This window comes from Cupressus sempervirens, chromosome 2 (genome assembly GCF_028749045.1).
Source record: "Cupressus sempervirens isolate cs-2001-9-10 chromosome 2, ASM2874904v1, whole genome shotgun sequence".
Classification (NCBI taxonomy): domain Eukaryota; kingdom Viridiplantae; phylum Streptophyta; class Pinopsida; order Cupressales; family Cupressaceae; genus Cupressus; species Cupressus sempervirens.
Window position 1 is genome coordinate 95,274,229 of NC_143119.1, and position 576,716 is coordinate 95,850,944.

General features: G+C 36.5%; 1 protein-coding gene across 3 annotated transcripts; it reads right to left on the reverse strand.

Moving 5' to 3' along the window:
• Window positions 1-93,006: 93,006 nt before the first annotated feature.
• Window positions 93,007-423,919, reverse strand: FTSH12 (FTSH protease 12). 3 transcript variants are annotated; one of them, XR_016359778.1, is made up of 21 exons: window positions 423,294-423,919; window positions 418,869-419,053; window positions 391,066-391,256; window positions 359,578-359,867; window positions 359,182-359,259; window positions 358,732-358,962; window positions 292,886-293,026; window positions 291,645-291,812; window positions 272,061-272,173; window positions 228,159-228,363; window positions 227,933-228,004; window positions 205,801-205,920; window positions 205,503-205,619; window positions 191,018-191,197; window positions 171,697-171,816; window positions 171,498-171,572; window positions 122,800-122,907; window positions 110,462-110,545; window positions 95,692-95,787; window positions 93,627-93,836; window positions 93,007-93,490 (listed from the first exon to the last, which is right to left on the reverse strand). XR_016359778.1 is itself a non-coding variant. In XM_089812775.1 (20 exons), exons 1-19 carry the CDS (start codon window positions 423,792-423,794, stop codon window positions 95,710-95,712), a joined length of 3,057 nt encoding a protein of 1,018 aa, XP_089668901.1. In that variant the 5' UTR covers window positions 423,795-423,919; the 3' UTR covers window positions 93,007-93,934; window positions 95,692-95,709. The 3 variants fall into 3 exon arrangements, 2 of the variants coding, with proteins under 2 accessions (XP_089668901.1, XP_089668900.1); XM_089812775.1 differs by having other exon boundaries at window positions 93,007-93,934; XM_089812774.1 differs by lacking the exons at window positions 93,007-93,490; window positions 93,627-93,836 and adding an exon at window positions 94,933-95,453.
• Between the last annotated feature and the right edge of the window lie 152,797 nt (window positions 423,920-576,716).

Below are 576,716 nucleotides of genomic sequence, written 5' to 3' on the forward strand. Positions count from 1 at the left end.
TTCACCCTCCTTCAAGTCCTTAAGGAATTCCTTTCCACTCATGAGCAATGCTTTAGTAGTAGACTACTCCACCTTGTCTTTTTCCACTATAGACTTATCCTATAAGTGACACCATCCTTCTTAAAGGAATATTTTTTTTCCATCCCATGATGCATTGCCTCCCTATCATACTACCAAGGTCTTCACAACAACAGGTGACAAGCATCCATGGGAAGCACATCACACAAGATCTTGTCTTAATACTTGCCAATGGTGATGTCTACCCACACTTGTTCATTCACTAGGATATTTTTTTATTCAACCAAGTCACTCTGTAAGGGCACACATGTGTAATCTTGGTCTAAACAAGCTTTTGTACTACCTCCTTTGACAAGAAATTATCAGTAGAACTGGAGTCTATTATCACTTTAAATACTTTTCCCAATATTTTTCATGTGATTCTAAACAATGCTTTCCTCTTCTTTAGCTCATCCTTGACTGGCTCCTTAGTCAATACCTTCCTTAGCATGAGGTTTTCACCTTTCTCCACATTAAGGTCCACTTCTCCTACCTTCTGATTGTCCTCTTCTTAGAAATATGTAATATTCTTTTCTTCATAAGAAGATGATGCATTTTTTGGACATTTATAAGTAGGGCACCCCAAATTACCATAGTTATAACACTTCATGTTACTAAAGTGTGAACCTATGCTACTATCTCCATATCTACCTCTACCACCATTATTGGATCCTCTACCTCTACTAGAGCCTCCTCTCTAACTATTCTCATTGGTCTTCTCACTCATTTAGAGTCTCCATAGCTTCTCTACTCATTACTCCTACCACTAGAGCCTCCCCTTGAGCTACCTATGAAGTCCTTACCTCTACCCCTATTCTTAGAATTGGAGTCCCCTTTCTTCCTTATCTTTTCTTCCACCTTCCTAGCCATTTGAAAACAACTCTAAAGATTGATAAGGCTAAAAAAATTCAATTCATCTATATGGACCATTTAAGGCCATTGAGGCACCTATCCACCTTGATACTCTCTACTTCTTGCACCCTTGATCTTAGTGCCAACTTCTAAAATTCCTCATTATAGGTAGCCATGTCAAGATATTTCTACCTAAGATTCATCCTCTAGTAGATATGTTTCTTTGATATTTTCCACCATTTCTTTCCATTTAGCTATAGGACTCTTCCCCTCACTTTCTCTTTCTTGCTGCACAAACTTCCACCATGTCAAAGCTTGACCTTTCAACCTGTACTTTGCAAAACTTACCTTTTGGGCCTCTATTGTCCCTTCACATTAAAAGTAGTTCTCAATGCTTCCTATCCATTCTAAGACTACCTCTACATCCATCTTACCATGGAATACAAACACATTCTCTAGACTCTACCCTCCAAATTCTTTGAGGGATTTTAAGAATGGTTCCTATTGAAAATGGATTGAAAAGATCATTATTGAGAGAGATTGTTGACCTAGATCAAAAGAGGGTGAATGTTGAAGAAGACTATGTGTTTCAATCATTGCTTTGTCACTGATGTCAAACCTACTATTTATTGATAAGGAATCTGCTTATAAGATTCAAGTACTATCACTTATTTGATTGATGAAGAGGATTTTATCAAAAGATGTAACAATAGCACCTAGAGGAAAGGTTGAGTTATGATTATTTAATGAAGTACAAGGATTAGTTAAGATAGTGATGACATGATGTATTGATAATCTACTTAAGGTTACAAAGGTTGGTTACACTAAGATAGATTAGAAGAACAAGTTACACAAAGTTTGTTTGCCAAGATTGACCAAGTGGATAGTAGGTGCCAAGCAAAGTCAGTGCAAGCCAAGCAAAAAATTAGTTGGAGCCAAGTGAAAGTTCATTGTAGTGTATGCCAAGAAAAATAGTTGATACCCAGTAAAGTTTAGTTGATTCCAAGCACAAGTAAACTTTAGTTCATGCCGAGTAATTTTACAATGGATGCCAAGCAATGTATTATGTGTTGAGCATCAAAAGGTTGATAATGATGAGTTGCTGCATTATTTAAAAGATCATAGATTTGATGAATCTGAGCTGACAAGTTTGTTTTCTTGGATTGTATGAACCAGGTGGAAGATAAGGTTGATGATCTGGTGGCACATAATTTGAGGTAAACCATTTTTAGGTAAGTTAAAAGTGGATTCCAGGAGAATTTTTTAGAAGAGATATGAGATATGGGGTAGATACAATGTATCCTACCTGATCCATCTGAACCCTAAAATGGACGATGAAGAATGAGCAGCAAAATATCTTAATTTCCTATTTATAGGAATGGTTGGTCATGAAGCAAGGTTGTCATGTGCGAGAACCTAAGAGGAGACACAGAGTCAAGGGTTTTGTTTCATCAAGTGACCTAAGAGAAGAGTTTGCAATGGCATGTTAAGCAAGAAGGCTTAAGGAGATGAATGCTTGAAGGGTGAACAAGCTATTAGAACTACAAAATATGATGGTCAAGAAGAATTGAGGACTAAACAAAGATCTTTAATTTGCAAGTGAAGTTGTAAGTTGTATTAGATCAAAAGCCTTACTATTACTCTCTAAAAACTGTATTAGGCTAGGGTAAATCCTTTGGATTAAGGTTGATCTAACAGTCATTTGTAAATCCTTTAACATGTGACATTCCAAGTGAATGGTCTAAAGTCCTCTAATAAGGCTCACTTCTAATAGGGTGATTGAAATCCTTTAATAGAGTCACATTTAATAGTGTGTATTGTAACCTTTAACATAGTCCATCTTTCACAAGGCATCACTTTAGAAGAGTGAAAAGAGTAGCATGTTACTAGTAGTTTTTCCAAATTGGGTCATTGTGTCAAGTGTGTTGATGAATATGTTATGTTTGATGGTTTACATTTTTTCAAGTTGATTTAATAGTAACCTACAAAGGTTTAAGTGATTTCATAATCTTATGGAGCATGTATGAGTATAAATTTTTTATGGGTTCACTAAAGCTGTGAAAATTTTTATTTATACATATGGACCTTAGATAACTAATTCAACGCCGAGTTAATCTAAAGTATTCCAATAGTTCCTACTCACCAAGTGGAGGATCTACTTCAGATATCTCATCCTCCAAACTCACCTTCTCTTTACCCTTTCCAAAGTCTTTCTCTTCCTTAGCTTGGGCCGCATCCTCTATCTCTTTCAACTTGTCTTTCATCTCCTCTAGGGCCTCATCTAGAACCCCAGTCTTCTCTTCTAAGAGCTTCTTTTTTCTCATCTACTTAATTTTCTAACTCTACATTGGTAACCATATTTGAAGATCCACCTGACTTAGTGGAATAAGACAGCCTAATATTATGGCTTTGATACCCCTTTCTCTTAGAAACTCATCCACCAATTCAAACTCCAATGCCATTCTCCCAATTCACCTAAAATGCATTCTTTGGCCTAGATTGCCAAAACTTCCCTAAGTGCACCAAGTGGCTCAAAAACAATATTGAACCTTACTACTAAGTTTCTTGACTCATTTCCTACCATTCTACTCCATTCTTTCAAGTTTCTCTCACCCAAATCACCAAATTGACTACTTAGGCCTTGTAGCCCTAAGAGCCCTTATTAGCCCACCTCAAAAAAAGGAAAGAGATATAACTCAAAAAAAATCTTAATAAGAGCCCTTGGTATATACTATACTTTTATTTCCTATGACCAACCCTTAAAGATTTTGCATGTTTAGGGTTCTAGAAATGTTCATATATTACAAATTCAAAAAACCCTACTTTTAAGGGTTTTGGAAATAATGTTAGTGTTTTCTTCTCCATAAGTTTCAAAATATATAACTATCCTCCTCCTTTGAGTTTTAATTCCTTCAAAATTTATCCTACATTACCAACTCAATATTGAACCATGCCAATCATCTGTTCTTTACAAGAACTCTTTATAACAAGCATCTCCTTGCACCTTGCCAAGCTTGTCTGCTTGCTTAGGGATCGCTTGTAAAAAAAAAATTTGGACTTCAAAAATCTCCACAAAACATATTTAAATTATGTACAAAGGCTAATTATTGGTCTTCAAGAGCCATGGTGATTAGACCAAGGACACTCAAGCCATAGCCCATTTAATCCTTGTAACACAAAACTGACTAGCAGGGTTACTAAAAAGAAATAATTTTCTAAACCTTATTGAATGCTTATTTGAAAAAAAAAAGAACTACACAAAAATTCAAGACATGAACCCAAGATCTTACTTCATCAAACATAGTTCTTATGTTCAATCCAAAATCTCAATAGAAACTTCAAACCACTCTTCAAATTCTAAAAAGCTGGCTTGTTATTGGTGTTGTCTATACACCCAACTATCCAACCCTTGGAATTGACTTGGAAAAATCTTAAATAGACTTCATATTTCCTCCTAGACTAAAATTAAAACCATAACTACACAAATCATTGGTTTTGCAAAAATTGCCTGAAAAGTTGCCAAGCAAGTTTGCAAAATTGCAAAGTTGTAAATGCAACTTTTTGAAAACTTTTGCTATTTTTCTCCTAGTCTCTTCAAACTTGAAAATGAAAGTTTTAAAACCTCCTAGGATGACCTTAGAACATATAAGAGTGATGTCTACACACTTTTTTATGGCATTTTAATTCATTTGGCCTCCTAGAGAAATTTTTGCAATTTCTTCTTATCAGGACCTAATCGACAAAATTGGTCTCCTAAATAAAAACCTATCAACTCAAGCCTCCTAAGCACACCTTGGGACTTTATCACTAATCCTTATTGTTCCCCATGGTTGGTTAGACCATCTACAATACAAAAATTAGGCTTAGGTTTTGACCTTAACTTAGGTGCTCTTGCACTAGAGTATATTGATTCAATCTACCATCTTGCATCACATTTCTATCATACTGCCAAGGTCTACCCAACAAGAATATGAAAATAATCCATAGTTATAAAATCACACAAGATTTTGTCAAAATAGTTCCCAATATTGAATTTAATAATACATTTCTCACTTACCAGTAACTCATGCTCATCCTTGATCTATGAAACATGATAGGTTTAGGGTATCTCAATCTTTGTAATTGCAATTTTTTAACCATCTCTTCTAATGCCAAATTTTTTTAACTACCACTATCAATGATCACCTTGTAACATTTCCCTTCCATCTTGAAATTGGTATTGAAAATAATTCTCCTTAAGATAGGTTCCTCATCATTTATCTCATTACAAAAAGTTATTCTTAGTATCAAATTTTCTCCAGCCTTAGGTCCACTTAATGGACTTACAAATTACCCATGAACTACAATATTTCTACCACTACTTCCTTTATTCTTCTTCCTAAAATAATTACATTCAAAGGCTCTATGTCCTTCTTCTCCACACTTGAAAAAAGTTCCATGAAAACTTCCTCTACTATAGAAACTTTGGTAAGAACCACATCTTCCTCAATAAGAACTACCATCTTTCCACTCGAGTTTCCCTTTGTCTTGATCTTTCCATTTATATTTGTCCTTATCTTGCACAATATTTTTAAAAATAGTATTTTATCCGTAATATCTTCCATTGCTTCTCTAAAATCTACCACATCTACCTTTCTGTCTTTGTTCATGCTTCTTTATCAAGAACTCCTCATATTTCAAGGCATATTGATTTGCTTCCTCCACACTATCTAGTTTCACAAAACTGATCTCATCTTGAATTATAGTCCTCAAACTATTCAAATACCTTGAAAATTTCTCCACCTCATATTCAACATGTTTATATCTAATGTCAAACCTATAGAATTCCTCAATATACTCCTTCAAAGTCATGTCTTTCTATCTCAATTTTTTCATCTTCCTAAAAAAATGGACTTGATAATCAGTAGGGAGGAACTTCTTTTTCAATTTTTTTCACCATCTTCAACCATGTTATAATCTTCTCTTTTCCTTTCCTTTGTCTATTAGTTTGAAAATGCTCCCACCAAAGTGAGGCATGACCTTTCAAATTAGTAATAGTTATCTTACCTTCCTATTATTAAGAGTGCCTTACTATTCAAAGAATTTCTCCATCTTTGAGATCCAATCCAATAGAGCTTTGGTGTCCAATCTTCCATCATAACTTGTAACTTCAAAAATAGGTTTTGAATGTGCCCTAGACAAAACTCTTAACAATATTTCCTCATCATATTCTACCTTAGGTTTAGGATTAGGTTTTGGTGTTATAGGTACTCCTTTATCATCACCCACATCATCAAGATGTACTCCTCTCCTTTGGGGTGTCTCGAAAACATCTACTCTGGCTGCAATTTCCCTCAACATATCCATAATAACATTATCAACATTTCCTCTACCATGAACTATTTTGCCAATAGGTTCCTGCAAGACTATGACCCTCTGCAAGTTATAGGTTAGAATCATATCTGCCACCCTTCAACCAAATTATCTAGGGTTCTCCACTATCCAACTTCCCAAGAACTAACCTTTTCTCTCATACAACATGATTCAAGGAAGGATAAAATTAGGGCCAAAGGTACACCTAAAAAACCAACCAACCTTGTAAAGATCAAACATCATAAGTAATACAACAAGAGACAACACCAGAAAGGAGGGAGGAACAAATATTTTTATTGATTTATCAAATTTTCATTACATATTCCTTGATTTGAGGCATTTTGAGTTAAGACGAATAAAAATATTTAGATATACATCAAAATTCATCTAAAATGTGAGATGTTTGATCTTCTAACTATACTCTAACCCTAAAATTCAATCTATCAAACTGATCTCGCCTCTTGATACCTCTAACTGATTGATGCCTAACCTAGACCAAGATTCTCTATTTATAATTTCCAAAATGGATTATAGAAGATTATAGATCATAATAATAATGCCAACCAAATAATGGTATACACACATCCCAATGATAGATCTAACATATTAAATGATAATTTTAAATTAAATATAGAAGTTGGCTCATAAAGAAACCAAATAGAGAACTTCATGAAAGACAACACTGAACTACAATAGAGACACTCAATGAATATAGAGAAAGAAACACTCAACATAATAGAACCCAAACCACTCAACGAATGAAGAGCAAAGAAGTCATCAAATAGGTCCACAAATATAACTAAATACATAATTGTTAAGAAGGATAGAAAGACAACCTTGGATACTCTGTAATAACTAGGTTGGTTAGAGATAATATGATCACACTTCCTCCTATTAAATTACTTCTTCTACACTTTAATCCTCAAGTTTTTTTTCAATTTCATCGCCATCCTAATCATGATACCGAGACCTATAATTCTTTGAAACATAAGATTCATGATTTCATTGATGTTAATACCTTATCTTTTGAGGGTCAAGATAATGCAAAAAAAAATGTGACACCTCCTAATTAAAACCTTCAAATCTACACTAATCCTTTTCCTCAACAGAGTACTAATACTATTTTTCAACATCCTTCTTCTTCTCCTCCTCTTGAAGTGAATGTTTCTTACAATATAACCTTACGATGAGAGATAGATAATACTATTAATACTATGGATTGTGTAGTTCAATCTACACCTCCACCTAAGGAAGACATTCCCTCTATATCCAATGCTCAACCTAAACCTAAACTGAATTGTAAGAATTCCAGAGGCCTTACTATCTCATTGAAAGATTATGACAAGTCAAAGGATCCATATGGTACTTTCTATATTGCTACCCATATGGCTAAATATCCTTCTTATGGATGTCTTGTTGATCCTACTTCTATAGTTAATATCATCACTGAGGAACATCTTTATAATAAGAGGAGACATTGTGACTTCTATGGCTCAATTGATACTTGGATTTAGACTTGTAATGGTTTCTATTATCCTCTAGAAGGTTCCATATATTTTCCTACTAAGCTTTGTGGGAAAGTACTAAATAGTATCTTTGTTATCATTTCCTACTTCTCATCAGTTCTAAGTGAAGCTCGATTTACCTTGATTGACTACCACGCAAGTTATTTATTCTCCTAATTATCAATGTATTAAATTTCCTTATGATGGTGAGATTAAGATGATCAATCATATTATTTATCATCCTTATAGACCTCAAAATTTTATTACTCTTGACTACTTTGATCTTCTATTCCTCCTACTCCTCTTACTCATCTAGACTTAAGTATCAAGTCTAGATGTTCCATTTGTATCAAGAACATAAATGCAAAAATATTTATGAGTTAAGTATGCCTCATGGTATTTTCCCTAAAATTTCTATGTCTATCTCTTTTGATTCTTCTATTTCTAATGGTCAACCACCTCTTGCATCTATTGATCTTTCTAGTGTGGTTCCTTTTGCTAGTATGGATCCTTCTCATAGTATGACTTTTCCTAGTGCAGTTCATCTTCCTACATTGCAAACTTCTATGGTTCCTCCTCTTGTATCATCAAAAGGTAAGGAACCTATATTTTTTGATCCTCATTCATCTTCTCAAAAAAATCCTAATAAAACTAAGCATACCTGATATGCTTGTGAACGTAAAAGGAACCATCATACTTGTGCTAAAGCTCCTATAAATTATTTTCATCAACTTGTGTCTATTAAAGATGTTAGTGATATCAATATTCCTATTTTGGATTCTAGTGCTATTAATTTAGATGAAGAGGATACTATAGAAGATGATGAGGATGAAATAATTGATATTGATATTGATTTACCTAACATTCTTTCTATACAATTGATGCATACATCTACAATTGAGCATAGTGACTCTCTTGAGATTCCTTCTTTTGATTTAACTATTGTTTTTACCATGTTGGACACAACTCCTCTTGAAAGTTATCCACCTTCTTTTAATACTATTGACTAAGATAGGGAAAGAGGGAAACATTCTTGAAGTGAGATCTCTAGCATAGTAGCATTTTGTGTGTTCTCTTATTTTTACGTGCTTTGCTTGTATTATGTTTGCTAAATGTATGTTTAGATATCTTTAAATGACCCTTGTTGTTTTTTTGGAACAAGGTGATGAAGAAATCAATGCATTGTAACATTATTATATTTGTATCTTACTTATACTATCTATTTTTCTATGTTATGTTGTACATGTGCTATTATTTGTAGTTATATCCTTGTGTTTCCATCTTGGATTTGCAACATGATAGCACCAATTCTTTTTGGTCTCCATGGTGGTGATTCAAAAATATTCTTCATTATAACTCTTACATGTATTTATTCCATTGTGCTATAGTTTTACTTCCTTTAAGGAATGATGAAAATTCATACTTGATATAATATTGACATATTATCATATGATCATACCAATCCCAGAGTTAGTAGATCCCTTTTGTAATCTTGCATTTTACGTTTTCATTTTCTTGGATTTGTCTTCTCTTGGGGGTATCTCAGAGAGAAAAAATACTTTTATGATTATATGCATACTCTATTAAATACATTTCTCTTGTTAAAGTTTTAGCAATGTCTTTAACATGGGGGAATATGCTCTACTCAATTTTGCATTCTAATCATGGGGTAGGGAATACAGATTCTGACTTTGGCTTGGGGTACTTTAGACTTGGTTGCTTAGTATATATGCTTCCTAAGTTAGCATCAAATATATACATTACTACTTCATCCTTCTCTTTAAATAAAAATATATTATGAATCCCCTTATGGGTTATGAAAAATCCTAAAGACTGGATTCTCTACACACACATTTAATCTAAGAAGTGAGCATCCTTGACATTACGTCTCTCTTTCCTTTATATGACCATATGCTAAATCCCATCTATGGGAAAAAAATAACAATTTTCTAAGTACTATACATGGGTAACACATATTTGATAAATGTCACCATGGTGATACAAAGAAAATTGATCTATAGGTGGGCCTTCTGATGGGTTGAATAGTGGGTTACCACTCCATTAGACTATTTCAATGTCATCTTTTGCAATAAATTTTTTAGTGATTTACAATAGCGTGGAAAATCTACTATGAAAGATAATCACCCCCCTTTCCTTTTTTAGTAAGTGATCTCTCTCTCATTATTATTTAGGAGTTAGCAAAGTCTCACTCCCTTGGGGGCTTGATGGATTCTTTGTCTCCTAGATTTTAATAAGAGTACTCTATGCCGTATACTCTACTTTACAAAGAGTTTGGATTGAGTCCATATTGTTGCTAAAGTGGGGGCTAAATATACCATTTGAAATTGGAATAAATTTAATTTAATGAAAGTTTAACACCTATTTAATGCAAGATCATAAATCTCCTTCTTTCTTGCATCTCTTCTTCCCTTTTCTATTCTCCCTTCTACATGGAATTGGGGTAAAACCTAATAGATCCTCTTTAAATATCCTATTTTCATGGTGTTAAGATTGAGATAGGATATATTTCCCCTATATCCTTCCTTTTTATCCATCTATCCACTAGGAATATACTCCTTGCACCAAAATGACATATCCTCAGAATCTAGACCTGATTTTTGGATCCTAAGAACTATTTTGAAGGCTCAAGACAACCCTATGGGTTTGTGAACTTAATCATTACCCCTGATCAATTAGGGGTACAATCCACCCTTGATGGGCTAATTAGGGGTGCAATGCACCCTTTATGAGACCATATTTTTGGTCTCCCTCCTTAGGTCTCATGTTTTGGGATGTCTAGGCATTAGCTTCTAGGTTTGTTGGCTTGCGATAATTAGTTAATTACAAGATCTATACAAATTATTCTATTTTCTCCATTTTTCATATCACAACATCTCACTTACAAGTGTTTAACCATCCACAAGCTCTAGTTATGAAGCATTGAAGTCTTCAAGCATTCCTCCATTGAAGATCAATGATTACATCAATTGAAGGAGTTCATCTTCAAGATCTTCTTCAATCTATTCATTATCATTTGTTTCATCTTCATCTTCTTGGTCCAAATCCATCCATGAAGTAAGCACATTGCATTTGATTCAAGAGATCTAACTTTTTTGAGGTTAATTTGTACATTTACCTTGCATGCTATTTCAATTATTTCAATTCAAGGTTCCTTCCAAAACTAGGGTTTGACCAAGGGAAACCCCTATCAACAACAAAAATCCTTTTTTATTAAAGGTTGCAGATATTGAATCAATAAACAAGTTTCTCAGCGTACTCTTTTCAACTTTCTTCAAAACTACAAAATTAGAATAAACATTGCACACTATCATTAGGGGCACACTATACTCTTGAATATTCCATTTTTACCTTAAAGATATAATTTACCTTTGATAATTTTCTAAAAGACTTTTAGGTTTCATTTGTTGTGCAAATTCAAGCCCAAATCCAATTATTTGCACTCATTTTGACTAGAACAACAAGCACAAAGTAGATTTAGAAGGTTAGTTCCTCTTCCTTCTTTTTCCTTTCAACACACACACACAAAGGATTTTTAAGAAATAGGATATATTTCATCTATTCTAGCTAGATCTAGTTTTCATTAGTGCTCCTTGTTCATTTGGTTAGCACTAATCACCTAGTTCTCTAGAATTGGGACTGAAAGGATTCTTTTCCTTATCTTCTCTCCTTCTATATCACATACTTGCATATGTGTGAAGGTTATGTGATGAACTTAGGTCTTGTATTCTTGATTCACATTGCCTACCCCATACACCAAAATTTAGATTCTTTTATCTTTTGGCCTATCTTTTATGGTTTCAATATCAACATTTAAAATAAAAAATTCTAATAGATTAGTATTTTTTTAGTTTACACTTTCAATAAATGTTGCTAATAATAATATTTTCATGTAGAAACTATCAATCCATCTACTTATTAGTGAGTAAAGTGTAAGTACATGGGTAACAATCATACTTCCAATATGGGGAAATAACACATTAAAATTAGAGATATTGACATAGGTCACATGGATTGGTATGCATTTCTACAATAGTGTGCCCAACCATATAATATATCTAATAATTTCATAACTTTTAGTTTTGGGTGGTCTTGTCAATGCCACTACTCATCTCATGTGAGTGTTGTCTCCTAACCTCATAATGACCTGAGAAATAAATTATGTGGAAGATGAGAAAGTGGTTAAGAATAAAGTTAGTGAGATAGATATGGACTTGAAGTTTGATATCATATAGGAGGTCCTACATATTACAAAGGTGGATGCATTTTCTTTGATCTCCATAGAGAGAGGAACCAAGTGGTTTGAAGATAACATGGACATTGCTTACAAACTAATAAATGAAAATGATTTGATCAAGCCTCTTAAGGAAGAGAGATTTGAGAAGATTGACATGAGGAGAGGATACTTGATTAAGGAAATAAATAATGGCATTACACTTCTAATAAGAGTATATAATCTTGAGTCATGGGTGGTTCACATGAATTAAAGGATCAAGAGAAGAAATGTGAGGATTGACTAGGCTATCATAATTAGTCATAATTTGCATGACTAGTTGAGATAGGTTAAGGACAACCTAAGGCTATACATGACCTTGTATATTTATATCTACTTTAAAATAAGGTTGAGCACCTATTGAGCTGTCATTTTGCATGATGCTTAACAATAGGAATCCTTTTGAACTCCTTTCTTGAAAAGTTGATTTGGGATCAACTCCAAGGTTTTGAGTGATCTTGTGACCTACTGAAATCCACTCAGATGAAGATAAATGTATTTTTTCACAAGGAGGCCTTTGCTGGTTCGAATCAATTTTGGATAATATGATCAATCTGCTTGCTATTTCAAAATTAACCACAAAAAATAATATTTTTTTGGTATTTTTTGTTTTTAAATAAAAGCAATCTAACAATGAAATTATATGAGTTCCTAAGTTAACCAAGGGTTAGTAAAGAAAATAATGAAGATAAGGTAAGAAGAGATTAAAGAAAATAACAAGAAAGAGAAATTCCTAATGGATATAAACCATGATAACAACACATCTATGAGTTAAAAGGCTATACATGACCTTTTATATTGTATATCTACATAAAAATAAGGCTGAGTACCTATTGAGCTGTCATTTTGCATGATGTTTAATGATAGGAATCCTTTTGAACTCCTTTCTTGAAAAGTTGTTTTGGGATCAACTCCAAGGTTTTGAGTGATCTTGCAACCTACTGAAATTCACTCAGTCGAAGATAAATACATTTTTTCACAAGGAGGCCTTTGCTGGTTTGAATCAATTTTGGATAATATGATCAATATGCTTGCTATTTCAAAATTAACCACAAAAAGAAATATTTTTTTGGTATTTTTTTTAATAAATAAAAGCAATCTAACAATGAAATTATATGAGTTCCTAAGTTAACCAAGGGTTAGTAAAGAAAATAATTATTAGTAAACAGTTTTGTCCTTTGAATAGAAATGCAAACAATGACTCAATATGTTTCAAAAGAAGAGAAAAATGCACTAATGATTGGATAGATTATCATTTTATTGATAATCTTCCTCTGAACTGAGAGGTACAGCTCCCTCATAAAAGATATTCAATGAATGTGATATCTAGCTATGTCTTTAACCTGAAGACACGAAGGGATTTTCAGACATTCATCCATCAATATGGAATAAATGCGATCAATAGATTGCTAAATTAGAAATGAATGAAAAACTAGTAAACAACCATAGGACTATCTACTATGTTTCCATATTATAGAGAAAATTGAGAAAGTTGTAAACATCTTTATGCAAAAATGTGAATACATAACCACAAAACTACATATATCACATTAGACATAGTAATAAAGAATTGCATCTAAAACATAAATAAAAGGACTCCAAAATCCTTTCAAATTAGAAACACAAATGTATATGATTGTAAAATCTAACACACTTATGTCCCTCTTTATTTCAGAGACATGATAAAACAATAATGGTATTGTTCAATCCCCTTATCACAGTCAATTTGCATAAAATGAAATTGCTTCCTCTGTTACAAAATAGAAATCTCTTCTCCCATAGCAGCAGCTATAGAACTCCTCCCTAGAAAAGGAAGAACCCTTCTCTTATTATTCTATCTACTATTTATCTTCTCCTTCTGTCAATTCCTTTTTAGTTTGAATAACTATTTCTTGAAACTGCTCGCAACCTTTCATATTCCACTGTCCATTATTGAGGAAGTGTGATGTATCAAAAAGATAAATATAACGTTTAATAAACATTATGATATTTATTACATTCATCCAAATTCCTTGTATGGATGCCTGTCACTACAAAATTAAAATGAATTGCATGTGCATGTTGGACAGGTGGCGTATTCTGGTAACAAATTACTGTCATGATCTTGTAATAGTGATAACTTTTGATCCGTTATAAATTTTGAAAAACGACTTGGAGAGAAATTAGATAACTAGGTTTCCTCAAACATATCCTAAATTCAGCTTAATCCAACTGTTGGATTAAAATTGTGGGCCCTGCAGCATGACTATTTTTCTAACTGTAGAATATCTGTATTTGCTGGTGCATCGATAGACCTGCATTTAGTTCATCATAACTTTTTACTTTGGCCAAATTTTGAAGATCTCTTTAGTGAAGATTTAGAAAAATTTATTTTCTACAACATATCAAAAATTGAGAAAAAATTGATGGTGGGATAAATAGTTATGCTCCCTGCATTGTGATTGTTTTAATGTTGACAAAAATCTGTAGCTACAGGCTGTATTAAAATTTATAACAATATATACACCAGTACCTGCACATGAATCACATGTTGTTTTCCTACTATATATCTTGTTATCCACAACCACCTTCTAACCTTGGATCTTGGACTTCAAACCTTGAAACATGATCTGAGCTTGATTTTAAACTTGAGCCACAAATTTGAACTGATGAATTTGAGCCTTTAATCTGTGAACTGCATACTTGAAACTGTCCATGAGCTTTGCACTTAAGAATGGTGGATTCTTTTCAGGCTTCACCATTTCAAATACAATTTTGAAGCTTCCAATCTTGACTAAATCATAATGATTCTCGAACTTCTGACTACCAGGGCTGAAACTGAAACTTTGAACTAACACTGCACTTTGCACCGACTCCAACATGAACTTGAAGTTGAACTTGAATTGGCTAGAAGATTCAACTTTGACTTTGACACTCGAAATTATATTATGAAATCACTAAACTTGAAGTTGAACTGACCCGAAGGTTCAACTTCAACTTCAACTTGGGCACGTTTAACGTTAAGGCTGAAGAAAAATATAAGTGTAACAATTGGCTCTCATTGGGGATGTGGGCTGTGAGGGACACAAAGAATCCAACAATCTCTCATTGAGACCAATGTCTAGAAATTGGGCAACATAGTCATGGGAACAAAGAAAGGAGAATGTTTGTAGAGAAAGAGAATAGGGGACAACACCAAAACACAAACCTAACAGCAAGCCAAAAACTAGCAAATCAAAGCAAACTAACAACACAACCACCAAACAGCTACACTAAACACCACCAAAACTCAAAGAGCAGAAATATTTACAAATGTACATAGGTGAGAAGAAATCACCATTAGACCAGAGCTGAGGAAAAAATTACACAAAGCCATTCACTGGCTGTGAGAAGAAAGAACCCTTCCTGAACAACAAGTTGTGTCGGCATAGCACAACCCAACACCACTTCCATTTGGAAAACTCATCTTCTTGGTATTTTAGACTGATCATGCATAGGAACTTTATCCACCAATCATCACATCCAAAGAGCCACATCTCATCATAGCATTCTAAGTTTTCCTGGATATCCTGTGAAGAATTTCCAAGTTCTTTTCCAAAAATACCCTCAAACAAAACTTGCTCAAAAATTCTCAGAGCAGGAATTATATTATTTCCAGCATACTTACTCTTGGAATCAACACAACCAAAAGGCTTCTCAGAATTCAAAACATTTTCCAGATAGAAGTGAACCTTTCCAAGCATAGAGTTGATCTCAATCAGCACAAATCTACCATCCTTTGCTTCTAATAAGTTTGAAAACTCTTTATCTAAATTAGAGGAATTTGTAAGGTTTATACCTAGAGTTTTCATGAGACCTATTCCTTCCTTGCATGCTGATAGAAAGCAGGACAACATTTCTTCACTGTGAGATAATGTGTTTGCTGAAACTTTTAATGGTCCTTGGGACTTTCCTTGCAGCATACTTGCTTCAGCATTCTCCATGCCAAAGAGAAATAAATATTCTTTCCCACATGGTGGTGATTCTTGCATTCTAAAAAGAGGGTTTTCTCTAACAATGTCATCTTCATGAAACCCCGTTGGTAGATATAGTGGGTTAAGTTCATTCCATGCCCACTTATCATCTAGCTCTTCAAACATTATTTTTGTCTCACTTGCTGATTCATCCATTGCTTGGAGAGTGCCTTCTTTACTTAAGCATGTGAGAGGTTCTTCCATTTGGGAATCTTTGTTGTCACAAGTGAGTGTGATTGCCTCTGATTCATGAAGACTGCCCAGCTGGGGTTTAACCTTGGGCTGCAAATCAGCATTTGAACACCTCATAGGAATGTAGAAGTCCTCTTGCTATTTCTCTTGATTAATGCTGATTGCTGAAACTGGATTTGAAAATTCAATAGAAGAAGATTCAAAGATTGGGTGAGAGGTATCCATTGGTAAGCTTGTATTTGACTCATTTTCAGCCAGCTCTTCCTCTATAGAAGGCATACTTAGATGTTTCATAGATTTATTTGATTGGGAAATATGTTTGCTATTATTCTCATTGTGTGAACAACAGCACCCTATTATATTAGAAGGACTATTTTCTTCAGGTGCGACTTCTTGAGAATCTCCATCATGATATTCAACATGCAGGTGATATGATCCCATTGTATGTTGAGAATTGTTTTCAGATAAATGAGGTATTACGAAATCCTCTGCACAAAAAACTGATGTAATTTGACAGTCAGAAATAGAGGGTGTTGGTTATACTTTTTTTAAGACAAGGCTTCTCATCTTGGGTTTTGCCTCTAGATGATATTGCTGTTCATATAGGCAAACTCTTTTCTGTAAAAGTTTATCGCTTGCATGCTCATTTTTTAATTTCAAATATGGACCAGAGACTTTTACAATGTTGTCTTGTTGAAAGCAACCAGATAAAAATAAATCATCTTCAATTCTTACAGATTCCTTCTTAGCAATTTCAAAGTCACATACCTTACTTCTTTTGAGATGAAATCGAACTTCTAGATGTAATGCTGCAATAAAGATTGACAATAGGTTATCTTGGCTGGGCTGGTCAACTTGTGGGATTTTTGCCAAGGTTCATGTGAATCGATCATTTTTGAATCTTAAATAGTTGGAATAATAGGTTGCCCACATTAACAGCTGGTTTAAATCTCGCAAGAAATTTATTTTCTAGCACATGCCAACCAGTTATGCACCCATCTTCCAAATGCTGAAACCAAACAACATCATCACTGACAAGAGATTTAACAAATAGGCGAACATACACATCTTCTTCCAAAACACCAAGAATCCCACAGGCTATTTTGAATGCTCGAATGTGGCTATCCAGATCTTGATCGCTCCTTCCAACATACTCAAGAAAATATTTCTTTGATCTGGAAGGCATGAGTGTGAAATGAGGCAGACCAAAAGGACCAAAATGTGGCTGCCATGATTGAGTTGTAGCCAAGGCCATAATTATGCTAGGCTTCTTTTACCAAAAAGATCAGAGTCGCCAACCTCCATCCTCAAGGAGGTAACCTTTAGTAATCCAATGCAAGAAAGAATTGAAACTTCACTTTCTTCCCCAGTGGAGTCACCAAAAATTGTTAGTAAACAGTTTTGTCCTTTGAATAGAAATGCAAACAATGACTCAATATGTTTCAAAAGAAGAACAAAATGCACTAACGATTGGATAGATTATCATTTTATTGATAATATTCCTCTGAATTGAGAGGTACAACTCCCTCATAAAAGATATTCAATGAATGTGATATCTAGCTATGTCTTTAACCTGAAGACACAAAGGGCTTTTTAGACATTCATCCATCAATATGGAATAAATGTGATCAATTGATTGCTAAACTAGAAATGAATGAAAAACTATTAAACAACCACATGACTATCTACTATGTTTCCATATTACAAAGAAAATTGAGAAAGCTGTAAACATCTTTATGCAAAAATGTGAATACATAACCACAAGACTACATATATCACATTAGACATACTAATAAAGAACTGCATCTAAAACAGAAATAAAAGGACTCCAAAATCCTTTCAGATCAGAAACACAAATGTATATGATTGTAAAATCTAACACACTTATGTCCTTCTTTATTACAGAGACATGATAAAACAATAATAGTACTGTTCAATCCCCTTATCACAGTCAATCTGCATAAAATGAAACTACTTCCTCTGTTACAAAATAGAAATCTCTTCTCCCATAGCAGAAGCTATAGAACTCCTCCCCAAAAAAATAAGAACCCTTCTTTTATTATTCTATCTACTATTTATCTTCTCCTTCTATCAATTCTTTTTCAGTTTGAATAACTATTTCTTGAAACTGCTCGCAACCTTTCATATTCCACTGTCCTCTATTGAGGAAGTGTGATGTATCAAAAAGATAAACATAATGTTTAATAAAAATTATGATATTTCTTACATTCATCCAAATTCCTCTTATGAATGCCTATCACTACAAAATTAAAATAAATTGCATGTGCATGTTGGACAGGTGGCGTATTTTGGTAACAAATTACTGTCATGATCTTGTAGTGATAAATTTTGATCTGTTATGAATTTTGCAAAACTACTTGGAGAGGATTTAGATAACTAGGTTTCCTCAAACATAGCCAAAATTTAGCTCAATCCAAAAGTTGAATTAAAATTTGTGGGCCCTGCAACATGACTATTTTTCTGACTGTAGAATATCTATATTTTCTGGTGCATTGACAGACCTACATTTAGTTCATCATAACTTTTGACTTTGTCCAAATTTTGAAGATCTCTTTAGTAAAGATTTAGAAAACTTGATTTTCTACAACATATAAAAAATTGAGAAAAATCCAATAGTGGGATAAAAAGTCATGCTCCCCGCATTGTGACTGTTTTAATGATGACAAAAATCTGTAGCTACAGGCTGTATTAAAATTTATAACAATATATACACCAGTACCTGCACATGAATCACATGTTGTTTTCCTACTATATATCTTGTTATCCACCACCACCTTCTAACCTTGGATCTTGGAATTTGAACCTTGAAATAGGATTTGAGCTTGATTTTAAACTTGAGCCACAAATTTGAACTAATGAATCTGAGCCTTTGATCTGTGAACTGCATACTTGAAACTGTCCATGAGCTTTGCACTTAAGAATGGTGGATTCTTTTTAGGCTTCTCCATTTCAAATACAATTTTTAAGCTCCCAATCTTGATTGAATCATAATGATTCTCAAACTTCTGACTGCCAGGGCTGAAACTGAAACTTTGAACTAATACTACACTTTGCACCGACTCCAACATGAACTTGAAGTTGAACTTGAACTGGCTAGAAGATTCAACTTTGACTTCGACACTCGAAAGTATATTATGAAATCACTGAACTTGAAGTTGAAGTGACCTGAAGGTTCAACTTCAACTTGGGAACTCCCACGACTTAAATGTTTGACGTTAAGGCTGAAGAAAAATATAAGTGTAACAATAATGAAGATAACATAACAAGAGATTAAAGCAAGTAACAAGAAATGGAAATTCCTAATGGATATATACCATGATAACAACACATCTCTGAGTTAAATCATTGAAAAGATTATGTAGGAAACTAATGAAAGTAGGAGCAACGCTTCCTCAAATCCATTGATGCAATCTTCGATAGGAATTTAGTAAAATTGAAAGATGCTTCACTTCTTATCAAATTGCAAGGCCATGAAAAGTGCACTCATGTGAGACAAGAAGCTATGTAGAAAAAATAGGGTGATCTCTTCTTTGACTTGGTACACCAGTAGAATTCATCAACACACAACAAACACTAGAACTAAAATATTGCACAATCAAATCAACACTATTGGAAATATTCTTAACAAGGCTAAGTTAGTGAGAGGGGAGGGGTAAATCAGTAACTTCTAAAACTTCAACAATTTTAACTCTTAATCCAATAGTCCAATCAGCATTTAATCCTTCACATATAATATGATCTAATTGTATGCATAAGAAATTGAAAACATGAAAGCATTCATAAAACTTTGACACAAAGATTTGATGACCCAAAAATGTTCCAAATAGAAAGTAAAACTAGGGTGGGGATGATACCCACAAGCTTTAGTATTGCAGTATAAAGTTGGCCTGTTAAGGCTTACATTGATCACTTCTGATGATCTTCCCTGTTAGGAGCAATAAGGACTGCTAGGTCCACCTTGTGAAAGGATTTACAAACATACAATAAAGTATGCACTTGGTAGAGAGATTTACAAAAGACTATTAGGTCTACCTTGTTAAAAGATTTAACTGATCCACCTATTAGGATGAAACAGTAGTTGATCTTTGAACTACAACTTAGTTTGCTGAATGAGATTCCTTTAAGTGTACAAATCACCTTGCTATGATAGATGAATCATTTTTTATCCTTATACTACTATAGCCTTTATAATTCACACTTTCTACTCTTCTCTTTAGATTACATTACATATACATCGTTACTACATAGATTAGATGTGATACAATACAATACATATATACCAATCCAATTATACAAATTACAAAGTTGGCCACTATACAAGTTTACACAAATATTACAAAGTCAGCTCAAATGTAGACACTTAGGCTTTGAAGATTGACTCAGTGAAGTTTTGATATGTGAAATCTACTATCAATGCTTAGCATCATCATGCACTCGATAGACATAGAAGCTTGGTACATATTGATCACTTCCATGTAGTCTTGAACTCAATCTGCACTAGTGACTTGGTGAATATTTACAAAACTTGTTATGTAAAATGTGTCTCTTGGTTTATATTATATGACTCGATAAACACTACCACCTTGAGCTCGGTATAAACTAAGTCACTTGGTTAACACTGAGTAGCTCGGTTAACACTAGACTTGCATTACATAAATTGTGAACTTGGTAAGCACTACATAGCTCAACTTGCACTAGTAAACTTAGCATACACTGAGATTCTTGGTTTACACTACTGATCTTCATAGTAACTATAACTACTTAGTAAACACTAGAATTTGTCCAAAGGACTCAGAAACGACTATAGAACTCGACAACAATTGAAATTGGCAAACACTGTTAACTGTATAATAAGATCAGTAGATACTTACAATCTGAATAAGTATATGTCACTAATAACAAAATTGACTAATATGTTAACAATCTCCCCCTTTGGCATTAGTGACAAAAACACTTACCATCCAAAATTGAATTAAAAAAAATTCCTAAATACCTTTATATATCACCTAGTGATTCTTAGCTCGGTAGAGTATACTGTTTTTGGGATTTTTCAAAATTGGTTTTGTAAGATATATATCTGTACATGGTAAGGCTCCTATGTAGTATACTATACATCTGAATACATTTCCTTGCTATATAAAATGTATATTTTTCTACACATTCATCTCCCGCATTTCCTTTACAACTTATGTATCAATTCTACAATGCATTTTCTCCCCCATAATTTATTATTTCCATATCTTCTCTATGTCTTGTTATTTTCTCTATATACTCCCCCTTTTTGACATTAATGCCAATGACTTATTCTATATATTTATATGTTAATGCCAAAATGAGACAAAAAAGTTTGAATTTACCTTAAGTGTTGTAGCCACCTTTTTGTCCCAATTGTCTTGCAAGGCCTTACATGTGTGAAGTGCAATCTGTACTTTTGCTGACAACTCAATAATGTGGTTTGCTATGGAGAAGTTATTTTCATGGATGAGGGTTTTGGAATGTGCAATATGTTTCTAAAGTGCATCCATGTTGGGAAGAATCATGTTATGAATATCTACTAAGGAAGATATGATTTTGGCCTCTTCCTTAAGCAATTCTACCTATAACTCAGTAAAAAAATTAATCTTATTGAAATGTAAAAGGCTTGAACTAGGGTCAAGATATAGCTATTGAGCACTCACCTTGAAGTCTTCATCTATCTTGGACAATTTGTCCTTTATTTCCTTAGTGAAATTTGAAAAATCACATAGCTTACCAAAAAGTATTGATACATTTGGACGTGAAGTTTCTAGGGAACCCAAAATTCTAGAGAAAATTTGTTGGGCAATGTGCTCCAACACTTTATTCTCAAACTTATTTTCTCCCTTCTATAGTAATTTGTCCTGTCCATCTACGTCTTCATTAAACTTCTAGACTACCTCTACTAGTTGATACAAAATTGGCTCTGAAGAATCAACCTCTATACCTAAAGCTTCTGCCAAAATATTCCTAGCAACCTTAATAATTTTAAATTCCTTATCTCTTTCTTCTCTAAGCCTCTAGTACTTGGCTTTCTTTTGGAGGAGTTCACCAAATGTTCGCATTTGGTATGGAGTGAGCTTGGAGATGTCCCAATTTGAGATTACAATTTCCTCATCTAGGTCTATTTCTTCCTCCATCTCCTTTTCTTTTCCCACAAATTTTGTGCTTGGTTGAGCCTTGGTCTTAACTATCCTTGCACTTATTTCTTGTGTACCTAGAATAGAAATAATAGTAGACATACTAGGACTAGCTGTAAAACTTGATACTACACTTATTGCAGAAATAATTGAAGTAATACCTATAGTAGCCAAAATTGATGTTGCCAAAATTGATATTGCCAACACATAGAAGAGAAAAGATTTTGTAGCTTCGTAGATGAAGTGGAGGTCACTTCAGTCAATGATGTACTTAGCTGAGTTGGTGCAAAGATTGATTGGCTAGTTGTGCTTTGAATGTTGGTCACAATTAATCCTACAGAGGCTATCTCTATGCTTGATGTGGTCAATACCTTGCTTGGAGAATGAGGAAGTGAGGCTATAATCATTGCAAAAATCTTGACTAGATTAATTTCCTCATCATCTTGCTTTTCTTCCTTAGTAGCCTCTTGTTCCCATTCCTCTTCATCATCGATGTTATCAAAATGTGTTGCTTCTTCAACATTTTCCTCTTAATATTTCTCTTCTTTATCATCATCATCATCATCTTTTACTTCAATAGCAAAGTCACTCGATTTATGAAGAAGATATATATTCTTCCATGTATGTGTTGTGTTCCTTACAACATGCTCAATATACTTTTATCAAAACCAAACAAGTATTAAACTTTAGAGTTAATTTCTCCTCATTTTTCTTTAGAGATTCCTTAATCTCCTTGTTTGTTAAGCTTGGAATAAGTTGCTTCAAGGTTTGCCCATAGATGTATTTTATAATTTTCATGGAAAATTACCATCTTGGCTTAATCTTATCCAACAAAATGTTAGGGAGCTGAGAAGTAATTTGGTCTGGTGAGTATTTCCACTTACCCATTTTGTCCATCACTAGGTCTTCAATTTTCTTGTTTTCTTCCTTAGTCCTAGTTTCATACTTTAATGCTTTAAAAAATTTTATACCTACTCCTTTCTGTAGTTCTTATTGTCTATCTTGGAAGGTGGGTGGAGGTTTTCTGAATATTATATCACTTCCTTATCAACTTTCTTTCTTGAAGTTCTTTTGGTAAATACAAGAGTGGATGTCTTGGCAGGCTCGGTGATAATTACCTTGCCCTTCTTCTTTAATGGTTCTTCTTCCTCAGATTATTCCTCATCCTCTACTTCCTCATCCTCACCTTTTCCTTTGGTCAACAAAAGGGTGGAATTGGTTTTCAATTTAGTAATTCTTTTCTTTCCTTTACTTACCACTAGAGGGAGCTTGATCTCCAATTCTATCCTAGCTTTTGCGTCATCATAAGTACCAAAATATGCAACCTTGGGATCAACTAGTTCATTTAAAAGTACCTCAATGATATCCTTAGTTTCATCAATATTAACCTCATATCCAAGAGGTTTTACCCATGATATTCTAGGCTTGACTGCCTGAATGTATACCTTATCACTATCTACCATGAAACATACATCATCCTTGTAGTCTTCCACTAGTTTTCTTGGAATTTTGAATCTACTATTCATTTTCTCTCTAAATGCATCAAAATAGTTATCCATGATACTATTATAGTTCTCTCCCATCTCAAAAACATACTAATTAATTTGGTAGAGAACTGACACATCTTTTCTCCATACAAATGATCCTTTTGAAGGGAAAAATTTTTGAACATAAAAGAATAAATAGGTTAACAGAGAACCAAACTTACATGAGTTGTTGTTTTTTGTCTGGATGCTTTCTATGTTTTTGTTGAATTGCTTCAATAGTAGCTTGGCAAGATCAAATGAAAGATTGTTCTTGACTACCTTGTAAGCAAGGTCAACTGTTTCACATGACACACTATTCAACTGGCTATATCTATAGATCTTGTGCACTATGACATAAATGTCGAACTTTAGTTCCATATAAGTCATACTACTTATCTTCATGCCTCTACCATCCTATTCTGCTAAGGTTTTCTTCTCAAGTTCAGATCGACTTACAGTTTTGGTCACTTTAGCTTTGGCCAAGATTGGGAGACTAGTGATTCTATTAATCATCTTCTTTGTGATCAAAACTGGTTGCACCAACCATAACTAACCATTGTGCCCATTCTGCTAGGGTTTTCTTCTCAAGTTCAACCCAACCTAGGGTTTTGGTTGCATTAGCTTTGGCCAATATTAGGAGACTAGTGAATCTATGAATCATCTTCTTTGTGATGAAAATTGGCTACTCCAACCATAATTGACCATTATGCACCCAACTAAGAATATACCTAGTCTATTTTATTTGAAATTCATAGGGCATATGAGAAATGTGTGTCAACCCTTTTGTCTCTAGGTGTTGTTGGTTGAGTTTTAAGACACCATTAACACACAACTGTCCTAGGGCTTCATTCACTTTCAAAGTGCCAATATCTTGAATTGTGCATTTAAACTTAGAATGAATATCATTTATCAATAGTACCTTTGGAGGGATTTGAGACTACGCTCCACTCGAATCTAGGGTTTTGATGATTACATGGGTGAGTTTGAAATTTGGAGCCTTCCATTCAGCACGAACTAGCATGTCAAAACCTCACTTTGCTTTAGTGCTGTTGGATGCCATCTTCGCTTGGTAGAGTTTGAGAAAATTCAAAATCTTTTGGTGACAATTTTCTCAAATCACTTGGAAGCTCTCAAAGATCATACTACATAATAGCTCTTGAAAATTCACAATGAAAATGACTTCAATTTCATTCTTTTTATCAAAATTTTCCATAAGTTCTTGGTACGGATGGTAGATCAAGTTGACAGACTATCATCCACTTCTTTGCATTGGTTACTCAAAAATGTCTTCCATCATTTGGTAGCCATATGAAATTTTAGTTACTCCCAACTTTTCTTAGTAAAGTTTGTGACCCAAACTCACTCAGTAAGGAAATTAACTCAGTGGTGACTAGTATTCTTTTTCACTTTGTGATCCCTTTGTATCTTGAATACAAATATGGATCTTCTATCTTTTCAATCTAGAACTATTTTGAATGTCTTCTTTGATAGCCTAGTCCTAGTTTCTCCTTTGATAAATTAAGTAGAGATTGTGGAGTCACCCAATTCTTGAGTGACTTCTTTATCATTGTTTGGAATTTCATTCTCAGTAGACTTTTGAACCCATTGTTGTCTCATCTATTTTTGGATTTTATCAGCTTTTGCCTTCTTCTCATCATCAATTCTACTTGTATTCATGTAGTTCTTGGCAAGATGACCAAGTTCTATACAAATGAAACATCTTTTAGTAGTATCTCTTTTCCTCAAATGATATTTTACACAATTTATTCCAATGTGTCCAAATTCTCCACAATAATGGCATCTGCACCAGGTGTTGTAATCCCAACCAAATATAGCTTCCATAATTTGTTCTACTAGATTTAATAGCTTGGTTTTGCATTCTGATGATTTGTGCCCATGCTTCTTGCATTTGTGACATTTGCCTTCAAATCTTGGTTTTTCTTTGCATTCATTAGCCTTATGACCATGCTAATTTTTAATTATAGCACTTTCCATTGAATTTTGATTTTCCATTTCTCCAACTTTTTTTTGAAGTATGACATATCTTACCATAGTGATTACAAGTAGGTCTTTGATTCTTTTGAGCTCCTTGCTTATATGATTCTCCTTCTTCTATTTATCCAACTCCCACCTTTTATTTTTGTCTATATGGATTTTTCTCATTCAATTGATTCATGTCTTCTTGGGATTTCATCATTCTTTCATTGATTTTCCTTTTAGAATTTAGATCATTTTGCAATCTGTCATTTTTAGATCTTGGGCTCATGATTTCATCATTTTCATTGGAGAGCTAATCAATGAGGTTTTCTTGCTAAAGGGATTGGTCCTGGATTTCATTGTTCTTTCTTTCTATCTCTTCTTTTATCTTGTTCTTCTATTCCATGACTTCACATAGCCTTACTGACTAAATTTATTATTCTCTTCTTAGTTTTCTTATTTCTTGTAGGGAACCATTCTTTTCTAGGAGTTATTTGATTGCTTCATTGGCTTCATCTTGATTGCTTGAATGAAGATCTTCAACCTTTTCTTCAATGTAGAGATGATCGTTCATTTGAATTACAATTTTTTTTCTTCTTTTCAAGGATTGAGAGAGTTGCTCCTTTGCTTTCTTGAGTTGGGCAATAGCTATTTCCAAATCTCTTTTTTCATTTTCATTAGCCTTGTCAAGTCTAAATATCTCCATGCCTTTGATCTTTGCTCAAGATGTCAAGCTTTCTTCTAAGAACCATAATGCTTTGATACCAATTGTTAGAAATATTCTTAATAAGGCTAAGTTACTAAGAGGGGAGGGGTGAATCAATAACTTCTAAAACTTCAACAATTTTAATTCTTAATCCAATAGTGTTACAAGCTAAAGTTATTGTTGCACCAAAAGATTGACCTGTTAATGCTCGCTACAACCACTAGACTTGTACAACACAAGAGGTAGTTAAGCCATGTCACAAATATAGAAGGGGAGGGTTGGTGGTTAGTCCAACAATTCCCCCCTTAGCATTACCTGAGGAGAATCTAACCTATGACCAAGCTCTAATACCACTTGTTACAAGATAGAGTTGTCATTGCACTAAAAGATAGACCTATACATGCCTGATACAACCACTAGACTTATAGAACACAGGAGGTGATTAAGCCATGTTAGAAATTTGGAAGGGGAAGGCTAGTGGTTAGTTCAAAAAATATTCCAATTAGCATTTAATCCTTCACATATAATCAGATCTAATTATATACATAAGAAACTAAAAACATGAAAGCATTCATAACACTTTGACAAAAAGATTTGGTGACCCATAAACCTTCCAAATAGAAATTAAGAATTGGGTGGGATGATACCCACAAGCTTTACTACTGCAATATAAAGTTGGCCTGTTAAGGATTACATTGATCACTTTTGATGATTTACCCTGTTACAAGCAGTAAGGACTACTAGGTCCACCTTGTGAAAGTATTTACAAACATACAATGAAGTATGCACTCAATAAAATGATTTACAAAAGACTATTAGGTCTACCTTGTTAAAGTATTTGACTGATCCGCTTGTTAGGATGAAATAGTAGTCAATCTCTAATCTACAACTTGGTTTGCTGAATGAGATTTCAAGTGTTCAAATCACCTTGCTATGATAGATGAATCTTTGCTACTCCTTATACTATTGTAGCCTTTGTAGTTTGCCCTTTCTACTCATCTCTTCAAATTACATTACATATACATCATTACTACACACATTGGATGTGATACAATACACTACATATATACCAATCCAATTATATAAATTAAAAATTTGGCCACTATACAAGTTTACACAAATATTACAAAGTTAGCTCAAATGTAGACACTCGAGCTCTGAAGACTAACTCGATGAAGTTTTGATATGTGACATCTACTGCCGATGCTTGGCATCATCATGCACTCGATAGATGTAGAAGCTTGGTCCATACTGATCACTTCCAAGTAGTCTTGAACTTGGTCTACACTGGTGACTTAGTGAATACTTGTGAAACTCATTATATAAACTGAGTCTCTTGGTTTACATTATATGACTCGATAAACACTATCACCTTGAGCTCACTATAAACTGAGTCACTTGGTTAACACCGAGTAGTTCGGTTAACACTAGACTTGCATCACATAAACTATGGACTCAGTAAGCACTACACAACTTGGCTTGCACTGGTAAACTTGGCATACACTGAGATGCTTGGTTTACACTGTTGATCTTCATAGTAACTATAACTTCTTAGTAAACACTGGAATTTGTCCAAAGGACTCAGTAGCAACTATAGAACTTGGAAACAATTGAAATATTTTGAAAAAATTATTAACTATACAATAACCTTGGTCGATACTTACAATCTGAATAAGTGTATGTCACTAATAAAAAACTTGGCTGATATGTCAACAAACCAAACATAACTATTGGCTCCATTATTATCATGAACAAAAATCCACAAAAATAACACACTTAAAAAAGAACGAGAGCACCAAAAGAATATATCATTGCATCAAAATAACCACCTGGATTACATGTTATATTCCTGAATTTATAAGAGATCATCTCCTCAATTTGTGTTGAGAGTGAGAGATCTCTTAATGCAAACATATGCTTCTAAACTAATAAAATAAATCTAATTATGTACAAAATGACTCTCTAAATGGTGCTAAGAAGGATTCCACCTTTGTTTATATCAATTAATGGGTGCATGAGTCTTTACATGGCTTAAAATAGAGAAAGAAGCAATAGATAAGAAGAAGGAAGCTATAAAAGGATCTAGGAGTCACCGGAAGCCCTAAAAATGGAAGCTTAGCCTTCTTTGAATGTTTTTAGGAGTTAAATTACTATTTGAATGCATTTATGATGCATGAAAAGCTCTAAATATGGAACTGGTAGTTAACTATTGGCACATTATCACTTCTTCAAAATCGTCAGCACACCTCTAGAATAGTGCACCTATGCACCTTGCAAAATTTATGCAAGGTGCTCAGTTCACTGAAAAATCAAAGTTCTTTGTTTTGAAAATAGTTTCTGGGTTTTACTCAAATGTGGTCTAGGAGCACTCTAGTATACTTATTTTTCCCTTTTTGAAGATTTATACCCTTTTTATAGCCAAACATTTTCATAGATTTAAAGTCCTTCTCCTTCTTCTATTTGAAATCCTAAGGCACCTACATTGAATCTTGTCATTAATAGTTGCATAAGATGAGGAACCTATTCTAGTTCATGTGTCCAACCTCTTTATCTTTGATCTTTAGTGCAAATTCATGAATCAAAACTTAAGTATGACTCCTTTGAAGGTGAAGGTTCCAACTTAGGTGAGATCTTTATTGCTGCTAAAAATGAAGATTGTGTGATGATCTATGCACTTGCACATTATGCATCACACCTTCATGTTATGCACATCTTCATGCACTATGAAGTCTATTCATTAATTTTTCCTTCTCTCTAACTATCTGATCCTTCTCGATGAGAGACCAGGTGATCTAGATTATCCAAAATGATCAAACATTTGAAACATTTTCATATATTTTTTAACAAGCTTTTCTAAGCATTTTAAATGGATTTTTGAGGTGTCTTCTACTCAAAATTTCAAGTTGAAACTTTCATTGGTCCCTAAAATTAGGTAGCTAAAGGCTCCCTATTTTAGGGACTAAAATTAGATTTTTAGTTCTTCTTTTCAATGGTGTAAATAATTTTGAATTGCAAGCTGTAGGTCAAAAGTTATGACCTTGACAAGTCAAGAATGCCTTTTTATCTGCACAAAGAAGAAAACATTAGTTATCTTATGTTGGAAAACTCAAAACAAACCCAAACTAATAAAAAACCTAGCCCAAAACACTCAAAAAAAATCACAACAGTCAATTCCACCCCCCAAACCCCCCACAAAGCCCTGGAATGCATAGTAGTGCACATAATGCACTTTGATAGGTGCACTAAGTGCACTGAATGGTCATTTTAAGGCCATTTTAGCATAGTTGTGCACCTGTGCACCTAGGTGAGGTGCACACATGCACATGTGCACATGTGGCAGGTGAAAATGGGGAGGGGACTTAAGTCCATGCCTTGTTTAAAAAAGGTGCACACATGCGCATCTCGATGGGGTGCGCATGTGCACACCCTTAACATTGCCTTAGGGTTTTTGAAAGGTGTGCGTGTGTACACCTTGGGGAAGTGTGCACATGCACACCTTTCCTTAGGTATGTTAGTTTTGGACCTAGTATGCACCCTTTGGAGGTACACACCTATACATGTACCTCCAAAGGTAGATAAGTGCACATTTGCACATTCAATGCACCTATACACCATGGATAGGTGCACATGTGTGCTAGTCTCTAAGTGCATATTTATGTACTAAAACACTTAAACTCTTCCAATTTTTCTCAGTTTTGACACCCAATACTTGTCTACTTAGAGACTAGGACTTGATCTAGACTTAATAAGAGTTCCAAAATGACCCAGGCCTTGTTCTAGGGGTCTAGAGACTAAAAAGTTTACTAGGGGTGCCCATTTCTAGGAGAAATGGGGTGTGTGTTGTGAAACCAAAACAGTACCCAAGGGCTACAAAGAGGGCATCTCTCTAGGATCCAAATGCATGGAATTTTTAGAGTACCCATAGTTGGTGAAGAAGGAGAAACTTACTGATACATGTTCAAAGTACCAAATCATCAATGATAATTTCATTTGTGTTGTCATCCGATCCATTGAGGGTAGCTATGATGATATATTATTTGAAGAAGAGATTTATAAGATCTGTACCATTAGGGCCTATAAGATCCATTTTATAAATTTCACATATATTCATGTGGCAAGATGCATACTTATTCCAAATAAGCTTCCCCAATATTCCTTTGATAGGTTGGAATTGATGGAATAGTTAGGGAACTAACTAATTCCTATGAACACATTAAACACAACAATAAATATTTCTAGAAGTTTCCTATTAATATAGGGGATAATTTTGAACAAGGCATTAAGATGTGTAAGTCTATATATTCAAAGTGGTATGACTACCCACTTGAGGAACTCCAATTGATAAGATCAAGGTTTGATCCTATTAAGACCTATAGTCACATTGAAGGGAAATACTATAAGGACATGCCACATATGGAAAATCATTGGATCAATTAAATTGATGACTATGAGGTGAGAATCATGGGTCATTTTAGAATGGACCTTATCTTGGGCCAAGGTGTTCTCAAAGTTGGCATTCATCCTAAGGTATGGGATAAGGAAATGAAGGATATCCTTAATCCAATCTACATTAAAGAAAAGATATTCACCCATGTCATTCTTGAAGATGAGTTTACAAGGAATTAGAGAGATGATGCAACACACTAAGCTAGATACATCATAGACTTGATGATGAGGTGGATCACAAAGCCTTTCACACTAGATCCTATTCCTATGAAGCCATAATTGGACACACATACTAATGTGGATAAAGGAAAGGGGAAGAAGATTAACATCCCAACATTTGAGCCTGCTTATCCATTAAATCCAAAAATAGTATATCAACATGCAAGACTTGAAATATATGGTCTTGTTGAAAAATAAGGGAAGAGAAGGAGAAACAAAATTAATATAATATTCACGATGTATAAGAGATACCCACTTCTAAGGAACCCTCCACATTGTGAGTGAAGAAAACTTATATCACAAGGAAAATAGGTGCTGGGAATATAATAAAAGGAAAAGTATAGAAGATGAAGCATGCTCCCTTTCTAATTGAGCATAAAATAAGAAAGAACTCCTAGAAAATATCTCTTCAAATCTAAAAATAGGCACTTTCAAAATGAGGAGTTTTTAGGACTAGTGAAAGAAAGGTGGAAGGAAGGTAAGTTTACAAGATCTAAATTTTATGTTTCATTTCAGAAGTGAAATACATTAAAAAAAAAATCCATACTGGAACCTACTAGGAATATACTTTTTTTGGCACTTGGTTGCATTTCTTATATGTTGTATTGATGACTAGTTTTGTCATTGATAAAAATATAGGTTTATGTGATCATGACAAAAATAGATTCTATATATCACATGATGATTGTTAGAATTATGAAATTAGCACATGAAAAGTTAATATATGCAAGATTAAATGTGTAAAAGAATGGGTATAGAGATCATGTCTATATTCTCTAGAGATTATTTTCAATTTTGGATGAGTTACAATATGTTTGATAAAGACTGGTAGCTTACTAGTGTGCAAAGATTATTGATAGAGATGGTATAATTTTTGCAATATATTATTAGTGAGGTAGAACTAATGTTAGAGAGCTTAGATTATGGTAGAAGACTTGTTCATGAACCTACATTTGTTATAATGAAGAATTTGGATTATTCTAGAAAGATCACTGTTGGGTAACATGCAATGTATTATACTGGTAACCAACAATGTTGATAAAATGTAATATTACTAGTGTAACATATGGGAACTTTATTATAATATTTTCAATGATTCTTATGTAGGTGTATATGCCTTAACATGGACCTATGTAGTTAATTATACATTGGGAAAGCCTTAACTAGTGACCTACCTAATTATTTGTAAGGGTATAAATGGAATATATTTTACTTGGTTGGACATGATCATCATGGGTATCATGTTTGTAATGTATGCGGTCAATGGATGCAAGATTTCATGATGGATGATCAGAGTAGACCAATGGTTGAGTTGGATAATTGTGGTAAGCTTCAAAGTAATTTTTTTGGCAAGTAAGTGCTAGCATAACATAATTGATGTTGTAACTATGTATTGGTTAAAAATGATTCATGTTAGTTATAATAATGCAGTTATCAAATTGCATATATCTTTTGTATAAAAAATCAAAGATCTATATAATAAAACATCAAATATTTATCAATGTTTCTACCATTTTAGTATCACAACCATTTTTTTTTGGAATCCTATGCATGTAACAATAAAATGAATGATCATATTACACTCGTATTATTGAATGATGGATTTAGAGGCACTATACCTCTCCCTAGTTCTAGAATCTACAAAAGAAACATGTTGTAGGTGATGTGAGGATAGTTTGGAGAGACAAAGTTCCTTAAAATGTTTAGTAATGGAGATGGTGCCAAATCAATTCCCTCATTACATAGTTGAGAAATCTCAAACCCCCTTTATGAAACTATAAATGTTATGGATGAAATAAATCCTTCCTTTTCCCTTTAGTATTTAGGGATGATTATTCTATGATTATTTTTATACATGATCTAGGAGGTGAATGACATAAAAATTTTGTGTTAAATAGATGGGCATGTCCTTGACGTATTAGTGTTCATAACCGACACTGTAGGAGTACATATATTACATATTGGGGATTACTTTTATGAGGATCACTACTTTAATTCTATCAATATTTGTATTGATGTTTTCATAAGAAAATTAACATATGATGTACAAATTCATCAGCCCATAGATATTCACAAGAAAATATGTAGTGATGTTGTATAGGGTGTTTCATTTCAGGGTCAAAGAGTACTCATTCTAGAATTTTCATTTAATTATTCTCTAAAGCCTTGATGAATATTGGTTAGGACATCTAGGGTTCCATAATGTTCCTATTTAATATGCTTCTTATCTTATAGTGCCTACTATTATTTTCTTCTTAGTACTTTGAGCCTTATCTCTAGAGGTTGGAGGCATCGAAGGATGGAGGAACTTCCAATATCTCAAGTTAGCTTCTTATTTAGGGATGGTTCTATTGGAAATATGGTCAAATAGATATCTTGAGAGTTTTCATTTATGGTAACATGTATTCAAAATTTTATTTATGCATTTAGAGTTATGTTAGACAATTTGTAACAACACAAAGACAGATGAGATGTGTATGGATGAATCATTGAGAGTTAGCTTATGCCTAGTTGAGGAAATCTCTGTGACAGTTTCATGATGATCTGTGCTAGTGCATAGATGTGTATGGACTATACAATGTAACTTATGATTGAAATACCAGTATGGGTATTTGACAGAGTAGAATAGAGCATAGCAGGAAACTAAGTTATATGACTTAAGGAATTATTTTGGTGAGAATATAATTACTAAGTCATGATGAGTTGAATTTGTGGATGTTATTACATTAGTTATTTTATATTATGTCAAGCATGTGAACACATGAAGGTCGATTGAGTAGAGATTTAATAATTTATGAAGTATAATTAAAGATATTATCTTGCGAAGATAAGTGTGCGACATATATCTGATCCATGGGCTATTTGTGATTGATGTGAAGCCAATGAGATGATATGAAAACTATGTGATGCAAAATCTAATGTATGATGAAAGAAAGTGTGAATTACAATAGCTAGAAAGTATTGTATGCATATCCATTCTTGTGAAGAACTTCATTGTATAAATGCATGTTAGGGTAGTGGGATCTTCTTGCATACATTGTATTTGATTTGCCAACTCCCTAATAGGGTTGAGACTTCTAACAAGGACTTGAGACACTATATGTACTTCATAGACTCCTAATAAGGTCAATATCCTTAACACGATTCTTTTTTTTAGTTGATCATCTAGTGGGTATCATCCCCACTAAGATTTTCCCTTAGCTAGGGCTTCCCTAGTTAACAAATAATGGTGTTATGAGTTCTCTATGTGCATGGTTATATTTACTATTTAGCATTGTCGGTTTACTTTCATATGCAAGTTATAAAGTAATTAATAATATTCAGTTGTGAAAAAAAGTTTGTAGAATACTAATTCATCCCCCTCTTGGTATTCTATATTTCTAACAATTGGTATCAAAGCCCAATTACTCTGAAGAAGTTTAATGATTTGAGTTAGATCCTGTAGATAATTAAAAGTGTCCTAAACACTATATTAATTCATTTAATATTTCCTTTGACATTATAGTTAATTATTTACTAATTAATTATATTTTTTATATTCTTCTACTTATTTAATTAAATAGGTTCACTTTCCTAATGTATTTAAATTTAATTTAAATACTTCTCCCTAATGTATTAGATTTATTTAATGCATAGTGCCCCATAAATCCTTTTTTAAATAAATTCTATTTATTTAATTTCCTCCATTCCATTAAATTCTTTAATCCTATGATTAAATTAAATCCTATTTAATTTATTCTTAAACCTATCCTAAAACCTAGTCTACACCCATCACTTTCATCCTTCTAAGCCTGCCCACTACTTAATCCCACTTATTTATCCTAACCACCTTTCTAAACCTCTTTTAGCTCCTAAGTGTGTGCTCACACATGTGTGAGGAATCTTCACACTTCTCACACCTTCCACACTTCTTACACCTTTATCCCCCACTCCTTCCTTCAAGTTTGCTCACACATGTGCAACAAAATTTTGAATGTTGACCCTTGCATGACTTGTCTACATGTCTCCCTTGTGGCATCTATGTGGATGTCACATAGATGCAAAATTCCCAAGGCCTCTCTCAAGCTTATAAATAGAACTTTTGTCTCAAGCATTTTCCATCTCCCTCATTTGCATTGTTATCATGCTAGTTTGATTCTAGAGCTTTTAGTTGTGATTTGCATATTTGCTACTAACCTTTGGTAGATGTTAGATTTCTTGCACTTATTCTTGCATCTCATATTAGATTATCATTATTAGATTGGCTCTTTGCATTTTCCATCTCACATCCTAGAATCCTTTGAGGATTGGCTCACTCAAAGTCATTTCTTGAAGGAATTCTCCACCCATTTAGTCTTAGATTCATTCATGTCATATTGTATTTTTATCAAGGGATTCATTAGTTATTTTTTGAGAGAGTGCACTCACATCCCTCCAATCTAAAGCACACCAATAGGACCTCTCATGAGTGGTTTTGTTGAGCTACTTTGAGGTTGCATGAGGATTTTTCTTTTCGATTGCATTGAGTTGCAAACTCAAGCATAGTGTTGGTTGTATTTTGTTTTGTTTTGAATATTTGATACATGTATGTGACTAACATTTCCTTGTTTATGATTGCTCCTGACAGGTTAGGTTTTTGTGTATACATTTTGGCACACCCGGTGAGACCCACATCCTTGTTTTCCCTTCAAAAAATTGTAACTTACTGTCAAAATTCATGCATTATTGTCTGCGCTAATGCAATGTCATCTACGAATTGTTGTTTATGCAGATTAACATCTGCACAGACTAATGTCTGTGTAGATTAACATCTCTGCCCTTGTTGTTTTGAGCCCACCTCTTCTGGCATTAAACCTAATTTTTAGCATTTGTGTCATTTGCTTTGTCATTTTCATTGTGGGTAGATTTACAACTTGCAATAAAAACAAATTATTGTCTACGATTGAGAACTGTTGTCTGTGATCCTTGTTTCATTGTCTGCATTGTGTACTGAAGACTTTTTTCGTCTGTGAGTTTTTGCATCTGCGAATTTGTTCTATCATCTCGTTTGACAAAGTTTCCACTAGCCTACAAACCATACTCCCTTGTATTTTATCATATGTGAATTTCAACATCTGCACTTTCTGTCGTCTATGAATTTCAATGTCTACACTTTCTGTTGTCTACGCCTGTCATCTGTAGTCTCAAATTTTTGGTAGATTAATTAAATTTTAAACACATTATTGGCTGATGAGTTTCTTTGTAGGGATTTCTAACAAGTGTGTATTGCAGGAAGCAGACCTTGGAGGATTAAAAAAATTATAGTGATTTTAATCACTTGAGAAATTTGTAGTGATTTTTATCACTTACAAGACTAGATAGTTAACGGACTTGTATGAAATAACCATTTGTCTTTGGAATGTATGTTGCAAATTAATATCTAAAATCCAAACACACTGTTGAATTCTTTAAGGTGAAAAAATTACATCCAATCTTGAGTGCCTTAAAGGGAATTTACACACATTTCATTGGAATGCATGATGCTCAAAACACATTCTTGAATGCCATTAAGGAATGTGTTGGTGTTTGAAAACACTAAAAGGTTTTCAATTATCCCCATGAGAGTATGGCATATCTAGGGGCAGCTAACTCCCATTCTCAACATATCATTTCAGGCATAGGGCCAACTATAAGGCTAGACCCTTCTTCTTCTTCAGGCTCTACAAAACCAAGGCGGGTGGACCTATAGATTCTTTATATGGTACCAGTTATCAAAGAATACACTGAATCTAATGTAAAGAAGATAAAAACCCTTAAATCTTCTATACTTAACCAGGAATCAAAAGCATGAAATAGCTAAGAACATAACTCATGAAATTGGCAAGATAAGTGTGGGTTGAACTTTGAATAACTTTCAACATGAAAGGGAAAGCGTTTGATAAATGATGTTTATTCAACACAATCTCAAATATGTAGAAGTATAACAAGTGATCCTATAACTAATCAATGCCTAATCCATTGGGCAATTCCATGAATTCAATACACACATCTATGATATTAGGATATATTTCGTATACCCAGACATCATATCTATCTAATCACCTTGTGATTTAGACATCAGTGTTCATTCAGATCTCATTCTCACAAAATATCCTTCTCAAGTAACCAATAACCTTGTTAAACATATCAAGCATTTACTTGGCCCTTTGGTCCAACAGAAAAATACATCAAACATACAACCTAAAAGGGATGCAAATGGATCTCAGATCTTTGTTCCAAAATCACGTAAGACTTACAGATTGCTGAGATAGGAGACAAGAACCAAAATGAAACTAGTAAAATTATTGCTCATATGTATTCATTTCCTTGAAACTATACATTTAGATGCATAAAATTAAAACATGAAAAAACCTAACATATTAGAACTTGTTGTATTATCTGCACTACTACTATTCACATGAGAGAAATTTTCTAAAGAATGGTGTTACAGTCAAGGAAACATATCAAAATACTAGAACCAATGGTCTCACAGTGAAAAAACTAGAACCCCTAATGGTATCACAGCAATGAACTTTTTCTTCCCAGAAACTGGAACCTATTGGTTTCTTAGTGAAAAAGTTAGAACCAAAACAATGAGAAAGAATGAGATTGATATGGAGGAAGGAATTCTCGGATTGAATTTGCAATTGACATTTGTATACATGAAATTCCCTTTCTTTTCTATCAAAAGACTCTCTCTACCTTCTCTCTTCAACTAAATATCAAAATCCCATCACTTGGCCTTAGAGGTATAAAATATCTCAAAATGTAATGATGAAAGGATGTAACTAATTTTCACGTAAAAATGAACTCAATGTAAAGAGTGAAAAATCAGTTAACTGGCTTCCAAAAAATAAGAAAACCTTTTTGAGTCAATTTTTTTCACCATCAAACTCCAACAAACTCTTATATCTGCATCCTAACCACTTCTGATTATCCATGATCAAATATGCCTGTTCTGCTACCAATGCCTCCAAAATCACAAACTGACCTATAGCTCAAACTAGTGAGCACCTATGCAAAAATTGACCTCAAATTCAGAAAGTTCATCTCGTTCTGGTTCTGGTGGTATATTGAAGTGCCAATTTTGGTTTTAAAACACCCCTGATATGGCCTTCTGAAGTTTAGGGCTCTGCTCATGGCTTTCTCTGGCATTATTTCACAAATATTTGAATTTTTATAAAGTTTGGACTATATCAAAGTTTCAAACTTTATTTAAAAAGAGATGCACGTTAGTTCAAAATTTAGATGAGGGAAAATTAAAAAATATTAAAATTTAAAATTTCCCCAAATTCCCACCATTTTCCATCTGGGTCAAACCTGTTGACCAGCCATGCCATGTGTTATCACATGATTTGTCCACCTTTCCACCGTGTTAGTGACATGTGTCATCTTCTCATCACGATTTTCTATGTCACCATGTTATCTTCCTTGCAACTTTGCCTTAGCGACATAACAACCGTTGTCAGATCTGCCACGTGGCACGATCTAATGTATCATTGCAACCTCCTCGCCACATCACTTCTTGGTTGCCACTTGTCACATGTTGGTTTGTCAGAGGATTTGTAGGCAGGACCCATGTTGCACTTTGACCCTCTTCAAATTTTGGAGGTTTTTCGACAACTCGCTACGTCGCTAGCCAAAAAACCTTGCATATTTCGGCTAGCGAAGTAGCGAGGCGCCAAATTTTGAGTTTTTCGGTCACCTCATTATGTGCTGATGTCATCCTAGTTCTATGTGTTCATTTGTTCAAAATTATTCTTTGACTGTGTCCATTTGTTTAGTTCAGTGGTGGGGTCCCCACGCATGGGCCAAGCTTCAAAAAATGCTTGATCTTGAGACACTAAGCATATTAAGGACTCTTGTATTTAAACAATAAAAGTTTCCTTGTCCGCCCAATGTGGGACAAATGTTATTTGATGATTTTTGCCTTGTGTTTCCTGCGGATTTTTTAATTAATAATAATAATTTTTTACGGCACTCCTTTAGATGACTTGTTTGTATGGATCCATTTGAGTATTTCTTTCGCTTATTTCTGGTCACTTTCTGAAAGAGATTTAGTTTGATTTATGTTTCTATCTTGAATCAGCCTCCAAACTCATGCCGCGTCCTCTTACTTATATGCTGGTGCTTTGCAATTTGTGACAACCATTAATAGATCATATTCATTCCTCTGCTCAAAGTGGACATTCCTTAATGCGTGGAGCTCCTTTTATTGCCCATTATTGCTAATCATGTGGGCAGTTTCCTTTTAAATCCATAGCTTTAAACTCTTCAAACGCCTACTACATATTTGTGGGTCTTTCTACTTTAACAAGGCGACTTCTTTCTTTAACGCCATAGTCCCCTATTTTGTCTTACATGGCGTCAATGTCTTCTTGCCTGCAGTAGCTTAGAACTTTTGTGAGTTCATTTTGTTCTTTTAATGTGGCATGAGTTTCCTTGGGTCTATGGCTTTCTCCATACTTGTGTTGATTTTCTTTCTCAATGTGCCCTATTCTATGGGTGGGCATCTTTGTTAGAGTTCCTAAATATGTGAATGCTCTTCAATCGGCTTCCTCTATGGTGTCTTTGCATCGGAGATAGATTTTTTCCTCTCAAAAATGTGGGAATGTGTTGTCCATGGCTTTTAAGATGTTTATACAACCTTTTCAAATGGCTTAATTTGTCCTCCTCGCCCATTGTTTGGAAATGGCTCCCCTCCATTTATATTGCAGCAAGGTGTCTTTCTTTATTATGTGCATGGTGCTCTCTGCTACATGCTTGTGAGTATCCTGTTGATCATGAGTGATTGCTCATGGCTTCTGCCTTTTATATTGCATGCTCTGCCACCTAAGCTAGCTTCCTCTTATTTTAGTATTCGCATTATGATATCAAATGTAAAGATTCCATCAGTTCACTTTGTTTCCCTGGATCTTCTTATTGCTTTGAAAAATTCATAAACATCATTTCCTGCTCCAGTGGTATCTGCATATGGAAGAGCATCATGTGCCATATGGTCAATCTGGTGTTTGTCTATGAACTCTTGATTCAGTACCCATGGAGCATCTAGTATAACTAGCCGTGGGTTTGCGATGACCTTAGCTCTTCTCTAGCAGGTTCCTCTTAATTAATGTCTAGGTGGTGATGCTCATCATAAAAGAGGGCTTCCAACATCAATATTATCAAGCTCTTATAGGAGATGACTCTAGCTCGTGCAATTCCCCCTTTTAAAATACTTTCACTTCTCGGGAGTTCTATGAATCTGATAAAATTAGTCAGACCCCAAAGTGGGTTCGGCTAAAAAAAATTTCATTTTCGGGCGACTGACATCTGAAATTGATCCATTGACCACCCAATACTAATTGAAAGTCAAAATCGACTGCTGAATAAAACTCTAAAACTTATTTTACCACTTTCTGCTAACTGTCATTTTAATGCCAGAAGGTCCCTTGACTGGCCTTAAAAATTGACCCAAACACCTGATCAAGCTCTAGAATCTGACACACTGATTCTTTGCTCCACACTCTTGCACCTTGTTGAATCTCATCTCATGATGAATTCAAGGTCAAAAGATATTCACTGTCGAAGTTGACCTCTCATAATTGCCTGCAAGAAAACATGTCAGAAAATAATAAATTGGGTTTGGAATTGGCTTCAAAATCTGGGTTTACTGACACATGGGAAGACGAAAACTAGGGCGTTGATTCTCTGTCACAAGGAGAGTATGGATCTACATTTTAGGCTCATGATGAATAACAGGACGCAAATGGCGAGAGGTCAAAGTGGGCTACTTGGATTTTCCAGATTGAAAACACTGACAGAAAACATTTTTTTGCAAATGGAATTGACCTGGAAAAGTGTGCAGATGAATTTGTCAAAACATGCAAACTGGCACACTTAAAGAATTTTCAGAGGTCAACATAGTGGTATAATCCATTCAATCTCATCTATTATAGGTTTCAAGATATGACATCACAAACAGGGGTTCCAACAAATCTACAAATGCTGACACTAGTAAAAAGTTATAAATTGTGTTTAGAATTGCATTTGAAAACTGATCAAACAGATTCGTCATAAGCTAAAACTTGAAACATAACAAGTCTCTGACATCTACAATGCAACACAAAAGGAAATTTATCATTTTGGTCAATTGGTCAAAATTTATAACTCGTCAAATAGGGCTTCCTAGAAATGTGTCCAATTTGCAAATGTGTGAAAGCAGTAAACTACCAACTTTGAGGGATTCAATACCTAGTCAAATGAACTTGAAACAGCTTGAAATCTAAAACATAGGTTCTCAAGTATGGATACTAGACACTCCCAAAATGGTGAGTCCTAAAACATTTCTGAGTGCAAGTTATTTGATTGCAAACATAGCCTCCTGTCACTATTTGACACGAGTGAAAATGCAGAATTGACATTTGCTCAAAACATGACTTTACGAAATGGCTTAGAATGGCAATTTAACTTCATGGAACACTTAGATAGGTTGAATGGAAGGTGCTAGAAGCATTGAACACCTCTTAGGCCTCAACTTGACAGTCGGGTACATGTGCATCAAAAAAAGCATTTATAAGGCTCAATTTCTCAAAATTGCTCAAAATTCAGGCTACAATTTTGAGCACCAATAGAGTGAGCAATTTTTTCATTGGAATGCATGATTAGAATAGTCAAACACAATTTTGAATGCCTTAAAGAAATTGACATGCTTTTATTGGAATGAATGTTTAGATAGCAAACACACTCTTGAATGCCTAAGGTCAATAAAGCTTGCTATGAAATATTTGGATTTGGTGCTTAAAATGAACTCACTCAATCTTGAATGACTTAAAAGAATTGGTTTCATTTTTAACAATTTGCTTATGTTCACGATCGATTTACTTTTGTTGACTGATCCTCATTTTTTATTATGTTGACAACGTTGTCAAATTGGAAAGAATAATGCATGCTTAAACACGAGTATCTTCAAGAGTAGATTACAAAACTTAAAGCTTCATTGGGAAAGAAAAAGCGTCTTTTAACCTTGAGGCCACTTATGTATTCTCTCCTCTCGTGCCTTCGGGTGATCTTGAGTGCACAAGAAATAAGTGGTCTTGTTTATTTTTTTTAAGAAGCCTACTTGAGGATTTCATCACCCCTTGGGATGACCTCAACTCCAGTATTTTGGTAGAGTATAAGAATCGAGAGGTGAATCAAAAGACACCTCTCTTAGAAGTAAAATCTTGTCACTCTTGGCTAAGCTCCAAAGAACTTTATACCTTTGGGAAGTGAAGGTGGAGATTTGGGTTACCGTCTCCCTTTGGCTGTGTGGCATTATTTTTTTTTCATCTACAAATTTGGGCCTCATGTACCTTTTGTATATCAAGGATGCCCTCTAGATAATCCTTGTACATCCTAGTGGCAACCTTATTAGGATTTTTTATGTGTTCTGTGCGCTTGATTGTTTAAACATCCAAAACCAAAACCAAACATCAAAAAAGTTCCAAAAATGAGTGAAATTGTGAGCTAAACTTTCAGTGAGTGAAGTAGTGGTAAGTGGGTCCTCTTGACTCATGGTTATTTGCAGGAGTTTCTATATTTGGTCTAGCATTTGAAATTGGTTGAGTCTTCTAGTTACAATTTGTTGCAAATTTCTTGTGCTTGAAACTAAGTTTTGTTTTGTTCTTGCCATGACGGACAAAGTCAAACCTAAGAAGGTGAAACTATCCAAACCATTTACCTACAAGGAAAGAAAAAACCTAGCACACGATGATAAACAATTCTGTTACGCTATCAAAGACATCCAGAAAGAAGAAGCTAAACAAGACTATTATGATAGAATTAAGTACAATGCTAAACTTTGAAATTGGTTTATCTTCCCTGGAGTGAACCCAAGATTTTTGTTCCTAGTGAGAGAGGATTGAGTTAACTGCATAAGTGACCACCACACCTTCATTTTCCACATCAACCCCATTTCCCAAATTTCTAGTCTTCCATTTGCAAAATTTCCTCCAAAGAACTTGATCATTTGAACTTGCAAACTTTGGCATAAGAATATCTTCTGAGATCACAACACTAGACCTTTATCCATTAGAAAACACCTATCGTAGATCACAAGTCCATCTCCAAATAGTGGGTATCCTATAATCCTACTTTGTTTGCTAAATCAAGGTCTTTTGTTGACCCCTTTTATCACATAAGGTTTAGTGGCTCTCTCACACATTCTTCTCTTTCTTCCATAGTCTTCCACCCATTGGGTTGGTCACTATTGTATGGTACATACATGATCTGACAGATTCACATTTAATCCCATGTCTCATTTTTTAGAATCATTAAGACAACAAGAGATGGAGAATCCTTTTCCTCCATGAACAACCTCATTGAAGAGTACATTTCCCTCTAGTTCAAACTTTGGCATGCCTAGTTTAACATCCACATAAGAACCAGTAGATCCCTTCTGCAACACAACTTTGGGAAGTAATTCACATGATGACAAAGAAGCATACCAAGAGGAAGACCTATTGACAGCAACATCCCTAGTGATGTCCAAACATTCCTTGCAGATCCATACAATTTGGAAATGATGGAAAAGTCTATTAGGGAAAACAAGACTAAGATCTTCCTAAACTTGGTTAAAGATGGTGTTAATGTCCCTATGAGTTTTGATGAGAGCACCTTGTTTAGACAGATTACGAAGGGTGGTATTCCTGTATTTCCAAACACAACCCAAACATCTGGCAAAGGAAAAGAACCCACAGTGACAACTAGTACCATACCTACATCAAGTGTCTTCACACAACCAACATTCCAATTAAGTGTGGAACATATACAAAAAATCATTAGTGTTATGCCCAACACTACTAATTCCAGTTTTCCATAGTCAACCATGATAGGTCCAACTGTAGGATGCTTAAACATTGGGCAAGTGTCTACTCAACAGATGTCAATTCCAACACAACCAATATATTCCTCTTATTTGCAAATGCCAACAAGCATGGTGAAAACATCTATGCCAATTCCAACTACTGCATATCAATACATTGGCCAAAGTGGAGTACTTCCACCACTTCACAATACGTTTGGGACTCCTTACAACTTGGGAGGTGGGTTTATGAATTCCAAACAAGCACAAATGCAACCAAACCAAGATCTAGCCCAACAGTTGCATGAACTTCAAAATTTATCCATACCATGAGCAATAAAGGGGTGAAGGATTTCTCTTTTGAGGAAATTTGTCCCTTTCCATTTGATAGATCCATTAACATGATACTATTTCCACCAAGCTTTGAGATTCCTAAATTCAACAAGTACATAAGAGAAACATTTCCTATCACAAATCTCAAGGAATTCTTTGTTTTGTGTCAAGAAGTAGCCTATAGTGAGGATTATCTTAAGAGGCTCTTCACATGAAGTCTTAGAGGCCTCACACTAGAGTGGCTAATGAACTTACCCAAGGGTTCCATTACTTCCTTCAATGTTTTAATGGGGAATTTTGTAGCACAATACTCTTACAACATTGAACATCATGACTCCTTAAGTGATTTGTGCAACACAAAACAACGAAATGGTGAAACATTTGCCAACTTTCTACAATGGTGGAGGCATCTTGCTAACAACATGCCCTACAAAATTGAGGATTCCCACCTTGTAGATATATTTATGAAAAATTTGATACCAAAAATGTCTTTCCACATGAAGATGGCTAGTCCCAAAGATTTTTCTACATTGGTCAAGAGAGGCAAGAACATTGAAAATGGACTTTTAGACAAAAGTACCATTAAACATTATAGCTCATCATCCTCAAACAATGACACAAAAAATAATATGAAACCCAAATTCTGGTCCAAAAACAAAGGTGTCACACATGATGGTGCCAATGATGTTAAAAGTGTACAAAAACTTCAAGGTGGAAACAACAACAACAACTATTGTAACCGAAACAACAACAATTCAAACCATGACAATCAGAACCAAAGTAATCAGCAATCTCACAATCAAACACAATTTTTTCCTTGCAACAACAACAATTACATCTGTGACTATGAACGCAACAAGAAGTTCACTAACTTTCATGAACCCTTGGAAGCTATATTCCAAAAACTGGTGGATTATAATTTGATGGTGTTTCCTAACACACGGCCCTTTGATGAAAATCAACCCAAATTGAAATGGTTTAGGGAAAATGAATATTACAAATACCACCGCATCAAGGGACATGACACAAATGAGTGTATAAAGCTCAAAGTCTTCATTCAAAATCTTGTTGATGATGGAGAAATTGAGGTAGAAGGAGGACCATCCTCTACAAATGTTAAATTGAAGATATTTCAAAAGCCATTTCTTGACCACAACAATGACAATAACAACAATGCGAACAATGTAAATCAAGCTTTCACATCAAATGCACTACACTACGACTATTCTACTAACTACATATCAGGATTTGACTCCTTGTGTGGTAAAATAGAAACCAACAATATATGTGGATTTGACTCCATGTGTGATCTCATTGAAGAAGTAGACACTCATGTGAATACCCTTGTCTTAGAAATAGTTGATTTTGATGCAACCACTTGATGTGAAAGAATTACTTTGCAAGCCACCACTCCCAACCCCACTAATCCATTAGTTCCACATGCGCCTGCTACACCATCCACCTCACAAAGACCTACTTCTTGGTATGATGTATTGTCCCAGTTAAGAAAGACTCCTATGCAAATATCCATTCTAGAACTCCTCACCACCTCACCCATCCACAAAGAGATTTTGGAGACTGCTCTTTTAGAGTCTCATGTTCCTAAAAACATTAATGCATCCCAATTCACTGCCATGATTGGAAATCTTGCTACACAACAACACCTTGTCTTCATAGAAAAAGATTTCCAAGGTCCTAACCAACACCACAATTTTTCGCTCCACATTGAAGTCCTTATATAATGACATAAGATAAAAAGAGTCCTTATAGATAATGGATCTAGTTTGAACCTTTTCACATTAAAGATGATTTGTTTCTTGGGGCTTGTAGTGGACCTCCTAAAGATCAATAAAAGAATCACAATAAAAAGCATATGATGAAAGAGAAAGAGAATCAAAAGGAGTTATCATATTACCACTAAAGGTTGGGCTAGCAATCATAAATACTAAATGTCATGTCCTAGACTTGGACTAGCCATATAACATTTTGCTTGGTTGACCATGGATACACACACTCAAAGTAGTACCATCTACATATCATCAATGCTTGAAAGTTCCCCACCAAGGAAGAGAGGTCACAATTCTGGGTGATCCTATGCCTTTTTCCTTTTGTAAAAGATTGGAAGGTACACCAACAATTTTTTTCCAATCATTGAGTTTTCCAAGGTTATACCTAAACCTCTCACCATAATAGACTCACCTTCCACAATAGTGCCAAAGTTATCCAATAATAATTCTAGTTCTCACAAAGGAAAAGAGAAGGATGAAGATACTAAGGTCAATACTATAGGAAAGGTTACTTTTTCTGACCTAGGAATGGGAGAGTATAAGTTTGAAAATGCCTTGTGTGTTGGACAACTACCACTCTCCCCCTATTCCTTTGGAAAACCTTCACAGCTACCACCTCCTACCAATAAGGATACTATGCATGTCAACAAAACAACATTTGAAGATTTGGGATCACTTAGTGATGAACACATGGAATCTAATATCCTAGATTGGTTATATTATGATGGAAAAGGTGAACTTATGGAATTCCCCAAAGATAAATATGTTAAGGCCCCTCCCATCATCAAAAACATGGGATATCATGGTATCAGCCCTGGACCTAAAGAAGATGGAATCAGACAACCCCTTGAGGCTCATAGCTATCCTAAAGGACACTGTTTGGGCTCCATTAAACCCAAGGTGTCCTTTGCTAAAAACTATTGTATGGTTGAACCTGATTCTGAGATTGACAAGGAGGAATTCTTCGAAGTACCCTTCCAATACATTGAGGATGACCTAGACATCCATGTTTGTGCCATTACCATAGCTAAACTTTCATCCATTGACCTACCTCTCACCAACCCTAACATAATAGACTGGGACCTTCAAGACACACCACCAGCTCTCGATATCTATAACTCTGATGAAGCAGTGATGGCACTCTTTGGCCTTAAGAATCTCCAAGATTACGAACATGAGATCCAATACAATGAGGAAACCTACTTTGGTAGCCAAGTCAACTCTCTTAGTCACAAAAGTGAAAATAAAAATAGAAAAATAGAAGAAATGTCCTATAGTGAAAACTCTTTTAGAGCACTTTTGGATGAAGAAAAAGATAAAATAAAGGATGCATCTTCTAGTGAAAACCTTCTAAAGGTGCTAGAAGAAGGAGAGGTTGACTTGCCATTCAAATCTTTACCACCAAAAAAGTCATCTATCTTGAATAAGGACACAATTCCAATCAATTTGGGTACAAAGGATAATCCACAAATCACCTACATTGTAGCTACCTTAAGTCCTAAAAAATAGAAGGCAATAACTGAGTTCTTAAAAAAGGGTAAAGTCAATTTTGCATGGACATCCAAAGACATGCCTAGTTTAGACACAGATTTGGTTGTGCATCACTTGACAGTAGATCCCAAGATTAAACTTGTGAAGAAAAAGTTGTGCAAAATGCATCCTAAGGTAGCACTTTTAGTCAAGGAAAAATTGCAGAAAATGTTAGAGGAAATGTTTATCCACCCTATTGATCATTCTGAGTGGGTCTCCAACATTTTTCTTGTAGGAAAAGCATCTGGGGGCATTTGTGTCTATTCATATTTTTGAGATTTAAATCTCGCATGTCCTAAGGATGAATTTCCACTTCCTAACATAGACATCATAGTGGATTTGACTATTGGACATGAGATGTTGTCTTTAATGGATGGTTTCTCTAGTTACAGCAAAATCAAAATTGCAAAAGAAGATCAACATAAAATGACATTTACCACCCCATGGGGGACCTTTTGTTATCGAGTCATGCCTTTTGGCTTGAAGAATGTTGGCACCACTTATCAATGTGCAATGACCACAATATTCCATAACCTTCTGCATGTCATAATGGAGGACTATGTTGATGACATCCTAGTAAAATCAAAGACATGTGATTCCCACATTGATGTGTTCACCACCATTTTTGAAAGGTTGGAGAAATATAACGTGTGCCTAAATCCAAAGAAATGTGTTTTTGGGGTCAAATCAGGTAAGTTGTTAGGCAACATTGTGTCAAGAAGAGGTATTGAGGTAGATCCCGCCAAGTAAAAGCCATCATGGAAATGCATCCAACTACCACATTGAAACAACTCTGCAGTTTTTAAGGAAAGTTACAATCCATCAGATGATTTGTGTCCCAGTTGGTAGATAAGGTCCATCCACTTTACCATTTTCTTCGCAAAGACACTAAGTTTCAATGGGATTGCCTATGTTAGAAAGCATTTGAAAAAATTAAGATATAATTGGCTAATCCTCCAGTTCTAGTCCCTCCCATTGCAGGACGACCATTGATTCTATACATTTCAGCCACTTCAGTTGCCTTAGGTGCTCTTTTGGCACAACTAGATGACAATGGTAGTGAGCAAGCTATATATTATCTCAGTCAAACATTACTTGGCTATGAATTGAATTACACTACTATTAAGTGTGCTTGTTTGGCAGTAGTCTTTTGCAAACAAAAAATGCACCATTATATGATTAATCATACTACACATCTCATTGCCAAGTTAGATCCACTCAAATATTTGCTATCAAAAGCCTCCTCACTAGTCGAGCTGCAAAATGGGTCTTAATTTTAAGTGAATTCGACATTGTCTATAAGGATTGCAAGGCCATTAAGGGACAAGCAATTGTAGACTAACTTGTTGAAGCTCCTCTTCAAGGAGACCATCCCATTGTAGTAGATTTTCTAGATGAAACAATTATGATTATTACCTCTAGTACACAAGGGAAGCTATTTTTTGATGGTTCCTTCACACAAAAGGGATCAAGGGTAGGAATTTTGTTTGTTACACCGCAAGGAGACCTCATTCTTAAGTCTTATAAATTTCATTTCCTTGCACAAACAATATAGCTAAGTGTGAAGGATTAGTCATAGGGTTTCGTCTAGCTATCAGATGGAATATCAAAAGCTTTCTTGTCTTTGGAGACTCACAATGGTCATTAAACTAGTTACCAATGAATACCACACCAAGGATGAGAAGTTGTTGCCATATCGTAGGATAGTTGAGGATCTTAAACAACACTTCATAGAGATAGTCTTCTAGCAAATACCAAGGGCTAATAAAAAAGTAGTAGATGCTATGGCTACCATTGCCTCCATGATTGTCATGCCTAAATATAGTCCTAAATGTGAGTTTCTTGTTGAGAATCTTTTTATTCCTACTTATGAGAAAAATGATTCAGAGTTGGTGTGTGAGATTGTTGGTCCTAAGTCTCCATGGTATGCTGACATTGTTACCTTTCTACATCACAATATCATTCCCATAGCCCTCAACCCAAATCAAAGAAAAACCTTCATGCATTGTACTACCTGATATACTATCCTAGGTGATACACTTTTCTGAAAACACTTCGATAGAACCCTCCTCCGAAGTCTTAGTTCAGACGAAGCCATAATGGCATTAGAAGAGGTCCACCAAGGTATTTGTGGTGCCCATTCCAGTGGCCTTATGTTAGCAAAAAAGCTCCTAAGAACAGGTTACTATTGGCCTACTATGGAAGTTGATGCCTATCATTTTGTGAAGAGATGTGTTCCTTGTCAGTAGCAAGGCAATTACATACACGCCCCCACCCAAGACCTTCAACCCACCATCATCCCATGGCCCTTTTCCTACTGGGGATTCAATCTTGTTGGTCAAGTCTACCCAAATTCCACAAATGGCCACAAGTATATTATTTCTACCACTGAGTACTTCACAAAGTGGGTCGAGGCTATCCCATTAACCTACACATCTAGAAAATAGATTTTGAAGTTCATCTTGAACTACATTATCTATCATTTGGTATACCTCAAGACATCATGACTGATAATGGAACACCTTTCAAAAATTAGGAAGTTGCCACATTGTGTAGGAAATTTAGAATCACCCAACATTTTTCCACCAAATACTACCCCCAAGGCAACAACCAAGCTAAAGCTACTAATAAAACCATTTAAAAAATCCTTAAAAAAATTGTTGATGTAGCTGGCCATGATTGGCATCTCCAACTTGCTCCTACCCTTTGGGCCTATCATACCTCCATTTGTACCCCCATAGGAGCCACTCCATTTTCCCTTGTTTATGGTTTTGAAGCTATCTTACCCATCAAAATTGAGCTCCCTTCCCTTTGAACCTCTCTCAAGAATCTAATGTTCGAAGAAGAATACCAAGTTGCTCGCTTGCAAGAGCTACAACTCCTTGATGAGTGATGCCTCAATGCCCTAAACCACCTTCGTGTGTATCAAAATTGCCTTTAGCTTCAATTTCACAAAAAATTCAAGCCACGAGAATTTGAGGTGGGTGACTTAGTTTTGCAACATAACATGAATAATCTCCAGAACTGTGAAAAGGAAGGAAAATTTGAAGCTAATTGGCTTGGTCCATTCATCATCACAACCAAATATGGTTCTCGGGCATATCAAATTGCCACTTTAGAGGGAGATCTACTCCCTAAGCCTGTAAATATCCAACGTCTCAAGTGGTTCTATGGTTGAGTCTTACAGTTCTTGTCTAGTGTTGTTATAGTCCCACAAAAATCAAAAAAAAAAAAAAAAACTCCAAAAAATGTCATAAAATGTTCCTAAAAAAAGACTAAAAAGAGGAAAAAAGTTCCTTAAAAAAGTATTTTGGTCCATTATCTATAAGGCTTGTCTAAATTTACTTCATTCCACCATTTCATCTCCCTATTTGTGCAAAAGTCCTACCTAACTTACGCTTTTCATGCATCCAATAAAAATACCTCTTGTTTGCAAGGCTTCACTACACTCCCATTTTTCAAAGACCTCTAGTCTGTGAGGTATTTTTCTGTCGAGTGCTTGTCCCAATCCCATTACATTGATCTTTTCCCACAACAGTGACTACAACAGAACTTAAACAAAATCCCCTTTGAGACTTAACGATTTGAGAAACTTGTTCTTTTCATAGCACTTGCCAACCAACATTTGTGATAACCAACGTCAAACAAAACAAACTTTCATGGAATGAATCCTTCCTATACATGGCAATACGACATTCACCTTTAGGCCTTAAATGTTCTTGGTGGGAACTGTGGACTGAATGACTACTTGGTGATGTGGTCTCTTTTTGGTTCATTTCATTTTGTGTGTTAGTGAAAGCCTTTTATGGTGTGCCTTGATCTTCCATATTTTGATAGCACCTAAATCACTCTCATTGACTACACATATTGTTTGTGTTATGATCTATTTTTGGATGCTTTAGTACGTATGTGTTAGTTTTAGGTTATGATTATGCATTGCGCAATGGGGGTAACCGGTTAGTACACTTTCCACCAAAGATTCTTAAAAAGGCTTTGGGTGTACCTAGACCTCTCCAGGGCATATACAACATTTTTTCTATTATGACTATGCAAACTACACCTATTATCCTAAAGTATCTATTGTGTTGAGAGTCTAGTCCAGGCAAAGGAGCCTTGAAATTTATGCTTCTATAGCATATAATGCATAAACTCTTTTGCAAAATCAAACTAAGGTGTGCCTTTCCATATAAACACAACTAAATTCCTCAGTATCATGTAGTTAGGATTCATGTACTATAGGGTTTGCGCCCTGCTTGAGACAAGTGTCCTATTTATTTCCCTCCTCCTATGCTATGCTATTTGGTTCCTACAAGTGAGGAGTTTTGAAATATGTCCATTCATTAGGCTCATTCATATTCACATTTAAGGTTCAATCATTTCACTTTGCATTTATTAGTGTCTTTTTCTATTACTGACATTGTGAGGATCCATTCATTATCATATTCATTATTAGTTCATTACATTATATTGCATTCTTAGTTCATTACATTAATTCATTAAATGCATCAATTATACTCATCATATCTAGTGGCATATACATCACAAAACATCTCACAATACATATAGTGCATCCATATGTGTAAAATAACACAATGCATACACCTTATAGTCGCCATTGAACCTGCATCATTCACACATTGGGCATCATATATAAATCATAAGCAAACATAAACATTGCACATATCCTACATCACAATGTTAGTATCCACATCATATATATCACATGCATAAGAAGTCATCCTTATACACATAGGCCCATCAAATCATGTCATATATATATCAAAAGAATAAATGTATGTGTATAGTTCATATACAACAAAGAATCATGTGGTGTCATCATGTACAAATACATCATCAAAAAATTGTTGCATCTACACGTCTCTATCAAAACTGTTCGCTGTACAAAATTAGGCCACTAGCTATGAGGGCCCTGCCCCTCCTCTACCCCCACCTCATGGAGGCTGACGCTATTCAACTAACTACTCTGACCTATCTCAACCCCCTATGGTCCATGAGCTAGAGGCCCCCTGAAAATTTGGCTGCCTCTGATCGATAGACACAGCATCATGATATAAAGACTTGTAAGAGGTTACCTCTCATACCGCCCATGTCTCTGCTTAGCAAGCTGCCATTGCCTTCTACATCATAGCCATGGCTGCCCCAGGCTGTACTACCTATCTGGCCATATCTTGTTGCCAACGATACTCATCAATATGTGCCTAGTGTGTCTCTTGCTCCTCCTATAGCATGGCCACCTCTCACTGGAGGGTCTCTATCTTTGCTAACTCATCGATCTCCTCATGCATCATCCCATAATCGTTGAACTCACCAATGTTTATCCTCACTTGCAAGGTTATCAAGGCCTCCTGGGCACTATCCGCTCTAGCTCTTTGTGCCTGCACCTCTATCTGTAGGGCTGCCAAGGCTTGTTGTACATTGACTACCCATCCCCACTTTGCTTGTACCTCACCCTAGAGTCAAGAAACCTCTGTACGAAGACTATCCCACTCTACCCTAATCATATTTGCATCATCAACACCTAGTGGTCCCTGCACCTGTGGCCCTAGTGGCCTCTGTACCTATGGTCCTTGTGGAACCTGTATCTATGGCCCCTATGTTGGTGCTCTCCTTTGGTGGGTTCTATGCCCCTGTGCACCCTGTTGTGCCCCCTGTATCGACGGTGGCATCATCATTGCCTATCTTCCATCCCCAGCTCCATCCCCCTCTCCTTATGCCCTCTCTTCTAGAGGTGGTGCTCTAGGCACTATTAGTTACATTGGTTGATGTGTTGCCCACCACTATGCATAAGCCGATGTCATCCATGCATCCCCTCTATCCTATCCATGTACCCAGGGCACTGGCTACATCAATCGCCAGAAGATCCTTGCTAGTTGCAGGTTGGTCCCATGACCCCATAACCTCCCATATTCTTGGGATACCATAGGGTATACAAACCTATCTAGAATTGCATCCTGTACTCTGCCAAATTGCCTCTTCACCATAGAGGGCATGTATATCATAATAACATGTATGGATCACCTAATGAGCCAACAGTCTATCTATGTATAAGGGAAGTATCTCTAATCCTCTGTATTGTCCTTTCCTCTAGTTGCCAAGATGCTCCCCCATCACTCCACACCATCATAAGGTGTCCAGTCAAACATAATGATGTCATCAATACACTTGCACCAAAAACCCATAGACTCCAAGGAGGTGTACTAAATATGTGGCCTATAGCAACATGCAAATGGCTCACTCGGCCGCTGAGTCTCCTGTCTAGTAATGGGCCATGTAACACCTATGTGCTCCCACAACTACACCATCAATAATCTCAACTTGGACCCATGGTTTGTTGTGCCCTGTAAGTGCATATGGAGGTCATGATATAACTCTACCAAGATAGCTATAGGTGTGTGCCACTGCTCAATCAGCACTGATAACTATGTCGAATGTGCTCGCAGATCTGGCCACTTATGTACATGCTCTAGCCAACATAGCCTCACATGTTCCCACTTAGCCTCTGTGAGTCTCTCCTCCAAAACCATGGTCAACAGATAATGCTCCCATGACTGGAATACCACTATCTCCTCCTGCAACATAGACATGCACGTGGTAAATTTCTTTCCTCTTATGTTGCCCCTTGTATAGGGCATCCTCAATGTTCTCTACTGATTTATCCCAATCAACGAAGAAACAGATCAACGTAAACATTAATCTGCAGAGACACTAATTAGTGTGGACACTGATCAACATAGACAACCATTAGAGATGTCACTTTAGCATCTCTGACAATTGTATAGATGTTGGTTTCTCACTGATGACTACCAGATTATCGTCTGCAAAGACAACAACATGGAGATCGTCATCTCTATCTCATCTTTTGCCATGTTTTCACCCCTTTATCATCTACACAGATGACAAGATGTATCCTATCGTCTCTGTAGACCTCCCATACCCTATTTTTTCATCTGCGCAAACAATAGGGCGAAGACTGTCATCTCTGCCCCAACCACTTTTTTGGCCTCATTAATGAGCCATAAATGCACCTAAACCTAGGAAACCAAAAAATTAACAAGGTAGGTTAGTCAACTCACCGATGGGGCCATCTCCGTTGATCTTTGATACTCTCGGATGTGCTCTCCAAGCTACAATCTGTTGATGGGGTTCATCCTTTGCTCTGATTCTCTGCTCTTTAGGTGTTCAAATGACCATTCTTTGAGTCCCTTGGAGGCTTTATAGGCCCTCCAAGGCCCCCTTTTGAGCCCATGTCTTTTCCAAGCTGTATCGATCTCCTATTTACCCCCAAGTCATGCAATGTCTTTATTTATTCTCTTTTCTTTCCATTTCCTTTCTTCTAAAGACTGTTTCACGAAAATTGCCCAAAATTTATTTTTTGTGCTATTTTTGCGAGGGGGCACCCTCCTCCTCTATCATCACTTCAACACCACTCCTAGGACTACTATGCTTTCTTGGGCAACCTATATTTTATTTTCTTTGATATAATATTGTCCTGACATCACATCAAAGAGGGGCAAAATGTAGAAACTTAAAATTGTCCTCAACACTATATTAATTCATTTAATATTTCCTTTGACATTATAGTTAATTATTTACTTATTAATTATATTTGTCATGTTCTTCTACTTATTTAATTAAATTTATTTAATTAAATAGGTTCACTTTCCTAAATAAATTCTATTTATTTAATTTCCTCCATTCCATTAAATTCTCTAATCCTATGATTAAATTAAATCCTATTTAATTTAGTCTTAAACCTATCCTAAAACCTAGTCTACACCCATCACTTTCATCTTTCTAAGCCTACCCACTACTTAATCTCGCTTATTTATCCTAAACACCTTGCTAAACCCCTTTTAGCTTCTAAGTGTGTGCTCACACATGTGTAAGAAATTTTCACACTTCTCACACCTCTTACACCTTCCACACTTCTTACACCTTTGTCCCCCACTCCTTCCTTCAAGTTTTCTCACACATGTGTGAGCAAACTTTGAATGTTGATCCTTGCATGAATTGTCTACATGTCTCCCTTGAGGTACCTATGTGGATGCCACATAGATGGCACCTCCCCAAGGCCTCTCTCAAGCCTATAAATAGAACCCTTGTCTCAAGCATTTTCCATCTCCCTCATTTGTATTGTTATCATGCTAGTTTGATTTTAGAGCTTTTAGTTGTGATTTGCATATGCTACTAACCTTTGCTAGATTTTATATTTCTTGCACTTATGCTTGCATCTCATATTAGATTATCATTGTTAGATTGGTTCTTTGCATTTTCCATCTTACATCCTAGAATCCTTTGAGGATTGGTTTACTCATAGCCATTTCTTGAAGGAATTCTCCACTCATTTAGTCTTAGATTCATTCATCTCCTATTGCATTTTTATCAAGGGATTCATTAGTTGTGTTTTGGGACAACACACCCACATCCCTCCAATCTAAAGCACACCAACAGGGCCTCTCATGGGTGCCTTTGTTGAGTTGTTTTGAGGTTGCATGAGGACTTGTATTTTCGGTTGCATTGAGTTGAAAAACTCAAGCATAATGTTGGTTGTATTTTATTTTGTATTGAATATTTGATACACGTATGCAACTAGCATTTCCTTGTTTACAATTTCTCTCGGCAGGTTAGGTTTTCATGTATATAGATCCCTATAGATATGGAACAACTGAAGAAAAATCTTGAAGAAGCTCTTGAATAGATTGACCTTCTTATAGAAGAAAGAGATAACCTGCAAGATATATATGAAGATGCAAAAGTCTACATTGGTAAACTGAAAGAAAAAGTTGATGATTTGAAATCTAACAAGGAATTATTTGCAAAGACTAGTGACAATAATGAAGTAAGAAATCTCAAGAAAGAAAATGAGATCTTGAAGCATGAATTGAAAATTGTTGAACTTAAGTTGAGTCTTTAGAAAGATGGTAGTAAGAGTGAACCTGAACTAAAAACAAAGAATGCAGATCTTAGATCCCAATTGAGTCAAGTAACATCTGAATTAGATATTATCAAGATTGAACATGAAAAATTAGAAAAGTACAATATCATTGTGAAAGTAGAATTGACACAAGCTAAGCAATAGTTAGAGAAACTTTATTATAGTAGTGAGAAGATTGATGATGAGACATGACTTGGATATCTTATTAGAGAGAAATCAACCAAGAAAGTTGGAATCAAAAGAGAACCAGATCCAATTATTCATTCCCCTAAAGAATCTAATTTGAGTAAGGTAGAATTAAGTACAAATATCGAGGTATCAAAAGAGATTGAATTAGTTGACTTGTTAGTGAAACATTATGAACCTAAGAAAATAGGAAAAGTTGATAAACCTAAGAAAGATGAAGCACCCAAGAAAGTAAGACATGAGTTCAAAGATAGATGTTTCATATGCAATGAAGTTAGTCACATGAAAAGAAATTTCACAAGTAAGTCTTTTAAACTTATTATTAATTTATATTGTTATAATTGTCATGGTCATGGATATAAAGAAGTAGATTGTAAGAAACCTAAGTTTGATGGTAATAATCCAAATAGTAGAATTTTTAGGAACATTAACCCTACAGGTAATGAAAGAAGGAGATCATAGAGAAGATCCAATGATGGAGAGAGACCTAATTGAGAAAAAGAACTAGTTTGTGTGTTAGAAGTGTAACAAACTTGGACACATTGCAAGAAATTGCAGAGCACCTGAGAGTTAGAATGGAACCAATCAGAGAAGAACTATACCTATATGTCAGTTATATAATAACTTTAGACACATAGTGAGATATTGCAGAATGGATAGAAGAAACCTCAATAGGAATCCTAACTATAGAAGGAACAACAATAGGAATGATAGAAGGAATGGAAATGGCAGTGATAATAGTCAGAAGGAAGCGTTCAAGAAACATGTTGATGAACTCAAAGAGGAATTTGTGAAAGATAAGGATCTAGAAAGCTCTTTTATAATTTTGGAGGATCTGTATTTTGATGCACCTGATGAGAGATTGAAGTCATAGATTGTTTGTGACTCATTCTACCTGAACTAAGCAGTTTCAAAAGAGGCAAAGCATCAGTTGGTTAGAATTGATGTTAGAGAGTGATTTGGAAGTTGCAGTATTAATAGGAGGTAGTTGATATAGAGAGGAAGCTATGGTCAAGTGCACAAGCTTAGATATGATTGTAGTAAGTAGGAATTCTGAAAACAAGTTTACTAGTGACCAAAGACAATATTTGAATTTGTGTAGATACACATTTAATGCACAATTTGATCTGAAATGATTTAAGGATCATAAACAAGATTGTGTGTACCATTTTTTCATGTGAAGTGTTTTGAGAGAATTGAAGAGTGATTTGAAAGTGATTTGAAGTGTGAAAAGAAGTTCTTGAAGTGCAAAGTTGCAGAAGCCCTAAAATGCAATTTTAAGGTATTTTACAGAGCTAAAACTCAATTTTTCAGTGCATTTAGTTGAATTACAATGGCAAGTTAGATAGTTTATAATGTGAGTGAAAGGTCATGGTATGTATTCAAGAAATATCCATTTTTTTCACTTATGGATGACCCATTAGGGGCATTTCCACAAGTTCTAGAGAATTTGCTTCATGTTGAAGACATCAGAAGCTATATACATTATAAAATTGATAGCATCGAAGGTGAAGATGTAATAGTGATCTATCCTTGAAGTGTAAGTATGTGTACCTCATTGAGTTGAATCTAGTGAAGTATATATTTTATATAGAGTTTGACAACCATGATTGGACCCAAATCATTCTGAGTAGGGTACAAGATGATGTGTTTTGGTTAAGTGATGTTCAAGTTAAAAAATTTAATGACCTAATTCAGAAGGTCATATGATTTAGTAAAGAGGGGTAAAATCTTGTAAACGAGAAGAATGCAAGGAAGATAGTTGAGACAAACCTAAATAGAATATTTGATGTAGATTTAATTCAGGACAAAGGAGTGACATTATTGAGAAAGATGTTAGGGTACAAATTTAACCATGATTCAAGGGTTAACTCAGTACTAGCTAGATTTTTGCATGCAACTTATGTAATGGAAATTCAAGGAAGAAAAGTAAATTTGTGTGAGATTATCATATTGTAGTTGTTAGATAACAATGCTAAGTGAAGAAGACAAAAAGAACAGTCTTCAAATTTGAGTCCTTATCGACTCATTTTTTTAATGTAATAAGGAAGTTCCTAGGAGTAACAAATCGGGATAACAATGAGTGTGCAATGAAATTGGTGAATCAATGCTATATATCAAAGTTGGAGAATATCAAAGATGATGACATTGATAGAATGATGAAGAGTTTCTAGACTGAAATGAAATAGAGGTAGATAATACCCTCCTCCATGGTAAAGAAGTAAAAGGATGATATATGCTTCATGGTAGAGACAAATAACACATGCATGGAAGTTGTGGAACTAAGAATTAAGTTCATAGAGTCCATGGGATATGAGATGAGAATAGAGCTTATAGAAGGGTATTTGTAGATCACACTTCAATCTAAGAGGGATGCTAAATGCCCTAGATGGGGAACCTATGATGAGAAGATGAGAATAGTTAATTTGAACTACACAGGAAGGAAAGTAAAAAGAAAGTGGAAAAGGTTATTGATTTCATCCTTAAGGAATTAGGTATGACCCGAGAAGAGTTCAATGAGGTAAAGGGAATTGCACTAGAGATGAAGACAAGTGGGAAGTTTGAAGTGCTAGCAACAACTCCTATTACTATTGTATGACCTTCAAAAGGTGTGACTATTGCACACCGTGTGCATAGGTCCCCATTGCACCATATGTAGTAGTTGTGCAAGTGCAACTAGTAAAGACAAAAAGTGATCATCCTAGAAGGTAGTCAGAGGTGGAAACACCTATTGCACAAACTAAATCAAAGAGACTAGTGAAGGTTAAGAAATAACTTGCACCATCCACCAAGAAAAGGGTCAAGAAGACCACCAATAGACTAGGAAAGAGAAGGAAGACACTACAAATTAGTGATTTTGAAGAATCTGAGGATGAAGCTAAAGATAGGCTAGTGGAGCAAGCAGTGTAGGAAGGTAGAACTCTAGTGGGAAAGAAAGCATGGAAGCCAAAGGTACAAAACCTTAACATGCAAATTATTAATGATGATAGTTTTGTATACTTGAACAAGTATTATAGTTTGTACAATAATATGGATAGAATGTAGTTAGAGAATGCCATAGTAAGGAACATGATACTACAAAATAAGAGGTTTGATAGTATACAAAGTAAGATTCCAGAAGATCTACTTAATAGATTGTTAAATATAAAGAAGAGAGTGTTGGAAGAGGATAGCAACTTTAGAATAAAAATGATAAACAAGTTGTGTGAAACTAACTCCAAAGAGGGTTTTGATAGAATTTTGAAGGGTATTAAGCCCTTGCCAAGGAAAAAAAGAAGAGCAATTCTTTTGATGGGAGGAAATTATGAGGATGTTAGGAAGGAAACAAAGGAGGCAATTGTAAAATACATGACTATAGTGCCAGAGGTGAGTGCACATCCCAAAGTTCAAAGCCTAGTGTATGTACAAGCTAGTACTACCTTCCAGTGATAAGGAAGAAGTAGAGGAGACACATTAGACACTCTCACCACCACATATTGTTATGGTATTAAATCCATGTAGGTGGAAAATACACATATAACTATGGATGCAAAGGAGAATCCTTTTGCAACATTAGCCAAACCATTGTTGGAAATATCACAACATATGCCAACTTTGATGATGACGAAGAAGAGAAAAGAAGTGGAAGAAGAAGAAAAGAAAGAGAAGAAGAAAAAACTACAAGAAGAAAGGAAGAAGCAAGAGAAAGATGCAAGGAAAAAGAAAGAAGAAAAGGAGAGAAAGAAGGAGGAAAGGAAAAAGAAAGAGGAAGATGAAAGGAAGAAGAAAGAAGAGGAAGAGAAAAGGAAGAATGAAAAAGAAGCAATTGAGAAATTAGAAAAAAGAGAAGAAGAAAGCCAAGGAAGAAAATAAAATTGCAATTACATCCACTCCAGTTGTAACTCCTATGGTAGTAGTAGCAACAACAATAGTAGCATTGGTATCTGATGATGATGATGATCAGAAGGGATTGATAAGCTCATTGAGAAAATTATTTGAGAAGAATAAATCAGCAAAGTCTTTGGAGAAGACACTGACCAAAGTCTTGGACAAAATGCAGAAGATAGTTACCACAACTTTAGCCATTCCAAACTTGCAATTAAAGGCCAAGGAATTGGTGAAGACCTTTGATGAGGGATTCACAACTTTAGCTTAGGTAGCATCAGCATAAGCTTAAGCCAAACATAATGCAACATTATTTGACACAATGTGCACAAATTTGAGAAATGATTTGAAGGCACTAGATGTAAGTGCCAATGAACTCAGGAAACACATTGATGAAGGTAAGAAGTTGTATGGACAATATGCACCATCATACAAGTACTTGACAGACTCTGAGAGTCAAATAAATGGTAAGATGAGTGAACTTGAAATACTCACTATAAAAGTAAAACTCCTTGAGACCAATATTGAAGAATGTGGAACAAAAGTGGAGAAGATTCACAGTATGATCAACAAATTGGAATCAAATAAGGAGAAGGTAGCAAAAAGGTTCTCTAGTCTTAGAGAAGCCTTGTCTCCAAAGATCAACATTTTGTAGAGGCAATTGAAGGAATGTCTTTCAGTAAAGACTTCCTATGACAAGTTTGCCTTTATTGACTTGAGCACAGTTGAAGTGGCATCCCATACACTATGTGTACTACTCAGTATCTCTTATGTATCAATGTAAAGGAGTGATAAGAAATGTAATGATCCATCAAAACAGGAATAAATTTGTTATCTTTTGAAGGAATATTTGTGTAGTTACATTTATTTGTTATGTATAATGTCATTTTGGGACTTAGCCAATTTTCCCAAATGTTTCCATCAATGCCAAAGGCAGAGATTTTTGGCAATATGGTCAAATAGATATCTTGAGAGTTTTCCTTTATGGAAACATGTATTTAACATTTCATTTATGCATTTAGAGTTAGAAAATTGTCTAAATGTTAGACAATTTACAATAGTACAAAGACATATGAGATGTGTATGGACAAATCATTGAGAGTTAGCTTATGCGTAGTTGAGGAAAGCTCTATGACAGTGTCATGATGACATGTGTCAATGCACAGATGTGTACAAACTATATGACATGAGTTATGATTGAAATACTAGTACATGTATTTGACAAAGCAGAACGTAGCATAGCAGAAAATTGAGTTGTATGACTTAAAGAATTCTTTTGGTGACAAAATAATTACTAAGACATGATGAGACAACTTTGTGGATGTTATTCCATAAGTTTTTTATATTATGTCAAGTGTGTGAATACATAAAGGCTATCTGAGTAGAGATTTACTAATTTGTGAAGTATAAGTAAAGATCTTATCTTGTGAAAATAAGTGTGTGACATATATGTGATATATGCACTATTTTTGATTGATGTGAAGTTGATGAGATGCTATGCAAACTATGTGATGCAAGATCAATGTATGATCAGAGCAAGTGTGAATTATAGTAGTCAGAAAATATTGTATGTATATCCATTCTTGTGAAGAACTTCATTGTATAAATGCATGTTAGGGCAGTGGGCTCTTCTTGGATACATTGTATTTGATCTACCAACTCCTAACATGGTTGAGGTAACTCCTAATAGGGTTGAGGCTTCTAAAAAGGCTTAGTCCTCTAACACTGACTCGATCCACTAAATGTACTTCATAGACTCCTAATAGGGTCAATATGCTTAACATGATTCTTTTGTTTAGTGGATCATCTAGTAGGTATCGTCCCCACCAGGGTTTTTCCTTAGCCAAGGTTTCCCTAGTTAACAAATAATGGTTTTATTATTTCTCTATGTGCAGGGTTATATTTGTTGTTCAACATTGTTGGTTTACTTTCATATGCAAGTTATTAAGTAACTAACAATATTGAATTGTGGGCAAAAGTTTGTAGATTGCTGATTCTACCCCCCTCTCAATAATATCTATTTCTAATAGGTTCTTTGTGTGAGAGTCATTTTTGACATTTTTTGTTTTCTTTTTTTTCCCCTTCTAATGCCAAAAAATGCAAGGAATATATGTTTTGTGAAGTTTCATTTTGGAGACAAGTTTAGGAATTGATGTTGTGCTCAATATAGAATGATGTGAAGTGACATGTATATGATTGAGAATTATATCCTTTTGTGATTACTAGACAATGATAATTATCTTTCACATGTCTTACAAATAATTATTGAATAATTCAAGTCTTTGTGATTTTAGACACAAATTAAAGATATGTCTTTTTGAAGGTAACAAAATAATTTGGTGGAGCCTTACTTTCAAGGCTTGCTACTTGAAAAAATTATTTTCTCAAAACATATATTTGTATTATGCATTCAACATGTTTTTATATGTAATCCTTAACTAAGGACCCTAAGGTAAGATATTTTTGACATTTTGGAGATCAATATATTGGGGGAAGGAGAGATTTTGGCATAATACCTTGGTGTCATAACTATCTATTGGCTACAAATGATTTAAATAAGTTATAATATGAAATTATCAAAATTGACATATATTCTGTGTAAAATGCTGAAGATTTATTGAAGAAAACATCAAATTTTTATCAACATTCTACTAGTAAGTTGCAGATCAACTAGTTCATTGATTTGGATATGTTATCCTAAATATTTGTTCTTCACACTTGTTAGAGAATTTAGGGAATGGATCTATTTTTTTCCTATCAAATTTTAATAGGGATGAAACCTTCTAACAAGGGTTCAAGGTCTCCTAACATGGATCTATCATTTAACATGATTTTTGCACTAAATGCATTGTATTTGATTCCTAATAGGGTCACATCTTTCATAAGGAACTTATATATTAGTACATTGTTTTGTGGGTACCATCTTCACTAGATTTTTTTCTCTTATCAAGGGTTTCCCTAGCAAACAAAATCATTGTGTTATGGTGTATGGTTTTGTTAAAAAGTAAAGTCCATCAAGATAACTAAGAGGGTAGGGGTTGGATCAATTATTTGATCAAAACAACTTTTATTATCCTTATTAAATTTGAGACATGTGATCAACATAGAAAAAAACCATAAGATGATAACCATACACAATAACACTAGATATGTTAACTAGGGAAACTATAGATCAAAGGAAAAACCCCGGCGGGGATGGTACCGAAAAAATGATGCACTAGTATATAAGTCCCTTGTAAGAGGATGGACTCTGTTAAGAGATAATGAAATATATTGAATACATATCAGCTCTTGTTAGGAGACTTTGAATCCCTATGAGGAGATTTCAACCCTATTAAGGGTTGTGCCAACCTTGTTAGGAGTTTTAGAAGGTAGAATGACAAACTATCCAAAAAGCTTTTGGGCAAAGATCACTAAACTCACTATCCAACTAATCTTTGTACTATTCTTTGAAAAATAATACCAATATAGTTGATCTCATCTACTCATACGCTTTCTCTATCCTCTTACTATGCCTCTTCTGCACCAAATACTTCTCAGATATCAATACCATATCTACTCACTTGCATCATATAACAAATCCCTTAGATCTCTTACTCACATTATACTTCACATTTACAATTCACTTTCTATTTCAAAAGCATCACATACATACTTTTTGTACTATTTCATCACAAGGAAAATAAGTTTCCTTTATACCAAGTCCTTAAATTAATCTATTGAGTTTTCCTTGAGGATTCATCAATTTACAATTATATTTAGGACCTCAATACGATAAAATAATGTTAGAAACAATAGTCCACCAAGATAACTAAGAGGGGAGGGGGGTGAATCAATTATCCAGTTATAACATTTATCAACCTTAATAATCTTAACCATTCAATCAAAGTAAACAACAACCATAACAAGATGCACATAAACAATTACACCAAATTTGTTAACTAGGGAAACCCTTGATCAAAGGGAAAACCTCGGTGGGAATGAAGCCCACAAGGATATATTGATATACATATTCCTTGTTAGAGGATGGTCCCTATTAAGAGTCTATAAACACATTCAGTACATAAGAGTCCTTGTTAGGAGACTTTGAATCCCTATTAGGAGATTCCAACCCTATTAGGAGTTGTAGAAGATAGAAGGACCCACTGTCTAAACAACTTCTAGGGCAAGACCATTGAATTCACTATCCAACTAATCTCTCAACTATTCCTTGCAGAATAATTGTTTTTACTGTGCTTTATCCTCTTTCATCTATCATGTCAGCTAGACCAATCATTGTGAAACCTTGTAGATCAAGCCACAAACCTCAGATCCAAATAACAAACTTTGGATCACCAAATAAAATCTCGGCAATGAAGTTTTCTCAGCTCTTCTTGTCTTCGCATTCCGAGCTTAATGATTCTTACAATCATTCATACCCTCATATCCAATCAAAGGAAAATGTCCTTTCTTTACATCGAATCCATAAAATAACTTCCTAAGTTGACTATTACACCTTTTTAGTTAATTATTATAGGACTACATTAATTGAGAACATGTTATACTTAGTGATAACAATAATTAGTTTCCTTGTAACATGAATAACTTTCTGTACATGTAATACTATGATAAGAAAGCTTAGCCATGCCATCAGTAACATTTCTTCTACATACCTTTAAATTTACTTCTCAAAATAACAATTCTTCTAAGAGATATATCAAGTTTACTAGAACATGCTTTTGTAAACTCTATCTCAAAATAGTCATCACCAAAACTTGCATAACTTCTTCCAGACTTAATGTTTTATGCTTTTGAGGTTAGTTTCATATACTAGACACTTATTAGTATTTCCCTTTAACCTTGCTAGTGAAAGTACTCAATGATCTATTCGTACCAACTTGATATTTCTATTGTTCTTCTATCAGATACCATAAAAATTGCTATGTTGACATCAATGAAAAACACCATCATAAATGTAACATATCATCATGATAATGATCTAGTCATGTTTCTACATACTCCCCCATAGAAGTATCATCAACATTCATGCTTCCAACAATCTCCCCCTTTAACATTGATGATAACATAGATTAAAAACATCTAGTTCCAAGAATACCAATTGTAGACTGTTATTCTTTCTTTTCAAATCCTCTTCATCAATCATTCTCCCCTATTGATATAACCCAATGTGCTCTATATAATATTTTAATCTCTCCCTTTAATTTACTCTATATCAGACTATTTTTCATGCTACAATCTCTCCCCTATTGACATAAATGTTAAAGGTTTCAACAACCATCTATCTCTGCAACAACTATTACTAACTTGCTCAAGTTTCCAAAGATACTATTCAAAACAACATTTATCAAGAGTCTTAGCTGACTTTGTCCATCACAGATACTCCCCCATGTAGGAAGCATTAGCATTTAGTCTAGACAAATATTAGTGTTCTATAACACTAAACTGATGCAGTCTTGCATCATCTATGTAGGTAGGGGAAACCCTAGCATACCTCACAGATACTCAAAAGTCTCTTTGGGAAAAGGTTTGGTGAAAATATATGCAATATTCTCCTTGGTGCTTACATACTCCAACCTTAATTTCCTTTTCTACAACTTTCTCTCTCAACATGTGGTACTTGATAGAAATGTGCTTAGTCATAGAATGCAATACTGGATATTCATTGTACTTGTGTTATCATAATGTATGACAATAAGTTCATTGAATTCTATCCTTATATCCTTCAACATCTTCTTTATCCAAACAACTTGATTACAATTGTTTACTGCTACAACTATTCTACCTGTGTTTTACTCTATGAGATATAATCTTGCTTCTTGCTTAACCAAGAAACTATTCTTCCTCCAAGAAAGAAGGCTCCGCCACTAGTGCTCTTTCTATCATCCATACTGCCTGCCCAATCAAAATTACTATAAGCATATAAAGTGAAATCATTAGATTTGTCATACCAAAATCTGAACTCTAAAGTTCCCTTCAAATATCTAAATATCCTTTTAACTACTACATAATGTGCTTCTCTAGGATCAGCTTGAAATCTTGTAACAATTCCAACTGCATTTTCTATATCTGGCCTTGTGTGAGTGAGATATTGCAATCCTCTAATCATAGATCTGTACTTCTTCTACTCAATACTTGGTGTCTCATCCTTTGAAGATAACTTATGTCTAGTTACCATAGGCGTTCGAACTAGTTTAGATGTTTCCAAACTAGACCTTTTGAATATAGCTTTCAAGTACTTATTCTGAGAAATAAAGATTCCTTCTTTATCCTGTACAATCTGTAATCCTAGGAAGTATTTCATCTCTCCTATCATACTCATTTCAAATTCCTTCTTCATTTCTTTTGAAAACTTGTCGCTTTCATCATCATCTCCTCCAAATATGATATCATCAAAAAATATTACCAAAATCATCAATCCATCATCAATTTCTTTCTAGTATAGACTATTGTTTACCATACCTTTGCTAAATTCAAGTTTTGTCAAATGCTTGTCCAACCTTGCATACTAGGTTCTGGGTGCTTGCTTTATGCCATACAAATATTTCTTCAATCTGCATACCATGTCCTTGTCATCTATTAAAGGAAAACCTTCAGATTGTTCTATATATACCTCTTCTTCAAGTTCTCCATTCAGAAATGCTAACTTGACAGCCATCTGAAATACCTTGAATTTCTTATGTGCTGCATAGGCTAAGAATAACCTTGTTGCTTCAATTCTTGCCACAAGAGCATATGTTTCGTCATATTCCATTCCTTCTTGTTGTGATTAACCTTTATATGCCAATCTTTCTATGTTCCTTACAACTTCACCTTTTTCATTCATTTTGTTCTTAAATACCCATTTTGTTCCTATCACATTCTTGTTTGCTAGTCTAGGGACCAATTCCCATGCCTCATTCTTCACTATTTGATCCAATTATTCTTTCATAGCTTGCTTGCAATAGTCATCTTTACATGCCTCATCTGTACTCTTTGGTTCTACTTGAGATATCAGACATAGTTCTTCATTGATTATGTTTATTGTCATCACACCTTTATCTATGTTGTTGATGATCTATTCTGTTGGATGATTCTTTTTCATATTCTTACTAGAAATAGGAGTTGTTATCTCACTCTTAGCTCTGTTCTAGGTTTTGAACTTTATTCTTTCTTTAGCTCTCCTTCATTCTGAATATCATTGTTAGTCTCAAAGAATACTTCATCATTCCTTGGTTTAGTAACAACAACATTCTCATCATCAAAATTGTAGTCAACTATTCTTTCTTGTATCCTAAAATTTTCATCAACTCTTACATTTGCACTTTTAACAATAGCCTTAGTTCTCAGATTATAACATTTATAAGCTCTATTTTTTTATGAATAACCAAGAAACATGCCTTCATCACTTATAGCATCAAATTTACCAACATCATCATCTCTTTTGATATAACATTTACTACCAAAAATTCAGAAATACTTAACCGTAGGTGAGTGACCAAACCATAGTTCATAAGGGGCCTTGATTGTATCTTTCCTAACTTGCACTCTATTCATAGTTTAGACTATTGTATTCATAGCTTCCATCTAAAATGTCTTGGATACATCATTCTCAGCTAACATAGCTCTTACTACTTCTATTACTAAGCCATTTCTTCTCTTTGCAATATGATTTTTTTTAGAGGTCTTCAAATCAACTCTTTCTTTTGCTCTAGGATTGAATCTTTTCTCTTCAATCTGATTCCCATTCTAGAAATTATTTCTAATGATAACTTCCACATTTTCATGGTTAGCCTTTGAATCAACAATAGTTACCAAAGCTATCTCTTCTAATACTTTCTCTTTCTTAACTAATTTAGGTTCATTATCTTTATCATCACAATCATTCAAGAATCTTTCCATACTTGCTCTAAATTCTTCATCTTCATTAGAAAGTGATCTCTTTCTAGTTTTCTTTACTCTCTTAGGGCATGTAGATGAAAAATGACCAAACTCATTACATGTCCGACAAGAAAAAACTTCCATACCTTTTAGCTCTCTTTTCATGAGGAGATCAATACCTTCCTTGATCTCCATGTCTTCTTCAAATCTTGTTATATCTTTACTTGTGCCTGTATCCAGAAGCTCAATGCTCAATTCTATACACAAATTTTATTTCTTACCAAGAAGCTACATCTTTTGTGTTTCAAAATTTCCTCCATTAGACTTAGGACTATCTTTTTAAAAATAACTCGCCACTAATCTCCCAAAGCTGTTAAACTTTATCTTCAAGGACCTATGACTCTGATACCAGTTATCATAAACAATAGTCCACTAAGATAACTCAGAGGGGATGTGGTGAATTAATTATCAAATTATAACATTTATCAACCTTAATTAATCTTAACTATTCAATCAAAGTAAACAACAACCATAACAAGATGCCCATACATAATTACACTAGATTTGTTAACTAGGGAAATCCTTGATTAGAGGCAACACCCCAATGGGCATGATTCCCACAAAGATATATATATTTTTTCCTTGTTAGATGATGGACCCTATTAGGAGTCTATAAACATATTCAACATATAAGAGTCCATGTTAGGAGACTTTGAATCCTTATTAAGAGTTGTAGAAGACAAAAGGACCCATTGTCCAAACAAATTCTAGGGCAAGATCACTAAACTCAACTACTCCTTGTAGAATAATTATTTGTACTATGATTTATCCTCTTTTCTCTATCCTGTCAATTGGACCAATCACTATCAGACCTTGTAGACTAGGTCACAAACCTTGGATCTAAATAACAGACTTTCGATCACCAAATAAAACCTTGGCAACAAAGTCCTCTCCAACTTTGCTCAACTCTACTTGTCTTCACATTCCAATCTTTGTGCTTCTTGAAATCATTTATACCCTCATATCCAATAAAGGAAATTGTCCTTCCTTAATACCAAATCCATAAAATAATTTTTTTTAGTTGGCTATTACACCTTTTCAATTATTATTATAGGACCACATTAAGAACACATTACACTTAGAGATAATAATAATTAACTGCCTTATAACTTGAATAACTTTATGTACATATAATATTATGACAAGTGATCTTAGCCATGTTATCACCAAGTCTTCTACATACCTTTAACCTTTGTTCTCAGAATAATAATTCTGCTAAGAGATATAACAAATTTACCAAAACATGCTTATGTAATCTTTATCTCAAAATAGTCATCACCAAAACTTGATAACTTCTTCCATACTTAATATCTTATGCTTCCAAGGTTAGCTATATATAATAGACACTTATTAGTCTTTCCCATTAACCTTTCTAGTACTTAATGATCTATCCATATTAACTTGATCTTTCCACTGTTCTTTTGTTAGATACCACAGGAAATTGCTATGTTGACATTAATGACAAAAATAGTCATGAATGTAATATATCATCATGATAATGATCTAATAATGTTTCTACAATACCCTACCCCCCCCCCCCCCCCCCCCCAATAGAAGTATCATCAACATTCATGCTTCCAAGAAATAATTCATGTTACATTATATTTCCATAATTATCAAAATTGTCGGCTCACTATCTTCTCAATTTCTTTACATGTACAATTTTTGACTTAGCGTGATCAAACACACCATCTTCAGCATGTCTCATACCTTTTTCTAACTATACTTATCTATATTCTATCTCTATTAGGGGATATAATCCGAACATAACAAACTGCTTCTTAGGAACCCCGTCTATAAACTGTCTTCTATAAATCTTGAATAATTGTTACCAATATTTGGATTTCTACACACACTCTTAACCACATCATTAGGATACTTTGTAGAAAATGTACTCAAATCTACATAACCTCATCTACAATCCTTTGTCTATGCTAACTCAATCTCTGTTTACTACTTTGTCATTCTTCATAGTATTAACATTATGTTGACATCAATGACAAATGCAATCATGAATAAAAAATTTAAATACTATAATAATCTGTCAAGTGCCCCAACAATGCTAGGATAATCTCCCATAGGAATATCATGAACATTCATGCTAAGAATATCCCCCTTTGGAATTGATGGCAACATAGATGAAAAACCATCCAAGTTCCATGAATACCAAATACAAACTTGCTTCTACTACTGCTCTCATCTTTTCAAATCCTCTTCATCAATCAAATCTTGCAGTCAATGCATCTCCCCCATTAACATATCTCTTCCTCATAAAAATTCTAAACATCTCCTCCATACTCAGAAGTTCATTCCTTCCCCCATTCACATGAGGTGTTTATCATGTATTCTCTCCCCATTGACATTAATGACAAAGGAATCATTATGTTAACCTATTTCTGAGTATCTTCAATCAGCTCACATATCCAAAGACACTATTGAAATACCAATTACTTAGAGTCTTTCATGACTTAGATCAAACATAGATACTTCCTCATAGAGGAAGAATCAAGTATTCAGTTCAAATAATAAAGTAGTGCTCTGTTACAACTAGACCAATGCAATCTCTATATCATCTACTATGAAGTAGGAAGGGGCATAAACCAAAGAATACCTTTCAATTACTCAAATGTATCCTTAGGTAAGGGATTTGTAAATATATCTAATATATTATCCTTTTTATTGACATACTCTATTATGATCTCTTTCTCTATAACCTTTTGTATCAAAAACATGATACTAATGTATATGTTCTTTGTCTTACAATGTAACACATGATTCTATGACATACTCACTGTACTTGTGTTATCACATAATAATAGGTTTTGAAAACTCTATACGTCTTACAATGTAACACATGATTCTATGACATACTCACTGTACTTGTGTTATCACATAATAATAGGTTTTGAAAACTCTATACTAACATCCTTCAACATTTTCTTCATCAACATAATCAAATTGCAATTATCATTTCTACTACATACTCTGCTTCCATTTTGCTTTGTGAAATTCAATCTTGTTTCTTTCTTACCTAAGAAACCAATCTTCCTCCTAGGAAAAAATACTCCATCACTTGTACACTTTCTACCATCCATATTGTCTGCCTAGACTACATCAATATATGCACATAGAGTAAAGTCATTTGATCTATCATACCACAATCCAAAATTAGGCGTACCATTCAAATATCTAAAAATCCATTCTCATATATAAACTTTTTTGGCAATTTGTACACTAAGTTCTCCTTATCTTTGACCTCAAATCCCTGTGGCTATGCCATATATATCTTTTCATCCAAATCATGGTGAAGAAAAATAGTTTTAACATCAAGCTTCTCCAAATACAAATCTTCAGTGGTCACAATACTTAAAACCGTACAAATAGAAGTCATTTAAACAATAGGAGAAAATATATCATCAAAATCAATGCCCTTTTCTGTGCAAATCCTTTTACCACTAACTTGGCTTTAAATCATTTCTTACCTCCATCCTCTTCTTTCAATCTATAAACCCATTTATTTTGTAAAGCTCTTTTGCCTGCAGACAACTTGCATAAATTCCATGCCTGATTTTTTAGCAAAGAGTCTATTTTTTATTTCATTATAGACTCCCATTGAATCTTTGTATCCACCTACATAGCATCATCATAACATTCAGGTTCATCAACATTAGTAAGTAAAATATAATACAAAGGAGAAAATCCTTCTAGAGGTCTACTTAGCCTTGTTGACCATCTAACATTCATTAGGGTGTGTGGTATTTATTGTTGTGGTTGTTACAGATCATGAGGAACTACTGGAACATCATCATTTGAAGTATCATTCAACACTAGATAATCATTTTTTTTCTTCTCATGTTGCTGAAATAAATCTTTGTACAATTCTTTCTCATTGAATATGACATCCCTTCTTCTTACAATTTTATGATTTTCAAAATCCCAAAGCCTATAACCAAATTCATCAATGCCATATCCAACAAATACACATTTCTTTGACTTAACATCTAGCTTGGTTCTATTTTTAGAATCTATATGTGCAAATACTTCACAACCAAAGGTTCTAAGAAAAGAATAACTCACCTTCTTACTAGTCCATTCTTCCTTTAAAATACCACAACCCAAAGGAGTAGAGGGACCTCTATTAATCAAATATATAATATTATTGACAGCCTCTACCCACATGTTTAAGGGAAGCCCAACATGCAACCTCATGCTCCTTGCACACTCCTTTATTATCTTGTTCATACGTTCAACCACTCCATTTTCCCATGGAGTCTTTGGAATGATTTTCTATCTGCGAATACCATTAGTGGAGTAATAATCTTCAAATTCTTTGTTGCAATACTTACCACCATTATCAGATCTAAGATATTTTATCTTTTTACCAGTCTCATTCTCAACCAAGCATTTCCATTTCTTAAAAAATACAAATACATTAAATTTTTGTCTAAGGAAATAAACCCATACTTTTCTAGTTACATCATCAATAAATGTAACATAATAATGAGAGCCACCAAGGGAAGATACCTGAATTGGTCCCCATACATATGTATGCACAAGCTCTAATTTCTCATTTTTCTTTTCCTTCCCACTCTTCAAAAAACTCACTCTTTTTTGTTTTCCATATAGACAACTTTCACAAAAATTCATATTGATACATTTTCAGATTTGGTAAAAATTTCCTTGAATGAAGTAATTTCATACCTTTATCACTCATGTACCCAAGTCTATAATGCCACAGTGTTGTACTAAGGGAACCATTGAGAAATAATTGCTCCATTCATGCTGTATTATAACTCACAAGTCTTACCCATCACCCATGTTGGAAATCATTGGCCTTTGGTGTAGGTGCAAGCATTTTAGAAATTTTGAAGTCATGTACTATTTGAGCATAAATACATTCAAGAAAAATATTTTAAGTTTGATGAAGGGTGCTCCCCTTAATATCACAATAAACAATAAAAATAGAGAACACAAATTGAGAAAATAAAATATGGGCTTCCTATTATCGCTATAAATGAAAAATTACATAATTACAATATGAAAACCCGCATGGGCCCTTCCGTACAATAATTTGCAACTATCACCCATAACTACCCTAGATAACCTATGGGTTTAACCTCTCAAGAATGTTCTAGACACTAAGCCCTAACCCTTGAGGCTGACCAACCTCATGTTATATTATTTCATTACACTTTATTACATAGGATCAACTCAAGACAATTTAAAAATTACCTTTTTGGATAGGCCTACTTCTGGAGACCATAACTAGAAATTCGTTGACCCAATAGGCTATTATTAACCCATTCTAGAATCTTTAGCTAGAAATCTAAATTGATTGATGGTGCATAGATCCATTAGTTTGGGTTTTGCCTCATTTCAGAGCCATTTAGGCCTTCATCACTGGACGTGTAGTTTGGATAGCCAAATTTCATACCAAAAATATGCAATGACTACACTAATAGATATGATATGACACTAAAATTAGCTAGCAGGTTGATATGTCAAAGATGAACCTCCACATATGAGATTACAACAATCTAAGCACATAATACCTACTTACTAAAATTAACAAGCTTCCTAAAATAGAGATTTTGTATAGGAATAACCTTTGTTAAAAATTAAAAAACTAGAAAATTGGAATAAAAATATTTTTGGGTGATACAAGAGTTCCCTTAGATACAAAATGCTCCTACATCAGACACCCAAGGTAAATTGAGAAGTGACCCTATCATGTCTCAAGTAGTCAATGGAAAACCAAGATAGTCAACCTCCTCACATGCTAGCCATGATGAATCCTCCATTGGCCTCCCTTTCCATTTGACTAGATACTCCACATATGTTATGTTCCTTGTGCTTCTTCCCACACGATTGTCCAATATCTTCTCTCTCATGTGTAGTTGAAGTACATGCCAGAATACTCTAGTGTGCTTCTACAACTTCATCTCCATCACCTCCATCATAATGTTATGTCAAAATTGAAATGTTAAATATTAGTAAAATATTCAGTTTAGCAAATAGCTCTACTTCATAAGCATTTCCAGAATCATACTTTTGCAATATCTTGCATGGTCCAAACTTCTTCATTTTTAGCTTATTATAGGTGCCCACTAGAAATCTCTCCTTCCTCAAATGAACCATAAATTCATCACCAATATGAAATTTATTATACCTCCTTTTCACATATGCCTTAGCCTTATACCATGTATTCATCTTTTTAATGTGTTTCCTCACCTCCTCATGGATGTTCTTCAAATGTTTAGCAAAATATTTTGCTGCAACAATACTTATTTATCCTTTATTCAACTACCTCAATTCATAAGCATTTCTGGGAGATTTACTAGTACCCCTATTAACAAAATTTTTGTATGCAAATCCTACCTGAGGTAAAATAAAATCCCAACCTTTTGACTTATCTCCAACCAAACATCTCAACGAATTCCCCAAACTCTAATTCACAACTTCTATTTGTCTATCAATCTGTAGATGATGTGATGAACTGAACTTCAAATTTGTCTTAAATTTCTTCCACAATGTTTGCTAGAAATACTCAACAAACTTGGATCTCAATCATAAACTATACTCTTTGGAAGACCATGAAGTCTCACCACTTCTCTCAAAAACAACTCTACCACATGAACAATATCAGTAGTCTTCTTCTAGGGAATGAAATGTGCCATTTATGAAAATCTATCAACCACCAAAAATATTGAATCATGCCCCTATTGTGTCCTTCGTAAAATAAGAACGAAATCCAATGTGACATCTTCCCATGGCTTCTCAAGTACGGGTAATGGATGATATAACCTTGTATTTTGCTTCACTTCTTTTGCCATCTAACATACTTTGCAACACTCCACAAACTTCTTCACATTTTTTTTGTAACATGGCCAATAGTAATTCTTTGCAACCAAAACAATGGTTTAATCTCTACCAAAGTGCCCAACCAATCCTCAACTATGCTTCTCCTTAATGATATCTTCTTTCGTGGAACTTCTGGGAATGCCCAAATGACTTCCCTTGAACAACATACCATCTTGGATTATGAAATCCAACCACTTTGCCCTGTCAAGTGTAATAGGTTGTGTACAATCTTCCTAAGTTTCACCTAAATTAGGATCCTTTGGGTACAAATTATTGAGTTCCTTGAACTCAACCACCTCAATATGCATTTATTTCAAAAAAAAAGTCTTCTACTAAGAGCATCTACAACTCTATTAGACTTTATGATCGCGTGTTTCAAAACAAACATATAAATCTACAAAAACTCAACCCATTTCAAATGCCCTTAATTCAATTTTCCTTGACTATTGAAATATTAAAAATCTTGGTGACCAATATACAAAACAAGCTCCTTAGGAAGAAGATAGTGTCTCCAATTCTTCAATGCTTGAAAAATAGCATAAAATTCTTGACCACAAACACAATACTTTCTTTTGGCATCATTTAATTTCTCACTGAAATAAGCAACAAGTCTATCTTCTTGGCTCAAAACAACTCCTATTGCAGTATTAGTAGCATCACAGTCTACTTGAATCACCTTATTAAAATCTCAAATTGCTAAAAAAAGCTAATCTTTAACTTTCTATTTCAATAGATCAAAACTTTTATCTGCACCTAAAATCCACATAAATTCTTTCCTATCTCCTCTCATTATTTTAGCCAAAGGTTTATAAATACTGCAAAAACCTCAGATAAATTTTTTGTAAAAACTATTACCTCTATAGCACTCCTTAGAGTAGGCCATTCGAGGATAGCTTTCACTTTCTCAAGGTCTATTTTTAGACCTTATATAGATACTACAAATCCCAAGTACACCAACTCCTTCACAAAATTACACTTCTTCAAATTTATTAGCTACTTTTCCTCTCTCATCCCATCAAACACCTTACAAATGTGCATCAAATGATCCTTTAATTTCTTGTTAAAGATCAAAATATCATCTAAATAAACAATGACAACTTACACGAAAACTGATGCAGGAGCATCCAATAGTGTAAGGGCAATCCTATATCACCCAAAAATATGCTTAGTTTTAGTTTTTGTTTAATGTGTTTTAATTTTTGAATACCCATTTGGGTCAAATAAAGATTCCAACTCTCATAGTTCCACTATTGGTTTTCTGGGTTAGAGTTTTTGAGCACCTTAGGATACATGCCAATGTAGAAAATAAGTTATTTTGTAATTGAGCCATAATTATAATGAGTTAGAGGGTGTAAGCTAAAGGGATGATTATAATTATAATTTAAAGCACTTCAAAAAAAGAATTAGGTCAAAAGGCTTTCCAGTTTGAAAGTTATTGCAGTTTTCAATTGTTTGGAGACCTCCTAAAAATACTTCAAAGTCAAATTTGAGGAACTAAACAGCCTCGTACAGGCCTAAAAATGGGGGGTGAGTAAAGCTGATTTGTAGGGCTATAGAGCACTTGGAGAGATTTTTGGAAATGTAAACGGTTCGTCAATCAAAGTCCTAGATCAAAAGTTATGCCTCTCAGAAGTTGGACTACCATTTCTAGATTCTTCTAATTTTACACCAACTTCTTACATGTTTTCTAGAACCTTCTATTTTGGCGATGGATGTCAAATAGAATATTCTAAAATGCATTCCTAATCTTAAACCTAATTTGGTTTACATAATGACATTTCTAGCATTGTAAAGGTAGTTTTTGGTGGAGTTTGGGAGAAGGTATTATGAGAAGGGTTTTCTCTAGAATCTAATACCATTGTAAGCCCATTGGGCATGTTATGGAGTCTATTTTTGTTGTACTAGATGTAATAGCATATCACTTTTGATAATAATATTCCCCTTTTCCTATTGCATTCATTGTTGTCTTAAGATTGTGTCCCCATCAAGTGGTATCAGAGTTGATTTTCTTGAGTGTGTAGACAGAGCACTAACTATGAGGCAGTTTGCACTAGGACTATGTGGTTGTGGGTTTTGATACAAGAGGATGCCTCTATGAAGGGAGTGTGGTGGAAGGGCTAGAGTTGTTACTCTTGAGGTTAGAGTCCTATAGAGACAAGTCTAGGCATTACAAGAGGAGATCTGTAGAGGGATGAATGTTGTTGTAGGTGACAAAAGTGGAAGAAAATAAAGAAGAAGGAAATATTGGGTAGGAAGGGGAAGGAGAAAAAGAAGTCCTAAACCAGGTAGAGAAGAAGCTTTTTAGGGCCAATGCCAAGCTTGGAAAAAGACCTAAAATTGACACCGGCATATTTTCAGGAAATCTAAACTCGGATAAGTTGATCGATTAGATCAATGAGTTGGAGCAATATTTCGAGTATGAGGATATTGGGGACCCTAATAGGGTTAAGTTTGTGAAAACAAAAATGAAAGGCCATGCCAAAATTTGGTGGCAAGAGATTTAGTTGGAAAGAAATATAAGAAAGGAGAAAATCACAAGATGGGATTGCATGGTGGACATACTAAAGAAACTGTTCATTCATGTTGATTACAAGCTTGATTTGTTCAAGAAGATGCAAGGGTTAAAGAAAGCAGGAAAATCTATCCAAGAATACATAGAGGAGTTTTACTGAGTCCTTTTTAGGTTGGGGCATGTAGAAGAAAACAAGGAGAAGGTTTCCTGTTACTGTAGTGGGTTAAGACCTAGCATTCAGGAGGAGTTAAGTCTGATTAGAATAACTAGCATTGAAGTAGCATACCAACTTGCCTTGTGAGTTGAGGAGAAGCTAAACAAAAAAAAAAAGTTTAATGAAAGGAAAAGAGGGTGTAGTCAAGGTGGAAGGGGTGGTGGCAGGTTATTTGGAGGCCAAAATGAGAGCCAGAAGAAAAATGAAGATGTGGGTACTAACTAAAATCAGAGGAATGAGGGTTTCAACTACTCTTGTGATCAAAACTTTGGAGATTAGAGACGAAGAAGTAGAGTACGTAGAATAGGTTCAGGAAGAGGAGGCTTCTGTGGCACCTATTTTCATTGTAATAAAGAAGGGCATCGATCCTTCAAATGCCCACAATGACAAGGAAGGATAGATAGGAGATCTGATGGTCAAGCAAGGGTTGCTCATATGGATGATGTGCATAGTCATTACATTCAGAGGATGCAGAGAGAGGAGAGGTTCTAGTTAATGAAAGGGTCTTACTGAGCGGTGAGACTAAATCTAGAAAAAGGAGGAGTTTGTTTCATACTAGGTGCAAGTGTGAGGGTAAATGTTGTGATGTGATTATAGATGGTGGAAGCATTGACAACTTGGTGTCAGAGGAGATGGTCTCAAAGCTAAAGCTCGAGAGGGAGAAACCCTATCAGATTGCTTGGGTGCAAGATGATCATAAGGTCTTGGTTAGTGATTAATGTTTGGTAAAGTTCAAGATTGGGAGCTACCATGGCACGGCTCTTTGTGACATCATTCCAATAGATGTCTACCATTTATTGTTGGGAAGGCCATGGAAGTTTAATAGGCATGCTATACATGATGGTCATGCAAATACATACTCTTTGGAAAAGGATGGAGTTTGCCACAAATTGAAGCCCTTGATAAAGGACGGTGAAAAGGTATGCAATAGTGCTAGGGTATGTCTTATTGATGAAAGAAAATTTTTGGATGGCATGAAACATCATCATATGTGTTATGCTTTGATTCCTAGGAAAGATAAGGAAGGTAGTAGTGAAATTCCACTTGAAGTTTTAGGTCTATTAAGTGAGTATGGGGATGCCATCTCTAATAATGTTCTAGAAGGGTTGCTACAAGTAAGGCAAATTAGTCATCAAATAGATTTAATCCCTGGAGCTAGTTTTCTTAACAAGGCTACTCATAGGATGACTCCTAATGAGACTGAGGAGCTAAACAGACAAGTTCATGAGCTATTGAGGAAAGGTTTGATTTGAGAGAGCCTGAGTCAATGTGCAATACCTGTAGTGTTGGCACCAAAGAATGATGGAGAGTGGGGAATGTGTATAGGACTATAAATAGAATAACCATCAAGTATGGGTTTCCTTTGCCAAGAATGGATGATCTTATGGACTATTTGAGTAGAGCTTAGTACTTCACAAAGATAGATCTCAAGAATGGATATCACCAGATACAGATACAAGAGGGAGATGAGTGGAAGACTGCATTCAAGACCAAAGAGGGTCTATATGAGTGGTTAGTCATGCCCTTTAGACTAACCAATGCACAAAGCACCTTCATGCAACTTATGAATGAGGTACTAAAGAAATTTTTGGAAAAATTTGTTATTTTCTATCTGGATGATATTTTGATTTTCAGTAAGTCTTCGGATGAACATTCATTGCAAATTCATAATGTCCTTAAAAGGTTGAGGGAAGAGAAATTGTTGATTAATTTGAAGTGTACCTTTGTGAAAAGGGAGTTACTCTATTTGGGATTTGGTGTATCAGCCGAGGGCCTCAAAATGGACCTAGACAAGGTGAAGGTCATCTTGGAATGGCCTACTCCAAGGTCTGCCACTAAGGTGAGGTCATTCCATGGTTTGGCTACTTTTTACAAGAAATTCATTGGGAATTTCAGTAGTATATGTATATGTGCACCCCTAACTGAAACAATGAGGAGAGAAAGAAAAGAGTTCAAGTGGACTATAGGAGTTGGCAGGAGTTTTGAATACAAGGTGATAGAGCAACTTGTGTTGGCACTTCCTGATTTTAACAAAGTGTTCCAAGTGGATTGTGATGCTAGAGGCAGTGCTATTGGTGTTGTTTTAAGCCAAGAAGGTAAATCTGTTGCCTATTTCAACAAAAAATTGAATGATGTAAAGAAGTATTATGTTTATGATCAAGAGTTTTATGCAATAGTTCAAGTCTTAAAGAAATGGAGGCATTATTTGTTGCCAAAAGAATTTATTTTGTATACTGATCACTAGGGATAGCAGTACTTAAATAGCCAAGGTAAATTGAATTAGATACATTTGAAATGGGTAGAGTCCATGCAAAGCTATACATTTGTATTAAAACATAGAAGTGGAAGGTCTAATAGGGTTGCAAATGCATTAAGTAGGAGACAGTTGTTATTGACAGTAATGCAGGTTGAAGTGGTTGGGTTTGATGAACTCAAAAATCTATACCTTAAGGATCCTGACTTTGTAGAGGCTTGGAAGGCTTGTAAAGAACCTATTACTCTAGACAAGACCAAGTGGCTAAATTACATGATTTAGGATGGTATGCTGTTCAAAAGAAGTCAATTGTGTATTCCAAGGAGTTCCATGAGGGAAAACTTGATCAAGGAGAAGCAGAGTGGAGGAATGGTAGGACACTTTGCTCAAGATAAGGTCATTGCCATTATTAGAGAACATTATTTTTGGCCTCACTTGTCACAGGATGTGAAGAAGTTTATGCAGAGTTGTCAAGTATGTTAAACAGCCAAAGGATTTAGTCAAAATACTAGACTCTATTAGCCATTGCCTATTCCATTGAAGCCTTGGGAGGACATAAGTATGGATTTTGTTCTTGGATTGCCAAGGACATAAAGGGGTAATGACTCAATATTTGTGGTGGTAGATAGGTTCTCCAAGATGACACATTTCATTCCATGCCACAAGACTCATGACGCAGTGCATATTACAGATTTTCTTTTCAAAGAGGTGGTGAGGCTACATGGTCTCCCAAAAGGTATTGTTTCTGACAGAGATACTAAATTTGTGGGGTATTTTTGGAGGACTTTGTGGAAGAAGTTGAAGAGAGAATTGAAGTTCAATTCTGCACATCATTTGTAGAATGATGGACAAACAAAAGTAGTGAATATAAGTCTAGCTAATTTTTTGAGGTGTTTAGTAGGAGATAGACACAAGGGATGGGATTTGATTCTACCACAAGCAGAATTTGCTTACAATAATTCTGTAAGTAGGAGTACTGGCAGATTACCATTCCAAATTGTGTATGGGAGCAATCCAAGGACTGCACCCGAGCTGAGGAAAATGGAGCAAGGAGAGAGACAAGTGCTAAGGTAGAAGACTTTGTTGAACATGTCAAGAACCTACATGAGGAGGTGCAAGCAAATATTACCAAGATGAACATACAGTATAAGGCTAGGGCATATCAAAAGAGGAGACATAAAGAGTTCCAAGTTGGAGTTCAGGTTATGGCATACTTGAGGAAGGAACGATTTGCAATGGGTACCTACAAAAAGCTAAAGATGAAGAAATTTGGACCCTACAAAATTTTGAAGAAACATGATTCAAGGAATGAATATGAGGTGGAGTTGCTAGATGGGATTCACATTTCTCCTATTTTCAATATTGTAGACTTAATAGAATATCATGGGGATGGTGTAGATGAGGAGTCGAAGCTGGAGCCATGTCTAATTCCTACTTCTGCAAAGCAAGAGATTGAAGAAATTTTGGATAGTCGTGTGGGCTAGAGTACTAGGAATAGATAGTACTAGGGCATATTTTTAGATATCACCTAAAAATATGCTTAGTGTTAGTTTTTGTTTGATGTGTTTTTATTTCTAGATACCCATCTGGGTCAAATAAATATTCCAACTCTCATAATTCCGCTATTGGTTTTCTAGGTTAGAGTTTTTGACCACCTTGGGATATGTACCAATGTAGAAAATAGATTATTTTGTAATTGAGCCATAATTATAATGAGTTAGAGGGTGTAAGCTGGAGGGATGATTATACTCGTAATTTAAAGCACTCCAGAAAAAGAATCAGGTCAAAAGGCTTTACAATTTGAAAGTTATTGCAGATTTAAGTTGGCTGAAAACCTCCTAAGAGCACTTCAAAGTTAGATTTGAGGCACTAAACGGCCTCGTATAGGCCTAAAAAGTGGGGGACAAGAAAAGCTAGTCCATAGGGCTATAGAGCGCTTGGAGAGCTTTTCAAAAATGTAAACAGTTCGTCAATTAGAGTCCCAGATCAAAAGTTATGCCTCCCAATTTTACACCGACTTCTGACATATTTTCTAGAACCTTCTATTTTGGAGGTGGATGCAAAATGTCATATTCTAAAATGTATTCCTAACCCTAAACCTAATTTGGTTTACTTAAGGACATTTCTAGCATTGTAAAGGCAATTTTTGGTAGAGTTTGGGAGAAGGTACTGTGAAAAGGTTTTTCTCTAGAATCTGATAACATTGTAAGCCCATAAGGCATGTTGTGGAGTCTATTTTTGTTGTACTAGATGTAACAACATATCACTTTTGATAATAATATTCTCCTTTTCTTGTTGCATTCATTGTTGTCTTGGGTTGTGTCCCCATCAGAAACTCTTTTAGTACCTCATTTGTGAGCCTCATGAGCATTGGTTAAACTAAAAGGCATGACTACCTACTTGTACAATCCTTCCCTTGTCTTGAAGGGAGTCTTCCACTCATCTCCTTCTCCAATGTGAATATGATGGTACCCACTCTTCAAATCTAACTTTGTGGAAGACGCAACTCCACTCAAACAATCCATAATATCGTCCATTCATGGCAATAGAAATTGGTACTTGATTGGAATTTTGTTGATAGCTTGAGAATTTATACACATCCTCCATTCTCAATTCTTCTTTTGTGTTATTACTATTGGTACATCACATGGAATTAGATGCTCTCAAATTAACCCCTTCTGCAATAACTAATGCACTTGTTTGTTCAACTATTCACTTTCTACTAGTGTCACTCTTTGTGCCTTATTGTTTGAAAAAAAAATCTCATAGAATCAATTCCATCTAGTGACTGATCTTCCTCACTAGGGGTAATCCATCAGCTACATTATCTGACATAATATCGAGAAACTCTCCCAACAAATATGTAACTTCTTTAGGTACTTCCTCTAGTTCTTCTTTATCATCTTTTGGGATTAAAAATAAACACACACTTATTCACGTCTCATACCCTTGAGGAATTTTGTTCCATCAGAAAAACATATTTTGGCAACACTTCATACCTTTTCCTCTTTTCCCTTCAATGACTTCAACTTATGTTTCATTTCATCCTTTGTCAAAGTGCAGGTATTTTCATGCACATCATGTACAACATTCCTGTCAAACTGCCATGATCAATCCAACAACATACATGACATATGTCCATAGGTATGATATCACATAGAACACCATCTTGGTAGCTTCTAATCTTGAACTTCACTAAGCATTTCTCATTGACCATGAATTTGCGGTCATCTTGCACCTAGGCAATATGGTATGGGTGCAGATGTTTTTGTCTCCTAAGATTTAAGTTCATGACCATCTTTTCTGGCACCAGATTGTTAGTGCTTCCAACATTAATGATCACATCACAACACTTATCTTCACATTTGCACTTGGCATGAAACAAGCTCCTCCTTTGACCAAGTTCATTCTCACCATTTAGCAAGATTCTTCTGTTAACTAGGATTTTTTCTCTTTCAACATCTTCAAAATGTGATGATTTGGCATCTTTATCAACATGTGCAACTCTGGCTTGGCCTTCTGTTCTTCTATCAGTCCTTCTTTGGCACTGGGAATATTCAAATGTTCTATGCCTTCTTCTTTGTGAAGAATATATTTTCCACAAAAAAACCTCTTCCAAATCCTTTTCCTCTTGTTGCTACTTGTTGGCCTCATCATTGTTCTTTTTATCATCATTTTGGCTTCCATAAAGCATTTGCTAGATCTTCCATCGTGACCTCTTCCACTATTTTTGTGACCAAGCTTCTTGTTCAAATTTTCCTCAAGTCTTAGGAAAAACTTGTATGCCTCATCAATATTGTCCATTCAAACCAAATTCAATTCCTCTTGAATGCTTGGCCTCAACCCATTAAGATAACATACAACTTTCTCCTTGTCAACTTCTGAATGACCTATTCTGATGAGAACTCAATAGAACTCTTTGGTATACTCTTGAATAGATCTTCCCACTTGCTTCAACCCTTGCATTTTCTTCAATAGATCAAGCTCATTATCCATAAGAATGAATTGTCACTTCAACTTGGCTATCGTTTGGTCCCACCTTGTGATTTTATCTTTTCCTCTTCTATTTCCCTCTAACTAGATCTCTTGGCATCAGATCTTTGCATGACCCTTCAGTTTGGCCTCTACAAATTTGACTCTATCTAGATCTTCAATATCTTCATACTCAAAGTATTCCTCCAATTCATTTATGTAGTTGATCAATTCCTATGTTTAAGATGTCCTAAAAATGTGGGAACCTCGAACTTATGTCTTTTTCCAATCTTGGAAATGGCCCTAAAAAGCCTTTCTTCTTTTGGGTTTAAAATGAATTCTTCCACATTTGCTTATTCTTCTTCATCCCCACTTTCATCTCTTATGTCAAGATTTATTCCTTTGCACATTTGTTCTTCAAATGCTTGCATCTATCTCTAGAAGGCTCTAAAACCCTTAGGTATAACACCTACGAATTTTCCACCATGCTATCTTCATGGTTTTGTGCTTCTACTAAAATCCTAGTGCAAACTACCTCACAATCAACAACCTGTCCACATGCTGAACCCAAACCATAGTCCTAGTGAAAACTACATGCCAATCGATGATCTATTTACACAATTAGGAACTCCTTCTTTGATACCACTTAGTGAAGGGTACTCCCCTTAATATCACAAAAAAAAACAAAAGATATAGAGAAGAACACAAATTGAGAGAACAAAATATGGGCTACTTATTATCGCCGCAAATGCAAAATTATAGAATTACAATATACAAACCCACATGGGCACCTTCCTTATAAACAATTTGCAAGACAAAGCTACGACTATCGCCCAGGATTGCCTTAGATAATCTATGGGCCTTCCTTATATAGGAACTTTTAACTGCCCAGGAAGGTTCTAGATATTAAGGCCTAACCCATCAGGCCGACCAAACCCATATTATATTATTTCATTACACTTTATTACATAGGATCAACTCAAGACAATTTACAAATTACATTTTCGGATGGGTCCACTTCTGGAGACCATAACTAGCAAATCATTGACCCGATGGGATATTATAACCTCATTCTGGAATCCTTAGCTAGTGATCTATAGAAACAGATGTTGCAAATGTCCATTAGCTCTAGTTTTGCCTTATTTCAGAGCCATTTAGGCCTTCATCACTGGACCTGAAGCTTGGATAGCGAAAATTCACACAAAAAATCTGCAATGATTGTACCAATACATATGATATGACAATAAAACTTAATTGACAGGCTGATATGTTAAAGATGAACCACACATGGGAATAGAAAAAATTGAGCACATAGTACCAACTTACTAAAATTAGCAAGCTCCCTCAAATAACAACTATGTACAAGAATAACCCTCATTAAAAATACAAAAAATAAAAAATTGGAAATAGAAATATTTTTGGGTGATCCAAGATTGCCCTTACACCCAGGACATTCTTGCATCAAAGTTGATGCATTAAATAAAACAATAATTGCATGAATAATTACATCCTAGATCATTTAAAATCTCACTTATTTATTAATATTTGTAAAGGTAAAAAATAAATTATAATGTTTTATTAGAACCATTAATTAGAATACTTCAACTTTATTTTTATCCTTTCGAAAGATTTAGACACTTGGTAGTTTAGGTGCAGAGAAATGTCACGGAAATTTATGATTCAAGTTTACTAAGTGAAGCCCTAGTGGATTACCTTTGGCACATCTCTTACAAACATTGGAAGTATTAATTTTTACAAGATTCTCAATGTTGAAGTACTCCCTTCTTTTATATTATAGCCATCATTCATTCTTCAATAATAAGGAGAAATTGCCTCTATTGTTCTTTTTGAGATAGTAAATGTTGTCATTTCTAATTCCTTCTGCAATAAAGTTTCTCAAGCCTATTTTTTATTTCATACCTTTTTCTAAGAAAAATGATTTGACACTTAAGAGACTTTTCCTTAATCCTTTTACATAATAAAAATCAATAGTTAAGTGTTTGTTATCAATTATCACAAATATGTGTTGAAACTTTGTCTGCAAAGGAAACTAATCCTCCTTCACAATTCTCTAGATGGATAAATACCTTTTTGTCTTTGACTTGATTGAGCAACCACAATCAATAATCCAAGATTTGGACTTTTCTTTTGTGTGTAGGGCAGTATCTAATCCTCTAGATCTAACATTGTCTTCATCATTGATGATAGGGAATAGAAATTCATTATTCAAATTGTTTCGAATTATATCATATGATGAATGTGATTCCATTGTATAATAACTCTTCTTTCTATCATCATGTATATCATGCCTATTAAATTTTCTACAAAATTCCTTTTTTATCACCAATATTGGGGTTTTTCCTATCTTCTCTAAAAGGAAATTTAGTAGCATAATGCAAACTCATCTACAATCAAAAAATTTAAAGGGAAGCTTTCCCTTATATTTGTTAAATCCTTTCATCTTTTTACAATGTTTGGCTCTTTATCTAAATCAAATTCTCTTGATTTTTGCATAGCCCAGAAAGCTTGAATGTAATGACTACACTATATAACTCCTCCAAAACATACTTGTCCATATCTCAACCTTATTGTATAGAAATCAACATGGTTTTATAGGGGTTTTTAATTATCCTCATTACCTTCAACACCACCTCGTTATCTTTAAGTATTCTATTGGAACCTCTAATGAAGTTGACAACTTCATTTACTCAATGCAAATAGCTTTCAATACTCTCATCTTCAGACATCTTCAACATTTCAAATTTGTGTTTCAAATTCTATAGCCAAGTCTTCTATCTCCTTTATATATACTAGCAAACTTTACCCATATATCAAATGAAAATTTGCAACCCATGACTTTCCACAACTATGAATCACCCAAACTAATAATAATTGCATTTCTTGGCATTGAATTGTTGTCATATGCTTCGATATCTTATAGAGTAGCAAGAGTGCCTCTTGATGGTAGAGTATATCACTTCTTGATCGTATCACAAATACCATATGGTGAGGAGTCCAAATGAGACTATCATTTCCTTCCAAAAGGCAAAGTTTGTTCCAACAAGCTTAAGCACCTTGGTACTCTATTTGCCATACATATCAAATTTTCCTCAAGGGGTTAACCATTGCATAGAGGAACCTTTCTTTAATGTCAATTGTCGGTCACTATTGGGTGTTGAGAGGGGGAGGGAGTGACTCAAAAATATTAATGAATTTTAGAATCCTATATTAGATTTGAATTAACTCAATCAATAATCAACAAAAGACAAGATACATGCAAACACCTATGAACACCATATTTACATTGAAACACCAAGATGTGAAAGAATTGTTTTCACTATATCCAAATATTGGATTGATGTCTTAGGGCCAAAAGTTGAGGAACTCAACTATTCTAATCTTTCAATCAAACACAAATTTTCTCTTATTGGCATTCCCATCACTCAAGCTCGAACACCTTGTCTTATAATTTTTCGTCTTGTAATATCTTGAACTCCAATCCTCAATATTTTCACCCATATTTTGGGTGCCACTATTTATAAAGTAGTATATTTCTTGCCCACGAACACTATTCAAATTCAAAGTTAAATATGCATTATGGTCAATCTATTCTATTTGCAAATGCTATAAAATAGCAAAATTATTTTGATTCTAAACCATCCTTTCACCTTCCAAATTCTTTTCAAAATCTATTTTAAGCAAATGTGTTTGAATTTGTTGGCATGAATTGTACTTATTGATGTTGAAGAATCATGTGAATATAATACAACTGTTATAGCAACGAGAAAGTGATTAGGATTTACACTTGTTAGTTGTTGTTAATGGAATAGGGTCAACTCATATCTATCACTTCATGTTTGAAATTTGATGGTATGGTTGATGCAGAGCAATTTCTAATATTCTTAATTGTTAAAGTTTGATTGTATTGTATATCGTTGTTGTAACTTGTAATAACATTTATTGATTTTCTATGTGTTCCAAGTTACTCTTTCAATGAATATATATGATATGAAGATGCATGACTCCCATAGTAATAATGCTCCATGATAATAGAAATAGAATAGGATAAATATCAAATGTTTAATGTTGACAGGTCATTTAAGCATTTGGTTTCATTGATTAAAATAATCCAATCAAAGTTAAAATCATTAACACTCCCACTTAGTTAGGTTGGACGATTTCTATCCAAATAAACAACACAGTGTACTACTATTACCTCACGGTAATATTAGGAGTATGGTATGCCCAAGAATCCATATGATATTCACCACTCATATCTTTTCTTAGTATGTGCACTCACATCACATTTCATGATGTCTACTAGAAAAAATAACTTTGCACATGTTGTCTCCACTAATAATATGTCTCATAGTATCCATGTCATATCTCAGTAATATAACTCATAGTAGTGTGAATACTGGTTAGTTACATAAGAGATATGTAATATCATGATCTCTATATACATCATCCATTTGATATCCATATGATAGCAAGTTAAATTATTGTTAAGATCGTCACCTTGCAATAGTAACCACAATAAAAAATCAATGAATGATAGTCACATTTCAAGATGTCTCTACATAATCATGTAGTAACTCACATGATATCGACCATAAATTGTGTCAGAGGGTGGGTCCGCCATGGATTTTCCCAAAGGGTGCAACAAGGGGTTTCACCTCAAACTTCTCTCTCATAGCGTAAGATGCATTAAAGTGCATGTCAGGTAATCACTGATGTTGAGACTCCCTCTCAGTAAGGGCTTCATTCTCCACAACTCCAAACTAGTCTCAATATGCACAAACTTTACTTTGTTAGGAGGCTTGGTGAGAATGTCAGACATTTATTATTTAGTAATAATGTACCTTGTCTAAATACTAAAGAAACCATCTCTACATTGTCTACTCCCTCTGAATCACTATGATCAAAATCCCTAAGACCAATTTGGAAAATCCTATAGCAACTCCCATTATTACAGAAGTGTACATGGTCTTAATCATGAATATGTCTTGCTCCAAGAGACTCATAATCTAGTACATGATCATTTACCACCATGTTAAAATTTTGATCACAACATTATTTGTTGGAGTAGTTTCTCAATGTACTTGTTTGATCCCATAGTAAAATGAGTGAATGTAATAAACAATGGACTTATCCCTAGGCTTTGCAACACCAAATATTTGTGATAATGTGGCTTCCATTTGAGGCCCCAAGTACATGCATCAACCTCTTGACCTTCTCATCCAAGGTTGCCTTGGATTAAATGCCAGACTTCTTCTGAATGTGATATCAACCTTTTGATCTCATTGTCCAAAGTTGCCTCTAATAGATTGTCAAACTTCCTCTAAGTCTAATGTCCATCTTCAATTCAGTTCCATAACTCCAATTATCAAGTTTTATTTCCCTTAAATGCAATTTCGTATGCTTCTTGAATCGTCCTATATTCCAAAGAGAGATTACAAATAGTTGATAAAGTTAAACTATCTAGAAGGATAATACCAATCATAGAAGCACACAAGATTTGTCATTCTAAGGTTATAACATGAACTAATGAACAATGTTCAAGAGTACAAAATACTCATCTCTTTAGTCAAAATTTGCAGCCCTATAGGAACTTCTTCCACTAAACTCAATTTCCCTTGTATGCTCTACAATGAATGTCACAATAATGCTTTAGATTTGATCCTTGGTTGATCCTTTAGGGATAGGAATTGAATACTTCAAAAGAGTTCAATTGCAATAAACTTCTTCCTATCAATAAGTTGGATACAACTCTTTAATTTGTCATCATGCTTGGTGCTATTTATTTCTAAATTTGTTTTAGTTTAATTGAATTACTTGATGGGCAACTCTTCTAGAACACAAAATGGCAATTCATGTGTTTTATATTCAAATTCCATTTCACACATACAACTATTTGCACCTTATTTCTATTTGCTAGATGTCACTTCCTTTTGAGTACAAATCATCCTTCAATAATGCCAAATTTGAATGAACTCATTTGGCCACCTTTGGCTTATGTTGTATGTTCATACAACCTTCTGCTCAAATAAGAGTTGTACCACAGATCGTCCACGGATGTACCTCTCTATTACGGATTTCTTTGTGACAATGAAGGACCCTTAGCCCTTGCCTTGTCTTTCTTTCTTCTTGTTGCTTTGTTCCTTTTCAGTCACCATTTGGTGTCTTTGCTTGGCTGGCTCTTCTGTTTGTATGCTCAGTCCCATAAACCGTTTTGGTTTTTCGTGGACATTAATAATTTTATTTTATCTTATCTTATCTTATCTTGTACCTTCAAAAATCCTTGATATCTTGAATTTGGAAGGAATTTGAAGACACTCATCCCTTTGTCATGCCTAGGTGCCAAGTCTGAAACCTTAACTAGGGACAACAACCACATCCCATCATAGTGACCCATGATGGCTTGATGTTGTCTAAGCTTAGTGGTGGGAGTGAATAAATGATTTATACCAATTTCAAGAATTAAAAATTCAAACATAGATCTCAAACATATTGTTAGGCTTATATTGAACTGTGATATTTCTTTGCAAATTAAAACTTCCATCTCACTCTCATTCATAATGAAAACTATGATACCACTGTAGCAAAGAATGTCAAACATTATTGAGCATAGAAATGAGCAATGAAAGTCACAAGGTTCCGATATAGAAGCATTGTTGCCAATAACCTTGCCAAACATCCTACAAATTGTAAATATGTGTTGAATATCTAGAGCATAGCATTCATGACCAAAAATCCCAAACTTATACCATTGAAATGTGAGGTCAAAGCTTACATCCAACAAGATGTATGAGGTCACACCTCTGAGCAGTTTCTGGATCTACAAATCTCTCAAACAAGCTCCAGCTAATATTTGTTTTTGCTAAATTATCTTAACAAATATAATCCTTTTTATTGTCATTGTATAGCCACATCAAGTAGTATTTGCCACTTCCATTTATTTTTACTTTTATGAGAACAATGCCTGTCTTCAATATTTGACATGTCTATGAGTTTCGCATATTGCCATCTCAAGAAAATAAGACATCATCACTTAAAGAGAATGATTAATATAAACAATTGACAACAAGATAACTGAGACCAATCAGTTTGCATAAGTGGCAGTAAAAACGTTTGAATATGTTATACATAGATACATGTTGACTCTTTATCTAAACAAAACTACTGTCAAAATTCTAAGGACAACAATCAAGAAGACAAGTATTTCATTCTCTGTATGCATTTCTAAATCACTCTATTTAGGAAGGCATCTCTATGTGAAGGGAATCGTTGCTATAATCATTCAAAAAAGTACACCCATGATAAACAAACCAATGAAGAATATATTAACCTTCATCATAGGAGAAATTACTTATTTCATGCTATTGAAAGCCCACTATAAGTCTAAAACCAACCTTATTATTCTCTCCATTGGAAACAAAATTTTGACCATAATCTTTAGATTATAATTTCGTAAACTAAAAACTTAAGGCAAAGTCATATGTCTCTAGGTATTGTCATCTCAATGAGGATGAAAGGAGTAGGAATTTCTTTAATCCATGTCATTTACATTCAATATTGCTAACCTTGTGCATGTATCCAATGCCTTTGTGACTAGTCTACATATTATTGTGACACTTGTTCAATGATAATCATCCTTCAATTTTAATCCTTTTAGACCAATGAATTTCTTGCGTCTATTGATTGTTTATCCAAAACTCTTCCAATGATTATAGTAGTTGATGCACCCATCATGAATGACTTAGCGGCATAAATCCCTTTACTTGCAAAGTCATTCCAAAATGAATCGCAAGCCCATTGCATTGTGACAACCATACATGTTAATTTACCATATGCCAAATTCAAAAGATTCTCTGACTACTAGTTTATTTGACATAGGTCCCCATAGTGTATATTCTGAAGAAGCTGATCCATATATCAGGCCCACCAATTGAACTTAGAATAATAATCTCCTAATATTTTTCACCCAACACATAGGTTTGATAATTCTTCGAGAATGTCCACCAAGCCTCTATTATTTTTTTAGCTTGAATACAAATTTTAGCTATATTCACTAATATAAATTGCTTCCATAAAGCAGTTCCGATGAATGATTTTCCTGACAACCAATGATCAATTGTTTCAGAATTAGTATAGTTCACAGACTATTGCATGTGTGCTAAATATATGCTTTATACAACATGGTTTCTCTCATGTTCAATATTTCACAATCAATATGAGTTCTAATGCCAACGGGTTGTTTTCAATGTCTCCAAATCTCACAAGCACTGGGAAAACAACATTGTTTTGATACCATTGTATGATATATTTTTGATTTAACTTTTAATAACACTTGTTGATTCTTTGTGTTTCAAGTTAGTATTGAATTGAATATAAATGATATGGAGGGTCATGTCTCCCGCAAAGACATCTCTCAACTCATATTAGGTATCACAAATGATATTTGCTCATCGTATTATCATGATCACACACACACACACACACACACACACAAACAAACAATAATTTATTATCAATAATAATAATGCTCCATGATAATAATAGATGCTTAAGGCCAGCAGGTCATTCAAGCATTTGATTTCATCAATTGGAATCTACAATCAGTAACATTAATTAACTAAGTTCTGATTGAATTTAGGTTCTTAAAGTTGTTACTTAACTAAATAAAAAGTGTTTGAAGAAGGCAGTGTGGTTTGGGCTAAGCATATTACACCTAATCACAATTCACAACTACTTAAATAATTATACTCCTCATACAACAAATAAATGTAGATAGACACTCCCTTTCTCCAAGGGCGCAAATGTGGCAATGCTTCTTAGACAGTCTACCATCTTGGAGTGAAAAGCTATCTTTCAATACCTCCAACCTCCGATTACTCCAATCTCTTTTGTGGCATGACTTACCACTAACAAGTTCTTTGCTTTTTATCTTCCACATTGTCTTCAATATTTGCACCATAACCTCCAACTTAAAACTGTATACCAAGCCTTCAATTACAAGTTAAATATATAATGCCCAATTCAAAGCCTCTACCAGTCACTTAAATAATTATTGGAATAAAAAAATACCAGATGAATTAATTACAAAGTCATGTGCAATATCAATTATACCCTTAGTGTTGTCATGTATACAGAGCATGGATAATTGAATTTGGTCTCCAGAAATAGCTATTTTTCCTTCCCAGAAACACTCTTTCCCGTCACACAGGGATTGGTACAGCTGCAAATCAACATCTTTTCCATCTGTCCATCCTTATTTCTGCCACCTCATGTCGGCTCTTCCTTTCACTTCCCCTTTATGGATAGATTGGTCAAAAATTGCTGAAGATTATAGGAATCAGTTTACTTATGTAAATTAACTTGAACAGATTTCTATAGCATTTTGCAGTAAGATATCAACAGACTTTCCTCTCATTCACCTGTTTCAAAAGTCTTTTGAAACTAATTAGTATTTACCTTCTACCATAGTTATTAACTCCAATCACCTCCACATATTATTAAGCCCAAATTTACTACGATAGAAATACAACAAAGAAATTACCACGTAAGAACAGTGACCATATGGACGAAAGTTTGTGAGTTTATGGTGGGGCTTTTATAGTATATACCATTAGAAAAATTTGAACAGTAATATAATATTTTAATAACATACAAGTTATGGCTACCTCAAATGAAGCACTGCATATCAGCACCTTAAACAATTGGCGTGACTTTATACAGCATACACTGTTCAGCTAATCCTCTCTAACAAACTAAATTACAGGTTTAATGGATCCTCTCATAACATATTGAAATTGGAAAAACATACAGAATAGATTATTACATAATTACACTGTTGTTGCAGATATAAAATGATGTATGATATATTAGTTTGAATGGGGTTGTTTGTACATTGACTGTTTCTGATCTTGTAGGAGTCTTTTGATCACTAAACAAATTAGCCTAATCAATTTCATGCAGGTCAACTCCCAAATAACTACTAACATGATTACTTACTGCAACTACCTAAACCAACCATCAATTTATTCATTTAGTAACTATAACAGAGATTTAATATAAAACCCAGATTAACACAGACTAGAGTTTACACTATGGATGCTGGATAAATAGCCATATTTATCCTTTTTACAACATAAATCTGTGAATCCAGGGAACAACCAGTACTTCCTTTGAGATCCTCATCTTTAACTTGATTATATATAAGTAGAATTTGTTCTGCTTCATTATGGCATTATTCAAACAAAAAATCCTAGACAATATAAAAGATTCCTACATTCTGGAATTTGAAATTTACTATGATCAATAAATTACAAAGTAAATGTGTACATCCAATCTCATCTTATGGATAAGCTCTAAAACTCAGACTAACAGACCAAATGGAAATAAATATAGGAAACTGGAAAAAAGAAAACAAGCATTGTATAAAGATATACCAACTGCAAAAACTTCTATAGCTATGGAGTATTCTTTACAAGTTCCTTGGAACAAAAGCCGCATCTAGTCTTTGTCAAAATTACTCTCATGTCAATGGTTGAGCTTGCTTATTTTTATTGTAATTGGAAGGTTATTAATTTTCCTTCTGAATATAATTTTAGAAAGTAACAAGTACAGTCAGCAGGCAAGAGCTAACCCAGTTTTGTTTCCCTATACTTATAATTAGTAATATTCTACTTGTGAGTATTTGCAATAAATGCTTACAAGACAGACTCCATCAACTAAGTTGTGGGCATTTGCAATGAATGGTTAAAAGACAGACTCCACGTCAATTTAACAAAACAAAACTGTCATTTCTCTAGCCATCGAATTTTAGCCTGAACAATGCCTGTTAGATGTGGCATACGAAACATGGGTGTGGCATGGTTTGTGGTCCATTAGCATTATAAATTACAAGTAAATTGCGTGAGTGCATTTGCAGAATAGCATCCACGTTCGTACCACCTAATAAAAAATTCAAGAAAAATAAATATTTTTCAGCTTGCGTTTCTGTGCAAACTCAAAAGCCTTTACCACCATTAAACATTAATATTTGATACATAATTTCTGATTAGTTATTTGACTGATATGCATCCAGGAAATAAGTGGATAATCATCAAAGCTTTTGGAAGTGGATCTCACATAAAACAGCTGTAAATGAAATACAGAATTGAAAAGCAAATCTGCACAAAATGAAATTCACCTTAGAGAAAAGGAGAATCTAGCAATGATGAAGTGGTGCTGGCCAAACATCTAGTTCCTGGAAGCGTCTTAATCTTTTTGCTGGTGGACTTGTATCCTGTCATTTAAGAAAATAAGCACACATTTGCAGGCAACCCCAGAAACCTTTTTAAAAAGTTAAAGTATTGAAAGTGAATTGCACAACTCTGGATATGCATACTTTACGGAAACAAAATTATCACAAATGTTCAGATCTTTGATTATGAACTTGGACTCATTGAAATATTCACTCCTTTTGGTATTAAAAAACCATTCATTGCTTCTATTTTTACAAATAGCTGCCTATATCTGTAGCTATAGTAAATGTCACTGCAGCAATTTTGATTTATGATGCAGGGCATCTCCCACATTATGACTGTGGAGATAAGAGAAATTGCCACTTTTGACTTTCTTTACTCCCTTCTTTTTCCATTTTGTAAAGCAGTTTTAGCTTGTCCTATTCTCAGCTTTGTGTAGTGGCTCGGTGGGTGGGTGCTGCCACTGGCTGGCAATCAAGTTTTGTTAAATCTCTAACTTCGATTACCATACTAATCTGATTGTGCAGATCGCACTGATCTTATCTTGCATGAAATGCCTTACTAATGAAGGCTTATATATAATTGTCCCTTCATAGGCATGATCGGCGTCTCATTTGAGATAATAGTGGTTGAATGTGAACTTAACTAATTTTAGTTAAAGTGATTACAAAACCTATTCTCCTTTGGTGCCGATTATGGGAAATCTATTAAGGGCCGACCTAGATAGGGTCATGTCCCTTCAAGGGACATGCCCTTTGGTTGCCGTATATATATAGGGTGTGGTTGTAGATGAAGGATACACAATAAACATTTAGTCTGCTCCTTTAATAATACTGCCCTAGACGAACACTTGCAGAGATAAAACATTTCCGGAATAATATTTATATTATTGTTATCACTTCATTCAAGTCTGGTTATAGAAGATCATCAACAACAAGCTTCTAAGAAGCCATTATCTTAATCTGATTTATAGCAGAATTTGCAGAAACTTTACATGGCATCAGAGCTCTGGTAGTCGAACCTAGGCTTTGCAAATTGACAATCAAACTTTGAAAATCTAGCAACTATCTTCAATGGCAAGCACAATCAGACCTAAGGACAAGTTTGATGGGAAAGAACACTTCGTTGCTTGGAAATTCAGAATTATGATGATTCTTGAAGACAATGATGTGAAACAGTTTGTTGAATGAGCATCCAAGCAACCTGATGTTTAACCTAATAATACTATTTGGAGTAAAGGAAACAGGAAAGCCATGCACATCATATTAGATGGAGTAAAAAATGAAATAGTACCTGTGCTAATGAAACATCAAACAACATTTCATATGATGAATGCATTATTAAATGCATATGAAGTTAACAATGCGATAAAGACAACTAAATCATATATAGATAAAGAAGGGAGAATCTATGAACTCTTACTTCCTAAAGGTGGCTAGTCTAAGAAATGAACTTGCAAGTATAGGGACCATAATTGAAGACAAGGAACTAACAATTACGGCTATAGATGGGTTACCAGATTCTTGAGAAACATTCTCACAAGGAGTAAGTGCTAGAGACAATCTTCTAGACTTTAATAGACTTAAAGGAGATTGCTTGCAAGAAGAATTTAGGAAACTTAATAAAGGAGAAAGATTGAAAATTGAAGATAAAGAACATCATGTTCATACAAATTCCTATAAGGTAAGAAGAAGCACTTCAAGAAGAAGGGTAATCAAAGAAATGACAAACCTAAGAAAGATCTATCCAAAATAAAATGCTCCAAATGTCAAAAATTTGGACACTATAGATCTAATTGCCTTGAGAATACAAAGCAACAAGTAAAACTATACAAACCTTACTAGGAAAGAAGATAACTATGATCTTGTGAATCGTGTATTGTATTCTACACTATCAAATGAAGTATCAAGCAAAGCATGGGTAATTGATAGCGGATCATCTCGATACATTACAGGATACAAAGAAGCACTAAACTCTATATCTAGAGAAGTTGATGGCGAAGCTACCATCGGTGATAATTCCGCTCATTCAATCAAAGGAATTGGAAATTGCACCTTGAAACTAAAGTTGGGTAGTTCTCTACATCTCAAAGAAGTACTCTATGTACCAAGAATAACAAGTAATCTAATCTCGATTACAACATTTGAAGATGATGGACATAATGTTGCATTCATGGACGGCAAAGTAATGACCTAGCAAGAACTCTTCATTTAAGAAATCAAAGTTGATTGGTCAAAGAAAGGGATACTTGTATGAATTAAATACAGAACCTTGTCAATCGATTCAAGCCTTAATTCATGAAGCTACTGATATAAACGAAATATGGCAAAGAAGGTTAGGACATCTAAACTTCAAAACTTTATCAACCATCGAGAAGATGGTAACTAGTTTACCTAACTTGAATAAAGATCACTCAAGCATATGCAAAGAACGCACTCTGGGTAAGAACACCAAAATTCCATTTCATGATAGCACTAGAAAAACTAACATTGTTTTGGAATTAATCCACTCAGATTTATGTGGACCTATGTTTGTTCCTTCTCTTGGAAGATTTTGGTACTATATACTTTTTATAGATGACTTCTCTAGGAAAACTTGGATTTACTTTTTAAAGTGTAAAGAATCAGAAGAAATCCTTAAGAGATTTAAAGAATTCAAAACCTTAACTGAAAACCTGTCAGGAAACAAAATTAAAACTCCTAGGACTGATAATGGAGGGGAATATACTTTAGATTTGTTTAAAGAGTTTTGTAAAGAAACAAGAATTAAAAGGGCGTAGACCGTTCCTTCTAACCCACATCAAAATACAGTAGCAGAAAGGAAGAATAGAACAATTATAGAAGCAACAAGAGCTATGATATTTGGTCAAAATTTAGAATATTATCTTTGGGCAGAAGCCTCTTGTACTATTGTCTATATTCAAAACAGGAGTCCTCACTCCTACCTTAAAGATAAAACTCCTGAAGAAGTCTTTACTAAGGTTAAGCCTAATATAAGTTATCTTAGGATTTTTGGGTGCCCAGTATATATACATGTTCCAAATGAAAAGAGAACTAAGTTAGAACCCTTGGGAGGAAAGGTATTTTTGTCAGGTATAGAAAAATATCTAAAGCATATAGGATTTTTATACCTGCTGGTCAAAAAAACATCGAACTTAGCAGGGATGTAATATTTGAAGACGATTTAGCATTCAAAACAGCACTAAGTTCTAGAGAACCCTCTCCCTTACCTAGTTCTGAAAAAAATATTGAATCTAAGTTTCAAAGGGAGAACATTGAAGAAATTAAAGATGAAATTCAAAATCTTAATCTTAAGGAAACTCAAAATCCAAAAAAAAGACCACTTTGGGCCATTAAGATAGTAGAGGAAGCACAAGACTTCATTGCACCATCTGGAACCTTCCAATAAAGCAAAAGACCCAAAAGATTTTCTAGTTATGCAACAAACATGAGTGATTTATCTAAATCAGAACCAACCAATTTTTCAAATGCTATTAAACATACAGCTTGGAAGGATGCTATGACGGAAGAATGCCAATCCATTATTAAGAATGATGTTTGGGAAATTGTTCCAAGACCTGAAGGAAAATCCGTTGTTTTTTCTAAGTGGATACTTAAAATCAAGCATGCTGCTAACAGTAGCATTGAAAAATAGAAAGCCAGATTTTTAGCTAGGGGATTCTCTCAAAAAGAGGGAATTGGTTATGAAGAAACCTTTGCTCCTTTTGCCAGATGCACCTCTGTAAAAGCAGTCCTAGCTATTATAGCATCAAAGGGATGGAAAGTACATCAGATGGATGTAAAAACAACATTTTTGAATGGAAAGATTACAGAAGCGCTATATTTGGAGCAACCTGAAGGATTTGAAACTCATAACCCTAAAGTTTTTGTTTGCAAGCTCAAGAAAGCTCTCTATGGGCTTAAACAGGCTCCAAGGGTATGCTATGAAAGAATTGATAAGTATCTCACAAGCTTAGGATTCTTCAAGAATGAAGTTGATCCAAATCTATATTATAAAAGGGATAAAGATGATATGGTAATTTTGATACTGCATGTTGATGATTTACTAATAACAGGTGATGATCATCTTATAGATCAATGCAAGAAAGATCTAATCAAAGAATTTGAGATGAAAGATTTAGGATTCCTTCATTACTTCTTAGGACTGGAAGTATGGCAAAATTCTGACAGCACCATACTTAATCAAGGAAAGTATACATTGGACATCTTGAAGAGATTTGGAATGTGGAACTGCACACCTATGTCTTCTCAAATGGAGACTAATCTGCATAAACTTAAGGAAGTAGCAGGAGAATCACCTTCCATAGATTCTACTCTATACAGACAGATGATTGGGTCTCTTATGTACAAGACTTGATATTTGCTATGTTGTTAATGCCTTAAGTCAATTTATGTGTGAACCAAAGGAGATTCACCTAGTTGCAATCAAACACATCTTGAGATACTTACAAGGCACTCTTAATTTTGGGCTCAAGTATGAGAAAGTTGACTTGGATTTACATGGTACATAGACTTAGATTGTCCTGGAAGTGTTGCTGATAGGAAAAGCACTTCAGGATGTTGTTTTAGTTAGGCTCAACTATGATATCTTGGATATGCAGAAAACAGGCATTAGTAGCATAGAGTTCCACAAAAGCTGAATACATTGCCGCAGCAATGGCCTCTTGGGAAGCAGTTTGGCTCAGAATGTTACTTGTGGGATTATTTGGTGAACCCATAAATTCTACTAATATTCATTGTGATGATCAGAGTTCCATTAGGCTCTCTGTGAATCTAGTTTTTCATGACAAGTCCAAGCATATTGAAATTCCTTACTATTATGTAAGAGATATGGTAAACAGGAATACTATAAAATTAGAATACATTTGCACTACAGACCAGACAACAGATATTCTTACCAAACCTCTCTCTCGTGTAATATTCTCGTTATAAAAGAAATCATTAATCAAACTATTGTTAATGGGCCGATTGATTTAATATATTTCAAACCCATTTTTTGTTTTGATTCTGCAGTTTGTGTCGTCGTCGACTATCTTTGTACACCCTTGGAAAGTTTTCCCCGATGGATATTTAAGCACGACTTGTAGGTAGTCATTAGGTATGCAATTTGATTATACTTCTTGTACTGCGAATTCCTAATGGGATTCTCTATTGTTCGCCATTTCGGAAGTGAAAGATCTTTCCTATTTGGCTTGTTTGCAGTTTCGGTGGGATTTAACCCTCACCCTATTCCATCGCCTATGATACTTTGCTTGGATCTGGCAAATCGGAGCACCATCTCTTGGCAAATAATTAATTGAAGGATATTCGTGTTCAAATATCTATTCCTGATTGGTTCTGTTTGATTAAATTGGGATTGATAGTTTATGGTGCATAACTATCTTCCATTCCCCCACCCTCCACGTCTGGCAACCTTCATTGCAACTCTGTACTGTCACTCTACCATCCGTATGGCCTCCAAGTTCATTGTTATGCATGCAAGCTTACTGTACGGCTTTCAAATCTTATTGTACGGCCAGCTCTCTCTCTCTCTATGCCGTACGGATATTTGGGTCTATTGTACAACCCTTCATTCTCCTGCTACCTCCACTGTACAGCAGTCATCTGCTCCCCATCGTACGGACTAACACAGTCACCCTACCCCACCACCATACGGACAACATCAACCATTGTACGGCCTTCCTGGTGCTCGAACTAATATCGTACGACCTTCCTATACACTTGGGCTAGCACTGTATAATCTGTCCTACCCCACAGTATAGCCTAGTGCCTTATCCCCGTACATTTCCCTCACATTTTTCACCTCCAAGAATCTCAGATTCCTTTTTCTAAGGTGATTACTAGTTGGAATCATTACAATGGTATCAGAGCTTCAATCCTGCTAGCTTGTGGATAGAGAATGAGAGTTTATAGCCGAAAGAGAAGAACACATTCCATTGATAGAATGGCTGCCGAATTGGAACCCATAGTCATCAAACTCGTGGCACTACTTAGGGAGCTTACAAGGAATCAGGCACAAATCAATGCTACTCAATGAATCATGGAAGAAACTCTCAAGAAGTTGGCAGACAATAAAATATCTGGTGAACAAAATGGTCATAGTGCAGACTTAGTGTTGGGTAAAACAAACCCTCATCCAGCACACTCTCAACCTTCCATGCCATCTTTTCCTCCACGAACGAAGGCGCCACATGGAGGCAAACAACCAACCTTTGAAGAAATGCAAGAATAGTTGAGGGAAGATTGGAAGAATGCAAATTTGGAAGAAGATATATCCTATAAAGATTACGCAGATCTGAGAATGAGATACTTGGGAGGTAGAAATAGAGGATATTTTAATGATGATCTCAGGAGGAAGTTGAGTAAAGTAAATTTGTCTCCATTTGACGAATCTAAATCCATATTTGCGCAAGTGTGGATAATGAAGGCCAATTCTTACTTCCAGTTTAATTCCATGCCAAAAGAAGAAGCAATTAAATTTGTGACATTGCACTTAAAGGAAGTAGCACATGAATGGTGGCATCATGGCACCATTAAATTGGGGCATGATCAAATAAATACTTATGTGGAATTCACTGAGAGATTGATAGATCAATTTGATGGTAAAGACCCAAAACTCAATTTCAAAGATTTGGCACAGCTGAAGCAAACTGGATCGGTTGACCAGTACATTGCGGAATTTCAAAAATTCTCTATTTTGGTCACGGGCATTTCTGGAAGACGAATAGTACTCTTCATAAATGGACTAATAGAACCATTGAAAGGTTGGGTAAAGGGGTTCAATATTGCCACTATCAAAGGCCATTAAGAAGGCACAGAGTATGGCAACAACATTAGCATCATCCTCGTGAAGTTACTCACATTCCAAACAACCAGTGTTTCTGAGGGACAAAGATAATAAACCTCCGCCCAAGAAGCTATCATTGGACAAACCCACCAGACAGAAGCTTCGAAGGAAGAAACTATGTTTTAACTACAAGGGACCTTGGGAGCTTGACCATAGATGCCTCGGAAGAGGAAAAATCCATTACATTGAGGTCATGTACGATGATGAGGACGAACAAGAAGAAATACTCTTTGAAGACAACCAACATCATGACAACACCAACTAGGTTAGTTTGAACTGTACAGAAAGAATTGCAGCATTGGTACGACGTAAAGGAACTATCACCCTAGTCGATAGCCCAAGGTGCACAGTTTTTCGTGTACGGGGAACCCTTCAAGGACAAAGGGTTATGGTGACACTCAATAGCAAAGCCACTCTAAACTTCATAAACTAATCTCTATTGAAGAGAAGAGGCCTACCTACGGAGACACGCGGGATTTCAGGTCAAGGTTGCCGAAGGGACTCTCCTGCCCTACACCTTGTTCCTTAGCGAAGTATCACAATGGTAAATCACGCGGTGACCAAGGATTTCTTCACAGTGGACCTTGATGATATGGAGGTTATTCTAGGCATACAATGGATGGAGACACTTGATGAATACACTCAAAGCTTCAAACGAATGGACTTCACTTTTGTTGTTGCTGGGAAAACAGTTGTTCTCTACAGAATAGCAAATGAAGGTCTGAAGGAAGTCTCTGCACATCAGATAGAGATAATTTTTGGGTGTGATGACATTGCTTGGGCGGCACATTGTTTTGTTTCGGCAGAACCTATAAAAGGGCAATAGACACTTCCCTAGGATGATGATCTCCAGAAGATTTTGAGCAACCATGATAAAGTCTTTATAGACATTCCTCCTAGCATACCACCTCATCGAGGGTTTGAACATACTATTGAGTTGGAAGCAGGAGCCAAGCTGGTCATAACCTCACCATATCACCACCTTAGGAAATTCAAAGATGAGATCGAAAAGATGATTTAGGAACTGCTAGAGAAATGATGGATCCGCCTCAGTTCTAGCCCTTTCGCGTCATCAGTGGTATTGGTCAAAAAGAACAACAAGACGATGCGCATGTGTGTGGACTACCATATTTTGAACAAAAAAAAAAAAAAAAAATAGATATCCCATTCCAAGGATAGATGAGCTACTGGATGAATTGCATGGCGCAATCTACTTTTCAAAAATAGATCTTCGTTCTGGATACCATCAGATCTACATGAGGGAGGAACACGTGGAAAAGATAGTCTTTCGTTGTCACTATGAGCATTATGAGTTCCTGGTCATGCTGTTTGGATTAACAAATGCACCTGCTACATTCCAATCATGCATGAATCACATCTTCGACAAAAAATTACGTAAGTACTTATTGGTATTTTTTGATGATCTTATTTATAGGACATGGGAGGAGCACCTAAAGCATCTAGATGAAGTCCTAAAGATCATGAAGAGCAGTCTTTGTTCACCAAGCAATCCAAGTGTGAATTCTGCATGAAAGAAATATTGTACCTGGGGCATGTTGTCAGTAAATATGGAGTTCAAGTTCATCAGGAGAAGATTCAGGCTATCCTTGATTAGCCTCCCCCAAAATCGCTCACGAATTTGCGAGGGTTTTTCGGACTGTGCAGTTATTACCGGAGGTTCATTAAAGGATTTTCTCAGCTCAGCACACCCTTAACGGATTTGAAATGGAAGGGGTCTTCTAGTGGAATAAAAAGGCACAACTCACTTTTGATAAGCTGAAAGAGGCAATGAGCACTTGTCCCGTACTTGCATTACTTGATTGACCATTCATTTTGGAGTGCAAGGCATCTGGAGAAGGCATTGGCACAGTACTGATGCAAGATAGACACCCCATAGCTTATGAGAGCAAGAAGCTTACGCAAATAGAATGCTTATATTCCATTTACGAAAAAGAGATGTTGACCATCGTGCATGCACTAACCAAGTTTCGACAGTATCTGGTGGGTGCTAAGTTTGTCGTTCGTACGGATCACAATAGTTTGAGATATTTTCTAGAGCAATGGGACTTGAACGAGAGGCAACAAAAATGGGTAAACAAGGTCCAGGCTTTTGATTTTGACATTGAATATGTGAAAGGAAAGAACAATGTGGTTGCAGATGCCTTGTCCAGGAAACCCGCCATCTGCTCACTAAACTAGATTTCAGCTGACTGGAAGGCACATTTGTTGGTAGAATATTCCAAAGACCCATTTGCGTGTGAGCTAATGGATGGCAACACCCAAGATAATTAGTACAAAGTGATGGATGACATCATTTACTACAAGAGTCAGATATTTTTAGTGCCAAAATCCAAATTGAAGCAGAAAATCTTGGAGGTACACGACTCACCCTTGATAGGACACCCGAGCTTTGTCAAAACTTACAGAAGCCTTAGGGAGAGGTTTTCATGGAAAAGAATTAAAGGAGACATACTGCAGTATGTAAGAGAGTGTGCAGTCTTCCAACAGAACAAATCCGAACATACTCTACCTACCAAGTTACTGCAACCTCTGTCAATTCCAGAACATAAGTGGGAAAGTATCCCGATGGATTCATAACTGGACTTCCCAAGGTGAATGGAAAAGATTGTATCTTCGTGGTGGTTGACAAATTGACAAGGTACGCACATTTCTTCATCATCCCCTCAAATTTTCAGGCTACACAAGTTATCAATCTATTTTTTAGAGTAGTCTTTCATCTGCACGGGTTACCCCAAAACATTGTCAGTGATCGGAATGGGCAATTCATCAGTGTTTTCTGAATAGAATTGTTTTGGCTGGCAGGGACAAAATTATCACCAAGTACTAGTTACCACCCTCAGACAAATGGACAAACGAAGACTATGAACAAGTGGCTAGAAGGTTACCTTCAAAACTACGTTTTCGCACAACAGGCGTGGGTCAAATGGATACACTTGGGGAATATTGTTACAATACCACGTACCACATGTCCATCGGAATGACACCATTCAAAGCTATATATGGGTACAAACCCCTTTCCTTTATTGACACAGTTTTGGGTGACAGCCGCGCACCGACGGCGAGGGACTGGCTTCAGGATGGACAAGACATCCTTAGATACCTGAAGGAAAACTTACAACAAGCACAAAATCAATAGAAGATGTACGTCGACAAACACAAAATGGAGAGGAGTTTCAAAGTAGGAGACTTGGTTTATCTCAAGCTCCAGCCATATTGACAATCCTCAATAAAGGAAAAGGGAAAAGAAAAATTGAAGCCACAATTTTATGGTCCCTATCGTGTAGTTCGTCGCATTGGTGAAGTCGCCTACAAGCTAAAACTTCTAAAGGGGAGTCGTATTCATAACGTCTTTCATGTTTCATGCTTGAAGAAGGCCATAGGGCAAAACGTCACAGTAGCCAAAGACCTTCTACTACTCAATGAAGAAGGAAAGCTCATTCTAGAATCAGCCGAGATCATCAAAGTACATGAGAAGACTCTGCAGAACTGCATGGTGAAGGAATATTTGGTGCATTGAAAACACTTGCCGTTGGACGACAAAACTTGAGAGGGCGAGCACATTCTTCAACACCTGGCATTGCATTTGCTTGAGGACAAGCAAAATTTGGGATAGGAGAACTGTAATGTTCCCATTATAAAATAAATCATTAATCAAACTATTGTTAATGGGTTGATTGATTTAATATATCTCGGACCCATTTTTTGTTTCAATTTCGTAGTTTGTGTCGTCATCGGCTATCTTTGTACATCCGCGGAAAGTTTTCCTCGATGGGTATTTAAGCACGACTTGTAGGTGGTCATTAGGTATGCGATTTGATTATACTTCTTGTACTGTGAATTCCTATTGGGATTCTCTATTGTTCGCCATTTTGGAGAACAATAGATCTTCCCTATTTGGCTTGTTCCCGGTTTCAGTGGGATTCAACCCTCACCCTATTCCATCACCTATGATACTTCCCTCGGATCTAGCAAATCAGAGCACCATCAACCACCCTACAGACAACATCAACCACCATACGACCTTCTTGGTGCTCGAATCGATACCATACGACCTTCCTATACACTTGGACTAACACTGTACAACTTGTCCTACCCCACCATACGGCCCAATGCCTTATCCCTGTACATTTCCCTTGTATTTTTCACCTCCAAGAATCTCATATTCTTTTTTCTAAGGTGATTACCAGTTGGAATCATTACATCTCAAGTGAAGATTACTTCAGGAAAAGACTTGGTATGGTTGAATTATAAAACATTTGTATTCTTTAAATTATTAATAAAATACTTTTTATTTTCAGGCTATTGACTGTTATGGGCTTTACCATTTGTATTCATTATCTAAGAGGTGACGATCTCTAAGATAATGAACACTTGTATAAAAGACATTATGAGAGATGACGGTCTCTTAGATAATGTGTTGAACAGCAGAGAACTACTGTCAGATCTAGATGAGTTCAAGATCATTTTGTGATGTAGATATTTCTATGCCTTTGAGTCACAACTTATTTAAAGGAAAAATTTAATCATTCTCCGGATTTTATCCTGTGTTCTGGTAGATCTTAACTTAGGATCATGTTGTGATATAGGATTGCTAGTACCTATGAGTCACAACTTGGATAAGTGAAGAATTTAATCATTCTTCGGATTTTATCCTATATGTTGCATTCCATGCAATACTGTTATCACTAGTATCAGATTATAGAGTATCAATCTATGCTTATTCATCTTGATTGATGTTGCCAGATATGTTTTCTCTTAGTCTGATTATCAAGTTAAGAGGAAGTGTTAAATCTGTAACTCCGATTACCATACTGATCTGATGGTGCAGATCGCACTGATCTTATCTTGCATGAAATGCCTTACTAATGAAGGCTTATATATAATTGTCCCTTCATAGGGATGATCGGCGTTTCATTTGAGACAATAGTTGTTGAGTGTGAACTTAACTAACCTTAGTTAAAGTGATTACAAAACATATTCTCCTTTGGCACCGATTATGGGAAATCTATTAAGGGCCGACCTAGATAGGATCATGTCCCTTCAAGGGACATGCACTTTGGTTGCCGTATATATATAGGGTGTGGTTGTAGATAGAGGATACACAATAAACATATAGTCTGCTCCTTTAATAATACTGCCCTAGACGAACACTCACAGAGATAAAACATTCCCAGAATAATATTTATATTATTGTTATCACTTCATTCAAGTCTGGTTATAGAAGATCATCTACAGCAAGCTTCTAAGAAGGTATTATCTTAATCTGATTTATAGCAGACTTAGCAGAAACTTTACAAGTTTTAAATCACGCCACACTCGTTTAACTTGTGAACCACACCACAGCTAAAAAATGGAGTCCCTTCTCAAAATGAAATGGAAACCATGCCTAAGTGACATAATGCAGATAATGAGACATAATTTAAGGAGAAAGTTTATTCCCTTGACTTTATTTATGTTTTTAATGTTTTATGTGTCAATGTAATGTTAGCTTGCATGAGTGATGCAAAGAGCGATGATGATTTTCGATGGAGAAGGATTGCTAAGACTTCAAGGGGCTGGGAAAAGAGAAAATCTGAAAAAGGACTAATTGGCATAGGGGGAGGATCTTTTTTCTAACAAGAGGTTGGAAGTAAGGGAAGACAAACATGTAATCATTTGCAGATATATCTAATTTGGTGGAAGTGAACACCGTGGCTTGAATCTTCAAAACCGAAGGCGAGGTTCTCATAGTAGTAATCTATTGAATTTCTCCAATTCAAACATTTCTTAATCAGGAGAATCAAATTCTTTTGAAGAAGGAAAGAATGATGCAGAGCCTCTTCCATATTAAGACTGTCGAGATAGGAGAGATTGTTATTTTTAACTTTCCTTTATTCCCTGTTGTTTTGGTTTGTAACAGCAGTTTTGGCTTGTCCTTTGTTTAGCTTTGGGTAGTGGATTGGAGGGTATGTCTAGCTGGCTTGAATCTTCAAAACCGAAGGTGAGGTTCTGATAGTAGTAATCTATTGAATTTCTCCAATTCAAACATTTCTTAACCAGGAGATTCAAAATCTTTTGAAGAAGGAAAGAATGATGCAAAGCCTCTTCCATATTCTGACTGTCAAGATAGGAGAGAAATTGTTATTTTTAACTTTCCTTTATTCCCTGTTGTTTTGGTTTGTAACAGCAGTTTTGGCTTGTCCTTTCTTAAGCTTTGGGTAGTGGATTGGAGGGTAGGTCTAGCTGGCTATATATATTTTAGGAAGATTTATTTTGCTTTAAAAAGGAAAGGATAGAATTACACGAGACAGACAGAGACTAATTACTCGATATGTTGATTCTCTTGTGTGTTGTAATTTTTGTCTGTGTATTCATGTATATAATCCACTGAACTAAAGAGAATGAGACCAACTTGAAGGGAAACATGGGGAATTAAATGTTACATTTCATGTACATTCTAGAACCATAAGCCCAAAAAACATTAAAATTCAGACTTGAATAGAAAAACAAATCACTTTTTGCCAAGTTTGAGCATCCAAATTTTCTCAGACTTGGATGCTCAAACACGGCAAGCCATGCCCAAGACTCAGCCAAGTCCAAGTCTGGGCTCCTCAAACTTGTCAAATCTTGACGAGTCTCAGAACTATCCATAGTTCATCAGTTTATTGGTTTCTTTCTTGCCCTTAAATTCTTTCATCATTTGGAGCATGTCCCTCTAGAGTGCTTTTATTGTTCTCAATTCATTGTCATTCTTGACATCTACACTTCCATCTTCCACTATTTTTGTTTTGATAAGTAATGACATTTTATCTTTACTTTCTACCTCATCACACGATTATAGGCTTCAAAATATGACAAGGGCTGTACTACCTTCATTTTTTTCTCTCAACAATAGTAAACCTTCAAGAAACCACCATTTTTCTACACTATCAAACAATTTCATTCCAAATCTTATCAATGATTCTTTAAGTCTATGATCATAAGCTTGTGTATGTTCATGCTTACCTTGTTTTAATCTAAATTTCTACTATTTTTTCATTATCATTACAAAGAAATTTAAGCTCTTCTTCAAAGGCCTACTCAAATCTCTCCGACATGTTTGAGGAGGCTTGATCAAATTCTGTATACCAGCCAATCTCTACACCTCACAAAGCTTCTGGATGAACATATTATGTGTTTGTGGAGGTGCTTGGGGTGGCTCTGTGAGGAGACTATGGGGTCCCCAATGGAGGAATGTTTGTCCTTTCGTGAAGATGCTCTTGAGTGCTTACCTAGATGTGAAATGGATAAGGCGATGCAGAACAGTTGAAGAGCTGAAATTTGGTGCATGACAGATGTTAATAAAGAAAGAAAAAGCCTAGCCATTAGGATATACATTAAATTAAAGCATAAGGCCAGAATATGTTCCTCATTTTTTATGTATTCATTTTATATTTACTTAATTGTGTCAAGTTTTAGTCTATCCTTCAATCAGTATATCTCCATTGTTATTGATATGCTGCAAAATTAAAAATTAAAATGGAATTGAGTCTTGACTACAAGTTTTACTGCTGGCTGTTTTTACATGACAACTCTAAGCCACTAGTGATTGGATACAGCCTTGATGCAATTCTGCCTATTAGATATAGCCTAAACCAATGCACATTTTGTGGATATTAGATCCAGTGGCTACAAAATTTTGCTACCTGGTGTGTGCATAGCATAAGATTCTAAGTTCTAACTATAGTCTAAAATATGTCATTGTACAAAATCTAATAGCAAAACAGTATTCAATGATCAGACATTTTATAAATGATATCAAAATTTAGATAACATCCCACAAAATTAGAATGGAGTTAAAAAACAGACCACAGTGTCGAGGTTCCATTCAGGCATCTTTGTTGGATCACCAAGCATTACTGGGTTCATAGATTTGACTATTTCCTCCACTTGCTGCCAAGAACAACTATATGAACTTAGTGCTCAATGATGGGACAAAAAGGAGACAATATTAACTCATATCTTCTGATTTATGAATGGGACAGGACTAATAAATAAAAATTCATTCTTATGTTACCTTGCATTTAGTCTTAAGAAATAACTGAGAATAGGCTATCAAGCCTGAAACCTTCCATACAGCTAGTGATTCAATAGAATATTACAAAAGTGTAATAAAGAACAAAAGTTGGAGAGAATTATTCAAGCTGTGAAAGTGTAATAGAGTGATTCAATGAAACTAAGATTGTCAAATTGAAGAGAATTATTCAAGCTGTGAAATCATAGTGGTGTTTTGTATCATGTCCTCTTTTTAGAACTAAAGAATTAATTAAAGATGTGTGGAGTATTCCTTATTCTTGGTGTGAGGTTTTCACACCATTGCCCCATTACAAATGGGGTAGTAATGGTCATAGGTGCTTTTAGGAGGTCTTGGTCGCAATTTTCAAGTCTCCAAGTTGAAGAGCTGAGATTGAACAGCTTTCATGTGCTGGGAAGTCAAGTCTATTTGGGATGTGAACAAGTCCTGGGCTAAGTCTGTCAGGGATATTGTAATATCCCTAACAAGATATTTTCCAATTTTTTCTCAAAAACACCACACAATAATTTTAAGACAGTTTTGCATGCAAAGATTTCCAATCCATTCAGCAAACACCAATATCCAGCTGAAAGCAAATATATTCTGAAATTAATATTGCTTTACAGTCCCTTAGCAAAACAATGCAATAACCAATCTTAAACACAGAAATATAGTTAGGTTGCTAACAAGAAAAAAAAATTTAAGCACAAGTGAGATACCTGTGTGATATCTCCAGCAAGACAATGGGTTTCCATCCACTATCTAAGATCGAGGGTTTTCATCCTCTCACTTGCTGAAAGTTGTAGCTTTCGTAATCTCTCCAAGAGAGAAAGATCAAATCCAAAATAAGAAACCAAGCACCCTAAAATGAGTTCCTACTTTTATAAACACCCTGGTGACCCTTCACATTCCCTCTTCTATCTCTTAATTTCTTTTTACAAATAATATTTTTTCCCACTTATGAAAATAAAGTGCTCATACATAATAAAGTGACATTAATAAAATGAACTTAAGTTATAAGTCACTTTATTAATAAGTCAACTAAATCTTCAAGCATTAAAATCTCTAATCAAATGGACTCAAATATGCATGTGTGATAGCTCAGCAGAAAGGTCTCGAAAAGACACTCCTTGTCCAACCTTGAAATGCCGAGACTATTGAGCATTCGAACTTACTAAAAACAATGTGTACGAAAACCCTATTGAACAAGCCCTGATTGGCCAACAATAGAAATTGCATAGCCAAAACTAAACTGATCCCAAAGAATACTTGGTCACCCCACAAAACCAAGGCAAAACAGGCTAATAACGCAACAAAATTCATTGACCTAGAAAAGGGGACATTATAATCGTCCCATCCCAAAGATTACTTGCCCCCAAGAAAATATGCATCTGTATGTTGGAACCAAATGCCTAGATCCCAAATTTGTCTCAAAGTCAATACTTTGTCCCACCGTGTCACTACATTAGTGTAAGCATCTCTAACCCCATAGTCGTGAAGCAACACAACATGAAACGAAACACCTGTTAACTCCCGACGTGGCACCCTCATTACTAGTGTTTCCGGTCCCTCCTGACGCGGAAGCCCCCTGGGGCAGGGGCACTTGTTGAGGTCCTCTTGATTTCATATTGAAGGGGCATTCTTTTGTGGAATGTCCCATGATTTGGCAAATCTCGCAGAACTGGTTCTTTGGACAAGATTCCTTCGTGTGACCTTTTGTCTTACATTCTGTGCACCATAGCTTGTTTCCCTTCATCTCTTTCTGCATGTTCTTAAATTCCTTCAACATTCAGATCATATCCTTTTGGAGAGCTCGAACCTGCTTTCTGCCCTTTTGGTTATCACTGCTATCATCTTCCGAAGACGCGTCGTCATCTGAATCGAATGAGCTACTCTTCTTCTTCTTTTTTGTTTTCTGCTCACTTTCTAAGTTCATCGCCCAATTGTATGCTTCAGTGTATGACGATGGCGGCACAATCTTCATTTTCTTCTGTAACTTTGGGTGTAGTCCTTCAATGAACCATCTCTTTTGCAACCCATCTACCGGCTTACTTTCCATCTTGTTTATTAATTCTTTTAATTTTCTAGCATGTACTTGAATTGTTTCATTTTTTCCTTGCTTTGTGTTGTATATCTCTACTACGATCTCATTGTTGTTGCGCAGTAATTGAAATTTGGTGATAAATTCCTTTTTAACTTCCGCCCAATTGGTTAATTTTTGGGGATCTGTATTGGCAAACCAATCAATTGCTCCACCCCTGAGGGTTGCTGAAAATTGTTGAACCCATTCATTTGTGTCAGTTACGCCATTTGCCGTCCAAATTGTTTCGCATGTCTTATAGTGTCTAATTGGATCGGTCGTTCCATCACCATCAAACTTTGGCAACTTCTCTTTTGGTCCTACCATTATTACTTCATTTTTTGTATGGGCGTTGTTCGGCACTGCGACACCGGCGCTGTTGTGCACTCCGATACTGATGTTTTGCACTCCGGCATTGACGCTTTGTATTCCGACACCAACACTCTGCACTCTGACACCGACACTCTGCACTCCGACGTTGTTTTGGGCAGTTGTCTTAATCCCAACAGTTGTGTTGTTTGATGAAGAAGGGTCTTCGTTAAGCAAAATTGTCCATTTCAGAAGTGTATCGCGAACGAAGAGTTCACTCCATGCTCGTGCTCCTTGGGCACTCCGAGCTGTGCAAGTTAATTCCCTTCCATCTGGATTCTCTTCCCTTGGCGAATACAGGTTCAAAAATTCCTCCCTTGCTTCTTCCACCAATTCCACCCGCTGTCGAGTCTCCTCCAACAATTCCTCGGTGTTTCGGTGTCCATCAACAATTTGCTGAAACCTCCGTTTGCGCTCGGCCTGTTGTGCCAAAATTAAATTTTCTTGTGCGATGACTTTTCCCTTTATCTTATTTCTATCCTTGTTAAGCTGATTTGGCATTAGTTTTCATTCCTTTGCCTTCGTTCCAAGTCCATTGGGCAACAACACCAAATGTTTACTGTATGGGGTAAATAGATTAATGCATACAGACAATGAAACATGAACATGTAACAACAGTACTCCTTTTATTCGCATATGCCAAAGACATTACATTATGCTTCTGATGATGATTACAATGATCTCAGAGGGTGTATATATACTTTTCGAAGAACCTTCCTGAAGGAGTCCGCTGGCTACATAACAAGAACCTTCCCGAAGGTGCCGTTAGCTACACAGTATTTACCGACAACATCAACCCAGTGGCTACACAATATTTACCGATGACAACTAAATGGTAAGATCCCAAAATATCTCAAGTGTATACTTAGTCAGAGCAACCTATCATAAAAGGAAATTGTCCCTATACAACCGAGTACCTCAATCTAGTTGTAGCTACATACACCTCTAATATCAAGATGTGGTAGGAGCTCAATAGTATACTAAAATCCACCAAGAAAGGAATGCAACAAATCACTCCTCCCAACTCCCTAATCCATAACCACCATTGTGAATGCTCCACCTAGATCCCAAGTGAAGACCTATGTCAAGTCTCTAATATCACTAATTGATGCCTGTAATAGCTATGCCAATTAAGATGATAAAGCCTACACAACTATCATGCCACCATGCTAGAATTGGTGGACTAATCCAACAATATGTGTTGTAGGGGTGAACATCTTAGTAAAGAGCAACTCAACAAGCCAACTTGTCACACCTTCCTCAACTACGCAATAACTTATACCATCCAAACTACCCAAATCTCATGCACATGAGGATTCCATCAGTATCAAAATAGGTCCAAGATCATGATGTAGGAGCATCCTAGGTGTAAGGGCAATCTTGCATCACCCAAAGATATATCTGGTTTAAATAGGGTTATCTCAATGTACAGTTGTAATTTTTGGAAGCTTACTATTTCTAGTAAGTTGGTCGTTTTAGCTCAAAATGTTTTGATTTCTTCCCTAGAGGTACATTTTAGATATATTAGCCTGCCCGTAAAGTTTCATTGACATATCAAGTCTATTTGTGAAGCTATTGAAAATTTTCAATATTGGCAGCAAGGTATAAAGACTTTGAACTTAGTTTTAAAGGCTTCGAAAAAAGTCAAACTTTAACTAGTTAAGGTCTATTGATAGTAAGGTGTTTAAGGGCCCTTCATGTCAATTTTGAAATGGGATCATAATAGTCAATCAGAGCAACTGGTGATGAGTTATGACCTTCAAAAATTGTGCCACCTGAAATGGACGAAAATGAATTTCCTTCAATGTTTCTTTTGAGTCCAAAAGTTTAAGGGGCTTACTCTAATATAATATACTATGAATAATAATTTAAGGCCGGTTGACCTCAACGTCTAGACTTAAAATTTCTAGAAACTTCTTCGTCTGTGGAGAATTGCCTATATAAAGAAAGTCTATAAGGTTGTCTAGGACAGTTCTAGGAATATTCATGATGGCTCTAGCTCATAGAATATTGTAAAGAAAATGCCTATGTAGTCATGCTTGTTAATTTCTTAAATTTGTAATATCATACTTTTTGAGATAATAAAAAGCTCATTTTTTGTTCTTGCAACTTGTTATTTCTCTTTTTTTTTGTGTGTTTGTGTTATTAAGGGGAGTACCCCTCAACAAGTGGTATCTGAGAAGAACTTCCTAAGTGTGTAGATAGATCGCAAAACGTGGGGCAGTATGTACCATCACTGTGGTTGTGGGTTTAAGTGAAAGCACGAAAAAAAAGCCTACATGAAGGAACCATGGTGAAAGAGTCAAAGGTGTGACAAAAAAGGGTAGGCAAGTGGAAGCATTGCAAAAGGAGATTCGTAGAGGAATGAATATTGCAGCAAGGGATGAAAGTAAGGATGATTCGAAAAAGGGCATGTTAAAGATATAACACAAGCGGCTAAGAATCCTGAGGATAGGTTTTTCAAGGCCGAGGATTGGCAAAATCCTAATAGTGAAGTCCACGCATTTTCTTGGAATCTTAACCTAGAGGAATTGGTTGACTAGATCAATGAATTAGAAGAATATTTTGAGTATGAAATGTTGTTTGGCAAAATAGGTAGTTAGACAGTTACCAGTGTGGCAACGGTTATGTCGTTTCAGAGATTATAAATATTGGGGACACTTATGTACTTGGTCATCATTATAATTGTGTGGAATATCATTGTTGTGTATGGAAAAGCATTTGATAATGAATAGTATTTTGCATTGGTTATATGTTTTCTTTCCTATTTGCCATGGGCTAAACATTTGGCACTGTTGCTAGTTCAAATTCGAGGTAGAATGGAAGGACAAAGATAAATGGGAAGAACAGTACAAGACAACCGGAAGACAAATGACGACGACGAAACAGAAATTTTTGAAGGAGAGCATGAGGCAGCGCAGAACTTTCACATTCTGTATCGCGTAGGCTAGGAAACTTTCATACGGAGGGAGGCCATGGAGAACGAGGTTACAATAGATAGTGTGTAGGATGATATGCACGTGAACCACACCACGAACAAATTTTTAGACCAACTTACTTGTCTGATCGCACAAGCCTACCTGGCACAGAAGAAACGCAGGGAGGAAGTGGAACACGAGGAACGCTGTCAAGAGACTCTGAAGAAATTCTATGAGGAAAGAGATGCACGACGCTGGAAAACTGAACCATGAGCAGTTGTGTTGTGGTGTCAAGGGCACTCAGAAATCTATAATTGTCGCATAAGTCAACACATGATGTATACAGAATAAATAAATAAAAGAGTGTCACCAGAGAAAGATGCCGCTAGGTGAACGGCGGAAGCTAGTGCTAAGAAGTCGGACTTTTCAGCTAATAAATGGTCTTCTCTATAAGATGGGTCCTGATCAAATCCTACGGCGATGTGTAATGGAGGAAGAAGTGCAAAGTGTCCTAAGGGAAGCACATGAAGGACCGACAGGTGGCCACATGGGATCTGACACAACAACACGGAAGGTTCTTCTTGTTGCGTTATGGTGGCTCACACTTTACAATGACACACGGGAATGGGCGTTGAGCTACAACACATGCCAGAGAGCAAGAAAACCGCTCAAAAGGGACTTCATGCCATTAAACCCGTCCCACGCCCAGGAGTTGTTTGAAGATTGGGGACTAGACTTCGTCGATCGCCTGAAGGCGAGTAGGGCCCACCGCTACCGATACATAGTGGTAGCCACAGAGTATCTAACAAAGTGGGTAGAAGCATGGGCACTACCTAATAATTCTGCAATCAATACGGCTAAGTTCTTGTATGAACAAATCATCACATGGTATGGTATACCTATTCAGTTGACGAGTGACAAAGGAAGTCACTTTGTTAACCACGTAATTAGATTATTAACGAAAGAATTCAAAAAATTACATTCGTTGTCAAGTCCTTACTATCCATGAGCCAATGCCCAAGCAGAGGCCACAGATAAAATTCTAGTGGGCATCATATAGAAATCATGTGGCGTCGAACAGGCCGACAGGGAAGAGAAGTTACCTTTAGCGCTATGGGCCTACCGTACCACATTCAAAGTCACAACGAGAAAAAAGCCGTTCCAGTTGATGTTTGGCCAAGAAGCGATGGTACCAGCTAAATTTATGGTCCCGAGCCTGCGAATTGCAATAGACAATAGACTGGGAGATATGGAGAGTTTACGAGAATGCCTCTACCAATTGAACAAACTGAATGAACACAGATTAACAATGCAATGGGCAACGAAAGTGGCACATATCCATCGAAAAGCGTGGCACAACAAACATTTGAAAAGGATGAGGTTCCAACCACGCCAACTTGTGCTTCGGTACAACAATTGTAATGAGATAGAACTCGAGAAGTTCAAGGTTAAGTGGCTGGGACCATATAAAGTGAGAGAAGTTGGCGACAATGGATCCATAAAACTGTGGACCTTGGATGAGCTCAAAATTCCCGAGGCCATCAATGGATCTAAGTTAAAAATTTATCAAGAGCGACAAGGAGGCAAAGTAAGAAACAATCGCCAAATCGGACTAAGATTTTTTTTAAAAAAATTAAAAAATTAAAACAAAGAAGAAAAAAGGAAAAAAAAATTAAAAAATTAAAATTAAAAAATCAAAGAGTGTTCGACAGACGCAAAGGTTCTTGTGGACACTTGTGGACACAAATTGCCCCACAGATGCAAAGTGTTCCACGGACACAAAGTGTCCCGCGAACACATGGCCACGAACACTAGTGTCCCGCAGTAAAGAAAGCCATAGGTTAAAAAGAAACCATTCAGCTGCAAGTCAAATGATGACTTAAAATATTCAGCTGCAGGTTAAAAGAAACCACGCCGGGTAAGAAGCCAAGGTTTTTAAGGGAAATTGCAGCCGCGGAGAAGCTAAAGAGGAGAATAGGAAAAGAGATAGTCACCAAGTCTAGAGCTGCAAGTATAGAGCATTCACCGTGGAGAAGGACAGTCCACGGTAATCAGTATTGGTGCCGGTAAGGAAGCCAGAAGAAGAATAAGTATTGAAAAGGAAGAAGCGATGGTCCGCGGGAAAGGAACATATTGTAGGCACACCATCCGTGGGAAGAAAAGAATATCCGCAGGGAATGAAAGACATTCAACGTGGGAACCATTGCCACCAGAGAATCACTGCCGCGGAAGACAGAAAGAGAAAGAGAAACCCTAACTGTTTCTTGTGGTTACACTAAAAGACAAAACAAGATACCATTATCATGGAGTCTGTAGGAAAAAGAAAGCAATGGAAAAATCAGTTTAAGGAAAATATGGAAAAGAATGCGAAAGTGTTGGCTTCTGAAGTCTGAGTTGCAGGGCCAACAACATCCAGCAATAAGAAGCAGAAAGTGAAGGCTGACCTCTCACACCTCATGGTTCAGTTTGAAGGACTGAATGGCAGCGAGTGTCAGAAATTGTAGATATAGAGGTAATCAAACAAATTCTGGTACGAGCGCAAGTACATTGCGCAATACAACTTCCAATATTTTCCATTCGGCTGTTTGAATCAATTTTACGAACTATGATAGAATCGTACAATAGGAACAACATAACGAGTACATTTGTTTACAAGAAGCACCATATGACAGTTTCTTTCAAACCGCGAGATTTCAGTAGGGTTTTTGGCATTCCTGGCCAAGGACATCAGAAGGTGGAGATCAAGAATCAAAAGTTGTCACAAGAACGAAAAGAGTATTGGGTGAAATTAGTAGGCCGCGACCGCACACCAAAGGAAATGGAGTCTGTGGTGAAGGGTACCAAAAGCTGAGAACTACAAAGAGATTTTATTTCAAAGGGCCATTGGAGATGCATCATGAATGTAATTAAAAGTAGGTTGACGAGGGCAAGTCAGGCCTCGGATATAGCTTTGCCACAAATTACATTCACGAACGGTGTCATGAATGGTACCATGGATGATTGGGCCATGGTCCTCGCCGGACAAGATGCAGGAGTTTATGACACTCCAGCATCGGACATTCTTCATGCCACATCATGCCATAGGCTTGTTTTTGGAGGCAGCCCTTCATCAAATACCAGTCGACGATTTTGATGTTCCACCGAGGGGGATGTTGGCGCCAAGAGAACCCCCAATATTCTACTAGAGACATTTAGACATGGGTGTAACCGTGGCCGGGCAGAAGAAAGTATGCGAGGATTGGAGGCATACGGAGACACTGACAGTGGAAGGGAGGAAACCACAAAGAGCAGTGGGATGATTCTGAGGAAGAGAGTACCTTGGCAGAAGTTGGCAACGATGTGGCGACCAGCAGGTCCGCATTCTTCACCCCACCCCAGTTGCCAACTTCGGCACACTTGACAGCCACCACTTCGCTCATTCCTCCTTTTGGCCAGAGACATGCGGCGATCGTTCTGACTCCATCGACGCCCACGACAGAGGTTATGACTTCACCGACGACCATGACAGATGCTATGACTTCACCGACGGCCACAACAGATGTTATGCCTCCACAGAGTTTTTCACCAGACTCAATTGCACCAGCGGAGCCAACTGCAAAGATAGTAGAGTTGTCAGCGCTAGAGCTTGAACCTCAAGTTCGATTAGATGTGATTGGCTCTGAAGCTGTGATCACCATCTCTTCCTCTTTGTTGGTCGACGCCTAGCCAGTATAGCCAGTTCCGCCAATATAACCAGTTTCGCTGATCCAGCCAACATGGCCTGATGAGAGCATTCAGCCAACACAAGTAGCTCAGCCCGAGAAGATTGAGGTGATGGACAAAGCTAGTGCATTCCTACGATAGCAATTCCGACTCATTCTTGCAGAAGTTAGTCCTTCCATTCAATCCTTGAGGTATGGACAGGTATCCCTAGGACTAGCTGTCGTTTTAGAGCGATAGGAGGTGGGAGTACCACAGTCTAAGGATGCACTCGGAGAGGAGGCGACGCTAGATGTGGATGTTGCTACCGCAAGAGAGGTAGGGATGGATACTGACGGGGAGTGGACTCTCGACGATGTGGGAAAAGAGGATTATGGGTTGGATGAGGATAGATGCAAGGCATACCTCAAAGCCATGTAGGTTGTGATGGAGAAAAGATGGATCGTTGTATGCCAAGCTTTGACTCGTAGGAGGGAGTCACATTTGATCTGAGCTTATATTCGGGGAGTTTGTACTGAGCATTTTCGCTCCTTTAAGGCCAGGGGATGGCCAACAGTGGAGACCCTAGAGATGTTGGTTGATTAAGCCATAGAGCTTGAGCTGGAAACGTGCAACACTCCGATGGAGAAGTTGGCACACAAGATAGTGGGGTTAAATAAAGGCGTCTACTATGCTCATAGGTGTGTAGAGGAGGATAGGGCATCAGAGAGTATCGCAGCTAAGAGATCTATGACGGTTGAGAGGAAGACTAGAGAGAAGCTAGCTGCTGACTTGGTTAACCAACAGGCAACGTGGGTAGTCAAGCACACAACACTTTTGCGAGACAAAGAGATGGCCAAACAAAGACTACAAGCAGCTGAGCAGGAATTGCAAATAGCTAAGGCCTAGGCTATGGACGCAACGCTTCTTTTGAAAGAAGCAGTGGAGGTTAATACGCAGACTCAGAAGGATTTACGCATCCGTACGGATCAAGTGTACGAGTTGCGCCAATAGCAAAGCACTTCAAGGATGCCACCTCTTCCATAGTTTATATTGTTTCTATGTTGTATTCTACTATTTTGTTAGTTCTTGAAGCTGCCTGGAGACGACTTTTCTTTTTTTGGGGGATGATGTTGTCCAAAAAAACAAGTAGTTAGACAGTTATCGGTGCAGCGACGGTTGTGTCATTTCAGTGGCACCGTTTTGGACACTATAAATATTGAGGACACTTATATATTTGGGCATCATTATCATTGTGTGGAATATCATTGTTGTGTACGGAAAAGCATTTGATAATGAACAGTATTTTGCATTGATTATATGTTTTCTTTCCTGTTCACTATGGGTTGAACATGAAAATATTGAAGACCCTTAGAGGGTCAAATTTGCAAAGGCCAAACTGAAGGGTCATGCAAAAATTTGATGGTAGGAGATTCAGTTGGAGTGAAATAGAAGAGGAAAGGAGAAAATCACAAGATGGGATCAGATGGTGGAGAAATTGAAGAGACAATTCATTCATGTCGATTAAGTTTGACTATTGAAGAGAATGCAACAGTTGAAGTAAGAGGGAAGATTTGTTTAGGAGTATACAGAAGAACTCTATCGAGTCCTCATTAGAATAGACAATGCAAAAGTTGATAAGGATAAATTTGTATGTTTCCTTAATAGGTTAAGGCCAAGTATTTAGGAGGAGTTAAAACTAGTTAGAATGACCAAGATTCTTTCTTTCATCTTCCTTTATTTCATTTTCTTCTATAGTTTCTTCTTCTTTTGTTGTTGTTGCTCTTCTTCTTTTTTAGACACCATTTGGTGTCCTTGTTGCAAGATGCCCCCTTTTTGTAGTTCTTGACAATCCCTTTGACCCTTTGTTGTCTCTCATTGGACATTAATAAATTTATCCCATCTTATCTTATCTATCCGGCTCCTTGGTCCCTTTGACCTAGTTGTGGCCACTTGTTGGACATTAATAAAATTTATCTTTATCTATATCTTTGTTGTTGTAGAAAAAATGTTCTCATGGTTTTTGTTTACAACAGCCTTAGTTCTTTTCTGTTCTTAACTATGTCTAAGCCTTCCACTTTCCTTCTCCAGTTGCTACTATTTTGTTTCCTTTAGAGGTGGAGACATCTACTATAGACATGGAGGCTTATGGTTTGGATACGATTAGTGAGGTTTCTATATACTAGTTGGTTTCCTTCTCTAATTATCCCATTGACGTGGATGCTTCTCCTTATAAGGTGGGGGATGTTGAGATGGGAGAGTTGGTGTACTGCTCTATAAGAAAAATTGTGGGAGCCTTATTAACCCATGTATCATAAGGGTTACTGGAAAAACCATGGGTTCTTGGTCAAGGTTAAAGGAGCCCTTGAAAAATCCTTTGTAATGATGTACTGAGCTCACACCCATTGTTGGTGCAGCTTGGACTTTGATGTGTTAGTTTGATAGGATGTTAATGGTTTGTGGATGTTGGGGCTGTTGTTTGGTTATGTTTTATGATAATGCAGCTATTCACATGTGGGTTCCAGATCACTACAAAATGTGCTTGTCCAAAGTTTCAAGGCCCCTCCGAAACTTGCTTGACCCTTAATCAAAAACATTTATTTCATTGAAGCTCGGCATATACTTTGGCATCTTTCATAATTTCAGCTTGCACATATTAGGAATACTGTAGATTTTTCAAGGTTGTCGGTTTGGGGATATTACAACTACAGCTGTGAAAAATTGTGTTTTGACTAAATCAATAGAATTTAATCATTTGTACATAACAAAATAGGAATACTTAGAAATCATTATGTATGTTGACCATACAACATAATGCCTTTTGAAAATTAGATTAATGCCAATAAACAAGAAAAATCTTAGATTTTGCCGCAGGATAGAAACAACCTAGGATATGAACCATGCTCTTATGATTACTAATCGTGAGCTAATAGTATAATTGCATAATTTGAAAAACATTTGATAGATCCCTTGATAGCACATCAAAAATAGTGTAGATTTGATTTACTTTTCTCATTATATCCCAGAAAGAATCATCACAAACAATATATAACCATCAAAGTAATAGCATGGGGTAGAGAAATATTACCAAGCCAGTGAGTTTTGAGTGCTTAAGTAATTCAGCTACTAGTCTGTCCAAAATATGTCTGTTATTCCTCAAAGCCGTCTTTGCCTCCTCTTCTGTTTCATCAATATACTGTCACAAACCCATCTTGTTAATAAGCTTAATAACTGGTCTTCCCACTGTTTTGTACCGATTCTTGGACATTCCCATTCCAAAAGGAAAAGGAAAAAACAAGACAAAATTATACACAAGATTTGGGATTCACAATCTTGCTACATCCACAATTGCAAACAATACTATGCAATTAAAACTATCAAGTTAATGAACAACAACATTCTAGATGAAGGATAATACTCTAAGCAACAAATTGTTGAAAACCTTCTAGTAATTCCACCACAAATCAGAAGCCCCATCCAAAATAATATTTATTATGTAGCTTCATGTTCATAAAAAATAGTAACAAATATATACCTTGCATATTGCATTACGCAGATTGTAATTCACAATAACAAACAAAACATTGAAATTGAATGGAACTGCAACTATCTCTTGTTGCCTAAATTTTAAAAGTTCTATATCACTTTTCATTATCAAGGTATTAGTTCTTTGGAAAAATAGATCTATATTGTTGTTAAGAAAGATGCTAATAAGTCCCAAGACCAAGAAAGATGAAATAAGAACAAAAGTACAATTAAACAAATTCCATAAAAGTTTGAAATATCATAATTCTCCATTATATAATTTATTAAGACAAGGTATTGACTATTGACCTCAGAATATAAAATTTTATTGTAATCTTTTGTTGAGTGCTCTGTCTAGAGCAGAAGATTGCCAAGACAACCAATGGTGCAAGTATTTAACTGCATTATTAGAAATGGCATCATATCAGAAGCATAATTACATAAAGACATATCAGAGACGGCTTCAATGTTCAAAGCATACTGATATAGATAAATCAGATACAGCCTGTGCAATACAGCATTGTTACTGTACTAGACGACCTACACATTGCATGTGATTCATTGTACATCAGAGACAGCATGGTTATTATACCAGACAGTCTGCATATTCATGTGTATCTATTGTATATATCAGAGACAACATATCAGGTTATCGAGCATATATTAAATTGCAATATCGGACACAACCCTTATATATTGTGATCATTGTTATGCAATTATGCTCATTATTTGGCAACATATGCATTTGGAATTAATACTAATACATAATCAGTCATTTTACATTGTAATTAGGCATCAAATAATAGCATTTTGTTATCAGCAATTTATATAATGTCAAATTGCAAGTAGTGTCTAAATTAGATAGAAAGGGGACATTACAAATTGGTATTATAGCTAACAAACCTCCTAGCCAGTGGGGAATGTATAAAAATGAAAACGTATGAGAAACTAGTATAACTAAGAGGTTTGAAAATGAGACCAAATGAAAGACTTATTAATTGCTTGGGTCAATTCATATGAGGTCAAAGAGAAATTCAAGGAAAAATGGCTAGGTTAGTGGGATTACTAATCAATGATGATCATAGAAAACAGGAGGAAAAAGGAAGAAATGATGAATGTTCACCACATGATGCCCTTAAATACAAACTAGTGAGTCCTACTTTTCTTCCAAAGAAAGAATGACAAGGGAGCAATAAACCTACCTTAGCCGACCTACACGACCAATGGCGATAGGATCAAACAAAATACCTGCCTAAGAATCAAACTAGTTATCACTTGGACTTAAGAAGGGAAAGAAGAAGGGATGAGCACTTAAGGAACAAGAGACAAGTGATTGCAACACAAAAATTGCACCACGAGTCTCCCACATCCACGCATCATTGGAGGAATTGGAGGTGGTTACATCAAAACAATAAAGAGTAATTACAAAACATGAGACCCTAGAAGAGGTCAAAATAAGAGATGACCATCAAGCCCCACAAGAATATTTCGAGAAGTTGCTAGTGGAAGAAAAAGGAAAAAGAAGCTATTGACTCTTCATGTATCACAAATGTGTCAAGTGCATGGATCCACAAGTATGAGGAGAATGCCCTCACATCAACACAAGAACCATACATAGAGGATGTCACAAAAGAGGTTGAAGTAAGAAACCATAATTCAAATTCTGTGAAGTTGTTCAACAATATCAACCACGACTCTCTAGTTGCGAGTAAGATGAATAATGCTTCTAATACAAGTATATCAATCACTTCATGTATCCCACTTTGTCATCTTAATGTTGATAAACAAGAGAAAATGACATTAAAGGTAGGGAGGGATGAATCTCAAGAGATAGTAAATATGAGAACATAACACTTCATGGAACTAGGCAACAATATAAGAATCGATGAAGACTTACAAGATTGTCCAAGGGAACCGGATAAATAATAAGTGGAAAAAGTAGAGCTTAGATTTAAGAACAAAGACCAAAATAAGCTTATTCATAATCCTTGTTCAAAGAAGAAATGGACTTGACATGTGATCCATTCCTTGTATTAAATGTAGAGGCTAGTTTGAAGTCAGACCAAAGTGAAGATGAAAATAGATTATGTGATCCCAGAGTCTCTTCCATCAAAGAAGAACTAAGAACCATTTGGAGCAAAATCACTCATAATTCCATCTCTAGTTGTTCAAATTTGATTAAGAAGGGGAATAATATTTCCATCATATCTCTCATACAAGAGACGTGTTACCATCGTTACATTCTGATTAAGATGAAATCAATGAAGGAACTACTGATCTCATGGAGATTAACTATTTAGATCTTTACCTTTGTTACAATGAATAATCATTTTTATCAATGCAATTAAGCTATACAAGGATGCAATGTTCCATTTTTTATCACCTTGAGATGCAGTGAGGATTAGCCTATGAGTGACCTTTGTGGGCTAATCACTTCGTTGGAAGATATTAGTTGGTCCAGCCAGAGGCTAGTTTCCCAATCCAGCGGTCAAGGATCATCAGGATTTCTCTTCGTCTGTGTAAGATTTGTACACTTACTATTTATAGCAAAAATTACTATTTTGGGAAAGTCGCAATTACTATTTTGAGCATGACATATGCATAGCTAGTAGTAGCATGGAGTTGTGGGGACTTTGGCAAAGCTCTCATTTTACGACTTACTATTTATAGTAAAACAAATTAAAGTTTATGCTATTTGTGGTAGGGCACCTAGGCATCAAGTTCAAGAAGTGAACACCTAGAATTGGTATTGATTATTATGGGGAAATTAATAAGCTAGTTATTTGTTTTATAATTGTTAATTAAGTTATACTTAATTGTTAATTAATTTCAAGCTTACTTTTGTTGTCCAAGTGCATTTAATGACTAAATGACAAGTTTAAATATAGGTGCCATGGGTTGGAGGGAAATATAATTATTATTATTATATTTTAAACTTTGCAAAAAAATTACATATGAATTTGGAGAGTGGTTGAAGCTTTTAGACCAATTTGAGCATTAGAAAGTATAAAAACAAACATAGGAAATCGATCCCCATCATGCATTTGATATTTGGTGAATTTGTGCAATTTAATGAGCCAAGGCTTTCAACATTTGAAGGCTGGAAGAACTGTGATTTTTTTAGAGTCTTGTGCACTTTGAATTGGATGAGACTATACCAATGAATTGTGCTTGAAGGGTGGTTCATTTTAGAGCCATCATTGTGCTCAAATGGTGATCCAAATGTGGGTGGTACTTAGCGATTTGTCTTAGATATAGAGAGATTGATTAATAATTGCAGATCGCATGTTTATTGAGGGCTGCATTTAAGTATAAAGCTGCCTCACGTGCCTTAGAGACCATTTGTAATCATTACCAAAATGTTGCAATTCAATTGGGAGTTTATACAAGCATGCAATTGTTAGATACTCTTAATAATAAATTTCAAATAGTTTACAAATGCACTGCATTGACATTGTAAATATTTGCCTTCATATATGTAGTGAATAACGTTGTGGGTGCATAGTTTTGAAATTTGCATTTGAGTTCCGAGTTCTGTTATTTCAATTTCATTTATCATCCAAAAAAAAGCAAATATTCTGGAAAATCACCAAAAAAAACTATAAAACTTGCTAAAACAATATATTTTAGTGACATGAATCAGAGGTAGAACCATTGGGGCTCCAACAAAGGATGGAAATTTCAAGTTTGGGATCTAGGAATCATCATGTCATTCTAAGAATGGTTGTGGGCAAGCATTTTCCAAGAGGGGGATATTGTAATATCCCATTCTAGAAGGAACAACTAAAAAATAAATAATTAGATTCATAATTATAGAAACAATGGCAATATGCATACAAGTGACTAAGCTAAGTCCTCTATGACAAACATGGTCAAATTGATTATTGATTCCATCAATCAATATGATTAATGGATACAAAATTAATGTCGATTACTATGGTGAACAATAATACATAGCCATCAAGAAATAATAGGATGATGGGGGCATGTAAGGTTATAGAGACATAGCGCCGATATAGTCACCGATATATGCAATGTAAAAAATAATATAAGTTGGGAGATATCGAGACATATGTATTAATGTCTGAAGCAACAATGAAATATCAACACTTGGTGACAACATTTATAAATGTGAAGATACATTCCATTGACTAGTGAAATTATGAATGGGACATCGATAGATAGAAATATAAACAACAAATATGATCAAAATAATACCAGTAAAACATGGGGACGTGCCCCCCCACCAAAATCGGGCTGCACCCAAGACGAGTGGACATCATCTCGAGCAGCGCCACTCAAAATGCCACCTCCACCAAAGACAGTGAGACCTCCCCACATCCCCTGTGGGTGCAAGGGGACACGATCGCATCCCCTTTGGGTGCGGGGGGATGTCTCCCTCGACAACAAGATGTGGCAACTTTAAAAATATAAAAAAAGACATTATTTTAATATTTTTGTGTTTCTACTTTTGTTACAATGGGATGTGGACCCCCATTCCTTCATCCTCCTTTGTTCAAAAGCCTTCTAATCTTCTTCTTTTTTCACATTTGCATTTCTCATTGTACCTTGGCTAGTAGGCAACAAGTTCAAACTATACAATAGGTGCATGACCAACAAATACAAGGCAGCAACACCAACATGTCTTCTTCTAGACCACAGTATAGAACTTCCACTACTACATTGCTAGGGGCAGCCTCTGCGCCTTCCTCTACTTATAGCTCTATGGGTGTAGCAGAAGCCCAGTCAAGCAAGGGGAAACACAGGGCACAGTCTAGCGACAACAACCCCATAGCAGATTTGTTTGCAACCCAAACGAGAGAAAAGCTAGATGCATGCATCGGGAGAATGGTATTCACTAATAGCCATTCCACTTCATATTGCTCTGTCTCCTTATTTTAAGGAGGCATTTCAGAATGTCGTGAAGGCAGGGTCACCATCATATGTGCCAATAGGTGAGCACAAATTGAGGACTAAAATCTTAGATGATGAGTATTCCAAGATTAGTAAGTCCATGGAGAGCATGAGGGATGTTTGGGAGGATTCAGGGTGCAACATTATCATGGATGGGTGGACGGATAGTAGACATCGTCCACTCATCAATGTCATAGTCACATGCACAGAGGGCCCATTCTTTCTTACATCAGTTGATTGTTCAAGGCATCGAAAGGATGTTGATTTTCAATTTCCAATTCTTCAGAAAGCCATTGAAGAGATTGGGCCACAAAATGTGGTCCAAGTAGTGATAGATGTAGCTCATGTGTGCAAAGCTGCACGGAGGCTTGTTGAGGCCACATATCGGCATATTTGGTGGACTCCTTGTGTGCATGCTATGAACAATGCTCTAAAGGACATGGGGAAGATTACCTAGATAAAGGGAGTGGTGAGTGATGCTAGAGACGTGCAGATGTATATCTACAACCACCACACCTCGCATGCACTATTTAGGAGATTCGCCAAGGAGTTCCTAAAGCCAGTTGAGACATGGTATGCATCCTATTTCATTTTCTTGGAGAGAATGCTTGAGTTACAGAAGCCACTACAACTAATGGTTATGATGAATGAATGGAATAGGTGGGATGGTTCCAGGTTAGAGCAAGGGATGAGGGTGGAGGAAATAGTTGAGTGATGTATTTTGAAGCAATGCGAAATACATTATTTCTATTATCAAGCCATTCTTCGAGGTGATCAGGTATGGAGATGGGGATGTGCCTGCACTTGGAGAGGTGTACGAGTGCATTGATTCTATGCTTGGGCAGATGAGGGTAGTTGTGCAAGAGAAGGACTGCACATTAGCCTTTACAATGATCACATTCGGCCTATTATTCAAAGTAGATGGGACAGCCTTAACACACCCTTACACATGGCTGCATATGCATTGAATCCGAAGTGGTACATGACTAGGCCTGGTAGAGTTGCACCACTTCATGATTATGAGGTGATTTATATTGCTATATAACACTAGTCATTTTAATCATCTTTATGTTTTAGACTCTTATCATTTTATAAATCATTTACATTACTAGCATCTTGATTCTTTTATTTGCTAATAATTTGTACTTCTTAATTTTTTCAGGTGAAGAAAGAGTTCTTCAAGAGCATAGATAGGATGTATGACCCTGAGATAGCAGCTAAGGTTCACAATGAGTGGACCAAATTTGCTACTCTTAGGAGTTACACTCAAGCAGCAAAGGCAGATATCAAGACTATGGCACAAGAGGATCCCATTTTGTGGTGGTCAATTTATGGACCGAAATCTACAATGTCATATCCTCATTTTAAGATAGAATTTTAATAATTATTAGAGAATACAATGTTATTAAATAAATAATAAAGTTATATTAAGACTAATACTAAAATATAAAACAAGAAAATAATAATTATTTAATCTATATTATTATTAAAATAATATTTAGTATGATATTTTAAATAATTAAAAATAATAATAAAATTTCAATGAGTAAAGAAATAAATAAAATTAAATACAAGAGACAATATTGTAGAAAGTATATTAAATTTCTAAATAGAATTTCATAATAAATAATAATAAACACAAGTAAATAAATAATATAACATAGAATAATATAAATTAACTAAATCTAATGAAAAGTCAAGAGAGATTTAACAAATAGACACGACTCCTTAAAATTAAGATATAAAAGGGAGAAGAGTTTATTTTAGAGAGGGAAAAAGGGGAGGAGGAGAAGAGAGGAGTTCAAAAAGGAAAAATGGAAGAGGAAAGTAATATCATGAAGAAAATAAGGAAGTGACTTTTTGAAAATGTATGAATGATATTAAAAGGATGTGAACCTTTGAAAGGGTCATAATTATGAATAGTTGTGACTCTTCAAAAATATTGCGATTATAAAGTATTGAGATTTTTCCAAAGGATTTTAGTTATGAAGTGTTGTGACTTTTCAAAAGGATTATAACTATGAAGTGTTGTGACTTTTTAAAGGATTTGAATTATGAAAGGTTGACTCTTGGAAAAAAAAATGGTAATAAGGTAAACATTTATTATTTTTAATGTAGTTTAATATTAATTATGATAATAATGAGGTAACATAATTATATAGAAATACCAAGGTAATAAGAATGAGCATTTTCTTTCATTTGACATAATTAAATAAAAGAAATAAACATCTAATCGATGTTATTGATTAAGAGATGATAATGACTTGAAAACAATCCCAAGAATTACATTAATCAATAAGAACTAGGTGTGGATAAGAGGGTAGGGCTAAGTCCTACGGCAAGAGGGGAATATACCGACTTTTGGGCTTAGGTTTATCGAGCTATGGGACCCCACCATAATGTTCGAGGATTGAGGTATGGTATAGCATCTAGGCATGGTGAGGGATGGAAAGCACTCATTTGAAAGGCGAGGACCAAGGTCTTGTCAAGCCTTTAATGCGGTCTCCTTGTCTAATCCTCGAGTGACCTAGCCTATACGTACAATGTAATAGATTAAGTAGGAATATATACATATATAAAGAATCATTAATAATACAATAATAACCTTTAAATTGATTATTTGGAAAAAAATAGGACATTATTATAAGCCCTTGCAAGTAGGGACATTACATACAACCACCACACTAGCTATTTGTTTTCTGTCCCAGGTACTTAGTTCCTCAACTTGAACCTATTTAAGTTTCCTCTTCTCAAGTTTTCAATGATCATTGTTCAACTTCTAATTCTCAAGTCTCATATTGGTCAATGTTTTTCATCTCAAGTTTCTAGTTCCTCAGCTTCTAAGAGGAATTGATCTACAAATAGCTTCATCCACTCTCTTAAGAGGAATAAACTTACCTCTCAGAGATAGGAGAAGCTAGTGGTTGTACCCAGTGTGTTGTGTATCGATGACCGCAAGACACATGTGTACAAGGAGAGCCCAACATCACGATGGGATGTAGAGCCTGAGGAGTCATCATAGACTGATGAGGAGGATGCTTTAGATCTAGCCATAGGGCTAGTCGGTGTTCCCTTTCGGCTCTTGATATTGGAGACATTGATAGTTCCAGTGGCGATAAGTTTCAACTTCCAAGGGATGATCACTGATCATTCCTTTGGCATTTTGATTTAGACTCTTGGAAACTTGTAGTTTTTGTTTGCATTATATACCTATTTTGATATCATGATTCATGGCACATGATACTTATTGTAATCATCTTTATATCATGACTCATATGATCATTGATTAGATAGTAGCTATTCATACTATTGATCTGATATATATTATAAATTTACATTATATAATTTGACACTTTCATTTGTTGATGTTCAATAATCATTGTTTGTCATTTGATCATGAATCATGATGTCCCATTTCAAAACTTCAATGCAATGTTCAATGTTAAAGTTTTTCACATCATTATATCTTAAATTGTAGTACATCTTTTCATAACTAGCATTTTAAGTACCATATATATTATATACACCCCTGCTCCCCCCACCACCCCCCATCCCTCGCCTTCGTCCCCCCTCCATCCCCAAATCAAGGCTCCTCTGTCCCCTTGTCTCGTCGTTGCCCTATCCCACAAGGCGGTGTAACTATGAGTAATACAAAGTTTTGAATGGAGAAATACTCAAAAGTAAACAATATACATATTCTCAAGTACTAGCAGGAAGTCAACAATTGTATTAGACAATATAAACCACCCAAATACTCGAGTAAGTTGCTCTATGATGATTATGCTGGCCTTTTGCATATGTTTGCATTATAATCGCAATGTCTCATATTATCATAGTCGTGTTGCAACTGCACTAGGAAAATTCTCATTACACTTGCACTTATCTAACATTGCATAACAAAAGCATGATTAGTAAGTTATCTGTGATAAATGATTACTGTAATTGTAAGATCCCCTATAGATTGTAGCTTCCAACTCATATCTTTACTCAACACATTTATTCAAACAGTTGGCATAGATGCAATGCTCTAATACCACTGCAATATCACTTGCCAATTCTAACCTCAACAAGTTGATTAGAGGATCAAAGAATATCATCAAACACTTTGAGTGCAACCTCTTTACTTGCTGTTTCAATAGTTCAGTTTGATATTGATTGCTTGAAATGAAGCCAAATGTATTTTAAATGCTTTCAAATGGTTTCGAAGATGTCTAGCCAAAGAGCCATAATGCAAATGCAATTCTTTTTGTCCTTTCAGTGCATATTGATGACCCACACAATGTAAATATGTAGCTAGACATTAATTCAAACAGTTGCATGCAATCAAAATATGAGAGACAACTCATAACATTTTAATTCCTTGGAATTTCAATAAAATTGATGACAAATATGCATCTATATCACCATTGGGATTTTAATTAACACTTAGCATGCAAACTAGAAATTATATGGCAGCAGCATAATGTAAAATTTTATTGATAAATCTCACACCATATAGTTACAACTATATAGCATGTAATTGCCAGAACTTAGGATAGCAGAATTAGAGAATCAAGTATGTAGATGCCTACTGCAAATGATGGTCTCCACTCTACAATGTATATAATCTGCCAATTTAACACATCCATGCAGTAGCTGTATATAATCTTCCAATTAAATACTTGATTTACTGATGTATACTGGCACCAATATGAATTTCTAGGTCTCTTGCAGATATACCATCCAATACTTCAAACCCTAGATCTTCCACCTATTAGCACAAATTGGACACCTAGATGAAGCCCACTAACTTGACAATAATTTGGTTGGTCTGTCACAACCTCAAAATTGCAAACCATTAAAGAGCCTCTCTTCTCAAATGGGCATAATGGCTGAAACCGGCAACTCGAGCCCCAAATCCCAATATTTACCGTAATCAAATCCAAATCCATCCAACCATAAGAGGTTTGAGTGTTCTATTGGCATGTTATATATTTTCCCATAAGTTCAAACCTCGTGAAACTTCACCCTCAAGTCACATTAAAACACTTATAATAAATGCTTGTTCAAATTGGACACCTAGATGAAGACCACTAACTTGACAGTAATTCAATTGTTCTGTCACAACCTCAAAATTGCAAACCATTGAGGAGGTTTTGTTCTCCAGTGGGTATGATGGCTGAAACTGGCAACTCAAAACCCAAACCCCAATATTTACCATAATCAATTCCAAATTCATCCAACATAAGAGTTTTGATTCTTCTATTGGCCTTTTATATATATTCCCGTGAGGTTTGAACCTCACGAGATTTCACTCACAAGTCACATTAAAACAATTATAATAAATGCTTTTGTTGTAAGTTTGACCATATGTAGTTAAATTAATTATTCCTACTATGCACTTTATCATTTGACTTTATAATCACTAAATGTCCTATAATAAAGTCATTAAATGCTCTCACTTTATATCTTGTCTTTATGATATTAAATCCCCTTTAATTATAAAGTCACATAAAGTCAATAAAATATTCCCTTGAAATAATTAATTATTATTAACACTTCAATAATAACTAAAAGCCATAACTTGAATAATAGCAATTATTTAATGATTCTGACTTCATCACTAACCCACCCACTGTAAATCTAAATTCCTTACTAAAAACAATAACTTCATATAAATAGTAAGTCCCTTGAAACAGAATGAGAAACTGCTGAATATCAATGCCTCGGAACAAATGAGTGATCTGGTGAGATAAGCACTTACAAGTGCCATCTCAAGAGCTCCAAAACTTTCAAACTGGGCCCTATAATCCACCGTACTAGCCAACACGGGTAAAAATAATAGGCTAAACCCTCAAACTCTGATGTTCATGAAAATGGGGACAATACAGTAAAAATCATAATGATTAGTATGATGATCAGTAGCTACTCTTCATTATTATTGCTATGATGATAAGAGGCAACTATTTCTTTGTGCCTCTTCAATGCATCGTGCATATTTATTGGAGATTGTATCATTTGCAAAAATATCAACTATTGAATTTATAATATAAAATGTATTGTATTCCTTCGTGGATCTCTGTTTAGAGCAGTAGTTTGCCAAGACAATCAATGATGCAAGTATTTAACTGCATGATACAGAGACAACATCATATCAGAAGCACAATTACATAATACATATCAGGGATGGCTTCCATTGTTCAGAGCAAAGTGATATAGATAAATCAGATACAGCCTGTTTGTTGTTGTACCAGAAAACCTATACATTGCATGTGCCATGTGATTTGTTGTAATTAAAGACAGCATTGTCATTGTACCACACAGCCTGCATATTCACGTGGATCTATTGTATATATCAGACACAGCATTCCAAGTTAATATCTGACACAGCCCTTATATATTGTGATCATTGCTATGCAATTATCCTCACTATTAGGCAAAATAGGCATTTGGAATTAATACTCATACATTATCAATCATTTTACATTGTAATTAAGCATCAAAGATTAGCATTTTGTTATCAGCAGTTAATATAATTGTGAATTGCAAGTAGTGTCTAAATTAGAAAAAGAAAAGGACATAATGCAAACTCACAACTCCACTGTATGGAAAAGTTCAACCAGCAAGTGTAATCTCCAAAATATCAAAACCAAGCATATCAAAATGAGCTCTAAAAACTAAATAATATAGCCCTCTAATTCCCATACCCAGTGCGAGAAGCTTTTTTTATTTTATTTAAAATCCTTGTGTCTACCATTCAGTGGCATCCATTTTAATGTAGTCTTTTATTTAATATTTGCACAATTATCTCTTGGGCGCCCATATAACTTTATGCATTCCAAGTTAATATCCAACACAGCCCTTATATATTGTGATCATTGTTATGCAATTATCCTTACTATTTGGCAAAATAGGCAATTGGAATTAATATTCATACATTATCAATCATTTTACATTGTAATTAAGCATCAAAGAATAGCATTTTGTTATCAGCAGTTAATATAATTGTTAATTGCAAGTAGTGTTTAAATTAGAAAAAAAAAAGACATTATTCAACCACACAACTCCACTGTATGGAAAAGTTCAACCAGCAAGTGTAATCTCCAAAATATCAAAACCAAGCATATTAAAATGAGCTCTAAAAACTAAAAGATATAGCCCTCTAATTCCCATACCCAGTGCAAGAGGCTTTTTTTTTTTTAAATTTAAAATCCTTACGTATACCATTCAGTGGCATCCATTTTAATGTAGTCTTTTATTTAATATTTGCACAATTATCTCTTGGGCGCCCATATAAACAATAATCAGATAAATCAAATAACAATAGAGTCACAATTGTTGATGTTTTGTAGCTTCTGTTGGATAAATCCTAGGAGACTAAAATATCGAAGTTACATACATACATACATACATACATACATACATATATATATATATATATATATAGAGAGAGAGAGAGAGAGAGAGAGATTATTATTATATTGATCTCACCATAATGAATAGAAATGGGACATGTCTTTTTTACCTCATTCCGAGAGATTGCTACATTTGAAACACACATACTACACAGGCAGTGCTATTACATTTGCAGCAATCTCAAAACTTAACAAGGCATCAAAGCAGGTTCCTTACCAAACCTGTTATTTGAAGTAAATTCAACATCTTTATAAGCTTTTTGTTAATGTTTTCCGCAGCAAGATTGATTAGTTTTTACTCGAACTGGAGATCTTGAGAGAGCCAGATCTTAAATGATGGACAAGATAAATTTATTTCAGAGTTCAACAATAGGGTTTTAAAGCTTTTCAATGGTGCAATACCTTTACCATGAGATCATGCCAAACCAAATGATATATTAATTTTGGCCAAGTGTAATCAAAGAATGGTTTAATTGCTAAATTTGATTTATTTACATCTTATATCCTTTGGTGTTTTTTTCTTACGTATCAATGTAATTCATTATTGACTTTAAAGTAGGTGCCTGACTGAAGCTCTCTATTGGGATTTTCAATTTTAAAATTAAAATGGTTTAGGGTTTCACACAAAATCAGAGCACAGAGTCTTGTCAAGGAGGGGGTGTCCATTTCAACAGTTATTTAATTATTTAATGATATACATGTCCAAATCAATGTTGACGCCTGATTCTGTTAAGCTCAACACCTGCAACTATCTTAGTTGTTACACAACTAGTGTAAACATAAAAAGTGAAGGATCGAATGGTACAAAGGCAAGCCCATCACTAATCCAGATTTTATGGAGCACACTCAGTCAAGGAGTAGTGGCCAAATCGAAAATACAGTCCACAAATGTAAAGCAAGAGGCACATACAGCCACCATAACAGGAGAAGATCCACAGCAAAGCAACTAGATAGATTGGCATAAGTGTTTCAACATAATAGATGGAGTAGATTTACATGACTATTCTCGTCCCAGAATCATTCATCGATATCTCAAGGCCTTCGAATTGGAGAATAGTGAAAACTGACACTCAAACCTTCAAGTCGAGTCTGATAATGTTCATGGAACTCCCAAGCTTGGGCTTCTTAAATTTGGTAAGGAAATATAGAGCTTTTGATTAAACCTCCTCAACGATCTTCACTATTGATAACCATCGAATCAAGAGCTGGGAATTGTGCCACCTTCATATTGTGTTTGATTTATTGATTGATTTAGAATTCTGGATATATGAGGTCTTGATTTTGAAGCCACAGAGAGAACTGGGCAATCTCAAGAGATTTTGAGAGTAAAGAGCAGAAGATGGAAATATTCAGAGGCCCTCTATACGGAATTTCCCTTGGAGGAAACAGACAACATAAATCAGTACCCAAATTGAGACACATACGATTGACATCCAAAAGCAAGGAGATGAATATATTAGGAGGAACACCTAAACACACAGATTTACCCGCCAAGGAGTCATCTACCTCTAGTGTTTATAGAGAGAAGATCTAGCTATCGATGTGCTACTAATAAACTTCAAAGATTTGTGCTATGATTAGTGATGGAGCATTAATTTTTTTTTATTGAAATCATTTACAAATCTTGTGCTTATTCAAGAAACAACATGAGACGTACAAGCTTATTCAAGCTCTTTACAAGCAACCACACTAGAAACAACAAAAAGAAGACCAAGAGTCACAACTTAGAATCCACCTTTTACAATGAGACAAATACAACCAAAAGAAGACCAAGACTCACAACTTAGAATTCCACAAAGATAACCTCCTTGGGATTTGAACCAAGGTCTCCACAAAAAGAACTCATTGCTTCAACCAACTAAGCTAAACGCCTTGGACAGCATTAATTTTTTGAATAATTTAGGCCTCCATTTAAGAAATAATGTTGGAGAATTGATGGAAATATCGTCATTAACGTTAAAAGTCAAAAGACACTTAAAAATTATAATGTGGTTGTATTCTCAAGGATGAACTGTAAAGAGTGTTTGGATTTAATGATAGGCAACAATTCAATGATACTTTGTTCAAGAGTCTATACTAGACTGTTATGACAACGTGATAAGGGATATATGCTTCAGGAGCTGTGGATAAATTGTAATAACCCTATTCCATTCATGGCTTATCCAAATTAGTTTTATCACATCTATTTCTTTATCGAATCAGAAGTTTGTCATTTTGTCAAACAGTTTGCAAACAAACTCTCCAGTAGTGTGATTGAGAAAAGCAAATATATAATAATGATCTTTTGAAATTTTGGATATGTAGAGAATGGAGTGGTATAACAGCAGTATAACAGTGACAACTTTGTTTTTTCCTATTTTGCAATAACCACTCAGCTACTGATTTTCGGATTAATGAAAGAGCATTAGAACAAACAAATCACTGAACCTGATTTGTAGGAATGAAGTTCGATTTGACCCTCAATATTACTGTTTGCAGATCAGTAAACAATAATTTAATAGCTCCTTGCCCACATGTAGATGCCTAAACTGCAGACCCGACCCTTAGAAACCAAATCGCAGTTCCATGTATGATGCATGCCAATCCTCACAATCACACCTGTAGCTGATAAATCAAGGTCCACACCAAGAGTAATAAATTGCAGGCCCAAGCATTTGTCACGCAGCTCAATAGAATGGCTTGCAGACTTCATACAACAAATTGCAAGCACTGTATGTGCAACTTCCAACCTCCAGATGTGACGTCACAAACCTCCAAAATGAAGCTTCAGAATGTGAAATGTAATAACCAGCAAATAATTCAGTGGGAGACACTCAGCATTCCCACATTGACAATTCAAAGTCTCCTTCAATCTGCTGGTATTAATGCTATCACTCTTCTTTAATCACAAAGACTTCCAACCACAGAAAACACAGCCAATGGAAGCCCTCTTAAATCAGATTGCAGACAATTCAACTCACTTTACCTCAGTAGTGGTTGAATGCACTTCTTAGAACTCCAAATTGTAGCTCTTCTTAAACACAGGTATCATAGTACAAGAGGGAAGAGAAAATTATTTACCTCAACATAATTTGCATACACCAACTCTGAATTCTCAGAATTATAATTCCAATCTCCCAAACACAAATAATCACAGATAGGAGATTTAACCAACGAAATCACTATACATCAGCAGTGACTTCTAGCAATCTTCAAAAACTCAAAAACCCTTATACTTCAGCAAGGGCTCATAAATTCAGAACTCAGGAAAAAGCCACAAAGGCAACGAAAGCAAATATGTATTCAAGCGTGCTTTTCTCAACAAATGGGCTTGTATTTATAACCTCCAAATTCCCTTTTGTTGTCAAAATGTAACTTCACTCAAGAAGCTTCACCACACAACATTAATTGGAAACTTCCTTTAGATTCTCTCACTTGACTTTTAACTTATTAATAAATGACACTTTCCAATGATAACTCAATTCTCAACTCAAATGAAATTATAAAGTTAAATTATAACTTTATAATAAGTCATTTAATAATTATTAATAATTTGGCCACTAAAAATATAATAACTCCCAAAATACTCATCATTTAAATATGTCATTTGAAATAGGAGTCACACCTATTATTTCTGCATATGACCAAATGCACTTTCCAAAAATAAAAAGGGTCAATCTCAATCAACACCAACTTACCACAAATAGTATGTACACAAAACTAAGCCCAAATGAAGTCTGATCTGAGCCAAATGAAGACCAACTTGTAGCTTACTAAAATGTGTAGAAGATAAGACCCTCCCAAGCCAAGCCACTGCCACAAAAGACCCTCTGTCCACAATAATTAGCTTACGAGGATCACAATAATAGGCTAATCCCTGAAACTCCAATGCTAAGAAAAATGGGGACATTACATAAACATCCTCTAAAGATATGAATTATGCAGTCTACGAACAAAGACAAACTTCAAAACCAACTATTGTTGTTAAATTCTATATTGTAGCCGATAGGTAGAATAGTATCCAAACGGGCGCATGACGGTTGAGTCACCCCTTTGGAAACTATACGCACACCATCCGGAAGGGACTTTGGAACATCATTGTAATAAGCATAATCATATTGTAAGCATTGGAGTTCATATTGCGTATATCAATAAAGTATCTGTTCTATGTTATATCTTGCTATACTACATGTGATAAGTATCATTTTACCCTGTAAAATATCTTTTATATGTGGTAAACCAGATATAAAAGTATGGAAACAACAACCAAGGACATCACTTTTCACTTACTTATCCTCGGAATAATCAGATAGCATTAACATAAGTTGGAGAATGAATGGAGGCAAGTAGGCATATTAGAAACAGCAATCAGAATGACAACCACATCACGGTCTTACAGCCATCATATTAACTGATATCTAGGCTAAATGCAAATCAGGATTGAAAAGAAGTGATAAATTATTCAATGAGTTTCACAAAATGATGGAGTGACATCTTGAATAAAATCGGCAAGTGTATTAATATCCAGAAGCCTGCTGAGTATGAGTCCCATTATTCATTACCAGAAATAAAAAACACAAAGCATTAAAGCAACAAAACAGAGATAATTGAATCCTGGTGAGGGCAACGATAATGATTAGACTCACCAGATAGAAGCAATAAACCTTGGAATATGTGAGTGAAGGGTTAACGTTGGACTCGATCAAAAGACACATGAATCTCCGTTATGCAAGCTGTGATAGTTTGTCATGTCCCCATATTTATAAGATTTAATGATAAATAAATTAATAATAGATAATAATAATAAAAAATTATAATGTAATTTATTATTATATTAATAAATTTAATAAAGAAATTAGTAATATATAATATAATATTTTTAAATCAATCATCTATTATTAATATAATAATATGATGAATATAATAAAAATAAAATATTATAATCTATCACAAATTAATATAATTTATAGTAATAATATAACCATTATATATATATATATATATATATATATATATATATATATATATATATATATATATATATATATATATATATATATATATATATATAAGCCTTTGAAAATATCATATCAATAATATATTATATGAAATATAGTTTATATAATAATATAACCATTTTTTATCTGTTGTATCCTTCCAATATAGCCGATCATCCAATATATTCAAAGAGATATATATGGAGAATAATGCAGGAATCGAATGGACAATAATTACTTATCTTCCATACATGGAATCAAAAGAAGGGTCCAGTCAAAAATACTGAAGAAGTGAGATACAAATACAGAGGTCTAGTCAGTAATTCAATTTCAAACTATATGTATCGATATCTATGTTCAGGTATAAGTGAGAGCACGATAATCATGCAGGCGAGAATATACAGGGAATCAAAGGAAAGTCCAGTCAACCATAGAGAGGAAGAACACTACAGATGAGGATTCTAAAATGTATGATGCTTCAGGTTAATAGTTGGAGAGTAGATCGTGTGCATCATATAAGGGGAAGATAATCAATAGCAACACACTCAAGTATCTAAGCAGTCAGCAATGCGGTTTTTGGGTCACTGTCAGGCACCATTAAAAATATGTTATGGTAGTTATGGCCATCGAGAGAAAAGACTGAAACAAAGAGACGGGACTGATTTAACACATGTAATCAGTGGAACTTATCAAAGATTACAAATAGAATCTGCTCTTCATAGAGTTTTACGCTCAACAATCTACACCAGAACATAGTCATGGACATTACCGAGTGCTTCAGATTTGAGCATATCGAATAATAAATCTGTGCCATCTAAGAACATACAATACATAAGTTATAATAGGAGATTGCCGGAGCAGATTAAAAGGGTAGATGATAAGAACAAAAGAAACTATATAGCAGAAAAGGGAGAGTTCCTACGAACCACATATAGTAAAAGGAGAAAATAAGAGCATAAAAAACTGATTTGAGGGAGACAACAGCAAATAGCAAGGGAAGATATATATATACACATCAGATTTAAGGACATAAGGATAGGAGAGCACCAGCTCTGGAGAAGTTTAAATACATATAAAAATAGCTGCGATTAGATACTAGAAGGAATCAATGAAAATAATTGGAAAAGTGTCTCGAGAAGATATCTAGCAGCACATATAACTAGCAGCAAAGAAGTATATAAGCGCATCCATTGGCACCTCTTGCATGACTCATGCATACTATAGGAAAGTCTATAAATACCACCATCAAAGATCAGAAGAAAGTTTAGAGTAAGGAAAAGGCAGTATACACATTTAATTTAGAACTCAGCATCAAATCCAAGTTCACAGCAAGGAGGATACTCAGAATACATTGCATTTAAATCACTTGCCCAACAAACATTGTTGGGGCTTTGAAAGATACAAATTCATTACTGCACATTCTGAATATAGTCTCAAAGGAGCTATGGATGAATTTATAATACATAACTCTTGTTCAATTATCTGGAAGTAGGGCAGTAAGATGACATACATCAGAACTCATTAAAGAGACCATATGCCAATACCCAGCCAAACAAAATATTAGCAGACATGATAATACATTAGATAATATAAAGAGGATATTCAGACCATGAAAAATATAGCATTATCAAGCTAACAATCGTATCACCAGATACCAACAAATCAAGATAGAATATTCTCTAAGATCAAAGGAATTTAAACAGAGGGTTAAAGCTTTTGTAGGATGTTTCTACATCAAGGAAAGGAATCCTTACATCACACTCACAAACAAAGGAAAGGATAGTGTTATAATTGAAGAACTAATGCAGAGATCAAGAATATCTAAAGGTTGATCAGGTGATTTCAAACAGAAAAGAACCAAGGACAATACATATTTGTCAAGCTTCAATACATCACTCAAATATTCTTCAGCAAGTATGAGACTTTTCACAGGAACCCCTTCAAAGCAACGCACACAGGAAAATTGACAGAACCGTATATGAATGATTGCAGTGCACACGGTTTTCACTTTTTTAAGAATGAAGATTCATTCCCTTGATACCGTTTCCCAGTTCTGGTATGCACAGATGAAGTGGCAGCAACATAAATCATATGTCAGCCAAGAGAAATGGCCAGCATTTACAAGATGATGCCCGAGTTTAAAATGAAATCTTACAGCTAGCAGAAGTATTAATGTTTCACCCGACCATTTCGATCTATTTTTGACATGTAAATCCAAAGTGCAATTTTAAGGTCCAAATAAACATATATAATAATTAGCCCAAAGAAATATGACCCAAATGGACTGTCATGAGACTCGTTGCTTTTCATTAGCCCTATAGCATGTGAAGCGAAGGGAGACCTGCGCACATCACAAGAAGAATGGCGTTCACTATGGAAGCAAACCCAGTCAATGTTATCAGAATTGATAATGTGGTTTGGATGAGAGGAATCCTCAAAAGAAAGTGTGCCAATTTTAGAGACTTTGAAGGTGATGGCTTTGTCACCATTACCAATGGTGAAAGTATTAGAAGATTTTTTAGCACGCAGAAGAGGCATGATGTTCATAGTTTGTGCAAACAAATAAAAATGACAATCCCCGCAATCATATTACTTTGCATAAAAGAGCCATCTAAAATCAAAACCAAACTTTTGAAACTGACAAGAAAATAATAAAATTGTTTTATTTAAAACAGTAAACTATGGTTATTAAATTCATGAAGAGGTGCCACTTTAATATGTTTGATTAAAATAATAAACAACTTATTAATTATACAGGTGTCTTTTCCTTTTAAAGAGACACAGAAGGCGCAATGTTCATAGTTTGTGCAAACAAATGAGAACGACAATCCCCGCAAATGTATTACTTTGCATAAAAGAGCCGTCTAAAATCAAAACCAAACAAACTCACAAGAAAATAATAAAAAAATTTTATTTAAAACAATGAAATATGGTTATTAAATTCATGAAGAGGTGCCACTTTAATATGTTTGATTAAAATAATAGACGACTTATTAATTATACAGGTGTGTCTTTTCCTTTAAAAGAGACACAGTCTTTAGAAATTAAAGATACAAAATAAGAGATTCTCTTTTTTAAAAAGAGGGGAAGTTGGAGAGAAATTAAAAACATGAGAAGTATAAGAGACAAAAAAGAGAAATAGTGAGGAGAAAAATGTTTGTGTAGTTCTATTAATTGAATATTGTAATAAAGTAAAAGACCATTTGCACATATTTTCAAACATAATGCAAAAGCCCTGTTTTGCTTATTCATCTTGAAAATTGAAGTTCAAAATATTCTTTCGGATTTTTCCACTGTGATTATTAATTTTTAAATTAATTGTTGATAAACTTGAAATTTTGATTCCAATACAAGTCTTTGATCATCACAAGTTGCATACAAAATCTTGTCTATGTAAGTTTTGTCTGGTTCGTTTTCCCTAAGAAATTAAATTCAACTAGACTAAGGTTTGTATTGCTAAAATTTAAGCTTCGGTCTATAAAGTAGTGGATAATGTAAGTACTGTCATCTCAAGGTTACGTATAAGGATCTGAAGAAGTCTGACTCTATTCGCCCAAGGTAGAATAAGGAACTAGTTTGCATTTTATGTTGTGAAAATGGGTTAACGTATGAAGTCTTGAAGTTCAATATTCCGTCATATCCACAACTCATAAGCACTATTCCTTCCATTTAATAACATTCATTTCACAAACAAATATTCAAGCATTGAGATTTATTTTGAACAAGTTTTAAACATTTTGCACACCTGTAACTCACAAAGGTTAAATTCTTTATAGAAAAGCCTTAAGAGTTTAAGGTGAAGGTATACCCGCCTAGGTGTAGCGAAGCCTAAAGTGCAAGGGAATCAAGGTTATTCCCATTCATTGGCCAAAACTGATTTGGTAATCCTAATGGAGAACTGGCAAAGTTCTTGGATTTCCAATCTGTGGTTTTGGAAGCCAACAGATTGGCGACTCTATTGGGGACAGTTGCTCACAATATATGTTGTGAAGTTACCCAGAATTTCAGATTTCAAAGATCAGAATCACAAAATAGTTGTATCAGTTTGTTTGGAAGTGTACATGTTGGAAGCGAGAACACGAATGATCAACAAATCAATACATTCCTTGAAAGAGGTGGCAACTCTATGCAATAAGATTTCAGTCGGTAGCTCTGCTAAGGGATAAGACTCATAAAGAAATGATTTGATAAAGAAGAGATCGTGTACTATGGAGAATATGTACCATGAATGGAAAGAGGATATATGTTACACCATGGAGGAAGCACATATATATCCCTTGGATGCATTCTTCAATTTAGAAAGATTTGAAAGTGAATCCGCAACACATTTGTTCATAAGGATGGTGAATATTTATCAGGAAATGCCTTCAGATATCATGCCTCCACACAAGAAATTCATAAGAAAATTTCGTGAGTTGGGAATCTCGTCAAATGACCCTAACTTGAAGCTTCTTTTTCATATATTAGAAGAAGATGATGAATAAAAGGAAAAATATAAAAAGTGAGACAAAAGCATGATGATGTTTCAGATTTAAATGGAAAGGAAATTACTGGACAATCTGAAGAAGAAACCATCCACGATGAGACTTGTGCGACAATAGATGACAACAAATGTAGAAATGAAGAGGATGAATGTCTTAGCATGGAAGAAACCTTGAATATTTTGGACATGGAATATCGAAAACATGTTGAGAAAAATAGTCTAATTTTTTCTCAATCCATCACAATAAACAAGTTAATGGATCAGCACATATACAAGAGGAAGTTTTAGGAGATAATATTGATGAAGATATCAGTCTTGTTAATCAAGCATATGATAATTCTCAAAAGGATGAATTTAGTAACAATATACAATTTGCTGATATCTTGTGTAATTGTACACTTGATGATCCAGATAAAAGATCTCATGAAAACACACATGAATTTTCTATATTCTTGAATCCATTGTTTGATAAGGAAGGAGATGAAGATATGTCTAAGTTCTCTATGTTCTTGAATTCATTATTTGAAGAAGAATCTTTATGCAATCAATTCCATCAGCATCATGATGAAGATAGCAGGCCTAATAATAATTTTGAAGTTGATAAAACTTATGATATGCATTTAAAAGGTGAAACATCTTTTAGTTCATCCTATGAGCAAGAAATATATCAAACAGGTGAAGATGAGATAAAACTAGACATGTATGATGAGGAGAATATGTTGAAGAATAGTTCTGAAAACTATCCAAGTGTCTCATCTGATCAGGTTCTTGATAAGGGAGAAGTAGCTTTTCCTAAATATGAGTTATCTTCAAAATCTTCTTGTGAGGAGAAACATCAAGAGCATGGTAATGGAGCAGATTGTGTACAAAGTGATATTCAAAACCTTAATCTAGATGCTGGTATAACTGATTAAAAGCATGACCATAAAGATCCTCCATTCAGCAAAGATTACAGTGTGCTTGATGACCTCCCAAAGAATAAACAAATGTCATATACCATAGATTGCATTGGTAAAGCAATAAGAATTGTCCATAAAAATGATTCCATCATATTTAGGAGATCCAAAGTATAACATGGTCAGAATTATGTGTTTGATCAAGGAAAGGAGTAGTGTTCATTTTTGGGGGGCCTGGGGCCACCCAATTTTATTTGCATCAGGTTAAGCTTGGATAACTAGTCTGCTTCTCCAGATATAGTTGGAATCTCATCATGCCCACGATAAGCATGTGTCGCCAATAAAAGCCACTAATGGCGCCTTCATCTTTTGAAAAATTTATGCCTCCATTTAAGAAATAATATTGGACCATTGATGGATATATTATCATTAATGTCAAAGGTCAAAAGACAATTGAAACTTATAATGTGATTGTTGTCGTCGGCAGAAATTGTGCATCGGCCGACGGGACCCTTCGGTAAAAGTTCTTGTTATATAGCCGACGATAAATAGTTTGTAGTGGACATGATGTATCTGGCCGATGGATACTTTCGGGAAGGTTCGTCGGAAAGTATTTATAAACCCATTCGGGAAGCATTGTAATCATCATAGGATATCTTGTCATCAAAGCATAATGTACTGTTGGTATATGCGAATAATAATAAGAGTTCTGCTATTTGCTGTTCAGTGTTCGTGTCTATTTCCTGTGTGCGTTGCTTAATTAATCCATACGGTAAACATTTGGCGTCGTTGCCCGATGGATCTGGCACGTAGGCAAGCGGATATGAATTAAATGCCGAATCAGTTGAACAAAGATAAGAGTAAGCTGAAGGAAAAAGATGCCATACGCATTGCGCAGGAAAATTTAATTTTGGCTCAGCAAATAGAGCGTCGAAGGAGGTTTCAGAAGATTTCCGACGGAAACGAGCGCGGAAAGATTGTTGAAGGAGACTCGACAACGGCTTGATTTGGTGGAAGAAGCGAGGGAGGAGTTTCTGAACCTGCATACGCCACGGGAAGAGAATCTTGACGGAAGGAGATCGACTCGCACGGCTCGGTGTGCCGAAGGAGCACGAACGTGGAGTGACCTCTTCGTCCGAGATATACTTCTGGGACGCACAGCTTCGGTTGATGAACCCTCTTCTTCACCAAACAGCACGGGTGTTGAAAACAGTGCGGGTGTTGAAAACAACGCGCAAGCAGAAAACAGCGCGGGTGTAGAAAACAGTGCGGGTGTGTAGAACAGCGAGTGTGCAGAACAGCACGGGTGTTCAAAACAGCGCGGGAGCTCAGAACAGCGCAGGTGCTCAAAACAGCGCGGGAGTGCAAAACAGTGCAGGTACACAACAAAACCCTCGACATAGAGTGATAATGGCAGGTCCGAAGGAAAAATTGCCTAAATTTGATGGTGATGAAGCAGCTGATCCCATTCGACATTGTAAAACATCTGAAACGATCTAGAGGGCAAATGGCATAACAGATACAAACGAATGGATCCGACAATTTCCTGCTACCCTACGGGGTGTTGCGATTGATTGGTTTACTGATGCTGATTCACAGAAATTAAATAGTTGGGATAATATTAAGAAGGAGTTCATCGCAGAATTTCAACTTTTGCGTGATGATAATGAAATTGTAGCCGAGATATTCAATACCAAGCAAAAGAAGAATGAAACAGTACAGGTCTTTGCTAGGAGATTGAAGGACTTAATCAGTAAAATGGAGAATAAACCGGCAGATGGGCTTCAGAAAAGATGGTTCATTGAAGGCCTTCACCCGAAGCTGCGGAGAAAAATGAAGATCGTGCCACCATCGACATACATTGAAGCGTACAATAGGGCAATGAACCTCGAAAGTGACCAGAAGACAAAGAAGAAGAAGAAGAACAGCTCGTTCAATTCAGATGATGATGCATCCTCAGGAGATGATAGCAGCGATGACGAAGGAAGCAACAAGAAGGTTCGTGCCCTCCAGAAGGACATGATGCAGATGATGAAGGAATTCAAAAACATGAACAAGGAAACTAAGGGCAATGACCTATGGTGCACGGAATGTAAGAAAGAAGGCCATATGAAGGGATCCTGCCCGAAAGATCAATTTTGTGAAATCTGTTAGATCCTGGGACACTCGGTCAAGGAATGCCCTTTCAATTTAAAAACAAGGACACCATAGCAAGTGTTCCTATCACAGGAGGCATCCTGGTCAGGAGGGAACGGGAACACCAGTACGGAAGGTGCCACATCAGGCGGATATAGAAACAACCCGTGCGGTCCAAACAACAGCAGCAATAACAACAATGGTGGCAACAACAACAATGGAGGAAGGAGTCGAATTCAGTACAATGCGAATGGTCGGCCAATTGTTCAATGCTACGCATGCAATCTGTGGGGTCACTTCGCCTGGGAGTGCACAACGACGAACACACCGAAGCTGCAATGCCATTGGTGTGGACCTGGAGATCATGATAATACTAAGTGCTCGAAGTCCGGCGTAAACTTGATTACCATAGGGACAGACGAGGAAGAAGTTCTGGCAATCACTCGGAAGCAGGCGAAGTTATACCCTGACCCAGCGGAAGAAAAAAAGAGACTGGAGGAAGCAAGGGCAGAGATCCAGAAAGCAACACAGGCAGAAATAGCACACCTGAAGGACCCGCCAAGTACCTCAGTCAGGAACTATGCAGAACAGAACATTGTACGGCAAATATTGCAAGCTGAGATACCCGTCAGAATAAATGATCTATTGCTCACGATGCCTCAACTCCGTACGACCCTCACAAATATAGTCCCAAGTGCTAAGCAACCCGTAGAGAAAGACAACAACAAACAGGGGGGTACAAGTGCAGAAGATCCGATGTTGTTAGCTCTTTCCTCTGGACGCTACCCGGTGGTTGTTGAAATGGGCATTCTCGGGACTGTACTAACGGACACGATCGTCGACGGAGGATCCGGTGTCAATGTGCTACCAGAGGATACTTGGAAGAAGTTGGGCCGGCCGACATTATGGCCACCTACCTTCCAGCTGCCAACGGCCGATCAACATGGAATCAAGCCGTTGGGAATACTCACAGCGCAACCAGTGACAATCGGAACACAACCATTCCTGTTGGACTTCATTGTGATTCCTCTCAAGCGGAAGGGGTACGATGCTATTTTGGGTTGGGGGTGGCTAATACAAGAAAAAGCAAAGCATGATTGGAAGAAAAATACTTTATCACTCGAAAGCAAAGGCCGAAAGTATGTCATTGACCTGCACACTCAGATGGTCGGGGACGAAGCCCTCTCGTCAGATTCTGAGGGAGAAGAGGATGAAAAGGGGCAAATTATGGAACCGGATCAGGAGGGAGTTTTATGACTGGAAGGAGACGACGATTTAGATTCAGTAAATGGTCTATACCATTGGCAGATAGAGGATTATGAATTGTTTCCAACCTGCAACGTACTGACAATAGAAGAAAACAATACCGATGCCTTTCCAAAGGAATTCACTGAAATAAAGGAAGGGGATGCGTCACTCGATGTGACCCCGGCACATTAGTTCACTAAAGAAGAACCCATCAAATATAATGAAGTCGCGTTGCAGACCATGACTTTGGGAGATGAAGCAGAACCACGGAACATACTGGTAGGGGACAATTGGGACCCAGTACTAAAGGCAGCAGCCGTCAAGATATTTTTAGAATATAAGGATGTCTTTGCATGGACGTACAACGACCTGAAGGGCGTACCACCTGAATTATGTGTGCACCGCATTCCATTAATCGAAGGAGCACTACCCGTACGGAAAAGGCCCTACAGAATGAACAAAAATTATGCGGCCCAGGTTACGAAAGAAATCAATCGGATGCTAGAAGCCGGAATTATTTTCAAGGTACAAACCAGTGAATGGGTATCTCCGATCGTGATTTCCCTAAAGGACTCCATTCAAATCCGAATATGTGTTGATTTCCAATGCTTGAATGCAGTCACCATCAAGGATCCGTTCCCGATCCCATTCAAGGATAGCATCCTCGAGGAGGTGGCGGGATAGGAGATCTACTCATTTATGGATGGTTTTTCCGGCTACAATCAGATCTCAATTGCAAAAGAGGATAAACTGAAGATGACATTTGTCATAGAAGATGGGGTCTATGCCTATAATCGGATGCCGTTCGGTCTATGCAATGCGCCTGCAACATTTCAACGGATCATACTACGCATCTTTGAGAAGATGTCTGTCGGAAACTTCAAGGCATTTTTGGATGATTGGTCAGTGTTTAGTGCAGAGGACAAACATCTGGCAGCCTTAGGTGAGTGTATGGAAAGGTGCCGCCATACACGTTTGGCCCTTAACCCGAAGAAATGCAGATTTATGGTTCCACACGGAAGGTTGCTTGGACACATAGTCTGTAGGGAAGGACTAAAGACAGATCCGAACAAAGTGCGGGTCATATTGGAGATGCAGCCGTCCACCAATGTGACAGAGGTAAAATCTTTCCTTGGGCATATAGGGTATTACAGGTGTTTTATCAAGAATTTTGCCAAGATAGCATATCCGTTGGATAGGTTAACTTCCAAGACAGAATCGTTCCGATGGGATAAGGAACAGGATGAAGCATTTGAAGGACTCAAGGTACGCCTGGCTACAGCACCTATTTTGGCATACCCCGATTGGAAGAAGGAGTTTCGTGTGCATGTGGATGCATCGAACTATGCAATCGGAGCAACTCTAGCGCAGACGGGAAGCCATGGGTTGGATCATCCGATCTATTTCGCCAATCGGTTGCTATCAAAAGATGAAAAAAATTATAGTACCACCGAACAGGAGGCATTGGGGATGGTCTATGCTGTACAGAAATTCTGACACTACTTGTTGGCCGCTCCATTTGTGTTCTATGTTGATCATTAGGCCCTGTTGTATATGATCAACAAACCAGTCATTCAAGGAAGAATCAAGCGATGGTTACTCCTGTTGCAGGAGTTTACTTTCAAGATTATCGTACGACCAGGAAAGAAACATGTAAGCACGGATCATTTATCACGTATCAGAACAGGAGAACCGGCAGACGGTGTAAATGATGACTTTCCTGATGCACAGCTGTTTCAGATTGCTGCACTACCAGAATGGTATACAAGCATTGGCGAATACTTGTCAACAGGACAATTTCCAAATACCATGCCACCGAATGAAAAACGGAAGTTGGTGATACGGAGTGGAACATTCCAGCTGATTAATGGATTGTTGTATAAAATGGGACCCGATCAGATCCTGCGGCTTTGTATCCTGAAGGAAGAAATTCCACGGGTACTGAAGGAAGTGCACGAAGGGCCGGCAGGAGGACACATGGGCCCGGACACAACTGCACAAAAAATACTTCTAGCAGGATTATGGTGGCCAACGATATACAATGACGCCAAGGAATGGGTTGTTGCATGCGATACATGTCAGCGAGCTAGAAAACCCTTGAAAAGAGATTTCATGCCTCTGAATCCTTCTCATGCTCAGGAGCTTTTTGAACGATGGGGGTTGGATTTCATAGGACCCCTGAAGACGAGCCGAACCAGAAGATGCCGATACATTGTGGTTGCCACGGAGTATTTGACTAAATGGGTGGAGGCGCGTGCATTACCGGACAACTCAGCGGTAAGTACAGCACAGTTTATTTATGAGCAAATTATTACTAGGTATGGCATTCCATTACAATTAACAAGCGATAGAGGAGGCCATTTTGTAAATCATGTGATCCGACTGCTCACCACGGAATTCAAAATTTACCATTCGCTATCAAGTCCGTACTACCCAAGGGCAAACGGACAGGCCGAAGCTACCAACAAAATCCTTGTATCAATTATATACAAATCCTGCGCCATCGAAGGGGAGGATTGGGAGGAAAAATTACCTTCTGCTCTGTGGGCTTACCGTACGGCATACAAAGTCACAATAGGACACACGCCGTTTCAACTGATGTTTGGACAGGAGGCCGTCGTACCAGCAGAATTTATGATACCAAGCTTGTGGATAGCACTAGAAAACAAGTTGGGCGACATGGAAAGCTTAAGGGAAAGGCTGTATAAACTGAACAGGTTAGAAGAGAGGCGATTGTTAGCACAGTGGGCAACTGAAGTAACGCAGAATAGGCGGAAGGCATGGCACGATAAGCACCTAAAGCTGAACAGGTTCCAGCCCAGCCAGTGGGTATTAAAGTACGACGGTCGGAATGAGATCAAACCGGGTAAGTTCAAGGTTAAGTGGGTTGAGCCGTATCAGATCCGAGAAGTAGGGGACAATGGAGCAATCAAATTATGGACCTTGGATGGACACGAAGTGCCTCAGGCGGTCAATGGGTCCAAGTTGAAGATATATCAAGAGCGAAACACTTCGGCATCAGGAAATGGCCTTCGGGAGACCCCTCCGTCACTGCAGACCGACAGTGACAACGGTCGACGGGAAAATTGACTATTTTTTTTTTGTTGAAAAGAAAACAAAAACAAAAAAAATTTTTAAAAGAGAGAGACAAAAAGCACCGTACGGTTTTCCAGCCGTACGATTTTCCATAACTAAAGTACAGATTTTGATGCACCGTACGGTTTTCCAGCCGTACGGTTTTATATAAGTAAGGATTCTATACCACCGTACGAGTTTCCATGTTATAAACTCTGACCGTACGGCCTTCTTGATGTACGGTTTTCCACGTTATAAAGTCTGGTCGTACGGCTTTTTCGATGTACGGGCTTCTTTGATGTTTGACCGTACGATTTTCTTTGATGTACGGCTTTCCTTGATACTTTTGTGTGTACGGAAATCTCCACTAATTGTACAGTTTTCAGGCAGTACGGATTCCATCAGAAATGCATCCCTGTGGTGTACGGATTTCAAAAAGAGTGGAACTGAAGGCAATGTACGGATTTTCCTGGAGCCTTGAGCAATACAGATTTTAATAGGCGATGTACGGATTTTGAGCATACTCTGCAACGAATGCAACCACCGTAAGGATTGAGGAGGGAAATTGTGGTACGGATGTGTGGTCTTTTTGAGGTACGGCTTTGTTATTTGATTCTTCTTCTAACTTCTGCAGTGGACAAATTTTCAATCTCCTCCTGTGTGTACGGATTGTGAAAATCATGTCAAGGGTGACAATTTACCATACATATTTTTGAAAGAACTCTTCACCATACGGACTTGGAAGAATTCTTCACTGTACGAATTTGGGAGACCGTTAGAAAAAGATAAATATAATTAATGGAGTTTGCAGGTAAACGGCAGTGGAAAAAACAATTAGCACAGTCCAAACTTTGTGGAAGGCAGGAGCATGGCAGGTACAGGTAATTTGAATGAAGGCTCGAGCAGTGGCAAGGAGAAGCGCAAGACCATAGCACCTGCAGCAGCTGAAGTCACACCACAGAGTATACAATTTGAGGGATTAAATGGAATGGATTGCCGGAAATGGTGGCAAGAAACCCCTGATGACCATCCAGTCAAAGCAAGCATCAGAAGAGCACAGGTTGAATGGGCCATTCAGATGCCGGTTTTTTGCATTAGAGAGTATGAAGGGTATCTGCGTACCATGATTTAAACATATGGCAGAGCCTCTCGCAGAAGCACATTTCAGTATCTGGGACGGAACTTAGTGGTATCATTCAAAGCAGCAGATTTCACACGGGTTTTTAGCATTCCAGGGCAACAAGGCAGAAAGATTCAGCCGAAGAAAATTCCAAAGGATGGGAAACTATTTTTAATCAAATTAGTGTGTGGAGATTTGACTGAAGCAGAACAGGAGGCATTAGCCGAGACATCAAAGGGGAGGGGTTTAAAGAAAACCGACATTCCGGAAGGGCCATGGCGGTGTCTGATGGACTAAGTCAAAAGCAGGCTCACGGGATCCTCTAGGGCATCGGATATCACATTTCCGCAGGTGTCCATGATGAATGGCATAATGACTGGGAAAGTGTATGATTGGGCGTCTGTGCTGGCTGAACGAATGCATGAATTCATGACTCTCCAGCACAAGACCTTCTATATGCCCCCTTACACCATTGGTCTATTCTTGGATGCTGTAACACGGGTGATTCCAACGGAGGAGATTGAGGCACAGCCTGGACCACTGGCTCCAGGAGAACCTCCTATCATGCAATGGAAGCACTTGGACACAATCTCTGGGCAGAAGGGTTCAGCAGGTCAAAAGAGGCCCCGGATGGACATGACAGATGATACTGGCAGCGGTCGACAAGAGACATCTTCTGAGCAGGATAGTGTGGAGGAAGAAGAAGGCGAGGGTGAGGATAATGAAGCGGTTCAGATTGTCACGGCTACCCCCTTGCTATTTCCGCGTACTACGCTTCCTATGACTTCCGAGTTGTTACCCCGAGGCCTACACATGGCTCACATTCCAGGATTTGGGCAGACTCGGCGACCGATACTGATGACTGGAGGATCCCACCAGGCAGTCACACTAGCCGCACCATGGCAAAATGGGGTACGGCCTTCTCCTGTCCGGCCGGGGGCAGGATTTGCGGTCGGCTTTGCCCACCTGGCCGCACCTGTCGACCGAGAGACTTCTTCAGCTCCTGAAGCACTTCCAGTAGCAGCACCTGTGGTGTCTGCCATAAGTCAGCCAACAGCAGTTGTTACAGTAAAACAGTCAACGGAAGCTCAGGCACTTCCAGTAGAGAACGTACCAGACAGAGGAGTACAGGAGTGTACGGACCCAGCGCAGCCAGAGGTCATGGATAGAGCCAGTGTTTTTCTGAGGCAGCAGTTCCGACTCGTTCCTGACAAGTGTGGCCCGTCCATTCAGTCCCCCAGCTATTCTGGAGTAGCACCTCTACCAGAGCCTCAGTCTCAGGAGAAGGGAATGCCACATGCTGGGATTGCGCCGACAGCAGAAGAGGCGGCACTGGATGTGGGCATGGCTCCCGCTGATGAGGAAGACAATAGTGATCCCGAATGGTCATTCGAGGACTTCGCCAAGGAGGATTACGAGTCGGATGAGGACAGGTGCAGGGACTATCTTAGGACTATGAAGTCTGCATTGAAGAAGGGGCATGATGTGGCCATTCAAGCTCTCACTCGACGAAGGGAGTGGCATTTGATTCGAGCGTATATTCATGAGATTTTTCCTAAGCGATTTCAAACTTGTTTTGTAGATAGAGGTTGGCCGGCAGTAGAGACACTAGAGATGTTGGCAGACTGGGCCATAGAGCCAGAATTGGGACCAAGTGACACTCCAATGATGAAGTTGGCACATGAGATCGTGGGACTATACAAAGAAGTTTACTATGCGCGGCAGCGCACGGAGGCGGATAGGGCAGCAGACAATGTTGCAGCTCGGAGATCTCTAGCAATTGAAAAAGAGGCAAGAGAAACGTTAGCCGCTGATTTGGCCGACAAGCAAGCAGCATGGGCAGCAGAGCGGGCAAAACTATTGAAGGATATGGCAGCAGTGGTACAAGAGAAGGACGCAGCTATCCGAGATAAAGATGCAGCAGAGCAGGAGTTATAGTTGGCCAAGAAGCAGGCTATGGATGCTGCACTTCTACTAAAGGAGGTCGTAGAAGTTAATTCACAGATTCAGACAGATCTGCGCATCCGAACTGACCAGGTGTATGAGTTGCGTCGTCAACAGCACCCTTCTGGGACCCCTCCTTCTCTCTAAGTATTTCTTTTTCTTGACTGTGTGTTGTCTCCCAATTTTGCTAGTCGTCGGGAGACGACTTTTCTTTTTGGGGGGGATGATGTCGTCGGCAGAAATTGTGCATCGGCCGACGGGACCCTTCAATAAAAGTTCTTGTTATGTAGCCGACGATAAATAGTTTGTAGTGGACATGATGTATCTGGCCGACGGATACTTTCGGGAAGGTTCGTCGGAAAGTATTTATAAACCCCTTCGGGAAGCATTGTAATCATCATAGGATATCTTGTCATCAAAGCATAATGTATTGTTGGTATATGCGAATAATAATAAGAGTTCTGCTATTTGCTGTTCAGTGTTCGTGTCTATTTCCTGTGTGCATTGCTTAATTAATCCATACGGTAAACAATTGTATTCTAAAGAATGAGCTAGAAAGAGCATTTGCAATTAATGATAGGCAACAATTCAATGATATTTTGTTAAAGAGTCTATAATAGATTGTTATGGCAACATGCTATGAGGTATATGCTTCAAAAGCTGTGGATAAACATCCTTTGAAGATATGAATTATGCAGTCTATGAACAAAGACAAACTTCAAAACCAACCAGATATAAAATTATGGAAATAACAACCTGAGACATCACTTTTCGCAAACTTATCCTCCAAATAATCAGACAACATTGACATATGTTGGAGCATGAAAAAAGGCAAGTAGACATATTAGAAACGACAATCAAAACAACCACCACATCACGGTCTTAAAACCATCATATTAACTGATATCCAGACAAAATGCAAATCATGATTCAAAGGCAGTGTTAGATAATTTCAAAGAGTTTCACAAAATGATGGAGTGAGATAATGAATAAAATCAGCCAGTGTATTAATTTCCAGAAGCCCACTAAGTATGAGTCCCATTATTCATTACCAGAAATAAAAAACACAAAGCATTGAAGCGACAAAACAGAGATAATTGAACCCTGGTGAGAGTAAAGATAATGATTAGATTCACTGGATAGAAGCGATAAACCTTGGAATATGTGAGTGAAGCACCGACATTGTGCTCCATCAAAAGACACATGAATCTCCCCTATGCAAGCTATGATATTTGTGAAGCTTCAATACATCACTCAAATATTCTTCAGCAAGTATGAGACTTTTCACAGGAACCTCTTCAAAGGAATGCCCACAGGAAAATCAACAGGATTGTATATGAATGATCGCAGTGTGCTGAATGATTGCAGTGCACATGGTTTTCACTTTTTTAAGAATTAAGGTTCATTCCCTCGATACCATTTGCCAGTTCTGGTATACACATATTAGGTGGCAGCAACGTAAATCATATGTAAGCCAAGAGAAAAGGCCAGTGTTTACAAGATGATGCCTGAGTTAAATATGAAATTTCACTTACGGCTAGCAGAAGTATTAATGTTTGGCCGGACCATTTCAATTTATTTTTGCCATGTAATCCAAAGTGCAATTTTAAGGTCCAAACAATCAAATATAATAATCAGCCAAAGATATATGATCCAAATGGACTGTCAAGAGACCTGTTGCCTTTCATTAGCTCTGCAGTATGAAAAGCAAAGGGAGACCCATGCACATCACAAGGAGAACACCATTCAGCATGAAAGCAAACCCAGTCAATGTTATCAGATTGGAGAAGAGGAATCCTCAAACGGAAGGGTGCCAATTTTAGAGACTTTGAAGGTGATGGCTTTGTCACCATTACCAACAGTGAAAGTATTAGATGGTTTTTGAGCACGCAGAAGAGGCGTGATGGTCATAGTTCGTGCAAACAAATGAGGATAACGATCCCCGCAAATGTATTACTTTGCATAAAAGGCCATATAAAATCAAAACCAAACTTTTGAAACTCACAAGAAAAAAATAAAATTGATTTATTTAAAACAACAAACTGTGGTTATTAAATTCATGAAAAGGTGCCACTTTAATACGTTTGATTAAAATAATAAAAGACTTGTTAATTATAAGTTATAATGGTGTGTCTTTTCCTTTTAAAGGGACACAATCTTTAGAAATAAAAGATATATAAATAAGAGATTCTCTTATTTGAAAGGGGGACAAGTCAGAGAGAATATTTAAAACATAAAAAGTATATGAGACAAAAAAGAGAAATATTGAGGAGCAAAATGTTTGTGCAGTTCTGATATATTGAATATTGTAATAAAGTAAAAGACTATTTGTATTTATTTTCAAAAGTAATGCAACAGCCCTTTTTTGTTTATTCATCTTGAAAACTTAAGTTCAGAATATTCTTTCAGATTTATCCCCTATGATTATTAATTTTAAAATTAGTTGCTCATAAAGTTGAAAATTTGATTCAAATACAAGTCTTTGATCATCAGAAGTAGTATATGAAATGCTGTCTATGTAAGTTATGTCTAGTTGGTTTTCCCTAAGAAATTAAATTCAACTAGACTAAGTTTTGTATCACTAATTGAAGCTTCAGTCTATAAAGTAGTGGATGGTGTAAGTGTTGTCATCTCACAGTTGTATATAAGGAATTCATCCAAGGTGGAATAAGGGATTGGTTTGCATCTTATGTTGTGAAAATGGGTTAACCTTTAAATTCTTGAAGTTGAATATTCCATCATATCCATAACTCATAAGCATTATTCCTTCCATTTAATAACATTCATTTTACAAACAAATATTCAAGCATGCATATTTATTTCGAATTTTTTTTTAAAGATTTTGCGCACCTATATCTCACAAAGCTTAGATTCACTATAGAAAAGCCTTAGAGTTTAAGGTGAAGGTATACCCGCCTAGGTGTAGTGAAACCTAAAGTGCAAGGGAATCAAGGTTATTCTCGTTTGTAGGCCAAAACGGATCCAGTAAGCCTACTGCAGAATTCAAAAAGCTCTTGGATTTCCAATATGTGGTTTTGGGAACCAATAATTAGCATAAAGGGCACCACTTAGGGAAGACTAAGGATCTTGAGAATATGCCTACAACACAAGTTACACTCTTGACATATGCGACTTTTAGATGGAAAGGTTTTATATGCAATGTCAAATAATGTTATATGTTTGTATACCTAGAAATGACTTGTTTGAGGTAGAAACTATAATTTAAAATAAAACCACTATGTCAAGCATGCCAGTGGGAGCTGTGTTCATCACTCACCATATAGGCATCTATTAGGGTCTTGGTCATGGCAAATGTTTCCTGCATTCCTTTTAGCATGGCTCCATCGGTGCTTCCATGTACAAAATACAACCATTGATAACACTGGTTCGTAATAGTTTTGAACCTCCAAAGCACAGTAAATACATTAAAGTTTCCTTAGTGCAAACATAACAGGAGCCTCTCAAATATCATCGACAATTTTATAGGATTGTATGGAAATCAAATATAATTTCAGCACTTAAATATTAGCCAAAGATGTTCGAATGTTTGGTATTTCATGCAAATAGCCCAAAAATATTACCATCCGTTGAAGAAGTGACAAATATTCAAAAAGGGCATCAATTTCTAACCAAGTCAACACCAATTCTGAAATCTCAGCCTATGAACACTTGCACAACCATTAATGTATTAAAATGATGGTGTTTGAATTATACACAAGTAAATAGGCGAGCATCCAAGCTTGAACAAAGACTCGTTATTTACATGGAGGAGTATAAAGTTCAGTGACACTCACTTCTAGAAATAATGAGACTGCTATGCAATTGTTGAGGGGTAGTATATGTTTGTGCTGAGATTTAGAGCACAATGGTTCTCATTCTAACAATCTGTAACTGCAATAGAACCATGGGAAGTTTTGTCTGCAATAAGCAATTGTATTGAAGGAATGACATAATCTGTAAAGCTCTATAATAGTCATTGGAGTTTGGAAGTCCATATCTACTACATGGATTATGCTGTACTTTCATTTTGGAAGTTTTGTCATGGAGTCTGAAGAATAATAGCGAGGATGCCTGATACCATTACCTTATTTGTGAAGCTTGTTGCGAACCAATAGTCAAAGATAAATACATATCTCCAATACAATTTCACAAGTGATATTCTAACATGTATAACAATATTTCATACAATCTCTGTGCAATTACAGGTGAAAGAGCTTCCTAGGTGAGAAGAAAACAACAAAATGATCTTCTTTGTTTTAGGTAAATCAAACAACAGCATCTGAGATGAATACTTAGTATTTGTAAAATTTATGAGAGTTATCGGTTATCTTTATGACTACTCTACCTCTGATCATGTGTTTTGAGTCACTTCTACTTCTGTATAGATTTTTCAAATTTGGAAGGCTAATTGTTTCACAGTGTTTGATGTGTTATTCATTGCTAAGAGAAAATAATTTATATTTGCAAATACTTTGGATTAATTGGGTATTTGAAGTTTTGAAGTCATCTGATGGTCGCTTCACATATGGAGGTCGATGACTTTTAGAGCTTAATATCATTCATGCATGATTGTCTTTCACTAGACTTGATAGTGACTGGAAACTCTACTAAATGGAGTAAGTGAGAATTTTACATTGTAGGGGAGAATAATAACCAATGTGTCATTCCCTTTGTTTGACAAATACTTATATGGAGGCATTTTCTAATTAGAGAAACTTATATCAAAGATGTTGATGTCCAGATAAGTATTTATTATCCTTGAGTATTACACTTATCTACTCACTGTAGTCTCCTCTTATTTGTATTTCTATAGGAACTATAAAGAGCTATTTGCCTTGATCTTTTCCTTTGCCTGCGGAGATGTTCTTGTAGGAAAAGAAAATTAGTACTTTACAAATGCTACCAAATATTATGTAAAACTCAATCTTATGACAGTAGCTCGAAAGAAGTTTTGATCGAGAATTCATTAGTCATCTAATGATCAAGCTGGATAAAGGGAGGCTCTTGAAGTGATTATCCTTGATGTTTGAGATTATGAGTACCCTTCTATATTAAGAGGGAGCCTAACAATTCATTAGAGGCAACCTTGGACAAAGAGAGGGAGTAGATAGAGGATATGTTTTAGTAAACTTGATGGAATTTGACATTAAATGAGAAGCTCAGAAGATTGATCTATCAGAGTCAAAGGGACTCTGACACTTCATTTGAGGTAACATTGAACAAGGAGCTCAAAAGTTGATGTCAAATTCAAAGGAACTGTGACACTTCATTAAAAGTAACCTTGATAAGGAAGTCAAAAGGTTAGTGTTTCTTTGTGAAGAAGAAGTTCCAAGTGCAATCCCTCATAATACATTCTTCTCTATGAGAGATAAGTTCGAAGTGAAAACCTTATTCTCTAATATGGTTTATGATGGATGTCATGACAACACCACATGACAATATCTAAGGTGACTTCATGTAAACTCTTGATCTCATGTGTGTATGGGCTGCCACCCTTTGTACATCATTAGGAAGTGACAACTTCCAAATGATTATCACTTGTATTTGCTAAAGTTATTGGAAGATGACAATCTTACAATAACTTAATCTTCTATTATGATGGATATCTTATTATGTCTAAGCAGATTATGATAGATTATATCTTATAAATCAACAACTAAGTGATAGATGTCATTACAATGACAATCTAAGAGTTGTTTATATAGATATGTTGTAGGTACTTGGTGAATATCATGTGACATTATATTCAAGAGGGTATAACCTTATAACCATTGGAGTACTTGGTGAATATCATATGAGTTGATATTCAGGAAAACATTGCCCTTGATATCATGAGATGATATCTAATGGTGCATATCTTCTGATCAAGGATATTCTTACATATGTCATTCTTGATATTACGCTAAAGTAATATCATAATATCATATGTTTATCCTCCCTAGCTAAGAGGGGGTGTTGATGTTTTGTAGCTTTTGTTGGATAAATCCTATGAGATTAAAATATTAAAGATATATATATATCAGTGGTTTAGGAATCTGCAAGTCTGAGGCAGAGGCAGCCTTTCCAAGGCAAATGGCCTCTAGACTCGGACTTGACCGAGTCCTAGCTGAGTCTGCATGGATTCGCCGAGTCCAAGGACTCGCCAGATTCGTTGAGTCCTGAGCCCAAGACTTTCACCGGCAGCTAAGGCCAAAAAGTGAAAAAATTAAAAAATCCAAAGACTTAACTTGCATTTTTTTAGTTTGTATAACATCTATTTGACCTAAAAAGGTCATTCCACCCTTTGCTAATGCTTGTGATAGAGAGGAAAGAGTTAGAGAAGAGTATTTGGGTCCTGACAGAGAAATTAGAAAACTGGTTGGCTCTCCCATATCGATTGCTGATGGTTTGTACAACTTTGTAGCTTGCACTTAAGCATTGAGAGCTTCAAGAAGCATTTGGAGGAGGCTTCTCCAAACTTACTTGCATTTACATTATTTGTACAAATTTGAAGTGGTAAGCAACAAGTTGCATTTCTTTGTGTTGTTCTATAATATGTTTTACATTCATATTTTTTAATTTCCATTTTGTTTACATTTGTTTTAGTCTCTACTTCTAATATCTACTATTTAGATTTATTTTAATTTATCTTGATGACAAACTTGATAAGTAAGAAGGCCCTAAAGTTTAAAAATCTAATTTGATGCTAACTTTTTTCTATTTATAATATATTCATATAGCAGCAACAAAAACATTGACATCACGCCTCAAGGTGAGCCATTTGGAAGTGGAACTAGGGCTACATTTAACCCTAATGCAGACCCAACTGCAATTGCAAGGGATGGGGCTTGGAAACATGCCATCCTGAGCCACAAAAAGGGAGTTGTTACATGTTGGTGTTGTGGTGTAATATATAAAAGGGGAGGCATAAATAGATTGAAGTATCACCTAGCACATATACCTAGTCATAATGCTAAAAAATGTAAAGAACTACCCCAGGATGTTATGTGAGACATGCAATCTCTTCTATCTTCTAGAGGAAAAAATGGAGAAAAAAGAATTGAAAAAGAAGCAACAAGAAGAAATGGCACAACTAGCCCAATAAGGATCTTTTAGTTTTCGCTCTCCATTATCCCCTATTCCACCTATTGCAGCTACTACTTCTACGAGTGTGACCATTGGGCCTCGCATTCGTAAGAAAAGATCGGCACTTGATCCCATCTTTGTTCCATGCACGGCTCCAATTGCACGCACAACCATCACTCGAGAGCATGGGTTGGAACAAGGAGAAGCATGATAATGCAAAATTGGCACTTGGAGACTTCTTCATCTACAACAACATTTCATTCAATGCAGCAAGGTACTTATTTATTTAAATTTTAATTTATGTCTTACTTCTCTTGCTTTCAAGTTTCAAGAGACAATAATATGCTTATTTTGTTTATTTTAATTTGTTTTCAAATTTAAAAGTAATAATATAATATACTAATTTTTTTAACTTTAAATTTTGTTTTATTTGTTTTAGGTCCCCTTATTGGCAAATTGCAATTGATGCCATTACTGTTTGTGGTCCGAGGTTCAAAGTCCCTACTGTTGAGGAGCTAGGAGGCTCTATTTTGACCCAAAGGGTGGCTGATGTAGAAGATACAATCAAGGAGCAGCGTGAGGTGTGGAGGACGAAGGGTTGCACTATCATGACTAATGGTTAGACTAATAGAAGGAGTAGAACAATCTTCAACTTTCTTGTCTCCTCAGCAGGTAATTGTAGACATTAATAATTTAGAAGTAGAACTTGTACTTAAGTGATTCAGTTTATAAATTATGAATTTATGATTGATCATTGATCATTATATTAATTTGTTTATTTTTCTTCAGGTGCCATAGTTTTTTTCTAATCAATTGATGCCTCAGGAAAAACAAAGAATGTTGAATATTTTTGTCAGTTAAAGGATGAAGTGATAAAGGACATGGGTGAGGAGAAAGTGGTGCAGATAGTTACAGATAATGCAAAAAATTATGTTGTTGTAGAAAAGCTTCTTATGGAGAGACACCCTCACTTATTTTGGACCCCTTGTGCTGCTCAGTGCATTGACCTCATGTTAGAGGATCTTGGTAAATTCCTTGGATAAAAACAATTATAGAGCAAGGAAGGAGTGTATGCAAATTCATATTTAATCATGCATGGGTTCTCAACCTCATGAGGAAATACATTGACCAAAAGGAGTTGTCTCCTCCAGGGGTCACTAGATTTGCAACCAATTTTCTCACATTGCAATCTTTGTTTGATTCAAAGGGAGGTTTGAAACGCATGTTTATAAGTGAGGAGTGGATTGCATTATCATATGCAAAGAGGACTGCAAGGACTGATGCAACTGATCGCGTTTTTTATGAGGCTTCATTTTGGAGACCAATCACTGATATTGTGACGGTAATTTTCCTTCTTGTCCTCATTTTAACTCTTTTGTTTATGAAATTATGTTATAAATTATTGTTCATTTTTTAAAGAAAAAACTTAAAGCTGATTGTTTCTCTTGCAACTTTCATAATGATTGTAGTTCATAAAGTCGTGGGTTATTCTCCTACGAACTACTAATGGAGAGAAGCCCTCAATGGGCTACATCTATGACGGCATGGATAGGGTGAAGGAGGTCATTCGCTCTTTTTTTTGCAGGGAATCGAGATAGGTATGGGCCTTTATGGGATGTCATTGATAGACATTGGCACAATCTACTTCACAGGCCTATACATGCAATGACCAATTTCGCTAATCCAACATACCAATTCAGCCCACGTTTCAAGGCTAATGATGAGGTGTGGAGTGGTCTCTATGATGTTGTAGAGAGAATGTCACCTAATTCAAGAGTTCGAACAATTGTAGTCCGTGAGATTGAGCTTTTAAAAAAGCTCAAAGGGACTTATTTGCATGGGAATTGTGCAAAAAAAATAGGACAGAATTGATGCTTGGTAAAAATCTTTGATTCTACATCCTAATTTCTAATTCTATTACCATTTTAATTTGATAAAGTCGAAGTTATTGAATTAGTTTAAAATTTTCTTGTTTCAGATGCATGGTGGGAGATGTTTGGTCCTAAGGTACCAAATTTAAAGAGGATTATGAATTGCATCGTGAGCCAGCCATCTAGTGCATCAGGATGCAAACATAATTGGAGTCTATTTGAGAATATATACTCAAAGAAGCGCAATAGGTTGGCAGTGAAAAACTGAATGATCTTGTCTTTGTTCACTAAACCTTTTCCTTCTCCATAGATAGATCTTGGGCACTGATACATCACCGATTGTATTAGAGAATGTTGATCCACATGCAGAGTGGAACATAGAGATTGGTGATCCTATCTTCATTGATGAAGACGTGGAGTGGGTTGATCAAGTGGATCGAGAGGTTGAGGCAATAGCGATGGCAGTTGAGGAGGCTAGTGCGAGGAGATAGAGTGCAAGACCCTGAGGCTATGAGTGACGGGTCCGAGTGTGATGAGGATTATGTAGGTGAGAATGAGGATGAGGATGAGGTTCAGCCTCAGACAGAGGGAGAGAGGATGGCTCTACAGTCTTTCATGACTTATCTTAGGCGTACTCGTAGGAGGACATAGGCTACTATGAGCCTTAGTCTTCTATAGTTCTACACTCTAGTTCTTATTTTGATATATGTTTTGAACTTTTGATACAATGCATTTCGTAATCCATGAATATTGTAGACATTTCACACTGCAGTGTCACTATGTTTATTACTTAAAGTTTATGTTGTAATTTGTGTTATTTAGTTAGTTTCCTTCAGAAATTTGATTTTATACTTATGTGATCTATGGAAAATTGTGTGTATTGAGTAGCTTCTATTTATTTCAATTATTGTGTATTTGATGTTAATTGAATAAAAGATGCATGAAAAAATCTTAAAATCATTTAAAATCTATGAATTTAATGGGTTTTTCAATTTTCTGAGTCCTTGTCGAGTCCAAGTCCAAGTTGTATTTGGACTTTCCAAATCAGAGGAGAGTCTAAGTCACATAACGATGATATATATCTTATATAATACATATATATAGATATATGTCTAAAACACTACTCAGAGAAATTAATATAATATATATATAGTTACAAAATCAATTATTATTATATTAATCTCACCATAATGAATAGACATGTCCCATGAAGGGACATGCCTCTCCTTGCCTCTTTCCCAAATATATATGCAAGAGATGTTGCAACATTTAAAACACATACTACACAAGCAGTGCTATTACATTTGCAGCAATCTCAAAACTTAACAACATTATCGTTATCAAATTTAAATGCATCGAACAATCCTAGAATCCAAGATATCAACATCCACTGCATCCGTAAAATACTAACAACTAGCTTAGTCAATTCCTTGGATGACTTGATAAATACTATGAGAAAACTATCCAAAACTACTCCATAAAAGACTGTTGTGAAAAAGTCAACCCCTTGAGCTCAGAGAAAACCCTGCTACTACCCAAAGTTGTATCAAATTGTTATCAAGAGTCCCATAACTCTAACTCATTAGCCTATGAAAACCTATTAGAAGGGAACACTATAGGACTCTACTACCAATTCTTCGTTATTCCCTTCTTAAGCAATCATGTTGATATTAGTCTTTTGCTTTAAATATCTTGTCTTCCTAGTGTCCACAACCACATTATTTGAATAGATATCCCATTGTGTTTTGGCAATTATAGCAATCTCTTACAAACTACACCATGTAATGTTCCCATTTTTGTGAGCATCAACTACTTTCAGAACATTAGCCTATTTCTTGACCCTTATAGACTAATGGAGTTGTTCAAAGGGTCGAGTTTGGGCATCATGAACTTTTCAATTAGCATTTGTCAACCTTTATGTCTCCAAATCTTTCTCAAGTTTTGAGTCTAAGCTATTCAGAGGTTTCCAGCATGTTGTGAGGTGCTTTTTGTTTATATTTAGTTAGTGCTTGTTTGAGGGGGACCCTTACTATTTTTAGTAAGGCAAGTGGATACACAATGGGAACAATGGTTAATCTCCATGTTCAGTCGGACAGAGAGATAATAAGTTATTAAGGAGATGATTATGTTTGTAATAGCATTAATGGTATAATTATTTATGGTTACTTTATAAAGTTATTATTTAACTATATAATATGACTTTTAAATGTGAGTCATTATTTATTATTAAAAGTTATGCCTATATCACATTATAACCTATAGTTGATAACAAGAGCAATTATAAACTAGGTTGCATAGATACATGTGTAATGCCCCCAATTTAGTAGGTTCCTAGAGTCAGGGTTTGTCAACTCATCATTACAACCCTTGTGAGTTGACATTTGTTTGGGGGTCTTTGTTATGAATTCACTAGTTTTGGACTTACTATTTTTAGTAAGTCACTTTTGGCCAGTTCATATTTCTGGCAAGGCAATATTGTCAATGGTGATTGCCTGTCATTTCACTATTGGGCTTCGAATGAGATTTTTTTTTGAAGTCATATTTATTGCAATTATAATGAGACTTCATGAATATTAAATGCACTTGTAATTATTATTGTGCTTTACATTATGAAGTAATTGGACTTTATATTATAAAGCAATGTTTAAGTGAAAAGTGTCATGGTGAAGCTAAGTTGCACAAAGGCATTATAAATATGGCTTTATTTGGAAAGAAAAGCATCTTGAATATTGTTTCTTCTTGCTTGACTATCTGCCTGAGGGTTTGCAAAATTATGAGTTTGGTGTATGCGAATTATGCTGAGGTATAAAATTTACATTTCTCTCCTACTATAATTTCTCTGTCTATGGAGAAGTTGTTATTGGTGTTTGCATTTGAAACTGGTGAAGGGATTAATTGTGATTTCTATTGCAATTCTAAAACTGTTCTTGGAGGTGCGATTTATGAAATTAATATTCAGTGGTCACTTGGGAAGCCATGTGGGGTTTAGAGGTTCGAATTATTGCTGATTGAGGTTGGCATCATATTACCAGCACTGGTGAGTTGCACGTTGAAGACTCCAAGCTATTCCTTTGACCTGCGAATCCATTTGCAGCCCTGCGTTGATTATTTCTTGGCTTGTGATTTGTTACGTATGCCCTGCGATTTGAATTGTTAAAGTTTGTAGTTGCAATAGAGATCTTTATCTCTAGAAATCTGGGCGTTATTACCATTATTGTCATCTTCAACTGAAAAGGACACCTAAGCTTAATTTGTAATATTAAATGTAAATGACATGTGTTATTCACATGCATTGAGGCATGAATATTCTAAGAGTCATAATTAATTATAGGAGTTTTGAGAATCTTAAGAGACCTTCGGTTATAATGTGAAGAGTCTCTCCTGTTGTTATATATTTGCATCAAGCAAAGGATATTGTACATTTGAACTTTTATTATCAATAAAAATGACCTTTTGTTTTGTGGCTGGGTTTTTCCGTTCACTCTAGAAGGGTTTTCCCAGGATATCTTCTGGTTTTGTTTTTCTCTCTAATGATTTCTTTATTGTTGTATTTCATCTTTAGTTTCTGGGCTCTAGTTTCAACATGAATTAGACCCAACGCTTCATTGTTTGGGGGTCGGCATCCAGTCTAACAGGGGCGGCTGATGCAATATGAATGATCTGTGATTTGGGATTATGCTGATTTAATCATTCTCCAGGCCAGTACCACTGAAGACTTGTTGGGATCACCAAGCTGAGTACTGCAATCATAATCAGGTTCCAACATAAATATTTGTAATTTCCCTTTCATATGCAATTAAGCAATATGTTCCATTTGGCATTTAAATTCTATTGTGTGGATCTATATTTTATTTTCAGTCCTCTCATTGGAGCAATTCAGTTATTTCAAGAAACAAATACAAAAAGAAACATTTATTGCAAAAAGAAAAGAAAAACATCAAAAAAATACAAAACCAACATTAATTTACATTAGTTTTCAGTTAGAGTCTAGTTTGGGTCATCACAACGTGTACCCACACCTCCGGGACAAATACCCACATACCCAACTTCCAGGTACAAGTAGCCCAAGTACTGGGTACTCAATGTAGAGCATCACAGCTAACGACCTTGATTAAGATTTCTGATTTTGTTTCGATATTCTGTTGGCATATCAGCTTCTTGTTTATCAAGCTTAATTCAATACGTAATCAGTTTGAAACTTTGATACTAATCAATAGTTAACTTTATCATTGTTCAAGTCAGATGTTTATCACTTGCAATATGTCATTGTGATATGATTTATGATCTTCTTGCTCATGTTTAAAGTCTGCCTTTTCTAGTATGCATATAACCATTTATCATATATTATTATTACAAACTTATTGCAAATCTGAAACTGAAAACAATGCATTACATTTGCAAACTTTATCACTGTTATTATTTTTAAAAATCATTGTCATGGCTCATAATTTCAGATTTTCTATAAATATTAAATTATATTAGAAATAAAAAAGTTTGACCTGCCCAAGTGCCTCTGTCCCCTATTTTGAAAAATAGTCGTACCCTTACCCATACCAGTACCCCCATCCCTGTGCAACCTTGATTATAAAGGTTATTTATAAGTCAGTTTAATGAAAGGGGCCAGATGACATTAAATTGTGTGCTTTTAAATAACATTTATTAGAGGAGGCCAATCATTTAAATATTGTCCCAAGTCAATGTGAAGATATGGCAAAAAGGAAATTCATTTAATAAATTAAAAACAAAAACAAGTGTTTGGCATGAGAGGATACAAAGGACAAGAGCAAAGTCAAATTATTATGCATTGGTTATTTGTCCTGACTTTGGCGTGAGCTACCTGGAATTGGGAATCGGTCATTTTATTTACAGGTTTCAACATTTGCCTGGAGAATTGTGACTTGTTATAATTATCAGCAATTTTGATGTTGTGAGACATCAATCGAAATATTTCTAAGGAAAAGTTTCTTTAAGAGGTCTTTATTGTGCAGATTCGGGAAATATCAGGGGTTCATGGACATATCTAATGCTTATCTATTGCAAACCCATTGGTTATTATTGGCAGCCATTGCTGATCAGATTTCATGCTTTAATCTTGTTGCCAAAGTAACATGTGAACAGTGAAATGATACAGTACATCAGATGAAGGATTTCATTGACGTTTATTAAATTCATCATCTCATGTTAAAGTTTGAGTGGATTGAAGGAAATCATCAAGGACTTCAGCCATTTGTTTGCAGCAGGTTCTTATACATTTCTTTCTAGTGTAGTTGGCACCGTCTTCAGTAATATCAGTCATTATTCTTAAGCAGATGTAGATGCACATTTTATATCAGTCACTGAAACAATCTTTGACTGAAAGCCAAGACTTTCGGCAGTGCATTTAGGTCAGTTGTATATCAGCATTTTACTAGTTTTGCATTATAAGAAGAAGATACAAGGTTGCATGCCACATGTTTGTCTAAACGTATGTTGGTTGTAAGTGTCTTTTCTGTACCTTCACATCAGATTGATGTGTGCCAAGTGTTTTATAATTTGTTAGGTAGCTGTAGTTAATATTTTCAGCCATTTATATGCATGTAAAAATCATAAAACAGTTAGCATGTCATTTCTATGACACTGTTTGTCAATAATGCCTTAATAGAAGCATTCAAAAACATCAATTGCAGCATACCAAACCATAACAAGACAAACAGAAACTCAAACCAGCAAGCTCGGACATTATTTGCTAAGTGTTTGATGAAATGTCATGAAACTGTTAAATCAGAAAATACAGTGACTTTTAAGCCAGAACAACAGTAGATCAGCATGCTCTATTACAGTGGTATAAGAGGTTGCACGAAAATGACAATCGAAGGCAGATTTAAGAAAATATCCTAGTGTGGGATATTATACACCATCTATCGGATTGTTGAAATCATACGATGAGATAACATTAGGAATCACACTATATCCAACTCCAACCTCACCCTATTTGGTTTCCATGGCCACTTAGACATGCATTATTATCCTACAACTTTGATGAAGTATGAAGAAAACTTATAAAAGTGGAGTACTCTCCTTGTGTGAAGAAAATTTGCATGCTCCTACCTAGATTGTAGGAGATTCTTTGATCAAATGATCCATGACCTAACAAACATCACAAAATAATTTATAAGACAAATATTTTTGATGTGACCATCTTTATATTCCATATACTAAGGTTCTTTATTTTCTTTATCAGTTTCTTTTTCTTCCTTTAAGTTCTTTATTGTCCACACCATTTCTTTATGAGGTCCTTTTTCTGCCTTTTAAGTTCTTTACTGTCCACACCATTTCTCTTACTTATTTGATTTGTTATTGGTTAATGATTGAAACCCACCCTTCCTCACTGGTATGCCATTTGTGTTCAAGATCTTGTATGGTTAATACAATAATGTGTGGATGTGAATCACTTCAGCATCATATATTCTCTTGATCAGAATCCATACTCCAATTTTTTTCAATGAATCCCCTTGTTGCTACTTTGAATTCAAAAAATTGGAGATATATAGGAATAATTTCAATTTGTATTTATAGATCTCCTTGATGGTGATGATCCCCCACAATCTTCCCTTCCATTATTCTTTTCTTATATCTTTGCTTCCCGAAAGTCGTGTCTTTTTGAATATATTACATTGTTTTATTAATAATATGTATTAAAGTATTAATAATAGGTTATCTTGAATTATTATTATGGTATTCACTTAGTTATATTTATTATATGAATAATATATTATTAATATGTTAGATCTTAATCTAATAATAGATTATAATACTATTGTATTCTTTAATTACTATATAATATTATATATTATTCTTTCATTATTATTGCATTAATAATATGGTCAATTATTATTAATTATTAAATCCTTTTCAAGGAAGGGGACATCGGAGTAGCTCCACAAACCCCTCAAAGGGTCCCCTATCCACTCTATTAGTCTATGGGAACCCTGTGAAAGCCTAATCCTGATAGTTGGTACTGACACTACAGAAGTCGTAAAAATGAGGACATTACATCAACATATTATCTACATTAAAGAATTTTATTTTCTTTCCATATGTATCCTACACCAAAACAGTAGTCCTTAGAGCATTTGAGAGCAATGGAAACATATCCTTACCCTTGTCATCTCTCGTGTAAATAATTCCGAAACCTCAATTGACAATGCAGCTTGCACTCTGTTTGGATCATCCCACTGTAAAAGGAAATGTAGCAATCGAATAAATAAAAAGATTTTACTTGACACCATAAATAAAAAAGCATAAACAAATCTGTCAAGAGACAGCAATACTACTGCTTTATGCAACAATGCAGCATACCCGATTTTTAATTAGATCCATTGTTGGAAATCGATTTGGAACTTCAAATTTGTCTTTCCACGTCATAAGGAGTAAACCCAGCCGTGGGTTTGTTGGACTTATGACTAGCTCTCGAGCAATCTTGACAGAAAAAAGGAAAAGAAAATCAGTTTCTCATGCACACTCTTTAGTCTTTGACACAACAATAGCACTGTTTCACATCCAACTTTTGACAAAATGGCAGCAGTTCTGACTAATTTTATCTAGCAACACTTTCCAATTAGAAATTCAAAAATGGCAGAAATACAAAATAACAAAGGGAAAAAATAATAGTTTCATTCAAAAGTTCATAACATTCTGTCAAAATCTACATGAGCTTGTTCCTCACTCTAAGCTGCTCATTGGAATTGATTGGTTTATGCTAGCTATAAAATGGAATACCATCATGGATGTTCGGAGAATGATGGGGTAAGAAATTCAAATGACTATATAATGGTATCATCAACAAGTATGCCTATTGGATACATTTCCAATACATTCTAAAATATTATGAAGTTTTTGGAACAAAACTATTACATTATGAACTTTTTACAAATGCAGCGTATCCATGATGAACTTTCTAACAATCATTGCATAAATAAAAAGGCACCAAAACTAGTGATCTTAGTTTCTACTTTGTATGCCAGCTCTAAAATATACAAGAATTAAGTAATATTACATAACCATATATTGAAAATTATTATATGATTAAAAGGTGGATGGCTAATGTTTGAACATGTGTTAGGGAGTAGTTTCCAGTTTTTCTGTTTTGAACATATTTTAAAAATGTACATGATACCACTGCATTCACCTTTTTTGAGGATATATATACAAGGAGAGGTAGAAAAATACTATTACTCCAAAGCTAAAAACAAAACCATAAGATTCAAATGCACAGAAGAAAGTGAGGCTTTTCTTTTAGAAACTATAATAATAATGCAGCATCATGCAGGTTCCCAATGAGTTGAGTGGCAGGTGACATGGCATAGACGACCGAAATAGTAGTCACTATACAGAATTGGAAACTCCTTTGTTTCACTATAGCAATCAATGCATACGAAAGCCAGAGCTTTTCCTTTGACCTAATCACAATTCTTTAGAAGCTTAATTTCATTTAACATAGTCCATTTGATGGCCAATACTTTCCATTCCACACCTTGCAACCATAAATTAGATTAATATTCCTCAACATTAGAGTTCCATATATTTTCTTAGAATTTATTGATTCTTCTCCAATTTCTTCTTTTTTGTTGAAGATTGCAGCTGTGATAGAGATCTTTATCTCTGATTTTTGCTATTGTATCAACAGCTGAAGAATATATATAAGATGGTATTTGAAATAATATTATATGAAGAGGCATGTCTCATGCAAAGAATCATGCATTTGGAAATATGAAAAGACTTGTACTTGGAAATTGAAGAGACCTTTAGTTGTGATATGAAGGGTCTTTCAATTCTATCTATATATATACATACATCAATACATATGTATGTATGTATGTATGTATGTTATGTGTGTGTGTGTATATATATATATAACAGTTATGTGTGTGTGTATACATATATGTATATATGTATATACATATATATCTGTCTTTATATATATGCATGATTGCCTTGTGTGATTTGGTATGATATCGAGTGAGAGCATTGTACTTGAACATTTATAATTAAAAAAAGAGATATTTTTCTGGTTTGGCTGTGTTTTTCCTTTCAAGTTAAAGGCTTTTCACAAGATACATGTCTTGTGTCTTTTGTATGTCTTTTGTTCTTTTGTTAATTGATGTTTATCATTATTTTTGGACAAAACATTAACACAGTATCAAAGCAGGTTGGATAACAGCAATTAAGGAAGTTTCTTTCACCAGCTCATGTATCTGTTGTGAATTACTTAAGTGTTTTAGGCCATCTGTAAGTGTTGAAGATTAATAGCTGCAACAGAGATTTTCAAACCTTAGATGAATGATGGTGTCCTGCATTTTGTCACCACAAAATGTAGGTAACAGTACGAAACTTTTTCAAATTAGTTTCGCATTTCTCTGAGTTTATTTCATTATTTAATTGGTTAGTATTGATCAACCAATCGGTACCAATTGATACAATGAATATTTTTATTGAAGGCCTTCGTCAAATCTTTTTTGTTTTTCTTTTGTCGAGTCTTTGCTTGATTTTTGAAGTCTTCAAAGTCTTTTTTTTTTTCTTTTTGAGTTTGCATTTGTTTGTTTTTTGTCCTTTGGATTTGCTCATGTCATGCCTTTCGTTTTCCCCTTCAATTCGGTCTAACCTAGAAGTCAATCGGAGCTGTCAGTCAAGAGATATGGTCATTTTAGTGGCTCAAAAGTGGATATTTTAAGTGAAAAAGCACGAATTTAAAAAATGATCTTATATTTTCATTTTGACATTCACTTTTTCAAAAATATAACATTTTACTCACTTTTTGTTATGTTTTTAAGTTACTTTATCTTTTAAATTTATAACTTAAAGTGACTATAGTGCTCTTTATGTTATAATTTTAAGTTGAGTTACTCTTTAATTTTTCACTTAAAGTGACTATAGAACTATATAGTTACTTTTTAAATTTTTGATTTTTTTAAATCAAATACTTATATAAATGTCACTTTAATATAATGTTTATGTATTATATTGATTAATATGATGCATAAATGTTATTTTTGACCCATATTGTTGACATTTTTATAAAAATAAGTGAAATGCATAACTTAAAAGCTTAAAAGTGGACATTTTATATGCATATGCATGTAAAAAACTATGAAAAGTGGAAACTTTTCATGCTAATGCATATGAAAACTCATTTTGAGGACCTTTTTCAAATCATTACATCAAAAGCTTGTAAAAGTGGACCTTTTTTATGCAATGACATGAAAAGTTGAGTTTTCATGCTTGTGCATGAAAAAGGTGAGATATGTTTATAAAATATGTAAGTGACTCCAAAAAGTGAGATTTTGAAGACTTGCACATTTTAAAATATGTAATGGGCCTCAAAAAGTGAGATTATGTCTCAAGACATATTTTAAAACATGTAATGGACTCTAAAAGGTCCTATTTTGCCTTCCAACATGTTTTAAAATATGTAATGAATATAAAAATGTCCAATTATGTGAAGAAAACATGTTCTTGCTCCAAAAACCTCCGATTTTGCTCATAACTTTTGATTTTTTCCATAGATTTGAATGAAATTAGTTGCATTCATCATATTTTGGAGAGTTGATCATTTTGCCCTCATCAAAAATCAAGTTATTGCACCCAAAAACGTGTTTGAAACTCCCAAGCTAGGGCACGTTGTTTGTATAAAACTCCATAAATCTTCAAAGTTTGATCACATTTTTGTATGGAATCAAATCATTTTGGCCCTATTTGCTGATTACATCACATAGTGATCACCATTTTTGTGTTTAAACATCAAATCGTTTTGTTTGGAAGATCACATTTTTTGCTTGGACAAACACGTTTTTGCTTAAATTGCCCGGAAAATTGGGGTTTTAATCCACTTTTTTGCGTTTTGAAGCCACTTTTTTGCATTTTGATCCATGTATATCCATTTGGGGAAATCGTTTTTGCATTCACAAGTCAAAAATGACTTTAAAACATGCATTTTTTTAGTCACGTTTTTGCAAAAACGGCCCATATTTTTGAATAAAAAAGTCATATTTTTGTTCAAAAAATTGCATTTTCAGCGCATACATTTGATCAAAAGGGATTGTTTTTGAGTTTTAAATGCATGATATTGTTTTTGGAAACCATTTATTTGGCACTTTCATGTCAAATCCGACCATTGAATGTCCATTATATGCAAGTGCGGAAAAAGTCAAAAGATTATTTGAAAATCTGGATTTAAGGGAGAATTGGTCTTAAGACTATAAAACTTGCTATTTTAGAGCATCTTTTCCTTCATTTTTGGCACATATTCTTCATGTAAGTGGACCTCTTCTTTCTTGCATTTTAATTCATGCTTATCCTTGCTAATTTTATGCATGAAATCATTGAATGGATGCCATTTGTGAGAATCTTTGCCTTAGAATGTGCATTTTTCCTTTAAATATGAATTTCTCCTTCATTTTGATGTTTTTGGTTCTTCCACAAGTTCCAAATTCAAATTTCATCTTTGGAGTGCATTGCATCTTGGCATATTTTGAGTTGTTTTCAAAGGTATGTTTTTCTTTTGTTTTGGTTTTGTGTGCTTGTTGCCGGTTTTTTCTCCATTTGGAGAAGTTGCAAGTTTTTTCCCAAAAACTTGTTTTTCCTTCATTACATGCAAAAGCATTACCATTTTTCACATTCTATTTCCATGTCATTACACCTCACATTTCATCCGACAAATGTGATTACATGTTTTTCATCCCATTCGCTATCCACACATGCATGTAATCCCATTTTCCATTTCCATTTTCATCCATCTCATTTTTCGCTTCCATTTGTACAACAGGATTACACGAAATGTCTTACGTGTAATTGCATCTTAAAAGTCCAATTTTGACTAAAAGTCACTTTTTGAAAAGTAAAAAAGATGTCATTTTCTCCTCTCCATATGCATTCACACCTCCATGAGCAAATACATGTTTCCATATCTTTCCATGCTTTCCATCTTAGCCTTCATCCACATACGCATGTATAGTGTATCTTTCACTCACATTTGCATCTCATTTCACCATCCACCTTCTTACATGTTGCATTTACATGTAATCCATTTTCTGTGCAGTGACATCTTGAAAGCCCAAGTCACTTTTTGAAAATTGGCAATCTCCATTTACATGCATTCCCATGCACCAAGCATTTTACTTATTAAAAAAAAAAAAAAAAGGAGTTAAAGGTGCTGATGGAAAGTTGTTTCAAGTGTACATCCGAACATCGTCAAGAAGGTTTTCAAAGTGTCAAAGACTTCAATTTGTGCTGATCTACAAAGGAGAATTCACGACAAGATGGATCACATCAAGTTTCCACATGATAAAGACAATTCATCAAAGACAGCTAGAGGTTATCAAAAGACGCAACACTGTGATTATCAACGTGTATGCAGCAGTACAAGGTATAGGAACTCCCAATCCTATTATCATCTGGGATTGCATCGTCAAGTACAAGGCCTTTCAGAATTGTTCTTTTCTCTTCCATCTTCTTTCTTCTTCTTTCATGTTTGTAGTTGGAGAAGATGCATTACATGAAAAAGTGTAATTACATGTAATGCGAGTTACACGTATGTAAAACGATGTAATGCGAGTTGCACATGCAGTTGCATGTAACCCTTTATTTTCTGTAGTTAGACTTGGTCAAAGTTGGTTGAGTTGCTCCCACTTTTTCCTCCCCCTTTTTCTCAACTTCTTTGCCTATATAGAGGAGTGCCCCCTCATTGTAAAAATTATCTTTTGTTGTATGCAAGAAAGCTCTGCCACATTTGTGCAAGCATAACTTTGATTGTGTAGTTCGAATTTGGGAGAAAAGTGAATAAAAGAAGCAATTTGATTCGAAGCTTTGACTAGAAGCAATTGTGATAGAACAAATTAGAAGCTTTGACTATAATTTGTGCCTATTGTCTTGATTCATGTTATTATTGTGTGTTCAATAAAAGAGCATAGAGCATTACGAAACAATTGAAGCCTGAGCTTTGACCAGGAACAATTGTGAAAATCCATAGCTAGAAGCTTTGTCTGTGGCTTGTATTTTCATCTTAATTCGCAAAATAGTTAAATTGTTCTTACTTTTAGGAGTCTTTGTGCCCTAATTGTAAAACTTTTACTACATAGAAGTACAACAGGACTTAGAGCCAAACTGGTACATTTTGGCTAGCCTTTGAGTTAGTGAAGATTTATCAGTATCACTGTTTCCAGCTCTTGATAGAAGTGTAGTTAGAGATTTACCTTGCCCATTATTCCTTCTACGAGTAAGTGGATCCTTTCTTGAAAGTTAAGAAGAAAGGATATTAGTAACACCCTGTTTAAGATCTCTCGACTTCTTGCTTACCTTGAGTTGATCCAAGGAACGGTGAGAAGGGGGAGCCTTCCCTTTAAGGTAGGAGAGACTCTGTCTCACATGCTGTGGCTGGTCATCCTATTTTGCGACTAAATTTTTACCCAAAATTGTCGGTTGCAAAATATCCACCCAACAAATGATGCATGCCTTTCTAAAAGATTTTTCTATTGATGTCTGCATCTTTGCTCCCTTGTCATTTTCAACCTGGTTTAATTTCTTCATAATATTGCAATGTATTCTTCTCAGTCTCAACTGGCTTGAACTGTCACATCCTTCTGGGATCCGTTCATCATATTTTCATATTATGTGATGATCCTTCTATTGTCCTTTCACCTATGGAGTTCATATTTGGCATCTTGATATTCTCCTATTGTCTAATAGTGTTTGTATGTTATCATACTTCACCTAGAGCTGCATTATATTGTGCATTACACCTAGACCTAATTCTATCATGCATACATACCTAGAGCCATGTGTGTGCTGGCATGGCAACATATGTGGTTCATTTGTTTCTGTTGGCAACCTAATATGATTGATGTGTGACTCACCTACCATGTTCCTTTACTTATGCAAGTTGTTTGTTATGGATGTCAAACATTTTTTCATGGTCATCATTTTAATGCACTAAAGATATATTGTCTTTCTTGGGTGTCATTTCAATTAATTTTGTCGTTGTCGTTGCACCAAAAGCTTGAACTGTTAATGCCCGATACAAGTGTCGGATTTTAACCTGATCCATGACACAAATCTCCAAGCAGGCACTAACCACAAAGTCAACAAGCTCCCCCTTAGCACCGACTATGCCTTCAACACCCATAGAAGAGAGACTTGAACCTGTAACCCAAGCCTCTAAAACCACTTGTTGGAAGCATATGCCATTGCACCAAAAGCTCAAACTATTAATGCCCAATACAAATGCCAAATTTTAACCTTATCCATGACACAAATCTCCAAAGAGGTGTTGACAACCAAGTCAACAATCACATCAAACTTTTCTTGTATTCTTATGCAATCGACATTCATTATTGTTGTGGTATGTGATAGTGGTTGGCATTTTTACGTTTGTCATGTTTGGTTCATAACTCCCGACGGTTCATATTCCTAGCAGTTTCCTCCTTTTGGAAGGTCATTGTGTTGAACATGTGGTGATTGGAGTCTTAGTGATACTTCCACTATTATGTGGTGGGATTTTTTTCCCTAAGTGAATGGGAGTTGTCGCCAAGTAGAGAAAAGTTCTCAAGATTGTCAATTGGTGATGTCAATGTGTGAAATACAAAAATCATTCAATTTGTTGTTGATTGAATATGTAGGTTCATTTTTTTGTACATTCCTTTATATTCCCTACAACACTGAATATGCAGGGCAGTTGATTGGCTTGAGCAAACAACAAAACTAAGTGGAGTACAAATTCTATTGAACACTCATCGATGCATTGCTAAACGCTGCCAAAGGGCTCCCAAGAGCTGCAAAATATCCGGTAGTACAATTATTCTAGGTATGTATTTACTTCCTCCTTGCAAACAGATTTGTGTCATGAGTTATTATTTTTCATCCCATGTATTCTAGAGATTGAAGTATCTTTTCCCATTCTGCGATATATGGGCTTTTGTTCTAGTATGTTGTGCTTTGCATGTTTGATTATTCCTTTTGAAATAACAAAACTCGTGAAAGCCAAAGGTTGGCTTTTGTTGTTATGCGTTCTATGGAAATATATTTTGCTCAGATATTCAGAACCAACTTCTCTAATAAGGTTTAGCAATATCAAGTGAACAAAGCAGTTGTTGGTTTATATGATTAGGGTACTCAAAGTTGTGTTGTTAAAGCCAATATCATCATGTATTCACAACAGGATTGTTCGTATTCAAATTTGTCAAAAAAGCTTAATCTTTCAACATGAGAAATATTTTTGTTGTAAAAGCTTAATTCTTGTGCATCCAAACTACAAAGAAATAAGTATTCTCTAATTATCTCTTGAATATTAATAGTGTTTGCATTTTAGCATTGATCTCAATATATCTTTTTATGATAGGTTTGATGTTATTAATATCTCTTGGTTGTAGGATGCAAGATAATGAGAGATCATATGTAAATGACGTGAACGTGGGGATGTTACTTGCATAGGCCTAAACTGATGATACAAATTTTAAAAGAGGAAGATCATATACAAGAAATGATATTCAAAGGGAGACTTTTCAGCTTTTGAGGGAAGTTACATGACAGGGGGATGTCAAATTATTTGCAAGCTTATGTGGAACTATAATTGCTAAAGCTCCCTATTTGGTCAAACTAGAATCAACTATCTAATTGTGATGATCAATGTTGTCCCTACTAAGAGGGAGACTGTTGAGAGAGAATCTCATTCATTCTAATACATGTTGTTAATGAGTTCTTCTCTCTAAAGGAGAAGTTCAAGGTGAAATCCCTTGTTAATGAATTCTCTATGAGAGAAGTTCAATGTGAAATTCCTTGTTCCACCTTGTGCTAGTAGGTATGGCGGATCTACCATTTATGAGTAGGCACGATGGAAATGCATTTTTCTTTGGGAGAAGTCTAAGGTGAAAGACCTCATTCCACCCTATGCAAGTAGGCATGGTGGAAATATATTCTTCTCTAGGAGAAGTCTGAGGTGAGAGCCCTCGTTCCACCCTTTTGGAGTAGGTAAGAGTGGATCCACCCTCTACAAGTAGGCATGGTCAAAGTCGTTTTTTATTCCATGACTTTAATGTCATGCTCTTATTTAGCAACTGTGGTGAATTATGTTATGTTGAAATAATATGTTTTAATAAGAATGTCTATAATGGAAATTTATCATTAAAATCTTTGGTTGCATCTATGTGTGTCTTTCATACTAAAGATCTCTCTCTTGCTAAGAGGGAGTATTGAAGATTGTGGCTATGATAGAGATCTTAATCTGTGATTTTTTCCTATTGTGTTAACAGCTAGGGAAGATATTTATAATAATAATTGAGATAACATTATATGAAGAGACATGTGTCATGCGAAGAATAATGCATTTGGAAATACAAAGAGACTTGTATTTGGAAATTGAAGAGACCTTCAGTGATATGAAGAGTCTCTCTCTCTCTCTCTCTCTCTCTCTCTCTCTCTCTCTCTATCTATCTATATATACATACATATATGGCTGCCTTGTGTGATTTGGTAAGCTATTAAGTGAAAGCATTGTACTTGAAAATTTAATATTAATAAAAGATATATATTTTTGGCGTGGAAAAAAATTCGATTCAAGATGGAGGGTTTCGTAATATTCCCATTTTTGCAGGGTCTTGCAGTTGTCTAGGCTAGTTCACCATGGCAACAATTGTTAGCTGGTAGTGACTTTTGAGGGTCTGTAAGGCAGACTTGCTATTTATAGCAAGTCTATTTTGGGTAATTACTATATGTGGCAGGGCAGTGGTGGCATTGGTAGTTGGTCGTCATATGCATATGATTGAGCTTATTGTTGATGGAGTCCATATTTATTAAGTAAATCATGAGGCTTCATTATTATTAATACACTTGCATAATATTTCATTTTAAAATTTGGTGTTGTTGTAATGTCACCTACTTAATGTGACCATTAGGGTCAGTAGATTAGCCTATGATAGGAGCTTCCGTAGGCTAATGAAGTGATGAGGGAGCTCATTTGGCAGTATTTTCAGGAGTTACTATTTTTTAGTATGTCAATGGGAGTCAAGTGATATGGGAATTTCAAGTGTTCGGCTTGGTACATTTGGTTGAGCTCTTTCCAACGAGCTATCATACATGTCGACTTCCTAGAGGACTTTATATTCTCTTGGCTGGAATGAGTTGGGGTATGCTTGGATGAAATTATTATTATGCTATTGGATTTTTGGAAATGTAATTGTTGAGCTTGGAGGACAAAACCCCTCTTTGCTAGCATTCTATTCACTGTTGAATGACACGGTCAAGAGGATTATCGAGTGTTTTCATTCAGGAAACACAGTGGGATTTATTGGTGATTTTACACATGATTTAAGAGCTACGAAGTTCAAGTTATGCAGCCATGAATAGTGTTTGCTATAGTGCCCATGAATAGTAATTTTGCTATAATGTGCGTGAATAGTGTTTTTCTATAGTGTGTGTGAATAGTGTTTTAGATATAGTAATAGTGATTTTGCTACAGTGCGCGTGAACAGTGTTTTTACTATAGTGCGCATGAACAGTGTTTTGCTACAGTGTGTGTGAATAGTGAAATTCCTATAGCACTATGAATAGTACTACTACAGTGCATGAACAATGTTGCTGTTGAATTTTCTTGCCCACTCCTATCGATTAGAAGTTGGGACGTTGTCATTTCATCTGTAGATCACTACTTCCAGGTTCCTTCCATCATACTGTTCATTTTAGATATTGTAATTGTTGAATATCAGTCTGAATATTTGCTGCAGCCTATAAGGCAATTGTATGTAAACATTTCTACTGCAAAAATCAATATTTTATCAGCAAATAAGGAGGTTCTAGACTTTGCATATTTATTGTTGTATGTTTGCTAAGTGTTTATCAAAATGCCATGTTGAAAATAACACTCTAACTAATAATACTTAGTAACCTGCAAGTCTCCTCAAAAAACAAAAAAAAGGTGGCCATTATAGTTGTAAAGTTGAAGGCTCTTATGTTAATAATGTTAACCTGATCACCTACAGGTCTGATAGTACAAACCGAAAATGTTCTTCTCAGTATAATATCTCTAAATTAGCATTTTATATATGACTCTAAGGGTCGGCGACTTCTCTGGAAACAAGATTATAATGTTTAACCAAACTAACAATTAGTTTGTTAAGTGCTATTAATTATGTCTTCATGAATTGCCGACTAGGAAGGAATTTGATTAGTGCTCATTTAGGAAGGGTTATGTCCCTCTAAGGGACATACCCTTTAGGAAGGATATATTAGTAGGTTGTAAATGCAAATTATAGGACACACAGTTACAGTAGTCTACTCCTATAAGCATCTTATATCCTACGATTTATATCTGAGTTTCTCCATCACAATAAAAGGTTCAATATTTAGTATTGTATATGCATTATAATAAGCACTAATTTCATCAATATTCATACTACTTAGAAGATCATTCTCAGCATATAAGACTGAATTAAAAGATAAGGATTTAGCAGAAACTTTACATGGTATCAAAGCTCTGGTAATCAAACCTAGGCTCTACTAAATTTCAGTAATTAGACGTTGTACACATCAAGCAACAATCTTCTATCTTCCATGGCTTACACAATTAGACCCGAGGACAGGTTTGATGGGGAAGAGCACTTTGAAGCCTGGAAGTTCAAAATCATGATGATTCTTGAAGAGAACAATGTAAAACAATTCATTGATGGAGCATCCAAACAACCCCCAATTGAACCTCACAAATCTATCTGAAGCAAAGGAAATAGAAAAGCTATTCAAATCATCGTGGATGGAGTTAAAAATGATATTGTACCTATGCTCACAAAACATCAAATTGCCTTTGATATGATGAATGCATTACAAAATACCTATGAAGTAAACAATGCAACCAGGGTTCTTGCACTATAAAGGCAACTGAATCACATTCAAATAAAGAAAGGAGAATTGATAAGTTCTTACTTCTTAAGAGTTGTCGGCATTAGAGATGAACTATCAAGCATAGGAGCCATCATTAGTGACACAGAATTAACACTTATGGCTATAGATGGATTGTCAGATTCATGGGAGACATTCGTACAAGGAATAAGTGCCAAAGATCAGCTTCTAGACTTTAACAGATTCAAGAATGATTGTCTTCAAGAAGAATCCAGAAAACTAAAGAAAGGAAGGAAACCAAAAGTAGAAGATGAAGAACTTCATGTTCTTAATACAAACTCCTAGAAAGGCAAGAAGAAGCATTTCAAAAAGAAAAAGGGAAATCAAAAGAATGGAAAGCCCAAGAAAGATCTATCAAAAATGAAGTGTTTCAAAATGTGAAAAATCTGGACACTATAGATCTAATTGTCTTGAAAATTCCAAACAACAAGCAAATTGTACAAATGTCATTAAAGAAGATACTTATGATCCTGAGAACCGTGTTTTGTATTCCTCTCTATCAAATGAAATTTCAAATAAAGCATGGGTAATTGATAGTGTATCTTCTAGACATATAACGGGATACAAAGAAACTCTAGATTCTTTATCAAAGAAGGTTAATGGTGAAGTTACCATTGGTGATAACTCAACACACTCCATTGAATAAATTGGAAATTGTATTTCGAAACTAAAACTAGGAAATACTCTTCTTCTTAAAGGTGTACTCTATGTACCAGGGATTAAAAGAAATCTAATCTCAATTACAGCACTTGAAGATGGACACAATGTTGCATTCATGGATGGTAAAGTATTAACTTGGGCTAAGAACTCTTCCATCAAGAAAGCAAAGTTAATTGGTCAAAGAAAGGGATATTTGTATGAATTGAATACAGAATCTAGTCGATCCATTCAAGCCCTAGTCCACAAAGCTGAAGATTCAAATGAAATATGGCACAGAAGATTAGGGCATCTAAATTTTAAAACTTTATTAACTATGGAAAAGATGGTTACTAGATTACCCAAATTAAACAAAGACCACCCTAGTATTTGCAAAGGGTGTGCTCTAGATAAAAGCACTAGAAGTCCCTTTCATGATAGTACTAGAAAAACAAATAATGTGTTAGAAATTTAGAATTAATTAATTCAGATTTATGTGGACCTATGTTTGTTCCTTCTCTTTGAGGATTCTGGTATTATACCTTGTTCATATATGACTTCTCTAAGAAAACATGAATTTACTTTTTTAAATGCAAGGAATCAGAAAAAATCCTACAAAGATTTAAAGAATTCAAAGTATTAACTGAAAATCTTTCAGGACATAAAATTAAAACCCTTAGAATTGATAATGGAAGAGAATATGCCTCAAACTTGTTTAAAAGGTTTTGTAAAGAATCAAGGATAAAGAGGGAGTACATTGTTCCTTATAACCCAAAGCAAAACAAGGTAGGAACAAGAAAGAATAGGACAATTATAGAAGCTCCTAGGTCTATGAGTTTTGACCAAAACTTAGAATATTATCTTTGCGCAGAAGTCTCGTTTACTGCAATATATATTCAAAACAGAAGTCCTCACTCCTATCTTAAAGATAAAACCCCTGGAGAAGTATTTACTAAAGTAAAATCCAATATAAGTCATCTTAGAATTTTTGGATGTCCTGTATATATCCATGTTCTAAAAGAAAAGAGAACCAAGTTAGAACCCTCTGGGAGGAAAGGTATTTTTGTAGGGTATAGTGAAACTTCTAAAGCATATAGAATCTTCATACCTGGACAAGAAACTATTGAACTTAGCAGAGATGTAACTTTGAAGAAGATCTTGCATTCAAAAGAGCCATAAGTTCTGATGAACCTTCTCCTTTATCTAGTTTTGAAAGAAATAGTGAATCTGAGTCCCAGAGGGAGAACTTAGAAGAAATTGAAGATGAAATTCAAAATATGAACCTTGAAGAAAATTCAAAGAAAAGACCACTTTGGGCCATTAAAAAAGTTGAAGTAGCTCAAGACTTTGCTACACCTTCCGAAACAGTTAGAGAAAGCAAAAGACCTAAAAGATTCTCTGCTTATACAGCTAACATAAGTGATCTATCCAAAACAGAGCCAACCAATCCCTTTGATGCTATTAAACATACAGTTTGGAAAGAAGCTATGACAAAAGAATAGCAATTTATTATGAAAAATGATGTTTGGGAAATTGTTCCAAGACCATAAGGAAAATCTATTGTTTCTTCCAAATGGATATATAAAATAAAGCATGCTACTGATAGTAGTATTGAGAAGTATAAAGCTAGATTTGTAGCCAGAGGATTTTCTCAGAAAGAAGGGATTGATGAATAAAACCTTTGCTCCTGTTGCTAGATATACCTCTCTAAGAGTAGTCTTAGCAATTGCCACATCAAATGGATGGAAGGTACATTAGATGGATCTAAAAATAGCATTCCTAAATGGAAAGATTTCAGAAAAAGTATATCTGGAGCAACCTGAAGGATTTGAGACTCATGATCCTAACGCTTTTGTTTGCAGGCTCAAGAAAGCTCTCTATGGGCTTAAACGGGCTCCCAGGGCCTGCTACGAAAGAGTTGATAAGTATCTCACTAGCTTAGGATTCTCCAAGAATGAAGCTGATCCAAATTTATATTATAAAAAAGATAAAGATGATATGGTAATTTTGATACTGTATGTCGATGATTTACTAATAATAGGTGATGATCATCTCATAGATCAGTGCAAGAAAGATCTAACTAGAGAATTCGAAATGAAAGATTTGGGACTCCTTCATTACTTCCTAGAACTAGAAGTACGACAGAATTCTGACAGTATCATACTTAATCAAGGAAAGTATACATCAGACATTTTGAAAAGATTTGGAATGTGGAATTGCAAACCTATGTCTTCTCCAATAGAAACTAATCTACATAAACTTAAGGAAGCAGCAGCAGAATCACCTTCCATAGATTCTACTCTCTACAAATAGATGATTGGGTTCCTTATGTACTTAGTAAATACAAGGTTAGATATTTTCTATGCAACTAATGCCTTAAGTCAATTTATGTGTGAACCAAAGGAGATTCACCTAGTTGCGGTTAAACACATTATGAGATACCTACAAGGCACTCATAATTTTGGACTCAAATATGAGAAAGTTGCTTTAGACTTTCATGGATTCATTGATTCAGATTGGGGTGGAAGTGTTAAAGATAGGAAAAGTACTTCAAGATGTTGTTTTAGTTTGGGATCAGCAATGATATCTTGGATATGTAGAAAGCAGTCTTCAGTAGCACAGAGTTCCACAGAAGCTGAATACATTGCAACAGCGATGGCCTCCTAAGAAGCAGTGTGGCTAAGGAAGTTACTTGTGGGATTATTTGAGCAAGCTATGAATCCCACGATTATTCATTGTCATAATCAAAGTTCCATCAAGCTCTCAATGGATCCAGTTTTCCATGATAGATCCAAACATATTGAAATTCCTTACCATTATGTAAGAGATATGGTAGACAGGAATTCTGTAAAATTGGAATAAATTTGCACTGCAGATCAATAGCAAACATATTCACCAAACCTCTATCTACAATGAAGATAAAACACTTCAGGAGGAGACTTGGTATGTAATCCATTTGTACTCTCTTGATTATTAATAAAATAATTGTATTTTGTTAGGCTATTGACTGTTATGGGCTCCACCATTTGTATTCATTATTTTAAGAGGTGATGATCTCTGAAAAATAATTAACACTTGTATAAAACGTTATGAGAGGTGACGATCTCTTAGATAATGTGCTAAACAATAGAGTTATACTGTAAGATCTAGATGAGTTCAAGATCATATTGTGATGTAGACATTGTTATGTTTATGAGTCACAAATTGGATAAAGGGGAGAATTTTAGTATTCTCTGGGGTTATCTTATTTTCTGGTAGATCTTAAACTCAGGATCTTGTTGTGATACTAGTTTCTATGAAATCACAACTTGGATAAATGAAGAGATTACTCTTCAGATTTATCCTGTATAATATCACTAGTAGTAGTGATTTGTCATATCATAGGTTTAGTAATATGACTTTGTATCATGTGTTCTATGATACCATATACTAAGAAGAATCAAACAGATATAGAGTATTAACTCTTGCTTATTCATCTGTATTGATGTTGCTAGATATAATATCTCTGTGTAGGATTATCAGGTTAAGAGGGAGTGTTAATAATGTTAAACTGATCACCTACATGTCTGATAGTACAGACCGTAAATGTTCTTCTCAATATAATATATCTCTAAATTAGCATTTTATATATGACTCTAAGGGCCGGCAACTTCTCAGGAAACAAGATTATAATGTTTAACCAAACTAACAGTAAGTTTGCTAAGTGCTATTAATTATGTCTTCATAAATCGCCGACTAGGAAGGAGTTTGATTAGTGCTCATTTAGGAAGGGTTATGTCCCTCTAAGGAACATACCCTTTAGAAAGGATATATTAGTAGGTTGTAAATGCAGATTATAGGACACATAGTTACAGTAGTCTGCTCCTATAAGCATCTTATATCCTGCGATTTATATCTAAGTTTCTCCATCACAATAAAAGGTTAAATATTCAGTATTGTATATACATTATAATAAGCATTGATTTCATCAATATTCATACTACTTAGAAGATCATTCTCAGCATATAAGACTGAATTAAAAGTCTGATTAAAAAATAAGGATTTAGCAGAAACTTTACATCTTAAGGCTTCATTATTATTAATACACTTTATAATATTTCATTTTAAAATTTGGTGTTGTAAAGTTGAAGGCTCTTAAGTGAAAACTATGAAAAGGAAGCTAAGTTTCACAATTTATTGTAAATATGACTCCATTTGTGTGGTTTTGGCATCCAATTGTCTATTGCTTTTCATTATCTCTTGTGAAGGCTTTGAGTCTTGTGAATTCAATCCATTGCTGTAGTAAAATGAATTCGATCTGAGTTTGTGGAAATCTAAAAATTGGTGCTTTTTCTTACTATTTCTACTATGGCTGAGAAGCACTCATGTGTTGAAGAATTTGGGAGTTTGGGAATTCTGATTAAGGTGTCCACTTCAAAGTTTCAATTTGTGAATATCGCTACAACCTTCCTATTGTTTGTTGTCTATAAAGTTGTCTTATCTTTCTAGAATAGTTAAATATGTGTTAGGAAGTTGTTAGTTAGCCAAGGGAGTTACAATGCGGCAGTTGAGTCACAACCTTTCAGGTAGCATATCTATGCTTTGTTATTCACAAGAAAGGCATGAGGTGTTATCTCATATTGTCTTGTATTGTCATGTGATGTACTGGAGAGAAGCATTAATGGAATATATAGTTGTGGTTTCCTGAAACATTGCCTTTGTGTTTACTTATGTGTTATACTTCTAAATTTGTAGCATGCATTAAACTTGTTTACTGTAGGCGGTTAACATGTGGCACCATTGCCTTTATAAGATTCTAGGAAGAAGCAATGATTGAATGGTGACGAGAATGTGATGGGACAACCAATGATAATGGTTGTAATAGCGACAAAGATGAGAGCCCCAAGTTGTTTGAGGGTGAATGAGAGTCGGCAAGAGACTTCGTTTCACTACTTCAGGCATCCATAGAAACACGTGCTGAGAAGCCACAAAGGAAGGAATTCCCAAAGGTGTTTTTTTGGAGCACAATCGGAGTTAATCTTGCTATTGACCGTTTGATGAGTCGTCTCTCACAGTTACTTGCACAAACAAACATTTCTGGCACTTCAGAATTGAAGGGAGGAAATAAACTGAGAAAACCATTGACAATAAATCCTTCAGAACTTCTATCATGAAAGGGAAGAATTTTGTCACAACGAGGAAGACAATGAAGCCTGTCATAGAGGAGACATTAAGTAATGTTCGCATCCTTGGTTTTGTTGGGAAATAGGGAGCAATTATCTAATAATTCCAAATTCCCCTAAGTTCTTTTAGTAAAATCTTTATCAGATTATGATTTGAGGATATCAATGGTGTATTAGTTAACGTGAAATCGATCTTATTACACAACAGGTGTACCGACTCCAAAAGATGTTGAACCCTCCAACATCCCATTCAGCTCCAGGAAAACTTCCTTCTTCCTCATCTTAGTTGTTTTCTTGTATGTTATGTATTGAGCATTGTCACCATTTTGTGTTCAGCATAAGGAAAAAACTTTCTTTTTGGGGGGGATGATGTTATTTGGAAACTTGGGTACTTAAGTAGTTTGGAATAACCGAGGGAGTTATACGGGTGCGACGGTTTGCCTTGCATCCCCTTGGACACTATATGTATGAACCTTTTTCATAAGAAAAAGACATGTTGTATGTTGTGGATGTAATGAGTATATGAATTACTACTGAGTTCTCTATATTTCCTGTGTCGAATATCTTGTTTTTATATCTTTGCATTAAGCTTTTGTTACCCCGAGAGGGCAAACAATCTCTAGTCTTCTTCTGCAATAAATTTATCATTCATGTGCAACTAACAAATATATTTTACTTGTGTAACTGGTATGCATTGCCGCCCTTATTCCATGTGTTTGTTTTATGAGATAAAGCAGTAAATAACATAATTCTGAATACTCAGAATATTACATTAATAAATTCAAGAAAGAATATATATTAATAGATCAGGCTGTATATTCAATTGAGATGGAATATATTTTATTGTTGGTAATTGGTCAATGATAAATTCTATACAATAAAACACATTTGCATAATTTACTTCTGTGTTTGAAAGAAGAAGAAAAATTACAGTTTTTGCATGCTGGGACATGAGGGATATTTAACCATCACCTACAATTTCTACAGCATTTCCATGATGTTAACAATCATTTGAACATGGAAAATTTTTGGAAATGTTTCCCACCTGTCACTGCATCCCCGAAATGTCCCCAGTGCAATGACTGGAGGAAATTTGCAGAAATTTCCCAGGCAACATGACCCTGGGAACATGTCTAAACCAGAATTGCTAAAATTCTTGTCAAGTTGTAAAAGGAAAAATCTAACCCACAACCATCTACTAAAACATTAAAAGTATTAGACGAATGCCCCTAACAAGAGCTATTTTCCCCTTTCCCATTCATCAATACACCATGGTTAAAACTAATACTAAACCAATCAAAAAATAAAGAGACACCAAGATGATGACCAAATCTTATTGAATACCTTTTCATAACTACAAAGATTTTCTAGAAACATATATGCCTATAAAATATTCAAAACTAACCTTTGTAAGGAAATAGAGAGCACCATTACGTTGTTAAGGTGTTAGGATTTTCATTGAGTGGCTTGAGTTACGAATAAGGGAGTGGAGATCTCTAATGTCAAGGTATGAAAGTGGAGTACCAATTATACATAAGAGCTTACCGAGACCGTTTGAATTCAAGTGCTTTAATTTGCTGAATTGGAAGCTCTTGCAATGTCAGTCAGAATTAGAGAAAAATTTGTGTGCATCCAAGCCAAAATAATTTGCCTAAATATATTATTTAGTTTTTATATTCAGATTTTACAGAAATATGTTTCAGGGCAACTCATTAAATAATTCCCCTCAGCATTCTGCAGTTCATCTATTTAAAATTTCACCACAAAACTTTAACTCGAAACATCATCTATTTGAATGCTACCATAAATTTAAAACCACTGAAAGCATAACTTAAAAAATTAAAGAAACACAAAACTAAGAAAACAAGGCTTGGGAATACAGTTCATAGGATAAAAAAATCAAAGTAACCATGAAGATAGAAGAGATGATAAGGAAATCAACCTACCCTTGAGATTTTCAGAAGATCATCTTGACCTTCGTCAGTTAGATTATCATCACCAAATACAATTTGCTCTGCACAACGACCACCGTGTGCTACTACCATGTGCATTTTCAAGTACCCTACAGTTGCATAACCTTGTTTCATCATATCCTCCCTGGGATAAAATACAGACAATGTAGATTCCTGTTTCAATTGTACAATATCAACAAGTACTTAGAAATCAACTAAAACTTTTGACGTTAGCAAGAAAAGTAACTAAATGAACATTTAAAACCTAATCATACTTAGAAAGTTTTTAATTTGGATCTGTAATGTCCCCAATCAGACAACTTTTTCAAAATATTACAAACATAAGCAAGCTGAAATAACGAACAAATCTCAAATTTAGATGTCAACCCCAACTCTAATTAGTGCTGATCACTGATATGTCAAATCTAAATTGCAAAATCCTTATTCTTCAAAATACAGATCTACCAGCATCCCACAAGTTCATAAAAGTTTTGGAACCCTCAAATGACAAAACTAAGGCAGGTGTACAAGCAGATTTGGTGTATAATAGCTATTAAAAGTATGAAATAAGACCCTTGACAACAATTAAATGTGCCATGAATAACTATGTGAGATCCAAATCATCTAACTGTTATGAGTATGACAACAAACAGGCATCTTTTATAGAAAAAAAAATCAAATCTAGAATGAGATGTGAAAATAATAAATTAATCAGGTGACAACTATTCCATAGCATGTTCCTTTGAAAAAAAAAAAATTAATCAAGCATCGATATCAATTTTACCAACAATTTCACTTACAGGAATCCATACAGCTATATGGGAGTTGCAAAACCTTGAAATGGATATTTAAAATGAAAGAATTGAACTGAAACTATATGGAAGTGGCTAGAAAGTGCATGAACAGGTCTAAAAGCACCCTTAAAAGATGCCAACAGACCTGGTATAAGTTTTCTGGAAACTCTGATTAATCAATACTGATATAATACCTTTACTCATGCTGGAGATGGTCCTTATATATACCAGACAGTACATTAAGTGTTCTTGCTATAATGTATAGTTCTGCAATAAAATATTTATCTCTGCTATAAATCGTATAAGGCAGTAAATGCTAAAGGAGCAGACTTTTATTTCAATGTGTGTCCTTTATCCACATTCACAACCCATATATATAAAACCCAAGGGGCATGTCCTTAGAAAGGACATGTCCCTCTTTAGGTTGGCCGTACACAAATTGTATTCATAAGATCAGCGTCTCTTATGGATGGCAATTAGTTAGTAATTAAACTATGTTTATGCATTTCGACTTTAACAAAAGTGCCCCAAGGAGATGCTGATCATAATGAAGACAATAACCAATTATATAGGCCTGTTCATTCAGGGATATATCATGCATATATTGGATCTGTTTGATCTGCAGATTCAGATTGCTATGATATCAGAGTTACCTTTTATAAAATTAACACTCCCTCTTAACTTGATAATCATACTAAGAGATAACATATCTAGCACCATCAATTATGATGAATAAGCATAGATTGATACTCTATATCTATTTGAATCTTCTAAGCATGTGATATCATTGAACACACGATACTATGTCATATTACTATACCTATGACATGACTTATCACTTATACTTGCGATAACAATATTGCATAGGATGCAATATACAAGATAAAATCGGGAGAGTGATTAAATTCTCCCTTTATCCAAGTTGTGACTAATAGGTACTAACACACCTATATCACAATATGATCCTGAGTTAAGATCTGCCAGTACACAGGATAAAATCCGTAAAATAATTAAATTCTTCCTTTATCCAAGTTGTGATTCATAGACATAAAATGTCAATATCACAACATAATCTTAAACTCATCCAAATCTGCCGGTAGTTCTCTTACTGTTTAGTATATTATCTCAGAGATCGTAACCTATCATAATGTCTTTTATACAAGTGTTCATTATTTCAGAGATTGTCAGCTCTTAGATAATGAACACAAATGGTGAAGCCCATAACAGTCAATAGCCTAACAATAATAATTTTAACACAAAATTATTTCATTAATAATTAAAAAATACAAATGTATTATAATTCAACCATACCAAGTCTTTTTCTAAAGTGATCTATCTTCACTCGAGAGAGGTTTGGTAAGAATATCTGTTGTCTGATCTGCAGTGCAAATATATTCTAACTTGACAGTTTTCATGTCTACCATATTTCTTACATAATGGTACAGGAATTTCAATATGCTTGGATCTATCATGAAAACCTAGATTCATAGAAAGCTTGATGGAACTCTAATTATCACAGTTAATGATAGTGGGATTCATGGGTTGACCAAATAATCCCACATATAACTTTCTAAACCAAACTACTTCTCGAGAAGCCATTGCAGCTGCAATGTATTCAACTTCTATGGAACTCTATACTACTGATGACAACTTTCTGCATATCCATGATATCATTCCTGAGCCTAAATTGAAATAGCATCCTAAAGTGTTTTTCCTATCAATAACACCTCCACCCCAATCTAAGTCTTTGAATCCATGTAACCTTCAGTCAACTTTCTTATACTTAAGCCCAAGGTTAAGAGTGCCTTGAAAGTATCTTATAATGTGTTTGACTGCAACCAGGTGAATCTCCTTTGGCTCACATATAAACTAACTTAAGGCCTTAACAGCATAGCAAATATCAGGTCTTGTATTAACCAAGTACATAAGAGACCCAATCATCTGTCTGTAAATAGTAGAATCTATGGAGGGTGATTATGTTACTGCTTCCTTAAGTTTGTGTAGATTAGTCTCCATTGGCGAGGACATATATCTGCAATTCCACATTCCAAATCTCTTCAAAATGTCTAATGTATACTTTCCTTGATTAAGTATGATGTTGTCAAAATTCTGCCATACTTCTAATCCTAGGAAGTAATGAAGGAATCCTAAATCTTTCATATAAAATTTTTCGATTAAATCTATCCTGTATTGAGCTATAAGATGATCATCACCTGTTATTAGTAAATCATCAACATATAATATCAAAATTATCATATCATCTTAATCCCTTTTTATAATAGAGATTTGGATCAGCTTCATTCTTAGAGAATCCTAAACTTGTGAGATATGTACCGATTCTTTCATACCATGCCCTAGGAGCCTCTTTAAGCCCATAGAGAGTTTTCTTGAGTCTACAAACAAAAATTTTAGGATTATGAGTTTCAAATCCCCAGGATGTTCCAAATATACCTTTTTGTAATCTTTCCATTCATAAATATTGTTTTCACATCCATCTGATGTACGTTCAATCCCTTTGATGCTGCAATAGCTAGGTTTTCTCTTACAGAGGTGTATCTAGCAACTCGAGCAAAGGTTTCTTCATAATCAATTCCCTCCTTCTGAGAGAATCCTCTAGCCATGAATCTGGCTTTATATTTTTCAATGCTACTGTCAGCAGCATGCTTGATTTTAAATATCCACTTAGAAGAAACAACAGATTTTCCCTCAAGCCTTGGAACAATTTCCCAAACATCATTCTTAATAATGGATTGGTTTTCTTTTGTCATAGCATCCTTCTAAGTTGTATGTTTAATAGCATCTGAAAGATTGGTTGGTTATGATTTAGATAAATCACTCATGTTTGCAGCATAGCTAGACAATCTTTTGGATCTTTTGCTTTCTCTGAAGGTTCCTTCTGGTGCAAAGAAGTCCTATGCTTCTTCTATAGTTTTAGAGGCCCAAATTGGTGTTTTCTTAGGATTTTGAGTTTCCTTAAGATTAAGCTAATGAATTTCATCTTCAATTTCTTCAATCTTCTCCCTCTGAAACTCAGGTTCATGATTTTCTTCAAAACTAGGGTATATGTAAAGGATCTTCAGAACTTAGCTCTTTTGAATGCTAAATCTTCTTCAAATATTACATCCCTACTAAGTTCAATGTGTTTTTGACCAGGTATGTAAACTCTATATGCTTTTGAGGTTTCACTATACCCGACAAAAATGCCTTTCCTTCTGGAAGGTTCAAACTTAGTTCTCTTTTCTTTTGGAACATGTATGTATACAAGGCACCCAAATATTCTAAGATGACTTATATTTGGTTTAACCTTAGAAAAGACTTCTTCAGGAGTTTTACCTCTAAGGTGGGAGTGAAGACTTTTGCTTTGAATATAGACTGCAGTACATGAGGCTTCTGCCCAAAGATAAAATTCTAAGTTTAGATCAAGTATCATAGCTCTTGTTGCTTCTATAATTGTCGTATTCTTCTTTTCTGCTACCCCATTTTGCTGAGGATTATAAGGAATAGTATACTCCCTCTTAATTCTTGCTTCTTTACAAAAATCTTTAAATATATCTAAAGTATATTCCCCTCCATTATCAGACCTAAGAGTTTAAATTTTATGTCCTGATAGGTTTTCAGTTAAGGTTTTGAATTCTTTAAATCTCTTAAGGATTTCTTGTAATTCTTTACATTTTAAGAAGTAAATCCATATTTTCATAGAAAACTCACGTATAGAAAGTATATAGAACAAAAATCCTCCAAGAGAAGGAACAGAAATGGGTCCACATAAATCTAAGTGGACTAATTCTAAAACATTGTTTGATTTTCTAGTGCTCATTTGAAATGGACTTTTGGTGTTTTTACCTAGTGCACATCCTTTGCATATGCTAGAATGATCTTTATTTAATTTAGGTAAACCTTTAGCCATCTTCTCCATAGTCGATAAGGCTTTAAAGTTTAGGTACCCTAGCCTTCTATGCCACACTTCGTTTATATCAACAGCTTCATGGATTAAGGCTAGAATAGGTTCTATATTTAATTCATACAAGTATCCCTTTCTTTGACCAATCAACTTTGATTTTTAAAATGAAGAGTTCTTAGACCAGGTCATTACTTTACCGTCCATTAATGCAACCTTATGTCCATTATCTTCAAGTGTTGAAACAAAGATTAGATTCCTCTTGATTCCTAGTACATAGAATACTCTTTTGAGATGAAGAGAAATATCCGACTTTAGTTTCAAGGTACAATTCCCAATTCCTTTGACAGAATGAGTAGAATTATCACCTATGGTAAGTTGGTCATTAACTTCTTCTGATATCAAGTCTAGTACTTCTTTGTATCCTCTATAATTTGTCGAGATGATCCACTATCAATTACCCATGCCTTGCTTGATACTTCATTTAATAGTGTTGAATACAATACACGTTTCTCAGGATCATAGTTTTCCTCTTTCCTAGTAACGTTTGTACAGTTTACTTGTTACTTTGTATTCTCTGAGCAATTTGCTTTATAGTGTCCAAATATCTCACATTTAAAGCATTTTACTTTGGATAAATCTCTCTTAGGATTGTCATTTCTTTGATGAGCCTTCTTCTTCTTGAAGTGCTTCTTCTTACCTTTGCAAGAATTTGTGTTCAAACATGAAGTTCTTCATCTCCAGTTTTCAATTTTCCTCCTTTTTTGAATTGCCAAGATTCTTCTAGAAGTCAATCTCCTTTAAGTCTGTAGAAGTCTGGAAGTTTGTCTCTAGCACTTACTCCTTGTGAGAATGTTTCCCATGAATCCGGTAACCCATTTATAGCCATAAGTGACAACTCTTTTTCTTCAATTATGTTCCCTATACTTGCAAGTTCATCACTTAGACTAGCAACCCTTAGAAAGTATGAATTCAAAGATTCTCCCTTCCTTAATTTTATATGATTTAGTTGCCTTTTTAGTGCAAGGGTTCTAGTTGCATTGTTAACCTCATGCATTGAATAATGCACTCATCATATTAAATGTTGTCTGATATTTCATTAGCATAGGTACTATTTCATTTTTAACTCCATCCAATATGATTTTCATGGCTTTCTTGTTTCCTTTAATCCAGATAGTTTTATTTGAATCAGCATCAAGTTGCTTGGATTCCTTAACAACAAACTGTATTACATCATTGTCTTCAAGAGTCGTCATAATTTTGAATTTCCATGCAACGAAGTATTTTTTTCTATGAAACCTGTCTTCAAGGTTGATTGCATTGGACATTGAAGGTAGAAGGATGTTGCTTAGATATTTTCAAATCTGATTATCAATTTGCAAAGCCAAGGTTCGATTACCAAAGCTCTAATACCATGTATGTTTTCTGCAAACTCTGATTAATCAATACTAATAAATACCTTTACTCTTGCCGAAGATGGTCCTTATATATACCGGGCAGTATATTAAGTGTTCTTTCTATGATGTATAGTTCTACAATAAAATGTTTATCTCCGCTATAAATTGTATAAGGCAGTAAATGCTAAAGGAGCAGACTTGTATTTTGATGTGTGTCATTTATCCACATTCACAACCCATATATAAGGACATGTCCCTCTCTAGGTCGGCCCTATACAAATTGTATTTCATAAGATTGGTGTCTCTTATGGATGGCAATTAGTTAGTAATTAAACTAACTATGTTTATGCAGTTAGACTTTAACAAAAGTGCCCCAAGGAGATGCCGATCATAATGAAGACAATAACCAATTATATAGGCCTGTTCATTCAGGGATATTTCATGCATATATTGGATCTGTTCAATCTGCAGATTCAGATTGGTATGATATCAGAGTTACCTTTTATAAAATTAACACCTGGAACCACTGTCAACAATCAAACATATTTAGATCTAAGCTCAATGCCTAGAAATCAGCAAGGTATGGCAGCAACAAAAAACTGATGTCAGCAATCCAATGGCCAAGGCAAAATCCGTGAAACTCACCCGCCATGTGAAATGAACAAAAGCAAGATGTGATATCTATGCAAGTCCAATGATATAAACAGCAGCAAAAGGTCTAAAACTCTAAGCACATCACTTGTTTTGGCTGGAGACATTTATAAATGGCCGTGTGCAGAAGTTATAAAAATTGACAATCAATTATTATAGCACTTCCAATCCTAAAACAGCAGCAACAAAACCTCTTCAAAATCTATCAACCAGTCAACTGTACAGTGACACTTGGGAGTGCAACCCTGGTTGGAGACATCAAAATATTAGCAGATCAAATACAGGCACAACCCTAGAATACTAAAATACATCAATTATGATGTATAAATCAGTGATTCAAGATAAGCATCAAATATTTGCTTGCCCATGCCCCTATCAATCAGATCGTCAACAAATCTGCACAAGTGTGATTTGTAATGTCCCCTTTTTCTGAGTGGTTTTCTGAAAGTGTTGACTAACGTATTTTCATTCCCAATGGAGTATAATAAGAAATTATAACTATAAGGGAATAAATGATCAAGTTAATGATTATAAAGTTGTCTTAATAAATTAAATCGTGATTATAAAGTTGTTGCTGACAAGATAGTATCAAGTGAGTCCAAGTTCCTCCATACTTTTTTAGATCAGTAGTTAGAAGTAGAAGTAGAAGAAGTTTTAAAATTATGTTGAGAGTTCAAGCGATAGAAAACCCAAATATATTTTCATTGCACATTGTGAAGCCAATCTTTAGAGTCCAAATGACAAGTCTTGAGAAACAATGTATGTCCCCTTACTTGTCCAGCAAATCACATCATTTCAACTGAGCTAGTATCCACAATTAAAGAAATCTTGAATTTATCCCATGTTCATACTTTGCAAGCTTCACATAAGAAGTGACTTTATTCAATAGAGGATTGAGAATATAGTGTTTCACTTTAGAACATATGAAATTCAATATGTATGTTGTAGTGGAACAAAACTTGTATCAACATATCCCAAGATAGAAATTGTGAGATTCTCCTTTCTTGGAGCTCACGTTGAACTAAAGAATGTGTCATATGTCATAATCATTACAAGATGCTCTATTATAACATTTTGGACCCTAAATGAACAAATAGTTCATATGAATAAACTCATGAACGGAGTTGTATACGAATAGGCGTCTGTGCAAGTAGACTGAATGTACGAATTTATGATCCTCCAGCACCACACCTTTTATATGCCCCACCACACCATTGGCCTATTTTTGGAGGCTACACTGCAGCAGATTCCTGTGGATGAGTTGGAAGAAGTGCCCCAGGGCAAATTGGCAGTCGAAGAGCCTCCAATCTTATACTAGTGGTATTTGGATATTGGAGGAACGATGACGTGTCAAAAGAGGCGTAGGCAAGTAGGGGTAGAATATGACCCCAAAGATATTGATATAGTGGCAAGGAAGTTACCATAGCAATCTAGTAACAACTCGACAGCAAATGATAGCGATACAATAGAGGATGAGTCTGTGATGGATTCCACTTGAATGAAAGCTACCCCATTAGTCCAGTTCGTATCACCTCTTCTATGGTCCTCAACACACTTGACTCCCACGAGGATGGCGAGTACATCTCTGTCCATTTTGGCATTTGGAGCAGAGGTCGTCACACCCTCAGGAGTACTTAAGTCCGCTGAGGGCGAGGCCTTACCTACATAGGAGGAGGTTGTGGGTCCTTCCGAGGTGCCCACAGCAGAGGTTGTACAGGAGACTAGAGTTCTAGGATTGGAGAAGGGGAATGTGATGGGTGGAGAGCAGCGGGCCAAAAAAGATATCCTAGAGGGCCCAATTCATTTGGACATAGTGGGGTCCAATGTCGTAGTCACTATTGATATTGAGCTTTTAGATGATCCACCACACTCAACAAGTCCCTCGAAAACAACCATGAGCTCTTCACTTAAACAATAGTTTGGGATGTCACTTTTGTAACCAATCGGCACAACAATTCTTTTTCCACGGCAAGATGAACCTCTAGAGATCATGCACGTAGAGGCCACAAACCCACTAGGAGGGGAGCACGTAGAGCACTTGCCTATGTAGAAGGACACGACAAAAGAGTTGGGTTATCAAGCCAGCAGTACATGAGGCAGATGAGACCCCAACCGTGAGTAAGGTCATGCACTTCACTAAGGCAAGGATGCAATTGGAGGAAGATGAGGTAGAGGCATTTTAGGAAAACTTGGTTACTAAAGGTCATCAAATAGTGGTTATTGTAGTGACTCGGGTCGTGAGGGGTGTGACTACGGACTTACAATGTCTCCTTACCATTGTACTACAAGATTGTCCTGCAGCTTTTGTATAAAGTTTTGAGAAGGGGTCGTCACCTACTGAGGAGACCCTACTGATGTTACAGACATGGGTTGTCCCCACACCAGCAGTGGAGAGTGAGGTACAAGCTCTTATCCGCTAGATAGAGCAGGCTTTCTGTAGGGGGTACTATGCTTTGAGGCATTCAGAGTATGTCTCAATTGGACATGAGGCTAGATTGGTGGATACACAAAGAGCTCAGGAGGAGCTAACCACCATGTTCGAGGCAACAGAAGAAGACTTATATCAGTTTACCTAGGAAATGGAGGTTGAGAGGGCAGCACAAATGGCTATTGAGGTTAGACAAGCTAGAGAGAACTTATTTTAAGCAGTAGTTAGCAGCGGTTAGTACTAAAAGGCAGACTTTATAGACTAGCCTAGTTTGAGTTAGAGAGGAGGTTGATGAAAAGGAAAAAGAGCTTTGAAAGGTTGCGGTGATGGTGAAGTTTGCCCTGGAGCTATAAATGGTTGTTGAGCGCAAGCTAGAGGTGAGGACTGCACAAGTTTATGAGCTACGTGCTCAATTGGGAGCTTCCATGGTGCAGCCTGTCTCTTCTACTGTGGAATGGCTGAAATCCTCTTTAGGGACACTTCATATGCCCCCTTCTTAATCATAAATTATGTAGTTGTCATTAGTCCCATTGTTGTTTGTCACCCCGGACATTTTGGATGTGTTCGTCTGGAGATGACTTTATATTTTTGGGGGGATCATGTTGTCAAGAAACTTGGGTAAGTTATACAATTAGTAAAATTGAGGAAGTTACAAGGGTGTGACAGTTTGCCTCACATTCCCTTCAGAATTATATGTATGAACTCTCTTCATAGATTGAGATATGAAAATATGAAGATACTTTTGTATATGGTGATCAATGAATAAATAAAATGCCATTGAGTTCTCTCTATATTATGTGTTAAATACCTTATTTTTGTCTGTATGCAATAAGTTACTCTTACCCCCACAAGGGTAAACAATCATTCTTACTCAAGGTTTTCGATTTGTGTCAAATTCCATCCCATGTCAATGTGTTAAGTGTTTGCACAACCATCATGCATTTCCTTCCTGTCAAACTACCCAAGTCTTCCTACTAACATATGACAAACCTTCATTGATATAATATCACATAAGATCTCATCATCATAATCTCCTATCATAAATTTGACTTAGCATTGTTTATTCATCAAAACTTTTGGTCATCATGCAAAAAAGCAATCTAATATGGATCTCTATTTGCAACTTGCTTACCATTTCTTATGAAACAAGATTGTTTGTACTAGCTACATCAATAATGGCAATGCATACTTTGTCATTATACTTAGAGATTGTCTGAAATAAACTTTTCCTTTAAACTGATTCATTTCTTGAATTCATCATAACTCTTATTGAACCAAATTTGCTTACCACAGTGACAGTTTCAAAAAAGGATACATGTCCCTTTCTCACAACGATTTGAGTGGAAGGTTAGTAAGTAGTCCACTTGATTTCATTTTTTATTGTTTTTCTTGTTTATTAAATCAAAATTGTGTACTAAGACCTAATTTCACTTAGTTCTTGTAGGTTGCTCACAAATGTAGTTGATAGGACAAAAGAAGTGGTGGGGGAACAAAGAAAAGAATGGAGAAAATATGGCTGCACCATTTTTTCCAAAGGGTGGACATGTGGCAAAACCCACACCATTATTAATTTTTTGGTTGCTTGTAAGGATAGTGTGATGTTCTTGAAATCAATTGATGCCTCCAATAAGGTGAAAAATGCAAAAACATTGGCATTAATGTTGGAGAACATTGTGATCAAGGTGAGAATAGAGAATTTGGTGCAAATCATCATAGATAATGCAGCAGCATATGTAGCAACCAGGAGAATCTTCCAAGAAAGGCAACCTACTCTTTTTCGGATACTTTGTGTAGCACATGTCCTTGAGCTTCTTTCGGAGGACACGGGAAAACTTAATTAGGTGACTCCGTTTGTGAAAGATGCAAGGTGGATAACAAAATATATTACAATCACCCTTAAGTTCTAATTTCATGAGAGAGCACACTCAAGTGAGAGATTTGGTGAGAACCAGTATCACAAGGTAAAGAATTATTTTCTTCACGTTGCAAGGCATTCTTGGTGCATTGACTTCTTTGAAACATTTTTTTGTGAGCCAACAATGGCTAGACTTACCTTATTGAAAGAAGGATGAAGGAGAGGTTATCGCATACATACTCTTCAACAACCGTTTTGTACAAAAAAGTTGCAGAGGTTGTTAAGAACTTAAGGTAACTTCAAAACTTGACTTTTTAATTATTCTTGATTCAAGTCTCTCACTGATAATTTGTAACTTCATTAATTAATCTGTTTGTAATTTGTGCTTTTCAAATTTAGGTGTTCCAGCCCTTAGTTAGAGTTATGCGCTTGGTAGATGCAGATCAAACCCCAATAGGGTAATCTTTATGAGGCTATGGATAGGGCCAAGGAGTCAAAGAATATTACTACATAGGGGATAGACTCAAATTTGATCCCATCTAGGAAATTATTGATAGGAGGTGGAACAATCAGCTCCAACAACTCGTTCATTTAATAAGGTACTTAACCCCCATTTTTCAGTTCAACAATTCTTACTCAGATCCCAATTGAGAGGTCACGGAGGGCCTCACTGCATGCATTCAGAGGATGATACCTAAGGTTGAGGATAGAGACCTCGTTGCGGCGGAACTCCAAAACTATGAGGAAGAAAAGCGTAAACTATTCTCTTTAGAATTGGCAAAGAGAGGAAGAACGACTCAAACCCGGGGTATAACTTTTCCCATTTCCATTTTCAGGTCTAAAGTAATTAAATTGATAAAATATTTTTTTGTTTTTCTCTTTGCTTTCTAACTTTTCAAAATCTTATTTTACAAATGCTAGGTGGCAAAGTTGGTGTGGAAATACCACACATCTCAAAAAACAATTGCCTAAGAATCTCATGTCAGCCTTGTAGTTCATCCAATTCTGAGCACAACTAGAGGTTGTTTGAGGCCATCAACATGAAGAAGATGAATTAGTTAGCTCAAAAACATCTCAATGACCTTGTCTTTGTGAAAAATTAAATTTAGCACATAGGGAAGGCACAAGATGCAATGGTTGGTCCAATAAATTTGAATAATATACCTCACAGTGATTGGGCATCATAGGAGCAGCCTCCATTGTTTACAGAGGAGGATGTAAACAATTTGGAGAGGCGGGCTATATAGAAGGGGGGTGGATTTGGTTTTACACTAGATGACGCTGAGGAGGATGAGTCAAATGAGGAGTCACCGCTAATGCCAGCAGAAGTTATAGGGAGAGCTACATCCAGGATGGAGGACGAGTCATAGGTTGAGTCAAAGATATCAAGCGAGCAAGCACAGTCAACCCCAATGTTGGCTTTTCGGACTAGACCCTCTAGTTCTAGCTCTTCCTTAGCTTCTACTAGGCTGGGAAGACGAAGATGTATTTGAAATGATGTATTTACTTTTAGTTTTACAAACAATATATTATTTTGCTTCCAACCATTGGCATTCCTCAAGAGAATGTGATTTTATGCCCTCTTTGCATCAAAATATATCTAGACTCAACTTGTTTCTTTTTGTGTTCTTATCTATTGCTTGATTGGATGCATCATCTCATTGAATTTCACAAAATATATATATATATAAGCAATGTTTTAAGCTCAATAGATGTCTGCAAAGAACTGGCTGAATTCTCACAAACTTTTCTGGCCTTGGCAAATTTTTGGTTTTGGCAAGTTTTCCAAATATGTTTTATACCACACCCTTGCTTCATCAATTACAAATTGTACAACTAATTTCGTGAGAACATCTTCATCCTCAATCTCAAGACCATCAATTAGATTTAAGAAAGCTTTCTCATATGATCTTCACTGAATAATGTAATATGTCCAAAAACCAAACCAAGGCAGTCCTTATTTCAATTTGGACTACATTTGGATACACAAGAAACCTCATAAGTCAAGTTGTCTGTACATTTCTAAAACTAATGGCAACCGAGCAAGAATATGACCCTAACCTTCCATTGTCGCATTGCATTCTGATCCACCAAGCAATAAGAATAAAATGGTAGATATTATTATGGACATAAATTATCTACTTATGGTTACATGAGGCTGCGTCTCATATCCATAAACCACCCATCACCATCCCCATCCAATTTGTATTTCTGAAATGTTGAGATGTAAGGAAACATACTCTCTTCATACTCCATTGCCAAAAAGTGCAGGAAACACTTGAAAATGTACCCATACATTTTGGAGCAGTGTTCTTAGGACAAATATCTATCCCCAAGATGACTCAGGGGCATAGAAGACCTCCCTTGCAACTAGGGACACTTCCAGCACTAAAAAGCCATGAAAATAATTTATTTTCCATGCACGCAACATGGTGCACCATAAGCGTGTGATCTTCAAGGTCCTAAATTTAGCAAACCGGAGGATAGGTTGCATAAGGGATGCCATTGGACAGAAAAAACCATTAGATGGCGAAAATTTCATGGCAGGGACACACTACAATTAAAAAGAACTTGTCATTTGATTGCTCTCAGATGTTCCCCCACTATAAAGAGGAATCAATCCACCTATGGTTTCATCCACAAACATCACGGCAAGCAAACTATCAAAACAAAATAAAGAGTTTATTGCAGTTCACAGTTCCTTGAGACTTAAGGATCCATAGACTATCAAAAGACTCCATTAACGCAATGGGATGTTGATCCTGGAGATACTGGGCAAGTTGTTGAGGAGGTACAATCAAGACTAGTGAGGCTACCATTTGATGATGCCTATTGCTAAAGGGGGATAATTACTCATACAGTTCTGAATCTTTGGATATTGATAGCCCAAATAAGGCTTAGTTTCATAGGTTGTAGCATATCATAATTTGATGTTTGAGCCTTGTGGATATATGTTTGAGATTTTTTTTTACTATTATCTTTTTCTTATTGATTATTGCCACCGCTCTCTCTCTCAATTGTATATAAGCATATTTTGAAAAAATCATGTACATATATATATATATATATATACACACACACTAGTGTCCCCTATGTTTAGCTCTCTACGGAACATCTATGATTGTTGTCCTCAAAATACCATTCAACCTTGTTTCCACTAGTAATTTTAAAATAATTATTATTTATCTCAAATATTAAAACATAGGCCACATCCCTTATATCACTCCTTTACTAAAATGCTCTCTTTATAAACTACAATAAAGAGTGAATTTATAATACTAATGTCATTTTCACAAGCGGCAAGTTTTATGGTAAGAAAACTTAGACACAATAGATCATCAGCTCTGTTCATTGGTACGTCTCTTCAGAACAGATATATTTGAGAAAACAACATAGAAAAAAATTGATATTGCAAGAACATGATTTTGCAATGAAAGATTCCAAAGCAAACATTACCTTACCACCAGGAAGCAAGAAAGTGATACCATGCAAGTCGAACCGGGGGAACAAATGAGCTAGAAGCATGTGACCAGCTTCATGTACAGCCAGCAATCTTTTATGCTCAAAGGGGACCTGCTTTCAATAATGAATTATTGTTTTACACAAAAAAAAACTGAGTGCAATAAAAGCATACAATATTGTCAACTGAAAAGCCAGCTGTGGGTTTTCATGCAGAAATTAGTATTTCCTTCATAGTATATTGGTAAGATTACATGATAATAAATTACTAATGTTGCAAAATAAAGAGTCATACCTTCCTTGCATACATCTCTTGCTCTTCCTCTGTAACAAGCAAACCCATGTTTTCAAATAATCGTTTATCCAGTGCATCAATAATATCTTGTTGGCATATTTCCTTGTGACCCTTCCTTATCTACAATTTCCATTCAAAACTAAGAATCCACAAGGTAATCTAGAAACAAAAGACTTCAAAAGGATAGTCATGACAAAAAACCACCATGCATAAATCCAAATTTGATGATGAACAAAAAAATATAGAAGATTGTATTAATATCTATGAATAACCAAAACATACCAATTGCAATAAAAAGAACAGAACGAACAATTAAAATGGTATAACAAGTCCCTATTGTGCATCATCATTCTGGCGTAGACATTGAAAGCGGAGGTGTTTATGTTTCAATGCCAAGGACAAAGACATTGAAAACATAGAAGAGTGTAATATAGCGAAATAACATGTAAGATAAACAACAATCATTGATATTAAATTGAATATTATACACTACTAACAAATGAAGGACCTTGGGATCCTAATTGTAAACGTCCCTCTAATTTTCAACAAATCCTGTCTAACTAGAGTACAATTTCAAAATGAAATCCAATGATAGGCCAGTCCACATAAAGGGGAAAAAAATCAAATTTAAAAATTGGCATGGGTACAATATCATGTATAAGTTCTTGATGGAAGCAAACATTATACAGGTTAAAATCCCTTGCAGTGATAATGGTGAAAAAGAAAAAATATAACAATGAAGCAAAAGTGGTTTACAATAAACTGTCTCCTAAGTGACAGGAATGTAATAGAACTTCTGAATTCTCAAGAAGTTGCATTGTTTCAAAGAGAATACAATTCTAAGCACTAGAGTATTGCGGATCTAAACTGATGTTACGTGTCCCTTTTTTCCAATAAGTTCATTTGATGTCCCCTAAAACACATTTCCCTTAGAGAATAGTACTAGCGAAATGACATTAGAACCATTGAATTATGCTTTTCATGTCTTGATAACATGTTTTATAAAGTGGGTGCCTAGAATGGCAAGGTCTTGGTAATTAAACAAAACATTATTTAATCATCCCAGATGTATTGGAGGCAATATGACAATTTTCAAAAAGAATTTATTTTGAAGGGAAAAGTTTGGAGCTAAGGGGGCTATATCAACAAGCCTTTTGTCTAAAGGATGCACACTTAAGTAATTATCCTATTTCCTCAAAAATGGAAACAACATGATTTCCATCACTAAATTAGCAAACGCAAACCCCAAATTCAAAGTTGTACAATCCCATCCAAAGATTACATTTGTGCTTCAAAGTTGCATATTATACAGGACTTTGCTTGTGGAAATATTAATTGTTTTGGCTTGATCTCAGCATACACTATTTATTGTTATATTTAATAATTTTAATTAACCAACAATGTACTAATTATTCCTATTAAGTTGTTTGTCATTTTGGGGTAGTTAACAGTGTCTGTTGGTTGATGATTGTATTCCTCTTAACAAACTTCAACTTCTTTAATATGTTGTGTATTCTCAAGAAACCTAGTATGATATAGTGAGATCAACTATAATCCTTGGCCGACCACCTCTAGTCTTCTTCTATGCATTAATTTCAAGAGCGAGAAAAGTCACAACACAAAAAATTGTCCAATGCATACATAGTGTTGTTCGAAATAATTATAATGTCATCAAGTATGTTGTTAAGTTGTTACGCATGTCATTGGGTTATCATAACCGAGTGGTAGGCAATTATGGGTTGCAATGGTTCACCACGCATCCCCTTGGGGTTCATATATATACTCTTTCCGATGGAATATATCATGATCATTTTATGGAGTTATAGTATATTGTGAGGTCTAAACACTTGATGTAGCCTTATTTGGCATTAATGAAGAAGTTGGCAGTTCTTTGGTATTGCATTGTTTTCTATTGTATTACATTCATTGCTATCTATACTATGAATTAATTCACTTTACCTATAGTAGTAAACATTTGGCATCGTTGTTGGGGACATGCAACAAAATGGAATGATGCCAACCCAACAACTATACAAAAAGAAATCAAGATGTCGGAGGATGAAAGTGTTCCCCTGATGATGTAGCCTATGGTGGTGGTCTGACCATTGCCAAACGAACCTACATTTCATACACATGTGTCATAAGCAAAAAATCCCAATCAGATACCAATTTTCACTCCATAGCACGCTTTACAATCATGGTTGTCTCTACTAGCTTCTTCTCTTCTCTTTTACATCCACCGTCGCTATGTAACTTGTTAATCGAGGCTCCAACATAGCTCTATCTGCCCAAGCCTACTCAAACTGTGCAAACAAAGCATCTCTCTCATCCGCATGGTTGTCCTCTATACTATCCATGCCTCCTACTCCTGAGCCACATCTATCCTAACTTGAGCCATTTCTAACTACACTATCTCCAACTAAGTAGTCAACTCCTTTTGAGTTGACTCATGTATGGAAGAGATGTGCTCTATGTGATAGACCATAATAGCCCTCTCTAAAAGCCTGCTCAATATCCCGCATCAAGGAATCCACTCGACTCTCCCCAACTCTCTCCCAGAAAGCCCAATCCTCCATCATACCAACGAACTCTGTTGTTGCCCATCCTCGCAACTCATAGCACTCTCGAAATGCCTGGATACATCCCCCTCAGACAAAAGTCAACAAGCTCCCTAAATCTTGGATCACCTGCTCTTGAGCCTGGGACTAAGTAGAGGCTATCACTCGCCTAGCTTCTGCGGCCACCTCCTACAAGTACTACTCCAAGCTACCATTTCCAAACTCCCTCTGTAGCTATTGGGGAGGGCCATGCTCCAAACTCTCTATCATAGGCACAATGTCTCTATCAAGGGTATGCTCCTATGCTATCTCTAATAAAGTCTCTGGCCCTCGAGCATGCTCAAAGTCTATATGTTCTAACTCCATGGGCGCATGCCTAACTGGTAAATTCTCCCCATCTAGATCTACTATCTCATGAGCAAGAGGTAATGAGCGTCCTAGAGAGGTGAGAGTGGTCCTAACTAGTGTCACTACTGCCATGTTGTATTCACTTAAAAAAGAATTTATCGCTTGTCTCAGCCTCTCATAGCCCACCACATCGCATAGGCTCGACTCTCTTGGCCTCTGTCTCGGCTATCTCTATCTTCATTTGTGGCTCTACACTCTACAAGTCTCCGCTAGGCAACTACTAACTAGGCAACTCCAACTTGGCCTTAGTCACCACTGCCTCCTTTGTTATGGGAGCTCCATCAACCAACTCCACTGGTGCAACTACTATAGGTGTCATACTCATAGGTGTTCGGATCTAACCCAAAGATAGGAACAGGTGTCATGATCATCTACCCTACTAATGTTGATAGTGTCAATTGTGTTGTCTTGAACAAAAGAGGTCAAGTAAATAACACAAGTGTGGGTGTGGATGGGGATGCTTCCATGCCAACGACTGCAAACTCTACATCCACATCCTCTACCACCTGACTGCCATCATCTCCGGAAGCACTAGAGCTCTCTTACATAGCCTCTCTCCCACTATCCACAACCTTAAGCTCAAACTTGAAGACTAACTCGCGTCTCCTCTTCTGCCCAGCTTGCACCGTCTCTATATCTAAGTGCCTCCAATACATTATAGGTGGCTCAGCATGTGTTAGGGTGCCCTCAAGCTCTACATGTGGGATCTGCACCTGTATGGCATCCAGAAATAGACCAATCGTGCAATGCTACATGTAGGACGTGTTGTGCTGCAAGATCATAAACTCCAACATTCACTCCACCAACAAGGTCACCCAATCATATACTAGGTTGTTCATGAGGCCATTCGTCAAGACAATCTGGGGAAGGGCTATGTCAAAGGCCTAGCTTGGCCTTGTCAACCGACTCTTCACCACATCCATAATGCACTACCAAGATCCTTTTGCAATGAAGGACTTCTTCATCCCTCACCCTTTTGATGCTTTCACCACCGAGTCTATTTTCATAGGTGTGAGAGTTTGTGACACCAGTTTGATCTACTATTCCTTCACCTCCCCCGTCATCTTCTTTCCCTTTACATCAATCTTCTTACCACTTCTCCCAAGTATGCCAAAGAATCTGGCTAGTTTTGTCACCATAAAAGAAACCATCAAGTCACAACCATTAATACTCAAATGTGTTGGATCATGAAAACCTATCAAATGTCTCAATCATCGGCTGAAGGAGACCCTTGTAATCTTGGATGCAAAAACTGGCGTTTGAATAACCTATTCTACTTCTACCTTTCGCAAACTCTAGTTCACAAAATTGTCATTGAAAGTCTCTTGCCACTATTTTTTACACTCCAATCCATTCAATCCTTCAAATACAATTGTCAATGATGTTATGACATCTTTTTTAGCACCCATTTGTACCTCCACTATCAATTCCTTCTTATTGCTAGAGCTTGCGTCCGCTTTGCTTGCAGCCTTTACACTTGATGGTAAAACCCTTGCCTTTTTAGCTATGCCAAAAGAACTACTCGAAGTCGCCTGAACTGTTGTATCCAACCATTCTTATTTCCTATGTGAGCATCCATAATGTCTTGTTCTTGACATTTTGTACACAATAAATTTAAAAACGGTTAGGGCTATTTGTCCCTATGTTCCACGTGGCTCTATGTGGCACTTTAATTTCCTCATTTTCTTCTTGCGTCACACTCTTAGGTATCATTCGCAAGTTTTGACCTTGTATGCAAATGTGACACCTTTCCTTTACCTTCAGTGTATGGGGTCTACTTTAGAGCAATTGTGTACATTCTCACTTCATAGATGCATATTTGCGTGGCTGCTATCAGATTTAAACTCATACACTCCATCAGTACCCTAGCATATTCAATCTTCCTTCATACTCACTTCTAACCCAACCTTATGGTTTTAGGGCACAAAGTCGAGTGGTGTCTTCTTGTTGTCTCCCCCACCCAACTTCCCTTATTGTGTCGTACAATGTTGCTTCTATGACTTTGCACGGTAATCCTGCTTTCTTTGTTTCATTTATGTTTGCCCCTTCACTTCAATCTTCTTGTTATAGGTGATGAAGCCCTATTTTTTGGCAAAAAAAGGGCTTCCATTTATGACGTTGGAAGTTGAAAAAAAAAAAAAGGATAGTCATTGATGTCATGTGATCTCATAAATAAATACTTGCCAATGAAGATCAAATATATACACACAACAATGATTTGTGTCTCATAAATAAATACTTGCCAACAAAGATCAAATATATACACACAACAATGATTTGAGACTATGTCTTGGAACCATCAATGATTTAGTAACCATTAAACAACTATGACTTAAGAAGATTTAATAGTAATGGAATGATATAGGTCTAGTCAACATATAATAATCTCGAACAACATATATGTTACATCAGTAAAGCCACTACATAGGTGTCGTTAAAAAGGAGAATAAAATATGTGAGCAATCCTTGTCATTGATCAGAAAAGATAAAAACAAAGCAAGTTACAAGAAAGCTCCATGCAAGATGACCATAGTCGAAACAAGGAGACAATAATCAACATTTTATATGTATTTTGATTAGAGTGCCTCATACAATGTAAAGGAGGAGCTTGACCATTATGTGAAGAATGAGGAGACAAGAGAAAAACTAATACGCAGACTAAGTTAATTAAGGTGGTGATATAATACGACGGAAATATCTACAAGTTAAGAATGAATAAGAATTATCATTATATCTGGAAAGGACAGGAAGTATCTATAGGGCATTAATAAAAATATATAGTCGGCAGCTATTAGAAATTGGCGGTAAATTACGAATTTATGATCATGGATTCCCAGCCACCTGAACTAAGAGATGGCTATTCCAAATTTACCAACATTAGGAGAAAATTATCATCTATATGATCAGAAGCTACAGCAGAGAAATATGAAAATAGAGTGAAATTGATGAATATGGCGATGTCAATCTATTGGAGACATGTTAGAACTATTTGCGATAAAAGAGGCTGAACGGTCTTTCCTCCACAGTCACATGTGAACTCATATGGAGATGTTCCAGATTTCAAAAGGGAACCCACATGGCGATAAGGGTGTATGCTTGTCCAAATATGACTTTCATTCAGGATCGGGTGACATCTATTACAAGTTTTTCTGTTGTATAATAAAATATATATTAGGCATGCATTGTATATGTTCTTGATAAAACATATATTAAATCGTAGATATAGAAGATTGTTATATGGCAAAAAGTTTTGAAGGACCAATGATATGATATTGGTCTTATTCAGAGATAAATGAGAAGCTGCAATTATAGTTGAGAGGAATAGAAAATCGAATTATTTAAGGAAGAGCTGACAAGATATATTCTAAATTCTAATTATTCAAGATAAGCAGTGGTGTTACATCCCAATTTTTGACCTAGCTTGAAATATAGCCCTTGAGGTTTGCATGAAGTCAGTTGACAATTTAATTTGATATAATCTGGCAAAATGGTAAGTTAGTTGGTCGTTATGATTTCAAGTGCAAATGACATGATAGTTGATCATTAATCGCGAATTCATGGAGTTAGGATGAAAGGTTAACTATTATGATTATTTATGATTATATAATTTATAATTTAACTACGGAGAAATTCCTTGCAGGGAGCATGCCGAAGAGGTGGAAGCATTGTCAGAAAAGAATTAGGCAAGGCATCACCATCACTGGGCAGATAGATAGAGGACCTAGCGACTTGGAACAGAATACATCTGTGGAATCGTATGAGTTATTTTAATAAATAGTTTAATTAAAATAATTGAGTTATTTAATAAATAATTTAATTAAAATAATTAAATTATTTATAAAACGTATCTTAAGGATTTTAAATTATCTTTTGTCGTAGTATTTTTAATAATTGTTTATAAATGTTCATTTAAATATAACCATGATTTGGCACCATTATCATTTAATAATTTAATAGTTGTACTTTATAATAATGTTCGGATTATAATAATTGTATTATTATAATCTTCGAATTTTAATTTTCCAACTTCTTATTCTTTTCTTTTTAGTCAATTTAATATTTGGAATCCGAATGGTCATCTTGGTTTTCGTCAGGGTTTTCTTGTAACTGATGGAAGCCGTAAGAACATTTAATATATTTATTTGAAACCTTTTATGTTATTTCTTCCTTTCCTTTCCTTTAGCCGATTGATTATAGATTCGAGTGATCTTGTAACCATAGTAAGACATAAAGTCAAGCTTATTTTTATTTAATAGTTTTCCTTAAGTCAGCATCCATTCTTTCTCCTATGGCAACCATACCCTTTTGGTAATTGAATTCCTTGTTTAGGAGATCCTTTTTGAATTGCAATATGATCCTGACTTCATACTGTGCCGCATCAATTAAGTCCTATCATAATTCGTGAGTCTCTGTGCCGGTTGGCGGATTACCTCCAATCGCAAGGCTCATTTTCAGATTTTCGGGCAGAGTCATGTAGAGATATCAGAGGCAACCCGTAACCTTTATTTTATGCCTTCTTGATTATTTATTTATTTTTGGATTCAAGGTTCGTTTCTTAAGCCATCAGCAAAAAGGGCAATGGATCAGTGTAAAGATTGTTGTTTTTCCTTTTCAAGTTTAATGTTTCCTTGAGAATAATATAACAAATATTTAATACGAAAGTTTGTCCTTTTCCTTGTTAAGATTGTCGTCTTCTTAGTTGAACCAGTTGTCTACCTTCCTTGATTTTGTTATGCACTATTTTATGCATATAAGTCTAACATTTTTCTCTTAATTATATAAACATCCAAATAAGTTCATATCGTTGATTGTCCCTTTAAACATAAATTGTTTCAAATGATGAATGGAAAAGCTATGAAGTTTAGAGTCTAAATTCTTCCATTATGCTCAAACTGGAATGAATAAGAAATCATAAAAGAATAAAAATCCAACATACTGGAACAAATATAATCACAGGCTGAAATCATAATGGACAGTAATAGATATTCTAGTTAATGGAAAACTGATCTTCTATCATAGATGTTTTCTTAATTCATAAGAGTGTATCAAACCATGCATGCAAGAGATTGAAATGCAATAAAAGTTGTGAGCAATTAAACTTAGCTTAGAATGTTATATATTCATTCAAAACATACAAAGATGAAAATATTATCATAAATCCGAATACCATGGAACTCACCAGGCAATATGGTGAAGAGGTGGAGATAATTAATTAGACATTCAATTATGAGATCCTAGAGAACATAATTATGTAATCACAGTTAGTGAAATGCTGGATAAATGTATAATTGACAGAACCGGTTATTCTGAGAATTCCTATCACCTGGGACTCACCCAACTGTGTAGCCAAGAAATAGGGTGGTAAGGTGAAAGAGAGGAATTTGTAATAATATGAAATAGTAACAGATAAGACATAACAACGCTTATCATTTTTTTTATCAATTAATAGCTCATGCACATTCCTTTTATTGTGAATCTTTTGTTGCCAAGTCGTATGGTGAAGTTAATTATCAGGAAGTCCAATGCATGGTAAGATGTTCTCTGTCAATTCTGGGTAGAGAGGGCCTTTCTCGTTAGAGATCGTGTGGGGATATGTTGTGGTCCAAGGTTGGGTGGTTAAGCCCCTAACAATGTTTCACCTCACTCGAGATGTCGGACATGAGTGAGACAGAGATAAGCTATGCATTCAATTGTTTATCAGAAACAAGTATTATCATTTTTATTTATGAGGAGGTAAGATTGAATTGAGTTAAATTCATTGTTATCATTATTTTACACCTGGATTGATTTGTGAATTGTTTTCATTTATATGAATATTGAATATAAGTATTTATCTAATCTTGAGAAACTGTCATAGATAAGCAAATTCAGATGGAAAGGGAACCTGATGCCCTAAAATGATTGAGAGATGACTGGAACCCTAAATGATACAATGGCATTAGAAGCCCTAAATGAATCTGTGGTATCAGAAGCCCTAATTGAATCCGTGGTATCGGAAGCCCTAATTGAATCCATGGTATTGGAAGCCCTAATTGCAATCCGTGGACACGAAAACCCTAAAATGAACCGATGGTAAATGATGCCCTAATTGATACAGTGGTATGTGATGCCCTAATTTAAATAATAGAAGTATTTAATTTGATTTTAAGATAGCGGTTTTTTTTAGATGATAGTTGTCATATGAAATTGTTATAGTGTATTTGTGGACTAACCCGAGTGGTTGCAGAAGCATCCCCAGTTTTTTATTTCAATCTCAGCTTCCGAGGTATGCTGACTTTAATCTCTGTAGTTATTTCATTTATTGATAATTCAAGCTTTTAGTTCAAAAATTTTGTCTAACTAATTTTAATGGTAAATCTTTTCACTGAACATGAACATGAATGATGTAACTGCCTTCCTATGAAATTGAAGTTTATAACTGTATTCTTTGAGTATGTTAGATGTTAATTTTGACCCGAGAAATCTGGATGTTACAAGTGGTATATTAAAAATAATAATAAAGTAAGAGATGAAGAGTTTCGGTTTAAAAGGATATAATGTTTCATTGAGTCACTTTCAAGTTGTGAAAAAGATATAAATAATAAAAGGAAAAATAATAACAAGAAGACATATTCGACAAAAGCATTTGAAGAAGAAATAGTTTATTTTTACTAGTAAGGATGAATAAGGAGAGAGAGATGATTTTTTAATGTAAATATATTTATTATATTTTAATGATAAATAAAAGCCTTTTGCTTTTTTATTATTTAAAAGTCATGGAGATTTAAATTGCAATTGATTTGTCCTTTATAATCCTCTTTAAATTTTGTAAACAATTTAAATGTTAGATAACTGGACACAATCATTTAGCATCTTAAATGTGATCATCATAGATATAGTGAAATATCAAATTGTTTTTGTATCTATGTCCAGTTTGTCTCCCTCCCACAGGAGTTAAAGTTCAATCTGGACTAATTTAAGATTGCGCATATATTTGATCTGACGCATCTTGATTATTAAATTGTTTAAAGTATAAGTTCATGGAGCTTTATAAAGTTATACGTGAAAATCTTCACTATAGTTGGCTCTGTTGCCCAAACAAGCAAAGGCTCTTGTCTTTTGAATCATTTAAGTATTATTATTGAGTTTATATTTGAAGTCATAAAATCTATAATTTCCTTCTTAAAAGCATCAAAACAATTATTAAGAACCATATAGAAAACATTCAATTATTTCAAGCAAGCATTCAACTTTATTTTGATCGAGTTCAAGCATTCTACCAGCCGAAGAACTCACAAGGCTTAATTCACTATAGAAAAACCTTTGAACTAAGCAATCAGGTTCGAAGCAAAGGTATACCTGCCTAGGTGTAGTGAAGCCTAAAGTGCAAGGGAATCAAGGTGATTCTCATTCATTGACCAAAACTAATTGTCAAATCCTATTGGAGAACTGGCAAGCTCTTGAATTTCCAATTTGTGGTTTTGGGAACCAACATGGTGAAAATTATAAGAGAATATAGTCATTTTGAGGGAGCAATTATAATATGATGAGAAACGATGGTTGGGAAGTCATCGTATAACTCTTCGATCATATATAAATATAAGAAACGAGGAACAACAAAAACACATTCGAAAAAAGATATATTCAGAGGAGACATTAAAAAGAGATTAAAATTTCGCCAAGAGGAATGAGGATGAGGGTGCATGAATTTGTAAATATAATTTCAAATATTATATTTTAATGAAAAATAAAAGTGATTAAAATTTAAAATTACAATTTAGATTAATCCCTTATGATTAATAAAAAGATTATTAAATTATTTCCAGCAAAGCTCATGTATTAGATATGTCATCGCATTTTTTGTTCGACAACTAGGGATATTGTGAAATAAATAATCATTTCCTCGTCTCTGTCTAATTGGACTTGTGCTGAAGAAGATAATACCCTTTTGGACTAACAGAGAATTGCATATAACATTTGTCTTTTGTAGAGCACAGGGGTAATTGATGACATGTTAAAATATATTGTCTCATAGAGTTGTATGTAATAATCGTCATTGTAGTTTAATTTGTTGCCTGCATAAGCACAGGCACTGGTGTTTTAAAATCATTGAAATATAGTTATTGGATTCATAGTTGAAGTCAAAAATCTATATCCTTCCTTCTTGCAAGCATCTAATCTAGTATTAATAACCTTACATAAACGTTCAACCATTTCAAGCAATCACATCACTCTCTATTGATCAAGTTTAAGGATTTTCCCAGCCTGAAGAACTCACCAGGTCTAAATTCGCTATAGAAAAGCTTTGACCCAAGTGGTTAGATTTCAAGTGAAGGTTTACCCACCTAGGTGTAGTGAAGCCTAAAGTGTAGGGGAATCAAGGTTATTCCCGTTTGTTGGCTAGAACTGATTGAGGAATCCTATTGCGGAATTGGCAAAGCTCTTGGATTTCCAATCTGCAATTTTGGGAACCAACAATAGGCTCACAAAACTTATTCTTCTTTCCTTCCACAGACCTCTCATTTACTATTACAAACTCACTAGTATTCCCTTTGTTATATTTGCTTGTCCCTACATTTTGTTTCCTCTGATCTTTACCAAAGGGCATTTTATGTGTTTAATATTAGAGGTATTAGGTCTTTGGCTTTTATCCTCCTTGGGTTTTCACGGCTTTATTTCATTTGTGAAAACCATCCTCCGTACTGTGAGGGATGTTTATTTTTTCCATCGCATGGAGGCTATAACATCCAGTTTTCCCAAGTCTAAATTAACATCTAACATATTAAAAGAATTCAGTTATTACTTCGTTTCATAGGGAGACAGTTATATCATGCATGTTCATGTGAATAAGATTTACTATTAAAATCAATTAGACAAAATTTCTTAACTAAAAACTTGAAATACCATCAATTGAAATTACTACAGAAATTGAAAACCACATATCTCAGAAAACTGAGACCGAAATCAAACTAGGGATGCTTCTGCAACCACCCAAGTTAGTCCACAAATACACTATAACAATTTCACATGATGACTAACCTCTAAAAACCGCTATCACAAAATCAAATGATAATTGCAATTAAATACCACTATATTTTAAACTAGGGCATCACATACCACTGTATCAATTAGGGCATCATTTACCATCAGTTCATTTAGGGCTTCTGTTATCGCTATATCACCTAGGGCTTCCAATACCACAGATTCAATTAGGGCTTCTGATACCACTGATCCAATTAGGGCTTCTAAAACCACTGATTCAATTAGGGCTTCCAAAACCACTAATTCAATTAGGACTTCCGCTACCACGAATTCAATTAGGGCTTCCGATACAACAGATTCTATTAGGGCTTCTGAGCCCACTGTATCACTTAGGATTCCAGTCATTACTCAATCAATTTAAGGCTTCACGTTCCTTTCCTTCCGATTGCTTAACTATGACAGTAACTCAAGATTAGAAATATACTTATATTCAATATTCATATAAATGAAAAACAATCCTCAAATCTATTTCTTGCATCTAGGTGTAAAATAACAGTAACAATGAAATAGCTCAATTTAATCTTACCTCCTCATAAATAAAAGTGATAATACCTATTTTCGATAACAATTGTCTATATTACTTATCTCTGTCTAACACACGACTGACATCTTGGGGAGAGGTGAAACATTGCCCAACCTCGGACCATAACATATCCCCACACAATCTCTAACGAGAAAGGCCCTCCCTACCCAGAATTGGCAGGGATCATCTTGCCATCCACTGGGCATTCTGGTATATAAAACATCATACGACTTGGCAGTAGGAGTTCACAATAACAGGAATATCCATGAGCTATTAATTAATTCATATTAAAAATGATTAACGTTGTTCTATCACATTTGATACTGATTCATATTATTGATGATTCCTTTCTCTCACCTCATCACCCATCTTCTTGGCCACACAATCGGGTGAGTCTCAAGCATTCGGAATTCTTAGAGCAGACAGCTCTATCAATTATTCAAGATGATTACATACATCCATCATTTCACATTTTGTGATTACATAATTGTGTTCTTTAAAGATTTCAAATTTGAATGTTTAATTAATTAAATTAATCTCATCCGGTTCCTCTTCCGCGTTCTAACCGGTTAACTCCATCTCTTCACCATTTCATGGCTTCTTTGCCAGTGAATTCCTCGGTGTTACAAATACTCTGAATTTGTTCGAAAAATTGTGATAACATGTGCATAGATGTTGATTTATAAAATCAATCAAGTATAAAACAATTGCCAAATGAGCTCATAAAAGATATATTCTCAAGAATACTTGGTGAACGATCACATATACATTTCAGAATGCATACAGCTAGTATTATAAATTGTTCTCTATTAACATACCTACCCGGCTATGGTTATATACTCAATGAGAGAGAAGATTTTGGAAAACATATTTTAACTTATTCTCAACTCTATCAATATGTAGCTGACAGTAAATAAGAAAGAAGAAACTGGGAATCACAACCACAAATAATATATGCAAATAAATTTATTAATTCATGATTATCATTGTATTTCCATCCTACATAAACATGGGTGATACATGATTATGATTTAAGAGCATCAGAGATGAATAAAGAGAGACTCTGTGAACTAGAAATTTATTTGAAGTCTACCTGATTCGGTTGTATTAAACTGGCATTAGTATTTGGCTCTCATGCAATCAAGACTTCCTGAACCTTATCAACGGTGTGTGGTGGCATAGCGGTGTTGGAATGCGTCCTTCTAGAGGCCATGATTGACGGGTGAAGATTACATGATGTATGAATTCGACAACTAAATGGTCTCTCACAATGTCTCCTGGAGTGCCTTCAGATAATAATAAGCCCCAAGCTCTATCTTGCAAAGGGCGGTGTCAATGTACCTCAATGAACTTGTGTTCCTTGGCCATTCAAAGTTGAAGATAGGATCATGGCAATCGCTGAACTAGAGTTGTGCCTGTTGGTACTACATGATTACATGCGATGAGAGGCCATATTCTGCATATTCTGGGATTTGAACCCAGCTCGGCTTACGTCCCCTCCAATTAATTGTTTTAGATGTCATTCATTTATCTCTCATAATTTTCGTAACCAACCTTCCTCTCACTCACAACTTTTGCCAGATTAACCATATACAGCAGACTAATAACAGAGTATCGATTAGAAATCAATCCGCCAATAGCCAGGAAAGGTTTAAAGAAAATCATAAATGAAAGTTCTTGTCTTTTCTCCTAACCTGACTCACAAGATACTTAGTAGATGGTCGAAAGTTGGAAGGAAAAACGTAGCCAAGAATAAAAAAAAATCGGTGGAAAGAAGAGATGAAAACATATGCCATGGATTCCATATAAGGGACGAACCATGACTATCTAGCTCCCATCGGTTATAAAGAAAGCCACTCGAATTCCCAAGATGACTATACGAATTCAAAAACAAAATTCTATTAAACATGCTAAATATTAATTTGTTAAAAGCAAGAACAATAAAAAGAAGAGAATAGAATTGGAAGATTAAAATTCGAAAATTATAATAATACAATTATTATAATTCGAACATTATTATAATCTTATTTGTAACATTACTTATTAATTATTAAATTATAATGGTGCCAAATCATTTTGTATCATAAGTACATTTATAAATATTCATTAAAATAATAATATGAAAGAATATTAAAATCCCTTTGAGATACATTTATATTTTTTTCTCAATTATTTTAATTAAATTATTTATTAAATAACTCATGCGAGTCCTGCAGATGTATTTCATTCCAAGTCGCTAGGTCCTCTACCCATCCACTCAGTGATGGTGATGCTCCTATGCCTAATTCCTTTCTAACAATGCTTCCCCCCTTTGACAGGTTTCCTGCAAGGAAGTTCTTCGTAATTAAATTATAAATTATTTAATCATAAATAACCATAATGATTAACCTTCATCGCAATTCCATGAATTCGTGATTAACGATCAACTAGCATGTTATCTTCACTTGAAATCATAACGACTGACTATCTTACCATCATAACAAATTAAACTGCCAACTGACTTCATGTGAACCTCAACGGCTATATTTCAAATTAGGTCAAAAATTGGGATGTAACGGAGTCCATTGTACAATAATGTGGCAAGAGTGTGGTGTCTCCAATAGCGGCCAATTCTGTCTTCTCCTATTTTGTGCAATGTTTTTAGTTTGGCTAGCAATGAGTTCCTATTGAATTTTCTTTTTTTATATTTCCAAATAGTGTTTTTCCCCTTATTCTTTGAACGACCCACCGTACAGTATTACTTGGTTGTCAACACCAACAGTCTCGCTAGAGCTACTTTACGATAAACCCACGACTGTAGTCATGAGCACATTGTACGGTGGGTCTCCAATAGCCACTAGCATCCACATGGTGTTTCCATTATACAATGGTGTTGGTTACAATACGGTTTTGGAGTTCTATGTTTTCTTTTTCTTTTTTCCTTTTTCTTTTTTTGATATTCCTAATCTACTTCATCTTAGCGCCCTCTAGCTCAAGTCGCCCTACTTGTTGCATTACCTTTCAAAGTGGGGCTTCATCTTAGACTTGTTCACTGCCTTCGAGATCTCTAGTCCATCTAATGTTTCCATAATTCGATAGCTCCACTCTGGCTAACTTGTTGAACCTAGTTTGGACCAAGCCATATTCTCACCTTGATCTCATTCCTTCCATTGTATTACAACACCAATTGCCCTAGGGTGAATTGAACCCATCTTGTGTCTTTGTTGTGCTACATGAATGGCCTACAATGCCACTATCTAATGCCCATGAAATTTATTTAAATTTTGTACCCTCTCCTGAAGGCTTTCCATATCCCCCAACTTGTTTTCAATAGCCATCCTAAGGCTCAGAACAATGAACTTTACAAGGAGAACAACTTCCTGTCCAAACATCAACTATAACGATGTTTGTCATGTCGTCACTTCGTAGGTTGTGTGGTATGCCTAGAGTGCATATGTAACTTGTATTTGGCTTGCTCTCCTACGCACAACTTTATATCACCGACAATAATATCTTGTTTAGAGCTTTTGCGAGGCCATTGGCTCAAGGGTAATATGGACTTGATAAATGAATGAAATTTCTTGAACTTTGTAGTGAGCAATTGGATGACATGGTTCACAAAGTGATCTTTGTCACCGGTCAACTAGATGGGGATGTCATACCTTTTAATAATTTTTTCATATATGAACTTCATCGTACTCATTGTCGAGTTGTCCAGCAAAGCCCATGCTTCCACCCAATTCGTTAGGTATTTTGTCATCACCATGATATACAAGCACCTTTGGGACCTATTTGCCTTCAAAGGTTGAACAAAATCTAAGCCCAAGTGCTCAAACACTTCTTGTGCGTAAAAAGGACTGAACAACATGAAATCTCGCTTCAATGTTTCTTCACTCTCTGATGGGTATTAGAACTTATAACCCACTTCCTAGCGTTGTTGTATTGAGTAGGCCGCTACAATCCTACAAGGAGTACCTTTCATGTCATGGTATCTAGTCTCATACGTCCTCGGGTTGGCCCTTCATATGCCTTCTCAAAACACTTTGTACTTCCTCCTCCATGACACATCCTCTCAGTACTTGGATGGGTCCCATTTTGTATAACAAGTCCTTAATCAATTGAAAGGTTTGGCTTCTACATACCAGCTCTCGTCGCTTGTTGGATGACATGTCCCTCGAAAAACTACGAGGTTGACAAGTGCTCTCTCATTTAAACCACTCTAGCAAGATCGCAATGTAAAACAAGTGTGCAACAAGAAAGTCATCATTAACTCCTAGTGGCTCTCTGGGCTTAATCCGTGAAAGATGATATGCTATTACATGGCTCTTTCTTGGATGCACAACAATAGTGAAGGCAAATTCTTGATGCAACAACAACAATTTGTTCAAACTCCCATGTATGATTGGTTTATTCACCAAGTATATCAGTGCCTAGTGGTCCACGTAAAATGTGAACAATGTCGCTAGCAAATAATATCTAAAATTTTGTACGGCATAAACCATTCCAAGCACCTCCAACTTTTTCGTACTATAACAAGTTTCTGCCATCAACAATAGCCTACTAGCAAAATGAATGGGGTGACCTAAGTTGTGATTGCACACTTGCACCAGAGTTGCATCAATTGCAAAATTCAAAGCGTCCACATGCACATGGAACTCCTTGTCCCAATTGGGATACACAAGAATTGGTGCCTTGACTAGTCTTGTCTTTAGATCTAGAAACACGGTTCCATTCCACAAACATAGGCTTCCCCTTTCCACATCAACCTGTCCAAAGAGTAGGGCACTTGAGCAAAGTTCTTTATAAATCACCTATAGTAGTCTTATGACCCATAAATGACTTCACCCTTGTGACATCTGCGGGCACCTCCATCTTGATGATTACTCTGACCTTGTAAAGGTTGGTCTTTAATGAGGCCTTGCCAACGATATGACCTAACAACTTCCCATTTGGGATCATAAACCTACACTTCTTCGAATTGAGTGTTAATCGTGCTCTTCAACACCTCTCCATACAATCCCAAAGTGTTGCTATGTTTGTCTTGCCTACTGAAGATCAACCAGTTGTCGAGGAAGGCCCAAAAATTCCCTACTAACATCTTCTCGAAAATGTGGAGTCCTATTCTTTGGAACATTGTCGGTGTATTACTTAGACCGAACACATCCGGTTGAATGCTTACACTCTGTCCTCTACCACAAAGATTGTTTTAACTATATTATATGTAGATGTGTGATACCTTTGGCCATAGTTACAAACAATGGGCTACCCTTCAAAACCCAAAGATGTGAAACAATAAATCAATAATCAAATTCCTCAAAAGACATTAATGATGTTGGTTGTAATTGGCGTATATAGTTGTTTAGCATTGTCGTCATATTGCACCAACATTTGTACCCCCACAAAAGCTACTCATTAGTCTATATTACAGAAGCGTACTCCATGCTGAAGTGGAAATACCATCACTAAGAGCTTGTTTGCATCACTTGATAGATGAAGAAGATTACACAATGTCCAAATAGAAATGTTAGATGAGAAAAGATTGGTGTATAACCTCATTTACAAGCGTTTCAGAATGAGTTTAGTCGACATTACAATAAGAAAATCGAAGATCGAAAATTTGAGGTTGGAGATTTGGTCCTTATGCCAACCCCAACAATCAGCAAAATAGAAATAAGCCTAGTAATTTTGAAGCAAATCGGTCGGGGCCCACTATAGTTACTGCATCATATGGATCTAAAGCATATCAGTTGGCAACATCAAAGGGAGAACCAATCTCAAGTCCTATCAATAGATTGCACTTCAGCAAATTTGCATTAAAAAATCAACTTGATAACATCTTGGAAAAGAGGCATACTGGTGACAAAAGAGTAATGAAGATAAATAAATTCACCCTATAGTGAAAACCTAGCAATTAGGCACTTTGGGTAAATACTATGGTGAAAACTTGGCAAACAAGTGCCACATATAGTTGTCACTATTTTATTATCTACCTTTTCTCTATCTAACTTAACAATGTATATGTACAACTTGCGCTCATTTCATTACATATCTTTCATCTATCAAATTCCCAACCCTTACACATGGACCTATCATTTATGTTATCTATTTCTTTGTCTAGGTTGTCCTTTTATGGTTTGTGTCTAGTCAGTGTTTAGTGTCATCCCTTTCCCCATCACATATCACGCAAGTCAAAAACCCTAGCATTTGATCATTGCATGCAACATAGGATTTGGAGCTGAGCACAATTCTCGGAACATGGTTAGCAGATGGAGTTACTTACGTTAACGAATTGGAGGGTACCACATGTAAATAGTTTAAAGCCCTGAAAAAATCATAAAATTGTAACAATATCCTAAAAAAAATAAAAAACTTTGAAATTGTAAAATAACCTGAGAAAACCAAAAAAAAAATCTTAAAAAATTAAAAATAACTTTTAAAAATCCAAAAGTAATAATGTGTCAATTTTTGGAACCAATTTCATTTTTTGTTGTCATTTTCACTTTCCTTTCATGTTCAAAAAATGGTAGCTTGCAACAAAGGAAAACATTTTAGTAAACAGAATATGAAAGACATAGAACCTATGCTTCAAAAATCACACATCAATAGACAAACCTATCCAATTGTGTTTACAATCAGTTTGATCAAGCTTGTTGTCATCAATTGATCATCATTATCCAATCTTTCATCATTTTGTCGTATACGAGATGTGTCTTTTCCAAAATCAAACACTATCATTATTTATCATGTGTCTTATATAGGATGTGTCCTCCTTGAAACAAGACACATCAGTTGATCATTATTATGAATATTTCTTTTAGAAAATCAACATTGACAATTACATTTGACTGTCTATTGGCTTGCTTACTTTAGTAAGACTTATTTACAAATTTCATTTCCATGACATGTTCTTATGCTACTCAAGGATAGCATTGTGTGATGAGAGTGATTGACATGGTTCATGGTCTTTTAATATTTCTTAACTTTTATTGCTTTCATCTTGTCACCATGTTCCTATGCCACTCAAGGATATTATTGAGTGGTGAGAGTGGCTAAGATGGTTCATGGTCTATTATTATTGGTTTCATCTTCTACTTGTGGGTGTTTTTCATGAAGTTCTAAGGCATGTATGTTTTGGGCGTCGATGTTGGAACATGTAGTTCTAGGTCATGTTCTTTTTTCTCTAGCATCCTGATGATGGATCATGTAGTATGATCCGAAACATTGATGTAAAAAAACTATACAAAATCAAATCCATAAATTTGAAAGCATTAGCATGGATTGTGGAAATCTAATAGATCTCGATGTTGGAGCATTCATCTTGTTGACTTTCGCTCATACCTTCACCCTTGATATACATATGTTTCAAGGTGGATTAGGGATTCCTTGTCTACGTTGTGTATGTTCTCATGCAAAAAGGATCACAAAATCACTTTGACTTCATATATGTCATGATGTAACACATCCGATTTACAATATCAAAAAACTCTACAAAAAACAAATAATACACTAATTAAGGAAAGTAAGAATTGATTTTATCTTTGTTTTCCTTATTATTTTTGCCTTTTGTTCTCATGTGTTGGTTGGGGCAACATTTTTAATGCAAATTTAAGAAATTTTCCTTGTAACAATGCTCAAAATCATGTTGTCTCAAAGAGGAGAAAAATGTCCACACCTAAAAATAGTCATAGATCCCTAATTCTCCCTTTTAATCTCCATTTATGCAATTGATCATTTTTGTCCATTTTATCGTTTTTAGTCATTTTCAATTATATTGATTTATCTATCTTCCTATAATTTATCTTGGTCATCTTGTCGCATTTGTCATTTTGGCCTATGTTCAATTAAATAATTATAACAGCTATTTATGGTCCCAATGTTCATTCAAGGGAACTACTCAGTTATATTAATTTCCCAATGACCTATTGTCCCCTATAGACATAGATAAATTTCATATATTTATGCCTTTTCATTTTTTATTTCACATTTCAAGATGTTAATATTCAAATCGGCTTTTATTTTATATATTTATTTCGCATTCAAATGAATTTTATTTACATGTCTTTTGGGCTTTTGGAGGGAAATTGGAATTCATTTTTCTTGACAGACTATTTTTATTATTGTCTATTGGCTCTCCCTTTCCCTTTCACTGTTCATTTCTTCATTGTGTATATTCAATTTTTGATATAGATTTCTAGTTAATAGGATTCATTTCTTTTTTGGCTAACCACGATTCAAGTAACCTCATGTTATTATTTTAATTTATACATTCAATTTTCGAAGGAGATCTCTATTTAATAGGTTTTCTTCCTTTTTTGGCTAATCCCAATTTAAGTAACCTCATGCTATTATTTTGATTTATGCTTACTTTTCAAAAGTTGTTAGAGCACTTGTCGTAAGGAGCGACATGAAATGGAAGGCAAAGAAGAACAATGGTGCACTATTAAGTTTGCATAATTTGAGTTTCTATGCTTCCATGTGATTTCCTTTTTTATACAAATTTTATTTAAAATGCTTTGTTGAAGATAAAGGTAGCTCTAAATATGACTAAAGCTTGTCATAGTTGAGTTTTCATATTCTCATACTGATTGATTTCCCTAATCACAACAACATTTTGCATCTTCTTCTTCCTTGGTCTAGTGAAAACTTTAGGAGAGGTTGTACATCTAATAATCACATAATACATTCTTTGATGCTGATAGTACGATATTTCATCATTGATCAATGATATAATCAAACTGATAAAATTAGTTGTCTAAGTTCTCAAATCTACCCTCCACTCTTTGAAAACCCATAGTAATCAATTGCCAAATTTCTTATATGATGAAAGATCCAAATAAATAGTGGAGGTTTGGGAATGGACACCCAATCTGTTTCAGAGGTAGCAAAAGTGAGCTGCACAAGGTGTTAGATATGAGAAAAAACCAACAATTGAAGAACCTTAAGGCCTATAGACCCAAAAGAATCAGATAATTTCTTGATGTACCAGGGCCAGTTCATTGACACCAGCAAGTTTTTTCCACAAAACCTCAGCAAGTTTTAGGTAAAACTCCCAATCTTTTGCCTTTAAAACTCATTGAGGAAAAAAACGTATGTTTTTTAAAACTTGCCGAGTACTGTGCAAGTCTTGCATTTGTGCTCAACCATTTTATTCATTCACGTTTCTTCAACTCTACATTTCCATTGTAATGGTGTTGTGTATAGAGGACCAATCTGCTTCCTGATTTTCATCAACCTGGGAGAACTTATGCTCTATTATCTTCGATGTCCAGATTCTTATTTCTCAGTTCAACTAGGCTAAACAATATAACTAGATAATAGGATAAGGGCTGATATTGGACAACTAAAATGTTTCTTATCAAGACATCTCAATCCATTGAATTGAACTGTGTAAAGTCTACAATGAACAGAGTTCCTCGGATAAGAATAGGAACGTTTAGGGCATAGTTACCAAACATAATGGGCTCACTAATTGTTAATTTTCCTGAGATTGTCTTCAGAATTATCTATCCAAAACTCAACCGGTTTGGCTTATGTATTTGCACTATCTACAAAATGCATCAAAACTAAAGGATTCAAGTTCAAATAGTAATGATAAAGCACAAATGGAAACAAGAAAGAAAAACAAGTTAATTATTACACTCACAGCCATAATAGCAGACTCGTTGACAAGATTTTGTATATCTGCTCCAGAAAAACCTGGTGTACGGAATACAAGCTGCAAGGAAAAATATAAATAAAAAACTAAACTCAACACAGATTACAAAGAATCTAAGTATCACAAGCATAGATATTAACTTTAAGAAAACCAATAAAGTTATCACTAAATACTTCCAACATTGAAAATAAAAATTGTTCCAGATCACACTCACCTTTTGAAAATCTACATCCTTTGTTAACCGCTTATTAGAAGTGTGCACAGAAAAGATCTTTACACGCTCTTCCTCTGCAGGCAAGCCTATATATATTTGCCGTGCCATGCGTTTCATAAATTCGTTATCTAGCTCATCAGGTCGATTGGTTGCACATAACAAAACTACAGCCTCCCTTAAATAGTTCCCATTCATTGATGGATTCCTGTTACATACAAGACATTTATCAAGAAGACTTGTAAGAAAACATTATTATTTTACCAGATAACCACAATGATAATGCCTACAAAAAAAATTATTAAGAGAGTATAAATTAAAAAACTTGAGACCTATTACTGATAAGCATAGATAAAGGCTACCTATGGCACATGACTTAGATAATTCTATTTCCTACAGTTAGTACTTTCACAAACATTATCAATAAATCGCAAATGTAATACCACTGCCATAATGTCTGGTATCTACTTTCCAAATGGCAGCATCCTCTTGTATTTGTATGAGGAATAAACCAAGAGAAGAGACATGTCCCTTCATGAGACATGTATTCATCAATATATATAATATAATGACAAACTTAATTATAGTTATATGTGTGTGTGTGTGTGTAATTATATTAATTTCTCTTTAATCTAACAGGTTTATCCTACTAAAGCTACCAGAACATCAACACTCCCTCTTAGCTAGGGAGGATAAACACAGGACACATATTACACCATTGGTAATATTAGGTATGGTGAATTTTAAAGATATCTTTGATCAACAGATATCTACCATTTTGATATCAAGAGTATTGGCCTTTAGAATATCAACATATGATATCCACCAAAACTCTGAGTAATGCTCTCCAAAATATCAACACTTGATGTTCACCATGTACTCAACAAAGCAATAGTCTCAAAAATATCAACATATGATATTCACCATTTTGATATCACATTTGAGTATTGGTCTCCAGAATAACAATATATGATATTCACTAAATACTCTTTGAGTAATGGCCATCAAAATGTTGAGATGCAAGATATTCACCAAGTACTGTGAGTAATGGTCTCCTGAACATCAAGTTGCATGATATTCACCAAGTACTCCGTGTAAAATCAATTTGCATTACATTTACCGTGTACTCAAAAATGTTTATAAGGTATGTGCACACTCATTCCCATAGTGAGTATTGTATAAACATCCACCATGCAAAGTATAATCTATCATGATCTGCATTGACATTGTAAGATATCCATCATAAAAGAAAATGAAGTTATTGTAAGATCGTCACCTTTCAATAACTTCTACAAATATAAGTGATAACCATTTGGAAGTCGTCATTTCCCCATGATGTACACAGATGGTAGGCCCATTAAAATCACATAGTCACGAGGTATATTCATGAATCACAGTCCTCTTGACTGCTATAATTTTTTGATCACTAGAGAATCCATCACAATGTGGTTTACTCCTCTGAATCAATATGATAACGATCACCGAAGGTTGACTGGATCATATCATCTATCTGCTCCCTCTCTTTCAAGATTGCCTCTAATGAAATGCCAGACTCACTTTGAATCTCAATCTCCATTTTCCTGCAATAACATACTCGGAGGAAAAGATCAAGGCAAATAACTCTTATACTACATATAGCAATACAAATAAGAGATTAATTACAAGAAGGAAAAAGTAGTTCTCAAGATATAATAATCAGAAAATTATCTCTTGTAGTCAATGGATAATGCCCTTAAGACAATACTTGATCCACTTTAGCATTACATAGATTAATGCTTCATCCTCCAAGCTCATATATATATGATTAATTTTATATATATATATATATATATAGACAATGTCACATTATATTATAATATAAGCATTAAATATATGTTGATTGTATCAATAATATAAGGTATAAACAATAGTCATAATATTAAAATCACACTAAAGTACCTTACTAGGTGGGTCCCTAACGTACACGTTCCCTATACTTACCACTTCAAAGGATCATATATTAATTTCCCACCACTCCATAGACCGCTCATGTTGGGATGGTCCACTGTACCCACATGACATACGAATTGACTTTGAAACATGGCATATGAGTCCCTCCAATAGTGTGTCGGATCAATAAGGGAGCTGCCCTTCAATTTGTTTTATTATCCTCTCTTTTTTAGGTGATGTAGGATCTCCCGCTTCAGTATATCATAGACTGCTTTTTGTTTTCTCCTTATCACTCCATATTTACTTCATTACCATCACATTATAATCCCTCCTTAATGCGTGAGGCACAATGGGTTTGGTCTGCAATAATTTCAGATCAAATGAGTAGAAGTTGTTTGTCCAGTAATCGAGACTTATGGCAAGAGTTACGCACTCATAAATATTTTATATGATAATATAATCCCACTAATAGTTTTGGACAAGTAATTAAATAAATGCTCAGTTTTGGATACCATTTTGATCTAAAATATTATTCAAGCATCATTGAACATATCCAACAATTACATATCATTATAGGAGTTTGTTTGTGTCCTGGGCTTTTATGTGCACCTATCGGCATATCTTCATCACATCTATGTACTTGGCCAACACATTAAGGGAATCTTTTGCATCGTGGCATTTAATAACTCCTAAAAAAAATCTATGTGGAGTTGTGTAAACGTCGTTTAATTTTTGTTTAGGGTAGAAGCTCTCAATATTGGCAAACATATTATCTGGTTTTAGTTCTGAAATAAAAACTAATACCAATAACACACAAAGGAGGGGCTTTTTCGACTGTAATTTCTACTTAAGGAGATCCCGAGAGTATATTTTTGTAGCAACTATAACTCATGTCATGCATATCAAATGGGATATATTCCAACCCTTTGTCGATCATGTGAGACCCCTACAGACAACAACCAATGTCTCCACGTAAGATTTTTACCCCTTCGGGATTGAGGTCTTGGCCTGCATAGATCATGATCTTCAATGAATGTCCTCCATACTCTTACCTCCTTTAGTCACTATCTGGGATGGGTACGCTCCTTTATCACTTGTCAAATTCAAAGTACGATTCGACTTCTCTCTAGGATTTTTTTTTTTTTACCATCTCTCTTCTATGCATTCCAGATAACATTTGATTATGTTTTTTCTATTTCAATGTTAATAATTTTCATGCAATCTTCGATCAAGGCTCACCTATCAATTTCGGCATTCTTTCGTCCAATGCTTTAATAGCGTTCAAGTGGAAACACATGGGCAAGATAACTATGCATCTGTGATTTTAATGGGGTGTTGACTTATTACTCATATGTTCAAATTAAAATCTATATCTAATATGAATGACCATTGTTCAACACTTCCCAAACTGGATAATCTTTATAATTGTGTAATATTTCCTTTATTGGGCCTAGTCCTCATATGTGGTCCAAATTCATATAACTAGAGGTTTCACATAACTGGAGAATGCTTTGATAGCATTCGGGTGGAATCACATGGGCAAGATAATCTATGCATTTGTGATTTTAATGGATCATTGACTCAGCACTCCTATGTTCAAATTAAAATTTGTATCTAATATGGTTGATCATTGTTTGATGCTTCCCAAACTAGAGAATGTTTATAATTGTGTAATATTTTCTTTATTGGGCCTAGTCCTCATCTGTGGTCCATTTTCATATGATAGGAGGTTTCTTAAATAAAGTGCATCCTCCTGCATATTCTCAACCTGTGGTCTCCATCGAAGTAGAAAGAACCTTATGACCATAGGATCACAAATCAATTATTACTAATATGAGTTCATTATAAACTTCTCTCCACGATCACAATTAGGTAAGGAACTTGGCTCTGATACCAAGTTGATTTTGAAGGATGTTGCAAATGTAATAACACTGCCACAATGTCTGGTATGCACTTTCCAAATGGCAGTGTCCTCTTGTATTTGTACAAGGAATAAACCAAGAGAAGAGACATGTCCCTTCATGAGACATGTCTATTCATCAATATAATTAATATAATGGATATACATATATATACATATATATGTATGTATGTATGTATGTATGTATATATGTATGTGTATATGTATATATGTATATGTATATGTTAAATTCTCGTTGATCTCAATGCTTTATCCTACTAAAGCTACCAAAACATTGGCAGTTCACATGCAATATTTCCTTATGTATTTTGCAGAAATATCTTTAGCTCCTTTAGCACATTAAACAATTGTTTTGTAGCGTATGCTTACAGAGGCTAAATCAAATACTCTATCTGTGTCATTTCAGTTGAGTCATAAAAAGTATCAGAGCCTTTTTTCTCATTCTTTGGGGTTCAAGTAGTTTTCTTGTTTCTATAAGATTAACCTAGAATTTTAGAAGTTTTTCCTACAGGAGATACTATTAACTTACCTATATTTAACATGAAAAAACATCCCACATTTTATCAGGTTCATGTCATACAAGCAAACAAACCAAGATAAAATTATGTGTTATCAGCGTAACCCAGCTGCTACTTTTCCACTGTTGTTCATGCCCAATTGTTGTACTCCTAGCTGCTACAATATATAAACACACAAGCCATCCACGACTATCAATTCTACCGAACAGGATATTCTCACAATATTTTGTACATTCCAACAGCACACAAAATATGAAATATCCTATCAAAACAAATAGAGTTGTCTACAGAAATTCTAAAAAAATATTCCTAACATGTTAGCCCTCATATATTGTTACATCCGAATTTTTGGTCCAATTAAAATAATCATATAGCCATCATATATTTCACTTGAATGATAGAACTAGATAGTTAAAAACAGTTGAAAGTTATGATCCTGTGAAATGGAAATTATGGTTGATCATTTTATTTTATTTGCATGCGAAGATGGCTCGTTAGTAGTTTGTTACAATTAAAAATTAAAAGAAATATTTATAGCAAAGTAGCGTGACTTGTCGTGAGTCGACAAGTCAAGTTACCTCAATCGGGTCAAAATGACCTGTGACCCTAACTCAGTGGATCTACTGGGCTGACTCGCCGAACTCGACTGACTTGGCTGGTTGACTCAGCTGGCTGACTCACCTAGCTGACTCGGCTATCTTACCTAGCTGACTCGGCTAACTCATCTGACTCGTCTAATTTTTAATTTTTAATTTTTGTTTTTAAAATTTTCTTAATACATCTAAAATTTACATTTGTACTTATGTAATCGATGTATGTTATGTATGAGATCAAATCACCTTCTATTTCATGCTTTTATTGTGTCTTCAAGCTTTATTCAATAATGGGTGCATGGAATTTATTTAAATCCTAAAAAATATCTAAATTTCAAAGGTTGTGTCTTTGTCGAGTCACTACCGAGTCACAAGAGAGTCCGAGTCGAGTCACGAGTCAAGTTACCTTTGCCAAGTCCAGGCCAGGTTCGAGTCTCATTACTTTGATTTATAGTTCTCCATAAGAAGTTAGAAAAATAATTGTTAGTAGTGATGGTGGTTAGCCGTTGTGAAAAATTAAAATACTTTTGTCATTTGATTATGATTATCTTGATTCCAAATTAAGGAATATGTTACTATCATGGAAACATTCTTTTGGATGTAGGACAAGACAAAGCGTGGAAAGCAATATTAAATAGGATAGGAGGATTGGGGTACCAAAAGTTCATTGACAAGTTATGAGGATTGGATTCTAACCATCTTGACTAAGGATTTAATGACTTGACAACAAGAAATATACCTTGCTCAACCATGAGCTACCCTGTCGGTTCATAAGACAAGATGTAACGATCTAGTCCTGATGAAACAGTAATAGGAACAACTAAATGCAATACAAGGGAATGCTTGTAAAGAAACAACTCTAAGATCACATCATTCTCACAAAATGCATCATACCAAGTACTCAATTCATCTACTATTGAATTTATTGGACCAACTACTTTGTGAAATCATACATCCATACTACAAGTCCGAACGTTAAGCGTTGACTATATGACAAATTACAAACATAAACAAAATGGAACATGGATGATGATCGTGGATGTGCGGCTGCCAATACGTCTCCAAGTGCGTTTGCCCTTTTTATGAATATGACTTCTAAAACACTCCACACCAATGCCACTGCTACCCCTGGATTAACTATCGGAGCCAACCTTGGTAGTGAATGCATTTGGCCGGTGGCCCCCGAATCTCTTACGGTAGTCAATACTGCCACCCTATAATTTTCAAACTTATGGCCTACAGTCTGTCACAAGGACCCTGTGCTAGCTCCTACTACCTCTGCAATTAACCATCCAACCTAGGTGTGACTGCTAAATGGGATTGTAAGTGCCTCCGACTGGAAATGAAGTCACCTGTGCCTCAGATTGTCATCACACCTCCCACTAATTCTTGCTGCAACTCTCATTGTTTCCTACCACAACTCCCACTGTCTTTCTTCAAGAAATGACCCAACTAGCTCTCTCACTACATACCGATTTCCTGCTAAACGTGGGTCTGCTAGGACAATTCATTACTCTGCATTCTCCATACTTGAAACTGGTACAATCTCCCAAGAGATACTAGGGCTACGCCTAGTTTCTCAAATCTTCTTAAGGGGTTTCGTCCTTAAGAAAGCATAGTCACATTTAAGCAACTTTGTTGTTGCTTTTTAAACAATATTATAATTCATGTTGTCAATCCCAAGGAAGCTCATTGCTTTTATAACCTCGATGTGAGGGGAAGTACAAACAACTAGGAAATGTGGGATAAAAGCCATTTTCGTCTTCCAGTTACTTAAGTTACGTTTTTATAAGATGACTTTAAGTCACTAACTTTATAAATCCACTTAATAAAATAAAGTGACTTAACTATAGAAAAGCCCCTCCACTTAAATATTTTCCCAACGAAACCAAATAAACTCCTGTTACTAGCTAGCATCATCAAGATTAATGTTGTTAGCCTATCCAGATGGAAAGAGAGACCAACAAGGTGCTAATAAGACCTAGCACAGAGAAGGGGGCATTATAGTCCTCCCTTCCCGAGATTGCTTGCCCTCAAGCAATCTCAATGTCGGATGTTGCAGGATTGATTTGCCCTCCCAAGTGGCATCTTCATATGGCAAATCTTTCCAACGAACTAAATACTCCATGATGGATTTGTTATATAGCTTCCTCTCCCTGATCTCAATCACCTCGATTGGAACCAAACCCCGTTTCCCGTCCTCATTAAGTAGGGGTAATCTAACAAAAGGAACTGCATGCTGACCAATTGCCTTCTTGAGGCAAGACAAATGAAAAACATTATGGATTCTACTATCATCTGGCAAGTCCAACTCATAAGCAACCACTCCAATCCTCCAAGTAATGCGATACCATCAAATCTAGGTTGAAGCTTCTCAGATCCACTCTTCTTCAAGGAGCTATGCCTGTAAGGTTGGAGACGAAGGTAAACCATGTCACCTAACTCAAAACTTCGTTCTGTCTGGTGATGATCAGCATACATCTTCTTCTAATTCTAAGTATGTAAGATATTCTCCCAAAGAGATTTGAGAATGTCCTTCTAATCTTGTATCCAATCTCCAGCTAGTGGTGCTCTGTTGTCCTATAAGCCAAATCTACGAACGATAGAGGTTCACTGCCATAAAGAGCTCGAAATGGTGTCATCTGGATGGACATGTGGTAGGAGTTGTAGCAGTATTCCCCTAAATATAACCATTCAACCCAAGCTCTTTGTTGCCCACCTACATAGTTCCGGAGATAACCCTCCACCCATTTATTTACTATCTTAGTCTGTCTGTCCGTTTGTGGGTGGTAATTCGTACTGGGTGTCAATTCTGTACCTGGCAATCTGGATAATTCTTGCCAAAAAGTGCTAAGAAATCTGCAATCCTTGTTGCTCACAATGGTCCGAGGTAGATTATGTAGATGAAAAACCTCTCGAAAAAACAAGTCGACTACCTGAGAGGCCAACCAATGTGCCTCTATAGCATAAAAATGAGCAAATTTAATCAATTTGTCCACAACCACAAAAATGGAATCTCTGCCCTGCACTCTCGGTAATCCTGTAATGAAGTCCATGGAGATACTCTCCCATTTCTATGTTGGAATAGGAAGAGGTTGTAATAATCCTGTTGGGAACTCATGCTCCAACTTGTTCTATTGACAGTGTGGCATTCTCTTGCATTGTAATGTCCCCCTTTTTTATAACTTGGAAATTAGGGACAATTACCTTGAGGTCTCTTCCCTTGCTTTGAATTTGAAAGATAATTTTTCCTTTGGGGATGATATATATAAATATTACATTTCTTTGTACAATAATTATTCTATATGGCTAATATTTATACTATTACCGTCTCTGATTAGTCAATGAGGAATATGCTGAGTAAAATGATCTTCAATAGTTGTATCAATAAAATAAACTCTCGGATCTCCGACTTGGCAGTTAGAGATGTATTATAATATTGTTCTTGAATCACTTATAGGGATTGAGTTATTGTCTCTAGTACAATCTTTAATTTACACTAATTTTTTATAGTATTACTGTCTGTGTTTTATGTCGCTTATGAATTTCTAACTGAGCTGCTTTGTCTTGTTATTGTTGATTGGCCCAGTAGTGTTATCTCAGGACTTATCTTGTGTGTTTGCAACTAGTAAATACCCAATGATGGATACTCTACGAGAAGGCCTGGGATGACTAATGAGCAGAGATAAGTCTTTCTATGTCTGTCTGATTATGAATTCTTACAATATGGATGGAGTCATCTCTGTTTGAATGTAATAAGACTTCTGTAATAGTTTGTCTTCCTGTGATTTGTGCTCATTAGTACATAGCACCTGGGGTCTATCTTCTTTGTCTGATATAATATATTCTCTAATTCAGAACATAAACTATTTCACAAAATCTGAATATTGATAGCTGAAAGCTACATAACTATCCACTGTATCTTCCTTGCTACTGCAAACCACCCGGTCTTTCTCTCCTCAAACGATGGTATAAGTCTGGGATTGATGTTTATCCATCCATGTATAGGCTTCGTTAGTCAGAGTATTATGTATATCCTCTACGATATATTTTATGGTTCTTCGTGTGTATATTACTGTCTTCTATATAGCTATCACTCTGAATGCTGTATTACCTTACGTGTGTTAAGAAGACATATTGATTGCCACCTTATATCTGTGTGGATGAATGGATCACATCCATTCATTTTAGAAGGTTATCATGCCCATTAACTTACACCTCTTCATTTGAGACAACCGCAGACTTGTTAATGCTAAACATAATTAAGTTTATTCTTTATATCATGCCTTATCACATTATTAAGTTGATGTATTATATACATAACAGATTGTTAGTAATTAGTTCTCATGAAGCATTGTTTATTGAACTCTTAACAAGTCAATAGATAATCAATCATTGTCTCATTATGACTAATTTATTCAGTATACTAGTTATTATATTTTTTTTTATTTTTTTTTTATTCGTATTTCATTGTAATAATATTATTATCTAATAATAATATTATGAATAATAATATATATTATTATTGATGATATAGTTAAATTATATTATAATTTATTTAGTATCTTTTATTATTATTTTGTTAATCCCAAAATATTAATGAATATGTTTATTTATTAATTTCTTCATTAATATATAAGCTAATAAATTATATTTATCATTATTTCATTTATTAACTTATTTTTTACTATTAAATTCTATTCTCATAATGGGGACATTACAGACATGTTGAATGACATCATCCTTGAGGCCCTTCCATGAAAACCTTTCTCTGACCTACCTATAGGTTTTGAAGAAACTTGGGTGTCCGGTTGATGGTGTATCATGAAGAGTATCCATAAGTTTTACCTTGAGCTTAGACTCTGGCACGAGGTAGATCCTATCCTTATAAAAAATAAAATCATCGATTACCATGTATCTACTGTCCTGGAGTTGTCCATCAATGATCTAACAAGCTTGAGTTTTCTTAGAACACTCAACCAGTAAGTGGGACTTCCAATCTGCTGATATCTTTGAAATGGTACAACACTTTACTATTAGAGGTCTCCTAGAAAGCACATCAGCAACTATATTGTTCTTACCCTTGACATAATCGATGTCAAAATCATAGGCCTGAATCTTGCTGACCCACTTTTGTTATCTTTCATTGAAATCCTTCTATTCTAAGAAATATCTCAAGCTGTTGTGGTCTGTCTTAGTCATGAATTTGCCACCCACCAAGTACTGTCTAAACTTGGTTAAGGCATGCATAATGGCTAGCATCTCCTTCTCATAGGTGGAGTACAATCTCTCATTGTCCTTGAGCTTACGGCTCTCATATGCTATTGAGTGCCTATCCTGTATCAAAATTGTGCCAATTTTGTTCCTCGAAGCATCGTACTCTAAGATAAAAGGGTGAGAGAAGTCGGGAAGGGCCAAAACAAGTCATGTGCTAATCACTGTCTTGAGCCTATCAAAGACTACCTCTGCATCATCCATTGATCTGAAAGCCCCTTTCCATGTTAGATCGGTGAGGGGAGCTATTGTCTGAGAGAAGCCTCTCACAAACCTCCTTTAATAAGAACAAAGACCAAGGAAACCTCTCAAATTTGATACATTCCTCAGAAGTAGCCAATCTAGGATTGCTTGTATCTTTTGCTAGTGTACCTTAACCCCATCTGCACCAATCATGTGTCCATGGTAAAGAATCGCAATCAATCCGAACTCACACTTCAATTCCTTCGCAAACAATGAATGCTCCTCCATAATGCTAAGTACCTCATTTAGATGTTGCAAATGCTCCTCCCAAGTCCTGCTAAAAAGCAGAATATCATCAAAGAATACCAACATGCTCTTGTGCAACTACTTTTTAAAGATATCATTCATACATGACTGAAATGTGGCAGGCGCATTAGTGAGCCCAAATGGCATAACCAATAACTCATAGTGTCCATAGTGGCATCTAAAAGTTGTCTTGTGCATGTCCTCCTCATGAACAGGTATTTGATGGTATCCCAATCAAAGATCTATCTTCGAGAAATAGACTGCCCCATGTAGTTCATCTAATCATCTAATAGCTCATCAATGCGAGGGATAGGGTACCTATTCTAAATGATCCTTTTGTTGAGAGCATGGTAATCAATACACATGCGAAGAGTACCATCCTTCTTCTTCACCAAAACTATCGAAGAAGAAAAGGGCTAGAGTTGGGTTTGATGTGTCCCATGTCTAAGAGTTCCTTAATCGTCCTTTCTATTTCCTCTTTATAGTGCCTAGGATGATGATAAGGAGTGGTGATGACGGGCTTCGCACCCTCTTCTAACTCAATGATATGCTCAAACCACCTATTTGGGGGAATGTCTTGGGTATGTCTTCAAAGACCCTCTTGTGCCTATCAAGCACCAACTGAATGTCACAGTAAAACTGTTGTCTTGAGACTGGTGTAGCCTTAGAGGAGACGAAACAATGTGCCGCCCACTCCATGTCATCATGTCTCATAATTGCCTCCATCTTGTGCATTGATATCACTCTAGGTTCACCCTCAAGCATGGCCTTGAGAATCACCTGTTGACCCTCATGTATGAATTCTAGCTACATCTTACCATGATCAACTGTATACCTGCCGATAGTCTATAAACACTCCCTACCCAACATGGCGTCTAACCCATCTAAATCAACAACATAAAAATCTGCCTCTAGAAGATAGTCATCAAAGTGAATTGAAAGCCCTCACACTTTACCTGTGCATCTTAATCGATCACCCCCTGCTACCTTAACTTCGAACTCTAGTATATTGTCAATCTATAACCTTCTCTTTGAAACCCAGTGTGTGCTTATGAAATTATGTGATGCAACTATATCTAAAAGACACACAATATGTTGCCCTCTAACTACATCCTTCAAACAAAAGGGGTAACCAGTGGGATTGCCTGAAACAGAAGTTATAATAGGAGACTGTCCCAAAGTAGATTCCTTCTTCCGCTCTTTAAGAGGTTGTTCCCCATTTCCATCCTCATTGCTGCCATCAACATCGTTGCCTTCCTATTGCTCATCCTCCTCTTCAGAAAGAACCTCTACATAATGTATTTTCCCCTTGCCCAAGAACCTGTGATCTGGTGTCCATGGCTCCCTACAAGTTAAACATAGCTTCTTCCTCAATCCATTTTGAGTTTCAAAGTCCAACCTTGGGGGAAAAGTCTTTTGCTGATTCTTGTTCTTTGGATCAAAGTGGGCCCCTTATAAGGTTTCTTAGAAGGTTGTAGTATCGAAGGTGAGTCCAAATCATGTGCAATCTTAATAGCATCATCCAATGTGTTTGATTTAAGAACCTTGACCAAACCTCTAAATCTGTCATGTAAGCCTTCAGTGAATAGCATTATCTTACATTGTTCTGTCATATCCGGAACCATAACCGAGCTCTACTGAAACTTATCAATGAAGTCATCTAAAGATCCACCCTATCGCATCTACGCCAAATCCTTGTAGTAGACCTCAATGTCCTTCCTATCAAAATGAGTGACCAACTTAGAGCTGAAATTCTCGTAAGATGTAATAAGACCATGATCCTAGATGACTAGTCCATGATCCTAGGTGACTAGTCCTAGATGACTAGTCCATGATCCGAGGTGACTAGTCATGGCGAATCTAATAGTATATGTTTTTGACATGGGTTTGAATGTCAGGAATGTGTCTTGCTTATGAATCCAAGCCCTAGCAGACGTCTTACTGCTGCCATCAAAATTAGGGAGGGATAACTTCTTCATGGCATGCTTCAAGTCTCTATTATGTGCCCTAGGCCTCCTATCTTGTTGTGTTCTCTCTAATTCCCTTTTTTTATTCATGTATTGAATAAAGGTCAAATTATGCTTAACAGGATCAGGGAACTGATCCCATTCATCGTACATAGCCATAACATTATCCGGAAGTAAGCCTATTGCCGAAGGTTGAGCTACCTCCTCCTCGGCATTATTCTCAGCAAAAATGGGCATCAAAGGCCTAATTAGTGTTTTGTGCGGGGGCTCTAACAACTTGGGTGATCTTGCCACACTACCACCTCCACTGTGATGACTCGGGGCTCTCTTGTGAATCGGAGCTAGCTGCTGCATAGTCCCTGTAAGCTGCTCAAGTGCAATAGCAATATTATTCTATCCATCTCTAATAGCTCTCAAAGTTTCCCTCACTTCCCATTCCTATTCATTCACATCATGAGCCATTTGAGTGACCTATACCTGTGCAACTTGTTCAACCTGTATGCTTGTCTCAATGGTTAGCTCCTCATCAACAGCATAACTGTCCTCAATATCAATCTGGTCTAAAGATCCTGCCTGTTCAAGTTGGATGTGACTAAAATTATATGGCTTCCTATTCATGCCTATCTATCATTTTTCCTATTTTAACCAGCCTAATATTGTAATAGTTTACGCACAAGTTGGCAAGTCTCGTGGCTCTGATACCACTGTAAAGATCCAATCCCGATGAAACAATAATAGGAACAACTAAATTCAATATAAGGGAATGCTTGTAAAGAAACAACTCTAAGATCTGCAAATTTTGACTCTATTACTTTCAATTTATGTAGGTTGGTTTCCATAAGTGTAGACATTGGTCTACAATTCAACATCCCAAATTTTTTCAAAATATCAATAGCATATTTTTCTTGATTTAAAGTGATACCATCTAATTTCTGCCAGACTTCCAACACAAGGAGTAATGTAAAATGCCCAAGTCCTTCATATCAAATTCTAAGCCTAGGTCTTTCTTACATTGAATAATAAGATGATCTTCCCTTGTAATTAGCAAGTCATCAACATATAGGATAAGTATTTGCATATCTTTAATTATGTTAAATTAAGATTTGGATATGCATCATTCTTGGAAAGCCCTAGTCCCATAAGATAGCTATCGTATTACATCCCAATATTTGGCCCATTAAAATAATCATATAGTCATTGTATATTTCATGTGAATGACAATTGGATGGTTAGAAACAGATGAAATGTTATGATCACGTAAAATGGAAATTATGGTTGATCATTTTGATTCATGTAAAGCTGACTTGTGAGTTGCTTGTTACAATTTATAATGATAATTGTTTTTTTACAAGAAGTTATAGTTGTTAGTGGTAATGGTGGTTAGCCATTGTGAAAATCTTGATAATACTATTTGATTATAGTTATCTTGATGTTAAATTGAGAAATATGTTATTATCATGGGAATATTCTCTTTGGATGCTAGAGAAGATGAAAGAGGGGAAGCATTGCTAAACAAGATATAAGGATTGGGGCACGAAATGTCCATCGACAAGTTATTAGGTATGGATTATAATTATCTTGGTTAAGGATTTTATAGCCAGGCAAGCAAGAGTATACCTTGGACAACCATGAGCTATCTAGTCGGATCATAAAACAAGAAAAACACTAAACATATTAAATAACATAAATTGTTACCTTTTTATATTTGAGATCGTTGAATGGTTGTCAGTGTGTGTGTGTATATATATATAGACACCATGTTATTTTTAAAATTTGTATTTACACCTACATGTATATATATATACATATATGTGTGTGTCTGTGCGCATGAGTGAGTAAACCAATATATTGATACAAAGAATTATATGATTAAATTCACACACACACACACACACACACACACACACACACACACACACACACACATACATATATGCACGTACAAATAAAGGTGGCGCTAATAGCATGATGCCAATATATTATAGAAATCATAAGGAAGAATAACCTTTATGTGTATCTTTTTATTGGCTCCATATTGTTGAGTGATTGCCATTTTCATACGTGCTCATAGTTCTTTTTAAAAATTTAATTTGTGGAGTTACTTGGCCAATGGTTGGCCATGCACCACCATTCTTTCTTGTAATTGAGGACGTGTGCAAATGATTTATTTATTGTGCTTATTGCTACCTGGGAAGCATTTTTTTCTTCTTGCATTGTTCTAAGCTTATATTTTGCAAGACTTTTGTCTCTCAGCCTCAAGCCAAATTGCAAATATAGTGGAAAGTTTATTGTGAGTTCCTCCATCATAGTGCGAATAACAAGGCTGTGATTCCATCAGCTCTGTAGCCAACAGTTCATCGCATTGTAATTCATTTCTCTCAAGCTGCGTTAGGCAACGCATCAACCACGTACAAATTATGCAACCACTGCTCATGCTTAATTTCTATATAATCTTTGTTCATTATTGATTCAAATGTTGCAAACATTGATGTAATGTAATAGTGTCGTATTGACATTGTTCATCTTTGATAACGATTGAAGCAACATCAATCATATTAATGGGCTATAAAATGATGCCTAAGAAATTATTATAAGATTTCCAAAAATCATTTGATGCTACACTTCTAGGGTACTCTTGATAATACAGACCCGTGAATATCATAAAATGATTTGCAATCACTATGCATGTTTCCATGATCGTTTTTCTCTTGGCATATCTTATGAATGAATATCTATAAGAAAGCATCGTTATACTATTTTTCCTAATAAACAAATCTGGCTTATACAAAGGTATTGACCATATACCTTTGAGATAAGATTAGCTTGTATGATAAGAATAATCAATTGTTAAATTTGATACTTGTATTGTTCATGATCTCGAGATCTCCAAGGATACACCCAAGGCTGGAAGGATCAAATATTGATGAGTGGAGGGGAGAAGCATCCCTGCAAGAACTCGCGGATGTCAGAAAAGAGAAAGTAAATAAATGATAAAACTACATAAACCTACATACACTGTGTTAACTCATGGTTGTCCAAATTATATTTCTTGTTGTCAAGTCGAGCAGTGGATGATCGGGCACAATAGTAGCCCACTGAAATCCTTGGACAAGGTAGGTTAGTGGCATGCTTGTCACAACAATCACTAGAGGTTAGAGTGTTAGCTGACAAAAGGGAGGTTGATGGAAGATTTCCACTACCTTATCTATTGCTTAGCTGACACTCTAACACTGGAATGCTCAGCTGGCAGGAACATGTGCCCCAAGCCTAACTACGAGGTAGGGAGGGTCTTTCTTGATTGAGATTGTGTGGAGATAAGGTCCGTGGTTGAGAGGTTAAGCTCATGTAAATGCTTCTCCTCTTCACCAGATGTCGAGGTTTGCTCAACACAGTGATTGTCTATGACTACATGTATGGTACTTGTTCCTTTATGTGTTTCATTTTCATGTCAAGTAAATAGATATAATCCTACATTATTTCTGACGATTGTAATAGACTTGGAAAGTAATTACAAAAGGAAGTTTTTAGTAATTTCCTTTCATGTGAACTGGTTTAGTACGTTACTAGCTTCTATTTTAATTTAATAAGATGTAATAAGTTGATGGATTTCCTGATGCAAAGGTACACCTTTTAAACATCTCTTTTGGGATTACTACTCAAGAGGCTTCAACAATGAGTTCTTACACAACAATTAAGGAACTCTTACCAACTTAATCATCTAGGACAGAATATAAACTCTACAAAAAACCATTAATAACTTTTACGGTGAAGAGATAAAACCAATTCCTTTTATGAGAGAGTAGATATACTAATTAAACACGTTTTTCCAAAGTTATAGCTCAAAATAATACGTAGAATAAAAGTTATTACTCTTCTTCGAAAAATGCACATATAAAAATCAGACTCTAACCAGTCTGCACTAAAATAACCATAACTTCTTCAAATCTCAATTAATTTGATCAAACCAAAACCAAATGAAAGATAACTCGAATACCTTTCCAAAAATATAAGTTGCAGGTTTGTATCCGTTCATATAATTTTTTACCAAAACAAACAGTCAGATTGCTGAAAAATTACACAGAAAATTAACATAAAACTTGCAAAAGAAAACCTCCTTTAATTTCTATTTTCCTCAAAAGTTCTCCAACCATTAAAATCTAAGAATCACAACCATTAAACGATACTTTAAAGACTTTCCAAGTCCTATAACTAAATAATTAACTCCTATGACCATTCACCTTCTCTTACATCAAGTTTACATTTTGTCAGTATTTTATTACATATTTGAAAACTTTTGTATTTTCCCATTAATGACCTTTGAACTTTATAAAACCCTTACTAACATATCAAAATAGACTATATATGACATTTTAAGACATTCCATGGGTTTATTTACATATTTTACCATACTAGACAACTTTGACAATCTATTACAAATGGTTTTATTTTGGCTTACATATTGACTCAAATGAATTCAAAATACATTTAAAAGATAAAGTTTTTCATCCTCATGGAGCCTCTTTCTATGCATTTTTGATGGATGCTCCTACATCATTTCCCTTTCATGTGAAGTAACTGAAGTAACTACCATCATGCCATTCGTTATAAAATAAATTTACTTTAGAATATGGTTATTCATTTGGTTTAGGGAAAAAAGGCATGTTACACATCGATCCTTTCATACTGGGCTTGGAGAGCCTGTTTAATTCCATATAGGACTTTCTTCAATTTGTATATATGTGATTTTGCATTATGTATCACAAAACCTTCAGGTTGCTATTAATAGATTTCTTCCTCAATGGTTTCATTCAAGAAGGCAGTTTTCACATCCATTTGATGAATCTTTCATCCTTTAGCTATTGCAAAAGCTATTACTACTCTAACAAATGTGTACCAAGCAATACTACAAATGTTTCTTCATAATCACTAACTTCCTTTTGTGAGAAGCTTCTGGCAACAAAACATGCTTTATGTTTCTATATACTATGTTTGATTTGGAAGAGACAACCAATTTTCCTTTTGGTCTAGGCATTACGTCCCATACATCATTTTTCAAAATCGAATTATACTCTTCTATCATAGCATCCTTCCATACTTGATGTTTGAGAGCTTTTGTAACACTAGTTGGCTCTAAACCAATGATTTCACTCATTGAAGCAACATAGCTCGAGAATCTGTTAGGTCTGTTACTCTCTCTGAAAGTTCCTATGGATGTTGCAAAGTTCTCAGCTTCCTCAATCATCTTTCTAACCCAAAGGGGTCTCATTCTGTTATTGCAATTAGGATTCTCTTCTGAATCAGTTTGATTTTCATTTATTGTTTCTTCAGGGTACTCCCTTTGAATCTCAAGAGCAGGATCCTCCTGCATGTCTTTAGGAGAATCTTGAATTTGTGTCTCATTAAATTTCTTTGCCCTTTTGAAAGCAATGTCCTCTTCAAAGATGACATCTCTACTTAGTTGTATTTGTCTATAACCTAGCATGTATATTATGTAAGCTTTTTAGGTTTCACTATAACCTACAAATTAACCTTTCTTTCCAGTAGGTTCTAATTTAGACCTCTTTTGTTTAGGCACATTAATATGGACAACCAAATATCCTGAGATGACTTATGTCAAGTTTTACACCAATAAATGATTCTTCAAGAGTTTTGTTATCTAGATGAGAATGGGGACATCTATTTTGAATGTACACAGTTGTCTTAGAGGCTTCTGTCCAAAATAAAATTTCTATGTTTTGATCATATAACATTGCTCTAACAACTTATACAACAATTCTATTTTTCCTTTCAGGAACACCATTTTGTTGTGCATTGTAGGGTACTCTAAAATCCCTCTTGATGTTAGTATTGCACACAATTCTTTAAACATTTCTGAGGTGTATTCCTTTCCATTATCTATTCTCAGTTTTTAATTTACTTCTCAGAATAGTTTTTTGTAAGAGCTTTGAACTCAAACATTTTATGGATTTCTTCTGACTCTATACACCTAAGAAAACATATAGAGATCGTTTTAGAAAAATCATCTACAAAGATTAAATAATATAAGAATCTCCCCATGGAGGGTACAAACATGGGTCCATATAAATCTAAGTGGACTAATTCTAATACATTTTTGGTTTTACTCAAACTACTTTGGAAAGTGTCCTTTGTGTTTTTCCCTAGGGCACACCCTTTGCATGCCTCTGTATGAATTTGATTTAGTTTGTGTAGCCCTATCACCAATTTTTCTATTGAAGGTAGGGCACAGAAATGAATATGTCATAATCTTCAATACCAGATTTCATTTGAGTCAGAAGTATCATTAATAAGGGCTTGAGTTGTCTTTATGCAAAGTTTGCATAGATATCCTTGTCTTATACCCATAGTTTGTGATTTCTTTATGGTGGAGTTCTTAAGCCATGCCAGGACTTTCCCATCCATAAAAGTGACCCTATATCTATTATCTTCAATAACAGATAGGGATATTAAGTTCCTCTTAATTCTTGGTACAAATAATACCCGAGTGAGTTGTAGAGAGATGTCAAATTTCAATTTCAATTTAATGGTGCAAGTTCCAACCCCTTTTACTAGATGTGCAAAATCATCCCCAATTGTTACTTCTTCGTCAGTGTCTTCTACCATAGTATCTAAGTGTTCTCTAAATCCTGTGATGTGTCTTGATGAATCACTATCAATCACCTAGGTGTTACGTTTGATCAACTCTTGGCTTGATAATGTTGAGTAGAAAAAAAATTTATCATAATCATGTTCTATATTTGTCATTCCAACCTTAGCAAATAGTGTTTGTTGCTTTGTTCTATAAAAACATTTGATTGCACAATGTCCATACTGATCACATCTGAATCATTGGATCTAGGAAACATCTTTCCTCTACTTAAATAAACCCTTTCCATGAGAATTTCTCTTTCTTTTGGATTCTTCTTATTTTTCTTACTTATTTATGTTTAAAACATAAATATCCTCATCGATAGGTTCATATTCGTTCCCTTTTGTCACCTTTCTCGATTCTTCTTGTAGGAAGTCAAATCTTAACCTATCAAATTTAGGGTGTTTTGATCTTGCATTTAATTCCTTGAACAAAACAATCCCATGAATTTGATAGCCCACCTAAAGCTATAAGTCTTAATTCCTTGCTATCAATTTGCCTCCTTAGAGTGAGGGTCCTACTTGTATTGTCTATTAGAAAAGTGCTTTCAAGGAATTTAAACATTAGGCATATAGTCTCATGTTTGGCAATTGGGACACTATATGGTCTCTGACTGCATCTACTATGTGTTTCATGGCTTTCTCATTATTTTCAATCCATTGGGTTTTCTCTAGATCATTCGCAGGTTCTACTTTTTTTTTCTTTCACAACTTAGTCTAGCTTATTTTCTTTGAGTATCATCATGATTCTAAACTTCCATGATGTAAAGTTCTTTGCACCTTCAAGCTGATCCTCAAATCTGATTACACTCGACATTATAAAGAATGGAATGTATTTTAATTTCAAGTTTGACCGAGTTTTGAGTAATCTGATATCTCAAATTTAACCAAATCTTCCTCAAAAAGATTCTGATACCATGTTGTTGTGAGGTTTTCACACATCGCCCCAAAATCTTGGGGACCCCCTTTTTTAATCGCCTTTAGGGCCAGTGGAGAAGGTTAGAGAAGGTTAGATGTATTTTTCACCCGGTTTCAACTTGATTTTCCAAAGCTATCAGTTCTATCCTTAGGCCGAATAAGTTCAAAATTGATTTCAACTTGGCAGGATAAGATTGTGAATTTTGTACTTAGACGATTTCTTTTGAAAATTTGGATTTAATTCTAAATTTGAATGATTTTCAAATAAGGAAATTTTTCGTTAGACTTAGGTTCTTGGAAAATCTTATTTTTTTTGGTGAAATAGAATTTAATTTTGTAAGATGAAGTTAAATTGCAAAATCGATTTTTACTCTAGAGGCAATTTTATTTTTTGTCATAAAATTTTAATTATTTAGCAAAATCGATTTAGAGGAAAATTGCAAAAATTGGCTTTAATAGATTAAATTTGCCTTGAAAGCTTTTGGTATTTAATGAAATTGGTAAATTAATATTAAGAAATGGCTTTTGGTTAGCCAAAATTCAACTTCAAGGATGTATTAATTAGCAAACCCTCATTAAATAGAAATTTTTAGCATCCCCAAGGCACCATTCAATTTCGTTTTGCAATTTGTGGTTAATTAGTAAATTAAAAGTGCAGTTTTCATTTTAGAAAATTAAAATTTTGGCAAAGTATTTAAAGTGGGCCACTAACTTAGCTTTAATTTTGGTTTTTTTTTCCTCTATAGGACCAAGTCGGCCAACCTGGGAGGAAGGTGAAAGCTGCTATAAAGGGAGTCCCCTCCCATTTCATTTTCATCAATTCATTTGCTCCTCATGCTTGGGCGAATTTGAAGCAAGGGCAGATTTCCAGACTTGGGCGAAATTGGTGGAAGGCAGTTTTTTGGCGATTTTTGGGCAATTTCTCCATTGCCATTGTTGGGTGATTTGTCTAAGGGCCAGATTTTTTGCGTTTTTGGGGATTTTTGCTCCACTTTGTGGGCTGCGATTTGTGCCCTAGGTGGCAGATTTTACAGATTTTGCTCCTTCTTTGCTTGGGCGAATTTTGTGGAAGGGCAGATTTTTTTCATGCTTGGGCGAATTTTGTGGGAGCCGAATTTTGTGGGGGCCGAAATTTGTGGAAGACAAAATTCTGATTTTCTAGAGGGGCTGCAATTTTTATATCAGATTTGGGCAATTTTGTTGGGAGAAGAGATACATATGAAAGTTTGATTTTTGCATAGAAGGCAAGTGTTGGATAAGCTTAGAGGCTTTGTTTTCTAATTTGCAAAGGGATTTGTAATTCTTTGATGTCATATCCCGGGTTCCGAAAAGTTGCTGTAAGATTATTAGTTAAGGTGAAAGTCATCATCTAGAGTTGCAAGGAGTGCTTAAGCTGACATCCATTCTTTCGCTCTTTTCTAAGAATTGCACTACTTGGTTCTTCTTGCCTTTTGGTCCACCACTCTACCATCCCGTAATAGGGCGACGAGCATGGAGGATGATAGTGCAAGTAAGAATCCCAAGCGGGCAAACGCTAAGAAAGACAAAGAGGATATGACGCCCAAAACTTCCTTCTTCTCGAAAATGAAGAAAATAACCGATACTAATATCGCTATAGTGGACATGATACGGATGAGGGACAGACTAAAGGAAGGACAATCCCCCTTGGCAAAGAGGATATACAAGAGCGGAATTGTACATGCAGCAGCTTTTCCTCCTACTTTGCCTTGTCCGGAATTGATTATGGAGTGTGCATCCAGATTTGATCTAGACAGTAAATCCATCATTTTTGGCGAAGGGAAGAGAGTGTTGGCCAACATTGGCGAACAAGCAATTGAAGAGACATTTAATATTCCCCAGGGCAAGGGCATGACAGTTGTAATGGTGGATCAGGCGGCCAAATCATTTCAAGGTAACCAAGAGGCCTACTTCTCACATCTAAAGCGGAATTGGATACACGAAGGAAGGAAAGGAGTTAACAAATCAACAAGGCTTACAGTGGCAGATTTCAAGCCGGAATATGGCGATCTCATTGTTCTTCTCAGCCGGATCATGGGCCTAGCTCAAGCTATGCAATTCGAAAATTGGATGTACTTCTTCATTGATGAAATTGAAAAGGGAAAAGGAAAATTTGATTGGGCTAGGATCATAAGTGAAAATTTAGAGTTGCAACTTAGAACAGTTCAAAACCAAAGGCAATTCTACATGGGATCCTATCTGTTTTACTTAATTGCTAGATTGTATGAGAGTCCGGGACTTAGGGCCTTAGGAGAGATTGGTAATGGGCCGGGGCAATATTTGGTGCATGAATGCTATCCGCAGCTTCATTTGCACAATAACAAGGATTACAAGATGTTTTGCGATGCATTCGCCATGAAGACAGTAAGGGTATTACAAGGGGCGCCTGCTAAGAGACTTTCATCGGAAGCAGAAGCAAGGATTAAGAAGTTTGGGAGTTGGTTCATCCAATTCCCGCAATTCACATACATTAGAGTGGCAGGAAGTACAGTTTGTCCCAAGAGGCTTCCAAGATACCCGCCCGACAAGGTAGTTTTGATGGAATTGGCTAGGCAGCTTGCGCACTATGATAGAGTAATGAGGAATGAGGGGAAAACAGGCATTTCCTTCTCAATTATAATCGGCAATGATAGTTGCCCAAATCGGGCCACCTTTGAGGCTGCGGAAAAGGAATTGGAGTGGTATCATCTAGGATGGTACAGAGCAAGGCAAGGATTCAACCCTGTTGGTCTTATCAAGTCATCTCATGGAAGCAAATTTAAGCATGTTCCCACTATAGAGGACTTTTGGGCCAATGCAAAGGATGATTTTCACGTGAGAAAGCTAGCTTTCTCGAGATTGTCGGTGAACATGATGAGAGATATCAGATGGAGAGGCCTTGATATTCCCGATCAATTGGAGGATGATCGTAGTGTGTTGAGAGAAGACTATGAGACAGTAGTTGGAACAGAGTTGAATCTAGTGGATTGGGACGATCATCAGGATCCTTCCTTGGAGGCAGTCACAAGGACAGTAGATTTGCATACCGAGTCGTGGTATAATGCCAAGTTGAGAAAGCTACAAAGACAAAAGGTTCTCCTTACTTATGAGATGATGAAACCGAAGGAAGGTCTAGTAGAATCAATCCGACAGAAGGGTGAAGGAAGTGGCCGGCAATCAGAGACAGTTAGAAATAGCAAGAAGAGGGCTTTGGGGGTAGAGAAAAGCCAAGAATGTTCGGAACCTCCAGCCAAGAGACAGCGGGCAGCGCCGTCAAGGGAGAGTATAACTAAGGCTAGAAGCCAAGAGGTCAATTCGAGTGATAAAGGGGCCGCAGTGGAGGTGAGCTCTGATTCGGAATCAAGTGGCTACAGTGAAAGTACGGAGTACTCCCCTCTCTCGGAGAACCAGCAAGGAAATATGGCAGAAACTAGTAGAGAAGAAGATGGGCCGATTGATATTGAAGAGATAAGTCAGGCGTCTAAGGCCGTTGGTGATGCTTTGATTGGTCGAACCGAATCCGGATTTGGGGAGATGCACTGCACCACTATGGTTAAGGCAAATGCTTATGCCGAGAGGCGAGGTGGTAATGGCTCACGCAGTTGATGATATCCAAGGACTAATAGAAAAGGATGATAGCGAGAACCAAAAACAGATGGCAAATACGGTGGCAAGGGTAATCAGAAGCGACAGTGATGGTCACCGAAGGGTTCAGATTGCTATACCAACAGTCAATAAGGCAGCGGATGAGATTGCAGCCCAGGAGTACGAAATAGTAGAACATAATTTGGGAAGAAATACAGATGATATGGAATGTGAGGAGGTTCAGGAAGGCATAGCATCAATCAGAGAAAGATTGAGGAAGGCAAACGAAAAGATAGTAAAGTTGGAGGCCGAAAACAAATATTGGAGAGATTGCCAGCCAATCCAACAGCTGCATCAGGCAGCCCTTCCTCAAGACAGCGGGAGCAATTCAGAAGAGGTATCAGCTCAGTTACATGAAGTAAGGGGTTGGATCTATGATACAATCCAAGATGGGCGAAATTTCTTGCCCTCCTTCATCTCAACATTCCAGTCATTGGTGACTGTTAGAAACAAATTCAAATTATTTGAAGAGGAATGGAAGAATTTTCTTCCCATCAAGGATTTGGTTATTCCTAGGCTGCAGGCATTCATTAGACTACCGGAGGCATATTTGGAAAGAGCCCGGTTGGTTGATGAGAGAGGATTGAGCATAGTTGAATCTTGGTATGTCGCATTGACTACCAGATTCAGAACACTTGAAGAAATTCATGATGAGATTGCACAACAAGGCCCAAGCGTCGACACTTCCATTTCGACCATGATGAGCGACGTTGGGGTGGCGCTTGATTTTGAGGGTATTAGAGAGGAGGATGTCAGTGAGACAGGATTTGGATCGAGATTGGATGAGTTAGGAAAGGCTGCCGTCAAAAGGAAACATCTGAACACCCTTTCCTCACTCAATGCTTTTATTGGGTTTGCAAAGGAATATGAGAAGGATCACGAAAGGATACTACAAGCAGCAAACAGCGTGGCAAAGTCAGCAGAACTCCGAGCGAAGCACACACCTTGTCCTCCTATGGAAGAAGTTAACGAAAGGCTAGCTAAGTTCATTGCCTTAGCTAAAAGAACAAAAGAGAAAGGAAGAATTATATTAGAAGATCATCTTATGTAAGCCCAAGTGGCAACTTTCTCTTTCTTCTAGAATGGGACAAGTGTTTGTTTTTGATTGGCCACCATTTTGGTGCCTTCTCATTGGTTGCCACTTTTGCACTTTTTTCATTGGTCCATTGATGAGGTGGCATCTTCTCATTGGCCGATGGGGTGGCAACCCTAATTAGGGTTTTGGATCCAATCTGGATCGTCGATCTTGTTTTGATCTCTACCGTCCATTGTATTTTGGACCTCTATATAAGGCCATTGGCTCTCATTTGTAAAGGGGGGGTTGGAGAAATTGTTGCGAAAATAATACCAAAGTGCTCTCTTTTTCATTGCATGTTGACTAAGAACATTGGGTGTTATTGCATGTTTTCTACTTCCACATAGTTAAATTTTTCTTTTCAAGTTGAAGCAATTTCATTTCAAGTTGTTAGAGTAAGAGTAAAATAAAATGGATAGTTGCATGGTAGCTTTGGTAGATGTTTGATAGGGGTCAACACTAGGCCACTAGCATCCTAGCGGCTGGTTGGGAGGCTTTGTATGGTGATCTAGTTTACTTTCCTTTGAAGCGTTGCATCTATGGAGGTAGGGCCGCTGGTTAGCCTTCATTAGATTCGATCCCCGTCCATCTGCTAACCTCCATTCTTAGGAGTAGGAGTAGTTGAGTAGCCAAATTTCATGCTTAGAAGAGGTTAGTTAGAGAAGTAAACCAAAACATCGGCATTCTCACCTTCCATCGCCATTCACCCTACATTGCCATCATCGCACCATCAACATCATCTAGCATTCACACCGAACCACCATCTCCATTTTCTCACCAAGATCCAAATTTTTCTCAAACAAGAAAACGTAAGGCCGCCTACGTGATTACCAGCAAATCACATTGATAAAACTGAGCGAGTATCCAACGGTGTAAGGAACATTGGAGTTATACTCATGTCCCATGAGAGATAACTTTTCAAGAGAGGAATTGTGTATTTGATATTCTGTATCAAGCATCCAATTACTAATATGTTATGTAGTGACACAAAACTCGCATCAACACATGTAAATGTTGATTAAATTTATCTCAGATTAGAACTATGAATGCCTTTTATTTTCAGAATCTGACAATTACTAATCTCATAATTCTACTTTGCAAGATGTAATCAGAATTTGATCTTTGGCAAATGTGGATGCAAGTGATAATTCAATATTAATAAATATTGAATATTAATTGGTAATTCCGAATCTAATATATGTAGTCACCCAACTCCAAAGAGCAGAGCATTAATTGATTGATGCTCTTCGTGGCCAACAAGTTTGAGTATATGTATGTGATGGAAAGACATGTCCATGAGTGGACGTGTCTCCACAAAGTGGAGACATGTCCACTCATGACATGTCTCTTCAATACAACAATTTGATTTCCAAACAAAAGCCAAATCCTAATTAAGATTAGTAATAGTTAGCACTTAACCAATATATATGGCATGTCGCCAATCTGAAATGAAGAAATAATCAGACTTCGATCTAATTTAGTCAAGCATTTGATCATTGTAGAGTGGAAATATCACTCAAGTTCACAGAGATATGCTAATCATACAAAACAATGTAATTGAGATACATATGAAGTAGAACACAGAATGTACCATACCATAATACCAATAGGCAAGGAAATGATTTCTTTATTAATAACAAAACCAACATGAGTACATTGACAATATTCCAAGTAATTATAGAAGGGTCAGTTGGTTGGAAAACAACCGACGCATTTCCTCACCTCTTAACTACCCGGTCCGACTAACTTTAACAAGTACTAAACATAATAGTTACTTTATTCCGACTACATCTATCCCCCTCAAAGAAAGAAGACAACTGTTGAACATGAAAACAACAAAAAAAACTTTGACTTCAAGAAGAAGAAGGTTGGGAGGACATCCCTGTGCTCGGAGCTCCCCGTAGCCATTGCAGATCCCTTTCAGCTGCCTTTTGTTTCACTCAAACACCCTACAGTGACCTTAAAGCGTCCATCTTCTTGGCTTCCGATGTGGCGATCTTGCCTTCCAATTCAACTTTCTCAGTTTTCCAAGCTTCCTGCATTGCAATTTTCTCGTATTCCCATTGATGTTAAAGATTTTGCCTTTCCAGTCCCCATGCTTTAGCCAGGCTTTTTTTTGTTGAGGTTCCAAGAAGGTTCCTCAGAAGGCAACTTCTATAGCTGCAAGAGCCTCCATAATCAGCAGCAAGTATTCCTGTCTATTGGAAATGATAGAACTACTTGTCCACGTAGTGGCTATGTCCTCTAAATATCTACCCTGCTCTAATAGTCTCCAATCTGTATGGCAGCCAGTTTGCATAAACACGGCCAACACTTCTACTACTATTATGACAGCCTCCATATTCCAAGACCTAGCCTACTGCATGAGCTCTCTAGTAGAGTGTTCCATGGCCTGCAACTCTGTGAGAAACAACTCTGCCTTGGCTGCAAAAGAAGCCGTGTCCGGAGATTCCCCACACTCGCTTTGTATCTCCACCTATTCCTCAGCAACTACCTGTAAAGGGGAAGACACCATGCCTTCTTCCTCAAATAACCTATCAACCTCCTCCAGGACCGTATCCGCTACAACCCCAGCCATGATATTTTCCTGAATGTAGATGTCCCCTTGTTATGCACTACTCCTACTGGCTATACCACGAGAGCAACTGGGTGTACTACCTCAAGGCCTAGAGGTGTTTGTAACCTCACTTTATGCGCACACTTTGGCTCGCATCTCAAATCTATTACTTTAGTACAGGACTATTGTTCCGGATAGATTAATGGCAACAACCTCAATAGTGATATTATGAAAGTTCCCCATGTTGTAACTTGTTGCCTGCTGCCTACTCCTTCCTCAACTCTTTCCTAATTTGGTTTGGAAATATTTGTCATAGCAGTTCCTTTGGGATCACTAGTCGTGCTATGGTAAATCTCTGGGGATTCTGATATTCCAGTTGGAAGTGGCCCCTGCGCAGGTGGTAAAAAGGTAACTTCTCATGGAGTCCCCTACTGGTGACTTAGGTGGATTTCTGTCTCCTGTGAATCCAAGAAAGATGAATCCGTAACACTTCCCTCCTCTTCTGAGCTCTCTTCATCCTCTTCATCCTCTTCGATCACCACTATTAGTTTTGGTTTCTTTTTCTTTGGTTCACCTCCATTGTGAGATCCTACAACCATGGTATCCAGATGGAGCCAGTATGTCATAGTTTTCTTGTAGGGCTATACTCTATTACCCGGTACCAATGTCCCTTGGTGCTCACTACTCACCTGAGTGCATACTGCTTCTAAGAAGAAGGCCACAGCATGAGGAGCCATGTAAAAGGCTTTGTGTTTCAACTCCATGAATCCATGGATTCTCGAAGTCTATCAAAAAGAAATTTAGCCCAGTTATATGTCTGTCCTTTATATAGTCCATCCACTATAGGCAACATCCAAAGGGCAATGTCGAAAGTGTGGTTGCCTGCAATGAGCTTGCTTTTCACCAAATCTAAAATACATCGCCATTCATCATTTGCAATAACAAAATTCTTGAGACCCCTACTATTCTTCAAAACTCCTTCCCATTCCAGACTTGTAAGATATTTCAGGCACATTAGTTTCAACCACTTCTTCTTGTCTTCTACTGTCATATGGGTTTTTTCCAATTCCTACCCTCTATTGGGAATTCCAAAACCCTATTTATTTCTTCTGCTTAATAAGAAACTGTCATTTGTTGCCGGAAATACTTTACTATAGATTTATGACATGATTCTCATAACCTATGATTAAATTCCGTAGTATAGGTTCAAACTCTTTTAATTCAAAAATTGGCATGAAAATTATTGTCTACCTCTGTTATGCACTACACCTTTTTCAAAGGATGATCCGCTTTTGCTTTCTTCCACCAAGTCCTACACTTGCTTCCCATCACACTTTCAAACGTAATATTCTCAGCCGTGATTGTGATTTTTTGTGTCATTTTCCCTTTTTTTTTGTCATCTTCCTTATCTCCTTTTCTGCTTTCAACGCCACAGGTTTCTTCTTTTTGAAGGCAATAATGTTTCCTCTTCTCAAATTTCCTATGCTTAATTTCACCATTGTGTGTTGAGGTGTCAATACCAAGATTTCTTTAACTATTTGTATATGCCACCTATACCAACCTTTCCTGTGATGTGATTGCTTGTAACAAATTCCATGTGTAGCACTGAAGTACATGTATATAGATTGCCATCGTACGACCCTGAGTTTCTTCCTTTATTGGAGATGAGAAGTGCAGCAATAGGTTATCCTTTGAATGTCTCCTATCGTACAGACTGTACGGAATCTTTCACACGTAGGAATAACCTCACTAGTATGAAATTCCATACGGATGCTTCTAGGACCCCTCACATATGGCTGCTTCTACGGACTCCTCATGTACGACTACCTTCTATCCTCCCTTGTCTACCTTTCGTACGGATTCCTCCTGTACTTGTATGGATACCTATGTTTGACATACGGCTGTGAATGCCTTCTCTACTGTAGGGCCATTTCTGCCTCTTGTATGAACTCCTCACATCCTTGCACGTATGCCTATGCCTATCATACGGAGTCACCACTTGATGCCCGTTGTACGGATGCCTGTCATACAAACGTCTACCACACGAACGCCTTCTTTTGTACCCTATTTTTCCATACGGCTATTGTTTGGAAATGTCCCTCTTGTTGTACAGATGTTCATATGGTTGTTCTCTCAGCTACTTCTTCCTCTACTTCTCTGTCAAATATGGTGATGTTTTGTGACTCTGTCTTTATAAGGACTTGGTTTAATTTTTCTCCTTCATCAATTTCACTTTTTGCTTTTCGTACTTGTTCCTCTTTCATTTCTTAAAATAGTTGCTTGCCAATTTATTTGTTTTCTCATATGCATTTAACTTAGACCCATTTACTAGGTCTCTAATAGGTTTATTATCTAAAGTAGATAACTTTATTGCTCCATTCTCCTTTATTTTTGATATTCTAAATTGTCCAAGCCATAGGATTTTAAATTTTCCTAGTTTTATTTTATTTCTCCCATTATACCTTAATACCAGTTGTCCTTCTTTAAAATTCATTTTCTTCAAATTCTTGTCATGCCATAAATTTCACCTTTGTTGGGCCACCTCTATACTCCATTCAGCAAATGTCCTCCCATCTAGTTTGAGTAAAGTACATAGTCTCTCCTTGAGGCTCTCCTCATCACCTAATCTGTTTTGGATTCTCAGCCCGTAAACTTGGTACTATATGTTCCACTGGCACCATGGCATCCTGTTCGTACATAAGATAGAAGGGAGTGTGTCCAATAGTGGCCTTATACGTAGTCCTATATGCCCAGATCACCACCATGATTCATTCTTCCCAGTCCTATCCTTCTACTCCACATGTTTTATATAAAATTGCCACTATTACTTTGTTCGTGGCCTCTATTTGGTCATTTTCTCTTGGATAATAAGGACTCGAGAAGGAATGAAAAATTTTATACTCACTTGTCATCCTCTTGATGGTATGATTCACAAAATGTACTCCTCTGTCACTTGTCAGCTGGAGTGGAATCCCGAATCTTGTGACATTTGCTCATATAGAAATTTGGTCATGCTAAGAGCCGTGTTGTCTAGAAGGACCCGTACTTCAGCCCATTTCGTTAAGTACTTTGTTGCTACCACTATGTACTTACACTGATGACTTTTGCTTACCGGTAAGGGTCTTACAAAGTCTAGCCCCCACTGTTCAAATAATTCTTGTGGTTTGGACAAAAATAGTGGCACGAAGTCTCCTTTGAGTGGTTTCCCTACTCTCTGACAAGTGTCACAACTCAATACCCATTCCCTCGCATCTACAAACAATATCGGCCACTAGAGTCCTGCCAAGAGCACCTTCCTTGCCGTGGTATCTAGTCCCATGTGACCTCCTCCCAGTCCTTCATGGGATTCGTTTAGAATGCTTGGAATTTCTTCCTCCATCACACATCTCCTTAGTATTCCATCCAATCCCATTTTGTGCAATAACCCTTCAATTAGCTAGAATGTGTTGCTTTCTAAGGAAACTTTTCTCCTTTCCGTTGTAGGTATTTCTTTTGGAAAGGTGGTTGTTGATAAGTAATGTCCAATTTTTTCGTACAATTGAGATAACACTACAATCTGAAATAAGTGTGCATCTGGAAAATCCTCACACACCCCACTCCCCGAGACTTCTCCTAATTTGATCCTTGACAATTGATCAGCAATCATGAGTTCTTCTTGGCTGAACTATGATTTTAAATGTAAACTCTTGTAGTAGAATTAGCCATCTACTTACTCTCCCTTGGATCATCGGTTTGTTTACTAAGTACATTAGTACTTGGTGATCAACAGAAAATGTAAAGGGTGTAGCTAGTAAGTAATGTATAAATTTTTGTACTACATACACCATACCTAATGCTTTTCACTCCATGATACTGTAGTTACGTTCTACTTTAGATAGAAGCCTGCTTGCAAAATATACAAGATGATCTGGCCCTTCCTTCCCTGTTTGTGCCAAGGTAGCACCTATTGCATAATTGGAGGCGTCCACATGGACACAAAATTCTTTGTCCCGGTCGGGATATATGAGGATAGGGGCCCTAACTAATATTTTCTTCAGTTCTTGGAAGGCGTCTTACTGCTCTTCCTTCCACCCAAACCACTCTCCTTTCTTGGTTAATTTCTCCAGTGGCATTGATACTTTGGCAAATCCTTTTATAAGCCTTCTATAGTATCCTACATGACCTAGGAATGATATGTTAATCATACATGATTACATTGATAAAGCTAGTTAACTATAATGTTTAGTATTTGTTAAAGCTAGTCGGGTTGGGTAGTTAGGAGGTGAGGGAATGCATCGGTTGGTTTCCAACCAACCGACCCTTCTATAAGTACTTGGAATATTGTCAATGTACTCATGTTGATTTTGGTATTAATAAAGAAATCATTTCCTCACCTACCTATATTATGGTATGGTACATTATGTGTTCTACTTCATATGTATCTCAATTACGTTGTTTTGTATGATTAGCATATCTCTTAAACCTTAGTAATTTTTGTTTGTCTATTGCCATTATGTGAGGCTTTTTCCCTCCTGAGGGAACACTTCTTCCAACACTTCCTCCCGATAGAACACTTCCTCTAGAGGGAACTCCCGAGGGAACACTTCCTCCCAATGGAACACCTTCTCTCGACTGGAAGTTTGCTCTCGAGGAGGAAAAACTAAAAGTATCATCTTCTTCTTGAATTTGCTCCTATCGGAGATCTTTCCCTACAGGCGTCTCTAGACTTTTGTATCCCAACTTCCTTGCCGGTGTTTCTGAGATGACCAAATTTGCTATATCTTTGATTACATGTTCGATCAACCCTTCTTGGATTCTTGTGGAATCCCCTTGTCTTCCCTTCAAGTTACGACATCTCTCCTGATGCTAGAGACGTAGTATCCTCAAGGCGACTTCTTTCTCAGTTTCTTCTCCTTGTACCCGCCTAGGATATATGTTTGGAATCAGGGGCATGAATCAGTTTTATTGTTTGTTTCCCTTTTTGGAATTTTCCCATTCTTCACATTCCCTAGTCCTCCTTTTTGCAAAATGCTGTAGTACTTGTTGTCTCTTTCTTTCCCTTTGTTTCTCAGCTCTTTCCTCTTCCACTCGTAATAAATTGCATGCTAACAAGTGAGGGATCTCTCCCAGGAGATCGTACACGGCTAGTGGCACTGAAAGTTCGTCACGTACCGTACCTATAGGGACCATTCTCTCATGAGCTTCCCTTTGTACATACTGATCAATCGCAACTTACCAGGCTATTACCAAATCACGTGTCAATTGATCTTCCCTAGTTATTTCCTCTTCCCCGTCACTATTTGTTACTTGGATGAGCGGTACAAAGGGCCTTCCCATACTCCATCCTGTCAACCTCCAGCTTTGGACTTAGGCAACGGCGCCAAAAAATAGAGTGGAAATATCACTCAAGTTCACAGAGACATGCTAATCATACAAAACAACGTAATTGAGATACATATGAAGTAGAACACAGAACGTACCATACCATAATACCAGTAGGCGAGGAAATGATTTCTTTATTAATACTGAAATCAACATGAGTACATTTACAATATTCCAAGTACTTATAGAAGGGTCAGTTGGTTGGAAACCAACCGACGCATTCCCTCACCTCCTAAATACATAGCCTAACTAGCTTTAACAAGTACTAAACATAATAGCTACTTTATTCCGACTGCAATCATTACTCGATTTGGGCAAGAGGAACATGAAAATGAGAATAATCAGAAGTAGAATCTCCAAGTGCAGATTTACAATCTACTTGGATCCATTACAATCTAATATAGATAATAATCTATCTTCAATAAGATCATGTACTTAGAATATATAGAGTTTCAATTAGATACAAGAGTGATGATTGTTTTCCAAAAACATACGAAATAATGATTTGACTGAATACAAGTAATATGTATGTATGTATGTACGTCAGTTCATACAATGGACTAATATACATGCAGACATGCATATAATCAAATCAATCATCATTCCTATATCTGATCAAAGCTACTATTTATTCAACACTCATTCTGCTCACATGCTTCAATTTTACCTTGTGTTTGCGAACGTACACATAATTTGTTTCTACATGCTTCCACGTCTTGTAGCTAACCGAAACCAAATAATCTTTCATCTATTCTTTCCATGAGCTGTAGTCGGATCCATCAAACATGGGAATGTTCAATTTGTGTGCCATTGGATCTGGCTCAAGCTGTTAAACTCTTTATTGAGGAACCAAGTCGTGACACCAACTGTTGAATAGGTTGAATAACTAAGGGGATGAATCAATTATTCCCACATGCTTATTTGTATAAAAAATTGTCAATAAACACTTAAAAACAATAAAATAAACATCTGACATATCGGGTAAACAAGGTAAATATATACATGAATGTTCAATTTGTGTGCCATCAGATCTGGCTCAAGCGGTTAAACTCTATATTGAGGAACCAAGTTCTGATGCCAATTGTTCAATGGGCTAAATAACTAAGAGTATGAATTAATTATTCCCACACACTACCTAATAAAATTCTTTTGTAAATAAACACTTAAAAAAATAAAAAGCAACTTTTGATGTATTGGTTAAACACGGTAAATATAACCATGAAATCAAAGAGACATTGGCACAGTCAACACTTTAAAATCCCCAGTTGGAAATAACTTCAACAACACCAATTATTTTTTATAACTCAGTTGCTTGACATTTTGTCAAACACTTGGTGTGCATCCTGTTGTCCTTCATTCTCAGCTTGATAACGATTTTTGAACAAATATAAATATGGGGAAATACAAAGCAATGCCAAGAAATAACTCACTGAAATTATAAATTATAACTCTTTGCACAATTACAATAATTTAAAGGAAATGGCATAAACAGACTTTATTAATTAGAACCTGACTGATTTGTTAATTCGAATGTTGCAAGGATTAGACTTGGCTCCAATTCCCAGTCCACGTGTTCACTATTGACACTAAATTCACCAATGGAATGGTTCTGACAATGCCATCCAGCTCTAACAGAAAATGCAAACTGTCATAAATATTGAACCGCCTTCCTAGAGCCTCCCAAGGCTGCCAAGATGAATTGCACACCCTCACCAAGTACTGAAACAGCCTGATAATCAGAAATTCGCCCAATAACAAGACCCAGGGGGTAAACACAGTCACCATGACATTCAAACATCAAATGCCGGGCAGTCAAATCTGATCGAAGTTCTCCTTAATAAGATCGCAGGGCTCTTAAAAGAAATCATAGGCCCAAAATAATAAACGCAGGTCTTCCTTTTTCATTTGCAGCCTATCTGCATATGAACGCATAGCTCTTTAGATGATCACGGGCCTTTGTAGGTGATCGTAGACCATAAAAATTGCACAGCAGGCCCCCAAATATATATTGCAGCCCTCTAAGATGTAACACTGGCCCTCCAACATGCAATTGCCAGTCTCCCAAATGTGAATGCAGACCTCGAAATTCAATCCATTACAACCCTTAGCACAATGCTGTTCTCCAAAGCACAGTGGTACAGAAATGGAGAGCTCCAACTAGATTGAATTTTTAATTCAATTAAAAAACAAACCCTTAGCCAGATCGATCCTTTCAGTAGTAGTAAATGAAATTAATGATAATACTAGATTTTTCAACTGCAATGTTCTATCCCAGCCACAGACAAATACAGTAAAGAAATTCAAAAAAATTCAGAGTTAAATCACTATACCTCAGAAGTGATTCAAAATACAGCTCAGCTTCAAACCCTTATACTTTAGCCAGGGCATATAAATTAACCTCAGAAAAAGTTACAAAGACAACAAAAGCATATAGACAATTCAATCCTTTATTTGCTTCATGAAGCCACCTATTATAATGCACTTGGCTTCACCAACACACCATTAATTAGAAGCTTCCATTAAATTCTTTTAATAAATAACTTTTCTAGTGCATGGCTTCATGAAGACATTTTTCAATTAAGAGATTTCAACTTTTAAATATAACAACTCCTTGAACTTTTATATTTAATAGTTGACTTAGGCCTATAATTAATTAATTAATGGCTGCTTCCAATGATGCCTCAACCCTCAACTTTAGTTAAATTAAAACTTTATAATAAGCCATTTAATGATTTAATAGTAATTTGGCCACTAGAATAAAAATAGCTACAAAAATACTTATCATCTAAATATATCGTCTAAATCAAGAGTCGCTCCTATTATTTCCCCATGTGACCAAATGCACTTTTTGAAAATAGAAAGGGTCCCTCTCAATCATCACCCAACTTGCAAGAAACTAAGCCCAAACAAAGTCCAATCTAAGTCAAAAGAAGACCAAACTGGAACATACTAAATCGTGAAGAAGACAAGAGCCTCCCATAACCAAGCCTTTGCCTCAGAAGACCCTCTAGCTACAATAATTAACCTACAAGAATCACAATAATAGGTTAACTTTGAAACTTTGATGCTGACGAAAATGGAGACATTATGAACACCAAGATTTACGTGGAAACCCACAATGGGACAACCACAGAGAAACTAATTCTCATGAAATGATCACCTACTAGAGTGACACCAGTTAAGGTGATCTTTACAATAGTCTCGCTGTTGGTTTTGCTCATTGTGAGTGGCTCACCGCCAATCGAGCTACCTACCCTAAAATACAATGAAGGCTCGTTGCCGATACAATAAAGAATATAGCCAAAATATAAGAAATGAAAGTTGAATCCACAACTAGACAGTCATCAATACTCTATAACATAGTCTACACCAACTCGCAACAGATTTGCACTTACATCACTTATATCTCCCATACAAGCATCATGCATTCACATCATCAATTGAAATCTTTCACTCTATTTGTACAGCATGTTGCCTTCAAGCTTGTCATCCAAAACAGATTTGAAACAGGTCACACCAAGACATTCCCGCAGTAGAGAAAGGACCAAAACATGGACCATCTCGACCAAAAAAAATCTTCAAACTCTTCAACACACAATACTATCAACACAATCTTTGGTGCCAATGGTATTGATGAACACATTATAAGCTAATAGTTGGGACCAAACGAAAAAATAAACACACTTCACTTAAGATTGACCAAAAATATGATCCCCCACATGTTGCATGCCAAGTAGATCTACATACTCGAAGACATAGAAATATAAAGCATTTAAAGCACAAGTATCGGTGAATGCATCAACCGATACACAGAATGTTAGTACACATCGTCCAATCCATAACCAATACACCAAATCTATCTACACACATCAACCGATACATAACTAACACACCTATAGGCTGGAACAATGTTGACATCAATGACAACAGCATGGATAGCATCAACTTACCATTCTAACACAATCCCTTGTAGGAGAAATTAAATCAATTGTTAGGGAAGATTCAGAGATGGTTGTATAACCAAGGGTTACTATAACAATACCAACTCCCAGGGATTGTAAGTGTGAAGGTGAAGGAGTAAGACAGCTAAAGGTTGGTACAACACCCGAGGGATTCAATGGGTTGTACAACTTCCTTCACATTATCCAGACTTTCTATGATTACACATTTATTGCTCGAAGAATGGTTCTACATATTACAACACCTAAACGGCTACAAGAGACTGCCCTCATGGCTATCGCATTGTAGACAAAGCCACCCTTTACCAAAGTTAGAAGAAGCATATCAACCAGCATCGTACTAACTGTCATGACAATTGTCAAAAGCACCATACTAATTGGGTGTATCTTACCAGAAAATATTGCAGGTGCATCAACTATGTCAGCCAAGAAACCACGGGAGGTAAATGCTTCTCCCAATAACTAGTTGGGAAAATTTGTTGTGGCACCAACGGCAGCTCCAACCACATCATCACGTACAATGAAAGTCACCTAGTATGTGAGTGACAATAGGAAGGAGGAAAGACAAAGCATATAGAGATTGAGCTGCATACTAAGCAAGTGATGGAGCATGTGTAATGGCTCTAACAATACCACTTATTCAGCCATTTGACATTTCAACAAACACTTGGCAGACAACCCAATTATCACTGAATATATGGTATTTATAACTCCAAAAACACCGTATCTGAAAATGCAACAATGGTTCACAAATTCAATTAACCTTAGCTTTATACATTGCTCAAATAAATATCAAGCACTGGTATATAAATCTGCCATGTTAATTTGCACATTTAAATCTGAAACAACAAATGGCTCACAACAGATTATGAATTTACTCATTAGCTTATGATGCTTTAGACAATATGCTGCAACAATTCATCAGTGCTGAAAATAGAGAATTACACCAAATAGATATTTAACCTATTTGTAGCAGCCTTGTAAAAATCAGAACGCAGGCCTCTAAATTCCAACGCACCCTGCTCTTATTTCATTCGCAGCTCCTGTCAAGTAAAACACAGGTCTTCTATTATGCATGTTGGAAGGAAAGGGAAAGTCTCCAGCCTCCAAGAAGCAATAACAGGGCATAGAAATATCAAAATGCTGCCACAGATAAGAAAACAGCAGCCCAAAACATGCACAACAATTTTTCCAATTCCACCAATAACAAAGAACTCCAACTTCTCATAAACAGTATGCCACCGTAGAGATGTAAACAATTGCAAAACCTCTGCTGTAATTGCACAAATAATTCAAGGAGAATTTGTCTCCATGCAAGATCATCAAGCCCTTATACCTCAACAAGGGTAAAGGAAAACAACTCAGGAAAGCTTCGCAAGCAACAAAAGCAATTAACTAATCAGATGCTTTTCTCATCAAATGGGCTCATATTTATAATCTCCAAATGGCACAAGTTTCCCAAATAATCTCCACTTAAGAAACATCTTCATCACAATATAAAAATATAATAAAGTGTTAATAAGATTATAAAAAGACATTTTCCACCATGACATAATATTTTGACACACAAGGCCACTATTTCTTGTGCCCACGATTTAAAACTTTTCAACCTAGTTCCAACGAGCTATGATACTGAGGTGACCAACATACAACACCAACAAAAATAGCACCCTCAACATATTTAGATGAATAATAATAATTCACTTGTCTTGCAAAAACAACTAAAGAAGCATTAGAAGCATCACAATCGAAATCTGACAACACCAAAATGATCCTGATGAAAAAAGACAATGAATGAACCTCATGGGTGACTTACTATAAATAAACGCACCCTCCAAGATTCTTGGAGCCCAAAATAAAACTGACAGCATCACTCAACTCCTCTAACTCAATTGAGCTCATTGGAACCAACAGTTGACTTACTATAAATAGTAAGTCCTTCAAATAGAGCCAAAACACACCATATGCTACTGGAAAGCCTATAGCCCCACAACTGAGACCCTCAAATCCCACTGTCATCTCACAAGGGTCGCAACGGTGAATAGTCCAAGCCAACTACACAAACCAGCTAAAAATGGGGACATTACAGCATAGCGAGAAGGAAGAAGGGACTCTTTAACCATTAGCTTGGAAGAGGAAGTAGTTATAAAAATTGAGGAAAGTATGCAAATTGGAGAGACCACGATGGTGACTAACGAATCTAGCAGGAGGGAGGAAAGCCATATCCGAGTTCCAAAACCTAACCAACAAGATGCCCTAGAGACCATACAAAGAATATTAGCAAAATTGGACATCACTCCAAATGCCCAAGAGGTCACAGAGCTGGCAAGCGAGGTGTATATTAGTGTTTCACTTAAGGCCAAGCGGCTTCTTTCCCTCGCCGGGAGTGGTTATGAGCAGCTTGCATAACACTTCACACACCCTAAGTGGCCAACTATGAAGAGAGTTGAGATAATTGAGACTTGGCATCAAGCTCAGGTGACATATTATCCAATTGGCATGGCATGGAGAGTTCATTCAAGGAGATATTTTATCAATTATAGTGGACAATTACCAATACATAGTAAATTTTGAGAGTAGCCCTCGAGCAAGAGAGGCGGAGCATCAAAAAGAAACTATGGCAAGTCAAAACACCACACTGGTCGAGTTAGAGGAATGTCTTGCAATAGTAGCTACACAACTAAGTATAAAGAGCACAATGTCGTGGAGGTTGTTGACATGGCAAAGATGGCAGATGACTGTTATCTTGTGGCAAAGCGAAATTTGTAGCTACAAATTGTAATGTTCCTTTCATAGCGTAGTACCCAAACCAATAGCAAGTTACAGAAAACACCAGAGTTAGTCGTATGATTGTGTGCAAACTGACCATACGATGGATTCACAATCAAGAAGGTAGTTGTGTGGGTCATACGGCCTAAGATGGAGGGTCGTACAGTGGGATGGGAGATGATATATGGGTCGTACGAATTGAGATAGGTGACCGTATGATAGAGAATGGCATACAGTAGACAAAGGCCTGGTCGTACAGTGATGTTGGGTGACCATAGGGGCTTACTTTGACCATATGGTAGAGGGTTTACGATGAGGAGTGGGATGTCTATTGTACGACCTGAGGTTCAATGATATTTGTGCAAGTACCTTCTTCTAGAATCATTTCCTTCATCTTGGTCTCAAGTACCAAGTAGATTCTGTCTTTGTGGTAAATGATTTTGCCAACCACCTATCTGTCATCCTATACTTGACCATCCAATAGTTGGCATCCAAAAGTATTCTTGGAGTATTTGACTAACAGATGTGCCCTCCAATCGGCCGAAAACTGAGCCATAGTGTAATCCAAGTTAGAGCTCTCCATTCTCCCAACAAGCTAGGCAGAATCACTGGCTCTAACACCACTGTAATGTTCCGAAGGCGAACTCGGCCTGAAGGCAATCCCGACCCGAATGCAATATCAGCCTGAAGGGGATTTATGTTTGGAGGCAACCTTGACCTGAAGGGAATCTCTATTCGGAGGCAATCTCAATACAAAGGGGATCTTGATCCGAAGGGAACCTCAGACAAAAGGGGAACTTGATCCGAAGGGAAACTCGGTACGAAGGGAATCTCGACATTCAATCCAAAGGGGAACTCAATCTGAAGGGAATCTCAAGCCGGAGGGGAAATCGATCCGAAGGGAAACTTGATCCAAAGGGGATCTCGATCCGAAGGGGAACTCGGTTCGAAGGGGATCTCGACCCGAAGGGAAACTTAATCCGAAGGAAAACTCAATCCGAAGGGAATCTAACCCTAAGGGGAACTCAACCAAAGGGGAACTCGATCTGAAGGTAACCTCGACCCAAAGGCAATTGCTCTAATACCATTGTAATGTTCTGTTCGTAGCTTAGTACCCAAACCAGTAGCAAGCTATAGAAAACACCAAAGTTAGTCGTATCGTTGTGTGCAGACTGACCATACGGTGGGATCAAGATCAGGATCATAAGGCATGTGGGCCACATGGCCTGAGATGGAGGACCAAACGGTGGGGCCTGGTTGTACGGTGACGTTGGGTGACCGTAGGGGCTTACTTTGACCGTACAGTGGAGGGTGTACGGTAAGGAGTGGGAAGTCTTTCGTACGACTTGAGGTGGAAGTTGTGGGTAACGAAATGCCAAATCCTCCTACACCAATGTACAAATGAGAGCATTGTGAATTGCTTAAAACAGAAAGTTGCCAATAGAATTGATGTGGCTTCATCGAACAATAATTATAATTGCAAACAAAGATAGTGTGCAGATTTGCCAAACCCAAGCAAGTAATACAAAGACAGAATAAGGTGAGGGTTGAATCCCAACTAAATCGGATTAGCCAATAAGGGAAGATCTTTCACTTCCAAAATGGCGAACAATACTGAACTCCAACAGGAATTCGCAATACAAAGAAAATAATCCAAATCGCATACCAATTACTACCTACATGTCATTCTTAAATACCCTTTGGCGGAACTTCCTGAGGGTTTACAAAAATAGCCGACCGCCACACCTACAGAAACAATTAAATAAAAAATTGGTCCGAGATATACTAAATCAATCAGAACCACAAATACACCTATTATTAACTTGGGCCCCATCTTAATTAATTAAAGTAACTAATTAAAGGTCCTTTTATTATATTATTTAAATTCTGGGACCAATTAATTAATTAATTTAATTTAATTATTACATTAAAATTTGAGGACATGACACAAACAGAGCCAATGCTGAATTTGCAACAACTTCTCTCAACATCCTCAACCACTCCAAGGATGTCCTTTCACCCTCCTAGTTCTTAATGATTTTGTATAGTTAATCTCCATTTTGTTTTCTTTGTCTAGAAGACATTGTTTTATGGGGGCTAATGTAGACGACAGAATTGCCGCTAATAAAAAAATAATATCTTGTTAAGTCTTGTTAGTACTTGCCAATCTAATTAGTTGTTCTTGAGAGGTTCTGTCGGCTACTTGCACTATTAACCAACCATCTAAGACTATTTATGTTTGTATTGAGAACAAGCTCACATTCCTGATTGTATAGACGGTACACTTAGATTATAAAAAATCAGATCATTCTAACATTTAATTGTATTGATTACTTTATCTATTGTGTATGATATATTTATGTTATGGTATCCTTGTTTACTCTATGTAGAATAAGAACATTTCCTTCAAGGGTAAATGGCACAGGATTTGCAAAAAAGCATATGAAAAACGTAAAGTCGTTTGATTTACCAAGTTTAGAATTCATATTGTCATTAATTTGGAAAATCTTCCCTAAATTACTCGACATTTATTTGTCATGTAGTAGAGAACTTTTTTCTTTTTGTGGGAGGGATATGTAGTTAGTGTACAATGACTATTATTTTGTTTAAATAATATGAATTTTCCAATTATTTTGATTGTGTGCTTTGGGTAGTTGTTACGTTGGTTGGTCACCCATTGCATTCCTCTTTGCAATGGTTGAGTCCTTCAATTATGTGCTGTCAAGAAAAGGGTATGATCTAATTGTATCAAATTTGATCCTTGGTTGGCCCTATCTGGTCTTCTTATGTAATAATTTCATGTGCAAACAAAAATATACCTTACTCATGTAACTGGTATTCATTGTCATCTCCATTATTAACTCATGTTTTCAATTTATAGCTGAAGCAATAAACAAAAATGCACCTAACGAAACTTGCTAGAGTTATATGAACATATGTAAAACAATGTACACGGGTTGGCTGACATCTCGTTCTCACTAAGTGTTCATTAAAAGGTAATGCAAACCGATGGACAAATTTATGTGATAGGTGTGGAACACATTTGTATTTGTCCAACAAACCTGTGTAGGGCAGGACTTTGAATAACTTTTATATAATGGGGTAGATATAAAGAGAAAGGACCCTACCAAATGAGTTTAGTGGTCATATGATATTATAATTTATTAATAGAGGTTCAGCTATTGGGCGAAACTGAAATATAAGCACCACCACCATACTACATTAATTTTTCAAAGTCCTAAAAAGGCCAATATATTGTTAGATGAAGAGTTCAAACCTTATTTTTGCAAGAGGCTTTTACCACTTAAGAATTTATCCAGTAATTTTCTGGTGCTCCATCTCATTGTCATGATTCTTTTTCTTGATATTCCCATCATTTTTTCCATGATTTTAAGCTACATTGCAAGTGTCTTTTTCAACTAGACTAATTTATTTATGCTGGTGAAAAGCTTTTCGGTCAAGAATGGTTGTGAAGCTATACAGATAATCCATTTCTAATAAATCATGTAGAGGAATCTCCATTCCAGTTTATGGGTCATCATAAGTTATCATTTGTTCACATGTCACATGTATATAATTTTAAAAAACTAGTACCATAAAAAATGGCCTATGCATATCCAGAAATTTTCTAAAGGTGTGTACAAAAGCCCAAAACAACATCTAACTTCCAAAAGTCCCCTTGCATAAATATGATGCTATTTGTGAGATTAGCTCATATCTATAAGGCTGGAGGAGCAATAGGGTTTAATCTCTTTGGGATAGCATTAAAGCAATTTCTAGGGCATCAAACTCCATACAAACATTCACCAAATTAGCTCCTGGACAGGCGCATTAAAAGTGATGTATATATTGTCATGTGATATTGCAAATCTTCTACTCCAAATTTAACCTTAAAATTAGAAGAGAACAGTCAGTAAGGCAGCTCACGGCCATCCAATCTATTTTGAGATTTCACTTGCTAGCTATGTACGCTACAACCATACACTATACACAACAGAAAAACATCATATGCATCTTCATGACTTGCAATGTTATGCAATTGAACAATGTAGAAAGATGAAAACATTACTAACAAAACAACAATTATTATATAGAAAAGTTAAAAACAGTAACAACTCAACCTCCAAATCCTTGAGATCATTTAGAAACATATATGTGAGATAATTATTGTGAGCAATATGTGAAGATCCTGGTTATCTACTTTCAAACGCAAAGATTTTAAGTCTTTAACCTTCAGCAACATGATAATTCACATCTCGAAGGGAAATAAAGCATGTCAAAAACATACTCTTCATCCAATTCCTCTAGAAGTGTATCAAATGCAACTCTCCGCACATCATCCTCAATTGCGTTTTTGCTCGCCAGCGCATCAATTTCATCAATGAAAACAAATGCCGGTGCCTGCAACAAAGAGGTGATCATCACATAAACTTTTCCAAGAGAAAACTATATTTATTCTATTACACTGTTCACTGCAGCTCTTATCATTTCCAGTGCGGAGTTTCAGATCACAGTTCACAGACTCGGACTTGGAGAGTATTGGACAAGCCTAAAAAAATTAATTCCGCAAATATTTAACCAAAACTCAGCAACTTAGAATGTGCTAAAATTAAAATCTCTTAAAACATAGTTTTTATGTAAAATTCAGTTACAATGTGTATTAATTTCACTACTAAATTAAAAATTGACATTTTGAAAGAGAAAATGGAAAGTTTTACAGCAAAAGCAAGTGAGAAAAGCATTTTTACTACCATTTTACCTGCATCAACATTTTTACCTGTGTTTTTTTGGATATATAAAAATATAAAAGTTAAACTTGTGAAAATTCATCCAGAAAAAGAAATAGAAAGTACACGGCAACTCAGAGAGTACTCACAGAGTTTGTGAACTACAGCTCAGACTATAAAGACATGGTATCATTTGTAAACTTGTGAATTTTCAAAATTTTCATAGTAATTGTAATTTAGTAACAGGTACATTGAATGTAAAAAAATCAGAGACTGATCATACAAGAAAATGAGACAATAATAGATCAAAAATAAGGCAAAAAGAAGGTACCTTACATCAAGCAGTTTTATGTTTGAACCTCATGAAATATTACATGTATATAAAAACTGAGTGGTTATAACAAAAGTAATTTTTAAGATATGATGATAAATTTTATTTATTATATTATTTTCTTGTAAACTTTGTTTGTTGCTACAAACCTAGATTATATCCTAAATTCTGTAAACCTAAATTGGGAAATATTCTTAACACTTCCACATTATTTCAATTTTGATTATCTCAAACATGTTTAAATCAAGGGCAAAATTAGATATAACTGCCTACCTCGCCCTTAATACTTCTCCTCTTTCAAGAAATTTCAATTGAATTACTTCTTTGCCTTTCAAAATTCTGAATTCGTGAGTGTCAATCCCTGTAAAATATTGCAGTGTGTCCTTATTTACCACCTCTTTCTGATTGCACTTGATGTAGGCACAGCGAAAGGTTCATAGTTCGAAAAGAAAAGTTACATCCAATATCACAACATAAATGACCGCACAATAAATAAACACAGTTGTGTAACCAGAAAACTTTTTATTTGAAATGAATGTCTCATAGTCTACTAACAGGGCTATGAACCCATCAAAGCAAACAAAAAATGCATGTAAACCTCTAAACAGAATCAGGTATGAATTCACAGTCATGGATTCCAGCTTTGTTTATTAAAATGAATGTCTTCTAGTCTACTCTATCAGGGCTATGAACCTATCAAAGCAAACAAAAAATCCATATAAACCTCTAAACAGAATCAGGTATGAATTCACAGTCATCAATTCCAGTTCTGTTTCTTCCGGTAAGTTTAAAGTAAGGAGGAAGTAGAATTCTAATTCAAAAATTAGAATCTAACTGATCAAATACACATTCCTAGGTTTATTTTGCAACATTCATTCTATGATTTAAATTACATTTTCAAAATCTTCATGAGCTCGCACGAATTGTTTAGCACAAAAACATCTCCCCAAAATTTGCAAGTTGTCAAAGGACGTTTGATATATTGTGTTCCCTGAAGCAAGCATGAAACATCCCCTCCAACCCACCCTGACTAGTGATTTCTTATAAAATTTGCATATCCTGAAGACATTGTCCAGGTTTTCTGAAATCATTGAGGACATTTGATCATTTCTCGTTTATGTTGGGGTCATCTAGATGACCCTGACACCTAATGATCTTCAGAAAAATTGAAATGAAATTACAGTAAAACACTAAAACTGATTGGCAATTAAATTATCTGATAAAAATAGTAAATAATCTAATATAAAACTAACATTGTTATGGAACAGGGTAAAATCGTTACAATAGGTATCTTAATTGAAAAAGATAAATTGCGAGTACTTAAGTTATAAACACAACACGCACAATATATGTATAAATATTGTTTTCTCCCTACAGTGGGTACATGAATTCAGAGAGTAAATAATAATGTAATCACAACAACAAATGTAAAGCACATAGAATATAAGTAAAGTTTGTATAATAACAACATGAACTTGTTCCAAGCAAAATATAAGTAGTGCCAATGGTTGGTTAAGGCCGCCAATTACTATTCAAACTAACAAAGTATTATTGAAGCACCGGGTCGCTGCCATCTCCAGTTGTCTTGCTGCACTCACCATGTTGGTTGTCTCCATTAATTGTTTCTTTGTCTTCAAGCTCTGCATTCTTCCTGTTCATCCTGTAATATCCCCATCCTCCACAGAAGTCCAACTGAGCATCCCAATTTTATGAAATCTCTGAGGGCCCATTTGGTAGCATGAATTGGATGAGAATAGGAAAATTTGACTGCTAGAATTTGGAAATTCACTGTTTGGTTGTAAAAATGAAAGTAGAATTCGAATCTATTAATTATAATTTTAGCCCAAAATGGGCATGGCAGACTTCCTACTTAAAAGGTGAACCCAATTTTATCTCTGGTCGGATCCGCCCACATTAGCGAAGTTTGTAGTGAGAAAAAAAATAGTTTTTGGTACGAGAAAGGGTTTTGGTTTCTTCTGCACAGAGCCGTTGCTTCCTCCCTCTGCCCTATAAATCTCTAGAGGTGGGAACCAGCATCTGCACAAGCATTTCAATTGATACCAAAAGGCATGTATATTTTGTGCGTAGATGTGCGTTTCACCCCAGAGAAGGCCAAACTGCTGAATAAAACCCTTGGATCTACTTCGAACTTTCATGATTGAATGTATCATTCTGCAATTACTTCTCGTTTGGCTTCGCCCGATTCTTCTTCAGATGAGTGAAGGGGAATGAAATTCATGCTTAATCTGTTAACATAACACAACATACAGTGTGAAATTTATTGTATAGAATGTTGTTTTTGTTGTTTAGGGCATTAGGTGATAAATTTGATGGTCGTTGGCTGGAATGTTTTTATTAGAGTAGAAATCAAGATTTAGGAGGACTGTATTGTATGAAAACATTTGGGCAGATTTCCCATGATTATATACATATGTTATGTTGGATTTTTAAAATCGACTGTGACACTAAGAGATTTATCTACAACTGGCCATTTGATTCTTGCCAATTCCAATTCTTATAACCAAACACAGAAAATGCTTCTTCTGATTCCTTCCAGGTCAACCAAACAGGTTCAAGTGATATTCCAGAATTTATTTTAAGAATGGGTGAATTCTAGAAGTGAGATTACTCCAGCATAGTTGATTGCTGCATTCAGTAATTCCAACAACCAAACAGGCCTTAAAGAGATAAAATTGGGAGAAGAAATCAGAATAGACTCGGTCAATAGAAGCATCAACTTCAGAATAAGAGGAAATGGACTATAAGCACAGTAGACAGGAACATTGGCTACCAATATGAAGCAACAGTCAGTGATTATAATCAAACATATCTGACTAATATCGGCAACAATTAATCAACGACTAAGAATTGATATGAGGTTATCAACATAGCAACAGGTGCACATAATTAATTATGTACATCAGGTAGCACTTACACACTAACATTCATGACGAAATACAATGCATGCCAAAGACAACAACCTCTAGAAGCACTAAGAACATCGTTCATTCATAGAGATAAAGTGATGCCGAACCCATTATGTAGTAGCGCGATAAATATAAAAAGACATACTAATTGATGTTATCAATGATACAAATAATTGTCTAAGACTCTCAAACTGATCGATGATATATAGAAGAATATGGGACATTATCAAACAACGAACAAGAATCAACAAAGGGAGGATGATACAATAATCATGGATGTGATCAGTTACCAGCTAGTAACCAATTATTAAGCAGGGTCATCCATGAGACAAAATGACTAATTGATAACTGAAAAAAGTGCGAAATAATAATTGTTATTTAGAGTTTCGATCTCTTATTAAGAAATACGAATTGGAATATGCATATCTTTTGGTATCTAAAAGGTGCAACCATTCGTTGAAGACTTATATATGTAGAGATTGACCTCCAAAAACTGGGATATATTGAAACGAAATTATTTATGTGCTATCCCGTAAGGACCACTCTATACAAGAGCATATTGCCATTGGCATCACATTTCGGTGCAAGCATATAGAGTTATAGCCGGAAACATTTCAGAGCATATTATTATCGTCATTTCAGACACGACCCTATTAAACAGTATTCAAAGTAAATATAAATAGATATATCAGAGACGGCCTGTAGAAGTTGCATAATCATAATTGCAGACCAGACACTGCGAACATCACAAGGTACTGAGGCTCATCTTAGTCATTGCATATAATTCTTGTCTATCCGAAATAGCTCAAACATATCATTTTGATATTGATTGTTAAGGAAACATAGTTGTTCTGTATATAACATATTGATTTGATATTTATTGCACTGCATATGCATTTGGAATTAAGTCTCGATCAGATATATCAGATTTTCCATTATTTACTTAATTAGCAGAAACATTAAGAAATTGATTCTATCCATTAACTGTTCATAAAAGGATTGTGAAGAATTCAGCAGTGCTCCCAGAAAAATGGAAATTACAATTGATGTCAGAACTATAACTCTGTCAGCTTGTGCAATTTTGATGAACATTTCAGATTATTGGAAGTTGAAAGCGATTCAGGAACTAGTATAATAAGAAACTTCAAATATGGAAGGAAATGAAGAATTCAATAATGGTATGGATCAATTCATACAAGGTCAAAGAGAGATTCAAGAAAAATTGGCAAATTCTGCTGGCATTACTAAGCAATGATGATTATAGAAAACTATAGAAAAAAAAAAACAGAAAAAAAGATGAATATTCAAGACATCGTACCCTTAAGATTTAGACAAAATTCCCTAATTTCCTTACAAAGACAGAATGACAAAAGAGCAGGTTGCTACTTTACTCAATCTACATGAGCAATGGAGACTAGATTCCTTAAATAGCGTCTTCAACAAGACATATCTTTAGAGGACTACACTGAAATACAGGGGAGGCATCAGCCTAAGGAGCAAAATAATCATCATTTGGATATAAGAAAAAGCAAAGAACAGAAACACTTTAAGGAAGGTAAATAATTGCAATACAATAGTTACATCATGAGTCACACCTAGAATGCAGGCATTGGAAATGGTTCAATCAAAAGACAAAAGTGTAATTGTAAAATATGAAATCTGAGAAGATGTCAAAACAAGAGATGATCATTTAACACTAAATCTTTCATATAACTCCTCATCACAAGTAAGAGTACTTATATTTATGAAGATCACAAGGTTACACTTACTTCATCTGCTAGATCATGTGTCGAGGATAACATGTCTGGGGAAATCAAAGGACAGAATGGCACCCGTGGTTATTCCCTACATCCTAATAAACACGACATCCTCTACCAAGTCGAGAAGTGAGAAAGAAGATACCACCACCCCAATACAAGTAAATCGCTCACTTCATGTATCCAACCTCATCAAATAACAGTTGATATAGGAGGGAAGTTGACATTGAAATAGGGAAAACGGAACACAATGGATGTGGTAGATAAAGATGTCAAAGCATCTAAAACTCAAAACCTCATATCATTTTGAGCAAAAAGGTAAGAAGTCTAGAAAAGACCTCACTGTAAAGAAGACAAGGCATAGAGATCAAGTCCTTTATGGAGCCTAGTAACAATAAAAGAAATGATGCTAACTTGAAATTTTGTCTACAGTCATTCAAAGATCTTCTTGGGAGAGACTAAAACAAATTTTGGGATCCTAGTGCATCCTCAAACAAGGAAGCAATGAGATCCATTTGTAACATGATAGAAAACTCTAACAATGGTGAAACTAAACACTATTCAATCAAACTACACCAGGTTGTGACTAAGATTGAGATCCTTTATTTCGGACAAAGAACAGATGTTGAGAAATGATAATTAAGTCCCCAAGTACTATTCTAATAATTACCTCTACCCCAATGAATGATGATCCATATCAATATTCTAAGATGATGTTATACAACTCCACCTACATCATCAAGATAGATGCAACAGATTAGAAGATTTGGAATTATTCTTTTGACATCTTGAGAGGATACAAGGATTTCAGTTCTATGGTTGAATAATGCTCCTTTATCATCAATGATGATCAAGTTCATGAGTTTAGGCTTTAAATACTTACTGAGATTTCAAAGAAAACTTCACCAATTGGGCATAAGAAACAGCCTATCAAATTCAAAACGGAAGAGCAGCAATATAAAGGTAAACTCATGAAGCTGAATTGGAATTCAATTTTTAGTGAGAGCTCCAAGATTGACGAAAACCAAACGCTCAATAATGGATATGAAATTAAGATCATCAAAGAGACATCCTTGTGAAGAGCCCATGCAACACTAGAGGAACTACCTTACTAATCAACATGACAAAACCATTGTTCCCAATTAAAACCTTGCTACATCACGAAACATAGGAAGTATAATTTTAAAGGCCTAAAAGTCTCAAAAATGAATGACTTTCATAATGAATTCACTAATGTTGCACGATTGGTGTATGTTGAATCCTTCTACACATTTCCTCAGGAAACAGGAGTCATCTTGACAATATAAGAATGCTTTTAGACAAGTATTTTTCAAGAGGGCGGGATTGTTTGTGTGCGCGCAGGTGTGCAAGTGGGTGGGGGTGGGTGCATGGGTGGGTGTGCATGCATTCATGCAAGTGGGTGGGTGTGTGCATGTCTGTGTGTGCGCACGTTTGCGTGTGTGTGGGATCTTGAAATAATATTGCCTCGTGTATAAATTACAGAAGTCTTACCATATATTGTGATTCATAATAAGAAAAGATAATTAAAAGTAAGTGTCCCAAATTCCCAAGTTATTCTGAAAGGGGATATTACATTGTGAAAGGCAACAATGCCAACTATTTACTTCTTCTACAAGTGTGTAATTGATAAACTACACTAAATAGAATTATACACGTCCGATTGATTTACATGAGAGGATGATCAAACAATATACTAATGTGGTCCTTTGTCATGACTAAAAGATAAGTATTTAAACTTGCTGATGGATGCTATGAAATTACCAACCATCAACAAATAAACAAAAGTACATTATCAACCGACAAGTCATTAATATACTTGCCAACTGTATAATATAAATGAAATAGACTAATATGTTTCAGCTATGAATAAAGGTCATTTTCCCAACATGAAATTTCCATCACAAAAGTTCCAATTTCAAATCAAAGTTTGAGCATCAATAGAAAATCAATCTGATTTTCAAAATAACTATATTTTTGGAAGTTGTTTTTTCAGCATATATGCATTTTCATGGCTGTTTACCACATAGGGTAAGAAGTTCAACACATGTATAACACGATTCAGTTCAGAACAGGTACTTTATTCATGTATGCACTTGCAGATTACAATTTGATTACAATGACTACAATGATCAATGATCTATCAATTATAACTGATGATTCCAAAGTCCATCTCGGACGTGTACATATACCTTTCCAAAGGGGTGACTCAAGCGTCACGCGCCCGTTCGGATACTACTCTACTTGTCGGCTACACTATACATTTTACCGACAACATCATCCCCCCCAAAAAGAAAGGTCGTCTCCGGACGACAATACAACAAAATTCCTTAACAAAATTTTACTAACAAAATGCATCAATGCATAAGTACTAGATAGAGGGATGCGTCCCTGGCGTAGTGGCCGTACGCGTCCGCAACTCGTTCACCTCTACCCTTAACTTGTAGACCTGTTCTTTCCTGATCTTCAACTCTGCTTCTGCTTCCAACTGGAGCTCTAAGGCTGACTGCATCATCTCTCCGACCTCTCCCAATTCCTTCTCCTTCTCTGCTGCCATCTTCTCTTTTTTTGTCCTCAATTGTTCATTTGCTGCTGCTAACAGGGCTGTCCTTTCGGATTGCCAGGCTACCCACTCTGACTCCCAGGCTGCCCTCTCCGAAGCAAACCTGGTAGCTGACTCCTCCCGAGCTCCCTCAGCTGCTAATTGGTCCGCCTGACTCCTCCGAAGGGTGTAATATATCTTCCTATGTAACCTCACGATCTCTTGAATCAGTACCTCAATCTGGCCCTCCCTCTCAGGTTCCCTCGTCAAGGACCAATCCTGTCGCATCTCTGTGGTTTCCACATCGGGCCATCCCCTCTCCTCAAAACAAACTGTAAAGGCAGTTGGACATCCCGTCCGTATGAAGGATATGACTCTCTCCAGCTCCTTCCCTACTGACTCCAATGTCTGCATCTCTACTGAAGCCAAAACCTCGCGAGCTCAAGATGCTAGAGCTGCGACATCATCAAGAAAAATTGCCTCCGCCAACACTGTCTTCTGCGCTAGTGGGTGTTCCTTCTGTATACCCATAGCCTTCTCCACTACATCCGCCATATGCTCAATAGCGCTATGTGGTGCTCCTTCACTCCGTGTCTGCGCGAACTCCTCTGACACTACTTCCCGCATGGGTGTTGACAAGTATGTCACTCGAGGTGCCGGAGTTCGGTGGAACTTCGTACTCAGAAAAGCACTCACCCTCTGGGTTTTGTCCTCTCTCTCGCTGTCTTGCTCATGTGATGTCATCAGTGCCATGTCTATTGCGACCACTGCATCAGATTCTACTACCTCCAGTCGGGCACCTGGTACCCCCAACTCCTTCCCTGCGGGTGCCTCTAACACCCCTGTCTCCATGTCTATCTCCACCTCCATATTTGGTACCAAAGTCTCTCCTGTATTTAGTAGAGTCTCACGAGCCAGCTCCATTGGTGCCTCCGGAGCTACTATCTCCGTCGATGCTAAATGCAACTCTGTTATGGCTTGTGTCTCTGCGGTGCGTGTCTCTACGGTGGGCTGTGTCGTAGTTGAAACTGACTTCATCACCATCGGTTGTCTGAACTGTCCAAATCCTAGAATACCATGTGCACCTACAGGAACCAAGTGTGTCGTATCTGAAAGCACAGGCTGTGGAAATCTCAAGGGCGCAGCCGTGATCACTTCTACCTCTTCATCCTCCTCTTCTTCCCCCTCAGACCCATTCTCTTCTGAAGATGTCTCTCTTCCGCTATCTGTGTCACCACTATCTGATCTTAGTCGCTTGTTTTGGTGCCGAGAGTACCCAAATGCTTCCACTGCATTATAGGTGGTTCGCCAGGCGCAATGTGTCCCGGTTTTGCCTCTAGTGCATCATTCGGGATCATCCGCGTCGTTGCATCCAAAAACACACCAATAGCATAATGTGGCATATAGAACATTTTGTGCTGCAATGTCATAAACTTTGGCATCCACTCTGCCAATAGTGTTGCCCAATGATAAAGTCTGCCGTGCAGGATTCCGTTCATCATGGCTACATGTGGAAACAAGATATCTGAAGCGCGGCTCGAACCTGTGAGACGGCTTTTAACTATGTCAATCAAACAACGCCAATGCCCCTCCTGGATATTAGATTTCTTTAGTCCTCTGCCTTTGAACGTGACTGAGAGAGCCTCCTGTTCTACCTGCGACAGGTCTCCGCACACAAGCTGTATCAATTTCATCTTCACTTTACGGCTTAACTTCTTCGGCTTGCTTTCTATTTTTCTCCCACCCTGAGCATGACCAGGTATGCCAAATCTGTCGGTCTGAATGATACTATTAACTTGCAACCAAGATATTCAAATGTACTGCTTCTGGAGAACCTATCATATGTTTCAATCATTATGCGCAAAAACCCCTCGTAGTCTCTGATGCAAAATACTGGCATTTGCACTACCCATTCTACCTGTGCTTTCCGAATACTAGCCTTCACCTGGTGGTTGTCCAGAGTCTCCTGCCACCATTTCCAGCACTCTGCACCATTTAACCCCTCGAATGTGATACTCTGTACTATAGGAAATTCTCCCTGCTGCTTGGTCTGCTTTGCTTTCTTACTTGCGCCTGCACTAGTGGTTCCTGTATACATCCCTCCTGCTACACGAATTCCAAATGGTAGTGTCTTCGCGTTCTTGTTCATGTCTTCGTCTAGTTTCCTCTTCCAAGCCCTTTTCCCAGCTGACTGCATGATTGTCACCTTTTTGTCGTTTTGTGAATAAATGTCACACCATTACGACAGTTACTTTCCACAATTTTTCTGGCTTCTGTACTGTATGGCTTCTTGGAAAAGGATAGCTTACTCCTTTTAATGGTACGGCTGTTTACAAATTTGCAGTATCTTACATACTCCGTACGGACATCTCCTTACTCCTTTTAATGGTATGCCTGTTTACGAATTTGCAGTATCTTACATACTCCGTATGGACATCTCCTTTTGCTGTCCAGACCGTACGGTATCTGCTTCTGTACGGTCGTACGGTGTAGATACTCCCTGTTTCAATGGCTTCCAATTGCTATTCTGCTCCTTGGCGTCCTCCTAATTTCAGCAAATTTTCTTGGAACCGTACAGAGTCCAGGACGTAGACATACTCTGAGTTATGATCTGCAATCTCCTCCTTAAAGCCGTATGCTATCTTCCCCTATGCTTTTGATACCTTCATTCGTATGGCTTCCAAACAAGTTCCAACAAAATGTGTATTCCTTATGCCCTATGTACGGCACACCGTACGGTCATAATATTCTTGTATGGTTTCCACTGTGACATGCTCCTTTTATCCACATACGTTCATACAGGTTTTCGTACGGTCATGCAAACTTCTATTCAATTCCTTCCAAGCCCGTACATGGTCTTGGCTCAGGCCGTACGGTCTTTCATTCAACTTTCTTGTCTCCTCTCAAGCCATACGGCTTCCATTTAACTTTCTTCTGTCTCCTCTCAAGCCATACGGACTTCCATTTAACTTTCTTGTGTCTCCTGGGGGCTGTACAAGCTTCTATTAGCTTCCTTGTATCTCCTAGGGGCCGTACGGTCTTCTATTTCACTCTTCTATGCTGGTCTGACTGTACGGTCTTCCTGATTTTGAATATTGTTGTATCGCCTTTTTAATATTTATTTATTTTGTTTATTTTTGCTTTCCCTTCACCTAGCTTGAGTCCGTACGGTCATGAGGGTGGGTCGTACGGTCTTAAATCCTGGTCCTCAAAGACTCCTGTTGCCAATTTTACTAACTCCTTTTATTATTGTTTTGTCTCTTTATTAATATTTTGCTATTTTGCTCCCTTTTTCATCATATTTACTTATATCTCTTTTTCTAATAAAAGTCCTCTGGGTCGTACGGCTATCTAGAGAAGCCGTACAGTCATGTAAATTGCTTCACTTCTTGTTTTCTAGGCCGTACGACCTTTTGCTTTTCTTCATGCTTGTCCATATAATCTCGGCTAAAGCTCTCCTGTAGGCTTCTGTCCCCATTATATTTAAAATTCACCTCTTTATACATTTATTTTATACTTCATTTTATCAACTCATGCTTTTACAACTACAGTTTATTACTTCATATTTAAAACTATATTCGATTTTAATATTATACATATATACACTATTTACAGACATTTTCTTCATTCACTTATTTGTCCGTGGGGGATCCTTCTTTTCCCTGTATATTTTCAACTTTGATCCATTTACGGCATCTGAAATTTCTTTTCCGTCCAGTGTCCATAATTTATTTGCTCCATTATATCCAACTTCCCGTATCTTATACGGTCCAACCCATTTAACTTTGAATTTCCCAGGCCTTATTTCATTTTGTCCATTATACTTCAGTACTAATTGACCGGGTTGAAAGTTGTTCAATTTGAGGTGCTTGTCATGCCATGCCTTCCTCCTTGTTTGTGTGACTTTGATGGCCCACTGCGCCTGCAACCGCCGCTCATCGAGTTTGTTCAAGTTATACAACCTCTCTCATAAGCTCTCCATATCGCCTAGTTTATTCTCGATCGCTATTCTTAAACTTGGCACCATGAATTCTGTCGACACCACTACCTCCTGTCCGTACATTAGCTGAAACAGGGTATGTCCTATAGTTACTTTATACGAAGTGCGGTACGCCCATAAAGCAGATGGTAACTTCTCTTCCCAGTCTTCTCCCTCAACTGCACAAGATTTATAAATCACTCCTACCAGAATCTTGTTCGTTGCTTCTGCCTGTCCATTAGCTCTTGGGTAGTACGGGCTCGACAATGAATGGTAAATTTTGAAATCAGTAGTGAGTACTCTAATCACATGGTTAACAAAATGTCCCCCACGATCACTCGTCAACTGGAGTGGGATCCCGTACCTTGTAATAATTTGTTCATATAAGAATTTTGCTGTGCTGACTGCAGAATTATCTGGTAACGCGCATGCCTCCACCCATTTAGTTAAGTACTTCGTTGCTACCACGATGTATCGGCACCTTGTTTTGCTCACCTTCAGTGGTCCAATAAAATCCAATCCCCACCTCTCAAACAGTTCATGTGCATCCGAGGGATTGAAAGGCATAAAATCTCTCTTCAATGGTTTTCCAGCCCGTTGGCATGTATCACACTCAATGACCCATTCCCTGGCGTCGTTGTATACAGTTGGCCACCATAGTCCTGCCAAAAGTATCTTTTGCGCAATAGTATCCGGCCCCATGTGTCCTCCCACTGGGCTTTCATGTGCTTCCGTCAATACTTTCGGAATTTCCTCCTCGAGGACACACCGTCTTAGAATCTGATCTCGTCCCATTTTATACAGTAGGCCATTAATTAACTGAAATGTCCAGCTTCTCAGCACCAATTTTCATCTTTTGTTTGGTGACATGTCGCTTGGAAACTGCCCCGTCGATAGATATTCTCCAATGCGTGTGTACTAGGTTGGTAGTACTGTAACCTGAAAAAGTTGCGCATCTGAAAAATCATCATTAACTCCTTCAGGTGGCTCCCCCGATTTTATTCTTGATAGGTGATCTGCACTCACATGACTCTTCCCTGGTCGTACCACAATCTTAAATGTGAACTCCTGTAATAATAACCATTGGCTTATTCTTCCTTGAATAATTGGCTTATTGACCAAGTAGAGTAACGCCTGATGATCTACGTAGAACACAAATGGAGTAGCCAACAAATAGTGTCTAAACTTTTGTACTGCATATACCATCCCCAACGCTTCTCGCTCCATGGTACTGTAATTTCTCTCTGCCTTCGACAACAATCTGCTTGCAAAGTACACTAGATGGTCCAACCCGTGGTTGCCAATCTATGCCAGTGTTGCTCCGATGGCATAATTTGAAGCATCTACATGGACATGAAATTCTTTATCCCAATTCGAATAGGCCAAAATCGGAGCCGTAGCCAACCTTGCCTTCAATCCGTCAAAGGCTTCGTTCTGCTCAACCTCCCATCTATAGGGTTCACCCTTGCAGGTGAGTTTGTCCAGTGGATAAAAAAATTTTGCATAGTTTTTAATAAATCTTCGATAATAACCGATGTGCCCCAAAAACGACTTTACTTCCGACACATCCGTCGAGGGTGGCATCTCTAAGATCACGCGGACCTTGTCTAGGTCCGTCTTCAGTCCTTCTTTACAAACTATATGCCCAAGCAGCTTCCCCTGCAGCACCATGAACCTGCACTTCTTCGGGTTCAATGCTAATCTTGCTTTCCTGCACCTCTCCATACATTCTCCTAACACTATTATATGTTTGTCTTCTGTGCTAAAAATTGACCAATCATTTAAAAATGCCTTAAAAATTTCCAACAGACATCTTATCAAATATATGTAGAATAATCCTTTGGCAAGTCGCCGGAGCATTACATAATCCGAACGGCATCATGTTATATGCATATACTCCCTCCTCGACAATGAATGTCGTTTTTAGTTTATCCTCCTCGGCAATGGATATCTAATTATATCCTGAGAATCCGTCCATGAATGAGTAAATTTCATGCCCCACCACTTCCTCCAGAATGCTATCTATAAATGGTATCGGAAACGGGTCTTTAATTGTTATGGCATTCAGACATCGAAAATCCACGCATATTCTTATCTGTGTCGTATCCTTTTTCAAGGATATCACAATCGGTGATACCCACTCACTTGTCTACACTTTAAAGATGATACCGGCCTCCAACATCCTATCAATCTCTTTCGTGACCCGCGCTGCATAGTTTTTGTTCATTCGGTACGGTCTCTTTCGTACTGGTACCGCGCCTTCAATTAATTGTATCCGATGGATACATAGTTTTGGTGGTACTCCTTTCAAGTCCTTATACGTCCAAGCAAAAACATCTTTATACTCCATGAATATTTTGAATGCTGCCGCCTTCAATACTGGGTTCCAATCATCTCCTACAAGAATGTTCTTCGGATTTTCCTCATCACCCAAGTTCATTGTTTTCACTGTCGGCTCTTCATACTTTATTGGTTTATCTTTACTGAACGTATGGGCAGGTGTTTCATCCACTTGCGCTTCTCCCTCCTTCAATTCATTGTACTCCTTCGAAAACTCATGGCCTTCTTTTCCTTCCTCGATACTCAAAATATTGCAGCTCGGAAAGACTTCATAATCTTCCATTTGCCAATGTAGCAATCCGTTTACTGAATCTAGGTCGTCATCAGTTGACCCTCCTATTCTCAGCACCCCTTCATCATCTGGTTCCATCCTCTTTTTCCCTTCGTCATCACTCTCGCCACCGCCTTCTGAGTCCGACGACGCGGCTTTTTCTCCTACCATCTGTGTATGTAAATCGATTATAAATCTCCTACCTCCCTTCTCCATCGACAGAGTGTTCCTTTTCCAATCGTGCTTTACCTTAGCTTGCACTAGCCACCCCTGTCCCAAGATGGCGTCGCACCCTCTTCTTTTTAGTGGAATAACCACGAAATCCAGTAAAAATGGTTGTGTCCCAATTGTTACCGGCTGCGCCATTAGAGTGCCCAAGGGTTTTATCCCATGTTGATCTGCTGTAAGTAACTGAAAGGTGGGTGGCCATAGTGTTGGTTGTCCAAATTTTTTCCAGATATCTTCCGGCATCACATTCACTCCCGATCCTCCGTCTACTATTGTATCTATTAGCACCGTACCCAGAATGCCCATCTCCACCACTATTGGATGTCTACCTGTCGTAAGTGCTAGTAACATCGGATCTATTACTGCTGCCGTGGCTGTTTCCTTACTATCCTTTGATTCCTTCGTCATTCTCGGGGATGGTGTCATATTTATAATAGCCGTACGTAGCTATGGCATGGTGAGAAGAAGATCATTTAATTTAACTAGCACTTCCATTTGCATTATTTGTTTCATCATGCTTTGTTCCGCTAAGTTTCTTTTCGGAGTTACAATAGTGTCTTTTACTTGTGACTTCTCCGCTATTATCTGTTTCTCTATCTCTGCTCGAACTTTCTATAACCTCCCCTTTTCTTCTTCCGCATTCGAATATTTTGCCTTGCTCGCCTGCTCCCACGTGATCGCCAACACATTCTCATTACTTGTTTCAATACTTAATAAATTTACGCCTTGCTTTGGACATTTTGAATCTTCATGGTCCCCTAGACCACACCATCTGCACAGTAGTTGCGGCGTCTCCTTTGTAGTACAGTCCCTTGCGAGTGACCCCAAAGATTACATGCCCGACACTGTATCATCGGTCGTCCACTCACATCATATTGTATTCTACTCCGGCCTCCATTGTTATTGTTATTGTTTCCACCCCTTCTATGTCTATTATTGTTTCGATATCCACCTGAAGTTGCATCATTGCCCGCGTTGTTGCTATTGCTCGACACTTCCTGCGTTAGTAACACCTGTTGGTGTCCTTTTGTTTTCAAGTTAAACGGGCACTCTTTCAGGGAATGCCCCGCCACCTGGCAGATGTCGCAAAACTACTTCTTCGGGCATGAACCCTTCGTATGTTCGTACTCCTTGCAATCTGTACACCACAGTTCTCCTTTTACTGAATCTGGATTCTTTTTCAAATTTTTGAATTCTTTCATCATTCGCAACATGTCTTTCTGTAGCACTTTCACCTTCTTGTTTGATTCCTCATCACTACTACTACTCTCCGAGGATGAATCATCTGAATCAGAGGACTTATGTTTCTTCTTCTTACTCATTTTCTGTTCGCTTTCTAAATCCATGGCACGAGTGTATGCATCGGTGTACGATGACGGTGGTACAATCTTCATTTTCTTTTTAAGAGCCGGTCGTAGCCCTTCCACAAACCACCGTTTTTTCAACCCATCCGCTAGTTGACTCTCCATCTTTCCGATCAATTCTTTCAGTCGCTTGGCATAGGTTCGGTCTATCTCATTCTTTCCTTGTTTGGTGTTGTAGATTTCTGCCACTATTTCATTATCATCTCGGAGTAATCTGAATTCTGCTATAAATTCTTTTTTAACATTCTCCCATGTATTAAGTTTCTGAGGACTAGTGTCGGAAAACTAGTCTATCACCACACCCCGTAGGGTCGCTGGAAATTGTCTTACCCAATCATCCTCATCTGTCACACCATTTGCCATCCATATGGTTTCACACGTTTTACAATGTCTGATAGGGTCTGCTAAACCATCACTGTGAAACTTGGGTAACTTTTCTTTAGGGCCAGCCATCATTACTTGTCTTTGATTCTGAGGTACTTGTGTACCCGCGCTGTTCTGAGCTCCCGCGCTATTCTATGCTCTCGCGTTGTTCTGGACTCCCGCGCTGTTCTATGTTCCCGCACTATTTTGGACTTCCACGCTGTTCTGGACAACAGTCTTGTTTCCAACAACTGCGTTGTCTGGTGAAAAGTCTTCAAGTGACGTTCTATTCTCTGCCTGTATTCGTTTGTCCGATGTATCGAGAACGAAGAGATCCCTCCACGCTCGTGCTCCCTCGGCACTCCGAGCCGTGCGAGTTGCTTCCCTTCCGTTCGAACACTCTCCCCTCGACGTATACAAGTTAAGGAATTCTTCCCTTGTTTCCTCCACCAAATTCAAGCATTGTCGAGTTTCTTCCAGCAATTCCTCGGCACTCCTCAGCCTACTAGGTGAGTGCACTCCCTCCGTCTGTGCCTCTTCACCCCTTCGGTGCCCCTCGGCAATCTGCTAAAGTCTCTGTCTGCGTTCTGCTTGCTGTGTTAAAATTAAAATTTCTTTTGTTGTACTTAGTTCATTCATATCTTTCACCTTATTCCGATCTTTGTTTGGCAAATTCGGCATCAATCTTCATATCATTCCTTCGTTCCAGGTTTGTCTGGCAACGGTGCCAAATGTTTACCGTACAGGGTAAAAAGTTCAACACATGTATAACACGATTCAGTTCAGAACAGGTACTTTATTCATGTATGCACTTGCAGATTACAATCTGATTACAATGACTACAATGATCAATGATCTATCAATTATAACTGATGATTCCAAAGTCCATCTCGGACGTGTACATATACCTTTTCGAAGGGATGACTCAAGCGTCACGCACCCGTTTGGATACTACTCTACCCGTCGGCTACACTATTCATTTTACCGCAAGAGGAGCTCAGAAATCCAAATTTCTATTTTTTAAGATCATTATTTTAGAAATTATTAATTTTAGCATGTATGCATTTCCAAATACATGACAAGTTCTACAGTTGGTCAAAATTAGGTTCAAGCATGAACATGAGGAAAATAGATTGCAAATAGTGAAGTGGTAGTAAAAAGAGAACTTATCAAAGATGCAGTTTTGTGATAGTGTATAAAATGCTTCCTAAGGATTAATATCGCAAAGTGCAAGTGTAATGTCCCATTCTCACTAGCACTCGGATTTAATGGAGTTTGGCCTATAATCGGACCCTCGTAGGCCAAGGTGTTGAGGAGAGGGTCGTGTGAGCAATTCTTACTGTTGTCACAGGTTTCTTGCACCACCGGACTTCATGTAGCCTATGATATTTGCACTTTATATTAATTATATTTTTAATATTACTTTAAAGTACAATTAATTGCTATTGCAAGAAAGGGAGAATCTTCTAGAAAATGAAATTAAATATTATTTTTATTTCTTCTAGAAGGAGGCTGACCTCTTGGAGGAAAAAAGTAACTATGGAGGGAAGCCTCATTGTTGGATATCAAATGTATTGTCATCTACTTTGCATAATAACTTGTGGAGCCAAGGGTTTCTGCAGTTTGCTACATTGGTAATTGGGAACAAACACTCTTATTGATTCGCATAATTGAGGTGGTGAAAGATCCTCCAAAGGGTTGCAACTATTAGAGAAGACAAATCAGTCTTTTCATTGTGCCGAATTTGTGGCCTAGAGCCAGATTTGAGGAGTAAAGTTTAAAGAAATACGTCTGATATTAATCTTCAGACATATTGCAGTAGGGTTGGGTATTTGGATAATGATTCTAAAAGAGTTTGGAAGACTTTTCTGTAGCTAAAGGTGAACAGTGTCGTTGCTACACTGTTGTCGCTACAGTGCTTTCAATACACTGCTTTTGCTACAGTACCATTGCCACAGTAAAATCTAGATATTTTGGACAATTTCCAGGTTCCTACCCATTTACATTTTGCATTGCATTGAGGTTAGATCTGAATATTTAGAGCATTTGTAGGGCTTTAGAAATCAGTTGTGGAGGTCTTGTAATCTTATTTATATCAGAATCTTATATCAGAAAGTTGTCAAAAGGGATTAGAATATCATTGAAAATCATAGCAGGCACTGTCCTAATATCTTATTGTTATAGATGCATATTTTCTCATTTGTAACCAATGCTTATATGTTTCAAAAAAACAATTACAAAAACATTCGCATTTTCATTGTTTGATGTTTTGGAGTTCTTTGCAAGCCTATCTATTAAAGTTTGGCATTTAGAAAGAAATCAGAATTTAGATCTGCAATATATCCCATGCGTGCAAAGTGTTTGATGGAATTCTCATGTTAAGGAATCAGAAAATTTAATTCAGAATTGAATGGAATATTACAGCAAGTAATTGAAGAGATAACTTAATAAACAAAGAGTTATGTGAGAAAGTGTTTAAAATGTTTCCTAGGAATTAATATTGCAAAGTGCAAGTCACTGAAAAATTCCTCCTCTTCTAGGAATTAAATATAGGTTTACCTCAATCATTATTTTGTTTCTAACTTTCCAGTGGTCACAAACTAAAGTGATATTATAATGCCAATACACCCAAAAACCACAATGATTTAAATTTTTTTAAATCATTTTTCCCGCACATTTGATATATTTTTTTACTAAAATAAAATGATTCTGGAAATTTTCTGATTTCTGCACAGAATTTTTTGCGATAATCTGCATTAAAATCAGTTTTACCCACACTTGATGCTACTTTGTTCTACACAAGGTTGAGCATTCTGTTTCGATAGTTTTAAAACATAGCCGATACTCCAGAGTTGTTATATGTAATAGCAGTTTTCCACTTTTTAAGTATAGTCACACTTATCTACTTTTTAATTCCATTTCCCTGCCAGCTAAAATATGTTTGTGAAACAAAATTGCACATACTTAACAAGTAAAATAGCCTCAAGAACATGACTTTAAAGAAGAATATTAGAAACCATCTTACATGCGTCCTGGCAACAGCAAATAAGTTGTTAATTCCCATTGATGAACCTTTATCGCTAGAGGTAAACTGTGAACCTGAGGCAAAGACAAAAGACTTTCCACTATCTCTTGCTATGGCACGAGCAAAAAGAGTTTTACCCGTGCCAGGGGGTCCACTGATCAAGACAGCCTGCAATATCCAGAAAACAAAAGATATCATTAACATGGTAGTTAAATTTCTTTCTGCAAAGGGAAAAAGATAAACAGGAATCATAATATAAGATAGATGCCAAAGAAAAGGAACAATCCTATGTGCTAATGTATCACCAGTGCAAATTTTTCACAGTACCTTCCTCCACATTCACGATGAAAAGCTGATATAATATTGAAAAGAAAAAGGAAAAAGAAGAAATTAAAAAGCATAGCATTAATTATGTTAGACAAAGTTTTGCAATTATTTTAGAAATCTGCTATTAGCACACCAAAATCAAATGCCAAATTGAAGCAAACAACCTCAATGAAGCTAGTTGCATTATTGAATTTACCAAAAATGAAAGGAATAACTTATTATGAAAAAGGAGGCAACAGCAGAACTTTCAAGGCTACATCCATTTATCCAAATAAAAGGGTACAATAAGAGATGAACTGCAGAAAAAATAAACCTTTACAAGATAAAAATGCAAAATTAAAGGTGTTGCAGCTTTCCTATAAGGCAGACAATCTAACAAGGGAATACAAGTGAGTGTTACTTCCATGAAGTTCCATCACAACAATGTTAGCAATGGATCAATGGGTGCAGTTTCACCAGGCATAAACTGTACAAGATTCAACAAGAAAATAATCTTGAGAAAACCTTGACTTGAATGGCTCTTCTAAACTGAACATGTTATAGCTCCTTTCACAAATGTAGCCAGAGTGTATTCAACAGAACTAACAGATTTCCTGTACACAAAATAGTCTGTTAACTCTATTCAATAATCAAATCGTGTTTATTGTTATCAATATGGCTCACATTCTGGCATGCTTTAACTACTGCATAAGCAGAGGATAATTATTATATCACTTTGCCTGGATTCTTCATTTTTGCATACAGCCAAAGAATGTGCTGTGGAACAGACTACTTGTATTTACAGCAACAGAACTAAGCATAGATTTTAAACTTGATAATAGTGACATTTAGAACGAAGAAATAATAATCGATGAGCGCAAAAAGTATGAATACATAAAGATAATGGGACTTCCATGTTCAAATAAATGACATACCCGAGGAAGTTTTACTCCTTTATTGAGATATCTCGAGGGATTGTTCATATACATCAGTATTTCATCAAGTATATCCCATACATTTCCTCCCAAGACAATATCTTTGTATCCTGACATTGTAACATCTCCACCTCCAGCAGGCTGTAGAAGCAAAATGATAACAATAATATTAAAATCTCCCTCTCTATGATACATTATATCAATATATTTAATGTTAGCAGATAATATCATAATAGCCTTCGATGAAATAAAGTTTGAACAGTAAAACATACATTCTATGGCTACTGTATATGGATTAAATTTAACCTTTGCTGTGTGGACAGAAATTTGTTGAATTATCACATTTTATCTCCATAATAAATAAAAACCACAGAAGGAGATGCACACATCACTAGAACTTATTGAATGATAAGATTCTAAATCACCCCTTTTTCCCAAGACATGCAAAGTAATTGTTTTCAACCAGGGGGGTACAAATCTATAAGACGACAAGACGCTCAGAGAGCAACCAACCTATAGACAAACTGAAAATCATGCTCCTATTGTTGAATGATAAGATTCTAAATCACCCCTTTTTCCCAAGACATGCAAAGTAATTCTTTTCAACCAGGAGGGTACAAATCTATAAGATGACAAGATGCTCAGAGAGCAACCAATCTATAGGCAAACTGAAAATCATGCTCCTAGATATCAAGAAGAATTGATAATTGATTGTTCCAGACACATTTGTATCAGACAATGCAAAGTCTCAATACGAAAGCTAGAGCTACAAAATAACTAAAACTGACAATCGAGGTTATATCAAGTGGTAAACATCATTGAAGAAAAGGCAAACATGCTGTCCACTTATTTGCAAACTCCACTACTAATGCTTTCATATTTCAAACTACGAACTTCTGCAAACAAACTATAAAGGGGACTGCAGCTTGAAATATTCATTAAAGCAACACCACCCAAGTCTATTAAACTAGGGACACCACCAAGTCTATTAAACTATATTAAGCAGTTGACCACAGATTTTAACATAATACTAATGAAATCGATGTTTCATTATCGGCATTTATAAATATACCAAACAAACATGTTAAGCTATAAATCTTGTAACCCTGACATCCATCCAAGAGCCCACTTACCTGGACAGCCCAAACCTTAGGCTGTAATGTCCGCTTTTCAATCAAGTTTGGACCTAGTACTAATGAAATCAATGTTTAATTATCAGCATCTAAGTTGCCGATATGGTTATGGGCATGAAAACCAAGCATATTAGTACATCTGTTTTTTTGCCCTTGGGTATGGTACATTCAAGTACTAGAATATGTGTTTGTGTGTGTGTTTAAGAAACTGGATTCATGGAGGGACCTCCAGAATCGGGTCTGCTACGTTCCAGGTTCGTCTCAGGTGCTGAACCAAACTTGGGCATACCCACAGCAATGACAACCCAAAAACAGGGACACTAACTTAATAAGAAGATTTTAAAACAAAACGATTTCCTAGAAAACCCTAATTTCACCTCAAAATGCACCTATTTGCTCATTCCATTCATTATTCATCATAACAATTGCATTTTACCATTATTTTTTCCCTCGCGCTTGTTTTGACGGCCCATGTGATTTGATGTGAGTTTTCTGACCACTTCAACATGCAGGATGAAACACTTAGTAATTTAGAATGAAAAAGTATTTTATGGTGAAAAACCATATATCAAATACTCTCTTCAATATGAAAGCTCAGATGCTAAGCAATATATGCTATTGTGTGATCTATTGGATGTTAAATCCTGATAACTTGATCATATTAATATTCTGATTTTTCAGATCAGACAAATCTAAATGCATGTCATTTCTTTTATATATGGTCTCGTGATAATTGCATCCCCCGTAGAACACATCGGTGATTTGCTAGGCATATTTATATGCCTTCTATTGACTATTGTACTTAACTGAGTATTAACTATTAGTTATAGAGCAAGGGTGCCGATTTTTGGATGAGTAGGTTATTTCATAGAGATCCAACCTAGAAGGGGTTGTGTCTATTTCAAAAGGCAAGACTCTTGGTTACTATATAAGTAGGAGCAAGATTGTGCATAGAAGACACACAATACAATCTTAAGTCTGCATTTCAAGCAATCTACTCCTTGGCTATTTTAGTGCAGAAAAAAATATAATCTCCAGAATTTATTGGACTTCCAGAACAATAACATTCAGCCCAGAATTATAGTAGATCGATTTGTAACAAGGTAATAATACTACATCAGTATTATATCTTCAGAATTTGCAGAAAACTTACATGGTATCAAAGCTTTAGTAGTTGAACCATGGCTCTGCAAATTGATAATCAGATTTAAAACATATCTACACAACATCCTTCTACCTACAATGGCCAATGCAATCAGACCCGAAGACAGGTTTGTTGGAAAAGACCACTTCATTGAATGGAAATTCAGAATTATGATAGCTCTTGAAGAAAATGATGTAACACAATTTGCTGATAAGGAATCCAAGCAACCTGATGCTGATCCTTATAAAACTAACTGGATCAAAGGAAATAGGAAAGCCATGAAAATGATATTAGATGGAGTTAAAAATAAAATAGTACCTATGCTAATGAAACATCAGACAGCAATCAATATGATGAGTGCATTAATAAATGCGTATGAGGTTAATGATGCAACTAGAACACTTTAACTAAAAAGGTAACTAAATCATATAAAAATAAGGGAGGGCGAATCTATGAAATCATACTTTAACTAAAAAGGTAACATGAGTGATTTATGTAAATCAGAACCAACCAATGTTTCAGATGCTATTAAACATACAGCTTGGATGGACGCTATGACAAAAGAATACCAATCCATTATTAAGAATGATGTTTGGGAAATTGTTCCAAGGCCTGAGGGAAAATCTGTTGTTTCTTCTAAGTGGATATTTAAAATCAAGCATGCTGCTGACAGTAGCATTGAAAAGTATAAAGTCAAATTCGCAGCCAAAGAATTTTCTCAGAAGGAGGGAATTGATTATGAAGAAACCTTCGCTCCAATTGTTAGATACACCTCTGTAAGAGCAATCCTAGCTATTGTAGCATCGAAGGGATGGAAAGTACATCAGATTGGAAGTATGGCAGAACTCTGACAACATCATACTTAATCAAGGAAAGTATACATTAGACATTTTGAAGAGATTTGGAATGTGGAACTGCAAGCCTATGTCTTCTCCAACGGAGACTAATCTACACAAACATAAGGAAGCAACAACAAAATCAGCCTCCATAAATTGTACTATTTACAGACCGATGATTGGGTCTCTTATCTACTTCGTAAAGACAAGACCTGATATTTGCTATGTTGTTAATGCTTTAAGTCAGTTTATGTGTGAGCCAAAGGATTGGTTGCAGTCAAACACATTATAAGATACTTACAAGGCACTCTTAACCTTGGTCTTAAGTATAAGAAAATTGACATAAACTTACATGGATTCACAGACTCAGATTGGAATTGAAGTATTACTAATAGGAAAAGCACTTCAAGATGTAGTTTCAGTTTAGGCTCAGCAATGATTACATGGATATGCAGTCATTAGGCTCAACAATGATATCATGGATATGCAAAAAGCAATCATCACTAACACAGAGTTCCACAAAAGTTGGATACATTGCAGCTACAATGGCTTCTCGGGAAGCAATTCAGTTTAGAAAGTTACTTGTGGGATTATTTGATCAACCCATGAATCCCACTATCATTCAATGTGATAATCAAAGTTCCATCGGGTTTTATTTGAATCCAAGTTTCCATAACAGTTCCAAGCATATTGAAATTTCTTATCATTATGTAAGAGATATGGTAGACAGGAAAACTATCAAGTTAGAATACATTTGCACTACAGATCAGACAACAGATCTTTTTACCAAACCTCTCTCGAGTGAAGATAGATCACTTTAGAAAAAGAATTGGTATGGTTGAATTATAATACATTTGTATTCTTTAATTATTAATGAAATAATTTTGTGTTAAAATTATTATTGTCAGGCTATTGATTGTTATGTGCTTCACCATTTGTGTTCATTATCTAGGAGGTGACGATCTCTAAGATAATGAAGACTTGTATAAAAGACATAATGAGAGGTGACAATCTCGAAGATAATGTACTAAACAGTAAGAGAACTACTGGCAGATCTGGATGAGTTTAAGATTACGTTGTGATATAGACATTTTATGTTGATGAATCACATCTTGGATCAAAAAAGAATTTAATTATTCTTCGGATTTTATCCTATGTACTGGCAAATCTTAACTCAAGATCATATTGTGATATAGGCTTGTCAGTACCTTTGAGTCAAAACTTGGATAAAGGGAGAATGTAATCACCCTCCAGATTTTATCTACTATATTGCATTTCATGCAATACTATTATCAAAAGTATAAGTCATATCACAGGTAGAGTTATATGACATAGTATCATGTGTTGAATGATACCACATGCTTAGAAGATTCAAATAGATATAGAGTATCAATCTATGTTTATTCATCATTATTGACGGTGCTAGATATGTTATCTCTCAGTATGATTATCAAGTTAAGAGGGAGTGTTAATTTTATAAAAGATAACTCTAATATCATACTAATCTAAATCTACAGATTGAACAGATCCAATATATGCTTGAAATATCCCTAAATGAACAAGCCTATATAATTGGTTATTGTCTTCATTATGATCAGCATCTCCTTGGGGCACTTTTGTTAAAGTCTAAATGCATAAACATAATTAGTTTAATTACTAACCAATTGCCATCCATAAGAGATGTCAATCTTATGAATACAATTTGTATAGGGAAGACCTAGAGAGGGACCTGTCCTTTCTAAGGACATGCCCCTTGGGTGAGAGGGACATGTCCTTTCTAAGGACATGCCCCTTGGGTGATATATATATATATGAGGTGTGAATGTGGATAAAGGACACAGATCAAAATACTAGTATGGGTCTTTAGCATTTACTGCCTTACACGATTTATAGCAAAGATAAACATTTTATTGCAGAACTATAGATCATAGCAAGAACACTTAATATACTGTCTGGTATATATAAGGACCATCTCCAGCAAGAGTAAAGGTATTATATCAGTATTGATTAATCAGAGTTTGCATAAAACTTACACCAGGTCTGTTGGCATCTTTTAAGAGTGTTTTTAGACCTGTTCATGCACTTTCCAGTCACTTCCATATAGTTTCAGTTCCATTTTTTCATTTTAAACATCCATTTCAAGGTTCTCCAACTCCCATATAGCTGTATGGACTCCTGTAAGTGAAATTGTTGGTAAAATTAATATCAATGCTTGATTAACTTTTTTTCAAAGGAACATGCTATGGAATAGTTGTCACCTGATTAATTTATTATTTTCGCATCTTACTCTAGATTTGATTTTTTTTCTATAAAAGATGTATGTTTGTTGTCATACTTATAACAATTAGATGATTTGGATGTCACATAGTTTTTCATCGCGTATTTAATCATAATCAAGGGTCTTATTTCATACTTTTAATAGCTATTATAGAAGCAGCAAGAGCTATGATACTTGATCTAAACTTAGAATTTTATCTTTGGGCACAAGCCTCATGTACTACTATCTATATTCAAAACGAAAGTCCTCACTCCCACCTTAGAGATAAAACTCCTAAAGAAGTCTTTTCTAAGGTTAAACCAAATATAAGTCATCTTAGAATATTTGGGTGCCTTGTATACATACATGTTCAAAAAGATAAGAGAACTAAGTTAGAACCTTCCAGAAGGAAAGGCATTTTTGTCAGGTATAGTGAAACCTCAAAAGCCTATTGAGTTTACATAGCTGGTCAAAAACACATTGAACTTAGTAGGGATGTAATATTTGAATAAGATTTAGCATTCAATAGAGCCCTAGGTTCTAAACACCCCTCTCATATACTTAGTTGTGAAGAAAATCATGATCCTAAGTTTCAAAAGCAGAACATTAAAGAAATCGAAGCTAAGATTCAAAACCTTAATCTTAAGGAAACTCAAAATCCTAAGAAAAAGACCACTTTGAGCTATTAAGACTGTAGAGGAAGCACAGGACTACACTGCACTACTTGGAACCTTCGGAGAGAGCAAAAGACCCAAAAGATTTTCTAGCAATGTAGCAAACATGAGCGACTTACCTAAATCAGAACCATCAAATGTTTTAGATGCTATCAAACATACAGCTTGGAAGGATGCCATGACAGAAGAATACCAATCCATTATTAAGAATGATGTTTGGGAAATTGTTCCAAGTCCTAAGGGAAAATTTATTGTCTCTTCTAAATGGATATTTAAGATCAAGCATGTTGCTAACGATAGCACTGAAAAATATAAGGCCAGATTCGTAGCCAGAAGATTCTCTCAAAAGGAGGGAATTGATTATGAAAAAACCTTTGCTCCAATTGCTAGATACACATCTGTAAGAGCAATCCTAGCTATTACAGCATTGAAGGGATGGAAAGTACTTCAAATGGATGTGAAAACAAAAATTTTGAATGAAAAGATTACAAAAGAGGTATATTTCGAACAACCTAAAGGGTTTGAAACTCATAATCCTAAAATCTTTGTTTGCAGACTCAAGAAAGCTCTCTATGGGCTTAAACAGGCTCCTAGGGCATGGTATGAAAGAATCGATTCATATCTCACCAGTTTAGAATTCTCTAAGAATGAAGTTGATCCAAATCTCTATTATAAAAGAAAAAAAGATGATATGATAATTTTGATACTATATGTTGATGATTTACTAATAACAGGTGATGATCATCTTATAGATCAATGCAAGAAAGATCTAATCAAAGAATTTGATATGAAAGATTTAGGACTCCTTCATTACTTCCTAGGACTGGAAGTAGGGCAGAACTCTAACAACATCATACTTAATCAAAGAAAGTATACATTAGACATCTTGAAGAGATTTGGAATGTGGAACTCCAAACCTATATCTTCTCTACTGAAGACTAATCTACACAAACTTTAGGAAGCAGCAATAGAATCACCCTCCATAGATTCTACTCTTTACAGACAGATAATTGGGTTTCTTATGTACTTCGTAAATACAAGACCTGATATTTGCTATGCTGTTAATGCCTTAAGTCAATTTATGTATGAGCCAAAGGAGATTCACCTGGTTGCAGTCAAACACATTATGAGATACTTAAAAGGCACTCTTAACCTTGGGCTTAAGTATAAGAAAGTTGACTTAAACTTACATGGATTCACAGACTCAGATTGGGGTGGAAGTGTTATTGATAGGAAAAGCACTTCAGGATGTTGTTTCAATTTAGGCTCGGCAATGATATCATGGATATGCAAAAAGCAGTCATTAGTAGCATAGAGTTCCACAGAAGCTTAATATATTGCAGCTGCAATGGTTTCTCAGGAGGCAATTTGGCTTAGAAAGTTACTTATGAGATTGTTTGATTAACCCATGAATCCCACTATCATTCACTATGATAATCAGAGTTCCATCAAGCTTTCTGTGAATTCAATTTTTCATGACAAATCCAAGCATACTAAAATTCCTTACCATTATGTAAGAGATATGGTAGACAGGAAAATTGTCAAGTTAGAATACATTTGCACTACAGATCAGACAACAGATATTCTTGCCAATCCTCTCTCTCAAGTGAAGATAGATCACTTTAGAAAAAGACTTGGTATGGTTGAATTATAATACATTTGTATTCTTTAATTATTAGTGAAATAATCTTGTGTTCAAATTATTATTGTCAGGCTATTGGCTGTTATAGGCTTCACCATTTGTATTCATTGTCTAAGAGGTGACGATATCTAAGATAATGAACATTGTATAAAAGACATTATGAGAGACGACAATCTCTAAGATAATGTACTAAACAATAGAGAACTACTGTTAATTCTGGATGAGATCAATATCACATTGTGATGTAGACATTTCTACACCTATGAGTCATAACTTGGATAATCATTCTCCAGATTTTATCCTATGTACTGGCAGATCTTAACTCAAGATCATATTTTGATGTAGGCTTGTCAGTATCTACGAGTCACAACTTGGAGAAAGGAAGAATTTAAATCACTCTCTGGATTTTATCTTGTGTATTGCATTCCATAATACTGTTATCACAAGACTAGGTTATAATTCATATTACAGGTTTAGTAATATGACAAAGTATCATGTGTACAATGATACTATATACTTGAAAGATTCAGATAGATATAGAGTATCAATCTATGCTTAGTCATCATAATTGATGGTGCTAGATATGTTTCTCTCATTTATATTATCAAGTTAAGAGGGAGTGTTAAATCCTGGTCACTTGATCATATTAATGTTCTGATTTTTCAGATCAGACAGATCTAAATGCATGCCATTTCCTTTATATATGGTCTCATGATAATTACATCTCCCTTAGAACAGACCAGTGATTTGCTAGGCATATTTATATGCCTTCTATTGACTATTGTAGTTAACTAAGTATTAACTATTAGTTAATGAGCAAGGGCACCGATTTTTGGAGGAGTAGTTTGTTTCATGGAGAGCCGACCTAGAAGGGGTCGTGTCTATTTGAAAAGGCAAGACTCTTGGGTAATATATAAGTAGGAGCAAGATTCTAGATAGAAGACACACAATACAATCTTAAGTCTGCTTTTCTAGCAATCTACTCCTTGGCTATTTAGTGCAGAAATAAAATATAATCTCCAGAATTTATTGCAGACTTCCAGAACAATAACATTCAACCCAAAATTATAGTAGATCGACTTGTAGCAAGGTAATAATACTACATCAGTATTATATGTTCAGAATTTGCAGAAAACTTACATTGGAGTACTACATTAAAGTAGGTTAGATTTTAATAAATCAATTTTAGTTGGGAAGATATTCCTGTGGGTTGGTTAGTTACGAGAAATAAAGGCATTAAAAAAGCCACTGAGATTTTATTGAAAACCATCCAAACAAGAAGCTATACATTTTCTGGTTTAAACACTTTCATTTGGTATCAGAGCATCAATGATCTCTATGCTTCTTAGATGTGGATTGGAGACAAAATGGCAGTAAAGTTGACATATGTTAACTGCTGAGGAAATTATCTCTTGTCATTCAGTTAAGTGTTGGGAATGAGAATCAACAATTGCTTTAAGTAGACCATCATGGATAATAGAGCCTGCATGGTGTCAGCAATCATGGAAGAGCTTGATCGGTAACACCCCTACAATACGAATGGAAATTTTATAATCTGTTATTCCATAGATGAATGTTCAGGTCTATTTTGTTTTACAGTAGACGCATTCAAAGCATGGTATAAGTATTTGAATCTTAAAGTGTTCTCAATTGGATAAATACAATCTGGTTGCACCCCATTCAAGTCTGTTTCCACCATCATTCCCTGGGCGTCTGTTGCATGCATGTTAAGATTTTCTCATTCAGTTTATCTGAGTTTTAAGGATTGCATTGCATTCAACTTTGTACAGATTTCATCCAACTATCTGTACGTGACATCTTTTGGAATGAGTCCCAGAATATGAAACATTATTCAACATGATTGCATAAGTTATATTTCATGCAAGGGTGTGTGGCTGTTGATGGTCGCTGGAGAATTTAGTTAAAGATTTTTTTTTGAGCTTAATGCATCAAAGTGGCAAGTACAACATTCTGAATAGACAGCTAAAGATGTGAATGGGTGATTAGAGATGTGAATGTCTTTATGTAAAGAAAATCTTAGCTAGAATATAAAAGAGGTTAAGACACTGATACAATATTATAAGGCATTGTGTATCAGTCAAAAATATACATAGGCCAAATATGTAATAGTGTTCTTAGATGCGTGTAGATCAAGGAACCTACATTGAATCAAGCTGGGACTTTGAGCTTTGACTGGTCGAAGGTGCTATGACTCTATTGTTTATTAAATCAACAATCATGGTATTTCTACAAAATGCCCATCTACTTCAGGTGGAATATCCACTGGAGGCCATCCACACAGGATTTCAAGAAGATGCTCGCGTTTTGACAGTTATGAATTCTGTTTTTGTGGAGTTTATCACTCATTATATTGTAGGTCACCAAACTGAGTACGCATTAAGTGATGGAATGAAGGTTTTTGGTTTGTCTCACATTTTTAATGCTGACTGATCCATGTGAAAGTTCTTCTCTTTACCAAACAGATCCATCAGGTACATTTTCTACATGGAAGGATGTTTCTACCATATATTTTTCAGAAAAGATGGATGAAACTATTAACTTTTGAGACCTAAAAGCCTTTCTTGAAGTTGTAGAGAATAAAGGAGTCAACAACGAGATTGTTTTGATTAACAAAATAAGGGTTTACGACAACGTAACCAATCAAAAGTTGAGCCAATTGCAGCAAAAAATAGTTATAAATGGTATATGTCATGATTAAAACTTAAAAGAAAACAGGAGACTAGAGGCAACGGAGGGACAAGGACATCTGTCAACTCGAGCTAGCTTCTCTCTCAGAGAAAATTGTTGCATGAGAAGCAAATATCAATGTTCATGTAAAGCAATGGCTTGGGAGATTCTTCCTTGAATAGAAGAGTGGACTAGACTTATTTGTGTCCCTAAAGAGAAGAAGGGGCTTGGTAGCATGATTGTCCTTCCAAGGTGCGAGGGGGGGCAGAATTTGAGTATGATTTGTCAAACACTTTAGGAGGAATTAGACACACTCAGAGGAGATGTGGACTTTCGGAGGAAAGACGCCCATGTGTAGACATATCAATGGTGATTGTTTCCATAGCACTTGAGGAGGTGTTAGACACATTCGAAGGAGATGTGGACTTTCGCAGGACAGATCTCTCATGTGCACCACTAGAGGAGGCATTAGACACACTCGGAGATCATATGGAATTTTGGATGAAATGTGTCTCATTGTGCAGGGGACGTAGAAACACTCATGTATGAAGACTACTTTAGGATTTGCGGTCAAGAGATCCACTAATGTGATCAATTTGGTGTTTCTTGAGTGAGAAAGGAGGATTGGTGAAGGCGCTTCATCAAAGTCTCCAAAGGATTGAGTTAAAAACCTTGCAACTTCCGCTCTTGTTCAATTAATATAATAAGAGGGGGAATGTTGGATTAAATTAGGTTAGACTTTAGTAAATAAATGTTGGTTTATAAATGTTACTTGAGAAGTTATTCCCGTGGGTTAGTTATTTACAAGAAATAAAGGCTTTAAAAAAGCCAGTGTGATTGCATTGGAAACCATCCAAACAACAAGCTAAATATTTTCTGGTTTAAACAATTTCATGATCAACTAAGACAACTTCAATGTTCTTTCCAATCATGGACTTCACTCAGTTGTGTGATGTGATAGGCTAGTAATCACTTGGGACTTATGTTATTCATTCAATGGAATGTCAACTTCCTAATGTGAATGATTTGGCAACTTGAGCTCATCAACTACTTCTGACAAAACAAAGTACAAACAGGAAGCTAAGAAACTCTACAATATAAGAAATCATTAATGGTGAGGTGAAATTCTAACCAATCCTTGCTTCGCCAAATCAACTACTCAAGGAATGTGCTCTTTTAAGGATGTGTGGACGATTTTCCTATTGTCAACACTCATTGAAATACCCAATGATGGCACAATCCAAATGAACATTTCTAATTGAAGTTAAGTGCTTGCAATTAGTTCAGACCAACCTTACATTGCTATTTGCAATCAACAATTACCAAAAGGTATGAACATAATTTCACCGTACTTCACCAGTAAGCAAATAAATTCCATTCATCTACTTCTACATCTTTTATTCAAAATAAATGACAATCATACTTCAGGTGACGAATTGTAGAAACCATGCAATACACCAAAGCTTCACAAACATTCCTTGACTAAAAACAATGAAGAAGAAATAATTTTGGCAGCATTATAGCAACAATCTCTCAAGTCTTTCTTTATAGATGATTTGAGAAAGTCCTATATAGGAAGCTCAATTACAATGAATGGCCAAGACTGATTTCAGAATAGTGGCCCAGATTTATCCAACAAAGCCCTAATGTATCTACCAGCTACAAGCATTAAATGTTGTCCAATTACAAAGAAGCACCACTTTGTGGGCCTATGAGAAAATTACAATGCTGACATAGATCAATGAGAAAATTGGTTAGAGAAGGCATTAAGTGGACTCCATATATGCACTTGGAATCATATGATTTGATGAACCTGGACATTGTGAAACTGGAATTTTCTGATTGGTTGAGGATGAAAGCAGTGTAATTTTCCAAAATGCTGACTTCACTCATGAATTTGTCTCTCCATGTGAATTTCTTTCTCATTTACTCTTCAAAAGACTTCAAACCTCCATGCCATTCAAGCTAAAGCTTCACCTCATGGGTGCATCTTGCCTTCCATTTTCATGTTGGCTCCATACCAAAATGTTGTCTTCATTGCCATCTTGAGTTCAAGTCTCCATTCAACTAAAGTCCACTCCCTCTTGGACATTAGCTATTAAACCTAGATCGACTTTCACTCCATCTCAAACTCAATCTTTGCTAAGACTTAAATAAGTGTTGGAATTCTTTCTCACAACTCCCATCTTCTCGAATGCTTTACGTCGGCATGTTCCATTCCCATATATGATCATGCTCTTAATTGTCTACTTGAATCTTTGAAATGCTTCAATTCAAAATTCTGGAATATTAAAATCATCAGACTAAGGCTCTATCGGCAGTACCATTTTTGGAAGACCCCAAAAAAAGATCTTTCTTTGAAATGCACATTATATTCGTAACAAAAATGCAAGGCATTTTACCTCAATTACGCTCAATCATCTCATGAATCATGTGCTTGTCTATAGATGCAAATTCAGGTAGTTGTGTATCCAAGGACCATCGAAGTTGAAGATGATCTTCTCATATCTCAGATGTAACTTGTAAGTGATAGAATATTGTCATTGATGTCAAAGACACAAGTCTTCCAACATATGAACAATAGGTTGAGGGAACTAAGTAAGATAGAACACACAGACAATATCTCAAGTGAATAATGGAAATATTCAAAACATTGCTATGACTATAGTTGGCCAATGACATGGATCGATAAATGAAGGATCAAATGTCAAGTAGAAATCCATCACATATGATGCCGCTAGTACTATGAAGAACAAATAATTTAAATAAAATAAAAATCTAGATCATAAATGAAAGATCAAAATTAAATGGAGACTTAGATGCACCACTTGTAAATTATGGAAAAGGTAAAAGCATTCATGGTAAATCCAAAAGGTAGACAGTGATCGAAATACATCCATGTGAGATGTGCTAGCAAACATTGAGTATTAATGAATTTAATAAGAGCGACAATAAAATCCAGTGGCTACAATTTTACCAATAACTAAATAAAAGGAATCAGCAAATAAATATCTTATAAAGGTTCCTATACGGATTGAAGACATTGTTGATGATAAATATGTTGACAAAGTCATTGTTATCAGCAATGATGGAGAAAGGACTCTGTTAAGTTAGACATGATGAAGAGATCGTTGGGAGTATGTAAGACTTGACCGAGCAGTCATGTTGATAATAAAAGTCCAAATTCTACATGCACATAGATTAGAAACATGTCAGCGCAGATTTAAAAAATTATAGAGCAATGGTTGAACAAAGTTAAATTGGCATATTACCCTACAGCATGGACGGTCCAAAAACAAAGTCAACACAAAAATAGCAGCAGCGAAGAAAACAGGGCAATAATACAAGATAACTAAAATGGGAAGCCACAATCAAATCAAGATATAGATAAACATTAGAATCAAAATGAGCAAATAAATCACAGTACTTCATGACTTTCCCAGTGTGATGATAGCAGTAATATGTATGACATCTCCTCTGTATAAATAACAAGACAAATGGAGACAAAATCAATCTGAAACCATGCAAGTACAAGGTTTTGTCAAAAGAAAACAATTGGAATGGTGAGAGTTTAATGATGGCCACAGGAGGAAAAACTAAAGAAACAACTCAAGCTATTTCATGTGTAAATAGCATCCATAAGCTCGATAAGGATTACAAGTAACAGATGACCCCTGGAGGAATGATTGTGCATATGTAACTCCCAGTCATCATTGGAGCGATACAGCCTATGACAATTTTAGACAAAGACGGTATTCGATATTACGAAGTAATTGGTAAATATTTGCTTGTTATTAATAGAGACCGAGAGGTCTATATATACAAAAGAATAAAGCAATGTTTCCTTAGGAAACAATCGTAAAGAATAGAAACAATCTATTCTAGCTAAAAGAAAGCTAAAAATGCTAATAGATGACCACAGCTAACTAAATATTAGAAACATTCTAATATTTACAATAGATTACAAATGGATTACCATTAACCAATAATAGACAATTATATATTATCGTAAGATGCTCCCTTAATGGTTAATCTATCCACAACACCAAGTTGTCCTCTGAATTTGACAAACTTATCAGGACCAAGAGGATTGGTGAAAATGTTTGCAATCTAATCTGTGGTAGGAACATACTGCAAATCTATTGTCCTATCTTCAAGTGCCTAACTTGATAACACCTGTGTTATCAACAAACAGAGTAGTCGTTCCTGCTGGTGACATCTGCATATCCCCAAGCATCTAACGAAGCCAAACAGCTTCATATCCTACCTTGACAGTCCCTCTATATTCAGCCTCTGTAGAAGAGAGAGAAACTCCTTGCTGCTTCTTACTAGTCCATGTGACGGCACCGGATCCGAAGCTGAACACATATCCAAAAGTTGACTTTTTATTGTCAACAAAACCTGCCTTATCTAAAACTATGAACCCACTAAGTCTAGGATTAGAACTTCAACAATAAAGAAGTCCATACTCTGAAGTGCTCTTCACATAACAAAGCACACGCTTTGCGGCCATCCAATAATCAGCCTTAGGAGCTGTCATAAAGTGTGATAAATAGCTGACTGTGAAGGTGATATCAAGCCTAGTAGCAAAGAGGTAGATGAAGCTGCCTACTAGTTGCTTGTATGTAGTATCATCAACAGGATGAGAATGAAACTTGGCTGATAACTTGAGGCCTTTCTTCATGGGTGTAGATGCAAGCTTGTCCTACATATGGAATTTGTCTAATAGAGCCCTGGCATATTTGGACTGAGAGATGAATATACCAAAAGACTATTGCCCAACTTCAACACCTAAGCAACAATGCAAGAGCCCAAGGTCATTCATATAAAAAGATTGGCATTAATTCTATTTGATTCCCTGAAACAAAGATGTCGATCATCCAGTGATGATCAATCATCTACATAAATGGTCAGAAGGATGATGTCATTGTCAGTAGTCATGATGTACAAATTTGAGTCTAAAGAACTCTTGTGGAAGCCTTGATCACTAAGGTACTTATAAATTTTCATGTACCATGCCCGAGGGGCTTGCTTCAAGCCATAGAGAGCTTTCACTAATTTGAGAACTTGATGTTCTTTTCTAACAACTTGAAGCCAATCGGTTATGTCATGTAGACCTCTTCGTGGAGATCACCATTCAAGGAAGCACTATTGACGTCCATCTGATGGACCTTCCAGCCAAATTGTGTTGCCATGGCTAGGACTAATCTGATTGTGCTCATCTTTGCAATAGGAGCAAAGGTTTCCTCATAGTCAAAGCCCTGACGGTGAGAACAGCCCTTTGCAAATAAACAAGCTTTGTATCCAAAGTACCATCAGATTTGTGTTTGGTTTTGTAGACCCATTTGCAACCAATGGGTTTCTTCCCAAGTGGAAGATCAGAAAGGACCTAAGTGTTATTCTTCAACAAGCTCAGGTGTTCAGATGTAATGGCCTGTTCCAACTCTAGAATTCCTTTAGCCCCGGAATATGTTTGAGGTTCAAACACACTATGAATATTGGTCATGAGAGAAAAGTTAATAGATTCTGTAGGTTTTCTCTTTTTCCGAGCAGTTCCCCCATCAATGAGCTCATCATCACAAAGATCAACAAGTGTTTTGGCCCAACACTTAGGCTAGAGAGGAGAACAACCAACAATAGTATCAAGAGATGCTTGGTGATCAAGTTCCTCATTAAAAAAATTTGGATCAAACTCAGGTAAAGCATCTACAAATCAAGGTGATCTTGTAGGAGAAGCTGAAGGTGTCTGTATAGGGATCACTAGTATAACTAGAGCTGCAGGAGCTACTAGAGCCCTCCTATTAGGTGGACCTAATGGAAGCATAACTCCCAAATCATGAGCCTTCATAGGCTGGTCTACTAGATCAATAACAGAAAAACAAGCATGAAAGGTCCTTGTTGCTCATCAAAGACTACATCATGACTATAGATGAGACAAGATGTCTCAACATCGATCAGGCAGTATGCTTTGTGAAGTCTATTGTATCTAGCAAGCATGAGTTTCTGACTCTTGCAATCCAACTTGGTGCATGACGCATCAAGGATCCAAACAAAAGCAAGGGAGCCAAAAACCTTCAAGTGACTGATTCTGGGCTTGTGACCTCACCAAGCCTCTTTCGAAGTTTTACCTTTGACCGCCACTATGGGTGACCAGTTCAAAAGATAAACTGCATTCTACCCAAAACTTCTTTGGAACATGTCTGTATTCAAGCATGGATCAAGCCATCTCAGTGATTGTTCTATTATGTCATTCAACTACACTGTTTTGTTGCGGTGTGTGGGTTGTGCTTATCTGGCATTTGATGCCATGAGTATCCAAGAAGCTAGAGAAATCATTAGAACAAAATTGCCCCTATTGTCTAATCTAAGAGCAATAATAGATTTCCTAGACGCTTTTTCAACTAAAGGTTTAAAATTTTGAAATACAAAAAATGCATCTAATTTATTTTTAAGGAAATACACCCACATTTTTCTATAGGAATCATCAACAAACAACAGAAAATACCTAGACCCAAGAATAGAAGGATTGGCCATAGGGCCACAGATACTGGCATGAACAAGCTAAAGTACCTAAGAAGCTCGCCATGAATCACCACTTGTGAAAGATGTACGATGTTGCTTCCCAGACTAGCATCCATCACAAACTTGAAGCTATTGAGTCTGAATCTCTGGCAATCCAAAAACAAGCTTATCCCAACCAAGTTGAGAGAGATAATGCACATTTAAGTGCCCATATCACAAGTTTTAGAGTCATCAAAGTTTCCAAAAATGAATCAACAATAGAGCCTAACTCATCATAATATCTATTAAGGATATAACAAAATAATAAAGTATAATGTTTAGTGGAGATTTTCTTTTTACAAAATAAACACTTTAGTTTTTTTAAAAGGAGATGTGACTCTTTAAAAGGTCACAATATCATGTATAAATAAGAGATGGTCATTTGAAAATAAATAAGTCAGCAGCTTGAGCAGGAGCAGAGAAGAAATAAAAGTAATGTATATTCAAATATTTTAAATATGATATATATTTAATCAGAATTATAGAAGCAGTGTGAGGAGTGCCAATATATATATATATATTGGAGGAATATTGGCTGACTTCAAGGCAAAAGGAATTACATAGTTTCCATCATCAATTGTAAAAGCAACAAAGACAGAGGTTGAATTTGAGATTTCATATCAAAAGTGGGAGTAGGTGCTTCTAGTGGGTCGGAGCCTACAAATTGTGGGAGTTGTAGCTTCCAACAGGTTGGTGCTCATCACATCGAGGTTGGAGCCTCTTGTAGGTTAGAGCCTACAAAAGTTTGTAAAATATCAAAGTTATATAAAAGCAATTAAATTGTCGTGGTTTTCTCCCGCATTGTGTTTCCACGTAAAAATTATGTTATTGTGTTCATGTGCATAATTGTTCATTTCTGCATTCGAAGCTAATTGTTTGGATAAAAAGTTTTAAACTAATAAAAGTTTTTATAACACTAATCCACACCCCCCCCCCCCCCCCCCTCTCAATATTATCGTGTGATCTTCAGAAAGCTCATACTTGTTTATTGCTCCATGAACAAATTCATTCAATCATTGCCAATTTATTGATAATTTTGCAACCAAAATAAAATGGAGGATGAAAAACTTAATATTCCAAGATAAAACACCAAATATCAATTCTTCTCTTGAAAAGAAAACTTAGATGCTAAACAGTGCACATGTTTGTATGATCACCTAAGACAACCTCAAGGTTCCTTTGAATCATGCACTCAATTATGTGAAGTGATTTGCTAGGTATCACTTGGAGACTTATGTTATTCATTCAAGGAGCATCAACTTTGCAAATGTGATTGATTTGGCAATATAAGCTCATCAACTACTTGTATTTAAACAATGCACACAATTATGTGAAGTGATTTGCTAGGTATCACTTGGGGACTTATGTTATTCATTCAAGGAGCATCAACTTTGCAAATGTGATTGATTTGGCAATATAAGCTCATCAACTAATTGTATTTAAACAGAGCACAAATAATTAAAGGATTGTGACTATTGATCTAACTCTAACAATGCAAGAGATCATTGATGTGGGGTGAAATGCAACTAGTCCTTGTTTCACCAAATCAACTATGCTAAGGAGGGTGCTTGCTTCCAACAATGCGCGGATGATTATCATATTGACAATGCTCATTCAAATACCCATTGTTATTGTGATCCAAATGAGTATCTCCAATTGAAGTTAAATGCTTGCAATTGGGCCCAAACTAACCTTACATAGTTGTTTGCAATCAACAAACACCAATGGGGATGGACACTAAATTCACCATAGTTTTCCAAGCAACAATATCTTTCATTCATCTGCTTCAACTTCTACTCGATGTAAATTAAAATTAGATTGAGTGAGGAAATGTAGAAACCATATAACTTTCCAAAACAACACAAGTAATCCACCATGAAACCACTTTGACAATATCATAAAAATATTCTAACCAAATCTTTATTTACAAATGATAGATCTTGACTTTTATAGTTGTTCAAGTACAATGAGTGGCCAAGATCAATTCAAGATCAACGATCCAAATTTTATCCAACAGAGCCCTAACGCAATTAACAGCTACAAGCATTAAATGCTTATCCAATTACATAAAAGCACCACCTAGTGGGCAATGAGAAAGTTGCATAGCTATTATAGACCAATGAAAAAATTGGTTAGGTGATGACAATAAGTGGACTCAACATGTGCACTTGCCATGATCTAATTGGTTGATCTCGGCCACATGGAACTAGGATTTATTGGCTGGCTGAAGATGAGTGGTCATCTCCTCAGCAAACTTATTTTAAGGCTTCATCAATTCCTTGGAAATGAAATATCTCTTGATACTTAGCATTATCAAGCACCTAAATTGATTGTGATGGCTCGTATTCTCAATTACTTCATCTTTATAAGTTTTCTCCATCTCATGGAGACCTTCTCATTGGAGTGGCTCTAACTTGCTTATACTTGACATCTTGGCCTTGATCTTTAGAAGTGATGTGTATTCCATGTCGTTGAATCTTCAGCTTGGATTTCCAAAGGAAATTCAAGTTTGATAATCTTTTGTGTATGCTTGTAGACTTGACCATTACCCTACACAACTTATTCTTTGATCTCCATCTTGAATTTGAATCTTCACTTTGATTCTCGACCTCAAACTATCTTCTTGCTTGAAGTCTTGAGCCTGACAAAGCATCACACCTACTAAAACAAATGAAGAATTGCATTACGTCCATGAAGTAGAAATGAAAACTAGATTATAGACTTCGCATTTCACCCTCAAATTGTAAGATCAAATAGTTGAAATTAACTTGAAATTCCTATTGTTAGCCCAATTTTAAACCAGATTTAACTCCAAAATCTAAGATTTTATATAAATCCTCTCCCTGATTAGAGATCTACCAAGCTATTTTTTCAAATTTGAATTGATTTTGATTCGTTTACCTTATTACGATAATAGATAGTTTATATTATCTATGTTTAGTATCTAATGGTTATCTATTCTATGCTCATAAATATATTACAAAGTTTCTAATATTTAGTTTCCTATTTCTAGAATAGAATGTTTCTATTCTTTACGATTGTTTCTTAAGGAAAGATCTTTCAATCTCTTGTATAAATTGATCTCTTGGTCACTGTTAATATTAAGCAAATATTTTCCAATTGCTTCGTAATATGGTATCAAAGCCAATACTCTATAAAATTTCAAAAATAATTATAATTTCTCCGTAGAAATTATCTGCCTTTTATTTTCAAAATTATTTTCATACATATCTACTTCCAAAACCTCTGGTTCGACTAGGGTTTTCTACCAAAAATCGTGCCATTTTGTCTGTAACTCCTGCAATTTTTTCTGGTTTGCAAACTCACCCTTCTCTCTGCAAACAGCGCGACTAATTCCTTTGAAAATTGAGGGTTATTCTCTACTATTCACGTGGAGGTTTGTTGGGCACCATTTCTCTGCAACTCACGCCCAAATTTTTCTACCACTCGGATCCAAATTTCTCTACAAATATCACAATCTATTTTGTGGCCCATTTATTCCATTTCTTTTTTTAAAAAGTGAAATTTTTTTTTGCCTATTTGGAGGCATCTAGGCTTTTTACAAACCTCTATTGTTTATTCGTGCCCAAATTCTGCAATTTTCTCTGCAAATCTGCCATTTTTCCAAAAAAAATTGAAGCTAGGGCCATTTTTCTTTGAAACCATAAATTTCTATACCGGGTCAAAAAAAATTACAGACATAGATGGGTTTTTCGAGAGCTCAATTGGGTTGTTGTCCATTTTTTTTGGGTGCCTTGATTTCTAAGCTAGTGGATCTAGAATCCGACACACATACTTTCTAAACTTTTTGAATTCTCTTCTGGGTACGCCTTCAATTTTTCTGGGTCTTTTGTTTTTTGCCTCGAAGTACATGCCTTCACAAATTTTCACGCTTTTTCGTTGAAAAACATGCTATGACATCTCTGACTAATATTCTACTTGATGGCAATTCAAAATTAAATGGTCAGAATTATAGCACATGGAAGCAGCGGATACTAGCAACCTTCAAATATCAGGAATAACAATCAGATTCTTCTAGGTGTTACACAACGTTTGACTTCACTTGGTACTGATCAGGATACATGGGATTTAAATAATCAGAGGCAGTAATGCTTCTCAAATTATCCATAGCTAATGATCAACTCTGTCAGATTCCATCAGGCATAACAACTGCTCAAATATAAGAGCATCTCAAGAAAATTCATGAGACATTAGACAAAAGAAGAGCCTTCTATCTCAAGAACACTCTATTTTCTATTATCATGGATAAGCGGAAATCACTTTCGGAACATCTGAATAGGATTCAGGAGATCCGTGAGCACTTGCTTGCCATTGGATGCAAGATGGATGAAGAGGACATTGTGGTCATAAACCTCAAAAGTTTGCCCAAGTCCTACGAGCATTTTATTGAGACTCCCAACATCGCTTCTATTGGTGTTGAACTGTAGTTCACACATCTCTGCACACTTCTACTTTAGCAAGATTAGTGGAAACAACAATTCGGTAGCAATTCTAGCTCCCCCTCCACATTCTAGCTCCCCCTCCACATAGCCAATGTTGTTGAATCCTTTCAGATAGATAAGGGCAAGTCTCATTCACAGCAGTCTTCTCAACAGAGGTCCTCTGCTCCAACTTCAGAAGACTCGAGGAAAAAGACCATTCAATGCAACTATTGCCACAAGTATGGGCAAATGAAGGTTGAATGTCAGAAGCGCTTAGTTGCCCTATCTAAGCAATCTAGTTTGCAGCCACAACAAATAGTGCAGAGCACACTGACTAGACAGAATCTGCCTTTTACACCCTTTGACAGCTTCATGCTCTAGATAGATTAACCATTAAGCTAAGGTATTACGATAATAGATAGTTTCTATTATCTTTGTGTAGTATCTAATGGTTATCTATTGTATTCTCTTGTATATATTAGAAAGTTTCTAATATTCAATTTCCTATTTCTAGACTAGAATGTTTCTACTCTTTACAATTGTTTCTTAAGGAAACATTGTTCAGTCTCTTGTATAAATTGATCTCTTGATCACTGTTAATATCAAGCAAATATTTTCTAATTACTTCATAATATACCTCTCATATACTCCTTAGTGAGCCAAATTGTTCAAGGATTTTCACCAAATAGAGGGACAAATTGATCATAAGGTTGAATGCGGAGTTTATATACTGGTGGAAATCAGGAGTATGAAGTCCCAGCTGGGACTTGGAATAGTCAGATTCCAACCTCTCCAAGTCTAATGTTGTATATGGCGGGTTCAAAATCCGACCACCCCAGCCTTGCTCAAAATTGATTCTCTCCTATGTGCTATCTTCATTTTCTCAATCACAATCTAATAATTTGGATTGATTTTCAGTTCAAAATATGAGATTAAATCATGATTTTTTTGGTCTGATAGACCTGATTTCATGTCTTTGATGGAGAAATCTTTACCTATAACAATCCCACCCAGTTCTAACTTCAAAAAACATCAAATTTCTTCACTTTTGGATGCTGACATTTTGTCAAACACTTTGCATGCATCCTTGATCTTGCTGTCCTTCATTTTCAGATTGATAAGGATTGCTTGAAATGAATTTAAATATAGTTTATGTGCTTGCAAATCAACTCAACAATGACTTAGCAAAAAACAAGAAGCAATGACAACTATTCTTGATCATTTCAAGTGCATCCACCAGAATTTTTTACATATAAATCTAAATCTACAGCCAAGGAACGATTTAACAAACACTTGGCATGAAATAACACTTAATTTTATTGTGAACACTTATTGAACCTGTAAGTAGCAGTTGTAGAAGTTAATTACGGAAAATAGATACGGGATGACCAAATAAAGCTCCACCAACATTCAAATCGCAGCTCCCAATGCATAGACATTACCACTAAGCCAAACACCACTTCTCACCAGTCAGGTAGTGGCTGCTGAGAGGAAGCCACAACAGTTATAATAACACCCACGACAGTGGCAGTATTCACACCAAAGATGTGAGGAAGAGACTCGCAGAAAAATGTCTCTCTTGGCATCCTCTAAAATGCAGTAGCCACAAAATAAAAGATCAATCAATTTGCCATAAAACAGCAGCAAATTCATGATCAGATCAAGAAGAATCAGTCATCAAGATTTCTCAAACTGCAACCCCTCAAGAAACTTCACAAGTAATAAAAAACAATAGAGAAGAATGAATTCCTTCCTCAAAAAGCATTTCTTCTATAATAAATAAAGGTGACTTCTTCAAGACACCTTTCACTGAAAAGCCTCTTTTCTGTATACTTAGACACATAATATAATTTATTAATTTCCTTTGGCTCCAAAAATAACCATTTCAACCATGTTATCATATTCTAATCAAGGTCATTGTTTTTTCTAAACCAACATTTAAAACTTTTCAACCCGGTTCCAACAACCTATGACACTAAGGTGGCCAATAACAATACCAACATAAATAGCAACCTCAGCATATTTACTTGAATAATAAAAATTCACCCATATTGCAAAAATGACTGAAAAAAGCATCAGAATCGAAATCTGACAACACAATAGTGATCCTGATGAAGAAAGATGATGAATTAACCTGATGGGGTGAAGTACTAAAACTAGAAGCTCCCTCCAAGATTCCTGGAGCCCAAACCAGAAGCCAAGCATAAAAACTGAGAGCATCACTCAACTCCTCTAAGCTCATTGGAACCAACTATTGACTTACTATTTAGTCTCTCAAAACAGAGTCAAAACTCACCATAGGCCATTGGAGAGCATAATAACTCCACAACGAGCTCCTCTAAACACCTGTATCAGCCTACAAGGATTCAATAATAGAAAATTCATCACATTTGCCGCAACTCAAAAATTGAGACATTACATTACCAGCGTGTAGACTAGACCTGACATGATTTGAAACATCCACCCTCATACTGGAAATTGATATGATGTCAAAATACACCCTTCTTGATGGTGGAAATCAAGGGTCCCAAGTACAAGCTTGGACTTGGTGAGGTCGGAACTGACCTCCCCAAGTCCCAGCTCCATGTCATTTTTCTTTTGAATTTGTATGCTACTTTGACCTCAAACAACTTCACCTCTCTTTCACTTTCTGCATTATGATAGCTTGGATGTTGATTTCATCTCAAAATGTTGGATTTAATCATGTCTTTTCTTCTTGATTGCAGGTCTGATCATATGATGCTTTCATGGAAAAGTTGATCCTCAACCCACTTAAATCAGATTTGTTTTAGTGACATATCCCAATTTTCACCTTGAAAACCCCATATTTGAAATTTGATAACAAAAAGAGGGAAGAATTTTTGAGGTTGAAGTCCCTTTTTGTACTTGAGGAGGTCAGATTCCAAACTGTCCAAGTACAGGGCTGTACTTGGGGAGGTCAGGTTCCAACCTCTCCAAGTACAACTTTCCATAGTTGTCTCATGTCTTGACTTCTCAAAATACTGACTTATTTTATTTCTCATTTACTCTACTAACTTCCACTCCCTCTAGGTGATTAGATATTAAACCTACATCAACTTTCACTCCCTCATCTCAAACTCGAATGTCCCTAGGACTTGACTAGTTGTTGTAATTCTTGCTCACAACTTCCATCTTCTCAAATGCCTTAAGTGGACATATAACTTGCACCTAAAGTCACTCAAACTCATCCCACTGGTACGAGACCCCAAAATTGCCCCTAAGTAAAGCTTACTAAAACACCTACTCCTGCTACAAAGAAAGAAGAGGAGGTTCCCATTTGCAATAGTGTGATGATGTAAGAAGATTGCAACATTGTGTTTGTCTTCGAAGGTGAAGGCTACAAAGACATGCACCAGAGGCTTAGGAGTAGTTGACGAAAGAATAATTAGCAAACAATCTTGAGTGAATCTTCATTTCATTGAAGTTTTCAACAAATTTTTCAAGTTAATATTTTATATTTTCAGGTTTAAAAAAATAGGAAGTTTTGAATATATTTTTTAAAATTTTATACATGGTAACTGAGGTTATAATGCAAATTTTTTTCAACAAAATTTTGAGTTTTCCATTGTAAGTTTATTATTCATATGCAATGGTTGTAAGTGGAAGTTCTAGTGTAGATGACAGGAGCTGAAATGAAGAGAGCTCTTTTAAAATTGATGCAAGTTCACCACTTCAACATTATACAACAATGATTATGCGAATGCAGTGTGGTGGGAAATTTCTTTGGCAGTGTAACCATTGGAACATAAAGCATAAAAACTTATACTAGCAAGTGAAATGTCCCTTATGTGTCATCCTCACACACAGAATAAAAACTTGACAGAGGCCAAACTAAGAAAGGTTGACCAAAGGTCTCAACCTGCAATATATCATAGAACAAGAGGAAGCTGACATAAAGAGAAACAAATCAAAGACCGAATTCTGAAACAAAGAATGTTATAGTTACACCAAAAAAGGCCAATTGGATAAGGCCTTCAAAAACCAAATCATAGAGGTTACAAATCAAGGTAGTGCTCGTTGCATTTATGCCATTGGGCTTCCTTCCAACATTTTTAGATCCCCTTATCAGAGGGAGGTTGCAGATATCCTTTGCAATACACCTCTTGATTATGTTCGTCTCGAGTCTGAAAAGATGTCAACCACCTTATTAGCAAAGGAGAAAAGCTTCAGCAGACACATGACCAAATACAGGGGTTTTCATTTCTAATGGATAGAAAGATTGCAAAAATAGGCCATTGGTCAATGCTATAGACTCATCAATCCATTAGTTTTTTCGCTAAATCTCATTTTCAGGAGCCTAACTTGGGATCCACTGATTTTACCAATATTGAGAGGGCCTAAACTCTTATGCTGTAGCATATGGCAATTACAAGCCAATTGTTCCTAAAAGCATAATCCAAGTAAAGTTTGTTGCCCACCACTACATCTTGAGACTATCTTCTAACTTCCTTATAACCGCAAACTGAGATTCCATGGAGGATTCAAGTTCTAGTCGTGAGAGGTATCTATGCTTAGCTCTTTGTTACCCTAAATGGATTGTTTCATTGCACTCCATTAGTCATCAACATTGTTGATGATCAATGATTACCTTCCCCTTTTGTCTATTGGCATCTCTACTAATAAACTACCTCCTCTCACAAATTACTTTGATGCCCCCACTAAACTCCTTCCTTCAAAAGAGAACATCACTAAAGTTGCTAGAGATTACATTTACAAAGAGTAAAGCCAAGTCACCAAGACCTCCCCTTCTATGCCACTTGACGCTTGATTTTTATGCAAAACACTTTTTATACGTGGCCCTTGACCAGCTAAGGGTTTGTTCCCACCACTTGTGAGTGGGATTCTGTTGGCTTAACATTTTGTATGTCACCAAGATAAATCTCTCCTCTCAACAATAGGGGAGGCTCCTTCTTAGTGTAGGTGGCTTTCAATAGGATTATAACTGAAATTCTACAAAGGGATGGTTCTCTCAATCTATTCCACATTTTTCAAGAATGATTCACAACTGACTACAACTTAAAACTCTACAAAAGTCTCCTATTGCTACGATAATGCTGGTGACTTAGTAGTTGATGTAAGAGCAACTCCAAGTCAGCAGCTAATTATAATTCTTTGGTGGAATAATATCAAGAACCCAAAGGCTCTTGCAATTAGCCCAAGTTTTTGATTAAATAAAACATTTATCAAGGCACAAAGTCTCTTGACGAATGTTTCAAACTTAAATACCTCAAACAAAAGCTCAAAGTCTTTAGCATTTAGTAATTTCCAGCCACTGTGTAACTATAGCAATTCCTCTCCTGAAGCTCAAAGTCTTTCAAAAGACAAACTAAAAACTCAAATGATCTATGCAATGAAAATATTAAATTAACTTGGAATGATTAAACAATGCAACATAAGAAAACATTATTCAATCTCAAGATTTGCAACACAAAGTTTGGAAAATCTTGCATATTTATTCAATTCTGAAAATTGCACCATGAAACATAAAGTTTTCAATAATACAAGATTTCCAAATATAGCCTCCTTGCCTAAAACAAAAGATGAATATTTACAATGAGCTATCTCCTTTGTATAGGAAAAGAGGAGAGAGAGAGAAATGGAGAGAAAAGAGGAAACCCTCAACCACATTGACTTATTCAATTAATACCTTTGACTTATTCAAAGTTGCACTGCCTAATGCACTTGCAACTGGTTATGTGAAGCAAATATACACGTACATGTTTTCCTATATTTACAAAGGGTTCTACTTCAACATGCAATTTGTCATAAAAAACTACATATATTCCTAGAAAGCATAGAAATGAAGTGTCTATGAAATGTCCCCTCTTCCAGATTAAATTTGAATGTTGTAACCTGCAACCATTTGTCAGTATAATATAGAAAAATTGTATGTGAAACACATTTAAAATATTGGATTAAGTAAATATTAATCTAAATACTACCCATACTACCCTTCCTAATCATTCGGAAGAGATCATTCTCAAACCACCTAACCCTCTGGTGAGAATTGTATCTTGATTAGGTAATTATCATATAAAGAACATCTTCCTTAGGCCTTTTTGGGATCTCTGGTAACACTACTTGATAAAGATCTCACCTCTAATCAAGTCTCTTATCTCTGACATATGCATATGTTTGACCACTACAACATATATTGTCTCTAAGAGATTCTCTACAAATCTCTCTCTAGGTTTTAATTTGGAATCTCGACATTCAATCAAGAATGTCCTCTAATCTTTGAGTTCTCTTAAGAGAATCTCGACATTCTAATGAATGCCCTCTACCAAGTTTTTACTTGATCTCTATGATAACTATAAAGTTCTCATATCAATCCTTGATCTTGATAATTTTATCTACCAAATGATTCATATTTATTTATGAAATAAACATATCAAATGAACATGCTTATGCTTCCCTTTAGTTTTTCATTTTATAATCCTTCATAGAATATATATTACTTCAATTCCCAACATTCAATATATATTAGTTTAGTTTATTTACTTTCTCTACTCTGATGTAGTTCAACTCTCTTTGGCATAATTGTTTTTTAATCCTCCCATATTTTATTTATCATCCATGTCCTTTTCAAAGAGTTGCAAACCTTCATAATCACAATCCTTTTGAAAAGTCACAATCCTTCATAATTGCAATCCTTTGGAAAAGTCATAACACTTCATAATCAAAGTCCGTTGAAAAGTCACAACACTTCATAATAATATATTATCAAAAAGTCACAATCTTTCATAATCATAATCCTTTTGAGAAGTCACAACTCTTCATAGTTAAAATATTTTGAAGAGTCACAATCATTCATAATTACAACCCTTTCAAAGAGTCACATCCTTTCATCATTGAAAATATTTGAAAAAAAAATCACTTTTTTCCTTCTCATTTCTCTTCTAATAAGTCTTCTTTAACTCTTTCTCTTCTTCTCCTCTTCCTTCCTCTTTAAAATGAACTCTCCTCCCTTTTATACCTTAATTTCAAAGAGACATCTTTTGATTACATCTCTTGACTTTTTATTAGATTTCATTAATTTATATTATATTATTTATTTACTTATCTATTTTATATTTATTATCATTTATTATTAAATCTTATTTAGTTTCTACAGTATTCTCTTGTATTTAATTTTATTTATTTATTTATTCATTGTTAATTTATTATTATTTAATTGTTTTAAATATTATATTAAAATATTATTTTATTGATAATATATTATATGTAATTTTTGTTTTCTTTTTCTATAATTGAATATGATTTTATTATCATTATTTATTTAATTATTATTAAAATTATATCTTAAAATGGGGGCATGACAGTCTACGACACCTGAAAGAAATCTTTATAGAATATCAACTAGATTTCCAAACTTTTGTGCAGAGACTCTGTACAATTACATCTAGTTCACTAGCATGTTGCACATGATAGTTTCTTTCAATAGTGTGTTGGCACCTTCTGAAACAACATTCTTAACATTCCCTAAGCTTACCCTAGAAAACACTCGATTAAGATTTTCACTTACCTGAATATCTATCATGCTAAAGTTGAAATTATTCATCTCCAGTTGTAGACGAATAGCTTCTGTGAATTGTGTTAAAATATCCTCTTCATTGATCAATTCACCATTTTCACTATGTTGTCAAGAAACTTGGTTAGTTAAACAATTGGCATAATCGAGGGAGTTACACAGGTGCAACAATTCACCTCACATCCCCTCGGGCATTATATGTATGAACTCTCTTCATAGAACGGGGTATGGATATATGGATATACTATTGTATATGGTGATCAATGAATAAATGAAATATTGTTGAGTTCTCTCTATATTATGTATCGAATACCTTACTTTCCTCCCTGTATGCAATAAGTTCCTATTACCCCACGAGGGTAAACACAGCAAAAGTCTTGCTTATCAGTTCTTGGAAACATTTACAGATCATTCTCTCTTCATTTATGCCTAATTATCTCAGCCACTAGTCCTTGCATGACTTGCTCTTCGTTGGCCATAATATGTAAATAGTCATAATACATCTTTATAAAAGATCTGACCTCATACTTACACAAGACATCAAGATCAACCTCCATCATGCTTCTCCAGGTCTCTAGATCTCCATCCAAAAGCGTGAGTTAATGGTTGAATCACAAGACAAGTATATTCAATGTGGTTGTTGTTTTCTTTCCATTTTTTAGTACTCTACACGCATCCTAAATCACATGCACACCTTGCGATTCTATGTGGTTGCTCCACTTGTCCACAGCATTTGCTTTCCTTCCACTCGCATTGCATACTCATAAGAGACAAAATCAGCTAACAGAGAAGAGGTCTTCATCTTTTCTATGATATCCAATAGTCAAGTGATCTCTTTCAATTTGCTCTTCTTCTCCCACAATTCATTTTTTTGTGTGAGCATGTTGATTGTATCCTGCGCATCTTGTTGACAAATCAAGCATGTCTATTTACCAAGTTCAATTCTAATGAACATGTAATATGTGGATTGCATTTCATCTCCAAGTCTATCAACAAGAGGTTCAGCTACCTCCGCATACTTGACTTCATCATTGCCAACCATGACCCTCGAATCCATTATCACTTTTTTGTTCTCGAGGGTCTTGGTCCTAGAAACTTACCCAAAATCATGATCTTTGGGTACGATTTCCTCTTTCTTCCTCTTCAGAGTAATTGCGCTAAGTTAAGGAGGCAAAGAAAAAAAAGAGGATCATGTTTTAGATGTGGCAACCAATGTGGATACGAAATCAACCTGTGCAACTGCAGTAGGTGGAATCTTCATCAAAGTGGCAACTAGGGTGATACTGTTGTGATAACCTCAGTTGTGAACTATTCAAATTGTATTGAACTAGTATCCAACAATGCCATGGATGAAATTGTCATACTAGGGATAGTCATAGAATGTGTAAAAAACACTCTCAAAACTCTGATACTAGTCAACTAACACGATCTCGAGAGCAACTGAGCAAATAGACAAAGCTGGTGTTATCTCCAATGGTGACTTCTTCATCTGAGTTTTCATCTAGACCATCTTATTGTTCTCTAAATCATGTTATCTATCGAGATGCTCCATAGTCAATGACCCAAGTATTCCTATTGTTGGATATTTCGCTAGACAAAGCTAAAAAGAATACTATTGTTTCAATATCCTTATCCTTGCTTGCTTCTACTATTGAGGCTTGATTTTTTAGTCTATCTAGGCATTTCACAACAAGGTGTCCATATTTGTCACATCTAAAGAAAGGTACTTTAAATATGTCCTTCCTTCTTTTGAATGACTTCCTTCTTTTGAATGAATGTTTGCCATTGGCGTCTTTTCCTTTCTTTTGTTTGAAGTTTCCTTTCTTCCCTTTCTTGTGAGAATTTATATTCAATACTTGGATCTCTCCACTGGAATTGTTTATCCCAATCCCTCTGATAATTAGTCTTGACTTCTCCCGAAATTAGTCAGTCTTTAATCGGTTGATTTTGGAAGTTTGGATCGGGCACTTATTACTTGTATGAATGATTCCCACGATGTGGGGAGCCCGTTGAGGGCTAGCATAGTTAATTCTTTGTTATCAATTATATCACCAATGCTGGATAATTGGTCCGATAACTTTGTTATTTTTATGAACTATGAAGTAATAGTTTCACCTTTGTTCATTTTTACATGATGAAGTTGTTTTAGGGCAAAGGCTCTACTAGTATTATTTATCTCATATGTGTTTTCTAAGAATGTAAACATGTTATATGCAGTATCTAATTTTGATATAACTGTAAATATATGGTCATTTACTGCATCTACTAGAATCTTCATGGCCATGTAGTTATTTTTTATCCATAGAAGTTTCTCATTATCATCATTTCGCATAGATATGGCCTGCTCCACAAATGAGTTTAATTCTTGTTCTCTTAGTGTCATCATTACTCTGAGTTTCCAAGAGACGAAATTCAAGGCTCCCTCAAGTCTATCTTCAAATCTAATTCCGCTCGCTATTTTTGCTTAATTAAATCCTTTTAATAGTGATTAGATTTCCTTTTCAGTTCATCTGATCCAATCATTTCTTTATGCCTTCTGTAATGCCATGTTAAATTTGGAGCAGATTATAGATAGTTGAATTTTTATTTATTTCTTCTTTCAATATGATATATCTGAAATAACTCTTGTTTTGGTCTCTTTTCAATCTGGTGTGATTGCTCCTTTGCTAAACTGTACAAGAGGATAAGACTGCAGATCTGTAAGTACATTTTATTGTTTGTAGATCTGATATATATATATATATATATATATCCTTTGTGTAACTTCTAATGGCACTCAATGTGTTCTATGTGTTTTCTGAGAACCATTTGAGATCAATATATTTATTTCTTAAGGCATGTCTATACCTGAACTTGATTAACATAGGGACATGTCCCTACATGAGACATACCCCAATTATACTTAATTCTGCTGATTCATGTTAACAGTCTGATAACAATATAAGCATGTTTACTTGATTGGCTATGATGTCCCTCACAGCAAGGAAACACATTAATATATGATTGAATATATTGTATCGACTTCTCTAAAACAGTCGATCACTATTGATTATTCAGATTGATATTAATATGATTCGGTTGATATCATTATCAATAGTATTATTATATAATTAATGTTTAATGGATTAATAATAACACGTGTGTCTTGGCAATGGAAAAGCCCTAATGAGATTGTTAGATACCTCGGTATCCCTTTTGCTGTTAATCCTTCTACTAAAGGCATGTGGGAGTGGGTCTTTGATAAAATTCAAAAGAAACATGTGAAATGGCAACCTCATTTTCTATCTTTGGCAGGAAGAGTAAAAGTTGTGCAGAAAGTTTTGGCATCGCATCATCTTTACTTTGCTTCTACTTGGTTGATGACTAACCATCAAATGGATCAAATTGAAAAAAAAATTGAGAGATTATCTGTGGTCTGATGGAATGGGTAATAAAAAGAGACACTGTGTGAATTGGCAGTGATGTTGTAAACCTAAGCAATATGGTGGACTGGGTTTGAAGGACCTAAAAAAGCATGCTACTACTCTTGTCTCTAAATGGATTCTTAAGGCCATTTATGGTAATAAACCTTGGAAAGTTTTGATCAGAAACAACATTCAATGTTCTATAGTTCCCAAGGCAAAAGTTGGATATTCATTCCATTTTGTGTTTTGCTTTTAGGAGATTTTAAGATCAGGGTATTTGGTTCTAATGTTTTTAGTACTCTCTGGAAGGCTTGGACCCAGTCAAGAATACTCTTACCAGTTAGAAGTGTTGTTGGCTCTTCTCCATCCTTTGTTGTCACAGATAGATCGATTTGGTGGGGGTTATACCTAAATGGAAAACCTTTGGCACTTACACAAAGCTACTCAGCAAAACACTGGAATGTGATGGGAATCTCATTAATTAGTGACTTAGTGATTGATAGTCGGTTGGGTACTTGGGATGATCTTAGAGCTAGATATGATATCCCACAGACTCAGAAAAAAACATATACTTTAATTTGCAAGGCACTTGGTACATGTAACTTCTCCAAAACCATTGACTAGGATAGTTATTTCAAACAACTGTTGTAAAAATATGGTACAATTTTTAATGAAGTATCAGTTAAGCAGTTATATATTATGCTTGTTTCTGATCCTGAAATTTTTCAAAGGGTGATCCAAGGGTGGCGTTTGTGTTCTCCCTTTTCTGAATGGTCTTTCTTTTTTCAATACTTGTGGCAGGCTAAAGTGGAACCCAAAAAAGTTTGTTTTAAATGGCTCTTGTTTCTTTAAAAACTTGCTTTAGGACCTAACTTGGAGTCTTTAGGTCTTTCCTCTACTTGTTGTAAAATTTGTCATACAGTTGAGTCTTTTGAGAATGTCTTCTTTCAATGTGATTTTGTTGTTATGATACGATCAATTTTTTTGGGCAATCCTATTGTATGGAACTCAAAGCCAGATCTCTCATGAAGTGAAATTTTAGCTCGATATGTTGAAGCTTTTGACTCTAAGCTTAATTCTTTTTTATCTGCTCTTACTTGTGTAATTTTATGGTTCCTTTGGAAAGTGAGAAATGAAGAGGTTTTTCAGCAGAAGGATAAAGGACTTACTGAGTGTACTCGTAAACTCACACATTTTTCCATTATGTCACAAGTCTCACTCTCTTTGGAAATCTCTATGGTTCAATTTATGACACTGGTCAGGGATGGTATGTTACTTATTCACAAAGATGAAATCAAGGCTTTCAAATACCTTGATCAATTTAAGGATATGATGGACCTGGATGACATAAAACAAATTGTTAAAATGATGGAGGATCTGCACATTTCTACTAGCACCCAGCAATCTGCTGCACAAGCTTCTACTAGTGAAAAGGTTCAGCTGGCAAGTGATTTTGTTCAAGTAGGATGGAATGATGAATTGTTTGATGCTGCTTTTCTACAATCTCTGGATTCTAATGATGGTTGGGCCCCAAATGATAATCTATAGCATACTTTAGTTTGATAATCAATAATATGTACAACTCTTGATTATCAGTACAATGTTACTCAATTTTTGGTTATTCAGACTAACTCTGATACTGTTTTGATTAGTTGTAAAGTGATTCATATGGGCTGACTGCCTTGTAAGTCATGCTTAGTAGTGATTTGGTAGTCTTTAAATGTTTGTTATTTGGGTAGTTTATGATGAACAGTTCACTATGAACCTTATGTAATCAGTTCTATAATCTATTCTAATATCAATAATATGTATGTGAGTATGTGTGTGTATATATATATATATATATATATATATATATGTCAATTTCATAAGCATTAATTATTTAATTTAATTATACTCATAGCAATAGAACAAAGAAATGATAGCCATCAAAGTGTATAAGGGCAATAGGCAATTCAAAGATTTATTTTTTATCGATTGAACTTGTCCAACCAAAGCTATAAATCATTTACATTTTTAGCCAAAAAGCCCTCGGACGGCTGTTCTTGGTGGAAAACATGTTTTTGCTTGGAAAATCGTCACCTATGAAGGAAAGCCCAAAATGTATGCAAGAATACATAAAAACGTTTTCTTTGAATCAAGAACACATGCAATGATCTCCCACATGACTACCCAAGGAAGAAGAAACAAAACAAGTTTCTCAAGTGCAATAACATGTCTTTCGCTCTAGAATGGCTGCCCAGCTACTTGGAAGCAAATAACAGCAAAATGAGGAGTAAAGACAGGTTTTCTAATATGGAAGACATATGCTTTTGCCTTTAAAATCGATGTCTTAGTCTATTTGAGGGAAAATGCAGCTTAAAAGGCTCACTAATGGACTTTTTCGAGTCAAATGCACATGCTTTTTAACTCAAAATCACCACCCATGTGCTTTGATAGGCAAAATATACTAAGAACATAATAACATGCTTTTTAGGATGAATAGCATATGTTTTTGGGTTCAAAAACACCACCCAGCTCTTTATGTCATTAGAGATGGGTTTTTCAAAGGCAATCGCATGTGCCTTTGGTTGACAATTGCCACTATAAAACCTTTACATTATTAAGTTTATAATAATGGACGTCTTATATGCAAACATCAAAACCCCACTCAAACATGTTAAGTTATATATTTTAACATAATATACGTATTTGCATTGAAAAAGCCCACCTTTATACATTTGAGACTTGGAATTTATTGATAGTGGAGTTTTAAAAGTGATTTGCATTATAAGGACATGCAATGTTAAATAAAAACCCCACTTTATTGCATTAAAAAGTGTCTCATGATAATATACTTATATGTAACCATAGTTGTAACAAACTAATATGCAAGTGGACTGAAAAAACCCACCTTTGCATTTAAAACATTAAAAACTATATTCAAAATGATGTGAAATTTGAAAATGGGATTCAAAACCAACTTTACCTTTAAATGATATTTTTGTTTCATGCAATTATCAATAAAAAGCCCACTTTTGAACGATTTTTAATAAAGACATGCAATCAAGCCGATAAGCCCCATCTTCAGCGTGCTTAAAACCTTAATAACTACATTCCCCGGGAAGCATCCCCACCCAAAAAAACAAAGTTTCAGAAACATGGATGTCCCTGGGACAGGGGGACGAGTATGGGAAGCCCCCCAATCATCCCCAAAATCCCAAAAAATGAGGAAGACATCCCGAAAACAGGGGGACGTCATAGGGAAAAATGGGGGATGGTGGATTGTCCCCAACATTAAAGTACATAAAAAAAATAAAAAATAAACGCTGAGACCTAATTTTAGATCATAAAATAATCCCTTTGCTGCTGCATACTTTAAAAAATAAGAATTTTAAAGTCATGAAATCTGCGAAATTTTCTGAGGACATATGTCTGAAGGCAAAGTCTAAAGACATGGTCTGCAAATAGGTGCAATCAGACTGTTTGGACATCAAATGATGATTAAATTGATTTATGCTAACTCCCAAATGCACAGATCAGACCCCCTACCAATGGATAAATCTGCATTTTTGTCCAATATACTCTTAACCCTACATTTTTCTCCCAATCAGATCAGATCTGATTTTTCTAAGGACAAACCTGCAACATGTCAAAAACTTAGAAATCAATGCACAATTTGCTAAATATTATGCCAAACATGCATTGTGAGGCCTGATCAGTGTTCCGAGACTCTACGAGTCCGAAGCAGAGGCGGCCTTTCTGAGACAAATGGTCTTTGGACTCTGACTCGGCCGAATCCTAGTAGAGTCCACATGGACTCACCTAGTCTAGGGACTCTGCCAAGTCCCAAGCCAGGACTCTCCAAACAAAACAAAAATTAAATTTAAAAAGATAGAGATTACTGGAAGGTTTTTTTTTTCAAGTGTATATTAATTTTGAATATGATATTGTGGTATGTCACGAATTTATTAAGGATTGAATCTTAAATCTTAAATCTTCAACTTTATATTATGTTATTCAATTTTTTTCCTTCAGAAATTCGCTGTTATACTTATGTGATCTATGCAAAATTGTGCATGAGCGTTAAGTAGCTTCTATTTATCTCAATTATTGTGTATTTGATGTTAATTGACTAAATGATGCATGAAAAAATCATTAAATCCTTAAAAATCTTTGAATTTCATGGGTTTTCCGATTTTTCGAGTCCTTGTCGAGTCCTCACCGAGTCCAGTCCCTGAGTCCAAGTCCAAGTAGGATTTTGACTTTCTAAGTCAAAGGCCAATCTGAGTCTTGTAACTATGGGCCTGATAATGGGGAACAAGTCTTCGGATCAGACTCATTTTTAAGACGAATTTCAGAGTTCTATGATATTGTTCACTACTAAAATTATATTTTGCTTGCATATTGACAATTGAAATTGTTTTATGAATGCATAATAGACTAGAGTTAAATTTTAATACATATTGAGTACTGAATCAGTTATTATTTCCTAGATGGCATTCAAATGGTGTATGTTAAGGTTCTATAATGTTTAAATGACGTGCTCTGTGCTAGTTTCATATGAATGACATGTATATTTGCAAATTTCAGTGTACATTTTAAAATTTCCCTATATTTATATAGCCATCCCCATCTGTCATCCAGCACCCCCCACCAAAAAAAAAACAAAAAAAAATTTTATCTCCAAAACTCAAGGGAATGTAGCTTAATAACATAAGTTAGACAACTTTGCTTGAGGCCTAAGACAGCTCAAAACAAGCAGAATTTCAAGGGCAAAGAAAGATTTAAAACTAAACACAAAAACAAGAAAATGAAGAAAAGATTTCAAGATTGCCCAAAATTAAGCACTTGTTTTCAGAGAAGAAAAACTCATTCTAATAAGCATTAAGATGATCAACTTGATGGAAACCTTTAAAAACAATGTTATAAATATGTGAAACTCAAGCCAATTCAAGGGATGATAAATTATTGTTATACACATCAGTCAAAACATCAAAGTTCAAAGGTAACACCTACAAATCCAAGAGAAAATTGTGTAGGGTTGCCTCAATTCTGTGATGTCAAAATTGAGAACAACAAAGTGAAAACATATTCTTCAATGGCACCAAATATGTCATCTTTGCTCCTCCAAGATGTGGAGACTAAGGAGCACTTCATTTGCAAATGCCATGTTCACTATGAGATCTAGGGAAGATATCATTACCTCTTAAGGGACATGCAACATTGTTTCCACTTTTTAAATAGAAGCAGTCATTCCTTGGCCTCTATCTACAAGAGATCACAACCCTAAAACCAAATTCTTATAAAGCTCCTAAAAGCTATTGAGGGATCCCTAAGCCCCAAAGTTGATCACCTCCTTATTCCATCCCATCCAATAGACTAGCGTCTCTAAATAGCCTTCAAATATGATTGTTTCAAACAATATAGTAGATAGATCTATGAGACAATATGTATCATAGCTTATGACCCAATATTTTCCCCATTGACAACATGGTTCTACTTTACAGTAACACGATTATGTTCCTTCTTGTCACAAAGATTCACTACTCTCTAGCCAACACATAGATCTAAGATAGACAAATATTAAAAACTTCCTCAATAAACCAAAAGTCACAATGCCCTTAGATGCTAAATGTGATTCTAGAGAGAAGGCCTTGCCTCTTGATAGTCTCCCAACTCTGCCCTCCCCAAATTAGGAACTTCCCAACGAGTAGTACTTGATCTTGTATTTGATCATTTCATAGTGATCAATAATGACATTAGTGGCTCCTCCATTTCAAGCCAAAATACATATGCTTGATAGAACTCTTCTTAAATTTCTACAATACTCTCTAACTTATGACGTACAACGGTAATGTCCAACCTACTTTGCTATTTTTATTGGTTAAATTTTCTCATCCATCAGTAATAATATAATTTCTTTCTTCATTCGAGCCATCATCATAAACTAGATTAAAAACATTACCATTTGCAAAACAAGGTAAAAAACTAGTATTTTTGAAGAGTAATGAAGAATTGATCATAAATTCAAATTGACCCAATTGTTTACCTACAAGGTAAAAGGATAATTATCGCATGTAGTACAGTGAGATATAAAACAGAACGGATGCTTTATTCATATACGCAATATGCACTCCAATGCTTACAATATGATTTATTCAATAGTCCCTTCCGGACAGTGAACATATACTTTCCCAAAGGGGTGACTCAATCGTCACGCACCCTTTCGAATACAGTTCTACCCATCGGCTACAATATAGAATTTACCGACATCATCCCCCTCAAAAAGTAAAGTCATCTCCAGACGACAAAATAGAGACAACCCTTACAACAAAACTCAAATTACAACCAAAACAATTAATTACATCAATATTTAAACACTAAGAAGGGAGATGCGTCCCTAGTGTAGTAGTCATTTATGCCTTAAGCTCATTCAGCTCTGCTTGTAGCTTATACACTTGCTCCTTCCGTACTTTCAATTTTGGTTCAGCCTGCATCTGGAGTTCCAAAGCTGATTGCATCATTTCAGCAATCTCTCCAACCTCTCTCTCTTTCTCCTCTGCCACCCGCTCCTCCTCTACTGCTAACTATTCCTTCTCTACTGCCACTTTTTGTTGCTGACTCTGTCGGGCTAACAATGCTGCCCTCTTGGATTCCCAGATAACCCTCTCCGTGGTAAGCCTGGTAGCTAACTCCTCCCGAGTCCTCTCCGCTGCTACCTAGTCTTCCTGGCTCCTCCAAAGGGTGTAATATGCATCCCTGTGTATCTCAACTATCTCCTAAGTCAAAGCCTCTACTTGGCTCTCCATACCTGGTTCTCTCATAGTGGCCCAATCCTGGCGCACCTCTATAGTCTCCACACTTGGCCATCCCCGCTTCTCAAAACAAACTGTAAAGGTCATCGAGCATCCTACTCTCATGATCTCTCACTCTCCAACTCCTTTACTACTGAGTCCAAGGCTTGTATCTTTACAGAGGCCACTACTTGGCGAGCTTGAGTGGCTAGAGTCGCTATATCAACGAAGAATGCCTCTCGTCTCTGTTTCCGGAGCTACTAGAGGTTGTTACTGAGCACCCATAGCCCTCTCTACTTCTCCCGCCATCCGCTCAACAGCACTATGTGGTTGTTCATCAGTCTGTGTCAGTTGACGCTCCACCTTTGCCTGTAGAGGATCTTCCTCCGGAGCTACTTCTCGCGTAGGTGTGTGCAGGTATGTCACTCGAGGTGCTAGTGTACGATGAAACCTCGTACTTAAGTACATGCTCAACCTCTGGATTCTACTCTCTCTGTCTAGCTCCTCAGGCGATGCTAACAATGTTGTATCCACCGTAACAACTACATCTGAACCCACTACATTCAAATGAACACCTGACGTCCTCAAACCCTCGCCTATAGGTATCTCCATAACTCCTTTCTGAGTTTCCATCTTTGCATTAGGTACAAGTACTTTAGCCCCAGCCTCTGGCAAAACCTCTCAAGCAGGCTCCATCGTTACCTCAGGAACAACTGTCTCTGTTGGTGATGGATGTGCCTCTGGAATAGCTAGTATCTCTATAGCAGGTTGCATAGCAACTGAAGGCGAAGTCATCACTATTGGTTACCTGAACTAACCAAACCCCGGAATGCCATGTATACCTACGAGAACCAAGTGTGTTGTCACTGAGAGTGCAGGCTATAGAAATCTCAACGGTGTAGCTGTAATTACTTCTAACTCCTCGTCCTCTTCCTCCTCGTTAGTCTCACTCTCCTCAGAAGAAGTCTCCTCGCGACCACTATCAGTATTTCTGTCGTCCAGTCTCGATCGTTTCTGTCCAACCATGGTCTTGGTGCCAAGTGTATCAAGATGCCTCCACTGCATGATCGAGGGTTCGCCTGGCGCGAGTGGTTCCGATTTGGCACCTAATGCATCGTTGGGGATCATTCACATCGTTGCCTCCAAGAATAGCCCGATGGAATAGTGTGGCATGTAGAACATCTTGTGCTACAGCGTCATAAATTCATACATTCGTTCTGCCAACAATGTAGCCCAGTCATACATGCTTCCGTTCAGAATCCTATTCATCATCGCCACCTGTGGGAATGAAATGTCTAAAGTGCGGCTAGATCCTGTGAGGTGACTTTTTACTACATCCATAAGACAACGCCAGTGTCCTTCCTACACATTGGATTTCTTCAATCCTCTAGCCTTTCATGCATCTGTGAGGGCTTCTTGCTCCATTTGTGTCAAATCCCCACATACCAACTGTATCGTGTCTTTACCTCCCGACTCAACTTTTTTGGTTCGCTATCTATTTTCCTTCCCCCTTGTGCATGACCAGGTATCCTGAATACCCGTGCAAAGTTTGTCAATCTAAATGATATTACCAAGTTGCATCCAAGATAGGCAAACGTACTAGTTTGAGAGAACCTATCATACGTTCCTATCATGAGGCATAAAAACTTTTCATAATCTCGAATACAGATTACAAGCATTCATATTACCCACTCAACCTCTACCTTCCGAATGCTGGCCTTCACGGGATGGTTATCAGGTGTCTCCTGCCACCACTTCCTATATTTTGCTCCATTCAACCCTTCAAATGAAACATTCTGTGCTGTGGGATTATTCATCGCAGTTCACTGTGTTGGTTGCTTCCCTTTCTTTTTGCTTGGTCCTGTACTTGTTCCTTCTGCTACACAAACTCCGGATGGCAAAGTCTTTACATTCTTGTTCATGGTTGCAGTTGTTGTTGAATCTTCGTCCAATTTCCTTTTCCAAGCCCTTTTACCAACCGAATGCATAACTGTCACCTTTTTCTCATTTTGCTTGAAGAGGACAAAACCATTAGGTCAGTTGCCTCCATACACACTTATTCCTAGGTTTCCTTTACTACCCTTGGCTAGTCTGTATATTAGTGGTAGTGTAATGATAATTGTATATCCAATAACGAACCTACAAAATGAGCCTGTTATTGAGACCCTTAATGATTTTGCAAAACTTTTAGATACAACCAAGATAACCACAAACCTTCCGACCTAATGTTCGGAAACACAATTGTCCCCCCACTATGACCAGAGATACCAAGAACATCTTCTCAAACTGAAACCACAGTTTTTAAGGAAGAATCACTAAGTTGAGTTGCTTTAGAAAAATAGCCACAACTTTGTTGAAAAGTTGTTAAAAACTTTTTGCAGATGAACACAACAACCCAAAATTGACTCCAAGAAACACAATTTTTGTGGGAAAAATAATCAAATCCTTGATGTGATGATGAGATTGTTTACCGCATAGATTAATTAAGAAACAGACAATGAATATGAACATAAACAGCAAACAGCAGAACTCTTATTATTATTCGCATATGCCCACAGTACATTATACTTCGATGATATCATATCATATCTACAATGCTTCCCAAAGGGGTTATAAATACTTTCCGAGGAACCTTCCCAAAGGTATCCGTCGGCCAGATACATTATGTCCGCTACATAACAAAAACCTTTCCGAAGGGACCTGTCGGTTACATAACAAGAACTTTCCCGAAGGTACCCGTCGGCTGATACAAAAACTTCCAAAGGGTTTTGTCGGCTGACATCATCCCTACCAAAAAGAAAAGTCGTCTCCTGACGACTAGCAAAATTAGGAGACAACCCACAACAAGGAAAGAAATAATAGAGAGAAGAAGGAGGTGTCCCAGAAGAGTGTTGTTGACGACGTAACTCATACACCTGCTCAGTCCGGATGTGCAGACCTGTTTGAATCTGTGAATTAACCTCTACGGCCTCCTTCAATAGAAGTGCAGCATCCATAGCCTGCCTCTTGGCCAACTGCAACTTATGCTCTGCTGCATCTTTATCTCGGATAGCCGCGTCCTTCTCCTGTACCACTGCTGCCATATCCTTCAATAGTGTTTCCCGCTCAGCTGCCCAAGCTGCCTGCTTATCGGCCAAATCAAGGGCTAACTTTTCTCGTCTCTTTTTCAACCGCAAGAGATCTCTGGGCTGCACCACTGTCTGTTGCCCTATCCACCTCCGCGCGCTGCCGCGCATAGTAAACCTCTTTGTACAGTCCCACGATCTCATGTGCCAACTTCATCATCGGAGTGTCACTCGGTCCCAATTCTGGCTCAGTGGTCCAATCTGCCAACATCTCTGGTGTCTCAACTGTCGGCCAACCTCTATCCACAAAACAAGTTTGAAATCGCTTAGGACAAATCCTACGAATATACGCTCGAATCAAATGCCACTCCCTTCGCCGAGTGAGAGCCTGAATCGCCACATCATGCCCCTTCTTCAATGCAGACTTCATAGTCCTGAGGTAGTCCCTGCACCTGTTCTCATCCGACCCGTAATCCTCCTTGGCGAAGTCATCCAATGACCATTCTGCATCACTATTGTCCTCCTCATTAGCGGGAGCCATGCCCACATCCGGTGCCGCCTCCTCTGCTGTAGGTGCAATCGCGGCATGTGGCATCCCCTCCTCCTGAGACTGAGGCTCTGGTACAGGTGCTACTCCGGAATAGCTGGAAGATTGAATGGACGGGCCACGCCTGTCAGGGACGATTCGGAACTGCTGCCTCAGAAAAACATTGGCTCTATCCATGACCTCTGGTTGTTCGGGCTGCGTTGGGTCCGTAAACTCCTGCACTTCTCCATCTGGTACGTTCTCTACTGGAAGTGCCTGCGCTTCTGCTGACTGTGCTACAGTAACAACTACTGTTGGCCGACTTATGGCAGGCGCCACGAGTGCTGCTACCGAAAGTGCTTCAGGGGCTGAAGAAGTCTCTCGGTTGACGGGTGCTGTCAGGTGGGCAAAGCCGACCGCAAATCCTGCTCCCGGCCGGACAGGAGAAGGCCGGACCTTGTGTTGCCATGGTGCGGCTAGTGTGACTACCTGGTGGGATCCTCCAGTCATCAATATCGGTCACCGAGTCTGTCCAAACCCCGGAATGTGAGTCATGTGTAGACCTCGAGGTACCAACTCAGAAGTCATAGGAACTGTAGTACGCGGAAATAGCAAGGGGGTAGCCGTGACAATCTGAACCTCCTCATCATCCTCGCCCTCCCCTTCTTCTTCCTCTACACTGTCCTGCTCAGAAGATGTCTCCTGTCGGCCGCTGTCAGTATCACCTGCCATGTCCATCTGGGGTCTCTTTTGACCTGTTGAACCCTTCTGCCCAGAGATTATGTCCAAGTGCTTCCATTGCATGATAGGACGTTCTCCTGGAGCCAGTGGTCCAGGCTTTGCCTCTAACTCCTCCGTTGGAATCATCCGTGCTACGGCATCAAGGAATAGACCAATGGCGTAATGGGGCATATAGAAGGTCTTGTGCTGGAGAGTCATAAACTCATGCATCCGTTCAGCCAGCACAGACGCCCAATCGTACACTTTCCCAGTCATTATGCCGTTCATCATGGATACCTGCGGAAATGTGATATCCGATGCCCTAGAGGATCCCGTGAGCTTGCTCTTGACCAAGTCCATCAGACACTGCCATGGCCCCTCCTGAATGTCGGTTTTCTTTAAACCCCTTCCCTTCGATGTCTCAACTAATGCCACCTATTCTTCTTCAGTCAACTCTCCACATACTAATCTAATTAAAAATAGCTTCCCATCCTTTGGAATTTTCTTCGGCTGAATCTTTTTGCCCTGCTACCCTGGAATGCCAAAAACACGTGTGAAATCTGCTGCCTTGAATGATACCACTAAGTTCCATCCCAGATACTGAAATGTGCTCCTCCGAGAAGCTCTGCGATATGTCTCGATCATGGTACGCAAATACCCTTCATAATCTCGAATGCAAAAAACCGGCATCTGAATGGCCCATTCAACCTGCGCTCTTCTAATGCTTGCTTTAATTGGATGGTCATCAGGGGTTTCTTGCCACCATTTCTGACAATCCGTTCCATTTAATCCCTCAAATTGGATAGTCTGTGGTGTGACTTCAGCTACTGCAGGTGCTGTAGTCCTACGCTTCTCCTTGCTGTTGCTCGAGCCTTCATTCAGGTTACCTGTACCTGCCATGCTCCTGCCTTCCACAACTTTAGACTGTGCTAATTTTTTTTTCCATTGCCATTTACCTGCAGACTCCATTAATTATATCTTTGTCTTTTCCTAACGGTCTCCCAATTCCGTATAGTGAAGAATTCTTTCAAATACGTATGGTGAATTGCAACCTTTGGAATGAAAATCCGTACTCTGGAAAAGTTGGAAGGAGGATCAAATAACAAAGCCGTACTACCAGAAGACAACAATTCCGTACAATAGTTTCCCTCCCCAAATCCGTACGGTTGTAATTTTAATGCCCTTCATTGATCATGGTATGCCGAATCTGACTAGAAGTGATATACCGCCTAGCTTATTGTTGAATTCCGGACCTCAACCTTGAGAACGTTGCATTCAATAATCCGTACAATGAAATTCGTATCCTGCTCTTCAGAAGGAATCCGTGCGCTTGAAATGCTGGAAGTCTTCTGTATGGTTGATGCTTTAACAAGCCGTACAATGCCCTGCAAGGTGCATATGGTAACTTGGCCCTTTAAGATGAAATTCGTACGGCTTCAAACTTGACACTGTCTGCTGATTGCATATGGATGCCTCCTTCCTGCACCCGGGTTTTGATGAAAAAAATCTGAAGGTGTCTTCACTATTTCAATCTTCTAGAAATGCCGTACTGCAATATCCTCCTAAGTCTTCAAAATCCGTACGATGCAAATTAAAATTTGGCTCCAAATTCCGTCTGTTATCCTTGTCAGGCTTTTTTTTAAAAATCGTACACTACCACAAAACCGTACTATCATCTTGAAAACCATACCACATTTTGGATTGTCTGAAACTCATACACCATAATCCGTACACTCCTTCAGATCTCAAAAACCGTACGGTACTCTTCTTCCTTCAGATATAAAAGACCGTACAGTATTCTCCTTCCTTCAGGTGTTAAGGACCATACGGTACTTGCCCCTTAAAAACAGTACGGACTCTTTCCTCTAAAAACCATACGGCACATTCCATCCTGTGAGAAATCCATACGACGCTCCTTCGCTATGAAATCCGTACGGTGCTTGTGGAAGTCGTACGGTGCACATATTTTACTTGTGAAATCCGTACGGTGCTAAACCGTACGGTACTTTTCCTCTTCCTCTTTTCTTTTTTTAAATTTTTTTTTTTTTTTTGCCACAGAAAATAGCAATCAGTTTTCCCTTTGACCGGCATCACCGTCGGTCTGTAATGACGAAGGGGTCTCCCGAAGGCCATTCTGTGACGCAAAAGTCTTTTGGCCGTGATATATCTTCAACTTTGACCCAAAGGCCATTCTGTGACGCAGAAGTCTTCCGGCTGTGATATATCGTCAACTTCGACCCATTCACCGCCTGAGGCAGTTCGTGTCCATCCAAAGTCCATAATTTGATTGCTCCATTGTCCCCTACTTCTCGAATCTGATATGGCCCGACCCACTTAACCTTGAACTTGCCCGGTTTGATCTCATTTCGGCCGTCGTACTTCAATATCCACTGTTCCGGCTGAAACCTATTTAGCTTCAGGTGCTTATCGTGCCATGCCTTCCGCCTATTCTGCGTTACTTCAGTTGCCCACTGTGCTAATAATCGCTTCTCCTCTAACCTGTTCAGTTTATACAACCGCTCCCTTAAGCTTTCCATGTCGCCCAACTTGTTTTCTAGTGCTATCCGCAAGCTTGGTATCATAAATTCTGCTGGTACTACGGCCTCCTATCCGAACATCAGTTGAAACGGCGTGTCCTGTTGTAACTTTGTACGTCGTGCGATAAGCCCACATAGCAGAAGGTAATTTCTCCTCCCAATCCTCCCCTTCGACTGCGCAGGATTTGTATATAATTGATACCAGGATTTTGTTGGTAGCTTCGGCCTATCCGTTTGCTCTTGGGTAGTACGGACTTGACAGTGAATGGTAAATTTTGAACTCCGTGGTGAGCAGTTGGATCACATGGTTTACAAAATGTCCTCCTCTATCGCTTGTTAATTGTAATGGAATGTCGTACCTGGTAATAATTTGCTCAAAAATAAACTGTGTTGTACTTACCGCTGAGTTGTCTGGTAGTGCATGCGCCTCCACCCATTTAGTCAAGTACTCCGTGGCGACCACAATGTAACGGCATCTTCTGGTTCTGCTCGTCTGCAGGGGTCCTATGAAATCCAAACCCCATCGTTCAAAAAGCTCTTGAGCATGAGAAGGATTCAGAGGCATGAAATCTCTTTTCAAGGGTTTTCCAGCTCACTGACATGTATCGCATGCAACAACCCATTCCCTGGCGTCATTGTATACTGTTGGCCACCATAATCCTGCTAGAAGTATTTTTCATGCAGTTGTGTCCGGCCCCATGTGTCCTCCTGCCGGTCCTTCGTGCGCTTCCTTCAGTACCCGTGGAATTTCTTCCTTCAGGACAGAACGCCTCAGGATCTGATCAGGTCCCATTTTATACAACAATCCATTAATCAGCTGGAATGTTCCACTCCGTATCACCAACTTTCGTTTTTCATTCAGTGGCATGGTATTTGGAAACTGTCCTGTTGACAAGTATTCGACGATGCTTGTATACCATTCTGGTAGTGCAGCAATCTGAAACAGCTGTGCGTCAGGAAAGTCATCATTTACACCGTCCGCCGGTTCTCCTGTTCTGATACGTGATAAATGATCCGCGCTTACATGTTTCTTTCCTGGCCGTACAATAATCTTGAAAGTAAACTCTTGCAACAGGAGTAACCATCGGCTGATTCTTCCTTGAATGACTGGTTTGTTGATCATATACAACAAGGCCTGATGATCAACATAGAACACAAATGGAGTGGCCAACAAGTAATGTCGGAATTTCTGCACAGCATAGACCATCCCCAATGCCTCACGTTCGGTGGTACTATAATTTTGTTCAGCTTTTGATAGCAACCGACTGGCGAAATAGATCGGATGATCCAACCCATGGCTTCCCGTCTATGCGAGAGTTGCTCCGATCGCATAGTTCGATGCATCCACATGCACATGAAACTCCTTCCAATCCGGGTATGCCAAAATAGGTGTTGTAGCCAGTCGTACCTTGAGTCCTTCAAATGCTTCATCTTGCTCCTTGTCCCATCGGAACGATTCTGTCTTGCAAGTTAACCTATCCAACGGATATGCTATCCTGGCAAAATTTTTGATGAAACGCCTGTAATACCCTATATGCCAAAAGAAGGATTTTACCTCTGTCTCAGTGGTGGACGGCTGCATCTCCAATATGACCCATACTTTGTCCAAATCTATCTTCAGTCCCTCCTTACAGACTATGTGTCCGAGCAACCTTCCGTGTGGGACCATAAATCTGCACTTCTTCGAGTTCAAGGCCAAACGCGCACGGCGGCACCTTTCCATACACTCGCCTAAGGCTGCCAAATGTTTGTCCTCTGCACTGAAGACAGACCAATCATCCAAAAATGCCTCGAAGTTTCCAACGGACATCTTGTCAAAAATGTGTAGTATGATCCGCTGAAATGTCGCAAGCGCATTGCACAGACCGAATGGCATCCGATTATAGGCATAGACCCCATCTTCTACAACAAATGTTGTCTTCAGTTTATCCTCCTCTGCGATTGAGATCTGATTGTAGACGGAAAAACCATCCATAAATGAGTAGATCTCATGTCCCGCTACCTCCTCCAGGATGCTATCCGTGAATGGGATCGGGAACGGATCCTTGATGGTGACTGCATTCAAACATCGAAAATCAACACATATTCGGATCTAAATGGAGTCCTTCAAGGAGATCACGATCGGGGATACCCATTCACTGGTCTGCACCTTGAAAATAATTCCAGCTTCTAGCATCCGATTGATTTCTTCCGTAACCCGGGCCGCATAATTTTTGTTTATTCTGTAGGGCCTCTTTCGTACGGGTATTGCTCCTTCGATCAATGGAATGCGATGCACACACAATTCAGGTGGTACGCCCTTCAGGTCCTTGTATGTCCATGCAAAGACATCCTTATACTCTAAAAATATCTTGAATGCTGCTGTCTTTAGTACTGGGTCCCAATTGTCTCCTACCAGTATGTTCCGTGGTTCTGCTTCGTCTCCCAAATTCATGGTCTGCAACGCGACTTCATTGTATTTGATGGTTTCTCCTTTAGTGAACTGATGTGCCGGGGTCACATCGAGTGACGCATCCCCTTCCTTTACTTCAGTGAACTCCTTTGGAAATGCATCGGTATTGTGTTCTTCTATTGTCAGTAAATTGCAGGTTGGAAACAATTCATAATCCTCTATCTGCCAATGGTAAAGGCCATTTACTGAATCCAAATCGTCATTGCCTTCCAATCGTAAAACTCCCTCCTGATCCGGTTCCATAGTTTGCCCCTTTTCATTCTCTTCTCCCTCTGAATCTAACGATAGTGCTTCTTCCCCGACCATCTGAGTGTGCAGATCGATGACATACTTCCGGCCTTTGCTTTCGAGTGATAAAGTATTTTTCTTCCAATCGTGCTTTGCTTTTGCTTGTATCACCCACCCTCGGCCCAGAATAGCATCGTACCCCTTCCGCCTGAGAGGAATCACAACGAAGTCCAACAGGAATGGTTGTGTTCCGATTGTCACTGGTTGCGTTGTGAGTATTCCCAATGGCTTGATTTTGTGTTGATCGGTTGTTAACAGCTGGAAGGTAGGTGGCCATAATGTCGGTCCTCCCAACTCTTTCCAAGTATCCTCTGGTAGCACATTGACACCGGATCCTCCGTCGACGATCGTGTCCGTTAGCATAGTCCCGAGAATGCCCATTTCAACAACCGCCGGATAGCGTCTAGATGAAAGAGCTAACAACATCGGATCTTCTGCACTTGTACCCCCCCTGTTTCTCGTTGTCTTGCTCTACGGGTTGCTTAGCACTCGAAACTATATTTGTGAGGGCCGTACGGAGTTGAGGCATAGTGAGCAACAAATCATTTATCCTGACAGGTATCTCAGCTTGCAATATTTGCCGTACAATGTTCTGTTCTACACAGTTCCGAACTGAGGTACTTGGCGGGTCCTTCAGGTGTGTCGTTTCTGCCTGTGTTGCTTTCTGGATCTCTGCCCTTGCTTCCTCCAGTCTCTTCTTTTCTTCCGCTGGGTCAGGGTATAGCTTCGCCTACTTCTGAGTGATTGCCAGAACTTCTTCCTCGTCTGTCCCCACGGTAATCAAGTTTACTCCAAACTTCGGGCACTTAGTATCATCATGATCGCCAGGTCCACACCATCGGCATAGCAACTTCGGTGTGTTCGTCGTTGTGCACTCTCGGGCGAAGTGACCCCACAGATTGCATACGCGGCATTGAACAATTGGCCGACCATTTGCATCGTACTGAATTTGACTCCTTCCTCCATTGTTGTTGTTGCCAGCATTGTTGTTATTGCTGTTGTTGTTTTGACCGCGTCAGTTGTTCCTGTATCCGCCCAATGTGGCTCCTTCCGTACTGGTGTTCCCATTCCCTCCTGACGGGGATGCCTCCTATGACAGGAACACTTGCTACGGTGTCCTGGTTTTTAAATTGAAAGGGCATTCCTTTACCGAGTGTCCCAGGATCTGGCAGATTTCACAAAATTGATCTTTCGGGCAAGATCCCTTCGTATGGCCTTCTTTCTTACACTCCGTGCACCATAGGTCATTGCCCTTAGTCTCCTTGTTCATGTTTTCGAATTCCTTCATCATCTGCATCATATCCTTCTGGAGGGCACGGACCTTCCTGTTGCTTCCCTTGTCATCGCTGCTATCCTCTCCTAAAGATGCATCGTCATCTGAATCGGACGAGCTATTCTTCTTCTTCTTCTGTCTTCTGGTCACTTTCGAGGTTCATTACCCGATTGTATGCTTCATCGTATGTTGATGGTGGTACGATCTTCATCTTTTTCCGCAGCTTACGGTGAAGGCCTTCAATGAACCATCTTTTCTGGAGTCCATCTGTCGGCTTATTCTCCATTTTACTGATTAAGTCCTTCAATCTCCTAGCGAAGACCCGTACTGTTTCATTCTTCTTTTGCTTGGTATTGAATATCTCTGCTATAATTTCATTATCATCACGCAAAAGTTGAAATTCTGCAATGAACTCCTTAATGTTCTCCCAACTATTTAATTTTTGTGGATCAGCATCAGTAAACCAATCAATCACAACACCCCGTAGGGTAGCGGGAAATTGTCGGATCCATTCGTTTGTATCTGTTATGCCATTTGCCCTCCAGATCGTTTCACATGTTTTACAATGTCGAATGGGATCAGCTGCTTCATCACCATCAAATTTAGGCAATTTTTCCTTCGGACCTACCATCATCACTATATGTTGGGGGTTTTGTTGTGTACCTGTGTTGTTTTGCACTCCCGTGCTGTTTTGAACACCTGCACTGTTCTGAACACCCGCGCTGTTCTGCACACCCGCGCTATTTTCTACATCCGCGCTATTTTCTGCTTTCGCGCTGTTTTCAACACCCGCGCTGTTTTCGACTTCCGCACTATTTGGTGAAGAAAAGGGTTCGTCAACCGAAGTTGTTCGTTCCGGAAGTATATCTCGAACGAAGAGGTCACTCCACTCTCGTGCTCCCTCGGCACTCCGAGCCGTGCGAGTCAATCTCCTTCCGTCAAGATTCTCTTTCCGTGGCGTATGCAGGTTCAGAAACTCCTCCCTCGCTTCTTCCACCAACTCAAGCCATTGTCAAGTCTCCTTCAACAATCCTTCCGCGTTCTTGTTTCCGTCTGCAATTTTTTGAAATCTCCTTCGACGCTCTGTCTGCTGAGCCAGAATTAAATTTTCCTGCGTAACGCGTATGTCATCTTTTTCCTTCAGCTTATTCTTATCTTTGTTCAACTGATTCGGCATTTAATTCATATCCGCCTGCGTGTGTACCAGGTCCATCGGGCAACGGCGCCAAATGTTTACCGCATAGATTAATTAAGAAACAGACAATTAATACAAACATGAACAGCAAACAGCAGAACTCTTATTATTATTCGCATATGCCCACAGTACATTATACTTCGATGATATCATATCATATCTACAATGCTTCCCAAAGGGGTTATAAATACTTTCCAAGGAACCTTCCCGAAGGTATCCGTCGGCCAGATACATTATGTCCGCTACATAACAAAAACCTTTCCGAAGGGACCTGTCGGCTACATAACAAGAACTTTGCCGAAGGTACTCGTCGGCTGATACAAAAACTTCTGAAGGGTCCTGTCGGCTGACAGAGATCACACACAAACAGATGTCTGATCCTTGAAAAAAAACAATCACAAAACGAAACAATAATTTTTTGAGGAAAAACTTATAAAATCTTGAAACAATTTTTAAAGCAAATTCAAAAAAACCAAGGATAATTTTTGAAAAGAATCAAAAAAAAAAAGACATGATCTTTCAAGAGAAGATCAATCAAAACACATAGACTGAAAACATCAATCAGGATTTTTTGGTAAAAAGTAAAACACCCTCATGAAAATAAAGATCCTATAATTTTTGTATGGAAAATCTGGACAAAAAACGAAAAAGTACATGATGTAATGACCCCTACTGGCCCTAGCTTGATCAAACCTAATTTCCCTTATTTAATTTAGCGAGTTGACATTTCCTCAAACATTTGGAATGCAAACTCAAAGCTACTGCAAAGCTGATGAAATGACAAAGATATTTTGTACTTCGACTAAATATAGCATATATTTAACGAGAATAATAGTGCTGAAAAATATCACAATCAACTCCAGTAAATTCTATTCAAGAATGCTCAACTATTTTGTCTAACACATTGTGACAGTTCTGGACATTGAATAAATGGCTAGCAATCAATTCTGAAAATGAGATTCAAGCTGCAACTTTATTTATATAGTTCAATAAACTTCTACATAAAATTCACAAGCAAACTTGAAACCTGTAACTCTAGCTATTAATTAAATTGCAGCAAGTGTTCACCATGCAATTCTGATATAACTTTGATTGCAATCCATTTGTAGGCCTGAGATCGCCCAATTTGCCCATAATGATGGGCCTCCAATAGGAACTTGATGAATGATAGATTCTGGTGTTTTAGCTGCTCCAACACAAGCCGAATGTACAGAAAATTCAACCAATTACTATCGTCACAACCCTACAGCAGCACTCATTAATTCTGGCGATGATCAGGTAAGGAAAATATGCCCAGCATGCAGCAACTATCGACCTGTCAAAAGGGGCTTTTATCTCCTGGTATCCCAATATCAGGTCGCTGCCAATTTGCAGCAAAGGTGTCTAAGGAAAAACAACTCTGGGTGCCAGTTTCCACCAACACGTCTAACCATCAATCTCAGGTTTAGACGCCTGTTCACAGGTTCAACTCCCACCATTCTGTGGATGAATCAATGATGCCAACAAACAGAAATTTCCAACACGAGCGATTTTCCCCAGCCACAGTAAAACACAGTAGGGAAATACCTCCAAATTCAGAACAAGATTAATTCAATGCCACCAACAGTAGACTGGAATAAGAGATTCCTGTTTGAATCAAATACAATTTATGACTCCAGAAATTCCAAACCTTCCCAGATACAATAACCACAGCTTCAAGAAGACACTCACCAATTCTCAGAGTTCAATTCACAATACTCCAGCTATGGATTAAAATGCACAACTCAAAATCAAACCCTTATACCTCAGCAAGGGCACAAAAACTTTAGACTCAAAAATGTCCCAAAGGCAACATAAGCAAAATAAGATAATCAAATAATCAGATGATTCATTTGCTTCATGAAGCCACCTTTTATAACCCACTTGGCTTAACCAATACACCATTAATTAGAAGCTTCCATTAGATTTTTTTAATAAATAACTTTTCTAGCATATGGCTTCATGAAGACGCTTTTCACTTAGAGGCTTCACTTTTTAAATATAACAACTCCTTGCACTTTTTATTTTTTTTGAAAAAGGGGTAAAAATTTATTCAATCAAATCCAAAGTATAGAGCAAAGGCCAAAGGCCCACAACAACACTACATATTCCTGTCTTCCAACAGCTGTTCAACGATCTCACGACACTCAAAAGGTAACTCATCCCTACCACAAATATCCCAACCATCCACATTCTCTAAAGCCCACTTTGCCAAAAAATCAGCCACGTTGTTCCATTCTCTAGGGATATGACGAAAGGAGACAGAGTCCAAAGAACTACAAAGACTTAGAATTTGTCTGACTAAAGAGGCTAATTGCCAACTAACATCCTCCAAACTCTGGTTATTCGGCATATCCACAACAATCTGAGAATTAGACTCACAGATGATCCTCTTCCAACCTAAAGAGCATCCTCTCTCAACAACAATCTTAATAGCAAGGGCCTCCATAAGATTATTAGAGTGTTGACCTTTATAAATAGAGAAGAGAAAAACTGTACCACCATCATTACCTCTACCTATACCCCAAATACCAACATGTCTAGGGTTCCCCCGAGAAGAACCGTTCATATTAATCTTCAAGATCCTAGCCGGGGAAGGAGTCCACCTCCCATCCCAACAAACCCGTTGCTTGACATGGCGAGGTCTTTTTCCAAGAGCGCATCTCCATCTACTATCACCCAGGTTTAAATTCCTCACAATAGCCTGATCACTAGGATCAATACTTTCAGACATATCACACTTTGCAAAAATAGTCTCCTGAAGCCTACTAAGAATCATCTTCCACAATTGAAAACTTCCTTATTTGGAGTCACAAAAAATTTTGCGGTTCCTCTCTAGCCAAAGGTTCCAGAGAATGAAAATCGACCCAACCGTCCAGGCTAACCGCAGGAAAGAAGTCTTCACTGGAGGTTTGCCCAAACTTTTCCAAAAATCAATCAAAGAGGTAGCATGAATACAACCATGATGCCAAGCCTTCCACCATCTATGCCATATCTCTCTCGAAAAAGGGCAGAGAAAAAACAAGTGAGAGGTGCATTCCTCATCGTTCAAACAAAGGAAGCAAACAGAAGGTCGCTTAAAACCTCATTTGCAAAGATTCTCCCAAGTGAGGCATTTCTTCTAAGCCAATAACCATAAGAAAAAATTACATTTGGGCCAAGAAAAGTTATTCCAAACCTTCTTCCACCAGTGCACCTCAGCTGGACCATTTAAGTTCCTTTCAAGTATAGCATAGCCTTGAGCCATGGTAAATTTACCTTTTGGGCTAGAACTCCAAGCCAAAACGTCTCTCACATTAAAGGAGCTGCAAAACCTACTCTCCAAAGCTTTAGAAAGAAGAACGCGATCCTCATCAGAACCACCCACAGGCCACTCCTAAGGGTCCTTCCAACAAGTCACCTCCACCTGACCCATACGCTTGACAATCTTAAAATGCTCCACCTTAAACCATCCAGCATTAGTAAAAATATAGCAAAGAGGCCGAAGCTGGGGGAAGCTAGACTGAATGGGAGGGTGGTCGTCCCAAAAGTCCTGCCAAAACAGAGCATCCGAGCCTCTATTACAAATCCAAAAGAGACCCTCCTTAATAAGTTGGGCTCCCTTCTTGAGAGTGTCCCAAATACAAGAACCTTTACCCACCAAAGCAAGTCGTGGCAGATTAAGGCAATCAGCACCATGAAAATACTTGTGGGCAAGAATCTTGGCCCAATCTTGATCTTGATTATTGCATCACCGCCAGTACATCTTGGCAGCCAAACCCATGACAACAAGAGCCATTAGTCTAAGACCAAGGCCACCAGCATGCTTCGGCCTACACACAAACTCCCACTTGACTAGGCTCCACTTCGAGGAAGGAAGGTTGCCAAACCAAAGGAATTGTCGAGAAAAAGGTATTAGCCGACGGGATGGTTCCGGCGGTATTTTGTGTTTCCGCTACTACTCGACGGGGAAGCCTCTTGTGTGAGAAACACCTGCGGAGATCCTCTTGTCTTCATGTTAAAGGGGCACTCCTTTGTCGAATGGCCCATGATCTGACAAATGTCACAAAATTGGTTCTTCGGACACGATCCCTTAGTATGACCGTCGGTCTTACATTTCGTGCACCACAGTTCACTACCTTTTGGCTCCTTCTGCATGTTTTTAAACTCTTTCATCATTCGAACCATATCCTTTTGTAAGGCAAGAACCTTTTTGCTACTACCTTCGTCGTCACTACTATCATCTCCGGCAGGCTCGTCGTCATCAGAATTAGAGGAGCTAGTTTTCTTCTTCTTTGTCTTCTGTTCACTTTCAAGGTCCAGTGCTCTGTTATACGCATCCACATATGACGACGGTGGTACAATTTTCATTTTTCTCCGCAGCTGTGAGCGTAGGCCGTCCACAAACCACCTTTTCTGCAATCCGTCCGCTGGCTTGCTTTCCATTTTGTTTATTAAGTCTTTCAATCTCCTGGCATAGACACGGACAGTTTCGTGCTTCCCTTGCTTGGTATTGAAAATTTTCGCTAAAATTTCATTATCATCCCGCAAAAGTTTAAATTCTGCCAAGAACTCCTTTTTAATGTTATCCCATGTATCCAGCTTCTGCGGATCCATATCCGAAAACCAATCAATCGCGACACCCCGTAGGGTTTCCGGAAATTGCCTGGCCCATTTGTCAGCATCTGTGATTCCGTTTGCCCGCCAGATTGTCTCACATGTCTTACAATGTTAGAGAGGGTCGGCTGTACCATCGCCTTCAAATTTCGGTAATTTTTCTTTGGGTCCCACCATAACTCTAGAGGTCGGCACTCCCACACCGACAGTCTGTACTCCCACATCGGCGGACTGGTCTCCCACACCGGAGGTTTGCACTCCCACACCGACGGTTTGCACTCCTACACTAGAGGTGTCGACAACTGCGAACCTTGGTGAAGACGAAGGATCCTCCGAAATTGTTTCCCGCAGAAGTCTATCCTGGACGAAGAGGTCACTCCACGTTCGTGCTCCGTCGGCACTGCGAGCCGTGCGAGTTGATGCTCTCCCGTTTGAAGTTTCTTCCCTCGATGAACACAAATTCAAGAACTCCTCCCGTGCTTCTTCCACCAATTCCACCCGCTGCCGAGTCTCCTCCAACAATTCCTCCGCACTTCGGTTCCCGTCGGCAATCCTCTAAAATCTTCGTCGGCGTTCGGCTTGCTGTGCTAGAATTAAATTCTCTTGCGCAATACGGATTCCATCTTTTCCCTTCGCCTTATTCCGATCCTTGTTAAGCTGATTTGGCATTAATCTTCATTCCTCCCACCTTCCAAATTAATAAGGCAACGGCGCCAAATGTTTACTGTACAGGTAAAGGAAATGAACGCATACAGACAATGAACACGAAGAGCAGAATTATATTCGCAATAGTAGATGAATGATGATTTACAATGATCCCAGACGAGATATAAATACTACTGTCGAACCTTCCGGAAGGAGTCTGTCGGCCACAATTATTCTATCCGTTACAAACTATTTACCGCCGAACCGTCGGCTACGGAATACCTAAACACCGCCGGACCGTCGGCTATAGAATACAGAAACACCGCCGGACCGTCGGCTACAGAAACATCGCCGGACCGTCGGCTACAGAAACACCGCCGGACCGTCGGCTACAGAAACATCGCCGGATCGTCAGCTACAGAAACACCGTCGGACCGTCGGCTACAAAATACAAAATACTAACAATAATAATGGAAGCCGAAGTCGAACCCAGTATGATGCAAACGGACGGCCGATCGTTCAATGCCGAGCATGTAATTTGTGGGGTCATTTTGCACGGGATTGTACAGCAGCAAACACACCGAAATTATTATGCAGATGGTGCGGACCCGGCGATCACGAAGATTCCAAGTGTCCAAAGGCTGGAGTAAACTTGATCACTGTTGGTACGGAGGTAGAGGAGGTTCTGGCAATTACACGGAGGCAAGCAGAGGAAAAGAGAAAAGTGGGGGAAGCGCAGGCGGACATTGCAAAGGCATCGTCGGCGGGAACATCTCAGTTGAAGGATATCACCGGCACCTTGGCAAGGAACTTTGCAGAACAAAACATTGTATGACAGATCTTACAAACGGAGATACCAGTCAAGATAAGTGACCTCCTTCTCACAATGCCCCAATTACGGACGGCTATTCTGAATCATACACCGTTTTCGAAAGCACCGGAGGACACAGGAAGGAATAGTAGGGAAGTAATGACAACAGACCCAATGCTGCTGGCACTCACCTCCGGACGGCATCCAGCAGTCGTCGAGATGGGGATTTTGGGAAATGTTTTGACAGAGACAATTGTTGACGGAGGGTCCAGCGTGAATGTGTTGCCGGAGGATACTTGGAAGAAGTTGGGAAAGCCGACACTGTGGCCACCTGCATTTCAGCTGCTCACGGCAGACCAACATGGAATCAAACCGTTGGGAATTCTGAAAGCGCAACCAGTAACAATTGGTACGCAACCATTTTTATTGGATTTTGTGGTCATTCCATTAAAAAGAAAAGGTTATGATGCTATTCTGGGACGGGATTGGTTGGTGCAAGCAAAAGTACAACATGATTGGAAACGCAATACCCTATCAATGGAGCGCGGAGGCAAAAGATTCATAATTGACCTGCATACGCAAATGGTTGGCGAGGAGGCAACGTTGTCAGATTCTGACAGTGAAGGCGAAAGTGATGACGAAGGACAGAGGAGAATGGAAACGGATGAAGGAGGAGTATTGAGACTTGACGGAGGATCGAATGACGACGACCTGGACTCGGTTAATGGCCTTTACCACTGGCAGATAGGAGACTACGAACTCTTTCCGAGTTGTAATATGCTAAGGGTCGACGAAGATGAGAAAAAGGAGGAAAATGAATGTCCGGAGGAATGCAGGGAAGTGGAAGAAGGAAAAGTTGCCATGGCTGAAGCTGAGGGGAAGAACATACAGTCTGAACACAGAAAAACGAAAAATTCCACTGTCCGATACATGGTGAATGGACCGCGCAGAAAGAAAAGGTTACACCGCAGCCTAAGATTAGTGGAAGGGCACCGACAGCAAAGAAATAATCCAGTTGCGCGACGACCACAGGCACAGTGGGCGACGGGGGTGGCACAGAACAAACGTAAGGCGTACAACGGTCAGAATGAAATCAAAGTGGAAAAGTTTAGGGGCAGATGGGTTGGACCATACCGGATTCGGAAGGTCGGCGAAAATGGAGCGATCAGATTATCAACTTTGGACGGGTAGAAGGTACCTCCGGCAGTCAACAGATCCAAATTCAAAAACTATGGTGCCAGGAAGACTCCGTCACTGTCACAGGATGGCCACTTGACTCCGTCGTCGTTGCAGAATGGCGACGCCTAGAGGCAAAATGGAGGTATCTCTGTTATTTGATTTCTTTTAGGATTAAATTTGAAAAAACAATTAAAAAAAAAAAAAAAGAGGGAAAATTTTTTTAAAAAAAAAGGGAAAATTATAAAAAAAAAAAAAATATATATATATATATATATATATTGAAATAAAAAATAAATAAATAAAAAATATATTGACAAAAAAAAAAGCCGCGTAAAGGCCCCGCAAGCAACACCTGCCGGAGGCCCCGAGGGAAGCACCTGCCGGAGGCCCCGCGGGCAACACCTGCCGGAGGCCCCGCGGGCAACACCTGTCGGAGGTCCCGCGGACAACACCAAATGGAGGCCCCACGGGCAATAGCTCCCGCGAAGAAAATAAAGCCCCGCAGGCATCGGAGAAGATTAAAGAGCTTCCGCGGGTTCAGCTTTGGAAATTTTTAAGCAAATGCAGCAAGCAAGCGATCTCCAAGCCAACGGTAAATTTAGAGCCATGAAACAGGGTATGGAAATTCCTTGACGCACAGTTGGAAATTGGTTTTTGTCAAGCTCTAGTTTCACACAGGCAGATAAGGGCGTCTCAATTGAGGGGGTTGTCTCGTTTAGTTCTTCTTACAAAAGTGCACAGAAGATTATGAGTGGGTAGTGGCAGTCAGCGAAAATTTGATCACGAAGGAAGAGAGAGGAATTGAAACTAATGATCCACGGGAAGAACAGGAAGGCCGCGAGTAATGCCAAAAAGGTCGCGGGCGCCAGTCAGAGGTTCAGTACCTAAAAAAAAAAAAAAAACATCGACAGAATCAAGTTGTTCAAAATGAGTGACAGATGATGCCAAAGGGAAGGGACGCATCCGTGGTTGCCAGAAAGAGTGCAGAATCGGTAGATAATGACAGAAATGGTGTGTTCCGTGCATTTTTGTGTGGGTTTCGAAGTGCTAATTTGGTCTTGGCGGCGAGGGGCGCTGCCCCTCGACCTCGCCCTATACTGCGACAGGGAGCGCGACCCCACCGGGGGCGTTGCCCCCTGGACCCCCAGTCGTGGCGGATATCAATCGTGGGAGTTTGAACAGTTGAGAAGAGTTGAAGTCGCTGCAGGCATGGACTTTCTGTGTGCCAGAGGCAGTGAGAGCAAGTGTTGGCTGTGAGGCTGTCTTGGTGGATGCGTAGAGAGCTCGGGAGGAGCTGATCATCCAGTTGGAGGCAGTGCAGCGACACTGGGCTCAGGGTATCGAGGAATTGGAAACAGAGAAAGTAGCAAAGGTGGCTATCAAGGTCAACTTAAGGAGACAGTATTGTGTTAGCAGAGGCTATAGGCACGGGACGAAGGTGACAGTGATGTGTCGGAAGCAGATTTCTCTTGTTGTAGTCACTCTGTAAATGTATTTTTTGCTAATTTGTCTCAGATATTGTCAGTCGTCAGGAGACGACTTTTCTTTATGGGGGGGATGGTGTTAGCCGACGGGATGGTTCCAGCGGTATTTTGTATTTTGTAGCCAACGGTCCGACGGTGTTCCTGTAGCCGACGGTCCGGCGATGTTTCTGTAGCCGACGGTCCGGCGGTGTTTCTGTAGCCGACGGTCCGACGGTGTTTCCGTATTCTGTAGCCGACGGTCTGGCGGTGTTTCGGTATTCCGTAGCCGACGGTCCGGCGGTAAATAGTTTGTAACGGATAGAATAATTGTGGCCGACAGACTCCTTCGGGAAGGTTCGGCAGTAGTATTTATATCCCGTCTAGGATCATTGTAAATCATCATTCACTTACTATTGCGAATATAATTCTGCTGTTCGTGTTCATTGTCTGTATGCGTTCATTTCCTTTACCTGTACGGTAAACAAAAGCATCAAAATCCCTCACAAAGCTGGAAGGGGGAGCCTAAACACAACACCTATAAATGGGAAGAGACTACACCACAGTCTTTAGGAGAACCACTCTCCCAGCAGAAGATAACCATCTGCAAGTCCAATGACTAACCTTACTCCAGAATTTATCCAAAATCCCCTGCTAGTAGCCTCTACGCTGAGATCCCAAGGACAAAGGAACCCCAAGGTACATCAAAAGAAGGGCACCGATTTGAAATCAAAGAACTCTGGCAATCCTGCTCTGAATAAAACGAGTATTAAAGAAATAAATGGAAGACTTATGATCATTAATTCTCTAACCTGAGGCTTTCAAATAGATATCCAAAGCTTTCCTGAAATTCACTGCCTCATTGATTCTAGCCATGCCCAACAACCCAATGTCATCCACAAACTGAAGATGAGAGTAGGAAGGAAAATTATTTTGCCAGCTCCAACCTTGGATAAGACCCTGCCTCACCTGAGATTTTATAAATCTGCTAAGACCCTCCGCCATGATAATGAATAAATAGGGGGACAAAGGGTCCCCTTGCTGAAGTCCCCAAGAAGCACCAAACAATTCTGAAGGTTCCCCATTAATGAGAACTGAGAAGGAGGAAGAGGTCACATAGCTAAGAACCCAATTCACCCACTCCTCATCAAAACCAAAAGCCGAAAGAATTTTCTGTAAGAACTCCCAACTCACCCGGTCATAAGCTTTAGCCATGTCAAGTTTAATGAACATAGCTTTCTCCTTAGATGCAGCCATAGAGTAAACAGCCTCCATTGCTATAACAACCCCATCCAAAATTTGTCTTCGCTCAACAAAGCCACCCTATTCAGCAGAGGTCAAAGAACCAAGGAGTGGTTTGAGTCTCTTAGCAATCAATTTGGTGATGATCTTATAGACAACATTACATAACACTATAGGCCTAAATTGATCCAACCGATTAGCCCCTTCTAAGGTATGAGAGCCAAGAAGGTAGAATTCAAAGACTTCAGCATCTATTTGTTTCTATGCGATTCCTGAACCACATCTAGGAGATCAAACTTTATTATTTCCCAAAATTCTTGAGAAAACTCAATCGAAAATCCATCTAGGCCAAAGGCCTTACCTTTTTTCATATTAAACACAACTTTCTCCAATTCAGGTAACAAGATAGGACTTAAGAGGCCCCATTCATCTTAGCAGGGATCAGGTGGGGGATACAATCCAAGATGGCCCGCTCCTCGGTCCCAATGGTAAGATCCTCCCTAGTAAAAAGATTAGACAAATAATTGACAGCTTCCCTAGAAATTTCTTCACAAGAGATCCGAGCTCCATCAGTTGAGACAAGAGAGGAGATAGAATTCCCCTACCTCCGAGCCTTAACTGAGTTATTAAATAAAGCAATATTCCTATCCCCCTCTTGAAGCCAATCAATACAAGATTTATGCTTCCAGAAAATCTCCTCCCAAAGCTCCCACTCTTCAAGTCCCTTAAGAGTCGAGGATTCAGCTTTACTAAGATCAGAAGTCAACCCTTGGTCCCGAATCTAACAAGTAATATTATCCAACTTGGACTAAGCAGCTATCTTCTGAACATGTAGGTTCCCAAAATACTGTTTATTAAATCTCTTAAGCCTGTACTTCACATGTTGAAGCCTCTTACTGAAAGTAAACATGGCTGTCCCATGGGCAAGCATCCCCTCATACCACCAATCCAACATAAGGTCTGGTAGAGATAGGTCTCTTAACCACATCCACCGAAATTTGAAAGAGAGATTTTTGGTGACTCTATAAGAGGTGATGAAGAGCATAATAGGCCAGTGGTCAAAGCCTCTCCAATCAAGAATTTCAGAACTGGTGATCCACCTGTTGTTCATCCAATAGTAGGAAACCAAAAATCTGTCAAGCCTTTTTGAGATAGCCTCAATACCACATCTTCAATTATTCCATGTAAATACACCATTGGTTGGCTTTACATCAATGAGATTCAAGGAATCAATCATATCCCTGAGCAAATTTGAAGACGAGTCCAGCCTGGCTAACCCCCCTCATTTTTCATCCAGACTAGTAACAACATTCAAATCTCCAGCCATAATCCACGGAAGAAATGGGTCCAGGGACCGGATGAATCTGATATGAGCCCATAAATGGGACTTACCTGAAAAGTCAATAGGAGCATAAATATTGGATAAAAGACACCTTTCTCCAGTCTCAAAACTAGAGGCAACCAATGAAATGGAGGACCGACTAGAAATCCACCATAAAGGGAAAACTTTCCTTGGGTTCTAAAAGCAAGCCACCCCCCCGCGTTGTTCAAAGCACCCACCCCTTGCCAAGAGCCATGGGGCCAAATACGCGAAGCACAATTAGCAAAACCATCCATTTTAAGCTTGGTTTCTTGAATAAAAACCACATCAGGAGACTGAGAATCAATTAATCTGTGAACAGCCTTTTGTCTGGGGATGTTGTTCAACCCCCTTACATTCCATGACAAAACAATCATTTGTGGGGGTGGGAGAAGTGAGAGTCAATGGGTTTCACAAACCCAAACTCAACCAAAGTATCACCCATGATCTTCACCTTCTCTTGATCAGTTTTCCTACCACTCTTTGCCAATTTATCTAAAGGCCCCTTTTTGAAGGTTTTTTGTTGGATGCCTAAGACAGGAGGAGCTTTATTCCCCTTTACAGAATCTGAAGTCCTCTTAGGAGTAAGGGGACTAGGAGCAACCAAAACTGAGCCCTTCATACCCTATGACCCCCGAAGGTCTCCAAAATCTTGAACTTGAGGAGGCAAATCAATAGCCAACTGTCCAGCCTGTTGGTCCCCTTAAGATAGAATTTGATCCTCCTTCTGCGCATCTTCAACTTGTACCTCATGCTGACCTTTAGCCCTAGAAGAGAGCTCAACTAGAGTACCTTCTTCTTGGACCAAGTCACCAAGAGCATCAAACCTATTAAAGGTGCCATCAGTCTGTCTGTCCATCCAGGTTCTCTTCTTACCTTTGCCGTTGTTATGAGACTTAACCTGAATAAATCCCTCGCTATCAACAGGTCCATTAGATAAAGGAGCCTTCCCCTTGTCCACCCTAGGAGGTCCGAGGACAGCCAAAGGGGAAGACTTATTCCTGGGGCATCTGCGATGTAAATGACCATATTCATGGCAAATTCTGCATCTAAATGGAAGGGTCTCATAATCCAGTTGTTGGATCCAAAAAGATGATCCCATGCAAATCTCCATAGAATCTAGCAACGGATTATTTAAATTAACTTCTACACAAATACGAGCAAAAGAAATTACCCTACGATCCTAAGTTTGTGTAGCCGAACCCACAGGTTTTCCAAGAAGCAAAGAGATTGAGTGAAGAATATCTTCCCTCCAAAATTCTAAAGGAAGCCTTGGCAAGCGAACCCACATAGGAACTCGCAAGGGGGTCTACTCAACAGAGTTGACACTCCTGTGCCAAGGCTTGATGAAGAGCCCCACCTGGTTAAAGAATTAAGGGCCTCCTTCAAATGCCTTATTCTTGTCCATCATGCTTGAAAAGATAACCAGAAAATAATTATTAGCCGCTAATAGAATCTCCATATCTCCTTCTGGGTTCCACACCTGACATGCCCAGGATTCCAGCACCAACAAAGAAAGGCGAAGGCCCAAAAATTTACAAATGAGGGCATGATTGCACTAGTATTCAACATCCTTCAAAACTTGCGCAGGTTGAATAACCAACACTGGGCGGTCCTCGGATCTCTACAAATATCCGTTAACTTTTCTTAATCGAAACATCACTTTTAGAGAGGAATCACCTTTCCCAAATTGGGATTTACCAATCAAATCCTTATCACTGACATGCATCACAGAAGACGGTTCACCCATTTGCCATATCTCCAAATGAAATCTAAGAAGAGACTATGCCTCGATCCCCCATGCAAACGAACCAGGGCTTCAACAAAATGAGAAAGAGATGGAGCAGGAGCCCCACAATCACAGAACCTCGCAGGCCCCCCATCGAGAACACACCTAGGGTGGGTCTCAAACTGAAGGCATCCACCCACGGACTGAAAAACTACCAAGACCACTGTCTGACCAGTGCACGCCCCTACCAGCAAAAAATGTCCCCCCGATATCAGCAAAAATCTCGCCAGAGATCTCAGACACAAGCACAAGACGCAAGTCGGGCTAGGGCACGCAAGCCCTAGCACAAACCAGACCACCGCGCAGCTGCATTTTTTTCTCCACAACTCCTTGCACTTTTATATCTAATACATGGCTTAAGTTTAAGCTTAAGCCTCGGAAGACCCTCTATCCACAATAATTAGCCTATGAAGATCACAATAATAGGCTAATGTGTCAAACACTAATGGACAATAAACATGATCATGATTTTTGAAGAAAAATGGAGAAAACCCAAAAAAAATTGTGGGTAAAAAATATAAAACCCTAAAATAAAAACAACTTTTGGGGGATAAAAACAAAAAAACTACTACTCCAAAAAACCTAGATCAAAATTTGCAAAAAATCAAGAGATGCAAAAGAAACCCTTGTTGCCTGGAAATAACAGAAGCATTGGCAGTTATAGCAGCTAGAAATCATGAAAAACACCAGTAGATTGGGTGCACAAATTCCACAAGTTTTTATCATGGCAATTGCGAAAAAAGAGCTGGAATGAAGATCACGAGCACATGACAAAATGCAGGCAGATAAGACACAATCCATCACAAATCAAAGTCGTTGAATGGCCCACAAAAGAACTCCACACAACCTGACATGCAGCAATGTCTTCAGGAAACCTTTCTGTAAAGAAACACTGATGCAGCAAAGAAGGCACAAACTGTGCGCAAAAAGAGAATGGCATGCGGACCAATAAGCAGATACAGGCATAGAGAAACATGCTAGATCGGAAACCCTAGCACGGGCTTTGATTAGCAGCAAAAAAGAAATGCCAAGGAAACAAAATTTCTGTAGAAAAACCCTTGAAATTGCTCTTAACAATATTTTTCATAGCAAAAACAAAACAGAAAAACTCTCAGCCGCCCACAAATTCCATGAATTTTTAAAAACCCCATCGACCCACTCTATTACTATGTAATGGAAATAGTTTATCTAATAATGAAAATAAAGTGTGCATTATATAGGCAATTTACATTACAATGTTTCTAAAAGGAAAAATAAATAAACAAAAGACAGAACTAGAAGCTGCCTAAACTTAGGTGACCATTATAGAAACATTACAATATCATAATAGGTAGCAGAAGTGGTTTGGTTATATTGTTTTGAATTTAAATTCAAGATTTCTGTGAGCATATGGCTATTTTATACATCAGATTTATTTAAATCATATAAGCATCCATACAATATCCAAAAGTCTTTGTTGGCATATTTCACTATTTTAATACATTATTTTATTGCGAAGAATGGGTACCGATAAATTAAGATAATAGAACATCAAGACATGCATATAAATTAAAGAGCAAGAGTTGAAGATATTGGACTTACTGAAAGCAGGCTCTCATCAGTTGATAAAACTGCTCTATAGAGAGTTTCTCGAGAAGATTGCAGCAGTGCACGCACAAAGCTAGACATGGACCAAAGCACCAACAAACCTGGTGCCATAACAGCAAATACTCGAAAAAAAGAGAGAAATGAACTTCCGCCATACTCAATGTCCACATCAACCCCAGATCTTGCAAGCAACTCAGGAAGGTAAGGATCCACAGGTATGTCAACCTGAACACATAAACAATTTAAACTTCAGTCTCTGCATAAATTTAGAAAGTCTTCAGTGATATTGTAACTTGTGGTGGCAACACAGTTGCGAGATTTTGCATTCTGGAAGGAGGATGTGAAAGTATAGAAATGCAAAGAAAACAGCAGGTTCCACTCAAATGAGTTAAAAGATTGTATATAACAAGTGCATTTAAGGGGGAAAAGAATTATAGATCCTACAATATATTCAGAAGGAAACCCCTCTTTCATTGTGACATAAGCTCTTTTCAAATTGTCAGCAAACACCACTGCCTCAACCTGTATATCAATGAATCTAATCAGCACTTTGAATTATTGATGCAGGTTCAGATGTATGTAATTGGCACTTTGACTTACTGATGTAGTTCAGATGAAATACAAATCAAAGAAATTGAAAACAAAAACATTTTCACAATATGATAATAATGGCACAATACAAATATAGAATTAAGGATGTTTGAAGTTCATTGAAAAGCTAAAAGCAGCCAATAATTAATTAATATCTCATTATGTATGTCTAATGTATCATTAAAAGTATGGTTGCTAGCAAATTCATAGGACAACCCTCCAGATGCACAAAAAGAGGAACATGCTCACCTCTAAACATTCAACTTTGAGAAGAAAATATGTATAAGGCAACTTTGGACGATATTGCCACCACCTCTTTGAGATCCACTCACCCCTGTAGCTTTGGTAATTGGGCAATCTCCGTTTCTGCTGCAGCTCAAAATTTTCTTTCATTTCTTGCCAATCAAAAGAAATTGCAAATTTGCTACTCAGATTATCAAAATCTTCTTCCAATTTTTCCTTTACAAGGATTTCATCCCAATTACCAAGCCTCTCCAGCCATGTACCCTTGGTTGTGGAAGCTCTCCTGCCTTTGATAGCTGCAATAAAAACATGTCTAACACCTTGTCAGGAAAAAAAATACCTTACAAACAAAACTTTAACTACAACAATCTACCTGCACTTGGCATAACAAGCAAAAGAAAACAACATGCTACTGTCATTTAAATATTTGATTAGTAAAAAATCAATGAAACATAAATTCCGTTTTACTTTTAAAGACTCGTGGACATAAGAATCTACGAAAAAGATAACAGAGACTTCAAATAATTGAAAATTACAGGTGGTGGCCAATTCGAGGAGTTACACAGGACACATTCATATGTATAAATTGGATAAAAATGTAAAATTATTTGCCAATTATGAATTATCAAAAGAGAACAATGGACCTATAAGAAAATCTTTCTTTGATGAAGCCAAAGGAAGTGACTAAAGTTACTCAAGTACCATAAGTAAAAGGAAATATAGAGTATCAAAAAGCAATAAAAATCCGATTTCAACATTTCTCTAGAAAGAGAGACGGAATGGTACATGCCCTAGGAAAAAGAACAAGAAACAGCAAAAGCCAAAATTCAGGTTTACATTGGAAAGGGAACAGAAGAAACAGAGATCATAACAACAAAGGGAATCTTTAAATCTTGGCTTATGTCAATGTTACATCAACTCTAGGTGAAGGACGGTCAGGGGGACAGCATGACAGGGGAAAAATGTAATGTCCCCTTCTCTCAAGGTTGAAATCTATAAATAATAACATAATAAATAATAAATTCTAGTGAATATAATAACATTAGAATATAAAATGAATAAAATAATAATTTAAATAAATATAAATAATATATTAATTAATCAATTATTATTATCCCATATTAAGTCCATAGATTCAATATATCAAATTTATTACATGTTTCATGTATACTTAAAAATTTAGTAGCAAAAATCCACAAAAAATCGTGATTGATCTGGCATCGCGGTTGGTGCTGATTTTTCCACCAAAAAGAGGTGAAAATCAGTCAATAATGGTCAACGATTTTTTGTGCAAAAAATACAATTAAAACAGGTTTAAATCCCAAAAAATATGGGATTAATCTACCACCAAAACCACATCAGAAAAAAAGTTCTCCAAAAACCCTAATATGTGTGAAATACCACCATTTCTTATAAACACAACAAAGCTATTTCCAAAGAAGATTTGTTATTTTTATAAGCCCTAAAATGTGCGAATTCTGGACCGATCAGAGGGAAAGTCAAAGGAAGAACACAATGTCTGATTTTTCTGTTTCTTGGACACTATGTGAACTGCAACATTATTGCTAAATCTATTATATTATGAATGCAGAACAATAAATGTATGCATGACTAGTAACTCCAAATGCTAAAATGGATAATATGTACTAATGAATTATTCTGCAAGGGTGAAATGTGCAGTACAAGTGCACAATGTATTATGATGCAACAAGCATGCAATGAGTAATGTAAAGACGATGGATTATGTAATGGAAAGGGAAATAATGTGTGTGTGTGTGTGTATTTACAACTGTAATTCATATGCCACAATAGAATATAGTGAATATTAACAAGGTATAGATACTTAGCACTTTGAATGTGTGTGTGTGTGTGTGTGCGCGAGTGTGTGCGTGGGTGTGTGTGCGTGTGTTTACAACTGTAATTCATATGCCACAATAGAATATAGTGAATATTAAAAGGGTTGTGACTGCAATAGATACTTAGCACTTCAAATGTCTCTCTCTCTATGTGTGTGTGTGTGTGTGTGTGTGGCTATCTCTGATTTAACAATATGGAATATCTGCAGGCCGTTTCTGATAGACAATGTAATATGTGTTGCTATGACAGAATGATCAAATGGTAGATAGTGTTGTTTTGGATATTTTTTGATTAGAATTGTATAATCTGCTATTCTGAAGCCATCTCTGATACACAAATATGAATATGCTATGTACATGGTGTCACCTCTGAATTGTTGTATTAATGCTTGCTCTTTAATATGTAAGGTTGCAATAGCAACCAAAATGCTCTATGGGTGTAATCCACAAGGGAACTGATTTTATAAAATCAAATCTCATGCACATCTCTCTTAGCCAATCGGCTTGGATAATTATAAGTGTGAAGAGGCAAGTTGAACAACTATTAACCTTTATTATCATTTACTGTCATTTGCTAACGGTTAACAAATACAATTATGAATGAATGTATGATATGACTATCTAAGTTCATACTATTACGATAATAGATATTCATCTATTATTAGTTAATGGTAATCTATTGTAAATATCTAGTTAGCTTTAGCTTTTTTTGCTTTCCCTGTTAGAATAGAATGCTTCTATTCTTTACGATCGTTTCCCAAGGAAACATTGTTTTATTCTTTTGTATGTAATGACCTTTCGGTCTTTGTTAATAACAAGCAAGTATTTTATCAATTACTTCGTAATATGGTATCAAAGTCAATACTTCAATTTTTTTTGAAAAATCTATAACTTCTTTTGAAATTATTTGCTCAGATTTTTCAAAATCGTTTATATGTTTTTTCTCAAAAAATTTGCATATTTTGCTCAGATTCCCAACAATACATTAGGAGTAAATTGGAGATCGCTTTTGTCTTCACACTTTTCCAACCATTTTTTATTTGATTTATCATCTCTCCATATTTTCAACTCCCCTAGTTCATCTACTTCAAGATGATGTAGTGGGATTGGTGAAATAGCACCCATCAAAAGAAAGGCAAAATAAGAGTCTCCATGAGGATAGAAGACATTTAATTACTTATCATGATATTTCAAATGTATTTTGAATTTATTTAAGTCAATATGTAAGGCTAAATAAAGTCATATGTATTGAATTGTCGAAGGACATAGTGTGGTCATATTATGAAAATAAGCCTTTGAAAGGGTAGTAATATTTTAAAATGTCATAGGCAGTCTATTTTTACATGATATTAAGGATTTATAAAGTTTAGAGGTCATTTTTATAGAAAATGCAAAAGTTTCAAATATGTAATAAAATATTGTCATAAAAAGTTGACAATATGAAAAGTTGATGTAAAGAGGAAGGTGAAGAGTCATAGAGGGTAGATTATAGGTTATAGAAGTTGGAAAAGCTTTAAATATGATGTATTGGATGTGATTTACATGGTGTATACGGATTTGAATTGTTGGAGAAGTTTTGAGGAGAATTGAAATGAAAATAAGTTTTATTTTGTAAGTTTTATGTTAATTTTCTGAATTATTTTTCCAGAAATCCAACTGTTGTTTCTATTGGTACGAACACATATGAGCAAATAAAGAATAGTAACTTATATTTTCAGAAAGGTATGAGAGTCAGCTTTAATATGGTTTTTGTTTGGTTCAATTTCATTGTGACTTACAGAAGTTATGGTCATTTTAGTGAAGGCATGACTGAACCTTTTTTTGAACTAGCAGTTTTCGAAGCAGTGTTACAAATTTCATTATACTCATTATATTCTTTTGTAACTTGGAGAAAATATCTATAACATATTCATATTCATTCTTATAAAAGGAATTCCGAATTTCTCATATCTATTCATTTGTGGAAGTTATAAGTGAATCTTTAAAGAATTTTGATGTTGTTTTAGCTTGTAAGTTTTCCTTGATGTGTAAGAGCCCATTGTTGAAACTTCTTGAGTGCTCAATCCCACAAGAAGTTTCCAAAGGTGTAGCTCTGCATCAGAGATGCATGAAGTAACCTTTGTATTATTCATGTAATTCACAACTATAGAAGAAAGAGAGTTATGATTGAATTTCTCATATCCTTTATTTTGATTTCTTGCTTGAGCCTTTCTTACTTTGTCTTTTGTGAAAAGCTTTTGTGATGATGTAAGTTTAGGATCATGATCTCCATAACTTTTCGTAATTGATTTGCTTGTGATTAAAGCTATGCATGAAGAGTTGATCGTTTCTGTCCCTTTAGAGATGTGTGAAACTTTACTCTTTTTAAGTGATTGTAGTGTGATATGAATCCAAGTTTTTTTAGTTGTAATAGAGGAGTCGTGGTGATAAATTCTAGTGGGAGAGAACACCTTTATGTAGATACAATTTATCAAAACTCCCAGCTCCAATGTCTTCCTCAACAACAGCAATTACAGTATGGAAGACATCTACAAATTCAAAATACCAAACTCAGAATTCTGCCCACTATACCTCAGCAGTGGAAAATACCTATCAGTTCTCTTCTCAGCCATATCATGATATTCTGAAACACGAGGTTGTTTACCGTAGTGGTAAAGAAATCAACGCATACAGACAATGGAATATAATAGCAGAATAATATTCGCAATAGTAGATGATTGATGGTTTACAATAATCCCAGACGGGATATAAATACTACTGCCGAACCTTCCCGAAGGAGTCCGTCGGCCACAACATTACAGCTGCTACAAACTATTTACCCGTCGTCTACAAAATACAAAACACCGACGACAATCAATCCGTCGGCTACAAAAACACCGCCGGACCCATCCAGTCGGCTAACACCATCCCCCCCAAAAAAACAATCGTCTCCTAACGACTAACAAAATTAGGAGACAACTTACAGACACAGAAGAAATACTAGAGAGAAGGGGGCGTCCCAGAAGTGTGTTGCTGGCGACCTGACTCATACACCTGCTCTGTCTTGATGCGGAGATCTGTCTGAATCTGAGAATTAACCTCAAAAGCCTCCTTTAGAAGAAGCGTTGCATCCATAGCCTGCCTCCTAGCTAACTGCATCTCGTGCTCAGCCGCATCCTTATCTCGGACCGCCGCCTCTCTACCTTGCCCAGCCACGTCCCGCTCCTGCACCGCTGCTGCCAAATCTGCCAGTAGTGCTGCCCGCTCTGCGGCCCATGCTGCCTGCTGATCGGTCAAGTCGACGGCTATCTTCTGTCTAGCCTCACTCTCCGCTGCCAATGATCGCTCTACTGCAACCCTGTCCACCTCCGGACGCCGACGACCATAGTAAACCTCCTTGTACAATCCCACAATCTCATGTGCCAGCTTCATCATAGGGGTGTCACTGGGACCCAACTCCGGCTCAGCAGCCCAATCTGCCAACATCTCAACTGTCTCCACCACCGGTCAGCCCCTGTCTACAAAGCAAGTCTGAAATCATCGAGGACAAATCCCACGGATATATGCTCTGATCAAATGTCACTCCCTCCGCCAAGTCAGGGCCTGAATTGCCACATCATTTCCCTTCTTCAACGCAGACTTCATAATCCTGAGGTAATCCCGACACCTGTCCTCATCCAACCCGTAATCCTCCTTCGCGAAGTTCTCCAATGACCATTCTGCATCACTGTTCTCCTCCTCATCAGCGGGAGCCATGCCCACATCCGGTGCCGCCTTCTCTGATGTTGGCGCAACCACGGCATGTGGCATTCCCTCCTCCTGAAGCTGAGGCTCTAGTACTGCTGGTGATGTTCCTGAACGCCTAGGAGACTGAATGGACGGACCCCGCTTGGCAGGAGTGAGTCGGAACTACTGCCTCAAAAACTCACTAGCTCTATCCATCACCTCCGGTTGGTCTAACTGTGCGAGCTCCATGTTCTCCTCCGGTACTGGCTGCGCTGACTCGGCCTTTGCTAAAAAAGATGACAAAACGGTGACAACTGCATCACGATCTATGACCTCCAACCGAACCTGCAGCTCAAGCTCTGGCGGTGGCAACTATGCTCTCGGTGAGACTGCGACGGTGACATCTGCTGGTACAACTGGAATCACCTCCACTACAACTGTCGGCAATATCTCGGCGACTGTCCGTCGGGCACCATCTATCGCTATTTGTGGGACCATCTCCGTCATTGTCCGTGTGACATTTGCCTCCGCTGGAGGAGTCATAAGGACAGGGACATAGCGCTGACCAAACGTCGGAATGACTACCGCAGAGGTAGTCAAGTGCGCCGAAGTAGACAACTGAGGCGGGGTAAAAAATGTGGGCTGACTATCTCCGCTACCCATCTCTGCTGAAGTACTATCCTCTTCATACCCTACTCTGCTGCTTTCTGAAGTTTCCTCCCGTCCACTGTCAGTGTCCCTATGTGCCACTTGCAAATCCAAAAACACTTTTTTCTGTCCTGCAGCTGTTCCGCCTGTATCTAGATGCCTCTAGTAAAATACTGGAGGTTCCCCTTGTGCCAACTTCCCCTGCGGTGGCGCTTCAAAATCATCCATGGATATTTGATTAATCGCTGCCTCCAAGAACAAACCAATCGCATGATATGGCATAAAGAATGTGCGATGCTGAAGTGTCATGAATTCCTCCATTCTGTCGGTGAGGACCGAAGCCCAATCGTACACCATACCCTACATGGTACCATTCATGAATACAATTTGCGGCAATGCTATATCTGAAGCTTGAGTGGCACCTGTCAACCTGCTCTTGATGACATCCATGATGCACCGCCAAGGACCTTCTCGAATGAAATCTTTGCGGAGCCCTCGGCATTGCGACCCCTTAGCCACCATCGAATCCATCTCCTCGGGTGAAAGGTCGTAGCCCACTAGCCGTATCCAATGTTCCTTCCTTTCCTGAGAGAGCTTGCGGTTCTTAATTTCTACCTTCTTACCATCGGGACCAGGGATGCCGAAAACTCTAGTGAAATCCCTTGGTTTAAAAGAAACCGTCATCTAATGCTTTTTGTAGGCAAATGTACTTGTTCTGCTGTGCTGGCTATATGTCTTGATCATAGTGCGCAAAACTGAGTCGAATAACCGAATGGAGAAGCGTGGAATCTGAATGGCCCAATGCACCTGTGCCCGTATCAAAATTTGCTTAATCTAGTCGGCGTCTGAGGTCTCCTGCCACCACCTACGGCATTCGCTGCCATTAAGGCCCTCGAACTGAACGGTGAGATAAGTGAGTTCCTCCCTGACCTTCTGTTTTTTGCTAGTGGACCCCGATCCTAAGGGCCCTGCAACTCGAATCCCTGATGCCAAAACCCTTGCATTTTTTCCATATTTGCGGCCAACAGATTCTTCCATTGCTTTCGTTTGCCAGCTAATTCCATACAAGAACGGTTTCTTTGTCCTTATGGAAGTTTCCTTTGTCCGTTACAGAATGTCTCACCCCGTGGAAGAGAAAAAGAAGACGCGATCACGTTTCCTGAGGAAATCAAAGGGCAGAAGAAATCTTAACCGTTCTGATTTTATTCAGGAAGAACCGCAGAAAGGAAAAACTGCCAAAAGACGTCTCCTTCAAACCCATCCCCTTCAATGCCGAGCCCTGGAAATTTGCTTCAATAAAGCTACGCCCAGACCTGCACCATTAATCGACCTTCTTCCCATGAGAGTGAGTGCAGCCACGCAATCACATTCGGCGCACAATTAGTCGCAGGCATCAAATCTATAATTATCAAAGACAAATCCTTGTGATTCGGTCTGAGGTCTTCTACGCCCTGCGTCAATAGTGTCGTATGAAGAGCCAAAAACTCATTGACGCTGGAATTGCAGGATATCTTGCCGATCTGAGGGCCGCAACTGATCAATCAGTCCCTGTAATAAACCTTCAGAGATTTAACAAATAAAAATATAGATTTCTTAGCCGGCTCTCATGTCGAGCCCGTAGCAATTGCAAAACGTGGAGGGGCATGAGTAATACAGCAGAAGTTGACTGCTCCCGCGCGAACAAAGTCCTTATACACTGCGGAACATAAGGCTCGGAGGAAGACAAGACCTCGCGGGAAGTCAAACGCCGCCGAGAGTTGGAAGGTTCCGCGGGAGAGTTGGAAGTCTGCGGGGAAGGTAGACCCCCGCGGGAGAATAATACCTCGTGGGAAAACAGGAGTCCGCGGAGAACGACAGACCCCCGCGGAAAACAAGAGCCCGCGGAGAAAGGCAGACCCCCACGGAAAACAAGAGCCCGCGGAGAAAGGCAAACTCCCACGGAAAACAAGAGTCCGCGGAGCAAGGCAGACTCCAGCGGGAGAATAGATCCCGTGGGAAAAACTTCCGCGTTTGTTTTTTTTTTTTTTTTTTGTTGAAAAATCTGCTTCTGTCACATCACTTCACTTCGTCCCGTGCCTGTAGCCTCTGCTAACAAATACTGTCTTCTCAAGCTGACCTTGATAGCCACCCAAGCTACTTTCGTTGTTTCCAACTCCTGGGTACCCCGAGCCAAGTGTCGCTGCACTGCCTCAACAACCCACACAGAAATGCACGGAACACACCATTTCTATTGATTCTGCACTCTTTCTAGCAACCCTTGATACTTCCTTTTCCCTTTGGCATCATCTGCTACTCATTCTGAGCTGTTTGAATCTGTCGTCGTTTTTTTTTTAGTAAATGAAAACCTCCACGGCGGAAGAAAAGAACACCACCTCAGGTATCACAACCCCCGAAACTAGCAAATCCCAGCCCAAAAATCAGAACTCCCACGGAAATGGTCAACTGCTCCGCGGAAATATGGACTCCGCCGGCCCAACACCGCGAGGACCCCGTAACAAATATCCCATCTCGCCAAACCGCAGCTCCTCTAACACAATCAATCCCATCCAGGAGAGTCGCTATTTGTTTCCACTCATGCCCTTTCGAATCGTAACTCCAAGCTCCTCCTCTGTAAAATGCATAAACGCCATTAATGGCTGAAATACAAGAACAAGATGTCGCGCATCCCCGCTTGGGCCACATGCTCTCCAGACTACTCCAAATCCCAAATTTAGATCATAAACTTGCGCACTCTGTTTGAATATACCCTACGAAGCTCTGACGTGAACCGCGTATGCCGCACCAAAAACTCTGCCTGCACCTCTTCATCCGCGGGTAGGACAGACAGCCACGGAAAGCAACCTGCGAGCACCACGTGCAGAATGAAATAAGCCCACGGAAGAGAATTAGAACCACGCGGAGAAGAGAGAGTCCGCGAGAGCGAGAAAAAAGAAGATCCGCGGAAAAGACACAGGAGTCCGCGGGACAGGTGCCCGCGGGACATCCTGCCCGCGGAGCACAATCCACGGGGACAATGCCCGCGGGACATCCTGCCCGCGGAGCACAGTCTACGGGGAGAGCCCGCGGACAGCGCTCTAATTGCTTCTTCTTCTTTTTTAATTTATATAAATTTTTTCTTCTTTTTTTTTTAAAAATTATTATTATTTTTTTTTTTTTTAGTCCCCTTCTGCGACAATGACAGAGTCTTCCTGGCACCATATATTTTGAATTTGGATCCGTTGACTGCCGGAGGTACCTTCTACCCGTCCAAAGTTGATAATCTGATCGCTCCATTGTCACCGACCTTCCGAATCTGATATGGTCCAACCCATCTGGCCTTAAACTTTTCCATTTTGATTTCATTCCGACCGTCGTACGCTTTACGTCTATTCTGTGCCACCTCCGTCGCCTATTGTGCCTGCAGTCGTCACGCAACTGGATTATTTCCTTGCTGTCAGTGCCCTTTCACTAATTTTATGTTGCGGTGCAACCTTTTCTTTCCGCACGGTCCATTCACCATGTACCGAACAGTGGGATCTTTCATTTTTCTCTGTTCAAACTGTATGTTCTTCCCCTCAGCTTCAGCCATGGCAACTTTTCCTTCTTCCGCTTCCCTGCATTCCTCCGGACATTCGTTTTCCTGTGTTTTGTCACGTTCGTCGATCGTTAACATATTGCAACTCGAAAACAGTTCGTAGTCTTCTATCTGCCAGTGGAACAGGCCATTCACCGAGTCCAGGTCGTCATCATTCGATCCTCCGTCAAGTCTCAATACTCCTTCGTCTGGTTCCATTCTCCTCTTTCTTTCGTTGTCACTTTCGCCGTCACTTTCTAAATCTGACGATGCTACCTCCTCACCGACTGTGTATGCAGGTCAATTGTGAATCTTTTGCCTCCGCGCTCCATTGATAGGGTATTTCGTTTCCAATCATGTTTTACTTTTGCTTGAACCAACCAATCCCGTCCCAGAATAGCATCATATCCTTTTCTTTTTAATGGAATGACTATAAAATCTAATAAAAATGGTTGCGTACCAATTGTTATCGGCTGTGCTTTCAAAATTCCCAACGGTTCGATTCCATGTTGGTCTGCCGTGAGCAACAAAAATGCAGGTGGCTACAATGTCGGCTTTCCCAACTTCTTCCAAATATCCTCCGGCAACACATTCACGCCGGACCCTCCGTCGACAATTGTGTCTATCAAAACATTTCCCAAAATCCCCATCTCGACGACCGCCGGACGCCGTCCGGATGTGAGTGCCAGCAACATTGGGTCTGTTGTCATCACTTCCCTACTATCCCTTCCTGTATCCTCTGGTGCTTTCGGAAACGGTGTATGATTCAGAATGGCCGTCTGTAACTGGGGCATTGTGAGAAGGAGGTCACTTATCTTGACCAATATCTTCGTTTGTAAGATCTGTCGTACAATGTTTTGTTCTGCGAAGTTCTTTGCCAAGGTGTCGGTGATGTCCTTCAACTGAGATGTCCCTGCTGACGATGCCTTTGCAATTTCCGCCTGCGCTTCTCCCAGTTTTCTCTTTTCCTTCGCTTGCCTCCGTGTAATTGCCAGAACCTCCTCTACATCCGTGCCGACAGTGATTTACTCCAAACTTTGGACACTTGGAATCTTCGTGATCGCCAGGTCCGCACCATCTGCATAATAATTTTGGTGCGTTTGCCCTTGTACAATCCCGCGCAAAATGACCCCACAAATTACATGCTCGGCATTGAACGATTGGCCGTCCGTTTGCATCATACTGAGTTCGACTTCAGCTCCCATTATTATTGTTATTGTTTGCATTGTTGTTATTTTGCCCTCTGCTATTATTCCTGTACCCTCCGGATGTGGCACCATCAATGTTTGCATTTCCGTTACTACCCGACGGGGAAGCCTCCTGTGTGAGAAGCACCTACAGAGATCCTCTTGTCTTCATGTTAAAGGGACAGTCTTTTGTCGAATGGCCCATGATCTGACAAATGTCACAAAATTGGTTCTTTGGACACAATCCTTTAGTATGACCGTTGGTTTTACACTCCGTGCACCACAGTTCACTGCCTTTTGGCTCCTTCTGCATGTTTTTAAACTCCTTCATCATGCGAACCATATCCTTCTGTAGGGCACGAACCTTCTTGTTGCTACCTTCGTCATCGCTGCTATCATCTCCAGCAGGCTTGTTGTCATCAGAATCAGAGGAGCTAGTTTTCTTCTTCTTTGTCTTCTGTTCACTTTCAAGATCCAATGCTCTGTTATACGCGTCCACGTATGATGACGGTGGGACAATTTTCATTTTCCTCCGCAATTTCGATCGTAGGCCATCCACGAACCATCTTTTCTGCAATCCATCCGCCGGCTTGCTTTCCATTTTGTTTATTAAGTCTTTTAATCTTCTGGCGTAGTCGCGGACAGTTTTGTGCTTCCCCTGCTTGGTATTGAAAATTTCCGCTACGATTTCATTATCATCCCGCAAGAGTTTAAACTTTGCCAAGAACTCCTTTTTAATGTTATCCCAGGTATTCAGCTTTTGTGGATATGTATCCGAAAACCAATCAATCGCCACACCCCGTAGGGTTGCCGGAAATTGCCTGGCCCATTCATTGGCATCTGTGATTCCGTTTGCCCGCCAGATCGTCTCACATGTCTTACAATGTCGAATGGGGTTGGCTGTACCATCGCCCTCAAACTTCAGCAGCTTTTCTTTGGGTTAAGTCTTTTAATCTTCTGGCGTAGTCGCGGACAGTTTTGTGCTTCCCCTGCTTGGTATTGAAAATTTCCGCTACGATTTCATTATCATCCCGCAAGAGTTTAAACTTTGCCAAGAACTCCTTTTTAATGTTATCCCAGGTATTCAGCTTTTGTGGATATGTATCCGAAAACCAATCAATCGCCACACCCCGTAGGGTTGCCGGAAATTGCCTGGCCCATTCATTGGCATCTGTGATTCCGTTTGCCCGCCAGATCGTCTCACATGTCTTACAATGTCGAATGGGGTTGGCTGTACCATCGCCCTCAAACTTCAGCAGCTTTTCTTTGGGTCCCGCCATCACAACACTGGAGGTTTGCACTGTCACACCGAAGGTCTGCACTCCCGCACCGGCGGTCTGCACTCCCACACCGGCAGACTGCACTCCCACACCAACGGATTGCTCTCCCACACCGGAGGTGTCGACAGCTGCGAACCTTGGTGAAGAAGAAGGATCTTCTGAAGTTGTTTCCCGCAGAAGTCTATCCCGGACGAAGAGGTCAGTCCACGCTCGTGCTCTCTCAGTACTGCGAGCTGTGCGAGTTGATGCTCTTCCGTCTGAATTTTCTTCCCTCGGCGAACACAAATTCAAGAACTCCTCCCGTGCTTCTTCCACCAATTCCACCCGCTGCCGAGTCTCCAACAATTCTTCGGCGCTTCGGTTTCCGTCGGCAATCTTCTGAAATCTTCGTCGGCATTCGGCTTGCTGTGCCAGAATTAAATTCTCTTGCGCAATACGGATTCCATCTTTTCCCTTGACCTTATTTCCATCCTTGTTAAGCTGATTTGGCATTAATCCTCATTCTTCCCACCTTCCAAATTCATAGGACAACGACGCCAAATGTTTACCGTACGGGTAAACGAGATTAATGCATACAGATAACTGGAACACGAACAGCAGAACTTATATTATTATTCGCATACGCCAGACATTACATAAAGAGCATATCATATCACAAGATACATTACAATGATCCCAGACGGGATATAAATACTACCGCCGAACCTTCCGAAAGGAGTCCGTCGGCCACAAATATTCTATCCGCTACAAACTATTTACCGACGACATCGGCTACAGAATACAAAAACACTGCCGAACATCACCCCGTCGGCTACAGAAACACCGTTGGGACCATCCAGTCGGCTGACACCATCCCCCCCAAAAAGAAATCAACGCATACAGACAATGGAATATAATAGCAGAATAATATTCGCAATAGTAGATGATTGATGATTTACAATAATCCCAGACGGGATATAAATACTACCGCTGAACCTTCCTGAAGGAGTCTGTCGGCCACAACATTACAGCCGCTACAAACTATTTACCCGTCGTCTACAAAATACAAAACACCGACGACAGTCAATCCGTCGGCTACAGAATACAAAACACCGACGACAGTCAATCCGTCGGCTACAGAAACACCATCGGACCCATCCAGTCGGCTAACAGAGGTCACTGTTTCTTCTGCCCAAGATTTAAAACTTTACAACTCGGTTCCAACAAATTCTGATACTAAGGTGGTCAACGTACAATACTAGCAAAAATAGAAACCTCAGCATATTTAGTTGAATAATAAAAATCATTCACCCATCTTGCAAAAGTGACTAAAGAAGCATCAGAATCAAAATCTGACAACACCGGAGTGATCCTAATGAAGAAAAACAATGAATAAACCTGATGAGGTGACTTACTAAAAATAGACGCTCCCTCCAAGATTCTTGGAGCCCAAACCAAAAGCTAGAAATAAGAAATGAGAGCATCACTCAACTCCTCTAACTCAACTGAGCTCATCAAAATCAACTGTTGACTTACTATAAATAGTAAGTCTCTCAAAACGGAGCAAAAACTCAACATAGGTCACTGGAAAGCCTAATAACTCCCCAACTGAGACCCTCAAATCCCATGATCAACTCATGAGGATCACTATGATGAACTGACTCAATCAATTGAATAGATTCACCAAAAATGGGGACATTACAGTCTGCTCTCCTCAAGATTGCTTGTCCTCAAGCAAACAGGCAACACACTGAAACCTCCACTAGGATCCCATACAAAAAAGCATGCAACATCCTTGTCATCACTAAACCAATTGCATACCACTAACAACAACATAACCTGCAACATAGCACCCAAAACCTGCATTGATCATGTAAAGGTAAAGGCATCGCTAGAAGATAGCTCCAAAGAAAATCTCAGCATACTTCTCTTCGCTATATCCACCCAATGACCCTACCAACAGTCCAACTTAGGCACAAACAAACTCTACACCTGATGTAAATCCTATACATGGGTATCGAATATAAAGTTGTATACACTCCCCATAATATATACCTCACTAGAATCATGATCATAACCAATAACCCCTACAAAAGACATAGCTACAAGAGGACCTGGTGCAATATGTGGTTCTCTATTGCTCTCAACAAATGCACTCATCCCAACTGTATCAACAACACCGGTAACCACAATGGATGTAGCCACATCATAACCTGTGGATACAGGAGCATCATCAACTGCTGCTATAGGAGATTGAACTATGTCTAGAGATGGTGTAAAATGTGCACATATCCACTTAGGTGAGTGATCAACATCAACCTCAAAAAGTGGATTTTCAGAAGACAATGTCGTATCCATGTCGAACAAAGGCTTGTCCACAAAGTGAAACTCAACATTGTGTTGATCTGTAGTATGACATGACGCTATCTCTACATTAATCTCCTCATAATCATCAAAATGTGTGTTATCATCAATGCCCACATCAACAACCGCATGCATACTGCTAAACACCTCAAAAGATGGCTTAACTGGTACGGAAATAGCTATTAATCTAACAGTATCATTGCACACTCTCACTTCCACTATCACTACATCCCCATCCAATGCATGATCCTGGGAACTCATGCCAACAACTACATCATCTGACTTAGCCTGATATGAATTCCAATCATACTCCACATCCACTGTGTCCAACTCGTGGTTTCTCCTGTTGTTGTCCTGCAAATCAGAACTAATGTGACTATCAATACCCATGTTATCTTCCTTAGTATCATCAATAACATGCGCACTATCATTCATTACTCTATTCACAACATTTTCAGACTTTACTATGACACTAGGTGGAACTGTAATCTCAAGTGGGCCACTGATGCTATAAAAATCAGTCTTAGAGCTTTGCCTGAAAATATTTTCTTGCTCTCTAATAGTGTCCATTGTATCATCACATTTCTCCCTATGAAAAGACAATGTCATGCTCTACTCGAATTTTGGATTTGAAATCAGTTTTGTCAAATGTTTGCGGTTTTGGTTCAGCTCATTCGCTACAACATTCAATTATTTCATAATATCATCCTATTGTTTTTGATTAGTGGCATTAATTCTAATATATGCACAATAAATTTTATTTTCCTACCCCACAGGATGGTAGGATACCTATTTGATAGCACTGTGATAACCCTCGCTGGTTATATTTGACAAATGCCAAATTCCTTTATAACTCAGTTACGAGCAAGATACAAAGGCGGCATGAGTTATTTACCGTAGGTGGCTTCAATAGGAACTTAACTGAAATTACAAAAAGGATGGCTCTCTTGATCAATTCTTCTTTTTTCAGGAATGATTTGTATACAACTCTAACTTTTCAACTTAACAAAAAGCGTTTTATTGCTACGATAATACCGGTGACTTTGGAATTGACGTAAGAACAACACCAGGGGCAACAATTTAATTTTTGTATTTTGTGAAACACAAAACCCAAAGTCTCCTACATTTGTCTCGAATAAGGATTCAAGCAGAATAAATAGAAAGACTCAAATTTAATAAAAACACTTACAACTGAAACCCAAAGTCTTCAGCTCTAAGCAATCAGCCATTGCTATCAATTACAATTCGTCCTCCTACAGCACAAAGTCTTCAAAAATTCAAATTGGCTTTGAATTTAATAGGCAACTCAAAGTCTGCACAATTAAATTCTAATCCCCCTTGATCAAAGCTCCAAAACTCATAATCAATATCTAGAAAATGTCATCACATAACAACTTGAATCAACAAAAAGTTTGAAAGCAAGTTGTCTCTTTTATTGAAAGCAATTTGATTTACATCCAAGCACAAAGTCTTAGAGTCCACAATACAAATTGGCAGAATTTTCTTGCCTTGCCAACAGATGATTATTTACAATGAGCTCTCTCCTTTATATAGGAAAATAGGAGAGAGAGGTGGAGGAAAGAGTGGAACAACCTCAACCACCTTAACTTATCTCTAACTAACTACTTTGACTTTATTCAAAGTTGCATGCCTAATGCAATTGCAACTTGATTACATCTTACAAATTTGAACGTGATAATATCACATGCAATTACATCCTGTTTTTCTATCACATGTAATATGTCAATTACAAATTATATTTTAAGTGTCTTACAAGACACAAATTCGATTACATCAAGCTTTATTGGTCTCCATGCTGCTACAAGATGCCCGATATTCTACAATTGTTGTGCTCATGTTTGGTGAAGGTTGTTGTTAGTAAAATCTGTATTGTAGCCGACGGGTAGAATTGTATTCGAAAGGGCGCATGACGGTTGAGTCACCCCTTCGAGAAAGTATATGTACATCATCCGATGGGACTACTGAATCATCATTATCATTGTAAGCATTGTACTTGGAGTGCATATTGCGTATATGAATAAAGTCTGTGTTTTGTGTTACATCTCAATCTACTGAATGCGATAAGTATCCATTTACCCTGTACAGTAAACATTTGGCATCGTTGCCAATTGAACCTAGTATATAAGAGGAGTTATGAAGATTGATGCCGAATCTACTTTAAAAAGATAGGAATAAAGTAAAAGATAAAGATGACATTCGTACAGCATGGGAAGCACTAATCCTAACACAGTAGGCAGAGTGAAAGTAGAAGTTCCAATAGCTTACCGACGTGCACCAAGGGCATGAAGGAGCACTAACCGAGGGAGTGCATTAACCTAATAGACAGTGGAGTGCCAAGAAGTTGCTTGAGGAGATGCAACAGAGATTAAATCTGGTAGAAGAGACAAGGGAGGAGTTCTTAAACCTGTACACGCCAAGGATAGAGAATCCGAACGGAAGAGAACTAACTCGCACGGCTCAAAATGCCAAAGGAGCACGTGCATGGAGTGAACTCTTTGTTCCTAATACACCCGATGAACGAATACAAGTAGAGAATCAAACAACTTCGCTTGAAGAAAATCTCTTCACACCAAGTCACGCAGTTGTCCAAAGTAGGGCAGTTGTCCGAAGTAGCGCGGTTGTGCAGAACAATGCGGGTACTCAGAACAACACGAATACTCAGAACAACGCGAGTACTCAAAACAGTGCGGGTGCGCAACAAGCACCATAGATTCAGAAGAAAGTAGCAATGGCAGGATCGAAGGAAAAATTGCCTAAGTTAAATGGTGATGGGACGATCGATCCAATCAGACACTGTAAAACATGCAAAACAATCTAAACAATGTAACGGACCAGGATGACTGGGTCCAACAATTTCTGACAACCCTGCAGGGTGTAGCGATTGATTGGTTTTCGGATGTCGATCTGCAAAAATTCACTACATGGGCAGAAGTCAAGAAGGAATTCATAGCAGAGTTTCGACTACTAAGGGATGATAATGAAATAGTAGCGGAAATACACAATACAAAACAAGGAAAGAATGAAGCAATCTGTGTATATGCAAGAAGGTTGAAGGAGCTAGTGGGTAAAATGGAAAGCCAACCAGTTGACGGGTTAAAGAAAAGGTGGTTTATGGAAGGGCTACAACCAACATTGAAGAAAAAGATGAAAATCGTACCCCCAGCGTCGTAGATAGATGCATACAATGGGGCGATAAATCTGGAGAGTGAGCAAAAAGAAGAAAAACAAATCATCAGACTCAAACAATTCATCTTCTGAAAGCAGTAGCAACGACAAAGAGTCAAGTAAGAAGGTTTGAGCATTGCAGGAGGATATGTTACGGATGATGGAGTTCAAAATTCTAAAAAAGAATCCTGACTCAGTGAAAGGGGAACTATGGTGTACAGACTGTAAGCAGGGCCACATAAAGGGCTCCTGCCTAAAGAAACAATTTTGTGATGTCTACCAAATTATGGGATATTCCACCAAGGAATGCTGGTTCAATATGAAGCCAAAGGGACATCAGCTAGTGTTACTAACGCAGGAAGTATCCACCACAAGAGCAGGAACGAACACGAACAATGACGCAACCTCAGGAGGGTACCAAAACAATAACCGACGCGGATGAAGCGGTAACAATAATATAATAACAATAATGGAAGCCGAAGTCGGATACAGTACGACTCGAGTGGATGGCCGATGATACAATGTTGTGCGTGCAACCTTTGGGGACACTTCGCCCGAGACTATACCACAAAGGAAATGCCACAGTTGTTGTGCAGATGGTGTGGTCCGAGAGACCACGAGGATTCGAAATGCCCTAAGCAAGGGGTGAACTTGTTAAGTATAGATACATGTGAGGAGAAGACATTAGTCATCACTCACAAACAAGCAAAGAAGGCAACATATCCAAATGCAGTGGTTACGATAGATGCAGCACTTCTAACAGTGCCTAAGGAGTCGGACAAAGAGAGTAGAGCTCACAGGTTGAGCATGTACTTAAGTATGAGGTTTAATCGTATCCCAACACCACGAGCAACATGCATTCTCACACCTACATGAGTAGTAGCCCCGGAAGGAGATCCTGTAGGCATGTAGACTCAGGTGGAGGAGTCACCCGACACAAACCGATGGGATCCTGTAGGCACTATTGAGCGGATGGTGGAAGCAGTGGAGACGGCCATGGGTGCCTAGTAGCAGCCTACTGTGGGGCAAGAGACGGTGATGGGAGAAGTTGTGGAGACATTTCTTGCTGATATAGAGACTCGTGCTCGCCAAGCGTGGCCTCTGCACAAATACTTGCCTTGGACTCAGTGATAAAGGAGTTGGAAAGCATCATATCCTTCATGAGAGTGGGATGTCCAAGGATGTCCAGCGGCCTTTACAGTTTGTTTTGAGGAGCGCGGATGGCCGAGTGTAGAGACTACGGAGATGCGCCAAGATTGGCCACTACAAGGGAGACTTTGATTGAGGAGATAGTCTACATACACAAGGATGCTTATTATGCCCTTTGGAGAAGCTAGACAGACCAGTTAGCGGCAAAAAGGGCTCAAGAGGAGTCAACTACCACAGTAACCGCGATGAAGGCAGAACTAGTTGCACAGAAGGCAACTTGGGAGTTGGAGAGAGCAACCTGGGAGTCCGAGAGGACAGCACTTTTGACCCAGCAGAGTCAACTACAGCAGGTGGCAGTGGAGCAGCAGGTGGCAGGTGAGAAAGAGGAGCTTGGAGAGGTTGCTGAAATGATGCAATCAGCCTTGGAGATTCAAATGGAAGCTAAAGCAAATTTGAAGGTAGGAACAGGAGATCCTAAAGGCACTATTGAGCGGATGGTGGAAGCAGTGGAGACGGCCATGGGTGCCCAGCATCAGCCTACAGTGGGGCAAGAGACGGAGATGGGAGAAGTTGTGGAGACATTTCTCGCTGATGTAGCGACTCATGCTTGCCAAGCGGTGGCCTCTGCACAGACTCTTGCCTTGGACTCGGTGGTAAAGGAATTGGAAAGCATCATATCCTTCATGAGAGTGGGATGTCCAACATCCTTTACAGTTTGTTTTGAGGAGCGCGGATGGCCGAGTGTAAAGACTACAGAGATGTGCCAAGATTTGGCCACTACGAGGGAGACGAGTATGGAAAGCCGCAATGACTCTGATTGAGGAGATAGTCCAGATACACAGGGATGCTTATTATGCCCTTCAGAGGAGCCAGGTAGACCAATTAGCGGCAGAAAGGGCTCGAGAGGAGTCAACTACTGGGGTAACAGCGATGAAGGCGAAACTAGTTGCACATAAGGCAACTTGGGGGTCGGAGAGAGCAACCTGAGAGTTTGAGAGGACAACATTTTTGGCCTAGCCGAGTCAACTACAGAAAGACGTAGCAGAGGAGCAAGTGGCAGGTAAGAAAGAGGAGCTTGGAGAGATTGTTGAAATGATGAAATCAGCTTGGAGATTCAGATGGAAGTTGGTGAGAAAGAGGAGCTTGGAGAGATTGTTGAAATGATGCAATCAGCTTTGGAGATTCAGATAGAAGTTGAAGCAAATTTGAAGGTACGAACAGGACAAGTGCATGAGCTATGAGCAGAGATGGACGAGCTTAGAGAACGAACGTCTACTACACTATGGACGTGTCCCTCTTCCTAGCGTAATCTTGATGTAGTTTGTTTTGGTTATAGTTTGAGTTTTGTTGTAAGGGTTGTCTCTATTTTGTTGTCCGGAGACGACTTTACTTTTGGGGGGAATGATGTCGGTAAAATCTATATTGTAGTCGACAGGTAGAATTGTATCCGAAAGGGCACATGACGATTGAGTCACCCCTTCGGGAAAGTATATGTACTTCGTCCGAAGGGACCATTAAATCATCATTATCATTGTAAGTGTTGTACTTGGAGTGCATATTGCATATATGAATAAAGTTAGTGTTCTGTATTACATCTTAATCTATTGAATGCAATAAGTATCCATTTACCCCGTACGGTAAACATAAGCATCTCGCACTAGAGTATGAATATGCATCCTTGATTGTTTCATTGAGTGTTCATTGACCAACTTGAAAGCACTTTATACCTGTAATCATTCTTTCACCTTCTTGTAGGCTCCATCAATGATCACTCTTACCTCGCATTCCTCTTTCTTCTTTGCATGTGTGGGGTTATGCCTTGTACCTGTAATCAATCTTTCACCTTCTTGTAGGCTCCATCCAGTGATCACTCTTGCTTCGCTTTCCTCTTTTTTCTTTGCATGTGTGGGGTTATGCCTGTTGTTTTTATTGAGTTTTCAGAAAAAGCCATTGTATGTTCCTTCAAGCATAGATGGGTCCATTTCTCGTTTTCATGTGTAAAAACATGGATTTGGGCAAATTATGAATAGGGAAAATGCTTGGCATGACTGCGGACGGCAAATGAGCAAATGGGTTAAGCTCATAATGGCTCACAAATGAGTAGAAAAACCAAAAACGGGTTTTTTGGAGTGGATTGCATATGCAGACAGCGAGCTTTAAGATGTGCAAATGAGGAGTGAAGTGTAATGAAATGGAAAAGTAGCATGCTTTAATAGGTGTAATTCATACTACGTATCTGGAAAGCATGTGGGAAATTCTTCTTCATCCATAGCGCAGCCATATGGAAGTTCATGGAATGTGTATTAGTGGGGTTCTATCTCGCATTCGCATGTAAGGAAAATGGTGAGCTTGCCTTTTTTTTGAGAACGAGATTTTACACCCGACTGCATATGCAAGTAAATTGAGCCTTGCACATGCAACTTGGAGAAGAAGACGAAAGATAGAAGGCGCAACTTCATGCACACAAAAGAAATGCAAATCTGAAAATGGAAATTGAAAGACTTGCATACACATCACAAAATATATATACAAATGCCGTACGGAAAATAACAAAGGAATTTTACCTCAACTCCACCAAGAATGAGGAAAAAAAATCTTTATTCAAACTTGAGCAAATCTGAAAAAAATCCAAAAGATTTAGGATTTTAGAATTGTTCAAAGCTAAAGACTTAAATAGATATCCAAATCCAAACAACATGGTTCGAATATGGACATGTGGAGATAATTAGAGAGATTAAATGCCCAAAATTTGGAACAAACTTTGACCAAATCAATGCCATATGCAAAGAATTTGGAAAGTAACATCCAAAACATATCAAGTGATTTAGAAGACTTGAATGCAAGCTAGGAAGGATAGGAAATGCTTTCAAACTTACCTTGAACCAATCGCTTGCTGTTTTGGTGCAAATTGCTCACAACTAGGGCATTTTTGAGTAAAAGCGTGCCCTAGATGGGTTGAGAAAAGAAAAAAACATTCAACAAACTCCCTTTTTAAATAGCCTAATGTGTTCTTTGGGTGATTTTAGGCAAAAACGATCCATAGATCATAAAAAATGACCAAGTATTTCTCAAGATATGAACATTTGAAGGCTGGAAAATCCGTCTTTGGAGAAGAACACCCAAAAATGTGACGTTTTGAGAGGCCAAAAACATATTTTTTGCACTAAAAATTGCCACTTTTGGGTGTTTGATCAAAAAGTCTCATGTTATGAAGTAAAAACACACTTTTTGGTTGCATTTGCATGTGAAAAGTGCGCCCAAAAACCTTCCAAATGTAAGCTGCAAGTTAAAAATGGGATTTTCTTGGGCAAATGCATATATTATAATACATACAAAGTACTCCAAAATCATCACTTTGTGTTTTTCATTAAAGACTTAGTGCAAAATGCACTTCTAGAGACCATTTAACATGTAGTTGAGCCAAAAAATGCCACTTTTTCTCAGGCTAAGTGAAATGGGTTTTTAAATATTTCACACACATACAATTGGGTCCAAAATCGCCACCTAGTGAATTTACCTGTTATTAAAACATGTATTTCAACTTTAAAAGTCCATTAAGTGGTACTCTTAAAAGATGTATATGCAATAGGTTAGAAAAACCCCATTTTTATGCATTAATATATATATAAAATAAACTTATACATGCAAAAACATATATAAATGGTTATATTTTCCCACTTAGAGTGATTTAATAAGTTTTAAATATGCAAATGCATATTAAAAACCCACTTTACACATTAAAACGTGTTATTCTAAATTAATGTTGGCGATAATATTTTATTGAATGTGGGTTTTCACATTGTGATTTGCATGTTGATATATGCAATGTGTAATCAAAATCCCACATTATGCACTTAAGTTGTCTTATGTAATTATATTTAATATTTAACTATAGTTTTTGTTAGTGTAAATAATTAATTATTATTACACTTTACTTAAATTTACTTAGGTTAATGCATTATTTTATTAGTTAGACACCTAGGAGTATGCGCACTCGTATGAGTTGTCTTGTTGACAACACAAGAGTTAGCGACTCTAATTTAGCACATGGTGTCTACAACACAGGAATTTGTATAATCATCTGAGTTGTCTGCAGACAACACAGTTGTTCACACTTTAATTAAGTACATGGTGTCTACATCTTTTTACATGACACACCTATGTAAGCTTATCCTCTCATCATCACACTAACTTTTGTGCTCAATGGAGGATAATCCACTCTTAGTGGACATGTGCTTAGTTGTGAGACTTATCACTTTGTTGATTCCTAGTCATTCTAGAGGCTTTTATATTCTAGCACTCCTAGTGTGTATGTACATCAATTCATTTTCATATTGTTATTCTCATCATACTTTATTGGTCCATTTTGTGCCAGTGCTTGAGCTTCTTGATCTTGGTGTGATTTTTCCCTAAGGCAAATTCTTACATGGTACCAGAGCTAAGGGAGCTTCTCTTCACATAGCCATTGGAAACCATTTTTGCTTCACCTTTCGGAGGACCACGATTCAAATCCGGAGTATCGCAGCTGTTCAAAACGTCTAGAACCAAAGTGGACCTCACCATTGCGTCTAAAACATCGATTCAGTGAATTTTGACTATAAATTTGCCTACCCTAGGCCATAGTCAAATTTGAGGCAAAAAATTTTTGCAAACTAACACCCCAAGCCCTGATTTGTGAAATTGGTATGATCTCTTTAGATCTGAGCAATTAATTTTTCAGATCTGAATGTTTTTGCATCTCTGCATTTTTGCTTTTCGGATTTGCATTTTATTTCTGAAATTCTGCGAAAAAATTAGCATTTTAGGCCAATAGGAAAAAAAATTTTGCAGAACAAGGTTAGAGCTTGTTGGTGCAAATCAAATATTGGCATCATATTCAAAAGGTCAAAGAACCCCCAAATCGACTTTTGTTTCATCAAAATCGGAAATCTAAGGTGAAATCTAGAGTCAATTGATTTTTGGAGGTGCGACGGCGGTGGTTCAGGAAAAATAATTGCAGAGGTGATTTGCAAACAGTGATATCTCCCTCATACGGACTCATTTTTTCAGGCAATTTTTTTTGTTTTGGGGTAGAATTTCGTGATCTACACATTGGGTATTGGATGTTTGAGATCTTTGTTCCTAAATTATTCTATAAATCACAAATCCTGATTTTTGCAACTTCAAAGGTTTCGTTCGGTCTCATATGGACACATTTTCAGGTTCTATTTTTTTTGAAAGTGCATTTTTTTCATCTACTTTCCAGATCTGCAATGAGATTATAGGTTTGTGTGGACAAAAATACCACTTTTAGAAATAGGTCTTTTTTTATTAAACTTCAAATTTGTTGTATATCTGAGCTACATTGCTAAGCACTAGATTTGAACTCCAAGAGGAGGTTGTAAACAGAAAAATCAGAAGCCCACTTTTGTCTATTTTGACAAGTGGCCTATTGTAAACGCACTACATATAAAGTGCCAAAAGCATCATTTTTTGGGGGGTTCTTTGATTGACTGAAAGGGGGGGTGTGTCTTATATTCTTGTGTCTCTCTTTCTCTCTTGTGCTCTTCTAATTTTTTGCATCATGGGTTCACCTAAAACTCCACTTTTAACTTCACACAATTATACTACATGGAAAGATATTGTATGGAGTAGACTAATGGAAAAAGGTTTTGATGGGACTCCAAATTTTGACAAAATTTAAAACCTCCATTTATGAAATAATGCTGGAGACTTGATAAAAAATTGACAGCAATGTTGGTTCGCTGAAGAAAGGAAAATTTAAAGATGCAGTAGTAGTGATGATTCTTACTATGTTGTTTGCATCGTTCAATATAAGTCTACAAAACATGGGTCAGTGTTTAGTGTGATGCGCGGCATAGAGATATTGTTCCACAAAGCATCTACTTTGCAGCTAGAGAGGATAGTCATGGTAGTAGGAACAATCAAAGCCCATGAACATCTTTCACCTGAGCAATCATTAATGACATCTTTGACACATGGCTAGGATTACAAAGTGTTTTATCAATTTCATTTGGCCTCCTATTCTACCATAGAAATACCCGCCTCCAAATTAAATGCCAGACTTGTAGTCACATATTGTATATGCATTAGGACATCCCGCATATGAAGCTTCTACCCAAAAAAATTTATAATATGCACATATGTCAATGAACCAAAAACTGTATGTATCACACTAGCATGAAGATTTCCTCGAGTCCATTTATCTACCAATACAAGTCTAGTCACATGACATGTTTTAAAGATTGAATAATTCTGGATGATCTACATGGAGATGCTCAGCACTATATTTTCTTGGTTGAGGAGTAGGAAGATGAATATCTACAAGATTGATGATGCTTCATTTTTTCAATACTCGACCAGACATGAGGGTTATTGCACCAGTGAAGGCCCAACTATTTGCCTGCATTAATGTAATTGTCATCTTAAGAGCAATCAGATATTCACACAGGAAAAGAACAAAGCACAATTGGAACTATTGGGCCTGGAGATATTGGAATAACATTGCCGACAAACATCAAAACCCGATAATACCCAAGGTTCTGGGCGGAAAACTATTGTCGTGAGTATATGCAGATATTGTGGTTAAACAGGTCAGTTAATAGTCAAACTGAGAATAGTTGTTTTTGGCATTATCCCGACAAAGTTGCGGCACCATACAGATATTAATAAAAATAAAATCGAAACCCTATCAAATATAGACATCACGAGAATATTGTATGGCACGAATTGATAAATGGAAGACACAATGGATGATAGTCAACATTGAGGTTCTGTATGGTTGCCTGCACATACAAGAATAAAATGTTGTTTAGTGTTACACGACCACAACGACAGAAGAATTCAGGGATAAACAAGCAATTTTATAAATTGATTTGGAGATGCAAGAATGAAAATATAACGACATAACAGACCACATTCATTGTTTGATCAATAGCTGCATGATAAAGTCATCCTCTGTGAATTAAGGCAATGGTTGAAACTAGATTGAGTCTTTGTTAATTCGAGGAGTATAACATGGAATTGAAGCCGACAGGACAATATGCACAAAGCGAATAATGGTATGCGAATGAAATAATTCTCCAGTCAAAGCACTATACAGGAAGGAATCGATCTTTCCAGGCCCGTGTAGGAGAATGAACAGGGCCACAGAAAAATTAAATTCCTCATAGAAGATGAGGTTATATTAAAATAACATGATAAAAGATTCGACTATGATTAGAGATCATCATATAATTTATTTAAAAAAGGAGCCCTCTAAACTAAACTCAATAAATTGACGAGAAAGATATAGAAGATGCCGATAAGATTTTTATCTACATTCGTTTGGAAACGTTATTTAATATACAAACAAGTATTGAATAATATTATCATCGCCAAGAATATAGAAATAAAGGGTGCAATTAAGGAATTATTAATTGGAAGGGTGTAATTATTTTCAAGTAATATGTCCCTTTACTTTGAAAAGTCACATCCTTGATATAATAAGGATATAAAAAGAGGACATAATGAAATGGAAAAAAAATATCTGAACAATTACATCTATATTCTCTTAGGGGAAAGTATTTTTATTTCTATTATTGTATGGAGGAATAAGGGGCCTATTATGATTTTGTAATATAAATTCCATTATTTTATTTTAAATAAAATAAAATGTCTTTTGTTTATTTTTAAATGGCGTGGAGATTTAAACTGCAGGCGAATCATCCTTTGTAATTATATTTCAGAATTTTGAAAATGATTTTGATATCAGATAAGTGGACATGGTCAATTAGCATTTTAGATTTGATCATCATAGGTGTTGTGAAATATTAAACTGTTTCCGCACCTCTGTCCAGTTTCTCCTTCTTAGCGGAGTTAAAATTCAATCTGGACTAATTTAAGATTGCATTATAATTGGTTTGTCGCATCTGGATTATTAAAATTGTTGGCAGTACAAGTGCATTGAACATTACGAAGTTGTACGTGAAAGTTCACCTAAGTTGTCTCTATCACCCGAATTAACAAGGTACTGGTCTTTTGTTATTAAAGTCAGAAAATCTATATATATTCCTTCTGCAAGCATCAAATCCATTTAAGTTTGAGTGTCTAGAACCTTCCCGAGCAGCAGAAAATTGTCTATTTAAGAAATGCCCGAACATTGTCTATAACAGCTCTAGGTGATAGTTCACAGCTTTGTCTTACAAATTACTGTAATGAAGGCACCCATGTGGGTTAGCATATTGTAATCCTGAATTTTGTAATTTCGCATTTGCGGCGATAATAAGAAACCCATATTTTGTTCTCACAATTACTATTGTTTCTTTATTTCTGTTATTTGTTTATGGTATTAAGGGGAGCACCCTTCATCAAGTGGTATCAGAGCCAGCCTCATCAAATCGTATCAAAGTGTACCTTCATCAAAAAGTATGTTCTTTACAAATCTAAACCTCTAGGATACAAAGTTCTCATCGCATGAAGCATATTGCAAAAAGCTCCTGTATAAGTCTGCCCCGTATTGGCTTATATTTCAATAATGCTTTTAAAAATACAAGTATTGCATTTCGGCACAATCATTCAATGCAAAAGAAGATAATCGTATCATTTAAAATCAGTAGAATAACACATGAAATCTTTAATGCTTCATTCATACATTACTATTTGTTTGCAAAATATATTGATTCATATACATAGATAACCAGGTCTATGACCTGGTTATTGGTCGGACTTGCACAATAGGAACAGCTCTAGTTGATGCACAGATGCCTTCTCCAAGAAGCTTCAAATTGCAATGATTGTATTATGCACTAATATAAAACTCTAAATGTAACGTCGTAAATGGTGAATTAATTATAGAAAAGTATCGAGAGCAGAACAGAGATCGAAAATGAGGTAGTAATAATGTCTCAATTTGCAAAGAAAGATATATACAATCAAGAGTTATCACGTGAAACATAGCCTTCTCAGTTCAATTATGAGCAAGATACAAAGGCGGCATGAGTTACAAGATTCTTTGGCCATCGGCTCATGTAATAATATGAATATTCATAATGTGGCCATCCAAAATAAATAAAAGGCCGATGAGAGCCATGTAGAATGTGGCCGCTCAAGAGAAGAAATAAACTATTGCCAAGGATATATTAAAACATATATTAGTTATTAAAACATAAGATATAGGGCCTATAACATAAGATAATATTAAAACATAAAATAATATTGCTTAGTCGTAACTATAGTTCTCAATTTGATTTAAGCTTGAGTAATTATTAAATTATATAAGTAGGACCGGTTAGCTCATAGTTGTCCCTTAGTATACCCTTGTTTGCCTAGTCGTTTTTCCTTGGTCGTGGTGGTTTAGGACTCCTGCTTATTTGCTCAATGTAGGTGGTGCCACCGTGCCCAATTCCTTTCTGGCAATGTCCCCCCCCCCCCCCCCTCAACGTGCTCCTGCATGGAAAGAAATTCTCAACGATAATATCATACTCCTCAATATAATCACGATTGCTACAACAAGTTATTTTTTAATATACCATCATAATGGCTAACCACCATTTCACTTCCCATGAATTTATGATGAATAACCAACTTTCCAAGGTAACATTATAATAACATCATAATGATTGACTAACATGTTACCTTCATATGAAATTATAACAATCAACCATCTTACCATTTCACATGATCATAACTAATTTTACCTATCAACTGACTTTACATAAAACCTCAACGGTTATATGAACATTTTAAAATTGAGCCAAAAATTGGGATGTAGCATATCCTCCCCCTTGTGTTTCATTTTCCTCGATAAAACTTTGAAATTTTAACGAACACTATAAAGGACATTTAAAATTGGGATGTAACATCTTTATTATTCAGTTTGCTTTGACATTTATAAGTGTGAAGAGGTACGCTAAACAGCTCCCAAACTTTATTATCATTTGATGTCATTTGGTAATGGTTAAATAATATGATTTATGGATAATTATATGATATTCATCATGTTTTCCAATATCTATCACGTTGGGTGGAACGACTTAGTTGCTTACCAATTCAAAGGTCTTCATCATATTGGGGGATGTCAACTCTTTTCTTCCATATAAGAATCTCGGTCATCACTCATGAATTGCCTCATATGTCAGACGATTCAAATATTGATTCATGTTTATAGATACTCCACCACAGCCTTTGTTTAGTAATTACAATGACTACACATTATGGGCTTTATGCAGTAGTCAGTGTACTAGAGTTGACCGATAGCAATACCTTGTTAGACGCTGATGTGGATGCATACATAGCTTCATGTTATGGTCTAAGCTATGTGATATTCTCCATATGAGGGCATACATGCAGTAGTATTGCTTGTCTATGTTAATCCTCACAACAATAATATCTGTAACCATCGTTCATGCAGCAACCATGTGCATTCTTGGTCAAATCAACTTCATCTTCACCGCAATCACTCTATACCATTGAATTGCTATTTTTATCAATAATAGTTGCAACTCTAACTATCCTTGGATCAGCATGATTAAATTATAAATGATTTTCAGTTGATATATTGTGTGCCTCCACCAATATTAAAGAGCCTATCGTCCTTCATAAATAAATTTCAATCATTAATTAAAATTTATTTTAATCGTATTATGTTCTTATTTTTGGGATATAAAAAGAAGTTTCTAAGATTTGCAGATTCACTATTAAATATATTCACAGATTCGCTCTCTCATAATTCCAGCCCCAGGCACCCAACCTCTCATGTTCCCTTCTCCTATTCGCAGGCTGTTCAAGTATTATTTTAATCAGCTATTTTTTTAATTAACTATTTTTTTTTTTTTTTAAATATATATATATAAACATGTGTTTTCATAAACGCACATTATATTTATATTATATAATTTGTATATAATTATAATATATAATAGTATATAATATTTGTATTTATATTCGTACAATGTGCAGTACATAAATATATTATGAAAACACATATTATATTAAATCAAATATGATATAAATATAACACTATTATGTAATAGTCCAAGTGTCCTATTCTCTCATTGGTTTGAAAAATCATTTTAATTTTCTTACAGACCCATGAATTGCTGCCCTCATGTTAGTTGAAACTTTGGCAACCATGATTAGGGTTTGTAGGGATAATTCCTGGCCCTTGATCTTGGATCAGTCTGGGGCCTTCCTTGTAATTGGACATCTATAAAAGGCCAAGATCTTCTCATTTGTAAAGGGTTAGATTTATTAGATTAGACAAGTATTAGAGAGCCAGTAGTAGATTAGATTAGGTTAGCTAAGGGCAAGACTTGATCAAATTATCACTATGAAGCTCTCAAAGTTATTGATAATTTATTGTTTGTTCTTCAAAGTGAATTACTTAATGTTCATTTGAAGTGTTGCTTAGTTTCCTCAATTCTTCACTTGGAGTAGATTTCATTTCACATTGTTGAAATGCTTAGTTGAATGAAAGTAATTGTGGGTGTTTACTTGATTGACTCAACGAGTCCGGACCACTAGCCTCTTGCTGATTGTAAGTGTGCCTTGTGTTGTAAGCCAATGATAGAAAGCGCTTAATTTCAATTGATATTCAACGTTTAGTTTGCATTTGATGGGATTGAAAAGGGAATATTAATTTGAAAACTATTCAAGTGCTCCTTAGAAGCTTGCACTAGGTGGATGGAGCCATCGATTAAGTTACATCTAGTAGATCCCGAGCCATCCATGATTCCTTGCATTCCTACTTAGAAGTAGAGGTAGAACTTTCAGTTTGAGTTAAGAACCAAACTTATTTTTATTGCATGTTGTGAAGCCATCTTTAGCAGTGCAAGCAGTTGATCCATTGAATGAGCAGTGTAAAAATCCTGAAAATTCCTCTAGAGGCCAATCTTAACTATCAACACCACTAGTCTTGAAGACAAAATAATAAGAAACACAAGCCAGCAAGGAATTTATAATATTATGCGGTTGGATACTACAAGAACAATGCAAAAGGTATAAAGTAGATGTCAAAGCCAAAGAGATGGTAGCAGAAGAATAAAGGTATTTATCCAAAGTCAGCTGCAGTACAAGGATGTGAGATTCAGTTAAGATCTATCTAAATGAAAATCCATGACTCCCTGATAAAATATGGATCAAATTTAAGCCTCCTTCTACCTCAAGATGAAAGCATCAAGTAAAATTTCATCAGAGCACAATGATACATAATTGGCTGCGAAGTCTAGTCAAAGATCATATTCAAGAAAAGATTCCTGCTATATATATGAACATATTACTTTTCTCATAAATTCATGCATATAAAGAATAAATCAAATAAAATTACAATATGAACATAAAAGCAATAAATAGAATCTTCAAAGAAAATGGCATGTCTGCTAGGAATGTCCACAAAAAATTCTTTCAAATATCTAATTGTAAATACGAAACAATGCCCCCGACTGAACCAGTCTGCCATGATCAATCAATAAAGCCAAAAAAAAGGCTCTGACCTCCAAGACAAATGTTTAAAAAAGGAACAAAATTGTTTCAATATGTAGATATAGAAACAGTAGACTCAGATCTAACAAACAAACTTTTCAGACCAAGCTCCTTTAATGGTTTCTTACTTTCATTATCGAAATTGGTAACATCATCAATAACGTTTTCCAAGTCTGAATGAGGATGTGCTGCAGTATTTTCCCATACATCCTGTCCAACATTCTCCTTAGATTGATGATAGGGTGCGTCGTCTTCAAGATGATACTTATTTACTTTTAGGCCTTCTGGCATGTATCTACTCCACAGCCTTTCCTTTAATCTGCAAAAAGAAAATCCACAGAAAAACATCAGAGTTCTTCAAAATAAGAGAAAAGATCATGTTGTTTTCATAAATCTTAATATAATATCCTTAATGTCCTACCCTAATGCATTTTAATTTTATATCACTGCAAAAGACACCTGGGTACATCACCAGGCCCTAGCCCTAGCTTGGCACCACATCAGCAGCAGATACATGGCATGGTAGGAAGCCTTATCACATGGTACAATTCAAATTTGAGACTTTGGACATCAAATACTTATACAACCAAATGACATTACACCACCACTTGATGGATGATTTTCAATTCTACTTTTCAAATAAGTAAAAAAAACTTTTATTTATCCCATACATTGTGCATAATGATGAGTATGATGCCATTTTTTATTAGCAATTTTATTGATTTATTTATTGTGATTTTAATGGTAATGTTTTTATCATGACAGCTTAACATTTAGTATTTTTGTGCGGAAATCACCTGATAGTACTGTCATGGGAGGGTATTATAGAGAAGAAAAGCTCTAGACTAATGCAATGACAAGATAAAAGAGCATAGTTCCACGGAGTTTTCTGATGGTGAGATGTGGAGACATGGGGATAGGTTTCAGAGTCCAGGGGACAGAGGCCTGAATTTGGGGACAGCAAGGCAACAGTAAGAGGAGGGCAGTGAGTAATGATGCACACCGAAATGATAATCAAATGAGTTAACAAAAGCGAGGAATACACCTTATAGAGAGAATACAAGACGATGTTGCTAACATAGAAATAATTCTGGACTGAAACAAAAGAAAGAAAGTTACTAAAAAGTAAAAACAACTAACCTTATCTAAATGACTAATACAATCATTAAATATAAGAATATACCTTTAATATCCTCCCTTAATGGTCATTCTACTAACTACACCAAGTTGCCCCTAAATTTTACAAACTTGTCCAATCTCACAGACTTGGTTAGAACATCTACAGTCAAATCCGCAGTTGAAACATATGGAAACATCACAAATCCATCTTCAACAAGTTTTCAAATGAAGTGACAATGGAGACCTACATGCTATGTTCGCTCATGGACAACTCAATTCTTGGCAAGCTTTAGCACCCTTTGGTAGTCACAAAACAAGGGTGAAGGCCTTTCTTAAGACATTTCCATGTCAAAAAGCATCCTCTAAAGCCAAACAGCCTCACATGTAGCTTTTACAGTTCACCAGTACTCAGCTTCTATTGAGGAAAGAGTACTTGCGTGCTACTTCTTGCTAGTCCATGTAACTGCTAAGATATTCCTAGGAGTAGAGTTTCTATCATCAATAGAACCTGCTCAATCTTATTATTCTAAAACCAATTAGTTAAAGATCCTTACCTCTGTTAAATAGAATACCAAAGTCAAGAGTACACACTTCTCTACAATCCAATGTTTTGCTTTTGTAATACCCCGGCTTGGTATCGTCTTCAAACTCTAAAATGAAAATCTCGAAACATATTGAACAGCAAATGCATGCAACTGACTTTATCAAATGTTCAACAAATAACCAGCAATTCATCTAATATAACAAATTCCAACAATCTCAGGTTTGTTATTGCATTATACATCAGCAATACAATCACTGTTATTATCACCAAAAAAATCCAATCTTAAAAACAAAATTACAGTCAGATTGGAGATGCTAAAACAAGATATGAATTAAGCACAAGTGAGACACATGAAATGATGCCTCAACTACAATGGGTTTTCATCCACCGTCTTCCGTCTTGTGGGTTTTCATCCTCCAAGCGGATTGAAGCTGAACCTTCGAATTTACTCTCCAAGAAAGATCAATAAGCAGATCAAAAACCAAGCAAATATCCAAGCATACTCAAATGAGCTCCTCCTCCTTTTTTAAAACACAACCTTGTGACCTTTCATGTCCCTATGCTTGAATCTTCATTTTCCAATCCCGTCCTTGTCCTTTTGTAAGTTCATCTCTTATTGACTCCCCCTTTTAATATTAAATTAACTTTAATAACTTTGTATTAAGTCCTCAATAGTCAATATTAATATAAAGGGGTTGGGCAATTAATTTTCAAATGTCCTAGAAAAAAGAGGACATTAAAGTCCTCCCTCGTCAAGATTGTTTGCACTCAAACAATTGTGTGCATGTGATCGTGATGCCTGGTTCACATGTCAGTCTCATAAAAAGTGCTCTGACAATATGCTATGCCACTTTGATATGAACGAAGGACTTAGAACTGCAACACCATTCACTAGCTTCCCATAGGAGCAATACCTCAAGCAAGCTAATACCAAGATCCCAAATCATGTTGTCATGACTATTAGATATGATGAGATAGGAATGTATCAAGGAGCTATGTGTATCCCAATAGATGGTGACAACCCAAACTAAGTTGTTGATATAAGAAACAAGCTACTTAATAGCTGAAATCAACACCAAGGGCACATAAAGTACAATATTGCCGTCACCAATTTGCAAAACCCTTGAGTACATTGGTGCCATGAGTAAGAATAAGGTGAAAAAATCATTCCCTATGATCAAAACATAACTCTCATCAATCCTCCACCAAGATCTATTCAACTGCTGAAGTATGAAATCCATCCAACCCATATATGAGTTGGAATCTGGAACCATGTATGGGTTGATCGATGGATGAGCGACACTAGTCAATTCACCGCACCAATCCTATGATCAAGATTCACCACTATGAACTGTAATTGGATCCAAAATTCTAGAGTCAAGATCATCCTCTTCATGACAGTCAAGAGGATCTCCCTCGATTATCAGAAATCCCAATCTGCATCTACTTCAAACAAAGGATTGTCTACCAACTGAATGTGATCTGAAATTTTGGTACTTGGTCTCTTGGGACAACTATCCAAGTCATAAGTCTATTGAATGCTATCAAGTTCATTAATTACTTCTTGGAAAAATTGTTGCTTCACTTTACTCTCATGTTCCCTAGTCTAATTTGTGACCCTAACCTGATTTTTTGCTTCAAGAAGAGTAACTTGTGTATCATCCAATGCCTCCTGAGCATCCTTAAGTTCCCTACAGAGCTCCACAATCTCATTCTTTCCTTTACTCAACTGATCAGCATATATTCCAGCGATCTTAAGAATATGATCCCTATCGGATAGCAAGCACAAATAATTCGATTTCATAGATTCAAGAGCTGTTTTGATTATCTGCAAATCAACAAGTAAATCCCCTTCCACTCCCTTTTGAGCCTTTCTATGGAGATCCTCAATCATCCTGTCAGTGTTGTCATTATGTACCAACGATGCCACAACCATGTCTTCACTAACCTTCAGCTGTGTTTTTAAGGCATGCATCTCATTATTGTCATGTTGACACAACTCATCGACTTGTAGTGTCATCTTGGACTGTTCCTTGAAGTTGATATCATGTGTATAAGAAACACATGGTTCATCACACCTCTCAAGAATATAATCATAGGTCTCAATTTCCTTGTTCCTTTGATTTGCATTTGTTATCATTTTCACGCAAAGGCTCATCATACAAAGATTCCGACATGCTATTACTTTAAGTAGGACCACCCTCATCAAATTGTTTGCCAACTTCATCAAACTGTTTGTCAAGAATAACCTCCAAATCACCAACATAGAAACTTGTATGTTCATTATCCATCTTCTTCCAATCGCTGGTCTGAATCACTTTACCTTCCTCCTCACTACTATAATTCCCATAAAGCCTCATAGGAGTTCCTTTAACCAGTAAACCCATGGAGATCAGATCAATATCCATCATGAGATCCTGAAATTTGTTGAATCTATGCTTAATTAACTCCTCCACGAGCTCGAAGGCTGTAGATGAGAGCGTAAACTTGAACAATCCTTTGCAATTGTTCCCTCCTTCAAAAAGATAACAAGATTGACTGTAACATCTTGCAGATTTCAACATTTGAACCAAAAATTGAGGATATAATGGTGTGCATGCTAGCCTTTACTTTCCTTGAATGGTGCTTCCTAATTCCAAACAAGAAGCAATATAACAACTGAAAAATTAAATTGTTGCATTCAAGGTCAATCATAATGTAAATGATTCTCTTCTTTGCTATAATATCTAAAATCTTAACTTTCTTGGCAATAGCAGGATCTTTTTCATCATGTAATCCCTCTAAGTTTTCCACAGTCAGCTGCAGAACTTTCCTCAACACATTAGCGTTAGAGGCTGCTATAGGGGTTGTTATTCGCATAATCTCACTAAGACATGAAGCAAGTACAAGCCTCAAATCTTTATGTAGATGTTCCATGAACCCAGGCTGGACCAAGGTTACCATTGTAGGCTGCAAGGCCCAATTTAGGAGCCTACAATCTGCCTGCTCAACTCTGGTCAAATACATTTCAATCACCTCCAACTTCCAAATAATGGCATTTAACAAAGTCATGGAGCCTAATTCCAACCCAGCCATGTATAACCAGTTTCCCACTTTCATTTCCTTTGGCAAGTCTCTTAGTTGTTCACAATTAAAGGTCTCCTTAAAATATTTTGAAAACACCTTGTGTTTCAGATTTTCCATTGTCTTAATTTGCTTCCTTCAAACTGAATTTGGATGAACTGAAGATTACACCTAATTCCACCAAAAATTTCCACACTGTTCTATTGTGTCTGCTTAAACTCAGGAAATTTGTCAACTAGTTTGCAATACCAACTAGATGTTGGATCAATAAATGGAGCAATAGCCTATTTCCGCAATAAGCAAGAGCCTGTGTAATATCCCTAATGCAGAAACTTGAATTTTTGTTACTCAAAGCCTGATTATCTCAATTGATTTGCTTTGTGGTACCAAGCAGAACTGAATAGGATTAATCGTTAAACTTGAAATAAAAAGATCAATACGAGAATCCAGATTGAAGATATTGCAGATACTTGAAAAGTTTGTTTCTCTATTCAACAGTTTAGCTCCTCCTTAAATTTATTCCTAGAACATCATCTCCAAAAGTTGGTCACTATGATCCCTGTTACTGGTGGGCTGCTAACATGTCCCTGATCATCTAACCCTATGCATTTCGGCCAGAATGTCTACACCATCACTATCAAGCTAACAGTCACCCCCAGCTCAGTCGGTCAACACACAGACCAGGGCCAAACAAAACTTCAGTTTTCTGCCTGCTGCAATATTTACAATCACGATAAGAAGAGCAATCTTGTTAATCTGTTTTGTTTACCAGACTCACGACTTGGCCAACCTGCTGATGATAAATCAACATTCCTTCAAATAATCAAGATAACGTCGGCTCTAATCACTATCAAAGTCGCAAAAAAATCCACTGTGCAATATATGTATCCAGGCCTGCTAGACATCTAAGTGCTATACAAGACGATTTTATTTTTTTGTCACTCCACGTTATCATGCCAAATATTATGCCAATTGAACAAGGCTCAATGGGGAAGATAAACAGTGTCTGTCTTCTTTGCATCCAATTGATTATATTTTCCAAATTCACTATCCTCAACGACTTCTTCCAATAATATGCAAGTATGTATTTGCCCTTGAGACGAGCGTTATTCCTCAGGTGATAGCACAATAAGCCGCTAAAATATTTGGTGCTTCAATTCTTGTATTCAGTGAGTAGCTCCAATAATAATTGTTTCAAAGGTCCCAATTACAATGCTTCATATACTTGAATTGGCAAATATTTAGTCAACCTTCTGATTGTTATACCAAGATAACAACAACTAGCATGAATTTTAACAATAGTTACTTGTACAAGCAAATTCAATAACAACCGCTTATAGTGGAGGCACAGTTGGTGGCTAGGTGGAATATCAAATGCCACAAAGAATGAATTATTTTATGTTCACTCTATAATCTTGAAATTTAAACTTCAATCATAGAATATATATATCTCAGCGAATAATTCCCTTGTCTCCAAACACTTCCGAACTCATAAAATTTTGGTTGCAATTCAAGATGGGATATTCATTACAAGCACCCCGAAGCTGTGACAACAAATTATATGTATGCCTACAACTTCATTTTGGTCATGTCTACCATATCATTGATAATGGCATCCTTCGTAAGAGATATTTCCTGTGCGTATTATTTTTCTCATGAACTAGTCGACTGCCTCTTACACTATCAAACTTCCCCGCAAAATGCTTGCCGAGTGAAGCAGCACTAGAATGTTCACTATAGGGATTCATGAAAACAACAAATTCAAAGAAAAATAACTTTGCTAGTCATTCGAACCAAAGGAGGTTTCAATAATTCTCACAAATGAACTCAGACGCGGACAAATATATTTATATGATATTTCAAGCCCCCCCACAACAAATATAATAAAACACGATATCAGTGGTCCGCTTGATAATTAAGGATGGACTATAGTCGAGCATGAAGAGATATATAATATTGCTCAAGTAATATAGCCTTCAGAAAATTTATATAAATCTTCAGCCCCTTATAAATTCACTCAACAATGTCCCGAAATGCCACAATTATCCCTTTGCTCCATACATCATAAATCGCTGCACCAAATAAATCCTCTGCTAAATTTATCCGCTCCTATATTATATATTTTGTCAAAGCCTCCTGTAGGGCGTAATAAAGCATTTATGTAATTAAAGATAGTAATTGGGTTGGGTTAGTTAGGAAGCGAGGGGGTGCGTTGGCCTCCCTAACCAACCGAGCACTATTTAAGAATTGGAACATGATTGATGTACTGTTGGTTCTTGGCAATAAATAAAGAATATTATTTCCCTTGTGAATATTAGATATGGTTGTCATTCATAATTATTGCTTAGATTGGTATTGGTAATATCCAATTCATTTTTTATCTATCCTGTACTGTAACCATTCTACATTTTGACGTCTTTGCCTAAGTTCGAACCTGGAGGTCCTACTATAAGCAGATGGAATAACTGGCAGGCTATTACTATCACAAGTATGGGTCGTAAACAACCACGGAGAAAGAAAAGACGAAGTAGGTGACAAGCGTTAGTGGAAACAAGGGAAGTCTCGGTTGCTAGTACATGCAAGAGGAAGCTAGCAAGGAGCACTTCCTCAAAACACAGTACAGAACGAGCTTTTGAGTACCGCCAACCTCATACGATTGTGTGGAAAAATGACCCAGAGGCTAGAGTCTTGGAGACTTGGTGTACAAGACATCTATCCTCTATGATAAATTTGTCTTGTACGAGAAATCAATCCTATAGGATAATCTATCTTGTACGAGAAAATTTGTCCTGTACGAGAATCTTTCCTGAACAAGAAATTCATTCCATACGAGAATTTGTCCTGTACAAGAATCCCGACATACGAGAATTCTGTCGTACAAGAATTATATTGTACGAGAATTCCGACACACGAGAATTTTGTCATACGAGAATTCTATTGTATGTGAATTCTAACATACAACAATCATGTCGTACGGGAAATTTAAAGTACGAGTATGCTAGCACACTAGGAGACATTTGATGAACGCTAGCAACCCAGAAGACAAATAGCAAAAGAGATAGAATGGCTACAAGAAAGCAAAAACTGCCAAAATTTACGAGGGAAGGAACCGAGCATCCAACACGACATTGTAAAATTTGTATTACTATATGGTAGGTGAATGGGGAGAATGACACCGATAAATGGTTAAAGGCATTTCCTATCACCCTAAGGGGTATGGCTATTGATTGGTACACAGACTTGGAGGCTAGGAGGAAGGCCACATGGAAGGATCTCCGCACGGCCTTCGAGGAAGAATTCAAACTCCTAAGGGATGATGATGAGATTGTAACAGAGATATACAACACGAGACAAGGGAAAAATGAATCGATGAGAGCTTATAGCAGGAGGCTAAAGGAGTTGGTAGGGAAATTGGATTACAAACCTGCAGATGAGCTAAAGAAAAGGTAGTTTATTGAAGGGCTAACTCCCTCTCTAAGGAGGAAAATGAAAATTGTTCCACCATCATCATTTGTCGAGGCATGTACTCGTGCAATGGATATAGAGAATGAAAGCAAAACTACTAAAGGAAGAAGACATGGAAGTGGAAGCGAGAGTTCAGAAGGAAGTGGGGATGAATCTAAAACTATCCAAGCTTTGAGGAAGGACATGATGAGGATGATGCGGGCACTAACTGCAAGCAAGGAGGAGAAAAGAGAAGGAAAACAACTATGGTGCCCACAATGTGAGAAAGAAGGACACACAAAGAATAATTGTCCCCGAAAGGCATTCTGTGACATATGGAACTCTATTAAGGACTGCCCCTACAATTTGAAGGCTCACAATGCTCAAGTATTGTTTACTCAAGGAGAACCATCCACACCTCCTTCCACTCCTCTACATAACACAAGCGCGGAAGCATCATCTGGAGGATGCTGAAACAACAGGAGAGGCAACAACAACAATAATAACAACACTCCAAAGAGAAGAATACAGTACAACTCCAGGGGGCAGCCTATGATACAATGTAGGAGGTGTCATGAATGGGGACACTTCGCACATGATTGTCATAGTGGTGGATAGACTGGAGGGATGCTTTGTAAGTGGTGCAGACTAGGCAACCACAACAATGCCAACTACCCCAAACAGAAAAGTGTGGACATGCTTGAGGTGGTATAGCCAGAAAAGGGAGTATTGGCTATCATGCGGATGCAAAGGAGAAAACCTTCATATCTTGACATGAGTATGGAAAAGAAGAGGTCAGGCGAGAAAGGTGATCCAAGATGTCATGGAGGAGGAAAAAGTAAGTACTTATGAATCTCCTTTCACTAAATCAATTTGGGAAAATAATATCATGAAGCAAGTCCTTGAGGCCACTATACCAGTAAAGATTGGAGATCTATTGGAAACCCTACCACATTTGAAGGTGGCAATAGCACACGGAACCAGTACAAAGGAGGAACCACTGAAGGAGGAAGTAAAAGAAAGGAAGGATAATAACACTATGCTACAGTTGGAAAAGTGTTCAGAGGATGGAACAAGTTCTCTCAATAGATTGTTCAATTAACAAATGGAGGAGAATGAGTTGTCTGAACCAAATTGTAATATGCTAGAGATTGTTGAGGTGGAGGGAGAGGAAGCCACGTACCCTAAGGAGTACAAAGAAGGAATGGTACAGATAGATGACACACCGGCCCACCAATTCAGGGAAGACGAAAAGATAAAGTATGAAGAGCAAAGGATGGTAGGACTTAACTTGGGAAATCAAAAGGAAACACCAACAGAGACAACTGTACACTAAGAAAGTGCACTTCCCTAAGCCCTTCTATCCAAGGTTTTTCATAGACTAGAAAGCTTGAAATGGCGGCTTAGGGCTCCCTAGTCATGGAGTGCAAAAGCATACAAATGAGCATAAAATGACTCTCAGCTGAGACTTAGAAATGCGGCCCTTGCTAGTAAACCATGAAATGGGAGATTCTTTGAGCAAAAGCAAGAATGCTAGTGTCTAAGAACTCTTGAATATGCAATGCAAGGATGAGAGTAAACTAAGATGAAATGCACAATGCAACTAAGCTAAGCAAATGAAAGTGTTACATCCATATTAATTAGACTATGTGATCTAAACTACTTGCAAAAGAACTACACTATATGCAACTAAACTAGGATGCCATATGACAAAATGCTATGGATGAAAGAAATGTAGACAAGAAATGATATTCTCCACAAAAGCTCTCAAGCATTCAAATAGAAAACTTGCAGCATAACAATACTCAAGAGTGTGGATCCTTTGAGGGGAAAAACTCTCTCCCTTAAAAAGTTGTACGGACGGTAGAGATCAAGATTGAGATGGTAGATGATCAACAGTTGAATTCGAAAATGGGAGGGATCCATGTGCACACACAAGTCAACTAATAGAAAATAAGTTGACTTGTCATATAAGACAAGAGTCTCACAAGCCTTTTCTTTTAATTGCAAAATAGAAAAAGGACTTTATATGTGCACTTTAAGCGGGTTAGAAGAATGGGGTCTTTTATTTAATTAAAAGGGGACGTGTTCTTTTAATCAAATAATGAACTTAGGATAGCATAGTCAAACTGTAGGTTATAATCAAATTAATTGATCATTAGCAATTTGGTCTAGGTAAATGATTAATTAAATTAGCCAAAATGCTGAGAAGGGGGCTAATAGTCTAGATGACCATTTTTAGGTGATTACAACAACAAGCCATAACGAGGTATGTGGGTCACATAAGGGTAGGGGATTTTCGCGCAAGGACATGACAGGAGAAAAAACAAATAAAATGAATAAGGGTTGGACTCAACAAAGTCCAAGACTTATAAAAGACAACAACACCTTGAATAGGGAACCATCAATCACACAAGCCAAGGCACTAAGAACCACAGCCTTACAGGCATGTACAGCTATGAGGAGAAAAGGAACAGTCCATACGTGTATGTGAAGGTACAAATTGTTTGTACGAGCATCAAGCAAACATGGAGGCTACACGGATTGCTCGTACGAGTCATATGGGAAGGAGACATAGAGGTCGTACGAGTCATATGGGAAGAAGACATAGAGGTCATACGACTCATACAGAAGAGAGGAACAGAGGTTATACAAGCCATACAAAAAGGAGGAGCAAAGGTAGTACGAGTTGTATAGAAGGGAAGCACAGAGGCCATGTGTACGTGCGTACACGTATGACAAAGAGTGGTGGAAGAAGTGGTACATTACACACTTCAAGGGGAGAACATGTCAAGGAGAAATTGGAGAAATCTCATAGGTACACATAGAAACAAAAGGTTGAATCAAAACTGCCAAAATAGTTGCACAATATTGCAAAATGGTAAGGACAAGTATTGGCAACCCAAGCAGAGGGAAGGAGGTTCCATACACATGTGTGAAGAACAAACTCAAACGACAAAAGAAGGCCAAAGGAAGATTAGAATTTTCATACAAAACAGGAGGACACAGTGAAAGAAAGAAAATTGACCGTATGACAAGAAGAAAACGATGTACCAGAGGATGAAGTGACTCCATTGTACGGCATATGGATTGCAGAGGACCATGCATCGTACCTTAGAGGAAGTTGGATTGGTTGAGCCAAGCGTAGCTGTAAAGGTTGAGTCGTCTGGAAGACGACTACTTCTTTTAGGGGGGATAATATAGGGCGTAATAAAGCATTTATGTAATTAAAGATAGTTAGTAATTGGGTTGGGTTAGTTAGGAAGCGAGGGGGTGCATCCGTTGGTCTCCCTAACCAATCGAGCACTACTTAAGAACATTGGAACATGAATGATGTATTGATGGTTCTTGGCAATAAATAAAGAATACTTTTTCCCTCGTGACTATTAGGTACGGTTGCCATTCATAATAATTGCTTAGATTGGTATTGGTAATATCCAATTCATGTTTGATCTATCCTGTACCGTAACCATTCTACACCTCCCGCAAAATCTCTTTTAGAACCAAACATGAAGAAAGGAGATATAATCGCACATAGTCTAAATATGATCGCACTTTGCAATTTCATGCACAGTAAGGGCCCAACTTTAATAATATCCTAGCTCGGCCAATCAAGGTTGTAGTTAATGCAAGTTAATAAAATAAACCATAAGTGTATCAAAGACTTAGAGATATTATCTTTGTACTCAGAAACAACCCAACAATAGGTCATAAGATATATGGCACAAATAGTTTCTTCCCCAATATTTATTTTCAAAACGTTCATGGCAAATGAATAATTTGAAACATTCCCCACTTTGCAGACCATTTACAAAATCTCCATCTACACCATTTGTAATGGACCCAACAAATGTATGCCCAAAATTCAATCTTGTAAATTCTAAATATTTCCTCTCGGCATAAAATGTTTATGATAAATCCTTATATCAATTTGTCTCTGTTATAACTTCACAAACTAGCAGGAAAACTAGCTCTGATACCACTATAATACCCCAGCTTGGTATCGTCTTCAAACTCTCAAATGAAAATCTCAGAACATATTGAACAGCAAATGCATGCAACTGATTTTATCAAATATTCAACAAATAATTAGCAATTCATCCAATATAACAGAATCCAATAATCTTAGGTTTGTTATTGCATTATACATCAGCAATACAATAACTGTTATTATCACAATAAAATTCAATCTTAAAAACAGAATTACAGTCAGATTGGAGATGCTAAAACAAGAGATGCAATGAAGTGCAAGTGACACACCTGAAATGACGCCTCCACTGCGATGGGTTTTTGTCCAACATCTTCCGTCTTGTGGTTTTTCATCCTCCAAGCGGGCTGAAGCTAAAGCTTCGAATTGAGTCTCCAAGAGAGATCAATAACCAGATCAAAAACCAAGCATACTCAAATGACCTCCTCCTCCCTTTTTAAAACACAACCCTATGACCTTTCATGTCCCTCTGCTTGACTTCATTTTCCAATCACATCCTTGTCCTTTTGCCAGTTTGTCTTCTATTGACTCCCCCTTTTAATATTAAATTGATTTTAATAACTTTATATTATGTCCTCAATAGTCAGTATTAATATAAATGGGGTTGGGCAATTAATTTTCAAATGTCCCAAAAAAAAGGGGACATTACAACTTTAGAATTAGACATTAAATGAGATATGTAGGTCACCACATAACTTCGATCAGGTCTAGTGGTTGTAAGATATATGAGGCTGCCAACTAGTTGTCTAAATTGTAACTCACTAACCACTAATAGTAATGAATGTAATCTAGCTGATAGTTCTAGCCTTTCTTCATAGGTGCAAATAAGACTTTGCAGTCATGCATCCTAAACTTGTCCACCAAAATCATAGCATAGTTCAATTTAGAGATGAAAATACTGCCACTTGTTTACCAAACATCTACACCGAGACAATAATGGTGAAGACCCAAATGAGTCATATCAAACACCTAAAACAAATTCAGTTTGATCTACTCAAGCAACGACACCCCACTACCAGTAATAATGACATCATCCACATAGATGACTAGAAGAATGATATCACTACTAGCACTCTTGAAATATACGTTGGGATCTATAGGACTCCCTCAAAAGGCCCTATGTGTCTAAATATCTATCAATTTTGATGTACCACATTATGGTGGCTTGCTTTAAGCCATAAAAAGTCTTTACTAGTCTGTACACTAGGTTCTCTTTACCTAGAATCTCGAAACCTTGAGGCTCAATATATACCTTTTCCTCCAAATCACCATTTAGGAAGGCATTTTCACATCCATTTGATGGACTTCTCAACCTAATTGGGTTGCAATGGCTACAACCAATCGGATGGTGCTCATCTTTGATGTAGGCGCAAAGGTCTCCACATAGTCAATGCCTTCTCTCTACGAAAAAGCCCTTAGCAACCAACCAAGCTTTGTGTTTATCTAGAGTTCCATTAGCTTTATATTCACTTTGAAGACCCATTTATACCCAATTGTTCTTCAAAAGACTATGAAGTTCAGCTTCTATAGCCTTCTCCCTTTCAGGTTTCCCCCTTGCCTATGAGTGATCATGTGGCTCATAAACATGTTGAATGTTAGGCATAAGAGCAAAACTGATCATATTATGCTTGCTCCTGGCTCTTGATTATCTACCCTCAACAAGCTCATTTATTATGAACATCATCGATGAGCTTTTCCCACCACATAGGCCAAAGAGTAGAAGCATCTTCTTCCAAATCAAGATGAACATCATGACTTGGTTTGCCTAGAAAGAAGTCATACGAATGTGGATCCAAGTTAACAAGGGGTAAATTTGCTACTTTAGGATCATGCCTAGGCAATTGCATAAGTTCAGAATTGCTAGAGTCCTATCAAAAACCCTCCCCTCAAGTGAAGTTAATAAAAGCCTAACACCCAAATTTTAAGCCTTCAAAGGTTGATATAAGGACATGTGATGGGAAAAGAGAGTTGAAAGGGCCCATCTTCTTCATCAAACACATCTCTAATAAAAGTGATGTTTTCCCTCATGGGTTAACAAAGATTAATTGCACACATCAGTAAAGTACTCAACAATGGATATAAAGAGAGTATAATAGCATTGTATTCATCAACTAATTACTACATACAAGTTTTCTCCATACAAGCATGTCTCATTCCAAGAGAGAAATGCATACATATAGTGCCCGAGGGGATGCGAGGCGAACTGTTGCATCCGTGTAACTTCCTCGAACAGACCAACCGTCTAAGTACCCGTTTTCTTGAAAACAACATCCCCCTAAAAAAGAAAGTCATCTCTTGGCGACTCAAAGTTTACAAAATAAGAGAAAACTATACAAATATATCAAACAAAATAGAGACTAAAGGAGAGGTTGCATCCCTGGGGTGTTCAACAACTAGCGCAACTCGTAGACCTTATCCGTGCAGATGCGCAAATCCTTATGAGTCCTCGTGTTCACCTCTATGACCTCCTTCAACTAGAGTGTTGCCTCCATGGCCTATGCTTCCCTCTGGGTATAGGCTGCTTTAGCCTCTTCTAACCCCTTTTCTGCCTACTCCTTATCATGTAAGAGCGTTGCTTGCTCTGCCGCCCAAGTTGCCTGCTAGCTAGCTAAATGAGTAGCTAGCTCCTCCCGAACCTTCACCTAGACCGCTCTGGATCTCTCAGCCACCAATTTGTTTGCCGCCACACACCGCTAAGCATAGTAGGAATCTTTACACGACCACTACTATTTCGGGTGCAAGACTCTCCATGGTGTTGGTGACAAGTCCCAACTCAAGTTCTCTAGCCCAATCTGCCAACATCTTTGGCATCTCTACTGCTCGCCACCCCCTTGCCTCAAAACAAGAGTGGAACCGCTCAAGGCATGTTTGCCTTATGTAGGCCCGAATCAGCTACAATTCTCGTGTTCTGGTCAAGGCATGTTGTCCAATCACCCGACCTCTTTCCGACACATTCTCAAAAGCTTTGATGTATGCCCTAGATCTCTCCTCATCCAACCCATAGGAAAAGCTCTCCTCATCCTCCTCCTACCCAATCTGTTGATTTGACTCAACCTCCATACCTCCTATGGCAATAACTTCCACTTCTGGTGCAACCTCCTCATCAAGTGCATCCTTGGATAGTGGACTCTCCTTCTCTTGTGGTGTTGTTGCTAGTTGTCTACTCAAACCCTCTTCCCGTCATGGGGACTAAATGGAGGGGCCAACGTCAACAAGAGTGAGTTGGAACTAACATCTCAAGAACATACTGGACTGGTCCATCACCTGGACATTCACCATCTCTGGTTAGGCCAACTGAGCCACACTATCTAGTTCTGCCAATAGGGTAGAAGCAACAATCATGACTGCCTCAGTGCCAATGACCTCTAATCTAACCTAGGGCTCGAGATAGTCGCTCTCATCTGCTTATGCCTGGTGTATTTCCATTGCACCTTTTGCTACATCTAGGCTAGTCTGGTCAGGGACAACGTGGGCTATCTGACTATCAGCTACCAAGGAGGACACTTCAACTATCTTCGTCCCCATCAACTACTCAATCTCTGTGGTCAGCGTCAAAGTAGGTGTCATAAAAATCTGTGGCCTCCTTTGGTCAAATGGTGGAATGGAAGGAGTGGCATTGGTGGGTATCAAATGTGTTGTTGTGGGTAATAGAGGCGGTGCAAACAATGACTTAGGCGGGGACATGGTCTGGGTCACCTTTGCCTCGTCCTCGGCTTGAGAGTTGTCGCTCTCTGTAGTAGTCTCCTCACTCTCTGTAGTGTCTTTGCGGCCACTATCAATGTCACCCGTGCTCAATCCCTACATCACTCTCTTCTGGCCAACTATTGTGCCCCCAATGTCCAAGTGTCGCCAATAGAATACTAGGGGTTCTCCCTACGCCAATTTGCCTTTTAGCAAGACCTCAAATACATCGGCGAGAATTTGATGAAGCTCAGCTTCTAAAAATAGCCCAATGGCATGGTGGGGCATGTAAAATGTACGGTGTTGCAGAGTCGCAAATTCCTTCATGCAATCGGCGAGGACAAATGCCCAATCATATACCATCCCGTTCATGATGTCATTCATGAAGATGATCTGTGGCAAGGCAATATCAAAAGCCCTACTCGCCCCTATTAGTTGGCTCTTTATCACATCCATGATACATTGCCAATGCCCTTCTTTGATAAAGTCGTGTCTCAATCCTCTACTCCTGGTACCCTTTATGACAGAATTGAGTTCATTCGCCATGAGGTCTCAACCCACTAGCTTCACCCAGTACTCCTTTCGATCCTGTGGAAGTTTGTGATTTGTGGTTACCACCTTGTGGCCTCCTTGGCTAGGAATACCAAGGACTCTAGTAAAATCATGAGCTTTGAACGAAATCATGATAGGATGGTTTTTGTATTCGAAGGAGCTCGTCCTGTTGTGTCTGTTATATGATTAAATCATAATTCTCAATACCAACTCAAACAACCGTATGGAAAATAGTGGCATTTGAATGGCCCAATGCACTTGTGTACGTACTAGCATTTGTTATTAAAATAACCTTCATGTTTCCTTTTAATGCTCACTATTGTATCTTATTATATCTCTGTAAATATTAGATTGTTTCTAATATTTAGTATAGTCTAGAATAGAATGTTTCTATTCTATTCGACTCTCCTCTTTGTATATATAGATCAGTTTGATCTCAGATTAATTCATTCAAATTTTCCGCCATTTACATTTGTAACATGGTATCAGAGCTATTGCTTCAAATGGTTTTGAATAGTTTATAATTTCTTTCGAAATTATCTGCTCTAAATTTCGAAATTATTTCTGCCATTTTCTCTACAACCCGTCTAGGGTTTCTGTTCTGAGAAATCTGAAATTCATTCTGCAAATCCCGAGTTCACGTTTTTTAAATTGCAGGTTTCTTTGGCTCACGTCTGATCTTCTACAAATCGCGGGTTTCTACCGTCATTTTTCTGCAACTTGCCGTTTTTTTGCAACTCGGCATTTTGTGTGAGTGAAAACGTGTTCAATCCGCCCTTATCTGCCTGGATCCGTCTATCTCAAATCCGCTTGTTCCAAAATCTGCCTATATCTGCCATTTTTCCTGCAAATCTGACCTTCGAAGCTGCCGACTAGGTTTTTGCTCGAAACCCTAGTTTTTTGACCTCCAAAAATTTTCTGATCACATATTCTTGGTGGGTTTTTCGAAATCTCAAATGGGTCTTCATCAAATTTTTGTGGGTGCCTCATTTTTTGTGCCTCGATTTTCGAGCCAACGGATCCAAATTCCGACAACACTTTATTTTTGGGTTTTTTGAGCTCTTTTCTGGGTACTTCTCCAATTTTTCTGGGTCTTTCATTTTCTCACCTCGAAGTTTGTGCCATTTGAAATATTCACATATTATAAGCATCTGTATCAGCAGCATCAGAAGTCGGACTCAATTAAACAGTACGCCAATGCTACCCAACACTCAGAGCAGAAAGAATCTATCTACCATGCCTTTATGGCTAGCATACCTGCAAATCATGTGAAATCTTCTGCCTGGTACATCGATTCTGGTGCCTCCCGACATTTCACTCATAGGCGTGATTGGTTTGTTGAATTCACTCCCTATTCTGACTCAGTAATCTTTGGAGGCGGTGAAGAATACAATATTGTCGGCAAGGGCAATGTTCAGATTCAGACTGGAGGAAGAAAACTCATGTTTCTCAATGTATGTTATTTTCCTGGCATGAAACATAATCTTCTGTCTGTTAGTCAGATTATAAAGCACTCCCCTCAGTTGGATGTCGTTTTCAGTGGAAATAACTGTTCGATTATTGATCGTGCTTCTTGCACTACCCTTGCTTCCGGTCTTGAGGATCATGGTATTTATAGGCTTGTAGATTCAGGCGATTCCCTTAAGCATGCCTTCATCGCCGAATCATCCGCTCTCAGCAATCTCTGGCATCAGCGATACGGTCATCTAAACATTCAATATCTAGCACAACTTACTCGAGATAATTTAGTCCATGGCCTACCTAATATTCAGACCCAGAACCATCGCGTTTGCGGAGCTTGCCAAGCAGGGAAGCAACATAGGACACCATTTAAGAATGGTGAAACATGGTGGGCATACAGAGTACTCCAGCTAGTCCATGCTGATGTATGTGGTCCTATGAATACTCCTTCTATTACTGGGAACAGGTATTTTTTACTCTTTGTGGATGATTTCAGTCGCAAAATGTGGGTATATTTTCTTAAGCAAAAATCAGATGCCTTTCTTGTATTTCAGCAGTTTAAAGCTCTAGTAGAAAAAGAGTCTGGTTCCTCCATCCGTACTCTTAGGACTGATAATGGGGGGGAATTCTGTTCTTCTGCTTTCTCTGCCTTCTGTACTACTCATGGCATTAGACGTCAGTTCACCACACCTCACACCCCTCAGCAAAATGGTGTTGTAGAGCGTCGAAACCGTACCATCACAGAAATGGCTAGGGCTATGCTAGAACATAGAAATGTTCCCAGAAAATATTGGGCAGAAGCAGTATCCACAGCTGTCTACCTTCTTAACCGGTCACCCACCCTTGCAGTTAATCATAAGACTCCTGAGGAAGCCTGGTCTGGTCGCAAACCTAGGATCAACCATTTGAAAGTTTTTGGCTCTCTGGCATATGTATGGATTCCTGATGCCAAACGCACTAAGTTGGATTCCAAAAGCCAGAAACTTATGTTTACAGGATACAGTCACACACATAAGGCCTACAGACTGATTGATGTAAATAGTGATCGTTTAATCTTCAGTCGTGATGTTGTGTTTGATGAGGAATTTGGACCATTTCCGCTCTCTGACTCCCCACCACATTCCGAGATTCAGTCTTCAGCAATCTCTGACTTAGGTTCTTCTATTTTATATGAGTCATCTGATGCTACTGATACACCACCTCAGTCACTTCCAGATAATACAACTCCTGCTCCTGCTTCTCCTCCAGCTATTCCAACAGCATCTAATATTAGCTCCTCGACTCTTCGGCCAAAATGGTGAGCTCAAACGCTTAGTGATCTTCGTCCTGATGAACTCATTGAGGGTAGTACCTCCAGAAATAAGAGCCTTCAGCACAACACAATTAATATAGCTCTTATGGCCAACATCCACAATATCCCTGAGCCCCAGATATATGCAGAGGCCAAAGGAATTCCAAAATGGGAACAAGCAATGGATTCTGAGCTTCAGAGTCTTCAAAAGAACCACACTTGGGTTCTTTCAGATCTTCCTCCTGGGAAGAAACCCATTAGTTGTAAATGGGTCTATAAGGTCAAGTACCATGCAGATGGTACCTTGGACAAATACAAAGCTAGACTTGTTGCTCGAGGATTCACCCAACGCGAAGGCATTGATTATGAGGAGACATTTGCACCGACAGCCAAAATGAGCACTATTCGCATTCTTCTTGCAATTGCAGCTCAGTATGGTTGGAAAGTTCATCAGATGGATGTGAAGAGCGCCTTTCTCAATGGTGAATTACAGGAAGAAGTCTACATGACGCAGCCCCCAGGTTTTAAGGTTGCTGGTTCAAAACACAAAGTCTGTAGACTCCAGAAGGCCCTCTATGGTCTTAAACAGGCCCCTAGGGCTTGATACATAAAGATTGATCATTACTTGGTTACTCAAGGATTTCAGCGTAGTCCGTCAGACAGTAATCTGTATATTAAACACTCTGGTAATGATATTCTTTTTCTTGTTGTCTATGTGGATGATTTGATCATTACTGGAAATTCAAAACATTTGACTTCAGAAATCAAACAGGATCTATGCAGAACTTTTGATATGACAGATCTCGGATTGCTTCATTATTGTTTAGGTATTGAGGTTTGGCAGACTGACAACAGCATTTTTTTGTCTCAGTCCAAGTATGCCAGAAGTTTGCTTGATAGGTTTCGAATGCAGGATTGCAAATCTGCCTCCACTCCTATGGAGACTGGTCTGAAATTGTCCGCACAATCTGTTTCTCCTCCTATAGATGAAACACTCTTCAGGCAGCTAGTAGGTAGTCTCATCTACCTTACTACTACTAGACCTGATCTCAGTTTTGCAGTCAGCTACATCTCACGGTTCATGACAAACCCCAAGACTGATCATTGGATTGCAACGAAACGTGTGTTACGCTATGTACATGGTACTTCAGATTATGGTCTTCTTTACACAAGGAGTACTACTCCTCAGCTCAGTGGATTCACTGATTCCGATTGGGCCGGCTCAGTTGATGATAGGAAATCTACTTCTGGCTATGTGTTTAGTATCGGATCTGCAGCAGTTACTTGGACCAGTAAGAAGCAACAGGCACATGCACTCTCCTCTACAGAAGCAGAATATAGAGGAACTGTCAAGGCAGCTTGTGAAGCAGTTTGGCTCCGGCAGATGCTTGCAGATATGCATATTCCTCAAGTAGGTCCGACTTCTTTGTTTTTAGACAATCAAGGCGTACTCAAACTTGCCAAGAACCCAGTGTTTCATGAACGAACCAAGCACATCGAGCTTCATTGCCATTACATCCGACAATTAGTAGAAGATGGATCTATTCGGTTAAGCTATGTTCCTACCTCAGAGCAATCAGCAGATATTTTCACTAAACCCCTTGGTCCTGACAAGTTTGTTAAATTCAGGGGATCTATTGGTGTAGTAAATAGATTGAGCATTAAGGGGGGGTATTAAAATAACCTTCATGTTTCCTTTTAATGCTCACTATTGTATCTTATTATATCTCTGTAAATATTAGATTGTTTCTAATATTTAGTATAGTCTAGAATAGAATGTTTCTATTCTATTCGACTCTCCTCTTTATATATATAGATCAGTTTGATCTCTGATTAATTCATTCAAATTTTCCGCCATTTACATTTGTAACATTTGTTTGATGATGTCAGTATCCAGCATCTCCTGCTACCATCGCCTCCACTCACTACCATTCAAGCCTTCAAATAGAACTGTATGGTGAGAAATATCCGCCTTCTAACCAGTTTGTTGCACTTTCGTATGCACCTTTTGTTTCTTGCTACTGGATGGGGCTCCTAGTCCTAGTCCTACAACACGGACTCCCGAGGCCAAAACTCTTGCATTTTTGTCCATATCAAAACTTTGTTACCAACTAGTCCTTCCACTTTCACCTCTTTCCTACCGACTACATACTTTAAATTGTTTAATCGTTTCTTGTTTTGTCATGTTCCACAAAAACAGTTAGGGTTAGATGCAGTGCCCACCACGTGCGTGAATGACCTTTGCCACCTCGGATACCTCTCGACGGTTACTATTGCGTACAAATGAATATTTGATTCCACTTCTCCGAGTATGTCCGCGACAAGTATTTTCTCACTCCTCCAAGTATGTCTACGGCTAGTATCTTGCGGCACTTCGTAATAGTCGTTGTGGCTTTGGCTTCCTTCAACTTCCTCTGCTCTTTGTCCTTAGTGACTCTATCCCTATCGCTTCCTCTCTCTTCCATTCCCCAACCTTGCTAGCAGCTGATGTCTCCCTCACTAAGGTTTTCTCCTATGCACCATGGCTCTGGCTACTTACCCTTCAATTGGTGGTTGTTATAGAACTTGGTCGCGGCACAATGTATATAGCGAGATGATTTAGCAATGAACTTTGTTCCGTCTCTTCTCAACCAACCACTTTCCCTTCCAATATTATTTCCGACTCAATGTAGGCACTCGCAATGTGTCTACGGGGATTTATGATGTGTCTGTGGCACAATATGTCCACAACATAGTGTCCACGGGACAGTGCCAACAGGATACATGTCCGTGGGATAGTGCCTACGGGATACATGTCCGCGGGACATTGTCACCGGCTTTTTTTCTTATTTTTTTTAAATTAACTACTTTACCCTTCTGGGCGAAGGCTTCCTTGCCTCTGGTGATAGACCGTCAGCTTTGATCCGTTGACGGCATCCGTAATATCTCTACCATCAAGTGTCCACAACTTTACCGATCCATTAGCTACCACTTCTCGAACTTTATACGGACCTAGCCATTTCACTTTAAATTTCCCAAGCTTTATTTCATTTCACCCATTGAATTTCAACACTAACTCTCCAGGTGTGAACTTCATTCAACAAAGGTGCTTGTCGTGCCACACTTTCCTCCACTGTTGTGCTACATCCATCACCCATTAGGCCATGGCTCTTTTCTCGTCTAGCTTATTCAAGATATAAAGTCTTTCCCTCAGACTATCCATGTCACCAAGCTTGTTATCAATGGCTTTTAGTAGGCTGGAAACCATGAATTCCACACAAATCACTGCCTCTTGTCTATACATCAATTGAAAGGGTGTATGTCCCATGGTCACCTTATAATAAGTCCGGTAGGCCCATAATACCAAAGGTAATCTCTCTTCCCAGTCTTCACCTTCAACCCCACAAGACTTATAAACGTCCACTATAATTTTCTTATTCGCCTCTGCTTGACCATTTGCCTGAGGACAATATGGGCTCGACAGTATATGAAAAAAAATTAATTCTGTGGTCAATAACTTAATGACATGATTCATGAAATGACCACCTCTGTCGCTTGTTAATTAAATTGGGATGCCATGTCTTGTTATGATATGTTCGTAAATCAACTTCACAATACTTAGTGATGAGTTATCCGTCAACGCGCGTGCTTCGACCCATTTTGTTAAATATTTTGTGGCGATTACAATATACCGACATCATCGAGCACGACTAGCCCTTAAAGGTCCAATGAAGTCAAGTCCTCATCTCTCAAATAAATCCTAGGCGTAGGAAGCGTTGAAAGGCATAAAATCCCCTTTGAGGGGTTTCCTTGCCTGTTGGCATGTATCACATTCAACCACCCTGACGAAGGTACGCTCTGATACCACTTGATAGAGGGCCACACCACCCTTACCCACTCGCAATCAAGAGTGCAACAATATGGAGACCAAGAGAAATAAAAAATGCTTCACAAGCAATTTTATTATACTTGAAGATCCTTACAACACCCACAAGATGATATCATAGATATGACTTCTTCAAAAAGAAGTTTACAAATTCTTCAACATAAGAGAAATCCCAAATAAGAGTCTTCACACCAAGAGCTTCACCAAGAATTTCTACTTTAAGAGCTACACCTTTAGAGCTTTCACACCTTGAAGTCTTCACACCTTCTAGCTTCTACTTCTCAAGCTTGATTAGAAATGCTCATATGCCTTGCTTAAATAGGCACTTACCACCCAATGCATGACTTATCCACAACCTTCTAGAATTCCACCTACACAATATCCACAATCTTCTAAAACTTCCATAACCTTCTAGAATTACAACTAAGCACCACCATGTGGCCCAATTAGAAAATTACATTTCCTTTTATGGATCACAACAAATATTAAATGCAAGATTTAAGAAACTTTCCACAAGCTTCTAAGATGCCACCTACACACTTCGATTAATGTAATGGCAACTTTTTTTTCTTTTTTTTTCTATTTACGCCACCTATGCACCTCGAAAATAAAAATCCTCTTTTCCTTTCTTTTATCTTTTTTTTTTTTTTTTTTTTTTTAAAAATTCAACATGTCTCCCCTTTATTTTGGATGCAAGATGCTCTTGCATCAGACTCCCCAGGTCCAAAAAGATGTTCTAATAGTTGGAAGAACATCTTTCGGGATTCAACACATAAATCCCAAACTGGTTCTTCACAAATATGTCCTCCAAATCTTCAACTTGCACACTCTTTCCCTTGTTTTTCTTCTTCTCCTTTACATCCACCACAGGTGTTCTATAGGTCCGTTTCCCATGCTGATTTTCAATCTTCGCAAAATTTGCCAACTCAACTCGACTACCAATACTCAAGTTTCTCCTACCGAGCGCTTCATTCTGCAAAGGAATCAAGGAAAACTTCCTACCACCTTTCTCAATAGTAAACACATTCTTAACACAATCATGCATAGCCCTGCAATCATACTGCCAAGGTCTACCAAGTAACACATGACAACTGTTCATATCCACAATATCACACAATACTTGATCCTTATACTGCCCAATCTGAAAATCAACAAGGCATTGCTCCCTCACTTCCAAAGCATGCTCACCTTGCAACCAGCCAATTCTATAAGGACAAGGATGTCTCAATCTCTCCAAACCAAGTTTTTGAACCATTTCTTCAGCAACAAGGTTATCAGTACTACCACCATCTATAATTACCTTGCAAACTTTCCCACCAGACTTGCAACAAGTTTTGAACAAACTAGTCCTCTGACAAGAATCCAATGTCTTCTTACCCATTAGTACTCGCTGAGCCAACAAACTTTCTCCTTCCTCAGGCTGATTTTCCTGGACTTCAACCTCATTCACAATAGTAGCTGTCCTACCAATAGAACATTCAAAAGATCTATGCCCTTCTTGACCACACTTGAAACAATTACCTCTGAATACACCTCCACCTGTCCTTCTTCTTTGTTCCATAGGTTTTGGTTCACCTTCTGCTTTTGGTTTAGCTTGTACCGAACTATCCTGCTTCTCCTTCCCTCGGGAACTACCTTGATTCTTCCTCTTTAGCTTCTCCTCTGCTCTCAAAGCATACTGATAAGCATCCTCCACTGTGGAAATATTCACCATACCAACCTCATCCTGAATATTGAATCTCAAACCATTAATGTACCGTGCTACCTTCTCCTTTGACAATTCTCTATGCCCAGACCGAATAGTCAACTTGTAGAACTCCTCAGTGTAATCCTTCACAGTCATATCCTTCTGTTTCAGATTCTGCAACCTCTTAAACAATTCGAGTTCATAATCAACAGGAATGAACTTTGCCTTTAACTTAGTCACCATCAATTTCCATCTAGTGATCTTCATTTCACCTTCCTCTTCTCTATCTCTTTGCAGTTCCTTCCACCAAAGAGCAGCATGTCCCTTCAACTTAGTTTGTGCCAACCTTACTCTCAATGGATCTTCAATACCCTCAAGCTCAAAGTAGTCCTCTAATTCACCAATCCAATCAATCAGGTCTTCAGGATTCAAAGTACTTGAAAAATTAGAAACCTCCATCTTATGCTTCAACTTCAACTGAGATCCAGGTCGAGCAAACTGACTAGCCCTAATTCCAATAGGTCTCTCCTCATGATCACTTCTATCCTCACTAGCAGCTTCAAAGTCTTCGGCAACTTCATCATATCTGTCTTCAGTACCCACATGTCTAGGTACACCACCCAAAGCACTCACAATTTCAGCAATCATGTCACTCTTCATCAATGCAATCTCTGATTTGACCTCTGCTCTTATCTTCTCTAAGATTCTTTCTTCCATAGCTTCACTAAGGTCATCATTTTCCTTAGGGTCCAATCTTCTTGGAGGCATCTTCCAAAAATTTAGCAAACCCTAAGCAAAAAAAAAAAATCCACCAATCTAAAAGATCAATCAGCCACAAGATCAACCTTCTTTGCAAATCCTGGTGTAAACTGCCTCACGTTCGGCGATCTGTCCACACACTCAGGAACTTCCGCTCTGATAAACTTCACCCAATCAAGGTCCTGGTACAAACTGCCTCACTCTTCGGGGATCTGCTTGTACACTCAGGAACTCCTGCTCTGATACCACTGACGAAGGTACGCTCTGATACCACTTGATAGAGGGCCACACCACCCTTACCCACTCGCAATCAAGAGTGCAACAATATGGAGACCAAGAGAAATAAAAAAATGCTTCACAAGCAATTTTATTATACTTGAAGATCCTTACAACACCCACAAGATGATATCATAGATATGACTTCTTCAAAAAGAAGTTTACAAATTCTTCAACATAAGAGAAATCCCAAATAAGAGTCTTCACACCAAGAGCTTCACCAAGAATTTCTACTTTAAGAGCTACACCTTTAGAGCTTTCACACCTTCTAGCTTCTACTTCTCAAGCTTGATTAGAAATGCTCATATGCCTTGCTTAAATAGGCACTTACCACCCAATGCATGACTTATCCACAACCTTCTAGAATTCCACCTACACAATATCCACAATCTTCTAAAACTTCCATAACCTTCTAGAATTACAACTAAGCACCACCATGTGGCCCAATTAGAAAATTACATTTCTTTTTATGGATCACAACAAATATTAAATGCAAGATTTAAGAAACTTTCCACAAGCTTCTAAGATGCCACCTACACACTTCGATTAATGTAATGACAACTTTTTTTCTTATTTTTCTATTTATGCCACCTATGCACCTCGAAAATAAAAATCCTCTTTTCCTTTCTTTTCTCCTTTTTTTTTTTTTTTTTTTAAAAAAATTCAACATGTCTCCCCTTTATTTTGGATGCAAGATGCTCCTACATCACACCCACTCTTTGGCATCATTGTACAAAGTTGGCCACCATAGGCCTACTAAGAGCAATTTTCTTGTCGTCGTATCGGAACCCATGTGTCCTCCTACAGGTCCTTCGTGGGCTTTTTGAAGCACACTCGACACTTCCTCCTCCATCACACATCGCCTCAAGAGTTGGTCTGGGCCCATTTTATACAATAGTCCATTAATTAGTTGGAAGGTCCTACTCCTAAGGACCAACTTCCTTCTCTCGCCTGGAGGCATGTCCAAAGGGAACTGAGCTATGGACAGGTACTCCTCTATACTTGTATATCATATCGGGAGTATGGCAATATGAAACAGATGGGAGTCTGGAAAGTCGTCATTTACCCCAACCGGTGGTTCACCAGACTTGATCCGTGACAATTGGTCTGCAATAACATGGCTACTTTCCAAACTCACACCTCGGGGAAAAACGACCCTTTTTTAGAAATTGGATCATTTTGTCTGGTATGTTGATCTAATTGTGCAATGCATAGATATCGCTTAATAGTGCTATGTTGATGTTTCTGATTTTACATTTGTAAGCTTGCAACTTCAATGATGGATGCTATTTCTGATTTACACCTAATCCAATGTCAATAGTTATTGCATGTAACAACGATATTGCTGTGTCTGATCTGAACCTATTACTATCCAAGAATTGTGTCTGATTGCGATCTTTAGATTATATGCCACCAATTATGCTAAGAGGCAATTTGCTCAGGTAGAACAGATCCATATGGATCAAGTAAAATAGGTAATATTCGATGATGTTGAAAGGGGAAGTATCGACATCCTTCTTATACCTTGCTTGATTGAATGGATGCAACTCAAAAGACACATCCTTGTCTTTTCATTGTAACGCTTCTCTTTATTCACACCCTTGGCCAATTCCTAATGATTGAACCTTACAATCCACCAATACCATATTTTTCATAGTAAGCAAAATATGGAAATTAAGTTCAATCAGAATTATCAGAGCCCAGATCACTTACGAAACTGGAGTGCCTAAAATACTTAGATAGAGCTTATACTTGATTGACCTTACTAAATTTAACTATCTAGAACACACGATCATTTAAAAATGCTTTTAATAGCTTACTTAACAAGTTTCAGTCAATAAACCCCCAAAAAATATCAGAAAAATCAGCAGGACCTGATTCAGGAAGATTCAACTATTTAACAAGTCAAAGTGGCAAAGTCAATACACCGTGATAAGCATTTACAAAGATAAGTTTGCCAAAATTGACTTCTGCAGTTACAAAATTTACTTAACATAGAAAGTACTATCCTGGTAATGACCATATAATGAATAAAGCATGTAGATCAATTCCTTTTTTGGGTTTAAAATGTAAACTCTTATATAAATATACTCTAGCACTTTTAACTGATAGCTTTTTCCTTTCTTACTAGCATCCTACTATACCAAAGCTGGAAAATACAACACAAAAACATTTATCGCTTACAGACAGATTATACTTACTTCCTTACATTTGTAGATGAAGGATCAGGAATCACTGCTTCCAAATAAGTTTCTGCCAATTTGCTCATTTGATAATCTGAACGTGCTCTTCTTAAGGAAAGATAGAGTCCGCCAACTGAAATTGAAAAAGCTGAGACACAGAGAATGAATGCACTAAAACGTTTTATTTCCCATTGCTTAAGATCCTGTATACACAAACGGAAAAAAAATAAGTAAAAACAGAATAGAAGTTAAATTTAGCCCAATGAGAATTGTATATGAATCAGATCTAGATGTTGAGTGTTTTAAGCTTCTGCAGTGTTTATCAATTACATAAGAAGTTTTTGATTTACAGCAATCCCAGAAACTTTTGATTCATAATACAGCAAGTCTTGTACCTTCGAGGGATATGTGAATGTGTTAGCCTCCTTCCAAAAATGTAAACTAGATTGATAAATATCAAAATGGTCTACATATTCAACATTGTTTTAACACCACAAAATTATCAATAAAATAGTTAGAAATAGAATGAAATAAATCTGCAAGGGGCAAACAGATTATGTGTGACCATTTTTATTGTGCATGTAAAAGAATTCACCATACTTAAAGCTGAACAAACTCTAAATTTTGAGCAATCTACAAAGAAAAAAATTAAGTGTACCATAGGCACTGGGGGACGTCGGGACATCAGGACGGGCTTCCAGGATGCAGAAAAAAGGGCTTCAATTTGGGGATGGAGGAGGGATATTGGCGGAGGGTCGGGGTGCTGTAATATACTATAAAAATAGTACTTAAAATGCTAGTTATGAAATGATGTATAATAGTATAGCAGCTAATTAATCATAATACAAAATACTTGAACATGGCAAAATTGCAATATAAATATTAAGAAGATGATTACAACAAGTAGCATGAGTATCATGATGTCAAAACAAGTAAAAAAATCATGTACATACATTCATAAAAATGCATATGTAGTGTGTGTGTGTGTGTGTAGCAGTGACCTTTATGGTAGCCTGTAAACCCTCTTTTTATCACAAGTGTTGCAGCTACAAATTTTGCTTGCATAAACCCCAGGAGGCAACATGGTGTTGTGAAGGCAGTGGTGGACCAAGCCCCTGACACAGGGAGGTTGCCAACCAAGGTGCATGGGTTTTTTCATTTTTTGTTTTGTGAAGCCCCCATGTTACATTGAAATGATATTAAAAGTCGGGACCTTTGCTGGGCTGCAAAGCATACTGTAAGACTACGAAACAATAGCTTGATTGTAAAGGCAAAACTCCAAATGCAAATATGGAATACAAGGTTATGAACCAAATTAAACTGTCAACATCTGATCTCCAGTAACAAAAGTAGGTGTCTTGCTGTTTGGGTGCAATAGGGTAGTACTATATAGTAATGATATTGCTCTATTTTGTGTTACAGAGCTAGAACTGGTTTTTATCAGCTCCACTATGTCTCCCAGAGCTAGATTGTTTCTATAGGTAGTGTGATATGCAATAAGCTTAATCAGGATGTGTATGAAGGGAGAACAGTGCCACTTTGCAGACAATAGTATAAGGAGAATAATAATAGAAATAAATTAGATAACAAGATGCTACAGTAATATGAGGTTTTTCGGGAATCTTCTCATCATACCCCTTAGCTGCATTTTGCTTGTCAAGAAGAATGGATATTTAAGAAACACTAGCAAAATCTGGGAGTATTCCTTGGAATTGATATTGGTACCTCTCAAGGTCCCACTTCAAAGTCGATATAAAATAAGTTACGCAGTACTGAGAATTGTCCCATTTACTGGTTGTGTTTCGTTTTTGGTCTCAATTATTAGAAAATTATAATGTTTCTTTAATGGTTATCTTAGTTACTCTTTAGTTTATTAAGTAGTTTCTATTTTCATCTTTAGTCCGCAATTGTTTCTTTTAGAAAATCGTCTTTGTAAATCTATATAAAGAGTTTTCATCTCTTCTATTTAATACAATTACAATAATGTCAATTTATCATAACATGGTATCAATGCAGGTTGATGGTATTTCATTAAATTTGGCGAGTTTTTTATGAACTATTTGAGCCTCTTTTGATCTAGAGTTTTTTCCAGAAATTTGAGTTTTGATTTTTTCAAATAAAAAAATCGTTGGAGGCATTTAATGAAAATTTTGTGGTTCATCTTCAAAGATTTTTGCCAAAAATCACAAGCCAAGTTGAGAGTTTTGATCTCACAATTTCCTGGTTTGAGAAGAAGTCTCTGATTTTTGAAGGTTGCATGTGCTTTTTGTCAATTGCATGCTGCTTGCATATGCTGTTTGTCATGCAAGGTCTCGTGTTTTGCCATATGAAGGTTTCTCTGATGAGTTTTCATATTTTTTCCCTTAAAAAACATTTGATGGGTTTTTATAATATTTTCCTTAAAAAAAATATTTGTTGGGTTTATAATTGTTTACTCAAAACATTATCTGATGGATTTATACAACAAAAATTATCTACTGGGTTTTACCGTTTTCTTCTCAAAACCAAAGCTATGTACTTCCTGATTTGTGTCTCAGATTTTGTTGTCTATTTTTTATCGGTTTTTCACCTCAAAAATTGTGTCTAGTTTTCCAAATTTTCTCCTTTAAAAATTGTGGTTTTTTGCAATTTATTTTGGGGCAGCATGCTCATCTGCAAAGTTTTGAGGGTTTGCCGATTTTTCCCCAAAATTATGCTAATTGTTCTTGGAGTTTGTATTTGTCTCCATGGGAAAACAGCTCCATTATGCAACATTAGGTTGGATGTTTGTAATGATTTCTGGTCAAATGTATTGCTAATTCTAGGAGGGTTAGTGGCAGACTCATCTCAATGGCAGAGTCAATGGTAGACTCTTGTCTCTTTTTGCAAAGTTTTCTGACAAGGGGTTAGCTTCTCTGTTCTTTTATGGACGTAATTTGGGTTCTTGGTTATTTACACTTTGCAGATCTAGGGAGGGTCTCAGCAGCAGCAAAATGTTTTGAAGAATAGGTGACCAAAAGGCAGCAGCTAGACAATGACCATTAAGGGGAGGTATTAGAATATTAAAATGTTTCCTTAATGATCATCTTAGTTAGTCTTGAGTTAATTAAGTAGTTTCTATTTTCATCTTTAGTTCACGATTGGTTCTTTTAGAAACATCATCTCTATAAATCTATATAAGTAGTTTTCATCTCCTTTGTTTAATACTACAACAACAACATCGATTTACTATAACACCAATTAGGCTCCCACAAGCTGTATCGACCCAAATTGGGACCCACATGGTCCCTGAGACAGACCCTAGGGAAACCTAAATGAAGGTTCATGCATCATTAATTATTTTAGTGCATTCATCCTAAGGTATCATTATTTATTCATATTTTGTTAAAATTCACTGAACAGCTTTGTGTTATTCGCTATGAGTTTTTGTGATTCAGAGTCAAATTTGAAGGTGAGGTAAAAGTTTTGTTTATTTCTCTATTACTTTCTGAAGGATTAATCCATCTAATATTTACTGCAATCTACATTTATTTGGAAACGTGCAGAGCTCTACATTACAAATGACTAGGGTTTTCACTTTTCTAATCTCGTCATTACGGGCTGCAAACCTACTGTGAATTGATAATAATATATTTTATTCAAACTAAAAAAGAAATCTAAGATGTTCTTACATCCTCTAATTTTTGTCTTTCCTTGTAAATAGATTGAGGAAGCACGACCAATCAGCAAGAGAGTAAGGAGACCACACTGGATTAATCCCTTCTATGTTAAATCGTTAGAAAAATGGATGTGAAAATCATATGATTAGTCGGCATTTTGTTCATACTGCATTTAAATCATCATCAACTGTGAAAATTCAAGCCTACAGGTCATTTATTATATCCTACGTTACCAGTTCATCCTTGTTACTTTTCCAGTTTGGGTACAATACATTTTCGGTCCACATAATGTGTGGGCGAATGTGTGGCTAGGATCCAGGATTTAGCCAGTGGGCATGCCCGAGACGAACCCAGGAGAACCCGCAAAGAATTTTGACAATTATTCATAATCTCCTAGGTATATTTAGGGTGCTAGAGGTTCAAAGTTGCAGTTGCCATACCCAACAAACGAACGAGCAAAATGCCTTAACTCAGGAATGACACAGCGCTGAAGGCACCTCCATAAAAGCTATGAAGAAATCTCCAATGTTAATCCTCAAAGATCAAATGTATATTCACTACATAGAATCATAACGGAAAACGAGGAATCGCAACCCTCCTTGAGTCGAATCATAATAAAAATTTAGCCTTTCCTCGTTAGAATTAAAATTAGGATAAACAATCAGAGGTTTCGTAACTCCATTTGGATAGAACTGTATTAAGAAAAAGGAACCAGAGGTCGTCAAAGCCTCCCTGAATAGAATTCAAATAAGAAAAGGAAATCCGAGAGCTTGTAACTGCAGACAATAGAAAGAAAAAACACTACCTTCCAGAGCTCCAAGCGATTCCAAGCCACAAATTGGGGCCAAAGTTCGAACCTTAACTTCTCAGCACTCCAAATAATATGCCGCCTGAGTGGCTCAGTAGCTACCTGTACCTCACTTGCCACTTCTCCAACCTTACTATTGATAGCCTCGATATCTACGGCCGTCTCCTTCTTCAAATCTCTCTTGAAATTCTGATAAAACCTCTGCGTTCCCCTGCCAAATGCCTGTCCAACACCACTCCACGTAAAACCATTTCCGTTCTCGCTGATATTATTGCTTCCTTCCTCTTTCTCTGCTGCATTATTGCTACCCTCACCATTTTGAGCTCTAACGATTATAAAGATGCTCTGCCTGCTGTTGTATCTCAGCCGAGATTTATACTTAAGGCCCGGTTTGTTTTTACGCTTGGTGGGAAAATGAATGTGCTGTGACGATGTTGCTTGAGAAGATAACTGCAGTCTGACGCCTCTGCCATGGAATGTAAGGGGAGAACACTCCATTAATGAAGGTGGAGGAGGAGAATGATAATCGCTGAGCTACAGAGGGTTTTAGCAGGTTTTAGGAACCCGCTGGATAAGACAGGATAGTAAGGACGGGAATATATGATTTACGAGAGAGCTTGGAAGGTAAGAAAGGCTCATGTTATTATAAGAATAATTATTATTATTATGAGATTTTTCCGTTTAGTGATATTGTTGATTAAGTGATATCTGTATTTTATTGTATATTAACATATTATATTTAAGAAGAAAAAAATTTGTTATATATATATATATATATAATTAGTGATATTGTTGATTAAGTGATATCTGTATTTTATTGTATATTAACATATTATATTTAAGAAGAAAAAAAATTGTTATATATATATATATATATATATATATATTCAATTTATTTATATAATTTTAAATTTTTTTTAGTAAAGGGGTTTTTTAATTAATGTTCAAATTTGTCTTTATGAAAATAAGATTATATTTATAATTATTCGCAAATCTTTGATCTATGATAGATTACATCATCATATGTTAACATTTTTTACTATCATCAAAAGGTAAATATTACAATATTACATTATGATTATACTATGTCAATTCTTTTAGTCCCAATGTCCATTAAAAAAGGCATCAAAGTCAATTTCTCTTGTAATATACCCATATTATATAAAGTTGCCCATATTGTATAAAGTTGCTAGACTTGATAAGGATTGTTGGAAAAAATGTTGAAAACAGTGAGCAATGCTAAAATGTAGATTACGCCCAAGGCTCCTATAATCTAGACATTAGAATACAAATACACCATTGACATAGATCTTGCATTGGCACCCTTCATCCTTCTCATTGTGCTAATCTGATTAGTTCAAGGGTGGATTTGTTAATACAACCCTCATTAATGAGAGGGGAATGAATATGTAATCACCAAATCAAAAAAGAACTCACCAAGTTCATTGATTAAAACTTTAACCTCCTGAACATTCGATCAACACATAAAGTAAATAAACCTTTTCAACAACATGCAACCATAAGAAAATCAACCACACAATGAAAACATCAAATTTATCTCATTGAAACCCAATTTAGGTGAAAACCACAGTGTGAAATGATGCTCACAAATTGTGTACTCTTCTGGAATATGCCCTATGAGGAACTTGCTCAGTTAAAGGTTACAAAAAGCATGTTATGTGTCACCTAATTAAGGTATTTACCTATAGACTTGTCAAAGTCTTTGTCCTACTAGGAGCAACCTGACTAGAGGATTTTGAACACTCTTTCAAATGCCATCTGGTTAGGGGACCTTTTAGGATCCACCCTACTAAGGGATTTTTTTGTTACAATGGTTAAGGGTAATAGAAATAAAATAGTATGTGATTTGCACTACCTCTACATAATCATATTTAGTTAAGCTCAAAAACTCTTCAGCGTACCATACTTCTCCCGTTGGATAGATCACACTTCATTATAGTCCTTTCTCCATGATTATAGCCTTCTCCAATTTTGCAATCAATTATCAACAACTCATTTTTTTTGCCTTAAGTAGAACTTCTTTCCCTTCCTTAATAAATCATAGATCCAACAATCCAAATAAATTTTGCTAAGATAAAATGCATCTCACCATATGTAAATCATTTTTCTTTGACTATGTTGCCTCAAAGTTGAAATTTACCTTGAAAATTGATCCATTCGATAAGTCATTTTGACCAAAAATAACTTCTTGAACAATGCTCCTCAAACATATTACCTTGATCAATGTGTTGTCAAATATTTTCCAAAAATCACAGAAATACCTTCCTACTTGTTAAATAGTGTCACCAATACTAATAAAAATTTGAATTTTAGGAGCACTCCGTAAATCTTCGCCAATTGTTCTACATCATTTGTTTAACCTTTACCAATTTACAGGTTCATCTTGATTACTTGTTTGTCCAGTTTACCTGTTCACCTATTCTTGTCGCACTCACTTTCAAATCATCAAACTACCATTACCTATGCACATTATAAGGTGATGTTTTAACCATATCATCTAAACATCACCATCAACCATACACTAGGATCGATCCAACTAATATTTCACCATTCTGAATTAACATTCAAATCAATTGGTTGCTTGTCACTGACTATTTTAGCAATTACCCGCTTTGATCTCGTTATGCATAAACTACTCAATTCTTTGCATAAATAGGTGCTACCATAAACATAGCATCATGACTTATAATTTAACCTTCCTATGAGATAGCAACACTGAATTCATATTGCAACTCATCCTTTACTCAATCTTTATCACCACTAACACCAACTAATTATGTGTCATTTTTATGAATCCCTTAAAAAAAAAATTATCCATACCACTTGTTGATAATTAATAGAAGCAACAACATATTTTGTCCTTACATTAGATTGTGAAATGTAATTTTTCTTTTTGTTTGTCCATGATGCTAATCTTTCACCAAGAGAAAATTCTTCACCACTTGCATGTTTCTTATCATCCACATTACCTGCCCAATCAACATCAACAAACACATTTAAACTATAATTTTCATATTTTGAATACCATAGGCCATAATCTTTTGTTCCTTTGATATATCAAAAGATCCTCTTCACAACAACTACACGTGATTCCTTAGGATTTGAAGAAAACCTTGCATCTATGCCAATTGCATGTTCAATAAATGGTCTATTATGAACAACATATACAACTTACCAATCATTGATCTATATAAAGTTGCATTTACCTCTTTGGATTTATCTTTCTTAGATAACTTGTAGCCTATGACCATAGGTGTGCCCACTAGTCTAGAATCTTACATCCCAAAAGTTTTCAGTAACTACTTTACATACTTTGATTGACTGATGTAAATACCTTTCTTCATCTATTACACTTGAATTCTAATAAAGAATCTAATCTCTCCAATGATTAGCATCTCAAACTCTTTTCTCGTCTCTTTTAAAAATGACTTGCTCAATGCTTCATTTCCACCAAATATTATGTCATCAACAAATATTTTAGCAATTAATATCTTATCCTCACTTTCAGACTTAAGATAACATTATTGTTGTCATTGGTTCTTGTGAATCCAATTTGCATAAGATAAACATGAAGTCTTGCATACCATGCTCCTGGTTCTTGTTTCAATCCATACAAAGCTTTGTAAAACTTACATACCATGTCTTTACCTTCAGTAGCAAAATGTTTAGGTTGTTCAATGTATGTTCTTCCAATATTTCATTTATAAATGTAGATTTCACATCCATTTAATAAACCTTAAATCCTTTATAAGAAGTATATGTTATAAGTATCCTAACACCTTCAAGTCTAGCAACAGGGGCAAAAAAAATTTCATAATCAAGTCCTTCCTCTTGCAAACAAATTTTGTCTTGTTTCTAATAAATTATTCTTTTTCATTCAGCTTGTTCCTAAAAAATCCACCTTAGTACTTATAACATTTGTGTAAGTAGATCTAGGTACCAAAGATCAAGTTTTATGCTTCTCAATTTTGTGTAGTTCCTCTTTCATTCTTTAATCCAATTATCATCCTTCAATGCACCTTTTGCAATCTTCAATTCAAATTAAGATAACAAACATGTAGTTTCCTTTGCCATGCTTCTTTTCATCACCCCAACATTCTTATCTCCAATAATTTCATGTTGATAATGATTAAGTTCCACATACCTTTTAAGTATTGGTTATGTTTTTTGGTTACATTCGTCATTGTTCACTAGTTGTGCATCATTCACCTCTTCATTCATGTGTGGTATTGTATTAGGTTTTAGCTACTCAATTGAGACAAATTTGTTGTAGTCTTCAGGTTCTTTCTTATTGCCTTCCTCGTTCTTATAAAAAAAATGTCAATCTTGACATTTTCACTTTCAATCATCTTGGTAGTCCTTTTGTTCAAACACTTGTAAGCTTAATTTCTAATGGAATAACCAAAAAATATTCCTTCATCACTTTTAGAATCAAACTTTTCTTTCTATTCATCTTTTTTTTAAGTAGCATTTGCTCCCAAAGATTTTGAAATAAATTAACATAGGAGTACAACCATACCATAATTCATAATGGGTTTTGTTCATACCTTTCTTAAGCTATACCCTATTCAATGTATAAATAGCAATACTCATCGCTTCTCTCCCTTTTGCTTCAGCAGTGTTCTTGCATATTCAACTACCAATTTGTTCCTTCTCTCTGCAACTCCATTTTGTTGGGGTGTGCTTGTTGTTGTTAGTTGCCCCTTGATTCTATGTTCTTCATAGAATGTAGTGTATCCATGTGAATTAAATTCACATTCTCTATTTGATCTAAGACACTTGAGTGTTTTACATGTTTTATTTTCAACTCTTGCTCTATACATCTTGAACATGTGAAAATACATCAGACTTGAATTTAAAAACATGGCTAACATCATCCTTGAATATTCACCAACAAATAGTATAAAGTACTCATAATAATAATAGCTCTCAGGTCCAATCGGTTTACATAGATCAGTATGTACCAGATCAAGATTGTTTTCTAATGAATAAGCTTTACTAGTAAAACTAGAACTTGTCATCTTTCCCAATTGACACTATTTACACATGGCATTTTCAGGTTTAATTAAAGTAGGCAAACCTCTAGCACTTTTCTTCTTTTCACTAACTTTTATTAGATTGTCAACATTGACATAACAAAAACTTTTATGACATAGTCAACATTCCTCAATCTTAGCTATCAAACAATGTTTGTTGGTAGTTTTTAGTTTGAATAGGTTACCTCTTTTTTGTTCACCAATAGCAATCAATTCACCATAATTTCCTAGTAACAAGCAAATATTATTACTGAATTCAAATATAAAACATTTGTTATTCAACTGAGATACACTTATCAAGTTATACTTTAATCCATTTATCCAATAAACATTATCACAAGTAATGTTATCATTAAGTTTTATTGAGTGTTTACCTCTTATCACAAATGGGGATCCATTTCCAAATCTGACTACATCTCCATCACATTCTTTCATTTAAATTAATTTATTCCTGTCACTCATCATATGATGTGTACATCCACTATAAACTATCCAGTCATCATTTCCATTCATGCTTGAAATTAATGTCTTCTCCTCACTGACTCCTTCACTAGTAGGTGGTTCTTCTTTGATTGCAAAAAAAATTATTTCTTCCTCATCCTTGTTTCCATCAAATTCTTCATCATTTGCACCATCATCTACTAGGTAGCATGCATTTTTGCTCTTATCCTTGTAGTTCTTGAATCTCTTGTATAAGTCCTTATCATTTCCCTTCTTGTCATAGTTAGGGCATCTATTTAATAGGTGACCAATCTGTTTGCAAGTCCAAGTTACTAGAGAAATCTTACTTTTGTACTTTCCTTTACCTTTAAGTATTCTCTTAGCCAACAAGGCCTCAAACTCTTATGATTCTTTTTCCTCGACTAGTATAGACTCATAATCATCAGAGCCATGAAAAACATCTTTGCCTTTCCTTAATGAGCCAATAGTTAGAGAAGCTTTGAAATCAAAATCCATTTTAGGCATGCTAGATGGTTCTTCTTTGATTGCAACAAAAAAAAAATTCCTCATCATTGTTTCCATCAGATTCTTCATCATTTGCACCATCTTTTGGTAGGTAGCATGCCTTCTTGCTCTTATCCTTGTAGTTCTTGAATCTCTTGTATTTGTCTTTATCATTTCCCTTCTTGTCATAGTTAGGACATCTATTTAATAGGTGACCAATTTGTCTGCAAGTCCAAGTTACTAGAGGAATCTTACTTTTGTACTTTCATTTACCTTTGCGTAATCTCTTAGCTAGAAATGCCTCAAACTCTTCTAATTCCTTTTCCTCAACTAGTATAGACTCATAATCATCAGAGCCATGAAAAACATCTTTGTCTTTCCTTGATGAACCAATAGTTAGAGAAGCTTTGAAATCAAAATTCATCTCAGGCATGCTATTATCAAAATTACTCAAGTCAAATGCAACAAGTTTACCATCAAATGAATCCAAAGTTACATTAATAGATCTCAACTCTTGTATAAAAGATACTCTAATAGAATGTTGTAGTAAAAGGGTTCTCAAGATTTTACTTATAATTTCATCATCTAAAATTTGACCTCTTAATTGATTACAACAATAATTTCCTTTATCCTTGAACTGTATTGTGCAATGTTCTCACCTTCTTGCATTTTCATTTCATCATATTTTCCTTGTCCACTCTAGCTTTCTTCACATGAACATCACCTCCATGTACTTTCATCAGTATATCCCTTGTATCTTTGACATTGTCCATATCCTTGATATCAACAAATTCAACATTAGAAACTTTCTATCATCACAAAGTTATGTAGCAATGTTTCTATTCTTTCTTCAATAGTTAGGGTTCTATTAGGTGTAATGTACTTTGTTTTTAGATGGTCCCATGCTTTCTCTCCCAGACTTGATAGATGTAGCCTCGTCTTGCTTACCCATGTGTTGAAGTTATCCTTTATGAACTTAAGTGTCTCCTTCCTATACATCTTTAAGCTCTTATTCCATAGCTATTAATCTTTTCAAATTAAGGAACAAAAGTTCTTATACCAATTATTAACATGGGTCTCACTACAAGGATGGAGGGTGAAGAAGTAATCACCAAATCAAACAAAATATCACCAAGTTCACTAATTATAACTTTACCCTCTTGAACATTCTATCACCACATAAAGTAAATAAACCTTTTCAACAACATGCAACCATAAAAAGATCAACCACAGAATGAAAACACCATATTTATATGAAAACCATGGTGTAGGATGATGCTCAAAAATTTTGCACTCTTATAGAATACACCATATGAGGAACTTGTTCGGTTAAGGGTTACAAAAAGCATTGTTAGGTGCTACCTGGTTAAGGGATTTCCCTATAGACCTATTAAAGTCCTTGCTCTGTTAGGAGAAACTTGGTTAGAGGATTTTGAACACTCTTTTAAATGCCACCTAGTGAGGATTTACAATATGGACCTATTAGTTGCTAAGAAATTTTGTTGTTATAATGGTTAGAGAGTAACATAAAGAAAATGATCTGTGATTTGCATTATCTTTGCATGATCATGTCCAATTAATCTCAAAAAATATTTAGCATACCATACTCTCCTCTTTGTCTTGATCACACTTCATTATAGTACTTTATATGTGATCACAACCTTCTCCAATTCCATAATCAGTAATCAACCACTTTACTGTTGTAACATCCATATTTCCTGGGTCTTAACTAACAACTAACATATCCAAGAATTACAGATATTACTTTATTTTCATAGGAAGATAGTTATGTCAATCATGTTCATGTGAATGAGATTTACGATTAAAATTAGTTAAACAAAAAAATTTTAACTAAGAATTGAACCATCATCAATGAACTTACTATGGAGATTAAAATCTACACACCATGGAATTCGACACCGAAATCAATCTTGGGATGCTTCTACAACCACCAAGGTTAGTCCGCAAATACCACTATAACAATATCAATTGATGACTACCATCCAATACTGGTATATCAAAACCAAATGATGAATTCCATTAAATACCACTATATCAATTAGGACATTGATTACCATTGGATCATTTAGGGCATTAGATACCATTGTATCACTTAGGGCTTCATATAACACTGTATCATTTAGTGCTTTAGATACCACTGTATCATTTAGTCCTTCAGATATCATTGTATCATTTAGGGCTTCAAATACCACTCTATCATTTAGGGCTTTAGATACCACTATATCATTCCTTTCCTTCCGATCGCTAAACTATGGCATTAAATTAGGATTAGAAAAATATGCTCATAATTATTATTCTTATATATGAAAAACAGAAATAACAATCCTATAGATATATTCCATATTTAGTTAGAAGATCAACCGATCTTACTGGTTACCAATTATATTGATGATGAGAATTGCTTTCATTTTAAGAAATAACTATAATGATGATACAACTCAATTTATCTTACCTTCTACTTGTATATACATCATAGATTAAAAGTACATGTCTCCGACAAACATTTGAATGCATAGCTTATCTTTATATGTTGTACATCTGACAACTTGTGGAGAGGTGAAACATTGTCAGGGGCTTAACCACCCAACCTTGGACCATAACTTATCCCCACACAATCTCTATCGAGTAAGGCCTTCCCTACCTGAAATAGACAAGTGACATCTTGTCATCCACTAGGCATCCTGGTATCTAATCACACCACTCAACTCGACAATGGAGAATACAATAAACATGATCATGCATGAGCTATTAAATGATTCCTTTTTAAAATGATAAACATTGTTATGTCATAACTAATTCTATATCATGTTATCATAGATTCCTTTCTCTAACCTCTTCACCCTTTTCCTTGGTTGTACAACCAAGTGAGTCCGAGGTGTCTAAATCTCAGAGCAACCTACTCTTTCTATTAATTCTTAACTGGTAAAAGAATATTATACGTTTTCAGATTATCACAACTGTGACTTGAAAGAACATGTTCTTTGAAACCAGTATAAATATCATTGACTCTTATTTCAAATTTGTATATTTAAATCACGATTTTATTGCATCTTCAATAACTCTTTCTCGAGAGGTTCTATCTGATGATTAGAACTATAGTTTAGTTGTTATGGAAATTGGAAACCAATAGTAAATGATAAGAAGTATACAACTATACATGGAACATGATTGATTATGTACTTCTAGCTTATCACAATCTATGATTTAGAAGAGCATGTTCTTTAAATCTTGCAGCAAATAACATTTGGTTCTAATTAGCAATGGTATAAATAAAATATGATTCTATGTCATTGATTCTTTTCTATTATTTTGATAGTAACTCCTGCTTAAGAGAGAATCAATTGATGGTACTTAAGCATGATGATTACACAATAATTGTATGCTACTAAGGAGTTCGGTATACAATAGTAGTTGTTAATAAGATTCAAAGCATTACTTGAGGTTGATGGACCACATAACTTGATATAATTCTGGAAATATTTGGAGCCCTGCCAAATGCTATTGATTCAGTTCTTCCTCTGAATGATCTCCAAGCGCATCCACAAGGTGACTTGTAGTCACGTCTTCAGCAAGAAGAATAATAACCCAAATAGAGAAAAAGATTTGCAATGCTAAAAAGCTAGAGATATGGTATTGCAGAGATTTCGTAGATGGAAGACAAATGCTTGGAAAGATGGAAGTCGAGTGCTTGGAAAAATATATAAGTCGTAAGCTTGGAGAAATAGAAGTTGGGTGCTCAAATAGATATAATACATCTTCCCACCTCTCTCTCGACTTCTTAAAAACAAAAGGTAATGTCTCCTTGGCTTCCAAGAAGTCGGAAAGATAAAATAGAATTAATGGAGAAGTCAAAATTAAAAAAGGAAAACGATCTTTGAGAAAGGTAATTGGGTGTGTTTAAAGAGATATTTGCCTCTATACATGGCTTCAATTTAAAAGGAATAGTCGTGAATTCTTGGCTTCCACAACTTAAAAGGTTATCTTGCCAATTAAAAATGCCAAGTGTTTAATCAATTATAAATAAGGAAAAGAATAAAAGATGGAAAAAGAGTTGGAAGGTTATAATTTGAATACTGTTATAATTTTATATTTATATAAGTACATGTAAATATGTTAATGGGGTGACATCACTTTATTAAATTATTATAATACAATGGTGCCATTTCATTTTTATATCTATATGTATGTATATAGATATATCTATTATAATAATAAGGTGAAAGATCATATTAAATCCTTTGAGGTATGTTTTATAATTCAATTCAATTATTTTATGTTTAAATTTATTTATTTAATAGCTCATGTGGTTTCATCACTTGTATCCTGATGTTCAAGTCACTAGGTCCTCAACCCATTTGCCCAGTGATATCATGTGTCTAATTCTTTTCTGACAATGCTTCCACCCCTTCAACATGCTTCCTATAAGGAAATTCTCTGTAGTTAAATCATATTACCATAACAAGTTATTTAATCATAACGGCTAATCGCCTATTCAATTCCATGAATTCGTGATAAATAATTATAACGACTAACTATTTTACCATTTCGCAGGATTATTTGACTTCATGTGAACCTCAATTGCTATATTTTTAATTAGGTCAAAATTTGGGATGTAACAATTGTTTTTATCCTTAAGTAAAACTTCTTCCACCACCTTAACAAACCCTAGATCCAACAACCCAAATCAAGTTTAGTAAGATAAAATGCATCTAACCATCCATAAATCATTTTCCTCTAATCGTGTCAATTGACAATTGAAATTCACCTTGGAAATTGATCCATTCTATAAGCCACATTGATCAAAAAGTAACTTCTTGAACAATCCTCCTCAAGTGTATTTTCTTGATCAATGTAATTTCAAATCTTTTCCACAAATCACAAAAATAATTTCCTACTTGTCAAATATCATCACCGACACCAATAAAATTTTGAATTTAATGAGCACTCAACAAATCTTCATTGACTATTCTTTATCACCTATTCAACATTTACCTATTAACATGTTTGTCCAGTTTACTTGTTCTTATTAACATCAATTCCAAATCATCAAACTACCTTTAATTGTGCATATTATAAGGCATTTTCTTAACCATTTCATGTTGACATCATCATCAACCATATCCTTCAATCAATCCAGCTAATATTTCACCATTCTAAAGTAACATTCAAATCAATTGACTTCTTGTCACTAACTATTTTAGAAATTACCTAATTTGATACCGCTAAACATAACTTACTCAATTCTTTACATAAATAAGTGCTATCACAAACATAATATTGTGACTCATATTTTAAGCTCCGTAAAGGATAGTGACACTAAACTCAAATTGAAACTCATCCTTTAGTCAATCATTATCCAGCAACATGCTTAAAACACTTGGTCAAATAGTCGACATCAATGACAACCAAATAACAAATTCACTTGTTATCAATTTGTTCCAATCTTCATCAACTCATTATGTAACATCATTACAACAATATCTACATTAGTTATGCCAACAATCTCATCACTAATCAATTATCCTAATAGGGCTTGCATTCAAATGCATAGAACATAGGGGCCTTGGTGAGTGATCTTAATTTTATCGTTGCTCACAATTTTCCACTATACAAAGTGTTCCCTGAGGCCTTTTATACATAGACACTAGGATAATTTATTCATGAAGATTGTGGTATTAAATTCACATCTAAGAATGGTAAGCTTGAAGACATTGAAACTAGTGATTGATTACTCTTCTCAATGCTTCATACAAAATCATTTCCAAAGTATTGGACCTTAAAATAAATCAGTTGCTCCCACAAATCATGTGTCCCAATATGAATGGTTGTATTCAATCTAGGTTCATCTTGGATATCATTATCGTCATTTGAGAAGGAATTAAATGGGCTAATTGGTCTTGATAAAATGTCATCTTCCTTAAAAATGACTTTTCCAAATCCTATGGTCATGTTTAGTGGCCTTTTATCCCAGCTATGTTGGGTGCTCTTAGATTTGGATCTGATGCAAGAGCATCCTAGGTTCATGTGCTGAGTTACCTAGTGTATGCCGAGTGACTCTTCATGTGCTGATTTTTCCTGCTTATGTTGAGTGTCAACATTTTGGATGTGATTTCTGCATTTTTGGTGTGAGCCGACTTGTGAGATTGATTTTGATCGTGACATTTATGATGAGATCTTTTCTTGGGACTTATCCAGACCATTATTAGGTCAGCCTTACTATTATGTAATATTCTAGAATGATCTGTAAGCCATTTTGGCAAGTATAAATAGAGTGTTTAGGCTTAGAGTTAGGTAGTTTTTGGGGAGATTAGAGGGAGTTAAGAGCAAAATGTGAAAGTTTGGAGAGTTGTTGGCATATGTGTTAGGAGCTTCAAATTTGATGTTGGATCTTTGATCTTGAATGTATATTTGTATCTGGCCATAACCCAGAAGGCCTTACAGTTGGGCATGTATGTTGATTATTTCATGGATCAATGAAAAAATATTGTTCTCTCTTTGTGGTGTTGTCCTCTTTGTGTGTTTGCTTTTGTTGTGTTAACACTGCAAGGTTGGTTTGGATTGTTGGGTGTGCCTTTGGCCCTAGCTACTTTCATGCCCTCCTTGAATCAGGTGGTATCAGAGCTTGAGGTTTGTCCTTGTGGAGATTGGATCATGTAGAACCCTAATTCAAATTTGGTTGTAGGGTTGCAAATCTGCGGATTTGACTTATAACTTGCAAAGGTTTACAATCTTGCGGGAACCTAATTTGTAAAGATGGTTTGTGGTAGAAGAAATGTTGATAATGCTATATTAGCTCAATTGAGACAAGTTGCAGTCAAATTAGATGTTATGGAAACGACCTAGAGGAGAGGAGCGCATCTTGAGGATGTGAGTGATGATGAAGCGGTAGCACCAAACCCTAATCTAGAACTGGAAGAAGATTAAGATGAGGAAAGATTACTAAGAGTATTATCTATGGCACATCTGAAGCCTACTATAGAAGTTGTTCCTTATGATGGACAGTTGGACACCAATGTTGTGTTGGATTGGATTTTGGATATGGAGAAGTTCTTTGAGTATGAAAACACTCCTAATAATAGAAAGGTGAAGATTGCAGTTACTAGGCTGAAAGGTCACGCTTTACTAGTGGGAGCATTTGCAAACGAATAGACAAAGGAGAGGAAAGGAGAAGATAAAGACTTGGCCAAAAATAGTGAGCAAGGAAAAGGACAAATTCCTTCTTGCTGATTACCAAGTTAGCTTGTTGAGAAAGATGCAAATTTTGAAGCAAAAAGACATGACAGTGAAAGAGTATACTGAGGAATTCTATAGATTGGACATTAGATTTGGACATGTGGATGATGATGTTGAGAAAATTGCAAGGTACATAAATGGATTAAGATTTGGAATTCAAGATGAAATAAGTTTTGTGAAATTGGAAAGTGTAGAAGGAGCATATCAATATGTGTTCAAAGTTGAGGAAATATTGACAAAGAAGCATGAACAAAGACAAAGAGGTAGAGGTAGTAGATTTCAGAGAGGCAAAGGAAGATCTTATGGTGAAGGTGGCAGATTTGACAATTTTGCAAGATAAAAGCAAATTTGAATGGAAGAATGATGACAAAGACAAGACCGAGTGGAAAGGTGGTAGTTCTTACCAAGGAGGTACTAGTTCTTATCGAGGAAGAGGTAATTCTTATTCCAGAGGTGGTTTCTGTGGTTATTGTTTTAGATGTGGTAAAGAGGGGCATAGATCTTTTGAATGTAGATCTTCTGAAAGTGGGCAGAATAATATAAATGTTGTGATTCAAGAAGACATTGAGAGTTCACCAAGTGGATGTGAGGCTGGAGAAAATCTAATGGTGAGAAGAACCTTAAGTAATAAGGGAAGTGATGAGGAAGCTATCCTTAGAAGAAGTCTTTTCAAGACCAGATGTAAGATGGCTGGAAAATACTGCAGGGTGATCATTGATAGTGGAAGTTTAACAAATTTGGCATTAGAAGAGCTAGTTACAAAGTTGCAGTTGCAGAGGCTGAAGCATCCCAAACCCTATCATGTTTCATGGATCAAAGATGAGCATAAGAAATTGGTAAGTGAGCAATGTGTTGCAAAGTTCAAGATTGGACATTACTTTGATGAAGTGTTGTGTGATATTATGCCTATGGATTGTTGTCATATTTTTTTGGGTAGACCTTGGCAATATTATAGACATGGTGTACATGATGGAAGATTGAATCAATATACTCTTTCGGTAAATGGGAAGAAGCAAATATCGTTGCCTTTGATTGAAAGTCTAGATGAGGTTAGTTGTACTGCAATAAAAGTTTGCATGGTTAATGGAAATCAATTTGAAAAGAAAGTAAAAAAGAATCAAGTCTATTTTGTTGTAGTTTCTAGAGGACCGAGTGTTGGTAGTAATGTTTGAGCAATAGAAGTTGGTAATGACCAAGTGATAGTAGATAGTGGTAGCTGAGTACCAAAAGAAATTGTAGAATTGTTGAACGAGTATAAGGATATTGTTGCTAAAGATATTCCTAATGGTTTACCACCAGTAAGAAGTATATGTCATTGTATGGATCTGATTCCTAGAGCTAGTCTGCCATACAAAGCACCATATAGATTGACAACTACAGAGAATGAAGAACTTAACATGCAAGTGCACGAGTTATTGCAAAAGGGTTTAATCAAAGAAAGTTTGAGTCCATGTGTTGTACCTATTTTTTTAGCACCTAAGAAGAGTGGAGAATGGAGAATGTGTATTGATTCTAGAGATATTAAGAAGATCATAGTGAAATATAGGTTTCCTATGCCGAGGATGGATGGCATAATGGATTGTTTGAGTGGAGCAAAGTATTTTACTAAGATTGATTTGAAGAGTGGCTATCATCAAATTAGAATTTGAGAAGCTGATGAATGAAAGACTTCTTTCAAGACAAAAGGTGGTTTGTATGAATGGTTGGTTATGCCTTTTGGTTTGACTAATGCACCTAGTACTTTCATGAGGTTGATGAATGAAGTTCTAAAAAGATTCTTGGGCAAGTTCTTGACTATTTATTTGGATGATATTTTGTTATTCAACAGGACCAAGGAAGAACATATTGAACATGCTAGACAAGTATTATAGAGATTGAAAGAGGAAAAGTTATTGATTGATCTAAAAAAGTGTTCTTTCATGCAAAAGGAGATTGTGTATCTAGTATTTGTTATTTTAGCTGATGGTTTGAGAATGGATCCTGAGAAGGTTAAAGCAATTTTGGAATGGCCTACACCTAAGAATGTGGGTAAGGTAAGCTTATTTCATGGTTTGGCTAGTTTTTACAGAAAGTTTATAAAGAATTTCAGTGTTGTTTGTAATGCTATGACTGAGACAATGAGAGGAGATAAAAAGGAATACAAGTGGACACATGGAGCTGATATGAGTTTTGAAACTTTGAAACAAAAGGTTGTTGAATTACTCGTGTTGGCTTTGCCTGATTTCAATAAGGTATTTCAAGTTGAATGTGATGCAAGTGGTAGTGCCATAGAAGTTGTATTAAGTCAAGAAGGTAAGCATGTTGCTTTCTTTAGTGAGAAGTTGAATGATGCTAAAAGGAAATATTCAGTGTATTATTAAGATTTTTATGCTATTGTTCAAGCATTGAAGAAGTGGAGATATTGTTTGATTCCTAAGGAGTTTGTGGTGTATATTGACTATAAATGTTTACAATGCTTGGGAAGTCAACATAAATTGAATCAAAGACATATGAAGTGAGTTGAGTATTTGCAAAGTTTTACATTTGTGATCAAGCATAAGAGTGGAGTTACTAATAGAGTTGTTGATGCATTAAGTAGAAGATGTTCTTTGTTGATAGAGATGAAGGTTGAAGTTCTTGGATTTGATGAAATGAAAGAATTATATGATGTTAATCTTGATTTTTTTGAGGCATGGAGAGAGTGCAGAGCACCAAATCTGATAGATCATATCAGCAAGTATGATGAATATTTCATTCAATAAGGTTTGTTGTTCAAAGGTATTCAGTTGTGTATCCCTAGAAGTTCTATGAGGTTGAATTTGATTAATGAAAAGCATAGTTGTGGATTCGTTGGACATTTTGGAATTGATAAGACATTGAGTTTGCTGAAAGAGAAGTATTATTGGCCACAGATGTATAAGGATGTTCAGAAATTTGTGAAGAGTCGTGGAGTTTGTCAAGGTGTAAAAGGAATAAGTTAGAATACTGGATTGTATACACTTATTTTTATTCTTGAGAAACCTTGCAGTGACATTAGTATGGATTTTGTTTTTGGATTTCCTAAAACAACAAAGGGGTATGATTCTATATTTGTTTTTGTGGATCAATTTTCTAAAATGGTTCATTTTATACCGTGTAAGAAGACATAAGATGCTGAGCATGTTACTAAACTTTTCTTCAAAGAGATTGTTAGATTGCATTGATTACCTAGAAGTATTTTTTCTAACAGATTCAGTAATTTTGTTGGTTATTTTTGGAGAACTTTGTGGAAGAAGATGGGTACTAATTTGAAATTTAGTTCTACATTCCATGCACATACTAATGGATAGATAGAGGTTATGAATAAAAGCTTGGGTAATTTGTTGAGATGCTTAGTTGGAGATGAGCCACATAATTGGGAGATGGAATTGGCACAAATTGAGTTTGCATATAATAATTATGTGAATAGAAGTATGGGGAAGACACCTTTTGAGGTTGTTACTAGAATGAATCCTAGATGAGTATCAGATTTAAGGGATTTTTTTGGTGAAGAGAAGAGAAGTGTTGCAGGAGAATAATTTGTTGATTTTATGGATTCTTTGCAAAAGGAAGTAAAGCTAAAGTTGGAACAAAGTAATCAAAAGTACAAAGAGAATGATGATAAATCTAGGAGACATCATGATTTTGAAGTTGGTGATGAGGTGATGGTTCATTTGAAGAAAGGAAGATTTTTGGTTGGAACATATAGTAAGTTGAAGATGAAGAAGTTTGGACCTTGTAAGATCTTGAAGAAGTTTTACAATGGAAATGCTTATGAAGTTGAGTTACTTGATGACATGGATATATCTCCTATAGTCAAAATTGATGATCTGTATAAGTATCATGAGTTAGATGATGAAGTTGTTGTACCTAATAATTATCCTAAGAAGCAAATTGAAGAGGTTGAATAGATATTGGATCAGAGAGTTGGTAAAAGCACAAGAGGAAAAGAGTACTATGAATATTTGGTGAAGTGGAAGAATAGACCAGTTGAAGATGCTACATGAATTTCTCAATCTGAGTTAGATTTAGCTGAGGTTGTGACATCTCAATGATTCAGGAGAATCATTTCTTTCTACCTTGGTTGTCTGATGCAGGAGCATCTTGGGTTGATGTGTTATTAGACTCATTTGTGTTCATCCTACTAGTTGTTGCCGAGTTGCAGTTATTGCCAAATTGTAGCAATTATTGAGTGCCAGTAATTTTTCAATATAAGTCGAGTTGAATTTATCCCATGTCATGTTAACACTCGGGTTAGTGTGTTATCCCGTCTCACTCTATAGTATGTATTGAGTTCCACAATGTGTGTCGAGCTATCCTTCATGTGCTGATTTATCCTATGTGTATCGAGTGACCCTTCATGTGTTGAGTATTCCTATTGATGTTGAGTGTCAGCATTTTGGATGACTTTTCTATGTTTTTCATGTGAGCTAACTTGTGAGATTAATTTTGATCGCAATATTTATGATAAGATCTTATCTTGGGATGTGTGCAAATCATTTTAGGGTCAGCTTTTGTGTTTTATAATGTTCTAGAATCTTTTGTAAGCCATTTTGTCAAGTATAAATAGTGTGTTTAGGCTTAGAGCAAAACTAGGAGGTTTGAAAAGTTGGTTGCATGTGTGTTTGGAAGTACAAATTTGAAGTTGGATCTTGGATCTTGAATGTAAATTGTATTTGGTCATAACCCTAAAGGCCTTATAGCTTGACATGTATGTTTATTATTTGATGAATCAATAAAATAATATTGATCTCTCTCTATGTGTTGTTGTTCTCTTTGTGTCTTTGCTTCTATTGTGTTTACTATGCAAAGTTGGTTTGGATTGCTAGGTGTGCCTTTGGCCCTAGTTCTTCTTGCCCTCCTCGTGTCAATATATGAGTTTGAATAAGTTGTTAAAACTTGAATTGGTACATCTGGATCTTAGGATAACTAATTCACCCCCCTCCCTCTTAGTTATTACATCATTCTAACATGTAGACCACTAATATTTTTGAAACTTGTATTCTTGAAACCTGGTGCCTTCTTAAGTATGCTCTAAAATCTCCATATTCATATCAATCACAAAAAATGAATAAAAAACATTAAAGTGAGTCAAATGAGACATGTCACATGGTTAAACTATAATTCAATGAATAGAATTGTTTAACTTAAACTACATAGAATTTTATGACTTAAAATTAGATGATATACTCATTGTGCATTATTAGTCTTTATCATTAAGCACATACCTAGAACATACAATAGAGAAATATGAGAAAAAAATAGTGACTCCCATACATAGAAAAATATATTGTCAAACTATTGGGGAAGATTTCCTTGATGAAAAAATATATATCTTGGTCATAAATATCAATAAACTGCTTTCTTGAATAATAAGTCATCAACAAAGGGAAACCAAAATTATAATCAATATTTGGAGTAAATATGGCAAGGTCATGCATATCTAGACTAATAATTTTCCATAGATACATCTAATTAACTTTTTAATAGTTCCAACCATATGTCAAACCATCTCCTTGAAGTCCCTCATCCACAATATCTATCAACCTTTCTAATTAAAAATATATCTTATGCCAACATTAATTACAACATCATGTTGAGTTGACATCAATTACAATATGTTAGAATACATAGTTTCAACAATTATCCCTTTCCCATTGATGATAACACACTATTTTTTATAGGTGCCATCTCCCTTTATTTATGTTAAGTTTATAGAAGATAAGCACGACTTTGGGGGGGTGATGGTAAATTATTTGTACCAAATGCTAAAACCTCTCAAACATGAATATATCTATATGATAAATAATAAATACATTATCCTCAACACATAACATAAGAACACCATATTTTTTCTTGAGGAAATTTATTAGGGAAAACTCTAGTATAAATTTAACCCATCAGATGTTGTACTCTACTAAAAGAACTACTTGGTTAAGAGCATAGAAATATAGAATAAAATGTGAAAATGAACACAAAGTCTCACATCTAAGTCAACAAGGCTTACTTCACAAAGCATACTTCTCATATTACAATCTTAGATTTGGCCCTCTATTGGGTTCACCAATATTATTACAATTACATGAAGATGGATAAGGAGTCCATTATATTGAAATGACAAATAACACCTTCTATGCTTATATATTTTTAATGAACTACAATTATCTATGTTCATATAATCCTTGCATACTCGTGCACACACATGCATGTGCGCACATGCACACGCACGCACACACACACACACACATATTCTCACAAAATTGCAATTACAAAATGATCTTTCATTTATATCAGTTAAAAAGAATAGACATACACTACGTGTAATAGCTGACCTTGAATAATAAAATATATTAAAAATATGCTCAATCACTAATGTGATCCAAATTAGGTTGGTTAGGACTTCGATATGACCCAAATATTTAACCATTTACATGATACCCCATCATTGATACAACATAAAGAATTAAAAAACATTACTCAATCAAACCAATTAGGACCAATTAATGAATATATTTGTCCTTCAAAAATACCAACTCAAAATACCCATAAAGAAGGGCATGTTGCACTAACGATTAGATGAGTTATTATTAAATTGATAACTCTCCTTTGAATTGAGGGGTACATCCCCCTCTTTATAACATTTACAATAAATTAGAATGTTAATATGCTTTTTACCATAAAGAAATAAAGGCACTAACATCTAATCGTAACCATGAAGTAGATGAGAAGATATTTAAATACTAAATTAAGTTGAATATGACTAATTGACACAAACCCCACTCCCTCACACTCATAGGTGTTGATTGATGGAAGTATGAACAGGATAACGAGACACTGAGAGTGCGAGGGGAATCAGAATCTTAAGCACTTTTACTTTTCAAAAATTCATTCACACATTCACCAGTTGTCTTGTGCATGTAAAACTTGTAAGAGTAAACTTGTTGTAACATGTAAATCTAATCTATCACATGCATGAAAATAAACACATAACATAATATTTGTTACCCAGAAACCCTCAAAGGTGAAGGTAAAATTGGGGTGGGGATAACACTCAAAAATTTTCACTACTATAGTAATAAAGTTAACCTATCAGGGTTACAATGTTTGATCATAATATATGATCTACCTGTTGGAATTAGCAATGGGAAAGTGAACTCTAAGAAGAGGGGGGGAGGGGTGTTGAATTAGTACTTTAAAACTTCAATCATAAAACATTCACCACACATTCATCTCATCTTTTAGCATGTAAATTGAAATAGCTAACTACACATGTTCATCCATAGCATGAAACAAATAACACATGACACAATAAGTTTGTTACCCAAAAACCTTCCAATGAGAAGGTAAAACTGGAGTGAGGATGACACCCACAAATCTTTACTATTGCAAATGTAAAGTGTAGCCAATGAAGGTTACAAGAAATTTGACCATAAGCTATGGTCTACCCTGTGAAAGGTCTACCATGTTAAAGGCTTACAAAGACTGTTAAATCTCACCCTGTTAAAGGATTTCAACACCCTGCTAAAAGTGTGCCTTATTAGAGGACTTCAACTTGCAATAAAACAAGCACTCAATTAAGAGATTTATACAAGCTCATTAGGACTACTCTGTTAGGAGATTTTCTATACATCACTCTTTAGAATGATTCAACACCATGATCCTTCGATTAGCACTCTATCGCTATATGTTAGATCTTCTCTTTCCTGGTGTGTGCTTGATCCTTTTGATCATATATGTCTCCTCTATCCTCTCTTTTCTTTTCTTTGTTGTCCTCTAACTAATTATGCAATTCATAACATTGTCACAACCTTCATAGCCATCATGAATTCTCTCTGAACTTAGCATTCATCTCTCTTGTTTCTCCTCTCTTCATTCACACTTACAAACTGTTTAAGATTTGTCTCCTTAAGTAAAAAAAAGTTGGCTAGAGTTAGGTTAGAATCAACATTTGTGGTTGATCCATTTTCCACTTAGAATATCCCTCAATTTTATTGGTTGCATGTATTGCATAGGGATTCGTAATATAAACTTATATACATCTTCTAGAATCATAAAACAATCATTTAGTTGGCCTAAAAATGGTTTACATAGAAGTTTGTGCCATTACAAATAACTATGTCCAAAACTATTCACTCAGCAATTAAAGTATCTGATGCTTGGCATTCACATTATCTTCAATGTTGTAACTCAGTTCTTGAATGACTCGACATACTTTGTTTACTTGGCTCCTGAGTGACTCCACACTCACTATTTGCTTGGCACATATTGGTGCTCGACATTGATTATGTATATTTACTTAGTATGTTTTGTCTAGCACCTTATGCTCGACATGCTTTGATCACTTAGCTTGCACTGATTACTCGGCTTGCTTTGATCACTCGATTTGCACCATAATTCTATTAAATAATGACTAAGTGTTTTGTCACTACCTTGTCAAAACCAATCTAAGATTAACAATCTCCCCATTTGACATGAGTGGCAAAAACATGTTGTCATGCTTATACAGTCTGTATTATGAGCGTGACTCAAACAATGTGTGTGTGTGTGTGACTCGATTCTCATACAAAATTTTAAAACTTCAAAATTTTGCAAAATGGATGACAAGCTATCATACCTCATTTATCCATTACTCCCCCTAAGTAAAATTTCCCTTTTTGTATCTAAATCTGTTACTCCTTCTTAGTATATTTGATGTACCTTTCTTATGCACTATATCCCTTATATTCATTATCCCCCTTTTTTGACACTTATGTCATGGGTGGTACACTGATAGTTTCTTTATCCAAAAATTATTTATGGATCTCTGTTATGATTTTCAATGCAACATCCCAATTTTTGCACACTACCTCTAGAGATTGATATTGGATGTCTAGCTCGACAAGAAGGTTAACTAGGCCATCATGAGTGGAAAGATGAGAATCTTTCTTCATCAATGTTTCGGCATAGGCTAGTTCCTTGTATAAAAATTTCATGTGTGGGGTCAACATGGCTTAGATTTTGATCGAGGTAGCCCTTATGTTTGCATCTTGTGCTTGTAGCACAACTGCTTACCTTGAGTAGATAGTAGTCTCTGAAAATGAGTCTGGCTTTGACTAGGAGATAGTATCAATGTTGTACCTATGAATTGTAGAGCTCCTTGTAGTCAGTCAATAGGCCTTTGTACTTCTTGTGGGAATAAATTCACATAAAAAATCTTTGTGTATAGAGAAAATATATACACCTTTTTCACATTCTCCATTTTGGTTGCTAAATCAACCTATCATAGTGCAAGGACACTAGATATCTTTTCAAGTGCCTTAGTGTAAAAAAATTATTTTATACCATTCTAATAGTTTAGTATTTTCATCTAGGTCTTCATCACTAATTTTATCCACAATATGTACCAATTTCTCAATAATTGGTTTATCTTCATTTGTAGTTGGAAGACTGAAAGCATCAAGAAATATGTCTTTGATATCATGAAGCACTTGCTTCTACTTATGCTCCCTTCTTAGCAACTCTTGTTTTTTCTTCCTATGTAGATCTTCTTGTAGAATGCTCATCTGCTTAATGGTGATTGTGTTAAGATCAAAATTGTGCAGTTCAATCACTTCATCTAGGCTCACATCTCCATAAGATATTTCTTCTAAGCTCTTTGATGTGTCTGTACTATGCCTTGATATATGCAATGATGTGGCATGAGTGCTCGGCCTTTGAAGAACTTGACTATTGGTAGGAGTCAAAAAATTGTGTAAGGTAACCAGAGTTTGGATAGCAATGTGTTCCTCTAGAGCAATAGTCACCTTCAATACTTCAATCATATCAACTTGACTCACTTCCTATTGATCTTCACCTTGAATTTATGGAGTAGTTGCAAGACTAGATTCCTAACCTAGTTTGATTTCTATTCCATCTTTCTTGCTTGTAACTAAGGCTTTCTCAGTCAAAATGGGTGGCATTATAGATAATGCTACTAGTGTTATAGTAATAACACTTATGTGTTTAGTGCTTGCACTTTGATCTATTGTCTCTATAGATGTAGAGGGCACATTGGTTGTGTCAATTTGTTTCTCTCATGTTGCTGCCACTTTTGCCTTATCAATTTCATCAGTTCTCATGAATACATGATTTGTGCATAACTGTGTTGCCATGGTGGAACTCTTCAAGTTGTCAAGAATCAAAGGATTGATGTTCTAAGCAGAATTGTCAAGAACATCCTTTATTTGTATTGAGTCTTGTTGACTCACTTGGTCTACATGTGGAGGATTGACATTTGACACATTATGTTCTCCTTGTTTCTCTTCTTCTACTATGGCCTCTTCTATTGATGTTGCTTCCTCGATGCCTTCCACACTACCATCCTTTACTGATACCTCTTATGCTTTTCTATTGTCACATTCCCAACTAGCTTAGGTTCTTGAAATTATTGCTTACCTTTTTCTTTTATTGCACGAGTGGATGATCCATAGATTATTTTCCAGATTTGTGTACTCTTGGTCACCACATCCTCAGTCTACTTATTCAGTATATGGAAAGCTTTATGTCTTGGGGAAAATTTTGACTTGTTATTTTCCATAGCTTTTGTAATCTTCCTCTTATCCAATTCTTGTATTACTTGGGCTAGAGTGGATTCCCTGATCTGTCTCTCTATGTGTAAATTGTATTGCCATTTATGCTCAACTCGTTCATATAGACTTTCTAGGCATGAAGTTGGCAATTTCAATAGGAGTTGATTTGAATGTAGCCATCACCACATATATGGCTTCCTCAATAGTATTTTGTTCAACCGTTCCTAACTTATCAAAATCTATGTGTGCAAAACTAGATAAATTTGCATTTGATTTTATATTATCACACAAATTATCTAAGTCAGATGAGGGGTTGTGTTTTACCACCTTGAATTGACTTATGTCATCAAATTCGGTCTTCTTCTCATCTAACTTGGCCATTGGAGTGTATTTTCTCCTTGCATATGTGTTTTTGGTTGGTTGGCTCAACTATACTAAAGTAATAGTCCTCTTTCCTTTAGGTTTCTCAACAATCTCAACTTTCTTAGTGGTTGCCCTTGTGCTAGACCTAGTAGCAAGTACTACTAGCTTTTGTTCTAAAAGTTTCACAAGATTCTTCTTGGGTTTCTCTACTTCATGCTCCTTAGCCTTCCTCTTTTTCTTCTTAGTAGGATTGGGTGCTTCCTCAGCTTCTTCTCCCTTGGTACCTTCTTCATTTACTTCCTCATCTTCTCCTTTTCCTTGAGTGATTTCCAAAGGGGCTTGGACTTGTTCATCCTCTTCATCTTCTTCATCTTCATCTTCTTCTCCTCCTTTTCCAAATATCTCATTTAGCTTCTTCACAAGTTTATTCTTCTTTCTTACTACAAAAGTAGTCTTCAAGTCAACTGTAATTCTAGACTTGGCTTCCTCATAGTTTCCAAATGAGATGGCACTTTTATCTATTTCTTCTACCAGTAGAATTGTAATAGTTGTAGATGCCTTATCAACATTGATCTCATATGTCAAGGGCTTAAGCCATCTGACCCTAGAAATAGTTGCCTACACATATATATAATCTACATCCACTAAGAAGAAAACATCATTGTAATGTTTACCCACTAATGACATGGGAATCCTTAGTCTTTGTTTCATGGATTTCTTAAAATCCTCAAAATAACTAGTCATCATTGACTCAAATTTATCACCAAGTTTCTCTGTGAATTCTGCAATCTGCACTACGATAGACCTATTGGTCTTCCAAGCAACTTTTCCAAAAATAGGAAATGTGTTCTGCACATAAAAGAATATACAAACTAGCAAAGATCAAAATTTGCAAGATGCACTCTTTGTTTCCTTGTGGCCTCCAAGTTTTTTGATAGTTGCTAAAGTTGCAACTCGGCAAGGTCATAGGTGTGGTCTCTCTTCACTATTTTTTATCCCAAATCTACTGCTATGAAAGACACATTGTTCAATCTGCTAGAATGAAATAACTTGTGAGCTATCACTCTCACAGTGAAGGCAATTAGGGGGTCTGAGATAGAACCTATAGGCATTCCCCTCTTGTTCCATATTACACCTATGTTCTTCTCAATGATCTCCTTTGAATCACTCTATATGCTCTTGGGTTTGTCTAGGGTAGGATACCCTATCACTTGGTTGAAGATCCTTTTAGTGATCTTAATTGGTCCATTTTGTAACCACATGAAGTAATCATGTATTCTATTGAGCACAATCTTTATCCATTCAGTCTTGAATACATTACGAAAATCTAGGGAAAGTCAAGTCAACCCTTTCCTTTTTACAACTTTATTCTCTTCCCTTAATACTCCGTCTACATAATGTTGACTAAAAAAATCCCTTATCTCCATGTCTCTTGTACTTCCAACTTTGCATGTATAACAACACCTGACATCCTGAATCATTAAGACTTTTGGTGGTATCATCGATAATGCATCAGACGAGTCTCTTTTATATGAAATTTCAAGTATTTCTCAGAAAGGTGGTTATCTTATGTCATTACTAATTAATTTCACATTAAAAACTTCCTTTCCTTCCTTCCTAATACTAGCGGACAAACTAGCTGCCATATTTGATACTTAAGGTTCACAAAATTCAAATAGTGAAACTCAACACTAGTAAAATACCTTTCCAATCTGATGAATATGTCGAGTTGTAGTTAAATTTGGTTTGCAAATGCAAGAATCTCCTATTGTAATTCTCCTTCATGTTCTTTGTGTACTCTTTGACTGGTGAATGCAAATAAGTTGAGAAATGACTATATAACCCTTAAAATTCTGCAATAAATGTTTAATGCTTACACAGTTGTAAGCTAGGTCAATATAGGGTTTCCAACTAACTCAATTTACACATGATTTCCACTACACTTAGTTAGCATAGAAAACTCGGCCAATACTACAATACCTTTATAACTCGGTAACAAATGAGATTGCATTCATGCTCGGTAGTAACTGTGAAACCTTTCATGCTTAGCAACAACATGAAAACTAACAAAACTATAGATCTCTTATAGGTTCTAACCAATGCATTGCATCTTAATTCATGTAGATATAATCTTTTCAGAACTTAGTTTATTGGAACTAATGTAAAATATATCATTGAGATATTAGTCCCACACACACCTTTTAATTGCCTAGTTGGTGGTGATGTGATTACCTAATTCATTGGATGAAGTGACCTCATTAGAACTTGATGTGGTACAATCTTCCCTCTTCTTCCATCTCTTGTTCATATACACTTTGACCTTTTCAACATTGACCTTTTCTTTACCTCTATTGTTTCCATTACTCGGTACTGGTGATTTGGTTGGACAATTTCTACTAATATAACCAGTCTTCAAACAGCTAAAACATGTAGTCTCACTCAACCATCTATTGTAGTTGCCTTCGAAATGGGTTCTAATGCAATTCTCAGAAACATGTCCATACTCTTAACAATAGTGACAATTGTACCTTGTTTTGTAATCCCAATTATAGAATTTTCCATTTTGTTGTACCATTGTCTACTTATTTGATGTCCACTTGGCATTAGATCTACATTCATATGCTTTATGTCCATACTTTTGACAATTATGGCAATATCCTTCAAAACTCTATGTGCTTAAGGTGTTGGTCCTGCATTCATGTGCCTGATGTCCTTGCTTGTTACACTTATGATAGTAACCCTTGAATTTTTGCTTAGGGTTCTAATTTGCATTATTACTCCAACAAAAATTTGTTGTATGACCTAACTTTCAACAATTATGACAAGTGGGTTTATAATTCTTACCTTTTTTGTTTCTTTGTTCACCACTTTTAGATGATTCTCCTTCCTCAGTACTAGTGTATCCCAGTCTAGTAGTATCATTGTTATATCTAGGACATCTCATTGGTCTCTCAAAGTATTGCATGACATCATTAGGTTTGATGAAACTTTCAACAAATTCCTTTTCTTTTTTCAGTTCATTCCTCAATTGTTCATTCCATAACTTCAAGGTTGTGATCTCAATATCCTTACCATTCAATTAATGATTGGAAATCATCACTTGATTCATTGTTTCTAGTTGTATATGAGCAATTCTTTGTACCTCTAATGTCTTCTCTTCTAGTCTATTGGCCAGTGTCCTTTTGTTATCATCAATCATGACCTTGTCTTCCTCAACTTTCTTTTTATGCTCATTCACCTCACATACCAATACTGATTGGACTTCTTGTTCTATTTTAAGATTTATGACCTCTTCAGTTAGGGAACCATTCTTTTCCATCAGATATGTAATTGTTGCATCAAATTCACTTGTGTTTCTATTCTCAAATAGTCCAGTAGTCTCTTCCTCTTGATAATGAGAATCATTTTCCTCAATAGTTGTCTCTTTCCTTCATCTCAATGAACATTGTAGTTCATCTCTTACTTCCATAAGCTGGTGTAGGGCAAGCTAGATTTCAATCTTCTGGTTCTCAATAATCTTTCCCAGTTTGTAGACTTCCATCTTCAAGATCTTTCCTCAAAGCTGCAAAACTTTCCTTTCCAAAGAACAAACCTTTGATACCAATTGTTGCAATTAACAATGGGAAAGTAAACTTTGAGAGGGGGGGGGGTGTGAATCAATACTTTAAAACTTTAACCATAAAAAATTCACCACACATCCATCTCATCTTTTAGCATGTAACTTTAGATAGCTAACTACACATGTTCATCCATAGCATGAAACAAATAACACAATATGTTTTTTAGCCAAAAACCCACCAATGAGAAGGTAAAAATGGAGCGGGGATGATACCCACAAATCTTTAGTGTTACAACTGTAAAGTGTAGCCAATGAAGGTTACAATAAATTTGACCCTAAATTATGATCTACCCTATGAAAGGTCTACCATATTAAAGGCTTACAAAGATTGTTAAGTCTCACCATGTTATTCAACACCCTACTAAAAGTGTGCCTTGTTAGAGGACTTAAACTTGCAATAAAACAAGCACTCGGTTAAGAGATTTACACAAGCCTATTAGGACTACTCTATTTGGAGATTTTCTCTGCATTACTTGTTAGAATGATTCAACACCATGATCCTTCAGTTAGTACTCTGTTGCTAGATGTCAGATCTTCTCTTTCTTAGTGTGTACTTGATCCTTCTAATTAGATATGTCTCCTCTATCCTCTCTCTGCTTCTCTTTGTTCTCCTCTAACTGATTCTACAATTCATAACATTGTCACAAGCTTCATAGCCATTATGAATGCTCTGTGAACTTAGCATTCATCTCTCTAGTGACTCCTCTTCCTTCATACATACAAACTATTTAAACACAAGTTGGCTAGGGTTAGGTTAAAATCACCGACTATGGATGATCCATTTTTCTGCTTAGAAAATCCCTTAATTTGATTGGATGAATGTACTGCATAGGGATTAATAATATACACTTGTATATCTCTTCTAGAATCGTAAAATAATAGTTCAGTTAGCCCAAAAATGGTTTACATAAAAGTTTGTGCCATTACAAATAACTATGTCCAAAAATGTTCACTCAACAATTTAAATCTCTAATACTTAGCATTCATTGCATCTTCAATGTTGTAGCTCGGTTCCTAAATGATTTGGCATACTCTATTTACTTATCTCCTTAGTGACTCAACACTCACTATTTGCTTGACACATACTAGTGCTTGGCACTAACTATGTATATTGCTTAGCATGTATTGTCTAGTACCTTATGCTCGACATGCTTTGATCACTCAATTTGTACTGATTACTTGACTTGCTCTATTCACTCGGCTTGCACTATAATTTTGCTCTATTCACTTCCTTGTCAAAACCAATATGAGATTAACACTACCATGTGAGGGGTCTGCCCTTTTCAAAGCATTTGAGACTATTAAGTCTCACCTTGTTAGAGGATTTGACACTTACAATAAAGTAAGGGCCTTGTTAGGATATTTACAAAGATCTGTTAAGACCATTCTGTTAAGAGATTTATCCTGATTCAAGTTGATTAAATAAGTTGATTTTGGTCTTCTCTTAACAAATTGATCCTCTCTTATGATCTAATAAAAAATTTCTTCCCCTTCACTGCTCTAATCACTAAGAGGAGGAACATTAGGTTGGTGGGGAAGAACAGGGTAACAACAATCAGGGTGACATTGGGGGCATTGATGCTTTTGTTACAAAAGATTATAGCTTGGTTGGGACCTCATGTAGAGGAAAACCAACAATATCATGGCCAGGAAGAGGGATCTCATCGTAGAGATTCCCATATGTTAAAACATATAGAGGAGCATGAGCATGAACATTCTTGCACACCACCTAGTAGCAAAATGCACCATCAGGGAGGTCGAGACTACAATGGTGAGGATTTCATCCATTTGGACATTATGAAATCTCTTTAGTAGTCTAAACTACCATTATATGATGGTAAGGGAGGTGGCCTCAAGGTTGAGACTTGGTTATTGGATATGGAATGCTATTTTTTCGTGTATCCATATTCAAACAATTTGAGGGCCTGTTGTGTTGTTATACAACTAAGAGACCAAACATCTATTTGGTGGAATATAGAGGGACAAACACTTTAAATTAGTATAGTAGATGTCCACTGGGAGATCTTTGAGGAGAGATTCCATGAGAGATTCATATCCCCTCAGTTCAAGGAGGCTTGTGCTAATGAGTTACATGAGATTAAACAAGGGAACATATCAGTAGATAAATATGAGATCAGATTCTTTGAGCTCAAGCAGTACTCATGCTATAACCATGATGCGATACTCTTTACTCAACATTTTGTTTGAGGTCTAAAAGACTCCATCATTGGAGAGGTTCAGATGCATCAACCTATGACACTTATCCTTGTTGTGGAGAAGGCACAAATTACAAAGAGTAATTTGGCTAAGGGGTTTAGTGGTAAATTAGGTTCTTAGAATCATAATGCATGGACTTTAGGGTAGGATGCATAGTTTACTCAATCCTCTAGAAAGGGCCAAACCTAGTTAGCACCCTCACAAGATGGATATCATTGTGGAAATCAACAAAGAGGTAATTGGTCAAAGGGTGGACAAAATTCAGGTGCCTCGAGGAAGAAAGGAGATGACCAGAGCCATGACCAAAAGTCTTAGTAGGACTTCCCTCCTCAGAGTAGTTAGTAAAACTCTAGCAAGGGAAGTGCACCATATTCTAGTGTTGCTTAGGGTGGATGGGGACCCGATTCTGATTTTGTAGGAGGGTGTTATTCTTGTGGCCAACTTAACCATAAATTAGCAAGATGCCCTACTAAAGCATCTTCAAGACCTAGTAGAGGTGCAACTAGATCAAAGACTACCATGGGAGATGTAGGTAGGAACCATTGATTCTTTATGGTGTTTAATAGCTGTCAAGATGAGCACTAGGGTACCGTAGTCGAGGCTATAGGTATGATGCATGGTATTTCATCTCTAGTATTATTTGACTCAGGTGCTTTAGATTCTTTTATTTCACCATCTCTTATTCAACAATGTGGGTTAGTGGTAGCACATCAGGCTGATTGGTGGCAAGTTGAGTTAGCCATAAGATCCAAAGAGACTATGGACTCATTGGTTAGTGGATTTGTTTTGGACTTGGGTACCTTCACCACCATAGTGGATCTTTACATCCTACCTCTAGGATTATATGACATTGTGTTGGGAATGGATTGGTTAGTCACCCATTAGGCAAATATAGATTACCAACATAAGTTAGTGCTTTGTGTTCATGACACAGGTGGGAAAGTGGAACTTTTAGGGGTCTAGAGACCAATCTCACTTTGGATGATCTCAGCTAACTAGCTAAAGTGGTGTACAAAAGGGATGTCAGATGTTTGTTGTCTCTATTAGTGATCTTGAGGAGGTCAAGATTCATAGGGTGACACTTGATGGTCAATATTCATAGGGTGACACTTGATGATCACCCACTCCTTCATGAGTATGTAGGCATGTTTCTTGATGAGATACTAGGTATGCCACCATAGTGTGACACTGATTTTTGAATCGATCTCATACCAAGAGTGGAGTGGATTTCACGAGCTCCTTATCACATGACTACTCAAGAGTTGAGTGAACTTAGATTGTAGTTGGAGGAGTTATTGGCCAAGGGCCATATTCATCCTAGTGTATTCCTATGGGGTACATTAGTCATCTTCATGAAGAAGAAAGATGGATCATTGTGTTTATGCATTGACTACTAATAGTTGAATAAGGTGACAATAAAGAACCGATATCCTTTGCTGAGGATAGATGACTTGTTCGATCAAATGAAGGGAGCATGGGTGTTCTCAAAGATTGATCTAAGTCAGGATACCATCAACATGAGGCCGAAATTCATTAGATAACTTTTCATACACAATTTGGGCATTATGAGTTCATGGTTGTACCCTTTGGGTTAACTAATGCACCATCAATGTTCATGAGTCTGATGAATGAACTATTGCATACACACCTCAATCAATGTGTCATTATATTCTTGGATGACATGTTGATCTATTCTAAGATTGTATAGGAACATGAGATCCATTTATGCCAAGTGTTGTAGTACTTGTGAGATCATCAATTGTATGGAAACTTGGGTAAATGTGGATTCTTCTAGAGGAAGGTGAAATATTTGGGGCATATCATCCCTAGTGATGGTATTATGGTGGATTAAGAGAAAATTTGAGCTATCATGGATTGCTAGGTACCCACTAATGTTTCTAAGGTTTGCAGTTTCATGGGATTGGCAAGTTATTATTGTCACTTTGTAAAGGATTTTTCACATGTAGCTCATCCCATCACTTCTCTTTAGTGGAAAGGGAAGAAGTATGTTTGGTCAGACTAGTGTGAGGTAGAATTTATTGTTCTTAAGGAGTGTTTGACAAGTGCACCAATCCTTGCAGTGCTAATCCTATAGGCACTTTTATGGTTTGCATGGATACTTCGTTGGAAGGTGTGGGTGTGGTGTTGATGCAGGATGGTCATGTGATTGCATATGAGTCTAGAAAACTCAAGGACCATGAACTTAACTACCCAACCCATGATTTAGAACTTGAGGTCATGGTGCGTGATCTTGTTCATTGGAGGCATTTCCTTTTGGGATACTGTTTTGAGTTGCATAGCGAATGTAGGAGCTTACCATATATCTCTACTCAACTAAACCAAAATACATGACAATATCACTGGATGGAGTTCCTATGTGAGTATGACTTTGATGTTCACTACATTAAAGGGAAAGAAAATGTTTCTATGGATGCCTTGAGTAGGTGGCAACATGAGATATCAATTTTGTCATTGGAAGTGGATTTGTGAGGCCGTATTTTGGAGGCTTTGCCTAGTGAGACATGGTATCAGGAGGTGAGGGCAGAGATTAAGTCTGGACATACCCTTGAGGGGAGGTTTTTAGGATTTTTTTCTTGAGTCTAATGGACTACTATGACACTTGGGGCATATCTATGTATTGATGTTTGGTGATCTTCATACCTTGATTATGTCGGAAGCACATCGCGCACCATATTTTGCACATCCCAGTATCAAGAAGATACACACTAAACTTAAATAGTTGTACTTTTGGGTAGGGACGAGGCACAATGTTTTTGATTTTGTTGCTTGATGTCTCAAGTGCCAGAGAGTGAAGGCAAAGCATCAACATCCGATGGGTCTTTTGCTAGCGCATACCATTTCAAAATGGAAGTGGGATACCATATCTATTGATTTTATTACATGGTTTCCTATGTCATCATGATAACATGATTGTATCACGACAATAGTGGATAAGTTTTCCAAGGTAGCAATTTTTCATCAATGAGGATATCCTACACAACTTCTTCTGTAGTGCATGTTTTCTTGGAAGATACTATCCATTTGCATTGGATTCCTCACTAGAATATTTTAGATAGAGATCTAGTGTTTACTTTAGCACCATGGACGTCTCTCCAGCATGCTTTAGGCACGTAGCTCAATTTTAGTTTGGCTTATCACCTAAAGATCGATGGCCATATAGAGAGAGTGAACTAGGTTTTGGAAGAGATGCTTCACATGTATGTGATGGATAGGTAGGTGAAGTGGGAGGATTATTTATACCTTGTTTAGTTTTCTTATAACAATGGGTATCATAGTTCTCTTGACATGTCATCTTTTTAGGCCTTGTAAGGTAGACTGTGTTGTACCCCTTTGAGTTGGGATCATTTGGAGGATGGACTACTTCTAGGCCCAAAGATGCTTTAGGATATGGAACAATAGGTTGTTCATATTAGAGAGCATTTGGTTACCACTTAGGATAGATAGAAGAAGTATGTAGATGCCCATAGGTTGGATCATCACTTTTTTGTTGGTGACTCTAAGTTGGCGCCATGTTTTGTCATACCATTTGAGATCCTTGAGAGGATTAGTCTTGTTTCTTATTGGCAAGTGTTTCTACCTAGCCTATTGTGCATCCATGATGTTTTCCATGTTTATGTTTTGAGGTAGTATATTCTTGATGTGACCCATGCTCTTGATTGGGATGCTTTGCAAGTGGAGGACAGGAAGCTTTCTTTGGAGCCCATTTGTATCCTTCAACATAGGAGGCTAACTTTGAGAGGTCAGGACATAGAGCAGGTAAGGGTCCAGTGGGACTCGAGCGATGAGGCTTCTGCTACTTGGGAAGATGCTACACAATTGAGAGATTAGTACCCCTATCTTTTTGTAGGATTTCAAGAATAAGCTTATGCCTAGTATGGGAGGATGTAATGCCTCTTGTGTTTGTAGTCTGTACCTTGTTATATTTTGATTTGAGAAAAACTTATTGCTCATGTTATTTTTACATTTGAGATGACTTGATGGTCAGATGTTATACTTTGATTTCCAATATCATAGATATTAGATTACTATGTTGTTCAGTTGACCATGTTTTCATGATCATGCCTTTTTAAGATGATAGTATGTTTTATGATGATATATGGTTATTCGATATTTGGACATATCTTATGATTACGTTCTATGGTTGGATTTAATGCTATGGTTGATGGTTTATGTGAAAGTGAGTGATGTAAATAAGATTATTTTAGTATTATTAAATAAATGGTTAAATTAGCTTATTTAATTCATTTATTGCTTCTACTATATTATTAAATGTAATTGTACTTGATCGTGTGTTTTAGTGTGTAGGAATCATATCCCTGGTAGTAGCACATGGAGTTAGTAATTCAACTATTCATATCTAGCCAATGTCATCCCTATATGGTTAGCGTAGCCTTTTTTGTTGTTTAAATTAGACCCTCTGGTGATTTAATAAATTTAGACTCATTTACATTATGTGATTAGATCCATAAGCGTGTTTGTGCATTTAGAGGTTCACATTTGTCGAGAAAGTTATTAAGAAATTATATGATTTTGGTTTAAGGGAATTTCAAGCTTTATTTTAATTAATTTTAATTCCCACCACCAACTTTGTTGTAGTTGAATTCCAATTACTTGGAATAGCCTATTTTCATTTGGGTTGAATTAGGGTTTAACTAGGTGACCTATTTATTTACCCTAATTGATTATTCACTCGAAAAGTGAATAAGTATCCAAAAAGGAATTTTATTCCTCACTGCTCACTTTTGGAAAATAAATTTCGAGAGCAAATTTCCAAATCCTCTTGTATATGATTGTGTTTCTATTCGCTGTAGGAGCTATGGGTGTGGGATCATTGTGAGATTTCTCTCCTTGGATATAGCTCAGGGAGACCTTTGATTGACTTAGCTTTTGACAACTTCTGCGAGTTATTTATTTTATTGTGTTGATTCCTATTTTTGCCCTTTTGGCTATCAGGTAGGGCTTTCTCATTTTTATCTTTCAGCTTAGTTTCTACTTTATTTCTAGTAGTTGTTTGTTAGGAGGTTGAAAACTAGCGTTCTCCTTCATTTCTGCATGCTAGCTCTACCCAATTGGATGGGTATGAGCATTTCCTTAATTTTTGGGATGAGGGTTTGGGGTTTTGCACTGTTATACTAGTAATTTTTGCATACAATGTACGAACTTAGTTTTTATTTGATGTCTATGGCTTATTCATCCTTGGGGTGAATGGGTTTTATTTTTGTTGATTTTTGTCAACATTAGTTTTTGGGAGGTTTTCACCTTGATTTGTGAGCTACCCAATTTTCTCGAGTTTTCTTGGCATGATGTTGGTCGTAGACTTGGATTATCTATAGGATGTTAGTCAAACTATTGTTGCACTTTTATGTTGCATTAGGATGTGTGTTGCATCTATACTCCTGATATTGGCTTCAATTGAGTGTTATTTTTCTTATGTTCTCATCCAACCCTTATTTTATGATCTTCATGATGATGGTGCACCCACACATGAGCATGTGTCCATGCATTTGTCGCATGCTTGCGAGGCCCAAACTCTCAGTTGTATTTCGGTGGAGTTATGTTCATTAGGGTTGGGTTGGGAATGTGCATTGCCTAAATACACTCATCATGTGATGAGCATGGGTAGGGTAGGGTAGCGCCATCGAAGGGCTTCTCCCACAACCTTAGGGATTATTTCCCAACTTGGTGTAAGAAGGCTTAGTTAGTGATAACTAAATAAATTACTGGGTAATAAATTTAAGATAATAAAAGGATATGTGAGCACCTAGTTTTAATCAGAGGGCACAGTGTGTGCGCCTTCCTAGGGAAGTTGATGCCACATGATACTAGCTTGGGCTACTTGATGCTAAGAGATTTACCCTCTAGTAAGTCCCTACATAGTTGACCCATTGAGTGTCTAACTAGGACCTAATCCACTTGTATTGTCTCATGATTTTGGTTTTAGTCATCTTTACTGTCTAGCATGAGTGTTAACCATGGACATTTTCTTTATGTGTGTTTTTGGTTGGATCATTATCTCCATTAGCACAATGAGAGTGGACCTATGAGTTTCATGTGTTTGGAAGGCGTAGCTACCTATATCACTACTGGGGACCAATGTACAGAGACGATTTACTTCAAATTGTGATCAATGCTTGATTTCACTTGGCTTATCTGGGTTTCTTGAGTATGTTACCTTGTGATTTATAGTTTAATGGGAATGCTTGGATATCATGTTTAGATGGTGTTAGTTTACTTGACTCATTCCTTTATTATGATGTTATCATATGGTTAGATGATGTGATTCACTTAGTTGGAATATCTATTTCTTTATTGGTTTAACATGATTAGATGTTTTTTGTTCTTATGATGTTATTACCTTGTAGTAGTGATACCATCATAAGACAACTCTGACTATCTAGTTGGTAGTTTGGGATGTTATGCATGAGATATGGCTAGAGCCTTCAAGGTCTCATGATATTATTACAATTGGGTGGAACAGTGCATGAGTTTAGTTGTGTTGGCACTTAAATGTTTTATGCTTTAATTCTTTTACTGTTATGGATTTTATGTGTAGTATCTAGTTGGTAGTTTGGGATGTTATGCATGAGGGATGGCTAGAGCCTTCAAGGTCTCGTGATATTATTATAGTTAGGTGGAACTGTGCATGAGTTTAGTTGTGTTGGCACTTAAATGTTTTATACTTTCATTCATTTACTATTATGGATTTTATGTCTTGACGGTTGTTGTTTCCTTTCTAGCCTATTTAGATTCATTTCTTGTGTTCAAGTGACTTATCCTTAACTTTAGTGGTTCTGACACTCCCCAGTGTAGAGTTTCTTACCTTTTTTTTCCTTTAAAACTTAGTGTTTAAGCATTTTTATTTTAGGTATGGGTGACAGAAGGTTAGTACTATGCAAGACTAGAAAAGTGTCACACCGCTTAAGGAAAAGTGTCGCACTGTAAAAAGTGTCGCATCATCTGAGTAATAGTTTCACACATCCATAGTAGATAGTGTTGCACAGGCATGGAAAAAGTGTCACATGGCCTTAAATTGTTGCACCACCATGTAAAATGTGTCGCACCACCCTAGAAACTTGTCACACCAATATAGAAGAAAGTGTTAAATAAGACTGGGTTGTTAACTTGCTTGGGTGACCAGCGACACTTTTCAACTTGATCAAAAGGTTTTGAGAGGTGATTTGGATATCCTTTACAAAGTTCTTGAACCCTAGTGTTTGACCTTTCAATTGTGGGATGTTTTGAAATCAAATGTGTTTTGTGACTTACGTAGCTTTATCGTTTTTGGTCAATAGTGGCACTTGGAGATCCACTAGTGTTTGGACATTTGTTTAGTCTTCTATTACAATCTCTGTGATCCTTGTATGTTGATTTTTGTGTGAATACATACTTTTTTTTGAAAAAAATATCTTGGCTTTTACTTATCCTTGTTCCAAGGATCTCTGGGTGGGGCAATACACCATTCACATATCACTCCTTGTTAGTCACACTATTTGCATCACTTTTCATCTTCATACTCTCTCTTCCTCATACAATATTTTATCATTTATCTCCCCATATAATCTAGGTTAAAATCTTCTCTATTTAAATATTTTTGTAAAGATTTTTCTAGATGCTTCCATATTTTGCCTCTTCATTTGAATTGTTGACCACAAAACATAGGGATTTGTGATCCACATCATAAATATGTAAAACTCTTTCTAACCACCTCTAAAAATATTAAATGTTCCTTACATGTTGGCTTGAAAATTATTACCTCAAATTCTGTATCATTTCTACCTTTCATGTATACTTTGCATTGCTCGACACTTACTATTTTCTAATACTCAACATTATTGATGCTCGGTTTGTATTGTGCTCGGCATATACTATGTGACTCAACACTTATATGATTAATTTCTCAGTAGGTATTGAGCTTGGATTGTATAGAAAATACTCAATTACAACACACTTATTTAAATCATATAGAGCTCGATACACACATACTTATGTACATGACTCAACCTATATAGAGTAGCTGGATCTCAGTGATGATTGTTTGACTCTGCCTAGTAAATGACTAAGTGTTTAACACTAATAGACAAAAATAGTTAGAGATACCAACAATTAACTGGTACAAACCCCATTCCCTCACACATACTAGAAGTAACTAAATAGATGAAGAACACACTTGTTTTAATAGATGCTTTATTCCAAAAACAAAGATGACAAAAATAACATTGAACATAATTATCACTAGGTACAACTCAACATAATTTGAAGAAAACAATAGAATTCACATATTCAAAAAATCTTTTTCCATTAATTCAATATGAACAACGAGTTCATAGACTCATATTTTATACACATAACTACATAAAAAGAGTTTCCCTCCTCCATACAAAAATATATTTAATTTCTCCTTGTGTAGTCAACAGACTTCTAGAAGAAGACCCCTCCCTTTTGCATCAAATCTCTTTTTAAAATCCTCCCTTTCTCAAACCCCCTCAGTTTCTATAAATGAATCTTGAAATAAAATATTTAAAAAAATAAAAAAATTCTTAAAGGGATCCTTTATTATAAACTCACCTTTTCCTTTTAATTTTCATCTTCCTCTCCCGATATCATATTTTTACTTGCAACATAAAAAAACTATTTCAAAATGAATAATGGACCTTATGCCATAGTGATTAATGATGGGGAATTAGATATTTGTAGCTTCACTCCATCCTTAGGGACACATGGCATAATATAATTCACTAGAGGAGTTAGTTATGAAATAGGGTCGAACTCCTAAATTTTATCCCAATTGTATACCTTGTGTTAATTTGAAGGGGAGCATGTTTATTTTGAAAGATCACTTTTATTTAAGGATAAAGATAGCTTGGATTTATTATTATTTTAAGAATTAGGCTCTATTAGATTCTGAATGTTTTCCATTTGGACATGGATCTTTTTTATTATGATTTTCTCTACACTTGTTGATATCATATAATGATGAAGCATTACACTTCACCAAAGATTTCCCAATCTACACCTTTTGATATCATTTTCCTAATATACTTGAGATTTTCCTCAAAATAAATTATTTGAGAAATGAACTCACAAGTTTTATAGTTTTTCACATCATATCACTCAGAACTAGCTTGTTATTTTTTTGATATGCTCGGTGATTAGATATGCACAACTTGATTCTTATGAATGATAGATGTCAGATCCACATATTGATATACCTCTAGTGGTATTATCTAAGTGTATGTACATTGGAGTCATTTACTATTTGATTGCATCAATGGAAAAGTATTAACTGACACTTTCCTAATCATGCATATAGATCAAAGTGTGTTTCATTCTGAGTAGCTTTGAGTCATCAATCCAAATTGACAATTTGTAAATATTTTGATGTTAAAGCTACTGCAAAATTGAAGATAGATATCCATAGATTTGAATTTCTAATGTAATTTCCTTGGAAGAACCAATTCAAATTAATTCCAAGATTCATAAGTTTAGTAGGAAGATGGATGACAAACTATATGTGATGCTTTGACATCAATCTAGTACAATAATCACTTGTAACTACAATTGATCCTTAATAATGAATATTTTTCTGTGTGCCATAATTTCATTGTTTGATGACTTATATCATGTTGTCCCACATCATTGTTGAGTCTAATTTATTGTTTTTTTCTCACAAGCTGATCAATTTACTATTAAAATTTTCTTGGTATTAAGGCTCTACAACCCTTTAAAAATTATTATCTCAGATAACTTTATTCTGTTCCTTTATATATTTATCAATTATTTTCTTTAGCATTATGTATATGTTGATATAATTCTTAAAGAACTGAAGTTTAGAGACTGGTGAAGTTTACCACTAAGTCTAATTATCATATCATTGTCTTTGATGTCAAGAAAAAGTTGACGTATCAACCAATATAAGAAAGGAAACCAATGGGTTAAGAAAGAGCACTAGTTTAATCCCATCCAAAAAGGGATAGGAGTATGGTAAAAATTGATAGGTGAAGATGAGTGGTCTTCACAACATACTTAAACAAAGTGAGATATGTATAAGTTGACAATGGACATCGTAATAACCCAAAAATGGTCATCTAGACTATGAGCCACCTTTCTAGAATTTTTACTTAATTTATTGCTTATTCTTGACCAAATCCTCAAAAATCTATTTATTTGATTATAACCTATGGTTTGACCACCATATCCTAAGTATTTTATTTAATTGAAAGAAGTTGCTCCCTTTTAATTAAATAAAAATCCCCAACCCACTTATCCTAAGTGTGCACAGATAAAACATTATTCCTATTTTTAAAATAAATGTAAAGAATTTTTGTTTCACATGAGGGGCATAGTTTTCTATGTGCGAGGAATATTTATTCTCCTCCACACATCATTTGCCTCTTAAAATTCAATCTTTGATCTTGATTAGGTGAGATGCTTGTGCACATGGATCACTCAAGATACATTATCCACCCTTGATTATACCTCTCTTACCTCTTAATCTCAACCATCTATTTATCTTTAAAAAGGAGGCCTCTCTCCTCATTCTCCAATCTCATGCTTTTATACTAACATTATGTTGCAAGATTTCTAGGTGACTTTGGAGTTTTGGAGGACTTGGAGTATACTTTCACTTGCACTTCAATACTTTCATTTTCAAAGTAGCTTAATGGAATTCTTATTTTAGCTTTCTTCTATGCTTTATAATAGCTCACATAGTTTAAATGGAAGGCTTGTAACTCTTCAATATTTGTTATCTTATCTTGCATCTTGCAAATCATCTTAGTTTAACTTGTATTGCACTGTAATTCTTGGATACTAGCATTCTTACTCTTATCTTTGAATCGAAGGGCCACACCACCCTTACCAACGCATAACCAAAAATGCAACAATATGGAGACAATGAGAGACAAATGCTTCCTAAGAAATTTTATTATACTTGAAAATCCTTGCAACATCCACAAGATGGTATCATAGATATGACTTCTTAAAAAAAAAAAAAAAAAAAAGGTTTACAAATTCTTCAACATAAGAGAACTCCCAAATAAGAATTTCCGCAATAAGAGTCTTCACACCAAGAGCTTCACCAAGAAGAACTTCCCAACTAAGAGCCTTCACCTCCAAAGCTTCCACCCAAGAACTTCTACTTGAAGAGCTACACCTTGAGAGCTTTCACACCTTGAAGCTTGACCTTCCAAAGCTTGATTAGAAATGCTCATATGCCTTTCTTAAATAGGCACTTACCACCCAATGCATGATTTATCCACAATCTTCTACAATTCCACCTACACAATATCCACAACCTTCTAGGATTCCACCTACACAATATCCACAACCTTCTAGAATTCCACCTACACACCTTGATAAATGGAATGACAACCATTTTTATTTTATTTTTCTATTACGCCACCTATGCACCTCGAAAATAGAAATTCCTTTTTTTTTTTTCTTATCTCCTTTTTCCCTTATTTTATTTTATTATTATTTTTCCTTCTATTTTTGTCACTTTCTCTCTCCTCCACAATATTATTATTATTATTTATTTTATTTTTAAAAATTTCCCATGTAAGATGCTCCTGCATCAGACTTCCTCGGTAGATAGAAAAGTGTGTCCCACACTTTGACACCAAAAAGAAAGATCTAAAAACATTTTCATCTTCACCAAAGGTTTCCACCTCAACAGGGACAAGAAAACCAACATGAAAATCTTCCACATCTACATCACTCTGTCAAATACCAGAATCTCAACCATCCAATCAGCATGCTCACTTCCAAGAACAAATTGAACATAATACTTCATCAACAAATCCTCATCCACATCAGCAACTAGTGAATCCCCACCAGCAACAACAACCTCCACATCAGCAACAACAAACTCTACATTAGCAACAATATGTAGATTTCCATCAACACAAGCCAAACTCCCAACACTGGCAATCTCATTGCTCACAACAAGATGCTCTACAACATACAAATCATCACCAATAACAACCAAATCATCCACGACCAAGTGCTCCTCAATATCCATGTCAGACTCAACCAATTGATCATGAAAACCAATCTCCATCCCAACATCAACAAGGTTAGGAATATCTTCAGCAACAACCTCTAGCTGCTCTGCAAGTTTTGTATCAAACTTCACAAATTGATCAACAAAACCAACCTCTTCCATCTCGACCTTACAATGCCATCTTCTTTCATGAACAAGTCTCATAACTAGCCAGATAACCTTCTTCCGAATTGGTAGACTCCAGCTCCATCTATGAAATGCCTTCCTCATATTGTCCTTATCTCAATCTAGAGCAACCTCCTTCTTAGTTCGATCAGCCAAACTAGCTTCAAACTGAGCAGACATTTTAGAAAAATTTCTCTCCACTATATCGTGGATATTTGCAATCACCTTAGGGTCCAATCTTCTAAGGTCCATCTCCTAAGATCTTTGTAAACCCTCTACAAAAAATCCTTCCCACGCTCCTTGTGACAACCTCAAATTGTTTGCAAGTTAGATCACAACCTGCCACCTTGCACGAACAATCAGGAACCACATCACAAGTCTAGGACCATGGATCTGTAATCCACAAGCTCTCTACAACTATGCCTCAACAAGATCAGTCTTCCATCTTCACATCCATCTACAAGCCCTCTGCAATTGTAAGTTAGAACCATGATTTGCCACGTTGCAACCAAGAGATCTAGGACTCCAGAAAGAACAATACACAACCAAATCAAGATCAACTCAAATCTACCTCTCCAACCCAAGTTTTGGTGCAAATTGCCTTAGCTTCAATGATCTGTCTACACACTCAGGAACTCCCGCTCTGATACCACTTGATGAAGGGCCACACCACCCTTACCAACTCATAACCAAAAATGCAATAATATGGAGACAAAGAGAGACAAAATGCTTCCCAAGCAATTTTATTATACTTGAAAATCCTTGCAACATCCACAAGATGATATCATAGATATGACTTCTTCAAAAAAAAAAAGTTTACAAATTCTTCAACATAAGAGAACTCCCAAATAAGAATTTTCACAAGAAGAGTCTTCACACCAAGAGCTTCACTAAGAAGAACTTCCCAACTAAGAGCCTTCACCTCCAAAGCTTCCACCCAAGAACTTCTACTTGAAGAGCTACACCTTGAGAGCTTTCACACCTTGAAGCTTGACCTTCCAAAGCTTGATTAGAAATGCTCATATGCCTTTCTTAAATAGGCACTTACCACCCAATGCATGATTTATCCACAACCTTCTAGAATTCCACCTACACACCTCGATAAATGGAATGAGAACCATTTTTATTTTATTTTTCTATTACGCCACCTATGCACCTTGAAAATAGAAATTCCTTTTTTTTTTTTCTCCTTTTTCCCTTATTTTATTATTTTTATTATTTTTCCTTCTATTTTCATCACTTTCTCTCTCCTCCACAATTTTATTATTATTATTATTTTAAATTTTCCCATGCAAGATGCTCCTGCATCACACCTTGAAAGGGTTACATAGCTTGGTTCATTTGAGAGCCACCACACTACTATTTTGCACCTTTACACATCATAGATAGAGAGCTATAAGCTACCTGTTGAGATGGTCTCTTTCATGGGTATTCTAGAGAATAAGGGTTTATAGAAGTGCGCCACATTTTTGTATACATTTTTGGCACCCACCGTGGGGCTTGACAACCTTGTCTAGCTCCATTTCTTGCATTTCTATCACATTTTTAGCTTGTTGTTTTGGATTTATCTCTTTATTTATTTTACCAATAGAAATATCGTGCAACTCTTTACCAGTATCATGTGATACTTTCTATAATAGTGATATGATACATTGCTAGTTTCACTATTGTACTTGTTTGTGTACTTTATCACACTCCTATTTTGCAAGCTATCACACTACCTAATACAGAGTATTGCACCAGAAAAAGTTATTGTTTGGGTGTACAGGGAAGTATCATATGATATTGTTGTAGCTAGAAGTATTGCCCAATCTATTTTACTTAGCTAATTTAATTTTTAGTTTGCATTTTCATCTTAAGAGTTTTTCATTTTGGATTTGTGGTTTTTCTAGCCAGTCCTAACAAGTGGTTTTGCAAGTTATTTTTCATATTTTACTAATCCTTTTGTGGCCTAACCCTTGTTGTTTTGTAGGTGTTATTTCTTGCTCATTTGCTAAGGTTATTTCTAAAATCAGAAGGGCTACTAACATTTGTTGCAAGGCTGCCCAAGCAAAAGCCAAAAAAAAAAAACATTTTTTTTCATGAATCAACTATTTCATTTCATGTGCGGCATATACTAGTTTCTTTATTTTCTTAGGCACATAAAACCCATGATTAAGGGTTCATTGTTGGTAGCAGAGTATGATATTCACCTTTTAGGTGAATTATAAATCTTGACCCTTCATTGAATCAAAAAAGTGGGTGGGATACTCCACCCTTTAGTGGTTTTAATTAATTTTCTTAGCATATTTGGGGGAGAGTATGCTCTTCACCTTTTAGGTGAATCATAAATCTCAAAAATCTTGATCTCTTTAGTGTTATTGGTATTGGCATGTGCTTTCCATTTTGTTAATCCCCTAGTGAGATTCATACATTTAGAGGGCATGTTATTGGTGGAAAGATACCAATAGGAATGACCCAAAGTGGGAACAATCAAAACCCAACTAACCCAACCCGCTATACTCACAAACTCCATGACAAAGGCCAAAGCCTTATGGGCATAACACTTGAATTCACTCAATGAGACTACTTGTGGGATTAGGACAATGAGTAAATCACTAGATGGGTATTCGCAAGGTACTCTTGTGGTCATGAGGTTCATTATTATGTTATGTATTAGGTACAAGAGGGGTGTTATGAACAAGACCATTATTACACTTTAGGATTTAGAGGCCACCTTTTTTAGCTGCTCAATATCTTAGTGCAAGGACTGATCCTAGTGGACTACCCAGATCACCCTAAGATTTACAATTACCATACGTGTCCCTTTGGTTTTGTTAATATCATTTCCATGATAGGTCCAATAACTATTGTGGGCAACCACTTTGTGTGAGCAAGGGGGCATCAAAATTGTGGGATAAGGTATTGAGTAATTAACCATGTCCTTTAGGTAGATATTGCTTGGCATGTCTTTGATTTGTGTTAGACCTATGGAAATCTATTTGAACATACACATTACAATAGTTTTGATAGGGTTTTTTCTTTGAAACCTCCAAAGTGTTTGTATTGGCAAGGTTGCTTTGTCCCTTGTCCAATTGCTTGAAGGCATGTGTTTGTGCCACAAAATGCTTTCAAAACATTACATTGTTATTACAAGTTGGAAATATGTTATGCTACAACTATCATGTTGCTTAAACAAGTGAAATTTTGAAGTCAAGCATAGGTTTCATAGGCAAACAATCACAAAATAGTCTTTATTGAACTTGTATTGTATTGTGTATTTGATAAGTATCGTACGATACTTCTGGATTGCAAAACGTATTATATTGCCATGTAAAACTATGTCATATTGTTATTGTGAACTATATAATACTTCCTCTTGAGAATTGTCGTATTACTACAAATGGTCGTATGGGTATATTGCAAACTGTCGTACAAAATTCTTTGCTAAACTTGTATAGCATTGGCTTTTAAACTCTTATCACTTGGTTTTGTTGCTTGCAAAACTTGATCTTTGATTGCATTATAGATGAATAGGGGTGTCTGCACTTGATCCTATTGTGTCCATGCTCTAAAAATTACATGTTTGGCTATGTTCTAGGATAAAAATATTAGCTTGGCTTCTTGGATGCAAACTTGATTTCATAGATTGTTCACTTGGAAAACCTGTTTATTTTACCTCTTTGGCTATTTGCTATTGGGCTGATTCCCTAGCTCTTGGCTTGAGTCACTAGTGTTGTAAGGTTCTTGGACACTTTCACAAGCTATTATCATTGCTACATTTCTTGACAAGTGAACACCTCAACTTTACAAGTTTTTTAATTCCAAATGTTTTTTGTCATTTTACTAAGATAAAAAATTGCTATTACATGTTGGTTACAACTAGGCTACAATTGGTCAATGGGGTCATTCTTCATTTTTCTTTGAATAATTAGCTTCTCCAATTAGGAATCCACGTAAGCACCACCTTGAAAATGAAACTATTTTTGACAAAGTCGAGGAAGACAAGTCTGCCACTTGGTACAATCCACTTTGCCACTTTGGTAGTTCTTTTGATACCCTGCTTGATACTCCTAGAGATGAAAACAATGTGTCTTTAACCATGAGTCAAGAGGAGAGACTCCACCACCTAGATGAGTTCTTTCATATTAGGAGAGAAGACATTGAAAGAGGGAAAAGGGATTCTCAAGATGAACAAGCTAGGCTAGAATAAGAGAGGCTTGAACAAGAAAGATGCATAGATTATAGGATAGCTACACATGCTTATGAAGAAAATGATGCTCATAAAAACAAAACTCAATGATTTGGGAACACTTACATATATTCTTTTGAGAATCAAAATGCCAACACTACTTTTAGCAACTCCTTTTCAAATCATGCACACCTTGGCAACAATGGTATTAATACCCTTCCAAGAAGTTGGAACTCCAAGATCACATGTTAGGGGATATGTATCACCTCCTAGATGCTCAAAGCCTTCACATCATGAGAGTGAAGTGGACAATCAAGTTACTAGCGAGGATCTTATTAGGTTCCAACAAGATGAGCATCTTCAAAACCTCATGTTTAAGGCATTAGAACAAAATGGGGATCAATACTTTGTGTAGATGACAAATAGAGGTTGGAGACTGCCCCACGACTTTGATAAACAAAGAATTATCCAAAAGAGAGAACCAAATAAAAGTGAGATCATAAATAAATAATTCCAAGATTTATGAAACCAACTTGCATATATACAAATGGAGAAAGAAAAGCCAAAAACCTCATTTATTGAGACCATATTTTCTCTTCATTTTGAAGGAAGTCTTTACATGATGTCATTTCCAAGGGATATAGCGGCTCCTAAATATAATAAATATAATAGTACTGGTGACCCACATGATCATGTTAGATATTTATAATGCACTTAGCATGGATTATATGCATGAAGACACATATCTCATGAGGCTCTTTCCTAGAATCTTGAACGGACAATTTATAAGACTCCTAAATATGAAAAATGTGATGATAATGGTGATCCACATGATCATGTTAGACATTTATAATGTGCTTATGATATAGTGCAAGGCAGGAAAATCCTAAAAGGAGATGTCCTAGCCCCCATCAAATAAACACATAATGGAAACACAACACAAGATAACAAGATCTGATACCAAATCATAGCTCTTTATTTATAACATAACTATTTACATGCAATATGCTTAGTTGTAAGGCCTTCTAGGTTATGACCAAATACAATAGCAATTACAATAATAGTTTTGCAAGATCCCTCAAGATCCAATCCAAAACTTAGCTAGTCCAGATCTATAACATAACAACAATCTGGTAGAAACCTCCAAGATCTCAACTTGTGCTTGCAAGCCACCAAGAAACCTCCTTGTTTCTAAACCACAACCACTAGCTCCTTAATCCAAACTTGCAAATCCACCACAATCCTACTATAAACTACCTCACATTCAATGCTCTATCCATAGACTCAGGAACACTTGCCCTTCAGCTACTCCATGCTGAACTTAGGAGCCACTCCATCTGAATGAATGAATCACTCCACAAGACCCCCTACTTATACCCAACTAAGCCACAAGTCATCCTAGCAATTACAAATTAAATAAAACCCTTGCATTAAATGCATATTTAAGCCACAAGTCAGCTCACAACAAACATTAAATATAAAAATATTAACCCTCATGTTAACCTACAGTTAACATGTGATAACTACATAAAACACTTAGGACAACCCCAAGTTTACAACATAGATTAAATGCACATAGAAGAGATAACCAAGACCACTCATAGGTCCACACAAATCCTCAAATCAATCCACATCACAATCACATGCTAAATTTACCAAGAACTCCAATTGGCACCAACAGATTGTCGAGTGATAGAAAACTCCCAAGAATCTCCAAACTCCCAATACATGTCAAGCACAATAGACCATGCCAAAATCCAAGACCATGCCAAGCTCCCAGACCATGCCAAGCTCCTAGACCATGCCAAGCGCAAAGCCCTCTTTAACCGAGTACCAGTCCAAGCACCATCCAAAGCAACTACTAAGCTCCCTCCCATGAACTCCAAAGTAGTCACTGAGAAAACCCAAGATCTTCTTGCATCATACTCCCTAGGTAAATAGAAAAGTGTGTCCCACGCTTTAATACCCAAAGAAAGATCAACAACCATCTTCATCTTCACAAAAATCTTCCACTCCAACAGTGACAAGAAAACCAACACGCAAATCATCCAAATCTACATCATTCTACCAAACACCAAAATTTCAACCATCCAATCAGCATGCTCACTCCCAGGAACAAATTGAACATAATTCTTCATCAACAAATCCTCATTCATAATAGTAACTAGTGAATCCACACTAGCAATAACAAACTCCACATTAGCAACAATATGTAGATCTCCATAAACACATGCAAAACTCACAACACTAGCAATATCATTGCTCACAACAAGATGCTTTGCAACATACAACTCATCACCAATAGCAACCAGATCATCCATGACCAAGTGCTCTGCAATTTCCATGTCAGACCCAACTGACTAATCATGAAAATCAACCTCCATCCTAGCATCAACAAGGTTAGGAATATCCTCAGTGACAACCTCAAGTTGCTTTGTAAATTCTATATCAAACTCCACAAACTGATCAACAAAACAAATCTCTTCCCCTTGACCTTTCTATGCCACCTTCTCTCTCGAACAAGTTTTCTAACTGGCCATACAACTCTCCTATGGATTGGTAGACTCTAGCTCCACAAACATCTACAAAATTCCTTCCTTATCCCATCCTTAACTCGATCAGCCAAACTAGCTTCAAACTAAGAAGACATTTCAGAAAGCCACCTCTCCACCACATCACAAAGATTCACAATCATCCCAGGGTCTAGTCCTCTTAGAGCCACCTCCCAAGATCTCTGCAAACCCCCTACAACAAATCCTTCCCATGCTCCTTGTGATAAAACCAAATTCTTTGTATGCCATATCGCAACCTTCTACCTCGCACGAATAATCAAGAACCACATTACAAGTCCAAAACCACAGATCTACAATCCACAAACTCTCTATGATTATGCCTCAACAAGATCAAACTTCCATCTTTGTATCCATCAGTCCATCTACAAGACCTCTGCAATTCACAAGTCAAAACCATGATTTTCCACCTAATAACCAAGAGATCAAGGATTCTAGAAAGAAAATCCACCACTAGATCAAGATCTTCACACATCAACTTCTCTCAACCCAAGTCCTAGTGTGAACTACCTCAGATTCAGTGATCTGTCTACACACTTAGGAACACCTTTGCTCTGATACCATCTAGTGCAATGCAAGGCAAGTGAATCCCAAAGAAGATGTCCTAGCCCTCAACAAATAAACACACAATGGACATATAACACAAGATAACAAGATCTAATACCAAATCACAACTCTTTATTTATAAAATAATTGTTTGCATGCAATATGCCCAACTATAAGGCCTTTTGGGTTACAACCAAATACAATAGCAATTACAATAATAGTTCTACAAGATCCCTCAAAATCCAATCCAAACCCTAGCTAGTCCAAATTTGTAACATAACAACAATTTGGTAGAAACCTCCAAGATCTCAACTTGTGCTCGCAAGCCACCAAGCAACCTCCTTATTTCTAAACCACAACCACTAGCTCCTTAATCAAAACTTGCAACTCCACGACAATCCTATTGTAAGCTACCTCACATTTGGTGTTATGTCCATAGACTCAGGAAAACTCACCCTTTAGCTACTCTATGTTGAACTCAGGATCCACTCCCTATGAATGAATGAATCACTCTATGAATAAATGACTAAAAGACTCCACAAGACCCCCTACTTATACCCAACTAAGCCACAAATTGACCTAGTAATTAAAAATTAAATAAACCCCTTGCATTAAATGCATATTTAAGCCACGAGTCAGCTCACAACAAACATTAAATAAAAAAAATGTTAACCCACAGTTAACACATGATAACTACACAAAACACTTAGGACAAGCCCCAAGTTTACAACATAGATTAAATGCACATAGAAGAGATAACCAAGACCACTCATAGGTCCACACAAACCCTTAGATTGATCCACATCATGATCGCATGCTAAATGCACCAAGAATTCCAGTCAGCACCAACTGATTGCCGAGTGACAACAAACTCCCAAGCATCACCGAACTCCCAAAACATGCCAACCATAATAGACCATGTCAAGCTCCAAGACCATGTCGAGCACCATTCCTTCTTCGACTGAGTACCAATCCAAGCACCATCCAAAGCAACTATTGAGCCTCCTCCCATGAACTCCAAAGTAGTCACCGATCAAACCCAAGATGTACATGCATTAGCGTGGCATTGATTTTATGCATGAAGACACATATTTCATGAGGATCTTTACTAGAATCTTGAATGGACAAGTCATGGAGTGGTTCACTACATTCTTCCCTCCTCTTAAGAAATTTGATGAGCTTGTGAAAAGGTTTATCCAACATTACTCATAAAACATACAACACCTCATTACCATGCTAGACTTATGCAACATCGCGAAAAAATAAGGGGAACCTTTTATTACATACTTGTAAAGGTGGGGAAGATTACACTCTAGGTACCCCCGAAAAATCCCCATGAATGAGAAGATTGATATCTTCACTAACACTCTTGTACTTGATCGATACTACGATCTTATGAAATGAGTATTCACCAGATTCAATGAAATTATTGAGAGTCCTTATTGTATTAAAGATGTTGCTATTAAGAAGGGAGATATAGTCCTAAACAAAGACAAAAAAGGAAATGGGAATGGTAAGGAAAAAAAAAAAAACATTGGAAAAAGAAAAAGTATGTTGTTAATGATGGTGTTCTAAATGCACCTAAGACCAAGGAACTCGCTTTCAACTTGTCTAATGTTATTCTTGTTACCAAACAACAAGAGGCTACAAGAACCAATGACTCCAACAAATTTCAAACCTATGAAAAGCTTTAGTTCATAAAATCTTTTAAGCCTAAGCATAACTTCACTTCATTGGTTGATTCATATGATGTGATCTTAAAGACATTGCTTGATAACAAGCTCATTAAATTGCCCAATAATTCAAGACCCTATGATCCTATTGTAAAACCTCCTTGGTGGAGAGATGATCATTTTGAAACTACCATAGAAGTGAGGGTCATAACACAAATAATTGATTTAAGCTCAAGGATGTGATACAAGAATTCATTGATGAAAGGAAAGTTGTCATTGATGGTTTGGCTAAGAACTTTGATGATAAAACTTTTAAAGACCCTATCCCAAAACATGATCAAGGAGAAAATTCAAAATCAAAGAAGAAGATTCATGAGGCCAAAATCAACTATACATACACCAGCATCAAAAATGTCATAAACATGCTTGATCCTATTGAGGAGAGTATTTACATGATGGGGCCTAAATTTGATGAGGAACCTAACTATCATACTGATGACAAAAGAGCTAAAGTTATTTTGAGAACTCTTGATTCCTACCAGCGCTTTGTTGACAATAGACCTATGGTTTCACTTCGGGTTGTGGGTTCCTCTTCCTCCTATGGTGAAAGTCTAAATGTTGTTACTTGGGTCCAATCCAAAGTTGTCCTTAAGGTCACATATAATCCCAAACAAGCAGGATCTTCCTCAAGTGTTATGTCCAACTATGATCTTGTAAACCAATTGCAATGTACTCCGACTCATATTTATATTTTCAAGCTGCTAGAGTTATATCATTTGCACAAGGAGATCCTAGAAAAGACTTTACGTGTAGCTAGTGTCCCTACCAACATTGACGTGCATAAGTTCCAAGATATGGTTAATCATATTTCTAATCCTTATTACCTAACATTTTTGGAAGAAGATGATAAATCTCTTAACCATCCTCACAACCTTATGTTACACATTAAAGTCCAAATCCATCGCACCTGAGTCAGACGAGTGTTTATAGACAATGTTGCAGGGTTAAATATCATTTCTTTCAATGTTGTTCAATAATTGGGTCTCTCAAAAATTTCCATTGACCCTAGACGCAAGATTTAATCAAAGCTTATGATGAAGTTAAACACTCCTCCAAGGGTCTTATTGTGCTTCCTATTTGATTTGGTCATGTGGAAAAGGATGTGGTATTCCAAGATCTTGATATTCCACTTGCATACAATATTTTGTTAGGGAGGCCTTGGATACACAACATGCAATCTACATCATCAAATTTTCATCAATGCATTAAGTTCCCCTTTAATGGTACTAAAGTCTTGATTCCTAGGGATGATTGTGTGTCTATAAAAATGCTAAAGCTATATTCTCACTCACTAAATGTGGGAAAAAACTAAAAATGATGAGCATTTGTGTAGGAGAGTATACCTTAGATTCTATTACTGCATTACCAATTTCCCAATGCTCTTATGGGAAACCATATGAACATATGAAACCCTCATCCTCATCTATGACTATTTATGACACATTTGTACAATCCTTAATCCCATTAGAAGATGAAAACTAAGATCAAGCTATTAGAGATTGGATATATAGAGAAGAAGTCTATGTTGACGATGTTATACTTGCTACACCTATTTCTCCCAAGAGGTATGGAAAATGATATCAGTTTCTCAAGAAGATGGGTTACCTTGGACATGGACCTTTGAATGATAATAAACATGCTCTTGTTGAACCTATGAACCGTACTAAAGGTCATAGAAGTAAGGACATTATAGGCTTGGGCTATGGAGTTGAGGACAATCTTCCTATTTATGATAAAGAACCTCCTATAACTCATGATTCAGATGATGAAATTCAACCTGTACCTACTACTAATCTAGAAGCTAAGTTCAATCCATCTACCTCCATCCTTTGAAGATGATTTATCTAATGATCACATTGTTGAGGCTTCCACTTCTAGACAACTTGAATTTGATGAGTTTGACATAGAGGATCCTAATAGGGAATGAATCAGAAGAAATATTTCTCACCTTTTAGCTCATGATCAAAGCACTAAATTGAATGAATATGAATAGGATTCCATTTATGATGCATTTGATGAAGTGGGAGTGGATGATGTACATGCCAACACTAATTAAACCAATGTAGTTGATGAATCTATCATAGGGTTTGACAAGTTGAACTCTCAACTTTTCCTAGTGGACCATGTTGATTCCCTTAGGTCTCATTCAAATTTGGATATCTTTGAAGATTTCCCTATAGGTCCTAACTCTCTTTTCACCAGAGATGATTGTTTTCATATCAATAATATGGAAGCTTCCACTTTGCTATCCCTCATACACCCTGATCTCATTAATTGGTCTATACAAAAGCAAAGGCCTAAGATAACATCTTTTCAAAATGACTATGAGATCACCTTCTACCTAAATGCTATTAAGCCTATAGTTTGTTCCACCAGTGAGGCAACTATTAACATGATTGAGTTAGATATCGAGTAATTTAGTCACAAACTAAAATGAAAAATGAAAAAAAGAACTTGTGATGGTGAAAACCACTTTGTGGCAATGTCACAACCCAAAAATAGTAAATATAAAGATGTATATGATGGTGAAAACCTCTTTGAGGTGCCTAAATATGAGGCACTTGGTAGTTTTTTGAGCTATTTTCAAGACACATCGTCAATTTTGATTGAACCTACGCATCCTATCAACCTTGGTACAAAAGAGTCTCCAAAGATCATATATTTAGCTCAGTCATTATTGCTTGAAGAAAAAAAGCATTTCACTAAATTCTTCCAAGAAAAGAAAATTAAATTCACTTGGACATATGCAGACATGCCAACCTTGACACTGATTTAGTCATGCATCATCTTTATATAGCTCATGGTGTCAAACTTTTCCAGCAAAAACCAAGGAAAATGCATCCACATGTCTCCTTAATAGTGAAAGATGAACTCAAAAAGATCCTAAGTGAAAAAATTATCAAAGCTATAGATTATGTCAAACAGATATCCAACATTGTACCTATTTAAAAGCATGACAAGATCATTTGAGTTTGCACAAATTTTTGAGACTTAAAAAAATCTTTCCCTAAGGATAACTTTCCACTTCCAAACATTGACATGATAGTGGACATGACTATGAGATATGAAATGTACTCCTTGATGGATGGACTCTCGAGATACAATCGGATAAAAATATTTCCTAAAGATCAAGAAAAGATAGCTTTCACTAGTGCCTGGGGTACCTTTTATTGGAATATTATGCCCTTTGGCCTTAAGAATGCGAGTGCTACCTATCAATGAGATATGACAACCATCTTTCATGACATGATGTACATAAACATGGAGGATTATGTAGATGACACCTTAACTAAGTCTAAATAAAGAAATAGACATTGGGATGACTTGATTTTGATATTGGACCATATGGAATTATTTCAGCTTAGATTTAATCCTAAGAAATGTGCTTTTGGTGTCACCTCTGGAAAGTTGCTAGGCTACATCATATCCACTAAGGGCATTGAAGTTGGTCTAGAGAAAGTACAATCTATAATGGAATTGCCACCTCCTAGAAATATAAGTCAATTAAGAAGTCTTCAAGGATGTCTACAATCTATACAAAGGTTTATTTCTTAGTTGGTTGATAGGTCTCTGTATACACTAAAAATTGTCCTGAATGACTTTATTAATCTAATTAATACTAGTCACATTCCTCTACTTATTTAATTAAATTATTTTAATTAAATAGGTTCATTTTTGCCTAAGTATTTAAATTTAATTTAAATACTCTTAGCTCTAATGTGTTAATTTAAATTAACACATGATTCTCCACATATTCTTTTTCTTTTATTTTTTTAAAAAATAAATTTTATTTATTTTAAATCCTCCATATTCCCATTAATTCTTCTAGACCTTGATTAAATTAAATTTCATTTCATTTAATCTTTATTCAAACCGCCTAGAAGTATGTGCATTCATATGAGTTGTCATCACATCTTTTAAGCACATGTTGTCTACACCATAGGAATCTTCTACACACACATGCCATCTCATCAGTCTTATCTATCTATCTAGAATGTGAGATAAGGTGCTTAGTTGTCAATTCTTATCCTTATCTCCTGTGCTTAGTTGTCAATCCCTATCCTTATCTTTTAGTGGTTTCTAAGCACATTCTAGATGCTTCCTCCATCCACTTTAAATAGATGTCCTGTCTCAAGCTTTTGGACAATGAACGGGAAGCTCGGTTGGATTAGGAGTCATTAGAAATAATTATCATCCATTAGAAGTCCATTAGAATCTTTTATCATTGCATCATCATCCAAGAGATTCATCCGTTGTTGTGTTCCTAAGAGCATACCAAACATACTTTCCATTGAAATGTTCATAGTTTGAGGTTTGCATAATCTTGGTTACAATTTTATGCAACACATTTTGGCACGCCCAATGGAACCCACTTCACGGGTTCAAATTGGTTCAAGCTAAGGTTGGAGGCTCGCGGTTGGAGAATAACTTGCGTAAGGAGCGTCTAATCAAGCCATGAGGTCCGTCACCATCTTTGGAGCGCATGAGGTGAGTACCCTATATTTTGTTCTTCTTTGTTGAAAAAAAATATATAAAATATAGGGGCTTGGGGTAGTTTTTCTTCATTTTTCTTTATGCCATTTAGGTTATTATTAAAATAAAAAAAAGTTATTTTCTTTTATTTTGTGCATATAATAGGGGGGTTATTTTCTTTTGAGAATTTTTTTTATTTATATTTTAAATGCATATTGATGGGGAGGGGAGAAAACAATTTAAAAAAAAAAGAAATATATAAGAGGGTGTGTTTATTAAAAATATAAATTTAAAAAAAAAAATTCAAAAAAAAAAATTTCATTACATAGGCCCGCGCCACCACCCCAGCGGCTCTCTCTTCTTCCGGCGCCGCCGCCACTTCCCTTTCTTCCTGGCGCCGCCACTTCTCCAGCGGCTCCCCTACTTCGGGCGCCGCCGCCTCCGCCAGCGGCTTCCCCCTTTTCCCGCGCTGCCGCCTCCGCCAGCGACTTCCCCCTTTTCCCGCGCCGTCGCCTTCGAAAGCCCCAAAAGCTCCAGTAGAAGGGCTGACGAAACCCCCGGCTGCGGCCTCACCAGTTTCTGTCTCCATTCCGTCGGCTAAACTAGCGGAGGCGCCAATCCATGCCCCTCCAAAGCACAAAACATCGCCAACAGTGGAAACTCCCAGTCCAGCGTCGGTCGTGGAATCGTCGCCTGTAGCTCTGGTGCCGCCTCCTGCACATAAAAAGAAGATTCCTGTAGAGGCCACCGCCGCCGATAGTCTCCCGTTTGCCGCGGCCATCGCGCCGCTCGGTCTGCCTACTGCTGCCGTTTCTCAGGCTCCCTCTCCGGAATCGAACCCCTGCACAGCTCCGTCGGCATCCGTGCATAGCTCCGCCGGCACCCGAACCACCCACAACCGCCGCTGTTACCTCCACAACCTCCTCCTCCAACTTGTTTTTATGCCGCATATTCCCTCCACTCCACACTACGCTGCCTTCAATCCGAGACTCCTCAGGCAGCCCCCCTCTGCCTCAGAGAATGACCATGGCGGCTTCTCCCTCCACCTTTGCTTTTACTTGAGGTGAGTACGTTATGGTCGATGATTTGAGCACCGTTAGCTCTGCTGCTCCCCGCCAGGTGCTCACTCTTTTCCCCAATAGCGACAATTGATTCACGGATTAGTGGCCCTTTTTCCCCCAAATTTCTCATCGCTTCTCTTTTCTCGTTCTGATATAAAATATTCTGTGTTTGCTCAATCTATCTGGTATCCTATCTGTCATCACCTCATGAAATTTTAAGGTTATGCGAATGGGCATGTTGGTTGGTACCTCTTGCTCTGCTTTTAGTTTCTGTATTCGTTGCGAACTTCGCTGTCAAGTGTCAGTCACCTCACAGTGCTTTAATCCTAACCCAATTTTTTCAGAAATAGAATAAATTTGATTTCTGTGTTAAAAAATAAAATAAAATAAAAATTAGAACCAAAAAAATAAAAAAAATAAAAAATAAAATAAAATTAAAAATAAATAAATTTATTTCCTTCAAATAGGCCTTTTAGAATCAAATTTATTTTTTGTGCATAAAGGCATTTAAATCTTTATTTATTTATTTTCCTTTTAGCCAAAACATTCAATTTTTTTTAAAAAAAAGTTGCTTTTTGTGTGCCTGATTTTTACAACATTCAATGAATATTGTACATTTTAATCACGTGTGTCTTCAATTAGATTAGAAAACTTAAAATTTCTTTGGCAACGAATATGTGTCTTTTAAACCCCAGGTCCACTTACGTATTCTCTCCCCTCGCGCCTTTGGGTGATCTTGGGTGCACAAGAAATAAGTGGACTTGTTTTTATTTTTCTAGGAGGCCCGCTTGGGGATTTCATCACCCCTTGGGATGACCTCAACTCTAGCGTTCTGGCGGAGTATAAAAATCGGGAGGTGAATCGAAAGACACCTCTCTTGGAAGTGTAAATATTTTCCCTCTTGGCTAAGCCCCAAAGAACTTTATACCTTTGGGAAGTGAAGGAGGAGATTGGGTTACCGTCTCCCCCCGGCTGTGTGGCAGTATTTCCTTTCATCTATAGATTCGGGCCTCACGTACCTTGCGTATATCGAGGACGCCCCCTAGTTGAGACTTGTACAGCCTAGTTTAACCTTATAGGACTGTTGGTGTGTTTGGCGTGTTTGAAGCACATTGGCATTGTACATATTTCATTGTTTGCTTTTGCATCTTAAACCTGAAAATTCAAAAAAAAATCATAAAAGTTCAAAAATCAAAAAAAAAAATTCAAAAACATTTCAAAAACACAAAAAAAAAAAAAACACCTCTTCTTAATCATCATTCCAAATCATTTCACGTCACATATTCCTTCCATCCAAGACACTGTTCCCTCTTACATATCTTACCTTCATCATTCAAAATGTTGCTTGACATCTTCATCCTCTTTATTTATCCAAATCATTTCATTGTCATTCAATCACATTCCTAATCTTCATCATTATTCATATTCAATTTCCCTAGTCAAGTTCATCATGCATTCTTAATTCGATCCTTCAAATTAGCATTCTTCTAATCCAATTCCTTGTCAAATTCAGTCATCCAAGTCATAATCAAATCTTTCAAAAACTTCATTCACGTCTTCTTCTATTTCAATTTGACATCTCATATTCTACTTCGGACATAGGAGCATTGTTTTATCATTGGATTTTCATTCAAATCAAACATTCGCTTTGTTTGCACTATCATAGGGTTCTTATCAAATCAAATCAAACCCTCATCCAATCCAAATCCAATCAATATCAAATCAATTCAAATTCAATCAAATCGAATCATATCAAGTGCAATCACTTTCAAATCAAATCAAATCAAAGTCCAATTAGCACAAAGCTCCTAATTCCAAGTTCATATTCCCTCTTCAAATCTTTTCATCACTTTTCATCTTGCATCCATGGATTCAAATCTGCTTCTTTCAATGATTGGCAATATTGCATGACAACATGGTCTCGTACCTCCTCCATATCAAATTCCTTCTCAACACTTCAATTCTAATCTATCTCATGTTCATCATTCTCTTACCTTTGACAAGGGAAATCTATCTCCTTATCCTTCATCTGTAGACAATTCCATCCACAGCCAATATAATTCCTCCGTCATAAATGACCTTGCCATAGAAATTGAGGAATTAAAGAACACACTCTTGGACAAAATAAGTCCGCAGGAAAAGGTCATTTTCTTTGTTATGTGTCCTTCATTTTCTAGCTCTCATATCCCTCAATACAATTCCATTCATGGTCCACACAATGCCTCAGATGTAAAAACCCTTGCCAAGAAAATGGAGGAAATGAAGAATTATCTCTCATATTTCAAAAGCATTAGTTCTCATGGCCCATCCAATTCAAATCCTCCATGTAATCCCCCTTGCTATGAACCTAATCCAAATCCTTTATCCATAATTCCACCTCCACAAAATCCTAATCCTATAATAACATTATCCTCTAGTCCTCCAACTACATCCTCCCCTAATACTCCAACAAAATCATCTCCTAAGCCTCCAACAATGTCATCCCCACCTCGTCAAGGGTATTTCACATCACTTTTGGCTAGATTGAAAATTCAGCATAATGTGAGCCAATCACCCAAAGCCACACCTCCAGTTCCATCTCAAGACCTTCCTTCAAAGCATGATGTTTCTCCTCTAGATTTGAGCACTTCTCCATCCCATCATTCCACTATCCCTCAACATTCATCCATCCCTCCTAGTCCATCTTCTGATTCCTCTCCTAATCAAGATCAAGACATTACACCTACCACACACATTACCGATTCCATTCCATCTCCAGCATTACCATCTATAGATATTCCCCTTCATGAAAAATTTTCTTCCACTCCATTCACTAATACTCCTCCATGTCAAGGTCAAATTACTCCATCTCATGATTCCATTTCCTCCACGCCCACATATGATGATCCACTTACCATGTTATATGATCTTCTTTCACCACATGATTCCATTCCTTCCACGTCCTTATATGATTCTAGTCCATTTCATGATCCACTCCTTGAGCTATATGATATTCTTTCATGTCAAGATCAAAGTACTTCATCTCATAGCTCCACTTCCTCCATTCCATCTCATGAACCTATTCCATCTCACAATCCACTCGTTCCACTCAATGATCCTCTTCCAAGTCAAGATCAATGCACCCCTTCATCCATATTTCATGATCCCTCTCCATCTCATGTTCCTATTATTCCTCATGAACCACATACACCTAGACTCGCATCTTGTGTTGAGAATATTAAGTATCCCCTTAAAAAAATAATTCCTCAAGATGTTGGTACACCTTCCACTTTTTCCAATTCCAAAACTCTTCCTTCCACACCTAAAACTTCTCCTCCTTCATCTTCCAAGTCCATTTTAGGTCCTTATAGTCCATCCATTCTAGGTTCTTATAGTACATCCATTCTAGGTCCTTATGTTCCATCGTCAGACTCTTCTTCCCTTCCTTCCATATTAGGTCCTTATATACATCCTTCTACCTTATCCACGTTTTCCAATTTATCCCCTCATAGTCCTAGTAAAGATCAACAAAGGCGCACGTCCTTGAATTCTTTCCAACGTTCACCTTCCATATGTTCTCCATCTTATTTACCTTCATGCACCCATACCATGGCCAATGGAAGCAAATTGGATGCCAAAGAAAAAGAAAACAAAGTCGAAAATCCACAAAAGCGTAAGGGTCAACATGTCCCATCTAAGCGACATGTCCAAGAAAAGAAAAATCAGATCCAAAATGCAATCAAAAAGCTACAAAGGCTAAAAATCAAAAGTGCAAAATTTATGTGGGTACCAAAGCTACTTAATGAAACAATGAATCTCAAAGAAAGATTCCAAATGACATCCAATTCTGCTAATCCAAAGGTCTCCCTCCTTCATAAATTCTCCCAACCTCCATTTTTCAAATCCATTTTGGGTCCTTATACACCCAAATCCACCATCCCAACGCAATCATCTCCTTCATCCATTTTGGGTCCCTATATCCCAAAATTCCAACTTTCTCCTATACATACTTCACAATTTACTTCTTTCCACCACCCTTCAAGGAGTGTGCCAATGAAGATCTTTCCACTTCCTTCACAAGTCTTCCAATCTAGTATCCATCAACCACGTCTTCCTCCTACCTACTCAACTCCCTTAATCCAAAATTTTTCATAGATCATTGTCTTCTATTCCCCAATTCACTTTAGCATTCTTTTCCTTACCCTATCAACATCTACGAGAAAATACCAACAAATTCCTTGAAAATAAAAAAAATAATAAACAAATTAAAGAAGCATAAATATCAAGGGATATATCCATATACCTAGATGCTTGAGTCCTCCTTTCATTTTCTACTATGTCTTCCACTTTCACTTACCTATCCATTAACTTCCCTTTTTCCACTTGCACTCTACACTAGGGGCAAGTTCCATCCATAAGTACCTTCCATATCCTTTCCTACATATTCCCATAATTCTTACATATATTTGATCTTGACATCCTTATCCTATAGTCCTTCTCATGTTCATGTTCATTTGTCCATTATCCATACATTATCCTATATACTTCCTACATTCTTCCATATGTTTGATCTTGACATGTTATTCCTATCTTGCATTCCATAGTCCTTGTCACGTTCATGTTCATGCATCCATTTTCCATCCATGTGCATACATATTCCCATCCTCTTTTCATGTTCATTCATGTCTTTTCCATCCCTAATCTTACGCGCATCTATCCTTCTTTCATATACCCTTGATCTTGGTTATCCCTTTCATTTCATCCACTTCTTATCACGCATCTCCTTCATACACTTCATATCATTATCCCTTTTCCATCCATATCCTTCATATAATTATCCCTCCTCCATATCCTTCGTATCATTATCCCTTTTTCATGCCTTCCTTCATTCCACTTTCATACCCATGCTCATAATCAATACTAGAGGCACAACAACAAAAATGCTCATACATGCTTAAGAAGAGCACGTGCCTTTTCTTCCTCCATATGCGAGCTTTCACACCATCTGTCCATTTTCATGCAATCCTTCCTCACCATTATTTCCTTTCATTTTCATATCCTTGGAATGGGGCATTGTTGGTCACTCCTTTGAAATATGGTTCTTGGTTCCCCATTATCTGACACTATATCCGTTGGTCATCCATATTATTCCTTTATTCGTATATCTACCCAACCTTCCTATCCATTTACAAATACCATGGCTCTCCCTTGTCATTGGTCTCAATTCTATTCTGCAATCATTCAATCAATTCATTTCTATCCATTCTATCTATTCATTCATATCAAATTCAATTCGAGTCTCCCAATCTATTCAATCAATTCATTTATCCTCTAATCTCATCATATTCTCTTCTTCCAATCACTTCATTCACATCATTTCCATAATCAATTTCTTCATTCTATTTGCATTTACCTTGATCAAATTTCTAGTCTTCCATTCAACACATTTTCCTCTAACAGAATATATTTATATTTTCATAATCGATTCCTTCCATTCCATTCCAATTCAATTCATCCATTATCTTATCTTATCTTATTCATATTCTCACCACACTGAGCTTCCATCCATAAAACCAACCTCATCAAATAGTGATTTCGAACAAGCTTACACAAATTCACATTTAGACTCAATGATTTGAGAACATCATTCCTTTTACTGTCATTGCCAGCAACTAATCATATATATCTCATTTCAGTTCAATCAATCAATCAGTTTGTGTCTTACAGGATGAATCCTTCCTACATAGGCTTAACAAATTTAACGAATTTATCAGGTTCATGGCAAGCATGGTGAATTGAATGATTACTTAGTCATAATGTCTTTTTGTTAATTTTATCTTTGTGTGTCAGTGATAGCCCACTAAAAATTGTCCTGAATGACTTTATTAATCTAATTAATACTAGTCACATTCCTCTACTTATTTAATTAAATTATTTTAATTAAATAGGTTCATTTTTGCCTAAGTATTTAAATTTAATTTAAATACTCTTAGCTCTAATGTGTTAATTTAAATTAACACATGATTCTCCACATATTCTTTTTCTTTTATTTTTTTAAAAATAAATTTATTTTTTTAAAAAATAAATTTTATTTATTTTAAATCCTCCATATTCCCATTAATTCTTCTAGACCTTGATTAAATTAAATTTCATTTCATTTAATCTTTATTCAAACCGCCTAGAAGTATGTGCATTCATATGAGTTGTCATCACATCTTTTAAGCACATGTTGTCTACACCATAGGAATCTTCTACACACACATGCCATCTCATCAGTCTTATCTATCTATCTAGAATGTGAGATAAGGTGCTTAGTTGTCAATTCTTATCCTTATCTCCTGTGCTTAGTTGTCAATCCCTATCCTTATCTTTTAGTGGTTTCTAAGCACATTCTAGATGCTTCCTCCATCCACTTTAAATAGATGTCCTGTCTCAAGCTTTTGGACAATGAACGGGAAGCTCGGCTGGATTAGGAGTCATTAGAAATCATTATCATCCATTAGAAGTCCATAGAATCTTTTATCATTGCATCATCATCCAAGAGATTCATCCGTTGTTGTGTTCCTAAGAGCATACCAAACATACTTTCCATTGTTATGTTCATAGTTTGAGGTTTGCATAATCTTGGTTACAATTTTATGCAACACAGTCTCAACCTTTTAATAAGAATCTACATAAGGGACATATGTATGTGTGGAATGATGAATGTGAAAAGAGTCTTGCTCAAATCAAGGAATATTTGGCTAAACTACCTATTCTCATGCTCCTTATTCCTAGGAAGCCCTTGATTCTATACATTTCAGCTATAACTACTTCCTTGGGGGCGTTACTAGCACAACATGATGAGAATGGAAAGGAACAAGCTATATACTATATTATCAGGACATTAGTTACTTATGATATCAATTACAATAACATTAAGAAATATTGTCTTGCAATTGTATTTACCTCTCAAAAGATGTGGCATTACATGCTAGCTCATACTACACATTTGGTTGCAAAAAATGATCCTCTTAAGTAACTTCTAAGTAAAGTTGTGCTTATGAGTAGACTTACTAAATGGATGATGATTCTATCTAAATTTGACATTTAGTATGTCAAGCATAAATCCATTAAAAGACAAGCTATTGTATACCAACTCGTTGATTTCCTACTCCAAGTTAATGTCCTTGTGTAGATAGAATTCCTAGATTCATCAATTATGTATGGCATAGACATGACTTGGAAAATGTTATCTGATGGATCACATACTCAAAATGGTGTAGTCAGTGCTGGTATTCTATTCACTAAACCTCGTGCCTATACCATTCCTAAGTCCTGCAAGCTGTTGTTTCCTTGTACCAATAAATAGCAGAATATGAGGCTCTTATAAATGGTATAAAATTGGCTATTGACTAGAGGATATAAAATTAACTACATATTTATGGAGACTCCCAACTTCTCATAAATTAGATTAACAATGACTATCAAACCAAGGATGACAAGTTGATTCCATATAAGAAGTTGATAGATGCTTTAAGGAACTACTTAACCTTTGTCACTTTCTAACAAAATCCCAGGGCTGAAAAAAAGGTTACAGATGCTATGGATACCTTAGCATCTATCCTACAATTGCAAGAACATGAATCTCAATTTGAATTCTTGGTGGAAGAGTTGTGTTACCCCACCTATGACTCCCTTAACAACCTAGTCATTTTCAATGTCATTGTTCATGATTCTTCCTAGTATGTTATGATTTACTCTTATCTTCATGACCAAATTATCCTTGATAACCTCACTAATAATTAAAAATGTCAAATCATTCGTAATGCCTCTCATTATACCCTTGTCTTTGGTGACTAGTATAGGAGGGGTCTAGATGAAATACTTCTTAGGTGCTTAGAGATGGATGCGACTGAATGAGCATTACTTGAAGTTCATGATGGCATTTGTAGGTCTATCTCAAATGGCCTTGCACTTGCTCAAAACCTACTTAGGGATGATTAATATTGGCCTACCATGCAAGAATATGTCATGCGTTATTTTAAGTCTTGTAAAAAGTGTCAACTACATGATAACTTAATTCATGCTTTTGGACATGAATTGATTCCAACTATCACACATTGGATTTTTTAGCAGTGGGCCTTTGATCTTGTCGATAAAATACATCCTACTTCATCAAGTAGACACAAGATTATTAATACTACTACACGATACTTCACTAAGTGGGTTGAGGTTGTCCCACTTTCTATTGCTACACGAAAGCATGTTTCTTTATCCATATTGAATCACATCATTTATCGCTATGGCCTTCCCTCTATAGTCATTGCCAATGGAGGACAATTAAAAAATAAGGATCTTAGAAACCTCTACAAGAAGTTCAAGATTTAACAACACTACTCCTCTATCTACTACCTTTAAGGGAATGGTCAAGTTGAGGCTTCAAATAAGACATTGCTGAAAATCTTGAATAGAATTATGCATAAGTCTAGGAGAGATTAGCATTTGCAAATTAATCACACAATTTAGGCATATAGAACTAGCATACACATACCTACTAGGGCTACACCTTTCTCTCTAGTCTATGGTTCTAAGGTTTTGTTGTGGTCCCACAAATGCATGCCCCATTTGCATCAGAAATTGGGACCCCCTACTTTATTTTTTGACTCCTAGTTTGGGATTCGAGCCATTTTGAGATCTTCCCTAAACCCTAGTTCATGTCTAGGTTTTTTCAGAAAAGCCTAAAGATTAGAAGTTCAAGAAATTCAAAAAACAAGCTAAGTTTTGAATAATTCTAGTGCACTAGGCACACCACCCAAGGTGCGCTAGCATGCCCAAGTTTTGGGAAAGGAGTTTTTTTTTTTTATGCAGCTACGCCAGAGACCCCTGAGTCTATATAAAGGGGGGGGGGTCCCCGTTTTCCTTACCTTGCCTTCTTTTTTGCCTAAAACATAATCACGCACTAGCTTTTTACATAGCTTCACACTATCCAAGGTGCACTCTACCGACCCCTCTGCACCATTCCTCACTCTCCACCCTATGCCAAAAACTAAAAAGTTATATTGGTGTGCACTAGTGCACCTAACTTTGTGCACTAGTGTGCACCAATCCTTGTAAAATTTAAACATTAAAATGCACTAAAAAAAATCTTTTAAAGGTGCACACTGGCGTACCTAATTTGGTGTGCTAGTGCGCACCCAAAAATATGTTAAAAACACAAAATATAAAACACCAAATTTTTTTGGTGTGCATCATTGCACCTAACTAGGTGCGGTGATGTGCACCTTGTAATTAGTAATTTCCTTTAAGTACAATGTGCACTAAGAATAGCTATTAGGTGTGCCAGGTGCACCATAGGGCTTTCTAAGTGTTAAAATGGGTTTCTTTGTGTTTTTTAGCGTCGCTTTACAATTTTTTATTTGACTTAACCTTTAGTGTTTGAATTTATCATATTTTCTTCTGAACTAATGGGTGCTCTTTTATGCAGGTATAATGGAATCTTCATCAGCTTCCATGGGTGAGAAAATGGCACCGAAACCAGTGATCTTCAAATTTCAAGGAGTTCCAACAAAATCAATTTTTCAAGATGACTACTTAGAAATCAGAGATACAAAATTGGGACACACGAATTTGGGGGAATTTCTTAAGATTTGCAACAAGCCCACTGAGAGGTCACAAATGGTTTCTACACTTATCCGGTCTAGACTAGTCAACGTAGCTTCACACCCAATATCGATGCAATCTTCAGAGCTCATCATGACACTTGCAAAACACTTGGTACCAGAGGAAAGGGTGGTAAAGAGTATAACTGGAGAAATTGTCCTTGATCTATGCCCCAAGAATATTGAGAAAGTATTCCATCTCCCATGGGCAGATCAATTCATTAGGCTTACCTATGACCAAGCTGAAAGGTGGTATCGAGAACATATTGAGGAGGCATCAAAGATTATCTAGTCCCAGTACCTTATCAAAAAGACTCGTTTGGGAAAGAAAATGGGCAAGGTTGACATGATTAGGGGATATATGGTTGAAGACATCGAATATTCCATTATCCTATTGAGCAGAGTTATGGGTTTACCTGCAGCTAGGCATTTGAACATCTTTATGGTGCATTTCATTGAAACAATCAAGAAAGTGACAATGCCACTAGATTGGGCTTCCACTCTAAGTGAGAACTTAGGTGAATAGTTGGTGGTAGCCAAGAATAAAGGGAAGTTTTATGTGACCTCATATCTAGTATACTTGTTAGCTGCAAGAGCAATAGATTATCTAGGGTTGTACAGAAAAGGTAGCATGTAGGATCGAAACACATTGCCATACATCGTCTACCCTTGGTTGGTGAAGAAGAAGCTTTCGGAGCAAAGCAAAGAGTACAAAATTGTGAATAATGCATTCATATTTGCCATGATCCAATTCATTGAAGGAGATTATGTGAAGAGCTTATCAAATGATGTAAAAGCACAAATATCAGTACTTGGAGTGTACTATATTCAGTTTAGAACATTCACATATCTAAGGGTAGCTAGTACCACTATAAATCCAAAGAAGATCCTGAGATATCCTTGCAATAGACTTGTCCTTTTGGAAATCTCTTGACAAATCTTATCTGCTTAGGATAGGGTGAGGAAACAACATAAGAAATGTTGGACTTGGCCATTGGTTATAGGATCTTTTCGAGAAGATCGGAGGTAAGATATCTCCTGTTTTGAGTGTGAACAGGATCAATATCCCCTAGAAGAGTATAATTCTCCAAGGTTGTGTTTTGATAATATCGACAGAGTGCAAACTTTGGTAGGAAAGACATTTCAACATGAGGAAGCCATTGAAAACCATTGGATGAATGCTACAAATGATTACAATGTTCAAATAAGGGACTATTGTAGGATGACTTTGTACTTGGTAGAGAAGGCCCAAAAAATAACAATTCCCTTAAAGATATGGCAACAAGATTCTGAGAAGCTGCTTGATCCTTTGTTCAATGCAGATAAAATTAGGGAACGACCCATAGTGAATGTTAAGGTTGACAGAGAAGAAAATTTGGATATCAACCATAGGGCGGGGCACATCATTAAGATGATGTAGGATTGGATCAAGAAGCCATTTGAGCTTGATCCAATACCTGAAACAATGATTTTCCATGCACAAGCCCGCCAAACAAAAGGTAGAGGAAAGAAAGTTACTATTCCTACCTTTGCAGCTCAATCACCAATAAGGCTAGAAATAATGCATCAACTTGATAGGCCAGTAGGTTATTACAAAGCTTAGAAGAGTGGAGGCTAGGGTAAGAGGAAAAGAAGTTCACCACGAAGAATTGAACTAGAAGAGGGTGAAATCTTGGCACCTCCACAGTAAGAAGAAGTAAATGTACAAGGGACAAAAGATATCGGGGTGTCACAAGTTCAAGATGACCTACAACTACCACCAACTGCTGCATCCAACCAAATGGAGATAGAAGTTGAGATTCAAGATGTCTCTCCACCTCAGTGGATAGAACAAGCATCCCCTTCTGTGCCTAAGAAAGGAAGAAAGAACAAAACTCCTATCAAGAAAAGGTAAAGGGTGATCCAAAGAATAGTCCCTGCCCCATCAATCTTGGAACCTATTCTTGAGGAGGATGAAGAAGAGGATGATGAGGACAATGTACCTTTAAATAGAAGAACCTAGCTAGTAAGAGCTGTGAAATAGGAAAGGAGAAGAGGTTCTACTACTACACCACCACCAATCCTAGAAGAACCTCTACAAACGACAACATCAGAGGATGAAATGCAACAATGGATTGATGAGAAAGATGTAGAAGGTATTGACATATTTAAGATATCAAATTTTGATTTCATGTCGGTGGGGACTGAGTTAATTGGAGACAAGATTAGGAATACACCAAACAATGAGCCCCAATAGGAATATTGGACTCAAATGCCCCCGAAGTCACAGGGTCCTAAGATAATCCCTTCATCCCCATTGCAAGTCACTATTATGGATAAAGGCTTTGCTGCTCCTCTACCACCAAGTCTGGAGGAAGAACAAGTTCAAAAGGAACAAGAGGAAGAGCCACAACAAATAGCAACTGATGAAGTGTCTGGAGGAGGACCAATGGTCGAATATCCTCGGCAAGCTTCCCAAGACACCGAGGTAAGAACTATGGGTTCCACTGAAATAGAGACTATAGAGAGAGAGCCATCATAGAGAGAGAAAACCTCATAGAGAAGTGATAAGGGAAAGGGGATAGTAGAGCATACTCCTTCATTCTTGAGCGGTAGGCCTTCGATGGAATAGGTCCTAAGATGGTTGTGGAGAGAAATGATAAGAAACAAGAAGGAACAATTTAATGTTGATGAGGAAGACATGATAGAACTAATTAAGGTTCCAACGAAACCTGAGTCCCCATCAAAAAAGGCAAGGGCATTAACTTTCACCAAGAGTGACTGGAACCAAGATTTATTTGCACAAGTGGCTATCCCACCTCTTGATTTGAAAAAAAAAGATTTGGATACACAAGATTACCAAATCAGAGAGGTTATGCTTTGAAAGCCTACATTGGATATAGCCAAGTTGATGGTCACAATGGGGATGAAGGAGGTATTCAGAAGTTTGGAACAAGAAGGGGCAAAATTAATAACGCTTCAAAGGAAAAATGAAATCCTAAAGGGATATTTAGCTAAAGTTGTTGGTCCCTTGGATCTTGAACACCTCGAGGAGACTCTGAATGCTACACTGGAAAGAAGAGATAAAGGGGTTGTACAATTAGATCCATTTTTGAATGCCTGTTAACAATGGCGAGAAATTTTTGAGGAAAAAGGCATTCTAATCATCCAAAGAAATCTGAAGCTACTTCATGCTATGCAAGAAAATGTGGATAAAATGGTAGCAATTTTGAAACAAGATTTGAGTATTATGGATGAGGTACATGCACGGGGGAAGGATTTACAAGTGCTACAGGTGATAAAAGGCCAGAGATATAGAATGCTCATGGATGTATATACTATGGAGGAACTCGATTTAATTGATGATTGGATAAAAAAAATAGCAGATAGTAGTAAAGTAATGGAATCATTACATACAGAGATCCATCGACTCAAGGACCAAGCTTGAGAGCAGATTTTGGAAGCAGAGAAACATTATAGTGATGCATGTCTCGACAATTTTTGAAGATGATGCATGGGAAAAATTGATATCGGTGAGGTAGTAGTGCAGAAATTTAGAAAGATTTTTAATGAGGTTTCTAGCAATGAAGATATCTGACAAGCATTCAGGATAGAAAAAGTCTTGCTAGAGTTGGACACTAAGCTCGAGGATTTTGTTGAGACTTGTATTGAGGTAGACAACTACAGGCAGAAGGTCAAGGACAAGTATAATGCTTTAGATTTACCAGATATGAAAAAAATCATTGAGATTGTTGAGAAATTCAAGGGCAAGCATCCAGACATAGCTCTGCTATAAAGGGGGACAAAACCCAAAAGCTGGAATTTCATTTTTGACACTTAGTAAAATTTTGCAATTTCAGACCTTTGAGGTGCATTGGTGCACTGGTGTGCTTTTTGGTTACAAAGTTTTGGAAGGATTTTGAAGAAGTCAGAGGTGCATAGGTGCGTTGATGCTCTTCTTCTGAGGTGCGCTTTTCTAGAGATGCGTCGACAGTTAACTGCTAGTTCCAAAATTAGAGCTTTCCATGCATAAAAAATGCATTCTAATAACAGTTTAGCTCTGATAGACGGCCAGTGAAGGATTAGCTTCTATTTTTGACACTTCTAGACAATTCCACATTGACTGAATGTTTTCTTCTTCTTATTTTCTCATAATTTCTTTGTTTTATGACATGTAAAGGCTCATGCATCCAATTAATGAATATAAAAAATGGATGGAGTCCTACTAAGCACTAGTTAGATTGTTAGTTTGTACATAATTAGTTTGTTTTGTTAAATTAAAATCATATGATTGCATGAAGATATCTCTCACTCTCAACATAAATTGAGGAGATGATTTCTAATAAATATTGGAATGCAGTATGTAATCGAGGCCACCATTATTTTGCAGTAATATTATGCTTTTGGTGCTCGCATTTGGAGTGTAGTAATTCTTACCTAAATGTGCCATATTTTTGTGAATTTATGTTCATGAAATTGTGATTGAGCCAAAATTTCATTGCATTATTTCTAGTTGTGCAATCTTTTAATTTTGGTGTTTGCTATGGTTCTACAAATTTTGCTGACATATCTAGCTCAAGAAGAAATCATCAAATTGTGCCTACATAACTCTTTGTGTTGCATAAGCACACTTTTCATGGCCTTGCAATTTGATGAAGAGTGAAACATCATACAGTTACTATATTTCCCATCGATGATTGCATCAGTGGAATCAAGGAAGCGATGCTCCTACTTTCATTGGTTACCTACCAATTTCTTCGAAAGCCTAACTCACATACGTGTTGTTTACATAGCTTATGTCCATTAGGATTTTATTTTCATGTTGTTTGCTTTAAAGTTCTTGTTATTTTCTTTAATAACCCCTTGTTAAAATAGGAATTCATACTAGCTATATTGTTAGATTGCATTCATATAAAACAAAAAAAATACAAAAACATAGTTCTTTTGTGTATTTTTTTTGAATTAGTGAGTAGATTCTACATCTTATCTAAGATCATTCGAACTAGAAAAGGCCTCCTCGTGAACAAAAACTTTCATCTTCAACTGAGCAGATTCTAGTAGGTCAGAAGATCACTTAGAACCTTGAAGTTGATTCACAGGATTGACTTTTCAAGAGAGGAGTTCAAAATAATTCCTGCCATTTAACATTGTGCATAACGATAGCTCAACAAGTTCTTCTTCCACTTGAGGTTGAGATTCCTTCCTTTCAAGTCTCTCTAAAAGGGCTAATCATTGATGAAGATTATAGAGCTATGAGGATACATGAACTTGAGGTCCTAGATGAATGTCATAGAGTTTCTTTTGATCATGTGAGGGCTTGCCAAAAATGCATCTCTACTAGCTATAATAAGAAATTTCATCCCAGAGAACTTCAAGTTGGTGATCTTGTCCTTAGAGAAATCTAAAAAATTAGCAAAATAGGAAACAAAAGGTAAAGTTTGAACCTAATTGGTTGGGTCCCTATATAGTCATTGTTGTATTTGGATTTGGTGCTTATCAAATATCTACACCTGAGGGAGAACAACTCCCCAAGCCCACTAACACATTTCACCTCAAGAAGTTCTATGCTTAGTGCTCTTACTAATCCATGCTTGTGCATATCTTGTGACCCAGAAAAAGTCCAAAAAAGATCATATATGTTGTTGAAAGAATCCTAACATCCTAAAAATATGATCATCTTAGTGAAAACCTAGCAATAGGCACATTGACGTATTACCTGGAAATAGGTGCTAATTGAGACCTTTGCACCTATGTCTATCAATACCTTGCTTGCGCTCATGAAATATTCAACTCCTCATTTCTTTCCTTTGCCTAGTTTGGAATTGACTCTCATCTAGATCTAGGTGGTACAAACTACTTATGCTTATTAGGGTCTCTTTGTTATGTTGGTGTTTCTTTGGCAACTCGCTCAATAGTATTTTTCAATACTTCCCCTTGACATCAAGTATTTCTCAACACTTATCGAATACTTTGGCTATATTTTAGGATGTTGGAATACTTCTCATTGGTAGACTTGAGTCCTAAAGAAACATTCATGTGACTTACACACACACACTTAAACACTAGAACTGGCTAAGATTTGTTGACTTATTTTACTTTGTGTGATGTCTATGACAATTTTTTTGTTGAGTGTTCCCCCACTAATAGTCTCTCAAGGATTTCATGGACTAGAAGACTAGAGTTATGGGGCATGTTTTCTTTTTCTTTCTTCCTATGGGCATATCTTGTTGATCTTAGGTGTCTTGAGTGTCTCACTTGTCCCACTTGACCCTTAGGACCTACACTGTATCATCCTTGTCTATTTTTGCAAGATGTGCTTAGGGGTTATCCTAGCATATGTGCCTTAATATAGGTGTAAATATTTCTACACTAAACCTAAGGAATCTAACTGCACTGTCATCTTGAACTTTATGTCTTTGATGCATAGGTTGGGTTCCCATATACCTATCGAATATAGGTCATATTCATATCCTCATAGTTTATACTAATAATGATAGTATGATCTTTTGATGTCCCTAATAAGGCTCAATGATACCCTTTCAATAATACCTTTGCATAGTAGATTGCATTTTAGATTTCATTATAACTTAGTTTTGTATTTGAATGTTGAGAGTCTTCTCTACCTTTCATGGATGTGTCAGCTAGTTATTTTCATATTCTCTTATTTATTCTCGATCATACCTTTGCTTCTCTTTGATATTATCCACTTAATGCTTCTTTAATTCCTATCATTACAAAGGTTTCATCTTATCATCACATCTATCTATCCCTTGGTCCCTTTATATAACCTATTGACCCTATTTTGACCTAATTTTTGAACTCCTTGGATTTATGCAAAAATTGCACCCCTACTTAATTTTTGCATCTTGGATCCATTTTCATGTTCAAAATCAAAATCTAGGTTCATCTTTCTAGTCAAATTTGCATTTTAAAATTCTTCCTTCTTTTATGTAGTCGACTGACCTTTTGAGGCTTAATATTCAAATCTTGTTGGGACAATCATCATTTCTTCTTGTCTTCATAATTTCTAGTATCTTCACATCTTCTTACTCATTCCATTCAATTAATTTCACCTTTCTTCTTGCTTTGAAATATTGCTCATGCTTCATCTTCTTGGTCAACTCAGTCAAATGTATATCTTCATCGTTTGGTGATCACTCTTTGATCATAATCAATTATCTGTCACCATGAAGTTTGTTTTATCTCGATTTGATCTAGATCTAGCTCACTTTTGCATCTCCTCTACCTCATTTTTATTTTGATCCTAAGGGGGCAGGAATATTCTATCATCAATGTAAATTGCTTTTTCTGCTATGGCTATCCATTTCTTAGGAGCATATGCTTGACCTTTCCATTTACTCTTGATTTATCTTCTTCCTTTGCTTGACATATTAGTACTGATCTCATGTATTGGTAGTGTCTATTTTTTCTTCTCATGCTTAGTTATACTAATATTTGGTTGTGTATTCAAGAGCTATTATCTCTCTATGCTTTGTTCTTTAGAGCTTGATTATGCTCATCTATTACTTGCTTGAATTCTTCATTCTCTGTCATAATGTGTTCCCAGATTGATCACACATCAGTCAAGGAGGGGAAAATGTAATCACCCAAAAATGGTCATCTAGACTATGAGCCCCCTTTATAGCATTTCTACTTAATTTATTGCTTATTCTTGATCAAACCCTCAAAAATCTATTTATTTGATTATAACATATGGTTTGACCACCATATCCTAGGTATTTAATTTTTAATTAAAACAACTTGGTCCATTTTAATCAAATAAAAACCCCCAAGTCTCACTTATACTAAGTATGCATGCATAAAGCATTTTATCTATTTTTTAAATAAATAAATAAATAACTTCTTATCTTACATGAGGGGCACACTTTTCTATGTGAGAGGGATCTTTATTCTCCTCTACACATCTTTTGCCTCTTAAAAGTCAATCATTGATCTCGATTAGTTGATATTCTTATGCACATGGATCACTCAAGATGAATTCTCCACCCTTGATTATACCTCTCTCGCCTCTTAATCTCAACCATTTATTTATCTTTGAAAAGGAGGCTCTTGGAGAACTTGGAGCATTCTTGCACTTACACTTCAATATTTGCATTCTCATAGTAGCTTCATGGCATGCTTAGCTTAGTTTTCTTTTATGCTTTAGAATATTTTACATAGTTTAAATAGGAGGCTTGTAACTCTTCAATATTTGTTATCTTAGCTTGCATCTTGCATATTATCTTAGTTTAGCTTGCATTGCATTTGCTTAGTGATTCTTGGATACTAGCATTCTTTCTCCTATCTTTGAATCTCTCATTCTTTGGTGCACCTTGTAAGGGTTGCATAGCTTGGTTAATTTGAGAGCCACCACACTACTATTTTGCACCTTTTCACATCATAGATAGAGAGCTATAGGCTGCCTCTTGAGATGCTCTCTTTCATGGGTATTCTTGAGAATAGGGGTTTATATAAGTGTGCTATGTTTTTAGTATACATGCATAAGTCTAAACAAGTAGACAAGAAGTAAAGATCACCTAACATATAGATAGGATGAATAGGATTCTTCAACAAAGAATGAAGGCCAAAGGGAAAAGACAAGAAACACATGGATGAACATGTCATAGGGCAGGTAAAATTCATCTAACATCTCAAAGAATGGAGAAGGAGTTGTTACATCAAACTCAATTGGGAAGACATGCGAGAGAATTCAAATTTGAAAGTTGAATTCTTGTAAACAAGTAGACAATAGGAGTTATAAAACTTGAGAATTGCCAATTGGGGAAGTGTGGCTTCAACATGAAAATTCTATAGAAAATAGTGTATGATAGAGGTTGGAGAATTCAAAATTTGAATTCTTGCATTAGGGTTTGAATGTGGTTGCATAGGAATCATATATAGTCATTCACTTTTAGTTGAAAAAGTGGATTTCACATTAAGAACATGTAATGCCAAAGTGCTAGGTTGTTGCAATCATAGTAGAGAGGAAGAGAAAAGAGAAGGTGTCAAGAGTTGAGATGAAGTGTGTTGAATAAAGCCAAGGGAGCTAAACATACAGTGAGAAGAAGTCTTGAAGCATAGAAGAGTTGAGAGAGTTAGAGGTGAGGTTTGAGTTGCAGAACTAAGGAGAGTTGAGAAAGTTTCAAATTAGTGTATGAGCATCAAAGTGATATGAATCAAGCTAAGATAAATATCCATCTTTCACATCTCAAACTTTATGTCATTATCTTACAACTAGAATAGGAAATCCCATTTAGGCTAGAATTTAACAAGTCTTTTGTATTAGATTCATTAAATAGGAAATACATTCACTTTTGTTCTAAGTCCTCTAATTAGACTACGTAAAGACTCTAACATGTCTCTCTCAAATCCCTTAATTAGGTGGCACTTGATAGTGTATTGTCAACTTAACATAGGCAAGGGATGAATAACTAGGGCCAAAGGCTCACCCAACTATCCAAACCATCTTGCAAGAGTTAACACAATAGAAGCAAACACCAAGGACAACAAAAAAAGGAGGAAGAATAGTGAAATACCTTTATTGATTCATCAAAATATCTTCATACATGCCTAGCTATAAGGCCTTCTAGGTTACGACCAATACCAATTACAGTCTTCAAATTCTCACTTTCAAGCACATATCTTATTTTCGTAATCTCACCTATAGCTTCTATCTCCTTCTTCTTAACTACCTCTAAAACCTAACCTTAGACTTCCTTAAATACTTGCCAAGATGGCTTACAGAAGATTCTAGAACATAGAAAGGCCACAAGTTGGCTCTTTACAAATATTAGCTACCTAACAAAAATTAAATGCAAGTAGAGTCAGCCCAAACTAGAACCAAACACAGACAACTCGATAAATGAAAACTAGCACTTGGCATCCACATGAGCTCGACATCCAAAGGAATCACTTGACAACAACTATGAACTCGATATCCTCCAAAGAATTCACTCAGAAACCAAAGGAACTCAGCAGCAACTAAGAATGACTTGGCATCCAAAGATTTCACTCAACGACCAAAGGAACTTGGCAACAACTAAGAAATTAGTAGTCATTAGCAGAAAGAGGAAAAGTGTAGGATTGTATGGAAACCTAGGATGCTCCTGCATCTGACAAACAGGGTTGGAAGAAATGATTCTCCTGAATCGTGCAAGTGTCACAACCTAAGCTGAATCCAAATTAGATTGAGAAATCCATGTAGCATCTTCAATAGGTATATTCCTCCACTTCACCAAATACTCATAGTAATCTTTTCCTCTTGTGCTTTTACAAATTCTTTGACTCAATATCTGTTCAACTTCTTCAATCTATTTCTTAGGGTAATCATCAAGTACAACAACTTCATCATCTGATTCATGATTCTTGTATAAATCAGCACCATTGAATATAGAAGATATATCTATGTCATTAGGTAACTCAATTTCATAAGCATTACCACTGTCAAACTTCTTCAAGATCTTACAAGGTCCAAACTTCTTCATCTCCAGCTTACTATATGTTCCAACTGGGAATCTTTCTTTCTTCAAATGAACCATCACCTCATCACTAATTTCAAAATCATGATGTCTTCTAGACTTATCAACATTCTATTTATATTTTTTATTACTTTGTTCCAACCTCAACTTCACTTCCTTATGTAAAGACTCCATGAAATCAGCAAATGCTTCCCCTGCAACACTTCTCTTGTCTTCACCAACAACATCCCTCAAATCTAATACTCCTCTAGGCTACATTCTAGTAATAATCTCAAAAGGTGTCTTCCCTATACTCCTATTCATAGAATTATTATATGCAAACTCAGCTTGTGCTAATACCATCTCCCAATTACTTGGTTTATTCCCAACTAAACATCTCAGCAAATTACCCAAGCTTCTATTCACAACCTCTGTCTATCCATCAGTCTGTGGGTGGAATGTAGAACTAAACTTCAACTTAGTACCCATCTTCTTCCACAAAGTTTTCCAAAAATAACCAAAAAACTTACTATCTCTGTCAAAAATAATTCTTCTTGGTAATCCATGCAATCTTACAATCTCTTTAAAAAAAAGTTCAGCAACATGCTCTACATTGGATGTCTTCTTACATGGTATGAAATGAGCCATCTTAAAAAAAATTTCCACTACAACAAATATGGAATCATACCCCTTCACTATCTTAGGTAATCCAAGAACAAAATCCATACTAATGTCACTCCACGATTTCTCAGGAATAGTAATAGGTGTATACAAACTAGTATTCTGACTTGCTCCTTTTGCAACTTGACAAACTCCACAACTCTTCACAAATTTTTGAACATCCTCATATATTTGTGGCCAATAATATTTCTCTTTCAACAAACTCAATGTCTTATCAATTCCAAAATGTCCAACCAATCCTCCACTATGCTTTTCCTTAATTAGATTCAACCTCATAGAACTTCTAAGAATACACAACTGAGTGCCTTTAAACAACATACCTTCTTGAATGAAATACTCATCATACTTATGTGATCTATCAAATTTGGTGCTCTGCACTCTCTCCACACCTCAGAAAAATCAGGACTGAAATCATAAAACTCTTTCATTTCATCAAAACCAAGAACTTCAACCTTCATTTCAGTCAACAAATAATGTCTTCTACTCAATGCATTAGCAACTCTGTTAGTGACTCCACTCTTATGCTTAATAAAAAATGTGAAATTTTGTAAGTACTCAACCCACTTCATATGTCTCTGATTCAATTTATGTTGACTTTCCAAATATTGTAAAGCTTTATGATCAGTATACAACATAAACTCCTTAGGAATCAAATAATGTCTCCACTTCTTTAAAGCTTAGACAATAGCATAAAACTCTTGATCATACACATAATATTTCCTTTTGGCATCATTCAACTTTTCACTAAAGAAAGCAACGGGTTTACCTTCCTGACTTAATACAGCTCCTATTGCATTACCACTTGCATCACATTCAACTTAAAATACTTTGTTGAAATCAAGCAAAGCCAATATAGGTAATTCAACAACCTTTTTTTTCAAAGTCTCAAAACCCTTATCAACTCCATGTGTCCACTTGAATTCCCTTTTATCTCCTCTCATTGTCTCAGTCATAGCATTGCAAACAACACTAAAATTCTTTATAAATTTCCTATAAAAATTAGCGAAACCATGAAATGATCTTACCTCACCCATATTCTCAGGTGTAGGCCATTCCAAAATTGCTCTAACCTTCTCAGGATCCACTTTCAATCCATCAGTTGAAATCACAAATCCCAAATATGCAATCTCCTCTTGCATAAAAGAACACTTTTTCAAATTAATCATCAACTTTTCCTCCTTCAACCTCTGCAATACTTTCCTAATATGCTCAAGATGTTCTTCCTTAGTCTTACTAAATATTAGAATGTCATCCAAATAAACAATCATAAACTTACCCAAAAATCTTTTCAGAACTTCATTCATCAACCTCATGAAAGTACTAGGTGCATTAGTCAAACCAAAAGGCATAACCAACCATTCATACAAACCATCTTTTGTCTTGAAAGTAGTCTTCCATTCATCACCTTCTTTGATTCTGATCTAATGATAGCCACTCTTCAGATCAATCTTGGTAAAATACTTTGCTGCACTCAAACAATCCGTTATGTCATCTATCCTCGGCATAGGAAACCTATATTTCATTGTGATCTTGTTAATAGCTCTAGAATAAGTACACATCCTCCATTCTCCATTCTTTTTAGGTGCTAATACAATAGGTACAACACATGGACTCAAGATTTCTCTAATCAAACCTTTCTACAACAACTCATGCACTTGTCTGTTAAGTTCTTCATTCTTTGTAGGTGTCAATCTATATGGTGCTTTGTTTGGAAAACGAGCTCCAGGAATCAGATCCATACAGTGACTTATACTTCTCATTGGTGTAAACCATCAGGAATATTGTTAGTAATAATATCCTTATACTCATTTAGCAATTCTGTAATTTCAACTGGTACTTAGCTATCATTGTCTGTTGTTACTCGGTCATTACCAACTTCTACTACTTGGTCATTACTACCAACACTCAGTCCTCTAGGAACTATGACAAAACAAACTTGATTCATCTTCACTTTCTTTTCAAATTGTTTCCCATTAACCATGCGAACTTTTATTGCAGTACAACTGACCTCATATAATCCAAGGCATCAATATTGTGATGTCCCCACTCTGGCATATAATAAATAAGTACTATATATAAAGTAATATTAATAATAATAATAAAATAATAATATTTTATAAAGTAATATTATATTATAATATCATATATATCATATTATAATAATAATCTAATATAATAAATAATAATATTATGATTAAAATATATTTTAATATAAAAGTACTATATTAATAAATGTATTATAATATAATAACATATACTCGATATATTAAAATAATATTCTTTATGATATTATTATAACTAACCTTATTAATTAATATAATTATATAATTATTTATATAATATAATATGTATAGCTAATATATTATTAAAATAATAATATATGTTATAATATAATTATTAATAAAATATATCTTATGTTATTAATTAATATAATCAATTTTATTAATATAAATATATAATTAATATAATTATTATTATATAATTAAAATTATGAAAGGACGTGACCCTTTCTATTAATATATCTATGGATCAATAACCTTGGCAAGGATATTAGATGAAAATATAATGAAATCTATACAAATTGGAGAAAATCCATAAATGCCCTAAATGGGACATTACAAATATTAGTTTCTTCCCATTCACCCAAAGACTATATTGATTCAATCTTCCATCATGCATAGCATATCTATCATATTGCCAAGGTCTACCCAACAAAATATGAGAACAATCCATAGGCATAATATCACACAAGACTTCATCAAAGTAATGTCCAATCTTGAACTTCATAAGACATTGTTCACTTACCAATATCTTATGCTCATCTTTGATCCATGAAACATGATAGGGTTTGGGATGCTTCAGCCTCTACAATTCTAACTTTGTAACTAGCTCTTCTGATGCCAAATTTGTAGAACTTCCACTGTCAATAATCACTTTGTAGCATTTTCCAACCATCTTACATCTTGTCTTGAAAAGACTTCTCCTTAAAATAGGTTCCTCATCACTTCCCTTATTACATAAGGTTCTTGTCACCATAAGATTTTCTCTAGCCTTAGGTCCGCTTGGTGAACCCTCATCATCTCCTTGAATCGTAATATTTCTATTACCTTGCCCACTTTCAAAGGATTTACATTCAAAAGATCTATGTCCCTCTTTACCAAATTTGAAACAATTACCATGAAAACCACCTCTAGAATAAGAATTACCTCTTCCTTGGTAAGAATTAGTACCTCCTCAGTAAGAATTACCACTTTTCCATTTGGTCTTGCCTTTGTTGTCATTCTTCCATTTAGATTTGCCTTTATCCTACACAAAATTGTTAGATCTGCTACCTTCTCCATAAGATCTACCTCTGCCTCTTTGGAATCTACCACCTCTACCTCTTTGTATTTTTTCATGCTTCTTTGCTAAGATCTCCTGAGCTTTCAAGGCATATTGTTATGCTACTTCAACACTTTCTAACTTCACAAAACTTATTTCATCTTGAATTCCAGATCTCAATCCATTTATGTATCTTGCAATTTTCTCAACATCATCATCCACATGTCCAAATTTGATGTCCAATCTATAGAATTCCTCGGTATACTCTTTCACACTCATGTCTCTTTGCCTCAAATTTTGCATCTTTCTCAACAAGCTAACTTGGTAATCAGTAGGAAGGAATTTGTTCTTTACCTTGTTCACTATTTTGGCTAATTTCTGATATTCTCCTTTCCTCTCCTTTGTCTATTAGTTTGCAAGTGCTCCCAGCATAGTGATACATGACCTTACAACCTAGTGACTGCAATCTTCACCTTTCTATTATCAGGAGTGTTTTCATACTCAAAGAACTTCTCCATATCTGAGATCCAATCCAACACAACATTGGTATCCAAATTTCCATCATAAGGAACAACCTCTATAATAGGCTTTGAATTTTCCCTAGACAACACTCGCAATAATCTTTCCTCATCTTGATCTTCTTTAGGTTCTAGATTATGGTTGGTGTTGCTACTTCATCATCACTTACATCATCAAGATGTGCTCCTCTCCTCTGGGCTATCTCTACAACATCTAATTTGGTTGTAGTTTGTCTCAACTGATCCAATATAACATCATTGACATTTCTTCTACCATGAACCATCTTTACAAATTAGGTTCCTGCAAGATCATAACCCTCTGTAAGTTATAGGTCAAATCCGTAGATCTACCACCCTACAACCAATTCCAAATTAGGGTTCTACACGATCCAATCTCCACAAGAATGAACCTCAAGCTCTGATACCAAATGGTGTAGGAAAGGGATGAATAACTAGGGCCAAAGGCTCACCCAACTATCCAAACCACCTTGTAAGAGTTAACACAACGAAAGAAAACACCAAGGATAACAACCAAAGGAGGAAGAAGAGTGAAATACTTTTATTGATTCATCAAAATATCTTCATACATGCCCAGCTATAAGGCCTTCTAGGTTATGGCCAATACCAATTACAATCTTCAAATTCTCACTTTCAAGCACATATCTTCTTTTTGCAATCTCACCTCTAGTTTCTATCTCCTTCTTCTTAACTACCTCTGAAACCTAACCTTAGACTTCCTTAAATACTTGCCAAAATGGCTTATAGAAGATTATAGAACATAGAAAGGCCACAAGTTGTCTCTTTACAAATATTAGCTACCTAACAAAAATTAAATGCAAGCAGAGTCGGCCCAAACTGGAACTAGACACAGACAACTCGGCAAATGAAGATATTTCTTCTACCACAAACCATCTTTACAAATTAGGTTCCTGCAAGATCATAACCCTCTATAAGTTATAGGTCAAATCCACAGATTTGCCAGCTTACAACCAATTCTAAATTAGGGTTCTACATGATCCAATCTCCACAAGAACGAAACTCAAGCTCTGATACCAAATGGTGTAGGAAAGGGATGAATAACTAGGGCCAAAGGCTCACCTAGCTATCCAAACCACCCTGCAAGAGTTAACACAATGGAAGCAAACACCAAGAACAATAACCAAAGGAGGAAGAAGAGTGAAATACTTTTATTGATTCATCAAAATATCTTCATACATGCCTAGCTATAAGGCCTTTTGGGTTACGACCAATACCAATTACAATCTTCAAATTCTCACTTTTAAGCACATATCTTATTTTTGTAATCTCACCTATAGCTTCTATCTCCTTCTTCTTAACTACCTCTAAAACCTAACCTTAGACTTCCTTAAATACTTGCCAAAATGGCTTATAGAAGATTCTAGAACATAGAAAGGCCTCAAGTTGTCTCTTTACAAATGTTAGCTACCTAACAAAAATTAAACACAAGTAGAGTCAGACCAAATTGGAACCAGACACAGACAACTCGGCAAATGAAAACTGGCACTTGACATCCACATGAGCTCAGCATCCAAAGGAATCACTTGGCAGCAACTACGAACTCAGCATCCTCCAACACTTGGCAACCAAAGGAAATCACTTGAAAACCAAAGGCACTTGACAACCAAAGGAACTCGAGAACAACTACGAATGACTTAGCATCCAAAGAGTTCACTTGGTGACCAAAGGAACTTGACAACAACTAAGAAGTCGGTAGTCATTGACAGAAAGAGCAAAAGTGCATGATTGCAAGGAAACCCAGGATGCTCTTGCATCATAACTAGATTACACTCTTATGCTAAAATAAACCTATAACAATCTAGTGAAACATGGGATGATCCTTGGCTTGTGTGGGTATGTCATGATAAGGATCAACCTTCGGTATAAAGGGTTGGCTTCCCTTGAATCACCTAATTAAACTTAACTGAACTTGGTAGGAAAAATTAGAGGGATCACAAGTAACATCATCTGAACTCTAAACTGAATGTGGCTCACCAATATTACAGAAGTAATGCAAATCTAAATAGAACTCACAAATGAAACAACCACATAGGATCTTATTTACATGTTGACTTTACTGACTTTTATTATCATAATGCAAGAAGGTGTAAATATTCAAAGAAAGGAAATTGGATTCACAATATTTAAACTTGCTTGTGCACAAGTCATTTCACTTAACATGAAAACTCACTTTTCACTTGCCTCGTAAAAATTTAAGAACTTTAAGTAAAGGACCCCTAAAGATCAAAATTGATTAGAAGCCAAAAACCATAAAAGACTAGCAAGATACTAATAAAGCCAAAGAGGATCACTGCCACATATTATTCAAAAGGAGCCAAAATGCTCAACACTACATTACATAAGTATCATGAGCTTCAAAATAACTCTATCTCTCCAATAATTCAATGAGTATTGTTTAACTCACTCCTAATTCCATTAATGTACTTCTTGCAATACATGAAAGAGGGTGTATGGAAGTCACAATAGAATTAGGAATCCATAGATGTGCATAACAAGCTTATTTGTGAAGCCCATTGGGAATAAAAGATTTTTTAGAGTAGATATTTGTGGGAGATTTTTTTTTAATGGTAGTCTATACTTGTAGAATACAATCGTTTTCTGATCAAAACAAAGCAAAAATCACTTCCTCTAATTTCTGCAAGTGGTGAAACTTATGGCTCCAAAGTGGTTTCCATAGTTGTTCTAAACCATCAACACTATGTAATTATTATTTGTTTGGACATCACAAAAAAGATGTTCAACATCATTTTAAAACCTACCTATGAGAAGGGATTGAAGCTCATCCTCTGTCAAGCTTGTCTTTACTACCTTTTCTTGTGTGATTGTCAATGGAGACTTGAAATCCTGTAATGTCCCCATTTTAGCAGTTGACCAAGTGTGTGCACGTTAGCCTTGTTCTACATGGTCCCAAGGGCTAACGAAGGGTTTAATGGGATCTTGGAGTGTTTTGACCTAGTCATTTCCAGTTTGGGCCAAAACGAAGTTGATTTACTTAGTTTCAAGCATACTTACTATTTTTAGTAAGTCGGCAAGACACAGTGCAGGTCAATTTTGGTGATTGGATTCAATACTCCTCGGTGAGAGCTTTCCGATGAGCTATCACTCGCATTATTCGGAGTCCGATTGCTAATACATTTTAATGCCTGAAGTTTTATTAAAGTAACATCTAATTTAATTGTAAAATATTAAAGTGTTACTTTAATATTTATTTTATGGTGATGTGTACCCAAGGGAGACATAAGGGGTATTTTAATATATGTTTTATATTACACATCTTTTATCCCACATTGCCCATATGAGTTGAGGGGACCCGTGGGAATAGAATAAAAAGAAGCATTTGTGGCTTCATTAGAGAGGTTGAATATGAGAAGAAATTGGTGTGTGAGTTGCAGCTTTGTTCTTGGCATTTGAGGACGTCTATCCTCTCTTGTAACATTCTAGACGTCATTCCCTTGGGGTTTGGCCTTTGGAATTCTTTTTTATTGGCTTCATTATCAGGCAGTTTAGTTGCATTTTCAGCTACAGGCGGATTTGGTATTTTGCTCATATCTTCTTCACTACTTGTCTGACGCTTATGCCGCTTTGAGAGAATGGTATAACGAAGGTAGTGGACTGATTGAAGGACAAAGTACTGTAGCAGCAAGTTCGAAAGCATGGGCTGGAGTATTATGTCAATAATGCTGAAGTAATTAGTGAGTTGATAAATCTGCCATGTATTTGGTTTTATGAATTTTGAAAATAACATTTTATTAGCAGCAATTCATTTCCACTTTGCATATTATTATAGTTTCTTTCTTGTTTATGTTATATGATACCAATTCCATAAAAATGTTTGATTTTCAGAGTTATAAGGGGTTTTAAGAAGTTGAATGCAAACTGTTTGACATAATTCCTTTTAGCAATTTGGTTTAGTTAGTTGGGACATCCAAGGGTGTCCACTACAGTGGTATCAGAGCTATAAGTCCTGTCATCCTGTGGGGGTCTTATAGGGAATTTGGAACAGCCGGATCGAGGGAAAAAGTAAGTAAAAAAAACACAGGCTAAGCATTTATGTTTGAGCATGCGACAGGGGTCTTATAATTTCTGCGATACCAGAGCAAGACAAAATAGGATTTCAGACTTGCAAAGCAAACAGTCTAGTACATCCATGCAGGGGGACATTGAATTCAACCATACAGACACAAAGGAGATATTCTGTGATCAAGACAATAATATGGGTGATCGAGATGACAGGAATACAGGATTAGGCGGAGGCAGAAATGCTGGTCCAGATCAAGGGGAGGTACTGTTCCGACAGTTACTGGATACATTAGAGCAGGGGCAGCGTATGTAGCAGGAGCAGAATAGGCGAATGGACATGATGTTGCAGCTCATGGCTAGACAGATGGGTGTCAATATTAATCCAGGTGATGCCAACAACAGAAACAATAACAACGAGGGAAACAATAACAACGGGGGAAACAATAACCATGAAGGCCAAGGCAACAACAATGGTCCTGAGAATAACATTAATCGTAATAATGGACACGACAACAATGGGAATGAGGCTAATAACTTTAGACACGTTGCACGCCCAGCACGGACTGTGAGCTCAAGACCTCTTCTACCCACTTTTCCACCCAGAGATTCGGTTCATCCAGTAAACGAACCGCAGATTACCGAGTTACAGAATCAGTTCAGGAGGGACTGGGAGGCTAGTGGACCAGAGTTTCAGGCGGATATTTCTCTTAGAGATTATATGGACTTGAGGATGAGACACATGCCTAAAGCAGGAGGGAGGAATCAAAACTTTGAGTTGAGGAAGAAAGTTGGAAAACTTTCTTTACCTTATTATGATGCTTCAGGGAAGATGACTGCACGAGCTTGGGTGCAGAAGGTAGATACATACTTGCAGCTTAATCCTATGCCTGAGGAGGAGGCTATCAAGTATGCGGCTATGCACTTGGATGGCGTTGCACATGAATGGTGGCATCATGGCATGGTGACTTTGGGGCATAATCAGATTACATCCTATGAGGAATTCACCGAAACATTGATTGGGAGATTTGACACTAAGGATCCCGAGTTACATTTCAAGGAGCTAGCACAGTTAAAACAGTCAGGTTCTGTGGATGCTTACATTACCGAGTTTCAGCGCTTGTCTGTACTTGTTACTGATATCTCTCCTAGGAGATTGGTGGTGTTATTTTGTGATGGTCTTGCTGATCCATTACGAGGTTGGGTGAAGGGACATGATCCACTCACGTTAGCTGAAGCAACTAAAAAGGCACGAGATTTAGCCCCTTCGGTATACAAAGGAAAAAACCATTCAACAGATTCTTCCTACCGCAAGGACAAAGACAAAAAATCATTTTAGAAAGAGTATAGCAAACCCAAAGAAGGATCAAAAGGACTAGACAATGAAACCTTCAATGAACTTCGAAAGAAGAAGCTGTGCTTCCATTGTAGAGAGCCTTGGGACTTATATCATAAATGTTCTCTCAAGGCTAAGGCAAATCAAATGGAGTATTTTTCAGCAGAAGAGTCAGAGTCAGAAGGGGAGGATCAGCACTCCGATTCAGATGAGGGTAACACTATAGAGGAGAGCAACATTCCTAAGGATGATAGATCGTTGGCACGCTTGACAGGGGCCCAAAAGGCAATCACATTTAAGGTCAGGGGTACTATCCAGGGGCAAAAAGTGATATCTCTTATTGACACTGGGGCTACACATAACTTCATAGATGCACAGTTGGTAGCCAGGAGAGGGTTACAGACAGAGGAGCATGATGGGTTTAGAGTCATGGTGGCTAACGGTGATAAGTTATTATGCACTCGGAAGATATCTAATCTTTGCATCAGGTTTGGAGATGGCTACGAGTTGGAAGATGAGTTCTATGTTGTGGACATGGGAGATTATGATGTCATCCTCGACATGACATGGATGGCTTCACTAGTTGAGTTCACACTCAATCTAGCAAAATTGGAGATGAGATTCCAGCATGAGGGGAGAACTGTGGTACTTAGAGGGCTTTTAGATGGAGGTTGCAGAATAGTGTCCTTGAGGAGAATGCAGAGACTTTTTCGTCATGATGACATAGAGTGGGCGGCAGAGTGCCACATTATGCCAACTTCACTAGAGCCACAAGAAAAGAGTCATCCACTAGATGTCCAGAAGATACTTGATAGACACGCTAAAGTATTTAGCGATATTCCTCATGGGGTTCCTCCTGACAGAGGGATGGAACATGTTATTGAGCTCGAGGAGGGAGCCAAACCAGTTATGATTACTCCCTATCGTCATCCTAAGAAACACAAGGATGAGATAGAGAAGGCGATTAAGGATTTTTTGGAGATGGGGCATATCGGGCCCAGTAAGAGCCCTTTTGCTTCAGCAGTAGTATTGGTAAAGAAGAAGGATGGGACAATGCGCATGTGCATCGATTACAGGGCACTGAATAAGAAAACAATTAAAAACAGGTATCCCATTCCTAGGATTGATGAGCTGATTGATGAGTTGCATGGGGCATGCTTCTTCACCAAAATTGATTTGCGATCCAGATACCATCAGATCAGGATGAGAGCAAAGGACATTGAGAAAATAGCCTTCCGATGTCACTATGGCCACTTTGAGTTCATGGTTATGCCATTTGGTCTAACCAATGCACCTGCTACATTTCAAAGTTGTATGAACCAGGTATCCAGGAAGCAGCTGAGGAGATTTGTCTTGATCTTCTTTGATGACATCTTGGTCTTCAGTAAGACCTGGGAGGAGCACTTACATCATCTGGAGGAGGTGTTATCTATTCTGGAGAGAGAGTCACTGTATGCCAAGGAATCTAAATGTGAGTTTGGCATCACTGAGCTCCTTTACCTGGGGCATATCATTAGTGCAGATGGCGTTTGGGTTGATCCCGAAAAGATTAGAGCTATTGTAGAGTGGCCTACTCCCACAAACCTTACACAGCTTAAGGGATTCTTTGGTTTATGTGGTTTTTATAGAAGGTTTGTTAAGGGATTCTCACAGATTGCTACACCCTTGACAGATCTTACCAGGAAAGGAGCCTTCGTGTGGACAGAGGCAGCACAGAGGTGTTTTGAGCATTTCAAGTAGGTAATGTCTTCATGTCCAGTTCTAGCTCTACCGGATTTCACAAAGCCTTTTGAGCTTCATTGTGATGCATCAGGTGATGGGATTGGAGCAGTATTGATGCAAGAGAAGCATCCCATTGCATTCGAGAGTAGGAAGCTCCGAGGAGTTGAGAAAAGTTATTTTGTTTATGACCGGGAGACGTTGGCCATAATGCATGCATTGGTCAAATTTCGATCATATTTGGTAGGTGGACGTTTTGTGATCAAGACTGATCACAACAGTATTAAATACTTTATGAGCCAGCGTGATCTTAATGACCGGCAACAAAAATGGGTGACTAAATTGCAGGCTTATGACTTTGACATAGAGTTTGTCAAAGGTAAGAAAAATGTGGTGGCTGATGCCTTATCTCGGAGACCTCACTTATGTGCTCTGGCAGAGATTTCAGGAGATTGGAGAGATCAGATTATAGCAGAGTATGTCAGAGATGCTTGGGCTTCTAGATTGATTTTAGGTACCATACAGGATGATCGCTATGAGGTGATAGATGGATTGATCAGAGTTCAGGACAGGGTTTATTTGATTCCGTCATCACATTTGAGAGAGGCGATATTGAAGGCATTTCATGATGCACCCACAGCAGGACATCCAGGGGTCTTCAAGACCTACAGGCAGATCTGAGAGCGGTTTTCATGGAAAGGGCTCAAGGATGATGTTCAGAGGTATGTTAGGGAGTGTATGGTTTGTCAACAGAATAAGGGAGAACACACATTTCCTGCAGGTTTATTACAACCCTTGCCCATTCCTAATAGGAAATGGGAAAGTATTTCGATGGACTTCATCACTGGTTTACCACGAGTGCAGGGAAGGGATTGCATCTATGTGGTGGTGGACCGCTTGACGAAGTTTGCTCACTTCTTTGCTATTCCGTCCACTTACATAGCAACACAGGTGGCAGATCTTTTCTTTAAAGAGATATTCAAGTTACATGGGCTGCCCAGATTCATTGTCAGCGACCGGGATAGTAAGTTTATGAGTGTTTTTTGGCAAGAGTTGTTTAGGTTGTGTGGTACAGATCTTACACCTAGCACTAGTTATCATCCGCAAACAGATGGGCAAACAAAGATTGTGAATAAATGGGCGGAAGGATATTTGAGGAACTATGTAACTACACAACAAAAGGCTTGGATCAGATGGTTGCATATGGGAGAGTATTGTTATAACACCACTTATCATATGTCCATCAAGATGACTCCTTTCATGGCACTCTATGGTTATGAAGCACCTAGCTTCATGGATTTAGTTTTGGGGGACAGTAGAGTGCCCAAAGCTAAAAACTTATTGCAGGATAGTCAGGACATCCTGAAAGTGCTCAAAGAGAATATACAACAGGCCCAGAATCAACAAAAATTGTATGCTGATTAGCATCGAATAAAGCGTAGCTTCGAGGTAGGGTATATGGTTTACTTGAGGCTACAACCATATAGACAGTCATCGCTCAAGAAGAGCGGAGCTGAAAAGTTGAAACCTAGATTTTATGGTCCCTACAGGGTGATTCGCAAAGTGGGAAAAGTCGCCTATGAGATTGAGCTTCCAGAGGGCAATCGAGTGCACAATGTGTTTCATGTGTCTAGGCTTAAGAAAGCCATTGGTCAGAGTGTAGTGCCTTCTGCAGATTTACCCCCTTTGGATGAGGAGGGGAAGCTTGTGTTAGTACCTGAGGCTATTGTGGATACCAGAGAGAGGAAGCTTAGAAATAGGATAGTGAAGGAGTATTTGGTCAAATGGAAAGACCTACCGGAGGAAGATTCTACATGGGAGAGTGAGCAGGTTATTCAGCAGGCTGGACTGAGATTGCTTGAGGACAAGCAATTTCAAGGGGGGCAGACTGTAATGTCCCCATTTTAGTAGTTGACCAAGTGTGTGCACATTAGCCTTGTTCTACATGGTCTCGAGGGCTAACAAAGGGTTTAATGGGATCTTGGAGTGTTTTGGCCTAGTCATTTCCAGTTTGGGCCAAAACGAAGTTGATTTACTCAGTTTCAGGCATACTTACTATTTTTAGTAAGTCGACAGGACACAGTGCAGGTCAATTTTGGTGATTGGATTCGATACTCCTCGGTGAGAGCTTTTCGATGAGCTATCACTCGCATTATTCGGAGTCTGATTGCTAATACATTTTAATGCCTGAAGTTTTATTAAAGTAACGTCTAATTTAATTGTAAAATATTAAAGTGTTACTTTAATATTTATTTTATGGTGATGTGTACCCAAGGGAGACATAAGGGGTATTTTAATATATGTTTTATATTACACATCTTTTATCCCACATTGCCCATATGAGTTGAGGGGACCCGTGGGAATAGAATAAAAGGAAGCATTTGTGGCTTCATTAGAGAGGTTGAATATGAGAAGAAATTGGTGTGTGAGTTGCAGCTTTGTTCTTGGCATTTGAGGATGTCTATCCTCTCTTGTAACATTCTAGACGTCATTCCCTTGGGGTTTGGCCTTTGGAATTCTTTCTTATTGGCTTCATTATCAGGCAGTTTAGTTGCATTTCCAGCTACAGGCGGATTTGGTATTTTGCTCATATCTTCTTCACTACTTGTCTGACGCTTATGCCGCTTTGAGAGAATGGTATAACGAAGGTAATGGACTGATTGAAGGACAAAGTACTGTAGCAGCAAGTTCGAAAGCATGGGCTGGAGTATTATGTCAATAATGCTGAAATAATTAGTGAGTTGATAAATCTGCCATGTATTTGGTTTTATGAATTCTGAAAATAACATTTTATTAGCAGCAATTCATTTCCACTTTGCATATTATTATAGTTTCTTTCTTGTTTATGTTATATGATACCAATTCCATAAAAACGTTTGATTTTCGGAGTTATAAGGGGTTTTAAGAAGTTGAATGCAAACTGTTTGACATAATTCCTTTCAGCAATTTGGTTTAGTTAGTTGGGACATCCAAGGGTGTCCACTACAAATCCTCAATTTTCTTCTATAGTTTCTAAAGTTGTGTTTTACTAATATATTAAAGGAGAAATCTTATCCAAGTAGAGACCTAGTTATACAACTAAGAGACCAAAATGAATTTTGATACCCCTAGTGAGAGGAACACTAGTAGATAGTTTCCCTATATGAGCATATGAATAACAATTATATTTTATGCAATATTCTATAATCTTGTTACAATATAATTGGTTATTATTCTAGAAGAAAATAGTAATAATGGTCTACTAAGATCTCAAAAATTTTAGTTGTTTATTTTGTAATGTTTTCTTACTATATCTAATGTAAAAATAGATTTTGGTGGTTAATTGGAGTAATCTTATATTATTGTAGAAAATAATCTTTTAATTTGGAGAGGATTTGAACATTGTAGTATTGTGATTAACTCTAGTTAATATGATATTATAAATTTATGTTAAATATAAACATTACATGTATCACATTATAAGTAGAATTATTTCAATGAGAAATAAATAGAAATACCAAGGAACTTACTCCTAAAGCTAAAGGCCTTTCTCATTATAGCATCTTGGTCCACAAATGTCTTATATTGTTGCACTTTGTCGAAATATTCCACCATTATTTTCATCATTTTATTAGTCTATGTGATTATTTTATGGAACCAAGTCATGATTGTTTAGAGAGAAGTTTGGATGTCCTTAGCCTTTTCCTTAACTTGAGGTAACCTTTCATCCCATCAATAAACTCCAAAGCTTTGTTGAGGCAATATACAACAAAATTCTTCTTATTCCTTGTCCACTTGACATATCCTTCTCTTAGACCATTATTAGTGATATCCTCACCAATATTATTTCCTAAATATAAGACTCCAACATCTTTATTTTACCACACAACCATACATATAAATTTTCACTTTACTCAAGACTAGTGGATTTCAAAGAAACTATATTTAGTACTTAATTCTTGACCTTGAAATTCTCCATATAGTGTTGATTTTTCCCTAATTGAATAAATTTAGAACCAATTTGATCTTATGAGTTGTGCAAATGTGAAAGTGCCAAATCCCCCTTGAAACCATTGCAGAACTAGGGTCAAGCTTGGTCAACATCTAACCTCCAAACCCTATTTAAACTAAAAAAAGTTGTTTGACCTTAAAAATCATCTGACATAATTGATACAAACATAAAAACATACCCTCCTTAAGGTCATTCTCCTTTTGTAATACTTTAGCACCATAACTTGTGTTCCCTTAACTATCCATGGTGATCACCAATAACTTCATTTTTTCTTTATAGTATAAGATTAGTATGACATGATACAATTAATTTAATGATGACCAAATGGTGAGACATGAGGCCTAACTCAACTTTCTATATCATTCTTCCTAAATGCACCAAATCCCTTAAGATTTCTAACTAGGATTATTATTCACAAACCCTCAAACTTGGTCTTTATCTCCAAAAATTCTTTCCAAAGGCTAAGACTAATTCTAATGATCCTAATAAAATTTAATCAACATATTTTGAAACCCCAAACCCCAAGTTTGTAGGTCAACACAATATAAGTTCCCTACTAGGCCTAATCCTCAATTAGGTCTTCAATCTCTATTTTTGCCCATTTGTACCCAAACTTTCCAAAACATTAAACAAAAAAATTATAAATTCAACTACCCTTTTTGGATTTATTAAACATACCTAAATTCATATGCCCTTCCTTTGGACTACTAGTATGTAATCAAGGAGTTTGTCTCTATTTTAAGCCCAATTAAGCAAATTTACCAAAGCAACTTGCATTTAAACCTTGAATCAAGACTCCCAAATTTCACGATAGTCTATTCCTATCACCAACCCAAAAATTTTGTAACTTTCTTATTCAGTCACAACTTACAAGATGTAAAACTATGAAACCCTCACCAATTGAGACCAATATATAGGGCTTCATAGAAACCTGATCAAAACTTGAAATGAAGATCAAAAAAATGTTGTTTTACCTTTAGTTGGACATGTCCAATCACCTTTAATCATAAAACCACCCTGTCATTAAGTTATTTTGTGGACTGTTATGGTCATACCTTCAAACTCATAGCCTTTCACTTGTCAATTCATGATGATCACCATTCAACTTATCAAATATGTACTATATTTGGTTAGTAGTGTATTATTTGTGAAAATGATGATTCATTCCTCAAGAGATTGTAGGGAAATAAAGAGGAATGAATCAATTACTCATGAAAACCCCAAAATTAGTAATATGTTGTTCTATCACAATCAGTACAAACTTATCAGAATGGATTTCTGAAGGATTCAAAATAGGCTAGAATAACATGGATTATAGTAGGAAATACTCACATAGTATTAACAACACATTCAAAAAACTTTGAGATCCAAAATATAAAGTCAAAAAAAAATAAAAAAATTTAATACAATAATGCACTTGTTACTTGCTACAAATGCCATAAGGTGCTAAATGATAGTTTTAGACCTAGATACCTTTTTGAAACACTCTAAATCTCTATCTAAACACCTTCTTTCAACATTTGAATAAATTGCCACATCACTGTGTAAAACGTCTAGAATATTCTCTCCAATTTCTTGTCAAGCATTATACCAAATGAGATAGACTCGATATTCAAAATCTTTCCAAGTGTCTTAATTGGATATTTGGGATTTCTTATAAGGATCATTTACCTCTCTTTACACTCAATCACCTCTCATTATAAAAATGTTCATCCAATCATGTCTATCTTAGAATTATAACATGTTCACATTCATTGAGATTAACGTTTACTTATACCTTCTGATAGCACAAATCTTTGTTCAAGAGACCTATATTCAACTAAATCCCAATGATTACTTAGATTAGGTGGAAAAACCCAAAAAAAAACATTACTTGATTCTAGTGTTGTTGGGAAAACCAATAAAATCCACCCTTTGTTGCTTCTACACTAACCCTTTGCAAATTTTTAAAGACATGGTGACATGCATGAAAAAATGGTCTTCTAGAGTTTCAATAGACCTTGTCTTTGAATTTTTAGAATGAGAAGAGACGTTTATTATATTTACTTTATTTTATTCACTACTTGCATTCAAATTGTCATCAGTTGAACTGATGCAAGAGCTCATTTTGTGGTGTAAATAAACTTAAACTAAAATAGTTTTTATAAGTTTAAAACTAAATCTAGTTACAATTTACAAACCCTCTTTAACAAGCTATTAAAACTCCCAAAAAAAGAGACAAAATCACATACCTTGACACTACTGTATGATCTATTAAATTTCTTCACCATCGAACTTTAACTCATGCAACCAAGCTTTAATTTTTCCATAATAATCGAGGTTAGTTCAAGAACTTAAGTCTATATCTGGTTCACAAGTGGAGGTATCCTCACCCCTCAAATCTCATTCAATATAAATTGTAAGTGTTTAAAACTAAATAGTGAGCAAGAATGGAGGTTGCCAAGAGTTTTGTGTCCCCTGTTCTATTTTATTTTGGATAGAAATATGATTTTAGGGTGTATGGTAATGTGGGATGTGACCCCTTAGGATCTCTTAGTAATAGAGTTGATAGGTGCTAGAATTTGAGATATTTGATAGATCATTTGTATTTGTTAACGTGTCAATCCCAATTAGAGATCAATAATGTGACTAAAATGAAAATGCACTTTCATGGGATATGTATCCTCAAACCTTATATAATGTAGATATGATCCTAAAGGAAGACATCAAAATTAATTAATGCTCTGCCTCTTGGAGTTCGAGTATTATAGATATCATATTCAAACTTACAAATAACATTTAGTATTTTCAATATTGATTTGTCCTCAATACATTTGACAAAGATCAAGATTATCAATATTTTGATTACATCCTGCAAATGGTATTGGACAATCATAAATAGATTGGTGAATAGTTTTTGTGTACTTAAAGCATGTACTTAAAAGGTATGGTCCATGCTTTCTCATGGCTATCATTGTTTTTAATAGAAGGCCATGTAAACACTCACGAATATCATAGACCACTACAATGACAGAGTTTAGTTGCATGACATACCAAGACATCTAAAGAGTTGGGAGAGAGAATTATTTTTATTTTATAGAAATTCCTTAATGTTTTCCTAGAGCACAAGGAAAACCACTCATATTCACTATGGCCAATTAAGGAAGAAACATAGATACCTATAACGATAGTTGTGAAATATCCATTATAAACTATTGTCTTTTATCATCGAGTATTCATACTTTAGATTATTCTTTCTTCTAACCCTATAAATATAGTTGTTATATAAATAATAAATAATTTATAGTAAGTTGAATGATTTTAGTTGGAATCTAGTGGCAGAAAGATCAATTTCACTTCCTTTATTTAAGAATTTGTGCCTTTATCTTCATCATCGATAGTATAACAAAGATATATTTTTACCAAGAATAGTGTTTTTTAAGTACACTAACTATGACTATCAACATATATAAAATTTCTTTTATGTGTGTTAAAGAAGATAGTTTGGAGAATTTGTTAAGGAAAATGGTTTATATGTTAAGAAAGAACTAATAAGATAGCACTAATGATCTTTTTTGTGCAATGAGCTTTTTTGATTGGGGTTATGGTTAGCATCCTTAAGGTCTCATGATTCCATTAAGGTTGGGAGGAAAAGAGCAAGACTTGATATTATTTTAGCTAATTCCTTGTATGCTTATTTGAAACATTTAAATAAAAAGTGAAGTTCATAAAGAAATGGAAAATGTAAAAATTTATGCTTTGATGTTTTTGTTATTTTATTTTATAAGAATTATTGAGTACCCATATTTAATGAAATATCATTAATTTATATTGTGTTCTACATTTACATACTACATTTACAAATTGGAATAAATTATGCTTAGATAGTTATATTGAGATTTGTCATTTTCTCCACTTGTAAACTAAGGCGGAGTGAGTTAGTTTCTTCCCTTCAAATACTAACCAATCACCCTATACAACAACACAAACCATACCTAACTCAAATACTTGGTTTTTTCACCTATTATCCCTTCTTATTCTCATATTATTAAGGATTCACACATGCCAAAATTTGTGTGACAAATCCATTTGATCTTCCTTCTATGAACTTTCTCTATTTGGGTCCAATATATGTGAATTTGACTCAAAATGACTCTTTGGCTTCAGGAGTGGATCCAAGTGTCCTTTCTTAAATTTAATGTTGCAAAGTCTTTCAGCACTCTACAAGGTTCTATCTATTAGTTTGGACAATTTTGTGCAATTATGCCTAATAATCAATTGGGTCTCCTAATTGAGACAATAAGGCTTTAGTCAAATATGGAAATGATGATAGATTTGATGATGTATATATGTATGTGTGTATGTCTATCAACACTCTATATATTTTGACATACATATACATACACATGTTTAATTGTATTCAATTGCATCATTATTTCATATATGTTTTGGAAACCAATTATCATTCTTGTATTTGCTTGAAATAATGTATATTCCAAGTATATTATCAATCTACATTTAAAGATTATTAATTGTAGATTAGTGATGTTTGATGTTCCATATCGAACCTCACTTGAGCATTATGATCAGTGATGATATTTAGATGAAACATTTAAATTATTTGTGCAAGATCACTTCTGATCTTAATTGATAATTTTTTTGCATTTAGTGAGGTGTAAATCCCAATTTGTTAAGGTGTCAATGTGAAATGCTTACAAAAAACTTATGGATCGATATTGGTCTTGTTAATGAATTTATTAGAGAGGTCAAAGATCACATGTATCCAATATGATCTAAACCTCGTTTATTTCCTTCATATGTTAGGATAGAATTCAATAGTTACACCAGATCATCTTGGGATCTAAGAAACCCCACAAGTATTCCAATACAACCTATAGTTATACTGGTTTATCTTGGGATTTTAAGATCTCATATGGAATTACTTTATGATTTCCTCTATTACTAATGATTGCTTGGTAATAGATAGATTATATTTAAAGAATTTATTGTCCAGGTCCTGTTGGAATACATAATGATTGTAATGTCTTTGTTGCTAAACAAAACATACAAGTTGGAGATTGAGACAGAAAATTATAGGAATGATTGTAACAAAAAAAAGCATAAGAATTACTAGTTAGTATTAGTGGTGCATGATCATCATCTTTTTGTGCTCCTTTTGGCATAATTATTCTTGCATTGCATGATTTTTGGTGAGAAAAAAATTCCAAACTAATTAGATAGCTGATCCAAAATTGGTTTTAATTGGTTGTGATATGTTTAAATACCTTATTTCACATGTTGATCATTTTTCTATGTGAGTTAATGTGAGTTAAGGAGGTTATGATAATTCAAATGTTAACCGCAACAACAATACAATTTTAGGCAATTTAGAAGGAGGCTCTAGTTCAATATCATAGTTGTCTTCTCTAGGTCTTACTTAGATGATTTGTCTTCCACTATCACACACACATGCAAGGTACTTTTGAGGAAGCAAGTCAGGGATAATTGAAACCTCAATCCATATGCATGAAGAATAAGAAAAGATGAGTAAATATAATTTCTAGCACACGTGTGCATGTTGGTTGAAGATATCTATTGATTTTTAAAGTTTAGACTATGGTAGAATTATGATGCCCCTACAGGCAAGGGATAATGTCATCAGTAAGAAAACAAATTAAAACAAATAAGAGACTAGAATACTTCTACTCAAAATAGCTAAGAAATCCCCTATTACAAAACTACCAAGGCATTTGGACCACCAATGAATTATGACCACCAATAATTTTTTGAATTTCCTCAACAAATAAAACCTTTACACATGCATTTAAGAGAAGGTAAATGCATAGGTGATGAGCACATAGACATGTACTATTGTAAAAAATATCACTAGTGCATTTGTTGTAGGGTTGAGCTACCAATAATCCTTATGAAAATTTGTGTGTTCATCACCCATGCATAAACCTTCTCTTATATACACATGTGAATGTTGTATATGTTGAGGATATTCAGAAAATTATTTGTAGTCAAAATTCCTTAGTGGTCAGAACTCCTTAGTGGTTTTGTAATAGAAGATTTCTTAGCTAATTAGACTAGAAGTCTTCTAGTCTTTTAGTTGTTTTGATTTCCTTGGCTCGTTGATGACATTCCCTCATCTATAGGGGTCAAAATTTCAGCATTCACTGTGGTCTATAACCTAAAAAACCTATATATATCTAACAAATGTGCATACCTATATTGGAAATTATTATTATTTTTAGCTCCACCCATTGTCCATGCATATGGAGTGAGATTTTATTATCGTCAAATTACTTCCTCAAAAGTACCTTGTCTGTAGACATCTAAATTTTGATGATATTGAACAACACCTTCGATGGGGATACTATATATGTGACAACATCCTCATCAGAATGACGTTAGATATTCAACACCCTACCAAACCTAACTAATGATGATGATGTATGTGCAATGACATTCTCTTTGAAATTTTGAACACATAAACATCAGAATTTTGATGTCTTAACATCATATTTTTAGCCAACCATAGTCTAGCTTGTTAATCTAATTTTGATACCCGTAGTAGTCAAAACCATATCAACAAATACAAATGTCAAATAATTTGACACAATCTTTTTGACAATGAGTTTTAGTAGTTAGGAAATGCTAGGCAGTCATAATTGCAAAGAATCTCTATTAAAATTTTGCCCCAAATGTACTAGTGAATGTGTGAGAGATTTGTCTCTGATCACTAAACTGGATAATGTTATGTGAAAAGATTGCCAAATAGGTAAAATAGGTAGTTTGAGTTTTTTTAGTAAATATTTTTCTTTTGAACACATTCTAGAGATAATGTACTCTAATTTGTGTGGTCCCATGATGACTAAAAGTATAGCTTGTGATAGATATTTTATGTTGTTTATAGATGACTTTTCAAAAATGATCTGGGCTATCTACTTGAAATAAAGGTTTGTGATATTCCAAATATTTAAAGTGTTTAATCCCAATATGGAAAGATAAACATGCAAGGTTTTGAAGTGCCTAAGATCAAATAGGGGAGGTGAGTTCATCTCATAAGAATTTGTAAGATACTATGAAGAGCATGACATCAAAAGGCAAAAAATTGTCCCCTGAACACCTCAACATAATGTTATTGTTGAAAGAAGAAATAAAATCATAGAATGTGCCAAAATATAATGATACAAAAGAATATTCCATAAGTATATTGGAGAGAAGTAGTAAGCACAACAATATATACCTTAAACAAGGTATAGGTAAAGAAACGTACAGACAACACTCCCTATGAATTATAGTCTGGACACTAACCATTGATGGGTTATTTTAAATTTTTGAGAAACAAATGCTGCATCAAAGGGATAAGTACCATGTAAAGTTTGTACCTAACAATGATGAGGTAATATTCTTAAGATACTCTACAAAGAGAAAAGCTTACTAGTGATTAAATAATATAACAAACTAAAATGTAGATTTTGCAAATGTAAAGTAGATGAGTTATCTAAGAAAAATGATGAAGGAAGATACAAAGAACCAAAATAATACAATAATTTTATGTACACACCATGTGTGACACCTATAGTAGAACAACCCATGGAAAATGCACAGGAGCGAGTACAAACAAAATCAATTTAGCCTAAAGAGCTGGTGAATGAAGCACTAGGAGAAGAAATTGTGCTAGAAAATAAGTAAGGGGACATCACTTGTATTGGAGTGATGAAAAAAGAGAGAGGAAAGAGAGACTACCTATCTACTTTCACAAGTTGAGCACAAGGATACAAGAGAAACATTGAAGGATGAAGGCTAGTTAGAGGCTATAGAGGAAGAAATTGAGTGGAAAGAGAAAAAATGAGAAATGGACCTTAGTTCCTTGGCCAAAGGAAAAAAATATAATTTGATCAAAATTATATACAAAAATTAAATTAAGGAGGATGTATAAGTGATAAGGAATAAGGCTAGACTTATTTGCAAGGGATATGAACAAGAAGAAGGAATTGGTCATGGAGAAATCTTTGTACCAGTAGCTAGATTGGAAGGAGTCAAGGTACTTCTAGCACTTGGAGCATACAATAAATTAAAAGTATATCAAATGGATGTAGAGTTTATATCCCTAAAAGGAGTCCTTAAAGAAGAGGTATACATATATCAAACTGAGGAGTTTGTAATAGAAGATGGAAAGGACAAAGTATGAAGTTTGGAGAAATTCTTGGGTGGACTAAAAAGGCACAAATTGCATGGTATGAGAGAATTCACTCGTATCTGATCAAAGGATTTATAAGAATAAGTGATAAAAACAACATATAAATAAAGGAAAAATAGAGGTTGGGTTGCTAATAACATAAATATTTGTAGATGATATCATCTTTGGAGGTGATAATAAAGTGGGCAAGGAGTTTTTTGAGGAGATAAAGAAAGAATTTGAGATGTCCATGATTAAAGAGATACAATTATTCATTGGACTACAAGTGTCTCAATTGAAAGGTGGAATCTTCATAAGTCAAACAAAGTATGTAAGGGAGACTTTGAAGACCTTTGGACTATAGGAGCCCAAACCGGTAAGCACCCCAATGGTGACTGGTTGTGAATTTTCAAAGGAAGATGAGAGCCCTTAAGTAAATGAAACACTTTACCAATATATGATTAGTAAATTATAGTATATGGTGCATAACATATCATACATTGCATGTGCAGAAGGGATAGTGCCAAGATTCTCTGCCAATCCTAAAGAAACACACATGGTTATCATACAGAGAATATTTTGATACTTAAAGGGTACTGAAGAATATGGATTACAGTATACTTGCAAAGGAACCTTTTAACTCAATGTCATTATAGATGTTTATTGGGCATGTAATTTAGATAATAGAAAGAATGCAACTTGTGCATTCTTTCTTGGAGGAATATTGGTAGCATAAGCTAACAAAAAGAAAAATTGCATTACTTAATCAATAAAAAAAGTTGAATATGTAGTCGTAGTAGTAAACTGCAAACATGTAGTATGGATCAAACAAATATTAGAAGGTATTCAAGAAAGTGTAATGGAACCTTTAGTAATAAACTGTGACAATACAAAATTCATCAATATATCAAATAACCTGATAATGTATTCAGAGACAAAGAACATTTTTGTTAAGTATTACATCCTGAGAGAGCAAGTACAAGTAAAAGAGGTCAAGTTGGAATATATTCTAACTAAAGAATAGCTAGTAGATCTCTTTACAAAACATCTTTAAAAGGATACATTTGAGTGTCTTAGAAGGAATTTAGGAGTCATTACCCCTATCATGTGTGAAGTAAGCAAAGAACCTACATATAGAAAGTGTAGAGAGAAGTGAAACATAGAAAATGGGATAAGTGATAGAGAGAGAGGAATAAAAGTGATGGAGCACCAAAATAAATCAACTATCTCAAAGGGAGATGTTGAAGATAAAGAAGAGGAACATGACCAAAAGAGTATGGGAGTGAAACATGCAATTATTTTCTAAATAGGTAGTAGTCAAAGGATTGTCATCAAACATTGTAAAGATTGTGCTAAGGCATTAAATGGTGTTGAGGTTTTTATCAATGCCAAAGGGTGGGGGATTATTGGCATAACTATTAAAGAAGTAAAGTTTAGACATCGGTGAATCTTACTAGTAAGACTAGTTATACTATAGTTGTTATTGATGTCAAGAATTTTTTAAAGTATCAACTGGTATAGGAAAGGAAACTAGTGAGACAAGGAAGAACACGAGTGAAATCCTATCCAGAAAGGGATTAGAGTATGGTGAAAATGGGCAGATGAAGATGAGTGATATTCACAACATACTTAGACAAAGTGGGCAAAGTATAAGTTGACAATAGACATAAATCTGGATTGGTGGAAAAAATTGGTTGCCATGCAAAGAGGATGAAAATGAGTCTTTAGTGAAGCATCAAGGTCAAAGGGATAATGAAAGAAACTTGTGATTGGATATGTCATAGAGAAGGTGAAATTCATCTCACATCCTTGTTGTCACATAAGGTCCTAGTGGGAAGATGGGTGGGAGAATTTAAATATGAATTCTCATCAACAAGAAAACAAGAGGAGTCACATAAAACTTATGACTTTCCATTTTGGGGAAGTGTGCCTAACTAGTTTAGGAGCACCCTAGAGTCTTACTTAGACTCTAGTCTATTTTTGGCTTGTAGGTGGTTCTAGGCAACCACCAAGGTAATGAGAACTAATCATAAAGTCCCAAGGTTGATTGTGTGTGTGTGTTGAGTTAAGGATGCTTAGAGTTTGTAATTTGTGTGTTCAATTAGGCTCTAGAGTCCAAGTCCTAGGAATGTAAACAAAAGGTTCAAAGTTTGAACAAAATCCAAAAATAGAGTGGCACTTTTTTTTTTAATGTTTTGAAGTTTTTTGGGATCCAAGTATTTGATTTTTGATCGAGATATGCAAGTTGGGAGAGATAATTGCTTAACAGGCAAAAAGTTGCAAAAGTTGCTCATGACAATTTTGCTACTTTGCAAAGTTGTCATGACAAATTTTCCTAATTAATGGTGTTCTAAGCCTAACCTAAGGGTCCAAATATATGGGATTGGGATATATAAGGTTAGACAAACCCTAACTTGACAGTTAGGAAGGCCATTGTATGGACTAGGGATTGGAGAGAAGAAGATCTTGTTGTATTGTGATAACAAAGCCTTCATCCAGTCATATATGGATTGAAAGGACTGATATAATGCATTGAGACTTCAATTTATGTTATCTAATTACCTAGTGTAGCAATGGTTTAGTTGTTTTGTACAATTGGTTAGCATTTTGGTAATTTCTTGTGTCTTGTTGATTCACTGTCTAGTTCAGAATCAGTTTTATAAATATGGGTCCTACTTGAATTCCCATGATTGAACCTCCATGGCCTCTTGGAATCAAGTAGAAGACTATGTATATAATGTAAATATGGTCTGTAGAGTTTTCACGGAGATGTTTTTACTAACAAGCCCAAGTGAGTGCAGAGGCATTCTGGTTGGGTGCTTCTATAGAACAGGAGCAAGAGGGCTTTCTAAATGGATTGGTTGTGCCAATAAAGAAGTGTAGAAGTTAAGGGGCATGTGTCCTAGCCATGATTAAGTAAGGAGGCGGAGAGAAAAAGAAACCAATGAAGCACTTGTTGAGAGAAAAGAAACCAGACAAAGTCATATGCCCTAAAAACCTTCAAAAATAGGGGTTTGGTGATAATCTTGTGTATGAACACTTTGGGAGACTAAGACCTAGGAAATCTTAAAGCCTAGGAATATCTTTGAGAGAATCCCTATCCAAGTTGGTGGCTTTTTTGGAGGAATTCATAACTATTCCAAGAAATTAGGTTTGAGAAGGCCTAATTAGGGCAAAAAGGCTACAAGGCCTAAACCCTTGAAAAACTTAGGACTCGATAGAAAACCTAAGAAATGATCCATCAAAATAGATTGAAAACAAGTTAGGAATAGTAAGGAAATCTATTCCTAGCCCTAGATAAGTTTAGAGAGAAGAATGGCTAATTGAGCCCATGAGTGCATAGTTGAATTTGGAGGTATGGTATATGTTTGAAGTTGGTGGAGAGTTCTAAATGAGATAGGGATCCTAGAAGTGATCTCTGAGTAGGGTAATGATGAGTACCCTAGCAAGACCAAATATTAGGTATTAGGAAGAGCTAGAAGAGCTCTTGAAAGATAGTTAGGACTCCCCATCAAAGTGGTATCAGAGACATTGAAAGGCTTGGGAAGTGTAGGGTGCATGTTAGAGGTAAATGAATCCATAGGAGAAAGCACCATGGTGACCAATGCAGAGTTGGAAAGAGATTTGATAGAACAATAAGAGAAGAATAGGCTTCTTGGCGAATTTGTGGGAGAGATGAAAAAACTAGAGAAAGTTGTTGAAACTGCAAGCAAGATAACAAAGCAATTAAATGTGGATAAGGAAAAAGGAAAGAATCAAGTAGAAGAGGAAATAGAACTAGAACCAGGCCCTCCATTAGCAAATAAACCTTTTCTCAAACTATTAAAGGTACTAAGTGGCAAGGCAATAGAAGGAATTCTTATCTTTACTAGAAGAATGGATGCAAAGTTAGTTATGGAATGGATTGAGGGTATGGAAAATCACTTTGAATGTGATGGAATAACAAAGGTGCAAAAGGTGAAGATAGCCAAATCAAGGTTAAGAGGACAAGAATTAACTTGGTGGAAGTTCTTGTGGGAAGGAAGAGAGAAGGAAGGTGAGAAGCCAATAGTCAATTGGAAGACTATGGTGGCTAAGGTTAAAGAAAATTATCTGCCAGAGTGTTATGATATCCAACTACACAAGAAGAGACAAAATCTCAAACAGAGAAACCTAGAAGTGGCTACCTATACTGAGGAGTTTCAAAAACTAAGCCTTAGATCTAGAGTGCAAGAAAGTGAAAGCATCAAGGTTTCTAGATACCTAAATGGTCTTAGATGGAGTATACAAGAATAACTCTCTTGACACTCACTACCCTCCATAGTTGTTATTAGATAGCTATCAAAATGGAAGAAAATTTGAAAAAGAAAGAAGAATCAAGTACTAAGGGTGGAGGAAGAATTAGAGACTTTAGAGGAGGACATAGAAGAGGTTCTAGTAGAAGAAGCAATGAGAATAGAGGCCAAGGAGACTCCAAGTTCTTTTAATAAACAAATGAACCAAATAACATAGATAGTTATGGTAGAGGAAGAAGTTTTCCTAGTGGTGGAAGAGGAAGATCAAGTGGATTTGGAAGAGGTTCCCATTTTTCTTGCATGAAGTGCTACAATTAGGGGTAGTTTGGTCACCTAGCTAATAGGTGTCCCGACAAACTAGCATATTCACAAGGGGAGAAAAAGATAGCATATATGCAAGAGGAGGAATGTCCTAAATAGTCAAAGTTGAGTTTGGATTTAGAGAAAGGGAAAAATTTGATGCTAAGAAGGATATTGATCAAAGAACCTACTAAGGATGAGCACAAACAAAGGAGGTCTCTTTTTAGGGTCAAGTGTAAGATATTAGGCAAAGTGTGTAGGGTCATAATTGATTCAAGATCTATTGATAATGTCATTTTAAAGGAGGCAGTCTAAAAGTTAAAACTCAACAAGATACCTCATGAATGTCCCTATAAGGTCACTTGGTTTAATAAGGAGGAAAACATATTGGTTAATGGGAAAGTGTGGGTTGAGTTCACCATAGGCAAGTATCAAGATAGAATACTTTTTGATGTGTTACAAATGGATGCATGTCATATGTTTCTTGGAAGACTATGACAATATGATAGGGAGGCAATACACCATGGCAAGGAGAACAAGTACTCATTCAAGAAAAATGGAGTAACTTATAAGATCTAGTCTTTGATAGAAGAAGATGTAGCAGAGAAGGCAAAATCCAATACACTTTTGATGAGTGGGAAGGAGTTCCTAAAAGATATGAAGAAGAAAGAAGGAGTTGGCTACGCCATATTGGTGAAACGAAGGGAGAAGGAGGCACCTAAACAATCACCTATGCCAAAAGAGGTGAAACACTTTCTAGATCAGTTCAAAGATATCATTTGTGAAGGTACACCATCTACATTACCACAAAAGAGGGCAATCAACCATCAAATTGATTTTGTGCTAGGGGCATCACTGCCTAACAAGGTTGCATACAAGATGACACCAGAACAAACAAAGAGGTAGCAAGACAAGTTCAAGAGCTTTTGGATCAAGGTCTACTCAGGAAAATTATAAGCCCATGTGTTGTCTTAGTAGTGTTGTCTCCTAAGAAGGAAGGTGAGTGGAGAATGTGTATTGATTCTAGGGAAATAAATAGGATAACTATTAGATATAGGCTTCCTATTCCTAGAATAGAAGATTTGATGGATTGCTTAGGGAGTGCTAAATACTTCTCCAAGATTGATTTAAAAAGTTGCTATCATCATATTACAATGAAAGAGGGGGATGAGTGGAAGTTAGCCTTTAAGACCACAAAAGATTTATATGAGTGGCTAGTAATGCCATTTGGGTTTACAAATGCACCTAGTACCTTTATGAGGGTAATGAATGAGGTCCTAAAAGATTATATAGAAGTATTTATGGTAGTCTAATTAGATGATATCCTCATCTTTAGTAAAACAAAAGAAGAACACATGAAACACCTAGAAATTGTGTTGAAGAAACTCCAAGAGGAGAAGCTCACCATAAACCTTGAAAAGAGTGAGTTCATGAAACAAGAACTGGTCTACCTAGGGTTTGTAGTATCACAAGGTAACTTGAAGATGTAAAAGAGCAAGGTTGAGGCCATTTTAAGTTGGCCTACTCCTAAGTAAGGGACTGAAGTTAGAAGTTTTCATGGGTTGGCTCAATTTTATAGGAAGTTTATAAGAAGGTTCGGTGAAATTTGTGCACCAGTCCTTGATACCATAAAAGGACTCCTTAAGACAAAGTTTGTGTGGACCAAGGAAGCCAATGAAGGCTTTGACAGATTGAAGAAGGAAGTGGCTACCCAACCTATATTGGTGTTTCCAAGCTTTGATAAGTGATTTATATTGGAATGTGATGCAAGTAATATTGTACTGGGTGTAGTCCTAAGCTAAGAAGGCAAGCTCATGGCATTCTTTAGTGAAAGGTTAAATGAGGCCAAGTCTAGGTATTCATCCTATGACTTAGAACTATATGCTTTAGTATAATCCCTTAAAAATGGAGGTGTTATCTATTGCCTAAGGAGTTTATGATTTTCACTAATAACCATGTCCTAAGTTACATCAATACTCAAGATAAGCTAAGTTTGAGGCATATCAAGTGGATGGAACTACTGTAGTCCTACACCTTCACCATCAAGCACAAGAAGGGAGTCAATAATAAGGTTGGAAATGCACTTAGTAGGAGGTTTTTCATTGTTTAGGAGATCTAGTTACAAAGCATTAGAATTGAGGGATGCAAAGACCTTTGCAAAGCAGATGCATAATTCTTAGAGGTCCACAAGGTATGCACTGAATTTGATAATCACTTTCATAGTTTAACATGTTGACTACACATTACAAAATGGTTTACTATTTAAGAGTAAGCAGTTGTGTGTTCCAAGGGGCAATATGAGGGAGAATCTTATTCAAGAGAAACATAACGGGAGTTTGAGTGGACACTTTGGGTTGAATAAGACCCTAGACTTAGTAGAGAGGTTCTACTATTGGCCTAAGATGCAAAAAGATATAATGAGATATGTGGAGCCATATGGAGTTTATCAGAAATAAAAGGGAACATCATCAAATGTAGGTCTCTACCAATCATTACCCATCCCAGATAGGCCTTGGGAATGTATAAGCATGGAATTTGTAATGGGGTTACCTAGAACACCAACTTGTTTGGACAGTGTGTTTGTGGTAATGGATAGGTTTAGTAAGATAAGTCACTTTATCCTACATCAGAAAACACATGATGCCAGTCACATTGCCCACCTTTTCTTCAAGGAGATAGTTAGGATACATGGCTTACCAATAAGAATGGTAGTAGATAGAGATGTAAAGTTCATGGGTCATTTCTAGAAGACCCTTTGGAAGGGACTAGGAGCTAATTCGTCTCATAGCTCTTCCTATCATCCCCAAATGGATTGTTAAATAGAGGTAGTTAATAGGGTACTTGGTAACTTGTTAAGGTGTTTGACTAAAGAGTATGGACAAGGATGGGAACAAGTCATTACTCAAGTAGAATTTTCTTATAATGACAGTACAAACAAGGCTACTAGTAGAAGTCCATTTGAAGTGGTGTATTGGTTACATCCAAGAGGTGTTATTGAGCTCAGAGACTTGAAGGGTTATGAAGGAATTAGTGTTCATGCTGATGATTTTTCTCAATCAGTGAAAGAGGTTCATGAGCAAGTAAATAAGACACTAATGGAAGCAAATCAAAATTTGAAAGCTAAGAGAGATGAAAGGAGAAGACATCTACAATTTGAGGTAGGTGATTTGGTGATGGTATTCTTGAACAATGCTAGATTATAGAAGGGAATACCAAGTAAGCTACAGATGAAAAGGATTGGACCATGCATAGTGTTGGCTAAATATGGACAAAATTTTGGCAAGGTGGACCTACCCAAGGAGATGTCCATCTATCCTATATTCAATGTGAAGGAATTGATCAAATACAAGGTACTAGAGATGGATGTTGAACACTAAATTATTGAGGTGAGTAAAGATGTGGAAGAACTCAAGGTACCTAATTAGATCAAACCATAGGTTGACAAGATTCTAGATTCAAGAGTGAAGAAGAAGAAGACTAGGCACAACACATACATGGAGCACCTAGTGAAGTGGAAGCATGGCATCAGTTTGGAGTTCTTAACACCATAGATCCCTTAGCTTTTTGTTGCAAGGGGAGAATGGTGCAGGAGCACCCTAGATTCTTACTTAGATTCTCATCCATTTTTGGCTTGTAGGTGGTTCTATCCAACCACCAAAGTAATAAGGACTAATCATAAAGTCCCAAGGTTGATTTTGTGTGTGTGTGTTGAGTTAAGGATGCTTAGAGTTTGTGATTTGTGTGTTCAATTAGGCTCTAGAATCCAAGTTCTAGGAAAGTCAACAAAGGGTCAAAGTTTGACCAAAATCTCAAAATAGAGTGGCACTTATGTTTTTGGTGTTTTTAAGTGTTTTTGGATCCAATTATTTTGTTTTGGATTGAGATATGAAAGTTGGGAGAGATAATTGCTCAATGGGCAAAAAGTTGCTCATGACAACTTAAAATTTGGAAATCACCTTAATGGTGTTCTAATCCTAACCTAAGGATCCAAACATATGGGAATAGGATATATAAGGTCAGGAAAGCCCTAACCTGACTATTAGGAAGGCCATTGTATGAACTAAAGATTGGAGAGAAAAAGATCTAGTTGTATTGTGATAATAGAGCCTTCGTCTAGTCATATATGGATTGAAAGGACTGAACTAATGCATTGAGACTTCAATTTATGTTGTGTAATTATCCACTGTATCATTTCTTTAGTTGTTTTGTATGAATGGTTAGCATTTTGGTAATTTCTTGTGTTTTGTTGATTCATGGTCTAGTTTAGAGCTAGTTTTGTAAATATGTGTCCTACTTGAGTTCCCATGGTTGAAGCTTTATGGCCTCTTGGAATCAAGTAGGAGACCCTATATATAATGTAAATATGGTCTATGGATTCATGGTTTGCAGGGCAGCTATTTTTACCAACAAAACCTAAGTGCAAAGACGTTCTAGCTAGGTGCTTGTATAGAACATGAGTAAGAGGGCTAGCTAGATGGATTAAATGTGCCAATAAAGAAGTTTATAAGTGAAGGGGCATGTGTCCTAGCCATGTATAAGCAAGGAGGAGAGGAGAGGAAACCATTGAAGTACTTGTTGAGAGAAAAGAAACTAGACAGAGTCACGTGCCCTAGAAACCCTCCCAAAAAGGGGTTTGGTGATAAGCTTGTGTATCGACACTTTGGGAGGATAAGACCTAGGAAATCTTTAATCCTAGGAAGACTATAGAGAGAATCCCTAACCAAACTAGGGTTTTTTTTGGAGGAATTCAAAAATATTCCAAGAAATTAGGCTTGAGGAAGCCGAATTGGGGCAAAAGGGCTACAAGGCCTAAACCCTTCAAAAACTTAGGAATCAATAGAAAACCTAAGAAATAATCCATAAAAATGGATCAATATAAATTGAAAACAAGTTAGGAATAGTAAGGAAACCTATTCCTAGCCCTAGAGTAGTTTGGAGAGAAGAATGGTTGAGCCTATGAGTGCATAGTTGAATTTGGAAGTATGGTAGATGTTTGAAGTTGGTGGAAAGTTCTAAAGGAGATAGGGATCCTAGAAGGGATATTTGAGTAGGTTAATGTGAAGTACCCTAGAAAGACCAAATATTAGGTCTTAGGAAGAGCTAGAAGAGCTCTTCAAAGTTGGTTAGGACTCACCATCACTAACACACACAGCCTATAGAAAATGATGCATGACAGAGGCTAGAGAATATAAAATTTGAATTCATGCATTACGATTTGAAGGTGATTGCATAGGGACCATATATGGTTTTTCACTTTTGATTAAACAAGTTTATTGCACATTCAAAAGTTGCAATAATAAAGTGTTAGGATATTGTAATCATAATATAGAAGAAGAGAAAGAGAAGGTCTCAAGAGTTGAGATGAAGTGTGTTGAATGAAGCTAGGGAAGTCAAACACACAGTAAGAAGAAGTCATAAAGCATAGAAGAGGTGAGCAAATAGAGGTGAATTTTGAGTTGCTAAGCTGAGCAGAGTCAAATAAGTTGCAAATTAATGTATAAGCATCAAAGTGATTTGAGTCAAGCTAAGATACGTATCCATCTTTCACATGCCAAACTTCTTGTTCTTCTCTTATAATTACAAGAAGAAATCCCATTGAGGGTGGACTATAAAAAGTCTTTTATATTAAATATCTTAATTGGGTAACACATTCACTTGTTTTCTAAGCCCTCTAATTATGCTACCTCTATCTAGGTAAAGACTAACATGTTTCTCTCAAATCTCTTAATTGAGCTACACTTGACAATATCTTTGTAATCTTCTAACAAAGATAAGTTCTTGATTGAGTGCAATCTTTGTGAGCAATGTCTCACATCACAATTTTCACACAAATTAGATTTTCATGAGATATAGTAGTGTTACATGTGAATGCCTTCATGTCTTGCATGCCATACTATTTACCTTATGAATGTTTAGGCCACAGGTAAGTGTTGGCAAAATGGCTAAGGTAAGTATTTGGATATTGTCATCAATGACAACACTATATATGCTAGAGGCCACTCATGATAGATATGGATTTTTGGTATGTTGAAGTGAAGAAACTAAGTATAATAGGGGATACCAACTAATAGGCAGATATTTTTTGTTAGCGAGATTCACTAGAAGCAGATACAAGGCTACAATTTTGGGATGTGATAAAATATAGAGAGTATATGATAAACTTAAGTTCACTAATATTTATATGGAAGTTATCTTATGTTACGATTGAATAATTAGGAAGTATTTTTCAATCACATAGGTAGAGTACATGAGACATAATATATATTTTAGCTAGGACACTGAATTAACTTGTCAACTCAAGTACTTAGAAATATAGGGAGGAAATCGTAGATGTTAACCCTTACCTAGAAGATGAATAACATGTTTTGGTATCATTTTACTTGGCTATTTAGGTCATTTTAACAAAAAAGATAAGGAAAAGGGTACAAAGGAATAAATTTTTGATATTTGAAGATATACATGATTATGCTAGTCTATGATTATGTTGTGTGAGGTTTTTTTGTGGTGATATGTGAATGTTTTGATAATTAGATAAGAGTTCAGACTATTTGGGAATGATTTGATGCAAGGAGAACACAAGGACTAATCAGATATTGGACATATTAGTAAAGTCAAATTTTGGTAAATCTTCGTACTACTTTTGACAATTGTATATTGTTCTAAGAGTTGTGAGCTCATTTTGTAACACAACTCCTAACATGGTTGAGTCCTCTAACAAGGAAAAAGACACCATATGCATGTAATAGACTCCTAAAGGTCAAAACCTTTTGCAAGGTACTTTTGATTAGTAGATCATTTTGTGGGTACCATCCCCACTAGGGTTCACTCCCGGTGAGGGTTTCCCTAGTTAACAAAATATGGTGTTATGAGCTTCAGATGTTCATCATTACTATTCATTTTAGTTATTTATGCATGTTTATGTTTTATTGCTGAAATTCATAATTGGGAAAAAATGTGGAATGGTGATTCACCTGCCCTGCCTCTTAGTAGTCCCTACTTTTAACAATAGGTTTTAGAGCCTAGTTACTTGAGTAATTCTAACAACTTAAGGGAGATTTCTACGAATTCAAAAAAATCTACAAAAAAACCATGAAGCAATTCTTGAAGAATTGGGTCAAGTTAATGATGAAAGAGACAAATTGAAGATCAAGCTTACAGATGCACAAGATTTCATTAAGAAGCTAAAAGATCAGATTGAAATTAAAGATATAAGAGGAAGGATATGGTAGGTCAAGTCAAGAATTAAAATTGAGCTATTAAGCTAAAGAAGGAGAATGGACAACTGACTTGTATGAACTTGAAATCACTACATTGAAAATGAGTATGTTATAAGATGAGAAAAAAGATGAAGTAGATCCAAAGGTTGGAGTCACAAATTTGAAGTCACAACTTTCTAAGGTAACATCTAAACTTTAGGACACAAAGTTGAAGTATATAAAACTTGATAAGTATAACAATATTGTGAATGGATAGCTTGATCATACCAAGCTACATCTTGAAAATTTATACTCAAGTACAGATAAAATTGATGAGTAGTTAGCGATATATAAATCTAAAAGTGATATGAAATGTATAGGCCACATTAAAGAATAATCTTCTAAGGAATCAGAGATAATAATTGAGCATGAACCTAATCAATCATAATAAATCAACCAAACTAGATATCATATTAAATAACCTAGAGATTAGAGGAAATTGTTTAAAGAAAACTATTATCATGCAAAAATTTTGGACACATGAAGAAGGATTGAAAAAGTAACTTGGATACTAAACCCTTCGCTAGATATTATTTTAATCGCTTTCTTTATGGACACAAATCACATGAATGCAAGAAGCATAATCATAGATTTAGTATAAGAACAAATCAAAGACCTAACATGCCAACATGAATACCTTTAGGAATGAATAATTTTATAAAAAATGAAGTCATGTGCTATGAATGAATAAACTTTGGACACATTTCTAGAGAATGCAAAGTGAAAATTAATCAGTTTGGACCAAGCTATGGAAATGTAGTTATACAACTTGGGGACATACATCTAGATTTTGCAGATTTAATGGATTGATGAACACTATGAGAACACCTAATGTTATAAGGAACAACTATAGTGGAAGAATAAATGAAAATACAAACATGACACAATATGAGAGTATTGATAAGACATTTCTGAGAGAAGGAAGTGTTGCAAACACAAAGGTTTGAAAAAAAAAGGTACAAGATGGCACATAGAATAAAGTAGATGTAATTTGTAGCATTGAACCTTCTACTTTAGCCTAAATAGCTATTATATTGATAAGGGAAACACTATATTAGTAAACTATTAGACCCCAAAATTGATGAACTGAGGTATGCAAAGTTAGATGAAGCTATATCGGACATTATAGATGTTATATATTAGTTTGTAGATGTTAATGTGAAAGATCAGAAGATTGCTACAAGTTTGGGTGCATTTTGTGAATTTCAACAACTATTTGTACTTTACAGAATGCAATTAATGATAAAATTATTTTCAAAGGATTTAAGAGGAAAATTCAAGTTATTCATCACCATTTGAGGAAATTGAGAGAACAAAGAGCCTAGAGTGAAGTTGTAGAGTGAATTATAAGCATTTTTACAGATCTCGTTGGAAGCCCTAGCAATATTGAAATGTTGTTGCCAAGTAATTTCAAGCATTCAATTGTAATTATCTTTGAGGTTAGAAATTCATGGATAAGTCACAACTGTATAATGTAAAGGATAGGCTAAGATGCCAGTTTAAGAAACATGCTTATATATCAATGGAGGATGACCTTATTGGTGTATTTTCAAAAACCTCATAAGGTTTCTTACACATAGAAGATATTAGGGCTTATATCCATTGTAAGTTGAATAATTGGGAATGAAGACATAAGGCTATACCTACTAAAGATCTACAATGATGACAAAATACTAAAACTTGAGTTCATACACTTGCAAAACATTAATATCCTACAATACATTGACTATGAGGAGTTTGAGGAGCCAAGATTAATTAGAAATGTCTTAATCAAAATCCATGATCAAATGTTTTGGGTAGGTGACAAACCCACCATGATCACAAAAGAACTTATTCACCTAGTGACTAGTTTAGACAATGTTGGCACTATGCCAATAGCTACAAAGTTGGTAAAGAAAGAAGTAGAGAAGAACAATGCCATAAACTAGGATAAGAGGCTATGACCCTATCAAACATTATACTAATTGATGTGAGAATTATTGCAAAGATACTTGGATACAAGATGCACTATAGTACTAGGTCTATTTTAGTTTTAGCAGGGGTAATCCAAATATCATATAAAATGGTCATTAAAAAGGAGCACTTTGATGTATGCAAGATCTTGAGGCCATTTTTTTTTGATAATTTGAGAATAATAAAAAAGACTAGACATCAATCGTTCAAATTTGGATCACTAAATTTGCACATTTTCTTCCTTATAATACCTAAGTTCCCAAATATGCCCCCACATGCATGGACCAATTATAAATGCACAATGGACCTCATCACTAAATATTATTACATGCAGTTAAATGGGGACATAACATCTAACTTGTTTAGTATGATCAAGGGATTTCAAAAGGAAATGAACCTGAGGTACAAAATTCTAAGATCAGTAGTTGAGAAGTTTGCAGAAATAGTTTGTTTTATGGTAGAAAAAGATAACACATGCATGGAAGGAGTTGAACCCAAGGAATTTTTCATTCATTCTATAGGATATGAAGTGGATGAAGAAACTTTAATAGGTAAATGCATAAGTGATGTTTGCATCACATGAGGATAAGAGTTATGAGAGATGGAGATCCTACAAAGAAAAATCTAGTCAAATTCGAGAGTAGTTGTACAATGGGAAAATGAAAAGAAAGGTTGAGAAAATGGTAGAGGATAGAAATGTAGGAAGGACTATATAAGGAAGAGTGATAAGAGATAAAGAAGAAAATTAAATTTTCCACAAGAACTAAGCTTACACTAGCAATGGACAAGTTAAGAAGCCTAATAGAGAGGTTGCAAACACACAAGACACCGAAGATGTCAAGATTACTAATGTAGATGTTACTCCAACACCTCACAATAAGCCTAGAAGATCAACCAAATCCATACCTTTTGTGAGGATAGAGGAGAAAGTAAGGATTGAGCTAGAGAGGACAACTAGAACATGGTTAAAGGACCAAGGCCCTAACCCCAAAAGGTCTAAGGTCACAAATAGAAAGAAGATAGTGAGAGGAAAGAAAATAGTAAAAGAATAGCAAACATAACTTAATACCACAAAGACACCAGAAGGAACTTAGATTGATATTGAAGGGGAAAATAAAATGTGGAAATAAAATCTCAAATATATCACAAAATGAATTGATCATGATGGAAAACTAGACTTACTTCAGATATTCTATTGGAGGTATGAAGAAGAGCATTGAGGTACAATTTAAACTTTTATTGTTAGATATTTAATTAATTTTAAGAGGAACTTATTAGAGAACAAGGGTAGTATCCCTAATCACTTATATGAAAAGTTGGAAGGAAAGAGATTGATATCTCTAGAAAAGGATAGGAAAATGAGAGAAGACATAGTAGGCAAGATTTACATAATCATCTCATATGATGACATGAAGGAAGTATTGGACAATGTTAGACCTAAGTTAAGAACTAAAGTGAGATTAGTAAAGTTAATGGTTGGCATGTATGATAAAGTGGGGGTTGAAATAGAGAAGGAACTCATTGAAGTACTAAATTATCCCATACTTAAGAAACCTAAGAAGGGGTTAGTAGGGATATCATCTATGATTCTACTATCAAAACTACATATGAGGATGACATTAATCAGTTTTATAGCATTGCTCATCAACCTGATTTCTTTATAAGTGGAGTATTGATTACTCTTGATGCTACAAAAGAAGAGATAGAACATGATAAACCAAGGGATAACTCATATGATACTACAAATATTGGTAACAATATGATAGAGGCAGTGAACATGGTAGAACAGATCAGTGATAATGACAAGGAACAAGACCAATAAGATATTCATTAAAATGATGGAGAACAAAAGGGCATAAACATAGACCAATCATAATTTCCATCTATGAAAAATGAAGATGAATCTTCATTTCCTATTGAAGATGGCCCAATCAAAGTGGATGATCAGATTGCTATGGTAGAACAAAAAATTGTTGAGAAAGAGAAAGATATTCCTACACCAAGCACATGCCTTCAATCATTGTTGACAAGTAGTAGTTTTGGTGAGCATATCAAAAAGTTGGTGCAATTAAACATGGATGAAGATGCCTTCACATAAATTTAATTACTATCATATACTAAGGCTAAGGAGAAATCTAAAAATCATGTGGAAATGCTTGAAAAAAGGCTTCAATAGGTTATATAAGACCTTTTCTACACCAACAACTTTACCAGATACAAGTATTGCAAAGAATATGAAGAAGGCAATTGAGGAATTTGACAATAATTTTGCTACATTGTTTGAAACTGCTAAAGTTAGAGTTGAAAAAGAATTTGAAGTTGCATTGTTCCACAAATTTTGTGCGAACACTAATAATAACATTCAAGTGATAGATGAATGCATAAAAGACATCAAAAGATGCATTGAACAAGGAAATAAAATATATACTACTTGTATTAGATCAAACTGGTATATAGAAGATGTCACTAAGTGCATCAAAGAGGATAAAGACAAGCTAGAGCAACTACCAATTTTTTTTTAGCAAAAGACACTAAGTGTTGCTATATTGGAAAAGACAATTAGAAAAACTTAGGATGTTATCAGTGTACTTCAAAAGGACAAAGACATAATATTAGGGAGGTTTCCTCTATTGAGAATTTATTTTACCCCCAAATTGGATATTGATGAGAGAAAGTGATGAAAATAGAAAGAAAAATAATTTTAAAAAAAAATAGAAAATGGAATACAAGGGAGAAAATAGGAATTTTTATTTTCAAGGTGCAAAGGTGGCATAAATAGAAAAATAAAAAAAAAAGTTGTCATTCCATTAATCGAGGTGTGTAGGTAGCAACTTAGAAGTTTGAGGAAGGTTCCTTAAATCATGTATTTAATATTTGTTGTGATCCATAAAGGAAATGTAATTCTCTAATTGGGCCAGATGGTGGTGCTTAGTTGTATTTATGTAGAATTCTAGAAAGTTATGGATATTGTAGAAAGTTGTGGATATTGTAGAAGGTAGTGGATATTGTGTAGGTGGAATTCTAGAATGGATATTGTGTAGGTGGAATTCTAGAATGTTGTGGATAAATCATGCATTGGGTGTAAGTGCCTATTTAAGTAAGGCTTATGTTCATTTGTAATCAAGCTCTTTGAATGTAATCTCTTGTAAGAAGCCCAAGAAGTAGAAGTTTGGGAAGTAGAAGCTCTTCGAGTATAAACTCTTGAAGGATAGGCTCTTCTTGTAGAAGCTCTTAGTGAGCAATCTCTCTTATATTGTAAGAATTTGGAGTCCTTTCATTTGGAGAATATTGTAATGAATTTCAAGTATTAATGGATGCTTTATGAAGCATTTTGTCATCTCTTTGTCTCCATCTTGTTGTGATTTTGGTTGTGCATTTGTAAGGGTGGTCTAGCCCTTCATCAAATATGCTACAAAAGGAGCTTCAGACTTTAGAAGCTTTAAGGAAATCATATGAATCTTTTAATCCTATGGGTCTTAATGGGATATAGATAGCAACATATACCATTTGTGTTGTTATTCATGTAGTTGAGTCAATGAAGAAGTCATGGGATGTATAGTATGAGACTATGATGAGAACTTTTGCAGACATCCTAAGGTATGTGAATAAAGAAGACTTTGGCACTACAATTTTAACTTGTACATATGTAACTCACCTTTTCCATTGATTTCAAAAGGGGAGTGATAGACAGTGAAAAAGTAGATAATAAGTATGTACAAAGGGTGGGGTGGGGAACACATGGTAAGGATATAGATAAGGGTTAGTAAGATATGATTAAGATATGTATGAGGAAGATATAATTTTATATGGCCACATTTTTTAAAATTTGAATTTTGAAAACTTAGTCAAATTTTCACTATGTGTTGTCATCAATTCCAAAGGGGAAGATTTTTGGCAATTTGGATAAGGTAAGTAGTTGGATGTTGTCATTAATGAAAACACTATATATGATTATTCACTCTCATGATAGATACCAAGTTTTGATATGTCAAAGTGAAGAAATTGGCTAAGTATATTAGGGAATAAAAATTAGTAGGTAGATAGTTTTCATCAATGAGATTCACTATAAGAAGATACAAGGCTAGAATTTTGGCATATGGTAGAATAGAGAGCATATATTGTTAACCCAAAAGACAATCATGATATTGTTAGTTAGTGCAAAATACTTAGTCATTTATAAGACAGAGTTGGTGAGTCAATATTGTGATCGATCCACTCTATACAGGTCGAGCAATGTAAAGGAGAAGTGTCCACATTCAGTTGTTTCCAAGCAATAGTCACTGCAGAGAAAACCAAGTGTTGTCGAGTATACAATGGTTTCCAAGCTTTACAAGAGTGTTGCCCTACTTTCAATATATCCCTTTTGTGCTTTAGATATGAAGTCAATGTCAAGAGTCTAAATTCCTTGTCTAGGTTGTCATTAGGATGGCTTTTCTTCTTATCTACCCCTATGAGCCTACCCATGCACAAAATGGAGCAAGTGAAGCACTATCAATTAGCTAGGTGATTCTAGGATGGGTGGGCAGGTGTCAAGTTTTTTTGAAGATGAGAATAAAGCTAAATGAGCTATATAGATACATCTATCCATGCTCACAACTTGTTTGAAGTGAAGAACCATTTCCATGAAGATCCAAAGCCAGAGTGATGAAGAAGCAACTAGTTGAATGAAGAGATCATGGAAAACATAAACAGAATTTGGTGATGCATTTTGGGTTGTTAATGTGATTAGAGCAATGGTCTAGATCAAATCATGATCAGTCATGTTGGGAGGAAGAAAATTCAAATAGAATATAAGTAAGGATTCATGTGACTAAGCATTAAAGAGTCAAATCTCCAGTCATACAGATCCATGTGGCAGTAGACCCACAGCAAGCCAAGTGAAGTGGTTAATAAGTGATTGAATCCAATGACCCTCGCTTTACCATTTTAGCTAGATACAAACTCTTTAATCTTCACAACATAGTGGGAGTCATAGATCTCCTTTCACCTGGTAAGTTACGGGCCCAGATCGTCAATTCATCCCAATCTTCCAACAAAGCTAAGATCAAATGGTCCTAGTCATGTTTCGGACCTAAATGTTAAAGGACAAAAAGTTTTGGAGAAAATCTCTAGAATAGTGACACTTGTCCACATTCAAATCCATTTTAGGCCTAAATGTTGAAGGACAATTTTTTCTAGAGAAAGTTAATGTTAATGCTTGTTGCGCAGTCAAAGAAGAAGTCACAAGGTTACGCCTGACAATTAAGCATAGACAGGGCATCAAGCTAACCACCACCCAATAAACAAGAATCGAATGGCCCTAGCCATGTTTTCGGCCTAAATGTTGAAGGACAAAAAGTTTTGGTGAAAGTAACACTTTTCCACATTCAAATCCATTTTGGGCCAAAATAAATAAAATTAAAAGGATCAAACATGACTTGTAAATGAAAACCATAGATTTAGATTATAAAGGAAAGAATTCACATGATCATGGTCATAGATTTTGAGGAAATCAGTGGTGATCATGAAACAGTTGAAAAGATAAATGCATGGACCCAAAGCAAATAGAGTAATGCTACATGGGGGTGCGAACCCAACTTATTAACATGCAATTTTTAGTCAAAGCACAAAGACTCAATCACGATTGTTGATCTAGATTAATCATGGTTGTCCATTTTCTCAGCAAGCAAGGATAAAGTTAAAGGCCTAGTCAAAGCATGAAGACCAATCTTGATCATTGATTTGGTAAGTAAAGATGGTACATTGACAGGAGAGATTTAAACTCGGAGAAATGACTAGAAATATGAAATGGAAAAGGTGGTGCAAAGGGTTTTGCTGAACCAGTAAGGGAAAATGAAGTGTTTTGAGCACATTCTAGAATGATAGTGAATTGTAGAAGCCATGAAGGATGCCAGAGGTTAATAAGGAATATCATGTTGTCAAATCTAGAGTCAGGAACATTACCAAAACCATGTAATCATGCCAAATTGTTAGGGTTTTGAGGGTTTATGACCATTTCTTCTTTCTTTCTCTAATGTATTAAATTGTAACTGATGACTGATGACTCCTAAGCAGTTCAAGTGCCCTATGATTGTAATTAATGAATGTGTAAATTACCAAGAACCTTAAGAGGGGGCCTATATATGTAATTTTAATAAATAATGTAAGCAATCGACAATTTTTTCTATAATCTTTACCCCTATAGCTTAGACTATTGAGCGAGAATTGAAAGCTTTTAGGGAGGGATTTGATGGTGTTTGTGAGTGTCTTTCCCTTTCACTATCTCTTGTTTGTTGAGCTAACATGCATATAGATTAGTTTCTCCTTAGAATTGTAGGACAAGATCATGTGAAGTTCTTAATGTCTAACTGATTTGAGAGTCAACAAGTGTTAACTGTCAAAGTAGTCTGAGTTTATCTTTCACATGCATTTCTACTCTTTTCCTTGGCTACATTTCATATAGTGCCAAAGAGTGGATCTGGTTAGTGAGAAATTGTTCAAGTTATGGGAAATATAAGAGTTGTTGTAGCTTGACATGGTGAGTGAATCTTACTACATCATTTAATTTTTTCTAATCTCTTGTTGATCATTCCATTCAATAGGTTTAATGTTCATTTAGGAGTAGGAATAGTGTTATTTGTAGACCATAAACCCACCTGAGTTACTTGTAGTTATGATTAACTTGGTTAAATCCTTTTTTGCTCTCAGATTAATAGCATACTCTTTCCCTTTGATCAATTAAAAACATAATTCATTGCACATCTTGCATATAAGGGAGTTATACCCTTCATTTTAGGGTTTAGTGACATCAAATTGCACTAATACAATCTAATGGTAATATTTTATTTCTCAAGCCTCTGGGCATGTAGACTCAAGATGAAACCAATCAAAGGATAATTACAAATTGTTAACCAATAATGAGGCAACATATGTGCTGAGTGTTATAGAGGCTAAGACAAATAGTAGAAGTCAAGAATAGTATGTGCTAAGAGACAACATAAAGATCAAGCATTACTAAGGATTAGGAAGGTATATATGCCGAGTTAAACAGTTTTTGCATATATGTTTGGAATGGCACAAAATCCTATGTAAACTATTTTTGTCAAACTAGATGTGTGTTTTCATGATAAATGAGTTAGTCAAGGAGGTAATTATGCCTATAATTACACATCATTAATCCCTATGTAAGGAGATCAACCAATCAAAAAATTGGAAGGACTAAGTGGGAAAAAGGAAGAATCTAGATCATTGATCAAGATCTAGAAGCTTCATCATATGACTATTTAAGGATCATTTTAGATCTAATTTCATATGGGTAAAGTTGTAAGAGAGAGGATTGCGTAATTGAAGGTGAATCAATAAGTTGTGAAGTAAGGCAACCAAGCAGTGTAGAGAGTAACTATTATAGATTTATCATAGAGAGGTGATTGCATGTTGGAAAGAGGTGATATGTCATCAACATTCAAGTGCAAATTGAATGATCCAAATACTATTACATTCTAATAGGTGTATCAGGGTAAATCTCTTAAGAAAGTGGTTTTAATGGGCCTATTGTAAATATCTTAACAAAGTGCTCACTTAATTGTGTAGTTGAAATCCTTTAATAAAGATAGACCATATAATATTGTAAGATCTTAGCATGACAAACCCCTCAAAAGGTAGATCATCTGAAGTGATCAAACTTTGTAGCACTAATAGGTACACTTTATTGTTGTGATAGTGAATATTTTTTGAGTGTCATCCTCACCACAATTTTACCTTCACCTTGGATGGTTTTTGCATTACCATATCTAGTGTTATGTTTTGATCTATTGCTTATATGTGGTATTAATGTTATTAGATACTAGATATGATATTACATGTTGTTATATGAAGATGCATGCTAAGATTAAGGCAGAGATGTGTGTGGTGAATTGAGTATGAACATGGTGTTGGCATTATATTATATTTGTCATTAGTGACAACACTTACTCAATTATGAATACTTACCGAGGATCCAATGGTTACCTTGTAAGCTTAGCAATTATACAGTTTACACCGAGCGTTCGTGAAGCTATCGAGTAAATATAGACAATGTGGAGACCAGCAGTGTCTACCAAGTTTCTCAGTATCTACTGTGCTTCATAGTGTCTACTGAGCAGTAAGGTTGTGACATGAAAATTCAGTGTAAACTGAGCATTGAAAGAAGCAATGTTTACTGAATGAAGCAAGGTAAACTTAGTGTGCAGTATCTACCGAGTCACTAGTGGTTACCGAGTTTAGAACTACATCAAGTGATTAGTATGGACCGAGCCTTCACATCTACTAAGTGCATGATGATGCTAAGTAATGCAATGGACACTGTGTATCAGAAGGTCACCAAGTTAGTTCAGTGAACTCGAGTTATTTACTATTGGGGACTCTGTAATGTATTTGTTTACTTGTATTTTGGCCAACCTTGCAATTTTGTAAAGTTTGAAAGGTATATATGTAAGATGTATTGTAAGATATAAAACATGAAAGGAATAGTGAAGTAATGCGAAGTAATTTTGAAGAGTATTTGTGAAGGATTTCAACATCAGTTCAAGGAATTCAGCAAGGTCAATACAGAGGCAAAAACATTATATTCATCACATAAGGTGATCAGTGCATAAAGGATCTTATCAGTAATATATTGTAAGTAGATCCACTATTTCATCTTAACTAGTGAATCAATCCTCTAAATCCTCTAACAAGGTAGACTTGACACTCTTTGTATAAATCTCCTAACTGAGTGCATACTTCATTGTATGTTTGTAAATCCTCTAACAAGGTGGACCTAACAGTCCTTTGTGCTCCTAACAGGGAAGATCACTAGAAGTGATCAATGTAAGCCTTAACAAACCAACTTTATGCTACAGTATTGAAGTTTTGTGGGTATCATCCCCACCCCAGTTTTTCTTTCTATTTGGAAGGTTTATGGGTCACCAAGATATTGTGTTCACTTGTGTAATGAATGTTTTATGTTTTAGAACTAATGAATGCAATAGCATAGATGTATGTGTGATAAATATAAAGGAAAGTTTTTAAAGTTATTGATTCACCCCTCCCCTCTCAGTAACTTGTCATATCTTGAATATTTCCAACAATTGGTATTAGAGCTTTGTGGTTCTCAAGATAAAATTTTGGCAACTTGAGCAAAGATCTAAAAGACAAATTGAGATATTTAGACTTGACAAGGCAATTGAAAATGAAAAGCTAGATCTAGAAATGGCCATAGCTCAACTCAAATAAGCAAAGGAGCATCTTTCCCAATCCCTAAAAAGAAGGAAGAAACTTGTAAGACAAATGAATGACCATCAATATGTTGAAGAAAAGATTGAAGACCTTTTACCATCAAGTAGCTCAGATGAAGCTAATGAGGCAATCAAGGAACTCCTAGCAAAGAATGGATCTCTGCAGGAAGAAGTAAGAAAAATTAAAAGAGAACAAGAAATCCAATCAATCAGGCTATGTGAAATTTTGGAACAAAGGAATAAGGAAAATGAAGACTTGGAGGCAAGAAACAATGAAGAACGGAATCAATCCAATCAGCATGAAGACCTCATAGATCAAATCACTCAAGCAAATGAAGAAATCAGGATTCTCAAAGCACAGAATGAAAGAATAAGAAGTGATCTGAATTGTGAAAGGGAAATTAATGAAAGAATATTCAGAGAACTAAGATGTGAAAAGAAATTTTTTGAAAAGTTAAAGAATGACCTAAATACTGAAAAATAAATCAATGAAAGAATGTTGAAATCACAAGAAGACATGAATCAACTGTTTCAGCAAAATGAGCAGAATCTTCATAAGCAAAAAGGTAAAGCAGGACTTGGATACAATGAAGAATAAGGTGAATCTTCCAATCAAGGTGCAAAAAGGAATCTAAAACCCTCATGCAATCATTGTGGGAAAACTAGTCATACATCAAACAAATGTTGGAGCAATGGAAAAGAAAAAATCAATGGAAAGTGCTATAACTATAATCAACATGGTCACAAAGCCAATGAATGCAAGGAGAAACCAAAATTTGAAGGTAATTGTCACAAATGCAAAAGGCATGGTCACAAGGCATCTCAATGCAGATCCAAATCATTCAATCTAGCTGAACAACTTGTAAAGGCAATATTTGGATGGGACTACAATACTTGGTGCAAATGTCATTATTGTGGAGAATATGGACACACTGGCATAAATTGTGCACAACACCACCTAAGAAAGAAAGATACTACTATAAGGTGTTACACATGCACTAAACTCGGTCATATAGCTAAAAACTGCATGAATATAGAGAAAGTTGAAGATGAAAAGAAAGCAAGAGCTAACAACATAAGGAAACAAATGAGGCAACAATGAATTCCTAAATCTACTAAGGATACTAGCTCAAATCATGGTAGTGAAGTCACTCAAGGAGTGGGTGACTCCATCCCCTCAAACTAAATTCCTAAGAATGCGTTGGAGCTATACTCAACAAGAAAATCACAAGCAGTTCCAACAAATATAAGGAATGCAAATGATCAAATCAGTATTCCAATCTTAGAAAGGTTATCTTTCATCGAGTTGCATCAGACTCTACCGAGAAAAGTAATCATAGACCTTACCGAGCAAGGTCGGGAGTAAAAGGAATTTGTTTCGTCTACTGAGTTGATACTTTTTCTGAATTAGGTCAATGGATGATAGTCTGTCACGCACTACGATGGTATGGTACCTAGCATTAATGGTAAATTTTTCATCAAAATGGGAAAAATTCAACTTCATTTTCATCGTATCCTTAGAGCAAAGAGATTTCCAGGTGCATCTCAAGCGATTCTAAGCGATTCTGAGCAAATTTCCAATTAGGGAATTTGTTCGAAGATTTCCATCACTTACTGAGCAGCAATGGCATCTGAAAGCACCAATAGCAGCAAGGCAAAAAGAGGATCAGAAATGTTAGTCGAGGGTGTAGAATGGAAAGCACCAAATTTCAAGTTAGTTCCTGCAATGGCGAAGGCACTCGACCCTAATGGCACACAATCACAAATTCCACCAAAGGTACTTCTGATTACCGATATACGAACTCATTTTAAATGTTTAATTCAAGAGATAGGAACCCTAGAAATGGACAATGATTTAGAAGAAATGTGTCTTGATGGCTCACTGAAACTCGAGCACAAGCATTTGGAAACAAAAGGGTTGACACACATATCCCACCTGCCAAGAAGCTTTCAGATAAAATGGATCAGGTATATTCTTAGTCATGTTCACAATGGTTAGCTATGGTTCGAACAGCCTGTATTGATCACCAAAAAGATGATTTACAAGATTACTGGCCTTCCCATTTTGAGCAAAGCTAAATCCACCAAAACCCTAGGTCAAGATGAACTCCAAAAGAAAACCCTAGCCGAGTGGGATGGTAGAGGCTTGAAAATTAGCACCATTACCGACATAGAGCTGAGATTTGGAATTCATGTAATTGCTTACAAGATTTACAGTTCCAATCGTTTGAACAGCATGCCATGTGAGGCAATAGACTTAGCATTCAAAGTTGTGAAGAAAAATTTGGATTTTGACCTATCAGAACTGCTACTAAGGCAACTAAACAAAAATATGGATAGCATCAGGTCATCAAAGAACAATCCCTACAAATTTGGTTCTTTGTTAACATGTCTCTTCTTTTATGTGCAAAAATTCTTTCCATCTAAAGGATTTGTCGTATAGAGAAAAGATGTTCCCATTTTGTATCAGATAAATGAGTTTATAGCAGAAATGGGTGTAAACTTTGACAGTATAATGGATAATTATTTTGAAGACTTCAAAGAAAGGATGAACAACAGGTTCAAGATTCCTCCTAAACTTGTTGTGGACTAGAAAGATGATGTATGTTTCATGGTAGACTGCAATAGAGTATACATTCAGGTAGTCAGGCCCCAAGTTGCATGGGTGAAACCTTTCCCTTGTGAGGTCAATATTGATGAAACTAGGGACATCATTGAAGCACTAGTAAATGAGCCTGTAGATCTTAAGCAACCAATTTTTGGTACTTATGATGAGGCAAAAGCCAGAATTGAACTAGAAATTAAGCTACCTCAAGCAATTAGCAAAGGTAAGAGAAAGATTGCTAAGATGAAAACTTTAACTGGTCCCTTAATGCTTACCAAGGGAAAAGGAGAGGATGAAGAAGAGGATCTAGAACAAGAAGAAGAAGAAGAGCAAGAATCAAAGGAAGAGGCAGAGCCAACAAAGAAGAAAGGGAATGTTACCATTACTAAACCTCCAAAGGCCTCCATAGTTGTTTTCACCAAGAGAGGCAAAGGCAAAAATAAAGGTGAAGTAGTATTCAACAAGCCCCAACCTACCTTCCAAGAAAGGTTGAAACAGATGGAAGAAGTTGTTGGCATCAAAAAATTCAAAGCTTTAAAGTTTGAAACTAGAACTAATGCAGAGAAGATGTAGATTGAGGAACTGGTACTTATCAAAATGGGAAAATGGAAGTATTCCCCAGACTAGATTGCTCCTCAGATCTCAAAAGAATTATTAGTAAGACTACAATCGAGATGGGAATCAACCACACAAACAACAAAAGACATTTATGAACAATCCTTCAAGAATCTATTACCAAATCTCACTAAGGTAGAAATAAAGGCAACCATGAAGAATAATGAAGGTAAAACGATGATTAGATTTCACACATATTTGATTTTAATTAAGGACATTGAGCATGTTGTAAGAGATTCAACAAACATGTGGAAGAATATCTATCATCTGCATAAGCCTAGTGATGATCCAGTTGAGATCAAGGATGATGATGGTGATAGTGATGATGAAGAAGATGACAACACTCCATGTGCTACTGTTGATATTGGAGATTATCAGGTACTAAGGGTTGATGATGAAGAGAAAGGGGAAGAAGCTAAAGAGGAAGACAAGGAGGAAGAGGATGAAGAAGATGACCCAATGAAGATTGCGGCACAAGTTATTGCTTCCCTTCCTCACTCTCCACCTAAGATGACAACATCATCAAGGTTGGAGACAACTTCAGTAGGATTGATTGCATCTACATCTGAAATATCATCTGCTCTTGTCACCCCACAGCTCCAAGCATCTTCTATGGAAGTATCAATTACTTCATCTACCAAGCTATAGCTCTCTTCATCAACACCCGAGCAATTAGTCACATCATCATCTACGGTGCCAACTTCTTCTACTCCATGTACAGTAAGTTTGACAGCCTATTCTACAATTTTGTCTACAATAAATCTAATTGCACCAATCTCTATTAATACTTCAATTCCAGCTTGTACAATACCCATTGGTACATCATTTTTTGAAAGCACATCAATTTTGGATACAGTTGGTACTTCTCTAAGTGTTCCTCCAATTCAATTCTTTTCTGCTAGTCCATCTATATCAACTATTGTTTCTGTTTCTAAATCCAAGGAAGTAAACATTGATGTAAAACCTAAGACTCCTCTAAGACTTCTGCTTACTAAGAGGAAAATTGATGAAGATATAGACTTAGATAAAGAAATTATTATTCCCAAGATAGATTTGGACACTACCTCAGCCAACGAAATGAGAATGGTTAGTCAGCTTTTAGAGAAAAAGGCAAGGCAGAAGCAACTAAGAGAAGATAGGGACAGAGAATACACTATAATCGAGAATGCTAAAAACATAATTACTGAAGCTATTGGTGTTTATGTTGATTCATATCAAAACATTTTGTTACAATTAGAAGAGGCTATAAATAAGTTCAATGAGGACACCTCTAGGAAAGAGAAGCTCATTGAAAAGGCAGAGAAGAAATTTGATAATAAGGTGCTTGAGCACATTGCAATAAAGTAGGTAGAATTATCCTCAATTTTGAGCAACCTTGAGCAAGCTTTTACAAATGTAACATCACTTTTTGGCAAGCTCTATGATGTTACCGAGTACACCAAGGAGGTCAAAGAAAAATTAAATAAGATAGATGTGGAAATGAAGGCTAGTACTCAAAAGTTGTAGCTTGACCATAGTTCAAGCTCATCTCATCACATGAAGGTGAATTTTTTGTCAGAATTGTAGGCATAATTGCTTAGAGAAGAACCCAAGATCAGGTCTACACTAATTGACATCCAAAATATGATTCTTCTAGTCATGGACCAAATGCAAAAACATATTGCCTATTCAAAAACATTGATTCAAGAAAGCAATTTTTCTATAGCAGATCATATGATTGAACTTTCTGCAGAAGTTCAAGTGGCTCTCTCCACCTGTAAAATTTTACAAGATAATTGGGATAAGACATTGTCTCTTATTCTCAAGGTACACTCCAAATTTCTCTCACATTTTGGTGTCTCTATTTGAATTTATTGTATATATTCTTTGGCATTATTGTCAAAAAGGGGGAGTATGAGATGAACAAGAAAAGAGAGCAAAAGGAGTAAGAGAGACATTGTGGAGAAATAAAAATAAATTGACATATGTATAGATAAAAGCTATGCATGCCATATGTATGGGGGAGATATGTAAGATATGTATATAGCAGATTTACAAAGATCAATTTTGGTAAATCAGAATGTCAGTCAACATAAGTTTTGGTTCATAAGTGTTTTTGTCACTAATGCCAAAGGGGGAGATTATTGGCATTATATTATATTTGTCATTAGTGACAAAACTTACTCAATTATGAATGCTTACTGAGCATCCAATGGTTACCTTGTAAGCTTAGCAATTATACAGTTTACACTGATCATTCCTGAAGCTACCGAGTAAATGTAGACAATGTGGAGACCAGCAGTGTCTACCAAGTTTCTCAGTATCTACCGTGCTTCAAAGTGTCTATCGAGTAGTAAGGTTGTGACATGAAAATTCAGTGTAAATCGAGCATTGAAAAAAGCAGTGTTAACTGAGTGAAGTAAGGAAAACTCAGTGTGTAGTATCTACTGAGTCACCAGTGGTTACCGAGTTCAAAACTACATCAGGTGATTAGTATGGACTGAGCCTTCACTTCTACTGAGTGTATGACAATGCTGAGTAATGTAGTAGATGTCGTGTATCATAAGGTCACCGAGTTAGTTCAGTGAACCCGAGTTATTTACTATTGGGCCAACTCTATAATGTATTTGTTTACTTGTATTTTGGTCGACCTTTCAATTTTGTAAAGTTTGAAAGGTATATATGTAAGATATATTGTAAGATATAAAACATGAAAGGAATAGCGAAGTAATGCAAAGTAATTTTGAAGAGTATTTGTGAAGGATTTCAACAACAGTTCAAGCAATTCAGCAAGGTCAATACAGAGGTAGAAATGTTATATTCATCACATAAGGTGATCAGTGCATAAAGGATCTTATCAGCAATCCATTGTAAGAAGATCCATTGTTTCATCTTAACTAGTGAATCAGTCCTCTAAATCATCTAACAAGGTAGACTTAATAGTCTTTCTATAAATCTCCTCACCAAGTGCATACTTCATTGTATGTTTGTAAATCCTCTAACAAGGTGGACCTAGCAGTCCTTTGTGCTCCTAACAAGGCAGATCACCAGAAGTGGTTAATGTAAGCCTTAACAGGCCAACTTTATGCTGCAGTATTGAAGTTTTGTGGGTATCATCCCCACCCCAGTTTTACTTTCTATTTGGAAGGTTTCTGAGTCACTAAGATATTGTGTTCACTTGTGCAATGAATGTTTTATGTTTCAAAACTAATGAATGCAGTAGCATAGATGTATGTGTGATAAATATAAAGGAAAGTTTTTAAAGTTACTGATTCACCCCTCCCCTCTCAGTAACTTGTCATATCTTAAATATTTCCAACACGTGGTTTATGTTTGAAGTGGTAAAAGTTTTAAAGATCTTGATTCACCTCCCCCCCACCCCTCTCGCATCATCTTACTTTCTCTATTAGATTTCCAACAATTGGTATCAGGGCCAAGTTATCTAAGAAGAATTCTGACCACTTGAGAATCAAAGATCTTGTAAATGGAAGCTTGGGAAAGTTTATTGAGAACCAAAAGCTTTATTTACAACTTGCATATGAACAAGTTAAGGCTACAAAGAAAGAATTGAAGAAATCCTCAAAGAGAAGGAAGGAGATGGCAATTCAGCAAAATGACACACTGTACAAGTAGGAAATCATTGGAGACCTATGTGATGAAGGTAGAACTAGTGAAATTGATGCAACAATAGCATATTTATTGGAGAAGAAGAACATCCTGAATGAAGAAGTGGGAGCACTAGAAAAAGAACATGAAATACAGTTAGTAAGGCTATGTGAAAATATTGAAAAAAAGAAAAAGGTTGAAGAAGACAAGGAAATGGATGATGAAGATTTAAAAAAATGGCTACAAAAATTGACAAAAGGATGAATGAAGCACAAATGTTGAGATACAATCAATTTGATATGGAAAATTAGTTGCTAAGTGCTAATTATGAGATTTATAGGAAGGTGGAAGTATTTGAAAATATGAGATCTAAGAATATATAATTGAAAAATGAGTTGAGAGCCAAAAAATAGATCATTGAAAGGATGAATAGATGAAGAGAGGTTATGAGATAACTTGATGAAAAATTAAAGGCATAAAGAAGACCTCATAACACTACTAGATTAGGCTACACCAAGTTCATATCATCTACCAAGCAAGGAGAATCATCAAATCATGGAGAACAAAGCAATGCAAAACCAAATAACAAGAAGCCTACATGCTATCACTATGAAAAAAAAGGTCATATTGTTGGAATTACAAGTAGGAGAGGTAAATTGCTGAGAGGGAGGGTGCGAATCAATAGTTAAAACATAAACCCATAAAACTTTTCACCACTCATCCATCTCATGCATTCAACAGATAAACTAAAATGACATGTAAAACACATACATCTAAATCATGTAAACATATAAGTAATTACACATTTGATACCTGATATGATTACCCAGAAACCCTCCAAAGAGAAGGTAAAATTGGGGTGGGGATAACACCCACAATCCTTCACTACTGTAGCAATAAAGTGTAGCCAATGAAGGTTACAATAGTTTGACCATGAAACGTGATCTCCCTGTGAAAAGCCTGCCTTGTTAAAGGCTTACAAGGACTGTTAAGTCCCACCTTGTTAGAAGATTTCAACACCCTATCAAAAGTGTTCTTGGCTAAAGGACTTCTGGACATTCACTTGGAATGCCACCCTATTAAAGGATTTATAAAAGTCTATTAGAACTACTCTGCCTAGGAGATTTAACTAAAATCAACTGTTAGAATGTTTTAGCATAGATCTTGTGATTGGCTCTAGTTTCTTGATTAAAGATCAAATTCGTATAGTGTCCTTCTTGATCCTCTCTAATCTAATGTAACAATTGATGTATTCCTTTGTTCTTGTTTTGCTCAAACCTAATTTTGTAATTCACTCTCTATAACTTCTAAGTCTCCATGAATGCTTTGTCCTCACATGCAAACTTCACTATATTCCTCCTTCAATTCCTTACACGCTCATTATGAAGTTTAGGGTTTTGTCCTCCTTAAGAAGACTAGAAGACTTAGGTTAGGTATGAATCTACAACTAAGATTCATCCATTTCCTCTTAATCCTTCCCTTTTTCTAATTGGTTGTATGTAATTGCATAAGGAATCTGCATACAGATTTGTCTTATCTTCAAAAGATCATATTCTATCCTTTGGTCGGTTGAAAAATGGTTTACATAGTTGTTTGTGCAATCACAAACAAATATGTCCAATTTGTGATACTCGACACTTGAAGTTACTGATGCTCGGCACATACTGTAATTTTGTTTCTGAATCTGCACTTGAACTACTCGACATCTACTATTTACTTGGCACTTGAATCACTCAGCATGTATTACTTGCACGACACTTGAGTGACTCGACACTTATTCTAACTCAGCACAATCTTGTATTTACATATCATACTTGGCATGTATTACTAGTTCAACATGAACTTAGTAAATGACTTAAGTGTGTTGACACTTAATTGTCAAAACCAATCTAAGATAAACAATCTCCCCCTTTGACATGAGTGTCAAAAACACTTAACTGTACATATTCAATCTAACCTTCTCAAGTATAATATATTCACAACGTGGCTTATATACAAAACTTCAAAATTTCAAAATTTTGTAATAGACTATATGCCTCATAATTTATAACTTCCCTAAGTTAATGTGCCTGATTTGTATCAAAAATTTGTTCTCCATTCAGAGTAGATTTGTCTCTGTTGACTGATGCTCTCTGTCTTCAATGTGCTAATACTCTTTATCAAATATGCTTTGTTCCTATTCTTTCTTTATTTTGTTTGCTCCCCCTTTGGTTTATCTTCCCTTTATTTATCCCCCCCTTTTTCATTCACCTGTATCTCCCCCTTTCTCTTTTCTTTTATCTCCCCTTTTCTTATTTATCTCCCCCTTTTTGACACTTATGTCAAAGGGTCTATACACTTATGGTGTATCTATCCAAAAAGGATTTGTGGACCTCCATGATTATTTTTAGAGTAGCATCCCAATTGTCACATGCAACATCTAATGACTTTATTTGGATTGCCAGCTAGACTGCAAGGTGAACTAGTCCATCTGATGTAGAAAGATTAGGATTTTTCTTCAACAAAGTTTTTGCATATCCTAGTTCTTTATGGAGTATCTCCATATGAGGGGTAAGGGAGGCTTGGATATTGATCAACTTGGCTCTTATATTAACCTCTTCTGCTATTAATACAACTAGTTGACTCTGTGATTGAAGCAATGAATGAAAATGCTTCTCACTATAAGTTGGGTTTTGAGGCAATTACATACCTGAGACTTTTAAGTTTCTATCCAGACTTAAAATTATATGGCTTGTTTCTTGAGTCAAGAGTGTGGGATCACATAGTTTGATGTACAATGAGAAAATGTTCTCAAGTACCTTCTTCACTTTCTCAATATTTGTAGCCAATTCAACTTGTGTCAGTGCAGTGTCACTAGATATCTTTTCATTTACTTTTCCTTGAATTTCCTTTCAGACCATTCCAAAATTTTTACATTAGTGTCCCGGTCTTCATTATTCACATGTCCCACAATTTTTGATAATTGTTCCAATAGTGGCTTTGATTCTTCAGGTGTTTGTAAGATGAATGCATCTAAGAAGATGTCTTTTATTTCTTGTAATGCTTGCCTCTATTTATACTCCTCTCTAAGTATTTCCTGATGTTTCTTCTTTTCCAAGGCTTTTTGCATTATGCCTATCTATTCTAATGTTATGGTTGTGTACTCATACTTAGGTATCACTATTTCTTCATCTAGATTTACATCTCCATAGTGAATTACCTTAGCAACCTTGGAGGAACTTGAACCTAGTGCTGAGATCTGCAATGGTACAGCTTTAGTGCTCAGCTCCTAAAGGACTTTTGTAGTAGTGTCAGGTGTTGGTAATGTTACCAATGCTTGAGTGACCTCTTGTTCCTTCTCCTTTAGTATGTCCTTACTTTCTTTAAATCTACTATAATCAATTATAATGATCTAACTTGCACCTTGTGTTTGTGTTGTAGGTACAAATGTGTCTTTCTGTCCTATTTTCTCTGCAGCGGTTTCCATTTCTTCTTCTCTTCTAGTCTATTGCTATTCAACCAAATCAACTTTATCAGTTGTGTCAACCTTTGTGGATGTGTCTACTAATGTTTTTCTTAAAGGTTGAGCACTAGTAGCTGAAGGGATGGCAGAAAGTAGTTCTTGTGTGTTCACCTTATTCCTTGTAATGTCAATTATTGCCTTCTGAAGTTCATCAACACTGACCAATACTGGATTTTCACACAATTTGGCTTGTAGTGTGGATTTGTCAAGAATTTTCTTGAGATCTTCTACGGTTAAAGGATTGATGTTCTAAGTTAAATTTTGAGGAACATCCTTAATAGTTATAGTTTTTGTAGGCATTCTTGTGTCATGTGGAGGGCTCATGCTAGACATTTGTGTGTCTTGCACACTCTTTTCTTCCTGCTGCTCTTCAGTTGTAGCCATGTTATCATTTTCTTTTTGTGCCTCCTCCATAGTAGTATCCTTTTTTGTATCTTCTTCCTCCTTATCATTGTTATCATCATCATTATTTCTTCCCTCAAAGGGATCTTCCTCTCCTTTAACAGTTATCAACCCATAGATCAATTTCCACATTTGGGCAAGTTTCTTGACAACATCTTCAATTTTGTTTTGAAGGATGCTAAATGCTCTGTATTTGGGTGAAAACCTTCCACCATATTGCTTGTTTGCTTTAACAATTTGTCCTTTTGTCAAATTTGGCATCACTTGGGCTAGTGTGGATTCTTTGATTTGTTTCTCTAGATTTAAACAATAATGCCACTTATTTTCAACAATAGTATACAAATCCTTAGCCATTGTATTATCTAATTCAAGTGGAGTATTCTTGAATTTAGACATCATTGCATATATTGATTCCTTAATCAAACTTTATTCTTCTCTACTAGGTTTCCCAAAATCAATATTTTTCAAATATGTCAAATCTACATTGTTTCTAACATTTTCATAGAGATTTTCAAGATTAGATTCTGGTAGATGACTTACCACTCTAAACTAGCTTGTATCTTTAGATTCTGTCCTTTCATCATTAGTCTCTAGTTGTGCAATGTATTTTCTCCTTTTCTTTTTCTGCTCTAGCCTTCTTGTTTCATAGCCTTGGCCTTTTCTTTGGCTTGCTCTTTGGCCTTTTGTGTAGTGGCCCTTGTGTTTTCCCTTGTTGTTGATGTTGTAGGCTTTTCTTGGCTTGGCTTGGCAATCATTTTAGCCTTTATCTTTTCGACAGGCTATGCCTTGGCCTTTCTCTTCCTTGGTTTTGCCTATTCTGGTTCTTCCTCTACTTCCCCAACACCTTCTTCTTCATTGTCCTCACCCATGCCTTGGGTTAAAGCAAGAGGTTCTTGGGCTCATTCTTGTTCTTGAAATGTCCCTTTTCTGATTTTGTATGAGATTCCCAACCTTTAATCAGATCTTTAAGATCAAACAACTAATATCACAAAGATCCTCCAAATTTCTCAAGAAACCCCAAATCGGGTATGCCAGAAATGGTGCCAAAAGCTTCACAGCTTCACCTATTATTAATAAATCTGAAAATGGAAATTTTTACAGAAATTTCAGCAGCATAACAGCCTACAAAATGAAATTTCTAGATCTATATAGCCTTTACACAACAGCTCACAAATGTAGGACAAAAACTATGCCCATCGGGCTCCCGAAATTAACACAAAAATGCTCGGAAACACCACAAAAACACTAATAAACTATCTCAGAAGTTTAATCACATTGCAATACATATATTCAGCTCTATTTTAACAGATTAAAGTCTGAAATACAACAGCAACCAAAATTGATATGAAATGCTCAACTGAAAACACCAAACTCATGCAAAAAACACACCCAAAAACCCACAAATCTACAATGTTCAGCACAAAGGCAAACTCTGTATGAGCATGCACATGGAATGGCTTCAAACTCCCATCCTTTGCCTTCCTAGAAACCTATAAACTCCCATTCTTGGGTCTCCCTGGAAACCTGCAAACTCCCGTTCTTGGGTCTCCTTCTCCACAGGTTTGGCAGCCTCTGAAGAATAACAAAGAATGAGCAAAAATCAAGTTCTCCAATCCCCCCAAAATGCCTCCAAACCCCTTAAAAGAGGGCATAACTGTAACTCACATCCAAGAGAGGTTAATGAAACATATTTTAATAATAATTTTCATTTATTAGTCCAACGGTTTCCAAAGATTAACCCCCTTTTTTCGAAACTTCACTTTCTTGGGCCTGCCTGCCTTAGCAAAGATTATTATTTTCTAATTATTTGAAAACGGAACATGAAAATTCCTCCCCTCCCAAACATTGCTTGTCCTCAAGCAATGGCTGAACAATAAACCAATCAATCCACCTGGATCCCAAATGTAGTCATGAAGTATACTACTACCAATTAACACAGGCTCCTGCAATATCCTCTGCAATATGACCAAGAGGAATCCATAATCAAATTGACAATTATAGCTCAACCAAACTCCAAAATCACCACTACCACAGTCAAAAACCCATGAGACACAAACTCTTAGAACATCAAAACCCAAGTAAAGTGGACAAATCAAACTACCAACATAGTAAATACCATCAACGCATCCCACTGGCCTATACGGAATGTACAATCCAACTCTGCAACAATGGTGAACGCTCTCGAATGAAACTGTACCAAGTATGGAGAATCCACACACTGTACAACTCCTTCAGTCAACACAACTCTGTAAATCACTGGCCACTATCTCATAACCATAACTCCCATGCACTGCTGATGGTGAAAAGACATTACAAGATAAAGAGTAAGAAATGGAATCCAAACCAAATTTGCCTGCCATCAACTCCTCAAAATAAGGAGCAAATGCTAACTGATGTACATACCCTGCAATATAATGTTGATTAAAAAAACCAACCTCAGTCAACAGCTCACCATGAACAACTGATACAACCCACTGTGACTGATCACTAGCTAAGTCAAGAGATGTCATAGCCAAAGGAGTAGAATCAATAACAACACCCACTGAAGCATCACTCCCAAACTCCTGCTCTAAGTCACATATTATCAAGCTGTCAACTGCAGAACCTATCACCATGTCATGCCCATCACAACTCTCATCTTGAGGCATCAAACTGTCCCATAACTGATGATAAGCACTAGGAACCAAAGTACATCTCTGTATCATCATCTCATCAACATGGTCATCAAAGGTAAATTGATGAGCGTACCTCATAGTGTAATGTCGATAGAATTTGCCAATCTCAATCAGTGGCTCAGACTGTAATCTAGATGAAATTAATTGCAATTGATCATTAACCATGTTGGAACTGACTACTACCTCCAAATATATCACCAAGGGAGTAGTATTACTAGTAGGAACCATGCCAACTGCCAACTCACCAACATCACACATGATCTTTGATACATGTCTAGTCTTCGTGCCATCAGTACTAGAGGCCACCACCATGTCAGGCATACAACAATCTGCTACAACACCCAACTCAACTAAACCTGACTCTAGTGGGAATGAACCTGATATGCCAATGTTAGTATCAAGGGTGGATGCATCTCCATCTCCATTGTCTCTGAAAATCTCGGCCATGGACATCCTCGGATCACCAAACACCACAGCTTGTGACTGTATAGAATCAGGTAAAGACTGTAGTCGCTCTAACTCCATGGTCACCTTAGCCAAATGAAACTGTGACTCCTTGAAAGCCAACTGTGTATTCTCAAGAATCTTAGAAGTCACCTCAAGCTGCTCAGTAAGCTCACTCACCTCATCTTCCTTGGCCAACAATGCATCATATGCTGTACTGCCCCACTCCATAAGATAATCTCTGTCAGCTACCAACTGCATATAATTTTGTCTCAAAATCCAAATAGCCTCCCATAAAGAGTGGATCTCTGTCAAGGAAAGATAACTACCTTCCTGCTCATCACTAGTAGGAGAACCCCATCCATAAACTGCTAACAACTAACGAGCAACATCAAAATGCTGGCAAGTGATAGCAATGTCTCGGTCACTACTCTCAACTGATTAGACACATGATGGCACTGGCTTGACTGTCTCCTACAAACCTCCTCTGATGCACTGTCTAAAGGAGTATCCTCAAAGTTACTAGTATCTAAAGTATTACCATCCATATCATGTGGATCAAATCTAAAACTCATATCAACATATAGAGTATCAAAAACATTAGCATTGCTGTCCAACTCCTCTATACCCAAGGAAACTAAGTCTTCAAAACTGCCCACTGCATCCTCCTAGATGTCATCAATGCCAATATGATCTTGGGACTCATCTATACACACTGCCAAATATGAAATATCATCAACACATTCCAGCAAGTATGGTCGACTGGATATATGAACAAAGCCCAACATCGGTGTATAAAAACTAATACCAACATCAGACAAGATACTGGCACAAGAAAAGACAACACCACGTAATCTGCTAATCAAATCCATGATAGCACCCAAACAAACACTGCTACCAAAAAGTGTTAAAGATCTCCAGTTAACTGAATCCCAAATGCCAATATAACAATCTCGAGTCCATATCCGTAAACTAGAATCAACTGGTAACTCAAGAAAACTCCTCACCTGAGTATATGACCAATACCAACTAACTCCACATACCTATCATGATGAGATAATGAAGTCACAATACTATCTTTGTTCACCTTCAACTGGCTAGACAAATCATGTGAAGTACTACCAGCCTCAACCTCATGTGATGAAGCATCTAACTGTGCCTGGTGCTCTTTCTCAACAAAGTCATGAATGCTCAATTTCTGCTCATCTCTACCAGGTATCTCACCATCCTGCACAACAACATCCTCATAATCATCATTTGAACCCACTACACTGTAGTCACTGCCTGTTGTAACTATACCATCCTGAATACCTGTGGCATCACCCTTTGATGACCTGTAAACAATTGTCTCAATTTGAGTATCAAGTTGACCGTTACTATCAATCTGTGTAATATCCTTTCCCACCACCTCCTGTGGCAGAGTAGAAACTGAGACCTCTACCTAGCTATCAGCTAGTTTCTCAAACTCCTCATGCAAGTTCTTGGGAATTGTGTCATCTGTCCTATGAGAAAATCTGCCAAATAGAAATCTAGTCAACTTATCCACCTTAGCTGGGTCAGACAACATGTCATTCATTATACGGTGGTGCTCAACCAACTGTTCAGACATGTCATGGCTTATTTTCATAAGTTTATCTCGAATGTCTAAATAACCATCCTTTCTACTGTTTTGACTCTAGATATCAATTGTCCAAGATCGTGTCCTCTGAGACTCTGTACTATATCTGTCCATTCTGGATAAAGTAGAGTGTAACCCCAATAGGATATAACTTCTTCAAACACCAAGAACTAACATGAAAATTATTAGAAGTAGCATGCAACCATAGATTTTGACATGCAACTGATTAGAAGCAACATGCAACCACCAAATTATGACATGCAAGATCTGGGTAGTTGTCAAAACTGACATGCAAGATCTGGGTAGTTGTCAAAATTGACATGCAAACTTCTACAACCACCAAATTCACCAGGAACTAACATGAAAATGATTAGAAGTAGAATACAACCATATATTTTTACATGCAACTAATTAGAAGCAACATGCAACCACCAAATTATGACATGCAAGATCTGGGTAGTTGTCAAAATTGACATGCAAGATCTGGGTAGTTGTCAAAACTGACATGCAAACTTCTACAACCACCAAATTCACCAAGAAATAACATGAAAATGATTAGAAGTAGCATGCAACCATAAATTTTGACATGCAGCTGATTAGAAGAAACATGCAACCATAAATTATGACATGCAAGATTTGAGTAGTTCTCAAAACTGACATGCAAACTTCTACAAACCCTCAGTCTGGCAAGATCATGGCTCTGATACCACTGAAATGTCCCTTTTCTGATTTTGTATGAGATTCCCAACCTTTAATCAGATCTTTAAGATCAAACAACTAATATCACAAAGATCCTCCAAATTTCTCAAGAAACCCCAAATCGGGTATGCCAGAAATGGTGCCAAAAGCTTCACAGCTTCACCTATTATTAATAAATCTGAAAATGGAAATTTTTACAGAAATTTCAGCAGAATAACAGCCTACAAAATGAAATTTCCAGATCTATATAGCCTTTACACAACAGCTCACAAATGTAGGACAAAAACTATGCCCATCGGGCTCCCGAAATTAACACAAAAATGCTCGGAAACACCACAAAAACACTAATAAACTATCTCAGAAGTTTAATCATGTCCCAATACATATATTCAGCTCTATTTTAATAGCTTAAAGTCTGAAATATAGTAGCAACCAAAACTGATATGAAATGTTCAACTGAAAACACCAAACTCATGCAAAAAACACACCCAAAAACCCACAAATCTACACTGTTCAGCACAAAGGCAAACTCTGTATGAGCATGCACATGGAATGGCTTCAAACTCCCATCCTTCGCCTTCCTAGAAACCTGCAAACTCCCATTCTTGGGTCTCCCTAGAAACCTGCAAACTCTCGTTCTTGGGTCTCCTTCTCCACAGGTTTGGCAGCCTCTGAAGAATAACAAAGAATGAGCAAAAATCAAGTTCTCCAATCCCCCCAAAATGCCTCCAAACCCCTTAAAAGAGGGCATAACTGTAACTCACGTCCAAGAGAGGTTAATGAAACATATTTTAATAATAATTTTCATTTATTAGTCCAACGGTTTCCAAAAATTAACCCCCTTTTTTTGAAACTTCACTTTCTTGGGCCTGCCTGCCTTAGCAAAGATTATTATTTTTTAATTATTTGAAAATGGGACATGACACCTTGGCCTTTCTCTTCTTTGGTTTTGCCTATTCTATTTCTTCCTCTACTTCTCCAACACCTTCTTCTTCATTGTACTCACCCATGCCTTGGGTTAAAGCAAGAGGTTCTTGGGCTCATTCTTGCTCTTCCTCTTCTTCCTCTTCATCATCATCATCTTCTTCTTCACCTGCACCTTCTCCAAATTTGGCCTTTAATTTCTCACCAATTTGTCTTTCTTTTTCAATGTGGACGTTGTCTTTAATTCCATTTCAACTTTGGATTTCATAACATCATAGTTACCAAATATCTTGGCACTTTTATCAATCTCCTCTGCTAGGAGTGCAGTGATGGCAGCTGAGGCTTCATCCACATTGATTTCATAGCATAAGGGTCTTAACCATCTTACCCTAGGTATCGTTGCTTGTATGTATCTGTAATCAATATCTAAAAGAAAACATGTGTCATTATAGTATTGTTCAACTAAGGAGACAAGTATCCTCAAACTTTGCTTCATAGACTTCTTGAAGTCTTCAAAATAGCTTGTCATAAGTATTTCAAAGTTCTCTCCCATTTGCTCAATATATTCATTGATTTGCATAGCCACTGATCTGTCTGTCTTCCAACCTATTTTGCCAAAGGATGGGAATTCATCCTATACATAGAAAAATATGCACACAAGTATTGATCCAAACTTGAATTGTGCACCTTTTTCTCTTCCTAATATCACCTAGGTTTTCATTTATCTATTGTAGTTGAAGTTCTGCAAGATCATAAGTATGATCTTTCTTAACAATTTTATAGCCAACATCAACTGCAATGCAGGGCACGCTATTTAACCTGCTTGACTGATAAAATTTATGAGAAATAACCCTAACAAAAAACTCAATTAGAGGATCAGTGATGGTATTAATTGTCATTCCTCTCTTGTTCCATTTAGCTCGTGTTCTTCTCAATTACTTATTTTGAATCACTTCATAGAGTCTTTGGTTGATCTAGGGTTGGAAAACTAGTCACCCTATGGAAAATCCTTTTTGAAATCTTGATTTTCCCTCCTTCCAACCATAAGCATCCATCACGTATCCTGCTTAACACTATTTTTATCCATTCTATTTTGAAAACTATGGGAAAATCTAGGGCACGGGTCCAACCCTTTCTCTCCACAATCTTAAATTCTTCCTTTAAAACACCATTATTGCACAACTTATCATAAGCTTGCCTTATTTCCATATCACCTATACCTCCTACTTTGCAGTTGTGCCTTGGACCATTATTACCTTGGGTGGAATCATTGATAGCGTGTTTGATAGGTCATTTTTATAGGCAATGTCTGGGATGGCTTTGAAATTTGGTTGTTTGACCTCATTACTAACTAATTGAACATCAAAAACTTATTTATTCTTCACATTCTTTGAACTAGAAGCCATGCTATCAAACTAGGGTTTTTACAAATTTTAAACTATGTAACTCGAATTATGAAGAATACCTTGAAATTGTGATGAACTAGAGTTGGATCATTGTTGAATCAGTGCAAATGCTTTGAACTGGATTGTGGATCGCCTCTTCACTCAGCTTTCTCTCACTTGAATTCATAATGACAAAAAATAGGTGAAAATCAACCTTATACCTTTCAAAACTTTGCATTTAATGCTTGGTACTTGTACAACTATAAACTTAGCATCAACATGATTTCTATTCCACTCAGCATCTATAGAGACTTCCCTCACTCGACAACTATTACAGGATTAGTTCTAACTATCTTTGACTAGTAGCTTGGCATACACAAAAGACTTTTCATGCTTGACAACAACATGAAAACTTGAAGATTTAACCTTGAATTTTCCACAACTTGCATCTTAATTAATGCTAATGTAATCTTTTCAGTGCTAATTTATTTTGGAATTGATGTATAATGCAACGCTTTAAATATCAGTCCCACATACCTTTTGTTTGCTTAGTTTGATGAAGTGTGACCACTTGACCCATTGGGTGAAGTGATCCCTTCTCCATTTGATACACTACCAACATCTTTCTTTTTCCATGTCTTGTTCATCCCATTCCTGATGTGCTCAACATCTGCCTTGCCTTTACCTTTATCAAATTCACAACTTGGTGCCTTGGACCTAGTTGGACAATGCTTGCTGATGTGACCAATCTTATGACAGCTAAAACATGTGGTTTGACTCAACCACCTCTTGCAGTTACCATTGAAGTGAGTCCTAATACAATTTTTAGGTATATGTCCATATTCTTGACAATAACGACAGTTATATCTTGTGTTATAATCCCAATCATAAGAGTTTTCATAGCTTCTTACCTTGGTTGGCTTGCTTGATGACCATGTGGACTTGGCTCTGCATTCAAATGCTCTATGTCCATACTTCTGACAATTGTAGCAGTGTCCTTCAAATTTTTGTGCATGCATGGCTCTAGTTCTATATTCATGTGCCTGATGGACCTTGTTTGTTGCACTTGTGACAATGTGTCATGTTCTTAGGCTTAGCATTCTGATTTGTACTCTTGCTCTTGCACACATTAGAGGTATGTCCTTTCTTACCACAATGATGACAAGTAGGTTTGGAGTTCTTACCTTTGTTGTTACTTTCCTAAGTAGCTTTGGATGATTCTCCTTCTTTAGTTCTTGTGTAGCCCAATCTTGATGTATCTGTATTGGATCTAGGGGATTTCAGTAGTTGCTCAAAGTACTTGATGGCTTCATTTGGCTTGTTAAAACTTTTAGCAAATTCCTTTTATCTTTTTAGGTCATTCTATAGTTGTTCATTTTACAACTTCAATGTAGTTATCTTAATGTCCTTGACATTCAACTCATGATGAGCATTCATCATTTGACTTAAGGTATCCAATTGCATGTTTCATATCCTAGATAGCTCTGTTGACTTTTCTTCCAATCTGTTTACCAAAATTCTTTTGTCTTCTTCAATCATGGCCTTGTCTTCTATAGCTTTCTTCTTTTGTTCAATCACTTCACATAGCAATATAGCTTGTGACTCTTGCTCCAACTTGAGGTTTCTAATCTCTTCAACTTCTGTTCTATTTTTCTCCATTAAATCTGCAATTACTGCATCAAACTCACTGGAGTTACCATCTACAAATAGCTTTGTGGTGTCAATCTCTTTGTATTGTGTGTCATTTTTTGCTATAGCAATCTCTTTCCTTCTTTTCAGGGAACTCTTCAAAGCATCTTTGGCTTCCTTCAGTTGATGTAGTATGAGATGTATTTCAATCTCTTGGTTCTCAATGGTCTTTCCCAACTTGTAGACTTCCATTTCAAGATCTTTCCTCTAAGTCGCAAAGCTTCTTCTTTTGAGAACTAGGCTCTAATACTAATTGTTGGAATTACAAGTAGGAAAGGTAAACTAATTGGGGGGGGAGGGGGGGGGGGGGGGGGGGGGTGGTGGGTGAATTAGTAGTTTAAACATGAACCCATAAAACTTTTCACTACTCATCCATCTCATGCATTCAATAGATAAACTGAAATAACATGTAAAGCACATACATCTAAATCATGTAAACATATAAGTAATTACACATTTGACACTTGATATGATTACCCAGAAACCCTCCAAAGAGAAGGTAAAACTGGGGTGGGGATGACACCCGCAATTCTTCACTACTACGGTAATAAAGTGTAGCCAATTAAGGTTGCAATAGTTTGACCATGAAACATGATCTCCCCTGTGAAAGGCATGCCCTATTAAAGGCTTACAAGGACTGTTAAGTCCCACCTTGTTAGAGGATTTCAACACCTTGTCAAACATGTGCCTGGCTAAAGGACTTTTGGTCATTCACTTGGAATGCCACCCTATTAAAGGATTTACAACAATCTGTTAGGACTACTCTGCCTAGGAGATTTAACTAAAATCATCTGTTAGGATGTTTCAGCATAGATCTTTCGATTGGCTCTAGTTGCTTGATTAAAGATCAAATTCATACAATGTCCTTCTTGATCCTCTCTAATTTGATGTAACAATTATTGTATTCCTCTATTCTTGTTCTACTCAAAACTTATTCTACAATTCACTCTCTATAACTTCTAAGTCTCCATGAATTCTCTATCCTCGCATGCAAACTTCACTATATTCCTCCTTCAATTCCTTACATGCTCATTATGAAGTTTAGGGTTTCATCCTCGTTAAGAAGATTAGAATACTTAGGGTTAGGTATGAATCTATGACTAAGATTCATCCAGTTTGTCACTTAATCCTTCCATTTTTCTAATTGGCTACATGCAATTGCATAGGGAATTTGCATACAGATTCATCCTTATCTTCAAAATATTGTATTCTATCCTTTGGTCAGCTGAAAAATGGTTTACATAGTTGTTTGTGCAATCACAAACAAATATGTCCAATCTATGATACTCGACACTTGAAGTTACTGATGCTCAACACGTACTATAATTTTGTTTCTGACTCGGCACCTAAACTGCTTGGCATCTACTATTTACTTGGCACTTGAATCACTCAGCATGTATTATCTACTCAGCACTTGAGTGACTCGACAGATGGGTGACTCAACACTTATTGCAACTCGGCACAATATTGTATTTACATATCGTACTCGACATGTATTACTAGTTTGACATGAACTTAGTAAATGACTTAAGTGTGCTGACACTCAATTGTCAAAACCAATCTAAGATCAACACATATATCATATGTTTGCAAGAGAAAATTTGGTGAGCTAAATCATAAGCCCACATTCAATGGTAATTGTTTCAATTGCAACAAACATAGACACCAAGCACATGAATATAAATAAAAAATTAGTAAGACACAAACTACATCTAGATTTGAAGGTCGTAATTGTAGATCTAATGCAAAGAATTGTTGGATACCTAAAGGTCAAGGTAAAGCAACTAGGCAAGGTAACATCATAAATTGGGACCATAATACTTGGGTCAATTGTCAATTCTATGGAAATTATGGACACATTGTAGTAAATTGTGCAAGAATGCATCTTAGAGGAAGATCATGAAATTGGAGAAATTTTGGACCAATATGTTTTAATTGTTAGAAGGTTGGCCACCTAAGTAGAAACTATATAAATTGAGCATTATCATCCAACAATGAAGAAACCAATGGCAAGGAAAAGGTTAATGTTGAAGAAGTGATAGATCTGATGAATCAAACCCGTAAGAAGAAAATAGAGGAAGGCAACAATTCAAATGGTGAAGTTGTGATCATCCAATCCAATGGATTAGGTGATTTCCCCACCTCAAAAAAAACAAAGATGTATGTATGGAACTATATTTTAAATTACTAAATCATACATTAGTTCTTAATATTAGTGCAAAAGTCCAAATCAAGATAAGTTAAGATGCACTAGGACAAGATTTGAAGTTTGACCAAGTAATGTGCTTTGCCACTGACTTGAGGAATTAGTGATGACCCAACTCCATTATTGAAGTATTGAAAGTGTTAACTATATGAGCATAATTACTAGTATTGACTGAGTCATGGTATTGGTTGAGTGAAATGAAAGGAAGTGAGACTATTGAATTTTGCAGTGGAGACTGAGATAGATGTTACACACCCACTATATGTATAGAGCATTGATGATGCCCTCAATTGGAGTTTTCAAGATATATAATGAATTTTATGAGCTATTTTGAACACACACAATTTGATTTTTCTAAGACCACATTGAGTTCGAGCATTTGTGAGAATTTAAGAAAGTCTGCAAAAGATTTGGTGCATGCCTTCAGCTATAGAAGTGAATCGTTTGTAGTTGTGTTGAGGCCAAGTCACACAGAAGCTTGTAATCAAGCCCTGAGTTTGAAAATGGAAACAAGTGCATCGACATATTAGAAGAAGGTGGAACTAAAGGTTAGTAATGCACAATTAGTAAAAAATGAAGCTTGTCCCTCGCCAAAATTTAAAGCATATCTTGAAATTGTGATGAAGAATGATTCTTTGGGTGCCCTATCATCGATCCCACCTAGGGTAATCATGATCCATGATGTAAGATCATGTTATATGTGAAATATTTAGAGAATAAGGATACTATGAATTGAGGAATGCATATGATAATTTTTGAGCTATTTCAGATCTGTCTCTTGAAAAGATTATCAATGACCAACTCCAAGGTTTTGGATGGTTGTTTTTCAACCTATTGGGTAACTCAATTGAAGATAAATGTGTATGTTCACAAGGAGGCCTTTTCTGGTACCCACCAATCTACATACTTGTTTCTGAAATATAACCAAAAAGAGATATATTTTTGTATTTTATGTCTTATGATGAATGCAATTTATCAATGAAACTATATGAGTTCTTATTTTAATGAAGTGTTTGAAAAGAAAATAACAAAGATAGAGTAATAAGAGATTAAAGCAAATTGCTAAAAGAAAATTCCTAATGGACATAAGCCAAAGTAATGACATGCCTACAAATTAAATTATCAAAAGGATATGATAGGAAACCAATAAAATTAGGAGCAACACTTCCTAAATTCCATTGATGCAATGATCGATGGGAACTTCAATAATAACTGAAAGATGTTTCACGTTTCATCAAAACATGAGGCCATGGAAAGTGTTCACACGAGACAAAATACTATGCAAGAACAAAGATGATCCTTTCTCCAATTTGTCACAATAGTAGAATTTGTTAACATGAGGCAAACACCATAACTAAAAGGTCACACAATCATAAAAACACAATAAAAATATTAGCTCCATTATTATTTACGAACATGCATTCACAAAAATAACACACTTTGGCAAGAATTACTACACTCTAAATGAGAGCACCAATATCATATATTATTGCATCAAAATAATCACCTAGAGTACTTATTGCATCCATGTATTTAAAATAAATCATCTCCTCCCTTTGAGTTAGGAGTGAGAGCTCTTTTAATGCAAACTTATGCTAAAAACTAATTTAAAAAATCTAATTATATACAAACTGACTCTCTAAATGGTGCTAAGTAGGTATGCACCCTTGTTTATATGGGTGCATTAGCCTTTACATGACAAAAAAGAATAAAAGAATGAGAACATAAGAAGATAGAAGCTATGAGATGATCTAGAAGTCTCTAGGAGCTCTAAAAATGGAAGCTCAACCTTCTCTAGGTGTTTTTAGGAGTTGAATAGTTGTCAAAATGCATTTATGGTGCATGGAATGCTCTAAAATAACAACTGGCAGTTAGCTGTCGATGCATTGCTTCTTTTCAAAACTATTGGCACGCCTCTAAGAAAAGGACACCTTGGAAAATAGTGCACATTTGTACCCTGGTGATAGGATCCAAAAATCCAAAAATTCTTCTAAAGTGTCAAAACTTGATTTCTAGCATCTAGGTTTTCTTCCCCTTTATTCCAAAATTATGTGTGGATGTTCCCCTTTGAGCTTTTGGATGGCAGATGTGATTTCTTGAGGAGATAATAAGTCTAAAGCTTCATAATTTACCTTCACTTCCTTGTGGAAATCATGAAGTGTGACTTCTTGGGCATTCCTTGGAACTTGAAAGTCAAGGGTTTGAGTGTGATCTTAGTTGCTATATAAGACAAGGAAGCCATGGTAATGTTTGGGACCTTGGGAGGCCTCTAGATATTTTAGATATACGCACCTATGCACATGTGCACCTTCACACTTGCGCACCTTTAGGGAAGTGCGCAAGGTGCTCAATTCACCAAAAAATCAAAGTTTTTAGTTTTGAAAATGGTTTTCGTGTTTTGCTCAAATGGGGTTTTAAAACACTCTTGTGTACTTATTTTGATTTTTTTGATGATTTAGACCTATTTTCATACCTTACGCACCTATGTACTTTTCTCTTTAAAACTTTGTAAAATTGTGCACTTATACACCTTAGCATCTTTGGTATTTTCAGCATCTTCAAGACTTTTTAGAATTGTGCACCTTTACACATTCACACATGCGCATCTGCACCTTCTGGAGACAATTCCTTCACCTAGTCATCAAATTGTGCACATGCGCACCTTCTGGAGTCCTCCAACTTATGCATATTCAAAATTTTAATGCACACCTTGTGGACCTTCAAAAAGTGCACTTTGACAAAAGTGCACCTTGACAAAAGCGCACATGTGCACCTTTAGGGAAGTGCCCAGGGTGCTCAATTCAACTAAAAAAATTAAAGTTCTTAGTTTTGAAAATGGTTTTTGGGTTTCTCTCCGACGGGGTCTAAGAGCACTCTAGTGTACTTAGTCTTGATTTTTTTTGGTGATTTATGCCCTCTTTATAGCCCAACATTGTAATATACTTGAACTCCTTCTTCAATTTGAAATTCCAACGCACCTATTTTGAAAATGCACACACAATACCATGGTATTTTTTTGTGCTATGGATGATGACGATGCCATGATGACCTATACAAAAGATAAACATCAGTATACTAGTGTTAGGGGTTAAAACAATGACACTAACTAACTAGACTCCTAAACCCAAACTACAAAATTTTCACGCCCCAAGATAGCTTTGAAGATACCCTATTCTGAGGATTGAGCTTTTGTGAGCCAAAAAAGGGCGGTCCCCATTTCCAAAGTTGAAAATGGGGCATGTATTGTGGAACCACAATAATAATCTATGTGGGAACGAAAGATTAAAGGATGAACACAAGATTGTTGCTAAGAAAGAGTTAACACATGCCCGAAATTTTCTAATAAATTTCAAAGTTAGATGGATAAATATTGTTCAAAGCCAAGTACATAACATGCAACTTTAGTTGGAAGATGGATTAGTAAGGATTAAAAAGAAAATAATTCATCATGTCACATGCTACCAAATTACATATAGGATAAAAACCATTTGTTGCAAAAGCAAATATGTGATTGAGGCAAACACACTGGCAAAGTGGAACAAAATGGGAATGATAATATCTACTATTAAGGATGTGAAGATTGAATTCATTATCAGAGTCATCACACACAAATTCTACTAATTTAGCCAATATGGTAGTGTGTCATGTGTTGCGGTAGATTTGACATGGAAGATTGTTAATAAAGATCACAGTTACGACCTTGTAGATCTCTAGCTTACATAACTAGCAGAGAACTTGGGAAGCATAAGGAAATCAAAAAACACTTTGTGTAAGTTTGGATCTTTGATTATTTGTATTTTCTTCTTTATATGGAATTCATTTCCTAATATTAATAAAAAATTTTAGGATATGAAGAGATCTATAATCCAACAAATAAATGAGTTTATCAATCAAATGGGTGAAAATTTTGAGACTATCATGGATAGATACTTTGAAGAACCAAGATAAAGATGAAAAATAGAACAAGGATTCCCCAATCTCTTGTTGATCAATATTATGATGACATATGTTTCTTAGTTGATGTTGATTATACATGTGCACAAGAAGTCATACCTAGATTTGCATGGTTGAGGTCTCTACCTTATGAGGTAAACATTGATGAAGTTATTATAGCTATCATGACTCTATTAGCAAAGGAAGTTGATAAGGATTCTAAGCCATTTGGCATAAATGAGTCAACAAAGCTCAAGATCACTATACAACTCAACACTCCAAGATGGAAAAAAAGAGAGGAAGAACATGATAGAGAACTTAGAGAAGGCATTAGGCAACGCCATTGTAGATTACAGAAGGTAGAGGAGAGGACAAATCCAACAGTGATGAAGATAAAGAAAATGAAGAAGTGTAAGGTAAAGGTAAAGAGATAATGGTTGTCAAGCCATAGGCAAGGAAAGTAAACATATAGTCATTGTCGAGCCACAATTGATAGAGAGTCTCAAGAGAATTATAACTAAGCCTACTCCTACCCCAAGAATCACTAGGAAAATAACTAGATCATCTACCATTGTAGCAACAATTAAGCCAAAGAAAGAGGTAGCCAAAACTACTAAATATATTCAAAGGAAGATTCTAAAAAAGAAGAAGAGTAATGATGAGGTGGAGTTAAAAAAGCTTCCTAAAAAGCCGAGTAGAAGGCTTGTAATTAAAAACAATGATGATGACGATGAGGAAAGGACCAAATCTGAAGATACCAATCAGTTTAGATTGATTGTGCATAAGAAATCCTAGACATTACATGAGGTATGTGTAAATATTAAGGAAAGTTTAGGATTGCCTAGTTTTAATTTCATTAAGTTTTTTATACTAAGTAAAGAGGACAAGAAAAAAGTTGAAGGAGTGGTGTTAGATATGATGGAAAAATTTAAATATACATCACTAGAGTTAGGGAATATGATACCCAATGAGATCTATGGTAGAATAGATGGAAAATGGAAGTTTGTATTAATAATAGAAAGGAAAATAAGGGAGAGCACACTAGCCCAAGTAATTCCTAAGTTGAACAAGAAACAAATTTTAAAGGCCATGAAATAGTTCAACAATAGATTTTTTCCCAAGTTTTAAAGGATAAAGTGTAAAATATTGGAGAGGAAAGAAAAATGATGTGGAAGAAGATATATGGATTGATTCCTAAAGATGAACAAAATGATGAGGCAAAAAAAGATGAATAAGAACATGTGGAACTTGACAATACTGAAGATATTCATGGTAGTATAAAAAACCTTGTTGATATATATTCACAATTTGGTACAACTAAGTGGAGGGCATAATGAAACTATGGTAATTAATGATGAACCTAAAATGAGCTTAGCTAGGAATGTTTTGAGTGAATTAAATATCATAGTTGAGCCAAGGAAATAGAGTGAAGATCTCATATAGACCAAGTCAGTACACATGCCATCTTATGAGAAGTTAATGGACCACAATCCTGTGATCGTGCAAGTAAAAGAGTACCTCAATATTGATACACATAATCCAATACAATGGGTAGAATCCACACCTTTTATTCGTACTATTCCCATCTTTACAATTAGTCAAGAACAAGGTCAAGATGTTAGTGATAGTCATGCTAAGCAGAAAATTGTGTCGAATGACAAAGAGCAAAATTTCCAAGTGTCTAAACAATAGAATGAAGCCAATAAGGACAATTTAAATGTGAAAAATGAAGAGGAGAAGAATGAAAAGATCCATAATTATCAAGTGGACTAGTCCATTACAGGTTTAGAGACTAGGTGCCTTAGGACCTTAGATTGAGGGAGCAAAGGAGGTAGGGAAGTTGAGTTCAACCAGTAAACTCCAAACAATTGATGACAAGGATAAATAGGATGTGACTATACAACAATAGGATAAAGGTAAGAGAAAGGAAGAGGAGACAAAGTTAGAAAATGAAACAAAGAAATATGAGGTGACTCAAGAGTCACAGAGGCCAAGTTCAGAGGTTCTAACACAAATTTTACAACTAAATGTGCCGAGCTACATCACACCAAAATCTAAGGGAAAAAGACTGAGGAAAAAGATTAAGTAGTCACCACAAGTATTAAGAGGTAAACTAGTCACTTCTGATGAAGAAACTATTATTCCTAATTGGGATTTATCTAATTTGAGTGAGGAGAAAATGAAGATATTAAGTGAATTATTTTCAAGGATGGCTAAGCAAGTCAAGTTGAGGAGAGAACAAAAATAGAGGTAGGTATTGTACAACATCAATGATATACTTCTTGATACAGTTGTTGTTGATGATTTAGATCAAAAAGCTCTTATAATGGAACAACTGGTAAGATATTGGATAACTTGAATGACCTTGATATTGACAGACAAGAAAAACTTATGCAATTGTCAGAAAGGAAATTTGAAAATAGTGTATTAGAAAAGGTATCTAAGGAGATAGCCATATAACAAGTTGAGTTGTCTACTCTCATTACTGATTTTGAAAAACTAGTTACAAATACTAATACACTATTTTCCAAATTATGTAATGATATTCCCTCATACTACAAAACTCTAAGGGACAGAATGGATAAAAGTGACGTTGATCTTCTAAAAGATAGAAAAGAATTGAGCATGGATCTGAATTCTAGCCCAGTTTATTATACATAGATCATTTTTTTGCAGGGGAAGTAGTCATAACTATTACATGAAGAGTACCATATTAGAGATGAGGTAACTTTTATTCAATCCCAATTATTATGTCATATGGAAGTCATGCAAAGAAATCTATAGACTGCAAAAGGTCTTGTACATAACCAACACTTATCTATTGTTAATAATATGGTGAATCCAGTGGCCAAGATAGAGATTGAGAAGCAGGTCCTTGAAACCTTGAAGGCTAATTAGGACAACACAATGGCTATCACTATCAGATTGCACCATCCATTTTTTAAAGAGTTGGGTACAATCCTCATGCCCTAATTGAGTCTTATTTCTAAGCCTAAGTGACATAAACAAGGGGAAATAGTGTATGATCAAGTAAGTATGAGCATTTATACGATTTTGTTATGTATGGTTAATAAGGAGTTTTTATGTTCTGATATTGGAAAAAGAAAAGAGTTTGGAAAAAAAATTTTAAAAAAAGGAAAGTCATAGCAGCATATGTAGACTGAGCTATAGGTATGGTGTACATCCTAAGGGGGAGTACATGTTTTTGAAGTTTTGATGTGTGAAGTTTTGATCATGACAAGTGTTTTTGCCACTAATGCCAAAGGGGGAGATTATTGACCCTAAAGGCAATCATAGTATTGTTAGTTAGTGCAAAATGGTTAGTCATTTATAAGGAAGAGTTAGTCAGTAAATACTATGACCAAGACATTTTATATTTGCCAGGTGATGTAAAGGAGAAGTGTGGAAATTTAGTTATTGTCGAGCAGTAGTGACTGATAAGAAAACCAAGTGTTACTAAGTATACAATGGTTGCTAAGCTTTACAGGAGGCAACATATGAGTTGAGTGTTATAGAGGCTGAGAAAAATTGTAGAAG

Excerpts from the sequence above, each read along its gene's own strand:
- FTSH12 (XM_089812775.1), bottom strand. The coding sequence starts at position 423,794 with ATGGAGTGTTCTCCCCTTACATTCCATGGCAGAGGCGTCAGACTGCAG. Across the intron at positions 359,260-359,577 it reads TCAAAGTTGAATGTTTAGAG|GTTGAGGCAGTGGTGTTTGC; the intron begins GTGAGCATGTTC and ends ATTGATATACAG. Across the intron at positions 171,817-191,017 it reads ATCTTCTGAAAATCTCAAGG|ATTGCTCGAGAGCTAGTCAT; the intron begins GTAGGTTGATTT and ends TTTTCTGTCAAG.